General features: G+C 37.6%; 5 protein-coding genes, 2 long non-coding RNA genes, 1 other non-coding gene and 3 pseudogenes across 27 annotated transcripts; 4 read left to right on the top strand and 7 right to left on the bottom strand.

Moving 5' to 3' along the window:
• Positions 1–19,897: 19,897 nt before the first annotated feature.
• On the bottom strand, positions 19,898–32,007 carry LOC147822574 (uncharacterized). The gene is made up of 3 exons (XR_015445362.1): positions 31,876–32,007; positions 24,471–24,572; positions 19,898–20,034 (listed from the first exon to the last, which is right to left on the bottom strand). It is a non-coding gene; the product is annotated as an uncharacterized LOC147822574 (long non-coding RNA).
• Positions 31,851–81,593, top strand: Traf3ip2 (TRAF3 interacting protein 2). 3 transcript variants are annotated; one of them, XM_021252026.2, is made up of 9 exons: positions 31,851–31,985; positions 49,439–50,275; positions 58,819–59,011; positions 62,686–62,864; positions 65,318–65,406; positions 67,776–67,844; positions 68,948–69,064; positions 72,594–72,668; positions 81,312–81,593. In XM_021252026.2, the coding sequence occupies exons 2-9, from the start codon at positions 49,447–49,449 to the stop codon at positions 81,339–81,341; spliced, it is 1,581 nt and encodes a 526-aa protein (XP_021107685.1). In that variant the 5' UTR covers positions 31,851–31,985; positions 49,439–49,446; the 3' UTR covers positions 81,342–81,593. The 3 variants fall into 3 exon arrangements, with proteins under 3 accessions (XP_021107685.1, XP_021107684.1, XP_004874676.1); XM_021252025.2 differs by lacking the exon at positions 81,312–81,593 and adding an exon at positions 75,058–75,635; XM_004874619.4 differs by lacking the exons at positions 31,851–31,985; positions 49,439–50,275; positions 58,819–59,011; ... (2 more) ...; positions 67,776–67,844; positions 81,312–81,593 and adding exons at positions 68,532–68,842; positions 75,058–75,635.
• LOC147822573 (uncharacterized) lies at positions 44,908–161,851 on the bottom strand. Its single transcript, XR_015445361.1, has 3 exons — positions 161,683–161,851; positions 47,222–47,459; positions 44,908–45,728 (listed from the first exon to the last, which is right to left on the bottom strand). It is a non-coding gene; the product is annotated as an uncharacterized LOC147822573 (long non-coding RNA).
• Positions 161,852–161,877: 26 nt separating this feature from the next.
• Positions 161,878–359,373, top strand: Rev3l (REV3 like, DNA directed polymerase zeta catalytic subunit). Of its 6 annotated transcripts, none has more exons than XM_087195956.1 (33): positions 161,878–162,582; positions 171,720–171,847; positions 226,548–226,737; positions 238,756–238,830; positions 245,345–245,505; positions 252,318–252,414; positions 255,996–256,090; positions 256,839–256,943; positions 257,799–257,883; positions 257,987–258,138; positions 264,473–264,592; positions 266,777–267,014; positions 276,186–276,328; positions 276,858–280,989; positions 285,017–285,924; positions 288,897–288,979; positions 290,206–290,331; positions 293,873–294,065; positions 295,298–295,409; positions 298,138–298,253; positions 301,252–301,370; positions 303,439–303,557; positions 308,161–308,302; positions 309,028–309,272; positions 310,443–310,551; positions 312,440–312,646; positions 314,085–314,194; positions 318,990–319,104; positions 330,146–330,283; positions 332,265–332,455; positions 333,071–333,317; positions 336,114–336,323; positions 345,236–346,354. In XM_087195956.1, exons 3-33 carry the CDS (start codon positions 226,643–226,645, stop codon positions 345,374–345,376), a joined length of 9,129 nt encoding a protein of 3,042 aa, XP_087052082.1. In that variant the 5' UTR covers positions 161,878–162,582; positions 171,720–171,847; positions 226,548–226,642; the 3' UTR covers positions 345,377–346,354. The 6 variants fall into 6 exon arrangements, 5 of the variants coding, with proteins under 5 accessions (XP_087052082.1, XP_087052081.1, XP_004874677.2 ...); XR_015445360.1 differs by lacking the exon at positions 171,720–171,847 and adding an exon at positions 311,887–312,013 and having other exon boundaries at positions 162,131–162,582; XM_087195957.1 differs by having other exon boundaries at positions 162,139–162,582; positions 257,990–258,138.
• LOC147822572 (U6 spliceosomal RNA) lies at positions 237,041–237,144 on the top strand. The gene has a single exon (XR_015445539.1). It is a non-coding gene; the product is annotated as a U6 spliceosomal RNA (small nuclear RNA).
• On the top strand, positions 262,472–263,330 carry LOC101722918 (small ribosomal subunit protein uS4 pseudogene; annotated as a pseudogene).
• Positions 357,069–372,655, bottom strand: Slc60a2 (solute carrier family 60 member 2). Of its 3 annotated transcripts, XM_087195959.1 has the most exons (5): positions 372,343–372,470; positions 370,556–370,724; positions 369,449–369,565; positions 363,427–363,531; positions 357,069–357,229 (listed from the first exon to the last, which is right to left on the bottom strand). In XM_087195959.1, the coding sequence occupies exons 2-5, from the start codon at positions 370,719–370,721 to the stop codon at positions 357,189–357,191; spliced, it is 429 nt and encodes a 142-aa protein (XP_087052085.1). In that variant the 5' UTR covers positions 370,722–370,724; positions 372,343–372,470; the 3' UTR covers positions 357,069–357,188. The 3 variants fall into 3 exon arrangements, with proteins under 3 accessions (XP_087052085.1, XP_087052084.1, XP_004921284.3); XM_087195958.1 differs by lacking the exon at positions 357,069–357,229 and having other exon boundaries at positions 363,178–363,531; XM_004921227.4 differs by lacking the exons at positions 357,069–357,229; positions 363,427–363,531 and adding an exon at positions 366,157–367,759 and having other exon boundaries at positions 372,343–372,655.
• A 16,538-nt stretch (positions 372,656–389,193) lies between these two features.
• LOC101723994 (sodium-dependent glucose transporter 1B-like) lies at positions 389,194–397,207 on the bottom strand (annotated as a pseudogene). Its single transcript, XR_015445356.1, has 4 exons — positions 396,812–397,207; positions 394,408–394,576; positions 392,455–392,571; positions 389,194–391,043 (listed from the first exon to the last, which is right to left on the bottom strand). The product of XR_015445356.1 is annotated as a sodium-dependent glucose transporter 1B-like (transcript).
• A 122-nt stretch (positions 397,208–397,329) lies between these two features.
• Positions 397,330–414,201, bottom strand: LOC101724348 (sodium-dependent glucose transporter 1C-like). Its single transcript, XM_021252029.2, has 4 exons — positions 413,691–414,201; positions 408,131–408,299; positions 406,921–407,037; positions 397,330–405,562 (listed from the first exon to the last, which is right to left on the bottom strand). Exons 1-4 carry the CDS (start codon positions 413,691–413,693, stop codon positions 404,571–404,573), a joined length of 1,281 nt encoding a protein of 426 aa, XP_021107688.1. The 5' UTR covers positions 413,694–414,201; the 3' UTR covers positions 397,330–404,570.
• A 517-nt stretch (positions 414,202–414,718) lies between these two features.
• Etfbkmt (electron transfer flavoprotein subunit beta lysine methyltransferase) lies at positions 414,719–465,501 on the bottom strand. Of its 10 annotated transcripts, none has more exons than XR_015445357.1 (7): positions 465,213–465,501; positions 462,359–462,677; positions 458,811–459,221; positions 454,974–455,104; positions 439,357–439,497; positions 424,739–424,919; positions 414,719–421,103 (listed from the first exon to the last, which is right to left on the bottom strand). XR_015445357.1 is itself a non-coding variant. In XM_087195952.1 (4 exons), exons 1-4 carry the CDS (start codon positions 461,845–461,847, stop codon positions 439,463–439,465), a joined length of 612 nt encoding a protein of 203 aa, XP_087052078.1. In that variant the 5' UTR covers positions 461,848–462,277; the 3' UTR covers positions 424,956–439,462. The 10 variants fall into 10 exon arrangements, 7 of the variants coding, with proteins under 7 accessions (XP_087052078.1, XP_004874680.2, XP_087052076.1 ...); XR_015445359.1 differs by having other exon boundaries at positions 439,460–439,497; XR_015445358.1 differs by lacking the exon at positions 424,739–424,919.
• A 22,869-nt stretch (positions 465,502–488,370) lies between these two features.
• LOC101726060 (adenylyl cyclase-associated protein 1 pseudogene) lies at positions 488,371–490,138 on the bottom strand (annotated as a pseudogene).
• Positions 490,139–494,516: the final 4,378 nt, after the last annotated feature.

The raw sequence follows: 494,516 nt of genomic DNA, 5'->3' as shown, positions 1-494,516 counted from the left end.
CATAGCAATCCTCCTGTTTCAGCCTCCAAGTGCTAGGATTACAGGCATGCACCACGAGGCTTGGCTCAATATTAATTTTGATATATTCTTAAGTTTAATATCTACTGCTGAATTGTCCCATCAAACTTCATTTTTCTGGAATCTTCATTTTTTTAAACAAGAGTTCACATGATATAGATGCAGGTGTCCAAGAACCATACTCTGAGAACATGGGATAATGGTCATATTAGTTAACTATTGCTACACTAACACTATACTTACAGAAATTATCTCAAAACTCGGTGGCTTAAAAGTCCAAGGTTTGGGTTTGGGTTTTAGTTTTCCTTCCCTTTGGAGATCTGCAGGTGAACCCCAACCCAGCCATCCCCAACTGTTCTCCAGGTTCAGAGTTCCAACTTGCCTGTTCCTGGACTTGGCTGTAGCCTTCAGGTCAAGTTCTGGTCTGTTCTGGCACCCTTTGTCCTGGGCCACAGTGTGAAGGGGGACAGTGGCTTCCTAGAGAAAGCATAAGTGTTATAGCTATTACAGTAGCACCCACACCGAGCCAAGCCTCTTCCAACTCTTTAGATGGCTGGCTGCATCACCGTGGCTAACATCCCATTAGTGGGATAGTCTTGTGGCCGGTACACTTCAGCGGGGCAGGCAAATATCCCTGTCCTTGGTGCAGGGCCCTGCAAAGTTATGGCAAGGGAAGTGAAGGTCCAGGACCAAGTCTTCCAAGCCTATCAACCACCATGGTGAAGGGTAAAGTCTTTGGGGCCAGAAAGATGTGGGTTTTCATCTCTGCCTATGTGACTTTAGGGAAATCATCAAAAAAGTTGTTACTCCCCACTGTCACACTGAGCTGAACGCTATCAAAACATTTTTTTTGATCAAATTTAACATTTGGTTTAGAAGAAGCTAACAGTAGCAAATCAAATATCTAACATTGAATTTATTAATTAGATTTCAAAACTGCTTTGCAGCAACATAGTTCTTCAGTTTCCTGTAAAACACAAATTTCTCCCATTTGAAAATCAAGTCATAGCCCCCTCACATGCTCTTGCTAATGTGCCATTCACACCTTCCTTTGTATTTATTCACATTTAGGGTTTAAAGAGATTCACTTTCTTTCTCAGGGTTTTTATTTTCTTCAAAGAAAAAAAATACAGCTAATTAGTATAATTCCTTAAAAGACTTAAATTTAACTCAAATATAAAAATATAACTCAAGATAGATTAGTGGAATTTTCCAATAGTTTTACTCATTTCGATATTATTATTTTTTTTTTTTTTTGGTACCGGTGATTGAAATTTGGCACCTTGCACTTGCGAGGCAGGTGGTGGAACCACTGAGCTAAATCCCCAGCCCTCCAATATTATTTTTGAAATTTTTATTGAACTATAAAACTTTCATACATATAGAAACTTTTTAATTAACTAAGTTTATTGGTACATTTTAGGTATACATAATGACCACATTCATCATAAGGAATTTGTACCTGTACATGATATATCTTGTGAAAAAATATATCTATTTTTTCCCATTCTCCTTCCCTCCCTTCAACCCCTCCTTATTTACAAAGGAAAAAATAGAAACCTTTTTAATTGAACATAATTAAGGGTTTGATAATAATTACTGCATGACATTCAGCCTCAGGATTTTTCATGTTGAAGATTTTTGACAATACTGAGTATTTCAGAACTTTATTTCTCAGAAATTATCTTTTCCCCCTGAATTTAGAGAAAATTACTTTGAATTCCTACTTTGTAGGAAAAAATTCACAAATTCTGAAGTGCTGCTTATTATCAAAATGTTTTCAAAAAAGACAACTCTTTAGGTGCTGAAAACATGGCCCAGTTTGAGAAGCATTTATATGAATAGACTTTAGACTGAATTTGTTGTTTTGAAGAACACAAGCATCCACACAGACATCTTAGTTTGCCAGGATGGGCACATCAAAGTACAGCAGAAATTTATTTCTCACAATTCTAGAGTCTGGAAGTCCAAGATCAAGTAGTTAGCAGGACTGGAGTCCCCTGAGGCTCCTGTCCTTGGTTTGAAGATGGTTACCTTACCCTCTCCTCTGGGCACACACATTCCTAGTCTCACAAGTCTGCATCTGTGCTGACCTCCTCTTCTCACAAAGACACAGTCGTGAACTGAGGCTCACGCTAAAGGTTCATCTAATGACCTCTTTAAAGGCCCTGCCTTCAAATGCAGTCACATTTTGAGATACTAGAGGCTAGAGTTTTCGCATATCAATTTTGGGAGAACATGGTACAGACTCTAAAAATAGACAAAATTACTTGTAAAATTATCAAAGCATTGTTGAGATATAATTTACTCATTTAATTGATATAGTTTATAATGGCTCTTTTTTGTTTTTTTTTTGGTTCTGGGGATTGATGAACTCAGGACCTTGTACTTGCAAGGCAGGGGTGGTGGCACTGAGCTAAATCCCCGGCCCTATAATGGCTTTTTGAAATATTCTTCAAGTTGTGTTACCATCACTAAAGTCAATTTGAAAACATTTTCGTTACTCTGAAAAAAATAACCCCATACCTTGTAACCATCTCTCCCAGTTCCTTCCTTTTTCCCTGGCCCCAAGGCAACCACTTATCTACTTTGCCTGTAGATTTACTTATTATGGGCATTTTATTTAAATGGAATCATACAGTATGTGGTCATTTGTAACTGGCTTCTGTCACTTAGTATGTTTTCAAGGTTCATTCATATTATAATATATATTGTACTTAATTTTTTATTCCTGAATAATATTCTATTGTGCCAGTATAAAATATTTTATTTATCCATTTATCAGTCGGTGGGCGTTTGAGTTCTTTCCCCTTTTTGGCTGTTGTGAATAATGTTGCTATGGGCATTCATGTGTGTGACATAATCAAAAAGAGATATTCCATCTTCATGGATTAGAAAACTTAATATTTTTTAAATGGCACTGATCTCCAAATAGACCTATAGAGTCACAGCGAATTCCTAGCAGAAGTAAGGAAATTGACAAGATTCTCAAATTTATAAAGAAATGCAAAAGACTTAGAATAGCAAACCACTTTGAAGGATAACAAAGTCAGAGGACTCATACTACCAGATTTGAAGATTTACTATGAAACTATATGACAGAGTGCTACTGGGACATAAGCACAGAGACTCACAAACAGAACAGAAACTCCAGAAATAGAGCGGCACATGGTCATTTGATTTGCAACAAAAAGACACCTGAGCAATCCAATAGGGAAAAAATTTGGTCTTTTCACTTATGGAGTCAAATCATTTGCATATCCATGTGAAAAAATAATGAGCTTTCATGCTTACCTTATATAAGCAAAAAGCAACCCAAAGTATAGAATTCCTATATGGACAGAATTCCCAAATGTGAAAAGTAAAACAGTAAGGAAAACATTGAATGTCTTAATGACTGAGGAGTAAGCAGAAATGTCTTCTCTTCAACTATAAAGGTGAAACATAATACAGTGGACTTTTTAAAAACAATTGTAAAAGAATAAGAATGTAGGGCCAGGGATTTAGCGCATTGGTTCCGGCACCTGCCTTGCAAGTGCAAGGTCACGAGTTCCATCCCCGGTACCAAAAATAAATAAATAAATAAATAAAGATAAAAATAAGAATGTAGCCGGGTGTGGTGTCGCACACCTGTAATCCCAGCACTTGGGAGGCTAAGGCAGGAGGATCACTGTGAGTTTGAGGCCCTGTCTCAAAAAAAAAAAAAAGTGTACTCACCAAAAACATCATTATGCAATGAGTAGGTAAGTCACAGACTTGGGGAAGATATTGGTAATCCATATATCTTATCTAGAATATATTTTAAAACTACAAATCTATAAGAAAAAGACAATTCATTTTAAAATGGGGAAGCCTTCAAAAGTCCCATGATAAAAGAAGGTATCCTGATGGCCAACAGCATAGCAAGAGATGCTATGCAATGTTGTTCCCTCAGATAATGCAAATTAAAGTCACAGTGAGGCAACACTAAAAGGCTAAGAGGAAAGCAATGACAATCTCAGTATTGGGCAAGGATAAGGATCACCAACAGACCATTCATTGCTAGTGGTAATATTTATTCCACTATTTTGGAAAACTGGCAGAAAGTTAAGCATATACTTATTACTCTCTTTCAGCAAATCTACTCCTAGATATTCATTCAAAATAAAATAGTGTATATACCTACAAACGGATTTGTACATGAATATTGATAGCAACTTTATTCAGAATAGCCCCAAACTGAAAACAATCTAAATGATTATCAAAAGAAGAATGGGTCAATGAATTGCAGATAAATTCACACAGTGGAACAAAGCTACTGTGATAAAAACAGCATGGTACTGGAAAAAAAAAACCAGACCCAAGGATCAATGGAACAATTCCAGACATACTCAGCCACCTTATCTTTGACAAAGGAGCCAAACACCTTCATTGGAGGAAAGATAACCTCTTTAATAAATGGTGCTGGAAAATTGGGGTTCAACTTGTCAAAGATTAAAACTAGACCCATATCTCTCACCATGCACTAAACTAAAATCGAAATGCTTCAAAGATCTAAATATTAAAACAGAAACATCTAACCTGCTGGAGGAGAGGTTGGGTAGGAAAACATTTCATGAACAAAACTTCAGTTATACGTGAACTAGCACAAAGAATCAACAAATGGTAGCTCTTCTTATTAAAAAGCTTCTGCACAGTAAGAGAAACCACCAACAGAGTGAAGAGACAACCCACAGAGTGGGAAAATTTTTTTTTACCAGCTATTCCTCAGACAAAGGACTATCTAGAATACATGAAAAACTAAAAAATAAAAAAATCAGACCCCTCGAATTTAAAGACCCAATCCAAAAATAGGCATCTGAAATGAATAGACACTTCTCAAATGAAGAAGTAGAAACAGCAAATAAATATATGAAAAATGTTCAACATCACTTGTCATTCATGAGATGCAAATTAAAACATCGCTGAGCTTCCACGTCACTCCAGAAAGAATGGCTGCTATCAAGAAATCAACCAATAACAAATGCTGGCAGGGCTGTGGGAAAAGAGAAACCCTTCTTCACTGTTGGGAGTGTAGACTGGTGCAGACACTGTGGAAATCAGTGTGGAGATTCCTCAAAAAAATAAAACTAGAGATTCCACTTGATCCAGGCATTCCCCTTCTTGGTATCTTCCCAAAAGAATTAAAAGTATCATTCCACAGCAGTATATGCACACCCATATTGATAGTGGCACAGTTTGTAATAACTAAATCTTGGAAACCGCCCAAATGTCCACGAACCGATGAATGGATAAAGATGTGTTTTTTTGATACAATAGAGTACTACTCAGCCATAAAGAAGAATAAACTTGAGACATTTATAGCTAAATGGATGCACCTTGGGACCATACTCTTATGTGACACACATGTGTAAATACCACATTGTTTCTCTGGTGTGAGAAACTGCAAGTGTAAATGAGGACCAAAATGTATAATAGATATGTGAAATAGGAAGAAAATGTTCAAATGGGAGGGGAAACTATGAAAGGGGGATAGGGAAAAGGAAGGAAGGGAAAGAAAAAAATGAGAAAAGAAGGAAAAAATGGAAACAAAGCTTTCGTAAATAAGGGGATGTGGAGGGGTTGAAGAAAAGGAAGGGGAATGGGAAAAATAACAACCAAGATATATCATGTACAAGTACAAATTCCCTATGATAAATGATCTTTATGTATACCTAAAATGTACCAATAAACTTAATTTTTTCAAAATTCACACAGTGGAATACCACACAGCAACAAAAAGAACAAATTATTGATGTACATCACAGAATGGATAATATCTCAAAATCATACTGTTGAGTAAAAGAATCAATGCACAAAGAAGTAAATTCTTCATGATTCCATTTATATGAAGTTCAGAAGCAAACAGAATTCATGAATGGCCACAGAAGTCAGGCTAATGGTTATCTTGGGGTTTGGGGTTAGTGACTTTGGGAGAGAAGCACAAGGGAATCTTCTGGAGTGAATGAAATGTTCTAAGTCCTGATCAGGTTTGTGGCTACAAAGATATATACATTAGTAACAACCAACTGAGATGTACCTGTAAGATGGGTGCACATGACTGCACTGTAAGCTATTCCTCAACAAAAGCAAAATAATTAAGAAAGACTACTCAAAGAAAACTTAAATGTAAGTCTACTCGCTCCAGGGTATTTCTTGGAGTAGGATGCTTAACTCCTCTTTTCCCAGATGCAAAATGGGTATAAAAGTAGCAACTCTCAAGTCTGAGCCAATTCACTAAGTATAGAGCATTTACAATTGTTCAACACTGGAGACTCAATAAATGCTAACACTGTCATTAATAATGTGGACTTGACCATGCACTAAACTAAAATCAAAGTGGATTAAAGATCTAAATATTAAAACAGAAACACTAAACTTGCTGGAAGATAAGTTAGGTAGAACTCTCAAAGACACTGGCATAGGAAAGGACTTTAGGAACAAATCCTCAGTAGCATGGGAACTAGCACAAAAAATCAACAACTAGGATTTCCTCTTATTAAAAAGCTTCTGCACTGCAAGAGAAACCACCAACAGAAACCACCAACCTACAATGTGGGAAAAAATTTTTACCAGCTGTTCCTCAGACAAAGGCCTACTATCTAGAATATATAAAGAACTCAAAAAAAACCAGACGCCCCCCAAATAAAAATAAAAATAAAATTCAGACCCAATTCAAAAAAGGGCAACTGAAATGATCAGACATTTCTCAGACAAAGATGTAAAAGCAGCAAATAAACATATGAAAAAATGTTCAACATCACTGGTCATTCAAGAGATGCAGATGAAAACAATGCTGAGATTCCACCTCACCCCAGAAAGAATGGCTGCTGTCATGAAATCGACCAATAACAAATGCTGGCAGGATTGTGGGGAGAAAGGAACCCTTCTCCATTGTTGGTGGGAGTGCAGGCTGGTGCAACCACTGTGGAAATCAATATGGAGATACCTCAAACAACTAGGATTGGAAGTCCCATTTGACCCAGCTATTCCTCTACTGGGTATATTCTCCAAAGAATTAAAAGAATCAGGGGCTTCCAGGCTGCCATTCCACTGCTCCCAGCCCAAAGGAAGGGGCTTCCAGGTCATGGTTCCACCACTCCCAGCACAGAGGAAGGGGCTTCTGGGCTACCATACCACCACTCCCAGGACAGAGGTAGGGGCCTTCAACCACCATACTACTGCTCCCAGCACAGAGAAAGGGGCTTCTGGGCCACCATTCCACCACTCCCAGAGCAGAAGAAGGGCCCTCTCGGCTGCCATTCCACCATTCCCAGCCCAGAGGTAGGGGCCTCTGGTGCAGAGGAAGGGGCCTCCTGGTTCCTGTTCCACCATTCTCAGCCCAGAGGGAGGGGCTTCCAGGCCACGATTCCACCACTCCCAGCACAGATGAAGGGGCTTCTGGGTCACTGAACCACTGCTCCCAGCACAGAGGTAGGGGCCTCATGGGCCCCATTCCACTGCTTCCAGTGCAAAGAAAGGGGGCTGTTGGGTGCCATTACACCACTCCCAGCACAGAGGAGGGGGCTTCTGGGCTGCCGTACCACCACTGTTAGTGGAGAGGAGGTGAGCCAAGTGGGTGCCAACAGCACACCCCCCCTCCCCCCATCGAAATGAAAAGACATGTAAATAAGTGTCAAAACCAGACTTCCAGATCACCTATAGCAAGCCCAAAGGGAAATGAGATGGTACACTCTAATACTGAACAACCTGGACTCCCTGAACTGGTAACAAAAGAGGATCTGGAAAAAATGAAATAAGAAATAATTTCTCAGATAACAGAAGAGATTATGCTCATAGTGTAAGACATGATTGATAAATCTAGAGAGGAGCTGAGGAACATGTTTCCCAACATAGGAAACAAATGGAATCCATAAAACAGATGCAAACAGATTTCCAAGAGATCAAAAACTCCACTGAAAGTCTACACAGCAGAATGAGCCAATGTGAGGACAGAATTTCAGATATAGAAGATAAGATTGCAATTAGTGACGGGAAAAGAAAAATTGCTTCAAAATTGCAAGGGACCATGAGAAATCAATTCAGCAGCTGCTAGACCATGCAAAGAAGAATAACATAAGACTGATTGGAGTCAATGAAGAAACAGGAGAGAGTGCAGATGACATAAAAAATCTGTTCACAGAAGTGATGGCAGAAAACTTCCCAAGCAGGGGAAAACAACTTGACATACAGATAAGTGAGGCATATAGGACTCCAACTAGCCTTGATCAAAAAAAATCTACACATAGGCAGATAATTGTTAGGATTCCAGAAACCCAACAGAAGAACAAAGTTCTACAAGCAGTGAGAGAAAAGAAACAAATCACACACAAGGGAAAGCCCATCAGAATCACAGCAGACTTCCCAACACAAACAAACCATCAAGGCAAGAAGAGGTTGGAATGATGTATTTCAAGGCCTAAAGTAAAACAACCTCCATCTCAGATTGATGTACCCTGCAAAACAATCTTTTCAAATTGATGGTGAAATAAGATACTTGCATGACAAAGAGCACCTTAGGAACTTTGTGAATACCAAACCAGCACTCCAAAAAATTTTAGAGAATATCTTAGGAAAAGACAATGAGGATCACAACCCCAGGAAGCACAGCAGAATGAATCCATCAGGTGCGACAAGAAATTAAACGTAAAGGGGGAGAATCCAACAAAAAGAAAAAGTCATGACAATAATAAGTCAATACATATCAGTTATAACCATCAATGTTAATGGTCTCAACTCACCAATCAAAAGAAATAGACTGGGAGAAAGGGTCAAGAAGCAAAATCCAACAATATGCTGCATACAAGAAACATGCTTCATTCAAAAAGAAACTCATAGACTGAAAGTTAAAGGGTGGAAAACAATACTCCATGTGACAGGAACCTGAAAAATAGCAGGAGTAGCTATCCTCTTTGCAGATCAAATGGATTTCACACCAACACTGATTAAGAGAGACAAAGAAGGACACTACATTCTTGTAAAGGGAACAATCCAAGAGGAAGAGATGACAACCATAAATATCTATGCACCAAACACTAGAGTGCCCAACTATATAAAACAAATGCTAATGGACATGAAAAATCATATAAGCACTAATTCAATAGTAGTGAGGGACCTCAATACCCCACTGTCACAAATAGATAGATCAACTAAACAAAAAATAAGTAATGAAATACTAGAACTCAATTGAACTCTTGAACAAATGGACTTAATAGATGTTTACAGAGTGTTCACGCCACAAAATCAGAATACACAATCTTTTCAGCTGCACACAGGCCGTTCACCAAAATAGACCACATACTCATAGAACATGTCTAAGTAAGTGCAAAGGAATTGAAGTTATCCCCTGTATATTATCAGACAATAGTGCAATGAAATTGGGAATCAATAGGAAAATAAACTGCAAAAATTTCATAAACACATGGAAATTGAACAACACACTTCTGAATAACCAATGGGTCACAGAGGAAATTAAAGAAGAAATCAGAAAGTTCCTTCAATTAAATGACAATGACAATACAACATATCGGAATCTATGGGACACAATGAAAGCAGACAGACTTACGAGGGAAATTCATAGCTGTGAATATGCATATTAGGAAAACAGAGCAAGCCCAATTAAACAACCTGATGCTAAACCTCAAGTTTCTAGAAAAAGAAGAGCAGGACAAACCTAAAGCCGATACAAGGGAGGAAATTATAAAATTAGAGCAGAAATCAATTCAATGGAGACTAAGAGAACAATACAAAAAAATCAATTAAACTAAGAGTTGGTTCTTCAAAAGAATAAACAAAATTGACAAACCCTTAGCCAACCTTATCAGAAAAAGGAAAGAAAAGGCCCAAATCCATGCAATTAGGAATGAAAAGGGTGAAATTATAACAGACCCAGCAGAAATCCAGAGGATCATCAATACCTACTTCCAGAACCTATACGCCAATAAGATGGACAACACAGAAGAAATGGACAGATTCCTAGATACATATGCATTACCAAAGTTGAACCAAGACCTAAAATTTCTAAATGACCCAATATCAATCAATGAAACTGAAAACATAATTAAAAACTTACCAACTAAGAAAAGCCCAGGACCTGATGGCTTCACTGCTGAATTCTACAAGACATTTAGAGAGGAACTACTGCCACTACTCTTTAAACTCTTCAATGAAATTGAAAGGGAGGCAATACTCCTGAATTCATTCCTGGAAGCAAGCATCACTTTGCTCCCCAGAGCAGAGAAAGACCCAAACAAAAAGAGAATTATAGATCAATCTCATTAATGAACATAGATGCAAAAATCCTTCATAAGATACTAGCAAATAGAATACAGAAGATCATCAAGAAGATCATAAACCCTGACCAAGGGGGAATTAGGCCCAGGGATGCAGGGATGGTTCAACATGTGCAAATCAATCAATGTAATACACTATATCAATAAAGCCAAGGACAAAAACCATATGATCATCTCAATAGAGGCAGAAAAAACATTTGACAAAATCCAACACCCATTCATGATAAAAATCCTACCAAAAATTGGAATAGACAGTCTCTACCTCAATCTGATAAATGCCATCTATGAAAAACCAACAGCCAATATCATACTAAATGGTCAAAAACTGAAATCCTTCACACTAAAATCAGGAACAAGACAAGGATGTCCACTATCACCACTCCTGTTCAATATAGTTTTGGAAACATTAGCCATGGCAATTAGACAAGAGAAAGAAATAAAAGGAATAAAGATGGGAAATGAAGAAGTCAAATTGTCATTATTTGCAGATGACATGATACCATATATAGAAGACCCCAAGAACTCCACCAAAAGTCTTCTAGACTTATTAACCAAATTCAGTCAAGTAGCTGCATACAGGGTCAACACACAAAAATCAATAGCTTTCCTCTACACGAATAGACTCACTGAGACAGAAATAGGGCAAATAATTCCTTTCACAATAGCATCCAAAAAACTAAAATACCTAGGAATCAACCTAACAAAAGAAATCAAAGACCTCTTCTCTGAAAACTATAGCACTCTGAAAAGAGAGATTGAAGATGATATCAGAAAATGAACAGACATCCCCTGCTCCTGGGTAGGAAGGATCAACATAGTGAAAATGGCCATACTTCCAAAACTGCTATATAGATTCAATGCAATCCCAAATGAAATCCCAGTACCATACTTCAAAGACCTTGAGAAAATAATCCAAAAGTTCATTTGGAACAAGAACAGACCCAGAACAGCAAAAGCAATTCTAGGTAACAGAGACATGGCAGGGGGTATCACAACCCCCAACTTGAAAGTATACTACAAAGCTTCTGTGATAAAATCAGCACGATATTGGCAAAGAAACAGACCTGAGGACCAGTGGAACAGATTAGAAGATGCAGAAACAACTCCAGACACACTCAGCCATCTCATCTTCGACAAAGGAGCCAAACACCCTCACTGGAGGAAAGATAGCCTCTTTAATAAATGGTGCTGGAAAAATTGGGCTTCAGCTTGCCAAAGATTAAAACTAGACCTATATCTCTCCCCATACACTAAACTAAAATCAAAATGGATTAAAGATCTAAATATTAAAGCAGAAATGCTGAACTGGCTGGAACAGAGGTTAGGTAGAACTCTTGAAGACATTGGTGTAGGAAAAGATTTTATGAACAGAACCTCAGTTGCACATGAACTAGCACAAATAATCAACAAATGGGATCTCTTCTTACTAAAAAGCTTCTGCACAGCAAGAGAAACCACCAGCCGTGTGAAGAGACAAGCCACACTGTGGGAAAAAATCTTCACCTGCTGTTCCTCAGACAAAAGTCTACTGCCTAGATCTATAAAGAACTTTAAAAAATTGGATCTGTCAAATTTAAAAACCCAATCCAAAAATGGGCATCTGAAATGAATAGACATTTGTCACACAAAGAAGTAGAAATAGCAAATAAACATATGAAAAAATGTTCAACATCACTGGTCATTCAAGAGATGCAAATGTAAATAATGCTGAGATTCCACCTCCCCCCAGAAACAATGGCTGCTATCAAGAAATCGACCAATAACAAATGCTGGCAGGGCTGTGCAGAAAGAGGAACCCTGTTCCACTGCTGGTGGGAGTGCAGACTGGTGCAACTACTGTAGGAATCAGTACGGAGATACCTCAAAGAATTAGGACTGGAAGTCCCATTTGACCCCGCTATTCCACTGCTGGGGATCTTCCCTAAAGAATTAAAAGAATCATACCACAGTGATATATGTGCACCCATGTTCATAGCAGCACAGTTTGTAATAGCTAAAACTTGGAAACAGCCCAATTGCCCATCAACTGGAGACTGGATAAAGAAAATGTGGGGGGTTTTTTGTAAAATAGAGTACTACTTTTTAAATAAAATGGAGCAGTATTCAGCCATTAAAAATGAGAAATCAGAGACATTTATAGCTAAATTGATGTACTTTGAGGCGATACTCTTAAGTGAAATAAATAGGACACACGTATAAATACTGAATAGTTTCTCTAGTGTGAGAAACTGAAAGTGTAAATAAGGACTAAAAGATATAATAGATAATGTGAAATAGGAAGAAAAGGGGCAAAGGGAAAGGGGAAGTGGGAGGGATAGGGGAAAGGAAAGAAGGGAATGGAATTAATATGAGAAAATGAAAAAATGGAAAGTCTTTGTAAATAGGGAGGGATGGAGGGGTTGAAGGGAGGGCAGGGGAAGGGGGAAAAATAAGAACCAAGATACATCATATAAAGGTACAAGATCCCAATGATGAATGTAACTGAATTGTACACCTAAAATGTACCAATAAACTAAAGGGGAAAAAATAATGTGAACTAGATTAACTTCAAGTCCTCACTCAGCTGCTATTGGCACCTAGGAGTCTCTACATAAATGGAAGCCAGGAAGACTGAATATTGTCCACATCCCTCCTTCGAAGCTGAGATGAAATCCAGGTCCCTTGACTCTCCACACAGAGTTCTTTCCACCACCTCATGCTCCCTGAGGAAAGGGGAGGAATTCAGGGATGTATCCATTCTGCATTTATTTTCGCGAGTTTTGTCCTCTGTGTCTGCCAATAAATCTCTGTACTATTCAGGAAGCATGAGACAGCCTCAAGCATGGGGGAAGAGAGAGACTTTCACTTGCTTCTCATCCATCTTCCCCTATGGATGCTGAGAGTACAAGGAATGAGTTACCCTCTACATGCCTGGTTCTGCCAGACATGGTAGTGCACACCTGTAATCCCAGCACTCTGGAAACTGAAACAGGAGGATCACTGTGAGTTTGAGGCCACCCTGGGCTACACAGTAAGTTCAAGGCCAGCCTGAATTACATAGCAAAACCCTGTCAAAAACAAAAACAAAAGAAAAATTCCGGGTTCGGTGTAAACACTTACACATGTTAAGGCCCTGATCCCCATTTCATAATGGAGAGAACTGAACAAGAAGGAGCCTGAGTGACTTGCCTGACGTCGTATCCCAATAAGCGGGGAAAACCAGGAATCCAAAGCAAACTGCTGGGAGCCACAGTCCAGTGTCCTAATCCTTGAGCTGTGCCACCTCCTCTTCTGGGGCTCAGTTTGATAGAAATCTTTTGGCATCATTAGTCAATCCTAGACCCTCTTTGCCCCCTCTGTCCCCAACTCTTCCTTCTAATGAGTCAAAGAGCCAAGGCACCTTAACATGCCGGGTCTTCAAGGCAGACCACTTTCTCCATGGCCCTATCAGCTGCCTCTATTGCCCTGACTTCCCTGGGGACCCCTGGAATGCTGGTTTTGGGGGCAGGTCCCAGGCCTAGCCCAGAAAAGCCACTTCACTTTCTTCTCAAGATGATGCTTCCTTCCTCCTCCCTCCTCCCCAGCCCCTTTGGCCTGACCTTCAAACTTCAAGCTCAGCATTGCCTTTCTGTGATGAGTACTGTGCTATAGCACCCTGCATGGCCTTGCAGGTGCCGCAGGCAAGTCACAGGTTTGGGGCTTATGTATGTGAGAAACCCTCAGCTGGGTAGACTCCAGAATTCTTCTCATTCACAGATGTCAGCCTGTGCAACCCCACTGAAGCAAGGATAAAGCTGAAAATGTGTGTCCTGAGGCCAATCTGTGGGAGAGGGAGTTGGTATCAATTTCAGTACTAAAGTCCCCTCAAAATATTAGACTTCATGAGTTCTTTTGGAGATTCTTTGTCTCAAAACAGAATTCTAAAATATAACTATGTAGTTATATGTCAGAAGACAGGAGAATAAAATATTCTTTTTCATCTGTCTTCTCCTCCTTCTCCTTCTTCTGTTCCTCCTCCCTTCTTTCTAATCCTAGTTTCTCAGGAGTTCACCGTAACCTCCAGAAGGATGTCTGTTTGGGGTCAGAGGTATGGCCTTCAAGTATCATCTAATCCTTGTATCAAGCAGACTGCTTAGTATGAAAAGTAGTTCCTGACCTGGGAGTCAGATGCTGGGTACTAGTTTCTGCCCTGGCTCTCTCTGTGCGTGCTCATTTTGTGTTCTTTTGGGCTTCTGAGGCCTGCACTGATATCCTTTGCAGCCCAGTGAAAGGGGTGGAGTGGGTGTTAAAAGGATGGGGGTGTTAAACACAGCAGCCTAGCTGCCTGTCATCACAGAAAACTGTGCTCTTTCCAGACCCAGATTTATGTCCCTTCTCCACAAACTTTATATCATGCTGTCAAAAGTGATTAACTCATGAAGTGTTGGCTCACAGGATGCAGACCTTTGGGAGAGCCGCTGTTCCTGCTGTTGTCACATAAAGAATCCTCTGAGGGCCCAAGCACTTCTCCCAGAGGGCCTGGCATCTCAGAGGCCTGGGAGGTAGGCTCTCCCAGCACAGGTGTCAGAAAGTCAGCATGAAGCCTGACACCCATGAACACGAGGCTGCATAGGTGGCCCAGTGTAGGATTTGCAGATGGGAAACCCTGCAAAAGGGAAACTTTTTTCACCCATACATACCACGAAGAGCCTATGCATTATTGGTAAATTGGTTTGAAGGGAGGAAAGTGTGTGTGTATGTTCATATGGGTACAAAATACATATTTAATATAAATATACATATCTAAATAAGGAAACAATACATTTTTCTAAGTATTTGAGAGGGCAACCAAGTTTGTTTCTGCTCGTGTCTGCTTATCAGTGAATAATGAAAGAAGTTGAACCCAGACCTTGGGGGCTCTTCCAGTGGGGACACGGTGTGGGCCAGGAACAGGGCTCCCAGATGCAGTGAGGCTGAATCTCCAGGAGAGGGGAAAGAGGACCTTTTTTCATGGGGTTCTCTTGTGCATTCAGTTGTGCACTCCCATGTCAAGCCTATTTTCACAAATGACAAACTCCTAGAGACCGGCAAAGAAGAATCTACCTTGAAGCTCATCTAGTAGCAGAACTTGGTCACCATGTTCTGTGAACCTCCACACTGCACCATGGGAAATTATTTTGGAACTCAGACATCCCACACTTAGAAAACAGAACCAAAGAGAATACATGACTGAGCTCTGCCATTTTTATATACTTACACAAAGGAATGATGGAGATTATCTCTCTGCTATTTAAGTTTAGGATTGAAACCAGTCAGGGTAGTTAACACAAGCTTTATTAACAAATATCTCAGAAGTCTCAGAAGCTTCATACATTGAGTCATGTCCAGTGTGAGTTGAGCAGCTCTATTGAGTATCTCTCCTCTGAGCTGTGACGCTAACTCATGACACCATTATCCCTGGGGTGCTTTTTTTTTTTTTGTACTGGGGATCGAATTCAGGACCTTGCACTTGCAAGGCAGGCAGCCACACCACTGAGCTAAATCCCTGGCCCTATCCCTGGTTTCTAACAGGAGATTTTAGGGGCCACAACTAGAAATGACTTTTATTACTCCTGCTCACATTCCACTGCCCACAACTTGTTCCTTGTTCCACCTAGAGCCCAGGAGTCCAGGAAATATTGTGCATTCGTGTGCTTAAAAACAGAAGTGAAATTTATGGGAATGTACTCAGTCTCAGACACATATAGGAATGGAAGTAAACCTAAACTGAGAGTTCAAGGCCTGTCCTGACTTGAAGCAACATTTAGTTATCCCATTCAATCCTAATATATATTCACATCACCTCTCTAGTGTGGTGTATGGAGTATTAAAAAGGACCCCACTGCAAAATACCTTCTCTAACTTGCCTCATCTGGAACTATACCATTAGAAATTGGGTTCAACATAGTCTCAATCTTTTCTTTGTCTTCCAAAAGATGTGCCAATTATCAATTCATTGCCTCTCCATTGCACATTTCTCCTTCATTGCATACTTTTCAAAAATGGATTTGTGCCCTTTTAGTATTTTTCCTTTGTAGCTGGCATAGTGTTAAGCTTGTCACAGTGTTAAGCTTGTCACTACTGGGCATTGAAGTGTCTCTACTTCAGGAGGAAGGAGTTTCGGTCCTGGTTTTCTTACCTTTGCTTTGCAGACACATCACCTAAGCCAGCTCCTAGCACAGCTGTTCTTCAGGGAGTGGCTTCTGTAATGCTTGGTGGTCAGCAGCACCCAAGGGCCAGTGACTTCCCTGGCTCCTCTCCCTCCTCAGGTGGGTTTATAGCATCCTGTGGTGAGCTATCTCACCAGCCTGACACACCACAGGGCAGATTCCCAGCAGTCTTGTCAGGGTGGCATCTGGAGTCCCTTCTGGAGTGCCACAGGGGTTCCCTCTTGAGTAAGATCTGGAATTTCAGCCCTGGTGGGGGGATCTCCTTTGGCATCTATCTCAGCTCTAAGGGTAGTGGTTGCTCTCTATATCTGTCATTCCTATATTCTTTGAAGTTTTCTTTACTTCTTTGGTTTTTTGAGGCAGGGTCTCCCTTTTATAGCTTAGGCTGGCCCTGAACTCACTATGTAGCCCAGGCTGGCCTTGAACTCGAGGTGATATTCCTGCCTCAGCCTCCTGAGTGCTGGGATTACAAGCGTGCACCACCACACCCAGCTTTTTTTCTTTACTTCTTACTAACCAACTCTTTGTTACTTTAATTCCCTGATATGGTAAAATAATTCTTTATATTACACTTTCCCTATTCAAATTACAGTATAGTTTATCCCTCTTGATTGAACCCAAACTAATATAGGATGCAAATGTCCTTGAGGGTAAAATTCACAGGGAATCAATGACACTGTAGTATAAAATGGTTTGTTTTGTTTTCCTGGCACTTAAGGGAGCAGTAAGTGTGCCTTGGGGATGAGCCAGGGTTAAGTAAGGAGAAAGACACAACAAGGGAGTATGGGAGCATCCGAATAAAAAGCTTGGCCTATTTCACAATTTTGCCATGGGCTAACCATGGCTGTTTAGTGTCATTCTTTATTTCAGCGCAAAATGTCTTTGGTTGCCCAAGATCAGCCTAATAGCACCAGAAATAGAATGAAAACACTAGTTTTTCTGGTGAAGTGACAAATATTGTCCTTTGATAAGCTTAGTATATTCCTCCTTTTGTTGTTTCATTTCTTAATCACACTTAATAAAGCGTGCTGCCATATAAAACATAAAGAGCCCAGCTGTGGACATTTTATTCCATTGAACTCCTCCCAGTGTACATTAGCTCCTTCTGACAGGGAAGCCTTCAGGCTGCAAGAAAAATGGGAATCCAACATGATCATCAAGAAGGAAACAGCTCTGTGCAGAAGAAGCCAATGCTGCCTTCCTTTAAGAGCTGCTGAGAATACGATGGCAGCTCCCTCTGTAAGAGGAGTACACATGGTCTTTTTGTTTTGTTTCATTGAGACAGAGTCTTGCTGTGTTGCCCAGGTTGCCCCCGAACTCCAGCTCAAGAGTCCTCCTGCATCAGCCTCTGAAATAGCTGGGATGATAGCTGGACACCACCATGCCTGGTCAGTATCTGTGGACTTAATTAAAAGCTGGTGTAGAAACAAGACAACAAAGTTCCTGTCTAATTTTTTTAAAATATATTTTAATCAAAGCAATATATCTACTTGATTTAAAAGCAAATGGTACAGGAAAATTTATCTAGCAAATGAACTGTCTTCTCTTACTGTTCTCCCAATTCTCTTCAAGTTGTGAACTTATACGTTTTTTTTAATGCCTTCTTTATCAATTGAATGAGTCTGTGGGAGGTAGTGGTCCACTATCTTGAAAAATAAGCTTTTGTCTCAACATTGATTCATTTTTTTAAAAGATAAGAATGTAAGAAATAGAATCCACTATTCTGAAATTATCCAGCTTACGAAGTCAATGCATATACTTGTACCATTTAAGCCTCTAATGGAAACATACTTTTTCCATTTAGTCCTCATGATCTTCTGGGTTTCCCACTGTCCTCCTGGCCACCTGGGGCAAGAACCTCACCTTCTTGTTCCCATCCATCAGGTATTCTTTGGACAAACACTACTTGAACTCCTACTCTTACTTTAAATGTTCAATAGAGGTCAACCATTACAATAAGCAGGCTGTAATATTATTAATGAAACAAAAATAGCAGTATTGCAGATAGTGTAAATGGCTGCACTCCCAAAATGCTGTGTCCTGCCAGGGGAGACACTGCGGCAAAGCAGCAGGGACCCAGAGCTGAAGTGTGGGTGTGTCACAGGGTGTCCTGTCACTGTCCCAATGGTGCCACCCTGTCTCACCATCACTGGGGCTTCCTGTTGAAAACCCCATCTCTACCCTTCCTGACAGAATAATGGACCTCTGGGTAGTACATACAAAAGAAAAGTTAGGCTCAAGTAAACTTTATCCAATCTACACCTAGTTGACCCATCTATACTTCACTACGTACTTCACCTCAATTTTCATTTCTCTCTAACTGCTGTGACACCATCGAAGGCCCTGCCCAAAGGCCCAAGTGCACTAAAGCTGCATTTTGATTATTCAACAGCACCACACTTAAGGCCCTCTGCTCTCACAACCATTAGTCTGTTGCCTTTGTTATTAAGAATTGTTTGAAAGACAGCTAAGGAGAAAAAACTCACAAAATCCACCTTTATCTGGACTGGTATAAGTCACAGGAAAAGAGCTGGGACATTTACTTTTCAGGGAAAAATGCCTTCAAATCTCCATAGCACAAAATACATTTTAGCAATCACAGCCAGAATCCAAGAGCATAATAAAGGCAAATGAAAATGCTTATAATCGTTCATATTTTAAATGCCTTATTTCCTGCCAATCTTATATCCGTTCCCAGAGAAGCAAAAGCTGCCCACTCTCCCAGCGCCTTTGTCAGCTGCCAGCTGTTACTTCCCTGGAAAAAGGGTCAGAAGGCTGCGGGTAGCTAATAGCCAGCCAGAAGCTGTGAGTAAGAACCATCCCTCGTGGGTTTTAGCTGCTGGCTGATTGTCAGCAGAGAACTACAAGTTCTGGTTTGATAAAAGTCAGTTATAGATTTCAAGCCTTCTTCTTTTTCTTTCTTTTTTTTTTTTCCTTCCATTTGTGCTCTGAAATTGTCATGCACTCCAAATGGAACTCCACAAGCACGCAGGCCTTTGTTCTGCCTTGTTAGGCACCGGCAGCCAGAGTCCCCTCTAGACAGTCACTGCGGGGAGGGTTGGCTTGTGGCAAAGAGGGGAGGGTGGAGAGGGTTTGGGGCTCAACGCACCACACAATGCTCCCTGGCCCACATGAAACCCTAAGCAAGAGTGAATGCCACAAAAAATGTTTCATGTTCACTCTGAGAGACAGCCCCCCCTCCCAACTCTGGTAGTGTCTGTGACAGCCAGAAGTGGGGGCAGAATGTGCTTGTAAGTTAGAGTCATGATTTATGCACTGAAGCCCCCTGAAATGAAATGAATCACTCGCTCCATGCACTGGGCATAAAACCCAAATCTTACACTGCCTCAAGGCTGGCTACTGCTCCCTTAGGCCAGCAATCAAGAATTACCTTTCTGAGACACGGAGACACGTGGAGCTCAGAGCCCCCTAGATTTCAGGGGGTCAGGCAAGAGCAGGAGGAGGCATCAGGAACCCTGCACAATGGTGTGTGCGTTTCAAATTCAAATGCTCGAAGCTGTCATGGCAATGCATCAACACTGAAAAATAAACACCCAGCAGAAGCTGGCTTTGAGTTAAGGTGAGTGCACAATAAATTTCAACTGCTTAAATTAATTGCTCACTGCTTGTTGTGAATATTAATCCCAAGGAGGGAGTTGGCCTCCACTCTATCAAAAGACAGGTGAAAACTGAAAGCTGCAAAACATTTGGGATCTGTAGAGAGAGGGCTTACCTGTGAGCCAGGCATTAATGCTGAGTCCCAAGGAGAAGCAGAAGCTGAAAAAGAGCCTCTCTTGCTTCCCAGGCACAGCTGTGCCTAACAGCCAGCACATGTGCCCTTGGCCCTCACCTGTCCCCTCCGGGGCTCTCCAGGGACAGTATGGGAGGGTGTGGCCTGAGGGGGTGGAATTGAAAGAGCCAAGATTCTCGATTTATGTTTTTAAAAATTTGTGATAAACTAGATGTAACATAAAATCTACCGTTTTAACCATTTCCAAGGGAACAATTTAGTGACAATAAGTACATTCACGTTATCATCCAACCATTGCCAGCATCCATCTCCAGAGCTTTTCCATCATCCCAAACTGAGCCTGTGTATCCGTTAAATAGTATCTCCCCATTTCCCATCACTAACCCACCACCATTCCACTTCCTGCTTCTGTGAATGAGACCATTCTAGGTATCTCATAGAACTGGAATCATACAGTGCTTGTCCTTTCGTGTCTGACTCATTTCACTTCGTGTAATGTTTACAAGGCTGGCTCCTGTCATAGCATGTGGAGGAACCTGATTCCCTCTTAAGGCTGAATAATACTTCTCAATATATATGTACACCATGTTTTGTTTATCCATACTGCTGTTAATGGACATTGGAATCGTTTATACCTTTTGGCTATTATGAAAATGCTGCTGTGAACGCAGGTGTACAAATACCTGTTCAGGCCCTTGCTTTCCATTCATTTGGGATTATATCCAGAAGTAGAACTGCTGGATCATATGGAATTCTATATCTAACATTTTGAGAAACTATAAACTATTTCCTAATATTTTACTATTCCTAAAATTTCTGAAGGAAAAAAATTGCTGCAAAAAGGACAAGATGATCTGGGCATGGTAGCACATGCCTGGAATCCTGGCACTCTGAGAATTTGAGGCAGAAAGCTCAAAAGTTTAAGTTCCACCTGTACAACTTAGCAAGACTTTGTTTCAAAATTTAAAAATTTATTGAATTTTAAAAATTTGTATTAGTTCATATTTGCAGTACATAATGATTATATTCATCATGGGGAGTTGGTGTATGTACATAACCCACCTTAATTCTTTTTATTTTCTTGTCCCCTCCCCACTCTGCCCCTGCCTCTCTTCATCTCTAGATCTCCCTCCCAAAGTATAAGTAATTTAAAGAGCAAAATAAAAGATAGATAATAGGGAATAGGAAGACATATCTTTTCAAGATAAAAATAAATTGGAAAAGGGTTGGAGATATAGCTCAATATAAAGGTTCCTTTGGGCATTTGGAGAGTAGTACTAATCTCAGTGGTAGATGCTGCTGAAGGAATCACCATATCTAGATGAGACATGGATGACTGTGAAAGATGAGATCATGAGATTGTCAGCAATGGCTGGGAAGCAGAACATTGCATCAAGGAAAGGGGAGAGATGGCACTGTCTGATAAAGTTGAAAAAATCTTATCCTCGCTGAGTGGTGCTGGGACAGGTCTAGCACCCTGAAAGGAGAGAGTGAAGTGGTCTCTAGAGAGAAGGGTCACCACCCAAGGTGAAAGAGGATCAGTGAGGCATTCGACAGAGCAAAGATGGCCAGTGAGGCTCACAGTGTCCAGTTTATATTATTTCTTTGGCCTGCGAAGTGATGTAATCCCTTCCATTGCCCTTAAACCTTCAGATCAGATCTACTGTGTGCAATGAAACTGTGATCATGACTCTGGACAAATATGGAAAGGGGGAGGGACAGAGAGGTGATGAGGGCTCTCTAAATGTCAGGGAGATGAGCTGCACCTGTATTTAGTGGAGGCAGAAATTCAAGGTGCGAGGTGGCTCTGGGGTGCTTAAATATCCTGCAGGAGGGCCAGGGATTTAGCTCAGTGGTTCCACCGCCTGCCTCGAAAGCTCAAGGTCCTGAGTTCATTCCCTGGTACCAAAAAAAAAAAAAAAATCCTGCAGGAAATGAGGTGGGGTGGGGATGGTAGCCATTTTTAGTGGACATTAATAGAAAAGATGATTCCAGAGAAAGGCGGACTGGGGGCTTTCCAGGTATCCAGAGAACATCATGCCTTTCCACAGTGATACTGGAGCCCCCATCTGCAACATCTGACCCAAGGTGAAGACACAAGATCATACGCTGGACAGGAAATACCTGTGAATACTCCCACTGGCCCGTAACCAAGATTCCCTCTCTCTGGGACAAGTTGTGCCAAAACTCACAACCTGTACAACAGAACTCTTGGTTACAGGGCACCGGAAGACACTCAGACGGCTTAGATTAGAACTAACTTACAATCACTGAGCTCCATCCCCAAACAAGTTGCTCCTGGAGCAGGATGTCCTTAAATGAGGCAGAGCAGGGACTGGCCTTGAATGTGAACTTGCTAAGACAGAGCCACCTCTCACTCTGACAGAACCATGAGGAGTGTTGACTGCCTCAGCAAGGCCACTCTGGTCATCAAAACTCTGATTCTAATCATCAGGCAACACAGGAGAGGTTTCTTTAATTCAAGTCTTTGAGCAACAAGAGACCCAAACTCATAGTCTGTGGGAAGAATCAGGTGTGTTTTTATTAGTCTTTAGCTATGCTTTTATACAACAAACAAGGAAAGATTCACTGCCATGTTAGTTCTAAGATAAGTCCTACGTTTCTCTTTGCTAAAGGTCTGGTGATGGTTCTCAGCCTGTGTGACAGAAGGATTAGGCACCAGCTCCTGGGATCAGGCCCCTTTTCACATGTCCTGCCTTGTTCTCATCCCACTTGACACTGGGACCTTCAGGCTTCCATCAGGCCCTCATCACTAAGCCTCAGCCTTTGCTAATGAAAATGGAAAGGAAAACAATTGATATCAATGTAAATTACTGAAGTGATGTCTCTGAGTTTTGGAGGTACAGGGTGCGAGGGCAGTGGGAAGCAGAGGGCAAATGGCTTTGTTGTTTTAGGAAGACAACTGCTTGGTTATGAGATAAAGACTTCTTACTCCCCATCCTCAGTCTAGTAGAGTCCAGAAGGAGAGCAGAAGGAGTCTACATGATGGGAAGGCAGTAACTGGGGTATTTTTGCCAGGTTTCAAAGGGTCTGCTTGCCCCTGACCCAGAATAGAGTAATAGAGTCAGAGGATGCTCAGTCAGAGCTGAGGCCAGGGATTAATGAGAAAGACGACTCCAGTGAGAAATCCCTTGTGACTGGATAAAGGAAGGCTCCTCAGGGTAGCAGTACTTCCTTGGACCCTGTGCTTTAGACCCTTACTTCTCAGATTGTGGCCCACAGACCAGCAGCCTGAGAATCTGTTAGAAATGCAGAGTCCCAGCACCACCCCAGGCTTGCTGAGCCAGAATGTGTCATTTAAAAGATCCCAAGCAGTTTTTAATGTGTACTACTTTTTTCCAGTGCTGCATACTGAACCCAAGGCTTCACATAGACTAGGTGAATGCTCTTTCCAAAGTGGGTAGCACAGAGTTGGAACATGGGCCAGGGTGTTCACACATGAGGTCCCTCATATGGTAGGAAAGAGGGAGAAAGTAAGGGTTGGAGCCTCCATTTAACTTTTGCCCCAGCCCTGCAAATGTAGGATGCCTGCAGAATAGTGATGCCCCTATTTGAGCTTGAAGCTCTTTACTGAGTCCCGTTGTGGATCGATGATCCTTTGTTACTACCAAATATCTCAATCCTTAAGACCAGGGCTATACACATTGGCCTTGTCTGAGGGTGCTGGCTTTTGGTTGGGTAAGGAAGGAGGAGAAAGGACAGCAGAGACTCAGTCTCAGTGCGAAGATCTCAACAAGGTAATCACATTTGAGTCAAATAGGAGTTTTGTATAATTTTACATACCTAAATTTAGGTTCTGTTGTTTTTAGAGACCCAGACTCCTTCCATCTTGTTGCTCTATCATCCCTAGGGTGTTGCTGTCAACCACATGCATCCCAACAGCTCACCACCACCACTATATCCACATTGTAACCAATGAGAAAGAAAACAGGAAGGTATGATTTAAGGTTCTCAGATCTCATTGATTGGAACATAGCCACATGGCCACACTTACCCACAAAGAAGGCTGGATAATGCAGTTGTCTTTCTGGGGAGACATTAGCCCAACAACAGGTTCTATTACTGTGGCAGAAGAAATGGATTTTGAGGCTCACCTCTCAGCTTCTTCCATAAACATCAACAACCCAAACTGTATCCAGAAGCACCAAGCTGGTCTGGTTGCTCAAAAGTATCCCAAGGAAGGTGAAGAATAAGTCAGCTTACCTTCCAGGAGGACCGAGGTGAGCTTCCAGAAGGGCACATGCTTGTCATGCTCGGGAACATCTTCAAAAGCAGGGGCCAGTGCTCACTTCAGCAGCACATATACTAAAAGCAGAGGGTCACAGAGGGCAGAAAAGCCTAACATGGACCTGATGCCCTGGATCTCTAACAGAAAGACACATAGGCTTTCCTCAACACACAGACCCTCACTCCAGGAAGAGGGACAAATGTCAGAAAACTGAGCAATTAATTACTAGCCAGACTAAAACTGAAAGACACTGAGTTAACTCTTACCAGTGATCATAAGGCCTAGGAAAGGTAAAATATTGCAGAAAAAATGGGGTGATGGGGTTTTATTTTGTTTCAGGGTTTTTTTTGCATAATATAAAGGTGAAATCTCTCTCTCGCTCTCTCTGTCTCACACACACACACATACACACACACACACACACACATACACACACACATGCAGTGAGGGGGGAGACAGAGGGAGAGTGAGAGAGAGAGAATGTTCCAGCCTTGACTTTATAAGCTGCAATTCTGAGCACATCTTTCTTAGAGATAGCATGGCTACCTGTGTTTACCCCTACTTCTATATGTGTTCTGCTGCATTCTACCAGTGAGACAAAGCTGCAAAGGAAAAACCCTTTAAATTAATAGAATACGTAGGGGATTTTCCTCCTTTGAGGAAGCTATCCATATCCAGACAGCAAACTTAGAGGGAGGATGACTCTGCTGATACTTGAGCTTTAGCATGATGTGTTCATTCTGTCCCCAGAGCTAAGGGCAGGGAAGGGCAGTGTGGCTCAGGGCAGAGGTGCAGGCAAAAGCTCCCAAGCATTTCCTGCTTCCACTGTCATTCTTGACACTAAAAGACTCTGCTCAGACTCTATGGACAGAGATGTCCAGCTGCCACGCCCAGCTGCTTGGAATTTTACAGTGTAACAAGAAGAGAGAAGAGAGAAGAGCTGTTGAGAAGTGTCTAGAAAATCAAACCTCCCCATTCTCTTAAGGGTGTGCATAGTTCTGATGACAAAAAAGTGTGTGGAGTCTGGAAATCAGGCAGTCAGGTTTGCTCAAGGAAGAAGGTTTAACATAAGCTGTCCATCCACTTAGTTCCCTTAACCCACACTTCACATCTTCCTGGCATCCTGAAGATCTGCCTGTCCAGTAAATGTATCTCTCTTATAACTTTGTGCCTAAAGTTTCCATCACTTAGTGTATTTCTTGGGTTCTGCTTGCCTTATCTGCCATCACCACCTTCCAATTCTTCCCTACTTGCTCCCTGATGCCTAAAAGCTCTTTAATATGGAACAAAACCTTTCATTTCATACCAACTGATGAGACTTACAGTGAAAACACCCCTCAGAGAGGTGGAACACTGCTTTAAATTCACACCATGTAACTTAGGTAAAAATTAATGATCAGGTTTTTTTCCTTTCCCTGAGACTACATTTCAATGAGGGAAAGGCAGAGGAACAAAGACAAACCTAGGAAACCAGTGCTGGAGGAAGGACAGTCTTGAGAAAAGAGAGGCTAGGCCCACCCAAAAACAATCTTTGTGGCATGGCACATGCTCTTCCCTGACTGAGACCATGCAGTGGTGCACAGGGATTCTGATTTGGACTTGAAACCTAGCTGTGTGGCCCAAGCAAGCTACATGAAGTCTCAACATCTTAATTTTCCCACATGTAAAGTGAAAGTAATGAAAACACCTTGCAGGGCTTTGTGATTTCTTTATTAATTGTGGTGAAATATGCATAACAGAATCTAACAATCTTAATCATTTTCAACTGTACAGCTGTACAACTGTGCACAAGGGCTCCAGTATCTCCCCATCCTTATCAACACTTACTTTCTGCATTTTTTCATAGTAACCATTCTAATTTTTAAAATGTAAACATAAGTAAAACTTCCATGGATATCTCCAAAGCCAAGCAATTGAATAAATCCAACTGAGAAGATTTGGAGAATCCTGTAGGACTTATCCACCCCTGTCATAATGTAGAATAGAATGGACATGGGAATTTACACAGCAGGTCACATAGCAAAGTATGTTAAAGTTCTTCTCTGTCCCTCTGACTCTCTTACTGCCATGCCACTCCAGAAAGTCCCTCCCTGCCACACTGCTACCTCTCCTCCACCTTCTCTCTGGCTCCAGGTTACTTTGTCATTGCTTTTTGTCTCTTTTCTAACACATGTCTCTTGTCTGAGCAATCCTGCTGTGTTCACTATCCAAAGGAAGCTAAGTTTGTTCTGTATTTGTTTTTTCCTTTTGGAGAGCAGCTATCTGGAATACATTTCTCTTCTTCATTAGACAGATTGAGAAAATTAGCTGGTGTATAATAGATGCTATATTAGTCAGCTTTTTTCCTGCTGGGACAAAATATCTGACACTGCCAACTTAAAGAAACAGAACTTAATTTTGCTCATGGTTTCAGTTTTCAGTCCATGGTTGGTTCACTCAAGGAAGAAACATCATGGCACAAAACCGCCTGGAAAAGGAAAGTTGCGGAACCTTTGGTATCCAGGAAGCAGAGAGGAAGGGGCCGGGGGCCAGATATAGTCCCCAAGGTCATGACCACATGACCCACCCAGACCCACCCAAAAGTTTGCTTTACTAACCTCCTAGGCATCCCTCAATCCAATCAAGTTGACAATCAAAATTAACCATCTCAAATGCCCAATAAATGGTAGCTAATCTCATAGAACTTACCTCATAGGGGTACTATGAACATTATTAGATAAGCAGTGAATACAAAGTGCATCTTAGTAGGCACTTTTGGAAGGCTTGTGACTATTACTGTGATAGTAACTGGGAGCCCAGTGTGTAGGACTTAATCATTGTTTAGCAAGACAAGCTGCCAGTAACTTTGGGTCCATGTGACTATGGAGTCTCCTTGGAGTGAATGATCTTTGACTTTCCCCAGAACTTTAGAGTACTTCCGTTTAAGTACACATGTGTAAGGGGAACAGGTATCCATTGTCCTGGGGTAATGGTTTAACAGGAAGTTCTGTAGCTCAGAAAACCTGCTGTTCCCAATATCTCCTTAGTAGGGGGAGGAGAAAATAAATTTGGACTTAGTAGGGGAAGGATTCTTGTCTTCAGCTATTCCTACATGTGTAACAAAATGGAATAGCTCCCTCTTATCTGTGGATTCAGTTACCTACAGTTTCAGTTACCTGTACTCAACGGTTCTAAAAATATTCCATGGAAAATTTCAGAAATAAACAATTCTGAAGTTTTAAATTGCGCACCATTTTGAGTAATGTGACAAGACCTTGCACTAGCTACCCGTGAATCACCCCTTTGTCTTGCGATCCCTGATGTATGTTCTGCATGCCTATTTGTCACTCGGTGGCTGACTTGACTATCAGGTTGGTGCGTGTGGTTGGTGTGCTCAGGTGACCCTTATTTTACTTAATGGCCCCAAAGTGCAATAGTAGTGATGTTGATGATTTCATGGCAATTATTGTTATAATTGTTCTATTTTATTGGTAGTATTTGCTACAATTCTCTTATTGTGCCTAATTATAAATTAAATGTAATCATGTTTAATTACATAGTAATTTAAAACATAGTATATAAAGAGTTTGGTACTGTCTTTAAAAAAAAACACAGAGTATATACTTATAGGGTTTGTACTATCTGTAGGGTTTGTACTATCTGGCATTTACTGAGGGGTTTTGGAACATATTCCCTACGGATAAGAGATGAGTATTCTACCTCAGACTGGGTAATTTATAAACAATTGAAATTTATTTCTCACAATTCTGGAGGCTGAGTAATATAAGATCAAGATGTTAGCAAATTGTGTCAACCATGTACAGATTTATTCATCTCCTTTTCTTTTTTTTTCTTTCATAGATTAATTTGGTAGAATGGAGAATTTCTGAATATTAGGCCCCATGGCTTAGTTTAATTTATAGGGGTAAAGAGAGCTGACCTTCATCTAATTATGTCTTTTGCCAAAAGGCTATTAAGGACTGAATGTGTATGCCCACACCTCATTTGTTTGTTGAAATCCTTACCCCAATATGTTGGCATTTGGAGGTAGGACCTTTAGGAGGAGATTAAATTGTTACAGTACAGCCCTCCTGAACAGGATTAGCACCTCTATAAAAAGGACCCCAGTGAGCTTTCTGGCCCTCCTTCTGTCATATGAGGACAGGGTGACAAGGTCTGCCCTGATGTTGGACTTCCCACCTCCTAAACTATGAGACATAAATATTTGTCATTTGAGCCACCCAGGATATGGCATTCTTTTACAGCAACTGGTCAAACATGAATCCTCCCCTTTTGGATTTTTAACAGGCGGGAGGGGGCCAACCTCCAACCTGATCCCTGTTCCTCCTACTTCTACAACAGCTATCCTTGTGTAAACACAGCACCTGGGTGACTGGCACAGACACAACCCCGCCCTTGTACTGCCTACACTCTTGAGTGTTGAAAAGAGTCGTGCAAAGAAAGCAAATTAGTTGAGCTCCACCTAAGTGTGTAGAAAACAGAGGCCATAACTGGGCAACAGAGGCAGCTTTGGGTGGAATTCTGCATGGTGCAATGGCTGTGTGCTCTTGGAGATGTTACTCCACGTCTCTGAGCCTTGAGTTCCATGAAGGTAAAGTGGGAATGACAGTGAATGCGCCTCCCAGGACTGTTGGGAGTCCTCAGTGAGGAGTTGCTCCCCTGCAATGGCCACTCTAAGGCTGTACCCATTATCCTGAAAGCCAGGAGGAAGCTTCTGGGGCTGGAGATATTTATTTCCCAGACTCCCTGACACCTCTGCACCCCACCCCCACCCCCACCCCCACCCCCACCCCCCATCATCTGCATTTCTCTGTAACTGCGTCAGGCTCGTTCCAACAGACGTTTCTTGGATCTGGGACACTATCTTTAAACAGTTTACAACCTCAAGCTGCTTTTTAGGAGTGGTCCCAGCAAAGACTCCTAGAAGGAGCCATCTCCTTCCTTCAAGATTTACAGAGGAGGAAGGCTCAGCTAACAGCAGTTAAAAGCAGCACTGCAGTGCTTGATTCTCTCCCCTCAGGGCCCTTAGGCCTCAAGTCCCAGGAACAGTTGTAGAGAAGCGGAAGACAATCTTCCCCTTGTTCATCTCCCTGGCAGACAGAGTTCTAAAGGTTGGATTTGACCTGGCACCTTCAAGGCTTTCCGAATCTGTTTAAGGACATCCGAGAGGATTGAAAAGTATTTCCCCTCTCCCTCTTCCTTGTTTCCACTCCTCTTCCCTGCCCATGCCATCCTTCTGTCCTCTTCTGTTCTCAACTCCTAGTGCCAATAGTTTTTTCAGATTACCCTGGTGCCACCTATCCCTCAAAGAGTGCTGTTTTCCCCCTACACTTAAAGGTTATTCTAATTAATATTGAAGCATAAAGTTCAAGGCCAAGGTAATAAATACTTTTTAAATTAAAAAAATCTTTATTCTTTTTAATGAAAAATTACTCATGCTTGTGGAAAAAAGCAAATAACCCCCCTATATATATATATATATATATATATATATAAAACCTAGTCTCTTGAAGTGACCACCACTAAACAGTCTGACATACATCCTTCTAGACATTTCTGAATGAACTCTTTGATAGGTATATAGTAATTGCCTACAATGTTCTGGGCAGTGTGCTGGGTGCTGGGTACTATTGGTAACCAAACACAAATCTATAATGGACATACACATTTCTGTATATCTATCATATGTATTGGCAACACTTCTCAGCCTTTTGGCTAAAATCAAGTGTATCATATATATTGGCAAAAATAAGATAACATTTACTAAACAATATCTTATTTTTCACAGCTAATATGTAGAAATAAATATACATATTATGATTTTTCACAGCTCCATAGTATTCTGGTATAAAGATATGCCAAAATGTTTATTACTTGCATTATGTTATTTTAAAAACCACCCACATTTCCTTTTCTTATAGAATGTTGAAGAACCAGCTTCAAGTATCAGGCTTGAGCAGCAACTGGCACCATCAGGATGGGTGTTCTAGGGTCTATCCCCTGTGTGAGGGTGAAGAGATAGCCAGCTATGAGGGCTGCCCATCAGACTTCTTAACAGGCAGACAAGTCCAGCAGCAGAGACCCAGCATAAGGAGCCCAGCCAGTCAGTGGTATGGCTGAGTGAACACCCAGGCCCTCTGACTTCAAAGCTGCTGCCACCATGGCTTGGCTCCCATTACCCCCTACTGTCCTCATGGTCTCTGCGTTTATATACACACACATTGCTCTGGTATCCTGCGTGCTGCACGGGCTTGTGCTGTAAATTCTGTAGGCTACCTATTAAACAATGGGAAGGGAATGAGAGGAAATAAACTTGAGGTCATGAAATAGGAAGCCAGAGAGGATTCTGTGTGTGCCGGGCGCGGGGGGTGGGGGGTGGGGGGGTGGCGGGGGGCAGGGGTATGGGCAGTAGTCCCCTCTCTGGTTAAGGGCAGCAAACGCTGAGGTTTTAAACAGATGCGGGAGACAGTAAGAAGTTCTTGCTCCCTACTCCTCCCCGTTATCTGCCGGTCTCCTCATTTGAAGCGGCTAATAAGTAAGTAGACTTCACACCAAGTTCAGTCTCTTTCCCAGCAGCGTGGGCACTGAAATCACCAGGAGTCCCGGGCACTCCTCAGCAGTTTCCTAGCTGGGTGGGGAAAACAAAAATGCAGCCTAATTGGTCCCTGGCTCTTTCTAGTGAATGAAGGAGGGTTTTTTTAGTTTTAAACAATTAATCTTTATTTGCATTGTGCCTATTAACAATTGTCCAAAACACATAATATGAAAAATTGTGCTCAAGTGTGCTTCCAAGGCACACCAAGGACAATGCACTTCATGTCTGAGTCTTAGTTTCTATTGTAATTTTCTGTCTGTAAAAGAATAAAATATACAAAATCCCAATGATGAATGTAACTACTGTATACTTAAAATGTACCAATAAAGTGAATAGAAAACAAAGAATAAAATATACCCATTTGGCTTTTTTTTTTATTCTTAAGTTCTTTCATTGGCACATTTTAGGTAACCAATACGTTTACATTTATCATTGGGCGCTTGTACCTGTACATGATGTATCTTGGTTCTTATTTTATTCCCCATTACCTGTGCACCCTTCACCCCCTCCACCCTTCCCTATTTACATAGACCTCATTTCCTATTTTAAAATTTTTCTCATAGTTTTTCCTTTCCCTTCTTTCTTTTCCCCTTCCCCTCTCTTCACCCCTGCCTCTTTGGACCTTTTTTCCTATTTCAAATTACCAATTTCTGTTTTAAGAAATAAAGTGACTTAGCTGTTGATTCACTGCCCACAGGGAGATTTCTGAGCTCAGGCTTCCTAGCCTCCGCAGAGATTTGCATACAACTTCCACTTCCTGCTTCAGAGCCTGTTCTACAACTTACCTGGCCCTGGACTGGGCGAGGGAGGTCCAGAACAACCAGAGGTGGAGACAGGAGAGAAGCAGAAAGCACGACCACTTCTGACCGGTCTGTCTGTCCCTGGTGGGTCTAAGGTGAGTGATTCCGCCCTGTCTGATTTCTTAACCACTGACCCACTTTCCAAAACACTGTTTTCTCTTCGCTGAAATGTTCTGCTCCTAATTTCCTCAGCCCTACCCTCTCTCTTCACCCTTAACTTGTTTGTGTGGGGACCAACTTGGGCTGAGCAAATGATAGTAAGTTTCTGCAGCAAGAATGTGTTGCTGGATTAGTATTTTGGGCCAGCAAACTGAGATTTAACTCTTTGAAGAGAGGAAGCCCACACACAGCCGTAATACCAAGCTGTTTGGGAACGGTTCATTTGGCTATTTGCTGGCCCCTCAAGTTTAGATCAAGACTTGAAGCTCCATTTCTCCAAGGAGGAACCCACCATGGCAAAGTTTAAGGACCTGGCTTCCAGCCCTGGTTCATGTCAGTGGTAGAGTGGGAAGGTCAGCTCCCAAATTTTCTCTATCCTGGTCTCATGCAGAGGGAAAAAAAAATCCACACCACATTCTTGGGCCAGGACAGCCCACTCAGTTCTGGGCTGGATGTGAGCCTTCCCTGCCTCCTCTGCAGCCCTGCCCTCCTCAGACTTTTGCAGGCCCTGGACAGAGCATTGCATTGCGGGGTCTCAAGTGGAAAAATGCTGTACTTGGTATTACAAGCTGAACAAGCTTCTTGTGACATCCAGGTTCAAGGTGCTCTCTTCAAATAGGTAGATTTTTTTTTTAAGTGGGAGAAAAATAGGCCAAATAATTTAAAAAGAAGACAGGAATCTTGGATCCAAGTTCTCAGTCTACTTTGTGTGGTTCCATCTCACACAATTCACTTTGGCTCTCCTGGGCCTGGATTTCTTCATCAGTAAAGTGTGTGTGTGTGTGTGTGTGTGTGTGTGTGTGTGTATACTAGCATGATTATGTCTAAATTCCTTTCTAACCAAACGCGGCTGAGCAGAGGCAGAGGGGTAGCCTTAATGGGTGGTCTTAGAAGACTTGTTTTGCTTACTGGTTATTACCTATATAAATTTTATCTTCTGCTTCTAGTTGGTGAGCCCCTGGAGGAAAAGTGCTTTGTTTCTTAATACTTTTCTAGGTGCCAGAATCTCCCCTACTAGCAAAGAGCATACTGCAAGCCACATACTGGACGCCTCATAGATGCCCCAACTTCTTCCCACATGAGTGTCTTTGATTTCTGTTTCACTCATTTGCTCTCTGGGCCAAAGGTAAAGCAGCAGTCAGGCTGAGCTGTTGGAGGAAGCTGGTTCTGCGGAGGGCTGCTTAGAACTGAGGTGTCATTATTGGTTCTAGCCAGATATGAGGAAATGGAGGATTTCTTGACTTAGTTCTTATCCCAGTTGGGTTTCCCAGGAAGCACTGCCCCCCCATCCATTTGCTCACAGAGTCAAAGGAGGCTGGAGAACTGGCAGGCAAGCTCAGTGCCAGAAATCAGAGACTGACTTAGCTGGAGCAGGAGACATCTCCCAGTGGGACAGTCAGTGTGTGGGGCCTTTAATGGGAGGGGAAAGGAAACAGTGAAACATTACCTCACACCATGTCAGGGTATGACTATGATCAGACTCATTATTAGATGGCAGAGACACAGAATCTTTTCCAAACAGCTGCTTTTAAAAATGTGTTATTGGGGCCGGGGATTTACCTCAGTGGTTCTGGCACCTGCCTCGCAAGCACAAGGATCGGAGTTCGATCTCCGGTACCAAAAAACAAAACAAAACATAAAAATGTGTTATTGTTTCTTTTGGGCAATTTCTTAATGTCAGTACAGTTCCAACAGGCTCTGGCTAACTGGGATGGGCCGATTCAGGGCTTTTGGTATTGCTGAACTTCTGTGTACTATCAAGGCCCTAGTATAATCCTTGTCACATTTTCAGATGTTTCTGTCTAGTCCTCTGGGATAAGAGGACAGGAATTTCAATGTGATTCACCTGTGGTGAGTTCCTGATTTTATTTTCAAATAACAATGCATCTTTTTCTGAAATCAGGCTAACTGTTGTTCTGCTGCCAGCCTCGTGTCCACTGTAAAGGCCCCACCCACCACAGTCATTCTTAATCTGGCACTGCCACTCCCAGTTCTTCCATGCCTAGTGTCAGCAGGAGAATGCCACCACTCTGCTCTCTTCCAGGGGTGGGCTAATGAGGAGCAGGGTCTGCTTAATGTATCACAATGTTGGCGGGAAAGCTTCCTAACTCAGGGATCTCATTTTCTGAATATGCAGACAGAAAATGTTACAGCCTGCTTCTACCAGAGCTGAGAAATTAGAGACTTTCAAATGTTCTGAAAATTAAAAGAGAAGAATCATATTTGTAGGCATTTTTTAACAGGCACTCAGCAAGATAGATGATGGTGGGGTAGTTTGTCTAAATTAGATCAATGTTTTACACATCACAGAATGGAAATCTCAGATATATCCTGAATTCAAATCATTTTTCTGCTGCAGGCAATTTTAGATTAGCCTTTAAAAACGTACACATATCAATTGCAGGCAACTGCTGCAGAAAAACAAAAGAACACAGATGAGGCACATTAAACTTTAAATTCCTTTCAGATCCAACTAAATGACCCCTAATATTTGATCACATCTTCTTATCAAAACAATCCAGCAGGCCTTCTGTGAGAAAGCATCTGAGGGCTGGAATCAAGATGCTGTCCCCTGGGTCTCTCCCATTTCTTTCCAATGCATTGTCACCAAGCTATTTTTAGTTCATGAAACCCAGGCTGTCTTCTCTCTGACATTCATATCTCATGCCCAGCCAGCCTCCTGGAGCATGCGAGTACTCAGTGGCCTGGCTGCTCAGCTTACTCTGCCCTTGTGGACCCAGAGGCACACACAGACCTTCCTGGAGAATGGGAGTTGTACATGATGATGAAGGGTGGCCTTGCATGCACCCAGTAACCCTTGGAGCTGTGACAATTTGACTTGGTTCCCTGGTGAGGCAGCTGAAATCAAGCACATGGACAGGGATGGAACTGACTGGAGCCCTTGCCTTTGTGCCCCCTCAGCACCCCACAGATGTGGGCTGCTTGGGGCACTGGCAAGTCCCTCAGTGAGGAAAGAAATTTGGCGGTCCTCTGCTACCTTGTTGTCCTGTGCCCAGGGTCAGTAGGTCTCACTCATGTCCCTGAACTTTCTTCCTACTCTGAGCTGTCTGCCCACACTCTTCCTGGTCACTGGCCTACCTCATCATGCTCTGACCTTTTGGCTGGATTCAGACTTTCCCTTCTTGCAACTAATGCTTCTCATATCCATAACATATACAAACTACAAGTCTCCTATACCCAATTGAGGGCAAATTAAAAATTTCCCTCAGGAATTTCCCACTTCCCTTACTTCTCTCACTTCCACACTGCTCTCTGCCTTTCCATCCCTTCCTTTCCTTTAGTCTGTGGTAAGGACTGAATTAGGGATTGCAAATGTGTGCTTAGGGAAGCTGTTTTATCTGAAAGAAAAAAAAAAGACAGTGGCAACAGAAGAACACAGGCTAGTTTGCAGTTGTTCTCTTAAGTGTTTTTTACCAGCTTCCAAAGTAGCAGTCAATCTGTTCTCATTCATTCCTCTCCATTCCCCCTTCCAAAGCAGCTTACAGGAGTCCTAGTTCCTTCAGCTGGGTCAGCCCTGCTGCATTGTGCGCAGCCTCACATGAGAATTCCTGTGCAGCATTATGTTCAGGGACCTGTCAATGGTCCCTTGTCTCTAGGGCTCCCATTACTTCAAATCCTTTCACAACTTATGGAAGAAATCCTTGGATGGGAACATTCTACAAGTAAAGTTTGTAGCATTTGTTCACAGAAGTTTGAATCTGATCCAAGTAGTTCACTCAAAAGCAACCTTCTGGGTGGGGTGGTACATGCCTGTCATCATAGCTACTCAGGAAGCTGAGGGAGGAGGACTTCAAGTTTGCAGCCAGCCTGGGCAACTTAGTGAGACCCTATCTCAAAATAAAATTTTAAAATAAAAAGGGCCAGGGATGTAGCTCATTTATAGTGCTTTCCTAGTGTGTCCAAGATCCTGGGTTCAATCCCTAGTATAACAACAATTTCCACTAGGTGAACCAATATTATGGAAAGTCCACATGCATTTGGGCTGTGAGCAAAGAACATTAATGAGTACTCAAATTTTAGGTTTTAAATTCATGTCTTTAAGACATATTAAAAGAAATTAATCTCAGGGAATTAAATAAGACCTTAAAATCTAAAATTGAAAGTATCTGACCCAAATTGGATCTGAGGAGCCTCCTAACTATAAGTTTATATACTTATTTGTTCTATTCACCTGAAATAGCCATGCTGTGAATTTATTGGACCCTTCAGCCCTATTATTGATCCATCCAAAAATACTAAAAAAAAAAAATACGACCAGTTGGTGAACATCCACCCTTGATTATCTGGGAGCTGTTAATGTGGTTTATTAATTACTCAGGCTACTCACTCCTGGCCTTCCCCTGTTCCTCGCTCTGCTATCTGTCTTTTTGCAGGGACAGAATACCTTCATTAAGTCTCAGCCGTCCTTGCTTCAGAGGCGTCCCTGGAAGATATCCCCTCTCCAGATGCATCGCCATTTATCATCACCTTTTGTTTGTGCTCTGTCAACAAGTTTTCAATTTATTTTGAATTCAGTTTATGATTAAAATTTAATGAGATCCAATCAAGTGCTTTTCTCAAATCAAGATGCCGCTGCAGTGTCACCGTATCCTCTGTTATAGGAGCATGAAGGAAGTTTTCAGGCCTGGCAGTGCTTTATAGAACACAGGTGACATGTGCCCACTCCCCTCAGTGTCAAGGTGAATCATTCTGAAACATGCTTATTCCAGAAGGTTCTAGGAGTTCTGTGCTTTCCTTGTCCCCTTTCTCCCAAATAGCTGTACTTGTCCATCCTCCCAGCTAGGATATAAGCAATTCAGTGCACAGGCTCTGGGCCTGGATTGCTTGGATTTCAATCCCAGCTCTGCTACCTAATAAACTTGTGATCTTGAGAAAGCTACTTAACCTCCCTGTGTCTCAGTTTCCCCATCTATAAAATGAGGCCAACAGTAGTACTTATCAGCTAGAGTCACTATATTAGATCATTTAATGTTTGTATAATACTTGGGATGATATTTCATACAAAGAAACCATTCAACAAATATTAACAAATGATTGCTAACAAAGGATGTTGTTTCTTAAGTAGATCCATTTCCTTAGGTTTGCATTTTGATATATCAGCATAATTTATTTCAGTGGTTGATAAACTACAACCCTAGAGCCAAAGGTAGTCCATGATCCTTGATCTCTTTATACACTGGCCTATTGCTAAGAATCACAGTAGGATTTCATTTATTTACTTACTTATTTTGCAGTACTAGGGCTCAAATTCACGGCTTTGAGTTTGCTAGGCAAATGCTGTACCACGAAGCTACAGCCCAGCTCACATTTTTACATTTAAAAAATCTTGTGAAGAAGGAGGAGAAGAGGAGAAAAAGAAAGAGGAGGAGGAAGAGAAAGGGAAGAGGCAGGGGAAGAGGAAGAGAAGAAGAAAGGAGGAGGAGGAGAAACAACAACAACAATAAGGAAGCAGAATATGAGATAGTGACAGGATATGGCCCATAAAGCATAAATTATTTACTGTTTGGCCTTTGGTAGGAAAAGTTTGCCAACTTCCAATCTGAATGGTTTAGTTAAAAGAGCTAGGAGGTCCGTAGGATAGATCTATCTCAATCACTTGTTATGCCACTTTGGAGTAGCTATTGTGTCTAAGCCTCTGTAAAACAGGAATGGCAAATGGTATATGTCTCTCAGCCTGCCTGAAGCCCAGTCTTGTTTTAAGAACCAAATAAGATGATGTGAATCAAATGTGCTAGAGATAATTCCCATATCAACTTGTTGGTTAAAAAGATATGGTGTTCACATGTTTGGTTCATAAGAAAGTGTTAAGAACTGGGTATAAAACCAGGGAACAGAACAGTTCCAAAGCCAAGTGACTCTCTGCAGTAAAAATAATAAAATAGCCCTTGATTTTAAAGAACATGATAAGGTTTTTTAAAAATTCTTTTATTGGTACATTTTAGGCATGCAAAACATTTACATTTCTCATTGGGAACTTGTACTTTTACATGAAGCATCTTGGTTCTTATTTTTTCCCCATTCCCAGCCCCCCTTCACCCCCTCCACCCTTCCCTGTTTACAAAGACTTTGTTTCCATTTTTTCCATTTCTCATAATTTCTCCTTTCCTTTCTTTCCTTTCCTCTGCCCCTTCCACTTCCCCGACCTCTTTGGACCTTTTCTTCCTATTTCACATTACCAATTATTCATTTTAATCATTCGTACATTTTAGGTATACAACATAATGACATTATCATTGGAAATTTGCACCTTTACCTAATCTACCTTGTTTCCTATTTTCCCCCTTCCCCTGCCCTCCCTTCAACACCTCCATCCCTCCCTATTTACAAAGACGTTGTTTCCATTTTTCCATTTTTTCATATTAATTCCATTCCCTTCTTTCCTTTCCCCTACCCCTCCCACTTCCCCTTCCCCTTTGCCCCTTTTCTTCCTATTTCACATTGTCTATTATACCTTTTAGTCCTTATTTACACTTTCAGTTTCTCACACTAGAGAAACTACTCGGTATTTACATGTGTGTCCTATTTATTTCACTTAAGAGTATCTCCTCAATGTGCATCCATTTAGCTATAAATGTCTCTAATTTCTCATTTTTGATGGCTGAGTAGTACTCCATTTTATTTTTTTTAAACCACATTTTCTTTATCCAGTCTCCAGTTGATGGGCATTTGGGCTGTTTCCAAGTTTTAGCTATTACAAACTGTGCTGCTATGAACATGGGTGCACATATATCGCTGTGGTACGATCCTTTTCATTCTTTCAGGAAGATACCCAGCAGGGGAATAGCTGGGTCAAATGGACTTCCAGTCCTAGTTCTTTGAGGTATCTCCATACTGATTTCCACAGTGGTTGCACCAGTCAACACTCCCACTAGCAGTGGAGCAGGGTTCCTCTTTCCCCACAGCCCCGCCAGCATTTGTTATTGGTTAATTTCATAAGAGTAGCCATTCTTTCTGGGGTGAGGTGGAATCTCAGCTTTGTTTTCATTTGCATCTCTCAAATGACCAGTGATGTTGAACAATCTTTCATGTATTTATTTGATATATCTACTTCTTTGTCTGTGAAAAGTCTGTTCATTTCAGATGCCCATTTTTGGATTGGGTCTTCAAATTTGGGAGGTCTGATCTTTTTAAGTTCTTTATATATGTGAGATAGTAGGCCTTTCTCTGAGGATCAGCAGGTGAAGATTTTTCCCATATTGTAGGTTGTCTCTTCACACTGCTGGTGGTTTCTCTTGCTGTGCAGAAGCTTTTTAATAAGGAGAGATCCCACTTGTTGATTGTTTGTGGTAATTCACAGGAAACTGAGGTTTTGTTCATAAAATCTTTTCCTACACCAATGTCTTCAAGAGTTCTACCTAACCTCTATTCCAGCCAGTTCAGCGTTTCTATTTTAATATTTAGATCTTTAATCCATTTTGATTTTAGTTTAGTGCATGGCGAGAGACATAGGTCTAGTTTTAATTTTTGGCAAGTTGAAATCCAATTCTTTCAGCACTGTTTATTAAAGAGGCTATCTTTCCTTCAGCGAGGGTGTTTGGCTCCTTTATCGAAGATGAGATGGCTGAGTGTGTCTGGCATTGTTTCTGCATCTTCTAATCTGTTCCACTGGTCCTCAGGTTTGTTTCTTTGCCTGTACCATGCTGTTTTTATCACAGTAGCTTTGTAGTATAGTTTCAAGTTGGGGATTGTGATATCCCCTGCCATGTCTCTGGTATCTAGAATTGCTTTTGCTAATATTGGTCTCTTCTTGTTCCAAATGAATTTTTTAATTGTTTTCTCAAGGTCTGTGAAGTATGCTGCTGGGATTTCAATTGGGATTGCATTGAATCTATATAGCAGTTTTGGAAGTATGGCCATTTTCACTATGTTGATCCTTCCTAACCAGGAGCAAGGGATGTCTTTCCATTTTCTGATAGCATCTTCAATCTCTCTTTTCAGAGTGCTATAGTTTTCAGAGAAGAGGTCTTTGATTTCTTTTGTTAGGATGATTCCTAAGTATTTCAGTTTCTTGGATGCTATTATGAAAGGATCTGTTTGCCCTATTTCTCTCTCAGTGAGTCTGTTGTTCATGTAGAGGAAAGCTATTGATTTTTGTGTGTTGACCTTGTATCCAGCTACTTTACTGAATTTGGTTATTAAGTCTAGAAGACTTTTGGTGGCGTTCTTGGGGTCTTCTATACAGAGTATCATGTCATCTGCAAATAATGACAATTTGACTTCTTCGTTTCCTATCTCTTTTCCTTTTATTTCTTTCTCTTGTCTAATTGCCATGGCTAATGTTTCCAAAACTATATTGAACAAGAGTGGTGATAGTGGACATCCTTGTCTTGTTCCTGATTTTAGTGTGAAGGATTTCAGTTTTTGACCATTTAGTATGATATTGGCTGTTGGTTTTTCATAGATGGCATTTATCAGATTAAGGTAGAGACTGTCTATTCCAATTTTTTGTAGGGTTTTTATCATAAATGCATGTTGGATTTTGTTAAATGCTTTTTCTGCATCTATGGAGATAATCAAATGGTTTTTGTCCTTGGCTCTACTGATATAGTGTATTACATTTGTGTGTGTTGAACCATTCCCACATCCCTGGGATGAATCCCACTTGGTCAGGGTGTATGATCTTCTTGATGCTCTTCTGCATTCTATTTGCCAGTTTCTCATGAAGGATTTTTGCATCTATGTTCATTAGTGAGATTGACCTATAATTCTCTTTTTCGGTTGGGTCTTTCTCTGCTCTGGGGATCAAGGTGATGCTTGCTTCCAGGAATGAATTCAGGAGTATTGCTTCCCTTTCAATTTCACTGAAGAGTTTAAAGAGTAGTGGCAGTAGTTCCTCTCTAAATGTCTTGTAGAATTCAACAGTGAAGCCATCAGGTCCTGGGCTTTTCTTAGTTGGTAAGTTTTTAATTATGTTTTCAGTTTCATTGATTGATATTGGGTCATTTAGAAATTTTAGGTCTTGGTTCAACTTTGGTAATGCATATGTATCTAGGAATCTGTCCATTTCTTCTGTGTTGTCCATCTTATTGGCGTATAGGTTCTGGAAGTAGGTATTGATGAACCTCTGGATTTCTGCTGGGTCTATTGTAATTTCACCCTTTTCATTCCTAATTGCATGGATTTGGGCCTTTTCTTTCCTTTTTCTGACAAGGTTGGCTAAGGGTTTGTCAATTTTGTTTATTCTTTTGAAGAACCAACTCTTAGCTTCATTGATTTTTTTGTATTGTTCTCTTAGTTTCCATTGCATTGATTTTTGTTCTGATATTTATAATTTCCTCCTTTCTATGGGCTTTGGGTTTGTCCTGCTCTTCTTTTTCTAGAAGCTTGAGGTTCAGTATCAGGTTGTTTAATTGGGCTAGCTCTGTTTTTCTAATATGTGCATTCACTGCTATGAATTTCCCTCGTAAGTCTGCTTTCATTGTGTCCCATAGATTCTGATATGTAGTATTGTCACTGTCATTTAATTGAAGGAACCGTCTGATTTCTTCTTTAATTTCCTCTGTGACCCATTGGTTATTCAGAAGTGTGTTGTTCAATATCCATGTGTTTATGAAATTCTTGCAGTTTATTTTCCTATTGATTCCCAATTTCATCGCACTATGGTCTGGTAATATACAGGGGATAACTTTAATTCCTTTGCACTTACTTAGACATGTTCTATGAGTATGTGGTCTATTTTGGAAAATGACCTGTGTGCAGCTGAAAAGAATGTGTATTCTGATTTTGTGGGGTGGAACACTCTGTAAACATCTGTAAAGTTCATTTGTTCACGAGTTTGACTGAGTTCTAGTATTTCATTACTTATTTTTTGTCTAGTTGATCTATCTGTTTGTGACAGTGGGGTATTGAAGTCCCCCACTATAATTGTATTTGTCCATATATGAATTTGCACATCCATTAGTATTTGTTTTATATAGTTGGGCACACTAGAGTTTGGTGCACATATATTTATGATTATCATCTCTTCCTGTTGGATTGTTCCCTTTAGAAGGATGTAGTATCCTTGTTTGTCTCTCTTAATCAGTGTTGGTCTGAAATCTACGTGATCTGCAAAGTGGATAGCTACTCCTGCTTTTTTGGGGGTTCCTGTCACATGGAGTATTGTTTTCCACCCTTTAACTTTCAGTCTGTGAGTTTCTTTTTGAATGAAGCATGTTTCTTGTATGCAGCATATTGTTGGAGTTTGTTTCTTTTCTTTTTTTTTTTTTTGTACCAAGGATTGAACTCAGGTCCTTGGGCTTCTGCAGCAGGTGATGAAACCACTGAGCTAGATCCCCAGCCCCGGATTTTGCTTTTTGATCCATTCTGCCAGTGTATTTCTTTTGATTGGTGAATTGAGACCATTAACATTGATGGTTATAACTAATACATATTGATTTATCATTGTCATGACATTTTCTCTTTGTTGGATTCGCCTCCTTTATGTTTAATTTCTTGTTGTGCCTGATGGGTTCATTCTGCTCTGCTTCCTGGGGTTGTGATCCTCATTGTCTGTTCATAGGCTATTGTCTAAAATTTTTGGAGTGCTGGTTTGGTGTTCATGAATTTCCTAATGTGCTCTTTGTCATGAAAGTATCTTATTTCTCCATCAATTTAGAAAGATTGTTTTTCAGGGTACATCAATCTGGGTTGGAAGCTGTTTTTTCTTTAGGGCTTGGAATACTTCACTCCAAGCTCTTCTTGCCTTGAGGGTTTGCGTTGAGAAGTCTGCTGTGATTCAGATGGGCTTTCCTTTTGTGTGATTTGTTTCTTTTCTCTCACTGCTTGTAGAACTTTGTTCTTCTGTTGTGTTTCTGGAATCTTAACAATTATATGCCTATGTGTAGATTTTTTTTTGATCAAGGCTAGTTGGAGTCCTATATGCCTTACTTATGTGTATATCAAGTTCTTTTCCCCTCCTTGGGAAGTTTTCTGCCATTACTTCTGTGAACAGCTTTTTTTATGTCATCTGCACTCTCTCCTGTTTTTTTGTTGACTCCAATCTTATCTTCTATATCTGAAATTCTGTCCTCACATTGGCTCATTCTGCTGTGTAGACTTTCAGTGGAGTTTTTGATCTCTTGGAAATCTGTTTGCTTCTGTTTTATGGATTCCATTTGTTTCCTATGTTGGGATTCCATCATGTTCCTCAGATCCTCTCTAGATTTATTAATCATGTCTTGCACTATGATTACAATCTCTACTGTTATCTGAGAAATTATTTCTTCTTTCATTTTTTCCAGATCTTCTTTTGTTACCACTTCAGGGAGTCCAGATGGTTGAGTATCAGAGTGTTCCATCTCATTTCTTTTTCGGGTTGTTGTAGGTGATCTGGAAGTTTGGTTTGAAACTTGTTTACAAGTGTTCTTATTTCAAGGGGGGGTGGGGGTAGGGGGATGTGCTGTTGGCACCCACTTGGCTCACCTCCTCTGGGCTGGGAGCGGTGGAACGGTGGCCCAGAAGCCCCTAGCTCTGGGCTGGGAGCAGTGGAATGGCAGCCCAGAAGCCCCTTCCTGTGAGCTGGGAGTGGTGGAACGGTGGCCCAGAAGCTCCTTCCTCTCGAACATGATATGGTTTTTAGGAGCATGATTAAGAACATTCAGCACTGTTCAAACTTCTTTTATCTTCATAATACCCCTAGGGTGCACGTATTGCTCATTCCCCCATTTTGCAGATGAGAAAAATGAGAGAAGTTAAGTAATGTTGTCAAGGTCATACATCTACCAATGCACCTGGTAGACGAAAGAAACCCTAAGGAATCTGAATTCAGAGCCTATGTATTTAAGTGCTGTGTGTTTTCTCACACTGAAGAAATAGGTGTTGATTCAAGGTAAGGCCATCTGGAAAGCAGAAGCCACAGTTAACTGTGGACATGGATATTAGGTCTGTAAACATGTGCTCTGAGAGAGGCTTGCTAACCACACAGGCAGGCTCAATGTCAATGAACCTGCAGAAAAAGAGACAGCCTCATTGGAGAGAAAGAAGCTTTTTGATGAACCATGAGAGCAGAAAGGTGGTATTGTGAGAACTGAGTCTGTTTTGAGGCACTAATAATGGAAAGCAGAACGTGCTAGAGGAGGTAAAGGATGCTAGGAAAAGACATGAGCAGAGTTGGAGGCAGTTCACAGAAGTTGACTGAGCTGTGTACAGACAAAATGGGGTGGGCCTGTGGGAAATACTGAGTGGGACACCAGGGGAACATTATCACATAGGATGTCAGAACTGCTTACATTGGATAAGATCTTATCTGCAGAACTAGGTTACTAGGGATGGGGTAGGGTGGAGGAACTGGGAGAAAGTTCTCAAGTTTGAGGAGGTAAAAAAGAAGACAAAGCCAGAGACTTGGGGAAAGACAGAGAAATTGAAGAAGGAACTTAAAGTCAGAATAGTGGTCAGAATCCACGAGCTGAAACCATAGCTTTCAACCCAATAGGCAGTGAGATTACAGAGAAGAACATCTACCATCTTTGGGGTCAGATCAGAAGGAATGTGAACCAGACTTTGGCACTGACCTAAGTGGCCCTGAGACTAGTGTCTGTTCATAGTTTGGGGGGAGGAGCTCTACCACACCCACCTCAGGCAAATGTCCTTATCCTCTGCCAAATGGTTTTTGTCCCTAAGGCACATGTTCACTGTCTCCTGGAGTGTTTCATGCATACCTCATCCACATCATTTCTTAGTCTTTGTGAACACCAGGATCAATAGTGGAGCTTTGCGTTTTTAATAAAGATGTATAGACTCTTGGTACGAAACTGGAAAGGTGTAAACTGTTCTGAAAAGGACTTCTCTCTCCTGGCCCAGTCCAGTCATCTTGTTCCCTTCCCAGAGTCAAGTACTGTTCCTAATTTATTTTTTTTTCTGTTCCTAATTTCTAACAGATGACGTACACATGTATCTTACATCACACCATGAGTGACACGCTCTACACAACATCCTGCTCTTTTTTAAAATTTAAAATAAATCTTGGCACTGCTTCAACTTCAGCTCACACAGTTCTTCCTCTTTCTTTTTTCAAAGATGCAGGGTGTTCATTGTCTAGATATACTATTGTTTTCAAATCCAGACCTTTTGGGGCACGTGGGCTGTTTCTAGTCTTTGCTACATGAGCATTGCTATAATGACTCTCTTCACAGCTTCTTCATATCACGTATGTAGATTTACCTCTGTGCAGGAATTCTAAGAAGTGAAATTACCAGCTCAAAAACCATAGCTTTCTAATAGTTATCACCAAACTATAGATTTCTCTCCTCTTGGCAATGCAGGAGGGAACCTCATGGGCTTAAGTGTGGGGCTCAGGCATCTGCACCGGGAGCCTCAGAGGGGTTGTGAGCCAGAATTGCTCCTAGGTTCTTCTTGTCCTCTTGCTCCCTGCCCACTGCCAATGTTGAGTAACATGCCATAGTGGGTTGTCATGGTCATTGTCCTCCAGCCTGATGGACCTCAATTTCTCACAAGCTCCTAACTCACAGGAGCTCAAAACTGTCCAGGTGCTGTGGGTGCTGGGGTCCCATGTCCTAGTGAGTAGGTGCCTTATCACCCCAGGCTCAGTGCTTTCTTTCCAGGTCAGGGCTGGAAAAGGGGCTTTGCTACTTCGTTCCAGGCCCCACTGGCCCTCTGTCAGGGACTGGAGCACAGGCAACACCAGGGTGACATGCAGGTGGAGAATATATGGAAAAGGCCTGGGAGGAAACAGGGAAAAGAGGTAGTGGTGAGACATTATTTGTGTGTGTGTTTTTTTAAATGTAGTATTTTTACAATACTTTACTAAAGATGAAATGCTTCTTGGACAAAACCCAATCACTTTCCTGTGGCCCCTGATGTTCTCTCTTCCTGCTTGGGAAGGGTTGGTAGGGCTGGCTCTGCCTCACCAGTTCTGCAGGGGCCAGAGGCATGTGGTAGTGGCAGGCAGGCCTTGCTCTCCTATGTTCTACGCAAAGCTCTGTTGATGTACATACAGACCAGCTCTCCCTGCTTGGAGCCAAAGAGTAGATGTCCCTGCACACTAGCTGGTGGAATCACTTTTATTCTGTGGGCATGGATGGGTAAGATCTCTTAGGCATGGCCCAGGCTGCCTTAAGGGCTTGGTGCTTGGCAGGCATTTCATAAATATTTGTGGGAAGAAGAAAGAGGGGAAAGGTCATCCACGTGGCTTAATTTTAAGAACCCTGGGGACTTGGCCCACCAGGTACTGCCTTCTCTCTCCCATGGAGCCTGACATTCTGACTTTCGGTGATCCTTCCAGCCACACAGGGCACCTCTCTGCTCTGAAATATGCATCAATTGTTCATTCATTCAACAAATCTCTATTGAGCACCTACTTGTGCCAGGTACCATTTATAGGTGCTGAGAGTATTGCTATCAGCAGAACAATCTTGAGATTTATGTTCTGGAAAGGAGTAAGGGCAGTAAGCAAACAAGGAATATATTAGAAATTTGTGTTTATAATACACATTTGAGTAGTATATTATATGGTGGTAATTGTTAGAGAGGAAAGCAGGGAAGGGAGAAGAGGGTGTAAACGTTTTGAAGAGGGTGTCATGGAGCCCTCCCAAGAAACTCAGTTGAGGAAAGACCTGAAGGAGAAAGGAAAAGAGCTATGCAGACAAGTTGGGAAGGGTATTTTAAGAAATACAAAGGCTCTTAAGCTGAAGCACAAGCAGTTTGAAAGTGGGAATGTTTTCTGTACCGTTAGAAATATTTGTGATCAGCTTTAGTGAAAGTACAGTCTTTTGTACCTCTTGTGTGTTGTAGTAGACATAAAGTAAAACAATTTTAATTGAGCCTATGCCTCAGAAGGGGGATGGATAGCACACAGTTGAACACATAGTCACCTCAATGATTATTTGCTATTTGAGTATTTGATAGTGATATATTTGAAACATTAAGGGCTATTTTGACCTTGTAGTGATTATTAATCCTATAGTTTTGCTGAGAGATTGTTCATTGGCATGCCAGGAAGGGCCATCTGTTTCTTTACAGACTGTTTTTAAGTAACCTTAGATGGACCTAAAATTCCAATTATATGAGATTCCTGCACTTGTCACCTTTCATATGAGCTTCCTCCAAGCCCCTGAAAGCCCCTCAGGGAGAGAAGACAAATTTGCACTTTGTTTTGGAAGCCCTTCTCAGGTATTCACATTTGAAAACCCAGGGAGAATGTAAACAGTTGTACCTGAAGCGTGAGCAATGCAAACGAACCACAGGACAAGAAATAGTTGACTGAATTTGGTCCTCGTTAGCAGCTCCCAGCTCCCTTTCCACATCGTTTTGCCCTCCCGCTCAGCTGTGGGCTCCCAGATGCAGGCAGAAGATTATACAGCACACTCAGCCAGCCCTGGAGAAAATGTTTGTTTCCTGACCAGCTGAAGAGCATGCTGTAAGGCATATCCAGTTTCACAGCTGTAGACAAACTGTAAGGAAGAAAGGAAAACAATGGTGGACATTTTTAAGTAGTAAAAAGTTGGTAGGTTCTTACTCATTTTTACAAAGTCCACTCAATTGAGGCACTGAGGTCTCTTTTCTCCAGAGCCACCAAGGAGGAAAAGGACATACATCCTTTGGAAGCAGACGGGGAAGGGACAGACACAGGGAAAACAGAGGCCAACCACAAGTTAAGAGCTGACGTTTCATGTGGTGCCTGTAGACAGTGCTAGGGTTGTTGGGCAGCAGGGGTTAAGTTTGATACCAAATGGAATGAGAAGTGTTAAAGAGTTTTCATCTTGTATATCTTTATATAGGCAGCTAATTTTTTGTTTTTGAGAAAAGGCTTCACTATGCTCGCCACTTATCTACCTCAGAGAGGGAGAGAGATTTGGGTTCTTATAGGTAGTTCAGATACACCTGATAGGGCCTGGGAGTGTAGCTCAGTGGTAGAGCACTTGCCTCTCATGCATGGGCTCTGGGTTGGATCCCTAGCATTGCAAAAAGAAGGAAAAAAGAACTGGCAGCAAACTGCTGGCCCACCTTTGCAGAAGGGGAAGCATTTCAAAATGCATTCTATCTTGTTCTAGTTGGATTGGGTACAGGACACAAGAGAAAGTGAATACATGTTCAAAAGCTGTCTTAGAACAGTAATTTACATACTTTGTGACTCCAGGCAGAGTAAGCCCTCAGTAAACGTTTGTGGTTGAAATGCTGCATGGATCCAAAGTAGGAATTTAAAAATCCCCACACAATCCCTTTTCTCTTTCTAGTATTTGAAGTATGCTATGTAAAAAGGCCTTGCATAGAATAAACCTTGGGGTTTTTCTTTTCTTTCTCACGTACTTGCTCTTTTACTACACCTGCTTTGCAACCTTCTACAAGCCTCCAGGGCCCCCTCCTCACCCCTGCAGCTTTCTCTCTGGCCTTCCCCCCCTTTAAGCCAGGCATCATTTAACCCATTTAATGACAAAAGGATGAAAATTTTATTTCTCATTATGTTAGGTTCATTAAGCATTCTATTGTATAGATAAGAACAATCTTGCTTGGGCTGTGAGCTCAGTGCTCTGTAGGTTGGTGGCTAGTTTCACAAGTCTTGCCGGTGCAATTATATCCCAAACCAGGTGGCTATGGCTACCTTTGCAGCAGGCATAATGCCCAGAGGGAATTAAGTCCTCTAAATAACCTTAAAGTTGTTTGGTGGAAAATGTCACTATAACCTTTTTGCAATGTGTTTTAAGCTTGTGCTTTCTTTTTGTATTAAAAAAAAACCCTTGTGTTTACTTTTTAAATTAAGCAATAGTCAGATGAAGCAATATTTTTAAAGTTCAAAGGGCGAAACTCCCCCCTGCCCCGCCCCTTAATCCTTCCTCAAAGATGTCCTATATACCAATGTTCTTGTAACTGTCACATGTTTTAGGTATCCTGAAACAGAAGTCCACAGAGACACACACACTTTCGCCTCTCTTTACTTTTGTTACACTAAATAGCAAGGTGCACACATTGTTCTGCACCCAGATTGTTTTGTTTTTGACACCTAACAATATATCTTGGAGATCATTCCACATCAGTTACTATGTTTATTCATCTTGTATTCCAAAAACACATGCAGCAGCCCACATTTGATAATTTCTCTTTCCTCTGTACTTGGCAGTTCATTTGCATCCATGTTTGCCCCTTGTTGGTGAATGATTCTACCAAAGGATGACTTCCGGTCATCTTTCTTTGACTGCCTTCCAGATAAAATGTTTTAATAAGCATTAATGGCTTTGCATGGAGGATGAGCAAGCAATTTTATGTGACTGGACCCACAGCACAGCATCAATTTTATGTGACCACAACAGCACAGTGGTGTCACACTACTGTTAATGTAAACCACACCCTGAATGGGATCCCTTCACGTCATAAAATGGGGGCTCAAAGCATTGATCTGTCTTCTGAGGCTATGGCATATTTTCTCTTGTTCCAGAAACTAGAATGAACCGAAGCAATCCTGTGGAGGTTGATGAATCAGAACCATACCCAATTCATTTGCTGAAGCCATTCCCAGAATGTTCTCTGGAAGAGGAATCAGAGCCACCTGCTCCAAATATCAGAAACATGGCACCCAACAGCTTGTCTGCACCAAACCCCCCTCACTGTGCCTCAGGAGACTTTTCTCAGGCTCACCCTCCCCTGAAACTTGCAAATCACCACCGACCTGTGTCTCAGCAGGTCACCTGCTTACGCACTAAAGTCCTGGAGGAGAGTGAAGACAGTTTCTTCAGGAGGCACCCAGACCCTGGCCAAGATTTTCACTTTGGCTCCTCTGCTGCCAGCCAGCCTGAGTCTGAGTCTGTGGTTGCAGCCCTCCCCCCAGAGCATCAGTTTTCATTTATGGAAAAGCGTAATCCATGGCTGGGATCTCAGCTTTCAGCAGCTTCTCCTGACACTGGCCATGACTCAGACAATTCAGACCAAAGTTTACCTAATGCCTCAGCAGACTCCTCAGGCAGTGGCCAAGAGACAGTGCCACAGCTACAGTTCCACAGGAACCGAGCAGCCCCAGATTTGCCAACGATAGACACAGGATGTGATTCCCAGCCCCAGGATGTCTTGGGCATCAGGCAGCTGGAAAGGCCTCTGCCTCTCACCTCTGTATGTTACCCTCCAGACCTCCCTGGCCCACTCAGGTCTAGAGAGTTCCTGCAGTTTGAACCTCAGAGGTATCCAGCATGTGCACAAATGTTACCTCCCCATCCTTCCCCACATGCTCCATGGAACTATGACTACCATTGTCCTGGAAGGCCCAATCACCAGGTACCATGTAAGTGATCTTTTTTCCTCTGGACATTCTGGGTTGGGTGACCGAGGAAACAAGACCTTACATCAATGCCCCATGTCATGAGAACAGTGCAGCTAGAGCACAGTGCAGAGAGACATTCTGCTTCTTACAGAGGTTTGCAAGGAGCCTTCAAAGAATTCTTTTTGTTAGCCCAAACTCTGTCTCAGTTGAAACCTCCTTCTTTAGGAAAGTTTAAGGATGAAATAGATTCCTTTGTCAAAGTTAGTTGAACTGAAACCTGCCTAAAGGCATAGAGATGATCCAAATGATTTCTAGAAAACTCCTCAGTCTAATTCTTGGGCTTCTGGATTCTTCCTTTTCTTCATGCTTCTTCCCTACCTTAGAATTGGCAGAGAAAGAGGTGGGGCATAGGTACACTGCTTACTCTGAGTGCCCCATAATGGGATGGGTGTGGTGGTAGATTCCTTTAAGTATGAGTCACAGAGAACTGAAGGGTAACAAGGCCAGAGCTATATTTATTTCTAAGTGATTTTTAGATTAAAAGGGAATAATTTGTGAACATAATACTGTAAATTAGTCTTTAACATTGTATTATCTATATTTAAAGATAATTTTTCTGATCATACCAGTAATATTGCATCCCCTCCTCATTGAAGTATACCCAAAAGTCAAAAATAAAAATAAAAAGTATTCATATTTCTATCACCCAAATATAATTTTTAAATATTTTGACATTTACTTTAGTGGTTTTTCCCTTTACATATATAGTTAATGTAAAATTAAAACAATTTCCAATGACATTGAGTGTACTTTTTCAGCATCATTCTAAAATGCTGCATTGTATTTCATCAGATAGAGGCACTAAGCTGTTATTAACCTATTCTCTATTGTTGGACATTTCCAATAGGCTCTAGTTTTCTGACCCTATAAGCAATGCTATGACAAACATCGTGCACAATCTGCATTTCTGATTAACTCCTTAGATGAATATGCAGAAGTGTGAATAATTACTCAAAGACTTTTTGACAGGTCCCAAGCAGTTGCCTTTACTAATAGGAAAAAGCCTGATTGTGGTAGGCAAAGCAAGCACTGACTCAGTATAATAATGAGGGTCCTGGGAAGGTCTTCCCACTGGAAAGTATTTTTCCTGTTGAAGCCTGAAATGGTGCCATTAGCAATCTAGTCTGCAGAGGTAAGCACTGCAGGGGAACATGTCCAAATGGGAACACGTTATGCCTCTAATACCTCAGGACCTGCTTTCTTTCATATGTTCACCTTCTTCTTGCTGTTTTATTTCCTTTTATTGAAAGGGATTAGAAGGCGAATGTTTGGGTTTCTAGGAGTACAGAGAGGTGATGAAAGGCAGACAGGAGAGAAATTGGACAGAGGATGGGAATAATTCACAGAAGTTATACAAACAGATAATGTGCACGTGAAACAAAGCTCAACATAACTAGATCTAAGAAACACATAAACTTTACAGATAATTCTTCCTCGATTAGAGGTGCAAAAATAAAAATATCAGACAATACCTTGTATTACTGGAGTTAGAAGAAAATGAATACTCTCATCTACTCTTGGTAGAAATATAATTGATGAAACCTTCTGGAAGATAATTTCACTACCTATCAAATTGTACCTGTCCTCCCTCTCCAGCCAATAATCTCACATGTAGTATCCATCCATGTAGAAACACTAAACAAGCATATAAAAATATGTGGGTAAGGGCTTTATTAAAGAATTGTTATAGTGGAGTGAAAATGAAAACAACTACACCACCTATCGAGAAGGTCTGGATAAATACAATAGTCTTTAACTTGAGATTTTTTTTGACTTTACAGTGGTGTGCAGTGAATAGTGGTTCAGTAGAAACCAGAGTAAGCCACAGCTGCCAGTCAGCCACAGGATCATGAGGGTAAACAACCCTACTCTACAATGCGTTGTGTCACTAGGCTATTGTGTTTTGTAGGTTAGGTGCGTTAAATGCATTTTTAACTTGATATTTTCAATGTACAATGGGGTTTTTGGGATATGGCCCCATCATAAATCAAGGAGCACCTGTAATATATGACTTATTTATACAACGATCTACTAGGCTCCTGTTGCAAAGAATAAAATATATTCTGACATAAAAAAAGATTTAAAAAGAATGCAATGTTGATATATTTAAATGTCCAGGATTGCTCTGTTAAAAGTGATGGGGGGAGGAGAGCAAGGATTGAAAAGGACAAGGTTATTCTCCTTCTAACTTTATATATCTTTGTTAAAATTTTTCTTTCCATTAAAAAATAAGTAAATACAAAGAAAATAAAAAAGAAATAAATAAAAAAGAAAACTTAGGGGAAGTAAGAGCACATAAAAAGCAAGCTTGTCCTAGTTGATCCTGCATGTACCTTGGCCCTGGCTCCCCATAGCATCTAACCACAGGGAAAAGGTCAGGTTGCATGATATTTATGGCTTATTGTAGGGCTCTGCAGTCTCAGAATGTTAATGAGGACCTAGCAGCAATGACTCCTGGGAAGGTTGCTATGAGGATTAAATGAGATAATATATTAAAGGCTGGGATAGTGGCTGGCTGCTAGTAAGCCCTCAATACTAGCAGCTCTTATTTATATTATTTTTAAATGGATCCTGAAGCCCATTCCTTTAGAGTGCACCTCTACTTCCAGATTCCTCTTACTGGCACCAATTTTAAGCATTCAGGGCAGGTGTACAAATGCTTAGTTTCATGTCAGGGCTATAACTGCACTTAATTGCCAACAAAACCACTTCAAAAGAGCTGTTCACCTGAGGGATGCTTGTGTAGTTGGAAACCATGGCTACATGGTTCTACTTAGCTTTAGAACAAACATGTAAATAAATAATGATCACCATGAAATATCATAGCTTAGCTTTTTACAAGTTAAAGCAAAAATGGTTACTGGCCACTTCTTTCATGTTTTAAAAAAAAAGTTTTCAAAGAAGATGAAAATGAGAAATGGAATAGTTTGTTTTCTCCTCATCCCACCCCCAGGAGAAGTTGGCCTCTGCTGCCTCAAAATCCTTCTACAGAAGGTCACCAGAGTAGAGTTCATGGCCATGCAATGCAATAAAACCCATAATGCAAATGTATTGGGGAAAAAAGAAGGAATTAACAAGCCTTAATTTTATTATAAAATTCTTACTTTCTCTACCAGGGACATGATAAAATAAAGCTATGGGACCACAGCTCCTAAGGACCAAAAATGTGATTATTTGCATGCTAGAATGCATGCACAATTAAAATAAGGAAAAAATAAACCAGATAGAAGAAATAATAAAGAAAGGAGTTGCCTTGCAGGAGCCCCAGCTGCTTACAGCTGTGGGACTTCCTGTAATAGTTTATGTTGGCCATTTTGTTTCCTGGCTAACCTGATTGCATTTTATCTTGATGTTTTTTGACAACTAGAAAAATCAGATTTTATTTCCTCTCTCATAAACTCTTTTAATACCATTCTTAATAAGGAAGAAAAATGTTGAATGTTTGCATTGATAAATGGAAAACCTCATTTAGGATTTGATTTACAAATTCCAAGTGGTAAAAGCCCAGTAACACGAAGGACCCTGTGTACTCAGGCCAAGAAGGATCATAGGATTGACAAGTAACATACAGTCCTGGGATCCCATTTAGGACTTTGCAAGATTTTTGTTTTTGTTGTATGATTTACATCACCTCAGAACTGAGGAGTCACCATGCTAACAAATCATCTTTGTCACGTCACCCACCTTCCATCTCCTACAGAGTAGGCCCTCTTGATGGAATTTTAGGCACTGCAGACAAGTCTGTGGGAAGCTATTTTTGAGCAGTGATTCTCACATAGGTGGCTGCCGACTTATATGCCTAACCCTTCTCACACGCCAACTATGTGGGTTTGTGTTTAAAAACAGACACCCACAGATACACAGATTTCTCGCTCATTCTCTTCCCATTTATTTTGAGCTACTTGAAACTTTATTCTATTTATCTTTGTTCACCAAGTGCCTAACCATAGAGATTCTATAAATATTTGTTGAATGAATAGAAAGAAATCTGTTCTCTACTTCCTGGGGAAAGAAGTGAACTGTAATCGTGAATAAAGTCTGTGAATCAAACTTCAGAACAGCCACCTTTAATTGTCTGTAAGGAAGAAAGAATGGAGGAAAATGGAATTTGGAAGCATAGCCTGTCCTTTCATTTATCAATTTATTCAACAAATATTTGCCAGATCATTTCTAGCCACAGCACACACAGTGGTAAATACAACATAGTTCTTGTTTTTGTGGAATTCAGTCTACTGGGGTGACAGAAAAGAAGTAGAAATTGACAGATGAAATGACAATTATATATGCTATAAAGTAAAAAATCATGTATTGGAACAGACAATAGACAGGCTAGACAGGCGTGGTGTCACGTGCCTTTAATCCCAGCACTTGGGAGGCTGAGGCAATAAGATCCCTGTGAGCTGGCGCCAGGCTAGGCCACATTGTGAGTTCAAGGCTAGCCTGAACTTCAAAAAAAGACTCTGTCTGAAAAAATAAAACAAAAAATAGGCTTGACAAAGAATGACTCTTTGAAGAGAAAACTGAGCTGAACCTACAGGATGAGAGGGTCAAAGGAGCAAGGAAATTGATGGTGTTAAGGTACCAAGAGCAAGGCCACGAGGCTGGAGGAGGGGGAGCAGCGAGAGAGTGACATGCTAGAGGACAGAGGATGCAAGGAATTTGGATTCTATTCTGAGTTCAACCACATTTTTAGGAAAACAGAAAAGGATTTATAATCCTGAATAAGGAACCTAGAACAGTTTTTGGCATATAGCAACAATCAATAAATGTTAACCATCACTCTGTATAGTACCCAAATAAACTAGCAAGCCTTGGCCATGATAATGGAACACAATGGTTAAAATAAAAAGATAGTTATTGCATAGTAAGTATATTTTTTACTTAGCAACTTTTGCACACAACCAGCCAAATTTCCAGACAAAACCAGTCCAGTTCCATTTACAAAAGGGAAAGCTTGCTGCTGTGGTCGTGCATGCTTGTAATTCCAGCTACTTGATACTTAGGAGACTTAGGCAGGAGGATCACAAATTCACGACTAGCCTGAGCAACTTATTGAGATCCTGTCTCAAAGCAAAATAAAAAGGGATGGGATTGTAGCTCAGTCGTAGAGCCCTTGCCTAGTGTGTGTGAGGTCTTGGGTTTCACCACCAGTATAGCAAAAAAGGAGGGGTCTTATTTTGGTTGAGCCTCTGATATTTAATATTTCTTTGTTTTAAACAATGAAAGGACAGCATATATTATATTGTGAGCGCCCTAATTTTAAAAATCAATGAGGTGCAGGGCCAGGGATTTAGCTCAGTGGTTCCAACGCCTGCCTTGCAAGCACAAGGTCCCGAGTTCGATCCCCAGTACAAAAACAAAAACAAAAAATCAATGAGGTGCATTATTTTTATCTGCTCTCATAAACTGGTATAAGTTTTTTATTTTACTACAGGTGGCCATTTCAGAAATGAAAGTTACAGCTAATCAAACACTTAGCCCACATGCCTTAGTGATTTTGATGATATGGTTTGTTGCTATGAGACAAAAACATGTTGTGCGGGAAATAGTCTGTTAGAAATCATATGACCTTGATTCAAAGGCTTTTGGTTAATAGCACTAACATCTGCTTTCTGGAAAAGAAACAAACCCTATGATTATTGCTTGGTAGTCCTTTTAAGCAAATAAAACGTTATTAGCCCCTCATTAATGGATATGGAAAGCAAAAATGGCTCCAAACATTAAAAACTTCACTTGAGTTACTTTCAGCTCCTCCCTTGGAAAAGCTTTCAAGGCCACGGGCAATTTCTCCTTTTGGACCTTCTCTTTCTCCTTACTTTTGGAGGGAGGCATTGATTAAAAAAGAAGTACAGCAGACAAAAAGTAGACAACCTAGGAGACCCAAGACCTAGTAATCAGTCTGTGCAGTCTGAAATGGTTTCTCTTCCACATGTAGGTCATCTACATGTCCAGGCTTCATTCATTTACTGAGCCATGCCTGTATGGTGGTACTATGCTTAGTGACACAGCAAGTCCTGCTTATACAAACCCCTGATAAGAGTAAAGAGGGAAGAAGCTGGCGTGGTGAATCATGCCTGTAATCCCAGCACTCAGGAGGTGAAGTCAGGAGAATCACTGTGAATTCCAGGCCAGCCTGAACTACATAGTGAGAACTTGTCTCAAAAAACAAACAAACAAACAAATAAACAAAAACAAGAGTGATGAGTAAAATGAAATAGGGGAGGGAAGAAAGTAACTTGGTGAAAGGGTGGACCTCTTGGAACAGGTGAGCTGAACCCTAAATGACAAGAAGTTGATCTGTGAAAATCTAGGGCAAAAGCACTGTGGGTAGAGAAGGTGGTAAATCCAGAGATTGGGACCAGCTTGGATGTTCAAGATGAAACTGGGGGTTGCTGAGCTAGTGACAGCTAGGAGGAGAAAATATTAAGGAGGGCAGGAAACCTGCTCATGCAGGGTGGATCTTAAGTACAACAGTTCTCTGGAGGGTTAGATTTACAGCTGGGTTTCTAAATGGCCCACTCATGTAAGGCTAATGCAAAAGCAGGGGTGACCTTTCCCTCATGACCTGATGGCAGTGTCATATTTTGTTCTTTCCAGCTGAAGGAGTGGCTGTGATCTGCTCTTTGCTCTGAACTCCAACTGGCAATCTAGATCCCATCCCCACCCCTCATAGTAACCTGCCTGCCCTAAGAAGGGGGGAGAAACAAAGCCTATGTAGTGTATCTTGACCAGGACCATATAGTTCTCCATGGTCCTGTTTCCTCATTCTTGGGGCTCCCCTCTAAGTCCGTCTCCTTTAGCAGCCGGCCACTGGGATAGGCCTAGACACATTCCTTTCTCCTCCTCCCCTTTTTTTAACCCCTTCTACTTGTTATGACCAGGCCTACACAATAGCAGGGCAAGGGTTATGGGTCAGAGCCAGAAGACAACCTGGGTTAGAGGGGCATGGTCATCTTTGCCAGAGGAAGTATGACAGGAAGAACCCAGCTGATGTCAGGGACAAAGAAGACAATACACTGACTACAGCAAATCTGACCAGGATGAGAGACTGACTTGGTCATATTGCCAAGGTCACCTAAACAAGTTTCCTTGGGTCCAGACAGTGGGAAGCTGGAGGCGGACACACTAGAGGGCACACACACTGGCACACACACTGATAGCTCCTGGCTGTTTACCAAACTAATTCTTACCCTCTATTCTGGTTCCAACTTACCTGACCCACTATTTCTTGCTTACTTGCCAGTTTTATTTCATTGTGCTTCCCACATGTATCCTACCTACATGCCAGGCAAATGTGATTATTACTTTTATAATCAGAAAAACTGTATGCATAAAAATTATACATTTTATATAATACATAATATATAATAATATATTATATATATATTCTCTCTCTCTCTCTCTCTATATATATATTATTTATTTATTTATTTAAACAAGGGTCTTTCTTGTCCTAACTAGTCACCCCTCTTGGATCACTGTTTCATACCTGTCACCACAGTGCTTGGCTCACCAGAAGGTCCTCCTAATTCATTGCACAGAGCTCCCCACCTGGGTGTCTCCAGCCCCCTTGTGCTTCTCAGAGCTCCCACTGCTTTCTCCCCTTTGGGCCTGGGCAGTTCCCCAGAGCACTCCTCTCTCATGCTTCCTAGGTTCCCTGTGTTCCTGCTCTGTACCTTTATTCAGCTCTCTCACCTGGTCAGCCAAAGCTGCCTTTCTTCACCCTGGTGCTCCTGGGGCTGTCTGGGCCCACCTTTCTCACAGGCTACACATTCCTGTAAGTCCCAGCCAGCCCTGCCTTTGCTTGAATCCCTGCTCTCTTCAACTGCCAATCACCAAGTGCACATAGGCTTTAGCAAGAGAGACTATGGAAGTCAAAGGGTATCGCCACCTAGTTGGCTGTTTCCAAGAAGAATGAGCCAAGTTTTCATGCATTTATTTCTTCATAGGAAGGAATGGCTCTGTGTGTATGTGTGTGCGCGCCCCCCGCTCACCCTGAAGAAAGGCAAAAATAGCTATTTCATATCTATCTTAGGGAAATTTCTCCTAGTCTTGAGCTCTAGATATTTGGGAAATTATGGTAGGAATGGCAGTCTGAGAGAGGTTCTTCATGCTTGGCTTATCCTAAGTATCTTATTAAAATAGAAGTCTGTGTAGTTTTTTAAAAGTTTAATTAGAATACCAAAACCATGACTTCATGGATGTTTTTATTTAGAAAACAATTGAATCAATTTTATGAAAACTATTGAGTAGGTAGTAGTATAGAAATATGGCAAATATGGGCTGGGGATTTAGCTCAGTGGTTTCGCTGCCTGCTGCGCAAGCGCAAGGACCTGAGTTTGATCCCCGGTACCAAAAAAAAAAAAAAATATGGCAATATCACCAAGTTGGTAACTGATATCTGGACTCTTCCATTGGTATCAGACAAAAATTTTCAGTGAGTTTACCTCTCCTTTCACACAAAGAAACTTGTCAATCTTCCCTGTTCTTGTCTTCACCTACAGATGGCCATGATTACCCTCGAGTAGCTTACCAGCAAGTGATCCGGCCCACTCTGCCTGGGCAGCCCCTCCCTGGAGCAACTGTGAGAGGCCTGCACCCAGTCCAGAAGGGCATGCTAAATTATCTCGGCCCACAGAACCCAGAAGAGAGGCCTGCAGGGAGAGACTGTTCCTTTCCAGGGCTTCTGAGGTACCAGTAAGTATGACAGGGCCAACCTTCACACATTTCTAATATGAGCAAGAATTGTGCCAGTGAAAGCAAGATGTATCAAAATTCTCTGTAGGTTTGCCACCCAGGTTAGTGACAGTCACACAGTGGAACACCCACTGTAACTTTTCAGGTCAGAAGGAAACGGAAACTGGTGACAAGCATCTCTTTACCCTCATGTAAAGGCACTAGTGACTAGTCAAAATTCTCTTCAAGGAAAAGCTCTGAAGATGTTCTATAATCACATCTCCTTTTACCTTCAGATCATCTGAATATTTAGTCCACAAAATTGATTTTTATTTTTACTATGACTGATTTCCACTTTTAGCAAGTTCTTTATATCTTAGTTTCTTCCCAGTTAAGACTATTATTCCTTGGGACAAAAGTGTTCAAATGGGAAGGGGAACAAGGGAGGAGGGAAGGGGAAAGGAAGGGACAAGAAAAAAAGTGAAAATAGAAGGAAAAAATGGAAACAATGCTTCTGTACATGGGGCTTGAAGAGGGAATGGGATAAAATAAAATAAAATTTATTTTTAAAAAACTATTATTTCTTACTTAAAATTTTTAAATTTAATTACTTCCCAATAGGAATTTAAAATAACCTGTTATTTCATCTTCTAATAAAAACATTCACACATGTTGAATACTATTATTGAATCCTATGATTCTTTCAGAAAAACAATCCTGGTTTTTCCTGACTTCAATTGTCTTAACCCTTTGTATTAGTGCCTTCCATTGCTATCATAAAATATCTGAAGCTGGGTACTTCATAAAGGAAAGATATTTATTTAGTTCACAGTTTTGGAGGTTGAAATTCCAAGCTGCACAGCTCCCTATGTTCATGTTAATGGCACTGTAGTAGAAGTATGAGCAAGAGGGAGAGACAAATGGCCATTTAGAAAGCCAGAAAAGGACCAAGTAGACACCAGGCTTGTTCATTTTTAGTGTAAGACAGGGTCTCACTAAATTGTCCAGGCTGGCCTTGAACTCACAATCCTTCTGTCTCAGCCTCTTGAGTAGCTGTGATTATAGGAATTACATCCAGCTTTTTCAGCTAACACTTTTATACAACTCTCTTTGTGAGAATTAACCAGGGTCCCAGGAGAACTACCTCAATTCCTTCCAAAGGCAGTACCCTCCTGACCTAATTTTTTTCCATAGGCCCCTCCTCAGAGGTTGCATGGGAGCACAGGACCTCCCAACATTGCCACACTGAGGACAGGCCCCCAGCACATAAGCCCCCGGGAAACACTCACACCACACCCAACCATACCATCCTCTCCTCCTTATTGCTCTTTTGACTCTTCTTCAAGTTTTTCTTTTCTCTTAACTTATGGATCTAAAATATAGATGGAGCTCACTAATTTATGACACAATTAGAAAGAAAGTAGGTAAAATGTTTAGTCTTGCTCAAGCACAACTTTCACAGGTCACTGAAAGCAAATCTATTCTGTTTTTACAGTACAGAATGAGATGCAAAGAAGCTATTCAAGTGGAGTTTTCGGAAATACAGAAATTAGTAATTAGCTTTTTTAAAAGCCCATTTTAACAATGGTAAATAAGATACATGCCTGTTTTCCCCTTTACTGTAAAATCCACAAGCCCTCATATTTTCTTTCCAGATGATCCTTTGTTTTTCTAAAACAAAAATATATAAATTCTCAATAACAGAATTAAAGAAAATGTGATTTTACAGCACGATAATCACTTTTATGGAGGAAATATCTTAAATTCCAAGAAAACAAAGAAATAAAATTTAAACATCCTTATGAATTGTGAAATAAGTTTGGTGCTGAATAGGAGAAGCAACTGTAATTTTAAAAAGTTTATTTTGAAATAACTTTAGATTGACAAAACAGTTGCAAAGATAGTGCAGAATAATTGTTTTTGTAGTATCAATTTAAACCTGCTGTCATCTCCTTGATTTATTTTATCATTTTAAGATAATGAAAAATGAGTTCAGGTAAAGAAGTTAATTCTGCTCTTATTGATAATTTGAAAGAGAACTTTAATACGGAAAGTTTACTTTCATTAAATTCCATGATACAGTTCTTACATGGATGATTTTGAATTTATCAGCCTTCATGTTTCTTTAATAAGTGAGCAATCATCTTTTATAACAACTAAGCAACTTTGGATCTAAAAGGGCTTAATCCAAAAGAAAAAGGAACTGGATCTCTATTAGATGAAAGTGTATTTTATAGGAATTATTTTATCTATATTAAAAAAAACATAAGGGAAAATAATCTCCTTAAAGATTCATATTTTAGAAATATAGTATAATTGAGATATTATTTTAAATCCTGTTACATAGGTCCTTAAGGATCTTTTATTATCCTTGAGTAAAAACATAAGCAATAATCTACAAAAATTGGGCACATACATAGATTTGTAATCAGAGCACTTAAAAATATTTCAGTATGGGGCCGAGGATTTAGATCAGTGGTGCCGTGCCTGCTCCACAAGTGCAAGGTCCTGAGGTTCTGAGTTTGATCCCCAGTACCACAAAATATATATATATATTTTTTCTGTATGGAAACAGTATCAAACATACAACAAACAACAAGCATCCAATCTATGTTCCCACTACCCAGATTTTTAAAATGTTGACATATGGCCACATTTGGTTCAGATTTGTTTTGGATGAAATTAAACATTAGACTTACAATTTTAGTCTCCCTACCAGTTAGGACTCAGTTACGGAAAGCAGGAACAATTCTAGCTGTTTTAGGCAGAAAGGGTTTTAATATAGAGAATTGGGTGCTTACAGAATTACTGGAAGTTGGAGGAGCAACCTCTAGACTAAGCTTCAGGGAATGATCCTAGAACAAGCCCAAAGAATAGGATTACCAAAGGGGCTGCCTCCTCTGGCACACTCAGAAAGGTGGGAGATCAGAAAGCGGACACTGTTGAAGCCGCTGCAGCTGGTGGATCTATTCTGTACCTGCCAGATCCACAACAGCAAAAGATGGATGCCCATGCCTTGTCCTTGATGTTTGGGAATCTGTTTATGGGATACTGGAATGCTTTGGAGGAAAACTTAGCACCTCATGACTGCTTGCCATGTAAGAAGTGTCAGAAATATGATTTTCATTTGCTTCTTCCAAATCTCACACAAGATACTGACAAAACGCTAACAAAGATAGCATGTCTCAGTGTGATAGAAATTCCTTTTAAAGGTTCTTCTAAATCAGATTTTCATTCATATATTAACAACACAAATACTTTTAAACCTACATAGCCTTTTTTTCTTTTTGATACATGATTAAATATTATCTATCATGAGCTAAAAAGTCACATCTTTTTAATCTGGATGCCTACAAATCAACCTATGTTACTCATCATTCTACTTTGTTTGTTGGTGACCTTGCCTGCCCTGTGCATGAGACTTATTTTTCCAATTAGACACTTCTTGAATACAGAAATCAAATCCTGCTTCCTTCTTCCACCCCTAACTCAAGAACTTACATATGGCAGCCAGCTGAATTGCTTGTTGACAGAAACTCCATGGAGCATCCCTCTTTCTTCTGTCAGATAGGAAATGGAGGCAGAGGAAAGAGATTGTTCAGTGGTATCTTCCCATGATTTTAAGACATTCTGTCCTCCCCAAGGTGTGTGTTTGTAGAAAAATGAAAATTTACTGTAAACGTCTTCCTTTCCAGGGACCAGCTGCATCACCAGTCACCTAATGGCACTGGAGCTCCTGAGGAGTCCTCAGAACATGCTGCAGAGTTGAGACCACAGGTTCCCCAGGCTCCGTCCCTAGTTGCTGTGCCTAGACCCCCTAGTAACCCTTTAGCCCGAGGAACTCTGAAAATAAGCAATTTGCCAGAAGAATTGCGTAAGTTGACAAAGCAGTTTTCTCCTTCTCCTCCTTCTTCTTGTCAGGTTCTGTACTTTGAAAAAATCTCTTGAACATTCATCCATAACCTCAGATATTTCTCACATACACAGTAAAAGAAGATTTACTTTCTTGCTTTTGCTTGAAAAGTAACGAGCATTTTGTATGACTGTTTTTAGTGATTCTGACACCACCAGTAATGCTCACAAACTGCTTACCACTAGATTTTCTTCAACACATACTCCTACAACAAATAACCCGAATGCCTTTTTCCTCTTCTAAATGATGCTTTTGAGTGGACTTGTCCCTGGGTAAATTGATTGGATGTCCATGTGGCACTGGACAGAAACCTAGTGTCTCACCATAAATTAGCAGCAGCTATCAAGAACGAGGTCATTTCCTGTAGGAATGAGCAATCTTGTTTGGAAAAAAATAACAATCTCACATTCTCCATACTGCCTTACAACCAAATGCAAACTAAGCCTTTTATTTAAAGAAACATTCAACTAAGTGTCAGGTGATGATTCTTTTTCCATATTTTGCTGCCAGAAACAGAAATGTTGAAATATCACCAAAATGTTCTCAGAATAAGGTCAGTCAGGATAGTTAGTTCCAGAAATCTTAAGAAAACAGTCACTATTTGTGAATTTATTACCCATTCTGCTTCCTAGAGAAGCTCAGATAATTCTAATAATCTCTTTCCAAATCTGGGAAAGGGGCTGGGAATTTAGCTCAGTGGTTCTGCTGCCTGCCTTGAAATACAGGGTCCCAAGTTCCATCCCCAGTACCAAAATAAAACCGAAACCAAAACCAAACAAATCTGGGAAACTGAGCCAACTTGACATGAATTTGCTAATTCTTTTTGGGTGATCTGTGCTCTTCCATTATTTACAACTCTTAAACGATTTCTATGAAGGGCCGGGGATTTAGCTCAGTGTTTCCGCCCGCTGCCCGCCTCAAAAGTGCAAGGTCCCGAGTTCGATGCCCCCCCCCCCCCGCCAAAAAAGAAATCTGAAAGATTTCGGTGAAAATGATCCATTGTTGTTTTTACTTAAAAATTTTCTTTTCTTTTCTTTTTTTTTTTTTTTGGTACCGGGGATCGAACTCAGGTCCTTGTGCTTGCGAGGCAGGCGGCAGAACCGCTGAGCTAAATCCCCGGCCCAAAAATTTTATTTTCTAAACATCTTAAATCTTATGCAGTTTATTTTGAGATTTTCTGTTATGCATAGAAAAGTCCTGATGTCAGTCTGTAGGGGATATTTATCTTATCATAATCTTATAAGGGTCACATAAACGTCCCTTCATAGGAAGGAAGGAAACTTCCTTCACAGGAGGTTTAGGTGAATAGAAGTGTTAATTTGGGTGAATAGTAGTATTGAGAAGAAAATAAATTGAGTGTCATCAATATGTCTGGGTGCTTAAATGAGTTAATATGGCCATTATACACATTCCTGTTTGAGAGATGTGTTTTAAAAAACAGAGGTCTAAGCATACATGATTAACATATCCAAACTTATATTTTTTCTTCAGCCCTCTTTCTTCTCTACCCTCTGCCCCAGGGAAGTCCTTGAGATTTACCTGGCCCATTCCACACTAAAAGCCAACATATAGAGATCATTCGTCTCTCACATTAAAGTGCTAGTCAGATAATTTCCCCCAAAGACTATGCCTGAGTAAACACTTCTTGTCCTGACTGGGGCAAGCTTGTCCCAGTAGTATTGTCTGGGGCTCTAAGCTGACCTATAGATGAGAAAGGAGTCTGTGATGTTGGACTGCCCTGAGGTGGTGTCTCTCAAAGCTCCCGTCTCTCTGAAACTACTGAAGTTTTACCAACATTTCTGAGCTGTTTGTTACTCTATTCCAATTTCCTGGCCTTTCTCCAAAAGTGAGTAGATCGGTGGAAGCAGGGGGTCAAGAAACTGCTTTCTCACTGTCCGCCCACTTGTCAGGCAAAAGTTCAGGGCAGCAAGAGCATCATGAGATCAAAAGAGGACGCTGCTGGGTGGCCCCTTAGCAAGCTTGGCTTCCTGGCCTGCTGTGAGAATATTTTCCTTGGTCACCAAGTCAAAAGTCTTTAAGAAACTGATCTGTGGCTTGAGCATACAGACCACAAGGTCTAGGCAGTGTTTCTGTTAGTATTTGTTGTTAATACTTCATGTGGTTTTTCACACCACTGAGGATTGTCTCCTGTCATTGCTCCCCTCTCCCCTTTTGATTACCTTTTACCCTGAGCAGTCTGCACTCCCTGGGACAGGCCAGAGCCCCTTGGCCTGAAGAATTGTGCACTGAAGACAAAAGTCCCCACTACTGCAGGCGTATGCTCTTGGACCACCGCACCCCAAGGTTTCTCTTACAACTCCAGATGGACAGAAGACATTACATATGATTTAGAAGTTTTGTGTAGAATAGAATAATTCAACTAATTTCTAATAAATGTGAAATTTTTCTCTTAGGCAAAGTCTTTATCACTTATTCTATGGACACAGCTATGGAGGTGGTGAAATTCGTGAACTTTTTGTTGGTGAATGGCTTCCAAACTGCAGTAAGTATTTTGTCCAAAGAGAAAACTGAACTGTTGCAGTACAATGACAAGAAAATCACAGGACAAAGGATAGTTGATATTTATGTGATTCTGAACTAAATGTAGGTAATTATTTGCTAGATTTTAAACTATCCAAATTCTTCATTTTTCCTCCATATGCTTTTTGTATAATCCTGAGTACCTCCAAACAGCAAGAATGGTGCTAATGCTGACCATAAAGACAGCTAGCCCTTGGCCTAAAGGAAAAGCCAGGCTCTCACTGTACTTTGTACCTCTGTCCCTTCTCACTAGTTGTGCTCCCTGTGATGCAGGAAGTGCAGACCTCCCCACACCACCTGCTTGTTTAACAGGCCCCTTTTGTTCTGTGCTGGATTTGAGGTTTGAAGTAGAGTCCTGGCAAGCTGCGTCCCCCACCACACAAAGCTGCCCTTCCACACCTTGATCTAGGGGAAGCAGACCTAATCCAGCCATGCAGGTCCACGGTGATCTTGGCCCAAGCAATCTCAAGCGCATTCTCCTCCCATTCCCTGAAAACGCACAGCTTAAAGCCATGTAAGTTTTTCTTTAGGATAAATAAAATACCACAGGACACTACTCAGAGGACTGGCTTTCCTCAAACACTGAGATCACTTCTCTTCCCTCCCAGAGGCCTCTTCTAGGTATTTACTGAGAGTGAATTATATTGAATAGTGAAAAATTTGCAGTGGATGAATAGAAATGTTGAAGAATAAAGAGGAGCAAAAATTAGAAGAAAGAGAGGTTATTTAGCACTGTTTAACAATTATTATTTGAAGTTTTCTTTATTCTGTAACAGTTTTTTTAAAAATGAGAATGTAAAAATGTTTAAAATATGTGTATAATTTATACAGCCTAACTGCACGACTACATGGAATCTATGATTTCATTTTCTCATTTCTGGAGTAAGAAAGTACTATGGTAATGGTGACATAAAATCAATGCAAAAGACACAAGGTCAAAATTTCCACAGAGATTTTACTTTTCATCTTTTTCAAATATACTGATTGCCACTGGAGAAGAGCTCAGCGTTTTTTACCTTAACAATCAGGGGTTATTTAGGCAGAATTTAAATCTGTCCTTGACCCTCATCCTATGGAGCCTTGAGGTGGAATCAGAGCCCCATCCTGGACAGCTAAGTTAGTATTGATGCATCAGGATCCTCTGTTATTTATGGATACATCAAGTGGGATGGAACACTTCATGGGGAATTTGAGGCAAATTTAATAGAAGGACTATTACAAAGCTCTGAGCCATTTAATAAATGAAAGAATGTTATAATGTGTTAATTGTACACTAGTATCATAGTGGGGGAGAGTTTGGTGAAGTAAGGAGGAGGATGTTAATGTATGGGAGGGATTAACAGGGCAGGGAGTTTGTATTGTGCTTTTAGCATTTAGGGGACACCAATAAGGGGAGTTAAGTAGCCAGATCCCACCGGGAAAAGAGGTAGGAAGCTTGATGATGGCTGGGACTTGACTTGATTAGTCTTAAATGGCAAAGTGACATTTAGGACAATTAATCTGAGAGCAGAATAGCTGAATCAAATAACCCCAACTCAAGGACCTTCTCTCTGAGTCACTCAGTTATAATCTCTCTTCCAATCAGGAGTACCTTGTACACTCACACACACGGACACACACTACTATACAAGTCTGAGCCTAAAAAGGCCTTCCTATCTGGTCTCCTATAAAATAGAAAATACTATTTGAGTTTTCTTTGAATACCCCTTCAAAGACTTGAAGACTAATACTAAATATGAGTCTTATCAAGGCCCAAGAGTTCATCTTGACTTTCATCATAAACCTTTTCACTACTATCTCAATAATTGTTTTGGCTACTGTTCCTTGCCTCTGCTTCAAGTTTCATACAATCCTTTTGAAATGTGTAGACTGAAACTGGACATCATAACATAATAATGACCTGAATAATACAAGTAAAGCACCATAGTCTCAGTACTTGTATATCACAATACAGAATTGCAGAATTATGTTTGCCTTTCAAATTTTCAAATTTCAGATATCTATAAATATAATCCACCTGGCTTACATCCAATTTAGTAGTATACTGTGTCCCTCAGACTTTTAAAAACATTTTTATATAGTCACAGATCCATTCAATGTGAACCACTATATTCTAGTTATAGATATTAACTGTTTACATACCTACTAATGTTGAAATAGGCAGTATTTTATAAAAATTCTGTTTTGCTTTTTGGATTTATGTGTTCTTCCTTGCAAAAAGCATTAGTAACTTTTTGAGTTGAAAATGTATATAACCTCTGTGTTTTCTCAGCCTCTGCATCCAGAGAAAGTGTCTCATTAAGAGCCAACTCCCACATCTTTCTCTTGTAGATTGACATATTTGAGGATAGAATCCGAGGCATTGATATCATTAAATGGATGGAGCGCTACCTTCGGGACGTAAGTATATTCCAAAATTTTGAGAATATTTGTTGGCAAGAAAGGCAATTAGCTTGTGAAGTTATTTTATGGAAGAAGCCCTGGCATATCCACCCAAGTCTGAAGCTGAGAAAGTCTGAACAAAGCCTGCGTTGTTGGAAGCTGTGCAGAGACTTGGAAAGGAAAGATGGGGTCGCCCTCCTGTACATGCCCAGGAAGGAAATAACGGTCAAACCAGACACAGGTGGTTGATAACAATCAGAGCAAACAATTTCTAGACCAGAATAAGAAAGGAGGAAATGAAGGCAGTGAGTGGAGAGGGAGCAGCAGAATTCAATTGAATCTGAGGCCACCCCAAGTGTTTTGTAGGACTGGACTGAAGCGGTTTCCCAGGCACCCTTGCTGGCTGCCCAGCATGCCACCCCCAAGGTGCCCACTCGCAGCCCTGTGATTTGTTTTCCACTGACAGAATCTATATCAGCCACTGAGACACTTTGTGCTTTAACAAGATAGAAATTGATTGTTGCCAGTGTGTCTGTGTCCGCAGCAGCAGCTTCTTTGGGTGGGAGTTGGTGGGGGACGGGAAGTCTCAGCAGGCTGGGGTTTTGCAGCTTTTCCTTTTGTCTGCAGCCTGATGTTTGCTTTTGTAAAGGGTCTCCTCCTACTGACTGCACTAATGCAGATGTGGAAAGCTGGGCAGTGGAGAGTGCAGTAACTGATGGCTCAGATCCAGCTGATGGGAGGGAGGGAGAATCTTTTCATCCTTGAGCCTGCAGTGCCTTTTCCCCATGATGCAGACTAACTTAGTGATTCAGGCTGTCAGACATTTATTAGAGATGTAGAAAATGGTGGGCAAAAGCACATCTGCTTAGGAGAGCTCCTCTCTGAGCCATTTGCTAGCATGTTTGAGAGGAGCTGGGCAGGGAGGCAGCAAAGAGTGGAGACCAGAGTGTGCCTGAGTGGAGCCAATGCCTTCTGCTTTCCACAGAGGGGGAGCCTGACCCTCCATCCTCCAGCAGGTCAGGGAATGCTCATCGTCCTGCTGGCCAGTTTCCAGCCAGCCGTCACCAAATGGACTACACTTCCCATTTCTATAAACATGCTTTTCTCCCTCTCATTAACAGAAAACAGTGATGATAATCGTAGCAATCAGCCCCAAATACAAACAGGATGTGGAAGGCGCTGAGTCGCAGCTGGATGAGGATGAGCACGGCTTACATACTAAGTACATCCATCGAATGGTGAGTGGTGAGGGGACACAGGGCCTCCCTGCCCCTTAGGGACAGGTGTTTTCTCTGGGAAAGGCCAGTTCTTCACTGGAGACCAACCAAAGTCTCCTGTTTCGGGGTAAAGAATCTGGGGTAAAGAATCTCAGGCCTCCAGTCTCAAGAGAGGGGGTGTGGTTGTGGCTCTGTTTACCTTGTGACCCTTGGTGAGTCATCAGATCTCTGAAAGGATTCAGCATTCCCATCAGTAAAAAGGGAGAACAATCTGCAGCCTCTACCAGCCATCATTCTGTTGGCCTGGCTGTTTGCCAAGAAATGTGTCATCCGCTCCGCTTTTGTGTTTCCCTTTTTATTTTGAGACAGGGTCTTTCCAAGTTGCCCAGACTGGGCTGGAATGTGTAATCTCCCTGCCTCAGGCTGCCAGAATGTTGTGCTATGTGCTACCAAGTCCCACTGTCCCCTGGCTTTTCAGAGAGGCAGGGTAACAGAGTGGAAGGGATACATGCTGCTGTATCAGATAAGCTTGGTTCAAATTTGGCTTCCTAATGTGACTGTGGCCCAACTACTTCAATTTTTCTGTGTCTCTGTCTCCTTGTTCATAAAATGGGCACTAGCACAGTATTGTGAAGATGAAATGAAATGTGTTTGTGAAGTATCTGACACATCCCAAGTGCTTATCAAAGGCATTGTTTTTAGCTCATGACAGGTGGAGAATATTCCACTGCCACATCTGCACTATTAGGTCTGGTCAAATTTAAGACAACTTGGAAGAAATTTTACTTGCTTAGTATCTGAGAATATTCTGAGTGAGCATATCACCCAACTTTGGAACCGGCTATTTATGGTAGAGCAATCTTTCTCCTCTCCATGGTTTTAGAGATGCTTTAGAGACCATTTGAGCTTGACCAGGAAGCAAGACGAGACTTGTGACTTGTGAACTGCCCTGCGGAGTCCCTAACAGGTGCCCATGTGTCCCCGGAGGAGAAGCTGGCTCTGGGCCTCCACCTCAACCAGGGCTGGTTTGCATTTCTCAAGCTTGTTTACCAAGGATTCTGAGATTTTAAAAGGCTTGAAAATCTACTGGATTAAAATGTATAAGCTCCATTTCAGCTGTGACACCACACAAAGGGGGAGGCACCTAGAGTGAGCATAAAGGATCACTGACTAAGAAGGATATGTGGGGCAGAAAGCAGAAGTGGCCCAGAGGGAATAAGAGAATGGCACAATGCAGGAAGCACTCAGGCAGTCTCAGGACAGGCAATTTCACCTCAGAGGAAGTGAAGACAAACCCCAGGTCTTTCCTGTGGTTCAGGAGCATAGAAAAAGGACAGGTGGGTGGGTGGGCAAGTGGGTGCCCCTATTTTAGTCTTCAGGGTCTCTATCTCTTCGTCCACCAAGTGTGGATGACTTATTTGAGCTCTCAACCAACTCAAAGCAAAAGCCAAGGGAAGGTGGTGAGGTTAAAGTAAGGCCAAGAGTCAGGAAGGAAATCTCTCTCCTATTTCAGTGCTACCTGGTCTGATCCCTAGATGTAAACTGACCTAAAAGATAATGGCTGGCTCTGGGTGCTGCCATTCCTTGACTGTGTCACATCTACATGTTCCCAGAACACCTGATGGATGGATGTCCTATCTGCATTTCTAAGGACCTGCCAGTCCCAGGAGCCCACAGCTAGGGTGCAAGAAGTGTTGCAGGTCTCTGTCAGTTCTTGAGGAAACCTGTCTAGCCTGCTGATATGTGGCAAACCCAGACAGCAACACAAGTGTCAGCCTCAGAGCTTGGCTGACTGTGCCAACTGCAAACACATTGTCTCCAAACTTGGTTTCTTGAACACCAATGCCTTGGACCTTTCCTCATCATAGAAAGGTCTGAATAGGCCAGATAACCTTCCTGCCCACCTGGCTGACTTCCTGGTCCCCTCCAGGCAACAGAAAGCCTGGTACAATAAGAACTTGCCCATGACCTAAAGAGTGAAGAGGCACTCATGAGTAACTGCATCCCAGAGCAAACACTTCACAGAAAGCCAATATCTGGAAGTATAAGAGACAGTCAAAACGAACTGTCACTGGCTAGTCCCTCAACAGACTGGGAAGCCTACCAGATAAGCCAGGCTTCACACTACAGCATTCTAGCAGTCAGAAAGGAAAGCAATCTTTTTTTTGGTACTAGGATCGAACTCGGGACATTGCACTTGCCAGGCAGGTGATAGAACCACTGAGCTACATCCCTGGCCAGAAACCAATCTTTTACTTTTGACTTGGAAACCCCTGCCCTTCCTTTCTTGTGTTCACCCTGTGCTGGTGTGGTCAGAACTTTTAGTTGTACAGTACTTGGGGCATTTTAAAGTATGTTTTTGGTATTGTCTTCTGATTTTTGAAGGAAGTTGGTTCTGAGAAAACACCTTGTGGCAGATTTGTGTTGTGTGATTGTGTGTACTAGTACATGAGAGTGGGCGATTATAAGGGGTTTCTATGGTGATTTCAATAAGCAATCATCACCATTGTCACTGTCTTCATTTCTGTTTTTATAACTATGCACTATGAAGACTTCTTAGTTATAAAAATCAGTAAGATGCAATGGTCAGGAACATGTAATTCCTCATCTCATTGTTATCAGGTGACTGAAAGCTTTGTGCTGGTCTCAGGATTTGGAAGACTCTAACTCCCCTGCTATTGAAAATTCTCATTTTGATAGAGTTCTTGGCAGCTTATTCTTCTTGGGCCACCACAGCATGAGAATGAATTGAACTGGTGTAGGAACCTCAGGCCTGGATGACTGGTCTTTACAAAACTGTCTTCCCAGCCCGGTCTCCCTGCTGTCTGCCAAGCCCCCCTGCATTCTGGCTGCAGTGGATTGCTAGCTGTCCATTGACAGCGACACACTTCCACACTTCCAGACTTGCCTCCCTTCTGTCCTCTGCTGAGGCTGCCTTTCCCCTCCCACCTTCATTCTCCCTACCTCACCTAAATCTTTCCACACCAAAATGACTCCTTTGTAACTGTTCTTCAGAAGCTCTGATGCAGAATAGACAGCTCCCATTGTTCCTACTTTTCACGCTGCTCTCTGGTTGGTAATTTTCTCTCTGCTCACTAGACTATTGGCTTTGGGAGGACAGGGATGGTATCAGTGCTGTTTTGCTAACCTGGCCCTCAAAAAAGGATCTGGATTTGTAGCACTTACCCATTTCCATGGCATGAATACTCTCACCACAGGAAACTACAAGCTACTAATATAATATGCAGTCACTGAACACAAAACTGGGAAGATGTGCACACAACTGGCTCCTGTGAGCTGATGCAAGCCAGCACCAGTACACTCTGGAGAATGTCCTAATCCTAAAAACCCAGGGTCTAGCACAGATTGTGACTTTTGAGAAATGACTGATAAATGAGTGAAAGGCACAGTGTGTAATGAGAAGGGCTTGAAGTTTTAAGTATGTCTGCTCTCAAATAAGGCAATCAGATACTATGTGGGTCTGCATTATTGTGAGCACAGCTAACACATCTTTCTTGAAATTTAAACCTTCATATTTGTTTGGTTTTAGATGCAGATTGAGTTCATAAAACAAGGAAGCATGAATTTCAGATTCATTCCTGTGCTCTTCCCAAATGCCAAGAAGGTAAATAATCAACCAAACAAAAAGCCTTACAATTCAGTCTTTGGTTTGTTTGCCATTTGGGGTTTTAAGAAGGAAACCTCGTCAACTCTTTTTCAATCCTTAGAGGTAACAGTGTTACCAGAATGACCATCAAGTTTTATCACTCAGTTCAGCAGCATGAATCAGAAAGGTTTGAAAGTGTTATCTGATAGGATCCTGGCTCTAATTGTTCAGACAGCCACAACGCACAAAGAAGTAGTTTGTGTTTTAACTCACGAGCGAACAGACCATTCATTGATACTTCTTATTGCTTGCACATAAGAGTCATGGACGTGATTGCTGCTTGTTCCCCATAAGTATTTTGTTGCACCTAATTCAGTTCTCAAAGCTGTAGTCTATAGGAATTAAATTTGCACAGTCACTTCAGTGAGCTCTACTATGGTCCATATGAGGATATGAAGATAGGCTTACTAACTGGGGGCATTGGAGAGTATATTCTAGGCCTGGCAAAGGGAAGGCATTGTTGAAGTAAACACATTGAGAATCAGACATAGCAACCTGAACTCAGACCCAGAGCTTCACCATGGAGAATCCCTAGATGCCAGGACTGCATAAGACCTCAGTGCTGGATGAGGGAGGGTCCAGTTTATGTGAATGGGACACGTAAGGCTATATGACTACAACTTCTCCCCACTCCCCTACCCAGGGTTTCATTGCTCTCATTTACTGGTGAGTCACCTTACTGGTCTCCTTGTCTCCACTTTGACCTGTGCTAGACATCTGCTGTTCTGTCCATCCACGAGGAACATCTAAAAGATGATCTGATCTGCTTCTCTCCAGTTTAAAAATTTAGTGGCATTTTCCCACTCCCTACAAAATCATATCTGCCTTTCTTAGCATGACATAAGAGGCCCCTAAAAAGAAAACTGGCCACTCATTAGTCTTCTTTCTTATCACCCTGTGCCCTACGCTTTGGTCATACTGGACCATTTCAGCATGCCCTCACACATGCCATGTCTTTTCATGGTCCTGTGCTTCGGTCTTTCTTGTTCCTTCTGTCTGCCTAGTGAACTCTTGCTGATCCTGGTGTCACCCAGTGTCTCTAGCCTGCCTTGAGACCTCCCTTCCCCCACACCAGTATTTTATTGTCTCTCTCTTGAGCACTCTTAATTGTAGTATTTCCTGTCAGTGGTATGTAGGTGGGGGTAAGGGTGCTGGGAATAATTATTTAGAATTAATAAAGCATGATGATATTAAAAAAAAGACCAATTGGCTTTATTCATTTTTAAATCCTCTTCAAACAATTGCTTTATTGTCTGACCTGAGGACAGACTGCTCCCACTATGAGCCTCATTGGTATACCACTGCCTGGAAAAGAGTTTATGTACATTTTGCCACCATATAAGATTTTAAACTTCTTAAAACAGTTACTGTGTCTTTTTCAGTGGGTATCTTCCATACTCAGTATGATGCCTGACCTATACCAGGTACTGCTTCTAAACTCCTACAGTCCCCAAAGAATCTATCTCAAAGTAAAATTTTACAAGGCCCTATATATAATACAGACTCCTTTATTTCCAGACCTCACCTATTCACTCTCGCTCCTTCTGTTCTAGCCACATTGGCCTTGTTGCTTTTAAACAGACCTGGCACATTCCAACCACAGGGCCTTTGCACTGGCTAAGTATCTGCCTGAACAGAATAAACACAAAGCTGTCCCCCTTTGCTCCTTTAGGTCTTTGCTCATTTTCTCAGTGGACCTTTTCTAAATATCTCTTTTAAAACTTCAAACCTTTCACCCTTGCCCCAGCACTCCCTTCTCCTTTCCCTGGTTTACTTTACTCCATGGTACATATTACTATTGAACACGCTACCCATTTCACTTATCTGCCTGGCTCAAGCAGAGCATCCACTACAGAAGAGCAGTCAAAAACTGAGCCCCCAGGGTCCTAGGCTCTCAGTTCCTGACTTTACCTGGTAAGTGACGTCTGATAGGTTCCTTCTACTACAGGCTGGAGTGAAAGGATAATGAATTAGATTAAGCCCATTGGCTGGGCATCCATCTCCAGAAGTCACAGGAGAATTCACATCACTCTGGGTGACCTCTGTCCTACCCCTTTTATGTGAGGGTGGTGAAAAGCACATTGAAATGCCAAGGGCAGATAGCCTGGGAGACGGACAGAAAATGCTGAGCACATATGGTTTCCATAATGAAATCTACAGCTTGCGCCCAAAGCCAAGAGCATTTCACATGCAAAACCCTTCCAAAACCAAAACAACACAACTCTCAGGGTAATTTGGTAGGAAACGCCCATGAAGGGAAAGCCAGAGATGTTGGGAACTGAGCCTGGGATCTGGAATCCAGGTTTTGCTCTAATGACCTTTGCTCCTGTCATTCTCTCTCCTGCAGGAGCATGTGCCCACCTGGCTTCAGAACACTCATGTTTACAGCTGGCCCAAGAATAAAAAAAATATCCTGTTGCGGTTGCTCAGAGAGGAAGAGTATGTGGCTCCTCCCCGGGGGCCTCTGCCCACCCTTCAGGTGGTTCCCCTGTGATACTGGCCAGTCTCAGATCATTGGGACTGTGCCACGAATGGGACTCATTCTAACAGCATTCTTCTAGTTGAAGCTGGTAGGCAACACTCTTGGCTGTTCCTCAGTCCCTCCCTGAGGGGCCTTCAGGCCCCAAAATATCTCTTCTGCAGTACATTTGCCCCCTAGGACAGGCTGCTCTGCCTTGCCTGCTTTGTAAAAATCTGCTGAAAGCTCCAATGTCTGTCATGTTCTCTGAACAGTCTGATGTGCCCATTCTGGGCCTCTCAATGCTTAGTGAGTAGACAATGTAAGTCAGTAATACAGCAACAAATGTTAAGTGACCACAAACACTCTTGTTGCTACAGGCTACTTTTATGAGTTAGCCAGATGTTTGTGTGTTCTCAGACCAAACTGCTTCATGTACAAATAATAAAATGTTTACTGTTACATAAGAGTGTGTTTCACTTATCTCAAAGGAGATAAACAAATATTAATTTATAATGATATGGGCAGCTTCCTAGGAAATCAACAAAACTGCTTAGATATAATATTAGTGTAGCAGACTTCTGTATTAAAGGATTAAAGCCAGATAGTTAAACACCCCTTTTAACATAATTATGAAAGCTTTATTCTTGTGGTAGAGATTTTTAACAAAACCATTCTGTATGGCACACAACCATGATTCCAAAAAGTGTTATTGGGGTGAGAGTGTAGCTCCGCAGTATAGTGCTTGCCTAGCATGCACAAGGCACAGCACCTCAAAAATCAAAACAGCATGAGTATGGTTCTTAAGAGTCCCTATGTACAAATATTGGAGTATGTGTATGAATTAACAGGGGATGTATAATGTAGGCTAAAGTTGTGGTTTAGGGGACCTATGTTTTAGTTTTGGTCCTTCCACTTACCACCTGTGTGGCCTTTGGCAAGTCCATGCTCTTTGCTTTTTTTTTTTTTTTGGTACCAGGGATTGAACTCAGGACCTTGCGCTTGTGAGGCAGGCAGTGGAACCACTGAGGTAAATCCCTGGCAAAAATGTTTTTTGGGTTTTTTTCATACCAGGGATTGCCATGTTCTTTTCTGACACGGAGGGGATTCATCCATGAAATCACACGAACAAGCTTTCTCTAATGACCTTAAAGTTCTGAGGTCTGGGCTCTAAATTCTAAATAATCTTTTAAGGAGTGACTGATTTTTTATTTTCATAATTATGTCTCCCAGATGAAAAATTTATATTTTCATTTTTGGATTAAATTTCTTTTTAGCTGATAAATAAAAACATAAAAATTGTACACAGTGGGTACATTTTCTTAAAAGAAACTTTTTAAACATCTTCAACAATACCCTCAGTTAATAATTTTGGAAATATATATATATGCATATTTGTATGTTATCTGATCTTCAAAACAAAAATACATACACATACCTATATATAAATATGTGCATAAAATCTGAATAAAAGGTGGAGCAAGGTAGGATGGTTTTCTAGCCCAAGATAGTAAGTCAATATGAAAATTGGGGGGAGGGGGCTGAGAGGTACTGTTTCCCCTTGTTTGTCTACCTAATCTCTTAAACCAGGCTCAATTTTGCTATGAGACAGTTCAACTCTTAATGTCATCATGGCTAAAGGATAAATATGTCAATTATTAATAAGAAAGGTTGCTAATTAAATTGTAAAGAACACTAGTGTCATTTACTTTGTAACTTAGAGGTCTGCTAGGTAAGGTGAATGTCTTTTTTAAAAAAACAGGAACGGAAAAGAAAAATTTGCATAGCTTAAATACTCATTTTTCAGACTTTGTGACAAGAACCTTTAATTCTGTAGAATTTGAAACCTGGTAGAACTGACTTTCTTGCTTGGTCAACTCGAAATTCCTGGAAAACACTCCAAACACAAACTTCAAGTCTCCTTTCTCCCTTTTTTATTTCTTTGGTTCAAGGTGACAACATTATTAAGGATTCTACACACAATAAATGACATTAGCATTTTAAATCTGAACTGTTTATAGCATGCAAAGATTTAGTAATGTGTTGTTCTCCTCTCTTCAGAGACCTGTTCCAAGCTTTCATTCACTAGTTCCTTCAACACTTCCTACCCCAGGTGGATAGGAAAAAGGTCCCTAGTGTTTCACCAATAATTATTGACGAAATACAGCTGGTAGCATCAGTAGCAAAAAAAACAAAAGAAAAAGTACAAACACATGCATGCACACACACACACAAAACCACCTGGCCAAATGATGACAGCTTGGCCCCTGAAGTTTCTGTGAAATCTGATGACTACCAACATCACAGGAATTTTAACAACTATTTTAGAGCACAGACACTCAGATTAACACTTGGTTTATTTAGATGCCATTATGGTCCTCGTGGATTCATCTGTAGATATTTGGGGGTGGAAGTGGGTAGGCTTGACTTAGTAAAAATAACTCAACTCCAAGGCTTTATTCAGACCTAAATTTATTTTGAGGGTAAGGAGGTGTGGAATGTAACCTTAGGTTCTTGTCTAGTATTTAGTGGCTAATTTAGAATTTTAAATGTAATTTCTAATGTAATTTTAGAGACTGGTTTCAGAAACTACCTGCTTGTTAGTTTAATTTAATTTCTGTATTGGTCAAAGACGTCTTGATACATGGCTAGAACTGAGGTATTAGACTAGCTATTTCTCAGCTCATTGCTCAGAAAAATTATTGCTGTTGATAACACTTTTCTTTGTTTCGTATTAAATAAATCACCTCTTTAAAGATTGAGGTTTTTCTGTCATCTCAGCAAGGGATGCAAGTTCCCCATTTTGAATATTCCATCCATGTTTCATGATGTTTTGCCAAAAGCATTTCTGTTAACCCCAGTCACTTCATCAACCACCACATCCACTTTGCCAAACACCCCATTGTCACCATCACCTTTGCCAAATGGATTGCACAGTACTATGATCATTGGGAGATCATCCAGAGTCTCTTGAAACCCAAGATCTTTCTGTTTCTTCTTAGTGAAGCAAGAAGAATCAGCAAGACCCACTTCCTAGTAGCAAATGAAAAGAAGGAAGGTTATACTGTGGGACAATACCACAAAGAAGCAATGTCTCTCATTCTGAAGAATTATGTATGATTTTTCAAGATAAGTAGCTAAATATGAGACTGCTGACCAAATCAGCAACAAACTACAAGGAAGAAAACCAAAATAATTAAAATTTCAGATTATTTATTTATCATGGAATTTTCAGTCTGGAAGAAACCTAAAAATCACACACTCTGCAGCTTTATTTTATATGGGAGGAAAGAAAGACCAAAGAAACTGATTTGTCAAAGTCTACCCTAGGGCTAGGACCCAGGTGTTCTGGTTTCCAGACTGTAGATATTGATTGGTGAGCCTGAAAAGCTTTTCTGAGTTTTGATGGGAGATTTGCCTGACAAATGACCCAGTATCTCCCTGAGGGATACAAAGCTTCATGAACATGGGAGGTCTGAGGGAAGATGTGCCTCCTACTTGTCCTCTGGTGGCTGGAGGATTAAATGATCCTGTTGCAACTTGCTCTGTGACAAATTCTTCAGGGATTAATTATTGTTGTGATTACATGGAGTATAGCTTTTCTTGAAGTGGCGTGTTATATTTTGAACTGGTATTACGTGAAATTTAAAAGGTCTTGACATCTTCCTGGAGCTTACAGACAAATCTGCTATTAGATCCATTTCTTTTAGTTTTGTCTGGCCAATCTCCAAATCATCAACGATGAAAGGGGGTTTTCTTTTCTTTTATTTATTTAATTTATTTTGAGACAAGTTTTTACTACATTGACCTGGCTGGACTCAAACTCCTGAGCTCAAATGATCCTCCCACATAGTTGGGGCTACAGGCATCTGCCACCATGCCTGCTAGGTTTTCAGTTTCAAATACTGTGATATTCATCTTTCTCACACACTTCAGACTCTACAAAGTGGCACCTATTGGAATAATAGCTATGGAGATAGGAGAATACGGGGTCATGTTAACTCTTCTTTGGGTAGGGGGTGGCTTCAGGAAGGACACTTTGACCAGCAGAAACATCAACACAAAGCAGTCTAGCTGTTCAGTCAGCATAGCTGGCATTCTGGGAGACCTTATATCCACCCAGGGTAGCATGTTCCTAACTTCATACTGATACTTGCATTTTCTGTTGGAAAATGCTTTCAGACAGAATCAGAGGATATTTTGTGGAAGGTAGGTGGCATTCATAGACTTATCCCTACACACCACACAACCCACACTCCAACCTGTGTTTGCTCTCTAGTTCTTAGCTTCAAGCCAAGCAGGTGAGAACTATAAGAGAAACAGTATACTTGAATTTTCTATTTAACTTCTCAAGGAACCTGTGCATACAGGTTTAGGTTAGATTTATTTGGGTGATTAGGAAGTCCTATTTGAGCTTTTACTAAACAATGAGTCTCAGGTCAGAGTGTACCTAGGCAAAGGTGGCCACACACTGGGCTTGCCTGTTCTTTTCTAGAAGCTCTCCTAAGGAAGAAGGAATTGCAACCCCCGTATCTCTCGGGACTTGTAAACCAAAACCATGAGGGCACACATTTCTTGTCCCCTGTGTGACCTCCCTTTGCTCCCTTCACCAGAAAGGCACTGATGGTAGAAGGCAGCTGGGGAGAGAAGGGGGATGGAGGGAGAGAGCAACCATGGGAGAACTCCTGCCTGATGGATCCCATTAGGCTTAGTGTGCAAAGCAAGTTGAGACGAAGTAGCTGCTCTGGTATGTGTCCAAAACTGCTGTTCTATTTTTAATCCCCCCTGTGTGCTTCTTAGTCCTGCGTTGTATGCCTGGGCACCTGGATCTGCAGCAAAACATGGAACTGAGCCATTCATTTGTAAAACTGGAAGGAAGGAGACCATTGATGCGGGACTTGTTTATTGCTGAAAGGGAAGAGGGACCTGGAATGTTAATGAGGATGGCTCTCTGAAGCATGCCTTTATGGTTAGCAAGGAGTTCAAAGGAGAAGGCAGACTCAGTCCTGTGCTAAACAAATGTGAACTGTTGATAGAGGGAAGGAGAAATCAATTATGCGGTTGCTTCCATGTCATTGTGTTGCAGTTGTTAGAAAAGGTAGGACAAGGACCAGATTTCAAAAGGAAACAAAGCCACATGGCTTTCAAGCATAACGAGTTTGCCATGGCAACTGATGGAAATGAGCCTCCCAGGCACCAAGCAGGTGTGTTATCTTACAGAATAAACATACTTCTCTCACTCCCTGGTTTTTATAATAAAACCTGTGTTTGGATTACTTTCCCCTCCTCTTTGTTACCCAGAGAAGTTGGCTGTTGCTCAATCAGCCCTAGGCTCTGGTGGGGGAAATGTAATCAGTGTTATCAAAAAGCTGCTTTTGAAAGGGCTGAGTTTGGCTTAGCTGCCAGCTTCATCGTTGAGCACCAGCTGAGCCACATGTACCTGCCTGGCCTTTGCCACCTTCCACAATGTCCTCCACAGAAAGCTGTTTGCTTCTGCATTCACTGAGGCACAACAGTGAGGCCTGGCTCTCAAACAGCTGTGGTCAAAAGCTGCTGCTTCTGAGGAGAGGAGAAATGTGTTTAGGTGAGGGTGGGACCTGGTCAGTTTTTAGCATCCGGTATTATCTAGGATATAGGCCAAGATTTCCTTGAGTTCAAGGATTATCTGATTCTGTCTTTCAATCTGTTGCTATCTACAAAGTTCCATTCCTCAGAAACTGGAGAAAGGTGCTGTTTCCCTGAGTCTGAAATCCCTCTCAAATGGGCTGAGGGAGGATAGAGTCTCATGTCTGAAATGTACACAAAATGTAGAGATTTTATAAAATCCTCTCAAGGTACAAATAAAAATTGAAATTTATTTTTAATTTTTATAATGAAAAAGTAATGATAAAATAGAATAATCATATTTTTGTTGCTCTTATTTGTGACTAAAAAGAAACATCCACTCTAGCTTCAAATTGATTTTCAAAACAAGATGCTCATTCTCGATGGACTCCTAGAACACAGATGGTTTCTAATCACAATTGTGGAAAACAACTGACCCGAGGAGAACTTGTGCAGCCAGAACCAGTCAGCTTGATGTGAAACTGTCAAGCAGCAGGTTATGGTCAGCAACACTAAGTCTCTTCCCTGCTTCTGCCTAGGTTCCTACCTTCCTCCAACAAGAAGTCTAGCACTCTCACCCTGCCCCGATCATCCCTATCCTCCAGAGGATGCCCTGGATACCCCTTCACATGTCACCTTACCTTGACCATAATAAGAAAAAGACGGCTGTCTGAAGAAATGATTCAAGCTCTGGTGTAAGTTGGAAAGGATCACTTGTGCCAAACAGTATCACAGCATTTAAGCACCCTAGTTACTCCAGAGGGTGAGGCAGGAAGATGGAAAATTTCAGGTCAGGCTGGGCAACTCAGCAAGACCCTATCAAAATAAAATAATAAAATAAAATGGGGGCTGGGAATACAGGTCAGTACCTGCTCTTCTTCTTAACTCAATCCTAAAAACTTCACTCAGATCACACCTTTACTTTATGCACAGTTTTAACAAGTTCAGTTGCCTGTTTCCCTAACATTACACAGGTCAGAAATTGCAAATTTAGGATTACAGGAAAGAAGGACTTGAGACTTGCTTTCTGATGGAAATGACACCTGACATTTTGATAAGGTGGTTTTGACATGAAAATATTTTGAAGAAGCCCGAAAAACAAACAATTTAATATTCAACTTTTAAAAATTCCAAGTAATATTTGAAAAAGCAATCTAATTTTCACATAGATCAAATCAAAACAGCCAGCTTCAATGACTTAATTCATGTACTAAGCAATAAGCACCCCTAAAAAATCCCTGATTACATCACAGTTACAACTGACTTGTTTTTAAAATAAAGTATTTAGTCATCTGGAAAAGGTTACATTAGGTGTTCTATGTTTTGTTTAAGAAAGTAGTCATGTACCTCATTGGCAAGGTTGCTGTTATGGCTGTGTCTAGATGTCCTCCCAAAGGCTCATGAGGTTGGGCTGGATTTCGGTTGTATGACGCTGGGATTAAAGGTGTAATACTGGAATTAAGAGTGTGATTACTAAATCAGTCCACTGATTGGTCTAGCATAGTTCTCAGTGTGGATAATGAGAAAGCCCATGCTGGGTATGGGTGTCACCACCCAACAGGCGGGCAGCCTGGAAAGGAAGAGAGAGGCAGGCTGCTGTTGCTGCTTGCTGTTTTACTATCTCCTGCCTGTTTGCCATGGACTGTTTCTCCCCTGCAATGCCCTTATACCGTGCCACCCTACTTTAGGGCCAGGTGACTATGAACTGAAACCTCTACAAACTCTGAGCTAAATAAACCTTTCCTCCTTTAACTTTGAGTGTTGGGTGTTTTGTCTCAGCAATGAGAAAAAGTAACTAAGACAATTTCCCCAATGTGAGGCCAATTCACTCATTCTAGTTGCAGACGACACTGGATATGCTCAGCCCTCCCAATCTCAACCAGGGGTTGGCTCTGTCTCCCCTACACAGCCTTGTCAGGGCCTCAGTCTATAGGAAAAGTCCAAGATTTAGGTCCTCCAGGCACCAAGGCAGATTCAGCCAATGGAGTATTTGGGGCATTTCATACTGTGTCTAATAGGCAGCTGCCCAGTCCACTTGTGATTAGGACTGGCATTCCAAAGTGAGCAGGGTGGGCCTTTTCACATTTGGGTTTTTAAAATTCAAGATTCTAAACCTGGGCTTTGAGTACCAGTATATCATTGTTTGTTGAAAAGACATATGAAATGGAAAGTTCCTGACACCTCAGTGTGAGCATGGGAGGTCTGGTCCCATCATGTCACCATTTCTAATTTAAAGGGAGTTCAGCAGCACCCTCAGCAACTAACAGATCAGCAACCAATCTTTAACTACTTATTTGATGCCTACTGTGTGTGAGGAAATACACTTGGCATAAAGAGGAGTAACACACATTCTTCTTGCTATTTAAAATCTAAGTGGAGAGATAGTTATATCTTCATTGGAAAAGATACCCCACAGTAAATGCTAAAGGAGTGAGACAGCTGGTCTCTTTGACTCTCACTATGACCCAAGACTTAGCTCAGTTTCAAGGTCAGATCTTCAAAGAAGCAAGTGACTGCTGATTTGTCCTAATAAACAGAAAGTCTGTTCACTCATCCTTCCTACTATATACATTTTAGATTATTATGTTCAAAGTTCCTAAATGGAGAAAGCATGTAAAAGCACCGCTGAATGAGAATGTTAAGCCAATAAGTGACAATGCAGTCCCTAGGGATCTATCATACCTGTCTAAAACCCAGGTCCTCACATCAAGAAAGGCCAAGCCAGAGGTGATGCATGGCACACTTATAATTCCAGAACCCTGGAACTACAGAGTTCACAATTCAAGCCCAACCCTGGCAACCTCATGAATTAGACTCTGCCTCAAAATTTAAAAAGGGAAAAAGGGAAAAGGCCTGGGTTCAATCCCGAGCTACAAAGAGAAAAAAAAAAAAAAGCCAGGCAACACTGCATCAGGTAGGAAAGTGAGGATGTGCTATTTACACTGCAGCCTTCACAGCTGGGAAGGCAGAAACCTGGCTGGTGCTGAGATCAGCTGAGATAGAGCAAATGGATCTCTGCACTATACTTAGTAGGAGTATGGGAAATATTTGAAGCTGAGCCTGTCAGCTAAATACACAAATAACTAAAAAAGAAAGCAGAAAATGATAATTTTTTTTTTTTGGTACTGGGGATCGAACTTGGGTCCTTGCGTTTGGAAGGCAGGCTGCAGAACCACTGAGCTAAATTCTCGGCCCAGAAAATGATAATTTGCAGGAAGGGTCAAAGGAACTCTCTCTGAGAATGAATATTGGTATTTCTCAAGTTCCCCAGACAAAATCTGAGACAGAAAACACTGTTCAAACTGAGTCTATGATCTGTTTTCACATGTTTCTCACTCACAAAATGCAGCTTTTAATCAGTCAAATAGGGTTTGAATTTCAGTTCACTTTCAAGTCATGTGACCTTAAGCAAGTTATTTTGCCTTCCGGTGCCAGCCAATAAGATGGGGAAACAGAACCACCTCCCAAGGAGGTTGTCAGAATACATAGGATGAAGGATAGAAAGAGTCTAGAATAGTGCCTGGCATATAATAACTACTGAAAATTATTCCTTCTTTTCTTGCCTTTTCATCTTACTTTCCACCCTATAGTTAAAAAACATTCATGGGGACTGAATATTTTTTTTCCAAAAAAGTCAAATACAAAATCCTATTTCATTTTTAAAAAATCTTTCATTTAAAAAACAAAGCCTTGGGCTAGGGATTTAGCTCAGTGGTTCCAGTGCCTGCCTTGCAAGTGCAAGGTCCTGAATTTGATCCCTGAAACCAAAAAAAATTAAAAATAAAAAAATAAAAAATGAAGCCTTCTGCCTTGCAAGTGCAAGTTCCCGAGTTCGATCCCTGGTACCAAACAAAAACAAAAAAACCACAAAGCCTTCAGAGAGATTAATAATATGATCTTTTAAGCTTAAAATATCCATCTAGTTTGATTTCTTAGTGAGGTCTGAGAGAGGCCATCAGAGATTCACAGAATAATCCTAGCTTGGGTGACAGCGTTTTCGCTTCTTACATTTTGCTAAGGAGCAAGCCTGCCAGCAGCACTGGCTAGAATGATTCATGGTACACCATATCAAAACTTGGCAATCATGCTTGACTTTAAAGAAAAGTTACTTTAGAGATTCATAATAAGGCCTTAAAAATAGAATAATGGATTTGAATGTATTTTGAAAAGTAATTTGAAAGGAAGTATTATGTTCACATTATACCTAGTAGTGAAAAAGGAAAATTTGAATTCAGACTGGGAACCCTGCTATGCTATCCTCTGGTTCTACTTACCCAAGAAATGAAGTCTCTCTGTCATCTCCAACAGCCTGCTCAGTAGGCAGACATGGAGGAAAAACCAGAACTGGCTGCGCAAGCATCTTTCATTTAAAATGAAAGAGAATTGCTGTATGGTCACTGTATCTCAAGCCTCTTTTTCTCTTTTTTTAAAAAATTTAATTTTATTGGTACATTTTAGGTATACAACATAATGACATTCACCATTGGAAATTTGCACCTTTACATAATCTATCTTGGTTCTTACATTTTCCGCCTTACCCTGCCCTCCCTTCAACCCCTCAATCCCTCCCTATTTACAAAGACTTTGTTTCCATTTTTTCATTTTCTCATATTAATTCCATTCCCTTCTTTCCTTTCCCCTACCCCTCCCACTTCCCCTTCCCTTTTGCCCCTTTTCTTCCTATTTCACATTATCTATTATACCTTTTAGTCCTTATTTACACTTTCAGTTTCTCACACTAGAGAAACTATTCGGTATTTACACATGTGTCCTACTTATTTCACTTAAGAGTATCACCTCAATGTGCATCCATTTCACTATAAATGTCTCTAATTTCTCATTTTTAATGGCTGAATACTGCTCCATTTTATTTAACAAATCCACGTTTTTTTAATCCAGTCTCCAGCTGATGGGCATTTGGGCTGTTTCCAAGTTTTAGCTATTACAAACTGTGCTGCTATGAACATGGGGGCACATATATCACTGTGGTATGATTCTTTTAATGCTTTGGGGAAGATACCCAGCAGGAGAATAGCTAGGTCAAATGGGACTTCCAGTCCTAGTTCTTTGAGATCTCCATACTAATTTGCACAGTGGTTGCACCAGTCGACACTCCCACCAGCAGTGGAGCAGTGGTCCTCATTCCCCACAGCCCTGCCAGCATTTGTTATTGGTTGATTTCATGATAGTAGCCATTCCTTCTGGAGTAAGGTGGAATCTCAAATGTTTTCATTTGCATCAATCAAATGACCAGTGATGTTGAACATTTTTTCATATGTTTATTTCCTATTTCTACTTCTTTGTGTGAGAAATATCTGTTCATTTCATATCCCTATTTTTGGATTGGGTCTTTAAATTTGGGAGGTCTGATTTTTTTGTAAGTTCTTTATAGATTTGAGATAGTAGACCTCTGTCTGAGGAACAGTAGGTGAAAATTTTTTCCCACATTGTGGGTTGTCTCTTTACTCTGTTGGTGGTTTCTCTTGCTGTGCAGAAGCTTTTTAGTAAAAAGAGATCCCACTTGTTGACTGTTTGTGCTAGTTCATGGGCAACTGAGGTTTGGTTCATAAAATCTTTTCCTATACCAATGTCTACAAGAGTTCTACCTAACCTCTGTTCCAGCCGGGTCAGTGTTTCTGTTTTAATATTTAGATCTTTAATCCATTTTGATTTTAGTTTAGTGCATGGTGAGAGATATAGGTCTAGTTTTAATCTTGACAAGTTGAAACCCAATTTTTCCAGCACCATTTATTAAAGAGGCTATCTTTCCTCCAGTGAGGGTGTTTGGCTCCTTTGTCAAAGATGAGGTGGCTGAGTGTGTCTGGACTTGTTTCTGCATCTTCTAATCTGTCCCACTGGACCTCGGGTCTGTTTCTTTGCCAGTACCATGCTGTTTTTATCACAGTAGCTTTGTAGTATAGTTTCAAGTTGGGGGTTGTGATACCCCCTGCCATGTCTCTGTTACCTAGAATTGCTTTTGGTATTCTGGGTCTGTTCTTGTTTCAAATGAATTTTTGGACTGTTTTCTCCAAGTCCATGAAGTATGCTGCTGGGATTTCAATTGGGATTGCACTGAATCTATATAGCAGTTTTGGAAGTATGACTATTTTCACTACGTTCATTCTTCCTACACAGGAGCAAGGGATGTCTTTTCATTTTCTGATATCATCTTCAATCTCTCTTTTCAGAGTACTTTAGTTTTCAGAGAAGAGGTCTTTGATTTCTTTTGTTAGGTTGATTCCTAGGTATTTCAGTTTTTTGGATACTATTGTGAAAGGAATTGTTTGCCCTATTTCTCTCAATGAGTCTGTTGTTCGTATAGAGGAAAGCTATTGCTTTTTGTGTGTTGACCTTGTATCCAGCTACTCTATTGAATTTGGTTATTAAGTCTAGAGGACTTTTGGTGGAGTTCTTGGGGTCTTCTATACAGAGTATCATGTCATCTGCAAATAATGGCACTTTGACTTCTTCATTTCCTATCTTTATTCCTTTTATTTCTTTCTGTTGTCTATTGTTGTGGCTAATGTTTCCAAAACTATATTGAACAGGAGTGGTGATAGTGGACATCCTTGTCTTGTTCCTGATTTTAGTGTGAAGTATTTTAGTTTTTCACCATTTAGTATGATATTGGCTGTTGGTTTTTCATAGACAGCTTTTATCAGATTGAGGTACAGACTGTCTTCCAATTATGTGTAGGGTTTTTATCATAAATGCATGTTGGATTTTGTCAAATGCTTTTTCTGCATCTATTGAGATGATCATATGGTTTTTGTCCTTAGCTCTATTGATATAGTGTATTACATTGATTGATTTCCATATGTTGAACCATCCCTGCATCCCTGGGCCTAATCCCCCTTGGTCAGGGTGTATAATCTTCTTGATGATCTTCTGCATTCTATTTGTCAGTATCTCATTAAGGATTTTTGCATCTATGGTTAGTGGTGAGATTGGCCTATAGTTCTCCTTTTTAGTTGGGTCTTTCTCTGCTTTTGGGATCAAGGTGATGCTTGCTTCCAGGAATGAATTCAGGAATATTGCCTCCCTTTCAATTTCACTGAAGAGTTTAAAGAGTAGTGGTAGTAGTTCCTCTCTAAATGTCTTGTAGAATTCAGTGGTGAAGCCATCAGGACCCGGGCTTTTCTTAGTTGGTAAGTTTTTAATTATCTTTTCAATTTCATTGATTGATATTGGGTTCTTTACAATTTTTAGGTCTTCTTCGTTCAACTTTGGTAATTCATATGTATCTAGGAATCTGTCCATTTCTTCTGTATTTTCCATCTTATTGGCCTATAGGTTCTGGAAGTAGGTATTGATGATCCTCTGGGTTTCTGCTGGGTCCGTTGTAATTTCATCCGTTTTATTCCTAATTGCATGGATTTGGGCCTTTTCTTTCCTTTTTCTGACAAGGTTGGCTAAGAGTTTGTCAATTTTGTTTATTCTTTCAAAGAACCAACACTTGGCTTCATTGATTTTTTTGTATCATTCTCTTAGCCTCCATTGCATTGATTTCTGCTCTGATCTTTGTAATTTCCTCCCTTGTATGTGCTTTGGGTTTGTTCTGCTCCTCTTTTTCTAGAAGCTTGAGGTTCAGCATCAGGTTGTTTAATTGGCCTCACTCTGTTTTCCCAATCTGAGTATTCACTGCTATGAATTTCCCTTGTAAGACTGCTTTCATTGTGTCCTATAGATTCTGATATATTGTATTGTCATTGAAATTTAAGTGTAGGAACTGTCTAATTTTTTCTTTAATTTCCTCTGTGACCCATTGGTTATCAGAAATGTGTTGTTCAATTTCCATGGGTTTATGAATTCTTGCAGTTTCTTTTGCTATTTATCTCCAATTTCATTGCGCTACAGTCTGATAATATACAGGGGATAACTTCAATTCCTTTGCACTTACTTAAATAAGTTCTATTAGTGAGTATGTGTTCTATTTTGGAGAACGACCCGTGTGCAGCTGAAAAGAATGTGTATTCTGATTTTGTCAGGTACAACACTCTAAACATCTTTTAAGTTCATTTGTTCAAGAGTTTCATTGAATTCTAGTATTTTGTTGCTTATGTTTTGTCTAGTTGACCTATCTATTGGTATTGAGGGGTATTGATATCTATTGGTATTGCAGGGTATTGAGGTCCCCCACTACTATTGTATTACTGCTTATATGATTTTTCCTGTCCATTAATATTTGTTTTATATAGTTGGGCGTAGTAGTGTCTGGTGTATATAAATTTATGATTGTTATCTCTTCCTCTTGGATTGTTCCCTTTACAAGGATGTAGTGTTCTTCTTTGTCTCTCTCAATCAGTGTTGGTTAGAATCCACTTGATCTGCAAAGAGGAGAGGTACTCCTGCTTTTTTTCTGGTTCCTGTTGCATGAAGTATTGTTTTCCACCCTTTAACTTTCAGTCTATGAGTTTCTTTTTGAATGAAGTGTGTTTCTTGTATGCAGCATTTTGTTTGATCTTGTTTCTTGACCTATTCTGCCCATCTATTTCTTTTGATTGATGAATTGAGACCATTAACATTGATGGTTATAACTGATATGTATTGACTTATCATTGTCATGACTTTTTCTTTTTGTTGGATTCTCCTGCTTTGCTTTCAATTTCTTGTTGTGCCTGGTAGATTTATTCTGCTGGGGTTCCTGGGGTTGTGATCCTCATTGTCTTTTCCTAGGATATTGTCTAAAATTGTTTGGAGTGCTGGTTTGGTATTCATGAAGTTCCTAAGATGCTCTTTATCATGAAAGTATCTTATTCTCCATCAATTTTGAAAGATAGTTTTGCAGGGTACATCAGTCTGGATTGGAGGCTGTTTTCCTTTAGGGCCTAGAGTATGTCACTCCAAGCTCTTCTTGCCTTGAGGATTTGCATTGAGAAGTCTGCTGTGATTCTGATAGGCTTTCCTTTGTGTGTGATTTGTTTCTTTTTTCTAACTTCTTGAAGAATTTTGTTTTTTCTTGGTTTTCTGGAATCTTAACAATTATGCTTATGTGTAGATTTTTTTTGACCAAGGCTAGTTGGAGTCCTATATGCCTCACTTATCTGAATGTCAAGTTCTTTTCCCCTGCTTGGGAAGTTTTCTGCCATCACTTCTGTGACCAGTTTTTTTTATGTCGTCTACACTCTCTCCTGTTTCTTCATTGACTCCAATCAGTCTCATGTTTTTCTTCTTTGCATCATCTAGCAGCTCCTGGACTGATTTCTCATGGTTCCTTACAATTTTAAAGAAGTTTTTCTTTTCCTGGTCACTAATTGCAATCTTAGCTTCTATATCTGAAATTCTGTCCTCACATTGACTCATTCTGCTGCATAGACTTTCAGTGGAATTTTCAATCTCCTGGAAATCTGTTTACATCTGTTTCATGGATTCCATTTGTTTCCTATGTTGGGATTCCATCATGTTCCTCAGCCCCTCTATTTTTTTTTATCTGTGTCCTCTCTAGATTTATTAATCATGTCTTGGACTATGGGCACAATCTCTGCTGTTATATGAGAAATTATTTCTGATTTCATCTTTTCCAGATCTTCTTTTTTTTGCCAGTTCAGGGAGTCCAGGTGGTTGAGTATTAGATTGTTCCATCTCATTTCCCTTTGGGGTTGCTGGAGGTGATTTGGAGGTCTGGTTTTGAGGCTTGTTTACCTGTCTTCTCATTTCCATGGGGTGGGGGGTGCTACTGGCACCCGCATGGCTCACCTCCTCTGCCCTGGGAGCAGATAAATACCCGGTACAAAAAAAAAAAAAAAAAGATCTAGGAGCTGGGCATGGTGGAATACACCTATAATCCTAGCACTCAGGAGGTTGTGGCAGGAGGGTTGTTGTGAGTTCAAGTACATCCTCAGCTACTTAGTGACTTGGAGGCCAGCCTAAACAACATAAGGAGATCTTGTTTTTAAAAAAAAAAAGGCTCTGGGAATGCAGCTCACCAATAGAGTGCTTAGGAAGCATGCATGATTCTCTAGGGTTCAATCCTCAACACTGCAAGCAAAAAATAGGTATAGATACAGATGTTGTTGAGTAAAATGAGTGAATGCTATTGAGTACAAATACCCCCAAGAGTGTAGTTTCAAAAAATAGCATTGATCTTTATTTATTTATTCCTTGGTTGTAATTAACAAGTATTCAACCTATGTTCTACTATGCTCAAGAAGATATGAGAAGGCCAAGTAGGAAGGAGTTCTAGTTATCATTTACTGGGTGGTTTCAGTGATGGGAAGAGCCATGTAAGAAGATAAGGTGAAGTGACAGGACACCTATTCAGAGGACTACCACAGTGTCATTTTATTGTATTTATTCAAATTTCTATTTAACCTATTTCCAAGTGAACTGGAAGTAACACATCATTATACAATACACATCCACTAAGGATTGACCTCATACAGTAAGAACTAAGTTTCTTGGTAGTGATATCTGAAGTTCACAAGGAATGGAAGAGTGGAGTGAGGTTGGGATGACCATTATAAGCTTGTGTTTTTCTTGGAATTATGAAACTCATTTCTTAGATTTATAAATTCATTCAGATCATAAGCCCTAAAAAAGATGAAATTTGAAGCCAATATGGAGGAAAAAGTCCCTTAGGTGCTGCATGAATCAAGCTGACTGCCCAGCACTCACAAGGCCACTTTGCTGTCCAACTTCCTAATAATTTGTGGAAGAGGTTATATGCTATGTGATACTGCCAAATTTGAAGATTCTAAAAGCCCACAAAAAGGAGTTAATATGTATATTCAAGGATTGCTAGATTATTAAGAAATCTTTGAAGTCATCTTTAAATCCTTTCTTGTAAACACTGCTATTCAACACATTGACAAATTCTGTTTATCTACCTTCAAACTATGGTGCATCTAGAGTCTGAACACAATTCCCCTTTACCTTACCTTGGATTATTGAAAGAGTCTCTTCACTACTCCCTGCTTCAATACTTGGTTCCCTTATATTTCCTACTCAGCAGCAGCAAGCACTGTTAAAAACCCTAAATGACCATGTGTTTATACAAAAACCTGCAGTGGCCACATCCCTTAAAATAAAGCCATACCTGGTGTACTGAGACTGTTATCTTTCTCATTTTATTTTCTACAGCTTTCTCCTTGCTTACTTCATGGTGGCCACTTTTAATTTCCTTGCTTTTCTACATACATGCCAGGTATACTATGTTTTTGCAGTCTCCTTTGCAGGAAGTTGCCCCTACCCCATCCAAATGACCCTCTCTGAGGACCTCTCCTCAAAGGTCACTGTAGGGGAGACCTTTTCTGATCATCTATGTCTTTCCAGACACCATACCCTCTGATTTGCCTTTTTTTCTTCACTGATCATCAACATCTGGGGGAAGTTCTGTCCACCATTGTGTCCTATTTTTTTTGGACACATGGTATAATTGCACTTTCTCACTTTTTGAATTTGGGTGTGGCCATGTGACTTGCTTTAGGCAGTGAAATGTAAGTGAAGGTGTCATGTGTCACATTCAGGCAAAAGATCTAAGAGGCAGTGTGCAGTTCACCATTCTATTTTCTCCCTCTCCCACAAAGGACAGGACAGATGGTGGTTCTCCAGGCAGTCTGGGTTCCAGATTGAAGGCACAAACAGAGCCCCCGGTTGACCTGCGGTGAACATGGAGTGTGAGAAAGAAATTTTGTTATGTTAGGCTACAGAGATATGGGGTTGTTTATTGCCACAAGGCAACCTAGCTATCCTGATCAACAGATTCTCAGATGTTACATATCTGTTTCCTGTCTTCTACTGATCTCTAAACTTCTCTCAGTAATGGTAGCACTCTACTCACTGCTATGTCTCCAGTGCCTGCAACAGCGTCTGACATGTGGTAGGTATTCAATACTATTTGTTGGTTGACTGAATGAATGATAAATTAATGATGGCAACTGAAGTGGGAAGATTTAACAATGGCAGGTGACTCTAATTCTGGACTCATGTACAAAAGCACTCCTTTTGCTTGATCTGAATGTGAACACAATGGTTCCTGATTCAAGATCTCCTGACACAGTTTGAAAGCATAAATTGCCTGTGGGTGAAACCCTATAAAGCACATAAAGTAGCCAAAGTTCCAACACAAATGGAGATCTGGCATGCCGCTGATGGGACTCAGTGACAATCACAAATAAAAAGCATTAGCAGTGTTTGTGTGGATGCTGAATGCTGAATGCTGATGTGGTTTCCTTTCCCTGTGTGGACATTAGCATTTGAAATGAACTGAGCTTCAGAGGCCTCTGATTTTATCTGCTGTTATCATAAATTTGTGTGTGAGCCCCTCTAAAGACTTCGCAAAAGCTTGTGTGCTTTTGTGAGCTGCTTTCTTTTCACATGCTTCTTCCTGGTATGCCTGAATTTGGATGGGGATAATGCATTTCCTGTATCACGTGGTACAGTACAAGGAAATCACTGTATTCCCACAGAGGAAGAGTACATCTGTAAGTAGTTTTTAAGAGTATACTGAAGGATCTTGTTAGGGTGACTTATTCTCCCAGTTCCATTTGGTTGATGAAGTAGACCATGTGACAGATGCACATAATAAACTGCTTCAGTTGCTGCCAGTGGGAAGCACAACCTATAAAATGCAAAATCTCATGGAATCATTGAGGACAGGATCACATAAGAGAAAAGCTAGCCTCATTTTGAGTTGTCATTTCTTATTGGCACAAACAATGCACCAGTGTTACTCAGTTTTTGCATTTACTTTCCCCTCAAAGTAACTGCCTTCCAGATTGTTTCTAATTCAAATTGTAAAGTTAGTTACTTACTTCTGCATACAATTCCCTAAAGGGCAAACATTATTAAGAAGTACAAGTAATTATCCATTAAATCCACTTGTAAGGAGCCACTGTGTTGCAAGGCATATATGTTTTCTCATGTAAAAAAGGAAATATATATTACATCAGAGAATCAGATTGCCAGGTTTTGCTTCTTCCCCATTTCTCTTTCTCTCATTCTCTCCTATATTTCTTTTCTGTTTCATAGCTTCCCTCTTTTTATACTCATTAGTAATTTCCTAATGACTGCAATCAAAAGAGTTGTCTCCCATTTTCTGTGGGTGGCACAAAACACTGATGTCCAAGACAAAACACAAGTTGACAAACTTATTCTAGGAGGTGTCTAACTTGCAGCTCACTCTGGATGTTCTGGATCACTAAAGAGCAGAGTAGAGAAATAATGATAATTTGGTGGGACTTAATTCATAATACTCATTTGGTATACAAGACAATACTGCTGTCTTCATAATCAATTTAAAGCTTACAGCTATGATGTCATGAAACTTTATATTGTAATTAATTGCTAACTGCTAACATTTTAAAAGGAATATTTTTTAAAATGTTCCTTAGATGACTTGTCTGATCTACAGTCCTACATATGATAATTGGAATAATGATGAAAAGATTCTAAGCTGATTCAATTCCCTTCTACCATGAGGCTTCCATAGGTGCTCAGCACCATGCCAGGCACTGTAGGGAGAGTTGAAGAAGTAACACACATGGCCCTTGACATGAAATTAGTGAATGAATATGCATGTGATAACATATCCAAATGCTGTAACAGCTGTAGGTGTTCCCAAAGGGAAGATCTCAGTGAAACCTTAAATTGTCAAGAAAGGCTTTGGTTAGGAGCCAAGAATTTAGCTAGCCCTTGAGGGACAGGTAGGTTTTAGATGATGTCAAAAGAGCAAAATACTCTATTAAAAAGATGAAGAGTGCATGGCATCTTGATCAAATTCAGTTGTTTGGGGCAACCCACTTCATAATCCCAGTTTTCCAATTAATGTCATATACCTAAGTCATCTAAGGAACATTTATAAAGTATTCCTACAAAAATGTTAGTAATTAGCAATTATTCACAAGATACAGTACTAAGATATCACAGCAATAAACTTTAAATTGACTATGAAGACAGCAGTATTATCTTGAATGAGTGTCATGAATTAAGTGCTACTGAATTTAAGGAAAATAGAATCTGGGAAATGAGAGTTTAATCTTTTAATAGCTATGAAACACCTTCCTTCTAACAGCAACATAACACCTTCTAAGACTGCTTTTGGGCACTTTTAAATATGTCAGTTTGAAACTGGTGAGCTTAGTGAATTTTCCTTTGTAGACAGAAAGCTAGCATCAGGGCTCCATAGAAAGCCCCCTGGCACTTTAGATACTTCCTTCTGATTCTGATTCTGGCTGGCATCCCTGGTTCTTTGCAGAGGATTGGCAAGGCCTGGCAGCAATTATTGAGTTCACACAGAGAGGGATGATTTGCTCTCACGGTCGACAGGAGTGGAGGTGAGAGACAGCTCAAGGCCAAGAGTTTGACTCCCTGACCCTTCCCGGAAAGCATAGCACTCTATTTCTAATTGAAATATTTTTCTGTGGTTTTCTTAGCCACAAGATATGCCTAGAAACTGCTTCCTCTCAAAATGCCTTTCTTATTTTGATGTATGTAGTTATTTCAACACCAAATAGCTACCACATAAAACTTATTACCAAAGTCTCCTACTTTTACTTCACATACCTCAATAACAAGGTTTCCAAGGTCTTGAACTCAGAGTTATAAGTTCTTTTGGTTGTGAGGAGTGGAAAGAAAAAAGAGAATTTATGAAAACTAGATTGACCATTTTCCTCATGTTGAATGCCATGAAGACTTGAATGTGGGAACACAGGCATGTGGTTTGAATGCTCACATACACTACATGTCACCTATTTTACAAAATAATAGTCTCATAGGAAACTATTATTTTGTCCTGGTTGTAGTCCTTTAAGGATGAGCATCTCAGAGGCATATGTCTGAAGGTGCAGCTAAGTACTCTGCTGCACTAAAATTCTAAAATTAGAATTTAGTTAATGATTTTTCTAGCAAAGGTTTTTTTCCCTCAATGATTTCATTAGCAAACTCTGTTACTTCCACTCTCTTTGAGGACAGAAGTCATGGTAGATACTACTCAAAAGTAAAAACTTCCAAGAGACTTTCCCTGGAAAATCAGCACGCAAAAGAGAGTTGATCCCAGAAGCCAAAGACTCTTGGCTACAGCAATACAATGCTAAAGTCACAGGACAGTAAAATGAATCAGGGTTTTCTATATTTTAAATCTATTGTTTCAACCTTCAGATTAATAAAATCAAAAGAAAATGACTTAACGGTCAATGTGCCACAGTTACCAGGGCAGAGAAGGCTTCCGGGTCAACATGCCACAATTGCCAGCACAAAGGAGGCTTCCAGGTCAACGTGCCACAGCTTCCAGTGCAGAGGAAGTTTCCAGGTAAATGTGCAACAGCTCCCAGTGCAGAAGGGTCTTCCAGGTCAATGTGCCACAGCTCCCAGTGCAGAGTAGGAGGCTCCCAGGCCAACCTTCCACCACTCCCAACACAGAGGAGGTGAGCCACGTGTGCACCAGCAGCACACCCCTCTCTGTCAAAATGACATGTAAACAAGCCTCAGAACCAGACTTCCAGATCACCTACAGCAAGCCCAAAGGAAAACAAGATGGAACACTCTGATACTCAACCACCTGGACTCCCTGAACTGGCAATGAAAGAGGATTTGAAAAAAAATGAAATCAGAAACAACTTCTCAGATAACAGCAGAGATTGTGCCCATAGTGCAACACATGATTAATAAATATAGAGAAGACACAGGTAAAAAAATAGAGGGGCTCAGGAGCACAAGGGAATCCCAACATAGGAAACAAATGGAATCCATAAAACAGATGCAAAGATTTCCAGGAGATTAAAAATTCCATTGAAAGTCTATGCAGCAGAATGACCCAATATGAGGACAGAATTTCAGATATAGAAGATAAGATTGAAATTAGTGACCAGGAAAAGAAAAATTGCTTTAAAATTGTAAGGTACCATGAGAAATCAATCCAACAGCTGCTAGACTATGCAAAGAAGAATAACATCAGACTGATTGGAGTCAATGAAAAAACAGCAGAGAGTGCAGATGACATAAAAAAAAAAGTTGTTCACAGAAGTGATAGCAGAAAACTTCCCAAGCAAGGGAAAACAACTTGACATACAGATAAGTGAGGCATATAGGATTCCAACTAGCCTTGATTAAAAAAAATCTACACATAGGCACATAATTGGTAGGATTCCAGAAACCCAACAGAAGAACAAAGTTGTACAAGCAATGAGAGAAAAGAAAGAAATCACATACAAAGGAAAGTCCATCAGAATCACAGCAGACTTCTCAATGCAAACCATCAAGGCAAGAAGAGGTTGGAATGATATATTTCAAGCCCTAAAGGAAAACAACATCAATACCAGATTGATATACCCTGCAAAACTATCTTTCCAAATTGATGGTGAAATAGGAAACTTTCATGACAAACAGCACCTTAGGAACTTCATAAAGACCAAACTAGCACTGCAAAAAAATTTAGACAAAATCTTAGGAAAAGACAACAAGGATCACAACCCCAGGAAGCACAGGAAAATGAAATTAAAATTAAAGGGGGAGAATCCAACAAAAAGAAAACTCATGACACTGATAACTCAATACATATCACTTATAACCATCAATGTTAATGGTCTCAATTCACCAATTAAAAGAAATAGAATGGCAGAATGTGTCAAGAGGCAAGATCCAACAATATGCTGCATACAAGAAACATAATTCATTCAAAAAGAAACTCATAGACTGAAAGTTAAAGGGTGGAAAACAATACTCCATGTGACAGGAACCCGAAAAAAAGCAGGAGTAGCTATCCTCTTTGCAGACCAAGTGGATTTCAAACCTACACTGATTAAGAGAGACAAAGAAGGACACTACGTCCTTGTAAAGGGAAAAATCCAACAGAAAGAAATGACAATCATAAATATCTATGCACCAAACACTACTGCACACAACTATATCAAACAAATATTAACAGACATGAAAAATCATATAAGTACTAATACAATAGTAGTGAGGGACCTCAATACCCCATTTTCACAAATAGATAGATCAACTAGACAAAAACAAGCAACAAAATATTAGAACTCAAACTCTTGAACAAATGAACTTAAAAGATGTTTACAGAGTGTTCCACCACACAAAATCAGAATACACATTCTTCTCAGCTGCACAAGGGTCTTTCTCCAAAATAGACCACATACTCGCTCATAGAACATATTTAGGTAAGTGCAAAGGAATTGAAGTTATCCCGTGTGTATTATCAGACCATAGTGTGATGAAATTGGTGATCAATAGCAAAAGAAACCGCAAAAATTTCATGAACACATGGAAATTGAACAACACACTTCTGAATAACCAATGGGTCACAGAGGAAATTAAAGAAGAAATCAGACAGTTCCTTCAATTAAATGACAATGACAATACTACATATCAGAATCTATGGGACACAATGAAAGCAGTCTTATGAGGGATATTCATAGCAGTGAATGCTCATATTAGGAAAACAGAGCGAACTGAATTAAACAACCTGATGCTGAACCTCAAGCTTCTAGAAAAAGAAGAGCAGGACAGACCAAAGCCCATAGAAAGGAGGAAATTATAAATATCAGAACAAAAATCAATGCAATGGAGACTAAGAGAACAATACAAAAAAATCAATGAAGCCAAGAGTTGGTTCTTCAAAAGAATAAACAAAATGGACAAATCCTTAAGCCAACCTTATCAAAAAAGGGAAAGAAAAGGCCCAAATCCATGCAATTAGGAATAAAACGGGTAAAATTACAATGGACCCAGCAGAAATCCAGAGGATCATCAATACCTATTTCCAGAACCTATATGCCAATAAGATGGAAAATACAGAAGAAATGGACAGATTCCTAGATATGTATGAGTTACCAAAGTTGAACGAAAAAGACCTAAAAATTCTAAACAATCCAATATCAACCAATGAAATTGAAAAAGTAATTAAAAACTTACCAGCTAAGAAAAGCCGGGGTTCTGATGGCTTCACTGCTGAATTCTACAAGAAATTTAGAGAGGAACTATTGCCACTACTCTTTAAACTCTTCAGTGAAATTGAAAAGGAAGAAATATTCCTGAATTCATTCTTGGAAGCAAGCATCACCTTGATCCCAAAAGCAGAGAAAGACCCAACTAAAAAAGAGAACTATAGGCCAATCTCACTAATGACCATAGATGCAAAAATCCTTCATAAGATACTGGAAAATAGAATACAGAAGATCATCAAGAAGATCATACATCCTGAGTAAGTGGGATTCATCCCAGGGATGCGGGGATGGTTCAACATACACAAATCAATAAGTGTAATACACTATATCAATAGAGCCAAGGACAAAAACCATATGATCATCTCAATTGATCCAGAAAAAGTGTTTGACAAAATCCAACACCTATTCATGATAAAAACTCTACAAAAAATTGAAATAGACGATCTCTTCCTCAATCTGATAAATGCCATCTATGAAAAACCAACAGCCAATATCATACTAAATGGTCAAAAACTGAAATCCTTCACACTAAAGTCAGGAACAAGGCAAGGATGTCCACTATCACCACTCCTGTTCAATATAGTTTTGGAAACATTAGCCACAGCAATTAGACAACAGAAAGAAATAAAAGGAATAAAGATAGGAAATGAAGAAGTCAAATTGTCATTATTTGCAGATGACATGATACTCTGTATAGAAGACCCCAAGAACTCCACCAAAAGTCCTCTAGACTTAATAACCAAATTCAATAGAGTAGCTGGATACAAGGTCAACACACAAAAAGCAATAGCTTTCCTCTATACGAACAACAGACTCATTGAGAGAAATAGGGCAAACAATTCCTTTCACAATAGCATCCAAAAAACTGAAATACCTAGGAATCAACCTAACAAAAGAAATCAAAGACCTCTTCTCTGAAAACTAAAGTACTCTGAAAAGAGAGATTGAAGATGATATCAGAAAATGAAAAGACATCCCTTGCTCCTGGGTAGGAAGGATCAACATAGTGAAAATGGCCATACTTCCAAAACTGGTATATAGATTCAATGCAATCCCAATTGAAATCCCAGCAGCATACTTCATCGACCTTGCGAAAACAATCCAAAAATTCATTTGGAACAAAAAGAGACTCAGAATACCAAAAGCAATTCTAGGTAACAGAGACATGGCAGGGGGTATCACAATCCCCAACTTGAAACTATACTACAAATCTACTGTGATAAAAACAGCATGGTGCAGGCAAAGAAACAGACCTGAGGATGAGTGAAACAGATTAGGAGATGCAGAAACAACTCCAGACACACTCAGCCATCTCATCTTTGACAAAGGAGCCAAACACCCTCACTGGAGGAAAGAGCCTTGCTAATAAATGGTGCTGGAGAAATTGGGTTTCAACTTGCCAAAGACTAAAACTAGACCTATGTCTCTCACCATGCACTAAACTAAAATCAAAATGGATTAAAGATCTAAATAGTAAAACAGAAATGTTGAACTGGCTGGAATAGAGGTTAGGTAGAATTCTTGAAGACACTGGTATAGGAAAAGATTTTATGAACAAAACCTCAGTTGCCTGTAAACTAGTACAAACAATCAACAAGTGGGATCTCTTCTCATTAAAAAGCTTCTGCACAGCAAGAGAAACCACCAGCAGTGTGAAGAGACAAAATGGGAAAAAATTTTCACGTGGTGTTCCTCAGACAAAGGTCTACTATTCAAAATGCATAAAGAACTTAAAAAAATCAGACCTCCCTAATTTAAAGACCCATTCCAAAAATAGGGATCTGAAATGAACAGATATTTCTCACACAGAGAAGTAGAAATGGCAAATAAACATATGAAAAAATGTTCAACATCACTGGTCATTCGATAGATGTAGATGAAAACAATGCTAAGTTTCCACCTCACCCCAGAAAAAAATGGCTGCTATGAAGAAATCAACAAATAACAATTTCTGGCAGGGCTGTGAGGAAAGAAGAACCCTGCTCCACTGCTGGTGGGAGTGTAGACTGTGCAACCACTGTGGAAATCAGTATGGAGATACCTCAAAGAACTAGGACTGGAAGTCCCATTTGACCCAGCTATTCCCCTGCTGGGTATCTTCCCCAAAGAATTAAAAGGATCATACCACAGTGATATATGTGCACCCATGTTCATAGCAGCACAGTTTGTAATAGCTAAAACTTGGAAACACCCCAAATACCCCTCAACTGGAGACTGGAGAAAGAAAATGTGGTGCTTTTTAAAATATAAAATGGTGTACTACTCAGCCATAAAAAATGAGAAATTAGAGACATTTATAGCTCAGTGGATGCACATTGAGCTGATCCTCTTAAGTGAAATAAATAGGACACATATATGTAAATTCCAAAGTTTCTCTTGTGTGAGAAACTGAAAGTGTAAATAAGGACTAAAAGGTATAATAGATCATGTGAAATAGGAAAAAAAGGGGCAAAGGGGAAGGGGTAGTTGAAAGGAAAGAAGGGAATGGAATTAATATGAGAAAATGAAAAAAAGGAAACAAAGTCTTTGTAATTAGGGAGGGATAGAGGGGTTGAGGGGAGGCCTTGGAAAGGGGAAAAATAAGAACCAAGAGAGTATGTAAAGGTGCAAATTTCCAATGATGAATGTCATTATATTGTATACCTAAAATGTACCAATAAAACAATATAAAGTTTAAAAAAAGAAAGAAAATGACTTTATGATTTTGCTTTTACAATACTTTAGATATTTTTTTGGTATTCCTGAAAGGATGATGAAAATTAGGTGCTGAAGTTTAGTTTTCTGAAAATGACTTGGAGTAATTATATTTGTTAAACTGAGCAGCCCTGATATTGTATGCTATAAGAATCAACTTTCATCATTATTTAATGAATCTCACAATTAGTTTTTCTAAAATTTTGCAAGTTTGACTTGGGTTCACCTTGCTGTGGAATGCTTTAAAGAGCACTTCATCTAATAACATCGGGAAATGATAAATTATAGATGCCAAATCATATAGTTGTGATTTAGATAACCCTAGGGTAAAAGTATAAGCAATAAAAATGTTCCCAATTAGCCTCTACATTAAAAGCAAGAAGGAAATATCTGTCTGTATAATTAAAGATGTACAAATCACCATGCTTATTAATATACTAAATTAGGGGCTATTAAAAAAAAACTTGAAATAATAAAGAAAATACTGGGAATTTTTATTAGTTTAAGTGAAGAATTTCCATATTTATGAATGACAATGAGATAATTTTACTGTAAATGTACTCTGGAAATACATACCAAAAAAAAAGAAGAAGGAGAAAGAGAAGGAGAAGGAGAGGAGGAGAAGGAGAAGGAGGAGGGGGAGGAGAAGGAGGAGGAAGAAGAAAAAGAAAAAGAGGAAGGAGAAGGAGGAGAAGGAGGATGAGGAGGAAGAGGAAGAAGAGGAAGAGGAGGAGGAGGAAGACAAAGAAAGAACCCCAAAAGCATTTGGGCATTTGGGGAAACAAGACAATTATGTAGTAAGAATTTGCCTGAATTGTGTTCTTCCTTAATAATTTGTGTGGTAACTTAACCTCTGTTGAGGCCCTCTATTTCCTCAGCTGTAAAATAAGGAATATAATACAGTGGTTCCTACCTTAGATGGTTATTGTGAAGACTACAAATAAACCATTTAAAATAGAACCTAATAGAATAAGCATTCAATAAAAATGGGTCATATATGACTTGTCTGCTCAAAACTTTCTGGTGGGTTCTGTTCTTGAGCCTAAATTCTTAACATGTTCTATAAGGCTTTATTTTGCCTTCACCTGATCTCCAGCCACTTTTGCTTCCTCCCTTGGCTTTGACAGTCTGACCTAGTTCCTGGCTGTTTCTTAGACACTCTAGGTCTCTTCCTACCTTTTGGATCTGTGCAGTAAGGTCCCCCTGTCTCCTCTTACACATCTCATACCTTTCACATCTTACTTCAGACACACCTTATCAATGAGACTTTCCCTGGACAACCTCTCCAATATGTAAATACAGTGATACCATGGTTGTCAAACTCAATTTGTTCCAAATCTGTGTTCGATCACCAAGAAGTTCGAGAACTGAACATATTTTTCCCATAAGAAATAACAGAAAACCAAACAATTGATTCTGAGGCCCCAAAATTACACTTATAAATAATTTCTCCAGGACTTTAATAAGTTTTACAATTATTTTTTTAATTATTGTGGTTCTCACAGTTTTTCTCTTTGCTTTACTTCTGGTATCGCTTTCTTTGGTGTCATGATTATGATATTTTACACAAACAAAGCATAAAAAAAGCACAATGATGAATATTTTAACACACTAACACAAGCACTATATGTTGTCTGGGTGACAATGGTGCTTATACTGAAGTGTCACCTGTTTGTGTCCATAGTGAGGCACAATGTGTAACTCACTCTTGGCATGTACAGGTTTTTTTCAAGTCAGATTTTTGGTTTCACTATTGAGCAAAATTATGAATACTGAGCACTTTTTTTTTTTTAACTTTGCTGTTTGAGTAGTGGAAAGTTCAATCTTAGACCTGTTTGACAACCAATTTATCAATCTATTTCATTCTCTCGGGTATTTTTTAGTACTCCTTTGTGATAATCTTGATTGTCAGAAATATCCAGGGTATTAGGCACACCTCTGGATGCGTCTGTGAGGGTGTTTTCAGAAACAACTAGTATATGAGACAGCATACAGTGGGGTTAAACTTACCCTGAACATAGGTGGCACTATCCAGCAGGCTGAGCGCCCAGTTGGAACAAAAACAGGAGGGAGATCAGCTTCGCAGGCTCTCTTTCAATTCCCTTCCCCCTCTGCTTTCTGGCTACCCTGAGGTGAATAGCTTTTCTCTACCATGCCCTTTCTTCCATGATGTTTCTGTCTTAACAGTTTTAAAAGCAATGGGTCCAGGTGACCATAGACTGAAATATTAAACCATGAGCTGAAATAAACATTTTCTCCTTTAAATTGTTATTCTCAAATACTTTACAAAAACAATAGAAAGCTGACTACTATGTCTTTTACTAAGTTACCTTGGTTCCCCACCCCAGTATCTCCCATTAAAATATAAACTTCAAAAAGACAGAACTTTTTGTTCTAGTCACTGCTGCTATCATTTTAGTCTAGAATTGTCACTATAGAAACTGTTAACAAATATTTAATGGCCGAGTGAATAGATGGAATTTCCTTTACTTCTAAAAAGTTATACACATAAATGTTCTAATTCCAAAGTTAACAAAACATAATTTTTTATCACAAAACTTTTTCTTGGTTGTCAAGATGATTGTCAACCACAGGTACAACACCCATCATTACTTAAAGGTCTAATAATTATACACTCAAAGTGAAAGGACAAGATTAGACTATTCAGGCTATAATGTAGCTTCTTCTCTCCTTCCAAGCCTTTATAAATTCACCTGGAGGAAAAACTAATGATGCCTTCAGGATCCTCCAGTACTTCCATTGGCCACTAATAAATCAAGGAAACCTTCTGATTTCCTCTCTCTATCTTATCCTTTTAATATTGTATTAGTCAGCTTTCCCATTGCTGGGACCAATACTCAACACCTGCAACTTAACCTGTTGGAGGTTACAGTTGATCTGAGAGGTACAAACTCTTTGTACATATTGTTATAGGGTAACACCTGACCTGCATCCTCTGGAGGGTTAAAGGAGGAAAGGTTTATTTTGGCTCATGTTTTAAGTTCATGGTCAGCAGGCTTCAAGGCAGAAACATGGCAAAAGGGCATGGTGGAGCAGAGCTGCTTAGTTCATGGCAGCCAGGAAGCAGGGCAAGGGACAAGCACCAGAGAGGGACTGGCACCAGACCAGACATAAACCCAAAGGCCACACCTCCATGACTCACCAGACATACTCAGAAATGTGGTCTGCCAATCCCCCTGGGCAGAGCACCAAGGCAGATCCTAAAGCCAAGCAAATTGACACTCCATTCTAACCGCCACATCCCATCCCTTCTCAACTTCATATTCAAATACATCTCCTTAAACTATACTTAATCTCCAAATAAAAACAATAACGAGTTCATAATTCTGCTTAAAACAATACAACCATCCTTCATACAACTGGAAACACAATTCTTGCTCCAAAGTCTCAACATTTTTCAAAATTCCAAATCAAAGTCTCTTCTGAGACTCAGGGCAAACTTTTAGTTGTGAACCACTGTAAAAATCAAAACAAGCTGAGTCTTCAGCTGCCCGGGGCCAGCCCACCTGGGGCGTGCCTACCTTTGTACCATTCTTCAGCAGCCAGAGCTGTCCACCTGCCTGCCATCAGCAGTGGGGCCTACAGCAAGAGTGATGGCCAGGTCCAGACAATGGCAGAGAGCAGAAAGACCATCACTGTGAGCTCAAGAAGATGGTGGAGTAGTGAGCAGCAGAGAGAGTGCCTATTCAAGGCCTGTGGCTGAGAATTGAAGCCCATCAGAAGAGTTAGCATAGCCACTTCAATAAAGACCCAGTGGACTACAGTGGTTGGTGAGTGGTTGGGTTCAGCACCTCCGACTGGAACCTAGACTTGCTGTGAGGGAGGGACGGCTTGAACCTGCAGAAGGAATGTAGAGTTCAAACGCATAGGAGGTCAGGCAGCTCACTTACACCCTTGCAACCAGAAACCAGCCTGAATCTCAGTAGACTATGGATGACTCAGTGAAAATAAGTGACTCTGATCTGCATGTTACTGCCCACATTGTCTATTGGTGACAGCAAAGACACTCCTTGCAGGGGACTTATTTTTTTCTTTGCTTTTCTCCTTTCTTTCTGTTCTTCAGTTCTCCCCTTTCTTGTTCCTGTTTTTCCTGTGTTGTTTTTTCTTGATTGTTCTTATTTGTATAAGAGCATGAATACAGTTTCTAGTTCTCCTGTTGCCATTAATTTTTCTGTTCTTGCTTTTGTTCCTTCCTTCTCTCTTTCCCTCCTGTCTTCATCAGTTCCCCAAAGTTTACATGATCTTCCTGGGACCTCTAGCCCTACTTCTAACCTTTCCCTCTCCTTCTATTTCTCTATCCTCCCCCTTCTCTTGAACTCCTTTTAAGTCTTCTTCCCAGAAAAAGTAAATTCACTATACTGGAGGGGTTTATTTACTGGAATCATGTTTCTGGGTGATCCCAGATTTTTATAAATAGCCTCAAGTCTAGTTCATGCAGTAGGGGGTGACAAATATATAGTCTCCACAGGTTGTCATTTTCTAAGCTGTGTCTGATGCTATTGTTGATGCTGATTGTATTACTTTGGCCAAGGTGATGTGCTTGCTCTACTCAGATGTTCTTCCTGGTATATTGAGACTGAGATTGCCTAAGGGTCATTACATACTCAAGACCCAAAGACCAATACCTGAAAGACACCTCAGAGAAGTAGTCATTCCCTATGGGTTCTAAATACTGACAATAAAGATACAATAAAAAATAAACAAATATCAAGCCAGGAATTAAATGGAAAATATTAACAACAACAAAATAGAAATGAAAAGATAGCTAAAAAGATACAAACCCAGACTTCCAGATCACCAAAAGTAAATTCAGAGGGCAAAGAGATGTAACAATCTTAAAGCCAACCACCTGGACTCCCTGAACTAGTAACAAGGGAGGTAATGAAAGAGGCCCAGGAAAAAAATGAAATCAGAAATAATTTCTCAGATAACAACAGAGATGGTGACCATAATGAAAGATATGATTAATAACTCTAGAGCAGATACAGGTTAAAAAATAGAAGAGCTGAGGAAAATGATAGAATCCATTAAATAACCAATACAGGAAAGAACTGAAAAATATGGAACACATCCACTCAGATATCCAAGAAATTAAAAATTCAACTGAAAATTTCTGCAGCAGAATAAATGAATATGAGGACAGACTTTCAGAGATAGAAGACAGGATGGTGGATAGCAAATATGAAAAGAAAGATTTCTTAAAAATAGCAAGGGACCATCAGATATCAATCCAACAGCTACCAGATGATACAAAAAAAGAATAACTTAAGATTGACTGGAGTCAATGAAGGAGTAGGAGATAGCACAAGAGACATAAATAAATTTTTCATAGAAGTAATTGCAGAAAAGTTCCCAAACAGGGAACAATAATTTGACATAAAGATAAGTGAGGCATAGAGAATTCCAACTACTCACAATTAAAAAAAAAATCTACACCAAGGCATATAATAGTCAAAATTCCAGAAATCCAACAGAAGAACAAAATATTAAAAGCAGTTAGAGAAAAGAAAACAAATCACCTACAAAGGAAAGCCCACTAGAAACACAGCAGACTTCTCAGCACAAACCCTCAAGTGAAGGAGAGCCTGGAGTGAAATATTTCACACCTAAAAGAAAACAATCCTAAACCAAGATTGATGTATCCTCCAAAATATTCTTTCAAAATCAATGGAAAAATAAGATACTTTCATGACAAAGAATACCTGAGAAACTTCATGAATCTGAAAGCAGCAGTTCAAAAAATTCTAAACCATATCTAGAAAAAGACAATGAGGGTCAAAACTTCATGAAGCCCAACAGAATGAATCCATCAGGCAAGGTAAGAAATTAAATGTAAAGGGGGGAGGGAATCCAACAACAGGAAAAAATCATGACCAGGATAAATCGATACGTATCAGTTATAACCATCAATGTTAACAGTCTTAATTAACCAATCAAAAGAAATAAACTGGAAGAATAGATCAAGAAGCAAGATCCAACAATATGCTGCATACAAGAAACATACTTAATTCAAAAAGATATTCATAGACTGAAAGTTAAAGGGTGGAAAACAATACTCTATGCAAAAGGAGCCTGAAAAAAAGCAGGGGTAGATATCCTATTTGCTGCCAAAGTGAATTTCAAACCAAAAGTAATTAAGAGAGACATAGAAGGTCACTATATCCTTTTAAAAGGAACAATCCAAGAAGATGAAATGAAAGTCATAAATATGTATACACCAAATACTAAGTGCACCCAACTACATAAAACAAATATTAATGGGCATGAAAAATTAAATAAGCACTAATACAACAGTAGTGGGGGGGCCTTGATACTCCACTGTCACAAATAAACAGATCAGCTACACAAAAAAATCAACAACCAAACTCCTGAACAAATGGACTTAATAGATGTTTACAGAGTGTTCCACACCACAAAAATCAGAATACATATTCTTCTCAGCTGCACACGGGTCATTCTCCAAAATAGACCACATACTAACTCAAAGAACATGTTTAAGTAAATGCAAAGGAATTGAAGTTATCTCCTGTGTATTATCAGATCATACTGCAATGAAATTGGAGATAAATAGCAAAAGAAACAAGAACTTCATAAACACATGGAAATTAAACAACACCCTCCTGAACAACCAATGGATCACCGAGGAAATTAAAAAAGAAATCAGACAGTTTCTTCAATTAAATGACAATGACAATAAAACATACCAGAATTTATGGGACATAATGAAAACAGTGTTATGAGGGAAATTCACAGCATTGAATACCCATATTAGGAAAACAGAGCAAGCTCAAATAAACACCCTAATGCTGAACCTCAAGCTTCTAGAAAAAGAAGAGCAAGACAAACCCAAAGCTTGTACAAGGGAGGAAATTATAAGATGAGAGCAAAAATCAATGCAATGAAGACTAATACAATGATACAAAAAAATCAGTGATGCAAAGAGCTGGTTCTTTAAACGAATAAACAAAATTGACACACCCTTAGCCAACCTTACCAAAAAAAGGGAAAGAAAAGGCCCAAATTCATGCAATCAGGAATGAAAAGACTGAAATTACAACAGACCCAGCAGAAATACAGAGGATCATCAATACCTACTTCGAGAACCTATATGCCAATAAGATGGGAAATACAGAAGAAATGAACAGATTTTTAGATACATATGAATTACCAAAGTTGAATGAAGAAGACCTAAAAATTCTGAACAACCCAATATCAATCAACAAAATGAAAACATAATTAAAAACTTACCAACAAAGAAAAGTCCGGTTCCTGATGGCTTCACTGCTGAATTCTACAAGACATTTACAGAAGAGCTATTGCCACTACTGTTTAAACTCTTCAGTGAAATGGAAAGGGAAGCAATGCTCCCAAATTCATTCCTAGAAGCAAGCATCACCTTGACCCCAAAAGCAGAGAAAGACCCAACTAAAAAAGAGAACTAGAGGCCAATCTCCCGAATGAACATAGACACAAAAATTCTCAATAAGATACTGGCAAACAGAATGCAGAAGATCATCAAGAAGATCATACATCCTGACCAAATAGGATTCATCCCAGGAATGCAGGGATGGTTCAACATATGCAAATCAATCAATGTAATACACTATATCAATAGAGCCAAGGACAAAAATCATATGATCATCTCAACAGATTCAGAAAAAACATTTGACAAAATCCAACACCCATTCATGATAAAAACTCTACAGAAAATTGGAATAGATGGTCTTTATCTCAACCTGATAAAAGCCATCTATGAAAAACCAACAGCTAACATCATACTAAATGGTCAAAAACTGAAATCTTTCACACTAAAATCAGAAACAAGACAAGGATGTCCACTATCACCATTCCTGTTCAATATAGTTCTGGAAACATTAGCCAATGGCAGCTAGACAAGAGAAAGAAATAAAAGGAATAAAGATAGGAAATGAAGAAGTTAAATTGTCGTTATTTGCAGATGAAATGATACTCTACATAGAAGACCCCAAGAACTCCACCAAACTTCTTCTAAAATTCTAACAACCAAATTCAGTAGCTTAGCTGGATACAAGGTCAACACTCAAAAGTCAATAGCCTTCTTGTACATGAACAACAGACTCATTCAGGGAGGAAGTAGAGAAACAACTCCTTTCACAGTAGTATCCACAAAAATGAAACACCTAGGAATCAGTCTAACAAAGGAAGTAAAAGACCTCTACTCTGAAAACTACAGCACTCTGAAAAAGATGAAAGAGGATATGAAAAAATGGAAAGACATTCCTTGTTCTTGTGTAGGAACAAATATAGTGAAAATGGCCAGACTTCCAAAACTGCTATATAGAGTCAATGCAATCCTGATTGAACTTCCAAGAAAATATTTCACAGAACTAGAGAAAACATTCCAAAAATTCATTTGGAACCAGAAGAGACCTAGAATAGCAAAAGCTACTCTAGAAAACAAAGACAAGGCAGAGGGTATTACAATCCCCAACTTGAAACTTTGTACAAAGTAGTGTGATTAAAACAGCATGGTACTGGCAAAGAAACAGACCCAAGGATAGATGGAACAGATTAGAAGATGCAGAAACAACTCCAGACATACTCAGCCACCTTATCTTTGACAAAGGAGCCAAACACCCTCACTGGAGGAAAGATAGCCTCTTTAATAAATGGTACTGAAAAAACTGTGTTTTGACTTGCCAAAGATTAAAAACAGACCCATATCTCTCACCATGCACTAAAGTAAAATCAAAATGGTTCAAAGATCTAAATATTAAAACAGAAACACTAAACCGGCTGGGAGAGAGGGTAGGCAGAACTCTTGAAGACATTGGCGTAGGAAAAGACTTTATGAACAAAACATCAGTCGCATGTGAACTACCACAAAGAATCAACAACTGGCATCTCATCTTACTAAAAAGCTTCTGCACAGCAAGAGAAACCATGAACAGAGTGAAGAGACAACAATGTGACAAAAAAATGTTTACCAGCTGCTCCTCAGACAAAGGACTACTTTCTAGAATATATAAAGAACTAAAAACAATCAGACCCCCTAAATTTAAAGACCCAGTCCAAAAATGGGCATCTGAAATGAACAGACATTTCTCAGATGAAGAAGTAGAAACAGTAAATAAACATATGAAAAAATGTTCAACATCACTGGTCATTTGAGAGACGCGAATGAAAAAAACACTGAGATTCCACCTCACTCTAGAAAGAACGGCTGCTACCAAGAAATCAACCAATAACAAATGCTGGCGGGGCTGTGGGGAAAAAGGAGCCTTTCTCTACTATTGGTGGGAGTGTAGACTGGTGCAACTACTGTGGAAATCAGTGTGGAGATTCCTCACAAAACTAGGATTAGAGGTCTCATTTGACCCAGCTATTCCCCTGCTGGGTATCTTCCCAAAAGAATTAAAAGCATCCCTCCATGGAGGGCTGGGCAAGGGTGAAAAATAAGAACCAAGAGAGATTATGCAAAGGTACAAATTTCCAATGATGAATGTCATTATATTGTATACCTAAAATGTACCAATGATTAGAATGAATAATTGATAATGCAAAATAGGAAGAAAAGGTCCAAAGGGATAGGGGTAGTGGGAGGGGCAGGGGAAAGGAAAAATGATGAGAAATGGAAAAAAAAGGAAACAAAGTCTTTGTAAATAGGGAAAGGTGGAGGGGGTGAAGGGAGGGCTAGGAATGGGGAAAAAATAAGAACCAAGATACTGATGTACAGGTACAAGTTCCCCATGAGAAATGTAAATGTGTTGTATACCTAAAATGTACCAATAAAAGAATTTAAGTAAAAAAGGAAAGAAAAAAAAAAGAAGCACAAAGTTTAAGTGGACTTGATTATCAAGATAAAGCTTGAAAGGAGAAAAATAGTTTTAATTCTAAAAATTTTGCCTAAATGTTGTTTGCTTTTGTGTCCAAGTTGCTGGTTAATTTAGAGAGCCAAATAAATCAATAAATTATTTAAAAGAAGAATTAAAAGCATCATACCACAGTGATATATGCGCACTCATGTTTATAGTGGCAGTTCATAATAGCTGTATCTTGGAAACAGCCCAAATGTCCATCAACTGGTGACTGGATAAAAAAGATGTGGTTTGTTTTTTTTTAAATGGAGTACTACTCAGACATAAAGTATGATAACCTAGAGACATTTATAGCTAAATGGATGCACATTGAGACCATACTCGTAAGTGAAATAAATAGGATACACATGTGTAAATACCGAATAGTTTCTCTGGTGTGAGAAACTGCAAGTATAAATGAGGACCAAAATGTATAATAAATAATGTGTAATAGGAAGAAAAGGTTCAAAAGGGAAGGAGAAGTTGGGGGTGGAGGAAAGAAGAGGGAAAAAATTATGAGAAAAGAAGGAAAAAACAGAAACAAAGTTTTTGTAAATAGGGAGGGGTGGAGGTGGGTAAGGAAGGGAAGGGAAATGGGGAAAAAACAAGAAGCAAGATACATCATGTATCTAAAATGTACCGATAAACTTAATGGGAAAAAACCCATAACTTAGATAATTTCAAATTATAATGGCACAAGGTAAACAGTTCCACCCCAAAAGGGAGTAGTAGAGAGATAGAAAAGAACTGAACCAAAGCAAGACCAAAATCCAGCAGAGCAAACATTAAGTTGTATATAGTTCTATATCTGGCATCTGAAGCACACAGTGGCAAAATGTGAGTTCCAAAGGTCCTGGCCAGCCCCACCACTACGGGCTTGCCACGTGGCCTCTCTCTTGTGCAGATCTACTCACAGCTGGCAGCTTTCCTCAGCTGATGTTCCATGTTTTTACTATCTCTGACATTCTGCGGTGTGCACAGCACCTTTGGCTCCATTATCACAGCTTCATAGGGCTTCTTGCTTGGTCTCCTAGGCCTTGCTTTGAAATCTGAACGGAAGTGTCCCCGAACCCACAACTCTTGGATTCTGTATGCTGGTAAAAACCAGCATTATGCAGACAATGCCAAGGTCTGAGCAGTAGCCAGTTCTCCTTGGATGGTAGCAGCAGCCCCTGAATACCTGGATGGCTGATCACAGTGAAATGAATCCCAGGGGATCAATTCCCTAAGAGGTCCTTCTCAAACAGAGATTCCAGGAGCTCCCTCCTCAAATAAAAGGTTTACACTTTTGCCCCCTTGAGCCTGTGGTATGTGGGGTCTTCCTGATTTCTGAGATCATTGCAAGGCATCTTTCTTCTTGTCTCTGAACAAAAGTACTTGGCTTCTTTTTAATGGTGCTAATCTCTTCAGCAGCCATATCTCTTTTGGCTCCAACTTTAAGCATGGTTGCTTTGAGAATAAAATTTAAATTTTTCAAATTTTTTTGCTTTGCTTTTTGCTCTCAATTCTTACTGTAAGTCTGGCTAAAAGCACCTAGCAGCACCCAGGCCATGGCCTGAATGTTGGACTGTCTTGACATTTCCTCCACCACTTTAATTAATCCACCACCCTTAATATCAGCCTCCTGCAAAGTCTTATGACAGGCAAAATGCAGACACATTTTCTGCCACAGTGTAATACACATGGCCTCTAGTCCAACTGCCAATGAAGTGTTTCCAACTGAAACTTCCTAAGCCTCACTGTTACTGTCCACATTTTCATCAGTATTCTTGTCTTCTGAGCTCTGAGCAGAATCACCATCAAGCTCTGTTTACTGTATTCTAGGCCTTCTCTACCCTGCATATCCACACCTTTCCAAACTATTCCTGTAATCCAGTTCCAAAGGCTTCTGAACCACATGGTCAGATATAATCATAGCTACAACCCCACTACAGACATTCCTTGTTTAACTACCTACCTATTTAACTGCTGTTCAGACTTACAACCCACCCCTCAGACTTACAACCTGTCTTTATTTATTTTTTGGTACAGTTCTGTATATCTTGTTTATAGAGAGACTCAATGTCTCTTTTTATGGTATACCGTGTTTATACAATACTGTAATTTTTGATGATTATACTGTCTGGTACAGTACTGTAGCTTTATGTTCTGTTATACATTGAAGTGCTGCATGTAAGAATTATGCAAATGAAGGCAAAGTCATCAAGTTGGAGTTTCCTTTGACCTCTTGTTTGTTCTGAATATTGTAATGTACATCCTATATACAATTTCTCATTTAGCAATCTATTTTATGAGAATGAAACTTGATCCATTAAATGAGGAATGTCTGTACCAGTATCACATTTCTGTTTTAGTCAGCTTTCCAATTGCTGGACACAATACTTGACATACACAACTTAAACAAGGAAAGGCTTAATTAAGCTCATGTTTTAAGGGGATTCAGGTCATGGCTGGCTCCAACACAGAAATATCATAGTGGAAGAGCATGGTAGATCAAAACTACTTAGTTCATCACAGCTGGGAAGCAGAGCAGAGGAACAATGCCAGAGAGGAAGGGGTGAGAGACCAAATACAGATCCCACAGCCAGCCTCCATGACCCACCCAGACACAAAGAAGCGTACTCCATAAATCCCCATGGGTGGATCCCAAAGCCAATCAAATCTACACTCCACCATAACCTAATCACCACAAATATTATAAATATTATAAAGGGATGAGGAAGCCTTTTAAGTAAATATCGCATATAATTTCCAGAATTTGAATGCATTTGATACCCAAGTATAATACTGTGAGTTATCACTGTGTAATCCAACACCCATTCACACAAACATTCTGTGGGGATTTTTTTAAAAGAGTTTCTCTAAACTTGGACATGTTTTAAGAGGCACAATATAAGATGGAAGATAAAATTTCCTGAATGTCTACCATGTTCTAAGCATTACACTAGGGGCTTTACATATTCCATCTAATTTATTCCTCACAATGATCCTGCAAGGTGGACATTATTATCCCCAATTTCTAGATGCATAACTAAGGCAAAACCAAGGCTCTGAAAGAATAAATTTCCTGTCCAAGGTCAATTGACTAAGAAATGTAGAGCAAGACACAGAGTGTTTATCAAGGGCATGACAACCACTTTCATTTTCTCTCTTTTCTCTTTGCCCCTGTAAGCAGTTTCCCAAGCATTACACCAATTTGTGTGTCTTGAGCCGACAACTTCTGAATTAGAGGGTTAGTGTTCATGATAGATTTTTGCAACAGCCAACCTGACTTAAAGCTATTTGGATGTCAGCAGTTTCTCTTCCTCTCATTGGGGAGAGGACCTGCACAGTAGTGATGAGCTGACATCACAGAACAATATCTGTAACTGATTTGGAAGATGAGTTTGATTTGGAAGAATAATAAGAGAAGGAAAGGAAAAGCTGAAGCATGGGCAAGTATGATGTAGTGGTTAAGACAGTCCTGGTTTCAAACCCCACATCCCACATGTTTTGTTAATGACCTTCCCTTCATTCAGCCCATACAGGCCAGGCACTGTTTTAGGCACTTTGGCTATATCAGAGAATAAAATTGACAGTGGTTTTTGTTTTTCTGAAGCATATAGTCTAGCTATGTTTTAAACTTGCTAAAGCTGCTTTTTCATTTATAAAATGGATAGAACAATATCCATTCATAAGGTGTTTGTGAGTATTAAGTAAATATGTAAAATTACTAAAGATAATTTGGCCAATATTTTAAAACTAGGTAACTAGGATAAAAGTGATATTAACAAAAACTGTGAAGTTGGAAATATAAGATAGCCTCAAGGCAGGATTCAATATGAGTATATTGCAGTATTTGTCCTTTATTACTCCAAGTTTCTAAAATATGTGACCCAAGATTGTCAGAGTTTGGTCTGCAAGTTTACTGCAGAAAATGGTGCTCTGAATTCACCTATGTCCCTTGATGTCCTTTAAATAAAAAAGTTTAAACTGTAACCAAATATCTGGGATTCTTGAGCATGACCTATGTCAGGTAGGCCTGAGAGGCTTCTGTGGAAGAGCATCATGAAGCAGGAAGACTGCCAAGTTCCAGCCTAGTCAGCCTGGGTAGCTTAATGACTTAGTGAGACCCTGTTTCAAAATTAAAATAAAGTGAAAAATAAAAAAGGGAGGGGACTAGGGATGTAGCTCAGTGTGAAGACCTCAGGTTCTATACCCAGTAGTCAAACAAACCAACCAACAAACAAACCAAAATAACCTCAGAATTTAAGAATGTGAGTTAGCTATAAAAGGCTATTTAAATAATTTAGTCTAAATGTCTCATTTTATCTCTTTCCCTCTTCTTTTTTTTCAACAAATATTTCCTGACTTATGGTATACATGAAGCATTGAGTTAAGTGCTAGAGACCAAGACTGAGACCTTAGCCTTAAGGAACTTAGTACAGCAGAGACAAATAAACAGGTGATTAAAATATAATGAAGTAAGTGCTATGAGAGAAGTGAGCACAGAATGCAGTGGAAGACAGAGCCAGTGTGGGGTGGGACTGCTTGGTGTCAGAGGTGGTTTCCTGGAACAGTGACATCTAAGCTGAGGCCAGAGGCAGGGAGGGCACCTTCCTAGGCAGAAAACCAGTATGCGCCTATGTGTATCAGAGGGACCTGTGGATCAGTGAGGAGGATTGCCTAAGGACATGTAACAGGCCAGTGGAAGAACCAGTAGTAGAATGGAGTTCAAGGTTTGAATCCAGAATTACAATCTCAGATAAATGTCAATGACTTAAATCAAAAAGTTTTTGTTTTTGTTTTTTGATGGAGGTAAAACATCACAGTCCCTGCCTTTTCTCCTAGCAACCTTAATTAAGACTTAGGGTTTTTTGTTGGGCTCTAAGCTTAAGAATTCCTCTCTTTAGCCCCAGTATCTTTACCAGTAACCCATCAACAGAGCTCAACTACATCACAGGCCTATCATCTGAGAAACACCACTACCAATCCATCTAGGGATGAAAATCTTCCAGTTGCTGAATGGCATGAATGGATAAAGATCCTGGATCTGATTAGCCTAGGAGACAAGTTAGTGATGGTTTGATTGTAGGACAGTTATAAGACATGATAATTGGGCCAGGGATTTAGCTCAGTGGTGCCGCCGCCTGCCTCTCAAGCACAAGGAGTTCCATCCCCAGTACCCCCCAAAAAAATAAAGACATGATAATTGTCTTCAAATATTTGAAGAATTGTTGGAGGGATTAAATTAATGCTATGTAGGATGGAAAAGAAGAATAAGAACCAAACTGATATATAAATGAGAAGTATATATTTTTTCCCTAAATAACAAGAACTTAAGTTGTGTTACTAAATAAAAGTATCCTTACACTAGAAGTATTTAAAACAATGGCAGAATGACAACTTCACTATAGGATTCATGCCTCTAAAAAGATTTGGATTGTAAAGCTTCTGTTCTCTATTTTCACAGTTGGCCCAGGCCAACTAGCTTCTAATTGTTCTAGTTTCTTATCCATTTTGATAATATGCTCAATTCTAGTGTGCTCATAGTATGCTCAATTCTAGTTAGATAGCCTTTCAAAAAACATTTCTAAGGAAAATATATATATTGTACATTGTGATATTTAAGAAGGCAATTTAGTGGGTTTCCTTTTCACATATTAATATATTTCCTGCTACTAATGAAACTGCATTACTTATGTGAGAACTTGTGTATACAGATTGGCATGTACACACACCACATCCACATATCCAGTTTGGCACACTGCCTTATGTGAGGTATAGTTTGCCTGTGTACTCATATGCTGTGGCTGTTAAACTAACATTTATCATCACATACCCAGAGAAATTTAATAAATTCTGGGCTGGGGATTTAGCTCAGTGGTTCCTGCGCCCGCCTTGCAAGCGCAAGGTCCCGAGTTCGATCCCCAGTACAAAAAAAAGAAATTTAATAAATTCTAAATTCTAACTTTCCTTTCTTTTACCTTTGTTTTTTATTGTGGAAACTGTACTGCTGAAATATAGATTCCATTTGTCTAAAGATTTGGAGGGAATGATATGGGAGTACAGTCAGGGAAAACTGAGGATATTATTGGCAGTTCTGGCAGGTGCAATTTAAATTCTGTAAACCCCAAATTATTTTTAGAGAGCAGTGGTAAAAGATGATTTATATTGTTTTGTAAGGTAGAGTACTCTGCTGACAACATACTAAAATAAAACCTATAATTTGTTTTTACCTGATTTCTCTGCTTGGTGCATGTGTTGTATAATAAATCAAATAAATTAAATAATACTTGGTTTTAAATTAGTATTTGGGTAACATATTACCTAAAGCCTAAAATATATAGGTTTTAAAACAATGGAATATTATATTCAAAAAGAGAAAAAGAATGCAACCTCATTTCCTAAATGTTCTAAAATCAAACAATAAAAGAAACACAAAATGAGTTCTCTTCCCTAAAAAGCATGAAACATAAATTCCTTTAACATATTATGCAAAAGAACCTATCTTCACTATCTCCCATATTCTGCCTTAAAGAGAAGCATATGCTCAACTATATGTTTTAAAAAGCACGGGTTTTGATAGTTTATCGTGTACTAATAAACTGGAAATGGCTTGGCCAGTCCCTAAGCACTCTGGGAAGTTGCAGGAACAGTCTTTTGGATACTTGTTTGTAGTGCATAGGATGTGCATAAATCATTCCTTCCAAGGAAATCCTGTGGAGGGCTTTCTCTCAAAGAATCATATTCATCTGGCCTCTATGGGTACATGTAAAAGTACAGATTTTATATTGTACTATATGGTAGAGAGCAGCACCAAAAAGAAGCAAAGTTTGAGGAGGCAGTAAGCAGACTTATATTATAAATTGTTATTATATATTGATAAATTGTCCCCCAACACATTGGTTTTCATAATATATAAACATTTCCTCTATAATCTTTTTACCAGAAAGAATGGTAAGGGCAAGAGGATACCAGGCAAAACTCCCCTGAAATCACTCTATGGGCAGAGAAGGAACCCAGTTTGGACAATAGGCAAAAGAGCGGTGGGTCATTTTGAAAAGAAGAACAGGACAACTGGGAGTAGAGGATGGGGACAAAGCTTGCAAAGCAGGGAAGCAGATGGTATGGAAGACGCTCCAGCTGCTTGCTCTGGCTGCCCTAAGGGTTCCTCTGTTTCAGAGAGGGGCAAATGTGTTTAGAAATAAAAGGCAAAGGGGTTGGGGGTTAAGAACAATGTACCTTCAATTTCTAAACAACTGCAAATATAATCTTCACAAAGCTCATCCTGTTCTCATGGGATGGTTATTTTTAGGATTCAAAAAGAGGCAAAACCCTAACCAGCATATCCCATGCATTTCTTAGTTGCAGGCACAATGAGTATTCCCAAATTACCGAGAGTACATTGCAATTTCTAAGGCAACTTCTAAGGATAAACTTGTAGTTGGAATCTTAAACATTAGAAATCGTAGCAGTTTAGTAATATGATAGCTTGTGGTCTTGCCTATTTGTGAACTCATAAAATGCTTTGTCATATGCATTTTTTATATTTATATGTTTGAGGCCATATAATTAATGAATTTAACTCATTTTTTCTTGTCTTAAATCAGTGCAAAGGAGAGTTGTTGATCCATCTACTCTGAGATAATTTCCAAGAACTCTGAGCCCCACTGAACTGTGTACTATCCTAACTGGCTCTGGTGGAAGAGAAATCCTTTCCTGCAGGAATAAATACATGACTGGGGAGGAGGATGGCAGCAATAGGCCAACTCCATTCACCCCCACATTTTCTTCAGGATCCAAAGTCATGCTAAAGAAGTTTTCAGCTCCTTGAGAGCAGAGGGCATTTATGAACAGAAAAAGATCTTTTTAAAAGTTAGGGTCTAAGAGAAGTTGTAAAAGGGGAGACAGAAAGTTAAAAGTAATTGTATGGGTACTGGGTTGTTTTGTAAATTAAAAAATATAATAGGTTCATAAAGATTTAGCAATTTGCCTACAGTCACACAGGAGGGTCAAAATTCAAATAAGAGATCTGTGAGAATCCAAAGCTGCTTTCTACTACCTCGAGACAGCAGATAGTTCTCAGAATTGTAGAGAGCTCTTCCTTATTAGGGTTTATTAAAGGCAGACAGAGAATGTATATTTCATTCATCAAAAAAAAAATCTAAGCCATTTATCAGGCTGTCTGCCTTCACAGGGCAGTGGCACTCTCCTCCTGACTTCAATCAGCCACTTAGAACCACTTAAGCTTACTCCAAGGTCTCAGGCTAGACCTGGGTGAAGACCCAGGGCTAACAGTTGCATGATCTTCCAGCTCAATTAAGCATGTCACAACTCTGAATGGAGAATCTGGAAGGAGCAGTGGTCCACAGAGTATGCTGTCGTGGTGTGAGCAGCCTTAAGGATAACAAACATGCTACTAAATACAAAACACTTACTTGTGCTGAGATTATGTTTCTTATGGGCATACTTAGAGATCATTTCACTATTCAACTAACAGAATAATAATACTGGCCTTCAGCATGAAGCCCTATTTATTTTCATACTCTGATCTCTATTTGTCAAGTATATCCCATTACTTCCCCAAATCTGTCTATTCTAGAGGTGATGTCTTTTCATTGTTTCAGGTTTCCCTTATTCCTGCCTCAGTTGGTGTTGTATCATCTCTCCCAAATGCCTTCACTTATCTTCACTCTGCAATCCTACCCTATTTTTTAAGGCTCATCTCAAAATCCACCTTTTCTACCTTGAATTTGCCTTGATAACTCTAGCCAGTAGTGATCAGCCATAACTAATTCTCCATTTAATATTTTCTTATTTTAGTATTTTCAACTTAGAACTTAACTGTGAGTTCTCTGGAAATTCTCATTATCTCATCTTTGTAACCCCCCCCCCCCCAGCCCCACTCACCAAACTGTAAGTGTCTTGAAGGCAGAGGCTCTGTTGATACACTAAAATGACTGGCACTATGGCCCTGCTTCCTAACATCTGGTTTGTTTGTTTGTTTAAATACTTTGGATTTAAACCACATGTGAGGTGACTAACATGGTCCTTTGACATACAGTAAATTGGTTCAAATACCATTTCTTTGTGCAGTGAGAGCTCTATATTCTTTCCTCATTGTGTGAGGATTCTGAGAGGAAGTGGAGTTTACAGTTTCCTTTTCTAGTCATCCCTGGTCCATGTTCTTGCTTTTGGGGACTTAGTTCAATGACTGGAAGAAGTATATTGCTATTTCTGAGCTCAGTGTCTTCCACACATGGAAACTGGTTCCTTTCTTTATCAGTAAAATGGACTCAGGCAGGAGTAGTATTTGCTTAGGAGAAAAGCTAGGACGTATGTTCTAGGTCTTCAAATATTAATACTTCATTGTGGATACCACTTTCTTTTGAGGTTTTAGAAGAAAAATACTTTGTATTAATTAACCCTTTATTATATAGAGTAGAATGCTGGAAACTTAATTAGGATTTACTGTTTATATTTTTATTTTTATTGGTACCAGGGATTAAACTCAAGACCTTGCACTTGCCAGGCAGGTGGGGCACCACTGAGCTACATCCCCACCCCTACTGTTTTTATTTTTAAGTGACTGATTTACTTGCACCACAATAAAAGAATGAGTGAAAGAAACTTCTTCTTTTTCCATGTAGTTGAACATACATAGACTTTTCAAGTTAATCATAATTTTACTTCAGAGATTTATTGTTGTATTTTTCTATTTGTTTGTTTGGGCTTTGGTCCAAACTGGAGGTCTCTTCTGTTCTGAGGAGGTAGTATAATGTAGTGGATAAGAGCACAGGTTCTACATTCAGACTACATGGCTTTAAATCCTGTTCTACTTCTTACTAGTCATGTGACCCTAGAAAAATCACCCAATCTCTTTGTAATAAATGTGGATAAGAATAGCACATGTCTCACATGGACTAAATAAATGTGTGTAAAGTGTGAACAGTGTCCTACACATAGTAAACACTCAGTTACTTATTTTTACTTATTACTGTACACTATATTGTTATGGGCTGAATTATCCCACCGCTCCCCAATTTCCTAACTCCAGTGCTTCAGAATATGACTGCATCTACAGAAGCAATTTTGTTAAAATGAGTTCCTTAGGGTAGCCCATACAATAGGACTGGTGGCCACTAAGAGGAAATTAGGGCACAACACAGACAGAAAGACAACCAACCACATGAGGACACAGAAAGATGGCAGGGGTCTTAGTGTATTCAGGCTGCCACAGCAAAATATCATTAACCAGAAGGCTTAACGACAAACATTTTTTCTTCATAGTTCCTGAATATCCAAGATCAAGGCACTGGCAGATTTGGTGACCTGTTTCCTCTTAGGGGCACCTTCTTGCTGTTTCCTCATGTGGTGGAAAGGGTGGAGTCTCTTTTATAAGGAAACTAATCCTATTCATGAGAGCTTCACTCCTATGACATGACCACCTTCCAAAGGCCCCATTTCCTAATAACATCCCCTGGGGTAAGAATTTCAATATACAAATTTGGAGAGGGGGGATATAAATGTTCAGCCCATAACAGTGGCTATCTACAAGCCAAGAGGAGAGATCTCAGAAGGAACCAAACCTACTAGCACCTTTATCTTAAAAAAAATTTTTATTAGTACATGTTTGGAGTACATAATAATACACTCATCGTGGGGAGTGGTACATGTACATAACACATTTTAATTCCTTTTTCATCCCCTCCCTTCTTTCCACCCTTTCTCCATCTCTTGGTCACCTTCCCTTTCAGCACCTTTATTTGGAGCTAACCTTCAAAATTGTGAGCAAATAATTTTCTGTTGTTTACAGTACCTGGTCTAGAGGACTTTGTTATGGTAGTCACAGGAAACTAACACATGCATCTGAATTAAATATGGCAAAAAATAAAAATTAAATATGATGAGAAATAAATGTTTTGAGAAACAATTTTCTGAAAGTATTAGATTGCAAAGCTATCTCCAAGAGTTTTTAAGTTTTACACTTGGTCTTAGCCAACAGATTGAGAAATGGTAGGGGTTTTAATTTTTGTTAGGCTGAAATCATAGTGATTAAGAGCACTGTGCTTTAGTCCAGTTCTGTCACTTCCTAGCTATGCAACTTTAGGCAAGTAAAGCCTAAAAGCATATACAAGAACTGAATAAACTCCAGTACTTCCTGTGTGTATCAGGATTAATGAGATAATGTAAAGCACAATGCATGGAGGCGAATAGTGAACATTCAGTTAATAGAAATCTGCCTAGCCATGTATTTAAAAGTCTTTTGAAGGGAAGGTGGGGTACAGTAACATTTTCTCAGCATCTAATATTTTCTGCTTTTCTTTTTCTTTTCTTTTTTTTTTTGTCATATAAGTAAGCTAAGACCCATAGACATTAAATGATTTTGTCAAGATTATACAGAAAGTATATATAGTGCTCACTTTGGCAACACATACACTAAAATTGGAGAGTATATATAAAGTTGTATAGGGAAGCTGGAATTTCATACAGGTATGTCTGTTTGATTCCAAGACTCATTCTCTCTCCACCACATCACATTATCTTTCCCATTAATTTTCTAAAATCTGTATGTTCTACTATGCTGTTCACAGTACTCACCCAATACTTGCTTTCTAATGTATACACGAATTTTATGGATATGGGGTTATGGGGCCCAGGGAATTAGAAAATTAAATATGATTTTGAAAGAGCATATATGAAAAAAAACAAAAAGCAAAACAAAATAAAACAAAGTCCAAACATTAAATAGAGGAAATTTTATCTTTGATGATTCTATAGACTCGTAATGGAGAAAGCCATGGTATAATAGCCTCATAAGAATGTGGCATAAGTGATTTATAGTCTCACATTGCGGTGTCCTCATTTGAACCAACATACTACAGTTTGTAAGAGATTGTAACTTGTATAGCTATTGGACCAACCCCAATGTCTAACTTTAGTGCATAACTTGCTGCCGAAGTATTCAATCCTAGTTAAATGAGCAAAGTATGTTTTTAATTGCTAAATGATAGCTCTCTATTTCATTTTGTAACTTTTCTACATCCCAAGTCAAGAATCACAAAACAGTTACCTGTGGAGTTATTTTAAGATACCTCATCAAGGCATTTTTCCAACTCATCTGCTTAACAAAAAAATAAGGTAGCTGTTTCTCGATGTTTGCTCTTTATTAAATTACCTCCCAGAAAATGCTTCATTATTTCATGTGAATGGTTATTTTTGTTAAAAACAGATTGGCTCTTACAGAGGATAATACCATAAAAGAACAGTTTTAGTATGTCTCAATGAGAACTGGACACATATACATTTTTACCACTTCAATTAAAACAGAAGACCAATGCTAAGTGAAGGGAATGTACTACCTATTTCTAAGTAGAACTAAGGTGGTTAATGTGAACTATGTTGCTCCAGTATTTCTGCTACTTCAAAAGTTTTGTACTGTAACAGGAATTTGGTTTGTGTGACAGATACTTGGGTTTAAAATGTGAAAATCACTATCTTCAATCACTCTTTAATTCAGAGTGATTTAAAATGCTTGCTGTAAATCACAATGTAAGTCTGCAAGACAGTTAATTGGATTGTTAATGGCAACTAAACAGAAAAGCAAGAGACTGAAAATTGTTTTTTAAAAATCTTCACATCTAGAAGAATATATATAGAACATAGTTTCAGGCAAACAGACAGGAAAGTAGAAAGGCTTTTCTTGCTCCTCATGCCCAAATTCTGGGGTAGTAACTCTGTGGAAAAGCTCTAAAGTTATTGTAAAGGTTCTGAAAATCCACAAATCCTCCCAAACAGATTGAGGGCTTGAAAAAAAAAAGGATCCTCATCTTCACAGAGGCTAGAAACCATTGCGTTGTTCCCCTTTGACTTTGCTCCTTCTGTCTCTTCAAGAATGGAGGAGTAAGAAAGGAGAGTAGCCTGAAGTAGACATGGGGAGGATGGGAAGGCTATTCTTATCAACCAGAAGATGCAGGATGGAGTGCAGCTGGGAAGCTGCTGCTCCTTGTCCTTTTCAAGTACTCAGTTGTAATATCTTCAAAGCAAGAATGGAACCACTATATGGAAAATGACTATATTTCATTTGAATTTCTGTGATTTGGGGTCCCTCAAAATGACAGGGAGGGCTGGATATGTTTTTGAATAAAGTCCTTTATTAAATTACATTATTTTCCAAATCAAAATAATTATCAAATTGAAAAAGAATCAGAATTTCTAGTCAAGATGGCACTTCCAATTCATGCTTCAACTGATCCTATATCCTCTAAACACATGGTTATGACAGATAAAATTAAAAAAGAGAAAATTAAAAGAACACTGCTGAGGGAGAAAAATGCCACCCTTATGGATCAGAAACACCACAGAAATGAAAGCAGTGAGGCTGATTAGAGCTGCAGTCTATCAATCAAGGTCTGGATCATTAAGTAGCTAGTGGCAATGGCAAACTTAGCTGTTGTGGAATATGGGGGATGAAATGCTGTACCCCAGATGAAGATCACAGCCAACACTGTCACTAAAAGCCTGAAAATGGGGCAGAGCTCATGTGACCAATCATCTTCGTTTTCCCAGGACAATCTCTATTGTAGCATTGAAAATCCTGAGTCTCAAGAAACCCTTCAATTGCAGGCAAACAGCAATGGTTGGTCATCAGATTCTCCCTAGTCCCGTGAAAGAAGCCTGAAAAAAGCTGCTGCTGATATACCACCTGGGGCTATGTATTTACGGGAAGTTGTAGACTTAGGAGCGCAAAAGGACAAAAGAAAAACATCACCACCGCAACTAAACTGAGACACAAGCTTGCTCCAGTACTGGATTTGTCATATTTCCAGCATAGATAAGAAATAGGAGTCCTCTAAAGTTATTTTAAGAACTGGGTCTGGACCAGTATATGGAATAAAAACAAAGGCACATGGAAATATTCATCAAACTTGGAGACAGCGTAAGAAAGCAATAAAATACCTCCCACTCAAACTGGGTGTGCAAATAAAAATTTCAAAACATATAAAGTTAATGGTAAAAAACAAGTCAGTGATGGAGTAACTTATCTGGGACTAGTTCTCCTGTTATAAAAATGACAAAAATAGGCACAATATATAAATGACTATTTTGAGAAGATGAACAACAGTCAGTAAAGGCTCAGATCCCTGAGAGAAAGAAAACAAGAGAGCTGAGACCCACAACTGCCCAAGCTTTTTTGTCTGGAGATCCAAAGCATAGTAGAACTTAAGGCAGAGGAATGGAAACTGATAAAAATGACTGCAATTTGAGAAGTGGAGTACCAGAGAAGAAAAAGTCATGAAGAGAGCTCCAGAGGAATGCATAAAAGTCACCGTAAGTCTTTGAATACTAAAATGCACATGCACAAAATGGGAGTCCATAATGGTAGACAAAGAACAACTCCAGAGAGAAGAACAATTCTCTGGGAAAGAACTAGTGTCCTAGAGTGGCAAACATTTGAGCCACAACCCGTAGAAAACCTCTTGACCATGTAGATGTTAAGAGACAATCCTCTGTGGCATTAATACATGTCTCATGACAGCATTTGTCCAGGACTATCTTTCTAAAGGTGTTTGTATAGCCAATAGCCCTTGGAAAGTGTAGTGTCATTCTCTAGAATAGGGCAGATTTGTTTCCTGACCAGGATAACAAAAGCAACAGCTTTCCAGAATGTTTGGCATACTTGCTAGTGACTACCTTATAAGATTAGAGGGTTACTAAGTTAAGGGATCCTCATATGTGAGAGACTTACATGTAACATTCACCTGACCTTCTCTACATTGCTCCCATGGGGCTTGGGGAATAAGGGAAACTAATAAGATGAAGCCATTTCTGCCTGTTGTGCTGAGGTCCTTATTTCTTACCTAGGATTCTCATGTCTTCCGCCAGCATCTATGAAAGTGTGGCAAACTCATTTGCTGGCTTACACACAGGGTAAAATCTCAGAGTCCCTGACTTGACAAAGGAGCATTTAATAGATGTTCAGAAAGGTCATACTATAAAATATGGCTAAAGAAGCCTTAGAGTACAGAAATTTTTAGAACAGTGGTTGGCAACTTCACCTGCCCATGGGCCAAACCAACACACAGCCTTGTTTTGTATGGCTTACAAAGATATTTTTACATTTTTAAAGGATTAAAAAAAGTGCAAATGTACAAAAGAGGATAATGCCTGTAGTGCCTAAAGTACTTACTATCTGGCCCTTTAAAATTTTTTTCCTTCTGCTTTAGAAATACCTTAACAAAGCATAAAAACAAGATTGAAAGGATCAAGCTGATCTTCAAGTGAACTAAAGGACTTCTAGAACAGAACACTCTGAACACTCCTGGAAGGAAGATAAGAAACTGTAGACAAACAACAGTGTGGTAATCACAATGTCCAGCACCAATAAAACTTATTAGACATATAAAGAAGGAGAAAAACATAATAATAACAAGAATAAAATCAGTCAATACACATTCAGAATGAATAGAGATGGTGGAATAAGTAGGAAAAAACTTTAAAACAATTCTTATAAATATGTTTATAATGTAATGGAAACATAATAATGTAGAAACAAATTCTTTTACTACCTCAATAGGTAATAAAAGAACAACCAAAAGAATTACTTAAAATTTCTGGACCAGAAAAATACATTATCAGAAATACAAATTTCACTGGATGGGTTTACAATAGCTAATAAAGCAACAGAATTGCCTAGCACATGAAAGGCCCTGGATTTAGTTCCTAGAACTGCAAAAACAAAAACAAATACAAAAACAGAACCCAAACCCCAAAAAGGAGGCAATAGAAATTGTAAAACCTGAACCATGGTAGCAGGAGAGGAGAGGCAAATTAAACAAAAACCAAAGAGACTTAGTGACTGCAGAACTAAGGAAACTTTTAAAAAAATACAAATATACTGCTGAAATTCTCAAATATTTGGAAATTAAGGTACAGTTACTCAGGTCAAAGATGAAATTACAAGAGAAGTCACAGAAAAATATTTTCAATCAAATAATAATGAAAATACAACATATCAAATTTTGTGTAATAGGCAGAGGATGAGGCTTCTGGGTCACCATACCATGGCTCCCAGTGCAGAGGAGGAGTCTTCAGGGCCACCTTACCATTGAGCCCAGGGCAGAGAAGGGGGCTGCCAGATGGTGGTACAACTGCTCCCAGCCCAGAGGAGGTGATCCCAGTGGGCTCAAGCAGCAACCCCCTCACTGCCCCACCAGCAATGAAATGAGAAGGCTCATAAACAAACCTCAAAAACAAACTTCCAGATCACCTACAGCAACCCCAAAAGGAAACAAGATGGAATACTGATAATCAACAACCTGGACTCCCTGAATGGGCAACAAAAGATGATCTGGAAAAAATGAAATAAAAAATAATTTCTCAGATAACATCAGAGAGTGTGCCCATAGGGCAAGACATGAAAAATAAATCCAGAGAGGACACAGATAAAAAAAATAGAGGAGCTGAGGAACATGCTGGCATCCCAACATAGGAAATGAATGGAATCCATAAAACAGATGCAAACAGATTTCCAGGAGATTAAAAACTCTGTTGAAAGTCTACACAGCAGAATGAGCCAATGTGAGGACAGAATTTCAAATATAGAAGATAAAGTTGCAATTAGTGACCAGAAAAAGAAAAACTTCTTTAAAATTTTAAGGGACCACGAGAAATCAATCCAGCAGCTGGTAGATGATGCAAAGAGTAACATAAGACTGATTAGAATTAATGAAGAAACAGGAGAGAGTGCAGATGACATAAAAAAACTGTTCACAGAAGTAATGGCAGGAAACTTCACAAGCAGGGGAAAAGAACTTGACATACATATAAGTGAGGCATATAGGATTCCAAATAGCCTTGATCAAAAAAAAATCTACACATAGGCATATAATTGTTAAGATTCCAGAAACCCAACAGAAGAACAAAATTCTACAAGCAGTTAGAGAAAAGAAACAAATCACACACAAAGGAAAGCCCATCAAAATCACAGCACACTTCTCAACACAAACCCTCAAGGTAAGAAGAGCTTGGAGTGACGTATTCCAGGCCCTAAAGGAAAACAGCCTCCAATCCAGACTGATGTACCCTGCAAAATTATCTTTCTAAATTCATGGAGAAATAAGATACTTTCATGATAAAGAGCACATTAGGAAATTCATGAATACCAAACCAGCACTCCAAAAAAATTTATACAATATCTTAGGAAAAGACAATGAGGATCACAATCTCAGGAAACCCAGCAGAATGAATCCATCAGGCACAAGAGAAATTAAATGTGAAGGGGGAGAATCCAACAAAAAGAAAAAGTCATGACAATGATAAGTCAATATGTATCAGTTATAACCATCAATGTTAATGGTGTCAATTCACCAATAAAAAGAAATACATGGGCAGAATGGGTCAATAAGCAAGATCCAACAAAATGCTGCATACAAGAAACACACTTCATTCAAAAAGAAACTCATAGACTGAAAGTTAAAGGGTGGAAAACAATACTTCATGCAACAGGAACCAGAAAAAAAGCAGGAGTACCTCTCCTCTTTGCAGATCAAGTGGATTTCAAACCCACAGTGATTAAGAGAGAAAAAGAAGGACACTACATCCCTGTAAAGGGAACAATGCAAGAGGAAAAGATAACAATCATACACATATATGCACCAAACACTACTGTGCCCAACTATATAAAACAAATACTACCGGACATGAAAAGTCATATATGCACTAATACAATAGTAGTGGGGGACCTTAATTCCACACTGTCACAAACAGATAGATGGACTAGACGAAAAATAAGTAATGAAATACTAGAACACAATCAAACTCTTGAACAAATGAACTTAACAGATGTTTACAGTGTTCCAACCCGCAAAATCAGAATACACATTCTTTTCAGCTGCACACAGGTTGTTCTCCAAAATAGACCACATACTCAATCACAGAACATATTTAAGTAGGTACAAAGGAATTGAAGTTATCCCCTGTATGTTATCACACCATAGTGAGATGCAATTGGAGTTCAAAAGCAAAAGAAACTGTAAAAATTTCATAAACCTATGGAAATTGAACTACACACTTCTGAATAACCAGCGGGTCACACAGGAAATTAAAGAAGAAATCAGAGAAGAAATTAAAGAAGAAATCCGTCAATTAAATGACAATGACAATACAACATGTTGGAATCTATGGGACACAATGAAAGCAATCTTATGAGGGAAATTCATAGCAGTGAATACTCAAATTAGGAAAACAGAGTGAGCCCAATTAAATAACCTAATGCTGAACCCTAAGCTTCTAGAAAAAGAAGAGCAGGACAAACCCAAAGCTCATAGAAGGGAGGAAATTTTAAAGATCAGAGCAGAAATCAACTCAATGGAGACGAAGAGAATGATACAAAAAAAAATCAATGAAGCCAAGTGTTGGTTCTTTGAAAGAATAAACAAAATGGACAAACGCTTAGCTGACCTTATCAGAAAAAGGAAAGAAAAGGCCCAAATCCATGCAGTTAGGAATGAAAAGGGTGAAATTACAACAGACTCAGCAGAAATCCAGAGGATCATCAATACCTACTTCCAGAACCTATACGCCAGTAAGATGGAAAACACAGAAGAAATGGACAGATTCCTAGATACATATGCATTACCAAAGTTGAACAAAAAGACCTAAAAATTCTAAACAACCCAATATCAATCGATGAAATTGAAAACATAATTAAAAACTTACCAACTAAGAAAAGCCCGGGTCCTGATGGCTTCACTGCTGAATTCTACAAGACATTTATAGAGAGGAACTACTGCCACTACTCTTTAAACTCTTCAATGAAATTGAAAGAGAGGCAATATTCCCGAATTCATTCCTGGAAGCAAGCATCAACTTGATCCCAAAAGCAGAGAAAGACACAACTGAAAAAGACAACTATAGGCCAATCTCACTAAATGAACACAGATGCAAAAATCCTTAATGAGATACTGGCAAATAGAATGCAGAAGATCATCAAGAAGATCACACACCCTGATCAAGTTGGATTCATCCCAGAGATGCAGGGATGGTACAACAAATGCAAATAAATAAATGTAACACACTATATCAATAGAGCCAAGGACAAAAACTATACGATCATCTCAATAGATGCAGAAGAAGCATTTGACAAAATCCAATATGCATTTATAATTAAAGGCCTACCAAAATTGGAATAGACCATCTCTACCTCTACCTGATAAAAACTATCTACGAAAAACCAACAGCCAATATCATACTAAATGGTCAAAAACTAAAATCCTTCACACTAAAATCAGGAACAAGACAAGGATGTCCATTATCACCACTTCTTTGGAAACATTAGCCATGGCAATTAGACAAGAGAAAGAAATAAAGGGAATAAAGATAGGAAATGAAGAAGTCAAACTGTCATTATTTGCAGACGACACGATCCTCTATATAGAGACCCCAAGAACACCACCAAAAGTCTTCTGGACTTAATAACCAAATTCAGTAAAGTAGCTGGATACAAGGTCAACACACAAAAATCAATAGCTTTCCTCTACACGAACAACAGAGTCACTGAGAGAGAAATAGGGCAAACAGATCCTTTCATAATAGCATTCAAAAAACTGAAATAACTAGGAATCATCCTAATGAAAGAAATCAAAGACCTCGTCTCTGAAAATTATAGCACTCTGAAAAGAGAGACTGAAGATGATATCAGAAAATGGAAAGACATCCCCTGCTCCTGGGTAGGAAGGATCAACATAGTGAAAATGGCCATACTTCCAAAACTCCTATATAGATTCAATGCAATCCCAGTTGAAATCCCAGCAGCATATTTCATGGACCTTGAGAAAACAATCCTAAAATTCATTTGGAACAAGAGACTCAGAATACCAAAAGCAATTCTAGGTAACAGAGACATGGCAGGGGGTATCACAATTCCCAATTTGAAACTATACTACAAAGTTACTGTGATAAAAGCAGCATGTTGCTGGCAAAGAAACAGACCTGAGGACCAGTGGAACAGATTAGAAGATGCAGAAACAAGTCCAGACACACTCAGCCACCTCATCTTTGAAAAAGGAGCCAAACACCCTCACTGGAGGAAAGATAGCCTTTTTAATAAATGGTGCTGGAAAAATTGGGTTTCAACTTGTCAAAGATTAAAACTAGACCTGTATCTCTCACCATCCACTCAACTAAAATCGAAATGGATACAAGATTTGAATATTAAAACAGAAACGCTGAACTGCCTGGAACAGAGGTTAGGTAGAACACTTGAAGACATTGGTGTAGGAAAATATTTTATGAACAAAACCTCAGTAGCCCATGAAGTAGCACAAACAACGAACAAGCGGGATCTCTTCTCATTAAAAAGCTTCTGCACAGCAAGAGAAACCACCAACAGGGTGAAGAGACAACTCACAATGTGGGAAAAAATTTTCACCTGCTGTTCCTCAGACAAAGGTCTACTATCTAGAATCCATAAAGAACTTAATAAAATCAGACCTCCCAAATTTAAAGATCCAATCCATAAATGGTTTTCTGAAATGAGGAGACATGTCTCAGACAAAGAAGTAGAAATGGCAAATAAACATGTGAAAAAATGTTCAAAGTCACTGGTCATTCAAGGGATGCAAATGTGAACAATGGTGAGATTCCACCTCAACCCAGAAAGAATGGCTGCTATCATGAAATCAACCAATAACAAATGCTGGCAGGGCTGTGGGGAAAGAGGAACCCTGCTCCACTGCTGGTGGGAGTGTTGACTGGTGCAACCACTGAGGAAATCAGTATGAAGATACCTCAAGGAACTAGGACTGCAAGTCACATTTGACCCAGCTATTCCCCTGCTGGGTATCTTCCCCAAAGCATTAAAAGAATCATACCACAGTGATATATGTGCACCCATGTTCATAGCAGCAGTTTTTAATAGCTAAAACTTGGAAACAGCCCAAATGCCCATCAACTGGAGACTATAGTCATTAAAAATGAGGAATTAGAGATATTTATAATTAAATGGATGTTAATTGAGGTGGTGCTCTGAAGTGACATAAATAGGATACACATGTACTGAATAGTTTTTCTAGTGTGAGAAAGTGACAGTGTAAATAAGGACTAAAGATATAATTGATACCTTGAAATAGGAAGAAAACGGGCAAAGGGGGAGGGGAAGTAGGAGGGGTAGGGGAAAGGAATAGAATATGAGAAAATGTAAAAATGGAAACAAAGTCTTTGTAAATAGTTAGGGATGGGGGTGTTGAAGGGAGGGTAGGGGAAGGGAGAAAAATATAAGAACCAAGACAGATTATGTAAAGGTGCGAATTTCCAATGACGAATGTCATTATATTGTATACCTAAAATGTACCAATAAAATTAAATTTTAAAAAAACTTGTGGCATATCATGAAAATTTGTGTAATATAAGAAAAGTTGCAGCTAGGGTGGAAATTTTTATCAGATCATCTTTTAATAGTAACCACTAAAGAATAAACACCTGAATGTCTAAATTGAATTTAAAAAAAGACTTCAGTAGCAAGCTATTCAAAGTACAAAACCACAAAAATATTAAGATACATACTTTTTCATAGTATATTTTTCTTAAACTGTACAAGGGTAAAGTTCAGTTCCTAGGCACAGGGATGCCTCGAGACTCAACTGAAGTGAAAAGTGTACTGAACTTATGTGTATAAGACAGAATTGGTGGAACAAAAAGAAATTCAACCCAATGCTTTCACATCATTTTCCATTTAGATTCTTATAAAGATGGATTTACTTTTTCAATAATATTTATAGAGTACTTATTATGTTACAGGAATATACAAGTAATGTGTAATATGAACAAAAAAGAGGAGGATTACAGCCACTCATGAATCTTACTTGGGGTAGAAAGCTTGAGGGGAGACAAAATATAAACAAGTAAATTTAGATATAGTATTTTACACCAGTGACTGAACAAAAATCTCTCAGACATAAACAAGACTCCATCTATTGTAGGCTCAAGGGTGTAAAACTATTAATCATTTGAGAAGAGAGTCCATGGGTGGCCTGCTCATACAGGGCCACCAAAGGAAGTGTTTCAGGCATCCAAGCACTCAGAGGCTACTGCAGCTATGGTCTAAGGGGACCTAGCTTCTGCTCCCACTGGCAGCAGACCTTGGTGTATTCTACATGGTGGTTTTGCAGGCATGCAGAATACAAGAATTATAGGGTCATGGAGGCTTCCACCCAGATTTTAGAAGGCCCGAGAGCCCAGGGAAAAAAATATGTGACAGTGTCACAGTCCCTGCCAAGAAGCCCATGCGATGGCACTGCTAGAAGCTGTGAGAATGAAGCTGAAGGTGCTGTGGAGACCTCAGGTAGTTGCAGATGTCAGGAATGTGAATATCTGCTGAGGGGAGCTGTAGCAGTGAGTGGACCTAGTCCAAGAGAGAAACATGTGGCCTTTAACCAGCAAGGTCACAGAGGCCAGAGTGGCCCAAGCTCTTTGGAGCATGTATCCCACCACAACCTGCTCTGGTGTTGGACAAGCAGCTACAGGATTTAATGTTCTCCCTGCTGGATTTTGGTCGTGCTTTGGCTTGATTTCTGTGTATTCCCCTATTCCTTCCTTTTGAAAGGGAATCTTTACCTTGTGACATTGTATGTTGGAAACATTAAACTTTATTTTTACAGGGGCTCAAAGTATGGGTTTGCCTTGAGTATCAAAGGAAACTTTGGACTTGGACTTTTCAGCAATGCTAGAACTGTTAAAACTTTGAAAGCTCTTCTACATGGTGGTTAGGAATGGCCTAACTCTTAGGGATGGACTGAATACATTTCGCACAATGAGATGGACATAACCCTTTCAGAGGTCAGGGGTGGAATGTTGTAGTTTAAATATAAAATGTCCACCAGAAAGAAGTTTCAGATGAATACTCTAAAATGTTCATAAGGTTCCTGTAGATAGAAAATCCAGAGTGTTAGCAAGCTTTTAGTTACTGTTAAAAATATATAGATACACTTATATAGCTATATATACTTACATATCTGTATCTAGAGGTTTTAGTCCATGGTTACTTGGAGCTGTTGCTTTTGGGCCTGGAGCAAGCACATGTTGGAGTAAGCAGCTTACCTCATGATGGCTGAGGAACTTGTCCTCTGGCACTTTCAGCCCCACTAGTAGTTGGAGGGGGCTTCCTGATCAAGGGTGCTACTGGAAGTTCCTTAGTGTCAAGCTCTAGAGTTGCCTCTCTGGGTGCTCTCATAGTTTGGATCTTGAAGCCTACCTATTAAAGGCTTAGGGCCTAGCCTGTGGTGCTATTGGGAAGCAGTAGAGTCTTTAGGAGGTGGAAAGGAATCTTTAGGTCAGGCCTTTGAAGTAGAATGTGAGATGCAGGTCTCTTCCTCTCTTGGCTTCCCATAGCTTCAGAAGAACCAGGTGGGATTGGGAGTGTGTGGAACATGACTTGGGATTGAGGTCTTGGCGATATAAGCTAACTAATCACTGCAGGGACCAGGTCCCACAGGCAGAGAAACCAGAGTTGCAATAAATCACTGGTGAGTGTCAAGCTAACTGTAGTAAAGGCTTTGTGGTTTTCTTTCTGTAGCTACAGTGGTGGGTAAGTTCAATTATGAGACCCATGGTTTCATTCTCCTAGCAGGTTTGAATCCAGTTTCACCATCTGCCAGGTCCATCACTAACTACTTGGGAAATTTCCTCATCTGTAAAATGAGGCGAACACTTCCATTCTCAGGGTTATTGTGAGGATGAATATAGTTAACTATATTCATAGTTATAGTTAATATAGTAAGGTATTATTTAGCGTAGTACCTGACACATATACTAGGCTGCTCTTTGCCTAACGGGTGCATGGATCTGTGGGGGAAACTGCTGTACATCATGCTATACAAAATCTAGTCCATTCAAAGTATGCCTGATTCTCCTTGGATATAAGGCTACTGACATAACTCCCTCTCAGAAATAAGGCAGCTAGCTTTGGGAACCTTCTGTTAAGTCACTCAAAAGCATACATATTCTCTGGAGAGTGTGTAAGATTGGAACCTATGTTAGCTGGCAGATAACCAACACAGCACACTAGCATTTGAAGACTTAAAGGATCTAGTATGACTATTCACAGTATGGAACTTTTTTAGAGCTAGGAGGAACAGGAGTGATTTATTTTGACCATATTTCTATGTCATCCTGGGAGGTTTTAAATAACTTTCTCAAGGTCACAGAATAGTGTAATATTTAGGGTTCCTAATTTTGAATGGCCTTGTTTCAATCTACTCTACTTTTTCTGAATCTTTCCTTTTTGTTCCATCCATAAAGGACTTGCTTTCTAGACTTTAGAAAATTTTATATTTACACCTATATTGAAGAGAAATTCATTAACACAGTTTTATGCCTCCAAAGTCTTGCTTAGAGAAGCATTTTGGAAGAGTAGGAATTTATGGTCAACTTAGGAGAGTTAAAGTACGGGCTGGCCTGCTTCCATCTGTCATTCCAGGATACTCTAAAAGGTTGTACTGCTTATAGGTTCATTATAAACATATTCCAACAACCCAATTTTAGCTTACTAGCAGTTTGGTACCTATGTTTATATTCTAATTTTATGTTTTGACTGTCAGGAATCTTTTGTTGTTGTTGTAGACATGTCTCAATCAGTGAATGTGATTTCCCCCTATGTCAGAAACTTACTCAAAATAATCAGAAATCCACTTTTTAAAAAGTCTGTAAATTATAAACTTTGAATACAGCATAGAGTATTTTATAAAGGGATGTTTCCTTTTTGTATAATTTTTGAGAACTTGTGCAAAAACAAATTCCACCAGCAGAGAAAGTGATAATTTTGCAACAGTACTCATACTCCCCCTCCATTTTCTTCTCCAAGTTCCTGTTACTTTTGGTGAGAGACCCAAGGACCAGTCACAGATGTGATCATTACAGGAGATCTTGACTTCCCAACTCCCCCTACCAGAGGAACAATTCAGAATGGTATGTACAGAGTACACACTTATTTCCCATCAACTTCTGTGAGTTCATGCTACTTTTTTTTTTTTTTGTACTGGGGATTGAACTCAGGACCTTGTGCTTGCGAGGCAGGTGCCGGAACCACTGAGCTAAACCCCTGGCCCAACTTTTTGCTGAAAAAGCTAAGGACCCATTATTATAGACATGATCCCTATTGTAGGAGAGCTTGCTTTCCCATTCTTCCATACCCATTCTTAGTGGAGAGGAAGATGAGTGGTGGTGTTTCCTAGTATTTCAGTTGTAAAGGAGGTGTTTTCCCATCAAAATAATGTAAAAAATGGTGGGTAGGTTTTTCAGTGATGAATTTGTAAGTTACCGAGAGTGGCCCAAACAGCTAACAGCCATTTTAAGATTGTTTCTATGAGAAACACATTTATAGGTCCAAAAATAGGCTGACCACTAACAAGCTTTTGAAATACAATCTGACATAGGTTGGAAAATGGTTAGATATTTTAAATTTTTTGGTTTACATAAATTCTTTCAAGTGTGCATTAGGCAGCAAACATTCATAGTATCTGTACTAACATATCACTAAAAGCTCAAACATAACTTTGGGAATTTTATTATACTATTTGTTTTACATTTGTATATGTTTGAAATTTTTCATAATAAAAAAGGTTTAAAAAACTCTTCAAAATAAATTTCAAAAATCCCCTAAGGATCAATCCACAACAAAACTGGGTGGCAATGTAAGACACCTAATAAGAATTGAAAACTTAAAATTTGAATTGCATCCCTAGCAGACAGTAAACCAGTAATCAAAATGTTTGAAATAATGCATTTATTTTAGATTTTCTAAAATCTCACATCATTGGTACATATAATTAAGAATATCCTTTAAATGTCTATGTATGAGATTTAAGAAAAAATCATTATATAACATAATGTCCTTACTAAATTGAGTACAATTGAAAGTTTTTTTATAGTCTCTGAAGAGATTATTTTAGGTTTTATTTTAATTTTAACCAATATTTAATCACTTAACTATCAATACTTTCAGAAGCAAGAACTCAAAGTATATATGTGGTCTCATCAATTTTTCAAATAAAATATCTGATCACTTATTATCTTCATTTTAAAGTTCCTAAAAGTCCATTGCAATAAATACAAAAAAGAAAATTAAATACATTTTAAGAAAACATCTTTAAAAAATATATTTATCCTAAAATGTAGCATAATAAAAGTCCATAAAGCTTCCTAAGGTATAATTTTTGTTAAACTCAGAGTTAAAACATTTACTCTTTAGATATCTATAGTCAACCAATAAATTTCCTATAACATACTTTCATATCCTTTACAAACAAAATATTTTTAAAAACCCACAATTGCATGATATAAGAGAGAGCAATAATTACAGCAGACAAAATAATAAATGAAATATGATAGGCCTTCTGTTATGTACCCATGAGTTGTACAGAATAATCATTGCAACAGATGTCCTTAGAGAACAACGGAGAATGAGAAAGTATAAAGGTGGGGGAAGGCATACAAGATATTTTTCTGTTATCTTCTACTGTGTGGTCTTTGACTGCACTATTCTTTAAACAAAAAAAGGTCTCCTCAAGGGCAAGTCTTGTTTCAAACATCTCCTTACTCTCCTGAGTACAGAATAATGTGTTTGTGTAGTATATGATTACACTAGACAAGACTCTGAACACATGTGATTTACTCAATGATCCTACTCTACTTCCTTTTAAAGATAAAGAATGCATTTAGGTCAACTGTGTATGAGACTGTGGTAATTCCTTAGAAGGCTCCATTCAAACAGAGAATAGTATTACCTTATTTTAAAACATTAAGAGCAAGGCCATTTTCTTGGTCTTCGTTTTCTTTCTAGATAACAACATCAATAAATGCTTTCATTTACTTTTAAAAAGTAAAATATAACATAAGTAATTACTTTTAAATAGCTCTAAATTTTCTTTGTATAAGAAAAGTGTCCCCATAAAACATTCACTTTTCAAAAATCTTTATATGCAAATAACTTAAAAATCTGTGTAAAATGGAACAAACAACATCTAAAAATAACATAACCATCATCATGGCTCCTAACAGAAGGCCAAGTCAAGGTACAGATCTAATGAAAACAAGCTGCTCACATTCCCATAATACAACCCCCTGGGAGGAATCTTGTCTTCTTTAACTTGCTGGGTGGCAGAGCCCATAGGAGTTACTCAAACTATGAAAATCCCAAGGCATGGTCACCTAGGGGGAAATGAGACAGATATGACTTGAACATAATTATTTTTTCTTGTAGTAACAGTAAAGAAAACAACCTTAAAAGATAAAAGGTTGTATGAACTTCAATTTCAACAGATAATTTACCAAACACAGCATTTGCTAGCTAAGGAAGAAAATATGCAAGGTATACTTGCCATTTTTTCTTTAAAATAATATTTTCTAAGGCGCTTATATGTAATATAGATATATGTAATATAGATATATGTAACTGGTATTTAAAAACAATTAAAAAATAGCAAATATTCACTGGCTTAATATGTGCCATGCCTATTATTCCAAGTATTGAGATAGCTTACTTCACTTGTTCCTTCAATGAACATGAAGTGAGAACCATTATTGTTCCAACCTTACAAATAAAGAGCTAAGACACAGAAAAGTTAAATTACTTGACCAGCTTCACAGAACCAGAATTCAAAACTGGGTACTTTGTATCCAGATCTCTTGCTTTTAATTTAGCTGCAGTTCTGTAATATGAAATTGGATTTTAACTCCATTATGATACAGAATTATTCCTTAAAGGCTGTAAATTCTGAGTTACTTTGTGAACTTCCATCTGCCTAGCTCATTGTGAATGCTACACTCTTGGTTCCTCCCAATTCCTGCTTTACTGAACACCCTGGACTCCAGTTACTTCAATTATGCCTGAGTCACTTGCTCAGGGCTCTCTTGAAGTCAAATAAAAGTGATCCCTGTAACAGCAATTTCTATTATAAATTGTCTCCCTTGGCAATGAAACATTACTGCTGTTTTAATGCAAGAAAAAGTCATGCTGCTTGTTTTTAACTGGGGCTTCACTACTGCTCAGCAATCTTTTCATTGACACTTGATAGCATCCATCGCTACTGTGCCAAAATTTTTCTAAGACCAAATCCCCAAATGCACCACCTATTCCTTGGTAGATCACTTTATCATGAAATTATTTAAAATCCATCCAATGTAGGGTTGCCAGATAAAATGCAGGATGCACAGTTGAATCTAAATTTCAAATAATCCGGAATATTTTAGAGTATGTCCCAAATATTACATTATATAAATACTTAAATGGTTTTTAAGATGATAAAAAATAGCAAGCATACTGAGAACTTAACAAATATTGCCTGGGACATACTTAATCATAAACTAATACTCATTGTTTACTAGAAATTCAAATTTAATCCAGTATCCAGTATTTTGTTATATCGAATCAAATCAAATTTTTTTTCCCATTCTCAGAGCATTGATCCTCTTTTTTTTTTTTTTTTTGGCACTGGGGATCAAACTCAGGACCTTGGCCTTGCAAGGCAGGTGGCGGAACCACTGAGTTAAATCCCCAGCCCCCTTATGCTTGTTTTTCTTTTTTTGTTTTTGTGTCGGGGTTTTCTTTTTCTTCTTTTTTTTTTTTTTTGGTACCGGGGATCGAACTCGGGTTCTTGTGCTTGCGCAGCAGGTGGCGAAACCACTGAGCTAAATCCTCGGCCCTCATTGATCCTCTCTCTATTTTTTTTTTTCCCATTAAGTTTATTGGTACATTTTAGGTATAAAATACAGTTACATACATCATTGGGATCTTGTACCATTACATGAGTATCTTGGTTCTTATGTTTTTCCCCTGCCCCTGCCCTCTCTTCACCCCCTCCACCCTTCCCTATTTGCAAAGACTTTGTTTCCATTTTTTTCCTTTTCTTATATTTTTTCTTTTCCCTTTTTTCCTTTCCCCTACCCCTCCCACTTCCCCTGTTCCTTTAGACCTTTTCTTCCTGTTACACAATATCAATTATACATTTTTTAAATTACAGTATCAAGATCTAGGAGACATTACCACAGATTTTACAGAATTTAAAGGATTTAAAGCATATTTCAGAAATCTGTTTTGAAATAAATTTGACAACTTCTAAGAAGTACCTTGGAAGACAAATTAATGAAACTAACTCTGGAGGAAATACACAATTTGAATAGTACCTATTAAAGAAAGTATATTCCTAGCTTGAAAACCTACCTATATGACAACAGGCTCATATACATTTTAACTGATAAATTATATCAAAAAATTAGAGCAGGAAAAGAAGGAACACTTCTCCCCTCATTTTAGGAAATCAACATTGTCCTAATACTAAAACTGGATAAAGATAATAGAAGAAAAAAGTACGAACATAGACAGAAATTTGTTTTACAAAACAAACTATTAGAAGTCAGATCTGGCAGTAGGTAGAAAGTGGTTTTGTTATAGGGATGGTAGTGTTGGTTCAGCATTGGAAGATCCACCCCCAACAGTCATCATTTTAACAGAGGAAAGGAAAAAGCCATCTGATCCTGTCACTAGTTGGAGAAAAAGTATTCGACTAAATTCTACAGCTGTTCATGGTAAAAGCTATCAGGAGACTAAAAGTAGAACAGAACCTTCTCAACAGACAGCAAAAACACCTTATATGAATGGAGAAGATACAATGCTTTCTCCCTAAGGTGGGGAACAAGGGCAGATATGCTTACTCTTTATCTGTCCATTAAACTTTTGAAATCTAGGCCCCACCAAAATAGTCTGGCAATAAAATGACACAATTAGGATAGGATTGGCAAGGTGGAACCAAAATCTTTATATCTAGATGAAATGATCATCTACAGAGAAAATACTAAGAAATCTCTAGGAGCCCCAAGAACTTGTATTTGAATTTAGCAGGATTAGAAAACACAAGGTATATATGAAAATTCAGGTCTGTGTATACTTGCTATAAATGAAGAATTGGATATTGAAATTTAAAAGTTATGTAGGAGTACAAAGGACCTAGAAAAGTAAAAAGAAAAAAAAAACAAAAACAGTGTTGGGAGACATTTATTACCTAATTTTAAGACTTCTAAAGCTGCAGTAATCAAGGCAGTGTTGGTGTAAGGAAAGACATATACATCATTGGAATAAAACAGAGAATCTAGAAATAGAACCACACATATATGGTCCACTGAGTTTTGAAAGATTATTTAACATTAGCATTTTAGAGAGTATAAACTCAATTCAAGAGCCAAGAAAGAGATAGTGTTTTCAGCAAATGGCACTAGAACACCTGGTATCTATATATAAAAAATTAACGTCAACCCTTTATTTCCATACATGAAAATAACTTGAAGGGATCTATGAAACTAAATATGAAAGCCTAAAAGTATAAAACTTTAAGAAGAAATTATAAGGGAAAATGTTTATGAATTCAGGGTAGGCAAGAACTACCTAGGATACAAAAGACATGATGTATAAAAGAAAAAAACTGATAAAGAGATTCCATCAAAATTTAGAACTTTAAATGACATCGTTTAAATGAAAAGTAGTCCTTAGACCATATTTTCAATGCATATAACCTATGACCAGAATATATAAAGAACTCTTACAGCTCATTAATAGACAACCCAATTAAAAAGTAGACATAGAAGATGATAAATAGCCAGTACAGCACAAGGAAAGGTGTGCAACTCTAGAATCAGAAAAATACTAATCAGTACAATAACAAGATTGAATTATACACTCATTAGGGAGATGAAGTTAAAAGTTTTAAAAGCCTTGTCATGACTTTTTCTTTTTGTTGGATTCTCCCCCTTTGCATTTAATTTGTCATGCCCAATGGATTCATTCTGCTGGGTTTCCTGGGGTTGTGATCCTCATTGTCTTTTCCTAGGGTATTGTCTAAAATTTTTTGGAGTGCTGGTTTGTTATTCATGAAGTTCCTGAGGTGCTCTTTATCATGAAAATATCTTATTTCTCCATCAATTTTGAAAGGAAGTTTTGCAGGGTACATCAATCTGGGTTGGAGGCTGTTTTCCTTTAGGCCTTGAAATACATCACTCCAAGCTCTTCTTGCCTTCAGGATTTGCATTGAGAAGTCTGCTGTGATTCTGATGGGCTTTCCTTTGTATGTGATTTGTTTCTTTTCTCTCACTGCTTGTAGAATTTTGTTCTTCTGTTGGATTTCTGGAATCCTATGTGTAGACTGTTTTTGATCAAGGCTAGCTAGAGTCCTATATGCCTCAGTTATGTGTATGTCTAGTTCTTTTCCCCTCCTTGGGAAGTTTTCTGCCATCACTTCTGTGAACAGTTTTTTTATGTCATCTGCACTGTCTCCTCTGTCTTCATTGACTCCAATCAGTCTTATGTTATTCTTCTTTGCATCGTCTACCAGCTGCTGGATTGATTTCTCATGTTCCCTTACAATTTTAAAGCAATTTTTCTTTTCCTGGACACTAATTGCAATCTTATCTTCTATATCTGAAATTCTATCCTCACACTGGCTCATTCTGCTGCGCAGACTTTCGATGGGGTTTTTAATCTCCTGGAAATCTGTTTGCATCTGTTTTATGGATTCCATTTGTTTCCTATGTTGGGATTCCATCATGTTCCTCAGATCCTCCATTTTTTTATCTGTGTCCTCTCTAGATTTATTAATCATGTCTTGCACCATGAGCACAATCTTTGTTGTTATCTGAGTAATTATTTCTGATTTCATTTTTCCCAGATTCTCTTTGGTTGCCAGTTCAGAGAGTCCAGGTGGTTGAGTATCAGATTGTTCCATCTAGTTTCCCTTTGGGGTTGCTTTAGGTGATCCAGAAGTCTGTTTTTGAGGCTTGTTTACGGGTCTTCTCATTTCCACAAGGGAGGAGGGTGCTTCTGACACCTGTGCGGCTCACCTTCTCTGCCCTAGGAGCTTGGGATGGCAGTGGGGGAGGCTTCCTTCTGGGTGCTGAGACTGGCTCACCTTCTCTGCCCTCTGATCCTCTTCGTAAAGGCTAAGTCACTGACTGATTTTATTTGTCACTTTCCATCAGTATAATGAAATACCTGAAGCAATTACCTTATGAAGAGAAAAGGTTTATGCTCCTCTGGCAAGGATGACACAACATGGCAGGAGCACAGGATTCAGCAAACCGCAGATATTATGAGACAGGAAGACAGAGACTGGGAGATTGGGGTCCTACCTTTCCATGAATCCATACCCTTTGGCATGTCACTCTGCACCTTTTCTAAAGAGGTGAATTCTGTTTCCCCCACCCCTTGAATATGGTCTCAGCCACATAAATAACCTTGGTTAATAAAATGAAGCAGAAATGCCAATGTGTCTGTTTGGAGTCTGGATCTCAAGAGGCCTGTGTGTTTCTGTTTGTCCTCTGAAATACTTCTATTTCTATCAGAAAAATATGCCCAACCAAACCAGACAGCACCAGGAGGAAGATGATAGATAAGGGAAACAGTGCAGTCTAGTGCTAAATTCCCAGTAGGCTTGTAGATGCATAAGCAAGCCCAGCTGAGATGAGCCAACCTTCAGATTTGTGAGCTATAATAGTAATTATTGTCTTAAGCCACTACGTCTTAGTGTATGTTACTAGCAAAAAGTAATTGCATTTACCTAAGAAAACTAATTTTATTATTCCAACTTACTTTCTTGCACTTGCAAACTACTACAAAAAGTATCCTTTTTTTTTTTGGCCTTAATTTCTTGCCACTTATTCTTGTTAGCCTTTTTCTTTCTCTTTCCCTCCCTCCCTTAATTCCTTACCCAACTCTCTCCAAGTTCTTACTATGCTGCCCAGGCTGCTCTGTAATCCTTCAGCTCAAATGATCCTCCTGTCTCAGCCTTCCAGAGTAGCTTCCACTACAGTCATGTGTCACTGTGCCAATTCTCTTTTAACTGACAAGAAAAACCTCCTAATTGTCCATTCTATAGTTTCGGCACTTTCCTGATCTACCTGACTCTAGATTACTTCATGCCACTGTTAAGTTTCCCCTTCCTTTTTTGAGATGCACTATTCTTTATCTCTACTTCAGGAGCTCATTTTCTGTCTTCCATTTTCAGGCAGTACATTCATTCCCCCAACAGTAATTATTACATATCTAACTCATCTTTATTTCAACCCCTAATCTCTCTTTTAAGCTGTAGTTCAGTTGGTTCTCAAACCATGTTGTGGATCAGAATCAGAGTTATTATTCTTTTTTAAAATTTTGGTGCTGGGGATCGAACTCGAGACCTTGGGAGGCAGGCAATGGCACCAGAGCTAAAACCCCGGCCTATTACTCTTAATATTATTAATATTCAGATTACTTGGGGTCCACTCTCAGAGATTTATATTCAGCAAGTCTGGGTGGGCCTAGACAATTGGAATTTCTTATAAGTTCTCAGGTAATGCCGATGCTGCACAAGTGACCAGCTTTCAGAATCCCACCTCTTGTTCTGTACGTCCAACTATTTAACAGTCTCTACTTGGCTATCCACAGCTGCCTCAAATTCCACATACAGTGTCAATTGGGTCTTTTGACTGTAAGCCCTAGGAACTAATTTGGGCGAACAAAGGCAAAACCAAGAATTTATCAGGGAGTTCATAGAATGAAGGTAAAGCCTGAAAATCATGTTTTAAGCAAGAAAGAAACCAGAAAAGAGATTGACAGTAAGAACATTGGTTCTAAATCTTAAAAAATAAGTCAAGCATATCTAAGTTTTTGAGATCTTTGAGTGAATTCCAGATGAGAACCACCTATCCATCCATTAGTTGTACTAGTTGAGTGATACAGAGGACTACAGTCGAAGTAGCTACGAAGGGCTTCTCTTCCTTTCAGTCTTAATTCAGGTCCTCATAATGAAGCAGGTAGATTATTACAGCAGCCTCTTAACTGGTTTTCATGCCCCTAATATAACCTCCAATTTACTCTCCACATTATCTTCAGTTATCTCTTTAAGATACCTGTTTTCTTCTTTGGCTAGCTGGTACAGTATTACTGACATCTCATTTTGAGTAATTAATTGCTTTTCTTTATATACAGTTGTTGGGATACTTTTGCCATAGCTGACTCAAAATGCAAAAGTAGTTTTAGAGGGTAGGGAATACTACCATTGGAAAATAAGGACCTAATCCCTTATTAGTCAGGCAGAGATCAGAAGTGGAGTACCAAAATTTTGCAGAGACCACTCCATGAAAATTTAAGAGACTGATGCCTCTCACCGGACTGAAAACTCCTTCACAAGAACTGAGTCAGGGACTGGGATTTAGCTCAGTGGTGCCATGCTGCCTCAAAAGCGCAAGGTACTGAGTTTGATCCCCAGTACTAGGAAAAACAAAAAACAAAACAAAACAAATAAACAAATAAAAAAACAACTCATGGTACAAGAACCGAATCCTCACTGCATCCCTCACCCTAGACAATGGCTCACACATATCAATTACTTAATGAAATGAACAGTCTCCATTTTCAGACCCTGCTTCTGGCATTACTGGTCTACTATCTCTGCTTTCCTGTCTCCCCACCACCAAATCCTTCCTGTACATCACTGCTAAATCAAGACAATTATTTCCTGCTCAAAATAACTTTGCACTCACCAATTCTAAACACTTCAGTACTCAAAGCCTTCCATGACCTGGTTTTAATCAATTTTTCTAGACTTTGTCTTACTCCTCACTTATAATGTCAAATGGGCTGAACAAATAAGACTTTTTAAAAACGTAACTTATTTATACTGCTCCGGGTTCACTTTTTGGAATATCTTTTCTTCGTGGTGTTTCTCTTACCCTACTTTTAAAGCTTACTTAGGATGTCCTCTGCAAGCGTACTTAATTTTTTTTTTTTTTGGAGTCTTCCTGTTGCCCAGGTTGGCCTCCAATTCATGATCCTCCTACCTCAGACTCCCAGGTGGCAAGGATTACAGCTATGCATAACTCTCCCAGTTATTTTCAATCTTTTAAAATACATGACCCACCACTTCTCATTCTTATTGATGTCCCTTTGCATTCCATGCTCAGCAACTCCATGGTTAAGGATCTTTCTGTTTGAAGCTTTTGATAATTACTATCTTGTTTGCATATATAACTTTCCCATAACTAAACACGTATTCTCCTAAAGTATTATTATATGGTTGCATTATTTGTCCTATCAAATTTTAAGAGCCTTAAGGAGCTTTCTGCAGCTGATTAATCTTCTGTATCATCCAGAAACTTCTACAGTACTTTACACATAGTGAGTGATAAGTAAATCCTGCTGCACCAATGCATAAATGGATGTTTATAATATAGCGCTTGTATTTGGGGTGAGTCCTCGAGGTGGCTAGCTAGTGCCTATCCCAGGAATTTTCTCAACTGCTGGAATTACATTTTGGCAGCTTGGAACTAGAGAGTGAGTCAAAACCAAAAGTAATTAGGTAAAGCAGAGATTCTAATGCCCAGAAGTCAAACACAAGCTTCAAGAGAAAAGATTCGAAAGACTGAATCTCAGATGAAGTATCAAGCAGAAAAAGAATAGAGGCAACAGTAGCTGAATAACAGGTTGATAGACATCTGGGATGGTGGACTTTTTTGGGAGGCCTGTGATGCATTTGCCATTTGTTGGTAAAATGGAATTGCCTAAGAATTAGAAATTAATTTGGCAGCAATTTATCATCTCTAGCAAATAAACAGAAAAAGAAAAAAATTATAACAGCAAATACAGAGAAGTAGAATCTGCTTTAGGGGTGGGTTTAATTTGAACTCCGTTTTGTTGCTTCTGCTGTCATCTAGTTTGTTTCATATGAACAAACTTGAACAAGTGCATGTATAAATTCTAATGTATTTTTATTTCTTTATATTATAGATAAGGAAAAACATAATTTAGAGAGATAATACCACAGCCTCCAATATCAAATATGAAACTTATTACTTTTTTTGCTATAGTTTTTAGTCTTCTAATCTACCAATCATTGAAGCTGTAATAAGAATATTGTATTTAATAGCTACCAATTTTTCTGCATCAACTATTCACAGACTAGAAAATTTGAACAATATTTTACAAAGGTTAAAAAAAATAAGCCCTTAGAAATGTAAAACAGCAAAAAATTCCACCTAATTATAAGAAGTGTGTATTTTATTTTTGAAAGATCTAAAGCTACAAAACAACTACAGCTACCTTCCCTTACAAAACATTTGTTTTCCTGTCAATTTGTGAGGTAGGGTTGAACAGCTCTGCCACACACAGGGTTTTTCTGTACTAATTAGCAGTAGGCATTATGGCAAAGACTAATGTTCACATGAAAAACAGAAAAATTCACTTTGAATCCTGTTGTAAATGTGCAATAGTCCTCAGGACTTAATTGTAAAATAAATTTTGTTATTTTGAATTCAAAGCTGAAGTACTGTAAGTATTGTAAAGTAGTGTAAGTCAAGTTTTAAAGCATTTATTATTCTTCCTGATGGTAATGACAGAAAAATAAACTCCCGTATTAGTTTCTTTAAAAATTAATATATTGGGCAAGCAATGTACACTCAAAAAATAGGAATATCACACTCATCAAGGAAGAAAGTGACTTAGATCCCTAAAGAGATCTTACCTTGTGAGTTCCTTAGCAAGTCATTTACTGAGTCTCAATTTCCTAAACATAAAATCTAAAGATTTGAATTACTTCAGTGGTTCTTGTCAGAATGACCGCAATGGATTTGCCTGTGGACATTCTGACTTGATAGATGCAAGCAAGAGAAGGCCTAGGTAACTGACGCATATTACTGATCTTTTTTTTTTTTTTTTTTGGTACCAGAGATCAAACTCGGGTCCCTGCACTTGCGTAGCAGGCGGTGAAACCACTGAGCTAAATCCCTGGCCCCTGATGCATATTACTGATTAAGATCCAATGCCTAAATAATTCCTTTAATCTTTAGCAATTCTAAGAGTTTACTTCTTGCATCCAACTGATGGAATTTTAGTAGCTCCTAGTTGTCATCATTACCCCTCCTTTTTTTTGGTACTGGGGATCAAACTCAGGACCTTGGGACTTCCGAGGCAGGTGCAGTGCTACTGAGGTAAATCCCTGGCCCCATCATTACTTTCTTAATAAGTATATTTTAGGAAAGGGACAAGCTGCCTAAATTATGAATAATAGCTTATAGTTATCTACTACTTATCAGCTTAGGTATTTAATATGCTTAATTGGACTCTCACTACAGAATTGTGAGGTATATACTAGTATTATTGTCTTTATACTATGCAGATGGGATAAATGAAGCAGAAAGTACCCACAGTCACAGAGCAAGGCAGTAGGGAAATTCAGCTATAGAGCCTAAACTCTTAACCAGTGTGGTACACTGCTACTGAATAAACAACCTATACATACAACAGTACTCTACTAATCCTCACCTAATTAGTAATGCTTTCCCTCTAGTCTAGGAAAAAAGAAAGGTGTTTTTGGGAAGCTGGGAAAGGCAAGAATAAAATGACTCAAGGGACCTGAGCCTAAGACTCCTAGTCCTAAATTACAAGTATAGAATACTCAGAATTAAAAGGTCTCTCTGAATAGAGTTCCTTAGGAGTGATTTTCCTCCAGTTACTATTTCATCACATAATGTCTGAACATCTTTTTGACTGATCAAATGTCAGTTTAAAATATTAGAAATGTATCTTATCAGATAAACTAAACCCTTAACTGTAAAATGAACCAGGAAAGTAAGCACAAAAGGTAAGTCAGAGAGAGAGGGTAACGATGTTTCAGCCTTTTAATAATTTGGGGCATACAAAGGAGAATTTATAACTTGATATAGGGCAAGAGGCATATAGGGTATGAGGTTGGGACTGTAGAGGCTAACACATTAAAAGGTGCAACTGTCCCTTCCCAAAGAGGGATCTTTGTGACCCTAAATTTACAGTGTTAAACTGCAAATTTGAACTAGAGTCTTTTAAAAAAAACTCTGGGTGGACTCTGCATCGTGGTGCAGGCATTCAGTTGGATCTGGGGTTTCCATAGGTAAGGTGAGAGCAGAATAACAAGAAACAGAGTTGGGGCTCCTGGCAAGAAAATAGTAACATAATTTAACACAGAATGTAGCAGAAGAAAGGAAGTGAAGGCAGGAAAATGTTAGGGAGAAAATAAGAGAAGTCTGCAGACTGGAGGTCCTAAATCAGAGAAACCAGAGAAGGGTGACAGACTGACAACAGAGTGGGGAAGAACACTTGAGATGAGATGTCAGGGAACTAAGAATGGTTGAACTGGAGGAAATCCACTGGGAGAGCTAGGATGAAATTCTGGTCAAAGAATGTGAAGTATATATTTATGAAGCTATAGGTCAAACAGACTTGATAAGATCCAGGGTGTGAAATAAAAGTGAATAATGAAAGCAGAGATCACTGGAGATGAGCACGTCAAGGAACTGTTAATTTGGGGTACACAAAGGAGAATTTATAATACTTTGAAATGTAGAATTTGAAGTTCAGATGGTAGGAATGGATACACTACAATGTGTGCTATTCCCTTTCCAACAGCATTAGATGGGCTATTTGGGTGGTGAATTCTCTCATGATGAGTGCAAAAGTTAATGTGAAGAAAGAAGACTATAAGCCAAGTGCCAAAGTCTTTAATAAATCAAGCTTTGAAAGATTGGATATGCTTAGTATAGGAGAACAGATATCCCAGAATGGGGTTTCTTCTTTCTGTATAACCTTTCAGTATAAACAGTTTACACAAATGTGAAATAAGCAGCTGCTTAGCAAAATGAGTAATGTTTTCCTTCATTCATGGAACTAATCTATGTTCCACTTTTCAGATATGGCAAGAACCTCTACTTCACATTATCATCCGAGGCTGTTTTCTCTGCTAAATACGAATGAAGAATGAAATTATCTGCCAATTTATCTGCTGAGAAAAATCTCAATTCCTGCTCTTATAAATTTGTGAAAATAAATTACAACTCAGTTGTCTCAGTTCTAATTTTAAAACATCTGGTGAGACCACTGGGCAGTTTCCCACTACCTCCCTCCACTTTACAGTGGAAAAACAAAGACAAAGTTGGTTTGTTTTTAAATCATCTTGAAGGATCAGGGTGGCCTGACAAGATGGCCTTTACACAAAGGACCTTCACTTTCAAGATGCTAAAAATTGGCTTCAGAATTACCAGTGTCTGCTCAGACAGTTGTAAGTTTTGTTCAAGTCATATAGAAGTGGCTAGATAGACCTGGTTGTTCACCAAACGGTGCAATGCAGAGGACAGGGAGAAATTTCTGCAATACCAACTATGTGTTTGGTACTGTGCAAGGAAAGAAAAAAAAGGTCAAATATAACTCCTAATGTCAAGAAATATCTCACTTATTGGTCAATTACATGATGCTTGAATGCACAGTTATGTCCTTTTTTTTTATTCTTTTATTGGTACATTTTAGGTATACAATACATTTACATTTATCATTGGGTGCTTGTACCTGTACATGATAAATCTTGGTTCTTATTTTTTCCCCATTACCTGTGCACCCTTCACCTCCTCCACCCCCTCCACCCTTCCCTATTTACCTAGATTTCATTTCCATTTTTTTCTTTTCTCATAATTTTTCCTTTCCCTTCTTCCCTTTCCCCTGCCCCTCCCACCACCCCTACCCCTTTGGACCTTTTCTTCCTATTTCAAATTATCAATTATTCATTTTAATCATTTTAACCCTTATTTACACTTTCAGTGTCTCACACTAGAGAAACTATTTGGTAAATGTCCCTTTTTATAAAAAAAAAAATCACACACAAATACTGAGTTTATAAAAATTTACCCTGAGACCATAACGCTAAACAAAGTAAGACACAGGTTAACATGGTTTCTCTTATATGAGAAACCCAAAGTATAAATTTAAAGAGCAAAATAAAAGCTAAATATAGGAAAAAGGGAGGTAGACTTTTCACTGATGGGATGGGGATAAAGGGGGGAAGGGATAAGGAAGGTAACTAAAAAGGACAAAGATATGTATATGTACCAACTTGCCATGATGAATGTATCTGTTATGGTATGCAAACATGTACTAATAAAAAAATAAAGTTAAAGTTGTATTTTTCATAAAACCTAGTAATTCTAGTCCTTGGTATTTATCCAAGAACAAGGAAAACACGTTCACACAATAATTTGTACACTAACCATTATAGCAACTTTATTCATAATTTTCAAAAACTGGCAACAACCCAAATGCCTAGGATCTCACTAAACTGACCAGGCTTGGCTTCCACCTGAGATTCTCCTGCCTCAGCCTCCAGAGTACTGGGGTTATAGGCACGCACCACACCTGGCCAGATTATTTGACTATTAGGTACCAGCGATGTGTGCCTACCTATTACTTATGACTTCTTTATTAGCTTTTCTTTCTCTACAACACCACTCCCACTCATCCCTCAGCTCTATTTTTTTTTTCATATATACCTTATCCTTCAGAAACTGTATTGTTGTCTGAGGAACTCATAACTTTTAGGCTAGTCTTTTTCAATTTACATATTTTACACATCCATAAATTTCTGGGTCAAATGGAAGAGGAGGCTAGAATATCTGCAAGATCTTAAACTTCCTGCTACTGCTATATCTCACTGACAGCTGTCTCAGGCTCTTTTGCTGTTATCTCTTCCTTAAGGAAATAGTAGGTTCCGAAAAATCCTCAATGCTCTGAGGCTGTATTTTCACTCTGTATGATATGTCTACACAAGTTCATCTTTTGTTTCCCATCAGTCATCAAGCTTAAGAATGAATTTCTTTCATGTTTTTTCATGCTTTCGGTCCTCACTTAGCCTGCTGCCCCCTTTGAGTGCACACGCAGGTGTGTGTTTGTGTGAGAGAGGCAGAGACCCTGGAGGTTGAACACAGTCTTTGCACTGAGTTACATCCTTATTTATTTATTTATTTATTTATGAAACAGGGTCCCACTAAGTCACTAAATTCTCCAAGCTGGGCCTGAACTTTGAATCTTTCTGCCTCAGCCTGGAAGCATGCTGAGAGTACATGTGTAGGGACCGAGCCCAGCTTGCCTCTACTTTTATCCAGGTAATTCATCTTCTTCCACAAGTCATTTTCCCTCAAGAAACCTCTGAAAAGAGGTTTATTCCTTTCCCTAGACTAGATTAGGTGATTCTGAAATGTAACTGCATGCATCTTGACCTTTTACTTTGAATTAATCATTGTTTTAAATAATCTGTTTAATGGCTGTCTTGTTCATTAGAATGGGGTCAGTCAATGATGCCATGAGTCTAGCTGGCCTGCAGCCTGATTTTAAATAAAGTTTTACTCAAACATAGTCACACTCTCGTTTATGTACTGTCTATGAATTCTTTTGCATTACAAGGGGAAGTTGAGCAGCTGTAAAAGAGAGCAACTTGAGAGGCCTAAATATCCACTATCTGTTCCTTAATAGGAAGTTTGTAGACCTCTGCAGTAGGCTGTCATCCTTATAAAGGCTGAATTTCACGTCTATATTCCTAGCATTTAGTATAATGCCTGGCAAATTTTTTGACTAACTGTATTTCAATCTCAAGCTTTAATCTATCCTATTTCAGTGATATATATATATTCATATATATATTCATATATATATTCATATGACTCAGTCTCTAAATTACAACATATTATCACTTCATATCCAGCTAATGATTGTAGTATTCCAGCCTGAAGCAGAAATGAATCAAATAATACACAAATAAAGATTATGACAACCAAAGCTATTTGATATGGAGAAAGGAAACAGTACAAATAGAGATTTTAAGAACCAAAATCAAATATAGGGAGTTTGAGAAGGATCCTGTGAGGAAGTGACCTTTGAGTTAAAATTTTAAAAGTGAGTTAACTGGACAAAAAGAGATGAGAAGAAAAATGGCATGTACCAGTAACTGGTGGTCTTGTTAAATAATGAACTATAAAGTAAGATCCTCAAAACGTTAAGGATAGCATCTAGATGGAAAGTTTTCAATGCGAAAATTCTCAATGTAATATTTATAATGTAAAATCTGAACCATTCTGTTGTTACTCAACAGTGGGAAATGGTTAATAGCTTATATCCACAGTACAATGTATCCTGCAGTCATTAATATATATGAAGTTTTAATTTGCATGAGAAGCCTCCGATACAATGCAAAGTGAAAAAACCAGGACATTATATCTGCTATGTAATATATATATATATACAGAAAAAATTGGACTAAATGCTAATCTGACTGCTGCTGAGTAGGAATGAGTATTCCAAACTTTGTGGTTTTCTGTGCTATACATTTAAAATTTTAAAGTTGGAAAAATACATTTTATTGAGGAAATAAGGGTTGATCTACAGTTACACAGCTGGGAATAGTCCTTCCTGGTCTCTGGAATAAGGATGTAGCATGATGATCAAAACCCAGGAGAGCTCCATGTCAATAACAAAGACTATTACTGGAAGTTTTCCTAGATTCTGATTTAAGCTGTGAATATGAAAGTGCAGTGGGGACTTTGAGGCCAGGGGAAACCACCCTGAGATAATTCTGCTCCAAATAGACATTGCTTTGGAGATTTTTGAATCTTAATTATTTAAATTGGGAACAGGAGCTATTATTACTTTTGGTGTGTTTGGTCTCTTCCTACCTAAAATTCATTGGAAATGCTCCAGTATCAATTATGGTTATGTAATTTAAATGAAGATCTAGAGAGCTTGGGCATCAGTTCTAATATTACTGTGTTCTGAAAGCTTAATGTTTTAATCCTAGAACATCACCTTTTATAGGCTCAGTGGCCACCTCTTTAGATTATCTTCTAATTTACAGAAGTGGGACAGTTGTTTTGGAAAAGCTTTGCTTCTCCTAGTAACTGAGTAGATCAACTGGTTAAAAAGCTAACAGAGAATAGATCTTTGTTCAGGAAATTCATCTTAAATGATTACTTTGACCTCTTTGGTTTTAAAAAGAGAAAAATGAAACCCCAGTCTTTGGCCAACAAATATTTTATTAATTAAGCAGTGATTTACCTGCCCATCTTGTACCCAAGCAGGTGCTATGGATAAATTGGGAAAACCCACATAAAGCCTTTTGGGATGGAGAAAAGTTGACAGCAATTGCCTGCAATGTTTGCTGTACTTACTTAGGGCTTCCAAATCCCTTTGGGAAAAAGTTTTTTTCCATTATTGTTTCATAAAGGCAAGAGACTGGATGAAGGCCTGAGTAAAAACTTCCTTTAGACTATATCAACTTCTGTACAATTGACATTTTGGACTAGATAATTCTTTGTATTACAGGAGCTGTTGTAGGCCTTGTCAAATACTTAGCTATATCTCTGACTGCTCACCTAGTAGATGCCAGTGGCCACTACCTAGTATGTGACAATCAAAAATGTCAGCAAGCATTTTACCAGATGTCCACGGAGGGGGCAAAATCACTCTTGGTTGAGAACCACTGGACTAAATGGATCAGGTACTCACTCCTACAGCAATAGTTAATAAAACTGAGTTCTGTGAGGTTAAAAGGTCTGATACAAAGAGTAGAAAATAAGTAGAAGAAGCCAATTGATTGAATAAGAAAAATACACACCTCGTTAAATTACAATGTCCTACCACCTATTCCCTAGATTAGAGATGAATGAAAAACATTGTCAAGACAGGCTGTTTCCTATAATAGAAAGTTCTACTATATATGTTATAAGATTTTCTACAGCATAAATTAAAAGCAATAGATTTGAGCCTAGTGTTATTTCTTTGGCCTTCCCTTACTGATCTATAAAGGCAATAGAAAAGGTGGAAAACAGATTTTTAAACTTAGCAAATGTCAAGGACTTTTACTGTCGGCATTACAGGTGGAGCTAGTATATCAAAGATGAAGAGAGATGAGCCTCTCCTTCAAGGAGCTAACATTCTATTCGAATTATAAACTAATAAACAATTACAGTAGTGTAACCACTAGAATGGAAGTATGTACAAGAAGAGCAGTAGAAGCTTAGATGTAAGACCTACATCTGCTTAGTGAAATCAAGGAAAGAATTGTGAGTGGCATTTTAGCTAACACTTGAAAGGTAAACATGAATTGTGTCAAAAGCTCTGGCATAATAGCCCATGCTTGTAATTCCAGCTACTTAGGAGGCTGAAGCATGAGGATCACAAGTTCAAGGTCAGTCTGGGCAACTTAGCAAGGCTGTCTTAAAAAATTAAAGTGAGGGCCAGGGATTTAGCTCAGTGGTTCCAGCACCTGCCTCGCAAGCGCAAGGTCCCAAGTTCAATCCCTGGTACGGAAAAAAAAAAAAAAAAAGTCAGGGATGTACAAGCCCAGCGTGTGCGAGACCCTGGATTCAATCTCCAGTACCAAAATCTCCCAAAGAACCAAAACCAAAACAAAAAAACATTGCTAGGACACAAGGGGAAGATATTCCAGTGAGGAAGGCAAAGAATAGCATGTTTAGGGAACTCCTGGTATAACTAAAGGAACGAGTCTAGTGCTAGAGTTCTAGTGGAAGTCTAGTGGTGTTAGCAGGTGAATGGAAAAGGGAGAATGAGGCATTGTTGAATATCTAGGCCAAATCATGAGGCCTGTATTCCATGAAAATTGTTTTTCTACTGTAGATGACAAGTGGTAGGCAGGTCACGCTTATAGTAATGTGGAAAATAAGACTGGAGGGGAATAAGCAAGGTGATACACTTAAAGGTAGTGACAACCTTCAAAAGGGCAATGCTGTGGATAAAAACGGGGAATACTCTTGAGAGAGAGTAAGTGAGACCTGAAGGATGAATGCTAGGGGTATTCTAGCTAAGGCTTACTGAAGAATTTTGCTAAATACTTTTTTGGGCACTACTGTATTGAATTTAATCTTTATCATCCATAATAGGGATGAAGAGCAGCCCAATGTGCTAAAAGTTAATTTCCCAAAGACTTAGTGTCTATTTACCAAATACTTGTTTTAGGGACTATTCATATTGAATATACTTAATAAATGTATACTTGTAAACTTACTTTTTAATGAATTGGCTTTTGGTGAAATAACTTAGAATCTAAGGTAAGTCCTTGTTTTATTGAAGAAAAAAACTGAGTTTCATAGAAATTAAGGTTCAGTTAGCAAAGGAACGGTGAAGAATTACAGAACTAGAGCTTTAAATCCCTACATGGCTTTATAGTTTAAAGGAAACAGAATGACTTCCGATTCAGATTTTACTTGAAATATGCTATTTTTTTTTTTTAAGTACTGGGGATTAAACCCAGGGCCTTCCCACTGAGCTATATCTCCAGCCCTTTTTATTTGAGACAGGGTCTTGCTAAGTCACTAAATTGCCCTGGGTGGGCCCAAACTTGCAATCTTCCTGCCTCAGTTTCCCAGAGTGCAGGGATCACAGGTTTGTACCACTATGCCTGGCAATGTTAAAGTCCTTAAGTCAAAAACTACATTTTTACAAACAGAGATATAATGAAACTAAATTCAAAAGCTAATATAAGACTATCAGAGTTCATAATGCCAACTTTTTCATAATGGCCTAAGGACTTTTCCTTTTCTGCCAGTTGATAAAAATAACATGGTTTTCTGTTCTTCTGTATAGTAGTTATCTACTTTTTTTTTTTAAACTATCAGAACTTGCCATCTGGAGTCAACTATCATTTATATGTGACACTGTGTAGAAAAAACCCCTCAACTTCTACTTCTCCTATACTCTCACACACACCTGATACCAGATGTATTTTAAAATAAACTCTGTTGGGCCGGGGATTTAGCTCAGTGCCTCCAGCGCCTGGCTCACAAGAGCAAGGTCCTAGTTAGATCCCCGGTACCAAAAAAAAAAAAAAAAATTAACTCTGTTGCATTTTTCCCCTTGCTTTTTTCTCTACCCATTTATTAAGCAAGGCTGAAGCAGTACTTTAAAACAATAGCATGTTTCAATCAATATAGATGGCATTATTTTTCTGACAATAGGGAAAAAAGTCACCATAATTCTGCTCTTGTTGGTATGAGAATTTGAAAGACTTTATAGCCAATTGTTGTATTTTTTTCTGCTTGAGAATCTCTTACAAAAACTATAGATTACCTTTCTTGGGTCATAGTGGTTATGGTTCATAGCTGCAGATATAGAACCCAGGTTAAGGGATATTATATGTCCTGCACAATGAAGAACTATTTCACCCAAAATGCCAGATGGCCTCTTTGAGAAATGTAGAGTTTAGGATTAACTTCGTGGGCATGAGACACATACAGTCATACACAATCCAAGGCTTCGTTTAATGGTCAGCAGTCACTATCTCAAAACTCTTTTGTTTGAATGTATGTTTTGTAAGTGAACTCCAATGGTACAAAAGAATACACAAGCAAACTGAGATTATGTGTCCTTTTGTTTTTGGCACTCCATTTGCATACAGTCTTCCTGATACCTCAGGGAAGACAGGATTCTGGTAGATCTATGAAGTGTAGGAACTCAGAAAGTCACAAAGAAAGTACAAGACAAGCATATTATATTTATGCCTGAGTCACTGGAACTGCTGATAGTTCCAAGAGTCTGTTTGCCATTCGAACCAGAACTTGCTTCCAGTGCTGAAAGAAGGGAACAGCATCCTACAAAACACAGAGGACCAAAGAATTCTATCATATCCTTTCTTACTCGTGTGTTACAATACTCATGTGGTATCTGCCTTTTATTTACACTGAAGATGATAACACAGAAAGGGAAGGGGAGAGCGACCCAGAGTTCTTTCCTTTCAGTCCTTCCCTACTCATCAGTAAACAGAAGGTAAAGAATGTGTGCTTCTCAAGAATGAAAAGAAAACTGAGTTAGCTTTGTGCACAGGTTACAGTGTTCTGATAGCACAAGATAAATATACATGTATCAACTATGTAATGCCAATTGTGTAATTTTGGTGATTCCACATTAGAGTGAAACATTCTCATATTTGAATTTTAAAATGGCATGAATATAAAGATGAAGAGTAAAATTCCTCCAAATAATTTAAAAATTTAAGTTTTTAAAACTTAGGACATTGAAAGGGAAATTAAAAAACACAAGAGGAAAGATAGAAAAGGAAAAAAACCCCATTTTATTTTAGTACAGATGATACTTTTTCCCTTCTTTTTAATAAGGGGCCCAACATTGTCATTTTGCTCAGAGGCCCATAAGTTATGTAGCTGGCCATTACTGTGCTAGGTTAAGTAGAAGGGATTAATGGCTATTAGTTCACTGATCTCTCAAGAGAGCCAGAAAACCAGGTTTGGACAACACATAGCTAGAAACAACATCCATAAAAACTGAACTGGGAAGAACACTCATTCTACATCAGGGCTATTCAACACCATCGCCCAGTCAGCATCTATGACTCCAGAAAAAGGTGCCAGAATTCCTGCCTAGCTACCTAGAACCGGATACCTCCACCATGCTGACAGAATGTTCCATCTTCCTGAGTGCAGCAAAAGCATCATGTTGCAAATGTTTGCACAAACACATCTTAAATGGGCACATCTGATTGCTGGAAACTAGGCTATATGCTAAGCCAGCTACTGATTATTAGCATCCTTTCCAACTAACTTGCAGTGAAGTCGCTTTGATAGCTTGGGAGTACCATGAATAGCAGCTAATGCTACAAAATGGGGTCCTCCCTACCTCAGCTATAAACACTTTACTAGTACACTATTAATCTCGTCAGTACTCCACCTGCAAGGAAGTCTGGATCCCCTGGCCCACTAAGCTTCTAAAGCACAGAAAAGCAAGCTAAAGGGGTGTTGGATGTGTGTTGAATAAGCCATCTTATAGTATCTGCCTCAAAACTGTGGTAGCCTTTGCTTTATATTCTAGATTATAAATTGCTAATGGGTGAATGTTAGTTGATGTTGCACAGTATTAGTACAGAAGGCCAAGCAGCCTTTTAATACAGGCATGAGATGATGGATATTGGTTATGAACTAAAAGATGACAAAATGTCAATTGATACAATTAAAATATATTTTATGATGCTAAACTGTAAACAGTGAGGATAGAGACCATGCCTGTTTTAGTTTCTCACTTTAAATCACCTGACAAATAGCCACTCCAAACAACAAAAAAGTTGCTTTAAAAATATAAAGTCCAATTTTGGCATATCTCATATTGTGCATAGAAAAGGCAATTCCAGGTGTTTTTTACTGTTTTAATATTAAGTTAGACTTCTAGATGTGAACTTCCACCCATATTATGGTCTAATTACATCATTTTCAGCCTTGTTACATCCCTGGGAAATTAAAACAGGAATTACTATCCACTTCATACACAAGGAAATAAACTCTGAAAAATAAAGTGATCTGATAAACTAATTCAGCTAGTAAATGAAGGTTTAAAATTCCCATTCTCTGACTCAAAATTTTAGGACTTCTTCACAAAGAGTATATTTATAAAACACATCTGACAGTGGTTAATTAGGGAAGTGTTGTCAGATTTTCAATTTGAGCATTGACTTAAACTAAATTACATGCAATTACAACATTCCTAATTTCATGATGCAAATGTTTTTCTTCAAGAGTGAACATTTTTTCCTTGGAGTTCTAGACTGATTTGAATCGTGGTTGCAACTGCTTTTTCTTAAAGTAAATAATGTTGATCCAAGAGGTAAGAGGACTCAGGTTCCTGGGAGGCTGAGGAAGGAGGATTGCCAAGTTTGAGGCCAGCTGAACAATTTCGCAAGACCTTGCTTGCTTCAAAAAAAAAAAAAAAAGAGAAAGCAAGAAAAAAAAAACACCAAAAACCAAAAAAATACCTTCCATGTAGGGACACGGAAGGTATTTTAGGGTTCCCTGGGTTCAATCCACAGTACTGATAGAAGATTAAAGGGTGAGGGAGGTGCAGGGGAGATGAAACTCTCTAGAAACAGCTAATCTGTTAATGTGATACTCTTACCTTTATTCAGTTAGGAATAGTGTAATTTAAACATTAGAGGCACACTTAACTAGAATATAGTACAGGAATTCTCAATTTTATATTGCTTAAAAAACATGGGGGTGGTTGGCAGTAGTTGCTAACACTAGATTTCTCTAGGTCCTACTCCCTGAAATATAATTCTGCAAGGGCCAAAATACTAAACTTTAAACAGTCTAGGTACCAGAGAACATAAGACTCACTGAAATTGGCGTTCTGACTGTAGAAAACATTTATTTTACCAGAAAATGGATGGGAGATTATCTCCTATTTTTGATGCTGGGGCTTACACACAGGGCCTAGAAAATGGTCGTCTTATTTTTAAATCACTTCTATAGCTTCCTCAAACTGGAACTGAAGAGATTTTGCCTTTTAAAACTATTAGGCTATTTCTTGTACATTAGTAGAAATCTGGTCACCTGTGTATATAATGATGCTTTGCGGTTAAGAACTGCAGGCTAATTTACTGCGGTAATCAGTCTCAAATTCCTATGAGCTTAAATTCTTATTAGCATCTATATGTTACGGAATTTCAAGGCAGCTTTTCTGTGACCTGTCCCTTTTGAGTCCTTTGATTTTCCTATTTGAAGATCCATAATGGTTCCACATGACCTCTTACCACCTCAAATACCTGGCAACCTAGAAACCAATAAAATGTACCTGTACAATAAGCATGAAAGTATGATTTCTATTTTGGATAGATTAAAAATGACTATCAAGAGTCCTAATTCAGTGGCAAATTTTGAACTTGAAACGACGGTTTCTGCCTCCTACTGCTTAAATTTTTTTGTTGGAAGAAATTCTTAAGGATTAGTTTTCAAGAGCAAACGCTCTCGATTTACAGAGAAAACTGAGGGACCAAAGAAATAAAATTATTTGTCCAAGGTCACGCCCAGTGTTAGAGACCAAGACAAAAATCCATCAGTTCCAATTGAACAGCCAACCCAGCGGCATCTGTTACGCCCTCCACTTTTTAAATTTCCTAACTGCACCTTTTCATCCCTTCTCGACTTTCGAATAAAGTTGTTTTGTCTAAGGGTCCTTCCCCATCCCTTTTTGCTTTTACGCCATCAGGGATTAAAACCTTGCACAACGTGTCAATGAATAACAGTGGAGTCCACGTCTAACTCATTGACTTTCATGGACCTTTTTCTCCGGCCAAAATTTTCTCTGAAAGGCTCTCTGTCTTCATCCCGCTGGGGGAGGAGCTGTGGAGGGAGGTCATAGAGAGCAGACAAGTCCTTACATGTACTTGCGCGTGCCTGGGCGCAGCCTGCAGGACCGACTGGGGATCCAAGGAAGGAAATAACGAAGGCTAGAAGGAAGACAGGGGGCGGGAGAAAAACACGGTGGTGGGAAATCCCTGTGCACTGAATCTGCCAGCCCCTGGCCAAGCTAGGCAGAGCTGAGCGTGAATAAATCTCATTAAGTGGCCAGGCGCAGAAGCTGCCGCAGCATGGAGAAGGAGGGGGCGCGGCGGGCCGCGAGGCACGCTGGGGAAGGGGAGCGCCAGGGCGGACCTTTGCTAGGCGGAAGTCCGCGCGCCTCCCACGGCCTCGCCGAACCCCCACGCTACCTGAGAAGGGCCGGCGCGTTCCCGGCCCCGCCCGTTCCGCCCCCTGCTCTCCCGCGAGGCCGCTGCGGCACGAGATCTGCGCGGAGCCTCCCACCTCCCGCCGGCGGGCTCTCTTACCTTGTGAAAAAAAAAATCCTTTCCGCGCCCCCCCCCCCCCCGCGCCTCCTCTGCAAAATGTGAAATGGCGGTCGACCAGGCGAAGGCGAGGCGAGGACCGCACCTTCGGCCAATTCGGCGTAGCCGCCCTTACAGCTCTGAACACTCGTGGACCCCTCCCAGCCCATCTATGAGATCGGTGCTCCGCGGCCCCTCACCCAGGTGGCCGTGCTCACCGGCCGAGTCATCGATTTCCCCGCGCCCGCCGTGGGCCCGGCTTTCCGCTAGCCTCCTCCCTTGCTACTTGCCCGGGGCGGGGTAAAAAACACCTCGCCTCCACTCCGTTTCGGTGTTCCCCCTGGGTTCCCATCCTGCTCCCTTTTTTTCCCGCCGCGCCCCTCCCCCAACTACTCACTACCTCCCTCGGTCACACACGCGCGCACACCCCTTCTCCCCTCCCCCAGTGGTTGCGTCCGTGACATCATCATCATGGCAACAAGAGCTGCAGCCTGGGACCGAGGAGCCCGTGTGATTTCTGGCGGCGGCGGCAGTGGCGGCAGTTCGAGAGGCACCACCGGCACTGACGAACGCGCGAGAGCTTCTCTCTGGCTGCCTGTCGCCCGGCGCTCCTGAAGAGCCGGCCGCCCAGGCGCCAACCTCGCCGCGCGCGCCGCCGTTCCTCTCGGCGCCTGTGTGTGTGTGTGTGTGTGAGGAGGGGGCGCCGCCGCCGCTGCTGCCGCCGCCGGGTCGCCTGTGAGGGGAAGGTGGCGGCGGCGGCGAACATGTTTTCAGTGAGGATAGTGACCGTTGATTACTACATGGCCAGCCCGCTGCAGGGGCTGGATATCTGCCAATCCCCGCTCACGCAGGTCCCTGTCAAGAAGGTGCCGGTGGTGCGAGTCTTCGGAGCGACCCCGGCAGGTGAGCAGGCGCGGGGCGCGGGCGGAGCGGGAGCCGGCGGGCGCCCTCCCCGCCGCGCACACGCGCGCACGCCGCCGGCCCTCGCGGTGGGTCGCCGCTGCGCCTTCCCTGCGGTTTCCTTGCCTTTCTCTCGTGCGTGACAACAGGCGCAGAAATGTGGGTCCTTGCCAGCCGTTCTCCCCGGGCGGGGAGGCGGGGAGCGCCGTGTTTACTGTACGTGCGGCGGCGGTCGGGGGCTGGAGCCGCAGTCGGGGTGCGGACACCGAGATCGTCCCGGATGGCGGGCCGGGTGGACGCGCTGTGTCCCCGCGGACGGGTGGCCGGTGGGACCCTGGACACCCCCTGCCAAAGAGCCCCTTTGTAGGGGTGGCCTGAAGAGCAAAGGGAAAGTGTCAGCTCTGTGGTTCAGTCGTTCCCTGTCGCCTTTTCATACCCTCGCTCTCCTTTGCCCCTTCCGGAGATTCAATGGGCTGGAGAGAGTGATGCCGCGGGCCAGATAATCTTTCTAGTTGAAGTGACCATGTGGCTTTGCTGTGAGTGCAGGTCTTGACTGCTTAGTTTAATGCCTCTGGGGACAAGTCGGCATACTCAGGGGCAAATGCTTTGCGGAAATGTGTAGCCTTGGAGGTGGGAAATGCGTGTTTATGCTGCCCAATGTGAGACATCATGCCTAATGATGAATTTATTAGGGACCACAGCCCAACTCAGCAGCTTAGACCTTTTAAAATGTCCCTAGGCTGAGTTGTAGGATTGCATTTAGAATACTTGTCGGTTTGTTTTTAAGAACGAACGGGGTGGGGGGAGACAGCAATGGCAGAAACTACGTTCTCAAAAGCACTTGGGGGTTTATGACAGTGTCACTAGGACAGTGACCAGATTTGCAAAGTATTTTAAAAATTGTTTTGGTTTTTTCATGATTTGAATTGCTTATATAGAATATTGAAGCTGCCTTCTGGGAAAGAATGCTCGTACTTTAGTTATGTATTGCCCTATGGGATTTTAGATAGCATTTCCCACATGATGCTCCTTGGTCTCATCACCATTCATTTTGTTACTACAGTAGTCAGTCTCTGTGGACTACCAAGAAGATAGCAGCACTTCCCCAGACACAAGCACTCATTCCAAGCAGTTGTCTTTTAATGTAAATTCTCTTTGTTAGAAATGTCAATGTGAAATTTGGTAAGTTTTCCTTTTTAAAATTGTGAAAGAGATTGTGATGCTGTTATCCTTAAAAGATGGAGGGTTGAGTGCTATTAACAATTTGTAGAAAGTGTAACACTTGAAATTTGGATGGAAAATAGATGCATTAAAGTGTTTTAAAGATAGATTTTCTATAGAGCGTGGCTGTCTTTGTTTCTAATTGGAATTTCAGTGTTATGTATTGTTCTCACTTCAGATGCAGAGGTAGGATAAATTGGTGAAGTTGATATAGTCCTCTAGCTAGATTTCTGAATTTCAAATATACTTACAGGCTATATTGTCATTTCTGTGTATTAAAGTGCATATGCTTTGGGTTACTTTTCAGGTTTTTTTTCTCCTTCACACAAGTTATTAATTAAGTACTCCTGAGTGATTCTCAATTCTATTTTCAGCAGTAATTGTTATGCAACAAAATATTCCTTAAAAGTAAAGAGTCTGATATACTTTGGTGTTTCTTGAGTAGTAAAGTAAAGACACATGAACTGTGCTGTGAGAAGTATTTCTTCTTCCTGGACATCTTACTAGTTAGTCTCTCCTTGGAAAAAAAAAAAAGCCCAAACAATTTTTTTTTAAATGAACCTTGAAATGTGTAGTGTAAATGAATAAAAATGCAAGGCTTTTGTGCATACATTGAAAGATATAAATCTTTGTACAGAGAATACCAAACTTCAATTTGTTAAGATTGTTAAATTGAATTTTCTAGATAGGTCACAGCTTCACAACGAATTTTTTGTTTCCTCAACAAGAAAAAAAAATTGAAGTTCATGACATAACATTTAGAATTTACAGCTTTCATAAATCAGACCAGTATTTTTAGCATGTCAGATATTCTTAATGAAATTAGTGTTAATTAAAAATAAGCAAAAACTGTAGAATGGTCTGCTTTTGAATTTTCTCCTCAAAGAAAACCAGTCCAAGCCATCAAATAAAATAAGGCCAAACTAGGTTAGGTAAAAGTCTGAATGCTAGAATTTTTAATGAAGATAGTTGTAATATTTGAAAATACAAATGATGTTTCTATCTTTACTAATAACTAAGTTATTGAAAATTTGTCACACGTGACAAATCCATGCTACATAAAATGCCGTAAGTACAGGTCTTTTATATATAGGAGTTAATTTTGGAAGTCCTTATTAATTCTTTACCTTGATTTGAAGAAAAGATTTTTAAGTTGAATTTACTTTACAAAGACGGTCCTGAAATATGGCAACAGAAGAAATTCTCTCAAAGTGGCTATTTCAGAACTATATAATAAATTCTGAACTGATTGGATTAATACATTTTTACTAGTTTTTGTATTGATGAGATATATTTTTCTGCTTTAGGAAACAGTCCAGTTGACTTCTGATTGTCCTGTGTTTTGGGGACATGTAATAATAAATCAAGTGCCTTAGGCTGTCATCTAAGATAGATTTAAAATTTAGATTTAAAATTTTTTTCAATGGTAAGTCTTGGTTGACTGATTTAATCCCTTGCTGACTGAGAGAATTCCTAAGAGAATTACTGAAATTTTCTGTATGTGAGTAATGAATCTATTTTTCAAAGAACAAAAACCTCTAATTCATTTTTAAAATGTCTTGAACTTTATTATGATCTAACTATGTATGGAACAATATCTTTGTGAAAAAAATGGTTACTTTTTTATAATGACATTTTAGTAACGTTTCAGTGGAAAGAAGCAAGATTATGAATAAAGTATAAGACAGTGTTCTTTTATTTAGATTTGAATATGGGTGTGATTGCTCTGGGTGGGAATCACTTCACATGAAGACCTGAGTCTTCATCATAGGCATCTGAACTCAGGTGGAATTTGTACATTGTCCAGTTTCCACTTCTCAACTCTTGCTTAGTTGTTTAGTGTAACCCCCTTCATGCCCAGTTTAGACAGCTCTCAGTTTTCTTAGCACTAGGTTAAACAGAATTAAATTTTCAAAGAGCTTTCCTGCTGAGATGCAGAGTAGGAGTAAATAGAAGAGTGTGAGATGTTCACAAAGCAAGTAATTAAACAAAGTAGGCCAGACTATAGAGGGAGCTGCTTGTCTTTACAGTTATTTTGAAGAATTCTGTTACCCTGTCCTCATAAGTCTTCTTTCAATTCAGTGAGTATTTTGGTAGACTGTTCTAGATGCTAACTGTTAAATATGAAATCAAGCTGTTTAACATAAGAGTTTAGAAAATCTGACAAATTACACGTGTAGTATTTGAATACTATATTCTATAAAGTTAACCATAATCTACCAAAATAACCTCAATTTTTTTGTAAATTGGTAGATTATTAAATAAATTTTTGAGTACAATTTTGAAAACTAGCATTTATCAATTTAAATTACAAAAATTTGTCTAATGTAACTCATGTTTGTTGATGCCTTTGTTTTTGCTAAACCATTTAAAAATACTTTAAGGTCACACCATGCCTATTTAATTATAATAAAGGTTTTCAGGAGCACTACAGAGATTTAATGACTATCACAAACAGAATTGGTCACTTAATTTAGTAAGTTTTGCAGTCCCAAGTAGCAAATATCGTTAACCTTTTGTATTATGTTTGATTAAAATTATAATCTGTATACTTGGAGAGACTGAGGTGAGAAGATCACAAGTTCAACCCCACCCTGGACAATTTAGTGAAATCCCCAGAGCCCTCTTATCTGTGGGCATCAGGTAAGGTATGATTTAGTTCATTCAGTGAACAGTGAACACATAAGAAGAGAGAACCTACTATATATGTCCCTCCAGAAACTTAACAATATAGTAGAAATGAGACTTGTAAACATAAATTAAACACAAAATAATTGGACCACAATAGAAATATGCCTGTGATATAGTGAGGACGTGAAGGAGAACATGTTCCATGACCTGTTAGGCAAAAAAGGGAGTCAGGGAAGGCTTCATGAAGGAAGTATGGATTAAGGAATTTTTAAAATCTAATAGAGGAACAGATACAATTGATTACCATTCATAAGTGGAGAAAACTGCTCTCTAACAGTGCAGCTTGGCAATGTATATCAAAATCCTTGAAATGCTCCCATTTGGCCCAATAATCCTAGTTTTTGGGATTAAAATCTATAAATTTAAATCTTTTGGCAAATGTGATTATCTTTTTAATCCATCTACTTTTCATTATCCATCACCACTCTAGTCTAAGCTATTAATATGTTAGAAAGGGTTTACTACAATAATCTCCTAATCTTGGTTTATCCCAGTCTACTCTGTCCCCTTGCAATCTGACTTCTACACTGTAATCGGATCTTTTCAAAATGCAAACCAGATTAAGTCACAGTACTACTTGATATGCTTCACTAGTTTTCCATTGTGTTTAGGATACAGACAAAACTCCATTTCTTATGTGGGGTCATCTCCCTATCTCAAGGTCTTGTATAGTCTGACCCTTATCTTTCTGTCCAGTCATGGTTTGAGCCATATTCTTCTTGGCTTTGCTCTTTGTGTTCCAGCCATATTGGCATTATTTCAGTCCCTTATTCTTGCCATGCTCCCTCCCACAGTGAGGGCTTTGTACCTGCTGTTCCCTCTGCCTAGAATGTTTTTCCTTTCCTTTACCTAAACTTCAATTTATCTTTCCTCAGGGAAACCTTCCTTATCATAGACTCTCACAGCTCCACGAACTCCACCATAACATTTGCTACAGTTATAATTTTATATATGTGTTGGGAGATTTAATGTCTGGTTTTTCTCAATAGATTGTAACTTCCAGAAATGCTGCTAACGGGTTCGTTTTACTCACTATTACGGAGTTAATGCTTACCACAAGGCTTGGAACTCAAACATTAGTTGGAAGAATTAATCAACAGATGATAGTCATCACAGAAAACAACCTATTCAACAGTTGAGAAATGGTTACAGAAAATTGGGCATATTCCTGTAGTAAAGTATTATTCATCATTAAAATCGTGTTTTAGAATATATAATAACATGGGACAGTTGGTCATAGTGGCTCATGCCTACAATCCCATTTCTTGGGAGGCTGAAACAATAAAATCAAGAGTGAGCCCAGCCTGGACTACATACTGAGATCCTGTCTCAGAAAAACAAAACAAAATAAAAAAAGGAGTGTATAATAACATGGGGAAATGCTGTCAGTGAATTATGTGGAAAAAAATCAGTTTACAAAATCACTTATTAAAAGTGCAGAAAAGTACGTCAAACTATAAAGACTGGTTCTCTGTGGGTGTGTTTCGTATGTTTCAACTTTCTACAGAGAACATGTATTGACTTTATAATTTGTAAAAAAGAAAAAAAAACCCTCCCTGTACTACAAGTTAAGGAAAAACCAATTTTCTAGATATGGTTCAGAAATATAGGAAACACATGAGGTTCATTGTGGCCTCCAGAATAAATAAGTCAGATTCATGATTGCATGATGATGATATTGATATTGATTATATAAATTCAGTTTAAGAACTGCAAAATGATCGTTGTATTAAAGCAATCTAGTAATTTCTGACCTTATTGTATCCATTTATATGTAGTGTGATTTAATTTCAAAAAAATATTTTTAGAATAGCATAGTTCTGACACACGACAGCAATGAAATAGAGTAAGGGCCAGAAATTAACTCAAGTACAGTGTATATGAGAACTTAATATATGACTGTGGATCCCACTTTTAGCTATAGAGAAAAGAAGAATTATTTAATAAATGTTGGGATAGCTAGTTACTATTATGGAAAAATGAAGTAGTTAGCTTCCAGAGGAGTAAAAGATTTAAATGTGAAACAAAAAAATAGAATAATTATTTTTCAAGGGCTCCAGGAATGTTGAAAGCTTTTCAGCATATGAAAAACAATTGAAAGTAGCTTGCTAGATTTGAAGACATAAAAATGAAATTCTATATGAGGAAAAATCAAGTAAAAAGATAAACATACTAGCAAAACTTGTAAACTTTCTGCAAAGGAATGATTTCCTCCTAATACACAGACTGCTTCTAGTTAATAATCCAACAGAAAAATGAGCAAAGAGAATTCATATGAAAAGATGTATATTATCTTATTAATGATAAAGATGTTGATTAAAGCTACAGCATACTACTTCTCACCTGTCAACAGGTTATATAGTAAAACACAGGGTAAGAGGAAGGAGAATGAGTATCTTAATATATTGCCAGTAGGAATACATGTTCTATAGAAAGAAATTTCGAAGTTTTCAAAATTAAATGTACACTTATTTTATACTAGAAATCCCATTCTAGGATTTTATCCTGTAAAACATTTTACATGTGTTAAGCATGAAACAATATGTACTGCTGTGGTTCCATGTGTAAGATACAAGAGAAAAATGAGATGAAAGATTCCATTATACTCCATCTAATATGCTGCCATTTGTGTGGTTTAGATAAATAATGCAGAATGTGATATATGTATAGTTATCTCTGGAAGGATATATGAGCATTTGGTGATGGTTATTGCCTCCAGTGAGTAGAAATGGTTTACCTAGATGAGAAAAGTGGACTAACATTTTTTAGTGCTATATGCCAAATAGTGTTTGGTAATCTATGTCTATACATTTATATCTGTATGTATATAGTAGTAAGACTTAGTATTTTTGAGTTATGTTGTGCTTATGGGAAAGGAAGAACAAAATTAAAGGGCTATCATAGTTGTTGTTTACAGTTATTCAGTGATTACTGGATATAATTTTATGTTTGTTAGAGGTCTTCTAATTCAGAGCTTTCAGTTGATGTTATTTAGTTACATGGCTCACTGGAAGGTAGCCCTTGTGGAATGAATGCTAAAAGAAGGCTTCTTTGGAGTCCTGTAAACAGAGTGATGAGTAACAACCAGTAGTTACTGCACCTTCTGATATTTTAAGTGCATTAGAGGAGGTGCTTTAGTAATTGGAATCTACTTTAGCAGACAACTACAGAGTATAGCTGCCACTGATGGAAGAGAGATTGTAGACCAGCTATTGGAGTTTGTATTCAGGGTGCCCGAGGAACATGCCACACAGTGCAAGGTGCAGCCCTCTCACTGATGATGAGGTCAGAGAAGCAGAGAAGGTGGCCCTCGGGAGGGCCCAGATCTAGGCTTGAGTCCCTGTGTTCACTTCTTTTGGATCCTACTTATCATGTGTGCTTGTACCACATTAGCTTGCTGGGAATGTTAGGCTTGCCTATTAGTGTACCTATGTTCTGCAAAAACAAACTATCATTATTTTGAAATATTGTTCTTGATATGAAGATGTTTTAGTTTAAAATTCGTATTATTATTAATTTCAGCATTATATAATGGCCAAGATCTTAAAGAAAACCGTATTTTAGATGGGTGTGCTCAAGAATTTCTCCACTGTCCAGTAACTGAGTAGTGAGAGGTTGTGTTAAACTGGGGATCCTGACTCTCACTGCTCTCTACTTCACACCAACACCCCAAACCTTTTTTTCTAAGGGAATATTGGAAGAAGACATTGATAATTGAAAGAGGAAAATAATAGAACCTTGGAGAGATTATTAAAAGAGCTGCGCATACATAGTTTAGAAATCTTCAGGCCTATTGTGTCTCATAATGGTTAGAATCTTGTGAATAGATTATAGTAAGAGTCATTTTGTGCTGGTTGTCTCTATATTCTTAAAAAAGATAATGTTAGATATAGTAAGAATTTAAGACAGATTTAAGCAAAAATTAATAGTAAAACTATATGCCAATTTTAAGAAATAGACCTTTCAGATGTCTTTGCTTTAAGTTTTTTCTTGTTTTGCTTTTGATTGGATTAGAATTTATTCACTTAAAAATAAGCTAAGTGAAAAAATGCTTCACAGATTTCAGAGGATGTTGCCATTGGCCCTAGATATTTACAAAAAAATACTTAAAAATTTATTGAGTGAGCTATGCCTTTACACCTGTAATCCCAGCGTTCTGGGAGACTTAATTAAGGCAGTAGGTTTGAAAGTTCTAGCCCAGTTTGGGCAATTTAGCAGCTAAGCTAAAACAACAACAATCACAAATTCCAAAAACGTACTCATTTTAGTGCCATAGTGATACTCAATAAGAGGAAATAATGAGTTAAGGTAGTGGTGACTTTGCATAAAATTATTTTAACTTGTAATTTCCGTGTGAATGTAGCTAAGACAGGAGTGGGTGTATTAGGCAGTTAGAAAGACATCCATTGTCCAAACATGATGTGGATGTAATTTTAAAAACCAAATAAGTTATAAATAAAACTAAGACTCTTAATGATAGTCTGTAACTTTTGTTGTTGCCCCCGCCCCCCGCCCCACCCCGGAACCAGGGATCAAACTCTTGTACTTACAAGGCAGGCGCCTAGCCACTGAACTAAATCCCCAGCCCGATAGTCTCTAATTTTTTAGGGAATTATTTTTCCATTTCTTTTGAATTTTCTGCATAATTTGTGTTCTAGTTCTCTAGATTTTTGAACATTTGTTTTTTAAAATGAAAAGTATTTTGTTCCTTAGATACTGTTGAGACTGGACTGTTTTCTGCAGCAGAAATTGAAAATAACCTGCTAGCAATGTAAATTCTGAGAAAAATGGATAGTAATTGTCAACGGAAAATGCATATATATATATTTTGAGGCGGCCCGTTCTAATTTCTTTTCGGGGAAATATTAAGGAACTGAGGTCAGTTTCCTTGGGGCAGTTAGCTTACTTTGGGTTTAGAGAGCATTTACTATATAACAGTTCAAATAAAAGGAAATGTGTTACCTCAAAAATGCCATGTCTGCTATATAACAGTATAGGAAAATTTTCTATTTTTCTTCCATTTATTATAAGGAACTATAACAAATTTTTAAAAATTTTATTTTGCATTTATATATTTATACTTCAGAGTAATTAAAAATTAGGTTTTGTTTGAGATGTGAAGCTTTGTAAGAATACATGTGATATGTGAAAGAATGTAAAGTTAAAACATGTTGGCATACGGGTAGTTTCTCAGAGCAAGAAAATGACTAATCTAAATTTCATTTCAGAATAAAAACCAAGACAAGCCACATAAAAGCAGCCTAAAAATTAAACTGTCATCATATTATTTGTTTTAAAACTATGGAATAATATATCTGAGGAAGATTTCTCTCAAAATTGTTTTTCTCAATTTCAAGTAAGTAATTTATTTTGGTTAATATATTGGGGGTGAGGAGGGGGGGTTGATCCTTGGCATTGAGGTTGGTGAATCCTATTCATCCATAAAGTAACAACTCAAATACTGATCTCTTTAAAGCCTCTGTGACTCCATTGCCCACTCCCAAAATATTATCCCCTTGGTTTTCTAAGCTGTAGCCCCTTTCAACATTGCTATTAAAAGGACTTAATAATCAAGTATTGTGTTTGTCTGTAGGAATGGTCACATGACATTACCCTCATGTATCTCCCACCCTCCACCCTGTAATGCTTCTCCATCCCATTGCGTTATATTGCAGAGAGACCCTAGGCGAGTTATTTTACTTCTATGTGCCTTAATTGCCTCTTCTATAAAATGAGTTTTAATGACTTCTACTCTAGAATTATTACGATTGACTAAGATAACCAGGAAATGTCTGGCATATATAGTAACATAAATGCTACTTTTTAACCCTTTTATCTCCAGAATTTGCCTTATTTATCTCATATGTACTAAGTGCTTTTTAAAATGTTTGAATTGAATTGAAATGAATTTTTAGAGTTGGTCAGTGATTAATAGGTGAATGCCTGTTTAAAACACTTTAAAAAATTGGATATCCCCATCCAGGCCTAAATTTTTTTAAATGTTGATGTATATAGACATGGAAGTGTCTAGGCCTGATCTAGTGCTGCAAATTAGGTTAAATGTATTTTTTCCTGAAAAGAGCCTTATTTTCCAAAGACATCAGTGCTTTTTAAAAAAGTGATGGTAGAACATGTTGAAAGTATGTGTGCCAAAGTGCACATTTGCGCATGTAAAGGTGGTACAATAGGGATTTATTGCTCCCCTCCTTTTTCCTTTTGTAAGTTTATTACTCACCCAGTAGTGGAATCCTTTGGTTTTTAAACCTATTTAGGATTGTGGAATACAGTGTAGGTTAAATGATTCATTATTATTTAGAGCTTCAAATGTTTTCATATATTTTCTATATATATTCCCAGATTATTTTCTTTTTAATAACATCTTTTTTTAAGAAGTCAGAAAGATTTTCAAGTTAATTTTGATGTATCACACCTTGGTGGAGAAAGTTTAGGATTTTTAAAATATAGGTCATATACAGTATTAAATACCTTAATTTTATATCATTTTAGTAATAGAGGTTGTAGACCATTTATTGAGCCCTTACTATGTGTCATATTCCAAGTGATTTAATCTTCCTGACAGCTCTTTAAAATTGGTGCTATTATCTCCATTTTACACTTGAGAAAATGAGGCATGGAAAAGTTAATTGATTTTTGCCTAAGTTATGTAGCATAATGTTTACCTGTATCATTATGAAAATTAAATGCGAGAACATGGCCATTATCCATCTAACAGAAGGAGCAGAGAAGCAAAATCTGGGATGTCTATCTCCTAACCCTTTGGAATTCACTAAGAGCCATTAATGAGTTGTGACAGTGATCATAAATATATTCCTTCTCATATTTTCTTATGATAGCACCCCCTACACTGACCCATTTTCCTGAGCAGTATCAATGTCTCAAATTCATATTCTCATTTGGGCTGAATTATTTTGTGTAAATGTGTTTATGAGATAGGACTTTATAATAATATTAATCTCATATTTTTCTAAGCTTAGTGTAAACAAGTAATATATGAGTATATGTAGTTGGCTCTTCATATCTGCAGGTTGCATATCCAGGAATTCAACCAACTCTCACAAAAGTATTTGGGGAAAAAAACTGCATCTGTTCTGAACATGTATAGACTCAAATTTTTTCTTGTAATCCCTAAACAAGAGTATAACAATTATTTACATAGTATTTACATTGTATTAGGTATTGAAAGTAAGCCAGAAATGATTTAGAGTCTGTGGGAGGCTGTGTATAGGTGATATGCAAGTGCTATGCCATTTTCTATAAGGGACTTGAGCATCTGAGGGGGTGTCCTGGAAAACCAGTCTTCTATAGATACCAAGGAACAACTGCATTCTCATTGTGAAATTTAAGAAACAGAACAGATAAAGCAAAAGTTTGACCACTGGTTTTATTTCTTTCCCCACTTTTGCTTATTGTATAATAAACCTCCCCAAAGATTAGTGCTGTAGAGCAGTGGCTGTTAGTTAACCTGTGATTCTGGGCTGGGGTGTGAAGTATTTGGGCTACTGCTTTTGTCTCATTTTGTTTAGATGGCTGCATCCAACTGATAGGTCAACTACAAGTTGGTCTAGGGTAGTTTTACTCATAGGTTTGAAATTGGTGTGGGCTATTGACTGGGTGATAGAAGGCTGTTTCCAGCAGGTTAGTGGTAGCTCCTTCACCTGGAGATAGTACTGGGATTTGCAGGGGAACAGCAAGTGAGAGTAAGCCCCATATTTCTGTTGTTCTATGGGCCAGAGCAGACCACATGGCCAAACCCAGTGTTGGTATAGAGAAGTTTCTTAAGTGTGTGTTTAATTAAGGGGCTATTATTACAACAATCTATTATATTACTGTGGCTGGCTGACTCATTTTTCAGGAAGCATTTGCCAGTGTGACATTGCCCCTCTCTTGATTAAATAGTTCCCCACTCCCACTTCTTGCAACTCTGGGAATTGAATCCAGACCTCTCCAGTGCTAGGCAAACTGTCCACCGTTGAGCTATATACCTCCAGCCACTAGTTTTTATGTAAATTGTTTGCTCAGTGATTCAGATAAATGAATTTAGTTAATTTCTCTCCTTGTTTTTACTCCATTCTCATCATCCTTTCACATCTTTTCTTGGTCCCATTCACTCAACAGGTACTGTGCACCACAATAAGGTACCGTAAGCCAAGCAGCATGTGGAACAAGACTCTTGTGTTCATCATCCAAATTATTTAATGTCCGTTTCATTATGTAAACACAATTCTGTAAAAGCAGATAAATTACAACTTTTTTTTTTTTTTTTGGAAAATGATCGCCAGACCAAAATGCAGTTGGCAGTTTTCAGAGTTTATCAATAGAATGTGAGGAGAGCTACACAGATACTGTGCAGGCTGTTTACAGATTTTTTTGGTTTACTTTGAGCGCCATTGCTCCACTCATGTGTGGCAGAAAAATGAGATTTTGACACATTTTTTATTTTTATGATGAGCGTCCTCCTTAACAGAGACCAGATAATTTGGCCCCAAAAAGAAAGCTGTGCCCTTCCCCTGAGATACAGAAACTGTAGCTAATTGCACTGGGTCTGCCAGGAATGGAGGAAGAACACACTCACCTGAAAGGACGTCATTATGACAGCTGCATGATTGCTTAAACGTTGCCATAAAAAAAGGACCTACAGTGGGTTTTTAGTTCACAGGTTTTTCTTTAAAAGGAAAATAACATAAATTGAAAAGTAAAAAAAAAAGTATTACAAGGAATTCTTATGATAAAATCTGTTAATACAGGCCCAGGGACTTAACTTAGTTCAGCGGTTTCGCCGCCTGCTGCGCAAGTGCAAGGACCTGAGTTCAATCCCCGGTACCAAAAAACAAACAAACAAATGAAAAAAACAAAACTGTAATACAGAAGTCATTTTAATCTGTATTCCCACCAGAAATGTAAGACTTCATGTGTTTATGATTATGTTCTCAACTTTTAAAAATTTGTATCAACCTGACAGATGAAAATATAAATATTAATGTTTTAATTTGTTTTATTATGAGTGGCATTTCTTTCTATATGCTTGAGAGGAATTTATATATATATTTTTTATTATACTCTTTATCTTTTACTCATATTTCTGTTGAGAGTCTTGCTCTTTATTGATCCTGAGGAGCTCTTCATATATTAGGAAAATTGGATTTGATCAGTTGAGTTACAAATACTTATCCACTTTGTTCTTATGCTAGATAACTTTTATTTAAATAGTTTTTTGCTTTATAAAAATTTTTATATCTCAAAGCTCTAGAATTACATCTAGATGAAGTTGTATTTAAGTACTAGGCATGAGAATGGAAGGAAAAGACATTGGATTTATACTATCTTATTTAGAGTTTATTATAAAACTGTATGGCTTAAAAAGAAAAGTTTCAGAAGAATCTTACCTTTATTTTTTCCTCTTCTAGTTTGTTTCTATCCAAGAAGAAGGATCATCTTTTGGAGGGTTATTTTACACTTGATCTTAGCCAAAAGGCCGAGAAGTGATGGAGGGTTATTTTAGATTATTAGTTTGTATAACAGCTAGAAAATACTTTATATCAATTAGAATAAATTATTAATAATGTTGCTTTGTGTCTTAATGTATTTCAGTGTTTGAGTATTTGAATGGTATGTTTAACACTGCATGAAACAGGAATAGTGGTTCAAGCAGTGTAAACTATCTTATATCTGTTCAAAAAGGCTTAACCAGTCAACCACATGGATATATATGAGACTAGATTGGGTTAATTTTCAACCTAATGAATTATATATAAGAATGACAGAGAAGCAAAATGTAGCTTTTTTTGAGAAAGTGGTAATACTACCCATTACATAATGTCCCCAATTTTTTTATAAGATTGTGGAGAGCTAGGAAGAAGATGGCTGAGGTATCACTTCCTGTGTAGCATCTGACATTATGAAATAATTAGCTTTTTCCCTTCACTTCAGCAGCACTGCACCTGTCTGGCAAGCACCAGGTCCTGAGTTTGATCCCCCTGAAAAAAAGCTTAAAAACTGCAAGCCTGGATAAAGTAGCATGTTTTGAGTAATTCAATGTACTTTTAAACATTTTTAAAGTTGACAAATTTTTTCATATGTAATTTTACCCAGCAGCAACAAAAAGACCCTAAAACTAGGAATCTTTACATAAATTTTTGATATGGTTGAAAACCAAGTTTTCCTATGCTTTACATAGTTTTTAAGTTTTCAAAGTTATGGAGGAGTTCTTTAGGGTCTGTCACTCATATTTTTATAAATATTTCACTAAAAATTAAAATTTTTCCCTTACTTGATTTCCATTTCCATTATTTGATACCAAATTTTTCCATTATTTGATTTCCGTTTCCATTATTTGATACCAAATGTTTGGCATATTTATTTTTTCCTTTATTAAACATTTTTTTAAAAAAATGTAACTTTTTGTCAGGTGTGGTAGCACCTGTCTATAATCCCAATTGTAAAAAAGGCTAAGGCAGGAGGATGGAAAGTTCAAGTCTAGACTAAGCAATTTAGCCAAATACTGTCTTAAAAAATAGAAAAGGGCTGGAGTTGGAGCTCAGTGCTACAGTGTTTGCCTCCCATGCATGAGGCCCTAGGTTCAATGCTCAGTACTGAAAGAAAAAAAAACTGAGATAGCACTATATCCCACAATGTGTACCTTTATTACAGTAGTTTTCCTTACTGAAAAGCTGATATTAAGCTGATGGGACATCTTTTAACAGAAGACATAAAATGTGGTATTTCTTTGCTTTCAAACTAATATTATCTAATCTGTGCATGAAATTAGTTTGTTCCCACTTTTATTTTGTTCTTCATTTTTGCCTTACATTTCTAATTGTTTTAACTTTGTATATTTTAAAGTGTTACTTGGGACATAAAGCTTCAATGACAATTGTCTTTGATAGCAGTGTTTCTGTTTGTTGTGGAGGATTGACTTTTTTTCTTATTTTTTAAATAAACTAGATGAAGTATTAGAGAAAAGGAAATGAGAAAAAGGCAAGCTATATTTTAAAGATTATTATATTTAACAGTTATAGTATTGTCCTGTCAAATTGCTGTAAGTTTTTAAATGCTTTCAAGTTTTAAACTTGTCATGTTACAGATCTGTAAAAGCTAGTTCATAGATGGCACTTGAATAGCAATTAAAGAGATACTTTAATTAGTTAATCTTGAATCCTGTTTCTTATCCTGTGTCAAAATTATTATTCCTGTTTCTTTTTAATGTGACTGTTCCATAACTGATATATGTCACTATTACTATGTTTACTTCTTTTATGTCACTTATTTTTTTGAGACCCATCTGAAGACCTTTCAGTAGGAAGATTTTAAACAATAAAAATTTATTATAATTAATACTTTTTATTTTTGTAACTTTATACTTTTAAAATAACCTTATTTTCCTCTTTCCTTTAGTTTTGGTGTTTGTATTATAAACGACTTTATGGGTTTTTGTTTTTAAAAAGGATAGATAAATCATTTTTTAAAACATATGCACTGAATTGTAGTTACATATGTAGTATAATTATGAAATTAAAGAATAAGACAAAAATATTTTCTGTTATGTAATATAGATTTAGTATCTATTATCTAAAATGCTGGGACCAGAAGTGTTTAAGATTTTGCATATGTGTAATGAGATACCTTAAGTATAGAACTCACATTTGAACACGGAATTCATTTGTGCTTCGCAAATACCTGAAGATTTTAAACAATATTTTTAATACTCTTGTGTTTTGACTCTGATCCATCATGTGAATTTAGGTGTGGAGTTTTCTACTTATGGTGTCATACTAAATGTTTGTGATTTTGGAACATTTCAGATTTTCAGAATAGGGATGCTCAACCTGTATAAGAAATTTAGCTTAGGTTAGCTTTTCAGCACCACCAAATTCCCATACTAATTGGTAACAACTATTTTATTTTATTTATTTTTTGTTTTTTGAGACTAAAGTCTTGCTATGCAGTTCAGGCTGGCCTTGAACTGACTTTGTAGCACAGGCTTGGCCTCAAACTTGCAGTGAACCCCTTGCTTCAGCCTCCTGAGTGCTGGGATTACAGGTGTACTCCACCATGCCAGGCTCTACCACTAATTTTAAATGTTGACTTTTTTTTTTTTTGGTACCGGGAATTGAACTTGGGTCCTTGTGCTTGCGCAGCAGGCGGTGAAACTACTGAACTAAATCCCCGGCCCTTAAATGTTGACTATTTTAACCACTTACAAGTCTAATTATTTAAATACAGGATGACCAAAAGTTGCATATTTTTTTCATTAATTTTTATAAGATAACAGGAAACATAAAAATGACAATTTTATCAAATATATTCAATACAAGAATTGATTGGTTGAAATGATACCTACCTCAGAAATGCTTGGGATAGTCAATATGTAAACAAATGCTCTGCCCGAGTGACATCGGGAGTAAACTGTTAAGTGGTTAGACTGTGGTCATTCAAAAGCAATTTGAACTATACATATTAATTTGGTATGGAGTACCACCATTAATCTATTCATACCATACTATTTATACCCATTGTTGATTTTCAATTTTGATTAAAATTTTTGGGTGTCTCAAGTAATATTTTTAGGCACTGTCTTTTAGGAATTATATATGTGAGGTACTTTTCTGAACCCTTGAATATCTGAAAGTGGCTATTGTTTGAACATGGCTCAAAACAGTAGTCTTGTGTTGCAGGCTCTTTTCCTTTAAGATTCTCTAAACATTTTTCTGGCATCTTTTAATTTTGATGGGGACAAGAAAGTTCTTTTGCTGATGCAGATACTTTTTATTTTTCTATCTATAGTTTTTCTGTCTTTGACCATTGCTTCCATTTTCTATTGTCATGTTTTGTTTTTTGTTCCCCCCCGCTCCAGTACTGGGGATTAAAGCCAGGACTTAAAGTGTGCTAGACAAGAGCTCTACTATTGAGGTACATCTTAGACCTTTTTTCAGTTTTATTTTGAGACAGGATATCAGTCACTAACTATCCTCAGCTTCCCAAGTAACAGATTATAGGAGTATGTGACTTCTTTTTAAAGGTAAATCTATTGCTTGTGGATTGGTTCAATTTTTATTATTACTTGTTTTTTTATTAACTTTGTTGTTTTGCGTTCTTGATGAACTTTTTTTTTTTGCCTTGTATCACTAATACAGTTTTCTGTAATGTTGATTTTGTGCTTTTTCATTTTCAATGTAGATTTAAATTTTGTTTTTATTCCTCTTTTTTCTTTTTTAGAGCTTCATTAATATCTTAGTCTGGTCATAAGTTTGTTATCCTTTTATTCCTTCCTTGACTTTTTAATTTATCTTGATATTTCACAGAAACCTTATTATCTTATGGAGAGCAGATGACAAATACTTTATATTTTGTGTCTCCTATCATAAATAATCAGTGTCTGTTTTATTCTTTTGAGTCAGGATCTCCCTACATTGTCCAGGATGGCATCAGACTTGCTATGCAGTCCAAGCTGGCTTTGAACATGCAATTCTTCTGCCTCAGTGCTCAAATTAAAGACTTGTGCCATCATGCCTGGCTTTGGTATTTTGAAGATGATTTATCTATCCTGCTTAATGTTTGTATAGGTTCCACCCCATGTTTATCCACCTGTAAACAAGAAGCTAGTGTTTCCAAGTAGGTAGGGAATGCCAAAGCCACTTTGTCATCTTTATTTTCTACTTATAAGTTGATAGAATTGCCTTCTCTGATACAGTGTTAAAGATTGTGCACAGCCCACTCAGATGAAAACATTCATCCAGAGTACCTCTACTGAGTTGAAGTTTGCTTTCTCCCTATTCCCACTACAATTCTCTGACATCTGGGAGCCAGCACATTCCTGGGTAACCAGAGATACTGTGTTTCATCAGAGCTTTACGTGAAAACCTCTAGATTGTAAAGGTCCTTAGGACTTTAGGTGATGTAATCAATAATGGAAGCTAATTTATTTATTTTTATGAAAATTGATTTAACATCCTAGGATGGAGAGAGCTGGGATTCATCAATTATGTTGATATTTGTTTTTAGAGTAGATAAAGAAAGTGAAGAATTGAATAAGAGAATGCAACCTTAGACATCTTAGGTTTTCAGTAGAGGACTGGTTTCTGTTAAAGTCAGCCATGTCTTATGATACAAAATAGGGTTGTATATCTTAAATATTTTAGTGAAAACTTGGGGGAAGTTTAATTCTGTATTTCTTGATTCTAAAAACCATATCTCCTACTGCCACTTTATATCTCAGCAGGTGGGAAGTGTTAAGTCTGTGTGCTACATTTAATTGGCAGTAGTTTTTCTTTCTGAGTAGTAGACAAATTAATCATGTCTTAGAATCATTGACAATTGTCAAATTTCGATTTTTCAAATTAGGGATGCTCAACCTGTAGTTAAAAAGGAATGTTATCTGAAAAGAAAAGAAGATGTGTTTCTGTTTTTTATTGTATATCAATTAAATTGAATCAGATTCAACCTTTGAATAAATCTGAGTCAAGTGCCTAAAAGTTTAATGTTAAACTTTACAATTGAAATCTGAAGCTTAATATTATGGAGTGGTCATTAATTAATATCTGGGGAAAAAGTTGTTTGAGGGAACTTGTTCATTATAAGCAGTTTTTTTGTGGCCTCAGTTTTATGTTCTAGGATTCCTTATTGTGATACATTATGCCCTTTCACAGAGCAGAAAATGTTTTGTTTGACCCATGTTTTAGTAGCTGGCAGATTTTGAAATGGGGATGGTCTCAGGTTGGTATTAGAGAATAGCCACATAAAAAGACCAAGAGCCAAATGCACGAAACATTTACTTTGTTGGCAGAAAGCCCAGTATATACAGATTCTTTTTAAAAATTGACGGAAACATGATCTTATTTAGTGTGTTAAATTCCAGCTACATCTCCAGCATACACTTGAATACAGGGTCAAGCTTCATTGACAACTATTACTTTTTCTGGTTTTGCTTTTGCAGTCATAAAATAGGAACAGGGAATTGATTTTTCTTTGTTAAAAGAGAAGATTCTTGGGGCTGGAGGTATACCTCCATGGGAGAGTATTTGCCTAGCATAGGAGAGGCTCTGGATTTGATCCCCAGCACTGAAAAAGACTAAATATAATTGGAACCTTGATCCTACACCCCCATATGTCTATACAAAAAAAAATGAAAATACATAGTGTTTTCCTGTACTAGTATGCTTTTCTCACTAACTACTCTTCGATATATTATAGAATTTAAAATATTTACTGAAGAAGAGGAATTACTTCTTTTGTACCTAATCTTAAACAGATGACAATCTCTTATGTGTAGATTATGTACTTTATTATAATTATTTTTATTCTTAAGTTCTTTTATTGGTACATTTTAGGTATTCGTTTACATTTATCATTGGGTGTTTGTACCTGTACATGATGTATCTTGATTCTTATTTTTTCCCCATTACCTGTGCACCTTTCACCCTCTCCGCCCTTCCCTATTTACATAGACATCATTTCCATTTTTTTTCTCATAATTTTTCCTTTCCCTTCTTTCCTTTCCCCTTCCACTCCCTTCACCCATACCTCTTTGGACCTTTTTTCCTATAATTGATAATTTGAAAATTTAGATTATGTACTTTTAAATCCATTCTCTATCCTTCTCCATTGTTACTACTTTGAGATTTATTTGTAGTGCTGGGCATTGAACCTAGGGCCTAGTGCCTGCTAGGCAAACTTCCTCCTGCTAAGCTATACTCACAGCCCAAGATCTCATTATTTTTGCTTGGACCATCATAATAGCTTTCTAGCTTACTTCTAATTTTACCTCTATTCAGATTCAGCACTTATATATTGTCACTAAAGCAATCTTTAAAACCCAGGTTTCATCCATAGGTTGACATATTGACAATGGTGTAATACAGGAAAACAAGTGAAAAATACCAATAACCTAAATGTTAAAAAATGAGGAGTGTTTGCATCTATATACTGCTTATGGTCTGCTGTACTTTCATCAAGTCTTAGAACGAAAAGAAGGGGGAAAACATTCCCTTTCATGACTAAGTGATGAACAGGCTTTAAAATAGTTTGTACTTTTAAAATATGATGATCTTTTAAAAAATGCATTTAATGCAAACATATGAGCAAAAGTAATACCACCAGAAAGTGAAATCTTTTGGTGGTAGATGTGATATTTCTATTTTGTATTTTCTATTTTTTAAAAAACAAAATTATTTATTACTTTATAATTAGGAAAGCATTAATAAACATATAACCTATTGACATTTTTCTTTTGCTTCAGGCTGTCATTAGCTTCTGATATTCTGGAGATATTTCCCAAGATGCAGTTCATGGATCTACCTGTCTCAGAAACAGATAGTATTGTCATTAAAAGTATAATTCCTAGGGTCAACCCCAGATATAGGAAATTAAAAACTTTTAGGTTTTAGCAAGTGTCATGAGTGATTCTTCTTCAGTATATTCTAAAGTGCTTGCAGTAGAAAGACTCTGGATGGCATATAAAGCTTTTTCATGATCGGGCTTCTGGTAACCTTTTCAGCCCCATCTTCTGCTTTCTCCCCTATGTACTTGGGTTTCAGTATGAACTGCTTGCTCTTGGTCAGTGTGTATCTCAAGACTTTGCATATGTTGCTAACTAAAGAAAAGCAGGGATCTTGGATATTGTAGGTGTGCAGAGTATAAAGCATAGTGTCATCCTCTATTAAATGTTTGAATGAATGAATGAATGAATAAATGCTATTCCTACTAGTAAAATAATCTTGTCCATTTGGTGAATTCTTAACACTTCAAGGCTATCCTGAGATACCACCTCCATTGTGAAGCCTTTCCTGACAGTCAGGCCTTAGTGTCACCATTCTGTTTTGTACTTCTGGTAAAGCAGTTATCACATGACTTTTTTTAAACAGTGTTTTTGTTTGGTTGGGTTTTGTTTGTTTGTTTGGTTTCCTTTATTGTGTGTGTTTCTTAAAGGCACATGTGTATGCGGCCAGTCTTTGTTTCCTCAGTACTTGGTGCCTTACTATACAATAAAAATTAGAAAAACTTATGGAGGAATGGAAAATATATAATTCCACTTATATGACATTCCTAGAGTAGTCAGATTCATAAAGATATATTGTTTACCAGGGGTTGGATGGAGGAGGAATTGGGTATTTCTTGTTTTAATGGATATAGAGTCTAATGTGGTGTAAAAGTTCTGGAGGTGTTTAGTGGTAATAGTTGTACAACAGTGTGATTATACTGAATGCTACTGAATTGTATACCCAAAAAGGTTAAAATGATAAATTTTGTGTTATGTATATTTTACAGTACTATTGTTGCAGAATTTAAGAGATTGGAGAAACCAGTGGGTGAAACGAGGATTTATTTATGTGCCCCAGCTCAGTGGACTCGTGTCCAAAGGCTGAGCCTAGCACAAAGGAAGAGCTCTATTTTTATATGTTGTGGATGGGGATGGTCTGTCTAATGGTGGGAAACTTGTGGATAGAAGCAGAACAAAGGCAGTTAGTCAAGCTGTGACAGTTGATGTCAAGTTACTAGTATATCTTGGCGGCCTCAGTCAGGTTAAAACAGGATCTTATGAGTACAGGAGATTATGAAATCATACAGGGACAAAGTTGCTAATTTTATTTGGGTTTATTTTTCCATTAAGTTTATTGGTACATTTTAGGTATAAAATACAGTTACATTCATCATTGGGATCTTTTACCATTATATGAGTATCATGGTTCTTATTTTTTTCCCCATCCCCTGCCCTCCCTTCACCCACTCAGCCTTCCCTATTTGCAACGACTTTGTTTCCATTTTATTTTCCTTTTCTCATAGTTTTTGTTTTCCCTTCTTTCCTTTCCTCTCCCCCTCCCACTTCCCCTGCTCCTTTAGACCTTTTCTTCCTATTATACAATATCAATTATATTTTTTTTTTTTTTTGGTACCAGGGATTGAACTCAGGTCCTTGCGCTTGCACAGCAGGCAGCGAAACCTCTGAGCTAAATCCCCAGCACCAATTACACATTCTTAAAATTACAATATCAAGATCTAGGAGATATTACCACAGATTAGACAGTATTTAAAAGGATATAGAAAGCATATTACAAAAATCTTTTTTGAGATAAATTTGACAACTTCTAAGAAGTACTGTGGAAGACAAATTAATGAAACTAACTCTGGAGGAAATATAAAATTTGAATAACACCTATTAAAGAAAGTATATTCCTAGATTGAAAACCTACCTATATGACAACAACAGGCTCATATACATTTTAACTGATAAATTATATCAGGTATTTAAAGCAGACTAAAGAAAGAACACTTCTCCCCTCGTTTTAGGAAATCAACATTGTCCTAATCCTAAAATTGGATAAAGATAATAATAGAAGAAAAAAGTACGAACATAGATAGAAATTTGTTTAACAAAGCAAACTATTAGAAGTCAGACCTGGCAGTATGTAGAAAGTGGTTTTGTTATAGGGATGGCAGTGTTGGTTCAGCATTGGAAGATCCACACTCAAAAGTCATCATTTTAACAGAGGAAAGGAAAAAGCCATATGATCCTGTCACTAGCTGGAGAAAAAGTATTGGACTGAATTCTACAGCTGTTCATGGTAAAAGCTATCGGGAGATTAGAAGTAGAACAGAACCTTCCGAACGGATCAAAGACATGTACTCCATACTTCCAGCAAAAACGCCTTATATGAATGGAAAAGGTGCAATGCTTTCTCCCTAAGGTGGGGAACAAGGGCAGATATGCCTAGTCTTCTTCTGTCCATTAAACTTTGAAACATAGACCCAAATCAAAATAGTCTGGCAATGAAAATAAATAGCATAGGATTGGCAAGGTAGAAGTGAAATCTTTATATGTAGATGGAAATGATCATCTATAGAGAAAATACTAAAAAATCTCTAGGAGTCCCTGGAACTTGTATTTGAATTTAGCAGGATTAGAAAACACAAGGTGTATATAAAAATTCAGGTCTATGTATAGTTGCTATAAATGAAGTATTGGATATTGAAATTTAAAAGTTATGTAGGAGTACAAAGGACCTAGAAAAGTAAAAAAAAAAAAAACTTGGAAGACATTTAGTACCTAATTTTAAGACTTCTTCTAAAGTTACAGTAATCAAGGCAGTGTTGGTGTAAGGAAAGACATATAGATCATTGGAATAAAACAGAGAATCTAGACATAGAACCACACATATATGGTCCACTGAGTTTTGAAAGATTATTTAACATTAACATTTTATGCAACATAAACTCAATTCAAGAGCAGAGGAATAGTGTTTTCAGCAAATGGCACTAGAACACCTGGTATCCATATATAAAAAATTAACGTCAACCCTTTATTTCCATACATAAAAATAACTTTAAAGGATCTATGAACCTAAATATGAAAGCCTAAAAGTATAAAACTTGAAGAAGAAATTATATAGGAAAATGTTTATGAATTTAGGGTAGATAAGAATTTCCTAGGATGTAAAAAACATAATGTATAAAAGAAAAAATTGATAAGTAAGATTCTATCAAAATTTAGAACTGTAAATGACATTGTTAAGAAAATAAAAAGTTGGGCCAAGCATTTAGCTCAGTGGTTCCGCTGCTTACCTCATAAGCACAAGGACCCGAATTCGATCCCCCATACCAAAAAAAAAAGAAAAGAAAAAGTCCTTAAACAGACCATATTTGTAATGCATATAACCTATGGCCAGAATATATAAAGAACTCTTACAGCTCATTAGTAGACAACCCAATTAAAAAGTAGACACAAGAAGATGATAAATAGCCACTACAGCACAAGGAAAGGTGTGCAACATTAGAATCAAAAAAATACTAATCAGTACAATAGCAAGATTGAATTATACACTCATTAGGGAGATGAAGTTAAAAATTTTAAAAGAACAAATGTCAGCTTAGGTGTGAACTAGTTAGAACTTTCTAATACTGCTAATGTGAATGGAAAATGATAAAACCATTTTGGAAAACAATATAGAAATTTCTTGTATTGCTGTTAAGCATTAACAGTCCTGTTCTTAAGTTTTTACTTGAGAAGAATGAAAACACATGTTCACAATAGATTTGTGCATACAGGTTCAGTATCCCTTATCTGAAATTCTTGGGACCAGAGTGTTTCAGATTTTTGTTTGAAATCCACTTGATCTGCAAAGAGGATAGCTACTCCTGCTTTTTTTTTTTTTCGGGTGCCTGTCACATGAATGTACATGGTATTGTTTTTCACCCTTTACCATTCAAACTATGAGTTTCTTTTTGAATTAAATGTGTTTCTGGTATGCAGCATATTGTTGGATCTTGCTTCTTGACCCATTTTGCCAGTCTGTTTCTTTTGATTGGTGAATTGAGACCATTAACATTGATGGTTATAACTGATATGTATTGACTTATCATTGTCATGACTTTTTCTTTTTGTTGGATTCTTCCCCTTTGCATTTAATTTTTTGCCAGACGCATTCATTCTGCTGGCCTTCCAGGGGTTGTCGTCCTCATTGTCTTTTCCTAGGATATTGCGTAAAATGTTTTGGAATGCAGGTTTGGTATTCATGAAGTTCCTAAGGTGCTCTTTGTCATGAAAGTATCTTATTTCTCCATCAATTTTGAAAGATAGTTTTGCAGGGTACATCAGTCTGGGTTGGAGGTTGTTTTCCTTTAGGGCTTGAATTACATCACTCCAAGATCTTCTTGCCTTGAGAGTTTGTGTTGAGAAGTCTGCTGTGATTCTGATGGGCTTTCCTTTGTATGTGATTTGTTTCTTTTCTCTCACTGCTTGTAGAACTTTGTTCTTCTGTTGAGTTTCTGGAATCTTAACTATTATATGCCTATGTGTAGAATTCTTTTGATCAAGGCTATTTGGAGTCCTGTATGCCTCATTTATCTGTACGTCAACTTCTTTCCCCCTCCTTGGGAAGTTTTCTGCCATCACTTCTGTGAACAGTTTTATTTTTTTAAGTCATCTGCACTCTTTCCTCTTTCTTCATTGACTCCAATCAGTCTTATGTTATTCTTCCTTGCATAGTCTATCAGCTGCTGGATTGATTTCTCATGGTCCCTTACAATTTTAAAGTAATTTTTCTTTTTCTGGTCACAGTAATTGCAATCTTATCTTCTATATGTGGCATTCTGTTCTCACATTGGCTCATTCTGCTACATAGACTTTCAACGGAGTTTTTAATCTCCTGGAAATCTGTTTGCATCTGATTTATGGGTTCCATTTGTTTCCTATGTTGGGATTCCATCATGTTCCTCAGCTCCTGTTTAGATTTATTAATCATGTCTTGTACTATGAGCACAGTCTCTGCTGTTATCTGAGAAATTATTTCTGATTTCATTTTTTCTAGATCGTCTTTTGTTACCAGTTCAGGGAGTGCAGGTGCTTGAGTATCAGAGTGTCCCATCTTGTTTCCCTTTGGGGTTGCTGTAGGTGATCTGGAAGTCTGTATTTGAGGCTTGTTTACGTGTCTTCTCATTTTGACGGGGTGGGGTGGGGGGCGCTGCTGGCGCCTGTGCAGCTCACCTCCTATGTGCTGGCGGGGGTGGTATGGCGGCCCGGAAGCCTCCTCTTGTGTGCTGGGAGCGGCTTGCCTCCTGTGTGCTGGTGGGGGATTAATTTTATTCGTAATAGAACAAAGAATATCATCAATTGGGAGGCAGAAGTCTAAGGAGGAATTGCTTAGATTGCTTTATTCTCCCCTTTGATGATTTTTATAAATGCGTTTAATAGAGATCATCATCATCATCATTTACCCTGTTGTGGAGGGGGTGGTTTTTTATTGGGGAGAGGTTGGTACTTGGTCAGAGACATTAGTTGAGCCATTAGTTGAGCCATTAGTGTGTCTTGTCTACCAGGGTCTCTATGGCCAACTGAATGTTTTGATAAGCAGGGGTAAGAGGCAAGGGAGAATGAGACAAACTCTTAAGATAGCTAGAACTATTATTATGAAGGTCTTCAGTCTTCTAAAGAATGAAAACCAGCCTCTAAAGAGAGAATCTGGTGACTATCTCTTTAATTTTTGGACTGATGGGCTAATTTGTGAATTTTGGAAATAATGTTTTTGATGACCTTTTTATTGTCATCAGTCTCTAGGCAGCAGTTAGTTAGATTGAACTTTTTGAATATTCCTCTTTTCTGGGCTAGGAGGTAGTCTAGGCCAGTTTATTTTGATAAATTGTATTTTTTACTTTTGAGGCTTGTTGGGCAAGCAGATTTAAGGCCTTTGTGGTTTCATTGGTAAGGAACTCTGGCAAGGCCTGTAGTCTTAGAATGTGGTTAAGTGTGTAAATAGGGGTATGGTACCCCCACATTTTATCTTGTGCCCAGGTAGCTGGGCTGTAATACTGGATAATTTTCTCTGGGGGCTACTTGTCAATTTTTAAATTTTTTATTTTATGGCCCTGTTGATTTTTTTACTGCCTTTTTCATAGACAGAGTACCCTAGAGTTTGTCTGAAGGGGATTAGAATGAAATCTAATTGTCCCCAGTATATAAGACCCAGACCATTTTACTTGGTAGTTGTTGGTATAACCGCAGTCCACAGACCCAGTAGAGACTGGAGGGTTCCTTTTAGTTATGTGGGGCCTCTAATTGGTACCAAGAGTGGTTCAAAGTGAGAAAACAAGAGAATGGATTGGGGGGGGTGCGTAATTGAGAACAGTTTTGTTTTCCTCACCACAAAGTTTTTTCCAGAATCTCATTATAGTGTCGTTGCCCCAGACAAGTTAGTTCTCCCACTGAGTCTGTAAAGTCCTTTCCCCTGAAATGCAGAACCTCTCAGTGATAGAGATTTTGAAATGCATGAGTTCATGAATGTGGAGTTGGAGGAAGATGTAGATAGGATGAGGTTGTCTTCTGGCATTAATTTTTTTGCTTTTCATGGCCATAGGTCTCTTATATTAGTTTCCCTACAGACATAACATGAGGAGACATTGAGGTTTTGGGTTATGTTTTTAGCCACTTGGGTGAACAGGTTTCCGGGCAACAGGTAACTCTTTGTTGAATATGTTCATAGAATGAGTTGAAGACTTGGAGCCGTTGGGCTGAGTCTTTTTTATAAAATATATATATGTGTGTGCATGTGTGTGTGTTTGTTTTGGGGGCTTGATCCTGCATAGCAAAGTGTTAATGTCATAGCGTAACCCACAGACCATATAGGCAGATCTACCTGTAGAATGGTGAAATTCATAGGATTACAGGTTCTTGTCAGACAATTTGGTTTGGTAGGTAATTTTGTAAGGGTTGTAATCTCTTGCCCCAATATTTGGGGTGTGCTTTTGTTGACTGGGATAGTAGCTGAGGTTACACATTGTCAGCAGAACCATTCAGAGTCTTGTCATGATGGGGGCACAGTGTTAATGGCTGTTCCTTTTTTGAGGTGTACATAAGAATACAGGCCTATCTATGATATCTTTCTCATGATAGACCTCTATATGAGGTTGTAGAATGACTTAGATGTGTTGCTTGGCATGCTTCAGAGTATAAAGAAATTGCTCCTTTATGATTTTTAGGGACCTTGGTTTTGTATAACAGGCCACCATCACCTGTTTTCTCTTTCCCAGCATGGACCTTAAGCCAGATTTTATAAAGTGGAAACTTGGGGTCATAATAGACGCAAGACAGGCTGTTTCCTGGGTCACACATTGAGTAGGTGGTTGATTATGAGTACAATTCCCTGGTGTATACCTGTACATTTATAATAAGTATTACTTAGTAGGGTTCTTTTTTTTGGTACCGGGGATCAAACTCAGGACATTGTGTTTGCGAAACAGGCGGTGGCACCTCTGAGCTAAATCCCCGGCCTCATAGTAGGGTTCTTCTTATGATGCTCCCTGACCTTGTAGTGTAGATGCAGGGGGAGCATTCTTCTAGGGATTTCTCTCCTAGCAGGGGCAGAGGGAGAATTATAACAAGATGGGAAAGAGACTTATGCTGTTGTTGTACCTCTGTGTTGATCCTCAAGCTTTGGCTGTGTGTGGACTGGCCAACTTCTGGTGTGACCAGAGCAGGGCTGGCATTTTCTTGGGCTTCAGGTTTGCATAGTCAGCTTCCAGAGTGACTAGAGCAGGGCTGCTGTTTCTGGTGACAGATTGGCTTCATTGTAGGATCAGCCAGTTCAGATGGTCTGGATCTTGTTGGCTGATTTACTTGTCTTGGACTGCCAGTTTTAGCCAGCTGTGGTGGATCCAAGGGTCAGTTCTTGGAACTTTTTAACAGCACGGGGAGTGGACCTGATTATAGTATGATTTTATTTTTTGACACAAAGTCCCTGGGCTTGAAGGAGTATATTGGGTCTGTTAGGCTGATGGGCATTTTCTCTTGTACCCAGCCATGGACACCTTACATGGCTATTTTTAATGCCTGTATTTGCCTTTTTGGGGTAAATTTCTGTAGTTTGCAGAGATGACCTTTGATTTGACCTATGATTGGGGGTGACTGGCCAAACAAGATCTCATGAGGGGAATATCAGTTTTTTTTGGTGAGGGTATACCTAACTTGGAGGAGGAACATGGGAAGGACCTGATCTCATTTCAAGTAGGTTTTTTGTCAGTATTTTTTTAGCCATTGTTTGAATGTCCAGTTTATTTGCGCTACTTTTCTTCACTTGATCTTAGCCAAAAGGCTGAGAAGTGATTCTGTGCTACTTTTCTTGAGCTCTCTGTAGATGGTAAGCTGTGCTCAGTTTTTATTTTATTTTTAACATCTGTGTGAGTCTCTGAATTATCTTGGCTATGAATGCCGGTCCATTGTGTGACCCCAAGGTTAGGGGCAGTCTGAATCTTGGAATGATGTCCCTTAATAGTATCTTTGTCACTTTTTGTGCCTTTTCTGTTTGGGTGGGGAAGGCCTTAAGCAATCCTGAAAAGGTGCAGAAAGCACCAACATATACTGATTGATAGCCTTCCCACTCAAAGCAGTTTAGTGAAGTCTGTAAGCAAGTTTTTACAAGGGGTAGCACCCATTTCTCGAATACTTGGGGGCCAAGTGGGCCCTTGCCTTGGGTTGTTTTGAGTACAGGTTAGGCATTGCTCACAAACAGCTCGGGTGATGGCAGTGAGCCATGACACATAGAAATGACAGCCTACTAGTGTCTCTAGTGCCATTTTCCCTACGTGATACCCTTAATGGAATTGTCTTACAAACTTGGGGGCCATCATCATGAGAGAAACTGGTCTCTCATTAGAGAATTTTTACCATCTTCTCTTGATATGATTTTATAATTTCTAGATTCTTGGGCAAACTAGGCTTTTTTATTTGGAGAGTAATTTGGGGTCTCTGGGAGAGGAGGCTTCGGAATGAGGTGCATGGCCAGGGTCCCTCTTTGAGTTTTTGCAGTTGTCATAACAGACTGTTTTGCTTCTCTGTTTGCCCTTTGTTTTTTTCTGGCTTTTAATGTTTTAGTCCATTGGTTTCCCCTGTGTATAACAGCCACCTTTTTGGGGGCCCATACAACATCTAGGAGCTGTAAAATTTCCTTTTTGTACTACTTTTTTCCTAGCAGTTAGGAGCCTTCTCTCCTTATATTTAGCTCTATGAACATGCAACATAGGAAAGACATATTTGGACTCTGTATAGATGTTAGCTTTTTTGTCTTTTGCTATCAAAAGAGTCATGGTCAAGGTTATCAGCTTTGTCTTCTGAGCTGAGGTTCCAGTAGGCAGAGGAGGAGCCTCCATCACAGAGTCCAGCATCACCACTGCATATCCTGCCTATTGGATCTCTTCTAGTATGAACTGCTTTTATCTGTGAGGTATTTAACATAAGGGTCTCTGAGGGGCAATCTGAATAGCTCGAGAATACTTCCTCCACAGTTTCCACACAGTCATGAAATGGAATTTCCAGCTTGACAGGGAGCCAGGTTAAGAGTGTTTACAGCTAGAGTTATGTGAGGATTTTCACATAGGAGCCCCTGATACCAAGTCATCTTTGGATTTGATAGCCAGTGGTGCCCTTTCTGGTCATTAAGGTTATAACTGAGTGTGGTACTTGAATGGTCAGTTGTCTCAAAGTCAGCTTGTCAGCCTTCTGTGGCAGTAAGTGCCTTAAAGGATGGAGGCCATCCTAGGGCCACAGAGTTTAATTGTTTTGACAAGTATGCTACCAGGTGATGCCAGGATCCCATGACCGGAGTTAGGACTCATACAGCTATTCCTTTTCATTCTTGAACATATAAGAAGAAAGGCTTGGTTATATGTGGCAGTCCTAAGGCTGGGACCTGCATTAGGGCCTTTTTGATTTCTTTAAATGTTCTTTCTCTGTCAGCTTTCCAGAGGGGCTCCTTTTTCCCACTTTGGTGTCTTTATATAGGTGTTTAGCTACAAGTGAGAAATCTGGGATGCAGACATAACAAAATCCCGCTGCTCAAAAACTCTCTTGTCTGGTATCGAATGGTTGGAATTGGGAGGGCACAGACAGCCTGTTTCTGTTCACAGTTGATGCTCCCCCTGTTTCACTGTGAAGCCTAAATATCTGACTGTTTGTTGGCAAATTTGTGCCTTTTTTTTGGACACCTTATGTCCAGCCTTTTAAAGTAGGTGAATGAGGTCTTTAGTTCCTAGATAGCAGTCTTCAAATGTTGGGGCTGCTAAAAGGTTATCTACATACTGTAGCAAGGTACAGTTGTCCTCTGGTGTGACAAAGGCTTTGAGGTCAGTAGCCAGGACCTCTCTAAAGATTGTAGGAGAGTTTTTGAGTCCTTGGGGGAAACCAAGTAACTCAAGGGTCTACTGTACATGCTTCTTATAAAGTAGATACTTTGATATTTCTAGAAATTTCTTGAGCTGTATTCTGAGATGCTGCTAAATTATTTGGAAACATCTTATACTTTTAAGGCTTATTAAAAGACTTACTATGCTTCATTAGGTGAGAGCAAAGCAAACTTCAGGGCTAATTTTGCCCCATTACTGAGACATGATTTTTCTACCAGTCTTTTGAAATCTGCCTACCTGCTTTTTTCTCCTCCCTTCTTTCCTTTCTTAAATTATTCCTGCCACAGTGTGAGCCACCTGGGATTGTTCTCTCTGCTCCTTTTGTTTCCTGACTCAAGTCCAGCTGCCAGCTGCACTACAGGCCAGTTAGGTGGAGAGACAAGGTGTTACAGCAAGGAAGGCAAATAATTGAAAAGCCCAATGCCTGAGAAGGTGGAGGACTCTTTTTTTTTTTGGTACCTGGGATCGAACTCAGGACCTTGTGCTTGCGAGGCAGGCGGCGGAACCAGTGAGCTAAATCCCCGGCCCTGGCGGAGGACTCTTACCACAAAGTGCATTCTGCTAGGAAGCTGGTTGAGGAATGTTTTATATGGGTGGTTGGTGAATATTTCCAGACTGGTGAGTGTCCAAGATAGGATACAATGGGCAGACAGAGCGAATAGCTAGCTGCCCCATAGCCCTCGAAACTCAAGATAATAAATGATAACATACTTCAGCCAATTACAGTGGAAAACTGGTCAGGTGAGGTTACATAGGGAGTCAGGCATGACATCTGGTCTCAGTGCTCAGCTTCACTTTTAGTTGCGGCTTTTCCTGGTTTGGGTGGATTTTTGCAAGTATGTACTGGTATTTTCAGTAAAGACTTGAGGGAGACCCTCTGCAGATAATGTCACACTCTCAGTGAAGTTCTCTAATCTCTGGTGCTCTGGTAAATTCTGACAAGCTTGGTCTTCCAACTTTATTTCCCTAATTTAGAAACCTTGCTAGTTTTACTCTGGATTTTTTCTCCCTGTGCTTCCTGGAAACTCTAAGCGGGAAGCTGTTGGAAAAGGCCTCACTTTATTTTGCATTTCTCAGAGATTACTGTAGTACATGTGTCCTACATACAAAACCAGTGCCTGAAAACCATTGTTTTATATATTTTTCTAAATTCGTTTATAGTTTTAGGTAGAGGGTAAATCCATTCCCTATTACTGCATCTAGACTAGAAACCCCTATCTGCTCATTTTTAAAAAAAGATTCAGCTCAAACATTAAATCCTCTCAAAAATGTTTCATGTTTTGCCAGGTGTAGTGTTGCACACATGTAATCCCAGCACTCAGGAGGCTGAAGCAGAAGGAGAGTTTGAGGCCAGCCTGGACTACATAGTGAGTTCAAGGACAACCTGTACTACATAGCAAGACCCTGTCTCAAAAAAAAAAAAAAAGCTTCATGTTGTATTTTCTAGTCAGGGATTATGTGGTTGCAGAACAAAAGCTTTCCCCAAAATATCTCTGAAAAAAAAAGGTTTATTACTAAATTCAGAGAAATCTCATATCTTCATTGCATATACAAACAGGTCTCACTTCTTGCATCCTTTTCTCTGCATACAAGTTTTGTCCAAAGATTTCTTCTCATTTGCCTTTAAATCTCATCTACAATGGTATTATTAACTCTGGCCTTAACATGACCTGTCAGCTCTTGTCCTTATACAGTATTAGGTAGTCACATTGCTTATTTATGTGAATAGTCCCATAGAGCTAGAAAATTAGAATTAGTCTTAGATGAGCAGAGTTCAGTACAGACATAACATGCTTTATTAGTCTTAGATGAGCAGAGTTCAATACAGACATAACATGCTTTATAACTAGTAATACAATTAATTTTTTAAATTTAAAAATAAGACAGTGTGAGAAATAACCTATAAATTCTATTTTAAGAAGTTAAGAGTCCCAAATATTTAATAAATGATGTTTATACCAACGTAGCACAAATATCTTGCCTGCTATTTGATTATTAAGTAGTGATTCATCTATAAACATTGACAGAGGAGCCCAACTCTAGAAGAAGAGTCAGGAAACCCAGGGCCTTGCACATACTAGGCACATACTCTGCTACTGAGCTACATCCCAGCCTTGTTTTGTTAGTAAAGTTTTATTAGGTGATGGTTCTTTCTATTCATTATATTACTATAAGTGACTGTGTTCATGCTTTAAGATGAGTAGTTGAAACAGACTGATACACAAAACCTAAAATACTGTTTTTGTCCTGTTATAGAAGAAATTTGCCAGACCCTGATTAAATATACAAAGTTGTCTTTCTTTAAAGTCTGAAGATTGTTGTCTCTTAATTTCTGGTTAGTGTTAGTAAGATTGTGAATTTACTAATAGTGAGCATTTGAAAGATAGAATTGAAGTAATTCACACAAGGGCATCTGAGTTTACTGGTTTTTCAGAACACATGTGGTATGGTGCTTGGCAAGAGGCTAAAGACCAAGTATTATAACCACCTATGCATGATGATCTTTTGGAAACCATGAAGGGTTTTTTTTTTGTAATTTTGGTAATAAATAGATTTCTCCTCCATAGTATATTAAAATGAAGAGTAACACGCTTTGGGATGTAGGTATAGTTGAAAATTAACTTTATTTTTTAATATAAAAATTCAGCTCAATTATAGGATATACCATCTGAATGTAAATGCCTTGCAAAGTTAGTAATCAATATGTAGTTCCTCTGTCTTCAAGAGAAATCTTACATAGATTTGCATGAAATTATTCATCGTTCAAGTCTCTGCTACTATAAAAAGAGATTTATTTTCATTTTTAATATGTGCCTGTCTTTTAAAGGGATGCCACACCCACTACTGAGTATCAAATGCTAGATCCTCCCACTGCTTTATAGGAGGAGATTCCCACTGAAGTGAAGGAATCTTAAGGAAGCAAATGTAGAAGCCCGTTATTTACGAGTGTGTATAATTAAGATAGCCATTCAGCTCAGTTTACATGTGATGTTCCTAATTTTCATTAAAATAATTATTAATAGTGCCAGAGAGGAAGAGGCTAGGAACCATAGTACCTAAAGTCATGCCTCTGTGACCCACCCAGCTGTACCCAGAAGTATATTTACTAGTCTGGTAGCTGTTTATTAATTTAGCCAATTTCCCGTATCTTGATTAACGGTCATACTTGCATTTTCGTTAATACTTCTTCACATAGACTGCTTCAGCCTTAAAGTTTCTATTTTCCTTCCCTCTCAAGGCAGTTTGCCATGTTCTTCTTTTTCCATTCCCATCCTACTATCATCAGCTAATTTTTTAAAGTTGATAAGAAAAGGTCATAAAGTAGTCAATTACTTGATTCTTTGGGTTAATCATTACCTCTCATAAATCTCTGTCACTTGGACCATTATGCTTATAGGGAAGAAGTATGATGAAAGGTATGAAGTTATTTGTCAGTTGTGTAAAGCAAGCCTTAAATGTTATCCTAATTTGTAAATATTTCTAATGGCAAAGAAGAAAAATGAGTAGATGGTATTATGTCCCTGTCATTTTTTTTTTCTTTCAAATGAGTCTTAATTTTGTTAAACTTTTGAGTAGGGGAAGCTTGCAACAGAACATCTTATCTTAGCTACATTAAAGTGTTTTATTTTAGATGAAAACAGTTCATAGAACTTTTCAAAACCAAAAACCTAAAGGTTGAAACCAAATTCTAAGTAACTCCTTTGCCATGGCTATTAATAATCAGACCACTGTTTGTCCTTGATCTAGTGACTGACATTCGTGAAGTTTTTATTATACAATTCTATTCCCTATTCTGATCACATTTTAAACTTTTGGTTTATTTCGATGAAAATAATTGGCATTTTATAGCCATAAACTGTGAGCCCAGGATTATGATTTGTAAATTAAATATTATAAATCATTTGATCTCATCTACCTATTGATGTTATTATAAACTAAATTCTAATGTCATGAATCTGATCTTTAGGAGAATTAGGACCATAGCCCAAAGACTATACTCTCAAAGGCCGGGGATTTAGCTCTGTGGTTCCACAGCCTGCCTCTCAATCACAAAGTCCTGAGTTTGATTGCTGGTACCAAAAACAAAAGACTATATGCTCACCCTTGATTTGTTGTGGAAAGATTTAAAATTAAGATAGCATTTTAGATGTTCAGCATTTCACAGGTACACTTTATATTTCAGTGTGTTCTTGTGAGATAGGTGATGTTTTGGAAGATCTGAAAACTCTAGAAACCTGTTAGAAAGTACAAGTAGGCTTCAGTGAGACTTACATAAAATATAATAGAGCCATAGATTTCCTCATAGCCACTGAATACATCAAATTCATCCAGTTACTTAACTTCAGGGAGTTCATCTAAATTGCGCTCAGGGGCTTAGGACATATGGGGGAAAGGTTGTGGTAGACATAGTGGGATATTACAGTCAAATGACAGTTTTATTCTCAGGGCTCTCCTACTTTTGGACCTTCATTCTTATGGTGCTGACTAAAGGTGCACAGATTTTCATCATGGGGAGAAAGTAGCATTTGCTAGTACAGAAACATTCTCTTCCTTAGCTCAAAGTAGCTCCATTGGTTGTTTGTGTGGAATTTAAAAATTTAGGTTGAAAAAGAACTATCTTTCATGTTATATTTTCTAAATAGAGGATTAGAATGTAGGATTTGACAGACTTGAGTCTTGGAAAGCTGAAAGTTGTTTAGAAATGTTAGAATTAGGAGTGTATTCTTATGTAAGAATCTACAAGGTTTGTGCTTAGGAGGCATTCATTATTTGAGAAATTCCTGGATTTGGAATTATCATTGCCAGAAGTAAGGATTACAAAAGAGTATGGATTATGAATGAAAAGTCATTAATTGAACAGATATTCTTAGATTTTAAAATGTTTGCATTTGATTTGATGGACTTTTAATGTTTTTCCTTTCCTGTTATTAATTCATTATAAAGCATCATAATGATTTTAAAACTCAATGCATCTGTTATAATTAGAAATATAGTACTTCTTTACGAATCACTGATTGTATTTGATAAAAGCATGACCCAGGAGTGTTGTTTTTAATCTTGTTGAAGTGGTGCTTTGGTATAGTGAAACAGCAGACTTAAGAAGAATAGCTTTAGGGTTTTCTGGTCCTCATTCTTACTGACTTAACAATGTAACTTTTTTTTTTTTTTGAGACAAGGTCTCACTATGTAGTTCAGGCTGGCCTTGAACTCACAGTGGAGCCTAGGCTGGCCTTGAACTCATGGTGATCCTCCTGCCTCAGCCTCCTGAGTGCTGGGATTAGCTACCATGCCTGGCTAACTGTCATTTTAAGCACTGTGAGTCCCATGTATAAAATAGAGAGCTGGGAAAAGCTTCCAGTACTTATTGAGCACAGTTTTCCTGTGATTTATTATCCAATCTCTACTTGATAGAAATCTGTTTTGTTGCCCACCTTCACATATTCCTATTAGAAGATAATGCTACCATGAACCTTCCTGTATGTGTGTGTAGAGTATACTCTTGCAGTGTAATTTTGGGGCACTGGTGTATATACTTTAAACTGTATTTGATCATATCAAATTGCTCCTAAGAAATTATACTTTTGTTAGCAAAATTAGAGCTCTAATCTCAGTATTTCCTTACAAACATTTGATACTATTAAGTTGCAAAATTTTTACAATTAAAAGTTTCTCGATTTTAATTCACATGTCCTCAGTAAACAGTAAGGTTGATCTCTCTACATAAGTTATTGGTAATTCTTCTTTCCTGGATAATGGAAATGGCCCCATCATAGTCTTTGTCTATTTTTCTTCTTTTGGGTTATTATCTTATTGGTTTTTAGGAGCTCTGTAAATATTCTAGACGCTGATTTTGTTGTTATTGTTAATTAAATACATTGGAAATGTCTTGTCTTTGTTTATCTTTTAACTTAGTTTATATTGTGGCCATTAATTTTAAAAAGTCAGTTTTTTGTGGTTTATGCTCTTTATGCCTCTTTAAAAATTTCTCTTCTAAACTGATGCTTTAAAAATATATATATAAGCTAAAACTTGGAAACAGCCCAAATGCCCATCAACTGGAGACTGGATAAAGAAAATGTGGTTTTTTAATAAAATGGAGTACTACTCAGCCATAAAAAATGAGAAATTAGAGACATTTACAGCAAGTGGATGCACATTGAGGCAATCCTCTTAAGTGAAATAAATAGTACACAGATGTGTAAAAACCGAATAGTTTCTCTGGTGTGAGAAACTGAAAGTGTAAATAAGGACTAAATGTATAATAGGTCATGTGAAATAGGAAGAAAAGGGGCAAAGGGGAAGGAAGTGGGAGGGCTAAGGGAAAGGATAGAAGGGAATGGGATTAATATGAGAAAATGGAAAAATAGGAACAAAATTTTTGTCAATAGGGAGGGCTGGGCAAGGGTGAAAAACAAGAACCAAGAGAGACTATGTAAAGGTGCAAATTTCCAATGATGAATGTCATTATATTGTATACCTAAAATGTACCAGTTATTAGAATGAATAATCGATAATGTAAAATAGGAATAAAAGGTCCAAAGGGGTAGGGGTAGTGGGAGGCACAGGGGAAAGGAAAGAAGAGAAAGGAAAAAATGATAAGAAATGGAAAAAATGGAAATAAAGTCTTTGTAAATAGGGAAGGGTGGAGGGCGTGAAGGGAGGGCTAGGAATGGGGAAGAAATAAGAACCAAAGATGCATTATATAAAGGTACAATTCCCAATGAGAAATGTAATTGTGTTGTATACCTACAATGTACTAATAAAAGAATTTAATACAAAAATATATATATATATTTTTTTTAGTGCTAGGGATCGAACTCTGGTCCTTGAGCTTGCAGGGCAGGCGGCAGAACCACTGAGCTAAATTCCTGGCCCTAAAAATATAATTTAATATACTTTTCATCCTTCAATTTCAATCCATGTGGATTAGTTTCCTAGCCAATGTGATATGGTAATGTAACCATTTTTCCCAACTCAATAATCAGTTGACCTAGCACTACATAATACATTGTCTACTGACCTCTAAAGTTGTGAATCTGGTTTTAAAGCAAAAGGCCTATATATGTGTTAGATTTTGAGATTGGTTGTTATTGCTTTATGTTCTTTATTTACTCTGTCAGTATTTCGCAGAGGGACTGGAACATGGATGATGATGATAATTCAGTTCGGTTTGGAATATTTAAGGCCTTTAGTTGAATGCTAAGTTATATGTGCACAAGAACAACTATCTGAATTTGCAGAAGTCTATAAAAATGCAAATTTTATTTATTCAGATCGTCTTGAATACCTAAGCATTCAGTAGAAACCCAACAAGGCTGAGAAAATTGGTTGACCTATGGTAAATTAATTGCCTGCTGAAACCTGCCCCTCTTGAAAGGAAGATAATAAAATTAGCCAAGTATCCAAAATACCCAGCAGTCACTTAAAAATTACTAGATGGTAAGGAAGGAGGAAAATATTTATTTATTTGTTTGTTTATTTATTTATTTATTTATGGATGGATGGATGGATGGCTTCTTTGAGACAGGGTCTTGCTATGTAGTTTAGGCTGACCTCACTGTGTAGCCCAGGCTGACCTCACTGTGTAGCCCAGGCTGGCCTCAAATTCATTGCAATCCTCTTGCCCAGGCCTCCAGAGTGCTGGGATTACAGGCAGGTACCACCACACCTTGCAGGAAAATGTAATTTATAACCAGAGAAGAATTTGTTCTTAAAACAGACTAGGATGGGTGGGGAGTGTAGCTCAGTGGTAGAGTGTAGGGATCGGGGAAGGGGACGTTACCAGAACCTCTGCAGTGAGTCCTGGTCTCCTGCGAGCCACGGCAGCACACGGCGAATTACAGGAAAGGTAGAAAAATGAGACTGAGAAGAAGCTGAGCTTTGGGTCTGATTAGTGCTTCTCAGGGCAGCAAAGACAAAAGCCCCCAGTTTACCACACCTTTTATTCAGTACTCAGTACATCGGGAGAAACAAAGTGTCACAAGTGACTTGCAGAGAGTTCAGTACATCCTGCGTAAATAAGATGTAACAATCCAAGAACAAAGAGGAACTGAGTAGATGTTTGTTCCTCCCAGGATGTTCTCAGCTCCCAGGATGTTTCTTGTCCTGGAGAATCACAGACAGCATCACCAGATCATTGAGGTCTCAGTTGTGACCGGAGGCCAAAATGCAATTATGTCTTGGAATTTCATAGCTGGGTTGTAGGCAGGAGAACTAGGCTAACCAAATGATTTTCCCCTAAAATTATGTAGCATTGCTCCCAACAGCAGAGCATGCATTTGGCATCTGTGAAGCCCTGGGTTAATTTCCTAGCACTAAAAAAACCCAAACAAAAACAAAAGCTTCCAGAAATAAAATTTTACATAATGAAATTCACTTAGAGGACTTTACAAACAGGTATAAATTTATTTAATAGTTTAAATGAAAATAGGATAGCTAAAACCTGTAAACAAAAGTATGACCCTTAAACAGGGATCTCTCTCGTACATGACCACATAGGCACATAATCAAATTATTGACAGCCAATGATAAGTATCTTTAAAGACAAAAAAACCTCTCAAACTACATACAGAGCAATAATCATAAAAATTGCTAATGACTTCTCATCAGAAATAAGCTATTTCTGAAAGAGAAAAATGAATTTAGAGTTCTATAACCAGTTGAAGTATATTTTAAAGATAAAGGTAAAGGTCTGCTGATATAACTCAGGGGTATAGCACTAGTCTCACATAAAACAAGTCCCTGGGGTTTGAGCATGGCACAGGGGGAAAGAAAAAATAGTAAAGATTTTTTGGACAAAAGATACAAGAGTTCATTATAAACAGACCTGAATGATAAAAAATGTTAAAGATGCTCTTCAGCGTAGTGGAAAAGGATAGTACACGACAGCAAATATAAGCTCAGACTACACAAAGTAATGAAGGACTCCAGAAGTGGTAAGTATGTAGATGAATATGAAGTACTTATTTTTCTTCTTCATTTCTTTAAAAGAGAATTCTTTAATGCAAACATAATCTCAGTTCATTACGCAGCTTATATGTAAATAAGCTTTATGAGGACAAAATCACAAAAGATGAAGAAGAATGGAAGTATATTGTAAATCCTACAGCAGCTAGCAAAAGGCATAAGACAACTGATGGAATCAGATTTAAAATTGAGTCTAAAAATTTTTCAGACCAAAAGAAAACAGGTAAGGAAAAAATGAGCAAACAATAAACAGATGAAGTAGAAAACAAATACTGTATCAAGATATATATGTAAGCTTAACCACATCAATAAGTACATTGGATTTAAGTGAACTAATTATACAAATTTTGAAAGGAAAGCACGACTATATGCTCCTTATAACAATCATGTAAAATATAAGAATACAGTTTAAAAGTAAAACTGGAGAAATATATATCATTCAAGGAAAAATTATAAGAAAACTAGAGTGACTAAATGTGGCAGAATACACTTCATTGTAAGAATTGTCAAAAATAAAAGAACATTTCAAAATAATAAAAGTTCAAATTATTAAGAAAACATAAAAGAGCTTCAAAATACTTTATGCAAAACTGACATCAAGAGAGAAAGGGAGAACTGAAGGAAAAAGCATATATTAGTGTTAGGGTTGGAAACTTTTAACACTTCATATTTGCTAAAACGTAATTAGGAAATTGATAAGAATACAGAACACTTGGAACAATGCTATCAACCAGCTGAATCAAATTGATACTTAGAACTGTGCACTTAATAACTTTACACATTGTTTTCAAGATCACATGAAACATATGCAGTGATAAACTATATACTGATCATAAAATAAGTTTTGGTAAAAAAAAGGTAAAAGGATTGAGACCATGCAAGGTATAGTTCATAACCACAATAAAATAAAAATAAAAATCAGAAACAGTTATCTGGTATCTCTTCAGATATTTAGAAATTAAGCAGAAGTCTTAATCAGTGGGTATAGGAAAATTAGAACACACTCTGAACTAAATGAGAATGAACATGTATCAATTTATACGACATAGCTAAACAACAGAGGAACATTTACAGTTAAAAGCCTATATTAGAAAAGGTTTCAGAACCATTTGTTCTGTGTTTTCACTTAGGAAAAGAACAAATTAGATCCAAAGTATAAAGAAACAGGTCCAAAAGTAATGATGTAGGATAGTGATGGTGAACCTTTTTGAGATTGAGTATCCAAACTGTAACCCAGAAGCCACTTACTTATTGCAAAGTGCACTAAGCACGACGCTGCAGTTAAACCCTGAATACTGAGGTTTTAGTTTAGAAGAAAAAACCCTCAAACATTAACATCTTTTGTCTTAAAAGAAAAACAACATGCATGCCCTATGTTCACCACCATTGATTTAGGAAAATGGGCAAAAAATAGGAAAAATTTCTTCAAAAAGATTACTGGCCCTTATTCCTATTACCTTTCTTCAACATTGTGTTGGATGTACCAGCCATTGCAATAAGACAACATAAAAAGCATACAGAGTAGAAAGGGTGAAGTAAAACTGTTCATTTTTAGACAAGATAATCATCTACATAGGAACTCTTAAGAAATCTTTAAAAAAAAGTCCTACCAGATCTAGATCTAATAAGTGAATTTAGCAGGCTTATAGGAGACAATACTATTATTCAAAAATAGAATTTTATTTTTTCTGCACTAGCAAAAATTAGACTGCAATTTAAAAAATAACATTTGTGTTAGCCTAGACAAGTCTAAAACACACAGATGAACTTAACAAAGCATATGCAGGTTGTGTACACTGAAAAACTACATTAAATTACTGAAAGAAATTAAACACCTACAGAAATGAATATAGTTTATTTGTGGATTGGAAATATAAAATCTTTTTTTATTCTTTCCAAATTTCTAGGTTCAGACTTGTTCCAAAGTACATACTACAGAGTAATTTTATAACTTTTGACAAACTGATTTTGGCATTTTTTGTGGAAATGCAAAGGACCTAGAGTAGTGAAAACTGTTTTGAAAAGTACAGTACAGTGGTAACCTTGGTTCACAAACTTGATTCTTTCCATAATCTGGTGGCACAGAGTTGGAGAACCAAATCAAATGCAGTGTTTAGAAAAAAAAATTCAGTGTTTAGGTTCAGTGTTGACCTCATGGTAAAATTTTATTTGATTTTCATCTGGTTGGGTTTGCTACCAGAATCACAAGGAGAATTGAGTTCATGAGCCAAGAGCAAAGTTGGAATTAATTACCTGGTTTAAACTTATAAGGCATAGTAATCAAGACCCTGAGATTTAATGTAATGATAGACAAATAGATGAACAGAAGAGAAAACCCACAACTAGATCCTCACATGAATAACCAATTGATTTTTTAAAATAAAGGAACAGAAGCAATTCATTCAGAAGCAAGTTATTTAACATGAATTGTTTTGAAACTCCTAGCTATTTTATAGGTATAAAAGTAATCCTCAACCAATACCTCATCCCATTTACAAAAATTAGGTATGTATCATAGATCTAAATGTACAAATTCAAACTATAAATCTAGAAAACAAAACCCACAAAGGAGTATGTTTACGTAAGTGGGTAAGAAGGAGAGTGGAAGCAAGTGATTACTTAGTGGTTAAGAAAAATAAACTATTAAAAAATGAAAGTGACATCATGAAAATTAGGGACTTTTCATCAAAAGATATCATTAAGCTAGGCATTGTGGCATACATCTCTTATCCCAGCCTCGTGGGAGGCTGAGGCAGTACGATCATAAGTTTGAGGCCAGTCTGGGCAACTTGCAAGACCTTGTCTCAAAATGAAAACAAAAATGCTTGGGGAAGAGCGCTTTGAATATGTATATTTAGGGTAATGGGAACCAAGTTTCTCACTACTGGACAAAGACAGAAATGGGGACAACCAGAATATTTCTGGGGTGTTGGGTTAGAACTGGAGTTACAACGTTTTTCAACTCAAAATTTTTTTATAGAAAAGGATAGAAACAAATAAATATGGGTGTCTCTATGTAAATACATATTTTCATATTTTTGTGAGCTTACAGGTCATAAGTAACAATACTCCATAACAATGAGCACACTTAGCATCCAGATTTCTAAATATTCTCCACTAAAAGGAAGATTCCATCATTGATTCCTTAGCTTGGGAAGAGAAAGTACAGGAGCCTAGAACATCTGATTTCAGAAAATAAAAACTTTAAAGGAAGGATGGAACATATCAAAATAATAGGAATTCCAGATTCAATTTAGCCTCTTAAAGAAATTGGAAGTTGGGCCCGGGATTTAGCTCAGTGGTTTCGCTGCCTGATGCGCAAGCGCAAGGACCTGAGTTCAGTCCCTGGTACCGAGAAAAAAAAAAGAAATTGGAAGTTGTTACTCCTGTTTTCATGAAAAAAATTGCATAGACCCAAGGTCAACAACTATTTTTATCACAAAACTTGGGTCACAGGGAAAATAAGTGCCCTAAAAACTAGAGGAATAAATACAGAGGATTAATCACATCTTCCCAGGAGCAGAAACCAATGAAGCCAGAAAATATTAGGAAAATTTAAAGCTGTGATGAATTTCTGGAAGTGGAATATGGATTGAGAGTTAAAACCTCCTGGCACCTAGCATTTGGATTGGTCCCACCCTTTGATGAGTCCTCCACCCAACCCAACTCACCCCAAGATCTGAGTTCTCAGATTGGAGGGAAAAGAATGCCTTCAAGCTTCTAGCAGGGCAACAGCAACAGTAACTATTTTAAAATGTGCCAGAGCATTCAGTTCTTCACTTACCCACAAAGGAATCTACTTGATCTTACCAGTTTAGGGAAAAGGTTTGAAATATCCAACTCCAATCCCCTCTAGCTTTCCTGGTTACGCCTTTTGTTTCTGTTTTTTGTTGTTTGCTTGGTTTTTTGTTTGTTTGTTTTTTTGCTGTACCAAGGATTGAACTCAGGACCTTGTGCTTGTGAGGCAGGCGTGTTGCCACTGAGCTAAATCCCTGGCCCTGCTCGTTTGAGACAAGGTCTCGCTATATAGCCCAGGCTGGACTTGAACTCACTATGTAGCCCAACCTGGCCTCAAACTCAAGCGATCTTCCTTCCTCAGCCTCCCAAGTGCTGGGATTACAGGCGTGCAAGGCATGCACTACCTCACTACCTTACCCAGCTTCTTGATTACCCCCTTTTAAAGGGGGAGAGGTGCTTGTGGAGGTCACAGCCCACAGGGCACAAGCCACTTAAAGACTGAAACCTAATCACAGAACTATATAGAATACTTCTCCCCACCCTAGCATCAGTCTGCTGTATAACAGGATTACATTTGAAAGAACTATAAGGATTACACTCGTTCTTTTTAAAGTTTCTAAAGACATCAGGAAAGGAAAGGATGTTTTGAGGAAATTTTGGCCAGTAACCCCTGTAGTTCCAACAAATAGTAAACACAGCAGCCTAACTCCTAGCTAGAAGTAGCAGAGGTTTTGGAGTTGTTTCAGGTTGGGAATTTGAAATAATTGTGAGTAAAAGCAGATAGTGTGGCCGCCATGCCACGCTCCTAGGGCAGAGAAGGTGAGCCAGTCTCAGCACCTGGAAGGAGGCTCCCCTGCCGCCATTCAATGCTCCTAGGGCAGAGAAGGTGAGCCATGTGGGTGCCAGAAGCACCCCCCTCCCCCCCGTGCAAATGAGAAGACATGTAAACAAGTCTCAAAAACAGACTTCCAGATCACCTCCAGCAACCCCAAAGGGAACCGAGATGGAACAGTCTGATACTCAACCACCTAGACTCTCTGAACTGGCAATAAAAGAGGATCTGGGAAAAATGAAATCAGAAATAATTTCTCAGATAACAGCAAAGATTGTGCTTATAGTGCAAAACATGATTAATAAATCTAGAGAAGACACAGATCAAAAAAATAGAGGATCTGAGAAACATGATGGAATCCCAACATAGGAAACAAATGGAATCAATAAAACAGATGCAAACAGATTTCCAGAAGATTAAAAACTCCACCGAAAGTCTGTGCAGCAGAATGAACCAGTGTGAGGATAGAATTTCAGATATAGAAGATAAGATTGCAGTTAGTGACCAGGAAGAGAAAAATTGCTTTAAAATTATAAGGAACCACGAGAAATCAATCCAGCAGCTGCTAGACGATGCAAAGAAGAATAACATAAGACTGATTGGAGTCAATGAAGAAAGAGGAGAGAGTGCAGATGACATAAAAAACTCTTCACAGAAGTAATGGCAGAAAACTTCCCAAGCAGGGGAAAAGAACTTGACATACAGATAAGTGAGGCATGTAAGACTCCAGCTAGCCTTGATCAAAAAAAATCTACACATAGGCATGTAATTGTGAAGATTCCAGAAACTCAACAGAAGAACAAAGTTCTACAAGCAGTTAGAGAAAAGAAACAAATCACATACAAAGGAAAGCCCATCAGAATCACAGCAGACTTCTCAATGCAAACCCTCAAGGCAAGAAGAGCTTGGAGTGATGTGTTTCAAGACCTAAAGGAAAACAGCCTCCAACCCAGATTGAGGTACCCTACAAAACTATCTTTCAAAATTGATGGAGAAATAAGATACTTTCATGATAAAGAGCACCTCAGGAACTTCATGAATACCAAACCGGCACTCCAAAAAATTTTAGACAATACCCTAGGAAAAGACAATGAGGATCACAACCCCAGGAAGTCCAACAGAGTGATTCCATTGGGTGTGACAAATTAAACTCAAAGGGGGAGAATCCGACAAAAAGAAAAAGTCATGACAAGGCTTTTAAAACTTTTAACTTCATCTCCCTAATGAGTGTATAATTCAATCTTGTTATTGTACTGATTAGTATTTTTCTGATTCTAGAGTTGCACACCTTTCCTTGTGCTGTACTGGCTGTTTATCATCTTATGTCTACATTTTAATTGGGTGGTCTATTAATGAGCTGTAAGAGTTCTTTATATATTCTGGTCATAGGTTATATGCATTGTAAATATGGTCTGTTTAAGGACTACTTTTCATTTTAATGATGTCATTTAAAGTTCTAAATTTTGATGGAATCTTATTTATCAATTTTTTTCTTTTTTTCTTTTTTTTTTGGTGCCGGGGGATTGAACTCTGGTCCTTACGCTTGAGCAGCAGGTGACGAAACCACTGAGCTAAATCCCCACCCCAATTTTTTTTTCTTTTTATGCATCATGTTTTTTGAATCCTAGGTAGTTCTTGCCTAACCTAAATTTATAAACATTTTCCCTTATAATTTCTTCTTAAAAGTTTTTTACTTTTTAGGCTTTCCTATTTAGGTTCATAGATCCCTTCAAGTTATTTTTTTGTGTGGAAATAAAGGGTTGAGGGTAATATATATATATATTTTTTTGTACCGGGGATTGAACTTGGGTCCTTGTGCTTGCGCAGCATGCGGTGAAACCACTGAGCTAAATCCCTGGCCTGAGGGTAATATTTTATATATGGGTACCAGGTATTCTAGTGTCATTTGCTGAAAACACTCTTTTCCTCGGCTCTTGAATTGAGTTTATATTCTGTGAAATGTTACTGTTAAATAATCTTTCAAAGCTCAGTGGACCATATATGTGTGGTTCTATTTCTAGATTCTCTGTTTTATTCCAATGGTCTATATGTCTTTCCTTACACCAACACTGCCTTGATTACTGTAGCTTACTTGTAGCTTTAGAAGAAGTCTTAAAATTAGGTACTAAACATATTCCAACACTTGTTTTGGGTTTTTTCGTTGTTAGTTTGGTTTTTTTTCCTCTTTTCACTTTTCTAGGTCCTTTGTACTCCTACATAACTTTTAAACTTCAATATCCAATTCTTCTTTTATAGCAAGTATACATAGACCTGAATTTTTATATATACTTTGTGTTTTCTAATCCTGCTAAATTCAAATACAGATTCTAGGGGCTCCTAGAGATTTCTTAGTATTTTCTCTGTAGATGATCATTTCATGTACATATAAAGATTTTGCTTCTACCTTGCCAGTCCTATCCTAATTGTGTCATTTTTTTGCCAGACTATTTTGGTTTAGACCTATGTTTCAAAGTCTAATGGACAGATGAAGACTAGGCATATCTGCCCTTGTTCCCCACCTTAGGGAGAAAGCATTGTATCGTCTCCATTTATATAAGGCGTTCTCGCTGGAAGCATGGAGTACATGTCTTTGATCTGTTGAGAAGTTTTTGTTCTACTTCTGGTCTCCTGATAGCTTTTACCATGAACAGCTATAGAATTTAGTCCAATATTTTTTCTCCAACTAGTGACAGGATCATAAGGCTTTTTCCTTTCCTCTGTTAAAATGATGACTTTTGGGGGTGGATCTTCCAATGCTGAACCAACACTGCCATCCCTATAACAAAACCACTTTCGACCTACTACCAGATCAGACTTCTAATAGTTTGTTTTGTTAAACAAATTTCTATCTATGTTCATACTTTTTTCTTCTATTATCTTTATCCAGTTTTAGTATTAGCACAATGTTGATTTCCTAAAATGAGAGAAGTGTTCTTTTTTTTTTTCTGCTTTAAATGTTTGATATAATTTATCAGTTTAAATGTATACCAGGCTGTTGTTGTCAGATAGGTAGGTTTTCAAGCGAGGAATATACTAATATACTTTCTTTAATAGGTGCTATTCAAATTTTATATTTCCTCCAGAGTTAGTTTCATTAATTTGTCTTCCAAGGTACTTCTTAGAAGTTGTCAAATTTATTTCAAAAATGATTTTTGTAATATGCTTTTTATATCCTTTTAAATTCTGTAAAATCTGTGATTATGTCTCCTAGTTTATTATTATTTTCATTTTAAAAATGTATAATTGATGTTGTGTAATAGGAAGTAAAGGTCTAAAGGAGCAGGGGAAGTCGGAGGGGTAGGGGAAAGAAAAGAAGGGAAAAGAAAAAATATGAGAAAAGGAAAAACATGGAAACAAAGTCTTTACAAATAGGGAAGGTTGGAGGGGGTGAAGGGAGGGCAGGGGCAGGGGCTGGGGAAAAACATAAGAACAAAGATACTGATATAATGGTACAAGATCCCAGTGATGTATGTAAATTTATTTTATACCTAAAATATACCAATAAACTCAATGGGGAAAAAAAGAAAAAAGCAGATAGTGTATAAGAACAGAGTTATATAGTTACTAAGATTAAAATTCCAACAAAGAAATATAAAGGAAATGTTAGAAATCAAAAGCACTGCAGCAAAATACCACCATTTGTGGTTTTATCATTAGGAACCAAAAGATATATTTGGAATAATAATGTCTGAGAATTTTCTAAAATCTAGAATGGACTCTAAACCACAGATCTAGTTAACTCAGAGAACACCAAACAGGATTAACATATGTACTAAAAAATCTATACCTAGGCAAATCATATTCAAACTGCAAGAAACCAAACATAGTATATTAAAGTAAGGCAGTGTGAGGCTGGGGAGCATCAACTTTCCTGTACAAGAATGCGGAGAATTATATTGAACTGCCCTTCACAAACCATGCAAACATGATAAAGTGTGGACAGAAAGCACCAAACTAAAATTCTGTGTATCGTCAAATTATTTTTCAAAAGTGAAGGAGAAATAAAAACTTTCTCAGAGAAATAAACATTGATTGGATCATTTGCCTATAAGAAATATAACTTGTTTGCAAGAAATATTAAAAGAAATTCGCTAGAGAAAAGGAAAATGATATAGCTCAGAAACATGGATCTTCATAAAGAAAGGAAGAGCATTCAAAGGAATTAAGTGAACGTAAATTAGAACCTTTTATTTTCTTTTTCTTTTTTTCTTGGTATTGGGGATCAAACTCGGGACCCTTGTGGTTGTGAGGCAGGTGGTGGAAACACTGAGCTAAATCCCTGGCCCTATTTCCTTATTCTTAATTGATAGATAACTGTTCAAAATGATGCCAATGGTACAATGATTATATTTATTGATGACTGAAATGAATGATAGAAATATTGTAAGGTATGGAAGGGAGGGATTTGGAGTACTGTAATAGGTTTTCTGCACTTTCCTGTGAAGGAGCACAGCATAGTATTTTTTGAAAGTAAATTTATTTAGTTGTAAATATATACTGCATACTTTAGGGCAATGACTAAAAAATTTGAATTTTTAAAATTGTAATACTTTAAAGATGTTCCCCACTCAGTTTGCAGTTTACATTGTTTTTGACAGATTTTGGCAGATTGCTTCTGCCTACAACTCTGAGATTTGAATTTTCATGATTTATCACTTTGCCTTATTCAGATCCCAGTGTGACCAGCTATTTGTATGTTTAATAATGATTATTTTCTATAAGTGGAACACTTCTATAAATTGATAAAATGTGATGTAATTCAAGGTTTTAAAATACTATAAAGTATTAAAGGAAATACACATAAGTGGTTTTAGTGGGTGATTATTATTCTCAATTTATTCATAATTTATGTAAATCTAATAATTTAATGAATGCTTTGACTCTAATGGTACATTCAAAATTAAGTCTTCTCTAGGAGACACCCCCCAAAAAATAAGAGTATAGAGGTTTAAAAATGATCTAATAACCTTATTGAGCTATCATCCACATACCATATGATTCATTGATCTTTACAGTCTGCAATTCCATGATCTTTATATTCACTGAGTTGTACAACTATCATCACAATAATTTTAGAACTTTTTTTATCACCCTAAAAAACATTCTCACATATCCAATAGTAGTTACTGCCCATTTCCCACTAATTCCTTAAGCCATGGGTGATGAACCTATGGCAGGCGTGTTGTTTTTCTTTTAAAACAAGATGTTAATATATGAGTTGTTTTTTCTAAACTTCAGTGTTCAGGTTTAATTTCAGTATTAGCACTTGTGATAAATAAGTGGATTTGGGGTTTCATTTTGGGCACTTGTTTCTAATCTCAAATCTAGCATCTATTAGTCTTTTGTCTCTAAAATTTGAATATTCTAGGTATGTCACATAAATACACCCATTGTAGATGGTCTTTTGTGTTTGACTTCTTCAACTTAGCATATTTCAAGGTTTATGTTATAGCGTATTATTACTATTACTTGTTATGACTTAGTACTATTCCATTGTATAGGTATTTTGCATTATGTTAATCCATTCTCTAGTTGATGTATATTTGAGTTTCTGTTTTTGACTATTATGAATATTTCTGCCATGAACATTCATGTACATATTTTTGTGTGGATATGTATTTTCATTTGTCTTTTACATATACCTAGGAATAGAACTGATAGTCTTAAAATAACTCTGTGTTTCGTGTTTTGAGGAATACCAGACTATTCTTTAAAGTATCTGAATGTTAATATTTCTACTAATAATGTGTAATGTTATTGTTTACAACCTGTTACTGTTTAACACCTGTTACTATTTAATTTTTTTATGATAGCGATTCTTTTAGATGTAAAGTGGTGTCTCATTGTGACTTTGATTTTTGAGTTTTGCTGATAGCTGCTGGTATTAAGCATTTTTTCATGTGCATATTTTCCATTTGTCCCTCTTAGAAAAACATCTATCCAGATTCTTTGTCCACTGTGTTAATCAGCTTTGCATTACTACAACAAAATGCTTGGGATAGTTTAAAGGAGGAAAGGTTTGTTCTAGCTCCTGGTTTCAAACCCTGGTCGATTAGCCTGACTGCCTTTTGTGGTGATGGTCAGAAGCTGCTCTTACCTCATGGCAGCCAAGAAGCAGGAAAGAAAGAGACTGTGATATACCTTCTTGGAGAGGCAAATTTGAAACTACTGTTGGCTGTTTGATTTTTTCAGACTAGGCTTTTTAGAAAATGATGGTATGTATAGCATAGTGTGGACTTTTGAGCATTACCTAAACTGAGTTTTATAGTCATTGAAAATCAAGAGAATTACTGACTTCTTTTCTATGAAAAAATTTTAAAGTAAATATAAACTTCAGATTTATTAGTTCATCAGATTCTTGACATATTAGTCATAAATTAATGTTTGTTATATTTTGCTATTTGTTTTGTGTTACACTTTTTCAATATAGAAAATTTGTCCTTAATTCACTCCTTTCTGGTTTCTGTATCTCTTAACTTTTTTGAGTTCTAGATATTAGTACTCTTTTGAGGAGTAACTAGCAAAATTTTTCCTCCATTCTATAGGTTGTCTATTCATGCTGTTGCATGTTTCCTTTGCTGTACAGAAGCTTTTTTGTGATTGGGGTTCTGTTCAGAGACTTTGCTTATGCTTATGTCCCCAAGAGTTTTGCCTATTTTTATTTTCCAGCAGACTTCACTCCTTCTGTATTGATATTCAGATCTCTGTCCAATTTGATTTTGTTTTAGTACATTGTGAGAAATACACATCTAGATTCAATCTTGTGCATGCATATAGCCAGTTTTCCAGGCACCATTTGTTAAAGAAGCTATCTTTCCTCCAGCCTGTGTGTTTGGACCCTTTGTCAAAGAGATCAGCAGGCTGAATATGCCTGGGGTTGTTTTTGCATTCTCTGTTCTGCTCAGCTGATCCGTATGTCTGTTTTTGTGTTAGTATTATACTCTTTTTATCACTGTCATTTTGTAAAATAACTTGAAGTTTGGGACTGTGATGCCTCCTGCTTTGCTTTTATTACCCAGGATTGCTTATGCTATCCTGAGTCTCTTGTGATTCTTGTTTTCTCTGCTTTTGTGAGGAACACTGTTACATTTTTATCAGGATTATGTAAAGTCCATATTATCAGTTTTGGAAGTATGGCCGTTTTGACAGTAAAGGTTCTGTATCCAGGAACAGGAAATACCTTTCCATTTTCTGACGTCCTCTTCTATGTATCTTCTTTTTCAGAGTACTGTAGTTTTCATTATAGAAGTCTTTTACTTCTTTGGTTAGATTAATTCCTAAATATTTAATTTTTCTTGAATCTATTGTGAATGGTATTGTTTTCCTAATTTCTTTCTTGGTTAGTTCATTGTTGATATACAAGAACACTATTGATTTTTGTCTATTGATTTTGTATCCTTCTGCCTTGCTGAATTTATTAGTTCTAGGAATCTTTTGGTAAAATGTTTTGAGTTATCTATATAAAGTACTATGTCATATGTGAACAAGAATAATTTGACTTCTTTCCATATTTGTATCCCTTATATTTCTCTTGCCTGACAGCTCTGGCTTATGTTTTGAGTATATTGAACAGGAGTTGTGATAGTGGACATCCTTGTCTTGTTCCTGATTTTAGAGGAAACACTTTTTAGTTTTTCTTCCTTTAATATGGTATTGGCAGTAGATTTGTCATACATGGCTTTTATCGTATTCAGGGTTTATCATATTCAGGGTTTTTATTATGATCAGATGTTGGATTTTGTCAAAGGTCTTTTCTGTGACTATTGAAATGATCATGTGATTTTTTTGCCCTTCTATATATGTGGTGTATTAAATTTGTTGATTTACATTTTGTTGTAGTCAGGGTTTTGGCACGGGAATACATTAAATACAGGACACATAATTTATAGGATTATTTTATGATAATTACCCAAAAAGTCAAATGCAAAGGAGTGCAAGAGAGATTAACCATACACTAGAGGCCCAAAGAATCCACCCGAGGGCCTGGATCCCAGTAGTTTCCCACACAAGTCCAGCTAAAGGCTTAGAGTCCAAGGCAGTGTCCTCCACAAGTCCAGCCAGTGGCCTAGAGCTCACTGCAGTGTCTTATGCTTGTCTGAGGATCTGGACCTGGAAGGCCCAAAGGCCAGTGGTGGAAGCTGGAAAACCTACGCTGGTGAGATGAAGGATTTGTGCCACCAAGCTGAGGGATCCACATTGGAGCCAGGAAGTGATGCTCATGGCGAAGATCAGAGCTCCCCTGATGAATACAGCAGCCATTCCCAGGACAGGAGACCCCAAGCTCCTCCTCTGCCGAGAACAGCCTAGTTCACGGCAGGAAAACCATCTGCAACAAGTTTCTCCTAGCAAATCAACAGGCCAAGATCTTCCCCTCTAGTTTTCTCTTTATGGCTATTGACAGCAATCCTCAGGTGGATCCTCCATGCCCAGACCACGCTGATTCAGTTCAGCTGAGCAGTACAAGTTGACCATTAGTTAATCTACCACACATAGGTTGAACCATCCTTGCATCCTTAGGATGAAGCCTACTTGGTCATGGATGTATGATCTTGTTGCATTCTGTTTGGCAGTATCTTGTTGAGGATTTTTACATATATGTTCATTGAAAAGACTGGCCTGTAGCCTTCTTTTTGAATTGAGCCCTTGTCTGGAATTGGAATTAAGGTAATGTTAGCTTCCAAGAATGAGCTGAGCAGTACTCCTTCCCTTTCAGTTTCATTAAAGAGTTTGAGGAATGTTAGCATTAGTTCTTCCCTGAACTTCTTATAGAATTCAAATCCTGGGCTTTGCTTAGTTGGTAGGTTTTTTGTTTGTTAGTTTGTTTTTGTAATTTCTGCCCCACTCTCATTCCTTGTTACTGAATTTCTATCTTCTTGATTTGGTTTTAGTAATTCGCAATTATCCAAGAATCTATCCTTTTCTTTCAGATTCTCAAATTTATTGGAGTACAGGTTTTCTAAGTAGTTACTAATAATCTTCTGGATTTTGGTGGTGTCCATTGTGATTTCTCATTTTTTATTTCTAATTACATTGGCTTGGGTCTCTCCTTTTTTTTGTAAGATTGGCTAAGATTTTATCTATTCTTTCAAAAGAACTAGCTCTTCAATTCATTGATTCTTTGTGGGGTTTTTTAAGCTCTCCATTTCATTAATTTCTGCTCTGATCTTTAGCATTTCCTTCTTTGTACTGGCATTGGATTCGGATTGTTTGTATTTTTCTAGGACCTTGAAGTGCATCATTAGGTTATTTGGGCTTCCTTTTTTTCTGATGTGGACATTTACAGCTATAACCTTCCCTCTTTCATTGTGTCTCATAGGTTTTGGTATGTTGAACTGGTAAGACCATCTGATTCTAGGAACTGTCTTATTTCTTCTGTGATTCATTGATTATTCAAGAGTGAATTTTTTAACCTCCATGTGTTTGCCTGGTTTCTGTGGTTTCTTTTGTCCTTGATTTCTAGTTTCATTGTACTATGATCCTAGAATATGCGTGGGATAATTTTGATTCTTTTGTATTTATTTAAGCTGGTATTATGGGACAATATGTGATCTATTTGGAGAAAGTTCTATGTGCCTCTGAGAAGAATGTGTATTCTGCTGTTGGTGTGGAACACTATAGATATCTATTAAGTCCATTTGTTGGACCATGTGATTCAACTCTGATGTTTCTGGTTGATTTTTTTCTCTTTTTTGTTTGGTCTACTTGATCTATTTGTGATAGTGGAGTATTGAACCCTGCCATAATCATTTTATATTATTTTGTTTAGCTCTGCTAGCTTTTTATTAATGTATTCTTTAAGCTCACTGATCATTTTGTTTGTTTAGTTATATCATTTTTTTTTGCTTAAATTCTTTTATTGGTACATTTTAGGTATACAGTACATTTACATTTATCATTGGGTGCTTGTACCTGTACATGATGCATCTTGGTTCTTATTATATCATTTTTGAGCTTGCCTAGTACCTTATTGATCTGTTTTCTTTGGGGGGGTTAGTTTTTGGTCTATTTTATCACTTTATATAATTCCTTGGTTTTTGATTTCCTACCCATCAATGCCCCATGAATTAGCTTTAGGGAAGTGGGAGGTTTTGGAGGCATTTTGTTGCCTTGTCTTTGTATATTTCTTTTGTGTGTGTATGTGTGTGTGTGCACGTGTGCACTCTTGCATTGAGGGCTGATGATTGATTATAGTAGAGAGACTTTGTTGCTAGTATGGAGATCCTTTAGTTGGTTTCTGCTTTCCAATGATAAGATCTGGGTGTGGCTAATTATAGGCCTTTGACTCTGTGAATTTGGGGAGGTTAGGGTACACTGCAGTTGGCCCAGCACTCATTTTTCTGGCAGTGAACCACAGTATTGTTGATGACATAAAGACAAATCAGATATTGGCATACAGTAAAAACCAGTTAATAGCAAAGTTATGCCACTCTGGCAATAGCAATGAAATCAGTAACAATAGGAGTCAAAGGCAAACTGGATGTTGACCTACCATAAGAACCAATAGAAGCTACCACTGTACCACTCTTAACAATAGAAAAGAGACTGCAATAATGATATAAACACAAAGGCAAACCAAATATTGACAAATAGTAAATAGTTACTAATTAAAACAACTCTACCACCATTATCAATAGAAAAGAATTCAACAGTATCATAGAGTGAAGTAAATTTCAAAAGTTTAATGAAACTTAATAGTAATACTACTGAAAATGGAAGGGTTGGAAAAGAGGAAAAGAAAGAAGTAAAATTTGAAAAACAAAATGAAGACGAGGAAAGAAAATTAAGATAATAGAGCCTGTTAAGGGGTAAAAGAATGTTAAAAGAATTAGATAAAAGTAACAAGATCAAAGAAAAAGAATAAAAGAAATGAAAAACAAAAATCCCTAAATCCTCCAAAAACTAATGAAGAAAAATAAATGCATCCAAAAGAATTTCCCCATGTGTTTGAATGAGTGTTTTCTTTACAGCGTCTGCAGTGTTGGAATCCATCAGATATGAAGGAGGGATAGTGAGTCACCAGTAAGACCTATTTTGTTTCCACACTTACATTGTTGTATGTGAATGCTGAGTCTGCCACCGCCTTTTCTGCTGGGCATGGCTGGCCAATGATGTCCAGTGTAGGGCTGTATTTGCCCTCCTAATTTCTGTGCACCCCAAGTTATTGTTTTCTCTACCTAGATTTGTGCCCTGTGGGTTTGTGAGATGCCCCTCTCCCTGCCCTAGAGGCACCTTTGTCTCTATACCCAAGATTTTGAGAACTGCCTAAGTCATGATGCATCCCTGATCATACTGGCAAATGGAGAAAGTAATCAGACCACTGAGTTCTGTGGTAAGGACTTAACCCAGCAATACTATTCTAAATTCTGATGCCAGCCACAAATGGGATGTGCAGGCGCCTGCATTTCTACCAGACCAACACAAATGGGAAGGTTTGTACAACCAATCCCCTTCACATGTGATAAATTGTTAGAACGAACACAAAACTCAGGGAAGTATTACACTTAATATTTTATTACAGAGAATTCAGATGACTGGCCAAATAAAGTGGTACATACAACAAGGTTTGGAAAGGTTCTGAGCTGAGGAGCTTTTGCCTCTGTGGAGTTGAGGTGTGCCACAGTCCAGGTTATATTGGTGTTTCCCAAGCAAGAAAATCCTCCAAACCTTGCTACTCAAGAGTGCTTATTAAAGTTTGATTATAAAATCACTATTGATCAAATCATTGGCTATTGATAACTGAACTAAATCTTTAGCCTCTCTCTCCTCCCTGAAGGTAGGGAAATGGGTTTGAAAGTTCCAAGCCTCTAATCACATGATTGATTCAACTATCCACCAATCCCCCATCCCGAAGCTAAGATTTCCACTTAGAATCACATCACTAGTATAAATTCTGGTATGGTTAAAAGATGTTGCTTATGAAAAACAAAAGACAAGGAAATGTCTTAAACACTTCTGAAAGGTGGCTGAGGCAAAGGATTGAAATCCCTAGAGATTTTTGTTTTCATTTTTTTCTTATAATGCTTCTATACATTTTGTCCATTATGCATAGTACTGCAAATTATGCAAATGAGTGTAAAATGTGAAAATTGATGTTCCCTGTTGAATAGAATTCTATAGATCAAGTTATAATGTGCCTCAAGCCATTTACATTTATGTGTAGTTTTACGTCTACCATTTTGCTGTTCTGTTTTAGTTTTTGTTCCTGCATGGCTGCCTGTTTTTATGTTAAAAAGGTATTTTTCTAGTGTACTATTTTAATTTCCTTACTTTTTTTTTTTTTTTTTTTTACAGTTTTTAAAGGTCTTTTTCTCCATGTTCACTCTGAGGATTACCTCACAGTCTTAATCTAGTTAGTATTAATCTCAGCCTGATTTAAGTATATAAAAACTTGCACTAAGATAGTTCCATTCCCTTTTCCTTTCTTTGTGCTGTTATCATCATACAGATTGCATATATCTGTTATAAGTTATTTATAGTTACATATATAGTTTATATAAGTTATTTATGTTATTTATAGTTATTACTTTATGTACCTGTCTTTTAAATGAGATGAGAAGAAAAGTATTAAGCAAAAACACATTTGTGTTGCCTTCTCTATTTGATCTATGTAATTACCATTGATCTTTGTGTGGATTTGAGTTACTATCTATTGTCTTTTCATTCCAGTCTGAAATGAAATATTGTTTAGTATTTTTGGTAAGGCAGCTAGTGATGAATTCTCTCAGGTATTGTTTCTTTTTGAATGTCTTAATTTATTTTTTCTCCATTTCACATGGCTCTCTTTGTTGTGACAGGATCATTTTTTTGATATAGAAATCTTGATCTTTTGTATTTTTCTTTCATCATTCTGTCCTGCCTTATGAATTCTAAGATTTCTGGTGAAAAGCCATCTATAGATCTTAGGAAACTTTGTGATAAATTGCTTTTCTTTGGCTGCTTTTAAAATTTTCTCATAGCTAAAGGTGTAACTCAGTGGCAGAGTGCTTGCCTAGAATGCATAAGGCTCTGAATTCAATCCTCTGCACCAATAGATAGATCAATAAATAGATTTTGTCTTTTGATAATTTGCCTATATGTCTAGGAGTACATTTGAATTTACCTTGAGTTCATTATATTGGATGATATGCAGATTTTGACCTTTTTTTCATATATGTATTCTTCCCACCTCTTTTCATTCTTTCCTCCTGGGGCTCACATTATACATATGTTGGTATGCTTGGTAGTATCCCAAAGGTCTCTGAAGTTCTGTTCATTTTTTGTTGTTGTTGTTACTTTTTCTTTTTGTTCCTCAGATTTGAGAATCTCATTTGCCCTATTTTCAAATTCACAGATAGTTTAAATGGCAGAATATTGGAGGGTATCCTATAATTCATTTCTTATACTCTTTACCCATAGGTAGCATTAGACCCTACAAATTAATGGATTAAGCCAATACTTCTCATTTCACATGCCAGTCACAAGTTCCAGGTCGTGACTTGTGCTTCTGACTAACACAATGAATTGAGATTCCTATGACCATCTCTTCAGGTTTCATTAATTTGCTGAATTATTCGTTATTCATCTATCAAAAAAGATACTATAAAGAATAGAAATGAACAGCAAGATTGAAAAGATGCATGAGGCAAGGTATGGGAAAAGGATGCTAAGCATCTGTGCATTCTTAGGGCCTGTTGCCCTCCAGGAGTTTCTTTGTGGTCAGCAATTCAGAAGCTTTCCAAACTCAATCCTTTTGGGCTTCAGTGAAGACTTAATTTACATAGGCATGATTGGTTACATCCTTGGCTATTGGTGATCAACTCAACCTTCAGTCACTCTCGCTTCCCTGGAGAGTAGGGTCAGGTTGAGAGTTTGAACACTATAATACATAGCATATAGCATCGTTGTTGGTTCCCTTGGCAACCAGTCTCCATTCTTAGGCTATACTTTGAGCCCCCAGGCATTAATCATCTCATTAATGTACAAGAAAATAAGCCTGAGGCTATGGCTTAGTTCTTGAATGCTTGCCTAGCATGCTTGAGGCCTTGGGGCTTGATCCCTAGCTCTGTAAAACAAACAAACCAAAAATAGTAAAAAAGATACATATCACTTAAGACATTCCAAGGGTTTAAGGGCTGTGTGCCAAGAACCAGGGGCAAAGTATATATTTGTTACTATATCACAATATCATTCCCTAGATTCCTCTTGTGACATTTTCATTTCAGTTATTTTAAGTCCATAATTACTGTTTGGCTCTTTTTTGATTGTTTCTATTGCTTCAGTAATATTCTCCATTTGGTAATACAGGTTTCTAATACTTCCCTTTCATTCTCTAGACATGTTTCCTTTAGATCTTTGAAATATTAGTAATACTGTATTTAATTTAAAGTCCAGTAAATCCAGCAATATCTGGGATTCTTCAGGAAGTTTCTTTTGAATGCTTCCTCACTTCCACTTATAGGACAGTTTTTAGCATATTGTAAAAATATTGAGCATTATGAGCATTTTTCCTGTTTATTATATTTTCTTTAAAAACTACATATTTTAAATGATGTAACAATTCTGGAAGTCAGATTTCTTCCTACCCGGAGAGTTTGTGTTGCTCATCATTACTGTTTATTTCTTCAGTAACTTTGCAGGGCTAATTCTGTATGGTCTCAATTCTCTTGAAGTGTTTTCACACCTAGCTTAGTGTTGAGTTAAAGATTGACCAGATTTCTTTAAATGCCTTGAACCAGTAGTTTTCTCCCAGTTTTTACTAGGGGCTTCTGTGTGTGTTTGCTGAGGCAAAAAGTAAGAGATTAGTGCCTTCTCAGGGCTTTCCTGCACATGCATGCACAAGAACCCACACACACGCATGGCCTTCTAAATTCCCTAGACTACATCACAGATTTTTAAAGGCCCCTTGTGGATGTTTCATTCCTTAGTTTGTGCTTTTAAGCTCTTTGGTCAGCCTTCAGGCAACTGTGGTGTTAAATAAATGGAAATGAATGTTCTCAACAAATACTCTGCAGATAGGACTGTTCATATAAATTGACCTGAAGACAAGTTCTAAGAATGTAACTTTTCAGCAATCTTTAGGCAGATCAGATGGTGACAGTTTTCTGAGATTGGACTTTTGGAAGTTCCATAATTGTTCTGTAACCAGTGTTTCTATATTGGATCTACAGGGCACCTTCATAACATGCAAATCTATGCAAGTCAAAGTCTGTGCACACACATGTGGGTTCATATTCTCTCTCTCTGTCTCTCACACACACACAGGCACACACACTTTTCCTTTCCATTGTACTCTTTTCACTCCTACCAACAGTTTGCCTGGTCCCAGATCATGCTATGGTCTCTTGCTTTCATCCTCTGTACATACTAGAACATTTTCACTTTGTATAGCTAAATTCCTACTCAGATTTAAAATACTAGCTCAAATGCCACTCCCTCTGGTAATTTTTAGATTCTCAAAAATCTGAGCTATATTTCTGGGTGTAGCCATAGAATTTTGTACTTATTGTAGCACCTGTCATAGCATACCATGATTGGCTGTTTATTCATCTTTATTTCCAAGTAGACTGTGAAGTCCCTGAGGTCAGAAACTGTAATCATGAACAGCTTGAGATCTATCGTGTAACACTGGGCCTCCAAGTTGGGTGTGGTACATCTCAAAAAAACTTTGTTTACAAAAATAGGCGGTCATTTTTGGTACAAGGGTCATAGATCTTTTATACAGATATACCATAATTAACTCCCTATTTTTGGAAATTTAGATTGCCTTCAGTTTTTTCACTATTGTTAATAATATTTTCTTGGTAATTTATCTGTCTTTATGTGCATTCTTTTTTTTTTAGTTTAGGATAAATTCTGAAAATTAATTTCTGAGACTGAGTATATCTTTATGTGTTAGCTTTCCATTACTGTAACAAGTACATGAGATAATCAGCTTACATAGAGAAGAAGTTTGTTTTAGCTCACAGTTTTGGAGTTTCTAGTCTATAATCTTTTGGACCTGTGGCAAAGCAACATATCATGGTGGGGGAAGGGGGTGGATATACAAGGCAGAGCATATCCAGTGACCTGGATATAAAAAGGAATAGGAGAAATCCAAGTCCCACATTCCTCTTTAAGGGCATTCCTTCAGTGACCTAAAACCTTACACTAGGCCCTACCTTTTAAAGATTCTACCACCTTCAGTAGTGCCAAGTTGGGGACCAAGCCTTCAACACATGAATTTTGGGGGACATTCTAGATCCAATGAAGAGAGAGAATTTAACACTTGCTTTCTAATTGTTAACTATGAGGAGTTTTGTTTAGTTCTTTTTGTGATTTTGTGGAAATGGAGAAAGTGAAACCTTAGAAAGAAGCAAAGAAAGATTGGAGGAGAAAAGATTGTTAATGATAGTGTTGTAAAATTTGAGGTATTCCAAATACCTAGTATTGATTCTAGACTTCTGTGAGAAAAACTGATAATTTTATTCCTAAAGCCACTGATTTTAGGGTGTTTCCTCATGTTGAACCCAAACCTAACAGACTACTTCATTTCTAAGGGATTTATGTGGCACTTCACATTTATATGAGGTTAAGTTGACAGAGGGAGATGAATAGAAATGATCTACAGCTTCTCAAGATAGAGCAATGCTTTTACAGAACTACCAATTTTATAGCAATAAAAGACATACTGTTGCCAAAAAGAATTTGACATTCATATTCATTTTTACACATTTCTCTTTAACTGTTGAGTTTACTTTGTTTCCCATCATTTTCTTTTCTGTGTTACTTACATTATTGCTATTAGTATTATGCCAAGAATTCATGTTGTAGTTGCTCTTCAAGAAGTTACTTATTTTTTTTGGTACTGGGAATCGAACTTGAGACCTTGCACTTGCAAGGCAGGCACTGGAACCACTGAGCTAAATCCCTGGCTGTCAAGAAGTTATTTTTGAAGAAGGATGGTAAGGCACTAAGGCACTCAGCCATCCATAGCTGGCTCAGAAAAAGATGTGTATGTGTTAATGTAGTCACTACAGCTTTTTTTTTTTTTCTTTTTTTTTTTGTACCGGGGATCGAACTTGGGTCCTTGAGCTTGTGCAGCAGGTGGTGAAACCACTGAGCTAAATCCCTGGCCTTAGTCACTACAGCTTTAAATGAGACTTTCATTCAGGGAAAGAAAGAGCAATAATCAGAAGACTCTTTCCAAGGTCATACATCCAAGTCCTCCTGTAACCCTGATGATAGGTCTGTTAATTTTAATAGAGTCCCTCTGTTGTCATGGATTTGTTTCTTCAGATACTTGAAGGTTTTCTTGTCATTCATTTTTTCCTTAAACAGTTATTCTATTTTGCTGAGTAAATATTTATTGAACATATCCAGTGTGTTTTGCTGAGTCCTGGGGATATTATATTCAAATGCATACAGTTTCAGTCTTTTCAAAGACTGTCATCAAATGGGAGCGACAGATAAGAAAGCAGACAATTTGGGCCAGGGATTTAGCTCAGTGGTTCCACCGCCTGCCTTGCAAGTGCAAGGTCCCAAGTTCAATCCTTGGTATCAAAACGAGGGGGCGGGGGGTAGGGAGGGAGGGAGGGAGGGAGGGAGGACAGGCAATTACAACGTAAAATAAAAACAGTTACATAAGATAACATTAACTTAACAAACCCAACATTCAGTTAATTTTAATAGACATTCATTTTAGATTTTGTTGATCTATTTTAAATCTTGATTCAATTACTTAAAAGCCATGTGACTTTAAGTTAACCTCAGTGACACTTGCATGGTTATCCCAAGTTTTAGAAATAAATTTATGTGAAGCATTTAGCCTAGTGCCTGCTAAATAAGTAATTTTTCCCTTTCCTAAATTATATTTCTCTAAATTGTTATAATTTCGAAGTTTATGAATAGAAAGATTATTTTTCTGGCTCCTAACTGACAGGAAATGTGAGAAGTTAATATACAATTAATCTTTTAAGATACACTTTCTGAACATGCTGCCCCATATTAGAAACCAGTTTTTATAGTTATCATAAAATTTACCCAAAATTTCATTAAGATATTGACCACAGAACTATTATCTGAGGAACTTACTAAATGTACTATTACACCAGTAATTTTGAAATCACTGATCTTGAATTCATCAATGTAAGAGGGAATACTTTTCCATTTCCTCACCTCCCTCCTCTTATAGTTTAGCGTATTAGTTGCTCTTAATCAAAATGTGGTTTATATACAGAAGGATGATGTTTATAACCTTTATTTATGAGATGTTTAAAAAGCATTTAAATCATCAATAAGTAGAGTAAATATATTTTCTTAAGATATATTATTGTAATTAGAATTTTTCTCTGAAGAATTTTTAAACTGCAATATTTAGGAAATAAGACCTTGTTTCATTTAGAAATGTAATAGCCAAAAACTGCTTTTAACTGAAAATAATTTTTGTTCCTTTGAAATTAAATAGCGTAATTGCTTCTAAAAATAGAAACCAAAATTTGTATAAGATCTACATAATTTATAGTTCTTCACAAATGTGGCAATTGGTATTTCAAATCAGAATATTGCAATTTAGATGTTACAAATCTTATTCCATTATGTCACTGATCTTTCCAGTACAGTAAATACTGTACTTTATATAATAACTGTTCCAGATTTATTTAATTCTGCTTATAATTGTACCTTAAAAATAAAAAAGGCTAATATTATTCCTTATAAGAAGTATAAACACAAAATATCAATGGAAACTAGAACTATTTTCTATTTAATTTATAGAGAGATCATTCTAAGTCATAAATCGAAATAGAAATCAAAGAAATAACCACTTTCTCCTAAAAGAAAAACCTCTGTGAACAGAATGAGGAAGCGGATAGGGATGAGGAAGAAGCCTGAGGATTGTGCTGGTGGGAACAGCACAATGGTAGTGAATGATAGCATGGGAAAAATGAACGTGTTTTCCCTACTGAATTGACAAATGGCTTGTGCCCACAAGAGGAGCTAGGGGCAATGCTCTGAGGACAGGAACCATTTTCATATAACCCTGCCAAATTTAGGACAGTAATGGTACATCTGCTTTTTGTTGCTGTTGTTACTTAACCTCTTATGGATATGGTACTATTTCTGTGGTACATCTTTTGTGAATACTCACTCGTATTGTGTTCTTTATTCTGACTGTGCCAGATTGTGTGTTGGCTAGTCATTGCCCTTTACCTTTTCAGCACCTTGACTGATATACTGATTTTCTAAGAAGTATGAATGCTTGTCCCCCATCATCCTCCCCATTGTGTCTCCCTTTGTCCCTCTCCAAGACCTTTACAGCAATTGAACTATATGGGTTTTGTTTTAATTTTGTTTTGTCTCTTATTTTTTTCTTATAGCAAAAGTTTATTTTTACCTTCATCTCCATCTCCAATAGCAAGATTCCCCACATTGAAACTCCTTTACCCTCTTTCTTTATTTTGGAGAGCTATCTTTGTCTTAAGGAAATCTCTTGTTTTAAAACATTAATGCCAAGACAGACATTTACTGATTTAGGTGGTAAATTTTCAGTGAATTTTGTAAGCTTTATAATACTGTGCTATGTGGTGGTTTTATGGGGTAACTTAGTGAAGTACATGAAATTAGTTGGATTGTAAAAGTAGTCAAATATATTTTCACCAAAACTACTGCAGTATTTAAATAGTACTACAGTGCTTATGTTCACAAAATGCTACCAAATACTGTGTTTTAAAATATAGTTAATACAGGTGACTTTAGCTATGGGTCAATTTTCTTCTGCTTTTAGATAAGCTATATGGCTATTACAACATTTAAATGACTTGCATTTTGAGTTTTGTATTGTTAAAATGTGTCTGAAGTCTAAACTTTATAATATGTTACATTTTAGGTCAGAAGACATGTCTTCATCTACATGGCATCTTTCCTTACCTCTATGTGCCATATGATGGTTATGGACAGCAGCCAGAAAGTTATCTTTCTCAGATGGCATTCAGTATCGACAGAGCACTTAATGTGGCTTTAGGAAATCCATCTTCTACTGCTCAGCATGTGTTCAAAGTGTCATTAGTATCAGGAATGTAAGTATGTGATAATATCTTTTAAAATTTCTATTTATCTGTATTTCATTTACTATTCTAATTAGAGGAAAATAATTGAAATATATTGTTTATATTTCTTTTATCTCCATTTTAATGGAACTGTGGTGAATATTTTTGCCGAAACTTTTTAAAGTAAATTTTTATTGCAATGAAAGATAAATGGGTCATGATGTTTTTTGTTTCAACCTTTTCTATTTCTCTATTTCCTAGAACTATAGAAATTCATGTGATTTATTCATATTTATTTTGAGCACTTCCTCTGTGCCAGGCACTAATCTAGATAGTTACGTGTTAGCGTTCCATCACTGTAACAAGTGACTTGAGATAATCAACTTACAAAGAATAAGGATTTATGTTGGCTCATAATTTAGAAGTTCCAGTCCATGATCAGTTGGTCCCATTGCTTTGGGCCTGTGATGAGACAGTCCCCCATTGTGGGAACATATGGTAGAACAGAACTACTCACTTGATGGCCAGGAAGCAATGAAAAGAAAAAAGAACAGAATGGGATCCCGCAGTCACCTTTGATGTCATGGTTCTACTGAATTAAAGGCTTCCTACTGGGCTCTGACCTCTTAAAGATTTTACCACCTCTCTGTAGTGCCGTCCTAAGGACCAAGCCTTTAACACCTGGGCTTCTGGTAGATATTCAAGATCTAAACTGTAGCACTTGGGATATATTGCTGAACCAAACAATGATATATGCCCCATGGAGGTTAAATTCTGCTAGTGGGAAACATAATAACCAATACATATAAAATAAATTCATTTGCTACATGATAATTGCTGCTGTGGAAGAGAATAAGATGCAGAGTGAGATCACTGGTATAGAATGGGGAAGTGGACTAGCGGCAATTTTAGGTAAACAGGAAAGGTCTCATTGACAAAATAAACCAAAGATCTGAAGGAAGTAAATAAGTAGGAACAGCATGGAAGCCAGGTGGCTAGAATGGAAGGAGTAAAGGAAGAGTAGGACAAAAGGTTAGATGAGAGGATGGAGATCATTTGAGCCAGTGGTTCTCAAAGTATGGCTTTCTTTGGTTTCTAGTGCCATCAGCATTAGCTTTACTTGGTTTGACAGCTTTGGGAATGTAGCTTGCAGATTTCCAAATACAGGGAGTATAATTAAATAACAGCCCCTGTGAATGCATGCTGAATTTCAGTCCATCACTCCCTGTGAGCTAAAACTGCTTTCCACAGGCGACTCTTAAGCTAGTGCCTAGGTATGGCAATAACACTCTCAGGTCTGTTCTTGAGAAACTTGAGGACTCTCCAATACCTTGTTATATACTTTAATTAGAATCTCACTGTAGTAAAAGATACTTTATAGATCTTCTTTCCATCTCCCCCTTCTTCACTTGGAATCTGAGTAATATCTGGGTCTAGTGGTTGTGCCAGTCTCTTGCTGTCTCCTGTCACAGATTTTCTCCTAATAAATTTCTTGCACATTTGCCATTTATTCCTCAGAGGACCTAGACTAGCACAACTGGAAACTTGGTAAAAATGCATTCTTTTGTCCTACCTGAGAACTACTCAATCAGAATCTCTGGTAATGAAGCCTAGAAATCTGTCTTAGTAAACCTTTCTGACAATTACGATGTGTGCTAAAGTTGGAGCATCAGTACAGAAATCTGTTCTAAGAAGTTTGGATTTTACTCTGAGATGTAACATGATTTTGAGCAGCTAATGTCTAGCTTAAACTTGGGAATATTACTTTATCAACTGTGTAGAAAGACATAGATTGTAGGAGAAGTAGGGAGGTTCTTAGGACTCTTGTTTCATCAATCTAGGTAATAAAATACAGTGGCTTGAACTGAAGTAATGTCCAGGGGAGTAGTGTGGTCAGGCTCTGGCTCTATCTTGAGAGTTGTCAGTAAGATTTGCTGTCTGATTGGATGAGGGTTTTGTGAGAGAAGTCAAGAATGGCTACAAAATGTTGGATCTGTGCTGCTAAAAGCTTTGAGGCTACATAGGTAAAATATACTGGCAGGAAAAGCCTGGAGCTCATACTGGGACTGAGGTTTTTTTTTAATGTCTGTATGAAATCCAAATGGGGATCTTAAATGTGTCTACTTTTCTCCACTTTAATCTATACTTTTTCTCTGCAGCTAGACCTCCACAGTATCCTTTTAATTGAATTCTCTCTTTTTGTTGTCCCATTCCAAATCAAGGAAAGTACTCTCATACTATAAATTGGATCCTTTTAAAATCATTTGAAATCCTTGAGAAGATTTATATTGTTTATAGGATAAAGTTCTAATAACAGCCTATGTTATCTGACTCCTGTCTACTTCTATAACTGTTTACTGTGTTCCATTCAGAAACACGAGTTTTCTTTCAGTTCTTCTGATATGCCAGGCTTTTTTCTACCTAAATTCTTTGTACACACAATTTTCCTTGTGTTCAATCTCTGTCCAATCTTTCAAATCCTTGATTTCTCCAGAAGAGTTTTTGTTGATTACCTCACTTAAAATGGGATATTTTAAGTAGGGTATTAACATTTTTCTGTGTCTTAGCACTTTTGCTTCCCTTAGCACTTAATATAGCTTGCAGTTATTTTAATTTTGCTTATTTACTTAATTTTTCTTTCTCTGAGTAGCATGTAAGCTTTATGTGAAAAAGACCCTTGTTTATCTTGTTCATCATTACATCCTTACCACCTCTGTATGGTATTGGGGACTGTATTAGGGTTCTTCAGAGGGATGGAACCAATAAGATACAGATGGAGATATCTGAAAAAGGCTTTATTAGGGGAATTGCCTCACATGATTATGGAAGCTGCTAAGTCTCATAACAGGCCATTTGCAAGCTGGAAATCCTAGTAGTAGTGAAGTTCATTCTAAGTCTGAACGTTTCAGAACCAGAGAAGTTGATGGTATAATTCTCAGTTTGAGGTTTAACACGTTCACAACAGGGCCGTAATTCCTATTTCTTGATGCTTAGGTGGCTTGTACTACTGGTGGTACATGCATGACTTTCCCATCAGGCAGCTTTTTATTAATTTTATTAGTAAAAACACCAATAAAAGGGATTAGATCCATTTGTACCACCAGAGGTATAAGCTGCCTGATGGGACAGCTATGCATATACCACCGGTGCTTCAAGCTGGTGAGAATGTGTTAAGGCCTAAGAATCCAGTGATCTGCTCATGTAAGTTTTCAAGTCCTAACCTGGAGGGCCTGGAGCTCTGATGTCCATAGCAGAGGAAAGTGTCCCAGTTCCGGGAGAGAAAAGCAATCACTTTTTCTCTGCCTTTTTTTGTTCATCTAGACAATTAAGTAGATAGGGCTCTCCTATGTGAAGTGTGAATCTTTCTTGCCCAGTCCATTGATTCATACAACAATCTCCCCTAGAAATGCAGTCACAGATACTCAGAAGTAATGCTGTAGGTATTCCTTAATCTAGTAAAGTTGGCTCCTTAAATTAACCATCCCAAGCACTTAGTAGATAATGAATCAATATCTATTTGGTTGAATAAATGAATGAAGTAAAGTTCACACCCATCCCATGACAGCAGTAATTGTATTAAATAATCAACTTTTTAAATTTTTAAAAAATTATTGAGAGCTCCTAAGAACTTTGCTATGCATATTCTTGTTTCAAATTTGAATGTCCCAGCCATCTAGTGAAATAGTCAGCAATCTTTCTCTGTTTTTGGTGGGTATTTGTTAAAGCCACTGCCACATTTGTGAGTAGTTGAGTTACAAATCTGAATACATGGGGGTAAAAATTCAATCTGATTTGGTTGTCATTCTCTTTTTTCAATTAACTTTTTTTTGTTCTTCTTTCTTTTCTAGTTCCTTTTTTTTCTTACCTTTCATTCTACTTGGATTCCATTTCTCTTTCACTATTCCCTATTTCTTCAGAGTAGACATGATTTCATCTAGCTACCAAATTAAAATTTGTACCAGGCTTAACTCTATTCTTCCTAGACTATCATTATCTTGAAGCAGATTAGGAGATAGGACCGTGACCTTAGGTTCATTTCAGGTATTCCTTGCCACTCAGCTACCAGGATTCTAGAGAATCTTCTATAGATTATCGATCCATCTAAATTAATTAGCTGAGATTTGTTTTCCTATCCTCATTTTCCTTCCCATTGATATCCTTAAAAATTGACTATACAGATAAAAACATTTATTTTCAAACTCCTTTGTTATATATATATTTTTTCCCACAAAACAGTATTCCTAATGAGGAATTATGTTAGCAAAATCAACTAAACCCAATAGTAAGAGATTTCAGATAAAAACACACTGACTTTTTTGGCCAGAAGAAGCAGAAAACAAAATCATAGAATTCCTAGGCTATATTGTGGGGTAGTATTATAAAAACAGAATCCCAAATTTACAAAAGATTTTAGAAGTTTAATCGTTAAAACCTATATTCATTTTTTAAAATTTTGAGATGGTAATTGCAGAACACTTTTAATACACCTAAAGATTATTGACAACCAAAACAAAGAAAATATGGACCACACAAATGCACATACAGGTTTTTTTTAACTCCATTTATCTGGCTAAAGATAATCCACATCTATGGAAGAGTTACATTTATATATATGAAAAACATGAAGAAGTTGAATTTTGTTAATGAGAGAGAATGAGGCCGTATTAAAAGTTATCCATCCTATCCAGCTGTACCTCTGTACCCATTATTTACCTTCTCTTTAGCCTTCCTTATCCACACCTTTCCCAGGCTCTGGTTGCCACTGTTATATTCTCTACTTCTTTGTGGTCAATCTTTTAGCTTCCAAATGTATGAACATGAGTTATTTGTCTTTCTGTGCTTGGCTTATTTTACTTAACAAATATTCTCATGTTCCATTTGTGTTGCTGCAAATGACAGAATTTGGTTTTCGTTTTGTGACTAATATTCCATTATGTATATATACTAAATTTTGTTAGCCATTCACCTACCCATGAATAACTTCATTGATTCTATATCTTGGCTATTGTGAGCAGTGCTGCAATAAACATGCAAGTCCAAATGTCTCTTTGATATATTGACTTCAGTTCCATTGGATATATACCCAGTAATGGTGTTGCTGAATCATATGACAGGTCTATTTTTAGTTTTTTGAGGAACCTCCATACTGATTTCTGTAATGACTATACTAATTTGCATTCCCAACAAGTGTATGGGAGTTCCTCTTTCTCCATATCCTTGCCAGCATTTGTTATTGTCATTTGGTAATAGCCATTTTAGTTGGAATGATGTTGTATTTCATTGTTTTTGATTTGTATTTCCCTGATGATTGGTGATATTGAATTTTTTTTCATATACTTGGTCATATGTATAGTCTTGATATATGTGTATTCAGATCATTTGCTTATTTTTTAATTAGATTGGATTGTTTTAGATTTTGCTGAGTTTGAGTTACATATATACTCTGGATATTAATTCCTTGTCAGATGAATAGTTTACAATTATTTTTCCCATTGTGTAGGTTGTCTAGCCACTCTGTTGTTTGTTGTACAAATAGTTTTTAGTTTGATGTGATTCTTTTTGTCAATATTTTATTTTATTGCTTGTGCTATTGGGATCTAAAAAATCTTTTTCCAGACCAGTATCCTAATGTATTTCTCCTGTATTTTCTTTTTTTTTAGTTTCAGGTCTTATATTTAACTTTTTGATCCATTTTAATTGATTTCTATATGATGAGATAGTAGTCTAGTTTCTTTTGCATGTAAATATCTCATTTTCCCAGCATCATTTATTGGAGAGATTTTCCTTTCACCACTGTATATGCTTACTGCTTTTGTCAGAAATAAGTATCAGTATATGAGCTTGTTTCTGGGATCTCTATTCTGTTTCTTTGATTTGTGTGTGTGTGTGTGTGTGTGTGTGTGTGTGTGTGTGTGTGTCTGTTTGTATGTATATGTGTTATGCCAGTACCACACTGTTTCGGTTACTATAGCTTTCTTGCATTTTATTAAGAGTTTCAAATTTGAATTCATGATCAGTTTGTTTTCGAGTTAGAAAATTAATGTTTTAAAATAATAAGAATGTTGAACAGTCAGTCTTTTATAAACAAATCTCACAGCACCCTTAATTCCTTTTTCAGATCACTGTTTTCCTTTTGAACTCTCCCATTCCCAATTATCATTTATTGGATGGCTAATGAGAAGGAAATAAAATATCAGATACTGAGGGAGAGGTTCCTCATAACATAGAAGAGAAGAATCATGGTCTTACCAACCCTGCTGTAGCCTTTCAAGTAGCTGGGATTACAGATGTGATCCGCTATGCCTTTATTAGTTGTATGTTTTAAAGTCAGGTATTATGTTGCCTCCAGCTTTGTTCTTTTGCTTTTGCATATTCTAGGTCTTTTGTCGTTCCTTAGAAATTTTAGGAGTGTCTTTTCTATTTCTGTGAAGAATGTATTTGGTATTTTGATAGGAATTGCATTGAATGTATAGATCACTTTGTATAGTGTGGGCATTTTAGCAGTGTTAGTTTTTCTGATCCATGGGCATGGGAGTGTGTGTGTGTGTGTGTGTGTGTGTGTGTGTGTGTCCTCCAATTTCTTTCATCAGTGTTTTGTAATTTTCATTATAGAGTTCATTCATTTTCTTGATTAAATTATTCCTAGGGTTTAAAATTATTTATTTATTTGTAGCTATGGTAGGATTGCCTTCATTTCTAAGTTTTTTTGGCAGAATCTTTAGATTTTTTTTTTATATGTAAAGTCATGTCATCTGCAATTGTGAGTAATATGAATTCTCCTTTCCAATTTGAATTCCTATATTTCTTTCTCCTGATTTGCTACTCTGGCTAACACTGTTAGTATGTATTGTGGTGAAAGTGGACATCTTTGTCTTGTTTAGAAAAATGATTTTAGCTTTTCCCCATTTTAGAATAATGTAGCCTGTGGCTTTGTCAGTACAGCACATGGCCCTTAATGTGTTGAGGTACATTCCTTCAGTACTTAATCTTTTGAGAGTTTTGTTATAAAGGGATTTATTTATCAGATACTGTTTTCTTCATCTATTAAGATGATCATAAAGTTTTTATCTTTCATTCTGATTGTGTGATGATTTGTTTTTGTATGTTGAACTATTTTTCTGTCAGTGGACTAAATCCCACCTGATCATGTTGTATAATCTTTCTGATGTACTGTTGTATTTTGAAATTATTTTGTTGAGAATTTTTGCATGGTCAGCAGGGATATTGGTCTTTAGTTTGTTATTGTTATATCCTTATGTAGTTTTAGTATCAGGGTAATTTGATGGCCCTGGAAGATGAGTTTGAAAGGGTTGCCTCATTTTTCAATACTTTGGAATATTTTGAGAAGAACTGGCTTTAATTCTTTTAAAATCCAGTCAAAGTCAGCAATGAAGCCATCTATCTGGTCCTGAGTTTTGTTTTCCTTTCCTTTCCTTTCCCTTTTTCCTTTTCTTTTTCTGCCTGCCTGCTTTGCTTTGCTTTGCTTTGCTTGCTTGCTTTCTTGCTTGCTTGCTTTCTCTCTCTCTCTCTCTCTCTCTCTTTCTTTCTTTCTTTTTCTTCCTTCCTTGTTTCCTTTTTTCTTTCTTTTCTTTCTTTCTCTTTCTCTTCGAAAGCTTTTTATTACTGATTCAGTTTTGTCACTTGTTACTGATCTGTTCAGGTTTTCTCTGTTCTCATGGTTGAGTTTTGGTAGGTTATATGTGCAAAGAAACATATCCATTTCTTCTAGTGTTTCCAATTTGTTGGCAAATAGTTGTTCATAATAGTCCCTAATGAACCATTGTATCTCTCTGGTATCAATTGTAGTGTCTCCTTTTTCATCTTTGATTTTATTTGGTTCTTCTGTTTTTCTTGGTTAGTCTAGTGAAAGAGTTGATTTTATCTTTTTAAGAATCCAGTTCTTCATTTCATTGATTTATTTTTTTAAAAAAAATTTGTTTTGAGTGTTTGTGGGTTTTTTTTTTGAGGGGAGTGTTCTTGATACCTATTTCATTTATTTCTTCTGTGGTCTTTGTTATTAGTTATTTTGGATTTGGTTTGTTCTTTTCTGTGTCGTTCAGTTGCAGAAGTAGGTTGTTTCTTTTAAATGTTTTTTTGTAGTGAGGATAATGCTTTTATTCCCTCTTAATACTGCTTTTGCTGTGGTCTATAGATTTTTATTATGTTGTATTTTAATTTGTTTCAAGAAATTTTCAAATTCCTTTTTTATTTTTTTCATTGACCTGTTGGTTATTCAAGAGAATGTACTTTAATTTCCATAATTGTGCAATTTCTAACTTCTGTGTTAATTTCTAGTTTCGTTCTATTGTGATCAGAGAAAATACATGATATACTTTTGATCTTTTAAATTTTTGAGACATATTTTATGGCTTAACATATGGTCTGTCCTAGAGAATGTTGCATTTGCTGATGAGAAGAATGTGTATTCTGCAGTTATTGGATAAAATATTGTGTAAATGTCTGTTAGTCCACTTGGCTGTATTGTGGTTTAATTGTAATGTTTTTTTGTTGATTTTTTTTAATGTGGGTGATCTGTCCAGTGATGAAAATGAGGTGTTGAAGTCTCTAATTATTAGAGTCTGTCTTTCCTTTTAGATTTACTATTGTTTGCTTCATATAATTGGGTGCTCCAGTGTTGAGTACATATATGTTCAGAGCTGTTATTTCTTTTTGTTGTTGTTGTTGTTGTTTTTGGGAGGGTACCAGGGGATCAAACTCAGGACCTTAGGCTTGTGCAGCAAGCAGCGCCACCACTGAGCTAAATCCCCCACTCCTAAAGACTTCTTTATTTTTTTTTGGTACCAGGGATCGAACTCGGGACCTTCTGCCTGTGAGACAAGCTGCGGCACTACTGAACTAAATCCCTGGCTGTTCTTTTTGGGTTTTTTGAGACAAGGTCTCACTATTAGTTCAGGCTGGCCTTGAACTCATTATGTAGCCCAGGCTAGTCTCAAACTTGTAGTGATCCTCCTGAGTGCTGGGATTGCAGGCGTGTGCCACCATGCTCAGTGAGAGCTGCTATTTTTGAATGGATCCTTTTATCATTTTCTAGTGACCTTTTTTGGTCTCTTTTTGCAGTTTTTTATTTAAAATTATTTTATCTGATATATCTGCTCACTTTTACTTTTCATTTGTGTGGTCTTTTATTTCACTTTCAGACTGTGTCTTTACTAATGAAGGGAGTTTCTTCTAGGCAGTATATTTTAAAGTCTAGATTTTTTGATTCATTTAGCCATTCTGTATCTTTAATCAAGGAATATTATGTACATATATTCAAGGTGGTTATTGATAAGTAAAGACATACTTTTTGTATTCTATAAAGTTTTTATTTTATCCTTTGCCTCTTTCTTCCTTTCTTGTTCATCTTTATTGCTTTTTGTATTTCTCAATTTTTATTCTCTTCTTTTTTTGTGTATTGTTCTGCTGTTAACTTTGCTATTTTAGTATTTTCATGATGGTAGTTGTCATCTTTTCACATCAGCATAGAGCTCCCTTAAACATTGCTGTGGTGCCTATGGCAGTGGTGACGAGTTCTCTCAGATTTTACTTCTCTCCTTCATTTCTTCTCTCCTTCATTTCAGCTTTGTTGGGTATAGTATGCTTGGTTAGAGATTTTTTTCTTTCAGGACTTTGAGTATATCATCCCTTTTTCTCTTGGCTTAAAAGATTGCTGCTAAGGAGTCCACTTTTATTCTAACAAGAATTCTCTTGGATGTGATTTGATACTATTTCTTAGCTATTTTTAGAATCTTCTCTTTATCTCTGAATTTTGACTATTTGAATGATAATTTTCCCGAGAGTCTTTTTGAGCAAATCTGTTGCAGGTCCTTTGTGCTTCTTAGACCTAGATATCCATATCTTTTCTATAAATAGAAAGTTTTAAGCAATTGTTTTGTTGACTGGGTTTTTCTGTGCATTTGTCCTCGTCTTCTGTTTCTTAAATGTCCAAGACTCTGAGGGTGAGAGGAAGGGGGATGAAAAAAAATTTAAGATGAGACGTGTACTTATACCAAATACTCACAATGAATGTAATCATTATATATCACAAACATGAACTAAAAAAAAAAATATGAAAATGGGAAAAGGGAACCTAGAGATGAAGCGAGGGTGGTAGGTGGAATGGGGAAGGAAAGGGGAATGAAAAGAATCAAGATGTGTTAAGTACATGTACCTAATCCCTAAGATAAATATAAACTTTATGTACTACAAACGTGTTAATAAAATAAAATTTTAAAAATAGTTTGCTTGCTTCTTGGTGTCTCATAAGTGTCAAAAACTTCTTTAATTCTTTTCATTTATTTATAAAATGACTGGGTTATTTCAAAAGTCCTTTGTGCTCGCTTCGGCATCACATGTACTAAAATTAGAACAATACAGAGATTAGCATGGTCCCTGCGCAAGGATGACACGCAAATTCGTGAAGCGTTCCATATTTTCATGTAAAGGTACAAGTTCTCAATGATTAATGTAAATGTACTGTATACCTAAAATGTACCAATAAAAGAATTTAAGAAGAAAAAAAATAAAATGATTAACCATAAACGTCCTATCTTCAAGTTAAAAAACTCTTTATTGTACATGTTCAATTCTCTTGAGGCTCTCAGATATATTTTGTTTCATTTATTGAGCTTTTTAGCTCCAAGACTTCTGATTACTTCTTTTTATGATCTCTTTTTGCTGAATTTCTCATTCATATCATGCTTTGTCTTCCTAATCTCATTTTACTGTCTGTATTCTCTTGTATCTCATCAAGGTTCCTTAAAATCATTTTAAAAAAAAATCTTTGTCAGGCAATTTGTTCATTTTCTTTTCTTTGTAGTCTGTTGTAAGTAATTACTGTGTTCTTTGAAAGTGTCATGTTAACTTATTTTTTCATGCTTCCTGATGTTAGTATTTGTACATTAGATAGTTGCCTATACCAATTTATGGAGTAACTTTTATGAAAAAGTCTTTCTGCTGCTGATATGTCCTAGAGTTTTAGTTGAATATGATGTGTTGGCTTTAGTTATAAGTGGGCACTTTAGTGTACTGTCTGTGTAGCTTCTTTAGCTCAAATCAGTGCTGGCAATGTCTTTGTCAGTTGCCTAGGCTGCGAGGGTTGTAAGATTGCACTGCTAGCTGAGGGGCAGCTCCCAGGGGGTGTGCAATTTGCTGGTAGTAGCTTTGGGGATGGTGTGCCTCTGTTTCTGTGGGTCATGTTAGGTCAGGACTACCTTGGTAGTCTCTAGCTGGGTGTGGCACAGAGTGCCTAGTAGTGGGAAGGAATGTTTGTCAGTGTCTAAGGCACAACCTTTTAGAGCTTTGGCAAACCTTTTAGAAGTCTGAATGATAAACAGCCTTCTGCAACATGTGTGCCATAACCATGCCACTACTGGTCCTAAGAACGGTGGAGGAGCCAGGCTGCACCAGTGGGCCCAGACAGTATTCCTTTCAGTGCCCAAGAGCTACAGTGGTGATTTTATGGGGCTGCTAGAGATTAACCTGCTCAGGGAGGTCTGCCCAGCTGTTTTCTAAATCTGAGGGCTGTAAGTATGGCTGAGCATCTGTTTCTCCAGCCCTCTGTAAGCCAAGCTTGTGAGAAAAGGCTGTTTAAGTATTATTTTGAAGCATAGGGGATCACCCAGGCCACCTGGGTGCTTCCTAGGGACTATAGTAGGCCAAACCATTCTGGAAACACTACTTGGCTACTTCTAGGACATTATGGGTATGTGGGCAAGAGCACCTTTTTACACTTGATCTTAGCCAAAAGGCCGAGAAGCGATAAGAGCACCTTTTTAATAGTCATGATTGAGATTGAGGCAAAAATAGTTTGCTGCTCCTTTTCAAAGTGGTATTTTAAAATCTTTAGTATTTCATACTTTAATTTCTGGTAGGTTTAATAGAAAGTTCTTGGTTTTTTTCTTATTGATTTTTTTGGATATTACTAAATATAAATAAGACTGAATTATATAAATAAGACTGAAGTAGACCACCTGAATTAGGGGCATAAGTTGTATTTCATCTCTGAATGATGGAAATAATTTAAAATATCTTTTTCTTATATTTCAGGCCCTTTTATGGTTATCATGAGAAGGAAAGACACTTTATGAAGATCTATCTTTACAATCCTGCAATGGTGAAAAGGTACAAAGTTAAATGAAGGCAAAATACAAATAACTATCACATAAATATTTTAATAAAAAGCTAGAAGAAAAGTTTATATAGTTTGTACCATTATTAAAGAGAAGATCATAAAATGTACACTTAGGAGCATATAGAGTGGCCCATGGATTAGACTTTACAGAGAACATTTTAAAGTAGGACCTCGGTTTGTGGTCCCTGTTTCTTATCTTAGATGTAGGATTTAAAGAAGTAGGTAAGGAGAGATCGTTTACTCGTATATTAGTGCCCTGCTGGCCAGACCAGAGGTTCAGTACTAAAGATAAACTTGCTTTTTAATTTAAATCAAGGAGAAATTTGTGAAAGTAAGACTAGAATGTGAAGTCTTTCTGTTATTTTCTGTTACTGATTTCTGTTGAAATGTAGTAGAATTGTATATCCTGGATTTTTTGTTGGCTTCAGTTGTTTTTTTTCCTTCTCTTAGTCTTTCTGCCTCTAGTTTATTGTCTCAATCATCCTAAAGTCTAGATTACTGAGAACAGGGGCCGGGGATTTAGCTCAGTGGTTCCGGCGCCTTCCTCAAAAGCACAAGGTCCCGAGTTCGATCACTGGTACCAAAAAGATAAAAAGAAAAAAAAAATTACTGAGAACAGGAAGAATGCATTTATAGATTTCATTATCCTTTCAGATTCACAGAAATTTTCACTGTATATATTGACAAGCTAAAGTAAATGTGGCTTTGGAAAAGTGCCAAGTATTTTTTTAATAGATCCTCTGTACCAGTAGGTAGTAGGTTCTGAATGTTAAACCACTTGGTAAGACAAGAAATGAATGTTTCTCTAGAATGAGTTAAGGAACAATGACAGGCACAGCTACCAAGCACATAAGATTTACTCTGGACTGAACCAGTTGATTACAGTACTTCATTGACTTTTAGCCCTAATCCCAGTAGTTATTCTCTTCTACCATAACCAGTGAAAGTTAGTTCCCCTATAGACTCTCGTGACCTTAACAAAATAACTTCTGTCACATGAAGTACCAAAATGATTACTGTACCAGTTTCCCTCTAGTCACTTTCTTATATATCTATGGAGTAAACAGCAATCCCTGTGAATTCTTACCATCTCACACACACTCTATGCTAAGAAAGTAAATGTCAGTCATTTTTCTCTTTCTCATCCATAAGTTATGCTAGAGCAGGAACAATGCATGTTATATAAGCTCTTTATAAATAACCTATAAACTAAAATCTGCTTTAAGTATAAATATCCATTTTTTCTTTTTGAAACTGTAACAATTGAATGCTTAACTATTCCAAATAAGTTTGCTTAAATTACGTAATCAGCTTATCCAGTGCCTATCTGGAAACTTTTAGTTTATTAAAGATTGATTCACTTATTCATTTTTTTACAAATAATTTATAGAGCACCTACATTATTTGATGTACTGTGGATGTTGCTGGGTAAGCAGTGATGAAGAGAGTTTGCATGGTTCCTGCCTTCAGAGAACTTGCTCTCTCAACTGTCCTAGAATTTTGCTAGTTGAGAACAGAAGGACACATATATAGATTTCATTATCCTTTTTTTTTTTTTTTTTGGTACTGGGGATCAAACTCGGTCCTTACGCTTGCAAGGCAGGCGGCAGAACCGCTGAGCTAAATCCCTGGCCCAGATTTCATTATTCTTTCAGATTCACAAAAGTGTTCACTGTATGTGGTGATAGTCTAAGGTAAAAGGCTTGGAGGAATGCTAAGAATTGTTTTTTTTCAGGAGATCCTCTGTCAGTAGGTACTGGGTAACAAATAAGAGAAACAAAATAAACAAGTAACTAGAATATACAACCAAAAATTGTGATACATTACAATGAAGGAAAAGAATGATGTTCTAAAAGAAAATACTTTCTCCTTTTTTATCATTTATTATAGTATTTAACTGTAGTGTAGTGTTAAGAGTCTAGACTCTAAATTCAGTTGCCTGCATTCAAAATCTGGTGTTCTGCTACCTATTAGGTAGGTGACTTTAGGCAAGATGTTTAATCTTTTTATGCCTTAGGTTCCTCATCTTTAAATAGGGTTGATGCTAGTATACATTTTTCTAATGATTAAATGTGTTGATATCTGTAAATCACTCAGATTATAAGTGTCATGCAAATGTTAGCTATAGTATACGTGTGAAGTGTTAATAGTGCAAACTGTGGACCCCATCACTCTTAACTTCTCCAGAAACAGTCACTTTCAAGAATTCGGTATGTGTCCTTCTATTGTTATACATACAGGTATACATATGCACATGTGTAATATGAACATATCTTCTTTTTAAAATTTCCTTATACAGCTGGTATCGTATTAGAATTCACAAGAATACAGATTTTTGTCTATTTCTTGCTGAATCTCCACCACCTAGAATAGTATCTGTCACGTAGTAATTAGTAAAGAGTTGTTGAGTGAACACGATAGACATCATTTGGGGACTAGCTTCTTGATTCCTTGATTCCTCAGTGTCCCCTTGGTATCTGGGAGGAACTGGTTCCAGGACCCCAGTACCTATTCCTATAATTCAGTTTTAGAATATTTTTATGTCTCCAGTAAGATCCTTTCTGGGGTGTCTTATCTGTCTATCTGTTTATCTGTCTGTCTGTCTGTCTATCTATGTATATATCTATCCTCTGTCTATGAGTTACTTCACTCTGTATTTTTAAGCTTGAACTTCTTTGGCCCCACTACTATGGCCCCATTTTGTATACCTCCTCTTTCCTTTCCATTTTCTATGATAGTTTAACTTTTTGTCTGCTAGGTGAAGCCATCAATTCTGGGTTTGTTTGTTTGTTTGTGTATTTATTTATTTTGCTACTAAGCCCTAGTTTCTGATTACTACAAGAGAAAAAATAATCATAGATTGATATTACTACAAATTTATGGTTTTCAACTTTGCCTGGACCCTTCTTTGTCCTGTCTCACTTCTACTTTTTCCTTGTTATTATCTTCTTACCATTCTCTACCCTCTTTATTCAAACATTAAGCCCCTCACAAGGCCTTACCTCTTACTTCATTAAAAAAAAAAGAACCCATCATTTTAGAACAGTGGTTCTGAAAGTATTAAGATTCCTGAAACCCTTTCAGAGGATCTATATGATTAAAATTATGTTGATAAAATAATAAGATGTGATTTGCCTTTTTCATTGTGTTCACTGATAGTGGGTAAAACTGCTGACATGGTGGCTGAATTCAGGGTAATGACATTAAAATAGTTATCATATTTTTCTTCCACTAAGCACAGATTTTTAAAAAAGAAATGAAAAAAACCAATTTTCCATGAGAATATCATGAAACAGCAAAAGTTTTTAATTTTATTGAATCTTGATCCTAGGATATACATCTTTATAATATTTATGACAAAAAGTAAGCATAAAACATATCTGTATGCTGAAGTGCTATGATTATCTGAAGGAAGAAGTACTTATAATTAGTTTAGTATTAGCCGTTTTTAAAGAATATACCACTATTTTACTTGAAAGAACAACTAATAAAGTTTTAGTGATTTGCGTATTTGGCAAATTGCTTCTCAAAAATGAATAAAGTTGACCTGTCAATTCAAGGAAAACAACTTGTAGTATTTGTTGCCAATGATAAAATTTGAACTTTCAAGCCGGTCATGGTGGTACACACCTGAGGCAGGAGGATCACTGAGTTTAAGGCCAGCTGAGGCTGCATAGTAAGTCGAAGGCTACACTGAACTACATAGTGAGACCCTGTCTCAAAAAAAGAAAAAAAATTATTGTTCAGTGAAGATTTAAAAGATCTGTATAACTTAGTGTATCTCTGTTTTCACAGTGACCTGTATATGGTGTCAGAAAAATCATGCCTTGGTTAAAATAAAAGTATTCAATATGTAAGATAGACCACTAGATTCTTGACATAATGGAATATGAAATTTCATTGATTTGGTTTCAGATTCCATGTTGCAGCTAACCTTTAAGAAACTGAGTTTCTATGTAGTAGCAAAGAAGAATATTGACAGTTATCTGAAAAGGCTATATTACTCTTTGTTTTTCCAACTGCATTTCTGTGTGAAGCTGGATTTTCTTGATGTTTCAGCCAAAACAATATATTGCAAAAAATGGAGCAGAAACAGATCTGAGAACCCAGCTGTCTTCTGTTAAAAGATTTGTATATTTATACAACAATGCCTCTTTTCTCAGTAAATTGTTTTTGTTTTGGAAAATACAGTTTTTTTCATTAAAATATTATTTATGGTAATAGTGTATTTTTAAATTAGTAAATGAGTTTCTTAAAATTTCTTTTAATTTCTAATATGGTAAATATCAGTAGTCATAAATCACATAAACAATAACTCTTTAGCTGGGGATTTAGCTCAGTGGTTTCGCCTCCTGCTGCGCAAGCTCAAGGACCTGAGTTTGATCCCCGGTATCAAAACAAAAACTAAAACAAACCAATAACTCTTTGGTGTTCTCTGCAATTCTTCAAGAATGAAAAAAGAGTCCTGGAACCAAAGTAGTTTGAAACCCACGGGAATAAAGTTCTTTTAATTTCCTATCAAAAGACCCTTAAAATTTGTTTGTATGTATTTTCTTCCTGCCTATTCAGTGAAAGAGATTACACCACCCCACCTATGAGGCTCAAGATCAGTCTTTTTTTTGTGTGCTGGAGATTGAACTCAGGACCTTGCGCTTGCAAGGCAGGCGTGGTGCCAAGGATCAGTCATTTTTGATCTTTTCAAGAACCTTTTGCATGAGTTATCCCCATTGGCTTTTCTAATACCCTTTAAATTTTAACAAGATTGCTGATTTTACACACACATTCATACTCATAGCCTTTCCTGAAGGACTTATCTATAATTCTTGCATCTGATTTCTCATCTCTCAATCGCCCTTTAGTTTATACTAATATGGTTTGTACCCCAACCATTCCAATGAAATAGCTTGCACTAATGACCTCTATATTGCTAAATCAATTTTTTGTGGTAATATTAATGAGGCCCAAAACAAACCCAATGTTCACTTTTGTGATACAAACTTCCTCTAGTTTTTCTACTTATCATACGTATTTCTGCTATTTTGTTGATCCCTCTTTTAATATCTGTGGTTATTCTTAAGGTTCTGTCTTAGACATTCATGTTTTCCCTCTATGCTTTCTTCTTTCTCTGCAGCCTTATCAACTCCCATACATTCATTTTTGCTTTCTTAATCTTTATGCATTTGACTTCTAGTGTATATCAGTAGCCTAAATTTTCCCCCAGAGCTCCTGATCAATATATCAAACCATCTACTGGATATATAAATAGCACTCTGTTAAGAGTGAGGAGTCACAGATAAAAGAACATGTGATTTGAACTTTATCTCTTCCAGTTTTTGTGTGATTTTTGCTAATTTTGAAAATTTAAGATTTTACTTTTTGTAAAATGGGTAATAGTTCCATAGGCTTGTTGTGAGGATTGAGAATAATCATTTAAAGTACTTGCAGAGAATCCAGTATATAATGCTCAAAAAGAAAATGTTAATAAAATTCTTCTTATCCTAATCTTCATTGTCATTCATTTCCAATATTATCAAAGCAATCTACTGGAATACTGGCCTGTATCTAAATACCAGTATGTCTAAAGCCCAGTTTATCCTTATTTCCCCTCAAAAAAAAAAAGAAACCTATTTTTCTTCCATTCCTTCCTATTTCAATAAACAGCACCATCAACTACCTGCTTAAGGAAGAAATCTAAGCATCATCCTTCTGTTCTACCTCACCTTCCACATCATTAATCATTCCACATCTAAGTAGTCTTAAATCAATAGTTTATGTGATCTTTATTCTGGCTACTGTCGCCTTAATTTTTCCCTAATAGCCTCTTCAGTAATGAGGTCATTTCACTTTCCTGCTATTCATTTCTCAAACAGATTCCACTATTGTCTTAATAGGCTTTGCATGATTTAACTTGTTTCTTCTCTAGTCCCTCTTCTCACTCTAGCCTTTAACACTAGGTTACAGTCTTTGTGGTTTTGATTCCTAAATAGACCATATTTTCTAGTGATCCTTGACATGTACAATTTCATTTACATGAAATATGCTTCTCACCTTCAGAGAAAGAGATGAACCTCCAGTTCATCCTGTAGTAGACTTCCCACAAGAATATCTTGCATGAATTGCTTCTGTACCCCTGATTTGTATCTCTTTTATATTTCATATTTCCTCTTCTTAATAGTTATGCTATTTCATTGTTTGTTGCTTGTATTTCCCATTTGGAAGAAAAAAACTCAGGCAAGAAAAATACTGAAATAGTAACACCTCTGAGTAATGGTTCTTTTTTGAATTTTTATGTGGTCTTTGCAAAATTATTTCTGTATGTTACGTGTTTTTAAGATTTTTTGACATTTTGATTTTTAAATTTTAATTTCTAATAAAATACAAATTCCAGCAAAGTTAAAATGAAGATTTTATGTGGTAATAGGTGTTTTACTTGTGTATTTGTATAATCATTGTTTCACTTAACATTTTAGAGAACATATATAACCTTTTTTTCCCCTAATTTAGGATATGTGAACTTTTGCAAAGTGGAGCCATAATGAATAAATTTTACCAGCCTCATGAAGCACATATTCCCTACCTCCTACAGCTCTTCATTGATTACAATCTTTATGGAATGAATTTAATAAATCTGGCTGCTGTCAAGTTCCGAAAAGCAAGAAGGAAAAGTAAGGTTAATTTTCAAGTTCAAATAAGGCTTTGAATCACATACTATAAGTCAGTAATTTATAAAATAATATATATAGATGATAAATCCTAAAGAATATAAGAAGAAATAATCCTAGATAAAGAATAAAATGAAATATGCAAAATAGGATTTGAGATTATCAGGAAAAGTATCTCTAAAGAAAATTTTTTATAACAGCTTTACTGAAATACTATTCACATACCATTCACCCATGCCAATAGGATAATTTGAAAGTTTTCAGTATATTCAGAGTTGTGCAGCCATCATTGTACATGAAGAACATTTTCATCACCTCTGAGAGAAACCTGTAATAATCACCTGCAAGTTTTTTATGCCTACCACCCCAAAGCAACTACCAGTGTACTTTTATATATTTACCCATCTTGCACATTTCATACAAGTGGAATAATTGATATATGAGACCACACAGTATTTAAGTGTAACACAGTGTTTTTAAAGTTTGTCCATGTAGCAGCATATATCAATATTTTATTCCTTTTTACAACCCAATAGTGGTGTGTTATGTGGATGTACTACATTTTATTTATCATTTCATCAGTTGATGGACAGTTTGGGTTGTTTCCACCTTATTTTTTTTATTTTTTTTGGTACCAGGGATCGAACTTGGGACCTTGTACTTTCGAGGCAGGCAGCGGAACCACTGAGCTAAATCCCCAGCCTCCACCTTTTGACTATTGTGAACAATGCTGTTAAGAACATTTGTGTACAAGCTTTTGTGTAGCCATAAATTTTCATTTCTTTTAGGCATATAGCTAGACGTAGAATATTTGGGTCAAATGAACTAGCACCCTTTTATTCTCATTGGATTCCTTCTCTTCTTTTAAAACAAAATAAAACAAAACAAAACCAGCATTATTCTTTCAGCCCTAATGTTCTAACTGCTGTAAATTTTTCTCTGCCAAACTTCCTGAATCTAAGATTAGCATTTTTTATCTCTTAGTTTACCAACTATTTTCTGTTGATTCATTTTCTTTTGGTTTAATTCTTAGCAATAAAGAAGTACAAACCAAAAGAAGGAATAGAATACTGAAAGTAACCTTTGCCTAGAGGACATTTACTAAACCTGGATAATTTAGAACCTTATATGGGATAAGCTTGCTGGATATGAGAGGTGGAAACCAAAACCCAATCTTGCCTGGAAGGTGGGAACACTTCAGGGATTAAGATAGGGATAGAGCTTCTGGTGGGTATGTTCTTCAGGTGAACTCAGGCTGGGAAGTGAAACACTTTTGAAACATTTCAATCCTATTTGAATCTCCTGGGACTAAAAGAAATTCTCAAATCTAGAATTTGATCTAAGGTGGTGATGGTTTGGTAATGCACTCATTTCTGGCAGAAGAAGGAAATGTATCTTCTCTAGAGGAAATTCTCTTAATTAAAGGTCTCAAAATTCCTCAGTACAATATGTTCGGCAACCAATTTAGAATATATCACTAATACAAGAAAACTAGTCTCCATGAGTAAAACCTAGCAAATCTACACTGACTTGCAAAGAATTCAGACTGTAATTATTAGATGCAAACTGAAAAACTATAATTCAAGTCTTTATTAAGTAAAATGCTATTTGCAGGGTTCTAATGTACAATAATTATATTTACTAGTAGTTTTATTTATTTTGCCTTTGCAATGTGCTAGTAGTATCCTTAAGTGGAACAACTTAGATGCAGTAAAACTTTACAAATAAAATATTTTGTGGTAACAACATATATTAATGTTTTTCTCATCTTCTCAGTGTCTTAGAATAGTGTATAATCCTCTTAATAAACAAGACTGTAAAGGAGAATGAGATAGGCTTGGCTGCCAGGGAGCTCCCTTGTTCTCTGTAGAAAAAGATAGAAAAGGAAGAGGGATGGAAGAAAGACAAGGGAGATGACTGCTGCCTTTCTTCCTTACAGGGATTGTAGCCCCTTAGTTCCCACCCCTTCACCCTCAGTCTTTGTGAGAGCCATGTTGTTTTATATCCAGGACATAATCATTTTTGAAAGTGTAGAGATTTTAAGAGTAAAAGTTGAGACGCATTATCCTATTTCAGCACTTACTATTAAGCTACCATAATACAGGCAGGAAATGTGTATACTGATGGAGCTGAGTAGAGCCCAGACACATACCTATATTTGAAGAGGCTCAGTTTTGGCTCATATATTCAATTTAACTTTGACAAAGGTGCCATGATAATTCAGCGGAAGAACAATAATCTTTCAACAAATAGTGCTGGAATAACTGGATTCCCATATGGTGGAAAATGAAAATGTATGAGGCACATTTTTTAAAAACATCAACTGAAAATACTTTGCAGACTTAAATGTAAAAATGTAAACTGTAAAACCTTTAGAAGAAAAGGGTAAATCTGCTCAAGCAGAAAAGGAAAACTTGCTGAGTTGATAAACTGATAACTCTTTTGCTCTGAAAAAACTGTTAAAAGAGTGAAAAATCACAGAGGAGAAAATACTTGTAAATTATGTGTTTAATAAATAATTGAATCAGAAATATATAAAGAAGCTAAGCATGGTGCCACATGCCTCTAATCCCAGCTTCTCTGGAGTTTGAGGCAGGAGGATTGCAAGTTTGAGCCCAGCCAGGGCAACTTAATGAGGCCCTGTCTTAAAAACAAAAAAAAAGCAAGGAGGGAGAGGAAAAGATGGAGGGAAAGAAAGGGAAAAGGGTAAAAAGAAAAGCAAGCAGAGATGTAGTACAGTGGTGGAACACTTGCCTAGCATATGCAAGGTCCTGGGTTCAATCTTCAGCACCACACACACAACAAAAAAATTAAATACAAATATTCTTAAAAGTAACAATAAGAGGGCCAGGGATTTAGCTCAGTGGTTTCGCTGCCTGCTGTGCAAGCACAAGGACCCGAGTTCGATCTCTGGTACAAAAAAAAAAAAAGTAACAATAAGAAAGCAAACAGCTCAATTTAAAATGCCTGCAAAGTCTTGAGGACATGTCACCAAAGAGGATATGTAAGGATGGCAAACACCTAAAAAGATGATATTCAGTATTATATGTCATTAAGGAAATGCAGATTGCCCACAGTAGACCTATTAGAATGGCTAAAATTCAGAAGACTAAGGATAACAATTGCTAATTAGGATATTAAACAATGGCAGCTCTCATTCATTGATGGGAGGAATACAAAATAATAGTCCATTTGGAAGACAATTTCACAGTTTCTCATAACATTAAATATAAACTTAGTATGACCTAGCAGTTGCACCACTGATGTTTACTCAGGTGTTTCAGAATTTAAGTTCACCCGAACCTGAATGCATAAGTTTATAACAACTTTATTCATAATTGCAACTAAGATGTTTATTCAACAGGGGATGGATAAACTGATACTATTTAGTGATAAACAGGAACAGGATATTGATTCACACCTGGTGTGGTGATGCACACCTAAAATCCCAGCACTATGGAAGGCTGAGGCAGGAGGAGCAAGTTCAAGCTCAGGCAGGGCAATTTGGCAACTTATCAAGGTCCTGTCTCAAATTTAAAATTTACTAAAGGGCTGGGGATGTAGGTCAGTGCAAAAGGCCCTGAATTTTTTTCCCATTACTCGCCCCCCAACCCCCAAAACAACAAACAGATACTAATTCACACAAGTGAAAATTTAAATTGTTTTAGTAAGAAACTAGAGCCAAAAGGCTACAAATTATATGATTTCATTCATTGGACATTCTGAAAAAAGCCAAAAACTATTGAAGTGGAAAATGGATTAGTTACCAAGTTCTAGAAGAGAAGGGAGTGTTGACTGTAAAAGGAATGGAGCAGGAGCTCTTAGAAAGTTTACTTAAGAAAAATATTTTCTCTTTCCTAAAGAGCAAAAATAAAAAAATTATTATTGAAACTTGAGAAACTATTTACTTAAACATCTTTTATAGTATAAAACCTGTTTCATACATTATTGATAAAAGGCACCTTATTTTAAAATTCCTGTTTTTTATAATGAAATACTTTTGAGATTATGGCTGTTTTATTTAGTTGTAATTAATACTGAGAGATGTAAAATTAAAATACTCCTCGTAGGTTGGCTTGTTATAAAAGGCAGAATAGCCATATATAGTGATGCCTGTCTCTAATGCTTTGGGAGGCTGAGGTAGGAGGATTGAAAATTTGACCAGTTGGGGCAATTTATCTATTTAGCAAGGGCTGAGGATATAGCTCAATGCAGAGACTTTGGGTTCAATCCCCGGTACAAAAAAAAAGAATGAATGAATCAATTAGAGCGATTAGGACACTGACTCTGTGGCCAAACTATTTCTTGAAATCAATTACTAGCTAGAGTGAAGGATTTATTCTATGCAGTACTGATGTGGTGGATGCATGGCTAATTGTCAAATCTACGAAACTATTCTTCACTATACGTTAACCATATGATTAAGGTTAAGTCACCAGTGATGTCTTGTGAATACTGTGTACCCTCTCACATGATATGATAAAAAGGATACTTCATTCATCTCTGTGGTATATTTTCCAAAAAGCCCATTATAATCAATGTGAAAACATCAGACTCAGACTGGAGATCATTATACAGGTTACCTCATCAGTATTTCTTACTGTCAAGGTCATAAAAAATGAGGAAAGATAAGAAATAGACGAGACTGGGGGAACCTAACAACCAATTCAGGGTAACTATGTTGGATCCTGAAGAGAAAGAGGGTATTACTGGAAAAATTGGTGAAATTCAAATACAATGTACAGTGTAATTAATAACAATCTTCTCGGGTCAGTTTCTTAATTGTGTCTCATGCAAACAAAATGTTAAATGCCAGGTGAACAATGTATGGAACAGTCTGTACTATTCTTGCGCCTTGTTTTTAAATCTAAAATTATTCTAAATGAAAGGTCATTGGAAAAAAAAAAGAAAAAAAAGTCACTATCAGTGTGAACTCTAGCTGTGAATTTAAGGATTGAAACCCTAAGAATTGAAAAGTTTGTAAAAAATATACAGTGGATATTTACAGATTTTTTTTCCCCCTCTAATACGTAAGAAAGCACAAGAGAAGTTTGAAATAGCAAATAATATAAACCATTTTATTTATAAAACCTAGATTCTTCAGAGCGGTATTTAGAAGGAATTGTTTATAAAAGCTAGATAGTTTAGAATAGTAATTAGAAGAATTTTTTTAAAACAAGGAAAGTTAACAAATTCGAAGGCAGAATTATGTGAAATTCAATTAGAAATTAAAAACAGTATGATAAAATAAAATTTACATCTTCATTCATCATGTGAATTTTTTGTTTGATATAAGATAAAAAGTAACATCGTAATTATGGAAAAAGTAGGTGAATATTTTTTGTACTTTGTTTTGTCATGTTATCTCAGACACGTTACAGTTAACCTCCAGGTCCTTCTGATAAGTAAATGCCTATGACATGTATACATAACTTAATATTAAAGTAAGGTATATAAAAGTACTTAAATGGAGAAATATTTTGAGCACACTAATGGAATTTTATATTGTTCCTTTGGCATCTATATTTGGAAAGAAATTATATGTAAATATAATACTTGAGAAGGCTTTAATGTTCTTTAGGGAAATGCGCTAAGACAATACACAGTAGAAGTAAAATGAGTTAAATTTTTATGGGTTTTTTGTTCTGTTTTGCTTTTCTTTTTTTCTTGGTGCTGCCCTCACAAATTCTAGACAAGCATTCTACCACTGACCTATATCCCCAGATCTAAAATTAGAACTTATATAATGTGGTTGGTAACTCTGAATCAGTAAACTTGTGGTTGATTTTTATTCATATAAATTTATTACAAAATAATGTTTATGTTGTAATTTAGAAATTGCAAAGTAAATTCTTACAAATGCTTTGCTATGGTGTAGCAAAACCTTTAAAAACTTCTGAATGTACATAGTACATGTACAGTTGCTTATTTTGGTATGTGTTTTCTTGAAATAGCAAAGATGGTAGTACCTTATCTCATCCTAACTATACCATTTTGTGATTAAGCTAATCAAATAAAATCGAAGTACTAGATTTACTTGTAAATTTTAATATCTTTCTTAAATGTTAGGATTCTTTTTGATGTATTCATTCAACTTCCATTTGAAAATTTAAATTCTCATAAGAGATAACAAAAAAGGTGCAAAAATTTGAGTGTACTTCCAAAATGTGACCTCAGGACTCCACTTCTGAAACTGTGACTTCTAAGCAGGCATGTGTAGCCTCCTCTTCAAATACAAGTCAACTTGTATTCACATTTGCCCCAGGTTTCTAATCAGAGTTATTGCTATTACTTCTGGAATGGTTTAGTATTTTCTTTTTTGTTCCAGAATTAGTATTAAAGTATGTTTTGAATTTCATGTGAGATTTCCATTATAATTTTAGTTGAGGCCCATACATAGTGCTCTAGCAATTTGAAGTCTAAAAATTCATAATTTTTTATTTTTCAAATAAGGTTAAAACTTGTTTTCCTTTTGCTGTACTGATGCATGATAGGCAGGTGTTCTGTTACTGAGCTACATCCACAACCTGCAAACAAAATTTTAAGCGTACAGTAGTACATTCAAATGTATCACACTTTTATTGTATTATGAAAATATAGCCATTTCTCCCTCATATCCATATATTACAAATACTTTCTCCTCCTCGCACCCCCCAATTCTTAGTTTGGAACTAACTGTATATACATTTTCCTATATATGCATGAATTTTCAGGACATAATTTTAGGAACTGCTCACACAGATTGTATATTATTTTACTTAAAGGGTGATTGTATACAAAGTAAAAGAATATTTAAATTTACCTTTTATTCCTAGGTGATACATTGACTGCAACTGGATCACCCAAGGATCGGTTATCAGGACATTCCCTTGCTGGTACTTTCTTTAGATGGGAAGAAGATGAAATACCAAGGTTAGTTAATGTTGTAAAGGAAATTAAAAAATAAATATATATGTATATATCTCCTAGTTATAATCTGAAATCAGTTATTACCGTAATTTAATTTTAACCTTTTATTATATTTACTATATTTTAACCTTTAAGTTTGCCAAAAAAGCAGATCTCAATACTAGTATAGTATATGGAATCATAGATTTAAAAACCAGACTATGAAAATGTACCTATTTACTACCCAATTAGTAATAAGAATCTGGGGTAGAATGTTAATACTTCTCTCTAGCATCCATCTTTGTCATGCATTCTAAATTGAGATCTTAAATTGTCAGTCAGTAGTTTTATCTAAATTGAAATAAGGGATTTCTGTTTTATACCATGTAGCATTCCTCAGGCTTTCTCGATCATTTTATTGGTCAGTTGAGTATTGGTCAGTGGTATTGGTTGTCCTCTTTTCACTACACATATGTCATATGCTTTTTAAGCAGAAGAATGTGGGGTAGGGAAATGTTTAGTTACATGGCTTTAAATTTTATAATAAGAAAATGAATTTACTAATCAGTTGGACAAATATCTTAAAAGTACTTCTTTTAGAGCTTAATTTATACAGTTTCAGATCTCTAATATATTCTTAACAGGATTTCCATATTATGGAATAATACCTAAAATTAAAAAAGAACCTAATTAAATGAAAAAATTAAGTCTTTAAAGACTTTGAAGTAATGTGGATAGTCAGTGACTCTTGATTCTGCTCATTAACAAGGTTTAGGACTTTTTGATAAACATACACTTCTTAGTTTCTTCATACTGCCAGATACAGGAGAATTGTTTTTATATAATCACAGTTAGGTGATTATACACACTAGGTTCCCTAGTTTTCAAAGTTCTGTATCTACTGGCTGGCTTTCTTTTATTCATGATCAATTAAAATTAAAGTCTATTTGTACTTTGAAGTCCTTTTATAACAAACATCTTTCTGGTTAGGTCATAAGACTAGTGAAGTTACACTGATTAGGAGTAAATTTGGGGGAACTGTTGCACTTAAAATGTTTTTAAGAAGCCTGTTTTATTACTTTGAAAAGTTGCACAGGGGCTGTTAGCATAACTCAGTGGTAGAGTCCTTACCTAGTAGCATGTGCAAGATCCCAGGTTCAATCTTCAGCACTGCAAAAAAGGAAGGGGAAAAAATGAAAAGAAAGAAAAAAGAGATTAAATTATGAGCAAAGATATGAAGAGGCAAACTAGTACAAATAGGCAAGTTATTTTGAATTTATAATACACACAAAATAGCTATATATATTTTTACCATGTTTATATTAAATGAAAATCTATAATTTCACCAATTGCAAATAACATATCAAATGCTTTACCATAAATAATTACTCTCCTAAAGTTTGCTGGTCTCATTTCTACCAATTGTACCACTCTTCTTGTTGCCTTTTCTTTTTTTTTTTTAACGTACAAATAAATGTTAGATTTTTCCTTTACAAACATATTACAAGGGCCATGACAAATAGCAAACAAAGTTCTAGTGAAATAGGGATGCTAAGTCAGCAGCTCTACTAACCTCATTGTCTAGCTCAGTGTAAGTTACCATGTGTCTTGGGCCTTTGAAGTTATTTACCAGAGTGATAAATCCACAAAAATCAAGAGCCTAACTGTTAATCTCAACCCTGGCTACCCATCCGAATGATCTGGAGAGGTTTTTTAAATTATGATGTTTGAGCTCTGTCCTCAATGAGTCTAGTAAATCTCTTCTGTTAAGCTATAAACAAAAATTCAGAGAGGTACAATTATCTAATTTTACCATATTTTGCTTATCTTCCTTTAATGACTAAAATGGTGGTTTACATGTATTTGCTGACTTATTTTTTTTTTTTTTTACTCAAACTTAGATTTCTATTTACTGCAAGCAGACTTTTAATTCTGGAACCCATTTTCATTCTCAGGGAATATTTTGTGTCCTGAATGTCTGAAGTTTTGTTGTAATAAGGGCAAGGAATAGTTGTAAATTTCTACTGTGAAATTACATTTTTCAATGTCCTTGTTGGCCTCCTTTAACAAGGTGTTACTCCTGGAATATTCATCCTTGCTATTTATAATATAAATTTTTTCAAATTACAAAATATTTTAGTATAAGAAGAAAATTGTTGACCATTAACTATTTTATCTGGGCCTTAAATTTCACAGCAAAACTGATTTTGTTAAATTATGTGAATGACCAGGACAGAATACTTTCGTAATTATTTTTTCTCAAAGTTAAAGGAATACATTAGTTTAGCTAATACATAGGTTAGCTAATGTGCCCTTCACCAGTGGTGAGATGTATGTGTGTATTTGTGTATGTGTATATATATATATATAGAGAGAGAGAGAGTTGTAAAAATTCTGTGGTTTAACAAATTTCTTCTAATTTTTCCTCTTTCTCCTCTTCCTTCTCCTCGTCCTCTTTCCTTCTTCTTCCTCTTGCTCCTTTTCTTCTTCTTCCCCCTCTTCCTCTTCTCCTCTTACCCTTTCTCTTTCTCTACCTTCTCCAGTCCCCCACCCAAGGGCTCATACATTCCAGCCAGGCAAACATTCTACTACCTAGCTACACTCCCAGCCCAGCAAATTAGTTTCTAATATCTCATCAGAATTTCCTTAGGGATGGACAATAGAAACGAGGTCTTGCCAATATGTTTCTCTTAAAACATTAAAAATATTTCAAAATCAAATGTTGAAGAATTATACCATTACTTTCAAGTAAAATTATGGTTTTCTCCTTTTCATATCAAGATCTTAATTTTGGTGGAAGAGTTAAATTTTGGAATGAGTAAACTGACATCTACACTAGATGTTGTCTGTTCATTCCTTCAAGCACAGAGAACTATGTGGTGTCTTCCTAATCTTTTCTTGAGTGGCTCTGATAGAATAAAACAAACAATGCTTTTGAGTTAAAGGCTATTAGTAGGAAACATCCCTCTGTAGTTCTTATAAAAAGTTAATGACCTCGTAATGTCATCATTTTTGCTTGTTGTGGTACCACCGTTGAACATTCATGTGGTTTATCAGTTCTGTACTTAACATTTTAAAGCATTCCTCAGCTCAGCAGTAGTTGAGGGCAGGAAGAACTATGAGTATTATTTATCTACTTTTTAGTATGCTTACTTTCCCTCATCTCTTATTGCATATTCTCTTCACATTTTTTAAAAACAATTTATAATAGGTGAAGAAAATGCCTCTAGACAACTGACAAAAATATATAAATATATGCATATGGTGTTTGATACATCACTCTGTTATCCCATTTCATTCTGACCTGGGCATGATGACATGCTAAAATGTTGAATATTTCTTATATATAAAATATAATGAACCAGAATATGTAGAATATACTGCCACAGATCTCAACAGGATTGTCAATGATAATAGGTTTTTAATTTTTTCTCACCCTATTTTTTAATTTATATATACACATAATGTCAATTATGTCATGAATAATTGTGAATTAATATGACCAGATTTTTTGGTAACTGTCTAGACATAAAGTCTTGTATAAGAAAAATCTCATGAACATTGCTCTAACATAAGTATTATTTTTTTATATCTTTTTATTACAGCTGTTTGATACTGGAAGATGTTGAACCACAGAGTACGTGTGAATTAGAAGTGGATGCTGTAGCTGCTGACATCTTAAATCGACTGGACATTGAGTGTACATAAACAATTACTATTTTTTTGTACCAGGGATCAAACTTAGGTCCTTGCACTTGGGCAGCAGGCGGTGAAACCACTGAGCTAAATCCCCGGCCCATAAACAATTATTTTTAATCATATTTTTATTTGTAAAACTTAATGACCAAAATAGAGTAGAAATATTTTTTTGTTGTTTTGTTTTTTTTTTTGTACCAGGGATCGAACTCGGGTCCTTGTGCTTTCGCAGCAGGCGGCAAAACCACTGAGCTAAATCCCTGGCCCTTAGAATAGAAATATTACTAGACAACTAAGATATTACAAATTATTTTAAAAATTGTTCCGTATTTCTGATGAGTCATTATTTTTTCATTTAAATACTCATTGGGATATGTTTGCTTACATATAAAATTAAAGTAAGTGTGATACTAAATAAAATTACTGAGTATAAAATAATTTAATATACTCTGACTTTTAATTGTTTTATCTCCAGATTAAATACCAGGGAGGGAACTCTTTAAGTCTATTGGTTCTCATCAGTTGTTTGAATTTTATGTATTTGCTAGGTTTTGGACAATCAAAGAGGAAGAAATTTTACAAAAGAGAGTAACATGATAAACGTACAATGGGGTAGTTTTTCTGTTTTATTACATAAAGCAAGTAATTATTTTTCTTAAAAGGCAATATTTATCAAAGTTTAGATCTTTCTTTAGGCATGAATTTTTCACTTTGACTCTTGTAGTAAAGTATTGTTGGTATTGTGGTTACAGCTCAAATTGGTGGGAATCCTGGTTTACAAGCCATCTGGGAAGATGAAAAGCAACGGCGAAGAAATAGAAATGAAAGTTCTCAATTTAGCCAACCTGAATCACAAGGTATAAACCTAATGGTATTCTAGTGATTTTTTTTTTGAAACTAAATATTTTAATGGAAAACTTAGCCATTGCGTATTTTTCCTATAAAACTAGATTTTACTTTTCAAATTTCCTTTAAATTTTCTGTGTATTTTTCTGTTGTCATTACTGTACAACCAGTAATTATCTTCACAACTGTCTTCAAAGTGTCATTTTATTGTATCCTTCTAGCCTTCTATATTTCCAAGTGAACTGTAGAAAACCATGAATCCCAACTTGGAAACACTGTTTAGTGTATTAAGCTTTGCAAATACAATCCATGAAGTATAGCCCCTAAATTATTTTCTGGGAATGGCATAGTAAACTCTCTTTGATCATTATTTAAAGGTCTTTGAGAACACACTCGTTTATAATTAAATGTTACTACATTCCAAAAGAATTTGAGAGCTCAAATAGAAAAGATGCAACAAACTTTGAAAAATAAAGTTGAAAGAATAAAAGATAATTCAAAAGGCAAGTGTATGTTACATACTGTAATGTCTAAGGCACTAAAAATGTTTAGACTTTTATTCTTTTAAAAACATATTTTATAAGGGAGAAAATTCTAGTTTCAGGATATGCAGCATTTTATAAGTAGGGCAGTGTTTTTCTTTTTTAGATTCAGGTTATAATAATAGAATTTAACTATGAACTTCCTATAAGTGCTTAATTTTATAATTTCAGTAGCAACCATTTCTGTTTTGTCTGATTCTATAATAGGACACATTTACATAGTGTTATATGTGTTAAGAGAAATTGTCATTTTTAAAGCTACTATAGAGGAAAGGAAAATAATTCATGCTATTACATTTTTTAATGCACTTTTAAAATTCAAAGATCACAGGTTTGTGCCAGCAACAGAAAGTGAAAAAAAATTTCAGAAGAGACTTCAGGAAATTCTCAAACAGAATGATTTCTCCGTGTAAGTGGTTATTAATTATAGATCTCAGAACCAATTTTTTTACTGTATTAATTTGTTATAAAGGATATTATGTATGATATTATATATGTATGATATTATAAAGCAGAACATTATCAGGATCTGTGGACTACAGTGATGGATCCCAGGAGTTCTCTGCTGAGTTAACATTGCACTCTGACATTCTGTCTCCTGAAATGCTTCAGTGTACTCCAGCCAATATGATAGAAGTCCATAAAGACACAGAGTTGAGCAAAGGTGAGATTTTTTCTTTTCAAATCTTCAGAAAAATACTGTAACAGATATCTGGTATCTAGCAAATATTCAGCTGAGGTTGCTAGGGCTTTTTTTCCCTAAGAAATAAATAATAGCCTTAACAAAAATCCTCTCCCATTCATTTATCCTTTCAACATTTTTAAAATTAGCTCTTTTCTGGAGTAGGTGCAAGCCATTAATATGTATGTCTTTGTATTATGTATATGTGCTCACGATGTACACTACCATTTTGTATATTTTTAGTTTTTTAATTTATCAGTATGTTTGTGATACATAATTATATTCATCTTTGGAAACCGGTACATATACATATGACATCTTAGTCATTCTTATTTTCTCTTCCCCTCCCAACATTCCCTCTTCCCCCCACAATATTCCCTCTTTCCCCATCCTTAGATCTCCGTCCCATGTCCACAAGGTCTACCTTCCTTTTTTCTATCATTTTTTAAATTTTTGCTCTTTAAATTTGAGGTTTCTTATATAAGACAAATCATGTGATATTTAACCTTCTGTGTCTGATTTGTTTCACTTAGCATTATAGTCTTAAGATACATTCATTTTCCAGCCAGGGATGATGGTGCATACCTGTAATCCCAGCACTCCGGAGGCTAAAGCAGGAGAATTGCCACAAGTTTGAGGCTAGTCTAGACTACATAGTGAGTTCAAGGCCAGCCTGAAGTACATAACGAGACCCTGTCTCAAAACCCCCAAAAAAGCAAACAAAAAAATCCATTTTCCTACAAATGACTCTTAATTTATCCTTTATGGCTAAGTTATTATATCATTTTAACTGTCTACCTATCTACTTATATCTATTTCAAATTTTCATTATCCATTCATTTATAGACAGGCATAGAAGCTGCTTTCAAAATTGAGCTCTTATAAATTGTGCTGCTAAACAAGGTATGCATGTATCACTGTAAAATGTCTTTACTCTTTTAGTAAGGTACCCAGACAAGGAATAGCTGGGTCAAATGTAATTTCTAGTTTTAGTTTTTTGAGAAATCTCCATACCATTTTCCATAGTGGTTGTACTAGCTTACATTTCTACCAACATTTTCTACCAACATTGTAGAAGTTCCTTTTTCCCCACAGTCTTGCTAGCGTTTGTTGAGTTCTCAACATTATATATTTTAAGCAGCTTATTTCAGATACCATTTACAGAGCATAAAATTTGCTCATTTTAACTATGTAATTAATTCAATGACTTACAGTAAATTTATGGTTGAGCAAACATCTCTACAATCCAATTGTAGAGCATTTTTATCAGCTCAAAGGATCTATTGTGTTCATTTGCAGTTGTGTCCCTTCCTACCTCTAACCCCAAATCTTTACTAGTCTAGTTTCTTGTCCCTCCATTTGCCTTTTCTACATATGCTATATTAATGAAATCATACATAGTTTTTACTTTTTGTCTTCTTTCACTTAACATAATACTTTGGAGGTTTATCCATTTTCTGTTGTCAATTAATAATTGATAATCCATGTCTCAGTTCATGGATATTTGTGTGGTTTTCACTTTTGACTGATAAGAATAATGCTGCTATAGACAATAAAACAGGAAATTTAGAATAAATATCTTGCGAAGAGTTGTAAAATAATACAAGTAATAACAAATGGAACCAGTTTGAAAATAAACTTCACTATAAAGATTACCTTTGAAGAGAGGGGGAAAACTAATACTTCTGTGAACATTTGAATATGACTTTGTTTGAGTATATCTTTTCAATTTTCTTAAGTAACTACTAAGCAGAATTGGTAGATCATATGGTAAATTTGTATTTTAGTTTTTTAATGAATTGCCAAACTGTTTTCCAAGTGGCTGCACTGTTCTACGTTCACACCAAGAAGATAAGAGGCTTTTGGTGGCTGTACATCTTCACTAAAGCTTCATGTTATCTTTTTTAACATTGCCATTCCAGAGAGTGTGAAATTGTATCTCACTGTGGTTTTAATTTTCATATCATTTATTAATAACGATGTTGAGTATCTTTATGTCAACATTAACACTTTGAAATTCACACTTGTCTGTTGATTTTAGCTGTTGATAATGCTCCATTCCAAAACTTTAACAATTTATGTTTCTCTGTTCTACAAGTATTTTGTGCTGTGTGTGTCTTCCTATGTCTATGTGCAAGAGTTAACACACAGAAGTTACTATTTTCTTAATGGTACGATATGTGCATTATTGTCTATGCAGACGTCATGTCTTTCTGTAATTTAGGTTATACATGATTGGTAAATATGGCAATAATTAAAGTTCTTAGTAGTCACTATTTCATATGGAGAATTTCTAGTCAAGGGAACCCTCAACAGTTAGTAGTGCCAAATAACAGACTGAAACTCACAAATAGAAAAGCTTTGGGACAATCTGATTATTTGATATGGTTATCTCCTGACTTTAATCTGTATTTCCTGACTGCCAATGAGTTTGAACATCTTTAAAGGCCATTTGGGTTTCCTTATCTGAATATTGCTTATTCATGTTCTTTGGTTATTCTCTTTAGGTTACTGGTCCTTTTCTCACTGATTTTGTAGGAGTTCCTCATATTTTGTAGACATTAAGCCTTTGTCAGTTATTTGTTGTAGGAATATTTTGTTCCCATTGAAGCTCATAATGTAGCAGTCTTCAAAAATTTTTAGCTTTTTCTTGTCTTCTTCCTCTTTTTAGAAAAGTTATTCTTATTTTTAGTTGTTTTTTTTTTTTTTTTTTTGGTACTGGGGATTGAACTCAGGACCTTGTGCTTACAAGGCAGGCGAAGGCATCATTGAGCTAAATCCCCGGCATTATTTTTAATATTTTGTATGCATTCAGTTTTAGTATCAGGGTTATCAATATCTTCCCTTAATGGTTTAATTTTTATACCTAGTTTCTGAGACCTTCCCTACCCCAGTATAATGAAAGTTTTAAAGTACTCATTCTAAGGCCTATGTGTGCTTATAGTTTGGTTTTTCTCATTGAGGTCTTTTAAAAATTTATCTGAAATTTTACTTATGTAATATAGTAAGGATCTAATGTGTGTGCATCCATGTGTGTGCATGTATGTGTGCATATGTAGCTAGTTGTGATAACATACTTATCCAAGAGGGCTATTTGTCCATTGGGGCTCCCTTGCTCTGTCATGTTACAGTGTGTTAATATACTATTTAATTACTGTCTCTTTATAATATCCTGGCATGGCAAATATTCCCTTATTCAGCTTCAGAATTGTCCTGTCTGCTCTTAATCATTAAAAAATTTTTTTTCCAGTGTTAATCTTAGGATCACATTTTTTTGCTTCTGTAAAGAACTCTGTTGGAATTTTACTGGAAATTCACTGAATTTGTAAACTATTTTATTTGATCTTTCATGTTCTTCAGTAGTTATATAATTGTAAAATTATTATATGTCTTTTGTCTTAGGTACTCAAGGAGCCTTTTAATTGAAAGTTTAATTTTTTAAGAATTACATAGTCTAATTGCTGATACTTGGGGACTTCTCTGACTTTTGTATATCAGTCTTTTATGCAACAATTTTTATTAGAGCTAATAATTTTTTCTTAGATTTTTTCCATGCATTGAATTGTCATCTGCAAATAGTTATTACTTCCTTTCCCATGCTTATACTTTTTCTTGCATGTCTTAATGCACTACCTAAACTTTAGTATGATACTAACTAGAAATGTTTGTAGTCTTTTTCCTGACTTTAAACAGAATACTTCTGTATTTCTTTCTTTTCTTTTTCTTTTTCTTTTTTTTTGGTATCGGGGATCAAACTCGGGACCTTGCACTTGTGAGGCCCGCGCCAGAACCACTGAGCTAAATCCCTGGGCCTGCTTCTGTATTTCTTTGAGTATGAAATTTACTGTGTGATATTGGTAGGTTCAGTCAGGTTCATATCCTTTCTAATTCTTTTTGGCATAGAAGTTTGTTGTATTTTAAGTCATATGGGTATTAAGTCTTATCAAATATTCTTTTCTGAGTTTAATGAAATACTCAGTTTTTTGTTGTTAATATGGTGGGTTACATTATAACAACTTATTTTTAATGTTCCAACTTCTCTCATATTGCTGAAATCAACCCTTCCTGGTCACAAAGCGTGTTTCTTTAAATATTGACATACAGGGCTGGGGATTTAGCTCAGTGGTGCTGCCACCTGCCTCGCAAACGCAGGGTCCCAAATTTGATCCCCAGTACCAAAACAAAACAAAACAAAATATTGACATATATCTACTTTTCTAATATTATGTTTAGAATTTCAACATTTTTTAAATAATTGAGATCCATACTTTGCCTCATTAAGTGAATTGTGGAACTTTCCCTCCTTTTCACATCAGTTTTTGAGAATTTTTATTAGATTAAAATAACCTGTTTCTTGAAGGTTTGATAGAGGTTATATATAAAACTCCCCAGCTCTTTCTCAGTTTTCTGGACCGACTTGGAGGGGCAGCCGGGCAAGCGGAGCCAGCATGCCAGTGGCAAGGAGCTGGGTTTGTTGCAAAACCTACGTAACCCCGCGGAGGCCCTTCGAGACGTCCTGCCTTGACCAAGAACTGAAGCTGATCGGCAGGTATGGGCTCTGGAACAAGCATGAGGTCTGGAGGGTCAAATTTACTCTGGCCAAGATCCAAAAGGCTGCCCGGGAGCTGCTGACGCTGGACAAAAAGGACCCATGGCGGCTCTTCAAAGGCAACGCTCTCCTGCGGCGACTTGTCCGAATTGGGGTGCTGGACGAAGGCAAGATGAAGCTGGATTACATCCTGGGTCTAAAGATCGAGGACTTCCTGGAGAGGCCCCTGCAGACCCAGGTCCTCAAGCTGGGCCTGGCCAAGCCCATCCACCACGCCCGTGTGCTCATCTGCCAGTGCCACACGGGGGTCCGCAAGCAGGTGGTGAACATCCCATCCTTCATTGTGCGCCTGGACTCCCAGAAGCACATTGACTTCTCCCTGCGATCCCCATACGGGGGAGGCTGCCCAGGCCATGTGAAGAGGAAGAAAGCAAAGAAGGGCCAGGGTGGGGCTGGAGCCAGAGATGAGGAGGAGGAGGATTAAGCCCACCCTTCCTCCTGGGCTGAAGGATTGTTTAATTTTTCAGCCACAGAATAAACCAGAACCGAACAGTTAAAAAAAAAACAAAAAACTGCCCAGTCTTTGTATAGTCTAGTTTTTTTGTGGGTAGATTTTGTCTGTTATTGAATTAAAGGGGATAGATTTAAATTACTGATCCAGTTTCTGTAATAGATCCACTCAAACTTTATATTTCTGTTTGAATCGGGTTTTGTCATTTTTTCTGATTTTTTCCATGTTTTTGGTATAAATTTATACATATTATTTTAACATCTTTCTTTTACCTTTAAAATTCCCCCTAATATTACTATATTCCTAATATAATTTACTTACACTTTCTGTATAGTTTGTATTGATCGTTTTAGTCTTGTCTTTAGTGTTACTAGTTTCATAGTATCAGCTTTTATATTTGTTGGTCTTTTCAGATGGTTTTAAAAAACTTTTTTTTATTAGCCCTTATGTCCTAGGATGTTTTACCTCAAAAATATTTCTTCTGAAAGATTTTAATGTTTTTTTAAAAACTCAGATACACCTAGTTTTAAAAGCCTGATTATAATACCCACAGCAGGAAAATCGAACTCTTTTTCCAGTTTGCTATCATATAACTCCACTATTTTTAGGGTGTGTGTGTGTAGTCTTTTTCTCCTCATTACTACTATGTGTCTTTTATTCTGTCTTCTTTTGACCATATTATAATTAATTTATTTTATCATTGTTCTCCAACTTACTGAATCCCTCTGTGCATCAGAACCTCTATAAATATTGAAAGACTACTATTTTTAGACAATGAATTGGAGGCTTTCTGAAAAATATAAAAATGTTAAAGAACAAATTTATTTATTTTTATTTATTTTTTGGTACCAGTGATCGAACTCAAATTTATTTTTGACATAGGCAATAGTTTTGGTCAAATAAAAGTTTTTCTTTTTTCTCCGTTGTATTTTAAGTAACTGACTTTTATCAGAATAATGTAACCGTTAGTACACAGTAGGTAGAACCAAAATGACTGAAGAGATTATAAATATCTGGTGATCCATAGACTTGGGGTTATGTATGCTGTTCAGTTTTTCATTAATCCATGTAACTGGTTAGGTATTCCTATGGCTTTTTCTAATGTTTTATTGTGTTTTTGTTTAGCATGTATCACTAATTCTTCAAGTTTTTAAATAGGTTTACTTTGTAATGCTTCCTAACTTACACAAAGTCTAAGCAATAACTTTTAGATTTAGGACATTGCATTGATGTTTTTGTATTCTTTTCATTTTAAGATGACACCACACATAAAGTAGAAGAAGCCCTTATTAATGAAGAAGCAATTTTGAACCTCATGGAAAATAGTCAGACTTTTCAGCCTTTGACTCAAAGATTGAGTGAGTCACCAGTTTTCAGTAAGTAACAATACCACCATAAATACTCGGTATTTTAAATAAATGAAAGTGAGTTTTGTAAAGGGATACTTTTTTCTTTGACTGGAAGAGATGAATATTTCATACTCGGTGTGCTTATTCTGAATATGAAACCTTGCATTTGTTCAGGTAAATTTGTATTTTGTTTTCAACATAGCTTTTTCTAAAATAACAATTAGGAAAGAAAATAATTGTTTTTATAGAATTTTGGGAAAGACCATATTACTTTGGGGAGAAATGTACTTAGTTTGAATTAATATTCTTCAAACTAAAGTACATTAATCAAACAGCACAATGGATCCTTTGTTACTATTAGAAAGTTCACTGGACAATCTTTTCCAAGCATTAATTTTTTGTTTACCATGGCACACAGCAGTTCCTTCTGAATGTCTTTGCACCACCCTAAATACAGTTTATTAGCATCATAAACCAAATTTCTTTTCAATAAGTTAGTCTGTGAGATCTTTTATAAAAATTTACTTATCATTTTGTTGCATAAAATATCATCAACTCAATTTCTCCTATACATTCACACCATATCAATCAATGAAGTCTTCTGTGTGCAAAAGACCTCAAATGGGTAGGAGGTTTTCTCTGCATACCAAGCAAGTAATTAGTTCTGCAAGGGGCACCATCTGGATGTCCTCAGTTCTGACATTGTCTGCCTAGAATAGTGATGGTGAACCTTTTAAAGTTGTGTGCCCAAACTGCAACCCAAAACCCACTTATTTATCACAAAGTGCCAGCACTGAAATTAAATGTGAATACTGAGGTTTTAGTTGAGAAAAATAAAAACCTCATATATTAACATCTTTTGTCTTAAAAGAAAAATAACACGTGTGTCATAGGTTTGCCAGCACCACTGGCCTAGATCCAGCATCGGATCTCACAAGTAGGGAACTCAGTCCTCAAGACTGCTGCCCCCCAAGATTGCTAATCAAGTCCCAGATTATTCTACCTGTGCTTCTGACTGACTGGCTATAAATTGGTGTTCCTACAAAACCCATATGGTGGTTTGATCAATTTGCCAGAGCAGCTTACAGAACTAAGGGACATACTTAAGTTTGCTGGTTTATTATAAAGGATATTACAAAGGATATACTGATGAAGAGATGGATAAGTTAAGGTATGGAGGAAGGAGCACAGAGCTCCCACGCCCTTTTGGTACTATGTGCCACCCTTCAGGAACTTCCTCATGTTTAGCTATTTAGACAGAGGCTTTCAGAACTCAGTCTTTTCTGATAATGCCTCAGCATTCGTAATAATGCTTCATTACATACACATGAATGATTAAATCATTCATTGATCAGCTCATCCTTCAGCTCCTCTCTACTCCCCCAGAGGTTGAAAGATGGGACTCCAAATCCCACCTCAACCCTGCCTTGGTCTTTGTGCTCCTAGTCCCCATTATGAAGCTGCCTAGAGACCACTAGCTCAGCACTTTAGCATATAAAAAGACTGATTGCTTTGAATAGTACAAGGATTTTAGGAGTTGTATACCAAACAGGAAATGGATATATATTTCACAACATCACATAAGGTAACTTTATATTAAACATTTTGAGGAATTGCCAATGGATGTATCATTTTATAGTCTGACCAGCAGTGTTTGAGCATTTCAGTTTCTGCACAATCTTACCACCACTTCATTATAACCTATCCTTTTTATTTTAGCAGTTTTAATGTGTGTGACATTCTTATAAATAATACTATAATATTACTTTTTAAGCTCTCGTATGTTTGCATCTACAGATTTTCTTTGAGGTAAATAAAGCTTAAGTGAAGGATAAGAGCTTTAAATTTATTAAAGTTTAATGTACTTCCTTAGCATTAATTCATATATGTTTTATATTTATTTCAAACATATTTGTTCATGTTTTATTCAAGCTCTTCAGGCTTAAGTGCTTAGGCAGCTTGTTAAAATACAGATTCATGGGCCCTACCTTAGAATCCTGATTTAGTTAATGTGGATGAGTTCTGAGACTCTTCTTTTTAATAAGGCTATAAAATCATTCCAATACAGATGGTTTTAGGATTACACTTTGATGGGAGAGCTACTTCAACCCCTGAGCCTTTGCGTTAACTATATACTTTTAGCATGTGTTGGGATCTAATATTTAGAAAATTATAAGTTCTTTGTTGGTGATTGCTTCACTTGTTTTATAGTGGACAGTAGTCTTGATGAGGGTCTGGTACATCTTCTTGCTGGATTGGAAAGTGATGGATTTCAGGGGGAAAGAAATAGGATGCCATCGCCGTGTCACTCTTTCGGAGACACTAAAATTCCTCAAAATAGTGATGATGAAGAAAATGAACCACAGATTGAAAAAGAGGAAATGGAGCTTAGTTTGGTGATGTCCCAGAGATGGGACAGCAATATTGAAGAACACTGTGCCAAAAAAGGGTAATTTTTAAATTATTTTATTTCTTTTAATAACTTTCTTTTGATTGAAATTGTTTCTTGCTATTATTCATAATATAAAATGTCTTATGAACTAAATTGACTTCTTTTAAACTCTTTTAATTAGTGTTTTGTTTTTCATATAGCATGTACTTCAGAGTCCAAGCAAAATAAAATTTTGCTACCTTTAGAAAGATTCTTTTAGAAATCATCCATTTGTATATACTGTTTTAAGATATATGAGTAATAAATGATGAAAATTGAAGCTCCTCCTTATATCACAACTTGAAAAAAAGAATACTTTCTGAGAGTTAAACTTTTTCAGAACTTAGCAACTATGTATGGTGTCAGATTGGAAGACGAGGAATGGCTTCCAGGTCTGAATAGACTAAAGGAATTAAATATTAAAAATTGTTTAAAAATGAGAGTTCAGAAGGATACATTGGCATTCTATCTAGTTTTTTCTCTCAAATCCAAAAGATGGCACTGTACTTTTCTAAGTCAGTGTGTCTGCGAGCTTAGAACTCTGCCTCTGAGTTTTATCATCTCTGGATAGAAAACATTAGGCCTCTGAGCCTGAGTGAATATGCCTCTCTTTTAAACTCCTGTATACTGCTGGGAGTGTTGGCACAAGCCTGTAGACCCAGAGGGAGGCTGAGGCAGGAGGATCACTGTGAGTTCAAGGCCAGCTTAGGCTACATAATAGAAAGAAGATGTCTCAATAAACCAAGAGAAAAAAAAAACTACTATATACTTGAGTAACATTTCTAAAGCCTGAGTTTGAAATTTTCTACCCCAGAGGCATTGTTGAAAGGGAAAAGAAGCTAAGCCATAAATTTATTTGTACCGAAGTATTTGTTTTTCTACCTAATAAATCAGGGTATGGAAATCTCCAGATGTGATGTTGTATTATTATGACATAGTGTTTACTGCAATAATAGGAATGATTATCCCATGATTCAGTTCATGCTTGTATGTTAATTAATTAGATGAATTCTGAAACTAAGCCCCTTTTAACTTGGGAAAACCTAATAGTTCATGAGCATATATTAGCAAGAGATTAAATCATAGAAGCATAATGTGTAGAAAAGGAATTAATTTTACTCTGTCTATTGGATGTTATATTCTGCCCTGAAAATCATAGTTTGATAATACTGAGATAGGGGGAAAAAGGAAGAAAAATAGAAGAATCTGTGAATACTATTACTTTTTTTTTTTTTTTTTTTGGCAAGGTAGAAGCAAAATCTCTATATGTAGATGAAATGATCATCTACAGAGAAAATACTAAAAAATCTCTAGGAGCCCCTAAAACTTGTATTTGAATTTAGCAGTATTAGAAAACAAAAGGTATATATAAAAATTCAGGTCTGTGTATACTTGCTATAAATGAACAATTGGATATTGAAATTTAAAAGTTATGTAGGAGTACAAAGGACTTAGAAAAGTAAAAAGAAAAAACAAAAAGTGTTGGAAGACGTTTAGTACCTAATTTTAAGACTTCTTCTAAAGCAACAGTAATCAAGGCAGTGTTGGTGTAAGGAAAGACATATAGATCATTGGAATAAAACAGAGAATCTAGACATAGAACCACACATATATGGCCCACTGAGTTTTGAAAGGTTATTTAACATTAGCATTTTATAGAATATAAACTCAACTCAAGAGCCGAGGAAGAGATAGTGTTTTCAGCAAATGGCACTAGAACACCTGGTATCCATATATTAAAAATTAACTTCAACCCTTTATTTCCATACATGAAAATACTTGAAGGGATCTATGAACCTAAATAAGAAAGCTTAAAAGTATAAACCTTTAAGAAGAAATTATAAGGGAAAATATTTATGAATTCAGGGTAGGCAAGAACTACCTACGATAAAAAAAACATGATGTCTAAAACAAAAAAAAAGTTGATGAGATTCCATCAAAATTTAGAACTTTAAATGACATCATTAAAATGAAAAGTAGTCCTTAAACAGACCATATTTACAATGCATATAACCTATGACCAGAATATATAAAGAATTCTTAGAGTTCATTAATAGACAACCCAATTAAAATGTAGACATAAGAAGATGATAAATAGCCAGTACAGCACAAGGAATGGTGTGCAATTCTAGAATCAGAAAAATACAAATCAGTACAATAATAAGACTGAATTATACACTCATTAGGGAGATGAAGTCAAAAGTTTTAAAAGCCTTGTCATGACTTTTTCTTTTTTGTTGGATTCTCCCCCTTTGCGTTTAATTTGTCACGCCCAATGGATTCATTCTGCTGGGTTTCCTGGGGTTGTGATCCTCATTGTCTTTTCCTAGGGCATTGTCTAAAATTTTTGGGAGTGCTGGTTTGGTATTCATGAAGTTCCTGAGGTTCTCTTTATCATGAAAGTATCTTATTTCTCCATCAATTTTGAAAGATAGTTTTGCAGGGTACATCAGGCTGGGTTGGAGGCTGTTTTCCTTTAGGGCTTGAAATACATCACTCCAAGCTTTTCTTGCCTTGAGGGTTTGCATTGAGAAGTCTGTTGTGATTCTGATGGGCTTTCCTTTGTATGTGATTTGTTTCTTTTCTCTCACTGCTTGTAGAATTTTATTCTTCTGTTGGATTTCTGGAATCCTAGCTATTATATGCCTATGTGAAGATTTTTTTTGATTAAGGCCAGCTGGAGTCCTATATGCCTCACTTATGTGTATGTCAAGTTCTTTTCCCCTCCTTGGGAAGTTTTCTGCCATCACTTCTGTGAACAGTTTTTTTATGTCATCTGTACTCTCTCCTCCTTCTTCATTGACTCCAATCAGTCTTATGTTATTCTTCTTTGTATCGTCTAGCAGCTGCTGGATTGATTTCTCATGTTCCCTTACAATTTTAAAGCAACTTTACTTTTCCTCCTCACTAATTGCAATCTTATCTTCTATATCTGAAATTCTATCCTCACTGGTTCATTCTGCTGCGCAGACTTTCGATGGAGTTTTTAATCTCTTGGAAATCTGTTTGTATCTGTTTTATGGATTCCATTTGTTTCCTATGTTGGGATTCCATCATGTTCCTCAGATCCTCTATTTTTTTATCTGTGTCCTCTCTAGATTTATTAATCATGTCTTGCACCATGAGCAAAATCTTTGCTGTTATCTGAGTAATTATTTCTGATTTCATTTTTCCCAGATCATCTTTTGTTGCCAGTTCAGAGAGCCCAGGTGGTTGAGTATCAGAGTGTTCCATCTCATTTCCCTTTCGGGTTGCTGTAGGTGATCTGGAAGTCTGTTTTTGAGGCTTGTTTACATGTCTTCTCATTTCCACGGGGGTGGGGGCTGGTGCTTCTGGCACCTGTGTGGCTTACTTTCTCTGCCCTAGGAGCCTGGGCTGGTGGCGGGGGAGCTTCCTTCTGGGTTCTGGGACCGGCTCACCTCTGCCCTAGGAGCTTGGGATGGTGGCGGGGGAGCTTCCTTCTGGGTGCTGGGACTGGCTCACCTTCTCTGCCCTAGGCGAATACTATTGCTTTTGAAGACTATTTGAATAGTGAATAGAGATGAACTATGGGACAAATAATAAATATGTTTATGTATTTTGAAGGCTATCCTGTGGAAAATGACAAAACCTGCTCCATATGTCTTCAGAGGATAAAAACAGGAATAATATATGGAAGTTGAAAAGAAAGATTTTGTGTAATACATTGTGTTATTCAGCTTTCTATCACTGTAACAGAAAGCTGAGAAAAAGGAGAAAGATTTATTTTAGGTTACGGTTTCAGAGTGTTTCGTCCATGGTTACTTGGTTCCATTGCTTATTGGCTGGTGATAAAACAGCATCATAGCAGAGAGCTTGTGGTGGAACAGAGCTCCTTTATGGCAGGAAGGGTGGGGAGAGGCTGGAAAAGGCATGCCCTCAGTGACCTACTTCCTCCAACTTGCCACAGCCTTCCTAAAGTTTCCGTCCCCTCCCAATAGCCTGCCTATTAAGCTATAAGTCTTTATCAGTGGATGAGGTTAAAGTCTTCACAATTCAGTCACCTTCCACCTCGGAACACTGCTGTATTGGTGACCAAACCTTCAACACATGAGCTTTGGAGAACATTTCATTTCCAAATCATAACGTACAGGAATACAATTATCAACAACTAGAGTTGAGAAGAAATATTTTGGGGTTTTTTTTTCCCCATTAAGTTTATTGCTACATTTTAGATATAAAATACAGTTATATACATCATTGGGATCTTGTACCATTACATGAGTATCTTGGCTCTTATGTTTTTCCCCTTCCCCTGCCCTCCCTTCACCCCCCCCACCCTTCCCTACTTGCAAAGACTTTGTTTCCATTTTTTCCTTTTCTCATATTTTTTCTTTTCCCTTCTTTCCTTTCCCCTCCCCCTCCCACTTCCCCTGCTCCTTTAGACCTTTATTTCCTATTACACGATATCAATTATACATTTTTAAAATTACAATATCAAGATCTAGGAGCCGGAAGGAAGCTCCCCGCCTCCATCCCAGGCTCCTAGGGCAGTGAAGCTCAGCTGGTCCCAGCACATGGAAGGAAGCTCCCCCGCTGCCATCCCAGGCTCCTAGGGCCAAGAAGGTGAGCTGGTCCCAGCACCTGGAAGGAAGCTCCCCACCTCCATCCCAGGTTCTTAGGGCAATGAAGCTCAGCCAGTCCCAGCACCTGGAAGGAAGCTCCCCCGCCTCCATCCCAGGCTCCTAGGGCAGAGAAGGTGAGCCGAGTGGGCGCCAGCAGCACCCCCACACCCGTGGAAATGGGAAGACACGTAAACAAGCCTCAAAAACAGACTTTCAGATCACCTACAGCAACCCGAAAGGGAAACGAGATGGAGCACTCTGATACTCAACCACCTGGACTCTGAACTGGCAACAAAAGATGATCTGGGAAAAATGAAATCAGAAATAATTACTCAGATAACAGCAAAGATTTTGCTCATGGTGCAAGACATGATTAATCTAGAGAGGACACAGATAAAAAAATAGAGGATCTGAGGAACATGATGGAATCCCAACATAGGAAACAAATGGAATCCATAAAACAGATACAAACAGATTTCCAAGAGATTAAAAACTCCATCGAAAGTCTGCGCAGCAGAATGAACCAGTGAGGATAGAATTTCAGATATAGAAGATAAGATTGCAATTAGTGAGGAGGAAAAGTAAAGTTGCTTTAAAATTGTAAGGGAACATGAGAAATCAATCCAGCAGCTGCTAGACGATACAAAGAAGAATAACATAAGACTGATTGGAGTCAATGAAGAAGGAGGAGAGAGTACAGATGACATAAAAAAACTGTTCACAGAAGTGATGGCAGAAAACTTCCCAAGGAGGGGAAAAGAACTTGACATACACATAAGTGAGGCATATAGGACTCCAGCTGGCCTTAATCAAAAAAAATCTTCACATAGGCATATAATAGCTAGGATTCCAGAAATCCAACAGAAGAATAAAATTCTACAAGCAGTGAGAGAAAAGAAACAAATCACATACAAAGGAAAGCCCATCAGAATCACAGCAGACTTCTCAATGCAAACCCTCAAGGCAAGAAAAGCTTGGAGTGATGTATTTCAAGCCCTAAAGGAAAACAGCCTCCAACCCAGCCTGATGTACCCTGCAAAACTATCTTTCAAAATTGATGGAGAAATAAGATACTTTCATGATAAAGAGAACCTCAGGAACTTCATGAATACCAAACCAGCACTCCCAAAAATTTTAGACAATGCCCTAGGAAAAGACAATGAGGATCACAACCCCAGGAAACCCAGCAGAATGAATCCATTGGGCGTGACAAATTAAACGCAAAGGGGGAGAATCCAACAAAAAAGAAAAAGTCATGACAAGGCTTTTAAAACTTTTGACTTCATCTCCCTAATGAGTGTATAATTCAGTCCTATTATTGTACTGATTTGTATTTTTCTGATTCTAGAATTGCACACCATTCCTTGTGCTGTACTGGCTATTTATCATCTTCTTATGTCTACATTTTAATTGGGTTGTCTATTAATGAACTCTAAGAATTCTTTATATATTCTGGTCATAGGTTATATGCATTGTAAATATGGTCTGTTTAAGGACTACTTTTCATTTTAATGATGTCATTTAAAGTTCTAAATTTTGATGGAATCTCATCAACTTTTTTTTTGTTTTAGACATCATGTTTTTTTTATCGTAGGTAGTTCTTGCCTACCCTGAATTCATAAATATTTTCCCTTATAATTTCTTCTTAAAGGTTTATACTTTTAAGCTTTCTTATTTAGGTTCATAGATCCCTTCAAGTATTTTCATGTATGGAAAAAAAGGGTTGAGGTTAATTTTTTATATAAGAATACCAGGTGTTCTAATGCCATTTGCCGAAGACACTATCTCTTCCTCGGCTCTTGAATCGAGTTTATATTCTATAAAATGCTAATGTTAAATAACCTTTCAAAACTCAGTGGGCCATATATGTGTGGTTCTATGTCTAGATTCTCTGTTTTATTCCAATGATCTATATGTCTTTCCTTACACCAACACTGCCTTGATTACTGTTGCTTTAGAAGAAGTCTTAAAATTAGGTACTAAACGTCTTCCAACACTTTTTTTTTTAACTTTTCTAAGTCCTTTGTACTCCTACATAACTTTAAAATTTCAATATCCAGTTCTTCATTTATAGCAAGTATACACAGACCTGAATTTTTATATATACCTTTTGTTTTCTAATCCTGCTAAATTCAAGTACAAGTTCTAGGGGCTCCTAGAGATTTTTTAGTATTTTCTCTGTAGATGATCATTTCATGTACATATAAAGATTTTGCTTCTGCTGTGCCAATCCTAGCCTAGTTGTGTCATTTTATTGCCAGACTATTTTGGTTTAGACCTATGTTTCAAAGTCTAATGGACAGATGAAGAGTAGGCATATCTGTCCTTGTTCCCCACCTTAGGGAGAAAGTATTGTATCTTCTCCATTCATATAAGGCGTTTTTGCTGGAAGTATGGAGTACATGTCTTTGATCTGTTGAGAAGGTTTTGTTCTACTTCTAGTCTCCTGATAGCGTTTACCATGAACAGCTATAGAATTTCGTCCAATACTCTTTCTCCAACTAGTGACAGGATCATATGGCTTTCTCCTTTCCTCTGTTAAAATGATGACTTTTGTGGGTGGATCTTCCAATGCTGAACCAACACTGCCATCCCTATAATAAAACCACTTTCTACAAACTGCCAGATTTGACTTCTAAGAATTTGTTTTGTTAAACAAATTTCTATCTATGTTCATACTTTTTTCTTCTATTATCTTTATCCAGTTTTAGTATTAGCACAATGTTGATTTCCTAAAATGAGGGGAGAAGTGTTCCTTCTTTTTTCTGCTTTAAGTGTTTGATATAATTTATCAGTTAAAATGTTTATGAGCCTGCTGTTGTCATATAGGTAGGTTTTCAAGCTAGGAATATACTTTCTTTAATAGGTGCTATTCACATTTTATATTTCCTCCAGAGTTAGTTTCATTAATTTGTCTTCTAAGTTACTTCTTAGAAGTTGTCAAATTTATTTCAAAAAAGATTTTTGTAATATGCTTTCTATATCCTTTTAAATTCTGTAAAATCTGTGGTAATGTCTCCTAGATCTTAATATTGTAATTTAAAAAATGTATAACTGATAATTGTGTAACAGGAAGAAAAGGTCTAAAAGAGCAGGGGAATTGGGAGGGGTAGGGGAAGGGAAAAAAGGGAAAGGAAAAAATATGAGAAGAGGAAAAAAATGGAAACAAGGTCTTTGCAAATAGAGAAAGGTGGAGGGGGTGAAGGGAGGGCAAGGGAAGGGGAAAAAAATAAGAAACAAGAGATTCATGTAATGGTACAAGATCCCAATGATAGAAATTTGTTTAACAAAACAAACTATTAGAAGTCAGATCTGGCAGTATGTGGAAAGTGGTTTTTTTATAGGGATGTCAGTGTTGGTTCAGCATTGGAAGATCCACCCCCAAAAGTCATCATTTTAACAGAGGAAAGGAAAAAGCCATATGATCCTATCACTAGTTGGAGAAAAAGTATTGGACTAAATTCCACAGCTGTTCATGGTAAAAGCTATCAGGAGACTAGAAGTAGAACAGGATTTTCTCAACAGATTAAAAACATGTGCTCTATACTTCCAGTGAGAATGCCTTATATGAATGGAAAAGATACAATGCTTTCTCCCTAAGGTGGGGAACAACGGCAGATATGCCTACTGAGAAGAAATATTTTATGTAATATATGAATTATCTTACTAACAATTAGGACCAATAACTATGGAAAAATTGTCTTGTAAGAGAGCAAATCCCTTTCACAGAAAATGTAAAAGCAGAGATTGATTGTATTAGATTTGTTTAAAATGGGGTTTTTACATTGAGTAGAAAGTTGAGCACAAAATATTAGGTAATTCAGCTCTGAAGAGTGATTTTGTGATTTGGAAGGATATCAAAGGGGAAACCTTACCATGTATAATAAAGAGATGTAGTTTCAAACTTTGGAGACCAGAAAAAGAAAAGTTGGGTATGGATAGGAATATTTGTCCTTTCAGATAAAAGAGAGTATCAGGTTAGTATCGATATGAGATAAAACTTAAAGAGACCATCTTTTTGGCTTTGAGGTCCATTCACATTTCTGAATAGTCCCACTTTGTAGAAACTGCCAGATTGACTCAGTACTTGTACTACTTTCTAAGCCCTTCTTTGAACTTTGTTATTTTTTGTTTACACCTGACCTGAATACCCCTCCTTCGCCTTTTTATTTCTGGTTTTTTTTTCACGTCAGTATGTAGTGTTTATGTATTTATGGAGATGTCTTTAAATATTCCAGTAAGGCACCTTTTTAGAAATTACTAGGTTCTCACTCAAGCTGTTCCCTGTGTGTATTTAAGGACAGGATGAAAGAGAGTATAAGAAAGAATATTACTAAATCTGATAATCCAGGATATTGCGCAGCTGTGAATGTAGGAATTCTTTCTTCTGCTCACGTAAGAGGGATTGTAATGTCTATTTGCAACAGTAATTTGCAGATATCATAGTAAAACATGTTAATAAAGCAAAGTACATACACTTTTCTTTTTAAAATTACATTTTTCAGATCTTTTTTATTGTTTTACTGTTGTAGTCAAATTAGACAAATTATTTTGCATCTGAGATGGTCTTTTCTAATATACTCACCAATAAATTTTAATACTCTAGGTCACTGTGCCGAAATACTCATAGAAGTTCAACTGAAGATGATGACTCATCTTCTGAAGAAGAAATGGAATGGAATGATAACAATTTGCTTCTTGCCAATCTTTCTATACCTCAGTTAGATGGAACTGCAGATGAAAATGGTGGTAAGTGAACAAGTTTATAGTGAGCATTTGGTTATTTAGGACCTAAAAATATTTTTTATTTTGAAAGTATCACATTTCCTATAGAGTTGACTAAATAAGGCTGTTATGACACTTATGTTTTGAGCCTCTTTGGCATTTTTTTCTTTTGAAAGAATGTAAGTATAGGTTCCTTTTCATTTCTAAGAGAATATAACATTGTTAGGTACCGATTTCATGCTTTGTAAACTTTAATCAGTTTATTCTGTTAATATTTAAGTAATATTGGAAACTATTTCATAAAAATTTAAAATGTGACAGTAGTTTTCCCTTATTCCTCCAAAAGACAGTTATAGTCCTCCAGTGTAACCTTTTCCTGATCAAAAGAATGTTTCAAATAGTAAGGGCAAACTTTTTTGTTAAGATAACTATTTCAACATATTAACTTAATTTCATGTAATTTCTTCCATGCTGATAGTATTTTGATATGGGGCAATATTTTAAAAATTTAAAAAGTGGAAATGTAATGAATTATTTTTTTCTTCCATTCCAGACAATCCACTAAACAATGAAAATTCTAGAACCCACTCTTCTGTAATTGCAACAAGCAAGCTATCAGTAAAATCTTCCATCTTTCATAAGGATGCTGCTACATTAGAACCTCCATCTTCTGCTAAGATTACCTTCCAGTGTAAACACACAAGTGCCCTTTCTTCCCATGTTTTGAACAAGGAAGATTTAATTGAAGACCATTCACAGCCGAACAATATAGAAAAAGGTCTAGATAGCTCAGTTGCTTCTTTTACAAATGAAAGCACTTACTCAATGAAATCTTTAAACTGCACTGTCCATTCAGAAAATTCTCATAAAGAAAGTAGTAAGAAAGATATCCTCCCAGTATCTTCCTGTCAAAGTAGTATTTTTGATTATGGAGAAGATATTCCATCTGTTACAAGACAAGTACCAAGTAGAAAGTACACAAACATTAGAAAGATTGAAAAGGATGTCCCTTTTATACATATGAACCATCACACTATTGAGAATACATTGGGCAAAAACTGTTTCAGCTTTTCTAACTTAAGTCATTCAAAAAATAAGTTACCCTCTGATGGAAATGAAAAAGGAAACAGCACAGCTCTGAATAGTTTATTCCCCTCATCATTAACTGAAAATTGTGAATTGCTTTCATGCTCAGGAGAGAATAAAACTATGGTGCATTCTCTCGATTGCATTGCTGATGAGAGTGGACTAAATAAACTTAAAATCAGATATGAAGAATTTCAAGAACATAAAACAGAAAAGCCAAGTCTCAGCCAGCAAGCGGCACACTATATGTTCTTTCCCAGTGTTGTTCTTTCTAATTGTCTCAGTAGACCACAGAAATTATCTCCTGTAACGTATAAACTACAACCTGGCAATAAACCATCCCAGTTAAAATTAAATAAAAAGAAATTTATAGATCATCAGGAGACGTCTACCAAAAGTAGTGAAGCTGGATCCACAAAAGATAGTTGTATACAAAATAATCCATATAATCCTGAGAAAGATAATGTATTAGCTGGTGGTATAATTAAAGCCCCTCGTGGAGCTTTTGAAAACAGAACACCTACAGACAGTTTTTTAGACTGTCACTTTGGAGATGGAACCTTAGAAACTGAACAACCTTTTGGCCTATATGGAAATAAATACACACTTAGAGCCAAACGCAAGGTAAATTATGAAACGGAAGATAGTGAGTCAAGTTTTGTAACACACAACTCAAAAATTAGCCTACCTCATCCTATGGAAATTGGTGAAAGTTTAGATGGAACTCTCAAATCTCGAAAACGAAGAAAAATGTCTAAAAAGCTACCCCCTGTCATTATAAAGTATATTATTATTAATAGGTTTAGAGGGAGGAAAAATATGCTTGTGAAAGTAGGGAAAATAGACTCTAAAGAAAAACAAGTAATACTAACAGAAGAAAAAATGGAACTGTATAAGAAGCTTGCACCTTTGAAGGATTTTTGGCCAAAAGTTCCTGATTCTCCTGCAACCAAATATCCCATTTATCCACTAACACCAAAGAAAAGTCACAGAAGAAAGTCAAAACATAAGTCTGCTAAGAAAAAAACTGGTAAGCAACAAAGGACAAGTAGTGAAAATATTAAAAGAACTTTATCTTTCAGAAAAAAGCGGTCACATGCTATTCTTTCTCTTCCCTCACCATCTTACAATGCTGAAACCGAAGACTGTGACTTGAATTATAGTGACGTTATGTCTAAACTAGGTTTTCTTTCTGAGAGAAGCACAAGTCCTATAAATTCTTCTCCACCTCGCTGCTGGTCTCCAACAGATCCAAAAGCTGAAGAAATTATGGCTGCTGCAGAAAAAGAAGCAATGCTGTTTATGGGTCCTAATTCCTATAGTAGTAAGACTGTTACCTCTCGTGTAGGAAAAAGTAATCGCACAAGAGTGCAGGTTAAGAAATCAAAAGCAAAGCATGTTAATCCCTCTGTAGTTACTAAGAAAAGAAATAAACGAAATCAGACAAATAAACTAATAGATGATGGGACAAAGAAACCAAGAGCAAAACAGAAACAAAAAACAAATGAGAAATGTAAATCAAGAAAGCACATAACATTTAAGGATGAAAAAATAAAATCTCAATCTGGTGCAGAAGTTAAGTTGGTGTTAAAACAACAGAATGTATCTGAACTTACAAATAGTTCTGGAGGCTCTCAAGTACTTTTTAAACAGAAAGAGGTGTTGCTAACGGACTCTGCTACAGATCACCCTCTTTCTGTTCCCCAGCCCATTGGAATCAGTGCACAACAGAAATTATCTAGCTGCTTTTCTTCTTTCTTAGAAAGCAAGAAATCAGATTTGCAAACATTTCCTACTTCACGAGATGATTTGCATTCATCTGTTGCTTGTAGTTCTATAGGCTCTGGAATCTCAAAAATTAATATTCAAAGGTCTCATAATCAGAGTGCTATGTTTACTCTACAAGAATCAACCTTGATTCAAAAAAATGTATTTGACCTTTCCAACCATTTGTCTCAGGTAGCACAGAGTACGCAGATATCTTCAGGTATGATGTCTCCAAAGACAGAAGAGAGTGCAAACTTACAAAAAAACTATTTGTCATCCATTGGAAAGTTAAATGAGTATCGCAGTTCCCTAGAATCAAAGCCAGACCAGGTCTGTGCCCCTAATTTTTTACATTGCAAAGACAGTCAGCAGCAGCTTGTGTGTATGGCAGAACAATCAAAGCACAGTGAAACTTGTTCGTCAGGAAATGCAGCTTCAGAGGAAAGTCAAATGCCAAATAATTGCTTTCTAACTTCCTTAAGAAGTCCAATCAGACAAATAGCGTGGGAGCAAAAACAAAGGGGCTTTATTTTAGACATGTCAAACTTTAAACCTGAAAGGGTAAAGCAGAGGTCACTGTCAGAAGCAATTTCACAAACCAAATCACTTTCTCAGTGTAAAAATCAAACTGTGTCAACACCTTCAGCATTTGGTGAAGGACAGTCTGGACTGGCAGTTCTAAAGGAATTGTTACAAAAAAGACAGCAGAAAGCACAAAATGCAAACATTATGCAAGACTCATTATCTAATAAACAGCAACCAAACAAAATCATTTCCAGTTCCCTTGAACATAAAGCAAACAAACGGACACGATCAGTAACATCTCCAAGAAAACCTCGAATTCCTAGAAGTACAAAACCTAAAGAAAAAACTCCCAAACTACTAAAAACAGACTCTTTGAATTTACAAAATTCTGGCCAATTAGATAGTTCCCTATCAGATGACAGTCCTGTCTTTTTCTCAGATCCAGGTTTTGAAAGTTGTTATTCGTTTGAAGATAGCTTGTCTCCTGAACATAATTATAGTTTTGATATTAACACAATAGGACAGACTGGATTTTGTAGTTTTTATTCCGGGAGTCAGTTTGTCCCAGCAGATCAGAATTTGCCTCAGAAGTTCTTAAGTGATGCTGTTCAGGATCTTTTACCAGGACAGATTTTAGAAAAAAGTGAGTTTTTAAGTCATGACAACCAGGAGTGTGAAGACAAGCATAATGCCTCAGACTCAACCTCTTGGATTAGATCTAGTCCTGAACTTTTTGAGAAATCCCCGATAGATAGCAATGAAAATCATTGCCACCACCAGTGGAAAAATAGCTTTCATTCTCTCACTACACGATCCAAATCAATAATGGATTCTTTCTGTGTCCAGCAAGCAGAGGACTGTCTGAATGAAAAATCCAGATTGAGTAGGAGTTCAGTAAGCAAAGAAGTGTTTCTTAGCCTCTCACAGCCAAGCAGTTCAAACTGGATTCAAGATCACACCAGAAAAGAAATGGGACAGTCTCTTGATTCAGTTAATACCTCTTTCACTACAATACTTTCCTCCCCTGATGGTGAACTTGTGGATGCAGCCTCTGAAGATTTAGAATTGTATGTTTCAAGAAATAATATGTTGACACCAACTCCTGATAGTTCACCAGGGTCTGCCAGCTCTCCCTTACAATCAAAAAATGGCATTTTTGCCCCTCGAACTGCTCATATTCTGAAACCACTTATGTCCCCACCAAGTAGGGAAGAAATTGTGGCAACTTTGTTGGATCATGATCTTTCAGAAACTATTTACCAGGAACCATTTTGCAGTAATCCTTCTGATGTGCCAGAAAAACCCAGGTAATATATGTATGATATTTGATACATGGTTACTAGTTTTCTGTCTATGATACTGTATTTGTGAGCATCATTGTGAAAGCTTTTTTTGGTACTGGGGATTGAACTTGGGTCCTTGCGCTTGCGCAGCAGGCGGTGAAACCACTGAGCTAAATCCCCGGCCCTGTGAAAGCTATTTGTAATCACAGACTTATTAAGAAAATTCACTAACTTGTTATATCTAGACAAATTTATTTGAGTTGATGCTTCTATTGGGCTTCGATCTGTTCTTAACACTGTATCGCTGTTAAGAATTAGAGGAATAGAAATATTGCAATGATTTTTTTTTTTAAGTTGCTTGGGATCAAATACAAGTCCTCACACATGCTAGGTAAGCATTCTGCCACTGAGCTATCCCCACAATGATCACTTTTAAATTGGTGGGTTTTTTAAATGTCAAACTTTTATACTATTTTAAAAGAACTTCATTTTTCAAAGGATGTTTAAAATGAGTGTGTTAGTTCAGGCTCTGTCATTGTAACAAATATCAGAGGTAATAAACTTAAAAAGTGGAAAGGTTTATTTTGACTCACAGTTTTAGACTTTCCAGTCCATGATTGGTTCATCTCATTGCTTTGGGACTATGATGTAGCAATACATCATGGCAGAGTGTGTGGCAGAGCAAAGCTGCTTACCTCATGGCTACCAAGCAAAAGAAAGAAGAGACAAGGGCCCTATAATCCCCTTCAAGGGCACACTCACAATGACTTAAGTTTCTCCCACTTAATCCCCCCCCCCCCCCGCCTTAAAGTTTCTGCCGGCTACTTGCAGTACTAAGCTAGGTACCAAGCCTCTTAACACATGGGGCTTTGGAGGACACTCAAGATTCTAACCACAGCAATGAGTATACATATGTTTTAAGTGTTCTTTTGATATTAAATGAAGGTTATTTTAAGTTGTTTCTAATATAAATGACCTTCTGAAGTGATTTCAGTATCTTCAGTCTTATTGTTAGTTTATCTAGATATTAAGGGTACAAATGGACTTTGGTCCCTCCTTGTCTGTTTTTTCTTTTAAGATTCTTTTCATGGAAATGATACACCAAATAACAAAATAAGAATTATTGTACTGGTTTATCAGTAGTTGAATAGTCATTCTGTACCACCTTCATCACTAAGTTAGGACATACCTGGTAAGAGCTAAATTAGAGAACATGACTTAGTCAAGGAGACTTAAATGATAATTCTTGTTCCTGTCCTGGTAGTTATGATCCCATGTATTTAACCATTTGCAGAAAGAGGCTATTCATTTCAGAAGTAGAAAAAAAAATGGCGAGACTGTTAAAGCAGGCCCTACTTAAATTATTGAAAGAGTTATGAAGAGCCAGTTAAAGCAGAGGCCACACTGCATGTGTGCCCTGACCTTTAGAAATGTTCCTGTCCCTAGTTAAAATACACACACAAAGTCAGTATAAGTATATGTCATTATATATGTGTCCAAACCCACAGGATATTCAAGGCCAAGAATAAATTCAAATGTAAACTATGGGCTTTGGGGGCTGGGGATGTAGCTCAGTGGTGCTGTGCCTGGCAAGGGCAGGGTTCTGAGTTCAATTCCTGGTACAAAAAACCAAAAAACCTATGGGCTTTGGATGGTATGATTTGTCAATGTAGGGTCATCAGTAAGTAGTAACACTCGAATCACCTGGGTGATACATGAGCGATGTTGACAGTGGGAGAGGCTATGCATGTGTGGGAATGCAAGGGAGCTATCATAGATCTCTCTACTCTGCTTTTGATTTTGCTGTGAACCTAAAACTGCTCTAAAAAGCCTTTTAAAAAAGAACAACTTGAATGTCATCTTTTACCCAGTAAATTAGCAATAATTCTTATAGGACTCCATTTAAGAAATGGGTGAGAGAAAAAGTAAAAGCAGTGAGAATAGGAGATCGGAAATACAGAGTAGAATTTCCCTCCTCTGTTGACTAGAAATGAAAGGCAGAAACACTCCCTTCTCTTCCCAACAGAGCTGTAGTTTTGTTTTCCTTGTACTCACATGGAATTCTGTTTATTTCAGTGCTAGAGTATATGAATATCTGTTCATTATATGCCAGTTTCCATTATTTTAGGAGCTTTGACTTTATTGGTAGTGATTATAGTATATTTTTCCATCTATTTTTTTCTACCTGTCTTATATATGGTTTGAATTTTTAGTTAGCAAACTTACCTTGTGATAATCATTAACTTTTTGTTACTATTAGTTATTGTCCAACTTTGACACTTGTCCTATAGCAAAAATACAAGAATAATAACTATTTTTAAAAGTTTTTGATAAAATATATATATTCAGTATAGCAAATGTAGGAAGATAAAAGAAGAAATTAGGCCACTTTTTTACCTAGTGATAGCCACTATATTTTCATTTCTTTCTTAGTTTTTAGTTTATGAAATGTGATCTTACTGTATTACAATACTGCATCCAAATTTATTCATTCAGTGAGTTTCTTGAAACAATGGCTGCTTAATATTCTGTCATGTGTATATTAGTGAGCATAAAGGTCATTTTCTGTTCTGTCTATATGTCAGTAGTATTTTCTTCATCAAGTATTTCTGATATTTTGGAGCTTTACCCTCATCGCCCAAGAAGTTGAATTATAAAATTTTGCCACACTGCTGACAATATAAAAGAAAGCTGAATTCACCATATCTTATCAAAGCTTATTATTCTTTTTTTGTTTTGGTTTGGTTTTTTGGTTTGGTTTTTTTGGTACCGGGGATTGAACTCGGGTCCTTGCGCCTGCAAGGCAGGTGGCAGAACCACTGAGCTAAATTCCCAGCCCAAAGCTTATTATTCTTTACTTCGTTATGACTTGTGTATCATTAATATTAGGGGTGGGTAGCGTCACATGGTATATGTACTAACTTCAACCCCAGTAATTCTGTTTTTAAGTTTTCACATAGCTATGGAAAGATACTAAATGCTAGTTACAGAGTTGACTGGTAGAGACCAAAGTTTTTCTATATAAAAGGAACAAGAAACTGTGATAACACTGGATGCTCCTCCCTCAGCTCCAAATCAGAAAATATGAATCCATCAAATTGAGTTTGTATAGCAATCAGGACTTTTGAAGAATCTTGCTTTAAGAGAAGTGATTGAACAACTTAAGAATTGTCTTCATATCCATAAGAGAGTATTCACGAGGAAGAAAGAGTAGGCTTATTTTATGTTGCTGAAATTTTATGTTGCTGTTGATAGATTACAGAAAAAGTATTATGTTATATTATAGCTATTGGAAACTAAACCAGGTCATCTTTAAATTACTTATTCCTCATATACATATACATATGTTGGTAGCATTTAAGCTATGCATTTTGTGGGCTCTGCTAACTCCTGAGTCCTTATGTTAGTGTTAAACCTTATCATTTAAAAGAAGAAAACAGTTATGGTAATTCAGTTATGTGTGAATGATTGATTTTTAGTGATGGAAATTGAACTCAGGACCTCACACATAGTAAGTACATACTCTGTATATTGCCAGCAGTGTGATTTTTATTTTTCAGTGACTGAGAGAATTTAAAGGTTACAAAGACCTGTTTGAATTGACTGGTTTTGCTACAAAATATAAATAGTTACACGTAAAATCCCAGAGACATAGACTCTGAATTACAAATTACTCCATTGTTTTTATTCATATGCCTTAACAGGGGAAAGTTGAGATTAGAAAAGGTCAGGAGAGTCCTATGAGCTTGTATCATCTCCTTAAAGGAAGGTCTCATGAGGAACTAAAACAAAACAAAAATATATTTTCTCTCTTTTGTATTGATGATATTTAAAGACAATTAATTTCGTAGTTAAACAGCTTTGAGGAAAAGTATGCTGATACTAAAGATAGTGTTCCTAGCTACAGTGGAAGGAAGAGTGATGGGAAGAAAAAGATGGGTATATTAAGATTCCAAAAGAGACTTTACAAACATCTCTTTGATAGAAAATTAAATATTTCAGTAATTGTTCTTTGAGACAAAGCATTTACTCTAAAATATGTTGTTTATAGGGAGATTGGTGGACGGCTCCTTATGGTAGAAACTCGGCTTCCAAATGATCTGGCTGAGTTTGAGGGAGACTTTTCCTTGGAGGGACTTCGTCTGTGGAAAACAGCATTCTCAGCAATGACTCAGAATCCAAGACCAGGGTCACCCATTCGTAATGGCCAAGGAGTTGTCAATAAAGGATTGAGTAATAGCCATAAAATGGTTGAAGATAAAAAAATCGTGATCATGCCTTGCAAATGTGCCCCAAGTCGACAACTGGTTCAAGCATGGCTTCAAGCCAAAGAAGAATATGAACGTTCTAAGAAACTGCCTAAAACTGAGCCAACTGGAATTTTAAAAGCTGTTGAGGATCTCAGTCCTTTAGCTAACCCCAATGACAAACCTGTAGTACCTCCACAAATGGATGAAAGCCCACGTATACTTCCCACTATAGCACATACCAAGAAAGCTGTTAATAATTCTCATATTGCTTTACAAGTACCAACCACAGGATGTAGTCAGACTGCAAGTAGAAGCCAGATGCTGCTATCATTTGCCTCTGCAAATGATCCTAAGAAAGGTGAAGGTGATGATGATAACTGTTATATTAGTTATAGCTCCCCTGATTCTCCAGTAATTCCTCCTTGGCAACAAGTAGCATCCCCAGATTCCAAAGCATTAAATAGGGACAATAAACCTTCATCACCAATAGAGAAGCTATGTTCCCTGGGTGTTGAGAATTTCTTAAAACCAATAAGAGGTGGCATACAGAAAAGCCCCAGCAGTGAGACTGGGGAGTCTCCAGTCATCTCTCCAACTAGGGCAAGAACCAGGAAATGTGAATCACTTTGCCTTCATAGTACACCAATTATACAGAGAAAACTTAAGGAGAGGTTTCCTGAAGCAACTGGCCTTAGCCCTTTATCAACAGGTAAGTGTATAAATAATTGAAAGCCTTTGTAATGGTCTTTAAAGATAGAAATGAAAGCAACAAGCTGGGGGCAGTGGCACATGCCTGTAATGGCAATTACTCCAGAGACTGAGGCAGGATGATCACAAGTTTAAGGCCAGCCTGGGTAATTTAGGACCATGTCTCACAATTTAAAAGGGGCAGGAATGTAGCCCAGTGGTAGGGTGCTTACCTCCCATGTATAATGGTTTCAATCCCGAGTAATACCAAAAAACAGAAAAAGAAAGGGAGAGAGAAAAGACATTGGTGTATGGATGAAAATTAGATTTTTACAAGAAGTTGTAGCTCAGCAAATAAGGGATTATCTTATTATGTTTTGGGAAGTTGTAATAAAAGTCAGATAAAACCTTTCATCTTTCAGCTGTGAAATCTGCTTTTATCCTGTCTTCCTACCTTGGAGTGAAATACTGTACAAGATCTCTTGGAAACCTTACTGTCCTCTCAACTTGATTTTCCACATTGGCTTTTTACATATACCCAAATTTCTTTCATCTTTTAAAAAAGAATCTAAGTCACTTTTTTTCTTAACCTTATATTTCCAGCCAGTGTCTATGCTTTCTTCTACCCTTCAAAGCCAAATTTCTTAATAGAGTTCGCTAACTTGACAGCTTCCTTAGTTTACCTTCTCTTACTTTTCTTTTGCTCAGACAAAATACCAATACCCAAAGTTAAAGGAAGAAAAGTTTATTGTAGCTCACAGTTTGTAGAGGTCACAGTCCATAATGGGCTGACTCCCAAGACAGGGTGGCATGGCATAAGGGCATCACAGAGGAGAAACAGTTCATGGCAGGCAGAAGGCAGCAAGGTGGCAAGCAACAACAACAGCAGCCCTCTTTCTGTCCCTTATATTTTATCTAAGCTACCTCCACTGGTAACACTCACATCCTTAATCCTAGCATTGTACAATCCTAGCATTGAATCAAACCCAGCATCACATCCTCTAGATCCAGCCACCTCTAAAAAGCCCCACCTATGACCACAAAGCTCTGGAAGGACATCTAGACAAAAGCCATAATATTTTGTATTCATTTTTCAACTCACCTAACTTCTGTCCCCATCATTTCACTATTATAACTTGTGTAAAGATTCATAATTAACTTCATGAAGCTAAAGCTAATGGATGTATTTAGTTTTGTTATCACATGCTTAAGCAGCCATTGTTCTGCTGATCACATGTTTCTTCTTAAATTTTCCTCTGGGCTTTCCTCCTACTTTCCTGTTTCTTCGTATTTGCTTTCATTTGAAACTTACCTGACTGTTCTCTTATTACCTAAATGTTGGGGTTTATTGAGGCTTAGCCTTCAGTCTTCTTTGTTATGTTTTTTCCTCTATATTCTAATTTCTGTCCACAGGATTGATACTGGTAGTTCACAAATTTATATTTGCACTTAAGGGCTGTCTTTTAAGCTGCAGAACACTATCCAACTTCCCATTTGGCGTTTCTACTTAAATACTCAAAGGTACATAGTCATTATTTTAAAAACTAATTCTCAGGTTCACTGCACACATTCACCACTGCCTCACCAACACCCTCATGCACACCACACACATACATGCCCGTATATAGAAACCCATCTGGTCTTCTTTCAGTTCTTATCTCAATGAATAATAACACCATCTATCAATCAGCTACACAAGTGAAAAGCAGAATTTATTTTTGGTATCCACTTGGTTGCTTCAGTAACCACTCAGTATTTTCCAACCCATTACCAAGTCCTATCACTTATTTGTCTCCTAAATAATCCAAATAAGTTTACTTCATTGTACCTCTGCCACCACAATATTAGGCATTTCTTTTGTCTGATAATTAAGGAAGATCTCTAATCCATTCCTAATTGTTACTTTTTAAATTTCTGCTCAAACCCTTATCCTGAATAAAAATTCCCACTTGTCTTCCCCTTTGTTATACTTATCAGTTATATAGTAATCCCCTTTTACCTATAGTTTCACTTCCCACAATTAGTTACCCACAGATAACTGCAGTTCAAAATTAATGGAAAATTCTAGAAATAAACTTTATAAGTTTTGAGTTGTGCACCATTCTGAGTGGTGTGATGAACTATCACACTCTCTCTCCTGGGATGTGAATCATCCCTTTCTTCAGAATATTCACAGCACTATATATGCAACTGCCTTCTCATTAGTGACTTAGTAACTATCTTAGTTATCAGAGCAGCTGTTATGGAATTGTAGTACTCCTGTTCAAGTAATCCTTATTCTACTTCATAATGACCTCAAAAGGGCAAGGGCAGTGATGCTGCCAATTCATATATACCAAGAAGATACTGTAAAGTGCTTTAAGAAGGTGAAGAGTAACAAGATATTTTGAGAAAGAGACCACATTCCCATGACTTACTACAGTATATTGTTAGAGTTACTCTATTTTAACTAGTAGCTATATTGCTAATCTCTTACTGTGCCTAGTTTATAACTGAGATTGATCATAGGTATGTATAGAAAAAAACATTGTATGTACTGTATAGAGTTCAGCACTTTTCAAGGTTTCAAGAATCCACTGAGGGTCTACAAACATACATTTCACAGAGAAGAGAAATACTATAATTTTATTTCCTATAAATATGGTGAATTTCTGATTCTCTTTATAAACCCCCATGAGGGCAAAGACTATATCTTTTCCTCCTCATCATAAATATTTGATAAATAAGTAAATAAATGAATTAAATGAGTCCCACAGATAATGACTGAGGCATAAAACTTAGTAAAGCTTAAATGTTTTTATTTAAAAATACAAGCTTTTAGTTATTTTGGTGGACATAGGTTTGCATTAGTTTCACTTTTAAATTATAAAGTCTGGGGGAATTTCTAGAATAACACTCAGAAATGGTACTTAAGTATTTGAAACAAAAAATTGTTTTAAAACAAAAACAGGTAATTTTGATGTACAAGTTAAAAAATGAAATTTCTTTCTACAGAACCAAAAACCCAGAAGTTGAACAATAAGAAAGGAAGCAATACTGACACTCTTAGAAGAGTACTGTTAACTACACAAGCAAAGGTAACTATACTAAACATTTACAGATCAGTGGAGATCCAGTCTTATTTTAGATTTCAGTTGATAACATTGTGTCTCAATTTAAAAATTTTTATTAGTTATATTTTTGCCTCATTATTTACCTATCTTTGAGACAACAAGAAATTGCCTATTTTTTTAGATTTTTGTTGTTGTTGGGATCTAAGAGATTCTTATATGTAAATACAAATATTACAGAGAAAGTGAATATGATAGCCAAAATGTGGATTGAGGATACAAATACATTAACTGATTACTGGCAAAATCAGAACAATCCAATGACAGCAGAGCTCAAGTAAGTGATTTTTGATCCCACCAAAATACATATCCTTTTTCTTGGTTTATTACTTTTTTCTCAAATAATAACTTAAATTTTTTTGATTTACTTTAATAAGTAGCAAAGGAGAGCAACATTATTTACTACTGACCTGAAAAGTTATGAATGTCTATCAGATACTTAAAATATGATAGTACTTACCTTAGATATATATGGTTATATGAAAAAAGTATGTGTTAGACATCATCCAACATATATGATGAGAATCAATTCCATGTTGGCTACTTCCCATAGATGTCATTAATTTTATAAGATATATTTTAGTATTTATATCTTGAAGTGTTATACCCTTTAAACCTACATTGTAAAGATTACTGAATTACAAGCTATATGTATTAAGAAGTTAGCCCAGTGGGTTATAAATATAAATCAGCATTTTGGGGAAAACTGTTAATGGATTTAGAAAACAGAAAAAATAGTTTAAGAAATGGAAAAATTCTATTTTTTCTAAATGCTTGAAAGTTACTTATAATATGTTCTTTAATTCATCTTTCAGACACTTGTAATATTAAAGAAAAATACAAATTTAGAATTTCAAATATTTGACCAACTTCAGTCAATATAGTTGCAAATATATTAATTATTTGCTTATATTGTTTCCAAGAAAGGTCAAGATAAATACCCATGTCTGCTTTCTACAAGTTTAGTATTTTTAGTATTTGGGGGTTGTAAACTCAAAGATCAACATATGGCTTGCTTACAGATTATATCAGATCTTTCTACATTTATTCAGTTACTAGAATGAAAATAATATTAATAAAAGTTTTTTTCTTAGATGTAAAGAGATGATGTTTATAATTTATTATTAAAAGCACATTATCTAAAGAAAGAAAATGGTTGCTCATTTATCTTTTTCTGGCTATTTTTTTAATAGAATCAATTTGCAGCTGTAAATACCCCAAAGAAAGAAACTTCTCAGATTGATGGACCATCTCTAAACAATACTTATGGTTTCAAAGTCAGCATACAAAACTTACAGGAAGCAAAAGCTTTACATGAGGTAAAACTGCGACAGTGAGAACACATACACTGTGTTTAACTATTAGGTTTTATTCTATAAAATAATACTGATTTCAAAGACTTACTAGGTAAAAGATTGTAAAGTATCTTATTTGTCATTTTTATATTGGTTACATATTGAAAGAATGTTTTAGATATGCAAATTGAGTAACCTTAATCCAAAACTCCAAAATCTGAAACTTTGAGTACTGATGTGATTTCACATGTGGAAAATTTCATGCCTACCCTCATGAGATGGGCTACAGTCAGGTTTCGTATTCACTAAAACTACTGTATAAAATTACCTTCAGGTTAAGTGTATGTTTTATAGTAAATGAATTTGTACTTAAACTTGGGTTACATCCTCACGATACCTCATTATGTACATGAAAATATGATAAAATCCAAAACACTTCTGGTGCTAAGCATTTTGGATAGGGGTTTCTCAACCTCTATTGAATAAAATAAATGTCTTAAAAATAATTTAACCTACTTTTACTTTTTTCAATGTGGCTATTAGAACATTTTAAATAATGTGGCTTTCATTTTATTTCTATTGGATGATGTTAGTTTATGTAGTTGTTTTATGTCTTAAGCCAGAGAATTAGTAACCACATGTAAATTGATTTTTTTTTCTTTAGAATTATAACATACTCTTCTGTTTATTTTTGTGCTTTTTTTTTCATTCAACAATTATTTAGTTCACTTTTTGTACCTCACCCTTTTCTAACCCCCTGAAGCCAAGAAAAATTATGAGTCAAACTCAGAATCAAACACACACCCAAAATTAAAAATTAAAGAAATACTTTGTTGAAAAAAAAACTAAAGCAAATTGATAGAACGTATTAAAAAGACTTGTTAGACTTGTTATTTGGTTATTCTTTTTATTTCTAAAACATAATTTTCTATGTATTTGTTATATGTATACATTACTTTGTTCTAAGCAACCCCAATTCAGAAACATGAGCCCTCCTGAAGTTACAATCACTCAGGATGTCTGATGCGTTGCTAACAACTTCTTCCTAACTGACATAAGGGTTTCTTCATCTCAAGACAGAATCCTAGCAGCCATCTGCTGGCCAAAACAGGAAATGAGCCTCCAAAATCTGCTTTATGCTCTTCTCTCTAGGAAATTCAGTAGCACTTCCCCCTCTTTATATTACCCTCTTGAGCTAATCTCATTTCCCTCTACATAACAATGCTCAGTATAGAATGTAGGAATTCTTGGTCCTCCTTTTCACCTACCTTCTGGTAGTCACTTAATAAATCTTCATGGCCATCTCTGTATTTTATGATTGCTTAAAGTAATACCTGTGAGAGCAGTAGTACATTATATATCTAGCAATAGAAGGGCTTTTTGTGTGTGAAATTATCTAGTAATGAAATCAAGACTTATTTGCTCTGAAATTGTCTTCAGTCTTCTCCATAATCTTTTCCACATTTTCATCCTTTTCTAATTAAACTGGTTGTTTTATTTTGTTCACTTGGGTTTGAGGGGGAACTTTTCAATTTAAAAATTTTGTATTTACTAAAGTAATGCATGCTAATTGTTAAAAATAAGATATTGAAGTATATGGATTTAAAAATTTTTGGAGGCTGGATATGTAGCTCAATGGTAAGAGTGATTGCCTAGCATGAGTGAGGCCATGTGTTGTATGCCCAGCACCACAAAAATAAGTAAAATTAAAAGGTTTTTTTCTGCCAGCCCCACATTTCACTTTTTAAAAAACTTTTAATCTTTTAAAAATAGAAATAAGGGTATATATTTCTGAGGAAGGTAATTGATTTGTGGGGATTTGTTTTATTATTTCTTAATGCCTTCCTATTAGTACATACATAATTAATGTTCTTTATGTTTTAAAAAATATTTAATAACAAATCCACTAATGAACACATGAAGTATTACCTGTACGTGGTAAAAATTCAATCAGGACAAAAAGATTTACAATGAAAAGTAAGCTTTCCTCCTTTCTGTCTTACACTACTAGTTCCTTTCTCCAAAGGCAGTAAGTAGTTCTGCATTTTGTATGTCTCTTTGCGTGCCACTATGTCCAGCTTTCTTGATTTTAGAAAGAAAACTTAAGAACTATAGTGAAAAGATTTTTATTAACATAAGAACATATGTGTGCAAAGCAAATTTTTATTACATGTCAATAAAAATGCACATGGTTAAAATATGGTACTTGATACCACAGTATTTTTTCCAAGAAAATCTGTGATTGTAAAGATCTGTTTAATGTATATAGAAGTCTAAATTTTAGAATTCCTTAAGTGATAGCAAATTAATAAGTAGGAACTTTAAACTGAAAAAAAAATCTCTTTAGTTTAAACTACAGGTACAACTGAGATTAACTGTGTAAAAGTAAAAAATAACACGCTCTGATTTGAGTGTACAACCACTTGGACTAGTTATTTGCTTTTTTAAGCAGAAATTGAGAGGCAATACATATACATTAAGTACTGCAGTTTTTTTGTTTTTTGGGTTTTTTTGGTTCCAGGGATCAAACTCTGGACCTTGTACTTGCAAGGCAGGTGCTGGAACCACTGAGCTAAATCCCTGGCCCTAAGTACTGTAGTTTTAAGAATTGTCCCTGAGAATATATTTCCATGTTTATAGCAGCAAAATTTTAATAGCTAAATCTTAAGTACTCTAAAAACCTATCAACAGATGAATGAATAAAGAAAATGTGGTGATTGTACACAATGGAGTACTACTCTGCCTTAGAGAAGGATAAACTTGAGGATTTCATAGGTAAATGAATGCACCTCAAGACCATAATACTCAATGAAATAAGTCAGACACACAAGCTTAAATATCACATGGTTTCTCTTTATCATTACTCTTTACACACACACACACACACACACACACACACATGATATATATTTAGAGAGAGAGTAAAATAGAAGATAAACAGGGAGATCTTTTTTTAATGGATAGAACAAGAGATAGAGGTGACAAGGGAGGAAGGGGATAGAAAAAAGAAGAAATGAAGAAAAAAACCTGAAAATAGAGCTTTTGCAAATGGGAAGGGGACCAAGAGCTGGAAGGAACAGAGAGGAAGGGGAGGGGTAGAAACCAAAAAAAAAAAAAGATGTATTGCGTACATGTACCAACTCCCTACAACAAATGTAATCATGATGTACTGTAAACATATACTAGTAAAAAAGAAAAATAAATTTTAAAAATATTTCGTCGATAAATTACAGCACAGTTTTTTTTAATAAAAATATGAATTGATTTAATCAAATCTTTTTGTTTTTTTGTTTGTTTGTTTGTTTTGGTGTTGGGGATCGAACTTGGGTCCTTGCGCTTGCGCAGCAGGCGGCGAAACCACTGAGCTAAATTCCCGCCCCTTAATCAAATCTTGAAAGTAAAAATCTTCAGTTTTAATCTGTGGCGTATTACATTGTAGCTTTGTCTTTTATGGCCATTTTTTATGTTTTTTATATGTATCTCCTTAGAGTTTTAGTGAAACATACTTCTTTGAGAATGCATGTCTCAAAAAGTTTTTTAAGATAATTTTTATTTTCTTTCATAGATACAGAATCTTACCCTGATCAGTGTGGAGTTACATGCTCGAACTAGACGGGACTTAGAACCAGATCCTGAGTTTGATCCAATCTGTGCTCTCTTCTACTGCATCTCATCTGACACCCCACTGCCAGATACTGAAAAAACAGAACTCACAGGTGTAATAGTGATTGATAAAGATAAGACAGTCTCTGGTCAAGGTATTGTTCATTTTTATTAAGGATATAGCTTCCCACTCTGGGATGAATCTTTCCACAAGGAGAATTTTTGTGCTAGTCTCCTTTCTAAGTGTTTACTTAGGTAGGAGTAGGAAGCTGTGGGCAGCCTCGTTCTTGATCCATTATTTTTGCTTGATTTATTGTCAAAAATCAGAAGTAGGTTGTGGGTGGTAGAATACTTGTCTAGATGTGCAAGACTCTGGGTTCAGTCCTAAGTACCACAGGAAAAAAATCAGAAGCAGTATGATATAAAGATCTTGAGACAATTTCCAATTAGCATATGTAATTTGATCTAAATATTATTTTATACTGTTCATACAGAATCCAATTATGTAGACATGGGTAGACTTCTTATGTTTTCCTTTGCAGCTATTTTGCTGCTAATTCAGGATTTCTCTTTGCTTTAGGAGACTCAGTTACTATTGTTGGTTAATAATTCACAAGAGTTTTTTAAGATGTGTTCTAAGTTTGTTTATATCTCTTTCAAAATGCATACAGTTTTGATTCAGAGTTTCTTCATATAGTATACTAATTCAGCATTTTATAAAATGCATTTCTTTGCAGTTTTAAATGGTGACCATTACAAATAAACTCAGTCTACCTAGAAAGAGGTCTGAGCACAGAACAAAACTATATAAACATTTGAAGTTTAATCATTGTTGTTCTTGAAATGGATCATACTAACTGGGACAAACCAATCATTGAATCCTTATGAATTTTTCAGGATAGTTGATGTAACTTCGGTTGTTTGAATTCAGCTATGGTGAGAAGTTTCATCATGGAAATAAGCACTGAAAAGTAGGACCTTGTTTTTGCCCACCCACCCCCCCTTGGAAGAGGTGGTTGTTGAACATTTCTAGCATACCTGTGATAAAACATTCTCTGTTAAGCAAAGCTCTTTCCATTAGAAAAATCTAACATAGAAACAAAGTAATAAAATTTTTTTGCAGGTGATATATCATTATATGGGGAATTTTGTAAACAGATTGTTTTAGGAGAATAACTGAAAATATGAAATTTGAACACTTAGTCATATATCAAATTAGAAAATATTTTTAAAAATTGAATTGTATTTTTACTATAGGGAATGCTGTCTTAGTTTGAAAATTTCAGTAACATACTTTCACTCAAAAAGTAAGGCTTAATGTTACTTTTTAATAATGGTTTTATTACATAATACAATGTATATGGCCAACATTTTGTTTATTTCTTAGATATCAGATATCAGACTCCATTACTTATCAGATCTGGAATAACAGGATTAGAAGTTACCTACGCTGCTGATGAGAAGGCACTTTTTCAAGAAATTACAAATATAATAAAGAGGTATTATATTTTCTGATTTTTAAGCCTTTGTTCAGTTTTTTTCACAGTGTTGCAGATAATATAGAAGATGGTATGAGGGAGAAAGAAAACTTTTTCCTTGAAAGTAGAGAATTATCTTTAGAAAGATTTTATACTCAATCCCCTACCACCATCACCATTTCCATTAGATAAAGAAGAAAACAATATTCAATTCACAAGATTAATGAGCCAGAGAAAGAAAAATATGTGCTCAATCTCTAACTTCCTGGTTGAATTTGAGGATGATTTTTCTGTGCTACTAAAATAATGGGGGAATCAAAGTCAAAGCTGGCCATGGTGGCACATGCCTATAATCACAGCACCCTGGGAGGCTGAGACAGGAGGATCACAAGTTTGAGCCCCGTCTGGGCAACTTAGTGACTTAGTGAGACCCTGTCTGAAAATAAAAATATAGAAAGAAAAGATCCAAAGGGGAAGGGGAAGTGGGAGGGGTAGGGGAAAGAAAAGAAGAGAAAGGAATAAATATGAGAAAAGGAAAAAAGGGAAACAAAACCTTTGTAAATAGGGAATGGTGGAGGGGTTGAAGGGAGGGCAGGAGAATGGGGAGAAAAATAAGAACCAAGATATATGATATAAAGGTACAAATTCCCAATGATGAATGTCATATTGTATACCTAAAATGTACCAATAAACTTAATAAATAAGGGCTACTTGCTTCAGCAGCACATATACTAAGAAGGGATAAGGATGTAGCACAGGCCCTGGATTGAATTCCCAGTACTTAAAAAGCAATAAAAATAAAAGTAAAGGGTAGCCACATGAGTCACTTTTACCACTAAGCAGCCAAGATTGGTTCTTTAATGTGTGTATTAAAATTCTTCAAATCTCCCATGCCTGATGATCCTTAGAGCCACTTGATACTTCTGCCCTAATTTCTCAAATGTAGCCATTACACAATTTTACAAGAAGATGCACTGAATGTAGAGGTTTACCATCTTTGCCCTAACAAGAGTATTATGTTAGAAGACTAAGCAGGGGTGTTGGGATACTTCTCTTTTCTCAACTATTCTGGGTTTCCTTTCTGGGTATTCGCTTCACTGTTGCTTATTGCTTTTCTTTTTCTTGTTTCTCCATGATCATACGACAATCTTGCTCTTTTTTCCAGAATTACCAGCCATGTGGCATTCTCTATAAAAAAAAACTAGGTTGGTGAGAAGATCATTTGGTTGTTTTATTAATCAATAATCATTTATTAAATTAAGCCATTTTCCCAGAACATTTGGCCCTATTTGTAAAGAGAAAAGCACATACATAGTATTTACATTATCTTTTTCTCTTAACAGTGTTGAGGGCTACTCTGCAAGTCTATGGTGTAACTATGGATCATGAGCAGATCACTGGTATATTAAAATTGATATTATTTAATATAGTTTCACAGGACCTTTAGTAAAGAGTAAATAAAAAGGATGTTTTTGCAGAGTTTTGTACTAGGTCTTTTTATATCAGCCACTTAAATACTTCAGAATTAAAAATAAAACACTTTCATGACAGTATAATTTTTGTTAACCAAGCCAAAGCCAAAGCTATTCAATACCTACTTTAAGAAATATAGCTATAGAAGTATAATAAAATGTTAGCAAACCATTTCTGAAGTACAGGCTTGGTGATCTGATCATGATCCATTGTTATACCAAGGAATGGCATAATAGAGTAGCCATAAATAGCAGTAATTAGTATGATCTAATACTGCAGTCACTGGTCAACGCTCAGGATATTGACATAATTTGGGCAAGCTACATATCCCACAGTGAGTCATTATGTAAAATCCAAATTCTTTAATTTTGGTAATAATTTCACTCTGCATGTGAGCATTTATAAAGAATACAAAAATCAGATTAATTTTGAAATTCTTGACAGGGGTACTGTACTTTTTGCTCTCAAAAGGTTTAACTATCATCAGTTGCTCTCTTTCCCACGTAATTTTCCTTTTGAAGTAGATCTTCATGTTTATTTTCCCTCATACAGTAGTGAAACATTTCTTCATGATAGTCACAACATAGATGTTCTAAGAGGAGCCACACACAGGCTCCTTCTGAGTTGGATGCAGGTTGTCATTCCAGTCTTACCAGCATAACTCTGTGACCATAATGAGTACATTTTTCTCTTATATGCTCATGCTTACCTTCCACACATTAATTTCACTTTATTAATACTTCAATTTGCCATTAGACTGAATCATACATCTCTTTAAGTTGAGAGGACAAACTTGTCATTACTTGTCCTTTGTGTGAGAACCAAGTCATTCTAAAATTTTTAAAAAGAGAGTGCTTTCATTTTATTTCTCAGCATTAAAACATTTAAGGGCAGTCAAACTGTTAGGATTAGAAGGAAAAATGGCAGCAGAATGACCTGGAGGATCTTTTTCCAAATACCACATCCACACATGCTCTTATACTTCACCCTCCCTTACACTTACTGTAGTCTCAATCATAGTCTCACTCAAATAATGCAGCCTGCTTCCCATCCTAATTTCCATCAACCTCTTTCCCAAATCATATAAAAAATACAGTCTTAGTAAAACTATAAAGTAATTCAAATCAAGTATTCTAACCACCCATTCTTTCTATAGTAACATTGTACCTTTACCATCTGAAAACCATTACAAATTGTTTTTATCATGAAGAAACAGTTCTTCTGATTAAAGATCCAAATGTATAGTCTTTGTTTAATGTTTTTCTTCATTTTTTAGGTATGATCCTGATATTCTGCTAGGATATGAGATTCAGATGCATTCCTGGGGCTATCTCTTACAAAGGGCTGCTGCCTTAAGTGTTGACTTATGTCAGATGATTTCTCGTGTGCCAGGTGTGTAGAGTTGTGGATGTTTTATGGAAATACAGAGCAAATTATAAAGTAGATAAAGACATAATGTTTAAAAAATACTGTTGGTCTAGTTCACTTTTAACACTAAATTATGCTGTACAACTCCATTATAGAAAAATTTAAAAATCAAGAAAAGTAAAAGGAAAAATCCCCAGTTCCGTTGCTATATATATTATTACATTTGTTAAAGTTTTTTCCACTTGTAGTCTTTTTTATATATACATCTTTTAAAATACAACTTTGTTCATACCATACATTCCATTTTTATTATGCTTCTTCATCTAGCATGCTATCATAAGTATTTTCTTGCATTATGAGAATCTTTATAATATTTATGATGATGCATAACATTTTTTATTTGATATACCATAATTTTATTGTTTCTCTAGTTCTATTTTTTGTCTTTTGGCTAGTAAGGAACAACAAAAAGGAGAGGAACACTAAAGTTAACTAATTGTTTATTTTCATTTGAATATCAGGCTAAAAAATTGCGTGAATTCTGAAGGCTATTGCCAGTGGCTTAATTCAATCTGAAGAGGGGGAGTAATAATACTTATACCAAAATTACTTTATAAAGCACATTTTGAAGGTATATTTTCTTTATAACTACAGATTTTTGATGAATTTGTCTCAAAAACTTACTACAAGTCTGACCAGAAGAAAGTAACATACTTTGGGAGGCTGAAAGACCAAATACAAAATTAACAAAATTAATCATAAGACCACCTTGGAGAGGTTATGACTTTAATAAAAATGTCTCAAATGTTGGTAAATTTTAATGGGAAGGTTGAAGTTGTAAAATTTGAAGACAGTAAATATTTTGCTTAGATTAAAAAGGGAGAGATACTTTTAGTAGTTTCTTGTTCTTTTGTGTAACAGGAATATATCACATTTTTCAGTATCTTTTGGGATAGGCTTCTGAATACTTGGGACAGGCAGCACCAGTGTTCATGTGCACTTACTAATTACTTTAATCAGTTATAACCATTAAGTCATATAACCTGGATAAGAAGAGTGAGTGAAAGCTCACATCCTGTCTTGGGAATGTAGCTTGCTTAGTATGCATGAGGCCCTAGGTTCAATCCCACATACCACAAAGAATTTAGAAAGCTCATGTCCTTTCAGAATTACTGGTGAAACTTTTTATGAGAAAACACAGTGCAATAGGAAAGATATGAAAGAGGCAGCATGGTAATGGTTAGCACAGATTCTAGAGAGAAATTGCTAGGTGCAGATCTGGGCTATGTGATGTTAAGGAAGTTGTTTAACCACTCCATGCCTCAGTTTATTCATCTGTAAAATGGAGACAATAATAGAACTTACAGGATGATTGGAAAGTACTTAGGACTGTGGCTGAGAACAGAAAATATATGTGTTTTTGCCAAGTGAAAAAAATAGCTTTTAAATATTATTTCTTTAACATAGAAAAAAGAAATAGAGTTGAATGAGTGTACATGGCCTTTGGAGTGAGGTAACCCTGATTTAAAATATTAGTTCTAGGGCCGGGGATTTAGCTCTGGTTCCACCACCTGCCCTGCAAAGTGCAAGAACTGGAATTCAATCCCCAGTACCAAAAAAAATTAGTTCTAAAAAAATACTAGTTCTCTTACTGTATGACCTCGTGCAAGATCTGTTCCTTAGTAGAATTTTCTATAATGGAAGATAAAACTTATAGTGGCTGAATTAAAATAAAAGAAATAATGTTAAGAAAGTCCCTAGAACATAATAAAAGTACAATATTATTCCACAGGCACTAATCAACAAAATTTACCTGTACCTAGAACTATATAGGAGAAACGTTTTATTTCTATTCTAAGTAAAATCACTACCTAAAAAAATTAGACTCAGACCAAGTGAGGTGTGATACATCCCTGTAATCCAGCTACATAGAATTCTGAGCCTAGAAGATCACAAATTGAACTTAGTGTGAGACCCTGACTCAAAAAATAAAAAGAACTAGAGATATGTCATTGTCAGTGGTAGAATATCCCTGGTTTCTGTCTCCACTATGAGAGTGAAAGAAAAGGGGTTAGGGAGATGGAGAGGGGGAAAAGGAGGGAAGGAAGGAGGGAGAAACTAGACTCTGAACTCTTTGCTATGAGGAATTCTTCATTTAGTTCCCCATATATAGTTACGAGAATTTCATTCTGAATTTGAACATCATTATTTGATGTCAGCAAATTTTCAGTGAATTGTTTCAGTTAAAAGCTATCATTTTTTTTCAAGAAATGACTTGTGTAATAATACTAAAACTAAACAAATGTTACAGCATTAGGTGTTTATAAAAGTCACAGCAGAGCCTGAGGATTTAGCTCATTGGTGCCACACCTGCCTCCCAAGCACAAGGTCCTGAGTTCAGTCCCCAGTACAAAAAAAAGAAAAAGTCATGGCAGAAGTTACCAAATTTAAAAAGAAGTAGGTTTATTATTTAAATATAGTCAGAATCCATGGGATCTACATTGGCATTTAACCAACCACAGATCAAAAATATATTTTTTTTAAAAATGCATCTGTACTAAACCTGTATGGACATTTTTCTTGCCATTATCCTCTAAACAGTACCTATAACAACTATTCATGTTGTATTAGGTATTGTAATTAATTTAGAAATAATTTAGGTTTTATGCAAATACTAAGCCATTTTATATTAGGGACTTTAGCTCCACACACTGTATTTTGGTATCTTCAGTGAATCCTATAGAACCAACCCTCCACAGATAAATGAGAGATAACAGTATACAGTAAATAGAAAAAGGAAGAGCAAGTGTATATTTTCAGATATATTTATTTCATAAAATTGTTTGATATTAAAGAAAATTTGTTTTTGCTAGTCAAAATAATGATTATTCTGAGTCCAAGATAAAATAGGCTGTGAATTGCATTTCACCTTTAAGTTTTGCCATTCTCATTTTGTTTGGCATAATTTATTTGAAAATTTGTTTGCTGTGAGTACTGATATAATCTCCTTTTGTTTCTATAGATGACAAAATCGAGAACAGGTTTGCAGCTGAAAGAGATGACTATGGATCAGATACAATGAGTGAGATAAATATTGTTGGCCGAATTACACTAAATCTTTGGAGAATCATGAGAAATGAGGTAAAAAGTTTTTGGAAATAAAGAGATTAGATCTATATAACAATCAGAGTATTAGTATGACTTACTATGTAACTTTTGGTTTTTTTGAGTTATTTTATTATGCTACAGTTATAAAACACTTCTTTCTAAAATGCAAAACTACAGAGATGTTAGATTTTAATGTTATTAATGATTTGAATTTTTTCTATTTGTGTCTGATAATCTAGAACTATAATAAAATGTTATATGTATTGAATACTGTATAATTTCATCATTTTTTGCACTTAAGGTGGGATAAATTCAGTTTTCCTTGTTGATTTATTACAGTAAAAAAAATTTTGTATAGACTTAGGAAACAACTTCTCATACTAAGAATATTTAAATACTGGGCCAGATTAATCAGATAAATTGGGGAGACAGTGCTTGGAAACATTAATAACTATTCTAATGAGTTGAGAGCGCAGGTAAGAACATTTTGGTTGAATAGTTTTAACAAACTATACCATTAATTTGCAGTCATTTAGAGAAATAGTTCTCTCACGCACACAAAAAAAATGTAAGATAGTATGATATTCTAGATAATACTTTCATCCTTGCAGTTGCTAGTTTTTCTTACAAAAAAATGAAAAGATACTAGATTTTGGATAATATCAGCTAGAGGGAAACTCATTCTTCAGTCACTTCTACTCTTGAAACTTTGTCATTATATGTAGTTTCTATTATTCACTTTGGTCGTTTTGGCCTGGTGCTATTCTTTTGGGTCTTATCACATGATAAATCTATCAGATGAGGAAATGTTATCTTTATATGAAATTCAGATATCCCCATTTTCTTCTTATTTCTATTTTGTACCGTAAGTCTGAAATTATTGAAAATGTACAGTATATGGATCTGCTTGAGGATAACTTAATCTTTTTGTGTTGTTATTAAAACATAATCAGAGCCCAAAAGTCACCAGTGCCTTTAAAATAATTCATAGTGACATTCTGCTGTTAGGGAGTTTTACCTTCCTCATCTAATCTTAGTGTCTTTTTACTTCATACTATTGCCTTTTTAGCTTCCTCATCTAATCCTACTGTCTTTTTAATTCATACTATTGCCTTTTCTACTTTTTTGCATCTTGTCTAAGTGTGTGTGCATGTGTGCAAATACTTACACACTTTGAAATATGCTGCATTCCCATTCTGCTGTTGTGGAGATTGACAGAAATTGTACATAAAGTAAGACCATTTGGATTTACTGCCTTGAGACAAGATTAACAGTACTTTTTGGATTATATAAGTGGAAAACTAAATGTTTTTCCATTATAATGTATTAAACAAATGCAAAGTGTTATTTGAAATGAACTGTTCCTTATAATCCCAAACTGACCTATGAATGCATTGAAATACCTGCCATTGTCTAAAGTGTATTTGTCTTCTGGGTATTTCTGAGACATGACATAGCCTAGGCCCTAAGGGTACATTGTATTAATTTAGGCTCTTTTCCAATATTCTTTTCCCACTAACACAGCTTTTACTTTCATATTTTGAAAATGGGAGAAATTTTTTGTCCTTTTCTTTTAATCTTTTGCTTTTGGAATGAAATTAAGTGGCTATATGATACCCATTCATTAAGTCCTAGTACCCAAAACAGTTCTTGGAAGGAGGATGAATGCTTACCTTTAACTAGTTATTTCATCCTTGAATCTGCAATCCCACTTACCAGCACATCATCAAGAATTTGAAAGTAAGTATAGAAATAACAGAAATATTAGCTTGCTTGATAGTGCTTCTGTCAGTATTTGTACTGGCATAGTACATAAAAAGAATTCATAAGAATTGGAATCTCTTAAAGTAAGTATTACATGACCAAGGTGAATGTCACCAGGTCTGTTCTTTTCCAATTACATATTAATTTGTTAATGAACATTTCTGTCTAGCAAACTAAACATACTTTTAAATTATCATTCAGTGGTAACACAAATCATTTTTGTAAGTAGCCATCGTATCTACTATGAAGTGTTTAATAATGGGATTTTTTAAACCAAATTTTCTATATAATTATAAGCATTATTGTAATGGTGCCTTGTTTTTGGTTTTGTTTTTAGGTGGCTCTAACTAACTACACCTTTGAAAATGTGAGTTTTCACATTCTTCATCAGCGGTTTCCCCTCTTTACCTTTCGGGTCTTGTCAGATTGGTTTGATAACAAGACAGATCTATACAGGTAATGTTTAACAATTCTGAAGACAATAATATCTCTTTAAAAGTCAGCATTATTGAGGTATATGCATACATCTAAAATGTGTTGTTCAGTGACTTTGGAAATGTATTTACTCTGAAACTACTGCTCCTATTAATGATAAAGGAACATACATACTACCCACAGAATTCCCTTAAACAAATTTGTAGTAAGCCTACCCAAAGCCTAATCATTCAGGTAAGTACTAATTGCATTTCTTTTACTATAGATTACTTTTGCCTGTTCTAGAACTCACTCGATACAAATGGAAATATTAGTAATTTACCCTTTTGTCTAGCTGCTTTGAAGAAACTCCACAAAATGTTGAGATTTCCATTATATAAACCATGTTGAGACTCAACATGTTGCATGTTCATTTTTATTACTGAGTAGTACTCAATTATATGAATATACCATAATTTATCCATTCACCTTTTAGTAAACATCTGTGCAGTTTCTAGTTTGACACTATTAAGAATAAAACTATAATAAATATTTCTATGCATATTTTTGCATGAACATACATTTTCATTTCTCTAGGAGTGGAATTTCTGGGTGGTCACATGGTTAGTGTATGTTAACATTTTAAGAAATTGCCAATCTGTTTTCATTGGCAATTCATCTCTTGCAAGTCTGCTGGAAATAAATTCTGTCAACCGTTGTTTATCTGAAAATATTTTTATTTCACCCTTATTTTTGAATGATATTTTCACTGTGTCATTCTAGAGTTGAGCTTTATTCTGTTTTTGCTTCTGTTTCACTGCTTTAAAGAGTTCATTTCATTTTCTTCTGATCTCCATTATTTCTGATGAGAAGTTAACAGCTTCATTTTTCAAGCATATATAATTCATTTTCTTTTCAAAGTAAGATTTAATGAGCTGCTGTTGCTTGTTACTGTCTGTAAGACTTATAGTAGAGGCAGAGGGAGTTTCTTGGTTCTCTTGGTCCAGCTTTAGTCTTTGGAAGTTCCTGTTCTTCCATTCTCCCAGGGCTGGGGTTTTCTCAGCATTCCTGTCCTTTCCACAGTGACAGTAGAGCTCTGCCTGGGTCATGGGCCCAAGCAGATTTCTTGATCTTCCTCTAGAGGCTGTTATTTTTCTCCTTCCTAAACATTACTGTTCCTTTGCCTGAAGTCAAAGGAAGGATGGTTTTCTGCCTCTTGCCTGGTGACTGTTTTCTTGTTCCTTAGTGTCAGACCCATGTTGAATTAAACGAGATAGTGCATGTAAAATTTTTAGCACACAGAAGGCTCTCAATAAATGTTAATTAATTGGTATAATTTATTTTTAAGATAGAGAATTAGATTCCAAATGAAATGGGGAAATAATAATTACTACAGTTATCATTATAATAGCAACATGTGTTGAATTTTTGCTTTTGTCTTAACCTTACAACATCCTGGTTATTATCCCTGTTTTACATGTATTAAAACTGGGGGCTAGAATGTTAAATGATTTGCCTACAGTCCCATAGTAGTTTGTAATAGAGCCATGATTGGAATCTAGGACTGTTGAATTCCATAGTCTGTGCTTTCAACCAACATGAGAAAATCTAGTGGCTGTGTTTCTCAAAATGTGAAATAAACCATTCCACTTTAAAATATATTTGTTTTTATTATATATAGAATAGTAAAAATATTTCTTTTAATATATTAATAGTATTTAGTACATGTATTTAAGTTTAATAATAGATGGTTCTGTCAGAGAAATAGTTGATCTTCAAATCAATTTAAATCAGGAGACTTGAAGATTCAATTTAATCACTTTTATATTTAAAATATTTAATATGTACATAGACTTAGTTTCACCATTTTCTCCTAGAAACATATTTTTGTGCCTTCGTAAACAAACATCAACAAAATCGAAAGGCAAACAACCTAGGAAAATCATTGTTAATACAACAGTTAATATATTAGCTATAGTATATCCTTTTAAATAAATAGAGAAAATATGGCTAAAGGACATGAACAACAAATCTCAAAGGAAGAAACTGAAATGGCTGAAATACTCAAATGTCTACCTTATATACAGTATGCAAATAGATACCTGGCATCCTAATTGTACCATGAATTACAAAAACCTTGGCAAGATCACTGAATAATAATTATTATTATTATTGTATTATTATGGTTATTATTATGGCAATAATGATAATTGTGGTTTAGGATGAGAGAAACAATGAAGATAGAATTAAATGAAATGTATTTGTCAACATAGCTTTTCAGTTATTTTCCAAAATAAATTATCACTAACATATACCAGCACGTAACTATTTTCTTGAATCACCACTTTAGGCCTTTCAAGAAAAGTTCATGCTCAACATCATTGTCTGTTAAAACAGACTCATATCTTTTTGTTTAATTTTCTAATCATTGGTTTTAGTTTACACTTATTTTCATGTTTTACTTTCATAAATCTTAGAAAAATGCTTGTGTCCTGCCTGGTGTTTTCACAAAATTATTAGTATTTCATTGTTTTGGTGTCTTTGGCACATTTCTCTAGGTCTGCTCTCTGTGATATATATTGAAAGGGAAAAATGTAAATATATCTGTTTTCTTGCACTATCCCAGTGATCCACCTATGTCTTTTATGGAAGGGTTGAGCCAGTAAGTCCATTTTGTTTATTTTAAGGAAACACTTAAGCATCTGTACAAAGACTTAGCTATAAAAATGTTTCTCAAATAGCTGCAGTGTAGCTCAGTGGTAAAGCTTTGGCCTAGCATGTATGATGCCTGGGTTCATTCCCAAGTACTGCAAGGAAAGGAAAAGTTCCTTCACAGCATTTCTTGTAGTAATAAGATATTCAGTAACAGTGATTCAAACTGAATAGTTTTGTGTGATAATCATACAATAGTCTAAACCATGCCTATAAAAATAAATAGGAAATTCAAATATGATTTGTGTACTATACAATTCAGCTATTTAAAGTATACAATCTAATGGCTGTTAGTATATCCACATTTGTACAACTGTGTAATTAATTTTGGAATATTACTCCAACCCCCCCAAAAAACCCTACATTCCTTAGCTATCACCCTCTAATCTTCTACCCTTTCTACCACAACCCTTCTCAACCCCCAACCTATGTCCACCTTGGACAACCATTGGTCTATATTCTGGACATTTCATAAAAATGGAATCAGACAGTATGTGATATTTTATGACTTGTATCTTCATGCTGTCAAGATTTATGTTATAGCATGTATTGCTATATTGATGAATGCCAAATTTCATTGTGTAGATACATACCACATCTTATGTGTCTGTTCATCAGTGGGTGGACATTTGGGTTGTTTCTACTTTTTGCCTATTATTAATGCCTCTGTGAACATTTATATTCATTTATATGGATATATAACTAAGACTTGGATTATATGGTAATTCTGTATTTAACAATTTGAGGAACTGCTACTACTACACTATTTTGCATTCCCAGCAAATACGAGTATCCCAATTTCTCCACATTCTTGACAATACTTGTTATTACCTGCCTTTTTTTTTTTCTTTCTGGAATTATAGACATGTACCACTACACCCAGCTGGTTGCAATATATTTTAACATTAATATTCTTTCTTTATTTTTGTGCTGTTAAGGATTGAACCCAAGACCTCATACATGCTAGACAAGTGCTCTTCTACAGAGCTACATCCTACCCCCATTAATATTCTTTAAATGAATAAATGTTATTGTTTATAATATTCCTTTAGATTATTCCTCATCTCCCAACCTCCAACCCTATTTTCCAGTACTAAGATTAAACCAGGGACTTTGCACTGAGCTATATCGCCAGCTCAGAATGCTGGGATTATAGGCATGAGCCACCACACCTAGCTTTGGATCATTTTTATATTTTGAGAATATGTTATTAAATCAAAATTTCACTATCTATTTAGTGAGGAGTTTTGTGCCCATAATAATTTGTATTCTTGGGGATTTAGCTCAGTGGCACTGTGCCTGCCTTGCAAGCACAAGGTCCTGAGTTCGATCCCTGGTACAGAAATAATAATAATAATAATAATTTGTATTCTTTACAAAAAATGTAGGGAAAAGAGTTTAAGTTTTTTAAAAAAATTGAAGACGAAGAATAAAACATAGTTTAACAGAAAATATTGATTTGATGAATGTTTACCACATGCATAATTATTTTCCTGAATTCACCAAATTGCTGTCTTTTCATATGCTCTAATGTAGATAGTGGTAACCCGAAGCCTTTGTGTTCTTTAAAAACCTATATAATAATTATTGCATAATCAACAATGACAAGAAAAACCAATGACACTTAGAAGGGATGTTAATTTTTATAATAAAGATAGAACAACCACAAACAAATATTAAAAATAATTATCCTTAGTGTTACTTATCACAAGTACATTTTAAATTTTGCATATTATTATTGGGTTTTATGCTTTGAAATATCTGAAATTTTCTAATGCTTAACTCATTAGTACACGTGGCTCAAAAGCTCACATCACAGCTTTCCCCTTAAGTAAGCTCATTTTTAATGTGTAGGCTTTGAAGAGAGAATAGTACTAGTTTCAAGTGTCCAGCTTTTTCTCTGATATTTATAGCATGGGTTCTTTTTTAACAGATGGAAAATGGTTGATCATTATGTTAGCCGTGTTCGTGGAAATCTCCAAATGTTAGAACAGTTGGACTTGATTGGGAAAACCAGTGAAATGGCTAGGCTTTTTGGCATCCAGTTTTTACATGTACTGACAAGGGGTTCACAGGTAAGACATTAGTTTTTTTGCACACTCTAAAGTTCTGTATAAAAAGCTCAGTTTTTAAGATGCTTGAAGTGATTTGATTTTTTAAAAGTTTTTTTCTAATACCAACTAACCAATAGTTGAATAGTCAGATCTTGTTATTGTACTAGAGCCACCCCTTAGAACTGGGAAATCCACAGAGAGAGGATTCCTTTTATTTTACATTTCTAATTTTGGTTTGTTCCAACTTCCCATAGACTATTTTAATGTAAAAATGAATTTAAAAATAGTGTGAATTACGTAACTTTTAAACTGTTAATGAAAAATGTGATCTTAAAAGCAATTTAATTCATGTCTTTCTAACTTAATTTCCAAGATATAATTTTATAAGACTGAAAATAATTTTATGCTTTCACTTAATAAATATTTACTTGAATACCCCTAGCTTGTTAAGAGGTACTACATTAAAATCTCTCAGGTTTCTTAATCTGAAAAAATCCTTAATTTTAATTATTTTTACTACTTTATATGTATCTGTAACAGTCCCCAGTCCACCAAATCCATAAATACAGCAAAAATAGAGTTCTGATTACTTGAGAGTACTATTTGCTTGTTTAATTTTATTGCTTACAAACTATTTTGTTTATTCTGAAGGACAGAACATCAAATGATTATCATATGTTCACATGACCAATATTATTATATTTAAACTGTGTTCATTCTTCTCACCTCTCCTTCCTTGCTTGCAGTACCGTGTGGAATCAATGATGTTGCGTATTGCTAAACCAATGAACTATATTCCTGTGACACCTAGTATTCAGCAGAGATCCCAGATGAGAGCTCCACAGTGTGTACCCCTAATTATGGAGCCTGAATCCCGCTTCTATAGCAACTCTGTTCTTGTTTTGGATTTCCAGTCACTCTATCCTTCTATTGTGATTGCATACAACTACTGTTTTTCCACCTGCCTTGGCCATGTAGAGAACTTGGGAAAGTAAGATTTTTTCATATTTACAGTTATGAAATTGTGTGTTTTATATTCTTTCTAAAATCATACGGACTTTCTTTGAGTGTCTCTTTTACTATTCATTTAGTTCTCTTAATAATTAAAGTGGATTATGATGTGATTAATTCAGCTTCATGAGTAGATGGCTCATATGAGGAAAGTCATGACTAGATAGATCACCATTGCTACTTTCTGTTTCACTCTCCATGAATATCTGGTCTCTTAAAATGAAAGTTATCTTGGGCCGAGGGTTTGGCTCAGTGGTTCCACCACCTGCCTTGCAGGCGCAGGGTTCTGAGTTTGATCCCTGGTACCAAAAAAAAAAAAAAAAGTTATTTTTAATTGATGATATGTCACCTTTCAGTGGGACATTTTGTGGATTATGATCTTACAATTCCAGCTTCCTCTTCACATTTCTTAGAAATAGTCCATGATTTTTGAAAAGTGAAATTAACTTAGGTTTTATTCACATAAATTGAATTTTATAAACTGAAGGAGAATAACATTTTAAATCTCAAAGTAGATTTTTTTTCTTGAATTAAAAGAAACACAGAGGGCTGGGGATTTAGCTTAGTGGTGTTGCTGCTTGCCTCGCAAGCACAAGGTCCCAAATTTGATCCCCAGGACGAGAAAAAAAAAGAAACACAGAGTGTTTCCCTTGGAAATATTCCCTTGCAATTTCCCTTGTAAATATTACTTTGTAATATTTCTGAGTATTTGAGACCAGATTTTGTAGTTTAGTCTGCGATATATTCATTCTTTCATAGAGAACATTTGTGGGAATTATATCAGTAATCCTAATCTTGCCATTTCATTAGGAGAAGGATTTGGAAAGTTACTCACAATATTTTATTTAAATATTTCTTTAAGGACCTTAATACAAGGTAATCATATGTTGAGTTTGAATTTGGTGTTTCATTATAGATTTACCCACAAATTTTAGGATAGTATCATTGAAGAAATGTTTCTTTTAATAAATTATAAATGTTTAAGAATGCTTTCTGGTAATGAGTCAAGTAAACATATTACTTGGATATATGAATTCATGATTGGATGATTGGAAATGAATTTCTATTGGAATTAGATTCCCTAAAATTACCTAAAAGTGCTAGCCTGTGATTTGAGATAATATTTGTTTAATGTTTTCTTTTTTGACAGGTATGAGGAGTTCAAATTTGGCTGTACCTCTCTAAGAGTTCCTCCAGATTTACTTTACCAAATTAGGCATGACATTACAGTGTCCCCCAATGGAGTAGCTTTTGTCAAGGTAATACTCTGTTTTAAATGAAAGGAACCAACAATGGTGTAACTTTTGGAAAGCTAATAGTGGTTCAGATATCATTGCCATGTACTAGAAAACAACACTTAAGTTTGCTCGAATATTTCATCTCACAAAGCCAAAGATAAAGAATCTTATAAGAAATCCCTTCAGAAAGAAATCTGATCATGTGTTTTTCTTGAATTTAGATTTAAAATCTTCGAATTGTTGAATTTTACTTAATGAATATTGAAAGAAATAAATGTACATGTATAGTATCTGCCCAATAATAGAATCTGGAAGACTTAATTAGCAATTTGATGATCAAAAGATGTTACCTACAAAAATTTAAATTGCTTTAATGGGTATTAATTGTTATTCTACATTATTTTACATTAAATGAGCCCATCTTTGACATAATGATACTCTACCATGTTTATCAATTGCCTTTTAAGAAGATACCTAAACGAATAATATAGTTCCTTTTCTCTTTCCTTTATTTCCCCTGGTGGAGGAGTGGTCTGAGGAAAGCCTTCTAAAAGAATATATGAAAAACAGAGATATAGCAGATTATTCTGCCTCTTATGTGGCAACTTCATTCTTTTTATTTCCTTAGCAATGAGTCTATACTAGAATTGCGAAACAGGTTGGTGGGCGGTAGAATGGACCCAACCAGCCCTCAATTCATTCTGGTGTACTTATCAAAAGTATCATTCTCTACTAATAAAAGGTGATGCTAAACAACAATTAGCAATTTAGATATGAGCAAGATTTTTACTAGAGTTTATGGTATATTCCGTTTTTTGGAAATTCTTAAGGTACAGTAGTATTTCAAGGATCTGGTATAGATGCGATCTCCTTGGAGACGTGGAAATAGATTATTAAATGTCTCCCCTTGTAAAAATCAGTTTTTATGTCACATTTCTACATATTTGATCCCTGTTCTTTTTCCATTACATCTTAAAACATGATAGCTACTTTAAAAGGTACACCAAATGAATTAGAGGTTAGAATATGTTCTCATTGTCAAATATATAGCTGCTTATGTTATCTCCCCTTTTAACCACACTTTTAAAACTTACATCTACATTTTGACCAATGTGTAAAGCTTAGTGACAATAAGATTTTTTAATATTCAAGAATGTGATTAATGCCTGAAGTTTTGATTGCTACATTCAACATGCATTATTTTGCACGTGTCTGTGAATCATCAAAGTTAATACTGTTTTGTGGTTTTTATTCCTGCTGGAGTTCTCATAAATTCTCCCTAGTCTTGATTAATACAAATGACTTTTTTTTGGCAACAACAAATTTTATCACCTCATTATTCATCCCCTCTTCCAGATTGCTAATAAATATAGGCCGGAGGGGATGGCTTAGTGATCTAAGCATCAGATTTGAAATACCTAGAGTCCCTGGAACTACAGGTTTGAATGTCAGCAGAGTCAACTCAGCTCATCATTCTTCCAAGGTAGATAAATGGAGTTCCATGCAGATTACTGTGTGGGGTCATTAGGATGAGATCTTTAAAAACTAAGGTTGGTTATAAGTGACACAAATCCCGTTATCTTTCTGGAATGATGGGGGTTTCAAAGTTTTGAACATTCCCTTTGAACCTGTATGGTCACTTATGCATTAATTGACATCCTCCTCCCTGGAGGTCTCTGAGCTCGCGAAGAACTGCTACTTTAGATTTATAAACATTACAGGAACATTTTAGGAGAAAAAGCTTCAAAAGAAAAAAAATATGATGATTTTTGTATTGACAGCAACTAGTCAGTCATTGTTAGCATGTTCTAATTCATAACAGTTGTCTATTATTATACTTTGTGTTTTCTTCTTATCTAAATATATAATGTTTGAAAGATTTTACACATTCTCTTTTCCTTTATGATAGCCTTCAGTAAGAAAGGGTGTGCTACCAAGAATGCTTGAAGAAATTTTGAAAACTAGATTCATGGTGAAACAGTCAGTGAAGGCTTACAAGCAAGATAAAGCCCTGTCACGAATGCTCAACGCACGTCAGCTAGGACTAAAGCTGATAGCAAATGTCACATTTGGCTATACAGCTGCTAATTTTTCTGGGAGAATGCCATGCATTGAGGTAAGTGACACATATCTATGGTTTTTTCAGAAGTTATTAAAGCAGTATTAAATGAATGCCTGTTCATTAAATATTTCATCTTGTTTTGAAACTTAAAGGGTTTCATTTCCTTGACTTAGGATCAGTTTTGTTAATATACACATATTTCTACATGATCTGGATCTATCTATTAGCTTTAAATTTCATTGCCAGTTTTATAGTGCTGTTTACAACAACTTTGAAACTTAAGTAATTCCTTTTAATGTGTAGGCAGGGATCTGATTATAGTTAGGTTAGCTTGTCCAACTGTCAGAATAAATGACCTTTTCATGCCAATTAAAGGCCGGACATGGTAGTATACTAGATTTCCAGTATTTGAGTGAGAGAAAAGTAGGGGTTTTGTGTGTAGCATTATTCTATAAAAATACAATGAACCTCTTAAATATCCAAATACAGATTCCATATGACTTTTATTTTTTCGGGGGTACCAGGGATCAAATTCAGGTCCTTGTGCCTGCGCAGCAGGCAGCGAAACCACTGAGCTAAATCCCCAGCCCTCCATAAAACTTTCTACTGACTAGTCAGTCCTACATTCAGTTGAGGTAATTCAAATTTTACAATAAAAGGAAAGATCATCATTACACTTCTTTGCTTCTTAACACAAAAATAAAACACATAGTTCTTATTTTAAAATTACAAAGGGAATGCATTTATGTTGACTGCACTATTCCTCAGCCTTCAACTTTACTGAGTTTACTGAACTCAGTAAATGGGAATGCTGTATAGTTTTAATTTACCTAACCAAAATCTGATTAGCATGCATTTTGAAATTGCTATGGCCTAGCATCTTTCTGTTTTGTCATTTTGTGCCATGAACAGTATTAAAACTCACTAATTACCAGTGAAAGAACTCTTGCTGAACATACTACATCCACCTGCTCAATTTAAATTGAACACCTGTAATATATCTCCCATCATAGAATTACATACATTTTTTCTTTAGAATTTTTTTTAAAGTATATATAACTAGTCACAGAGATCTAAGTACTGCATTAAAAGACATCATGAACATTCAAAAAGAACAACTTTGAAAGTGACACACGTATTTGGGCGCTCAGTCACAGAGTAATTTCCTGCCTAACTGCTTATAAAGGCGCATAAGAAATTATTTGAGAAAACATAGCTTATTCTTCCAAGAATTGAAGGTAGCTGTAAAACATGCAGTCCCTTGTACTTACTGATACACTCAAAGGCAAATATGTATGTTGATTCTTTCTTTGAATTCCTCTCATTTTCTTCTTGAATATTTACGGAAAGAATGATGACATCGATAGCTATTTTGTTTTCTTTTTTATATTCTTATTTCATTTCTAGAAACAGAAAATACTGAATGTTAAAGTCCATTGACTTATAATAAAATATGTTAAGAAATTATTTCCACTGTGTTTATACCAAACAGGTTGGCGATAGTATTGTTCACAAAGCCAGAGAGACCTTGGAACGAGCAATTAAACTGGTGAATGATACCAAGAAATGGGGTGCTAGGGTTGTATACGGCGATACTGACAGGTAATGGATTTGGAGTTTTGTAGTTGTTTTGCATCTCTTCACATCTTCAAGCAATGTTTGAAATGGCTTAAGGGTAATCCATCCTAAAAATAAAGTTCTACTGAAGTCTTTTCCTGTCCTTATGATCTCCTGTCAGCACAAATCCTGACTTACCAGCTATGGTCTTGAGACAGAAAGGATAACTGAAGGCACAGACTGTGAAGATTCCCATGGTATTCCTCTAGGAAGTTCCTGGCCAAGTAAAAGGCCATGTACAGGAGTCTAATGTATTTAAAGAAACTGCCTTTAATGTAAATAATGTCTCATATAGCTGAAGATCTCTGGATTTAAATGTGTATCTTTAATTAAAGTATTTTTGAAAGACAGTTGCCAGTGCTGTGAACATTGTGAACAGTTAACTTTTTTATTAGGCCCCGTAATCTGTGGACCTTCTTTTAACAGTTTACATAGCCAAATACAGTTCTCCATTAGATTCCAGAGGGTATTTGGGCTTCTACAGGCCTGTTGTTCGTGGACTGGAAAAGAACAGGACTTCTTGTGAATCCTGTATTACTAATACTGCTTGCTTCTTGCCCTGTTACAATATTTTTTATATAACATTATTGTGTAGCTTGTTAAAATTCTTCTAGAATTATAGGTATTATGCAGATTTCTTGGAGTCTGAATGTTTTTTCAAAGTGAGGGCTTAGAGTCACAATGTGATCATACTTGGTCTTAGGACCTCTGATCGCTTTTTAACAGTGTAACAGAGCAATAGGTGATAATGGACTTGATCATTAAAAATAGCTTGTATGTAATTTTTAAATTGTATGTATTCATCTTCATTTCTTTAAATGTATCTGCAATCAGCATTAACATGTTAGTGCATGAATGAAACCTTGTTCTATATAACAGTTATTCAATTACCAACAGGCAGAATTTCAAATTGTCCATATTCTGTAATGCTCCTCATCAAAAGCCACTTGGTTTGGCCTTGGGTATTTCACTGCTCAGTAAAACTACATCTGGATATTCTAGCAAAATAGAATATACCAAAACAAAGTTCTGTACCTTGTTAAAATTCTTTCAAAAATATTAATAGTAAAGAAGAAAGTTAAACATTTAAATTGTTCATTTTAATTCAAGGTCTTATATATGTCAGTTCTTAACAAACAGAATCAGAAATTGGCATCATTTTGATTTTATTACCCTTTAAAGTTTTTAAGAATTCAAACAAAAACAAGAGACCCATAGAATGTCAGAACTGAAAGTAGGCTTTGATGTGGTTTAGGTTACAGGTTGCACATCTACAGCACTGAGGGCTACAGTGGACCTTTGACTTAAGAACTCAGTTCATTAACAAAGGTTGGTTGTAACTCAAGTTGGTCAGCTAAAGGCTCAGGCTCCTCTACACAGCCTTCAAAGTCTCTCTCTTGTATACAGGCAGATCTCAGTGTCCTTAGAGAGACACTGGTCCAGGATTTCTCAGTTAACCTCACACAGGAAAGAATGTTATAATGTTCCTTCCAGAACTCTTTAAGGGTCAAATCTGTATCTGAGACCATCTGGAAGCACACGCGGCTGGCATTTGGGTTATAACTCAAGACTTTGGTCCTGAGTTAAAACTAAAATTATGGTTGTAACCCAAATTCTTCATGTGTCAGGCCAGTAGTAACTCGAGGGTCCACTGTATTTGTTGTCTTGAACACTAAAAGGTTCACCATTACTTGTTTAGGTCAAACAATTTATATGATGTTGGGAGTAACCTTAGTAAGCCATAGCAAATGTGCCTTAGGTGATGCTTAAGAACAAGTTCTCCTTGCATAAGAAATTTGTCCCAGATTGATCGACTAGTCAGTAGTGGTACCTTTAATTGGTACTTAATGTTTTCATTGACTGGTGCTTTCTCTATAAATCAGATCTCACAGACATGTATGATTTCAGTCAATGAAATTTTATTTGCAGGGTCATTAGAAATTTTAACCATCCATTTCACTGATTCATTCAACAAATACTTTTTTCTATTTTTTTGAAATCTATAATGATAACTCACTGTAGGTCATATATTCTTAATGGTAACAATATCATCCACCAGAGTACAAATATGTTCTTTGAGATGCAAAATATTCATTCCTAGTACCATAGTTTTTGGTCCTACAGACCTCAGACTTATCAACAATATTTTATTCCTTTTAAATTTCTTTTTAGTAATTTTTTTCTACAGTTGATCTTAGCCAAAAGGCCAAACAATAGTAATTTTTTTCTTATTTTTTTTCCTGAGAGAATAATATTGATTAAAGGTTGAGAAAACTACTCAAGAGATAATAGGTAATACTTGGTGGAATGAAAAAGAATTCTCAACTGAGAGAGAAGATCTGGATTTCCTGCCTCGCTACACTCAGAACTAATTCTATAGTTATTAACACGTCATTTAGCTTCTCTGAAGCTCAGCAGAATGAAGGAAATCTAATAGGAGATAGTAAATGACTTTTAGCTCCCTCCAGTTTTAAGAATTGTGGGGCATAGCTAAGTGAATCATGTTAATACTAGAGCCAGAAATAACAACTCAAAAACTCAGAGTACAAGGGAATTTTAGGGGTGATAAAAATGTTCTATATCTTCATTCTTGTAGTGCTTATACAGGTGTATGAGTTTCCTAGGGCTGCCATGACAAAATGTCAAATTCCTGGGACCATACACTTAAAATGTGTGCTTTTTAGTATGTGGTAATTATCTCAGTGAAGTTGATTTTTTAAAATAATCTTTCAAAAGGAAGTCTTATAATAATAATCAAAATAAGATTATAGTAGTGTAGGGCTGGAGATTCTGCTCAGTGGCAGCACGCCTGCCTTGCAAGCACAAGGTCCTGAGTTTGATCCCCGGTACAGAAAAAAGAAAAAAAAAAAAAAAAAGACTATAGTAGTATAATAAGCTAGACCTAAAAAGAAAATATAAAAAGCTTTAAGTGGTTCAGGAGATGGCCTAACTTGAAGGTAAAAAATCACCTACAGCCTTTTTTTGTCTAGTTTAGTGAGTTTAAAAAGTAATCCAGGTTTCGCTGCCTGCTGTGCAAGCGCAAGGACCCAAGTTCAATCCCCGGTACCAAAAAAAAAAAAAAGTAATCCAGATTAGGGCCTGGGATTTAGCTCAGTGGCACTGCCCCTATTTTGCAAGCACAAGGTCATGAGTTTGATCCCCAGTACCAAAAAAAAAAAAAGTAATCCAGATTGAGACTTTTTTTTTTTAAGACTAAACAATAAATTACGCCTTTTCTTTTTTTAAACTTTTCACATTAGGCATTAAGAGAAGTTCTATCAGGCTGGGGATTTAGCTCAGTGGTTTCGCCGCCTGCTGCACAAGCACAAGGACCCGAGTTCGATCCCTGGTACCAAAAAAAAAAAAAAGTAAAAAAGAGAAGTTCTGTCTCCAGTATTGGCAGGGAATAAGTTTTTCCTTAAAAAAAAAGAATCTAAGTAGGACTTAAAAGTTCCATTTAAAAAAATATTTAAGGAACATAAGATTGACTTATGTGGCTAGAAATAAAAATCTCAAAGTCATGTTTTAAGATATTGTTGATTTTCAACATTTAATGTCTTTCCACTAAAATAATAAATGAAAATCAACTTTAAAATCACTCTTACTGAAATTTATTGTTACTTAAATGCTATATTTATTAAACATTATTTCTGTTAGTGTTCAGATTTTAATGTTTACTGAAATGCAAAGTTAACTGGATTAAATAAGATTAAAAGATGGCTGGGCCCAGGGATTTAGCTCAGTGGTTCCACCGCCTGCCTCGAAAGCACAAGGTCCTGAGTTTGAGCCCCAGAACCAAAATAAAAAAAAAATTTTTTTAAAAGATGCCTGATGCTTTTTATCAATTATTAAGTTTTTATATTGATTTTTTTTTAGTCAGTATTAGAAATCCTTCCCTCCTGACCTGTACACATTGCATCTGAGGTTATACGTTAGAAATGTTTTTCTGGAATTCAGTTTGATAATGTCTTTCAAAAAGAACTAAATGACATGGAAAAATGTTCACAATATACCATTAAATGAAGGAGAATTATACAGATCATAGTGTGTACTTTCTCCATGATCTGTATAACAAATGAGAAAAGATTTATAAATACAAAGTGTCTAGTGTCTTTTTTCTGTATGGTTGAATTATAGATGGCTGGCTGTTTTCTTCTTTGTTCCTTTTTGTGCTTTTTAACTTTAGTGAACTTCTTTAATTGAATAGTTCTGAAAGGAAATTTCCTCCCATATCACAGGTAAATTTTCCTTTTTTTTTTTTTTGGTGTTTTGATTTATTTTTACAGTCCTAAGGATTAAACCCAGGCTGGGATTATAGGTGTGTGCCTCTATTTCTTTATAATCACATATGGCTTTATTTTATGACAGACTTGACTGTGTGCCATATACAGCATTAAATGTCTAGAGATTATCCAGGAGCTTCTTGGTAGCTATAATATCTGAGACCGGAAGACTAGAAATACAGAATGTTGGGGCCGGGGATTTAGCTGAGTGGTTTCGCCACCTGCTGCGCAAGCTCAAGGACCCGAGTTCAATCCCCGGTACCAAAAAAAAAAAAGACTGAATGTCTTAAAGATCCGTAACAAGGTATACCAAGAGTACACAAGGAAAATAGATAAAACATGAAAGCTTACATAGGAAGCAACTTAATAAGAAAGAGTAAAGAGAGGAAAAGGCTTTCTTTGGTTTAGATAAGAGTATTAGCCAAGAAAGTTAATCTTGATGTAAGTTTTCATTACATTGACTTTCTCATTGCCTATGGTATTTTTAATCCCCATAGTATGTTTGTGCTACTGAAAGGAGCCACTAAGGAGCAGTCTTTTAAAATTGGTCAAGAAATTGCTGAAGCTGTAACTGCTACCAATCCTAAACCAGTGAAATTGAAGTTTGAAAAGGTAAGAAGAATACTAATAATGATGTATAAAATTCACATATATTCTAGAAATTTATGACTTATTCAGTACACTTTTGGAATCATTAATAGTATAGGAAACTATACAAATGCTAAATATTAAAAAATTTTAGCTCTCTTTTTTTTTGTGTGTGTGGTATGTGTGTGTGGTATCAGGGTCTCACAGCAATCCTCCTGCCTCAGCTTTTGAGTTAGGGTTGTGTGCCTCCACACCAGGTGCCTGTTAGATATTTTTTGTAATCTTCTTGTACAGGGAAATACAAAGATTGTTTCAATTACTGTTGCTATAAAAACAGCCCACCCCAAATGTAATAACATGAAACAAATAGCATTTTGTTCTGCTCATATATTTTACAGCACAGGAATTCAAAAGATGCAGCAGGGGTGGCTTGGCCCTGTCTCACAATGACTAGGTTCTTACCTGGGAAGATTTAAAAGTTGGATGTAGCCATCCAGTTGTGGGTGACTAGTCCAAAGCTGAGGGCTGATGTTATCTGACGCCTGCTTATTCTAATGTCTGATGGTTGAGGCCAGCTGCTGACATGGACTTGTTCTGAAACTCCTCCACAGGACTTTCTGCCAGGGATGCTTGTTTTTCCTCATAACATAGTAGCTGCACTCTAGGAGAACATCCCAAAGAGAAACAGACAAAAGCTATTTTGCTACTTATGACCCAGTCTCAAAGTCTCACCATGTCACAAACCTTTCTCTTAAATAGAGAAAGGAACATAGACTCCATCTGTTAATGGTAATGTCAGCCATATACGAAGACCACATGGGATGAGACATACTGTTTTTTAACAAGATTCAATTTACCAGAAAGACTTCTCAGTACTCGTTAGAAATCAAATATGTATTCAGTTCTATCTGTATAAAAGATAATGAGCCTTTGTATTCATTTGTCAATACAAATAAACATGACCCACAGTTCTGTCCTCTTAAGAGCCAGTAAACTGAAAATATTAGCCATGCATATAAGTAATCTCTTACCAGCTAATAGAAAGGTTTATGAGAGTAGTCTCCCTAACCAATACAAAAGAAAGGAGGAATTGTTCCTCCTAGGCTTCTTAGGTACACTTCATGGATGAGAGAATGTTGAACTATGTATTGAAAAGTGAGTTAGGGCTGGTGCTCAGTGGTAGAGTACTTGCCTTGCATGTTTAAGGCCCTGACTTCAGTCCTCTGAACTGGGAGAAAAAAAATAGGAAGCATGGGGCTGTAATCATTCTACGCTGAAGAAAATGATATGTAGAAAGATACAGAGTTAGAAAACTAGTAAAGGAGCACATAGTAGCAGAAGGTAAATCCAGGAAAATAAAGTTAGGTGTAGTGTGTCTTGAATCCTAAGCAAAGTGTTTAAATTTTATTCAGTAAAGTTTATTGTCTTAGTCTGCTTGGATTGCTATAAACAGAATACCACAGATTGAGTAATTTATAAAGGAAAAAAAATCCTCACAAATCTAGAGGTTAGGAAGTCAAGATGAAGACATCAGCATCTAGTATTTGGTGAAGACTTTCATACTGCATCCTCAAAAGACAGAAGGTTGAAAAGAGATGAACTCCTTCACTCAAGCTCTTATATAAGTGTACCTAATGTCATCATGAGCACAAGACCTCAGGATCTAATTACCTCTTGAGGTCCTCCCCTCTAATTTTTTTTTTTAATTCTTTTATTGGTACATTTTAGATATACGACACAATTACATTTCTCATTGAGAATTGTAACTTTATATAATGCATCTTGGTTCTTATTTTTTCCCCATTCCTAGCCCTCCCTTCACCCCCTCCACCCTTCCCTATTTACAAAGACTTTATTTCCATTTTTTCCATTTCTCATCATTTTTCCTTTCCCTTCTTTCCTTTCCCCTGCCCGTCCCACTACCCCTACCCCTTTGGACCTTTTCTTCCTATTTTGCACTATTGATTATTCATTGTAATCATTGGTACATTTTAGGTATACAATATAATGACATTCATCATTGGAAATTTGCACCTTTACATAATCTCTCTTGGTTCTTATTTTTCAACCTTGCCCAGCCCTCCCTTCAACCCGTCCATTCCGCCCTATTTACAAAGATGTTGTTCTTGTTTTTCCATTTTCTCATATTAATTACATTCCCTTCTATCCTTTCCCCTACCCCTCCCACTTCCTTCCCCTTTGCCCCTTTTCTTCCTATTTCATATTACCTATTATACATTTTAGTCCTTATTTACACTTTCAGTTTCTCATACCAGAGAAACTATTCGGTATTTATACATGTGTGTCCTATTTATTTCACTTAAAAGTATCACCTCAATGTGCATCCACTTAGCTATAAATGTCTCTAATTTCTCATTTTTTATGGCTGAGTAGTACTACATTTTATTAAAAAAAACACATTTTCTTTATCCAGTCTCCAGTTGATGGGCATTTGGGCTGTTTCCAAGTTTTAGCTATCACAAACTGTGCTGCTGTGAACATGGGCGCACATATTATCACTGTGGTATGATTCTTTTAATTCTTTGGGGAAGATCCCCAGCAGTGGAATACCGGGATCAAATGGGACTTCCAGTCCTAGTTCTTTGAGGTATCTCCATACTGATTTCCACAGTGGTTGCACCAGTCTACTCTCTCACCAGCAGTGGAGCAGGGTTCCTCTTTCCCCACAGCCCCGCCAGCGTTTGTTATTGGTTGATTTCATGATAGCAGCCATTGCTTCTGGAGTGAGGTGGAATCTCAGCGTTGTTGTTTTCATTTGCATCTCTTGAATGACCAGTGATGTTGAACATTTTTTCATGTATTTATTTGTTATTTCTACTTCTTTGTCTGAGAAATGTCTGTTCATTTCAGATGCCCATTTTTGGATTGGGTCTTTAAATTTGGGAGATCTGGTCTTTTTAAGTTCTTTATAGATTCGAGATAGTAGACCTTTGTCTGAGGAAAAGCAGGTGAAGATTTTTTCCCACATTGTGGGTTGTCTCTTCACACTGCTGGTGGTTTCTCTTGCTGTGCAGAAGCTTTTTAATAAGAAGAGATCCCACTTGTTGATTGTTTGTGCTAGTTCATGGGCAACTGAGGTTTTGTTTATAAAATCTTTTCCTACACTGACGTCTTCAAGAGTTCTACCTAACCTCTGTTCCAACTGGTTCAGAGTTTCTATTTTAATATTTAGATCTTTAATCCATTTCGATTTTAGTTTAGTGCCTGGCGAGAGATATAGGTCTAGCTTTAATCTTTGGCAAGTTGAAACCCAATTTTTCCAGCACCATTTATTAAAGAAGCTATCTTTCCTCCAGTGAGGGTGTTTGGCTCCTTTATCAAAGATGAGATGGCTGAGTGTGTCTGGAGTTGTTTCTGCATCTTCTAATCTGTTCCACTGGTCCTCAGATCTGTTTCTTTCCCAGTACCATGCTGGTTTTGTTTTTTGTTTTTTGGGTTTTTTTTGATACCGGGGATCAAACTCGGCTGTTTTTATCACAGTAGCTTTGTAATATAGTTGCAGGTTGGGGATTGTGATACCCCTTGCCATGTCTCTGTTACCTAGAATTAGTTTTGCTATTCTGGGTCTCTTCTTGTTCCAAATGAATTTTTGGATTGTTTTCTCAAGGTCTATGAAGTATGCTGCTGGGATCTCAGTTGGAATTGCATTAAATCTATATAGCACTTTTGGAAATATGGCCATTTTCACTATATTAATCCTTCCTGCCCAGGAGCAAGGGATGTCTGTCCATTTTCTGATATCATCTTCAATCTTCCTTTTCAGGGTGCTATAGTTTTCAGAGAAGAGGTCTTTGATTTCTTTCGTTAGATTGATTCCTAGGTATTTCAGTTTTTTGGATGCTTTTGTGAAAGAAATTATTTGCCCTATTTCTCTCTCAGTGAGTCTGTCATTCGTGTATAGGAAAAGTATTGATTTTTGTGTGTTGACCTTGTAACTAGCTACTTGACTGAATTTGGTTATTAAGTCTAGAAGACTTTTGGTGGCGTTCTTGGGGTCTTCTATATACGGTATCATGTCATCTGCAAATAATGACAATTTGACTTCTTCATTTCCTATCTTTATTCCTTTTATTTCTTTCTCTTGTCTAATTGCCATGGCTAATGTTTCCAGAACTATATTGAACAGGAGTGGTGATAGTGGACACCTTGTCTTGTTCCTGATTTTAGTGTGAAGGATTTCAGTTTTTGACCATTTAGTATGATATTGGCTGTTGGTTTTTCATAGATGCCTTTTATCAGTTTGAGGTAGAGACCATCTATTCCAATTTTTTGTAGGGTCTTTATCATAAATGCATGTTGGATTTTGTCAAATGCTTTTTCTGCGTCTATGGAGATAATCATATGGTTTTTGTCCTTGGCTCTGTTGATACAGTGCATTACATTCATTGATTTGCGTATGTTGAACCATCCCTGCATCCCTGGGATGAATCCCATTTGATCATGGTGCATGATCTTCTTGATGATCTTCTGCATTCTATTTGCCAGTATCTTATTAAGGATTTTTGCATCTATGTTCATCAGTGATATTGGCCTGTAGTTCTCCTTTTCAGCTGGGTCTTTCTCTGCTTTGGGGATCAAGGTGATGCTTGCTTCCAAGAATGAATTTGGAAGTATTGCTTCCCTTTCAATTTCATTGAAGACTTTAAAGAGTAATGGCAGTAGTTCCTCTCTAAATGTCTTGTAGAATTCAGCAGTGAAGCCATCAGGGCCTGGGCTTTTCTTAGTTGATAAGTTTTAAATTACGTTTTCAATTTCATTGGTTGATATTGGGTTTAGAATTTTTAGGTCTTCTTCATTCAACTTTGGTAATTCATATGTATCTAGGAATCTGTCCATTTCTTCTGTGTTTTCCATCTTATTGGCATGGCGTATAGGTTCTGGAAGTAGGTATTGATGATCCTCTGGATTTCTGCTGGGTCTGTTGTCAATTCACCCCTTTCATTCCTAATTGCATGGATTTGGCCCTTTCCTTTTTCTGATAAGGTTGGCTAAGGGTTTGTCAGTTTTGTTGATTCTTTTGAAGAACCAAATCTTGGCTTCATTAATTTTTTTGTATCGTTCTCTTAGTCTCCATTGCATTGATTTCTCCTCTGATCTTTATAATTTCCTCCCTTGTATGAGCTTTGGGGTTGTCCTGCTTTTCTTTTTCTAGAAGCTTGAGGTTCAGCATCAGGTTGTTTAATTGGGCTCATTCTGTTTTCCTAATATCCATATACACTGCTATGAATTCCCCCTATAAGACTGCTTTCATTGTGTCCCATAAATTCCGATATGTTGTATTGTCATTGTCATTTATTTGAAGGAACTATCTGATTTCTTCTTTAATTTCCTCTGTGACCCATTGGTTATTCAGAAGTATGTTGTTCAATTTCCACGTGTTTATGAAATTTTTTGAGTTTCTTTTGCTATGGATCTCCAATTTCATCGCACTATGGTCTGATAATATACAGGGGATAACTTCAATTCCTTTGCACTTTACTTAAACATGTTCTATGAATGAGTATGTGGTGTATTTTGGAGAATGCCCCATGTGCAGCTGAGAAGAATGTGTATTCTGATTTTGTGGGGTGGAAGACTCTGTAAACATCTGTTAAGTTCATTTGTTCAGGAGTTCGATAGAGTTCTAGTATTTCATTACTTATTTTTAGTCTAGTTGATCTATTTGTGACAGTGGGGTGTTGAGGTCCCCCACTACAATTGTATTAGTGCATATATGACTTTTCATGTCCATTAGTATTTGTGTTCTATAGTTGGGTGTACTAGTGTTTGGTGCATAGATATTTATGATTGTCATCTCTTCTTGTTGAATTGTTCCCTTTACAAGGATGTAGTGTCCTTCTTCGTCTCTCTTAATCAGTGTTGGTTTGAAATCTACTTGATCTGCAAAGAGGATAGCTACTCCTTCTTTTTTTCGGGTTCCCGTTGCATGGAGTATTGTTTTCCACCCTTTAACCTTCAGTCTATGAGTTTCATTTTGGATTAAGTGTGTTTCTTGTATGCAGCATATTGTTGGATTTTGCTTCTTGACCCATTCTGCCAGTCTCTTTCTTTTGATTGGTGAATTGAGACCATTAACATTGATGGTTATGAGTGAAACGTATTGACTTGTCATTGCCATGACTTTTTCTTTTTGTTGGGTTGTCCCCCTTTACATTTAATTTCTTGTTGTGCCAGATGGGTTCATTCTGCTTTGCTTCCTGGGGTTGTGATCCTCAATGTCTGTTCCCAGGATATTGTGTAAAATTTTTTGGAGTGCTGGTTTGATATTCACGAAGTTCCTAAGGTGCTCTTTGTCATGAAAGTATCTTATTTCTCCATCAATTTTGAAAGATATTGCAGGTACATCAATCTGGGTTTTCCTTTAGGGCTTGAAATACATCACTCCAAGCTCTTCTTGCCTTCAGGATTTGCACTGAGAAGTCTGCTGTGATTCTGATGGGCTTTCCTTTGTATGTGATTTGTTTCTTTTCTCTCACTGCTTGTAGAATTTTGTTCTTCTGTTGGATTTCTGGAATCCTATTATATGCCTATGTGTAGATTTTTTTTTTGATCAAGGCTATTTGGAATCCTATATGCCTCACTTATCTGTATGTCACGTTCTTTTCCCCTGCTTGGGAAGTTTTCTGCCATTACTTCTGTGAAGAGTTTTTTATGTCATCTCCACTCTCTCCTATTTCTTCATTGACTCCAGTCAGTCTTATGTTATTCTTCTTTGCATCGTCTAGTAGCTGCTGGATTGATTTCTCATGTTCCCTTATAATTTTGAAGTAATTTTTCTTCTCCTGGTCATTAATTGCAATCTTATCTTCTATATCAGAAATTCTGTCCTCACAGTGGCTCATTCTGCTGTGTAGACTTTCAATGGAGTTTTTCATCTCCTAGAAATGTATTTGCATCTGTTTTATGGATTCCATTTGTTTCCTATGTTGTGATTCCATCATGTTCCTGAGCTCCTCTCTAGATTTATTAATCATGTCTTGCACTAGGAGCACAATTTCTCCTGTTATCTGAGAAATTATTTCTGATTTCATTTTTTCGAGATCCCCTTTTGTTGCCAGTTGAGTGGGTCCAGGTGGTTGAATATCAGAGTGTTCCATCTCATTTCCCTTTGGGGTTTGTGTAGGTGATCTGGAAGTCTGGTTTTGAGACTTATTTACATGTTTTCTCATTTTGACTGGGGGCGTGGTGTGCCGTTGGCACCTGTGCGGATCACCTCCTCTGAGCTGGGAGAGGTGGGACAGGGCCTGGGAGCGGTGGTAGGGATGGTGGCCCAGAAGCCCCTTCCTCTGGGCTGGGAGCAGCAAGACAGAAGGTGGCCCCAAAGCCCTTTCCGCTGGGCTGGGAGCAGTGAGAGGGATGTTGCTGGGAAGCCCCTTCCTCTGGACCAGGACCAGTGGGTCGGCGGCTCAGAAGCCCCTACCTCTGGGCCGGGAGCAGCAGGATGGACAGCAGCCCCAAAGCCTTTTCCTCCCTCCCCTCTTAATATTACCACATTGAGCACACCTGAAATATATTTGTCAGGGGACACATTTAAACCATAGTAGTTATCAGCAAAGAGAGTGACTTGCTCAGAGCTGTTTGAGGACAGCCATCCTCACACCAGTATGTAATGTGGATTGAAAAGAGGAGACTCTCAAGAGCAGAATGCCTCTTGGAACTTGTATAGCCTGAACTAGTAAAATGATGAATAGAAGGACAATAATAAAGGACAATTCCAGAAAAAGAGAGAATGGGCAGTTATTAGAAGTGATTGATTTAGGAGGGCAAGTATGAAAAAAATAAGAGAAAGGAGCTCTAGCGGGTCTATCTTATTGGTAGAGTGCTTACCTAGCATGCACGAGGCCCTTGATTTAATCCCCAGCACTACCAAAAAAGAGAGGAAAAAAGAAAAATGAATCCCAAATTTTGTCTTGTACCTACTCTAAAGCAAGAATTATGTCCCAAAATGTTTAAAGAGGTCTCAAGGTACAGTATCTTTCCAGAAAGTAAACATTCTCATGGGAGAGAAAGGGTTAGAGAACATAGTGCTAAGTCCTATTTCAAAAGTATGTGTATAATACTGTGGTCACTGAACCCATCTGGTAAGTGAAGAACATGGTGTGCTTCGAGAATAACACCATACACAAAAACTTACCTGAAATAGATCACATACCTAAACATAAGCCCTGCAAAAATTCTCAAAGAAAACATAAATATTTGGTAAGGATTGTGGTGGAGCTCTTAATGATCCACAGTTTTTCTTGTATTTGTCTGGTTTTGGGACAAGAAAAGACTGGCCTCATAAAATGAGTTAAAATTTTCTCTTCTGTTTTCTTAAAAAAAAAAAGTGCCAGAAAATGGAATTATTTCTTTCATAAGTGATTGCTATAATTCAACAGTAAGCCATAATTTTATTTGGGGGAAAGTTTTTAATATAAATTAAACATCTTCAATAATGCTTTATTCAGATTTTCTACTCAATGTCAGTTTTGATAACTTTTGATTGTGAAGGAATTGTCACTTCCTTCTAAGTTGTCAAATTCATTGACGTGTATTATGTTTCCTTATTGTGATTGTAACATCTATAGGATCTTTAGGGACATACTCCTTTCATTTATGATATTGGTAACTTAAAGAGTTTTTACCTTGTTCACTCTAGCTTGATGTATCATTTTCTTCAGCTTTTTCAAGAACGAATTCATTAATTTCCATTCGGCTGTTTCTTTTCTTCTACTTACTGTGGGTTTAGTATGCTTTTCTTTTCCTGTCTTCTTAATTTGGAAACTTGATACATTGGCTTTTAAACAAGATTTTAAATATAAGCATTGAAAGATAACAGTTCGGGCTGGGGATTTAGCTCAGTGGCTCCACCACCTGGGGACCCGAGTTCGATCCCCAGTGCCAAGAAAAAAGGAAAGATAACAGTTCTCCTCTAAACCTGAAAGTATGTTAAGTTCCAGTTATTAGGGATTTTTCCAGAAACCTTTTTGTTATTACTTTAACTTAGTTGCATTGTGGTCAAAGAACATACTCTGATTTCAGTGGCTTTTTAAGTTTATTGAAATTTGTTGCTTTGTCTACTATACAGTCTATCTTAGTAAATATTCCATGTAACCTTAAAACCATGTATATTCTGGTTATTAGATATAATGAGGTTGATAAGATTGTTGAAGCATTGTGCATTTTCTTTTAGTCAATTACTAAAAGAGAAGTGTTCAAGTCTCCACTGTAATCATAGATTTGCCTGGTTTTGTTTGTTTGCTTTGGGTTTTTTAGTGCTAGAGATTGAACCAAGGACCTTGCACATGGCAGCAGGTGTTCTCCCACTGAGCCACATTCCCAGCCTATGTCTTCCATTTAATCTTGTCACTTTCTATTCATGTACTTCAGTTTTCATATTAGGTGCATACCACATTGAGGATTATGTATTTTCTTGATGAATTAATACTTTTATCTTTGACAATATTTCTGTCTTGAAGTCTCTTTTTCCTGTCTTAATATAGCTACTCCAGCTTTCTTTTTATAATATTAGCATTTATACTTCTTTCCTTTTTCTTTATTTTTAACTTTTCTGTGTGTTTTTGTTTAAAGTAGGTTTCTAATACCTTATAGTAGGATCTTACATTTTTGGTATGATCATTTCTGCCTTTTACTTGGGTTAGTTCATTTACATTTAATGATTATAGATAAAGCTTGGGCATTCCACAATACATACATATTTCAAGGATATATACAAGTTTATATATGGATATATAAAATTTTGTCAAGTAAGAAAAAATAAAGACGCCAGGCACAGTGGCACACAGTTGTAGTCCCAGCTACTGAGGCAGGAGGATTGCTTGAGCCTAGGGGTTCGAGACTACCCTGGGCAGTATAGCAAGACCCTGTCTCAAAACATAAAAAAAATTTAAGAAATTTTTTTCAGTACTGGAGATTGAACCCAGGTCCTCATACATGTTCTACCATTGAACTACATCCCAACCCCTTTTTAAATTTTGTTTTAAGCCAGGGTCTTGCTAAGTTGCCCAAGCTGTCCTCAAACTTGTAATCCTCCTGCCTCGGCCTCCCAGGTAGCTGGGATTACAGACTTGTGCCACCATGATCAGCATTTAAATATTTTCTTAAAAATAAAACAAAAACTTGGGGGGCAAAGGAATGGACCACATTTATAATATTAAAAAAGAATAGCTAGGCGTGGTGGTACATGCCTTTAATTCCAGTACTTGGGAGGCTGAGGCAGGAGGATCACCATGATGAGTTAGTTTGAGGCCAGCCTGGACTATATAGTGAGTTCAAGGCCAGGCTGAACTCCATAGTAAGACCCTATCTCAAAAAAAAAAAAAAAAGAAAAAAAGATACACCATTGATTCAGAAATTTCACTTAAAGGAATTTATCCTTCAGATTAATTCATGCAGAGTTATTTACTGGAAAACACTTGTAATTCCTAAAGATTGAAAATATCCTAAGTGACTTATTAGATAAATTATCATGCTTCCATATGATGGATTTCTACATAGCTTAAAAAATTCTGTACTAGGATGAAATGCTCTCCAAATAAACTATTAATTTAAACAACAAAACACAGAATGGCATATATGGTAAGCTCCCTTTGTAGCGACAGGAGGAGCATATTAAGTATATGTATTTGCGTGGAATGTCTCTGGAAGGATCCACAGGACACCAGTAATTGGGAAAGAGCTAGGTAAGAAAAAATGGAGGAAAAGGGACTTCTCATTGTATATTTTAATCACTTTTTAATTTGGTACCATATGTAGGTATTAAGTAATTTTTGATTAAGAAGATAAGATTGATGACTTAATAAAACAATTCGAGGTGGGAGCAAAATTGTAGTGCAAGAATAGGAGTGAGTGGTAAAGAAGTAAGGACAGTTCATTTTATATGCTTTCACATCCAGATATTATATATGAATTTGTTGTAGCCGAAATCATATTAACAAATTTTTTATAATTGACATTTGAATAAAGAGAGCAGAAAGACAAAAGTAAAATATTTATGGTGGAAGAAAAATGTTTATTGAGAGGCTTTTTGTTAATTTCACTACAGGTATATTTGCCTTGTGTTTTACAAACGAAAAAGAGGTATGTGGGTTACATGTATGAAAGCTTGGATCAGAAGGACCCAGTATTTGATGCAAAAGGAATAGAAACAGTTAGAAGAGATTCCTGCCCTGCTGTTTCTAAGGTAAGGTCTAGCTATTTTATTTGTATCTGTAAGAAATAAGTGGCTAAAGAATCTGTAAAAATTAATTATCCTTAATCATCATACATGTAAGTAAAGGAACTATATCCTACATAACTGTATATATGGGAAGATCTATATGAATTTTGAAAATTTTATTTCCAATCTTATTTTAGCCCATACTTTACTTCTTCCTATATATTTTTATCAAAATTTTTCAAAAGTAACACATCAGCTGTTAAGGGTTTTTTTCCTATCCACTAGAGATGGAAACATAACATATTGTCATATAACAGCTCCCAAAAGATACAGAACAGGATAAGCCAGGTATGGTAGCACATGCTTGTAGTCCCAGCACTCGGGAGGCTGAGGCAAGAGAATCACCATGAGTTCAAGGCTAGCCTGAGCTGCACACCAAGACCCTGTCTCAAAAGACTGGGGGGATAAAAAAAAGGAACAGGATAGAGAAACTGAGATTTTATAAACAAGTGTATTCCAGGTTAACTGAAATTCATTTACTTGGGTTATCAGATACAAATTAGGAAGATTTCTGAACAGTGCTACTAAATAAATTACCTAAAATTTTTAACCATAGTAATTTTCACCGTAATATATATTTTTTCTTTGCTCAGGCCCAGACTCCTAATAAACCAGAAATAAGTGATATTCAGGAGAATAGCATTCTTCACACTGAGTTTTATGGATACATTAAAACATATCACTGTAACACATATAATATCATGTGAATTTGGGGAAATATTCTAGTTTCTAGAAGTGATATCCAATACATTCTTTCCCTATGGGCAGAATGATATTGGTTTTAGTCATTTTCTTGTCACTGGGTCAAAATATCTAACACAAGTTAAAAGGAGGAAAGGTTTATTCTGACTTGCAACTTCAATGGGTTCAGTCCATGGTTGGCCAGCTCCAGTGCAGAAAGCACATGGTTGAAATGCCTAGCACAATAAAACTGCTCACGTCATGGTGGTCAGGAGATAGAGAGAGAAAGGACCCAGGGAGGAGAACATAACCTTCTAACACACAATCCCCAGACTCCACCTCTGAATGTGGGACTTTTGGAGGACTTTTTAAACCATAATGGCACCTAAGCCAAATTTACACGTTTATTAAATAAATATGCTCAGGGCCCAGTATTCAGGATACGATACAGAATTTTCCCTGATATTTTAGATTCAGTATAGTACATAAATCTACTACATATTGGTCATCTCCTAACAGGAATACTTCCAGCACAGAAAATTCTGTCACATTTAATTATCAATACTATATAAAAGCAAAATGCTGGTTTTGATTTGACTGCTTGGTAATATTTAAACTTCTTTTTGTCTTGCATAGCTGAAGCAGGTTCTTTTTATAACAATAATTAAAAACAATTGCAATTGTTATGTCTGTTGCTTGTTTGTTTTTTGAGACACGTCTCCCTGTAGTTCAGCCTGGCCTTGAACTCATTATGTAGCCCAGGCTGGCCTCGAACTTAGGACAGTTCTCTTGCTTCAGCCTCTGGAGTGCTAGGATTATAGGTGTGCGCCACCGTGCCTGGCATTATGTCTGCTTTCTTATGTCTAGAATGGTTTGACAATTTAAGAAAAACGTAAATGTTTTATGTTCTCATCACTTAGCAAACGTTTCATCTGAATATTATTCTAATATGATTTTTATCAAACTATGATACTCTATTTTTAGAAATAGCAAGCTATATATAAAGTCTCAAAAGTATTTTGCAGTTTCTTATATTACCCAGTCATTATAAGATTAGGTAGATCAGCAAGTTACCCAATAGCTTTACAATGAAAGTACAGGGCCCGGAATTTAGCTCAGTGGTTTCACTGCCTGCTGCACAAGCACAGGGACCTGAGTTCGATCTCCGGTACCAAAAAAAAAACAAACAAAAAAAGAAAGTAGAACAACAATGATGGAACATACTTGGAGTTATTTTATCTTTATGTGCATATCTTTTTTTAAGATACTAGAGCGTTCTTTAAAGCTGCTGTTTGAAACAAGAGATATAAGTCTAATTAAACAGTATGTTCAGCGACAATGTATGAAGCTTCTGGAAGGAAAGGCCAGTATACAAGATTTTATCTTTGCCAAGGAATACAGAGGAAGTTCTTCTTATAAACCTGGAGCTTGTGTGCCAGCTCTTGAACTTACAAGGTAATGATACACACACACAGCCCTCCATACCTAGCCAGTGTAGTCCTGGGTCTCCGTAGGCTTACAGTAAATGAAAAGACACCTAGTCCATGAGCACAAACACACAGAGTTGTTTATCCACCCTCCCACATGAAGCAATAACTAAGATGAGTTAGCGTCCTCCTATATTTTGTAAACTCTGACAAAGATCTCCTCTGGGCTTCCCTTCGGAAACTAAAGGCAGTGAAATTGTGATCTGATAAATTTGTTTCCCCCACATCAAAATCACTAGGCAGTCCTTAATACTGACCTACACATATTCTGGAATATCTTTTGTATTGTTTAGTTAAATTTTCTCTTGTCTGTCATTGTTAGATTTATTGTAGTTCTTAACTTTTAAGACTTATTATTTTTCAGGTAGCAGTGATATACAGAGTTAAATTTTAAACTCCTACAGCATATAGACTTGGTCCCAACTAATTGAAATGTACATAGTTCTCAAAATAGTAGTAACTCTAAATTGAAAGTACCCCTTATAGATTTCTCATGGTTTCATTGCTTAATTCTAACTTAATCTGTTGGAAAGATGCCTTCTATGACAGTCTTTGAGTGTGTATTTTGTTTGGATTTTAATAGGAAAATGCTTACCTATGACCGGCGCTCTGAGCCTCGAGTTGGAGAGCGAGTGCCATATGTCATTATTTATGGGACCCCTGGAGTACCACTCATCCAGCTGGTAAGGCGCCCAGCAGAACTCCTTCAGGATCCAACTCTGAGACTGAATGCCATTTACTATATCACCAAGCAAATCCTTCCACCCCTGGCAAGAATCTTCTCACTGATTGGTATTGATGTCTTCAGCTGGTATCACGAATTACCAAGGGTATGTTTACTGAAGAGTACTAGTGCTATAACTACTTCACTTAGAATTTTTAGTAGAACTAAACATTATATATATGTGCTGCTAAGAAAGGCAAAGCAGATCAATCTTCTGTTATCCTAACCTAATAAAGATCCCACACTCTTTTGGTTTCTTAAGAAAGAAATCTCTTACGTTTTCTATAAATACCTTCCTAGCTTCTATCAGGTTCCCCAAGTATAGATACATTAAAATGAATTCACAAGAGTTTAAGTGGTAAACATTTTGCCACAAAATAACTCAGACTAAACCAGGTAATAGTAAAGAACTGGAGAATATATTCCCTCAGAATCACCTTTAAATAAATCCTTTTTCTTTTTTTATTCAAAGATATGGCCTCCTATTTGGTCAATGGCAAGCTGACATACCTGAGTATGCAGTAGTCACGAATATGAAGGGACATAAGTCCAGCTCTTAAGAGCCATGAATCCTGGAGGTCATGTGGGGAGGGGGACTGAGTTATTTGTGGTTACCTAAACCCATGGTCAGGATTCTAGGGATATCCTAAGAGCTGCCATAGACCCTTTTGTTCCCAGCAGTCTTCCTCTTTTTCTGTTCATGGCTGCCTATAAATGCTTTTTGTGGTAAAAGGAAAAATATTGTTTGGGGAACTGGGGAGCTCCTCCTGGTTTCCTGCTGGAATGTGTACTCTAGGGATCTACTCACTATATAATTTGGACCTTGTCTTATGTTGATCAGTAGTGGCATTTTGGAGCGGTAAGGACCTTCACCATTTGGGGTCATTTTAGACCTACTGCAGGTCTTTTGTGGCCACTGACTGGTCATCAGTACCATTTAGGGTGAGGCAAACACCTTTATCATTTGTGGCCATTTGTACCAGTTGCAGGTCATTTTGTGGCACTTACGGGTGGGAGAAGAGATCCAGAGGTAGCCAAAATTTTCAGGCATTTGTTTCAGTTTGGAGTACTCATTTGTTTTGATTTGCACTAGTATGGTTTCATTTGCTTTTGTTTCTTTTATCTTTCTCTTCTTATAACCTTCTTTATTCTAGGATGGGCAGCAGAGTTTCATTACTACCTAGAATTATGTAAATCTTTTGGGGCTTCATGTCTTATTGAGGCTTTTCTGTGATCCCATATAGAATTCAAGGTTCTTGAAATATTTGTGGATAAAAAAAGTTTAAGAAGTTTTTAAAAGGCTAGAGACACTGGTGGTTTGAGGAGCTCTGTTATAAATTGTTCAGAAATCAAAGTGCTTGTGTTATTTTGCAAAAAAAAAAAAAGGAGAAGAAAAGAGAAAGAAAGAAAGAAAAGAAAGCGAGCAAAATCTTCCAAATGGATATTTAAGAAATGTGTGGGGTATAGTATTTAGACACAGTCCTGAAGAAGCCAGATGAAAGAAATAATGCTAAAATAGCATTACACTTAACATGCAACTTGGAGTCTTAGCATGAGGAGCTTTGCTTAAACTTTTTTCTTAGTTTCTTCATTAGAAGTTTGAAGGAATGCTATGTGAATCTGTAATAATCTGGGATGCATTTTTCTAGAATAGTCATTTTTGTCTGCTGGAAAAAGATTGGACTTCAGATGTGTGCATTTATTTGCAGTTATGTTAGACTATGAAAAGCAGATGGCATTCAGGCAAACTGATGAAGAAGAGTTGATACTTAAACTTATTTCTCAGTATTTTTAAAGGGAAGGAAAAGAACAAGCTAGGAAACTGAGGTTGAAGCTGTGCTTCAGAAAATTTATGCTGACTGTCATCTATAATACTGTGTCCTGGCTCCTAAGTCAGGAAGTTCAAATTTTTTTATTAAGGTTTTTTATTTTATCAGCAGCAAGAATATTAAATCAATGGCATTTTTGAGAAGGTAACCCAATAATTTTTATGCAGAGTAATTTATAAGACACCAAAGAGTATCAGAAGACAGATCTGAAATTAGTATTAACATCAAATGAAGAATTCTTAGGTGATATGTACCTATTTAAATTTGAAATATTCTGGGTATACTTTTGCCCAAATTTTGCACCTACTGCCTAACAAGTTGTTTTTAACCTTTCACTTTGTTTCCATGGCCCAGCTTGTGCAACTTTAAAACAGTATTCGCTCTCAACCTGGATTTTTTTCCATTATCCTCTGTGATCTCCTTACCCTGTATAATCTCAGACATTTGTATATCTAAACCAAAAAACTGAGTGGCAAGTGGTAGTTCCCTACCCCAATAACAACAAAAAAAACAGTATATCTGATGATTTCAAGATGTGACCTCAGGCAGGTTGTGGTGACACTCACTTACAATCCCAGCTACTCAGTAGATGGCAGGAGGATCACAGATTTCAGTTTTCTTTTTTTTTGGTACCAGGGATCAAACTCAGGACCTTGTGCTTTCGAGTCAGGCGGTGGCACCACTGAGCTAAATCCCCAGCCCCGATCACAGATTGGGGACCACCCTGGGCAATTTATTGAGACACTGTCTCAAAATAAAATTTTTAAAGGGGGCTGAGGATGTAAGATTGTCATTCATTTGTCCAGCATTTGCCTAGTATGCAAGAAGAGGCCCTGTGTTCGATCCCCTGCACCACAGAGGCAAAAAAAAAATTCCATGAAAGCAATGACTTTGTTCATTTCTCAGTGTCTATATCCCCAGGGTCTAGAACAGTATCTGTCTGACATAAAGTAGCTACTTAGCATTTGATGAATGAGTGGATAAAATAATACCTGAGTAAACCTGTTGTTAGCATGAGAATGACAGCTCTGCTGTTAAGCTGGCTCAGACTTTTTTCTGAATTGATGTTACAGATTCAGAAAGCCACCAACTCCTTGAGAGGTGAACTTGAAGGAAGAAAAGGCACTATTTCTCAGTATTTCACTACTTTACACTGTCCTGTGTGCGATGACCTGACTCAGCATGGGATCTGTAATAAATGTCGGAGTCAACCTCAGCATGTTGCAGTCATCCTAAATCAAGAAATTCGAGAGTTGGAGCATAAACAGGAACAACTTGTAAAGGTATGGCTTTATTCATAGACCTGGAATCTCAGGCAGTCTGATACTTCAGAGAGATACAGTCAATTCTTGAATTAAAGTATGAGAGAGAAAACTGGTGGGAAAAGTGAAGTGAGGATTCTAAACTGATAAACTTCTCAAAATCTAAAAGATAGTACAGTTGGAGTATTAAAATGGCTTACTTTTTTATAATTTAGTTTTTGTTCTTATGGAATAGTGTACAGTATTATATTTGTTAAAACTTAAAATAGAATGTTCATCTACCCAATTTCTTTTATGATAGTATAAAGAAATAATAAAAGTCCCATTCATACATGCCATTCTCATAAAAATCCAGTCATCTTAGAAAATGGCTAGTAAACTTGGAAAGTTTACAATTCTGAAACTCTAGTAGAAAATTAACTGTTAACATGTTTGAGTCTTACTGCCATAGACTGTTCTAGGCAGTCTTACAAATGAGTAAACTGACAAACTGGTAGTAACTAAGTGCCCTCCCCTACTTTTCGGATGAAATTCAAACTCATGATTTATAAGTCTTTTTCTATGCTGGCCTTTCCTGCTACCTCTCTATCACTATTTGTTGTCTTTCTCCCTGTCACACTCTACCCTCCATCTCTACCATACCGAACTTCTTTTAGGTCCATGATTATACCTTAATTGTCTCTGCTAACTTCTGGCCTTTGAATACCTTGTTCCCTCTGCCAGAAATGCTTTACTCATCTCCCCCTAACCATCTAAGAGGAATCAGTTTAAATGCCTGACCAGGTAAATCTTTCCCTGTAGTGGGCCTGCCGTAACCTCCTTTGCTCTACTGTGATCTTATGTGTGGCTTTCTTCAGTACAGCAAGTGAGTCAGTAAGGACAGAAGTTTTTCTCTCTCTTTGTTGAGTTGGTTGTGCCTAACATGGATTCCAGCCCATAGTGGTTGTCTGTAAATATTTACTGAATGAATGAACAGTTTCTTGCTTACTGCATGATTAAAGAAGGCATACACCACTGGAATTATTACCAACTAACTTTCAGCCATTTTGTACTAATTTTAAGCCTTCGATCAGTGTAGCTACTGAATTCACAGTGTGGATCCCAGCCTGTTTATTTTATAAGCTGCTGTCATGATAAGAGCAACTAACTCTGAGAAAATTCTCTTGTTAGATCCTAGTATAATGTACTGGCAGAGAGCAAGAGCTTCATACCCTTGCTAAGGTCAGGCTGTGAGTAGTCTCTTCCTGGACCACTTTATTGTCTGCTCTTAGTGACCGATAGCTAATTAGTTGGTACCATCAGTTTAACCAGACCCCTCCTTCATTACTTGTTACAAAAATACAGTTTAGTGCTGGGCATGGTGCCACACACCTGTAATCAAAAAACAGTGTAAAAGAAATGATCCTGTTTATAAATCAGGATGACCTGTCATTTTTCAAGAGATGTTAAAATTTTGGGGGTTTTTAAGGCAGCTAAAGTGTGTGTCCCATGTACTAATCTATAGAAATTTGTGTGGTAATTATAGGACATTTAGTAAGTAACAGAAACATAGATTTTGATACAGAATCTCAGTCTAACACCAATCAAATGATCAAAAATAGTACAATTATAGAAGACCTAAACATCATAACTAATCCTTATTATTCTCCATCAAATTCTGTAACCCAAAATTAGACCACACACTTCTTAAATGTTTATGGAATGAGACTCAATAAATTTCAAAAATTAAAATACTATAGATAACATTTTATCAGTATAATGCTATAAAAGTAGTATTATAAACCTAGAAAACAAAATGATCCCTCTACTTGGAAATTTAACACTCCCTATTAAAATGAAAACATTACATATCAGGTCCTAGTTATCCATAGCAGATCTCAGAAAAAAACCTCATCACTGTAAACACTTAATAACAAACATTAATGAAAACGAATTAAGCACTTGAAGATTTTTGGAAAAAATAAAAAAATCAAAGATAGCAAAAAGAATATAAAGATTAAAGGAGATGGTCTTTAAATGTCTGCCTCCTTATGAACTAAAAAGTCGTGTTGTTTAAAGTTTTAAATGTAAGCCTGAATCAAGCTGTAAGGCCCAGGGTTTAAAGCACCAGTAAAAGATCTTTAAACTAAATATTTGAGTTAAATTTAGTGAGTCAAGTTATTCCATCTTGGATTATTTCTCATATACACCGAGAGTTCTTAAGTATTTATCAGTTCACCCTGGCACCTGAGTGTAGCTGTAGTACATACAGCTATATAATACAGAAATTCTGTATTTGGGAAGAGATTTTGGTCTCTTGACAGAGTTCTAATTAACAAACAACTTCATAGAAGAAGAGTATATTCATTCTTCAGAGAACATACTAAAACACGTTTCTAAACAGTTTATAGCAGTAATAAATTGTTGGATATAATAAAGTCACAAAAAAGTATTCTTCAGTGGACCAGATGATACTGGGTCAGAGAACAAATATTCACTCTCCTGTGAGCTATTTCTAAATCCTCTATGATAAATATGTATCAAAGAATTTGTTACAGCATATTTATGTTTGAAAACACAATTTGTAGTAGTTTCTGCTACTTGGTTCTTTCTTTTTGTCTTTCTCTCTTTCCTTTCTTTTGAGAGGGGTCTCTGCTGTGTTGTCCAGTCTCATATGACCCCTCCTTCAGCCTCCCGAGTAGCTGGACTACATACAGTTGGCTGTGTATCTGGCTGAGGTGTCCCTTAATCACTGGATACACACACTGTATTTTCTTGACCCTTACAATCCTCACTAGTAGCCTTTTTAATTTTTGACATTTTTCATGTTTTATAATCTTTAGAACTGTTATGTGACTTGAAACTTTGAGGCTCATTTAAAGTCTGATCATTGTCTAAGTGAGATTATAGTGCTTCTCTTTTTAAAAACTTGGGTCATGACTGTTTTTCCATAAGATAACATCTTTTTATACATCGAGTCATCTGGGAGCCTTAAAGAGTAAGGCATCTTAGTCTTTCATGCCCAGAGATGCTGATTTCATTGGCATGGAGTGATGCTCTGGCATTGGCTTATTTGTAAACTCATTGTTAGCCAGGGCTCTACTGGTCTAGAGTGCTACTTTGAAATTTACAACTTGATTTTTTTCATACTGTGATTTTTCTCTTCTGAAATTAGACAATGGGTAACTTTTTGAGTGGTATATAAAAAGACAACTCTGTAATTTGAAAAAATAGTGTTTATAATTTAAGAAATTTTCTTTTGCAATTGGGGAGTATATTATGTGGATTTTTTTCTAATTGACACATTAATTATACATATTTATGGAGTACAATATGATAGATAATACATGGATACTATGTAATGATTAAATGAGAGTAGCATTTCTTCATGTTGAAAACTTAGCCTCTTTCCTAGCTATTTTGAGATATCTAATTTGTAGACTGATCATCTACTGTACTAAAGAGCAATAGAACATATCCTTTCTACCATCTAGTGACCACGACTCTACATCTATGAGATTAAATTTCTTCCACATATGGGTGAGAACACGCGGCATTTGCCTTTCTCTGCCTGGCTTATTTCACTTAACATAATGTTCCCTGGCCCTGTACACGCTACTGCAAATGACAGGAATTTCTTCTTTTTATGACTGAATAATATTCCATTGTGCATATATACCACATTTTCTTTTTCCATTCACCGATTGATGGATACTTCAGTTGATTCTCTATCTTGGCAATTGTAAATAGTGCTGAAATAAATTTGGAAGTGCAGGTTTCTCTGATGTAGTGCTTTCATTTACTTTGGATACATACCCAGTAGTGGAATACTGGATCATATAGTAGTTTTATTTCTAGTTTTTTGAAAATCCTCCATACTGTTTTCAATATGGCTGTACTAATTTACATTTCCAGTATATGAGAGTTCTGCTTTCTCAGCATTCTCTACAGATACTATTTTTGTCTTCTTGATAATAGCCATTCTAGCAGGGGTAAAAATCTCTCGTTGTGGTTTTGATTTGTATTTCCCTGATGATTTGTGTTCTTTACTATTCTTTTCATATACTTGTTGGCTCTGTGTCTTCATTTGAGAAAATGTCTATTTAGGTCTATTGCTTATTTTTACATCAGGTTACTTGTGAGTTGGCTGGTTTGTTTGCTAATGAGTTTTTGGAGTCCCTTATGTATTCTGGATATTACATGAATAGTTTGGTAATATTTTCCCCTTAGTTTGATATAATCAATTTTGTCTATTATTTGGGGGGTATTATCCCCCCCCCAAAAATCTTGGCTCATACTGATGTCTTGAAGTGATTCTTTTTATGTTTTCTTCTAGTAGTTTCATAGTTTTAGGTCTGACATTTAGGTCTCTGATGCATTTTGAGGTGATTTTTTTAATATGCTGAGACATGAGCCCTGTGTTATTCTAATAGGAACATTCAGTTTTTCTACCACCATTTACTGAAGACTGTTCATTCGGCAGCATATATTCTTGGCACTTGTGTTGAGAATCATGTAGCTTGAAGGACATGGATTCATTTCTGGATTCTTTCTTCTGTCCTGTTGGTCTGTGTGACAGTTTTTATGTCAAAACCATGCTGTTTTGGTTACTGTAGCTTTGTTTATAGTTGAGCATTATAATGTCTGCAGCTTTTTAAAATTTTTTTATTAGTACAGTACATGTTTGTAATACATAATGATTACATTCATCATGGAGAGTTGTACATGTATATGCACATATATATCTTCTTTTTTCATCCTCTTTCCCTCCCCTCACTCTTCCCTCTCTCCATCTCTTGGTCCCTTTCCCTTTTGCAAAAAATCTAACTTTGGATATTGGAGGCCTTTTGTAGCTCCATATAAATTCTAAAATTTTTCTTCTGTTTCTTTGAAGAATGTTATTGGTATTTTTATGGGGATACATTGAATCTGTAGATCACTTTGTGTGGTGTGGATATTTTAACAATATTCTCCTGATATATGTTTACATCAGATGTCTTTTTTGTCTGTGTGTGCATGCATCTGTGTGTGTCATCTTCAACTTCTTTCCTCGGTGTTATATAATTTTCACTATAGAGATCTTTTACTTCCTTGGTTAAATATATTCCTAGGGCTTTTTGGTTTTCAAGTTTTTTGTTCATAAGGTTTTTTTATTTTTATTTTTTGGTACTGGGGATCAAACTCAGGATCTTGCACTTTCAAGGCAGGGACAGTGCCACTGAGCAAAATTCCCAACCCTGTTTATAAGTTTTTTTTTTTGTTTTGTTTTGTAGCTATTGTGAATGGAATTACTATCTTGACTTCTTTTTCTGGAAATTTGTTATTAGTGTATATAAATGCTACTGATTTTTGAATGATTTATTTTTGCCTGTATCTTTACTTAATTTATTTATTAGTTCTAACAGTTTTTTCATGAAACCTTAATATTTAAGATGATATTTTCTTTCAGTGGATAATTTGATCTCCTCCCTCCCAATTTGGATGTACTTTATTTTACTGTTTTGCCTAATTACTCTGAGATTTTGAGTACTGTGTTGAATAAGAATAGTGAAAGGAAGTTCTAGATGTTAGAAGAAATGCTTTCAGCATTTCCCCATTCAGTATGATGCTAATTGTGGATTTGTCATGTATGGCTTTTGTTGTGTTGAGATAAATTCCTTCCATACCTAATTTGTTCAGATTAATTTTAAAGGTAAGGTCTCACTATGTAGTTCAGGCTGGCTTTGAACTCACTATGAAGCCCAGCCTAGCCTCAAACTCATGGCAGTCCTCCTGCATCCTCCTCCCAAGTGCTGAGATTATAGGCAGGTACAACTATGCCCAATTTTTCAGAATTTTTATCACAAAAGGATATTGAATTGTATAAAATCTTTTTTTTTTGCATCTATTTATGATTCTGTTGATGCATTATATTTTTTCATCTGCCTATATCAGGCCATCCTTTGCATACATGGGGTAAATCCCACTTGATCATGGTATATAATCTTTTTGAGATGCTTTAGATTTGATTTGCTAATATTTTGTAGAGAATTTTTTCATTGTGTTCATAAGGGATATTGGTTTGTAGTTTTCTTTTTTTGTTGGCTTTGACATAAGGGTAATGTTGGCCTCATATTGATAAGTTAATTTTTGTCTGATTTTATTATCAGGAATAGTTGTAATAGGTTGAGAAGAATTGGTATTTTTTTAAGTCTGACAAATTTAGCTGTGAAGCTGTCCATCCATCCTGAACTGTCCTTATTGGGACACTATGCTGATTCAATTTTGTTACTCATTATTGGTCTATTGAAGTTTTCTGTTTCTTCATGGTTCAATTTTGGTAGGTTATATGTCTCCATAAATCTATTTGTTCTGTTTTCAAACTTGTTTGCATATAGTTGTTCATAACACTCCCAATAATCCCTTGTGTTTCTGTGGTATCAGTTGTAATAAATATCTCCTTTTTTATCTCCAACTTGAATCCTCTATTTTTTCTTAGTCTAATTAACATCTTGTCAATTGTGTTTATCTTTTTTTAAAGCTACTTTGTTACATTAAGCTCTTGTTGTTTTTAGTCTCTATTTTATTTCTGCTCTGGTCTTTAGTCTTTCCTTCCTTCTACTCGTTTTGCCTTTTGTTTGTTTTTCTGGTCCCTTGTGTTGCATCATTAGGTTATTTGAAATTACTTTTATGTAGGTGTTTATTACTGTGAACTTCACTCTTAATGAGACTCTTCCATGTGCTGATAAAATGAATGTATATTCTGTAGCTGTTGATTGCAATCTTTCTGTCTTGACATTTTCATCTAGATTTATCAAAATCCCCAATTTTTCTATAATATCCCTTTAGATCTAAAGTCTCTTTTATCTGGTATAAGCGTAGCTACTTCTGTTCATTTTTGGTTTCCATTTGTATGGATATCTTTTTCTGTCCTTTCAGTCAATGTATCTTTACCAGTAAAATGAATTTCCTTCAGGCAGCATGTAGATGAGTCTTGATTTTAATCCATTCAATCTTTATTTTTAATAAGTAAGAATCTTGTCATTTTGTTGTTTTCTGAATATTTTTGTATGTTCTGTGTTCCTTTCTTTTTTGTGGCTTGGGGTTTTCATTGTTGATAAGACTTAATTATTTTCTTTTTTCTGTATACCCAACTAGTGAATTTTATGCTTTCACATGATTTCATGATGGTATCTTTTTGCTTCCAGATATAGGCCTTCCTTAGGCATTTCTTGTGAGACTAATCTAGTCGTGATATATTCCCTCAAGTTTTACAGGAGAGCTTTGGTGGGTGTAATATTCTTGGTAAGTGTTTTCCTTTGAGGACTTGTGACATATTCTGTTCTCTTCTGTCCTGTAGAGTTTCTGCTGTGAAATCTGCTTGTAGTCTAGTGGGTCTTTATGTGCAACTTGATGCCTTGGAGAGTACCTTTTTGTTGAGTTGAATCTGCTTGGGAACCTTTGAGCTTCCTGGATCTGGGGGTTTTTTTTCCTCTCTCCCTGGACTTGGGAACTTTTCAGTTTTCATTTCATTAAGAAGAATTTGTATTCCTTTTCCCATCTCTTCTGCAGCACTCATAATGGAAGTATTTTGCTTTCTGTCACATAGGATTACTTTTTTTTTTCAGTCTGACTGGATTATTTTGTAAGATCTGTCTTCAAGTTCATAAATTCTGCTTTAGCATAGTCATTTTTTTAAATTTCTGTGTGTGTGTGTGTGAGTATGTGTGTGTTCCATTCATTGAATTCTTCAGCTCCAAGATTTGTTTGGTTCTTGTATGTTCTTTTCTAATTGTGGGTTTTTTGCATCTTTTTGAGTTTCCCTAAAATTATTTTGAATTCTTTTCAGGCATTGTGTAGATTTACTTTTCTTTGGGGTCTGTTAGAGAATTTGTGTTCCTTTGGAGGCATCATAAACACCTTGCTTTCTCATGTTTGTTTTGTCTCCACATTGGTATCTGTGCCACTGGTGAAAGAGTTGGTTCTACTCACTTTATATGGTAGTTTTTATACTGAAAAACCGTCTGGAGATATATCCTAGGATGTAGGGTGTGTTGGCTTTGGTTGTGGGTGGATGTAATACTAGAGCTTTTGTATAGCTTCCTCAACTAATAATCAGTGTCAGTGATGCCTGTGAATGTCTTAGTGGCATAGGCTGCAGGGGTTTTTAGGGCTGCATCTCTTTTAGAGAGGGCAGGTTTGCTGATTGTTCCATGCCTGTGTTAGCCTCTGGGCAAGTGCAGGTCATGTGGCTACTTCCATGGACCTCAGCAGGCAGGGTCACACCTGCAAATTAGGTCCACCTCAGTGGGGCACACATAGCTGTTTTCAAGGTTGGAAATGTGTGGGTGTGGTCTCAAGATGGCTCTATGCAGCAGCAGCCCACGTCCAAATGGGCTGGACTCTTCTGGCATAATGTAACAAGTATAAACTGCCCAGAAACCTCCTAAACTGGGTTCATGGCTTATAGAAGCTGTTAGGCACTTCCTTTTTACCTTTTCTCCATGTTGAGGAATGCCAACTAATTCCTACTAGGGAGATGGGATAGTAGATGCTTTGTTCCCTTCTTTACAGGGCAATCTTAAATCTCCATATTCCTCAGCATCTCTGTCACACCATTCAGTGCTAGTTTAACAGTTTCTCTTTGTAGGAGGGAAAGTACATTAGATACCTCTATAGTTTAATGTTGCTAAAGTCATATTTCTATGTGAATTGTAATAGGTTCTATTGCAAATGAAAGTTCATCACAGGAAAGGAATGAGTCCTAGAGGACTTTGTACTGTTCTGGGAAATAATACCCTTTAGAATGTCTAACCTGTAGGTTTCTGAGTGAAAATAATGGAATTTTCTGTAATATATTACATGTTTTATATTTACCAATATTCTCTGGTGAGTCAGAGAGATTATAAAAATTGATTATTTACAAATATGCATAGGCGCTTTCCTATATTTATATGTTTCTCTTATGCTTTCAGATATGCAAGAACTGTACAGGTTCCTTTGATCGACATATCCCATGTGTTTCTCTGAACTGCCCAGTACTTTTCAAACTCACCCGAGTAAATAGAGACTTATCCAAGGCACCGTATCTCCGGCAATTACTAGACCAGTTTTAAATTGTCAGTATCACAGAACTGTAGGTGCTACTTTGTTCAGTGTTTACCACTAAACTGTTGTGCATGGTGCTTTCTCAACTCATTGAGTCAAGGATGTTCACTGTCTGTTATCTAAAGACTATGAAAATTTATGCTAACTGAATCAAAAGTTATCCTTGTTGATCTCTGAATAGCTCACTTCTTACAATGTACAAATTCCTCATGCTTTCACCTTTTTAACATTGTTTTATAATGCAGGTGTTGGATTTGCTCCAGTATGTGTACCATCTTGTAAATGCATTTGAGTAGATCATGTTAACTTCCCTGTGGAAGGAACACTGAAAACCTCGTAAAGAAAAACCATTTGTGTGTTTTCCTTGAGCTGTCAAGATGTGTTACCTAGAGATACTCATTCACTTTATAATTTTGACTGCGAAATATTTTGTAAATACACTTTTTTACTTTTCAAACAACTAAGTAAAATAATGTGCAATGAATTTTATACAAATGATTTTCAAGTTGTTTGGTATATCTCCTCTAGGTTTTGCTTGACTCAAAGTAGATTTGTTATTTTGATCAAACTGTGCAAACAATAGTACCATGTGTAGCATTTTGAAACATTATTTTCTAAAACCCTCTGTCTTGCTTTAGCTATTAATGGGGCATTGTGAGGAACTGTGCAAAGACGTTTTTGTTACAAACCTGTGGGCCTGTTGCAATACTTTAAAAATAAAAAATTTTATTCCATTTTTGCTTGTTTTGTATAGATATTTCTATTGCTTCTAAATATGCTTAAATATTTTCTTTCTTTATGTATTGTACAGTTAGTCTTATTTGCCATCATCTTGATCACAAAATGTGTATTTAGAATATTTGTATAACTGTATAAAATGAAAAAGAATTGTGGTCAGTGCATTGTTTTTTAAACTGAAAATCATTTTGTTTTAAGAGTAAATAATGGAAACCATATTAAAATTGAATAAAATATGAAATGTGGCAGTATGATTCTTAACTTGCTATAAATGAACTTATCTTTAGTTTTATAAACCTACAGATTTACATCTTATCTATGCTTTCCTCAAGTTTGATGGGGTAAATTTCATTCATTCCTATATTCTGACTGATACAGTAATTCTCTTGCCAAAACTTCAGATTACAAAAGGCAACAAAAATGGTCTAGGAAAAATTTGCTCATTCTTTTAGAGAAGAATGTACAGTAAAAACTTAGGTTTACAAGCAATTTGTTCCAGAAAATGCTTGTAATCCAAAACACTTGATATCAAAGTGAATTTCCCCATAAGAAATGGAAACAGATGATTCATTGCACAACCCAAAAAAATTCATATAAAAATGATTATAATGCTGTAATACACAGTAATAAAATACAAAATATAAATTAACCTGTACTTTCAAAAACCTTTGTGGCTGATGGGCGGGAAACAAGAAAAGTTATTGTGTAGGACGACTGTCACTAATGGAATAACTGCTGTGTATTGGCTCAGTGAAAACTTTTTCTTTTCATGGAACTCTAACAAGAAATGTTATCCAATGACACTTGCTTTTGCCTCCTTAGGATTTCACAGAAATGTAACACTGCATTGTCATTAAACAGATTCATCCCTCGCATTGCTATGCTACTACAGCTTTGTTCATGTGGTGCTTTGCTACAGAATTTGGCACTGTTTCCCACATTTTACATATCTCCCTAATCTCCTTTGAAGTGAGAGGGTTCCTCTACATTTTTCTCCTCCTTTGCAGATGAGAGCTCTTCCATAACCTCTTGCTGATCACCCACAATCTTGCAGTGAGAGAAGAACCATTGTTTTACCAAGTCAAAAAATGTTTGCTCATCTTGAGGAACACTCCCAGAACAAGTTACTTACAATCCAAGATTTTATTTTACTATACTCCTTTGTAGATCTTCAGGGTTCATTTTCATGTAGATATAATTGATCCTAAGGCCAAGGCTTTCCAGAGAGAAAACAAAAGCCACATGATTACTTCTTTAAATTTCAAGTGCTAATTTTTTCTACTGTATATGCAGATGTTTCAATAGAAAAAGTTCATGGATTGCCCATCCAGCTATTCCCCAGCAGGTCTTCCATTGGCAAAATATACTTCCAAATACTAGGAGGATTCATTTTCTCAAAAATAATGTTAAATATAGAACCAAAGAGATCATGTCTTTAAACCTGTATCTGTGAAGTCCTGTTATTGACCAGGTGGTGGGGGGGGGCTTACTTTTGGAAGTCTTTGTTTAGGAGGCTAGGGTTAGTCCCACTTACTCCATCTCTTTTTCAACAGAGTAATAATATTTCCAACAACATAACCATTTTTACCTTATAATTGGACACAGCCATATTAACAAATACTTATTCAGCATGAGTACTCAAAACTACTCAGTTTTACACAACATATCTTTTATTGGCTTTTCTACAATGAAGTGCCTCTTGTATATCTTCCTATAATTTAACCGTCATTTACTGAGATCTATTTGCAGTTCTAGAACTGTTGCCTGGGAGGGTTGAAATTTGGAACTACTTTACCATAACATTCTTGTAAGGAGCTTCCAGTATTATTTTCATAATTTTTTTTCTTCCCTTGTAGATTGGTTATTAACAGTTTTGTCTCACCAGGCATGGTGGAACAAGCCTGTAATCCCAGCACTCTGGAAGGCTAGGCAGGAAAATCACAAGGCTTGGCAAACCTAATACCTTAGTGAGACCCTGTCTCAAGAAAATTAAAAAGGGTTACAGATGTAGCTCAGTGCCAAGGCCCTGGGTTCAATCTCTAGTACTAAGAGAGGGAGACAAAAACACTTGTCTTTCACCCAGATTACACATAAAAATCTTTTTCAGTTGTGCCAAAGAAACATTTTCATTCTTTAGTCTGTTTTCATTTATCTAAAAAAGAACCAGAGCTCAGAGGTATTAACCAGTCCCTTAAGAGGTTTAAATTAATCTAATTATTCTTCCCCAAACCTTGCCCAATATAGTGATACCTTGGTTTATCAGTTTTAATTTCTTTTACGATTTAGGGGAAGATGTCTGTGGTTGTGTTTGTCACCCGAAGTGGACTTTGCAAACAGAAGCAAGATTTTTTTTTTTCCATTTAGTTTATAGGTACATTTTAGGTATACAATACAGTTACATTCATCATTGGGATCTTGTACCTTTACATGACATATCTTGGTTCTTATTTTTTCCCCATTCACCTGCCCTCCTTTCAACCCGTCCACCTTTCCCTATTTACAAAGACTTTATTTCCATTTTTTCCATTTCTCTTATTTTTTTCTTTTCCCATCTTTCCTTTCCCCTTCCCCTCCCACTCCCGTATTTCTTTAAACATTTTCTTGCTATTTCACAATATCAATTATACACTTTGATTTTTATTTACACTTTGTTTTCCACACCAGAGAAACTTCAGTATTTACACATGTGTCCTATTTCACTTAGTATGGCCTCAATGTGCATCCACTTAGCTATAAATGTCTCTAATTTCTCGTTCTTTATGGCTGAGTAGTACTCCATTTTATTAAAAAAAAAATCTTTATCCAGTCTCCAGTTACTGGGCAATTGGGCTGTTTCCAAGTTTTAGCTATTACAAACCGCCCCTATAAACATGGGTGCACATATATCACTGTGGTGTGATTCTTTTAATTCTTCTGGGAAGATACGTAGTAGAGGAATACCTGGGACAAATGAGACTTCCAATCCTAGTTGTTTGAGGTAGCTCCATATAGATGTCCACAGTGGTTGCACCAGTCTACACTCCCACGAACAATGAAGAAGGGTTCGTTTCTCCCCACAACCTCAGCAGCACTTGTTATTGGTTGATATCATGATAGCAGCCATTCTTTCTGAAGTGAGGTGGAATCAGCATTGTTTTCATCTCCATCTCTCGAATGACCAGTGATGTTGAACATTTTTTCATATATTAATTTGCTGCTTTTACTTCTTTGACAAATGTCAATTTCAATTCCACCGCTCCCAGGGCAGAGGAGGTGAGCCAATCCCAGCGCCCAAGAGGAGGCTCCCCAGTCGCCATTCCACTGCTCCCAGGGCAGAGGAGGTGAGCCAATCCCAGCGCCCAGGAGGAGGCTCCCTGTCTGCCATTCCACTGCTCCCAAGGCAGAGGAGGTGAGCCAATCCCAGCACCCAAAAGGAGGCTCCCCAGCCCCCATTCCACCACTCCCAGGGCAGAGGAGGTGAGCCATGCAGGCACCAGCAGCACCTCGCCCCCAGCATGGAAATGAAAAGACATGTAAACAAGCCTCAAACACAGACTTCCATATCACCTAGAGCAACCCCAAAGGGAAATGAGATGGAACACTCTGATACTCAACCACCTGGACTCTCTGAACTGGCAACAAAAGAGGATCTGGGAAAAATGAAATCAGAAATAATTACTCAGATAACAACAAAGATTGTGCCCATAGTGCAAGACATGATTAATAAATCTAGAGAGGACACATAAAAAAAATAGAGGATCTGAGGAACATGATGGAATCCCAACATAGAAACAAATGGAATCCATAAAACAGATGCAAACAGATTTCCAGGAGATTAAAACTCCATCGAAAGTCTGCACAGCAGAATGAACCAATGTGAGGATAGAATTTCACATATACAAGATAAGATTGCAAATAGTGACCACGAAAAGAAAAATTGCTTTAAAATAGTAAAGGAAAATGAGAAAATCAATCCAGCAGCTGCTAGATGATGCAAAGAAGAATAACATAAGACTGATCGGAGTCAATGAAGAAAGAGGAGAGAGTGCAGATGACATTAAAAAAAACTGTTCACAGAAGTGATGGCAGAAAACTTCTCAAGGAGGGGAAAAGAACTTGACATACAGATAAGTGAGGCATATAAGACTCCAGCTAGCCTTGATCAAAAAAAATCTACACATAGGCTTATAATAGGATTCCAGAAATCCAACAGAAGAACAAAATTCTACAAGCAGTGAGAGAAAAGAAACAAATCACATACAAAGGAAAGCCCATCAGAATCACAGCAGACTTCTCAGTGCAAATCCTGAAGGCAAGAAGAGCTTGGAGTGATGTATTTCAAGCCCTAAAGGAAAACAGCCTCCAGCCCAGATTGATGTACCCTGCAAAACTTCCTTTCAAAATTGATGGAGAAATAAGATACTTTCATGATAAAGAGCACCTCAGGAACTTCATGAATACCAAATCAGCACTCTAAAAAATTTTAGACAATACCCTAGGAAAAGACAATGAGGATCACAACCCCAGGAAGCCCAGCAGAATGAATCTATTGGGCGTGACAAACTCAAAGGGGGAGAATCCAACAAAAAGAAAAGTCATGACAAGGCTTTTGAAACTTTTAACTTCATCTCCCTAATGAGTGTATAATTCAGTGTTGTTATTGTACTGATTAGTATTTTTCTGATTCTAGAGTTGCACACCTTTCCTTGTGCTATACTGGCTATTTATCATTTTATCATCTTATGTCTACATTTTAATTGGGTTGTCTATTAATGAGCTGTAAGAGTTCTTTATATATTCTGGTCACAGGTTATATGCATTGTAAATACGATCTGTTTAAGGACTACTTTTCATTTTAATGATGTCATTTAAAGTTCTAAATTTTGATGGAATCTCATTTATCAATTTTTTTCTTTTATACATCATGTTTTTTGTATCCTAGGTAGTTCTTGCCTATGCTAAATTCATAAACATTTTCCCTTATAATTTCTTCTTAAAGTTTTATACTTTTAGGCTTTCATATTTAGGTTCATAGATCCCTTCAAGTTATTTTTATGTATGGAAATAAAGGGTTGAAGTTAATTTTTTATATACAGATACCAGGTGTTCTAGTGCCATTTGCTGAAAACACTATCTTTTCCTTGGCTCTTGAATTGAATTTATATTCTATAAAATGCTAATGTTAAATAATCTTTCAAAACTCAGTGGACCATATATGTGTGGTTCTATTTCTAGATTCTCTGTTTTATTCCAATGATGCATATGTCTTTCCTTATACCAGCACTGCCTTGATTACTGTAGCTTTAGAAGAAGTCTTAAAATTAGGTACTAAAGATCTTCCAACACTTTTTTTTTTAACTTTTCTAGGTCCTTTGTACTCCTACCTAAGTTTTAAATTTCAATATCCAATTCTTCATTTATAGCAAGTATACACAGACCTGAATTTTTATATATACCTTGTGTTTTCTAATCCTGCTAAATTCAAAAACAAGTTCTAGGGACTCCTAGAGATTTCTTAGTATTTTCTCTGTAGATCATCATTTCATCTACATATAAAGATTTTGCTTCTACCTTGCCAATCCTATCCTAATTGTGTCATTTTATTGCCAGACTATTTTGGTTTGGGCCTAGGTTTCCAAGTTTAATGGACAGATAAAGAGTAAGCATATCTGCCCTTGTTCCCCACCTTAGGGAGAAAGCATTGTATCTTCTCCATTCATATAAGGTGTTCTCACTGGAAGTATGGAGTACATGTCTTTAAGCTGTTGAGAAGGTTCTGTTTTACTTCTAGTCTCCAGATTGCTCTTACCATGAACTGCTGTGGAATTTAGTCCAATACTTTTTCTCCAACTAGTGACAGGATCATATGGCTTTTTCCTTTCCTCTGTTAAAATGATGACTTTTGGGGGTGGATCTTCCAATGCTGAACCAACACTGCCATCTCTATAATAAAACCACTTTCTACATACTGCCAAATCTGACTTCTAATAGTTTGTTTTGTTAAACAAATTTCTATCTATGTTCATACTTTTTTCTTCTATTATCTTTATCCAGTTTTATGATTAGCACAATGTTGATTTCCTAAAATGAGGGGAGAAGTGTTCCTTTTTTTTCTGCTTTAAATGTTTGATATAATTCATCAGTCATGTTGATGTCATATAGGTAGGTTTTCAAGCTAGGAGTATACTTTCTTTAATAGGTGCTATTCAAATTTTATATTTCTTCCAGAGTTAGTTTCATTAATTTGTCTTCCAAGGTACTTCTTAGAAGTTGTCAAATTTATTTCAAAACAGATTTTTGAAATATGCTTTCTGTATCCTTTTAAATTCTGTAAAATCTGTACTAATGTCTCCTAGGTCTTGATATTTTAATTTTAAAAATGTATAATTGATATTGTGTCATAGGAAGTAAAGGTCTAAAGGAGCAGGGGAAGTAGGAGAGGTAGGGGAAAGGAAAGAAGGGAAAAAATATGAGAAAAGAAAAAAATGGAAACAAAATCTTTGCAGATAGGGAAGGGTGGAGGGGGTGAAGGGAGGACAGGGGAAGGGGAAAAAACATAAGAACTAAGATACTCATGTAATGGTACAAGATCCCAATGATGTATGTAAATGTATTTTATACCTAAAATGTACCAATAAACTTAATGGGGAAATAGCAAAAAAGAAAAAAGTATACATAGACCTGAATTTTTATATATACCTTGTGTTTTCTAATCCTGCTAAATTCAAATACAAGTTCTAGGGGCTCCTAGAGATTTCTTAGTATTTTCTGTGTAGATGATCATTTCATCTACATATAAAGATTTTACTTCTACCTTGCCAATCCTATCCTAATTGTGTCATTCATTTCAAGGTGATAAAGTAAAATGCTTTTACCACTTCTACTGGAGGAACCCAAATATAAGAAAGAATTGTTATTAGACAACTCCAGAAAAAGCTCAGGAACAGAAAGCTCCAGGAGGGAAATGTGTAAAAGTTTTCCAGACATGGTAACACACAGCTATGATCCCAGATATTCGGGGGTTAAGGGTTGATCACAAATTGGAGGCCAGCAATATATCAAGACCTAATCTCAAACTAATTAAAAACTAAAATAAAAGTAGCAGTTAGACCCTGTTATGGCTTGTGTCTAGATGTCCCCCCAAAGCCTCATGGAGTCGTAGGTGGGGCTTTTTCAGAGGTAGCTGAATCTAGAGTGTGATTTGCTCTCCAATACATCCCAGAACCACTTACTGATACATAAATAACTGCATAAATTAAAGCATGGTGTTTAACCTTTTGGCTTTCCTGGGCCACACTGAGCGAAGAGGAATTAGATTGGGCTACATATAAAATACGTAATATAGTTAATGTATGTAAGTAACAAAATTGCCTTTATTTTTTTTTTTTAAGCTTAATAAGAAAACTTTCATGCCTGCTTAATAACAATAAATGCTTGTCTTCACAGGAGCACACACACATGCATATAGGTAGGTTGAAACACCATTAGCAATTTTACTTGCCAAGTCACACAAGCATATGTGAAGTCTGACACACACAGGTTTCTAGTCAACTGTGACAGGTGCAGGAGGAGGAGTTAGCACTGTGCCATGCCCTCCCCTGGTGACCGCATTCCACTGTCAACAACACAGTCTGTGTTGGAGCTCGAGCATCACACAACAGAGTCATAATATAATAATGTGAAAAGTTTATGATCTTACAGGGGCACATTACTACCTCTAAAGAACTGCATGTGGCCCCCGAGCCATGAGTTGGACACACATGAATTAAAAAATTAAAAATGTCTACTGGTCTGGCAACCAGAGCTGTCCTAAGAGCTAGACAGGTGAAAGTTGAAGCCAGATTACAGTGGACCATTAGAAAGTGAAGGTTTGGAATCACCTACCCACCTCGGTCAAGCAATCAGCTTTCATATAATGTTATGTAAGAAAACTTAATTTTTTTTATTATAACAAACATATAGCGACCATCAAAAATGAGATAGGATAAATGCTTAGTGAAAAGAACATGCACTTTGGAGTCATACAATCCTATATTTGAATTCTAGTTCTATTTCATATTAGCTATAGGACATTGGGAGGAAAAGCCTTAGCACTTATCTTCATCTATATATAGAACTTATCTGCCTTGTAAGGTGTTGAGGGTTCAAGATGATGGAAGACCCTCCATAGTATGTGCAGCACTCCTATTACATCTAAGCAGGTTCTAGCTCATGTGTTTACAGATCCTCCACCTATCTAAAACTACAGTTCCTAAATAAGCCCCTGTGACAACTGGAACTTGATATAGGATGATGCCTGGACAACTTCAATTAAAAAAAAAAATAGAGGGCCAGGGACTTAGCTCAGTGGTTCCACCACCTGCCCCGCAAGCACAAGGGCCTGAGTTCGATCCCCAGTACCAAACCCCCCGCCAAAACAAAACAAATAGAGAGGGTGGGGGCATGCGCTTAGGGATACCTTAGGAATTACATTTAAGTAAAACCTTAATTATTAAAACTTACATACCTCTTCATTAACTGATTCTAATACTCTGCTTAAAAGCAAAGTTGAGTTTTTAAAAGCAAAGTTTTCTTAGCATACATGGGACCTAGATTTGATTCTCAACCCTGCAAAAAAATAAAGCAAAGCTTTATTTCATTAGTTTTTGACTAGCATGTTGATTAGTTCAAGTAAGCCATTCCATAAGGTATACATATTTCACAATGTTGTACACAATATGTACATTTTTGTCAAGTAATCTTAAAAAGCACAGGAATCTATAAATACATTTTTATGTGCAGATATGTCTGGAAAATGCACAGAAATAACTGGTTGCCTCAGTTAGTGGGGCTACAGTTACTCTTTAATTCACCTTTATTTTATCACTACATGCATGTATTACACATATAAAACAAATTTCAAAATGGTTATGTTTTAGTCAGGTTTATCTGGCTCGTGGTCTGATGTTTCCATGGTCATCTGGCTCCAAGGCAGAAACATCCTGGTGGAAGGACATGGTGGAGGAAAGCAACTCAATTCTAGGCAGCCAGGAAGCAAAGAGTAAGAGAGCCAGAGAGAGGGAGGAAAGGCTCAGAGATGAGGATACAATCTTGCAGGCTACACCACCAGTGACTTCCTTCCTCCAATCAGGCCCAGCTTCCAAACGGCACATTCAGCTATGAACTAATCAGTGAATTCACCCAGTGATGAAATTAGTCCTTCATGATCTAATCACCTTTCAAGACCCCCCTCTGAATCCATAATGGGTCTTTTGACCCAAACTGTAACAGTGTGTTCATGGTTTCTTATTTTTCTATTGCTGATGGATTCCATAGGTCTATCTTTTACACAGCGCCTGAGCACAGAACTCCCAGGCAAAGTAGAAGTTCCCAACCACACTTTTTCTCATTCATTTGCCAGGGAACCTGAGTGTGCCATGGTCCATAACTTCATTAGCTTAGCTGGTGTTTTTTGGGTTTTTTTTGTACTGAGAATCAAACTCAGGACCTTGTGCTTGCCAAGCAAGCACAGCACCACTGACCTATATCCCCAGCCCTGTAGCTCACCTTTCCAGCCATAATAATGATAACAGAGAAGAAACGACCCCACCATATGGAATTGGGCAACTATGGGTTAACTTGGTAACTATGCTTTGTAGAATACACCTGAGTAACCACGAAAGCTTCTGTAATCTGTCACCAAAGGAGCATAATGGACTCAAAGTCCTGACAGAACTCTTTGCTATTCCCACTGATGCTCTGCTTTGTGTAAATCCTGCTTGGTATATTCCCAGGGGAACTCCAGTGGAATTAAGCCTTGTAGATGTAAAAAGAAGCATATAAAGAAAAGCAGCCTTCTATTTGGGTCTCTCAAGACGGAACAGGAGTCATTTGTTGGGCTGCTGACATAATTAAAGCTGATTTGCTCCTCCTTCGTGTGTCAGAATGTTCTGTTTGGGTGTCCCCACAGTTTCCTGCTTCAAAACACTTAGTGTTTCCTTTTTGTAATGTTTCTTTTACTAAAACAGTGAGAATTATTTTCTAGTTAAAATTCCCTATTTTCTAACTTGTTTTGATCTTTTAAATGAATACCTACAGAATAATAAATAGTAATGGGCCAGGGATTTAGCTCAGTTGTTTCACCACCTGCTGCGCTAGCGCAAGGACCGGAGTTCGATTCCCCAGTACCAAAAAAAATAAATAATAATAATAAATAGTAATGACATATAATATGTATTATTGTGCTTAGTAGATACACAGACTTGGCATGGCTATGATAACAAGGAACCACAAATGCTGTGGCTTCAACAACAGAAATCTATTTTGTCACAATGTTGGAGGTTACAAGTACAAGATCGAAGTGCTGGGACCACTGGTTTCCCCTAAGGCCTCATTTCTTAGCTTATAAGGGCCATCTTCTCCCTATGTCTTCACACAGTTACCTCTGTGCTTCTCTGTGTCCAAATTTCCTCCTCTTACAAGGAATCCAGTCTTATTGGAATAGATCCCATGCCTATAACCTAATTTTAATATCACTCTTTTTATGACTCTATCTCCCAGTGTACTCACATTCTGAAGTACTAGGGGTTGAGGTTTCAAAATGAGAATAGGGTCAGGAGACAAAATTCAGGGCATAAATATATGAATGAGGCAATATGCCAACTGTGTGACAATAGGATCTAATTTAAATCTCAGTCAAGTGTATAAAAGACAACTGAGAAACACAGAAACTACATAACACCAGGAAGGAAAAACTAGGTAGTAGCCTGAGAATGTGAATCCAGACAGAGTTCAGATCTCTCCCTCATTACCGCCATAATAAATTCAGTCATTCTTTAGACATTCTATGAAATGTACTAAACTTCCCCAAACATGGCAAAGTAGCTGTTGGACTTAGCTATAGAAAAGATAGCGCCCAACCATTATCCTTTTTAGAGGGCAGTGGCAGAGAGGCTCAGCTGTTGAGAGCCATTCTACATACATATTGAGGAAAAATTATTTCATAATTAAAGAATGACTATAGCTGTCAAAGGCCCAATGTCACCTTGCCTGGAAACATAACTCCATTGTGCCTCTGGCCACAAGTTGAGCCTCAATGGTCCCATGATACTGTGACACTCAAGGTCAAGTGTACATCAGCTGAAGACATCCTGGTTCTTCGAGAACTAAGTAGTAATAAAAAAAAAAAAGGTTTCACCTGAGGGAAGGACAAGTTTTTCATTAGCCTACTAACTTGTCCCACCTACTACTCTAAAAATGCTCTTCTTACTGCCCTCATAAACATAAGATCCTCATGACCTAAGATCCTCAACAGGATAAGATCTTCATCAACACAGGATTACCTCCATCCCCTACATCACCTGATATACTCCCTCCAATTATTGTGGGTACCCAATAAATAATGACTAGCTCGCAGTGTCTATGTCTTTGCCCACTCTGAGGCACTGATCTCCAGGCTCCCCATACACTTTGAAATTACAAAACTCTCTTTTGTCTTGTTTTCTTTAGCCCTCACCACCCCCCTTTCTAGGCAGTTGGAGGATTGATCGCTCTCTGATTCTCAGCCAGTCTTCAAATCTGTCCTTGGAAACTTCAGTCTACTGCCCCATCTTTCTGAGGCCACAGAGCATCTAGCAGCATATGACCTACCTAACAAGTGGTCACTAAGTCTACCCTCATGCCCAAGAAAGAAGTATGAGTACAATGATAAATTGACCCCCACTCCCTCATGGAAAACACTGGGGAACCTTGTATATCTCACACTGTTATAAATGGGACTTTGAGGGCCAGGGATGTAGCTCAGTGGCACCTCACTTGCCTGGCAAGCACAAGGTCCTGAGTTCAAATCCTAGTATTGGGAAAAAAATATATAAATAGTTTGAAATCCTCTCCTCCAATGTCACAGCTTTCTGGGAGCCAGAAAAAAATGAGCTTTGCCCAGTCACCAGCATTAAGAAAAGGTAAAAAATGGTCCCTGCCCCGAGCAGAGTGCACAAATATAAAAGAGGTCACTCAAATCTGAGGTGGTAGCAGTCAAGGACACCTCGTGTGTCATTTACTATAACTGTATAGATGAGAAGAGTCTCTGCCAGTTTTTTTTAAAAAACCTTTTCCCACCAGTCTTGGTGGTATGCATGTAATCCCAGCACTTCGGAGGCTGAGGCAGGAGGATCATGAGTTCAAAGCCAGCCCAAGCTTCATAGTGAGACCCTATCTCTAAATTTAAGAAAAAAAATCTCTTCCCAAGACACAAAAAGTGTGACAAGGGATGGGAAGAGAGCTGTATACCCAAAGCTCCATGATAGAAGTACTGAACCACATTACACTTTTCTTGTTTTAGATAAGTGAAAAATAGGACCATGGTCAATAACCGTGGGCTTTCAGCTGCAGGCCCTCTAAAGAAAAGAATCCAGAAGAGTCCTGTTTCTGCTTTGCATCCCATGCACAAACAGAGACATATCTATAATCATTTCCACTAGGAATTTACTGCTAAATAATATACTAAGAAATCCAATGAGTAATGCTTTTTTTGGTGGACAGGTAAGTTTAAAATCAGATCATAAACTTCTTGAAATAAGCTGCAGAGCCAAATTATGTTAAGTGTCATTCGCAATACCTTTCTGTGAAATACTCCCAATACAATGATCACATACATGTTAGGGCACTCAAAATCTAAATGCTAAATTTATTTTTGGCTAATTTCTGAAGCACAGATGCCAAGCTCATTTTTAAACATCAAAGAAATAACTAATGACACATGAATCTTAAAACATCAATATTTATTTATATCAAATATATTACAGCAACAAGCTCTTGTACAAAGCCACATAAACACATAAATCTTAAATACAGGCATAATAAATCCATAACATCAGTCCTATAGTTCTAAGCCCCCAAAATGAAAACTGATTAGTGGAAACCTATGCAGAAAGGCACCTGCAGAAATTTGTATTGTTTTGGGGTTTTACTGGCGGGGGGGGGGGGGCTCTCTCTTTATTTTCCCTCAGGACTTCAAACAATAGTATTGATTAATCCCATTCCTTTCCCACACAGCAGTGGAAGAAACAGAAAACAGGAGACCTCTTCCTCTCAACTGGTCCTTCAGAGAAGGTACAAAGAGTGTCTATAAAGTAGCAAGACTTAACCAAGCTGTAAATTAGCCTTTAAAAATCCCTCTCATTGCCAGAAGTTCCAGTTTTCTGTTTGTCAAAGGCACTAGTTCTCAACCTTGGCTGAGAATTTCACTTGAACCAGGGGAAATTTTAAAACTCTCAGTACTCAGCAAACCTTGATGACATTATGCTAAGTGTTAGGAAGCTAGTAACAGAAGGACAAACACTGTATGCTGCCACGTGTATTAGGTAGAGTAGTTCAATCACAGAAAAGAAATACAGTGGTGGTTGCCAGGGCCTGGGGCTGGGGTAAAATGGGGAGTTGTTTAGTGACCATGGAGCTCCAGGTTTGACAAGATGAAGAGAATTTTGTAGACGGGCAATGATGACAGCTGCACAAAGGTGTGAATGTACTTATGCAACTGACCTGTACACTTAGAAATGGTCAAAATGGTGAAGACCATATGTTTATGAATAACATACAGAAATAAACAATGTTTGTAAAAACACTGGTACTCTCAACAGGTTGTTCAGAAGCTAAAAAGCCCAATCCCTTTTGCTACTCATGTCATCTAACAACTTCAAAATCTTTCTCCAGGGCACCCGCTAAGTAGCTCAACAGCAAATACATCCAAGACAAGCTGCAACAGATTTAGAGAGCAGATACGAAATCCACTCAGAAAGTAAATACCTAGGCCAAAAGGAAAACAAAGAAATCTCTAAGAACTGATAGTGCAGACACCTATCAACTCTGAAAGATCTATAAACAAAATAGAAATAGACAAGAGAAGGTATAATTAAAATAACCATTGAACAAATGGTTCATGAACAAATAGTTCATGTTTCCATGTTGGAAAATGAAAAAAATCTTCCTGATTGTAAACATTCAAAGTGATAAAATTTGAAACCTACTGAAATCTATATATATTTATACTATATAACTATAAATACCCCGCTGAAGCTTAACCTAGTGCAAATGCCAACTGGCCAAAGTGCTTTTAGCAAAAAAAGGTTAACTCCTCCTCTTAGAACTAAGGTCATCATCTTATAAAGCCTTTCTTCATTTACATACATAGAAGGTCCAAACCTTCTATTTTGAGAACATTAAGCACTACTGTCTACTATCATGACTCATTTAACAGAGGTAAAAGTCCTAACAATTTTTTATAACAATTTATAATATGTCATATGGAAAGGTATCTACACAACCTTTCTTACCCTAGATACTTGCTAATTTCCAGTGTATTAGGGAGAAAAAATCCTCCCTTGAAACACTCTATGTGATTTTTTAAAATTTTTTTACAAAAAAGCCCAAAATTTCATCATCAAATATGAGAATAACAAGGGCAGGGGATTTAGCTCCGTGGCATTGCACCTGCCTGGCAAGCACAAGGTCCTGAGTTCGATCCTTGGTACCGGAAAAACAAAACAAAAATATGAGAATAACAAAAATTATACTGTGTATCATTATCTTCAAAGTAGTTACTCAGAGTACAAGACATAAACCAAAAATATTATTACCAAAAAACCCCCAAATAGATAATAAGACAAATTTTTCTTTTCAAACAATCCAGTAACAGGCAATGAAATTGAAGCAGTAAAAAACAAAAACAGGCTGGGGATTTAGCTTAGTGGTTCCAGTGCCTGCTGAGCAAGCACAAGGTCCTGAGTTCAATTCTCAGTACCAAAACAAAAACTACCAACTAAGAAAAGCCCAGGACCTAATGGGTTCACAGCTGAATTCTACAAGAACGTCAGGGAAGATCTAACACCAATACTCCTCAAATATTTTAATGAAATTGAGAGGGAGGGAGTGCTTCCAAAATCATTCTCAGAAGCTAACATTATCCTCATCCTAAAACCAGACAAGGATCCAACCAAAAAGGAAAATTAACTATAAGCCAATTTCTCTAATGAATATAGATGCAAAAATCCTTAACAAGATTCTGGCAAACAGAATGGGACAAATTAGCAAAAAGAGTATACACCATGACCAAGTAGGCTTTATCCCAAGGGATGCAAGGACTGTTCAACACATGCAAATCAATAAATGTAACTCGTCATATAACAAAAGCAAGGACAAAAATCACATGATCACCTCAATACATGCAGAAGAACCTTTGACAAAATCCGACATCCATTTGTGATAAAAACCCCGAATAAACAGATATAGAAGGACTTTATCTAAACATGATAAAAGCCATTTTCGACCAACCTATTACCAATATTGTATTAAATGGGAAAAAGCTAAAAGCCTTCCCTCTAAAATCAGGAACAAGATTAGAATGTCCATTATCACCACTCCTGTTCAACACAGTCCTCAAAACATTAGGCAGAGTAATCAGGAAAAAGAAAGAAAGAAAAGAGATACATACAGTAAAGGACAAAGTGAAAATACTACTATTTGGAGATGACATGATCCTTTACTTATAAGACTCAAAAGCTCCACCAAAAGACTCCTAGAATTGATAACCAAATTTAGCAGTGCAGCAAGATACAAAATAAACGTATGCTGTGTGATTGCTTGATGCCTTGTTTTTCTATGGTCCAAATGGCAGCCAATGTAGATATTTAAATAAAAAATTCATTGGGTGTCTCACTAACCATATTTCAAGGGCTAAATTCACTCCAAATGTAGCATTGCCAGGCAGTGTTAATACAAAACATGTCCATCACTGCAGTACATTCTATTCAACAGCAAAAACTCCATGAAGACATGAACCTTCCATGTGGCAACTTAGTACCTCCCACATACACACGGGATAAAAGAGCAACAGCCAATGTTTTGCATGAGGAGAACCAAACAAAACTGGTTTATAGGCCTACAGCATGTTTATGCAGGGTGTACTGTGCATGAAGCATGCATGTGGAGAGAGTTCACAAGGACTGTAGACTCTCAAAGACAATCAGAATAAAAAGTTAAAATTCCCCAAAGTAGCAAAGAATTCTATGCTAAAAGGCAGACTTTCCTACCCAGGTGAGGTCCATCGAAGAACAACATGCACCTCATCAGCCAGGAATTTGTTTGAAATGCTGAGTCTGAGTAACTTCAGCAACAATACTGAACTAGAAGCTGTTATTCAACAGGCAATTCTAATGTACATTAATATACAAGAAGCACCAGTCTGTCTCTATCCTACTAGATTAAGAAATTCTCTCTCACTCAGAATTTCTAAAAGCACTATGTACAGCTGCATGTGAATCTATAATCTCAATAAAAATTTCAATTAAAAAGATGGCTGGGGGTATAGCTCAGTGGTAGAGTGCTTAACTAGCATGCTTGAGGCCCTAAGCCATCCCCAGTACCCCCAACTCCCAGAAAGAAAAATGAAGTGTTTAAGCTTTGAATCTTATTTTTTTCAGGACACCTTCCCCCTCCAGCCTTATACTATAGAAAAATACCAAACATACATAATATTCATGGTTTCACATACATAAAACACACATCACTATGAAAAGTGAGACTTAAACACAGATATAGGAAACCCCAAGAGTACATTTTAGTAATAATGTTTAAGCAGCAGGATTAAGTGATATGCTGCTATGGCAAAAAGTCTGAATATGAGAGAGTAATTCTGACCATTCAATGAATCTATATGAAGCAAAATCATCTTCAGTGTAAACTAGGTCTCACATTTTTCAGAAGTGTGTTACAACACTCATCTCCTAGTTTGTGTTGTTTTTCTTTTTCTTTTGCAGTGCTGGGGATGGAACCCAGGGCCTCTCCCATGTACTCTACCTCTAAGGTACATCACCAGCCCGTTTTTTTTTTTTTAAACAATCTACAGTTCTTCAAAAAAGAAATAACCAGTCCAGTAACTGTAATGTCAATGCATTTTAGACACAAAATTTGTTATTTCTGATGCAGTTCCCAGTTGGAATTTTTACCTCCTTTACTCCTTACTTACAAAATTAGGTTTGATGAAAAATTCAAGTTTCTCTAGGTGCTTAGGATTATGCACTATTTACATTTACTATGTTTCTATGTATCTGCTTCAATTTCTACCATAACCTTTTATATATGACTATTACAAAAACTTATTTTAAAATAAAATTTTCATTAAAAAATGGAGTAATTGAGAAAAGTACTGAAAACTGTATTTTTCAATTAATTTTTTTCTTCCTATTAAGCTGCATGTGGAGAGGTTAAAAATACAACGGTAAAAGACAAAAAATAAAATGTTAGAGGAAAAGGCATAATTCTGAGCGTCTAACAAACAAAAAGATTCTCCCCAATGGGGTTTGCTCACCTGAGTTTTCAGCCCCTTTGAGAACTGGATTTTGCAGGTAATCCAGTATGGCAGACATTCCTCTGGTGAACCCAGACGAGTCACATCCCTGTTGTAGCTTCTGCCCTGGAATACGGGCAGAATGTGTGATTTGCTTCAAATCAAAGATGGCAAAAGTGATAGGATGTCATTCTTACAACTACAAAATGTGATATATGACTCTAAATTGGCAGAGACGTTTCTCTCTGGGGCAAGAGATTCTCCTGCTGCCTTTGACCAGGCTGCCATGTTCTAAAAAGATCTATGCGAGGTTCACCTGGCAAGAAACTCTGGGAGGTAGCCAGCTGACTTAGTGGTGACCAGTGGTCAACAGGAAACAGGAACCTCAGTTGGACCAACAGCAAGGAACTAAATCCTGCCAACAAACACACATCCCTGGAAGAAACTGCCAAGCACCAGGAAACAATGCAGCCTTACCTGACAGTGATTACAGGTCTGTGAGACCCAAAGAGAAGACCCAGTTAAGGCATGCCCACATTCCTGACCCACAGAAATGTGAAACAATCAGTGTATGCTATTTTAAGCTATTACATTTGTGGTTGTTACTTAAAAAAAGAAAACATTTGGTTATTGTGTAGCAACAGACACTTCCCTAAGAACTAACCATATGCTAATTATTGGAATTGACTTATCTTTTCCTTCCAATATGGAAATACATTTTTAAACCATAACAATGTCTGCTCTCTTAGAGACACTCGTATTTTGGATTTTAAAATCTTAGTGAATTTTCCAATGTGGATTTCCATGTTTTGTGCCATATTCTCACCTTGTTTCTCTCTCTCAACTCCATCTTCTATCCTTTAAAAAGTAGATGTTCACAGTAGAATCCCTCTTGTAACAAGCTTCCCATGGCCAGATTACTACTACTGCTTGAAGTCCAACAACTTGAGGAAAAGCAGTAAATTGAGCAGAGGTATTTTCTAACCTCAAGCTAAGTATAGTTAAAAAAAAAAAAAGGAATGGGCTTTTCACTATCAATCTCTCTACCAGCTCTCTCCAAGTGTATTAATAAGTGTTGAGGTGGCCATATAAGGTTATAGTTACTGTATTTCATGTCAGATAAAGCAATGCAAGATTTTGAGAGTGAATTTATTGAAATTAGTTAAGAGAAAGCAAAGATGCGGTAATCAGAGAAATTGGACATCGTTCAGCATAAAATACAGGGAAAAGTAAACAAAATGTCATCAATTCTAGTCATTTATTAAAGGATGGCCACACTAGTTTTGCCATACACGTGTGAAGTTCTCCCTTTCCCATCCCTGACTTATAGGCCATCAAGCCACTTTCTTATCTTTAGTTTGGCATCCTAGGTATTTCAAACTCAGGAAGAAGTCTGGACAGGTGACACACGTATTCCAATCCTTAAAGAAGACAGTGTTCCACTCAGTGCAAACTGAAAATTTGTGCCTGTTTTGCAATAGTTATACTGTGATTAACACCCAAAACACACTGAGGACCAAGTCCTGAAATAGCAAGGCTCAGACCAAGGGCCTCAAAAGATCCATCCGAGCCCTACTGCTAATACGGTAACTCTGAAACAGCTCCTGACATCCAAACATAGTGTCTCTAAAACCCCTCTAAACATAACGAGAGAAAACTAGCATATAAAAATAACTTTCTTTGGGCTGGGGATTTAGCTCAGTGGTTCCACCGCCTGCCTCACAAGCACAAGGTCCAGGGTTCAATCCCTGGTACCAAAAACAAACAAAACAAAACCAAAAAAACCCTTTCTTTTTACAAATATCTCCAAAAATAGTATCATCTCCATAATTGAATGAATCACTATATTTCACTGAAACTAAGACACACAATTTACGTATACAGAAAAACCTGTCGACTAAAATTGTCATATATTAAATAGTAACTGATTGCAAGACATACCCCATTTTAGACATGTTAAAAAAGTATGAGATTCAGAAAACAAAAAGTATGGGAAAAAGGTATATCTTAGGAGCAATGAAATACAGCACCCACAATACTTCTTTAAATACTCATTCAAAGAAAACACTATATCATATTAAATTGTCATGAATTCATAATTAATAGCACTCTCATAGAGCTTTTTATCATTTTTGTTACACAGGTCATTTAAAATTGAAGAATGGAGCCAGGTGTGGTGGCTCACGCCTGTAATCCTAGCACTCAGGAGGCAGAGGCAGGAGGATTGCCTCCAGTTCGAGGCCAGCCGAGATACATAATGAGTTCAGGGCCAGCCTGAACTACAAAGTGAGACCATCTCCAAAAAAAAAAAAAAAAAAAAAATATATATATATATATATATATATGGCTAGGAATATAGCTCAGTGTGAAGGTCCTGGGTTCAATCCCCAGCACTGCCAAAAGGCAAACAAAAATAGAATCTAAAATGAAGAATGGGGTGTTGTAGCAGACATCTTGTAAACTTAAAACCCGTTAAGTTTCTCAATTTGGAACTCATCCCATTTTCACCACTAGCATCAAAGTTCACAAATTGAGATAAATGAGACATATGTTAAGTGATGCAATACAGACCCAAAGGTAGAGTCATCTCTTGAAGCCAGATCCCTTGGCCCCTGATCTATGTTCTCTTCATAGAAGTAAAAACTGAAATGAATTATTAGCATTCTTTGGTCCAACCATACAGAAAAGGTAAAGCAATTAATAAAAACATCTATTTCCAAGGATGCACTTTCTTTTTTTTTTTTTTTTTTCCAAGGATGTACTTTCATGAAACAACTCAACCCAACTCCCCAGCAGAGTATGGCTGCCACTCATTTCCTCAGCAAATCCATTCCACTTCTCCATGGTTTTGATCTATTAGAACTCCACCCAGCTTCCCCCCAAAAAGCTTTCTCTATATGCTCTGCAAGGTGCAAACCATAAACTATTACCTACTCGGGCTCAGGTCAAACACTAGTCTCATAACAAATTCTACTGTATAAAAGCAACTGATATTATAAAATTTTTAGCATTTGTTAGAGATGGACCAATAAAGCAATAAGACAGAAACCTGCTAAGGCTCTGTTCCAAATAGATTCCTTAGAAGTGGCAATTATTCAAGGAAGTCACTAAGTAATCCATCTTCTCTAATGCAAGTCCATGTTCTCCTGGTCTCTGGCAAAGTATTAAATAAGACAATCGCCAGTATTAGGTGAAGACTCAAACATCATTGCAGTTGAGCGCAAATAGTTGGATTTGTCAGTTCAGGGGTCCATCAAAGTATTTCCAGATCTCTGTATGACAGAGGGCCTCACTGTAACATTCACATCAACAACTTCAAAATCCATCTCATTATATTTTTCTTCATCCTGTCCTTCATTGTCTTCTTCATAGTGATTTAGCAAAGCTTTCTGGTCCTTACTCCTTCTGTTGTCTTTCCGTTGAAGATCCAGAGGCAAAGTGGCTAATTTATACATCACAGGAAATAATACAGCAGTGAATACTGCTGACCCCAAACAGGTGTACAGAACTACTGGCAAATCTGGGTACTGTGCTTGTAGAATTCCAATTAATGCAGGAACAGCCATTTCTCCCAGTGCAGCACCAATTACAAACAATGCTGCAGATTTCCCACTTATGCTTATGTACTGTTCAATCCAAGAAACACCACTGGGAAAGGTGGTGGCCATTGAGGCCCCATACACTGAAGTTGCTATCCAGAGACAAAGTGGGCTCTTGTTAAAAAGCACCAGAAATGAAGATGAGACCAGGCTGCCAATGTTGCTCAACACAATCATGGTTCCAGGCTGTAAACATGTAGCAAAGAAGATTGCTAGGCCCCTGCAGGCTGCAAAGGTCCCCCAGAAGATGGAGTTCAACCCAGCTGCTTCACTTTCTTCCATGCCAACATGGGTGGTTGCAAATGAGAAAATGTAAGAGCCGTAGGTTATCTCAGCTCCAACATAAAAAAAGAAGAACATAAAAAGGAGACAGAGCAGGGCCTTGTGATGTTTAACTCTTCGAGATAACTGAGCAGATGCTGTTGGGTTTTCATGTTTTGAAGTTTTCTTGAAAAACAGAGCAAACAGGAAGACAGAAACTACAAAAATGTACATGCCGACAGAAGCATAAGCCCACAGTAAGTTCAAGTCATCAGGTGCTGCAAACAGAGGGCCTGGGTTTGCTTCAGGTGATTGGCTGAGGGCTGGAGGGTGAAGGTCAGGCTCTGTGTGGTTTTCCGTGGACAGTGTTGTTCCCAAGGCCAATTTTGCCAGAAGAGGAGCCAAAAAGGCACCCAAGGCAAAACTGAAGTGCAGGGCCTGCATATGTGGGGCTCCTTTGTCCCCCCATAGAGCCAAGATAAGGACATTCCCACCTACCAATGAAGGACAGAGAAACTAAGTTAAACAGTAACTTAGTAAAAAAAAAAATTATTATTATCAGAGAGAAGATGTCTGTATTACATGGTAGCAGCTTTGTAATATTCTCAGTTACCAACCATTGCATCTGAGTCAATTCTGTGTTTAAGGAACTTCAACCCATTGTCACCAGAAAACTATGCATTATAGCAACTCATACACATATATGGAATGCAACAAGCTAGTAAACCATACTCCTAGGGGTAGGCACTTTAGCAAGGGCTTTTTATAAACCAGTGCCAACAGAGGACTGGGATGCAATAGTCACAGACCTATTTATTTATAAATATTTTAAATACACATATATTTACCAGGTAAAATCTTATCATGGTCACATTTGCAAAGCTATCTGTTCTTGTGGAGACCTGAAGAATATTATTTTACATACTTGTAAACCAGACGCAAATATACAATCAAGAACCTGAATACTCCAGGATTCTGCTGTGCCTGTTACAGAACACAACAGCACCTTGCAGGAACTGCTTTTATACTGTCTGAACAACTACAAGGTCAAAGGGCAGAGCATCTGGTCACTGGCTATCCTTTTTGTCATCAAATTATTTTCTGACAAGCATATATTTCTGTAAGTTTACCATCAAAGAAAGACTGAGTATAAAACATTTCCACAATCTATCAAAAAACATTAGAGCAGGGAAAGGAGGCCTAGGATGCTAGATTTGGCAATAAGCCATTATCAACAATGTTTTTAACAGGTTTTCTAAGACATGATGACACAAGGAGAAGCTCTACTACAGTTGGGTAGAATATTTGCGTGAGAAAAGATACAAGGATAGTAGTACATGCCATAGGTTTCCCTTACCTCAAAATCCAGAGTATATTTGTATAATTAATGTATCTGAATAAAATTTTAAAAATCTGGAATACATTAAATTGGATGGTGGCTTCTGTATTTTAACAGCAAAATATTGGTTTAAAATGTATTTTACTCTTAAAGTGAAATAAATAGGACACACGTGTAAATACCAAATAGTTTCTCTGGTGTGAAAAAAAGTGTAAATAAGGATCAAAATGTATAATTAATATTGTGAAATAGGAAGAAAAGGTCTAAAGGAGTAGGGGAAGTGGGAAGGGTAGGGGAAAGAAAAGAAGGGAAAAGAGAAAATATGAGAAAAAGAAAATAATGGAAACAGTCTTTGTAAATAGGGAAGGGTGGAGGGGGTGAAGGGCACACAGGCAATGGGGAAAAAATAAGAACCAAGATACATCATGTACAGGTACAAGATCCCAATGATGAATGTAACTGTATTATACACCTAAAATGTACCAATAAACTGAATGAAAAAAATGTATTTTATATCCTTAAATCATTTCTTCTAAGAAGGTTAAAAATCTGTTCCAAAATGCAAGCTTATTCACCTGCACTGTGATTACCCAAGGAAGGAATCCTTCCCTGCCTCAATACTGTAAATCAGCAACTTCCCATGCAGTAAAATTCTTCAAATTCACTTCATAGTTGGCGACTCAAAAATTGGTAGATTAATTAGCAAGAAGAGTAGTTACTAGAAGGGTGGTTCTGACTGGGACTCACAAGCAATTCAGTAAGTTTGTATCATTTTAAGAGCAAGTGACTTTACTTTTCTCCTACAAACACATACTCCTAGAGATAACACTGAAGATTCACTAACCTGTGTCCAGGACACCAATTGCAACACCGAAGACAGACACCATGACAATCAGTAATACTGAAGTTTTGCAAAAAGGAATGAGATAAAGACCAACTGTGGTAGCCATCAGTGTCACCCCTGGGAAGAAAAGGTGAAACACCAGCCATGAAAAACTATATTAATCAAAGTCATGTGTCAAAACATCATAATGATTTCTCAAAATGAAAAATAAGTTGCAGCTGCTACAAATGATTATTTCATCAAAATCTGGTATAATCCCTTACAGGATATAAAATATACATTACTAAGACATGCATAATTTTATTCCTGCTAATAACATAAATTATACCACAAGGAAAAGTTTTACAGCAAAAAAGACAAAATGTATTTATATATTATAGAATTTTCCCATTTAAATATATAAAAATTTTTTACATATAATGATGTAAAAAGGCAAACAAAATATAATCAGTATAGTAGTTTGTAATAAAACTAAAATCAGTTTGGGAAAAAGGGAGAGAAACACAAGAAATACATTCTTTCAACTTGTTTTGGAAGAGAAATTATTTATGCATCAGCAGTAAATTATTCCCCTTACTTGCAAAGGAAGTTTCTTTAAACACAGCAACTTAATCAAAACAAAATATGTTTAAATCTTTGCCATATGTTTCCAGAGTAAGGTAGTCAAGGGTCACCACTGCATGAGGCAGTAGGGAGAAAATGCAGCTTGTATCCATTCATTCACCATTCCCTGCCCCTTCATTTTCAATCCAAAGGTTGTAGACTCTGGAAAGGTGCTAGAGGCTCATTCTGATCTCTGTGGCCCTAGGAGATCTTCACTACACCCTCATAACCAGAGCTTTCTGGATGTCCAGTCTGCCAGCCTGGAGTGTGCCCTAATACATAATGTACCCTAAATACATAAAGGCCTAGAAAGCTAAAGATGGCTAACACACACAGCTGTCAGGGTGATAGCAGGGAAACCCAGCTTCCATGGAGATCACAGAATATTATCCATTTCAGCTGTCGACTATTCTGCAGGCTAATATTTTTCATATTCAAAGCCAATGTTGAAAAAAAAAAACCACATCAACAGTCACAAACAAGCAGAAATCGGTGTTTCCTTACCCAAAACTATAAAATGATTCAAACAGTCAAAAAGAATACCACCAATCATAGAGCCACACAAATATCCAGACGCACGGCCCACAAAAATTAGAGAAAGACTGCTGATATTTTGGTTTACATTCCTTGCCAAATCTTGAAACGTGGGTCCCAGTATAGCAACACTCATTCCCTAAAAATTAAAAAGACAAAAAAAACCCTTTTTTACTTACAAACATTAAAATTATGTCTAAGTGGTAAATTGGTTCTGCATGCAAAAAAAAAAAAAAATAGGGGCTTACTTTAAGTCCGACAGGAAAGAGGAAGACTACTATTAATACTATACTAGAACTATAGGCTTCCAGTGTTTTTCTTTTTTGAGGAGGGGGGCAAATCACTTTATAGGGGGGCTTAGAGGTGGGGAGAAGAGGCTGAAAATACATTTAAGACGTTGAGATCCGACGTCCTTGGTAGGGCTGGATCTCTCCTGTTCCACAGTCGCCAAAAGCTCCAAAAGCTCCAGTGTTTTTCTTTAGCCTCAATTCTCAAGTTAAAAAAAAAAAGCTATTTAATTCTTCTGGCTTTTGTTCCAATTCTGTTTAGTTTTGGAACAGTACTTTAAAAGACTTTGACATTAACAGGTGACATTATAAGAGGTGACATTATAAGAGATGACAAAACTACTTTTCACAATACTTGGCTTTATTTTGAAATACATTACATGTACAAATAATATAGGAATTTAGATGTTAAATTTTTAAATTATCAAAATAGTTTCCCATATTACATGTTGAAACAATATTTCTGGTGCACATGGGGTCCTTTCTCTGAACTACACATAGACAATGTACAGGAGATACAACAATTAGAATGTTTCTGAATCTACTTTTTTCAAAGAAAATTCAGTCATCAGGACTAGTCTTCAAAGCCTCCTTAGAAAATATTCCATACCCATGCACAGAATATTAATAAAATTTACCTAGAACAATGTGTTAGAACTAGGTTACAAATCATTTTCAGACATTCGTCGACTTAAAAATCTTAATTCATTTACATTTCAAGAAAAACTGATTCTGATTGCACTGTTCTGCTCCAAAGGCACAGTTCATCCTCTGTCCAAGACAGAGAAGTCAGCGGACTAGGAACCAAGGTGTGCAGAAACCCACAGAAAGGGCTAGATATCAGGAAAGAAGCCTGAGTACTGGCTCTAAAGAAATTATTCACTCCTTCAAAGGCCTGAGAAGACTTGGCACAAAAGCAGAGCTCACCAAGCCTCTGCAGCGATATCTTTATCATCCTCTCCCCCATCAAAATAGTCCATAAACAACTGGGGCTCAGATTCTCTAAAATGCTAAAAGACCTGAGTGACTATCCTCAAGACTGGCTCTCCCAACCGTGCAGAAGCAAAAATCACCAGATTTAGCAAAAAGAGTTTGGTAAAAGGCACTTGTAACCTTACACTTTGCTGAAGGAAAGCATTTAAGGTTCTGAAGCCTGAAATTTATTCTTAAATAGAACTGGCGCTTGAATGCGTGGGTGGGAGCCGCTAAAGTCCTGGGCAATCCCTCTTGTGTCTCCCAGCACACCCAGGAGACAGAAAGGTTTGTTGAAGTAGGACAACACATTAGGGAAATCAGTTTCACACTGGATGAGGACCCTCCACGATCAGAACTGTGCCCGATTTCCAGAAGACGAAACTGAGGCCTTGGCCAATTAGTTTAATGCACTCAAGGTCGCTCAACGTGCAGGGTCCAAGGAGAGACTCCAAAGGGGAAGGTCAGGTCCCCCGCAGGCGCCTGCCCGCTGCTTACCAGCCCCAGGAAGGCGGCGTACAGGACGGCGGTGGTGAGCCAGCGCAGCACGCTCTCAGCCCGGGCGCTTGGCCTGGGGCCCGACCCCGCCTGCGGCTCGTTCTCCGCCGGGGCCGCGGCCTGGAGGAGCCGCTGCGCAGCAGCCGGGGCCCCTGCCCCACGGAACTCCAGTTCCAGCTCCAGCTTGGCGGCTCCAAAGTGCTCTTGGCGCCGTACTTCTCGCAGCTGGGCCGCAGATGTTCCGAGCGCACCCCGGCCCCGCTCCTTGTGGCCCGACAGTTCCTACAGGCGCCACCCCAGTAGAAACAACCCCAACTGCGGGCCAGGAAGCAGGACTTTCGCAGGCTGCAGGGTAACGCCCACCGGACAGGCGCCCTCTAGCTCGCAAGGCGCCGGCGCATTTCCCGTGGCGGAAGCAAGGCCTCTGGCCAACCAGGACAGGTCTTCAAACTGGAAGTTAACCGGTTGCTAGGATACCAGAGAACGCTCAAGCTTTGCCTGGCACTTAGCTAGGGCTACTGTGGTCTGTGGACCACCCCAGTAGCCGAGAGAGCTGGAGCTGCAGCCTCCGAACAGAGGAATTAAGGAATAAGATACCGCCAGACCTTTAGCATAAATGCAGGCCAAGAATTGCAGGTTGGAGCTTCTCGCCACAGTGAGCAGAGGGAGCTAAAAGCTGTTGCATTTAGAAACTTCCCCTACTGCAATGCCCTTGCTACTCTGATATCGGATGTTTCTCGGTCATCTTTCACTCCACAAATATTTGTTGAACCTCATGGGTAAGATGCAAGGTGTAACATCTCAATACAGCCACCCCTTAATTCCACTTTTGCCCCGTTTACAGATAGGAAGATTCAAACCTAGAGAATAAAGAGCAACTTGCTAATTAGTGGGTTACATGGACAGAGTAACAGTAGCTCAAGAAACAAATCTGGGTACAATGCCGCACTGTGAACCACACATGTGTCCTAATCCTGCAGATAACTTCAATATTGTAAGGAAGTGAAGCAGGGCATCTAATTGTGTGAGTGCTGAGTAAAGTTTGTGGCAGCCGAGATGCCTGTGTCCTTTATCTGACATCAGCTTTGTTTCAGTTGCCCTTTCAGCAAGCTGACCACAGACAAAATGTGACTTAAATTTTTTCTTTATCATCTGAATGTTCTTTTTCCATTTCCATTCTGCCCTCCTCTCACTTAGACTCTCAGACTACGATCTTTGGTGTCATCATTCCTTGAAACCCTGTTCTCTGTCTTTATAATCATTAGCTCCCCAGTTTACCTGAGAACCATCTCATCAGTCTGCTTCCAACTTTCCATTCCCATTACCTTCACTCTTGTCCTCCTCACTCCTTGCTTAGACTATCACAAAAGTTTTCTACTTCATTTCCAGAGTCTAGCTCTTAAAAATTTCAGAGCGGCCTGGTGAACACCAAGGTGATGATAGATTACAAGTCCTGAACAATTAGAGTTAGGCATTCGGGAAAGATGTTGTACTTTGAGACTTTTTAAAATTTTAGTTGAAAATATATAGGTCAATTTATTTTTTTTCACAAGGCAGAGGATCAAACCACACCTTCACCTGTTCTAGGTAACCACTCTCTAAATTGATTATCAACTACAAGATTTGTACTAAGGTGGAAGTGAAAATGATATGAGCAAAGGGGTAGAGAAACATGTTCCAAGGAAGGATTTACCTGTAAGAGTAATAGAATGTTTCACAGAGAAGATGACATTTCATCTGGTCTTTGAAGAGGAAATAGAATTTCCCATAGGGAAAGTGGTATTTCCAATGAAAAGCAACTGTTAGTGCAGAGAAACTGTTAGTACAGAGAAATCCTAGGGCATGGACTATTTGTAAGTCGAGCTCTGACAAATGCTTGGGAAACCATGCACACCACAAGTTCCTACCTTCATAGTATATACATTAGTAGAAGTGACTGGTATTAAACAAATTATTATACATGTTATATACATTAACAAGTGTGCCAAGTATAATGAAGAAGCCTATATGGGCTTAATTTTAAAGAACCTTTATTTCCAGTACTGTACTGAGAAATGAAAGCAGGGCCTCTTGATGCTAGACAAGTACACTACAACAGAGCTACCTCTCCAGTTCTCTTTATTATTTTATTTTGAGACAGGTTCTTGATATGTTACCCAAGCTCAAATTTGCAAGCCTCCTGCCTCAGCCTCACAGGCATGTGCCACCATGCCTGCCTAAGAGAAACTACTTCAGTTTTGGGTGTTTGGGAAGGTATCTTTAAGAATTATTTTGTGTGCTTGAAATAAAATGTATAGGTCATTTTAAATTAAAAAGAACACATGATGATACAGGAGAGATAGGTTAGGTCCACACTGTAAAGAACTTTGAATGCCACAAAGGATTTTGAACATGAGCAACTCACTTCTATTTGTATATTGAAGTTTAACACCACCAAAACTATTTCTAGGAATATCAAGCTTCATAATGATTCATTGTTATCATTAAAAAACTGAGCTCATCTTAAATCTACCCTCACATCTGCGATACTCCAGGCTGCTACAGCCATCCACCTGGTCACCTCTGTGAGGAATCTGAGATCCTCTTTGATGCTTCTGTCTCCTCAATTTATCACCAAGTCCAGTCCATTTTACTGCTATATATTTATATATTTTAAAATCATTGGGCCCGGGATTTAGCTCAGTGGTTCTGGCGCCTGCCTCGCAAGCTGAGGACCTGAGTTTGATCCCCGGTACCAAAAAAAAAAAAAAAAAAAAAAAATCTTTGTTGCTCTCTGTGAAAAACCTAAACTATACACAAAATTTAGTGTAAAGATCAATTGAGTTTTATCAGGAATTCTAGGATTGGGCAACATCTCATCCTCTGAGATAAACTGCATGTTTAGATAAGCTGAGCAAAGTCAGTTGGCTTTATATGCAGAAAAGAACTACAAACCAAGAAACAGGATCAAGGGCAGATTGAACCTTTAAAAGCTACTTTTCTTAGAGGATTAAAAGAGAGACTTGGTTGGCACCCTAATCAGGTACATTGGGCTCCTTCTACTGGGCTGATGCTTCCTGACTGGTTGTTGCCATCTGGGTCTGAAATATTGAGTAAAAGATCATATCTGATTTGTTTCCCAACATATCCCAGCTAGATTATTATGCCTGGCATGTGAATATCATTCAAGTTATTAATATGTAAATGACTGTGTAAAGGATTAAAAATGTCCACTGGTCTGCCAACTGGAGTTGTTACAGGAGCTAGCTGCTACTGTAGACAAATGAAGATTAAAGCTAGATTATTGTGGATCAATAGTAAAGGAGGGAGTTGAATTACCCACCTTAGTCAAGAGGTCAGATTATATATGGCAACCATCCATTGTAATTGTGGAGTCACACAAATTAAATGCAATTTCTTATTTCCTTTCCATTAACTGTAAGACAAGGATGACAAGGCATCTAAGCCTTTATCTTCCTGTATAAAAACAGGACTAATATCACCTGCCTCAAGAGCTGCTTGAAGATTCAAGGAGTTGGAGGAAGACTCTCAGATTGTGTTAGCAGTGTTTGCAGGAAAAGTCACTATTGTAACATAACTGATTTGGCTTACATATATTTCTATGCACCCTCCTCCTACCCCAGGGATGACTGAACTTGATATATAATTAGGATTCTTGGACACTTTGAAAACATCAAACATAATTGAAGAGAAGTAAGGAAGATACCTGAAGAATTACATCCAAATAAAAGTTTGGATTTTTTGAAAATATGGCAGTTGTAACTACAAAATACCTTTCCCCAAGCCACTACTTTTTTCCACAGGGGACTGGCAGAGACCTGGCCAGTTCTCAAGTCTATCCTTATGAACCTCCATCTGTTATCCCATTCGTCTAGGCCTGTGGAGCATCAAGCATAATCAGAGCATGGACATTAAGGCCATCCTCATGCCCAACCAAGTCCATGAAGATGCAGTATGAGTATACCTCACTTTCTTGTGGAAAGCATTGGGGACCCTTATATATCCCACATTCTGTTGCATGTTGGAGTTTGGAATCCCCTCCTTTCCTTTCCAGCTCCATTGGCTTTCTAGAAGGAGCCAGAAAAGGCCAAACTTTCCTCATAGTCCCTGGAATGAGGTAAAAAATAAAGGAGGATCCTTGCCCTGAGCAGAATACACAGCTGAAAACTCTGGCTACTCAAAGCAGAAATGGTAGCAGTCAGGGACACCTACAGTGTCATAACTATTTAAATGAGATGAAGAGAGTGTTATCATTTAGTTCAGTTTCCTTCCTTTAAAAAATATTTTTTTCTCAAAGCTTATAAAGTGTGAAGAGGAGTGATAAGATGGCTATACCTGAATCATTCCCAGGGTAGAAACATTGGAACACATTGCACTTCTTGTTTTAGGCAAGAGCAGGTCTGAAGTCACAACAGGCTTTTCTACTGCTAGTCCCTGTAGAGAAGAGAAGAAAGGAAAAAGATCCCAGTTTCTGCCTGACATTTCATTTAGAAAACCTCTTTTCCACTCTGAAATAGACATGTTTGTAATAATCTTTAGAAAATTATTATTCAACAATATACTAATATGTCCAGCTAGTAACTCTCATTGGTAGACTTGTAAGTTTAGAAATTAGATCATCACCTTCTTAAGAGAAGCTGCTGGTCCAAATACATTAGCTATTTTAGTAGTCAGCTTTTCATTACTGGAACAAAATATTCAACATACACCACTTAAAAAGAGAAGAGGTTTATTTTAACCCAGAGTTTCAGAGTTTCAGTCCATATGGTCAGCTGGCTCCAAGGCAGAAACATTATGGCAGAAGGACATGGTAGAAGAAGGGTTAGGGTTAGGCTCCCTGCTGGCATCCAGGAATCAGACAGAGCAAGAAAGAGCCACAGAGGAAGGAGCCAGGAACCAGATACATCCCACGGTTATGCCTCTGAGACCTACCCAAACACTCAGAAGTGTACAAGTCTCCTTGGAGTCTCTGAAGCCAATGAAGTTGACAGTCATAATTAACTGTCACACATGTCATCTCCAAAACATCTGCATGAACTGAAAATACTTCCCCCATTTTAGGAAAGCAGTACAACCATCACAGCCATTTTGGGCCATTCAAAATCTAAATCTTAAAATATCCTTGACGAATTTCTGGAAAACAAATGCCAAACTCACTTTTTCCAAAGAAAAAACTGACACATAAATCTTACCTTAAACTTGTATCAGAATTTACTTAATTCCTTAAACACGCTCTTCAATGATAAATATAACTGTATTGTATACCTAAAATGTACAATAAACAATGAAAAAAACCCAAGCTCTTACATTATACAAAGGCATATAAACAGTGAATGCGCATATATTTAGATATAATAGATCTGCAGGATCACTCCTCTAGTTTTAAGTCCAAAAAATAAAAATTCAGTGAAAACCCAAGCAAAAGGGCAATCTATAGTTGGTATAGGACTAGTTTTCTTTTTGGCAGGACATCAAAATATAGCATTGACTATTCCCTTTACTTGACCACACAGCAGAGACAAAAAGAAGATAGAAAATAAGCCACCTCTTCCTCTCAGCTTCAGCTTCAGAGAAAGTGCACAGCATCAGTTGTCTACACAGCAGCATGGCTTAAGCAATCTGTACATTAGGGTACAAAATCCCCCTGGCTAGCAGAGATTCCAGATTTCTGTGTTGTCAAACTCACAGCATCAAACCTACCAAGGGAACTTTTAAATAACATTAGTTAGGTTCCACTGCAGACTTAAATAAATTGGCTCTTAAGTAAAAGTTCTGACCATGGATAGTTCTGAAATTTTCCAGAAATTAACAACTGTCAAGGTTAAAAACCACTAGAGCAAAGCATTGCCGCCTAGTGCAGAAAACAAGAATGTATTCTGCAACCATAATTTTCTCTTGGATAACTTTTCCTACAGCAATTTAGGGATCTGGAGGCACAGAAATAAAATGTCATTCTGCCCTGCTGCAGTATCTGAAAACACCTCCAAAGTCATAGTCAGGAACAAAGCAGTTTGGATCCAAAGATAAAACAAAATTTGCATGATCATCTGGTGGTTCTGATCCAAAAAATTACAAGATCTTGACTATTTCCCATAAATCCAGACTCCATAAAAAAGCAATTTGGCCATTGTTTTTGCTATAGTACATCTAAAGATCTGTTGTGACCTTTATAAACATGATGATCATGCCAGGCACTTGCTATGTTTCCACCGTGAACAGACTAATGCAAACCCAGCCATTTTGTCATAATTTTAATATTTTTCCTTCACATATTGTGATCCCTTTGGCAAGGGGTGTCCTTTGTGTCCTTGAAGGTAAACTATTCTTTCTAAAATGTTTCTGTCTCTGAGTGACTGTTCAATAAAAGGGTGTTAGAACTCGGAACAGGGCACTCTCCTTTGGAAGTAGAATTTTTTACAGGTCATCAGGGAAAGGGTTGAGAGCCGAGAACCTGCTCAGTTACCCTGGGTTTGGGGGAGCTGTAACCAAGATCAAGCTCAACTACAAATGTATCCCTTTGGCTGTACTGAGGAAATCCAAATGTTGGTGTCAGACTATATTACTGAAGCCTTCTCAGGCTGGTTTTAGTTATATTAACCTCATTTGCGTGGTGCTAAGTATTTTTACCAAATTACAAATCAAGTATGACCATACGAAAATACTGGAATGTGCAAACACAAACACACACCAAGGGACCAAGAGCTTAGTTACTTTACTTTGCTGGAGCTGCATGGAAATGGATACAAAATGCTTTACTGGCTCTTCAGGTAATAGAATGATGGCTTGCAAATCTTACTTGAAAGAGTAAATCATGCGCTCAGTGAAAGGAAGGCTCTTACCTGTTGTTCTAGTTACTTCCTTGTTGCTGGGACAAAATACACAACACCCACAAATTAGAGAAGGAAAGGTTTATTTTGGATCACAGTTTGTAGAGGTTTTAGCACATAGTCAGCTGGCTCCAAGGCAGAAGAACATCACAGAGGAGAAAATCCATACCATACAGCCAAGAAGGCAGAGAAAGTTGGGCGTGGTTGCACACGCCTATGATCCGGGCAACCGGGAGGCTGGGGCAGGAGGATTGGCGCCAAGTTTGAGGCCAGTTTGGACTACATAGTGAGTTCAGAGCCAGCCTGAATTATAAAGTGAGACTTTGTCTCAAAAAAAAAAAAAAAAAAAAAAAAAAGCAGAGAAGTAGCAGCAGCAGCAGTAAGCTGCCCTTTCCCTTTTTATTCCATCCAGCCTACTGGCTGGTGCTGCTCACACTCAGAGTGGATTTTTTGTCTTCAGTAAATCCCTTCAACTACACCCAGAACTATGCTAATCCCAATCAGTGGATTAATTTAGTGCCACACACCCTTAATCCCAGTATCACACACCCTACATCCAGCCAGCTCTGAAAAGCCTCACCTATAAGTACAAGAGCCTTTGGGAGGACATCTAGATGCAAACCAGAACTCTTGTCCTGTTATTATTCCCAGGGTACTAATTGGTGAATATGGCAAATGCTCAGTAAATATATGTTAAATTACTGAAATGTATGAACTGGGAAATTTTCTTGTCTATAGAGATTATGGCTGTAATATTATCTCATGCAAACTGGGAATCCGCTTATAGCTCACTCAAGAATAAATGCTACCTTATCAGGATAGTGCCTTTTTCCATTAAAACAAAAACTAACAGGGCTGGGGATTTAGCTCAGTGGTGGGGTCGCCTGCCTTGCAAGCGCAAGGTCTCAGAGTTTGATCAGCGCTACAGCCCCTCCCCCGCAAAAAGGTACATTAACATTGTGTAACGCACTCTTCCAAAAATATTTGCAAATTTCTAGTGTTTTGTTTTCTCATTCCAGTTGTAAAAAGGAACCAGACCATCAGTCCCAGAGCCTACCAATCCAATTTAGGCACCTATTAGCAATATTCACTGAGCCTATTGCTACAAAAGAATAGAGGTAAAGTGGAACTTCCCGTGAGGTTTTAAGGCCTCCTGTCCTCAGAAATGTGGAAATAGGAGTGCATAGAAGTCTACTCCCTAGAACCAGCAGTCACACTGAGCTAAGGTAAATCCTATTCATAGTGCAATAGGACAGTAGAATCTATTCACATCCTATAGGTTCCTCTGAAATATTGACCAGAAATATAGAGAGGATAGGCCAGGAGAGGAAGGAAGACAGAATAGTCACAAAGAGGAGCAGAGATGCCGGGAGAGAGGCAGAGACCACATATCGTCTGCTTCTAAGACAGTCAGCATGATCTCCAGCTTTGTAAATAAAAGAAGAAAAGGCAAACACGTTTGGCAGAAAATAGGAATCAAAGCCCCCAACACATGATATGATCCTTGGTAAGCCAAGAACAGGTGAGGAAGTCATTAATACTTAGGCTTCAGTGGCTAGACATGATAAGAAATCACTTGCTAAAATACAGATCAAAAATTGGAGGCAGAGCTGGGGATTTATCTCAGTGGCACAGCGCCCACCTGGCAAGCACAAAGTCCTGAGTTTGATCCCCGGTACTAAAAAATAAATTGGTAGCAGACATGTCCATCAACAGATGAATAAATAAGGAAAATGTGGTATTACTTTCCCATAAAGATAAATTTGACTCATTTGTCGGAACATGGATGCACTTTGACATCATAATGCTAAATGAAATAAATCAGACACAAAGTACTAAATATTGCATGGTTTCTCTTATTTGAGAAAGCCAAAGTATAAATAATTTTTTTCATTAAGTTTATGGGTCCATATTAAGTATACTATACATTTACATTCATCATTGAGAACTTGTACCTTTACACGACCTATCTTGGTTCTTACTTTTTCCCCATTCCCCTGCCCTCCCTTCAAACCCTCCACCTCTCCCTATTAACAGAGGCTTTGTTTCCATTTTTTTCATTTTCTCATATTTTTTCCTTTCCCTTCTTTCCTTTCCCTACCTCTCCCACTTCCCCTACCCTTTTAGATCTTTTCTTCCTATTTCACATTGCCTATTATATATTTAGTCCTTATTTACACTTTTAGTTACTCACACCAGGGAAACTATTTGGTATTTACACATGTGTGTCCTATTTATTTCACTTAAGAGTATGGCCTCAATGTGCATCCATTTAGCTATAAATGTGTCTAGTTTTTCATTCTGCATGGCTGAGTAGTACTCCATTTTATAAAAAAACACACATACACACCTTTTTTATCCAGTCTCCAGTTGATGGGCAATTGGGCTGTTTCCAAGTTTTAGCTATTACAAACTGTGCTGCTATGAACATAGGTGCACATATATCACTGTGGTATGATTCTTTTAATTCTTTGGGGAAGATACCAAGCAGGGGAATAGCTGGGTCAAATGGGACTTCCAGTCCTAGTTCTTTGAGGTATCTCCATACTGATTTCCACAGTGCTTGCACCAGTCTACACTCCCACCAGCAGTAGAGCAGGGTTCCTCTTTCTCCGCAGCCCCATCAGCATTTGTTATTGGTTGATTTCATGATAGCAGCCATTCTTTTTGGAGTGAGGTGGAATCTCAGCATTGTTTTCATTTGTATCTGTTAGATAACCAGTGATGTTCAACATTTTTTCAGGAAAGATAGCCTCTTTAATAAATGGTGCTAGAGAAATTGGGTTTCAATTTGCCAAAGACTAAAACTAGACCTATATCTCTCACCATGCTCTAAACTAAAATCAAAATGGATTAAAGATCTAAATATTAAAACAGAAACACTGAACCAGCTGGAACAGAGATTAGGTAGAACTCTTGAAGTCATTGGTTAGGAAAAGACTTTATGAACAAAACCTCAGTTGCCCATGAACTAGCACAATCAATAAGTGGGATCTCTTCTTACTAAAAAGCACAGCAAGAGAAACCACCAGCAGTGTGAAGAGACAACTCACAATGTGGGAAAAAATCTTCACCTGCTCTTCCTCAGACAAATGTCTATTATCTTGAATCTATAAAGAACTTAAAAAGATCAGACCTCCCAAATTTAAAGACCCAATCAGAAAATGGGCATCTGAAATGAACAGATATTTCTCACACAAAGAAGTAGAAATTGCAAATAAACAAATGAAAAAACGTTCTGCATCTATGTTTATTCAAGAAATTAGCCTGGAATTCTCTCTTTCAGTTGGATCCTTGTCTGGTTTTGGAATTCAGATAATGCTAACTTTCAGGAATTACTTTGGGAGTATGCCTTCCTTTTCAATTTCATAAAGAGTTTGAAGTGTGTTGGTGTTAGATCTTCCCTGAAGTTCTTGCAGAATTCAGCAGTGAATTCATCCAGACTTGGGCTTTACTGTGTCCAGTAAATTCTGGTATATTATTCTGGCATTATCATTTAATGCTTGGAACTGTCTTATTTCTTCCTTGGTTTCTTCTGTGATCCACTGATTATTTAAGAGTGTACTGTTTAATCTTCATGTGTTTGGATTATTCTGTGGTTTCTCTTGCCATTGAGTTCTAGTTTCATTGTGCTATGATCTGATAATATGTATGGTATAATTTCAATTTGTTTGCATTTACAAAAGCATGCTTTATCGGTTAGTATATGGTTTGTTTCTCAGAAAGTTTCATGTGCTGCTGAAATGAATATGTATTCTGTTATTATGTGGAATACTCTGGAAATGTCTGTTAAATCCATTTGTTTGCAGGTTTTTTTCAGCTCTGATATTTCTTTGCTGGTTTTTCTCAAGTTAATCTTTCTTTTGTGACAGTGGGGTACAGAGGCCTACTATAATTGTGTTTATGTTTATCTGATTTTTTATGTCCAGTAGTACTTTTTATGAATTTGGGTGTGCCATGGTTCAGTGCATATATGTTGAATTTTCCCTTCTGAATTATTCCCTTAACCAATATGTAGTGACCTTCATCTCTTCCAATTAGTCTTGTTTTGAAGTTCAACTTTGCCTGAAAATAGGATAGCTATTTCTGCTTGTTTTTGGGTTCCTATTAAATGGAATATTGTTGTCCCTCCTTTGATTTTTTTTTAGTCTAAGAATTTGTTTTTGTGTTAAATGTGTTTCTTGTATACACCATAGTGCTGGCTTTTGTTTCTTGATCCATTCTGCCAATGTGCTTCTTTTGATTAGGGATTGAGGCCATTTATGGTCAGAGTTTTCACTGAAAGTTATTGACTTAGTCCTGTCATTGGACTATTTTCCTCTTGTTTATTTCCTTTCCTTCCATTCTACTTAACTGTTTCCATTACCTCATGTATTCATTTCTTGGACTGTGAAATATTATTAGCTTCATTGTCTCCTTCTAGGATATCCTTGAGAGTTTTTTGGAGGGCTAGTTTGGTGATCATCAATTCTTTAGTTTCTGTTTGTCATGGAAATACCTCATTTAGCCATCAATTCTGAAAGATAATTTTATAGGATATATCAGTCTGGGTTGGAAGTTCTTTTCTTTTATGGCTTAAAACATTTCACTCCAAGTTCTTCTGACCTTTAAGGTTTGTGTTGAAAAGTCTACTGTAATTCTAATGGGTTTATCTTTAAAAGTGATTTGTGGCTTTTCTCTAACAGCTTTTAAGATTCTATTCTTGTGCTAGACTTCTGGGATTTTGAGTATGAGGGGTCTCTGCAAGGTTTTTCCATTTGGCTATTTGGGGTTCTATATCTCTCACTTATTTGTATGTTAAATTCATTTCCCATATTTGGAATATTTTCTGCTATTATTTCAGTAAACAGTTTTTTTAATGCCATTTGTACTGCCTTTTGAGTCTTCACTAATTCTAATTAATCCTAGTCTTCTTTGTGTCATCTAGCAGCTGTTGGATGTACTTTTTCATGTTCTCTTATTTTTATAAGTTATCTCATTAACTGGTCATCAACACCTGCCCTGTTTTCTAGTTCTGACACTTCCTTCTCATATTGGTTACATCTGCTGTCCATACTTTTTATGTTTGTTTGTTTTGTTTTGTTGGTACCAGGGATTGAACTCAGGACCTTGTGTTTGTGAGGCAGGCACTGTGCTACTGAGCCAAATCCTCAGCACTGTCCATACTTTGATAGAATTGTTAATCTCCTGAATTTCTGCTTGGTATCTTTTTATGGAGTCTGATTTTTTTTTATGCTGGGCATTCATGTTTCATATTGTTTTGTTCAGTTCAACTAACATTTACTAGTCTCTTCGATAGACTTAGTGATTTTTTTTCATTTATTAGGTCCATTATATGTTTAGTTGTATCTCCTTCATCCTTATCAAGCATCTTATTGATCTTATTTCCTTTTTTGTTATTCTTCATAACTTTTTAAAATTTCCTCCCCTCCATGCCTTGTGAATTAGCTTTGGTGGAGTTGGGAGTTTCTGGTGGCAATTTGTTGCCTTGTGCTTTAATGTTTCTATTTTTGTGTTTGTGTTTTGTGCTGGGGCTTGTGGTTTGATGTAGTGGAAGGTTTTGTTACTAATAGAGAGACCTTTAGTTAATGTTTTAGTGATGCCCTTGGGGCATGGCTAACTATAGGCCTTTGCCTCTGTCCCAAAATTCAGCCAACTCTGTTTATTTGGGTGGGGAGGCTGTAGCATATTTGGCCCAGTACCCAGTTCTCCCAGAATGGGCCATAGTATTATTTTCTTTTTCTTTTTTTACTGGGGATCAAACTCAGGACCTTTGGCTTGCCAGGCAGGCACAGCACTACTGAGCTAAATCCCCGGCCCAGGCCATAATATTGTTAATGACACAAAGACAGTCTAGATATTGGCATACAGAGAAAACCAATTAACAGAAACAACTCTTACCTTAGCTATGGTAATAATATCAGCACCAATAACAGTATCAAAGACAAACTAGACATTGACATATCCTAAAAACCAATAATGTACCAACCTTAACCATAGAAAAAAGATCTACAATTATAGTGTAAACACTGAAAGATCATTGATATACAGTAAATGTCTAATAAATGTAGCAACTATTCCTCTACTAACAGTAGAACAGTATTCAACAGTAATAGCATAGAGTTAACTACCTAAAGATTCTCAAAGGTTAATGGTTCTACTAGTAAAGATAGAGGGGATGCTAAACTGGAGATAAAACTAAAATTTGAAATGTCAACCAATGGAAGATGAGGAGAAGGAGAGAAAAGTTAGACAGGTGACCCTATTGAGGATTAAAATGAAATTAATAGTATTAGGTAACAGTAACAGGAAAAAAGGAATGTGAAAAAGAAGAAAAAAAGAAACAGATCAAAATAAAGTAAAACAAGAAAAATAAGAAGGAAAAAATGTTAAAAGGAGAAAAGAAAAAAGGGAGACTAAACTCCAAAGCTGGAAAAAACAATGAAAGAAAAAGAAAAGAAAAAAATTGAATCCATTAAAAAAATTCCTCTGTGTTTTTGGATGAGTGGTTTCTTTTTTATGTTTGAGTTTTATTAGTACATGTTTGCAGTACATTATGATGACATTCACTATAGGGAATTGGGATGTGTATATAACGCATTTCAATTCTTTTTTTTTTCCTTCATTTTCCTTTCACATGAGTGGGTTCTTTCCAGGATTTGCAGTCTTAGAATACAACAAGTAGTAATTTTCTCCATGGACTTTTCTTGGGGTGAGCACTGTGGGCCAAGTCTCTTATTTCTCTTTGGAGATGTCATCTCTCTCAGGGTTACCTTCTTTCCCTGGGGTGTTGGCCTTCTCTTTGTTCAGGTTGGTAGTTTGGTCAGTGCATCTGCTGCTCAGTGTCCAGGGGAAATAAAGCACATATCAGGCCTGGAGTTTGTGGGTGGCTCAGCCAGGGGTCAGAATCTATAGGTGCAGAGTTGTCCAGGGTCAAGCACTGCATGTGAGGTGGACCCCTCCTCCATCTGTGAGGGTTATTGGGGTTCCAAGTTTTTATTTTTATTAGTACATGTTTGCAGTAAATAATGATTACATTCATTGTGGAGAGTTCTTTTTATGTCCCCTCTTTTTTAGACCAGTAACTACGACTCTCTATCATCATGACTTAATAAGACCAAGCCTTTATCAAAGGCCTTAAGTTATAATATGCCATCTAACAAGATATCTACATAAACTTTCTGATTAATTTCCATGTCCACAGGAAATAAACCCTTCCTTGAAACACCTCTGATTAATAATTTGATGCCTTGTTTCTTGGACTTGGCTACCAGTGTAACAGCCACTAGCTAAGAAAAATATTTTAGTTTAGATTAAAAATGCATGTTATGTCATAGTAGCCATATTTTTGAGGTCTAAATTCACTTTAAATGTGGCCAGTAGTATTACTGGGCAGGGCAGATAAAGAACATGTCCATCATCCCAGCAACTTTTACTGGACAGTGCTGCATTAGAAGGCAGTGGCCTTCTGATGTTTTCAACAGTGTCCACTGTGCTCCCTGACAGAGATACTCCTTGAACTTGGAGTAAGCAACCAAGAGTCCATAGGGTACAGGGAGTAGACTAAAGATAGCTGTTTTAGCACTTTGGAATGTGTTTATTCAGGATTATGGTACATAGTGTGTGGTGTCTGTGGAGAGGGTACATAAACTTCTATATCCTTCCAATGATATAATAGGGTCAAATTTTAAAAATTTAAAGCAAAAACAAAGAAAACTCCTATGGGAAGCAAAGTATTCTACACTCCAAAAAGGTAACCTTTATACATGGGCCAGCAACATCACATGATTTAGGAGTTTGTTAAAATCATAACACAATGTTCATTCACATTTGGTGTGTGGAATCTAAGTGAATTTTCCAGTGTAGATTTCCCAATTTTATGTCATGTTCTTATTACCATGATCTTTCCCTCAGCTCCATCTTCTACCCTCTTAAAGTAGATGCTGACAAGCATCTACTCTTGTATCAAGACTTCTAACAGCCACACTACTAGTACTGGTTAGAGCCCAACAGCCTGAGGAAAACTAGTAAATGGAGCAGAGGTACTTTCTAAGCTCAGTGTAAGGGGGAAATATGGTTTAAAAAATAGAGCCCCAGGCTTTTTATTTTCATTCTCTGTGCCAGCCCTTTCCATGCTGTTAGGTTGTTAACATGAACCAATGTTAGGAGAAATTAGATGTCGTTCATCTTAAAACATGGGAAGAGATAAACACAAACTTTCATCAGTGCCAGTCGTGTATCAAAAGACATCCATGTTAGTTTTATCACAACCAGGAACCCCTGCAGAGGATCCCAAACTCCTGCTTGGTGCTACGATGCAAGATGAGAAAAAAGACACAAAGACAAAAATCAAGGGAACTGGGATGGTCAATGCTGCAAGCTGCAAAGACCCTGAACAGCCAGAACCTCTGATATTTATTGGCGACACAATCATTTCTTAAGTTAGGTTGAGGGGACTATGTATGGTTGTTATGTATGCTGATGCAGGCAAGGCTTGTAAGAGAAGAGACAAACCATTCTTGTGTTAGGAACAGAACAGACAAGATACAGATTGTGGTTAATAATTAACCTTGTCTTTTCAGTTACAGTGGTTTTAAATTTGGGAATGGAATTTGGGTATCAGTCACTTTGACCTTGGCTGACATGTTATCTAATATTAAGCCCTACAGGTTTACAGGCTCTGCTCTGGCTGTTGACGGAGGTGGGAGAGTGCGGGTAGGTGGGTGGTACTGACCTGTGCACCATTGCAATGCTCCTATGAGTCACATAGGCTTTAGCCAAACTCACTTTTTTTTTTGGTATCAGGGATCAAACTCAGGACCTTGCACTTGCAAGGCAGGTGGCAGAACCACTGAGCTAAATCCTGGCCCCCAGAGTCACTTTTTTAAACAAGCCAGTTGTGAGATTAACTCTTTACAGCCTGCACTGCTTATAGTCTGCTTTGGGCATAATCAACAGGGCAGTCTCTCACACCCAAATTCACATGAAGTACTCTGTCCATAACTGCCAGGTCACCAAGCTACCTTCTCATCTTTACTTTGGTTTTTCAGGTTTTTCAAATTCCAAGAGAAAGAGCCCTGGTACTAAGGTAAGTAAAAGGTCCATAAGATCCATCTACTAATATATTAACTCTGAAACAGGTTCTAAAATCATAATAGTGCCTCCAAATTCCATGTGAAGCAGAGAGAAAATTAGCACACGACAATAGTTTTTCAGACCAATGTATTTGCAGAGGATTGTAGGCCCACCTATTCTGGAGGATGAGATGGGAAGATGGTATGAGGCCAGGAATTTGAAACCAGCCGTCACAACACAATGAAACCTTGTCTTAAAATAAAAAGGATAACATTTCTCTTAAAAGTGTCTATAAAAATAGTTTAATCTGCACAATTGAATAAATTACTTTATTTCTCTAAATGTAAGACACTGATTATCAAATGCAACATTTTTACATATTTATAAGGAAAAACTGCCAACTGTTAATTTATCACAATGTTAAATGATCATTGATTGTTACACATACCTGTTTGACAGATGCTATATTGGCTTTTTTTGGGGGGGGGGGAACCGGGGATCGAACTCAGGACCTTGCACTTGCACTTTTGAGGCAGGCGTGGTGCCACTGAGCTAAATCCCAGGCCCGACAGATGCTATATTGGAAAATGCATTTTTCAGAATGGATCAAATGCAGCACTGAAAAGTATATTCTTTACACAATTATGTAAATGATGATTAAACATAAACCATATTAAATTTGTATGTATTCATAACCAATAGAATGTTTTTAAACAATTTATCATTTTTTGGTTCCACTTTTCATTTTGAAATGAAGACTTCCAGCAGTCATCTTGCACAAACTTAAAAGTTGACGGGTTTCTTGATTTTTAAATTATCTAATTTTTATTTCTAGAATCATAGATCATGAGATGAGATTAAACAAGGCTTAAGTGTCTCAGTGTAGAGACAGAAGGCACAGTCACATCTTATTGTCAGGTCTCTTGACCTGTTCTATGTTCTCCTCCTATGTTTTATTTCAATGAAAAAAATCAAAGTGTCATTAGCATTTTTTGGAGAAGCCATACAAATAAGATAAAGCAGTTAATTAAAATGTGTGTCTAATTCCAAAGATACTACTTCAAACATCACTCTCCCCAAATCCCAAGCAGCATATACATTCCTGATAATTTGCTCAGCAAATCCATTCTATTCCTTTGTGATTTTGCTCTATTAGATGCTACACATTTTCTTAAATATAAATACTTACTTACTTTCTTTTTTTTTTTGGTACCAGGGATCAAATTCCGGACGTTGCACTTGCAAGGCAGGCAGTGGCACCAGTGAGCTAAATCCCCAGCCCTAAATATAAATACTTTCTTTGCATACTCTCAAAATAGAGGTATAAAATATTATCTAATAAGACGAATGCTGAACACTAGTTTCCTACAAGATCCTACTATATCATACCTCTTGATAGTTTGTAAAAATCTCTAAGAATTGGAGAACGTGTTAAAATTTTGCTGTAAATGGACCTGGAAACTATTATTCCCAAAACATGCTAAAAATCTGCTGTAGTTCTTATCTGACTGTGCTATTTAGAAGGGACAGTTATTCCAGGAAGCCAGAAGTAATTCATCTGCTCTAAGTGTTGTACTGCTTTCTGACAATGTGCTTAGCGATGGAATCACCAATATTCATTGTAGAAAAATTAAATGTCATTGCATTTGAGAAGAATTGGTTGAATACATTAACTATTGGCTCCAAAAAATATTTCTACATGTCTGATTGATAGAAGGCCTCATTGTATCATCCATTTCAACCACTTCAAAATCTACTTCATTTCATTTATCTGCATCCTCCTCTTCATTATTTTCCTTGTAGTAATTTACTTCAGGGCTGGAAAGCAAAGCTTTGCGGTCCTCATTCTTTCTGTTTTCTTTCCACTGTGATCCAGAGGCAAGGTGGCTAATTTATACATCACAGGAAACAATATAGTAGTGAATATTGCTGACCCCAAACAGGTGTACAGAACTACTGGCAAATCTGGGTAATGTCCTTGAAGAATTCCAATTACTGCAGGAATAACCATGTCTCCCAGACAAGCACCAATGACAAAAAAAGCTGCAGATTTCCCACTTATGCTTGTGTACTGCTCAAGCCAAGAAATACCACTGGGAAAGGTGGTGGCCATTGAGGCCCCATACACTGAAGTTGCTATCCAGAGACAAAGTGGGCTCTTGTTAAAAAGCACCAGAAATGAAGATGAGACCAGGCTGCCAATGTTGCTCAACACAATCATGGTTCCAGGCTGTAAACATGTAGCAAAGAAGATTGCTAGGCCCCTGCAGGCTGCAAAGGTCCCCCAGAAGATGGAGTTCAACCCAGCTGCTTCACTTTCTTCCATGCCAACATGGGTGGTTGCAAATGAGAAAATGTAAGAGCCGTAGGTTATCTCAGCTCCAACATAAAAAAAGAAGAACATAAAAAGGAGACAGAGCAGGGCCTTGTGATATTTAGCTCTTCGAGATACCTGAGCAGATGCTGTTGGGTTTTCATGCTTTGACTGTGTCTTAAAAAACAGAGCAAACAGGAAGACAGAAACTACAAAAATGTACATGCCGACAGAAGCATAAGCCCACAGTAAGTTCAAGTCATCAGGTGCTGCAAACAGAGGGCCTGGGTTTGCTTCAGGTGATTGGTTGAGGGCTGGAGGATGAAGGTCAGGCTCTGTGTGGTTTTCCGTGGACAGTGTTGTTCCCAAGGCCAATTTTGCCAGAAGAGGAGCCAAAAAGGCACCCAAGGCAAAACTGAAGTGCAGGGCCTGCATATGTGGGGCTCCTTTGTCCCCCCATAGAGCCAAGATAAGGACATTCGCACCTACCAATGAAAGATGGGGAAATAATTTAAGTTAAATACAAAAATCTTTGTTGAAAAGAAAAGTTTATTACTATCAGAGAGAGGACAGATGTCTTTTCCATCCCATGAGGATTATAATGTTCTCAATTATTAAACACTGTACCTGAGTTAATTCTGGGTTTAAGGATCTCTAACCCACTGCTACTAAAGAACTCTGCAGGGCCGGGATTTAGCTCAGTGGCTCTGCCCCCTGCCTCACAAGCACAAGGTCTTGAGTTCTATCCCCAGTACCAAAATAAAAAGAGAACTCTGCATATAACATTTCATATGTATGCATGGAATTGTACAAGTTGGTAAACCACTACCTCTTACAGCAGACATATTAGCAATAGCTTTTTATAAAACAATAATAGTAATACACAGGAGTAATTCTCATAGGCCTATTTAATTCTAAATATTTTAAATATATGAATTTAATAGGCAAATTTTATCATCAAATAGTGGCTGTGTTTCCAAAGCTTTCTGTACTGACAATTAGTAGAAAATTCTAATTAAGGATGTTATTTATGTATAAGGCAGAGGCAAATACATGTTGAAGAATCTGAATACTCAGGACTCTACTGTGCCCTTTATAGGAATCAAGAACACATTTTAACATCTGCACCTACACTGAACACCTACATAGTGAAAAGCCAGAGCATTTGGTCTTTGGCTATCTTTTAAAAAAATCAGATATTTTCAGATACACACTTAATCCTACCCTATAAATTTAACACTAAAGCAAGATGGAGTAGTACATATTTCTGTGACGTATAAATAATATTAAGCAGGAACAAGAGGCCTAGAAATCTAGATTTGGCAATAATCCATACCATGCATGTTTTTAGCAGGCTTTCAAAAAATGATGACACAATGAGAAGCTCCACTATGGACAAACAGAAATTGTTGAGAAAGAAAATAATACAAAAGGAATACAAGGACAGTAATATACACCACAGGTTTGTATTGCCTCAGACATCAGGGGTACATTCTACTTTGGATGGCTGCTCCTATGCTTTCACTGCTAACCAGTAATTTGAAACTTGTTCTATACCATTAGACCATCATTTTCTCTAATATTACAATCATTAAATTCTTCCCTGAAATGAAAGCCCGCTTGCCTGTACTGTAATTACCCACAGGAGGGGTCATTCCCTGTGTTGATACTGTAAATCAACCATCTCCCATAGAACAAAATTCCTTAAGTTCACTTCAGAGTTGGCTGCTCAAAATCTGGTGCCTTGATTGGCAAGAAGGGGAGCTGCCAGAAGGGTGGCTCTCACTGGGCAACCCATGAACAAATCAGGAAGTTCAAGTCATTTCATGAACTTTGTAAATTATTTTTCTAGTACCAAATCCATACTCCCAGAGATGGCACTGAAGATTCACTAACCTGTATCCAGAATCCCAAATGCAACACCAAAGACGGAGATCACAACAATCAGTAATACTGCTGTCTTGCAAAAAGGAATGAGGTAAAGGCCAACTGTGGTCGTCAACATTGAAACCCCTGAGAAGAAAAGGTGAAATTCAGCTATAAAAAACAATATTCAGCAGCTGGTGGTGTGGTTCAGCAATAGAGCATCTTAAGGCCCTGGTCTATTCTGAGGAACACAAAACAACACCCCCCCCCCCATAGCAGTATTCATGTGGAGTCACAAGTAACATCAGCATCATAAAACCTTCCAAAAATGCAAAATAAGTTTCAATTAAAGCTGAGTAATCATGAGAAGATTACAGTTGGGGCTTCTACAAGTAGTTAGACTATCTGATTCTTATATAAGTTTTATGGTGATATAAATTATTATTACTATTATAACTATTGCCCTAGTAATAAGTCAAAAATTATACTACTAAGTTTTATAACAAGAAGAAACAGGCCAAAAATTATTTACTTAAATGTTTCACATTTGTCTTAGTTACTTTTCTTGTTGCTGAGACAAAATACCCAACACCCAAAGTTAAAGGACGAAAGGTTTATTGTAGCTCACAGTTTGTAGAGCTTTAAATTCATAGGTAGCTCCAAAACAAGGTGGCGTAGCAGAGGGGCATCACAGAGGATAGTTCATGGTGGGAAGAAGGCAACAAAGCGTTGAAGTAGTGAAGCAGCAGCAAGTGGCAAGCAGTGACTGTCTTTCTGACCCTTATATCCTATCCAGATTACCCACCCTTAAGGCAGGTAGCACTCACACCCAATGTGGGGAAGCCTTAAACCTAACATGAAACCATGAATTAATCCCAGCATTGCATCCTTAATCCTAGCATCACACACCCTAGATATAGCCACCTCCAAAAAGCTCCACCTATGAAAGCATGAGGCTTTGGGGGGACATCTAGACAGAAGCCATAACAACTGTTAAGAACCAAAAGGCATTTTTATGTAAGAATTAATGTAAAAAGGTAAAAAGAAAATGTACTCAGTATAGTAGTGTATTGTAAAAGTTTACTATATAAATTAATTTCAGGAATAGGAAGGAAAACACAAGAAATATATTCTCCCAGTCAACTTTGAAAGTAAGAAATATTGTTTATTACTCATCAGCAACAAGTTATTTTCATTGGTTCCAAAGGTATTTTATCACATTAAATCTAAATTTTATTTTACAATATCAATTTATTTTTTTAAAAAAAGAGTGTGGGCTGGGGATTTAACTCAGCAGCACTGCACCTGCCTTGCAAGCAGATCCTGAGTTCAATCCCGGTACCTGCTCCCCCCCAATAGGGTGTGTTAAAAATGCTTTACCAGCTATGTCCAAGGCAAGGAAGAGCATTCGGGGGTTATCACTGATATGAGACAGCAGGGACTACATCAGCCCACTCACTGTCACTGGGCCCACTCACTGTCATTTTCAATACAGAAGCCACAGACCCTGGAAGGCTCCAGAACTCATTCTGATTGCTATGGCCTGAGGTCTGCCCTTTCCTCTTCTAAGCAGAGCTTTGGATCTCCAGTGTGTGACCCTGGAGTGGTGTCTTAACTGCAGTGAGGGTGGGGAAAGCTTAGGATTGGACACACACACATACACACACACACACACCTGCAGAACTGTTTCCAGAGGGCCCAGCTCAGATTCCCTTGCACTGCCAAGGTGACAGCAGGGAACCCAGATTCTCAGAGCCTGCCTAAGACACATATTTCAGTTGCTAGCCATTCTGAAATCTGTTGTTTCTCATATTCAAAGCCACATTGGGCCGGGGATTTAGCTCAGTGGTTCTGCCGCCTGCCTCATAAGCACAAGGTCTCGAGTTCCACCCCCGGTACCAAAAAAAAAAAGCTATTTGCAATATTTAAAGCCACATTGTAAATACATTTACAGTCACAAAGGGGAAAACAGTGTTTCCTTACCCAAAAGTAATACATGATTCATATATTCAAAAAGAATTCCGCCAATCATAGAGCCACACAAGACTCCAGAGGCCCGGCCCACAAAAATTAGAGAAAGACCACTGATATTTCGGTTTACATTTGTTGCCAAATCTTGAAATGTAGGTCCCAGTATACCAGCATTCATTCCCTAGAATTTAAAAAGACAAAACCTTTTTTACTTACAACTGTTAAAATGATGTCCATGTAAATGGTAACTTATTCTGCTATTAAAACAAGCAAACAAACAAACAAACAAGGTGGAAGGAGGGATTACAAAGTAATGTAGGGAATTACTCTAAGTCCCACAGTCAGAAAAAAGGCACAGAGGTATTATTACTATGGACTTCTATGATTTTCCCTGCATTCTTCATTCTCAAGTAAAAGAAAAAGTTTCTTCTGGGTTTTTGTTGCAATTCTGTTTAATTTTGGAACAACACCTTAGAAGACTATTCTACTTTAATCGTTAGTAAGAGATAACTAAACCTCTGAAAATACAAAGGACCCTAGAGTTACGATCGGTCTGACATACAAACAACTTGGGTTATGAATAGAATTTTAGTTTTAACTTATGACCAAAGTCTTGAGTTATAAACCGAATGCCAGCCATTTGTGCTTCCAGATAGTCTTAGATAGATTTAACCCTTAAAGAGTTCTGGAAGGAACATTACAACATCATTTCCTGTGTGAGGTTGAGAAATCCTGGGCCAGTGTCTCTCTGAGGACACTGAGATCTGCCTGTATACAGGGGAAAGACTTTGAAGGCTGTATAGAGGAGCTTGAGCCTTCAATTGACCAACCTGAGTTACAACCAGCCCTTGTAAACAAATTGAGTTTGTAATTCAAGGGTCCACTGTACTGTATTTTGAAATATACTACATATATGAATAACAAATTTAAATGTTAAAATTTAAATTATCGGGCTGGGGATTTAGCTCAGTGGTTCTGCTGTCTGCCTGGAAAGAGCAAGGTCCTGAGTTTGATCCCTGGTACCCTCCCCCAAAATTAAATTATCAAAATATCAACTTTTTTTTATATTGCATATTAAAACAGCAATATTTCTGGTACACATGGAGTCCTTCCTTTTAACTACACATAGCCAATACATGTAAGAGGTAAACAATTTGAATGTTTTAAAATCTACATTTCCAAATCTACATTTCCAATGGAAAAAAACCAATTGGGACTATTGTCTATAAAGATTCCTTAGAGGGCCGAGGATTTAGCTCAGCACTTCCGCTGCCTGCCCCAAAAGCGCAAGGACCCAAGTTAGATCCCGGTACTAAAAACACCAACAAAAAAATTCCTTAGAGAAAGGAATTCTACAAACACACACATGGGTAGAAGGCTATTAACAATAAAAATTTTACTAGGAAATATGTTAGAAAGAACAGAGGGTTCTGGTTCATTTTCGGAGGGAATTTGTTATATCCTTTAAGAAAAATGTGTCTAATCTCTGTTTCAATAATAATTGATTCTAATTGCACTGTTCTGCTCCAAAAGTAGGGTGCACCTCCTGTCTAAGACACAGAAGTTCCACACTAAGGAACATGGTGTGCACAAGCCCACCGCAAGCATCTTTACAACAGAAGCCTGGATATGGCTCTAATCAAATTACTTTATGCCTTCAAAGGACTTAGAAGACTTGGCACACAAGCAGGGCTCACTAAGCCTCTGAAGTGATACCTTTCTTATCCTCTCCCCCATCAAATAGTCTATAATAAACAACTGGGGCTCAGATTCTCTGAGATGCTAAGGGAAGAGTGTCTATCCTCAAGACTGGATCTCCCAACCCTGCAAGATTTAAAATTAACAAATTTGGCAAAAAGAGTTTGGTAAAAGGCACTTGTGGCCCTGGAATTTGATGAAAACAAAAACAAACAAAACACTTCAGTTTCTGAAGGCTGGACTTAAACAGGATTGTGGGCAGAGTAAAAGATGTTCCTGGCTCTAGCATTAACTAACTGTATCATCCGGAAAAGTCAATTTCTTCTCTGGGGCTACTTCCCCATTTGCAAAATTAAAAACTGCTTGAATTTGGTCAGTCCACCCAGAACAATAAATTCCAAACAGTAGCTTTCAGTGCAGTAAATTGGTGCATGAATGCGTGGGTGGGAGCCGCTAAAGTCCTGGGCAATCCCTCTTGTGTCTCCCAGCACACCCAGGAGACAGAAAGGTTTGTTGAAGTAGGACAACACATTAGGGAAATCAGTTTCACACTGGATGAGGACCCTCCACGATCAGAACTGTGTCCGATTTCCAGAAGACGAAACTGAGGCCTTGGCCAATTAGTTTAATGCACTCAAGGTCGCTCAACGTGCAGGGTCCAAGGAGAGACTCCAAAGGGGAAGGTCAGATCCCCCGCAGGCGCCTGCCCGCTGCTTACCAGCCCCAGGAAGGCGGCGTACAGGACGGCGGTGGTGAGCCAGCGCAGCACGCTCTCAGCCCGGGCGCTTGGCCTGGGGCCCGACCCCGCCTGCGGCTCGTTCTCCGCCGGGGCCGCGGCCTGGAGGAGCCGCTGCGCAGCAGCCGGGGCCCCTGCCCCACGGAACTCCAGTTCCAGCTCCAGCTTGGCGGCTCCAACGTGCATTCGTTAGGGTCATTTTTACAACGGCGCCGCAGCTGTTCGGAACTGAATCTGACCCCGCCCTTTGAGTCCCGACTGTCCACAAAGGCGCCAGCTCACCAGGCACCGCCCGGAGGGGGACCGGGAAGCAGGACTTTGGCAGGCACAAGTGTAGCGCACAGGGGACCCGTGCCTGCCTCTGGACTTAACCCACTGGGGCAGCTGGACCCGCGCTTGAGGCTGAGGGAGCTACAGCTGAGATTCTGCTATGATGTCCTTCAGTCTCTGCAGTTTTATCACCAAGTCCTGCCAGTTTTATTTCGTTATATATTTCTAAAATCAGGCTTCCTGTCTGTGAAGAGGTTAAATTACAACAAATTTAAAGATCGAACTGGCTTTGTAATACAGACTGGGAGTTTGGATGAGGTGCATAGAAGTGGTTGGCTTTATGCGGGAGCAGAGGATGAACAAAGAATCCAAAGAAACAAAAAACAAATTAGTTCTTTTAGTGTTGCCTTTTAAATCTGGTTTAGAGGCCTTGCTTGCTCAGATGAACTGGGCTCCTACTGATTGGCCTACTGTGATTGGTCCATCGGGCTCTACAATCAGGAGGTCAGAGATCATGTTTGATTTGCTTCCCAAGATATCCCAGCACCAGGGCAAGGTGTGGCCTATGCACTCAGTCCAGTTATTGATACGTAAATGACTGCATAAATTAAAGGTTTAAAAATTTCCCTGGGGACTGGCAACCAGAATTGTCACTGGAGCTATTAGCAGTTCTGAAACGGGTGGAAACTGAAGCCAGATTTCAGCCGGCCAAGTGTAAGAAAGGGAAAAGGTCACTGTACATATTGCAACAGTCAATAAAGGGGTAGAGTAGCTTAGTGAAAGAGGATGGGCTTTGGAGTCATACAGTTTAAATGTGAATTTTTGCTCCATTTCTCCTGACTGTAAGACTGAGGTAAAAAAAGTACCCAAGCATATATCTTCATGTATAAAATAGTACTAATACCATCTGCCTCATTAAGATGCTTGTGGATTCAAGGAGTTGGTGAAAAACATCCAGACTGTGTTCCAAGTGTGTGCAGGAAGAGTATTCTAACATACTGATTCTAGCTCACATATATTTTTATGGACCTTCCTCCTACTTAACTGGACAGTTCCTGTTTTCAGGCTCCAATGATGACTTCAACTTGATATATATAGCATGATAATTAGGCACATTGGGGAGGTAAAAAATATTGGTAAAAGGAAGCTTAAGAATTGTATCTTAATTACATTTAAAAAGTTTACTTTCATTAAAAATATGGCAGTTGTAGTGAACAACCACAAAAACACCATTCCAGGGGCCCAGCCAGTCCTCAGGTCTATCCTTGTGAATCTCAGTGTAGTGTTCCATCCTCCTGAGACCATGGAGCCTCTTGCAATGAGTAGTATAATCAGAACATGGCCACAAATCCACCCCGTGCTCAACCAAATCCATGAAGGTGAAATACAAGTGTCTCCTGCTTTCTTGTGGGAAGATTGAAGAGGCTTGTCTATCCAATACTGTTATAGTTAGGAGTTTGAAGTCCTCTCTATCCCTGCTTAGAGCTACAGCTTTCTAACAGGATCTGTCAAGAAAGGCCAAGCTTTTCCCAGAGACCAGAGCATGAAGCAAAGGCAAAGAAGGCTCCCTGCCCTGGGCAGAGTGCACAGGGCACTCAAAGCAGATATGGTAGCTGCCAAGGACACCTAGAATTTCATTTATTATAACAGTGTTAAGATAAGTCAAGGAATGTGTGATCAGTTTCTCTCAGCTTCAATTTAACCACATTTTAATAGTGTCTTTTCACAGCCAGGTATGGATTACATACCTGTAATCCCAGCTCCTCAGGAGGTTTAGACAGGCGGATTGCAACTTTAAGGCTAGCCTGAACAATTTAGTGAGACTCTGTCCTAAATAAAAATTTTTTTAAAGGATGGGGATGTAGCTTAGTGATAGTTCCTTGTCTAGAAGGCAAGAGACCCTGAGCACAATCCCTAATACCACCAAAAACCCCAACTAAACAAAATAGCAAAACTTTTCCCCAAGACATAAGGTGTAAAGAGGAGTAGGGAGGGAAAAGATGTACACATTAATCCCAAATTATCACTATTCTGCTTTTACAAATTCGAGAAACAGGCCCATGGTCACTGATGAAAGGCTTTCATTCAGTTCCTGGGCCTTGTGGAGAAGGGGAATAAGGAAAAGGGTCCCATATCTACATGATGTACCACTTGGAAAATCTCCTTTGCACTCTGAAATAGAAACATCTGTAATTACTTCCATTAGGAAATTATTACTAAATAATATACTTACTAAGATATCAGCTAGAAATAACTTCATCAAGAGACTGGTAAGTTTAGAAATTAGATCACAAACTTGAGAGAAGCTGCAAGGCCAAAGATATTAGATGTCATTTTTTGGGGGGTGGGGTACCAGAGATCAAACTCAGGACCTTACGCTTGCAAGGGAGACGGCAGAACCACTGAGCTAAATCCCCAGACCTGTTAGATGTCTTTTCCAAAACAATTGTGGGAAAAAACTCCCATTTTAGGAACCCATCACAAAAATATGGGCACACTAAAATTTAAAATCTGAAAATATTCTTGCCTAATTTCTGAAGGACAGATTGCAAGCTCATTTTTAAACATCAAAGAAACTACTGATGGCACAAAAATCTTACCTTAACCATTATCAGTTTATTTAGATATTTTATTCAAACAGGCACTTGTACAAGCCATGTAAACAGTGGATACACTTATATTCAGCTGTAATAAATCTACAAGGGTACTCCTGTTTTTAAAAATCAAAACTGTTGGGCTGGGCATTTAGCTCAGTGGTTTCACCGCCTGCTGCGCAAGCGCAAGGACCCGAGTTCGATCTCCGGTACCAAAAAAAAAAAAAAAAAAATCAAAACTGTTTAGTGAGAAGCTATGTAGAAGGCTGGGCCTGGTGTATTTGGCAGGATTTGTAATCAACAACAGTGTTGATTATCCACTTTCTTCAGCCAAGCATCAGTGGATGTAACAGAAAACAGGAGACCTCTTCCTCTTGGCTTCTCCTTCAGAGAAGATACAAAGAGTACAAATCACTTAAGAAGCAGCAGGACTTAACCAAGCTGCCAATAGCCTAAAAAATCCCTCTGACCACCAAAAGGTCCAATTTTTTCATCGTCAGAGGCAATGACTTTCAGCGTGGGCTGAGAATTGCACTTAAACCTGGATAACTTTTAAAATGTCAATACTTACACTTCCCTGCAAACCAATTTAATTGGTATTGAAGTAAAATGACCAGGCCTGGGTAGTTTTAAAACACTGTCATGTGATTTTAAGAGCAGCCAGAGTTTAAAACACACACACACACACACACACACACACACACACACACACACTCACCCACACACAGGCAAAGGCTTATCACCTAAATGAAACAAGAATGTATCTTACAATCAACTTTCTGCATTGTGTCCATCTTTCTCCTGTACCTTATGGATTCTGTGGAATCAAAATGTCACTTTGCCCTGCTGCAATATCACTACGTACTTCCTATATCACAGGAACAAAGCACTTTGCACCCCAAGATAAAACAAAAATTATAGGCTTATCTAACTGATTGTGATCTAAAAAACCTTGAACATTTCCCATAAAATTTGGCTCCCCAGTGAAGACACATTCACTGAAGGCCAAAATTATAAAAGGAGAGAAACTACCACACCCATGTAGGATGAATAGCAGTGATTGATATTCTAAATAGGTGTCACCCACCTGGGTGGGGGGCCAAGGTCTTAACTCAGCCTTTCCAGGAAATATCCCTGACCCACCCTTACTGAAAATCCTTGTATGCTTGCTATGTGACTTGCTTCCCCATTTGACCCCCATTTAATCAGTATTAACTGGGTGACTGTACTTGTAATCTTATTGGCTGATCATGGTTTTGTTCCACCTCATGCCCACCTTGTAAATTTCCACTGGGTCTTACAGTTTTGTCCCACTTTGTACCTGCCTCACCACATGGCTTTGCTGTATAAAACATCTTTGAAAGTGGGGTGGGCAGGCAAGCCACTTTCTAGTCCTCCTTCTGTCTCTCTTAGACAGAAGCTTTCTTTCTCCCAGTACATTTTTCCTACTCTTAAAAAAAAAACAACTTGGCTCCCTAGCAAAAGCAATTTTGGCCATGATTTTTGCTGAACTACATGTGACATTTGTTGTGACCTTTGTGAAGATGATGATCACGTGAGGCACTTGCTGTCTTTCCATCATGTACAGACTAATGCAAACTCAGAAATCTTAGCAGTTTTAAATTTTTTTTCCTTTGAACATTATATTTTCTCACTTGGCAAGATAGGCTTTCTCTTGTTGTCCTTGCAGGTAAACTTTTCCTTTCTGAAATACTTGTGTCTCTGAGTCATATTTCAACCAGGTAAAGGCCCAAAGGGTGTTAGACCTCAGTCTTCTGGAAGCGATTAGGGAAAGAGCTGAGAGCTGAGAACCTGCTCAGTTACCCTCTGTAAGACCAAGGGCCTTACCAAATGCTCCGAGAAGCTGACTATAGTGAAGCACACCCAGGGATCCCAGCGGTGCCTCCAGAATGTAAGGCCAAGGGCCTTACCAAATGCTCCAAGGAGCTGAAGTGGAGCACACCCGGGGATCCCAGCAGTGCCTCCAGAATGTAAGACCAAGGCCTTACCAAATGCTCCAAGGAGCTGACTATGGCGAGGACCACCCGGGAAGGAACACACAGGCCATGTTGGGAAAACAGACCTTTATTAGTCTGGCCAGACGTCACTCCCGAAGCAAAATAGCTCAGAGAGGCCACTGGCTCAGAGTCCGAGGCTGTTTTATAGGGGGTTGAGGGGGGGGGGTTAACATGTAGATTTACAGAAAGAAACGAACAAAGGTTAGTGGCTCACTGTCACATGCTGATGGTCAGCAGACATCCTGACTAATAGTCACGACCACCCTGTGTGGATAGTCAGCACATTTACAGATTGTCCTATAGATACTGGGCCCCGGGACATTTGGTTTTAGGGCAAACAGATGGCTGAGTAATCTCGCCCTATTACTGATTGTCCATTGTCCCGAGGCAAACACACTCCAACCACCAAATTTACAACAGAACCTAGGGGAGTAATTAACTTTTGAATCACACAGCCCCACACCTCGATGTTGGGAGCTGTAACCCAAGATCCAGATCAACCACAAAATGTGCCCACTGGCTGTTATGAGAAAATCCTAACACTCGTGTCAGACTCCATTGCTGTAGGCTTCTTTGGCAGGCTTTAGCCATATTAACCTTATTGGCACAAGGCTAATTATTATTATCATCAAATTACTGTATAAGTTAAAGAAGTCACCAAAGACATCTGGAAATATGCATACACAAACACACATCAAGGGACCAAGAGAGCTCAGCTCCTTTACTTTGCTGGCACTACATAGAAATGATTACAAAATGCTCCACTAGGTCTTCAGCAAATAGAATGGTGGCTAGCAAATCTTACTTGAAAGTGTAAAACATGAGCACTGTGAAATGAAGGATCTCACCTGTCCTGTTTTATTCCTGGGCACTGATTGGTGAACATGATAAATGGTCAGTAAACATATGTTAAATGACTGAAATGCATGGACTGAGATACTTTCTAGTACACAGAGTTTAGGATTGTACTAGCATCTCTGCAAATAGCTGATTCAAGTATAAATTCTACCCTAATAGGATGAGACTTACACCGCTTGAAAAGCAGTTCACTAACAAGTTTACTAGACTCTGCAAAAAGTCTATAATTTTCTGGGAGTTTGTTTTGCTATTCCAGTTGCAAAGAGCATCCTATGCTGTCAGTCTCAGTGCCTGCCGTTCCAATTCAGCACCCATTAGCAGTATTCACTAAGTCTAGTACTGTCCTTGTATAGAGATGACAGTGGAAGTTCCCTTTGGATTTTAAATCTCCCCATCACCCTATCAGTTGGGGCAGTTGGGGCAGAGGTGGCCAAACCTGGAAGAGAGCAACAGAATCAAGCCAAGTCAAACCCACCCATATGCTGATACAACTCCTTGCACTAGGCCCAATAGGGCAATAGAATCTACTTGGGTCACACAGATTCCTTCTAGAATTCCTTCTAGGAGGGTTAGGAAGGCAGAAGAGTCACATAGAGGAGCAGAGATGCCAGGAGAGCTATAGACTAGCCAAGCTCCAGGTTCCCTGACCATATACCATCTACTTCTGAGGCAGAGGACCTAAATCAGACATTCCAAGGCATGCCCTCTAGCTTTGTAAACAAAGGAAGACAAGACAGTGAACTATTAATTTAGCCCAAAATTGGGATCAAAGCCCCAAAACATAATAATGATATTTTGGTACTGTACTTCAAAGAAAAGGACATCATTAATACTTAGAGTGCAGTGGTAGCACAGGTAAATCTTAAACACTTGCTAAAATACAGACTCTCAGGTAAAAGGGCTGAAGACCATGACCAGACCAGGCCACAGCAAGCCTTTATTAGGGGAATAGATCTGCTGGGCTGTCTCTGAACAAAGGAGAGACAAAAGCAACATGGCTGGGGCAGGGAGAGTCTTTTATAGAGACAGGGGTGGGGTTTGTAGGGGCTGAGGCGGGGTTGAGTGAGGTAGTGATCAGGGAGTGGAGGAGCTGGTGACATTACTAGGTGGTAGGAGGTGAGCGAGTATTAGGTTACTCTCTAGGTGGGACCAGGGGCATGCTGGGAAGAAGGGTTTGTTCTTTGGTGGGAGCAGCCATCTTGGCATGACGTCACACAGGGGAAGGGGCAAGGCACCATAGGAAGAGGGCAGCTACTATACATAATAGCTGCTGAGGTAGTGGGAGACCTATCACAGACCAAAAACTAGAAGCAGAAGTAAGAAAAGTCTGAGGTAGATGCCTGATATAAGCTATCTTTGAGTTCATTTCCTCATTGTGTGGGTGATACTGAGTAAGCTGTAAAGGGCCATATGCCTACCTAGTTTGAAACAATATTTTTAAAAACAATGTGCTTCTCTAGCCTTTTCCTATAGTTGGTATGTTATGGATAAACTAGGACTAACTCACAATAATAAAGTTGGATAATAAAAATACATTAAAGATTTATCACATGACATGCTTATGTGCATATACTCCAAAAGAATTGAAAACAGTATAGAAAAGTTATTTGTATACTTATGTTCACATATTTTGCATGATAGTGGAAAAGTGGAAGCAATCTGTATTTCATCTAGAAATCTGATCCTCGGAGTATGCTGAAAATCTACTAAATCCTCAGCTCTGAATGGCTTCTTAGAAATGGCAATTAATCAATGAAATCAGAAAGTAGTACATTGTGTCCCGGTTTCTGACAAGGTGATTCACAGGGAAATTACCAGTAATAACTAGAGAAGACTCAAATTTCATCAAATCTGAGATGAACTGCTGAATACTTCAGCTATAGGCTCCACCAAAATATTTCTACAAGTCTGTGTTAAAGAAAGCCTAACTGTATAATTTTCTTCAATCACTTCAAATCCATCTCATTTTATTCTTCTACATCTTTCCCTTCATTCTCTTCCTTATAGCTCAGAACTAGAGGGCAAACCTTTCTGGTCTTCACATCTGTTTTCTTTCTGCTGAAGATCCAGAGGCAAGGTGGCTAATTTATACATCACAGGAAACAATATAGTAGTGAATATTGCTGACCCCAAACAGGTGTACAGAACTACTGGCAAACCTGGGTAATGTCCTTGAAGAATTCCAATTACTGCAGGAATAGCCATTTCTCCAAGAGCACCACCAATGACAAAAAAAGCTGCAGATTTCCCACTTATGTTTGTGTACTGCTCAAGCCAAGAAATACCACTGGGAAAGGTGGTGGCCATTGAGGCCCCATACACTGAAGTTGCTATCCAGAGACAAAGTGGGCTCTTGTTAAAAAGCACCAGAAATAAAGATGAGACCAGGCTGCCAATGTTGCTCAACACAATCATGGTTCCAGGCTGTAAACATGTAGCAAAGAAGATTGCTAGGCCCCTGCAGGCTGCAAAGGTCCCCCAGAAGATGGAGTTCAACCCAGCTGCTTCACTTTCTTCCATGCCAACATGGGTGGTTGCAAATGAGAAAATGTAAGAGCCGTAGGTTATCTCAGCTCCAACATAAAAAAAGAAGAACATAAAAAGGAGACAGAGCAGGGCCTTGTGATATTTAGCTCTTCGAGATACCTGAGCAGATGCTGTTGGGTTTTCATGCTTTGACTGTGTCTTAAAAAACAGAGCAAACAGGAAGACAGAAACTACAAAAATGTACATGCCGACAGAAGCATAAGCCCACAGTAAGTTCAAGTCATCAGGTGCTGCAAACAGAGGGCCTGGGTTTGCTTCAGGTGATTGGCTGAGGGCTGGAGGGTGAAGGTCAGGCTCTGTGTGGTTTTCCGTGGACAGTGTTGTTCCCAAGGCCAATTTTGCCAGAAGAGGAGCCAAAAAGGCACCCAAGGCAAAACTGAAGTGCAGGGCCTGCATATGTGGGGCTCCTTTGTCCCCCCATAGAGCCAAGATAAGGACATTCACACCTACCAATGAAAAATGCAGGAAACAATTTAAGCTATACACAGTAGCTTAGTAAAAAATAAATAAATAAATAAAAATTTAAAAGTTTATTACTATTAGAGGAAGATGAGTCTGTATTACATGAAGCAGTTTTGTGATGTTCTTAATTATCAAACATTACACCTATTCAGTTCTGTGTATAAGGAATTCTAACTCACTGTCATCAGAGAACTATGTATTATAACATCTCATATATGGTACATACATTGAAGTCTGCAAGTGGCAAACCACTGCCTCTAACAAACACACACAGCAGCCAAGGCTTTTTACAAAACAGTATGAATAACAGACTAGAGAGTAATATTTATAGACCTACTTATTTGTAAATCTTTCAAATATATTTTGAGGCAAACTTTTATCATCATATATTGGCCAAATTTCCAATGGTTTCTGTAGTTGGAATTGGTAGTCACTTCAAGCACATTTTGTAAATATAAATATACACATAGATACACAGATGCATAGACATAGATTCATACAAAACACACATGTAGGAACCTGAATACTTCAGGACTCTGCTGTGCCCATTTAAGGACACCTTTTAGCATCCGCATTTACATTGTCTAACACCCCCCTCCCCCAGATGTTTAGATGTTTGGGTTTTTAAAAAAATCAGATATTTTCAGAGAAACATGTAGTTCCTTACTGTATATTTACCACCAAAATGAGCCGGAAATATAAAACATTTCTATAGCCTGTCAACCAACTTTAGAGCATGGAAGAGAGACTAGGAATGTGGGTTTGGCAGTAAGCCAATATTCCTATGTTATTAAGCAGGTGTCCAAAGAGATGATAATGGAAATTCTTCTGCAATAGAGCAGGAACTTTTGAGTGATAAAAGAACAGAAAAGGAAAGAAAGGAAAGTAGTGCACACAGCATTTCCTTTAGCTTAATAACTAGGGTATATTTTAAATTGGAGGGCTGTTTCTATGCTTTTACAACCAAAAAATGTTTCCTATTTATTAAACTATCAATTCTTTGTACATTACAATGATAAAATTCTCTCCTGAAATGAAAGTCTGTTCACTGTACTGTAATTATGAACCAGAGGGAGTCCTTCCCTGTTCGGATATTGTATACTAATAATTTCCCATGACACAATCTTTTAACTACACTTTGTAGCTGTCTACTCAAATTCAGTGCCTAACTGACAAAAGAGGAGCTATTAGGAGGGGTGCTCTGATGAGGTGACACTATTACCAACTCAGTAAGTCTGTGTCTTTTCAAGAGCATTGGAAATGACAATTTGACACATTGTGTTCCACTTTTCATAGCAGTAGTGTCCCAATTCCAGAGATGACACTGGAGAGATTCACTTACCTGTATCCATAGTGCCAAATGAAACACCAAAGACAGACATCATGACATTCAGTAATACTGCTCTCTTGCAAAAGGGAATGAGATAAAGACCAAGTGTGGTAGCCAATAGTGACACCCCTGGAAAGAAAGGTAATAAACTCAACTCTATCAAATAGTATTCATGCAGAGTCATGCGTCAAGTTAAAATAAAAACTTCTAAGAATATAAAATAAGCCCAAATTAAAACCAAGTTATCTTGAGATGAGAATTGCAGATTCTACAAGTGGTTATTTCATCTAAATCTTCTATAGGTTTTATGGACTATAAATATGAATTACTATGACATGAAAATGATTCGAGCACTGCTACTAATCAAACTAAATTATATCATGAAGAAAAGTTTTACAGCAAAAGACAGAGGGCAAAAATTATTTACTTAAATATTTCACATGTACAGCCTCTTAAGGGAATTTTAGATATGAGTCATCAATGTAAAAAGACAAAAAAGAATATAATTGGTATGGTATTTTGTAGTAAAACTTTAAATGAATTAGTTTGGGAAATATTGAGGGATATATAGACATATATTGTTGGACTGGGAATGTAACTCAATTGTAGAATGCTTAAGTAGCATGTATGAAGCTTTGGGTTCAATCCCCAACACAGTAAAAAAAGTATATATGCAGCTCACAATGGAAACAAGACATTAATTATTCATCAGGAATAAAATTTTCTCATTGCTTTGAAAGGACTTTATCATGTTAATCCATGAACTTAAATTTTCTTTATTTTATTCAATAAATATATGTTAAAAGCTTTGCCTTTGATGTCTGGGGGATATAGGGTTGCCTTGGGTCATCACTGGTACAGGACTGCAGGGATAAAAATGGAGCCCTCTTTGGTCCCTCACCATCCTGGACCCTTCTTGTTTAATCCAGAGGCCATGGAGCTGGGGTGGTTTCCAGGTCCTAATTCTGATCTCTGTGACCCCAAGAGATCTGCCTTCCACCCTCATAAGCAGACTTTTGTACACCCAGTGTGTGACCCTGGACTGGTTTCCAGAGGGCCCAGCACAGATTCCCTCTCACTGCCAAGGTGAGAGACAGCAGGGAAGCCGTGCTTCATGGAGGACACCTAACACTTCTCATTTCAGCAGGCTGATGTTTTTCCTATTTACAGCCAAGGGGAAAACTCACTGAAAGTCAACGAAGTGAAATTGGTGTTTACTTACCCAAAAGTAAAAAGTGACTTATACAATCAAAAAGAATTCCACCAATCACAGAGCCACCCAAATATCCCAAAGCACGACCCACAAATATTTGAGAAAGACTGCTCATATTTTGGTTCACATTTCTTGCCAAATCTTGAAACGTAGGTCCCAGTATAGCAACAGTCATTCCCTGAAATTTAAAAAGAGCTTTTATTTACAAACAAAATAATAGACATCTAATTTATGTCCACTACAAAAATGTGGGGAGTGGGTTACAATGAAATGCAGAAAATTACTTTAAGGCCCCCAGTAAGGAAAAAATGTACAATGACAATACAAGTATTATTGGAGCCATAGGCTCACTGCTTTTCTTTCAAAACTCTCAATTTTTTAAAAAATTATTTGATTATTGTGGCTTTTGGTTGCATGTTGTTTCCTATAAGGTAAGCACTAAGATGCAACTAATCAGGCTATTTTTGTATGTAACTTCTTTTTTCTGTCTGCCTGTTCACTTGCTGGGTAGATTCTCTACACCTTCACTCGTTCATGTTTTACAACTTGTACAGAGAAACTAGTGCCACTATCACTGGAGAGTGCTACAGGAATGCCCCATAATAAAACACATTTTAAGTAGCCATAGCTACTGTTGCAGTATCACCTTTTCTATATGAGAAAACATCTATAGAACCAGAAAATAGGCATGGAAGGTGGCAAGTGAGTAATTCCCATTTGTAAGTGTTCAAATGATCCAGCAGGTACTAGAAGTGATATTTTTCTGGCTGTTTATGACATTGCCAAATTGAATTGTAAAACATCTCTACTAAGTTGGAGTACTGGCCAACCCTTCATAGAAAATTGTGCAGGATTATCTCACATGTGAGATAACTGGTGTAGGACTCAATGGGTTTGTGCTTTGGCAAGATAATTTCCTGTACTTTATTTTATCTTTATTAGGTTTGTGATCACTAAGGAAACTGAGTTCTCTCTAGTAAAAGAGCTAAAGTTATTCACCAATGACATAATTTTTGTTATTTGCCTTTGAACTGTTAATATCATTTTAGAATGACTAATATATATATACTGACCTGTGATCTTGTTGTGTTTGTTTTAAACACTTGATGCTTTGGGGAGCATTTCAAAATCAAATTCTAAATTAAATCTTTTCATGACCTTGAATTAATTTTGGGATTTCCTATACTGGTCTTTTTTTTTTGTACAGGGAATTGAACTCAGGGCCTTGTACTTGTGAGGCAGATGCAGTGCCACTGAGCTAAATCCTCAGCCCCTATACAGGTCTTTTGAAAAGGAAATCTCTTTTTCCAAAAACGAGGTATTAAACAAATGGGACATATTTGATGTATTCAATTGCAAGCTTTGTCAAACAATAAGCAATGCCAAAATTTCTTTCAGTTGTATTTGTGTGAATGTGCTATTAGTATGTGTTTAAAATGGTATGTAATGCACTCCTTGTATAACACCATCAGTCATAATGCTAAGTTATTAACTTAAAAAATGTTTGCCTCAGAAATAACCACATTTTCTGGGAAATTGTATCATGGTTGTAATGATTTCTCATATCATTAAGAAAGACCACTTAAAATACTGTCATTTTCAGTCAATTAACTGCTTAATCTGATACTTTTCTGAGCAACTACCAATTGGTGTTCAAGGACATTCATGGAAAAGACTTTCAAGTACAGGTTTCTGATAATTTTAAGAACACTGCACTGGACCAGGTATGAATTCTCAAACTTCAGTAAAGAAATGGACTGGATCATAAATATCAAGCCAATGTATAATTCAATTCAAGCACAACTAAAGTGAATTAAATACTAAGGAAATGACTTGGCTAGATTTTGATGCCAAGTCAACCAATGCAGAAATTAAGCTGCACAATTTGAATGAGCTCCATAACAACGATCCAAGCGTCACTGCTTATCATATCACCTATTTACCAAACAATACTATGCACCTGAACTAGAGAAATGAAATGGATTTTTAAGACCTAAATCCACTGCTAAGTCTGAACTCATGTAGAGCTTGGATAGCTTGCCTTGTCCTTGCTAAATTTTATATCTTTCACTATTTAAAAGTCTGCACTCCATGACTCATCATGAAATGATCAAAATTATGAAAAAACATTGATAGGGTTAGTATTATGAAACTGCAAAATTTTCATCAAACTCATAATTCTGGCAGGACAATAAAAACCTCAAGTGCTACACTTCTAGTACCTGGATCATTTCAATACTTACAGATGTATATCATTCACTTCCCATCTTTGATACTTATTTTCTGGCTTTATGGAAGTTTCCCCATGCAGAAAGCCTGATGTTATAACATTCGTGGTAGTTATTAAAAATGTGTTTTATTATGGAGCATTCCTGTAGCAATCACCAGTGATAGTTTCACTGCACAAATTATAAAAGTTAAATGATGTATTTGCCTTATTTAAAGCACAACAGTGTATTAAACAAAGCTAAGTGAATCAACTGGATTGCCTTAGTCAAGGTACTATAATTAATGGCAATGTGATTCACTCCTACTGAAGAACACAGATTTATTCCTTGTGAAATAGTTGTTGGAAGCCCCCAGTGATAGCACTGCATATATCTCCCACTTCAATAAACTTAGTAGTGCAAGGCTTTAATGCATTATGCTAAAATATATTTTCACTAGGCAAAAGAAGCCTTTCATATCCCACCAACTGATGACAACCAGAACTTTCAGGATACAGATCTTCCAGAGTGGGTCTTTTGGAAACACCACCAGAAAAATGACTGCCCTTGACCCTCCTGGAAGGGATGATATCAGGCTTCTCTTTGTGGCAAAAAAAGCACTGTGTTAAATCTACACCTCACATCTCAAAGGGACCTTGCCAATCTCTTGAAACTACATTTGTTGGGTCCTTAGGGTAAAGCTGACCAGAGATGTTTCTCTCCAGAAGCAGATGACATCATAGACGTGGAAAACTTTCCAAAGAAAAAGGATCAAGACTTCTCTGCCATTGTGAAAGTCTTATCTTCTCTCCTTTTCTAACTACTGTATTATTTGCTATACGAATCCCTCCCCTTTCCTTATAGGAAAATCTATGGGACCATAATGTGTGGATGGCATTAGTAAAGGCTAATTTTGTAGCAAGAAACCAGAGCAACTGTAGGATTTGTGGGCTAATGCCTCCAAATCAGGAAAAACTTTCTCTACTGTCAAGGTTACTTTATATTCCCATTAAGTTCCCTGGAAACCCCAAAGAAAGAGTTGAAAGCTTTCCTTGATATTCTAAAAATCACCACTCTTTGCTTTTTATACTTGTTGGAAGTCTGGAAATAGTATCCTGCATTTCATAACATAATCACCACCAAATACAGAAAACCAATGAGTGATGTCTGAAAGAGTACACTGGACATGCAAAAGATCTAGGGATTACTTATATGGGTAATTCTCCTAAGCCAAAAATAAAAATGAAAAAAATGTTGATAATACTGTTATTTCTCTAGACACTGTCATGGAACCATTAAGGAAATTTCTCAAGGAAAAGGAACACATGCGTTCTTGGGAGCAGCTAACACTTTCCAGGAATTCTAAATGATGGTTAGCAGGCCTGGGTATTCCAAGGTTTTATATAATCTTTTATGTTTAGTGGGTCTCCTGGTTCCTATGACTTGTGTCACCAGCCTAACTACAAAAGATCAGGCCATTTTACAGATAACTATGGTTCTTCATTACTATCATTCCCCAACCAAAGACTAGGACCAAGCAGGCTCACATAGTGTTGAATTCTCTTTAGATATTGCATAATCTTTGGATGGTTTGATTTTGATCAGTTTGGTTCATAGAGACATCCGTTAAGGAGTGTACTTTAGTCTCTTGGTATCACTGATAGCAAGATCTAAGTAATATCTCCTGAGAGCCATTCTAAAATCTTCCTGATATACGGTGCCTCAAGTCATAAATGTTTCTATGCAACCATCCTTTGTCATCAAGTGGTCAACAAAAGCTTGAAGCATCCAACTCTTGGGCTGGAGATTTAGCTCAGTGGTTTCCTCGCCTGCTGCACAAGCGCAAGGACCTGAGTTCGATCCCTGGCACCAAAAACAAAAAAAACCAAAAAACCCCCCAAAACCCTATCCAACTCTTATTGTCAATTGTGAATTCCATAGACTGACTGAAACAGTCAGTTATGTCGGTGACAGAAAGTGCTGTTAGTGCTCAAGCTTTCTCAGTCAATCTCTCAGAATTGACAGTCTGACCAAGAGCAGGTAAATGTTTCATTAAATATGGCCTAAAGCTGTCTGTATATTTGGGAAACCTCAACATGTCAATAAACTGCAATCTGAGAGTATGCTCATAGAGCAAATGTGCAGTAACCAATCAAGCTATTTCTGTATGTCACTTTCTTATTGTCTATAGATATTACCTGCCACATTCCTGGGTGGAGCATTTGGAAACTTATCAACTCAGGTGCAGCTCAGGGCAATTTCTTTGCCCAAAGTAACTGCTAAAATTAACTTCTCTAACCTTTTATTAGTTATTAGTAAGAACTAAGCATTACAGTTGGCTTTGAGAGGAAATTCCTTGGGCCAGTAAAACATGTTTCTAAATATCTACATTTCAAGAATAATTGATTCTAATAGAATGGTTCTGCTCCAAAGCCTGGGGGTGCCCCTTGTCCATCAGGGACAGTCAGGACTAATGACCAGAATGAGTACAGGGGCACAGCAAACAATACATACACAGAAAAGTCAGAATACTGGCTCAAATCAAAACTACTTCATGCATTCAAAGAACTTATAAGACATGGCACATACTGAGGGCTGCACTAAACATCTGCTATGATTTCTTTCTTTGTCACCCCTACTCCCCTTAATCAAAATACTAAGAAACAACTGGCTCAGGCTGAGATGCTAAGTGACCAGAAGTAACTCTTCTCAAGGGACTCACCCTTCCAACTCCCCAAGATCACAATTATTCAGTGATAAGAGGAACATTTCCATAAATACTGAATTGAGGGGCAGCCCAAGGGTTTGGAAGAAAGCACTTCTAGTATTGCACTTTGCCCCAAGAATGATAACATTAAAAACGGTGGTTTTGATTAAAACAGGATTGTGGGCAGAGTAAGAGATGTTCATGGCTGTGTGATTCAACTAGCTGTGTGATTCCAAAAAGTCACTTTCCCCCTGGGATCAATTTCCTAACTACAAAATTAAGTAGTTGGCTGAATTTGGTCAGGCCATTAGGAAGGAGAAAATCGAGAAAATCACTTTTCTGTGTAAACTTGGCATGCGGTGGTGCACTAGCTACAGAATTGGCCAACCCCTTTCTTGTCTCCCCATTGAAACAAGGACATGAAGGAAGGTTTGCTGCATTGGAAAACATACTAGGCAAATCAAATTCCCGCTTGACAGTAGTCCCCCATGGTTACAACCATGCCCGCGTGTTAGATGAGGAAACTGAGCCCCAAGCGGATTGGCTAAAGACCCAAGGTGACAGTGCGCAGGGGGCCAAGAGACTCCGACTGGGAAGGCCACTTTCTCTGAAGAGAACCTCTCGGGGCCGGGAGGGTTGTGGCCCCAGCTCTCACCATCCCCAGGAAGGCGGCATACAGGACCGCTGTGGTGAACCAGCGCAGCGCACTCCCTGTCCGGGGCACCGTCACCGCCTCCGGCTCAGGTTCCGGGGCCGCGGCCTGGAGGAGCCGCCGAGCAGCAGCCTGGGCCCCGGCCCCACGGAACTCCGCTTCCAGCTCCAGCTTGGCGGCGACGGGGAGGTGGTCTTGCAGCCCCTAGCTTTTCTTCGTCCGAGCCTGTGGAGTGCTGAGCCCGGATCCTTCCTGGCCCTCAGGTCCCTCCCAGTGGTGCCTGCCCCCAGGGAGCTGCCAGATTCTTGACTTGGGGAAGTCGGACTTTGGAATGCGCGGGTGAGCCCAGCAGCGGACACTTGCTCCACATCGCAAAACTCCTGGCCCTTGTTACTTGGCGGAAATGGAGACTCTAGTCAATGAGGACCGCACCTTCTGCAGGAAGTTGACGTGGTTGCCTGGGAGACTGAAAGTCGCCGTAGGGCAAGCGCTGCACGGAGACTGACGAGCTGCGGGGCGAACTGGAACTGCAGGCTCCGAATGGGCGGGTTCAGACCTGAGATTCCAGACCTCGGGTTCCAGCGTTCCCCCTGCCCGCCGCGAGCTGGGGTCTCTCCGGCAGGCTCTGGGGGGCAAACTGGCTCTGAATCAGCAGGTGCACCCTGAGGAAACTAAAGGATTAGCTATGAAGTACTGAGGCCAACAGTGCAGAGTGGCCGGCCGTCGTTACTTGGCATTTGGGGAGCATAGCAGCTGTGTCTTCTCTCCTGGCTGCAGAGATGGTGGAAATTAGTAGCACCCGGTAGGAAGTAAGCCGAAAATATTAGCCGAAGAGAGTCTGGAAATAATGCATAGCAGCACCACCCAGTGCTGACCCGGAACAAGGATTCCAAGGAGCACCAAATGCCAGGGTGTACTGCAAGTTTCAGGGAGGACTGTTGCAGAAGGAAATAATAGCCATGTTCCATTTTAAAGATTAGCACATCTTAAATCTCTGGTTCTGAAATCACCTCGTGTAAATACAAGACCACTAGATTTTCTGGATTGATTTTATTTATTAAAATTTAATTATTAGTACATGTTTGCAGTACATAATGCTTACTTTTAATCGTGGGGAATTGGTACATATACATAACACATCGTAATTCTTTTTACTTTGCCTTCTCCAAGAGACAGAGGAAAGGGAAGATAATTTTTTCTGGATTTAGAGCGATCTCAAAATAATGCAATCTTTGCAGCTGGCAGTCTTAAAAGAGTTGAAAATGCTACTGGTGAAAACAGACAGTTGATCATAAATGAATTGCTTGTGAGAAGACATAAAGGAATACATGTCAAAGACCAGAGTTGGGCCGGGCATCTTCTGTACCTGCTTCTCATCTCTCTTGACAGTAACAGCTACAACACTGAAGGAACATCAGATGACATGAGTGTGGTAGATGAGTTCACAGAGTTCACAGATAATCAAACTATAGAAATACACTTTCTAGAAGAGAACAAAGAATGTCTGAAAGGGAAATAGTCACATATTCAATTGCTGTACTTTGGCTACTTAATAGCTGGCTTTGGTTTGAACCACAGAGCTAACTTCAGTTCTCAAAAACATCTGGAAATATAAAAGATTTAGAAACTTCATAAAAACAGATAAGATGCAGCTAAACTTTATGAGGAAATATGGGCTAGGAATTGTAAAACAGAGCCTCAGTTAGTTTCCCAGGTTTTCTAGGGAGTGGAGAGGATTTGAAAGTGTTGCTTTTATATAACTTTCTAAAATCTCTGTCCTTGCTCCTGCCAGATATGATGTTTATTCATCTGTCATGCTTCTTCCTTTCAGCAAATATTTCTTGAACCTCATGGATAAGCTTTCACATGTAACATTTCAGTTAATACTCAGAGTAACACTCTGAATTCTACCTTAATCCCCTTTTAAAATGGGAGGATTAAGACAGAATAAGGAACAACTTGCTCAAGGGTGGTCATGGAATTGGTGCCTGTAGAGGAGCAGTAGAACAGTAGTTCAAAAAACCAATCAGTTCCTGCACATACTTCCAGTGTTGTAAAGAAGTGGAGTGGGGCATTGACTGTGTGCTGCTGAGAAAAGTTGTATGTCTAGAAAGAAAGGCCCAATCTTTATCCTGTTCCAGCTTTGTTTTCATTTGCTTCTTAACAAAAATATACTTTCCAAATGTGATATTGCAGCAGGAATCTGGGGAATACAGAACACTTTGACACACGAAGAAGGAGCAAATTGGCTTTAATGCTAGTGGCTCAGTGGGTGACTCCTGTCAGTCTGGAGAGCTTTGAATAGAAGTTTTTGGGGTTTTTTTCCAAATACCTCTTTTTACATTTACAGGGCTTAATTTCATTGGCGTTTCCTGGGAATATAGCAAGCAGAATTTACACAAGGGGGAGGGGTGATGACAGATTTCTGGCAGGACTTTCTGAGTTCATTATGCTCTTTTGGTGACAAGATTACAGAAGCTGCCATGGTTACTCAGGCGCATTTCACAAAGAGCATAGTTACTTAGTTAACCCATAGTTGTCCAATAATAGTTGGCTAATTCCATATGGAGGGATGGAAAAGAAGAAAAGGGGTGGAGGTGTGAAGCCTCTGTGTTCAATCTCCTCTATCACACATACACAGAGATCTAGTTGGCTTTTCTTAGACATCTAATAGTTGGAAAAATCACATTCAGTAAAATAGAGTGTTGGATTAGCTGAGCACAAGAAGTTGCTTTTTTGATTCTTTCTTTCTTTCTTTCCTTCTTTCTTTCCTTCCTTCTTTCTTTTTTTTTCTGGTTATGGGAATTGAACTCAGGGCTTTGTGTTTGCCAGGAAGGCATGGCGTCACTGAGCTACATCCCTGGCCCCGGCAGTTGTTTTCTTTTGCAGAGGAAGACTAGGAAAAAACCAAACTAGAAACCAGAACAAATGCAGATTGATCCTTTAAATTACTTTCCTCAGAGGATTAAAAGAGAGACTTCCTCATGCTGCCTGAATGGGTAAATTGAGCTCCTAATTTGCTGATATTTTTGGATTTATTGGTTGTTCTCATCAAGCTCTACAACTCTGAGTTAGAAATCATATCTACTCTACTCCCTGTCTGAGTTACTTTTCTCTTTGCTGAGACAAAATACCTGATACCCAAAGTCAAAGGGGGAAAGATTTATTTAGTTTGCAGAGGTTTCAGCCCATAATCAGCTGGTCCAAGTTAGGGTGGCACATGGCAGAGGGGCAGCAGTTCATGGTAGACTAGAGGTAGCAAAAGCAACAGGAGACCTTAACAGTGTCTTTCTGCCCCTTTTACTGTATTCAAACTACTTAGGGTGGGTAGCACTCACACCCTTAATCCTAATGCCTTTGGGACTAGCATTGCACCATGAATTACACTCTAGATTGAGCCACCTCTGAAAAAGCCCCACCTAAGGCCACATGAGGCTTTGGGGGGACATCTAGACACAAGCCATAACAATCTTCAACATATCCCAGCATAAGTAGAATGCCTGGCATATTGAGTCACTCAAATTACTGATACATAAATGACTGCATAGATTCAAGGATTAAAAATGTCTACCAGGTCCAGCAACCAGAGTTGTCACCAGAGGTAGAGGAGTTCTACAGACAGGTGGGGACCAAAGCCAAATTATTGTAGATTAACAGTAAATGGCTGGGTGTGGTGGTGCACATCTTTAATCCCAGCACTTGGGAGACTGAAATAGGAGGATCACTACAAGTTTGAGGCCAGCCTAGCCTAGACTACGTAGTGAGTTCAAAGCCAACCTAGAAGATACAGCAAGACTCTCTCAAAACAAAACAAAACAAAACCCAGTAAATGAAGGTGTTGAATTATCTACCTTATCCAAGAGGCCAGTTAATAAATAGCAACTGTCAGTACAGAGGTAGAATAGCTTAGTGAAAAGAGCATGGGCTTTGGAGTCATGCAAACTCTAAATATAAACTCTAGCTCATTTCCTTATTAGCTATAGGACTTTGAAAGGAAAAGCATCTACGCATATATCATCTTCTATAAAATAGGACTCATAGCTGCTTTGTTGCTGCTTGAGTGTTCAAGGTGATAAAAAAACACCCAGATCATGTTATGAGTGTGTGCAGGGAAGAATCACTATTACAATATATCTGATTCATGGACTTTCCTCCTTACCCAACAGTGCACAGTTCCTTATCCCAAGTTCTTGTGATAATTGAAACTTGGTAAAAATGACACCTGGGCACTCTGGATAGGAGAAAAAGAAGGTTAAAAAAAAGAAGCTTAGAGAGGGATTAATCATGGCAGAGTAAAGACTGGCAGCAAAATATAGCTGCTTCCTGACCTGGAATCAAAACACCTGGAAAACCAACTCAATGAAGAAAAAAGAAGTAGATCTCTGGGGATTGGGGGTGGGAGAAAGCTGCAGGAAACCTAGACACTACAGAGAAACTGGAGAAACAGCACAACATGGAGAAAAGAACAAAGCAGTGTGGACAATTAATCCCAGCTCCTAGGGAGGGAGATCTTCACTAACACAAGAAAACTGGGTTGTAAGCCAATTACACTGCATCTTCCCCTCCCCAAATTCACAGAGTTGTTGGTTATTGGAGGCCAATTTCTGTAGATTGCCTAGAAAGGGGGATAGTGAGGGCTAAAGAAAAAAAGACAATAGAGACTTGTGTAATTTCAAAGTGTATGGGGGGCTGGGAGGTCAGTGCCTCAGAGTGGGCAAAGACAAAGCCTCTTGGAGCTAGCCACTATTTATTGGGTACACACAATAATTGGAGGGAGTATTGGTGGCTTGGGGGGTGGTGGTGATTCTGTCTGATCCTGTGCTGATGCAAACCTCATGGTGATGAGGAGAGAAAGGAGAGCATTACCACCTCGGTGGGATGAGCTGGGCTGATAAGGAACTTGTCCCTCCCCAGGTGAAATCTTTCTCTTTTGTATTACTACTGGGTTCTCAAGGACCAGGCTGTCTTCAGCTATCTTGCCTTTGAGCACCACAGAATCACAGATCATTCAGGCCACAGCTGTGACCCAAGGCAAACCCTTTCCCATGCCACAGCCAGTTCTCTGGTGAGGCAACACTGGGCCTTAGACAAGTATAGTCATACTTTAATTATGAAATGATTTTTCCCCAAAATTTATGTAGAAATGCTCCCAACAATTGGTCCTTGGGAAAGAGGCAAAGGCCTATAGTTAGCCATCCCCAGAGTGCATCACTGAAAAGCAAACACTAACTAAAGAGGTCTCCATACTAGTAACAAGTCTTTCCACTGTAATTGTAATTGACCTGCAACCCTCAGAGCACACACACACACACACACACACACACACACACACACGCACGCACACAAAACATTAGAAAAAAAGGCAACAAAATGCCTCCAAAATCTGCAAACTCCCCCAAACTGACTGATGGGGCATCAGTGGAGGGGAATCAAAAACCAAACAGCTGAATTATATGAAGCAATAAAAGAGACAAAAAAGCAGGTTCATAAGCTGCTCAGTGAGTTCAAAGAAGATATAACTAAGTAGATAACAGACTTAATATACAAAATCATTAGTGAGCTTGCAAGACACTAATAGAAAGCTAGCTGAGCTAAATAAAACATGACCAGTTTAGCAAAGAATTAGAATCCATGAAAAGTTATCAAACAGAAATCCAGAAGATAAAAAACTCTGTTGAAAGTAGGGGCATCAGAATGTGAGGATGGAGTATCAGAACTACAAAATAGGGCTAATGCAGATGACCATATAATCAAAAGATATCATAAAAACAACAAGAGAATATGGAAAATGGATCAAACAGTTGCTAGATGATGCAAAGAAGACTAATCTAAGATTGATTAGAATTAGTGAAAAATCAGAAGATAGCTCAAATGGCATAAAATACTGTTTAAAGAAATAATAGCAGAAAACTTTCCAAGCATGAGGAATGAATTTGACATACAGATAAGGAAGACATATAAAACCTCAAATAGACATAATCAGAAAAGAACTTCTCCATAACACATTACAGTCAAAATCCCAGAAGTCCAACACAAAGAATCTTAAAAGGTCTTAAAGAAAATAAAAAAACCATTTACAAAGGTAAATCCAAACCTTCTCAACACAAATCTTAAAGGCCAGGAGAGCTTAGACTGAACCATTTCAAGTCCTACAAGAAAATAACTTCAAAGTCAGGTTAATATACTCTGCAAAACTCAAAACTGGCAGAGAAATGAGAACTTTTCATGACAAAGGGCACCCTAAAAATTGATGACCACCAAACCAGTACTCCAAAAACTTCTCAAGCATATTTTAGAGACCATGAAGATAACAATGCCAAGATGTCTAGTGGAATGAATACACCATTCATGAGTAGTTAAGCAGTTAAGCAGAAAGGGAAAGAAAGTGAGAATGCAAATCCAGGCAGACTCCAGATGTCACCTTCTTGACAACCACACCACATTTGAACGTTTTTTTGACATTCAACTGAATCTGGTCAAGTTTCCAAAAGAAGGGAGACCAAATGGTTTTTGTAATGAATGATAGAAAAATACCATCTCATTATTTTTTGTGTTTAGTTGTTCCCCCAGAGCCTCATGCAGTCTTAGGTGGGACTTATTCAGAGGTAGCTGAAGCTAGAGTGTGTGATTGATTCATGGTGCAATGGTAGCCCCCAAGGCATGAGGATTAAGAATGTGAGTGCTGCCTGCCCTAAGTAGTCTGAATAAGATAAAAGGGACAGAAAGACACCATTAAGGTCCTCTTCTTGCTTTTGCTGTCTTCAGCAGCCATGAGCTGTTGTCCCTCTGCCACCCTGCCTCGGAGCCAGCCAATTAGGGACTGAAGCCTCTATGAACTGTAAGCCAAATAAATCTTTCTCCTTTTAACTTTGGGTGTTGAGTATTTTGTCTCAACAGTGAGAGAAAAATAACTAAGACACATCCCCAAACCATGATGCTTCCTGGGGAAAGTAGTAGAGAAGTACCAGTCAGTCCTCACATGTGTCCTTGTGAACCACAACCTAGTTCCCCAAACTTCCTGGAGCTTGTGGATTCTGGAGGGCACCAAAGCAAAATTTCACATTGTCTGCAGTAATATTACTGATCACTTCTCATATCACAGTCCAGAAAAAGTACTTTGCACCCCAAGATAAAAAATGATAGTGTCACCTAACTTGTTCTGATATAAAACAAAACTTGATAGTTTGCCATAAACCTGGACTCCCTAGAAAGCCAGTTTGGGCTATGTTTTTTGCTATACTAAGTCCAAAGGTTTGTTGTGACCTTTGTGAAAATGATAATCATGCAAGACACTTGCTGTTTTTCACCATGAACAGACTGATGTGCAGAGGGAAACCTAAAAGTAGTGGCAGTTTTGAGGACAGTCTGCATGTCTTCAGCCATGACTCCATGTCCTGGAACGGCTGATCATCAACCCTGAGAAGAAAGCATTCATAAATTCAGATTCAAGACAAGTCTCCCGACATTCCTTTTAGACTTATTACAACCTCCAACCTGAAATTATTGCTAAGACTCTAATATTAGATTTCTAAACTCCAAAATTGTGAAAATAAAGGCTCATTAATACCATCCAGTCTCACTAGCCCAAATTGACTAAGACACTGGCCCACTTAGTATTATGTAGGAAAATAAATCCTAACTACACCATAAACCTGAGGAAAAATTAGTGTTTGGGGAGGAATTTGATTTGCTTTAGTTTTTGTTTGTTTTTTGTTTTTGGTTTTGGTCAGTACTGAAGATAGAACCCAAGACCTCTCTATCACTGAGCTCCATCATCAGCTCATTTTCTATTTTATTTAGAAATATGGTCTTGCTAAGTTGCTCAAGCTGACCTCAAACTTGTGATCCTCTTGCTTTGGCCTCTTGAGCAGCTACAATCACAGAAGTGAGCCTGACTGAAATTTCATTATTAGTAGGTTAGTGTAACACTTGGTTTGTTCATCCTCCTTACATTCAGAGTAACAAGATTAGGTGAAGAAACTGTAGCATTTTTATTTCAGCAATAAACACTTTGACATTTATTAATCGATCCTGGTCTACAAGAGAATAGAAACTGCACAGTAATTGGTGTGTGTGTTCAGTTGGTTTGGTTTTTGGCAGAATGGCAATCAGTTAACCTCTCTGAACCTGTTTCTTCTTTAGGAAAATGCTTATAAAAATAGGCCCAAGTAAGGGGTCACTGTATTTTTTGTTTGTTTTTTGTAGTCAAAGCAGTTTTTCAGTCTCTGATGCTTCAGAAGAAAACACAAATCATACTTTTCACAAATAAAATAGTGTAAGGGCCAGGAGTTAGTTTTTCCTCTTTCCCTGTGGTGGTTCTTTATCCTCCATAGTCTTAAGCAGAAATGAATGAATGTCTATTTTGCTTTTAGGGGTGATCTTACACCTGGAAAACTAGGTGGGTACTGAAGGCACAGGAAAGCCTAAATCCATGGTGCCTGAGTCACTCTTTGGCAGGTTTGCTGTAGTCTTTATAGGTTAAGATGGCACAGGTGTGGGTGGACATTGTTTGAATTTGTCTGCTTCCCTCCTCCCCTTCCCCTTCTCTCTCCCTCTTCTGCTTTTTTTCCATTTCCTCTCCTCACCCCCTCTCTTTCTCCTTCTCCTCTTCCTTTTTCTTCCACTGTGGCCATTTGTGTCCTTTTTTCAATAGATTTTACAGTTGTTATAGAACTTAGAGCCTCTTTCAGATGCAGTGTAACTCTGTTTTTATATTACTATCAGGTTATATTTTCCTTTTTTAAATGTTTAATTTCAAGTAGGTAACCTCTCTGTAAATCAAAATGAACCTTTTCCTTCTACTGTTAAGGTCAATCAAAGCTCCTTGGGGTTTGCTTTCATGTCCTCACAAAGAGCCTCCTGGCTCCTTTAGTTTCTTCTTTCTCAGTTGTATTATCTGCCAGGATACGTCAGAGTCTTGTTGACCATATGGCTTCCCTTGGGAAGCATAGGGACATTCCCCTTTCTGATAACCTTCCACTTTGTAGAACGCACATTTTCAGCTCCTATCCTTTGGGGTCTTTACCATCCCCCTGATCAGGAGGTCAGGTCACTGATAGAAACATGGGGTCTTCTAGAGGTGTCCCTTGTTCTTAGGTCCTGGTTGTCCTTGGAGGGCTAGGGCCAAACTATTAGCTGTCTTCTTAGCCCTTTTATCTACCTTAACTTTGGTCTCCAAATCTCAGTTGTTGCAAACCCAGAAGCTCAGTTCCACCGTTCCTAAAGTAGAAGCACTAGGTTATAACCCTAACTACTGTAATTTTTCCAGCTGTTGGGGGTACACTGAAATACAAAGTGAGATTCAAGGACAGCTATTCTTTTTATTGAATGGGGGTTAGTATTATTGCTGGGAGTCAGTGTCAGATCCTATGTATCTTTTAGGTGATGGATATCTTCTCAGAATACTGCTTAGTTGTTTACTAAAACAAAACTTAGTTGTTTTTACAGAATATTAACAGGTCATGGTTATTAAATTTTACAAGAGAATATGAAAGAAAAGTAACAAAACAGTCAAGTTAGTGTAATAATTCTGTGACAAATGGTGGAGGAATGAGACCGCTTGAGCAGGCAAGTGGAAGGTAATGAGGCACAGACTGTATTTACTTAGGTGCAGGCTGAGAGTGACAAAGCCATCAGTGGTGAACAAAGAAAATGCAGGGAGTTTTATAGGCAGTTGGGAAGAGGTCTGGCACATCTGTCATATACAGGGGTCAGAACAAATATTTGCAGTCAAGGTCCATGCAGCGGTCAAGGCAGATGTATGGATGTTATCAGGTAACTTGGCACCAGAAAGATGTGATGTACTCTGTAGTTTTATAAGAGCTACATGTTTTGCTGAGGGCTGTGAGTTTTTGTATCTGCTAAAACTGTATCTTGGAATTAAGCAACATATTCATTGAACAGGTCACAGCCAGATCAAACTTGAAAAATCCTGAACAAAACATAACGATTAATTTAGTTTTTTCAGAAACTGTATCCAAGAGTATTTGTTAAGTCCTTTTTATGAATGTGGGTACACATGCTTTAAAGAAAAATCAAAAGTGTGGGTGATGGGGCTAGGGATTTAGCTCACCGGTGCCATGCCTGCCTTGCAAGTACAAGGTCCTGAGTTTGATCCTAGGTATCCCCCCCACCCCAAAAAAAATTGTGGGTGAAAAAGACAGAATAGCTATGGTTAGAATTGAGGAAAGTTTAGCAAATGATAAGAAAATCTAGTTACTTTAATTGTATACAAATTCTAGGATAACAATTATGACTGAGATTATTACATCAAGATAAATATGCTCTCTTTACCATCTCCCCCAAAACATATTTAAATCTTTATTTTAGTATGAAGAATATCACAGGCTCCCAAAGTCTATCATCTCTAACAATTTTAGTTTGGGAAGGACCAGAATGGTAAGGTATCGGGGGGCTGTGCAACCCCCCAACCACCTGATTGAGGGCACACTGAGGGATAGAAGACAAAAAAGACAAAGGTTTGACTGCATAATCAGCATTCTGGGATGGTCAGAACTCTTATCAGGCTAAGACCCCAAGGCTCTGGACTTGCCACTATTTATTGATAACACAACATTGCAGGAGGTGTAAAGGTAGATGCAGGGAACAGCTGGGCTAAGGTGCTGATGTGAGCTAAGCTTGTAAAAGGAGCAAGGCATTCCTGTGAACAACAGATCATGATTAATGAGTAACCAATTTGTTTTCTTCATCTAATGCTTTTTCTGGGAGAACGGCTGCATAAGAGTCATAAAGTCCTCAGCTGCAGTGTTACCTTGCTATCAAAGGTGCCACAGTGTCACTGACCATTGAGCCCTCAACTGTGGCCATTGGATAGGGAGTTCAGTTTCCACATGCCAGTTGAGGGCTCAATGAGCAAGTCATGTGGTCCTAGGACAGATTCACAATTTAATCAGTAGCTAATTCATAAGCCAGTTCAATAATATTTTATAGCCTGAATCAGTGCAGTTTCAAGCTGTTCTCCGACAGTAAGGTGTTTACCTAAATTTGTATTTTAGAAGAGTTCTACACATGGGAAACATAAATGCATTTACCATTCAAAGCAGTCAGCAATAAGTACCTTCACAGCCAAATAGAAATCCTTTACACTGTATTAATGTAGCTTCTACTTTTGAGGGGAACTTTAGAATCTTCTAGCAGGCCTACACAGGATAGATGCCAAGCAGGTTTTAAATAGTAGGAATGCAGAAATGGTGGATTTTGAAAAACATGGTACTGAAAAAAATGGAAGAAACCCAAAAGTTAAATTGAACCAAATTATATGTTTAAGGTCTAGATGCAATGCAATATTACATTAAAGTGAGAACTTATTAGTTATCTTGCTTATATTAAAATTATGTGATTTTAAATCCATAAATTATTGAATATTTAAATAAATCTTAGTCTCAGCATATTTAGCCTTCAGATATATAAACATCTCTTGTCCTAAATATATATGGTATTAAATATATTAGTGACCTAACAATAATTGTTCTTTTAATCAAAATTATAAAGTGATCCTTTAAAAGATTTAAAACAAACTGATACTTAACCTTGATTTTGTTAAGCCTCAATTGTTTAAGTAATCAAAATCAGTGAAACACAAGAAAACACAGGAAATTATCTTGATAAAATATAAAATCCTTGTTCTTTTCAGTTTTGTAAATGTTTTAAGAGCAGATTAATGTTTTAAGAAAACCTCATTATGTTTGACATAGGCAATTAGGTTTTTGTTTGACATCTATGTTTTACATTTTTGTTTTAGAAAATCCTTGAGTAACTCTTTTTTTTTTTTTTTGAGACAGGGACTCACTTGGTAGCTCAGGCTGGCCTAGAATAAATAGTCCTCCTACCTCAGCCTCATGAATGCTGGGATTGCAGGTGTGCATCACTACACCTGGCCAAATAACTCTTTTTAATTATGGCAAATTTAATCACAAATACAAGAATTTTTGCTGGACATGATGACACTGGCCTGTCATCCCAGCACCTGGGAGGCTGAAGCAGTTGCAATGCCATGAGTTTGCAGCTAGCCAGAGTTACAGAGTGAATTTAGTGCTAGCTTTAACTATTTAGCAAGACCCTACCCTCAAAAAAACAATGAAACAAAATTTTTTTTTACCATTTGTCCATTATGACCTGTTCAGACATTTTACAACTTTGAGAAATCTGTCATTTGGCAAAAAACATTTTACTTTACATACCAAATCCTTTATCGTTCAACAGCATTTTAAAAAAATGAAAATAATGGGCAAAAAAGTAAGGGATTAAGAACAAGCACAAGGTCCTGAGTGCGATCCCTGGTTAAAAACAAAACAAAACAAAACAAAAAAGAATAAGCAATATCATAGGACCCCATGGAAAAGCAGGGAAGTCAGAATCTTGGAGAAAACTAAAGCAAACTGGTTTAGACAGCTGTTTTCAGCCACAGAGGGAGTTTCATCTGGTGGACTCTTGGCCCCAAGGGATTTCCCAAAGAAAAATCCCCACTTCTTTTAATCTTTGAATATGGAGGTATACATTAGAAATTTAAACTTTCTTTTTTTTTTGGTACCAGGGATCGAACTCTGGTCCTTGTGCTTGCACAGCAGTAGAAATTTAAACTTTTAATGATTTTACATTTACTGAAAATCAGGAAGAAAGCAATTTTAAACTGTGCATGTATACATAATTATTTATATATATTGTTGCACCCAGTTAGAAAGAACCAACCAGAGACCGATATTAAATCCACACAGGAGTTTATTACAGGCTGAGACCTGAGCTGAGCATTGGACTCGAGCCCTGTCTGGGGGAAGACAAACATGTTTTATACACCTTTGAGGCGAACAGTTTCTAGGCCCCCCTATGGGGTAGAACTAGCAAAGCAAGCAAAAGGTACAGAAGCAGACGTCCTGCCTGTTAGAACATTTGTAAAACAATAATTGATTAATGTTTCTAAAGAGACTTTCTAAGGGGAGGAGGTTTCTAAGCTTCCTCCCTCTGAGTTCATCTAAAGGGCAGGCAGGTGGGTCAATCAGCAATATGGAGTCTGTCTTGCTAACTAGGGTGCTTCATATATCAATAATTTATGAAAACACATTAAATAGACCCAAATGAATTGTCTTTGTATAGACTATAAGAAACCATGAGTACTTGAATTTATATTTGACTGATGACTCAGATGCTTTTATAAATATTTCTGAGCACTTATCACAATCATGTTTAGTTAACTTATCCATCTTTCAAACTATTTTAGATTGTCCACAAGAACTAAGATATTAGACTAGCAGAGCTAACACATTAACATAGTCTTATGTTTCCAAGGCTTCATCTTTTAAGGAGCCACTTGAGTCCAATGATTCCATCCTCCTCTCTCTTTTTGGTAGTCTATAAATTTGTGGAAGGAAGGAAGAGAATAAGGAGATAGAAACTGAGGAAAGGAAAGCATGTGAGAATAAAGTCTCATGCTTATCCATGTGAACTCTGAAGGTAATGCAGTCTAGTAGCAAAAGTTGAAGAATGGGCAATTTTGGGGAACCCTGTAGGTGAATGAGATGATACTGGTCCTGGGAGATGAGTTGATAACTGTAATAGGGTGAGTCAGACCAAGGAGGGTGAGTGGAATCTTCCTCAAAGAAGTTAATATTTAGAAGAAATTTTAGTACAATTTGCAAATGAATTTCAGAGAGTAATGCTTCAGTATAGGAAATATGAGGTGTGAACAAAAAATATAGTCAGCATTTAAATTTTTAAAAATTCATTATAGTAAAATACATATTGCCATTAATCTGCCTCAAATCACTCCCCATCACTTTGAACATGCTCATTCCATCATTCTTACCACTTTCTGAAGCAGTCTTGGAAGTCCTTGTTCATGGGTATCTTTATGAGGTGTGACAAAAAATATGGTGAATGTTGTGACCAAGTGCCATCCAACAGAAAGGTAGGGTCATAAAAACATTACAGCGTATCCTCATTCACCTTACCAGATCTGACAATGTGCAACTTTTGGCTCTTCCTCAAAGTCTAAATGACCATGAAAGGTACATTTTTTTTTAACCTATTCAGGATATTGAGGTGGCAATGATGACACAACTAAAGACGTGAAATAAGACTTCTAGAACTCCTTCAGAAAATGGAAAGAATGATGGTATTGGTGTATGAAGTGAAAGGCAGTATTCTTTTTTTTTCATTAAGTTTATTGGTACATTCTAGGTATAAAATACAGTTACATTCATCATTGGGATCTTGCACCTTTACATGATATATCTTGGTTATTTTTTTCCCCTTCCCCTGCCCTCCCTTCACCCCCTCCACCCTTCCTTATTTGCAAAGACTTTGTATCAATTTTTTTCTTTTCTCATATTTTTTCTTTTCCCTTCTTTCTTTTTGCATACCCCTCCCACTTCCCCGACTCCTCTAGACCTTTTCTTCCTATCACACAATATTGATTATACATTTTAAAAATTACAATATCAAAATTTAGAGGACATTACCACAGATTGTACAGAATTTAAAAGGATATAGAAAGCATGTTACAAAAATCGTTTTTGAAATAAATTTGACAACTTCTAAGAAGTACCTTGGAAGACAAATTAATGAAACCGATTCTGGAGGAAATGTAAAATTTGAATAGTACCTATTAAAGAAAGTATATTCCTAGCTTGAAAACCTATCTATATGACAACAGCAGGCTCATATACATTTTAACTGATAAATTATATCAAACATTTAAAGCAGAAAAAAGAAGGAACACTTCCCCCCTCATTTTAAGAAAGCAAAGGCAGCAGGAGGCTTCCGGGTAGGTGTGCTGTGGCTCCCAGAGTAGAGGAAGCTTCCGGGTAGGCATGTCATGGCTCCGAGCCCAGAAGAGGTGAGCTGCCTGTGCGCCAGGAAAACACACCCACATTCCCCCCACCGTGCACGTCAAAATGAGAAAACAGGTAAACAAGCCACAGAACCAGACTTCCAGATCAACTACAGCAATCCCAAAGGGAAACAAGATGGAACACTCTGAAACTCAACCACATGGACTCCCTGAACTAGCAACAAAAGAGGAACTGGAAAAAATGAAATCAGAAATAATTTCTCACATAACAGCAAAGATTGTGCCCATAGTCCAAGACATGATTAATAAATCTAGAGAGGATACAGATAAAAAAATAGAGGAGCTGAGGAACATGATGGAATGATAACACAGGAAACAAACTGAATCCATAAAACAGATGCAAACAGATTTCCAGGAGATTAAAAACTCCATTGAAAGTCTATGCAGCAGAATAAGCCAATGTGAAGACAGAATTTCAATATAGAAGATAAGATTGCAATTAGTCACCAGAAAAGGAAAAAATTCTTTAAAATTTTAAGGGACCACGAGAAATCAATCCACCAGCTGCCAGACGATGCAAAGAAAAATAACATAAGACTGATTGGAGTCAATGAAGAAACAGGAGAGAGTGCAGATGACATAAAAAATCTGTTCACAGAAGTGATGGCAGAAAACTTCCCAAGCAGGGGAAAAGAATTTGACATACAGATAAGTGAGGCATACAGGACTCCAACTAGTCTTGATCAAAAAAAATCTACACATAGGCATATAATTGTTAAGATTCCAGAAACCCAACAGAAGAACAAAATTCTACAAGTAATTAGAGAAAAGAAACAAATCACATACAAAGGAAGCCCATCAGAACCACAGCAGATTTCTTAGTGCAAACCCTCAGGGCAAGAAGAGCTTGGAGTGATGTGTTTCAAGCCCTAAAGGAAAATAACCTCCAACCCAGATTGATATACCCTGCAAAACTATCTTTCAAAATTGATGGTGAAATAAGATACTTTCATGACAAAGAGCACCTTAGGAACTTCATGAATACCAAACCAGCACTCCAAAACATTTTAGACAAAATCCTAGGAAAAGACAATGAGTATCACAACACCAGGAAGCCCAGCAGAATGAATCCACCAGGCACAACAAGAAATTACAAGCAAAGGGGGAGGATCAAACAAAAAGAAAAAGTCATGACAATGATAAGTCAATATGTATCAGTTATAACCATCAATGTTAATGGTCTCAACTCACCAATCAAAAGAAATCAACTGCCAGCATGGGTCAAGAAGCAAGATCCAACAATATGTTGCATACAAGAAACACACTTAATTGAAAAAGAAACTCATAGACTGAAAGTTAAAGGGTGGAATACAATACTCCATGTGACAGGATCCCCCCAAAAAGCAGGAGTAGCTATCCTCTTTGCAGACCAAGTGGATTTCAAACCCACACTGATTAAGAGAGACAAAGAAGGACACTATATCCTTGTAAAGGGAGCAATCCAAGAGGAAGAGATGACAACCATAAATATCTATGCACCAAACACTAGTGTACCCAACTATATAGAACAAATACTAATGGATATGAAAAACCATATAAGCATTAATACAATAGTAGTGGGGGACTTCAATACCCCATTGTCACAAATAGATAGATCAACTAGACAAAAAACAAGCAATGAAATATGAGAACTCAATCAAACTATTGAAGATATGAACCTAACAGATGTTTACAGAGTGTTTCACCCCACAAAATCTGAGTACATATTATTTTCAGCTGCACATGGGTCATTCTCCAAAATAGACCACATACTCATTCATAGAACATATTTAGGTAAGTGCAAAGGAATTGAAGTTATCCCCTGTATATTATCAGACCATAGTGCGATAAAATTGGAGATCAACAGCAAAAGAAACTGCAAAAACTCCATAAAAACATGGAAATTGAACAACACACTTCTGAATAACCAATGGGTCACAGAGGAAAGTAAAGAAGAGATCAGACAGTTCCTTCAAATAAATGACAATGACAATACAACATATCGGAATCTATGGGACACAATGAAAGCAGTCTTATGGGGGGAATTAATAGTAGTGAATACACATATTAGGAAAACAGAGCGAGCCCAATTAAATAACCTGATGCTGAACCTCAAGCTTCTCAAAAAAGAAGATCAGGACAAACCCAAAGCTCATACAAGGGAGGAAATTATAATGATCAGGGCAGAAACAAACGCAATGGAGACTAAGAGAACAATACAAAAAATCAATGAAGCCAAGAGTTGGTTCTTCAAAAAAAAAATCAACAAAATTGACAAACCCTTAGCCAACCTTATCAGAAAAAGAAAAGTCCCAAATCCATGCAATTAGGAATGAAAAGGGTGAAATGACAACAGACCCAGCAGAAATCCAGAGAATAACCAATACCTACTTCCAGAACCTATATGCCAACAAGATGGAAAACACAGAAGAAATGGACAGATTCCTAGACACGTATGAATTACCAAAGTTGAATGAAGAAGACCTAAAAATTCTAAACAACCCAATATCAATCAATGAAATTGAAAATGTAATTAAAAACTTACCAACCAAGGAAAGCCTGGGTCTTGATGTCTTCACTACTGAATTCTGCAAGACATCTAGAGAGGAATTACTGCCATTACTGTTTAAACTCTTCAATGAAATTGAAAGGGAAGCAATATTCCCAAAATCATTCCTGGAAGCAAACATCACCTTGATCCCCAAAGCAGAGAAAGACCCAACCAAAAAAGAGAACTATAGGCCAATCTCACTAATGAACATAGAAGCAAAAATCCTCAATAAGATACTGACAAACAGAATGCAGAAGATCATTAAGAAGATCATACACCCTGACCAAGTGGGATTCATCCCAGGGATGCAGGGATGGTTCAACATACACAAATCAATCAATGTAATACACTATATCAATGAGCCACTGACAAAAACCATATGATCATCTCAACAGATGCAGCAAAAGCATTTGACAAAATCCAACATGCACTTATGATAAAAACTCTACAAAAAATTGGAATAGATGGTCTCTAACTCAATCTGATAAAAGCCATATGAAAGACCAACAGCCAATATCATACTGAATGGTCAAAAACTGAAATCCTTCACAATAAAATCAGGAACAAGACAAGGTTGTCCACTATCACCACTCTTGTTCAATATAGTTTTGGAAACATTAGCCACAGCAATTAGACAAGAGAAAGAAATAAAAGGAATAAAGATAGGAAATGAAGAAGGCAAATTGTCATTATTTGCAGATGACATGATACTCTACATAGAAGACCCCAAGAACTCCACCAAAAGTCTTCTAGACTTAATAACCAAATTCAGTAAAGGAGCTGGATACAAGGTCAACATACGAAAATCAATAGCTTTCCTCTACATGAAGAACAGAGTCACTGAGACAGAAATAGGGCAAACAATTCCTTTCACAATAGCATCCAAAAAACTGAAATACCTAGGAATCAACCTAGCAAAAGAAATAAAAGACCTCTTCTCTGAAAATTATAGTACTTTGAAAAAAGATATTGAAGGGGACATCAGAAAATGGAAAGACATCCCTTGCTCCTGGGTAGGAAGGCTCAACATAGTGAAAATGACTACACTTCCAAAATTGCTATTTAGATTCAATGCAATCCCAACTGAAATCACAGCTGCATACTTCATAGACCTTGAGAAAACAATCCAAAAATTCATTTGGAACAAGAAGAGACCCAGAATAGCCAAAGCAATTCTAGGTAACAGAGACATGGCAGGGGGTATTACAACCCCCAACTTGAAACTATACTACAAGGCCTCTGTGATAAAAAACCAGCATGGTACTGGCAAAGAAACAGACCTGAAGACCAATGGAACAGATTAGAAGATGCAGAAACAACTCCAGACACACTCAGCCACCTCATCTTTGACAAAGGAGCCAAACACCCTCACTGGAGGAAAGATAGCCTTGTTAATAGATGGTGCTGGAAAAAATGGGTTTCAACTTGCCAAAGACTAAAACTAGACCTATATCTCTCACCATGCACTAAACTAAAATCAAAATGGATTAAAGATCTAAATATAAAACCAGAAACGCTGAACCAGCTGGAACAGAGGTTAGGCAGAACTCTTCAAGACATTGGGTAGGAAAAGACTTTATGAACAAAACCTCAGTTGCCCATGAACTAGCACAAACAATCAACAAGTGGGATCTCTTTTTACTAAAAAGCTTCTGCACAGCAAGAGAAACCACCAGCAGTGTGAAGAGACAACCCACAACGTAGGAAAAATTTTCACCAAGGGTCCCTCAGACAAAGGTCTACTATCTCGAATGTATAAAGAACTTAAAAACATCAGACCTCCCAAGTTTAAAGACCCAATCCAAAAATGGGCATCTAAAATGAACAGACATTTCTCACACAAAGAAATATACATGGCAAATAGACATATGAAAAAATGTCCAACATCACTGGTCACTCGAGAGATGCAAATGAAAACAATGCTGAGATTCCACCTCACTCCAGAAAGAATGACTGCTATCATGAAATCAATCAACAATGAATGTTGGATGGGCTGTGGGGAAAGAGGAACACTGTTCACTCCTGGTGGAAGTGTAGATTGGTGCAACCACTGAGGAAATCAAAGAACTAGGACTGGAAGTCCCATTTGACCCAGCTATTCCCCTGCTTGGTATCTTCCCCAAAGAATTAAAAGAATCATACCACACTCATATATGTGCAGCCATCTTCAATAGCAGTACAGTTTGTAATAGCTAAAACTTGGAAACTGCCCAAATGCTCATCAACTGGAGACTGGATAAAGAAAATGTGGTTTTTTAATAAAATGGACTACTCAGGCATGAAAAATGAGAAATTAGAGACATTTATTGCTAAATGGATGCACATTGAGGTGATACTCTTAAGTGAAATAAACAGGACACACATGTGTAAATAGTGAATAATTTCTCTAATTTGAGAAGCTGAAAGTGTAAATAAGGACTAAAAGGTATAATAGATAATGTGAAATAGGAAGAAAAGGGACAAAGGGGAGGGAGAAGTGGGAGGGGTAGGGGAAAGGAAAGAAAGGAATGGAATTAATATGAGAAAATGAAAAAATGGAAACAAAGTCTTTGTAAATAGGGAGGGCAGGGGAAGGGGAAAAAAATAAGAACCAAGAGAGTATGTAATGGTGCATATCTCCAATGATGAATGTCATTATATTGTACACCTAAAGCGTACCAATAAAAGGATATACAAAAAAAAAAAAAGAAATCAACCTTGTGCTAATACTAAAACTGGATAAAGATAATAGAAGAAAAAAGTATGAACATAGATAAAATTTTGTTTGACAAAACAAACTATTAGAAGTCAGATCTGGCAGGAGGTAGAAAGTGGTTTTATTAGAGGGATGGCAGTGTTGGTTCAGCATTGGAAGATCCACCCCCATAAGTCATTATTGTAACAGAGGAAAGTAAAAAGCCATATGATCCTGTCAGTAGTTGCAGAAAATGTACTGGACTAAATTCTATGGCTGTTCATGGTTAAAGTTATCAGGAAACTAGAAGTAGAACAGAACCTTCTCAACAGATAAGACATGTACTGCATACTTCTAGCAAAAATGCCTTATATGAATGGAAAAGATATAATGCTTTCTCCCTAAGGTGAGGAACAAGGGCAGATATGCCTAGTCTTCATCTGCCCATTAAACTTTGAAACATAGGCCCAAACCAAAATAGTCTGGCAATAAAATGAAGCAATTAGCATAGGATTGGCAAGGTAGAAGTAAAATCTTTATATGTAGATGAAATGATAATCTACAGAGAAAATACTAAGAAATCTCTAGGAGCCCTGAGAACTTGTATTTGAATTTAGCAAGATTAGAAAACACAAGGTATATATAAAAATTCAGGTCTATATATACTTGCTATAAATGAAGAATTGGGTATTGAAATTTAAAAGTTATGTAGGAGTACAAAGGACCTAGAAAAGTAACAAGAAAAAGAAAAAAAAAGAAAAAAAAACTGTGTTGGAAGACATTTATTACCTAATTTTAAGACTTCCTCTAAAGCTACAGTAATCAAGGGAGTGTTGGCATAAGAAAAGACATATAGATCATTCAAATAAAACAGAGAATCTAGAAATAGAACCACATATATATGGTCCACTGAGTTTTGAAAGATTATTTAACAGTAACATTTTATAGAACATAAACTCAACTCAAGAGCAGAGGAAAAGATAGTGTTTTCAGCAAATGGTACTAAAACACCTGGTATCCGTAGCTAAAAAATTAACTCCAAACCTTTATTTCCACACTTAAAAATAACTTGAAAGGATCTATGAACCTAAACATGAAAGACTGAAACTATAAAACTTTAAGAAGAATTCCAAAAGAAAAAACCAGCAAACCCCCCTCAAAACTCTTTAAGAAGAAATTATAAGGGAAAATGTTCATGAATTTAGGGTAGTAAGAAATTTCCTAGGATACAAAAAACATGATGTATAAAAGAAAAAATTGATAAATGAGATTCCATCAAAATTTAGAACTTTAAATGACATTGTTAAGAAAATGAAAAGTAGTCCTTAAACAACTGCATTTATAATACATATAACTTATGACCAGAATATATAAAGAACACTTACAGCTCATTAATAGACAGCCCAATTAAAAAGTAGACACAGGGCTGAGGATTTAGCTCAGTGGTTCTGGTGCCTGCCTCACAAGCGCAAGGTCCCGAGTTCGATCCTCAGTACCAAAAAAAAAAAAAAGTAGATGCAGCACAAAAAGTAGACACAAGAAGATGATAAATAGCAAGTACAGCACAAGGAAAGGTATGCAACACTAGAATCAGAAAATATGAATCAGTACAATAAAAAGATTGAGTTTTACACTCAGGGAGATGAAGTTAAAAGTTTTAAAAGAACTTTCTAATACTGCTAATGTGAATGTAAAATAATAAAACCATTTTGGAAAACAGTATAGAAATTTCTTGTATTACTGTTAAGAACCAAAAGTTCTGTTCTTAAGTTTTCACTTAAGAGGAATGAAAACACATGTTCACAATAGATTTGTACATACAAGTTGACTATCCCTTATCTGAAATTCTTGGGACCAGACCTGTTTTAGATTTTGGTTTCAAATCCACTTGATCTGCAAAAAGGATAGCTACTCCTGCTTTTTTTCAGGTTCCTGTCACATGGAGCATTGTTTTCCACCCTTTAACTTTCAATCTATGAGTTTCTTTTTCAATTAAATGTGTTTCTTGTATGCAGCATATTGTTGGATTTTGCTTCTTGACCCATTCTGTCAGTTTATTTCTTTTGATTGGTGAATTGAGACCATTAACATTGATGGTTATAACTGATACATATTGACTTATCATTGTCATGACTTTTTCTTTTTGTTGGATTCTCCCCCTTTGTATTTAATTTCTTGTCATGCCCGGCAGATTCATTCTGCTGGGCTTTCTGGAGTTGTGATCCTTGTTGTGTTTTCCTAGGACATTGTCTAAAATGTTTTGGAGTGCTGGTTTGGTATTCATGAAGTTCCTAAGGTGCTCTTTGTCATGAAAATATCTTATTTCTCCATCAATTTAGAAAAATAGTTTTGCAGGGTACATCAATCTGGGTTGGAGGCTGTTTTCCTTTAGAGCTTGAAATACATCATGCCAAGCTCTTCTTGCCTTGAGGGTTTGTGTTGAGAAGTCTGCTGTGATTCTGATGGGCTTTCCTTTGTATGTGATTTGTTTCTTTTCTCTCACTGCTTGTAGAATTTTGTTCTTCTGTTGGGTTTCTGGAATCTTAACTATTATATGCCTATGTGCAGATTTTTTTTTGATCAAGGCTAGTTGGAATCCTATATGGCTCACTTCTTTGTATGTTAAGTTCTTTTCCCCTGCTTGAGAAGTTTTCTGCCATCACTTCTGTGAACAGAATTTTTATGTCATCTGCACTCTCTCCTGTTTCTTCATTGACTCCAATCAGTCTTTTTTTTTTTTTTGACTCCAATCAGTCTTATGTTATTCCTTTTTTGCATCATCTAGCAGCTGTTGGATTGATTTCTCATGGTCCCTTATAATTTTAAAGCAATTTTTCTTTTCCTGGTCACTAATTGCAATCTTATCTTCTATATCTGAAATTCTGCCCTCATTCTGCAGCTTAAGCTTTCAATGGAGTTTTTTATCTCCTGGAAATCTGTTTGCATCTGCTTTATGGATTCTATTTGTTTCCTATGTTGGGATTCCATCATGTTCCTCAGTTCCTCTATTTTTTAATGTGTCCTTTCTAGATTTATTAATCATGTCTTGCACTATGGGCACAAGCTGCTCTGCTGTTATCTGAGAAATTATTTCTGATTTCATGTTTTCCAGATCATCTTTCATTGCCAGTTCAGGGAGTCCAGGTAGTTGAGTATGAGCCTGTTCCATCTCGTTTTCCTTTGGGGTTGCTTTAGGTGATCTGGAAGTCCGGTTTTGAGGCTTGTTTACATGTCTTCTCATTCTGAAGGGGGTAGGAGGGGTGCTACTGGCACCCATGCAGCTCACCTCCTCTGTGCTGAGGTGGAGGTGGGTACAGCGACCCAGAAGCCTCCTCCTGGGTGCTGGGAGCAGCTCACCTCCTCTGTGCTGGGGGCGGTGGTATGGCTGCCCAGAGAAGACTCCTCCCGGGTTCTGGGAGCAGCTCCAAAGGGCAGTATTCAGAGAGGGATCAATACCAATGTTATCTTTAACTATAATAATTTTCTTTAAACATCCACTATATTTTTTAATCCACTATATTGTTTGATCCCTGCCAGGCAAAAGGGCCAAATACCAAGACCAGACCAGGCCACAGCAAGCCTTTATGAGGGGGATAGATCTGCCGGGCTGTCTCTGAACAAAGGAGAGACAAAAGCAATATGGCTGGGGCAGGGAGAGTCTTTTATAGAGACTGGGGTGGGGTTTGTAGGGGCTGTGGTGGGGTTGAGTGAGGTAGTGACTAGGGAATGGAGGAGCCAGTGATGTCACTATGTGGTAGGAGGTGAACGAGTATTAGGTTACTTTCTAGGTGGGAACAGGGGCATGCTGGGAAGAAGGGTTTATTCTTTGGTGGGAGCTACCATCTTGGCATGACGTCACACAGGGGAGGGGGCAATGCACCATAGGAAGAGGGCAGCTACTATACATAATAGCTGCTGAGGTGGTGGGAGACCTATCATTCCAGGCTTTTGTTTTATGATAGTTGGGCAAAGGTCTCTTCTTCTGGAGTTGCTTCCTGCTGACCAGGGGCAAAGATCGGGGCTAGACCTGGATCTGATGAGGCCGGTGGCAAGTGGGGACCTCTTCCTTTGGCAAGTGGGGACCTCTTCCTTTTGCTGTACTGGCTGATACCCTGCCATTATGAACTCTGTGACTGTCTGGCTGGTGAATGCCCTCAATCGTTTCTGCAAGAAATTTTGAAAACAGCAAACCAGGCACGGTCCAAAACAGAGAATTAGACAGATAATACTGAGGGGTCCCAAGAGTAGTAATAGCCAGGTGAGCCATGAGCTCCAGGAACCAAACGTACCCCACCATTGATTAGTACCTTGGGGGGCATATCTATCTGGCCCATTGAGTTTTAATTTTTTTCATTTGACATGTAATTTTTTATTTATTATTTACATAGGTTTTACAGAGACAGCTGGATGTTTAGGAGCTCACTTGTTATAGAAGTAAGAGACTGTTATGGAAGAGATCATAGCTCCTGATCTAAGGGCCCCTGTGTCATGTCCTTGCTCTTAGAGAATGAGTGGAAAAGTGATAAACACAATTTATATAATCTTTATGATCCTTTTTTTTTTTTTTTTGGAATATAAAAGGTGTATGTAACTGAGCAAATGTCTTTTGGAGGCCAACATACTGATGAGTGTAGTGTTACTATGAACCTGACTTCTCCTTTAAATTCAAGGCCAGGACAGTTTGATTCCTATGTCTCTCAGTTTTTGGAAGCCTCCTAGATATATTTAAAAATAAAGAGAACTGATAACCTCAACAAGGACACTGGACAACTTAAGGCAATCAAGTGTAACATAAAAGGCTTGATCTTTTTAGATATGGGTAGGTATCCAGGAAATATGAGCACAATGAGAAGAGGCATCATAAACAGAGAACAAGGATGTACATTATTTTAAAAGGAATAAATCTTGTAGCTGCTTGGTATAGAACTTATCCTGACTGTGGCTGACAAGCAGGTGATTTTTTCCCAATACTCTTACTTTACGGTTTTGTTTTGTTTTTGATCACTACACAATAGTTAATTAGTTATCACAGAATCAGAAAAACATCTAAAAGGAGAGATCTGGAGACCAGTGGTTTCTAGGATTGGGTACCTGTAAAGAACTTCTTTCAATTTTTTTGAAGAGAATCTGTACACACTTGTAGCTAATTAATGATTTTTGCTTCTATTTAGTACCCAAAGTTTTGTCTTTTTGAAATGGCTGTGTCATGAGTGAACCAAAAGATTTTAATGAGTGGGCTATGTCTTAATTTTTCTGAAGTCTAGCTTTATTATTATGTCATTGTTTTATACCTCTTTTGGTTATTTTTTCTGCTGGGTGTTTAAGACCAAGTTAAAGTGAGACCTGTGTCAATTAATACGAACCTCCTGTTATCTATTAAGGTCAGTTAAGTCTCCCCAGGCCATTACTTTGGAACTATGCATAGTGCCTCTCTGCTTTTCTGTCAGTGTCAGCCATCAGGATGGGTCATGGCCTTGCTTGACCAAGTTGCTTTCAGTGAAAGCATTGGAGACTTTTTCTTGGTGACCCTCCTTTGGCACATAGTACATTGTCCTCTGGTGTCCAGCAATCTCCCAGTTTAGGAGGTTGAGTGACTTACCAAAGATGTAGGACCCTGTAGAGAAGGTTCCCTCATGTCCTAGAACTTTGTTGACCTTGAGGGGCCAGGGCCAAAATATTGGCTGTCCTCATAGCCCAGTTACCTTTTAGTTTTGGTCTCCAAACTTTAGTTGTTGAACACCTAGAAGAGAAGGTCAATAGCGTTAGCATTGTAACAAGAATAATGAACTTAACTATTACAGTTTTACCTGAATAACAAACATTTTGGAATTTAAAATATAGAGAACTGTTACTGTTATCAGGCATGGTTGTTTTTTAGTAGTTGAATTCCTGTAGAATATTAACAGAAAAAGAGCCACAAATAATATTTTAACATGACAATTATGATGACTTTACCTTTGTTACACATTTAAATGTCCATCTTGATATAAAATAGCCATTGTTAAATGTACTCATTTTTTAAAAACACCAAAAGTTTTTACCTAAATTATCTTTAAAAAAAAAAATCTTTTGATAGGATACCATCTAAAGAAAATAGCCCATATATGTATCTGTTATCATAAATAGCTAGAGTGTATGAAAAGGCAAATACCTGAATCAAAAAGAGGTTATTATCATAAACAAATATTAGCAAACCTGTACAGTCAGAAAGTACAAATACATTTAGTACACTAGAAAAAAAATAAAACCTTGTTATTGTTGTTTTTTACAGGATATTTAGTCCTTTGAAAATGACCAGTGTAAGCACACCATAATAACATATTTAGAATTTATCCCTTTGATAACAATTGATATAAACAGTATAATAATATATTTAAATAGTATTTATTCCTGTAAGTCTTTTATAAGGCTATGAAAACTATTGGGTCAGTCTGTTGTAAGATGAAAACTGTTGAGGTCCCCCTAGTGAACAAAGACTGGAAAATATTTCCATGTGGCCACTCCTTTGTTCACCAAGGGGAGCATGCCTTGAACTTAATAAGCTTTATCTATAAACAAAACTGCTGTAGGATTGGACAAAAAACAAAGATATAAGACAATTTCTAAAACCAGAGTGTACTCAAATATACTTAGCCCAATGGAATTATAATCTCTTTATAATTTTAGGTTTATAATTATAAATAAGACTATTTAAAACTTTTTGTAAGTCAATTAACAGAGATCTCTTGTAGAATTAAAATCAGAAGGAATGAAACCTCTATTCCTGTAAACCTTTTATAACAAACTTGAAACCAACAAGCAAACATATATATTTCCTTTATAAATCACTTCCGCACACCTTCTTGACGTACCTAGGCCTTTTGGTCTTGTCCTGCTGACAAGTCAAACATATAAAATCCTTTTATATCAAAAATATATCTTTTACTTATAGCTTTTTAAATATTTTGTCTCTGACTCATTATAAACATTTTATACTTTTGTCAGTCATTATCTCATCCCTAGTGGTGTTTGTTAAGTAAATAAAGTTCCAATTCCTGTTTAATGGTTAGACACAGGTGGTTTCTGCCACTGATTACAGCCCTAAACACATGACAGTTAAGGCACATATCTCACAAGTTTGTTCAAGGGTTCCCACTTCGTTCTTTAGTTAGGATGTTATCTATAATGGAGCTACAAATCAAAGAAGCTATATAACCTTCACTTTAAACAGCAGAAGCAATGGGCTAAGGCAAGTTTTTAAAGGGATATACTACTTAGTTTGCTTCCACAACTACTTTAATAGCTAATCTATTAAACTTTAAAACTTTTTCCTATCAACAGAGTTATAAAGTAGGGGAGGTATGAGTGGTGAGTGATAGGCTCAGGCTAGGAGTACTTGAGAAGGAGAACAGGTTTGACAGAGGGAGGGTTAAGAGCATAGGTAGAAAAGGCTTGTATGTAGGGGATTTCTGACCATTTGCCATTGCATTGACCGAAGTTGTGTAAATCACACAGTATGTTAAAATTGAAAGTGCCATTTTTGGGGCATGGAAACCCATTATCTAATTTATACTGAGGTCAAACCTGATTGCAATAGAAAACAAGTCTTTTTGGCTTAAAGTCTGTTCCCAACAATCTGAGGGGTTTGAGTTGTGCCAGAAGGCAGCCTGGAGGCATTGAGGGGCGGGGTTTGGATTGTTGGGCCCCCTGATTAGAGCGGGTGAGGAGGAGGCAGCCCCTGCGGAGAAAGACAAAGGGGAGAAACTACCTTGTCTCCTTTGACAATCTCCGAGTGAGTCTCCCAAAGGGAGAGAACGAGAGGAGGCGGGCCTATGGGACGTCTCCCAGGGGCACGGTCCTGGGCCCAGAGGCCATGGGGGTTTCTCTGACCAAGCGCTTGGATTTCTGAGAAGTCCCCGGAGGGAGAGAGAACGAGACAGAGAACCCAACGAGAGGAAGGCTGAACTCCTTACTCACCCAGACATTGGTGACCAGTGTGGATGTGTAGCATCAGCAATGGCAAAAGTAGAAAGCCCCGGAGGGCCCTGGCAATGGCAGATAGGTCCACTGGAGATGGCCAGAAGGTCAATCAACCCCGTCCTGTGGGGGATTGTCCATTAATGGACCATCTACCATCCAAGTCACGGCACCAGAAATGTCAGGTAAAAAGGCCAAAGACCAAGACCAGACCAGGCCACAGCAAGCCTTTATGAGGGGGATAGATCTGCCGGGCTGTCTCTGAACAAAGGAGAGACAAAAGCAATATGGCTGGGGCAGGGAGAGTCTTTTATAGAGACTGGGGTGGGGTTTGTAGGGGCTGAGGTGGGGTTGAGTGAGGTAGTGACTAGGGAATGGAGGAGCCAGTGATGTCACTATGTGGTAGGAGGTGAACGAGTATTAGGTTACTTTCTAGGTGGGAACAGGGGCATGCTGGGAAGAAGGGTTTATTCTTTGGTGGGAGCTACCATCTTGGCATGACGTCACACAGGGGAGGGGGCAAGGCACCATAGGAAGAGGGCAACTACTATACATAATAGCTCCTGGGATGGTGGGAGAACTATCAATCCCACCATATATTTCAATGAGAATTGGCACAAAGTCACTCTTGCATATCCTTCAATCAAGTCTTCTGAGCAGATCCCCAGGAGAATGAATAATAGCAACAAGAACAGAGTTCTTACCAAGTGGATGGGTGTCTTTACAAGGTGTGATAAAAAAATGAAACAGTGAATATTGTCTCCAAATGCTATTTAATGGAAAGGCTGGTTTATAAAAACATTAGGATTGTTCACCAAATCTGGCACTGTGTGACTTCTGGCTCTTTCCCAAAGTGAAAATGACCATGAAAGTAAACATTTTGAATCAATTCAGGACATCGAGGCAACTATGAGAGTGCAACCGAAGTACTTTTATTACACTGTTGATTTGTCCCGGCATTTGCTTTAAAGGTTAATGTGGAATGGTGGGTCATAGGCTATTGATGAACCCCTGGCACTTGCCAATTTTCCCTCCCAAAGAAGTATCTACCAATTTGGTTAATGCTAAAATGAAAGGGAGAGAGGGAGAGAGAGTACAAGTATGTGCACATTTAGATGAAATAAAAAGGACAGAAAAGGTAGGTGTTAGCCTTGGTTGGTATAGTTTCAAAAACTTTCCTGATAGAGATGGACTATACCTTGTCCCTTGTGTTTTGTTTTTCTTCTTATCAATGGTTGGAGTTTTGGGGTAGGGAAGCTTTAAATGTTTTATCCTATATCCTTTTTTATAATTCCAGTGAGTTCTCTTGAGATTTATAAAATACATATGCCATTGTGTCTTCCTGGTGTTCATGAAATGTTAAATGTTCAGGTATTTCAAGTGCTGTTTTGTTAAAGCCACATATTTTGTTCTAATTTTAAAAGGATGTAACATTCCAGGGACATACATTGGTAGACAGGATTTTAACAGGAAGTAGTTGTCCAATTCTAATCCTTCCATGGATTTCTTCTGTGGTCTTGAGATAGTTGAGCTCCCTGGAAAACTATTACTCTCAGGCCAGATAGAGGGTACAATGGATGCTCTCCAGGGTCTTGTTCCATGCAGTGTCTCATGCTTAGAGGAAAGCTTTTCCATCATGCTTGGATGGCTTGATGGAACAGTTGTCACAAAGTGGACACACCTGTGTCACCAGCATCTTAAGTACAGAAAATTATCAGTACCCTACAGTCCCCTTCTCCTCCTGTTCCCAGGAGGAACCAATAGCCAGATTTCTGATGTCTTTGATAAGTTCGCCTCTTTTAAAAAGTTATAAATAGAAATATACAGTGTATTTTTTGGTATCTGGCTTATTTTACTTATTATGTTTGTGAAGTTCATCCCTCATATTTGCATATAGTCTTCCTTGTTCATTCCCCTTGTCCTAATGGTATTGAACTGTATGTCTGATTTATGGTTGTTGGACATTTAAGTAGTATCCAGTTTGGGCATATTACTAATAGCGTTCCAGTGAATATTTTTCTGCATATCTTTTTGGTACTGGGGATCGAACTTGCGACCTTGCGTATGCAAGGCAGGTGGCAGAACCACTGAGCTAAATCCCTGACCACTGCATATCTTTTGATGTTGGTTGTAGTTTGTTTTTTGAGGGACTACTTGGTAACTTAGCTTCAGCTGCCCCATAAAGTAATGGTCATCTAGGCTTCTCTGAAAACAGAGGGGTTGATTTTAGGCAGCCAAGTGAGTTATCAGCTTCCAAGAGATGTTCTAAGCATGCTTGCTCATCAGAAAGATATAAGATGCTTCCATAGGTTATTGGAGATTGTGGTCAGGTGGGAGCTCTGTCTTGTATGTATGTGATTGAGTTAGGCTGTTCTGTGGTAGAGAACAGTTCTTGTTGCATGGGTTCAGGAAGGGATTACAGAGAAGAGAAAAAGATATCTAAAGAGAGATGTGTCCGGGCTGCTTATAAACTGCCAGGACATCTGCACCAAATTAAGAGCCAGGGAAAGTGACAACCCAGAGGAAGATTCAGCTTATGAGGCCTGACAAGTCTAAAGGGATGGATAGAGAAATTAAACTGGATTTTATTGTAAAGTCTGGAGCTCAGAAGGAGCTCTCAGAGCATTTCTGAATGAATTAAGTCTATAACTTTTGTTTTAAGGAAATCTTGAAGAAAAATAACAGTTTCTAAAGTACAAATCTTTAAGAATGGACCTCACCAACAAAATTGTTAAACTAGGAAAATGCATTTTTCTACAAACATATGTAAGGATGTGAGCTTTGTTCTGAGGCTGTTCCTCATTTAGATCACAGCCTCATGCCCTTCATGTCCCCTGACCTCTCAGGTGGGTTGGCTTTCTCCTGTGAAAAATGGTAATATTACCATGCCCACCTATAGAGGGCCCTGTAAATCTGCTCCGACAATTTACTGCAGCAATTTCACCAGTGTACTTCTTGGCACATAGCACTACCAGTAAAATCAGTTAACATTTTTAGTATTTTTCTTATTCTTGTTTCTAATATTACCTGTGTGACTTTTTATGTGATATTCTACAGAAATTCTCAATTTAAAAAATATAAGATTTAAAAATATTTCTAAGTATGGTGAACACCAACATAAATATTTGCCTACTAGCCTCACTTTCAGTTGAAACTCAGAGGAAGGATGAAGAGAAAAATCTTGTCCATGTGTCTTTGGAGTATCTTTTACAGCGAGGCCAGCCTTAGCTGTCTGGTTTACTTGGTTAGTTTAAGAAGTAAACAGAGCTAAAATGAGCAGGAAGCTAACTGAGGTCATTTGCATGAAGGAAGTCATAATTTTATGCACTATACTCAACTCCATCTGGGCATTTTTCAAACATGTGGCCTGATGGGCCAGGGTGCTTTGGTGAGAGATTCTGTACAGCTGACTGTGAAGGCCACAGCCAGTCTAGGATGCATGTTCAGGTTGGCTGGGGTTGCTAACTTCTTTCCACTTCTGACAGTAGGACTGGACTAGTCCCAGGGTCTGTGGCATAGATGAAACTTGAGTTTACCCTTAGGAAGATTATTATCCAACAAATGCAGTCTAGTGTTTTAAAAAGGAAACTTGTAGTGATGCTTCTATCAAAGAGAGCATTGACCCAGAGTCTAAAATTCTAGTTGTGCCCTCTTTACTGTGTGCCATTTAAACTTTCAGGACCTCAGTTTCCCCATCAGAAAGATGGTCATTGAGACAGAAGCAGCTTCTTTGAATCCCCTAAATGTAATACTCCTTTGGGAGGCATTTGTGTATTTCTAAATGCTAGATTCTTTCACAGTCCTGTACCAGATTAAAAGTTCTTGTGACATCAGTTTGTGGTACTTGTGATAATGGAACAATGAATGATCTTAACATGTGAATAAGTTCACAAAATAGTTATTGTCCATGGCAGATAAAAAAAATGAATATACTGACTTAAGGCTCCATGAGTACATACAAATCCATTTTCCCACCAGTATTTAGTTTAACCAGCTTGATGTACCTTGCTCTATTTAAAATGGTGTATATATTTTTGTCAAACTACATACATAGATATAAAAGATACTGAATATATGTATATAAGATATAGTTGAATTATGGACACTACATTTGGACTTAATGTCTCTATTTAAATTCTTTTTCCACATATTTGTAGTCACACAGTTGAGCGTCACAAATAAAAGTTGGGTTGGCTTTGTTATGCAGCTTTTGAAGAAAACATTTATTGGAAAGCATTATTAGTATTAAAATTAAATATTTTTAAAAAGCAATATTTAAAATTAGTACTAAAATTAAATATTGGATCAAATGGAATTAATAAAAAAAAGACTGAACAGTGTTCTGACTTAATTACTTTTAAGTTCTAATCTTTTTTTTTAGGTGCTGGGGATCAAACTCTTGCACTTGCCAGGCAGGTGCAGTGCCACTGAGCTACGTTCCCATCCCTTTAGTACTAATCTTTATCCTCTTATATCCGGGGGTATCTGATTGAAATGATTGCAGGAGCAGCCATACAGAAAAGAATTAAAGAAAACTTAAAACTGTGAATATTTGTACTTTCAATCTTTTAGGTGCTCTGGAAACTGGCCAACGGATGGAATATCTTTTGCCTAAGAGTGCAGGCAACACCCTCGTCTCTCCACTCTGTGGAAGGACATGTTAGTATCTGTAGGATGGATTTTAGATGTGTAGAGTCAATGGTATTTTTAAAAAGACCTTAAGAGAATTTGGACTTTCATTAGTAGCTTTATGGTTTAATATTATAGAATTTTGGAGAAATTTGGATTTTGACACAAGAGTTTCAATGAACCAACGGCCTCCATTGCCTCAGAAGTGGAGAAGTGGAGGAAAGGATTTTAAGAGTTCTTAAATCCATTATTTAGTAGGGGCTCAAGGCTGTGTGCATCATAGTCAAAGAAACAAGGAGGAAGGTCCCCTTGGTGCACTGTGTTCCTTGAATACCACAGTGCTGTCTTCTCTTTGTCAAATCACAGCCCTGAGCCCTTTGAACCAAGAAGAAATGTAAATTAGGAATGTGGCAGTTTAACAGCCATGGTAACAGGATGCATCTAGTCTGTAGGCAGAAAATAACATGTGCTGCCTCTTTAGAAATTTTGCCAGGGGCTGGGGATTTAGCTCAGTGGTTCTGCCTCCTGCCTCGCAAGCACAATGTCCTGAATTAGATCCCCGGTACCAAAAAAAAAAAAAAAAAAAAGAAAGGAAAAAAAAGAATAGAAATTTTGCCAGCTTTCCAATTGGAACAATGACAGCTTTCAGTAAGTGTTACCTTGAATTAGAGTGCAATCCCTTGCTAGTGATGGACTCCTAAGTACACTACAATAATTTTCTTCTATTTTTAATTTGTATTTCAAAGATCAAATTCTCATTGTACCATCAACTTTTTCATTGTGTATTTTTCACTTATTCCTTTACCTTTGTAGTAGTAATTATATGATTGGCTTTAGATACTTAGGCCATTTGATACTGTAGTATTTAGAGCTTTTAAAGGAAAAAAATTCATCAGAAGTCTTTTTGGGCTATTCTGTGCATCTTGTACTATATTTTGGATCTTATTTTCTTGCCATTGATTTCTGATTAGTTGTTTCTCCTCTTCGATTTTGGTTCCCAATGTGCTTAAAAGTTTTTCAACAGTTCTGTACTTGGATGACTATTTTGTCCAACAAACAAACATTATTTCAAACTTGGGGGATAATTAAGAAGATGCAGAATGGAACTCCATTAATGCTCCTGGATTTGAGCATGGGATTCCTGAAGCAAGGAAGCCAGTTTCCATTTTTCTTCAATTGTTTTTGTTTTTATTAGTATATGTTTGCAGCACATAATGATTACATTCCTTGTGAGGATTTGGTGCATGTACATAACACATCTTAACACTTTTTTCATCTCTTTCCCCTCCCCCTGCCTCAATCTCTTGGTCTCCTTCCCTTTTGCAAAGATCTATCCCCCTAATTCCTATTATTTACCTTTTATTTTGCTCTTTATTTTGGGTTTTTCATATAAGAGAAACTATGCGATATATAAACTTGTGTGTTTGATTTATTTCACTTAACATTATGGTGTCAAAGTGCATCTATTGCCCTACAATAACAAAATTTATCCTTCCTAATGACACAGTAGTACTCCATTGTGAATAAATACATCATCTTTATTCCTCTGTTGATGGACATATAGGCTGTTCCCAAGATTTAGCTGTTATGAATTGTGCTGCTATAAACATGAGTATGTATGTACCATTATAATATGATGTCTTTAACTCTTCCAAGAAGATACATAGAAGGGGAATAGCTGGGTGAAATGGAATTTCTAGTTTTAGTTTTTTGAGGAATCTCCACACTGATTTCCATAATGGCTGTACTAGTTTACAGTCCCACCAACAATGTAAAAGGTTTTATTTTTCCCCATAACCTTGCAAACATTTGTTATTATTTGATTTCTTAATGATAACCATTCTTTCTGGAGTAAAATGGAATCTCAGTGTTGTTCTAATTTGCATTTCGTTAATGGCCAGAGATGCTGAACATTTTTTAGTGTATTTATTGGCCATTTGTACTTCTACTCCTTAAAAGCATCTATTCATTTCACTTGCCCATTTTTTTGATTGAGTCTTTAATTTTTTTTGAGTCCTTTATATCTCTAGATGTTAGTCCTCTGTCTGAAGAATAGCTGGCAAAATTATTTTCCTATTTTGAAGGTTGCCTCTTCACTCTGTTGATTGGTTTCTTTGCTGTGCAGAAACATTTAGTTTGATAAAATTTCATTTGTTGATTCTTGATGGTATTTTTTGTGCACTTGAAGTTTTGTTCAGAAAGTGCTTGCCTACACCTATGGTCTTCAAGAGTTTTACCTATTTTATCTTGCAGTAGATTAAGTGTTTGTGTTTTAACATTTAGATCTTTGATCCATTGATTTTACTTTAGTACATGGTGAGAGAAATGGGTCTAGAACTCTAGATTAAATCTTCTGCATGTGGCTAGCCAGCTTTCCCAGCATCATTTGTTAAAGAGAGTATCTTTCCTTTGGTGTATGTTTTTGGCCTTTTTGTCAAAGATCAGATGGCTGAATTGCCTAGGGTTGTTTCTGGGTCCTCTTTTCTATTTCATTGACCCACATGTCTGTTTTGATGCCAGTACCATGCTATTTTCATCACTGTGACTTTGTAATGTAAGTTGAAGTCTGAGATGGTGATGTATCCTGCTTTGCTCTTGTTGCCAGGATTTTTTTTGGTATTCTGGGTCTCTTTTGGTTCCACATGAATTTTAGGATTGTTTTCTCTAGTTCTGTAAGGAATACTATTGGTATTTTGATTAGGATTGCATTAAATCTGTATATCGGTTTTGGAAGTATGGCCATTTTGAGAATATTGGTTCTGCTTATGCAGGAACAGGGAATATCTTGCCCTATTATGATGTTTTCTTCCATCTCCTTTTTTTTCAGAGCATTGTAGTTTGCATTGTAGAAGTCTTTCATTTTCTTTGTTAGGTTAATTCCTAACTATTTAATATTTCTTGATGCTAGTGTGAATGGAATTGTTTTCCTGATTTCTTTCTCAGTGAGTTCATTACTGGTGTCCAGGAATGCTATTGATTTTTGTGTGTTGATTTTGCATCCTTGCTGAATTTTATTACTAATTCTAGGAGTCTTTTGGTGGAATTTTTTGGGTCTTCTCTGTGGAGGATCATGTCATCTGCAAATAATGATTATTTGACTTCTTCCTTTCCTACACATATCCCTTTTATTTCTTTCTCTTGCCTGATTGCTCTGGCTAATATTTTGAGTATTATATTGAATAGGACTGTTGATATTATAAACAGACATGTTAGGCAGACAATGACAGACAGCTAGAGAGGCACTGGGTCCAAGATAAAGCAAAGATGATCAGGCCTTGGTCAGATAAGCAAAAGCCTGAAGTCAAGAGTTAACAAAAAGCAGTTGGACAGTTAAGTCCAGAAACTAACAAGTGAGGTAAGAAGCAAGGTGACTGATGATCACTGTAAGAACTTCTGCTCCTACCTATCTGGAGAATGTTTCTTTCCTTCTCACTTTGTTATTTTAATAAACCACTTAGATAATACAGAGGCCAAGAGGCACATGAAGACGTACATTTGCTATGTGCACGGACATCTCACAGGCCTGTTTCTATTTTAAAGAAGCTTGTTTTAGCTCTGTAGGTTGACCTGTAGTCCATAGTTTAACTCAGAGTGGTCTGAACTCTGGCCATTTTTTGGTATAAAAACTCCTAGACAGAGTCCCCATGCCAACTTATTTTCAGGTTCCTTCCTGATTCCTGGCAGCTATTTCTCTCTTCTTAATGAACATTCCTCCTGTCTACCTCCTTTGTTCTCAATTTTGTTCTTTGACTTAGTGAGACATAGATCCAGATTATGTCCTTACAGTGATAATGGGCATCCTTGTCTTGTTCCTGATTGTAGAGGGAAAGCTTTCAGTTTCTTCCCATTTAATATGATGTTGGCAGCAGGTTTGTCGTAAGTGGGGAAGCAGCTATACATTGATGTCCAGAAGCCATTTTCTCCTCAAAGCTACCTTTTGGCAACGGAAATGTGACTTCTGAGGCATTTTCCAAAGTTTAGGATGATTTGATGGTAAATTGTTTTATTCCTTATAAATTTTTATAAATTACAGAATGTGTTGTTTGCTTAGAAAAGTGGGATTTGGAGTTGTTTTTAGGTTGTTCCAGGAAAATCCAGTGTATGAGAACCTGCTGCCAATGGCAGAAAGTGCCAAGAATATGAAGAATGAGGCAGAAAAATCCAGGATTGCACAATACAATTTATTAGGAAATTCTGGACAGAAGCTTATACTGGGTGGCAGCAAAATGAGGATCTCCACAATCTGAGGCAGGAGGAGGGATTTATATGTTAAGCTAGACAAAGGTGGGGTACGGCCAACTTCAGTGTACATGGGCTTTCTTTAAAAAAATTATTTGTGGGCTGGAGCTGTGGCTCAGTGGTGGAACACTTATCTAGCATGTGTAGGACCAAAAATTTGATCCCTAGCATTGCAAAAGCCAAAACTATTCATATGTCAGATGCAGTGAAGAAAGTCTTGGTATCAATGGGTGGCAAAAAAAAAAAAATGCTTGGCTGTATTAATGTCTTTGTTTATCCTATAGGGTTTAGAATTCAAGTCAGGGTGACCCAGTGGGCAAAATGGTAGTTACAGTCAACATGGCTACTGTCTTGTCAAGCTGAATATGTACAGTGGTCTACATTGGTCTTTCCCAAGGCCTTGCACAGAATACTTCTGAAGCCTTTTACCTAAATTGAGATAGTTAAAAAGCAAGTATGAGGCAGGAAATAATAAAGTAGCCCTCAAACATTAGATTTCTCGAAAGAGAAAACAGCAATATCTCTCCATTGCACCACAGCAGCCCCTGGGCTGTTGATTCCTTTTCCTTCTTCCCATTGGCAGCCAAGAGAGCAGGAAGCTCTTTCTTGTAAGACTGTAAGTGATTCCAGTGTTATTGCCTATAGCAGGTAATTTTTTGTTTCCTTACTTTGTGGCCAGACTATATTTTCAGAAGGTAGAGCTGAAAAAACAAGTGTGTACTCCTGAGTGCTTACATGGTTTATCTGATGTAATCAGTTGATTCTTGTATTTTCTGGTAGTTTTAGTGTGTAAAATCACTGTGAACCCTGAATTACTTTTCCTAGGGATCATACAGAGTTAGGTTCCTGTCAGCTTCTTTTCACAATGTTTTTGTCCACTGATCAACACATAATCTTGTTTTATGTGTGTTTCTATTTAGACACTGTGTTTAATTACTGAATCATTAACATGGACCTCATGACTAACCACACTGTATGTAACACAGGCCTGAATGGCCTGACCTTGAGTTTTCTTAGACCCTTCTTGCCTCAGGAGACTAACCAGCCCTTCTGCTCTATGCTTGGGGACCATTTTATTGTTTTGGTTTTTGAGACAGGGTCTCACTAATGTAGTTCAGGCTGGCCTTGAACTCACTATGTAGCCCAGGCTGGCCTTGATTTGTGGCAATCCTTCTGCCTCAGTTTGCATGCTGGGATTACAGGTGTGTGCCACACACCCAGCTCTTTGCTTAGGGACCATTTTAAACAGCACAATCTTGAACAAATAGTACAAAAAAATGTGAAAAACATGGCACAATATAGACTGTTGAAAGGACACTTTGTTAAGTCTGAGCTGAAACAAGATGGCAGAGCCTAGCCTGTTCCTCCTCAGCTGGGAACACGTACAAGGCAACTCTGGTTTTTCTCCCACTTTGGAGATCCATTACTGATTATGATTATTTTAGGATTGCAAATAAATTTTAGCTTTGTACAAAGTCAAAAATATTGACTCTATAGTATAAGTTAGTGATGGTGAAACTTTTAGAGCTTTCAATGATAACAAACAGCCAGCTGTGCCATGTACGCTATAGGTTCACCACCACTGGTATAAGTAATCCCAACTATTGGTCAGGAAACCTCCTCCATCCAACTCTACAGGTCACACAGTCTACTGAGTAGATGCAAACAGATTAGAGGCTAGTTAAATGTTGTGAAAGGAAATGACATTCCATTTCAGATATTATGTTTAAATTATTTCCTTCAGATGAACAATTATCTTACCAAATAATTTTCCTCAGGTTTGTATTTATGAGAAACTGGGTGAGGGACTTAGGAATGTCCAAAGATATGCAGATCACAGGGGTTCTGTCTAGTGGGAGAGAAAAATGTGTTTGTGCATTTCTGTAATTAGGATAAAATTTACACTTCCCACAGCTAAACGTGAAGTGCTGTGGTGGCACAGAGGATGGCATTAATTCCAGCCTGCTCCAGTCTACAAAGCAGCTTGAATTTATCCTGAGCTATAAGGGTACATTTGGGAATAGGGGAGTAGCAGGGCAGCCTGAAGAAGCAGCACAATTAGGGCAGTTTCTAAAAGAAGAAAGAGCATGAGCAAAGGCACTGAAGCTGGAGGGCATGGGGAACAAGTATTGCAAAAATTCTGGCGGGTGAGGGGCAAGTACTGTAAGAACAGAAAAGTACATCAGGATCCAATTTAACAGTACTTTTCCTGAACTTTATTCTGTAGACACTAGAAGCCATGGTGGAGTTTTGGAACAAAGAAATCATGTGACAGCAGCTAGCAGCAGCTAATATATGTGAACACTATGTGCAGGTACTTACTAAGTAGTATGACCTTTTGTGGTTATTGTTGAGGCCCTACCGCATACTAAGTGCTCTATTAGGCACCTTATATGTTGATTTAATACAATAACCATTGAGATGAGATCTGTTCAATTTTATTACTATTTTATACATGAAGAAATTGAAGCTTGAAAAAAATCTCAGCTACAAAGTGACAGAGTTGCCTCACTTCTAAATACTCTGTACTATACTTAAAAACAAAACAAAACAGTATTCTGTCAGGCACAGTAGTACACACCTACAATCTCAGCACTCTGGGAGGCTGAGATAAGAAGATCACAAGTTTGAGTCCAGAGTGGACAATTCAGTGACTGAGATCCTGTCTCAGAAAAAAAAAAAACAAAGTGAGTGCACCAGGGATATAGCTCAGTGATAAGGCTCTGAATGCACACCTCAGTACCATGAATAAAAAACCCAGTATTCCATATTTTGCATTTTGTTTGTTTAATTCAAAGATACATCATAGGATGGGGGATATAGCTCAGTGGTACAGCACTTGCCTAGCACGCCTTAGAGCCTGGGTTAATCTCCGGTACCACAAGGCCCTCAACTAGAGAGACCGATTCTGCTACAATATTTATTCTTCCCCACTACTTGAATTACATGCTACCACCATTGGGTACTGCTTTCCATAATCATATCCCTACAACAGTAAAACTAGACAAAAACTTGCAGATAGAGATTTGTACAAGTGGCATCCTTAGAAATGAAGCACTAGTTATGTGACAAAGGTTGACTAACAAAACTTGAAACCTTTATATTTTGGAAACAAGATATGCCACTGAACAGGAGAGTGTCTCTTACAGGGAAAATATTTTCGGGGATTAAATCCAAAGAGAACTATATTCATACTTAAAAGCACTTTGACATCTTAAGGCTGGAAATCCCAGACTGCGCTTGTTGTGAGGCCATTATTTTGCTGCCTGGTGGCCTCTGTAAGTGAGTATTCTGCCACCTTGTGCAGGTCATGCCAAATGCTGTGCCCACTACATGGGGACCGCCCAGGGTCACCTATGAGTACTTGAGTTCCAAAGGTCCAAATGCACTTCTTCAGCCACCCATGAAGACTGTCGGCCAGAGCTTCATCATAAAGCATATCTCCAAGGACAACAAGGTCCCACTGATCTTGTTCCAGATTTAAAATGTTTTTGGTTAAAATGGGAAACGGACTGAGTTGATTCAATTCACAGTTTAGTGTAATAGCCATTCCTGCAACTTTACAAAAGCATATGACAAATCGGTACACTGGATATACCACAGACTGTTTTAATTCCCCACTGATTAACTTAAATAATTTTTAAAACTTCCTAATAATAGTATTTGCCTTTTTGTTAAATGTGGGTTTTTTTCTGGTAAAGAACTCTAAATTTTATAATTTTATAAGTTATATAGTGCAACCTCCAAATATATGACTAGATATTCTAAAAACAAAAGAAATAATACAGAACACCTGGCAATGTTGGGGTTTTAGAAGATTTACTCTTAACAATACCTAGGATATCTGTGGGGTCCCCCCCCAACCCCCACCTCGTGGACAGGGAAATAAGGCTGGGGCTTAAATAAGGCAGCAGGTTAGAACTGAGACCTCTGTATGAAGCAAGGGCTACTAAGGGCTGAATCCTCAGCGTAAGGGTGGACCAGAAGAAAATGAGATAAAATAAAAGCCTATTTGTCCCAATTTGGGTCCAGATGAATAAAAATCTCCCACAAAGACACAGACCTTGCTTCACTTGGGGTTTAGCTCAAATAAACACTACTTCTATATTTCAGGGGAATCACCTAACTCACAAACTGATTTAAGTGCTCCCAGGTTGGTGTCCCTCCAGGAGGGCTGGCAGACACAAATACGAATCTTCCTAGAAAAATGCATTTATCAGTTCAGGTCTCAGATAATGACTCCCACAGATAATGTCCCACTGAACACAGTCTCACAATAGCAGAGTACAAAACACACACAGCTGTAAACTCTTGCACTGAAGCACCTGCACATATTTTTCCTGAGAGAACAAAAAGATAAGCGTCACATATTTTTAAATCTAAAATCCTCACCAGGGTCTATATCATTGGCCAAGATCCTCGATGCTCCACTCATATGAGCAGCAATAGCTGTAGCTCCACATCCACTCCCAAGATCTAACACAGATTTTCCCCTGACAACATCTGGATTATCCAAAAGATACCTAAGTTAGAAAGGACAAGACATATTTCAGAGAGATGGAAAAAGGTAAGAGGTATCATATATATATATATATATATATATATATATATATATCTGTGGACTGAGAGGGCAAAGAAATAGAATTTAGCAGAAGAACTTGGTCCCAATTTGTAAGTTAGTCCTGGACCACAGTGAAATACATGCCAATCTTCCAAGCATGGCAGAGGTGGAAGGGAAGAGAACCTTGTCATTCTGTTCAGCAACTGGGAAGAGCAGCCTCATGTTAATCATGTGCTTCAAATCAGCTTTTTTGCTTGTTTGTTTTGGGGTACTAGGGATTGAACCCAGGGCATCTGCACTGACTACATCCCCACTACCCCCTCCTTCTATATTTTTTATTTGTTTGAGACAGGGTCTTGCTAAGTGGCTAGGTTGCCCCGGGGTGAGCTTGAACTTTCAATCTTCCTGCCTCAGCCTCCCAGAGTGCTGGGATTACAGGCCTGTGCCATTCATGCCTGGCTTCACGACAATCTCAAAAACAAAAATCTAGGGCTAGATGTGTAGCTCAGTGGTAGAGGGCTTGCTTAGTATGCATGAAGCCCTTGGTTTGAACCCCAACACTGGAAATAAGAGTATTGGGCACTTAAACCATAATCCAGAAACTACTAAATATCAGGAACTAAGACTGACAAATACTGCTACAATCAGTACTAAGTAAACTACATCCAAAATTACTATATCCTTTTGATTGTGCATCACAATGATTTTTCCCCCATTGGTTTGTTTCTTTGTGTTTTTATTTTCTGGGTTATTTCTTTGGCTGTATTGTGGATGAAACTCAGGGACACTCTACCACTGATCTATATCCCCAGCCCTTTGTTATTTGTTAGTTTTTATTTTGAGACAGGGTCTCACTAAATTGCCCAGGGTGGCCTTCATTTGTGATGGTCCTGCCTCAGCCTCCCAATTGCTAGGATTATAGGTGCACATCAGCACACCTGACCCCCATAGAGTGACTTTTTTTCTTTGGGGAGGGGGGTTTGAGACAAGGTCTCATGTTGTAGTACAGGCTAGCCCTGAACTCACTATGTAGCCCAGAGTGTCCTTGAACTGGAGGCGATCCTCCTGCCTCAGCCTCCTGAGTGCTGGTATCACAGGCATGTGCCACCATGCCTGGCTCTATAGAGTGACTTTTGACGCCTGAGTTGTGTTACAGTGTCCTCTTTGGTAGGGCACAAAGTACAGTGCAACCAAGGAATTTGGACGAAACAGTTGATGATGGGTGAAGAAATGCTGAAATAATAACTGTCAACTGACATTTCATCTAAGAGTTAGAGAAATAAGAGTTAAGAAATAAGAACAGTGGGGACTCTGGCAAAGTAGGAGTGTTAGTGCTTTTTCTGAAGGTGCTGCTTGTCTTCAACTAATTGTTGGCACACAGAATTGCAGTGTTATCAAGTCTGAAGTGGTGGCACACACCTGTAATCTCAGGTACTTGGGTGGCTGAAGCAGGAAAACTGCAAGTTTGAGGCTAACCTGGGCAATTTCATGACTTAGCAAGACCCAGTCTCAAAATAAAATTTTAAAAAGGGCCGAGGATGTAGCTCAGCCCTGCAGCCCTTGCCTAGCATGTGTGAAGCTCTGGTTTCAATCCTAAGTATACAGAACATAAAATACCATTATTAGATACCCTGTTCTTCAAAACAAAGTGAAGTTTTACATAAAATCTTTCAAGTTATAAGTGTTAGCAAGTAATTTTCCAAAAGCTTACAAATTACGGGCCAAATAAAACAAATGTGGGCCACCAGTGTATGATCTCTAACTCAGCTTCTTCAGGAGGTTGATGACATTTCAAGTTGATAAACAATCACTTTAACAGACACCACTTAAAATGTTAGCATCTTTAAAATGATGTAACTAAAGCTTGAAAATCTGGCACTATGAGAATCAGAAAGTTGGAACTGTTTGGTACCATCTGAAAAGCTTTCTAGTTCTCAGATTCCTTCCTCCCAAAAAACCTCTATGCTTACATATATATATATGTATAAAACTATATACACAGTAGATGGCATACACCTATAATCCCAGCCCTCCAGGAGGCTGAGGCAGGAGGATAAATTCAAGCCCAGTCTGGGCAATTTAGAGAGGCCTTTTCTCAAAATAAAAAATTAAAAAAGGGCTGGGGATGTAGCTCAGTGTGAAGGCTATGGATTCAGCTCCAGGTACCGGGGGGGGGCGAAAATATATATTTTGTAAATATATATATTTTATAAAATATATGAAGTAAATAAATATATATGGCAGAGCACAGCAGCACACACCTATTAATCCTAGCTACACAAAAGACGAGTGAGACAGGAGGATCTGAGTTTAAGGCTTAAGGCCAGCCTGGGCAATTAGGCAAGATCCCACCCCATTCTAGTCTCCACAAAAAAACTCTCCATACAACTTTGAGTTTGTAGGCCACACAACTCCTGTGAAAAAGAAGTCCCTTATCCTCTTTGTTTCACAGTTCTATAACCTCAAGGCATAACCAGATTAAATCATCAACAGTGCTCCAACAAGGACCAGATCAACATGCTAAAAGCTCTGGCCTTGGCTTCAGAGGCTGTGTTTTATTGAAAAGCACAGTGTGACTACGTGAGAAAATACCCTGAGACTTTGCAGCACAGAAGGATGAAAGGTGGGGGACCCTAAACATGCAGATCTGAATCTAGAGTTCACCTGAGACATCAATGACCCCAGAGAAGAGGGAAGCCTTGAGTGACCCCACTCACACTTCTTGCTCCAGGGAGAAGCAACCATATGAGGGTGAGACTGACAATCACAGGATTAACGTAGGATGAGAGAAAGAGTGGGTCTGTAGGTGCCATCTGGGAACTCAGCAGTGGCCATACCCATGACCTAAGCATAATGTGTGACTTCTAGATCTCTCAGACGTCTGACATTTTCAGAGTTGGCCTGAAAATGTCTCATGGGGAGGGAGCTATATTTGGGGAAATGCATTGATAAACTTGGATAAGGAAGTAAAACTATGCAACAAAGTAAAAAGAAAAAGGCTAAGGAAGAAGACAAGCTGGGCACAGTGGTGCACACCCTTAATCCCAGCATCCTGGGAGGCTGAAACAGGAGGATGACAAGTTTGAAGCCATCCTGGGCAACTCAGCAAGATCTTGTGTCAAAATTAAAAATTAAAAAGGGGCTAAGGATGTAGCTTAGTATAAATGCCCTGGGTTCAATCCTTAGTACAGAGAGGGAAAGCAAAAGAAAGAAAAAGGAATTAGACTTCGGGGTTTAGGGGTGGATTTAAAAAATTTTATTTTTCCAGAACTGGAGATTGAACCTAAGTCTTGTCTTTTCAGGCAAGTGCTGTACCACTGAGCTATATCCCCAGCCCCTTTTTTCAATTTTGAGACAGAATCTCACTGAGTTGCCCAGGCTGGCTTCAAACTTGCAATCCTCCTGCCTCAGCCACCTGGATAACTGTGATTACTGTACTTAGGCAGCTTTTCTGGAGGAGAAGACCTCTTAATCTTCCTGGAAGACAAGCCTTCCCCTTTGGCCTATGGGCAGATAGCTCCCAAACCACAGACAGACCAGGGTCTGGACAGGTCTCCATAAATTTGGACTTCTGCTGTTGTGTGGGGCAGGAGAATGTAAGTTGGAGATACTGTAAGGAGAAAGGATCTGCAACAGCCTTAAAGGTTCCCAACTTGATAGGACAGTACCTAGACAGGGCCTGGCCTCCTGGCCAGTAGACTGCCCAGTAAGGATCACTGTAGGGCCACAGGTCAGCTCTCTCCCACCAGAACTTGCATTTGGGAGTCAAAAGCCGCAACCGGATTTCAGGGGTAAGGCTGCCACTGCTGGTGACCTCGGTGCTCTCCTCCAGGAAGGCTCTTATCTCAGGGTCCAGAAAGCTTCCCATTCTTCTCCGAGAACAATGGCTCCAGGGAAACAAGAAGAAGCCACAACTTGCCACAGCCTGCAGGAGACCCCAGCGTTTCCAACCTAGGCTTGAAGCCATCAGTCTCTTCCCAAAGATCAGGCCCTCAGAAGCGCTCAGAGTAAGGCTGCACCTCGTCAGGAAAGAACCTGGGTCTGTCTCCCATTTGATCCCCACTGGAATCTCTGGATCTCTAAAAACAAAAACGATACTGAAAATTCCAAGCTTAACCAACATTTCCAGATTCTATCACATAATAAGAAAATATTCTAGTATAAACTCTGTCTGACAATTCACAAGTACAAGTTCATTTCAGATGAAAGCTTCAGTGCACCAATATTCTGGTTCCCTTTCACAGTGAAATCCTTTCAACAATTTAGAAAAACAAATATATAAGCAGGTCTGAGTATGTAGCTCAGTGGTAGAAAGTTTGTCTAGTGTGTGTGAGGGCTGGCTTGATCCCCAGCACTGGGAAAAAAAAAAGTAAAAAATACATACAAAAGACAGCCATGGTGGTACTTGCCTATAATCCTAGCACTTTGGGCAGCTGATGCAGGAGGATCACAAGTTTGAGCCCACCCTAGGGAATTTAGCCACTCAGCAAAATTCTGTCTCAGGATTAAAAAATAAGAAAAGGAACAGAGATGTAGCGAAGCTTGGAGGCCCTAGGTTCAACACCCAGTACCATAAATTCAGAAAGATAGATCTCCAAGCATTTCATATTGAGAGAATCTTCAGGAATATGGCTGTTACATATACGGTGTGATCGAAAAATACAGTATGTGTGTGTGTGTGTTGTTTTTGTTTTTTTGAGGGAGGCTGCTGCCATGTAGTTCAGGCAATACTTGACACACTGTGTAGCCCAGGTTGGCCTTGAATGTGAGGCAGTCCTCCTGCCTCAGCCACCAGAGTGCTGACATTACATTTGTGCACCACCACACCTGGTGAAATGTTAAATTTTTTTAAAAAATTATGACAATAAGAGATTCATTGCCACTAATCTCCCTTAATATATTCCCCTTCACTTTGAACACACTTATCTCATTACTCTTGCCACTTTCTGAAACAGTTCTGGAAGAACTTCTCTGGGAGTATTTTTAGTCACAGTTGTGGCTGCCTTGATGCCCTGAATTGATTCAAAATGTTTACCTGTCATGGTCATTTTGACTTTTGGGAGGAGTCATAAGTCATACATTGCACAGTGAATAAGGTTGAAGAGGACATTTTTACCAACCTGTCTTTCCACTGGATGACACTCAGCAGCAGCATTCACCATATATTTTTTTTTTATCACACTTCATAAAGACACTCAGGAAACTGGACTTAACAGAACTGCTTCAGAAAATGGCAGAAAAAATGTCATAAATGTGTTCAATGTGAGGGGGAGTGTTTTGGGGGGACTAATGGCAGTGTGTCTTTTACTGTGATACATTTTAAAAAATTTAAACATTCAACATATATTTCAATCACAACTTGTAAAATAAGCTATATCTTTAAAGTTCTTTCATACATGGAACAAATCATTAATCTCCAAGCAGGCATGCTTGGCAAATGCTTGAACAAAATAAAAGCCAATTCCTCAACAAAATAAACACCCAAAATAAGCAAAGTGCCCCATCTTGAGGAAGTTTATATTTTACTGGTGAAACAACAGTTATTAAGGCAAACACAGTTTTCACTTTTATAAAGTCTAGTCAAGAGTTATGAGGATTAATAAATTATACTGACCACACTATTTCATTAAAGCTTATCCTATCTCAGTCAGGTTTGGGACACACCTGTAGTCCCTGCTCCTTGGGAAGCTGAGACAGGAGGATCTGTTGGGCCCATGAATTCAAGGATAACCAGTGCAACATGTTATGATGCTTTCTTAAAAAAAAATTGTTTATCATAAAACAATGCAATCAAGTTATTTTCAAGAATTTAATTATAATAAAAGGACATCAATTCAAACATCCCAAATCTTTCTATAAATATCGCTGATGACTGAACTTTACCAAGCCTAGATTGAAAGGTTCCAAAAGAAAAACACTCTGATAACATAAGCAGGAATAGAAGCATCTTAAAGCATACACTCAGCTGTTTGGTACTTTGAGCTGTTTTGCATAAATCCTCTTACACCACCCAAGCAGAGCACGGGTCAGCCAGAATTCAGGATAACTAAGGATGCAGGATGTCTGTGGGGTAACAGAAGGCCTGTGGCAAAGTGGAGATTGTAATCAGTCCAAGGGGCCAGGCAGGAACTTGTGGCCAGATCTTGTAACTTCTCAAAAATAATCCAGATATTTGCACATGAGCTTCCACTTTTAGACACTGATGATTCATCTGGACTCTAACATAAGGGCAAGGGCAGGGGAGGGAGGCAGTTCACGTCAGGGCGCAGACTCCGCGTGCAATTTAAACAGGGGTTTTCACCTGGGAACCCGTGGCGCGGGGGGGGGGGGGGGGTCTCTGACGGCCTGGCATCTATTCGACTAATTCTGCTCCGCAGTACTGGGTTGTCCCCTCAATCATTCAGCATTCAGGGTTAAAATAACGCCGGCCAGAGTGGAGATTATTTTGTATTTGGCCACCACGTTGTCTACCACAACGCTTCCCCCGTCCCCGCCAGCAGTAAAGGGGACTCGGCTATGAAGGGATTATACGGTGATCTCTTGGTACACGTACGAAATGTTAGAAAAGCTGGCAGGGTAGAGAGGGGTAGTTCCAAAAACTGTTTGTGATCACGTTATTTTCCTTCAAAGCAGGCCTGCAAACACCCTTAAGGGCAGACACAATCCTTACCTTGCCTCGCAACACCACACTGCGAAAGAAGGCATCGGGCTCTGTGACTTGCCCTTAGGACACAGCCTGCGCCTGCGCAGACCGCTGAGGGCTGCGGGACGCAAGTGTGGCGGCTGGGCGGCCCGCCTCCTTCCCTGCAGCACTTTCGCCTTCCTTTTCTTTTCTTTTTAAAATTGCATTGCCACTGACTGATATAGGCCCTAGCGTTTGCTAAGCTACGTTCCACATTCTTAAATGGGCAGGAAGTGCTGAACCAAAGAGCGTCCTTACCTCATTTAGGAAATAAGAGAGTGTTTAAACCTGTGTGCAATGTTTGTCAAATTCTGATTTCTAAAGATCACTCTGAAACAATGAGTACCAGTCACACATGTAGTCAGTGGTTATAGAGCGGTGAATATAACAGACACTGTGATCCGTTTATGGTGCTTACATTTAACTGCAATTAAATCATGGAATATATCCTCCCTTTTGTAGGAATTTTTATAAATATACAATCTGAGTTTGTGTCCATCCTGTATCCTTCAAGTTCTGGTTCCATATACTCACCTATCAACTGGACTCGGATATCCTCCTGGCGAATTTAGCTCAGCACTCCAAAATTCACCCACCATTGCACTTGACAAAAACTAAAGCCTGCTCTGATGTTCAATAGGAACAGTTGTCCAAAAATAAGAAATGGCAAGCCACATTTCTGCATCTGATTTTTCAGTTGGAAAAATGGGCTGCAGGTACCCGTTCAAAATCAGAGTTTGTCACTTGGGTTCTCTGCTTCTGCCAGCAGAGTGGAATACTAATGACCGGGAAGAGGTCCATTCAGCCTTAAGTAGAGTCAAGTACTCTGCTTCCAGATGAGCTGTTTCAGGAACTGCAGAAGACCCAAAACAAATCTGTCGGGAGACTCATAGAACTAATAAATTCAGCAAAGTAGCAGGATACAAAATCAATACACAAAAATCAGTAGCATTCCTGTACACTGATAAATAAGCACACCAAGAAAGAAACAAACCAGAAATCAAAGTAGCTTTTAAAAAACAACAACTAAGAATTAACCTAAACAAGGAAATGAAAGATCTCTATAATGAAAACTATAGTACTCTGAAAGAAGCGATTGAAGACACTAGAAAGTGGAAAGATAGGCATAGCCAATATTCTCAAAATGACCTTATTACCAAAAATGATACATAGATTTAACGCAATTCCAATTAAAATACCAACAGCATTCTTCACTGTAGAGAAAACAGTCTTAAAATTCATAAAGAACCAGAAGAGACCCAGAAGAACAAAAGCAATCCTGGGTAACAGGAGCAAAACAGCAGACATCACAATTTCAGAGTTGAAGTTATATTACAAGCACGTGACAAAAACAGCACAGTGCTGGCACAAAAACAGACATGAGGATCAATGGAACAGAACTGAGGATGTAGAACAAACCCAGGCACATTCAGCTATCTGATTTTTTTTTTAAATTCAGGAATATTTTAAATATTTTATATTTTCAAAGTATTTAGGAATACTTTAATTAGAAAAACAAAGGCAATGGGATTATCTATCAGGTTCTAAAAGTACCTATGAATTAAATCACCCCAAGCAAAACAAAATCTTAAATCACACTGCTGTTAAGCTTTTGTACAGTAAAGAATAAAACCAAACTATGCTGAAGTACAAAAACCTGAAATTCTGAGCATGAAAATAACTTATTGATTAGACATCTGATTTATTCAAGCAGTTGGCCTACTGAACAAAGCTATGGAGTAGGAAAAAAAATTCCATCCAGCACCTGCATCATTTCAAATTTCCTGGGGACAGTTTATGCATTCTGTATTATAGCCTCGCCCTAAAACATCCACATGTTTAGCTATCTGATCTTTGACAAAGGGGCCAAAAACACATGGCAGAGGAAAGATAGCCTTTTTTTTTTTTTTTTTTTTCCAGTACCAGGGATTGAACTCAGGACCCTGCACTTGCCAGGCAGGCGCGGTGTCACTGAGATACATCCCCAGCCTGAAAGCCTCTTTAACAAATGATTCTAGGAAAACTAGCTATTCACAGAATAGTCAGTGCAGAAGTACGAATCTAGATCCATATCTCTCAACTTATGCTAAAATAAAATCAAAATAGATCAAAGAACTAAATATTAAAGCAAGCACTACTGGAAGATAAAGTAGGTAAAACTCCCAAAGACATAGATATAGGCAAAGACTTTCTGCACAGAACCCCAAATGCACAAGAAATAATACCAAGAATCAACAAATTTAAAAGCATCTCCACAGCAAAGGAAACAACCAATGGAGTGCAAAGACAACCTATGGAATGGGAAAAAAATTGCAGCTACTCCTTGGACAAAGTAGTAATATCTAGAAATATAAAGAACTAGAAAAAATTAGAACCCAACAAATAAAAGACCCCATAAAAATAGACAATTGAAATGAATAGACACTTCTCAAAGGAAGTACAAATGGCCAATAAATATATGAAAAATATTCCACATATTTGGCCATTTAGGGAAATGGAAGTCAAAGCAACAATGAAATTCTATCTTATGCCAAAAAAAAAAAAAGAGGCTATTATCAAGAGTCAAAAAAAAAAAAGAAAAGAAATCTGGCAAATTTGTAGGGGAACAGAAACCCTTCTACACTGTTAGGGGAAAGTAATTTAATACAACCACTATGGAAATGAGTATGGACATTTCTAAAAAAAACTGAAAATGGAAATTCCATTTTACCCAGCTATTTCTCTTCTGGCTATCTTCCTAAAAGAATTAAATTTATCATATAAACAATCATACATGCATACCCATGTTTACAGCAGCATAATTCACAATAGTTAAATTATGGAAGCAGCCTATATGCCCATCAACAGATGAATGAATAAAGAAAATGTGTATATGCACAATGGAGTACTATACAAACACAATAAAGGATAAATTTGAGTTATTTGTAGAAAAATGGATGCACCTTGAGACCATAACATTAAGTGAAATAAATCAGACTCCAATGGTTAAATATCATATGTTTCTCTTATATGAAAGATCCACAGTATAAATAATTTAATGAGCAAAGTAAAAGACAAATGATAGGAAAAAGGGAGGTAGTCTTTGTGGAGATGGGAAGGGGATCTGGGAATGGGGGAGATGGGAGGGTGAGGAGGGTAAGGGGAACTAAAACTGATTAAGATGTAACATGAATGTGTACCCATTCCCCAAGATTCATGTCATGATTATATAATGCAAACATATACTAAGGAAAGAAAAGAAAAGAAATGGGAGCAACAGCCATGGACCTTTCTTCCTGTAACAAGCATACAGTCATATTGCCCTATCCCCAACAGTGTCTTTTCACAAGGATATTGCACTATCTCCAGCCCAAAGGAGACCAAGAGTGCATGGCCCATCCTCCCTCACCTTTCTCCCCTTGTTCTTGGGTCCAGGCTGCTTTGTCCACACCACACTTTTCCTTTTAAAACCAGCACTGCTGCTCTTCCTGGAGTGGATCTCCCTGTCTGGCCAGCTGTCCCTCTAGGCAGTGCCTGCGTATCTAAACAAACTCTTGTCTTCTTTTTACCCTGGTCCTGTAAGTTCTTTTACCACTTTGTCATTGCTCTCTACAAGCTAGCACTGCACACAGCTTAATGAGTTTCCAGCTTTCCAGGTTAACTGGAATCCCTAGGAACCACTGAGGGGAAATGACACTTTTCATTTTAATTAATAGCCCCAGTTGCATGCTGACCGTTTGCCTCCTAGACAAATGGCCCATTTATTCCTGCTGACAGGTTATACCCCTGGCATTCCAGAATGTTTTTAGTTTCATCTGCAATAACTGACAGATGTTTTTATGACCTACATCAACAAGCTTAGGAGCTGCCTTTTCTTTTAATTAGTTATGATTTAAACCTTTGTTTTCTGGGCCACAACTTTTTATTTCCACATACTACTGATTCTCATACTAACAATAAACATTGATCCATATTCAGATCAGCATGTCTAACAGATGTTTGTAGCCAGCTTCCATGTTCTAGCACAGTGGATTTGTTATTGTTTTTTGATAGAAAGAAAGGACCAATTTAAGTGGAACTCAGTGGCATACACCTGTAATCCCAATTATTCTGGAAGCTGAGGCAGGAGGATCCTAAATTCTAGCCCAGCCTGGCAACATATCAGACTCTGTCTCAAAATAAAATTTTAAAGAGGGGCTGAGAGTGTAGCTCAGTGGTAGAGTGTTTGCCTAGTACATTGAAGGGCCTGGGTTCAATGTCCAGCAAGTGGGGGAGGGAAGGATTTTGTTTTCATCAAAATTTACCCAAATGCATCCAGGCAGACTTGTTCAATTATCTAACAACAATTTGAGCTATTCTCTAACCTAACTTGATTGTTGCCTTTAAACACTTTCCCTGATTTTGTTCTGAGAGCCAGTTCTTTAGTAACTGACCTCTCAAGTAAAAAGTGTTATTCCTGGTTGGACGGGGTGGCACATGCCTGTAATTCCAGCCCTCTGGGAAACTGAGGCAGGTAGATTGCAAGTTCATGCCCAAGACTTAGTGATTTAGGGAGGTATTCACAGGCGCACACACACACACACACACACACACACACACACACGCTAAGCCTGGGATGTAGGTCAGTGCAAAGGCCCTGGGTTCAATCCCCATTGCTACCACCTCCCCCCAAAAAACAATTATTTTCTACTCAAATTTATTTTTAAGGTTTTTTTGTTTGTTTGTGACAGGTTATTAAATTATAGTTATGGGCTGGGGATGTAGCTCAGTGGCACAGTGCCTGCTTGCCCAACAAGTGTGAGGTCATGAGTTCGATCCCCAGGATCCTCCCAAAAATTATACTTATTAGCCGAATGTCTTCAGACCCATTACTAGACCTTCTTCATCTGATAATAATAATAATAATAATAATAATAGCAATAATAATAATGCCCTGGAAAGATTTAATGAGATGAAAGTAAATTGCTGGCTTGGGATGTAACTCAGTGGTACACCATGCTGACCTGGCATGCAGGAGACCCTGGGTTCAATGTCCAGCTCTGCACAAAATAAATAACTAACTAGAGTGCTGAGTGCAGTTCCAAAGTGCAGGTAGTGAATGCCTGCACTTTGAGTGCATTATAGTGACTGCCATTTCTGGAAACATACAGTGTTAAGAGGGAACAAGGTGGGAGGCTGAAGATCAGGTGCTCAGCTAAGAGTGTGGCAATCACCAGACATAGTGGTGTATACCTGTGATCCCAGCACTCAGGAGGCTGAGGCAGGAAGATAACTACAGTTTGAGACCAGTTTGGGCTACATAGTGAGTCCAAAGACAGCCTAGGCTACGTAACGAGATCCTGTCTCAAAAAAAAAGTGAGGGTTAGATTAGAGTCTTAGAAAAAAATGTTTTTAAGTCAAGGGTAGCAAATAATAACTTTAACTTTAGGCCATAGGGAAGCAGGACTGAAGGCAGAGAGACCACCAGTTGGTAATATAAGCATGCAATCAAGAGGGCAGAACTAAAGGAATAGCGGGGCAGGGATGGGAACAATTGAAGATAGCCCAATGGTGAAGGAAGAATTAGGAGCAGGGCTTAGAGCTACTTAAACTTGCTAACCATAGCCAAACTAAGGACAAGATGTTAGTTATCCTCCTCAGCTTGACTTGCCTGTGCTCCTACGCTCTGCCATTGAATCTTGTTCTCCCTTGCTTCAAACCCTCTCTGGCTTCACTGGCCTTCACTGGAGGAGCCAAGTGTCCCATCATATCTTTCTGGCCCTTTAGTGATCAGTGCCTACTTAATTGCCCTGCCCCTTTCAGAACACATCTCTTCCCTCTCCACTACAATTTGTTCCTTTACAACCAGACCTTGTTTGTTCATCCCAGACCTTGCCTAAGACAGAAAGCAGGGGCTGAGGGTGTAGCTCAGTGGGAGAGCACTTGCCTTACACACCAAAAACAAACCAAAACAAAAAAGCTACTGCCCACCCCCCCACATGTTCTTCCTCATCTTCTAGACCTCAGCCTTCCCCAGTACACACATACAAATCCTAATATTTCTTTAGCTTCCTATGGATACATCTAACAGAAATATCACGTAGAACTGTCATTGCCTGACTCCCTGCGACCCTGGAAGGCAGATTATCTCATTTCTTGTTCTTCTTTTATCTTCTGGCATAATTAGATGTTAAATTTCATTTTGTTTTGGTTTTTTTGAGACAGGGTATCACTATGTAGCCCAAGCTGGCCTGGGCTTCTTGGTGATCCTACTGCCATAGCCTCCCAAGTGCTAGGATTACAGATGTGTGCTATCACACTCACTAGAAACAGTAAGTTCTGTTCAGTGAAAGAAAAGCCAAATAAATGAGTAAATGAACCAATTATCTACCAAAGTTCCATTTTTGAATTTTATGTCAACAGCTTCATTTAGGTATAATTAATGTACAGGATACTTCACACTTAAATTGTACAACTTGATGTTTTGGAGAGATATATATTATATAATATAACCCATACTATATAACATAATATAACATATACTATATTACATAATATAACATATAAGATATATAATATTATGTTATATTATATTTGTGTGTGTATATCTTGGTTTGTGAGCATAATTCATTCCAGAAACATGGTTGTAATCCAAAGCACTTGTATATTAATGCAAATTTCTAGATAAAAAATAATGTAAACTGAGATTCGTTCCACAAATTTACATAAAAATGATTACAATACAGTAATATAATACAAAATAATAAAGTACAAAATATAAAGAAAAATAAATTTACCTGCACTTACCTTTGAAAATCTTTGTGGCTTGTTTGAAGGAGATAAGAGAGAGGAGACAAGGGATGAGAGTTTAGGACACCTTTTAGTATCACTGAATCACTGATATATATTGGCTCAATGGAATCTTTCTTTTCATGCAACTTTAAGAAGGAACCTACCCAATGATGCTTGCTTTTGCCTTCTTCTGAAGATTTCACGGAAATGTGACATTGCATTGTTGTTAAACAGATTCATCACTTGTACTTTTACAGCCTTATTCAGTAGTGCTTTTCTATAAAATTTTGCACTATTTCCCACATTTTGCATATTTCTCTAATCTCAATTGAAGTGTAGATTCCTCTGCCTCTTTCTCTTCCTTCTCTTCAGACAAGATCTCCTCCATAACTTCTTGCTGTTGGGAGATGATCACCCACAATCCTGCAGCAAGAAAGAAAGAGAGAGAAGAACCATTGGCTCACTTTGATCAAGTGATGTTAAGTGTCACGTACTACTTATGTTGGAAGACACTGTTCATTTATCAAGTTAAAATTTATTAGAAATGTTTTCTCGTCTTGTGAAACACCCCCAGAACAAGCTACTTGCAATCCAAGATTTTACTGAATATCTTCATGAAACCATCACCAAAACCAAGATAGTGAACATATTCAGTGCCTCTTGTAATTCTTCCCTCCTGTCCTCCTCACACCTTACCTCACTTGTGGGAACAACTGATGTGCTGTCCCTATAGATTTGTTTGCGTTTTCTAGATTTTTTTTTATCATTCAATATTTTCTTTGTTTTGTTTCATTCACTCAACATGATTTTTATGAGATTTATCGATGTTGTTTCAAGCAACAAAAGTCCACCCTTTTTTTTATTAATAAGGAGTGTTTCATTGTTTTTGGTTTCTGTTTGGCTTTAGTTTTTGCAGCGCTGTCTTGAGCATGCTAAGATCATGTTTGACCACTGAGCCCTGTTCCCAGCTCTCAATGTGTTTTTGCAAGTGTAACGATGTTTATTTGGTTTTCCTTATAAATAAATCCATATCAATCAATAGCTTTGACAGGATGGTCACCAAGAAAGAAATGGTGAGCAAAACAAAAAAACAAAAGCATGCAAAGAGTGGTGAACAGTATGGATAGGAGCCAAGCTAGACATTCCATTCAATGTCAAATATGATGGTGTTCAAGGAAATTTAAGATTTAATCTGTAGCCTATGCTACATATAAAAACAGATGTTTTTCTTTTGCAATGCTTTTTTTGAAATTTTATTAGTACAGTAATACCTCAGTTCATGAACACTTCTGTTTGTGAAAAATTTAGTTTGTGAACAGAAGTGTTCAGGAAATTTTTGCTTTCATTCATGAACTCCTCATCAGGTGACAAAAATGATCATGGTCATCTTCCCTGCATGAACATGAACTCAGCCATCTTCCTTGCTCTGATGCGTGGTCGTGGCTTCCGCTAGCTGGGATCACGGTCACAGACAGACTGTGCACACTTGCTGTGAAGCTTTTTGTGTGCTTTTTAGCACATACAGTACTGTACAGTGTTATTCAATCCATCATGGCTCCAAGGAAAATACAGAACAAGCATGGTGGTAAAAAGAAAATGCAGAGAGGCAATAAGGGTGAAAAGAAAATGCAGAGTGGTAATGAAAGTAATCAGAATATGTACAGCAATAATGAAGGTAACAAGACAGTGCAGAGCAAGAATGGTAAGAAGAAGGTTTTGAAGAAAATAACCATTGAATTGAAGGAGGAAATTGTAGTAAAGCATGAGCATGATATTCGTGTGACTGATCTGGCCTCAGAGTACAAGATGGTGAAGTCAACAGTCTTGACTATTTTTAAAAATAAAGATGTCATCCAAGGAGCTGATGTGGCAAAAGGAGTAATGATGTTAACAAGAAGACACAAGTGCTGGAAGAGGTGGAAAAACTTTTGTTAGTGTGGTTGAATGGGAAACAACTGACAGGTGATAGCATTAGTGAAGCTATGATCTGCGAAAGAGCCAGGAAATTGCCCAGTGATTTACTGCAAGAAAACCCCTTTACAAGTGCAGCAAGTGATAAGTTTAAAGCCAGAAGAAGGTGGTTTGATAAATTCCACAAAAGAAGTGGCATCACCAGTGTGATAAGACATGGTGAAGCTTCCAGTCCTGACAAGGCCTCTGTAAAAGTCAAAGAGAAAGAATTCACAGAATTCATGAAGGGAGGGATACATCACTCAACAAATGTTAACTGTGATGGAACAGGATTCTTCTGGAAGGAGATGCCAAAGAGAGCCTATATCAGGTAGGAGGAAAAGGCACTGCTGGATCACAAGCCCATGAAAGTCAGATTGACCCTTTTGCTGTGTGAAAATGAAAGTGTGGATCTGAAGATTAAGCCACTACTGGTGTTTTATTCCCAGACCCCTTATGCATTCAGGGAATAGAATGTGAACAAGGCGAGACTTCCTGTCATGTGCAGGACCTTGAAAAAGCCTGGATCACAAGGCAGTTGTTCATGGAATGGCTGCATGAGATGTTCACACTCACTGTTAAGAAATATCTTTGTGTGCCTGCCTCTCCAGTGCAACATCCTGAGTTCGATCCTTGGTACAAAAAGAAAAGAAAAGAAAAGAAAAAGAGCTATCTTTCTGACAACCAGCTGCCTGAAAGGTGCCATCTGATGGACAATGTCCCAGCACACCCTCCTTCCTCGGTGGATGATATGGACTCTGAGTATGACTTCATAAAGGTCAAGTTCCTTCCCCACAACACACTTCTGCAGCCCACAGATCAGCAAGGGATCTACAACTTCAAGAAGCTGTACACAAAGGCACTCTTCACCAGGTGTTTTAATGTCACTGAAGAGATATCCTTGATTCTTAAAGAGTTCTGGAAGAACCATTTCAATGTCCTGCACTACATCAACCTCACTGACAAAGCCTCAGAAGATATCACAAACTGGACTTTAGAGTCATCCTAGAGGAAACTGTGGCCAGAATGTGTCACTGAATGTGACTTTGAAGGGTCTGATGCACAGGTAGTGGAGGAGATCATGTCTGTGGGCAAGAGAATGGGTCTGGATGATGGTACAGACATAGAGGATCTTGTGAGGACCAAAAAGGGGAACTGATGACAGAAGAACTCAATGAACTCCAGAGTAGCTTGTCAAGAAGGAAGCAGAAGACAGGTTAGCAGTGATGATAAAATCCATTATGGAAAAAAAAAGATGAGTGCCAGGATTTCTTTGTAAATCATCACCCCCAACATGATTCTAGTGAGCAGAGTGTTGAATCAGATGAATGACAATGTGGTCTCTCATTTCTAGAGGGTTAGAAAAATGCAGGTTCCCACAGCACAGGAAAAAACAAGTGACATTAGACAGATCTTTCATCATAATTGACCCTGAAGCTGAGACAAGAGAGGAAATCCCTGAAGATCTCCCAAATGTCCTCATGGAGGGGGACTCTTCTTCTAAATAGTAACCTGTTCCCACCCACCTTCCTGTCCTCCATGCTAGAAGTCATCTCAAGCAAGTTAGTGTTCTCTTTCTTCATACTGTACTGTACTGTACTGTTTCATATTTTTGTGGTTAAAAATACATGTGGTTCAGAATGTATTAATCTTATTTACATTGAACCTTGTGGGGAAATTTGATTTGGTTCACAACCAATTTAGGTCAAGACCAGAATCATGGAATGAATTGTTTGTGAACCTGGGTACCAGTGTACATGTGTGTGTAGTATACAATGTTTACATTCCTTGTGTGGAATTGGTATATGTACATAACACATCCCAGTGCCTTTTTTTATCCTTTATCCCTTCTCCCCTCCCCCTCTGTCTCTTGATCTCCTTGCCTTTTGAGAAAGATCTTTCTCCCTACTTTCTATTATCTATCCTTTATTTTGCTCTTTCTTTTTCTTTTTTTTTATTAAATTCTTTTATTGGTACATTGTAGGTATACAACACAATTACATTTCTCATTGGGAATTATACCTTTATATAATGCATCTTGGTTCTTATTTTTTCCCCATTCCTAGCCCTCCCTTCACGCCCTCCACCCTTCCCTAATTACAAAGACTATATTTCATTTTTTCCATTTCTCATCATTTTTCCTTTCCCTTCTTTCCTTTCCCCTGCCCCTCCCACTACCCCTACGGACCTTTTCTTCCTATTTTGCATTATCAATTATTCATTCTAATCAATGGCACATTTTAGATATACAATATAATGACATTCATCATTGGAGATTTGCACCTTTACATAGTCTCTCTTGGTTCTTATTTTTCACCCTTGCCCAGCCCTCCCTTCAACCCCTCCATTCCTCCCTATTTACAAAGATTTTGTTCCTATTTTTCCATTTTCTCATATTAATCCCATTCCCTTCTATCCTTTGCCCTAGCCCTCCCACTTCCTTCCCCTTTGCCGCTTTTCTTCCTATTTCACATTACCTATTATACATTTAGACCTTATTTACACTTTCAGTTTCTCACACCAGAGAAACTATTTGGTATTTATTCATGTGTGTCCTATTTATTTCACTTAAGAGTATTGCCTCAATGTGCATCCACTTAGCTATAAATGTCTCTAATTTCTCATTTTTTATGGCTGAGTAGTACTCCATTTTATAAAAAAAACACATTTTCTTTATCCAGTCTCCAGTTGATGGGCATTTGGGCTGTTTCCAAGTTATAGCTATTACAAACTGCACTGCTATGATCATGGGCACACATATATCACTGTGGTATGATTCTTTTATTTCTTTGGGGAAGATCCCCAGCAGGGGAATAGCGGGGTCAAATGGGACTTCCAGTCCTAGTTCTTTGAGGTATCTCCATACTAATTTCCACAGTGCTTGCACCAGTCTACACTCCCACCAGTGGTGGAGCAGGGTTCCTCTTTCCCCACAGCCCAGCCAGCATTTGTTATTGGTGGATTTCATGATAGCAGCCATTCTTTCTGGAGTGAAGTGGAATCTCAGCGTTGTTTTCATTTGCATCTCTCGAATGACCAGTGATGTTGAACATTTTTTCATGTATTTATTTGCTATTTCTACTTCTTTGTCTGAGAAATGCCTGTTCATTTTAGATGCCCATTTTCATATTGGGTCTTTAAATTTGAGAGGTCTGATCTTTTTAAGTTCTTTATAGATTTGAGATAGTAGACCTTTGTCTGAGGAAGAGCAGGTGAAGATTTTTTCCCACATTGTGGGTTGTCTCTTCACACTGCTGGTGGTTTCTCTTGCTGTGCAGAAGCCTTTTAATAAGAAGAGATCCCACTTGTTGATTGTTTGTGCTAGTTCATGGGCAACTGAGGTTTTGTTCATAAAATCTTTTCCTACTCCCATGTCTTCAAGGGTTCTACCTAACCTCTGTTCCAACTGGTTCAGAGTTTCTATTTTAATATTTAGATCTTTAATCCATTTTGATTTTAGTTTAGTGCATGGTGAGAGATACAGGTCTACTTTTAATCTTTGGCAAGATGAAGCCCAATTTTTCATGCACCATTTATTAAAGAGGCTATCTTTCCTCCAGTGAGGGTGTTTGGCTCCTTTATTGAAGGTGAGATGGCTGAGTGTGTCTGGCATTGTTTCTGCATCTTCTAATCTGTTCCACTGGTCCTCAAGTCTGTTTCTTTGCCATTCCCATGCTGTTTTTATCACAGTAGCTTTGTAGTATAGTTGCAGGTTGGGGATTATGATACTCCTGCCGTGTCTCTGTTACTTAGAATTGCTTTTGCTATTCTGGGTCTCTTCTTGTTCCAAATGAATTTTTGGATTGTTTTCTCAAGGTCCATGAAGTATGCTGCTGGGATTTCAATTGGAATTACATTAAATCTATACAGCAGTTTTGGAAGTATGGTCATTTTCACTATATTAATCCTTCCTACCCAGGAGCAGGGCATGGCTGTCCATTTTCTGATATCATCTTCAATCTCTCTTTTCAGAGTGCCATAGTTTTCAGAGAAGAGGTCTTTGATTTCTTTTGTTAGGATGATTCCTAGGTATTTCAGTTTTTTGGATGCTATTGTGAAAGGAATTATTTGCCCTATTTCTGTCTCAGTAAGTCTGTCATTGGTGTAGAGGAAAGCTATTGATTTTTGTGTGTTGACCTTGTAACCAGCTACTTGACTGAACTTGGTTATTAAGTCTAGAAGACTTTTGGTGGACTTCTTGGGGTTTTCTATATAGAGTATCATGTCATCTGTAAATAATGACAATTTGACTTCTTCATTTCCTATCTTTATTCCTTTTATTTCTTTCTCTTGTCTAATTGCCATGGCTAATGTTTCCAAAACTATATTGAACAAGAGTGGTGATAGTGGACATCCTTGTCTTGTTCCTGATTTGAGTGTGAAGGATTTCAGTTTTTGACCATTTAGTATGATATTGGCTGTTGGTTTTTCATAGATGGCTTCTATCAGTTTGAGGTAGAGACCATCTATTCCAATTTTTTGGAGGGTTTTTATCATAAATGCATGTTGGATTTTGTCAAATGCTTTTTCTGCATCTATGGAGATAATCATATGGTTTTTGTCCTTGGCTCTATTGACATAGTGTATTACATTGATTGATTTTCATATATTGAACCATCCCTGCATCCCTGGGATGAATCCCACTTGATTAGGGTGTATGATCTTCTTGATGATCTTCTGCATTCTGTTTGCCATTATCTTATTAAGGATTTTTGCATCTACGTTCATTAGTGAGATTGGCCTATAGTTCTCTTTTTCAGTTGGGTCTTTCTCTGCTTTGGGGATCAAGGTGATGCTTGCTTCCAGGAATGAATTTGGGAGTATTGCTTCCCTTTCAATTTCATTGAAGAGTTTAAACAGTAGTGGCAGCAGTTCCTCTCTAAATGTCTTGTAGAATTCAGCAGTGAAGCCACCAGGGCCTGAGCTTTTCTTGGTTGATAAGTTTTTAATTACATTTTCAATTTCATTGGTTGATATTGGGTTGTTCAGAATTTTTAGGTCTTCTTCGTTCCACTTTGGTAATTCATATGTATCTAGGAATCTGTCCATTTCTTCTGTGTTTTCCATCTTACTGGCGTATAGGTTCTGGAAGTAGGTATTGATGATCCTCTGGATTTCTGCTGGATCTGTTGTCATTTCACCCCTTTCATTCCTAATTGCATGGATTTGGGCCTTTTCTTTCCTTTTTCTGACAAGGTTGGCTAAAGGTTTGTCAATTTTGTTGATTCTTTCGAAGAACCAACTCTTAGCTTAATTGATTTTTTGTATCGTTCTCTTAGTCTCCATTGCATTGATTTCTGCTCTGATCTTTATAATTTCCTCCCTTGTATGAGCTTTGGGGTTGTCCTGCTCTTCTTTTTCCAGAAGCTTGAGGTTCAGCATCAGGTTGTTTAATTGGGCTTGATCTGTTTTCCTAATATGCGTATTCACTGCTATGAATTTCCCTCGTAAGACTGCTTTCATTGTGTCCCATAGATTCCGATATGTTGTATTGTCATTGTCATTTAAGTGAAGGAACTGTCTGATTTCTTCTTTAATTTCCTCTGTGACCCATTGGTTATTCAGAAGTGTGTTGTTCAATTCCCATGTGTTTATGAAATTTTTTGAGTTTCTTTTGCTATGGATCTCCAATTTCATCGCACTAATGATCTGATAATATACAGGGGATAACTTCAATTCCTTTGAACTTACTTAAACATGTTCTATGTGTGAGTATGTGGTCTATTTTGGAGAATGCCTCATGTGCAGCTGAGAAGAATGTGTATTCTGATTTTTGTGGGGTGGAAGACTCTGTAAACATCTGTTAAGTTCATTTGTTGAAGAGTTCGATTGATTTCTAGTATTTCATTACTTATTTTTAGTCTAGTTGATCTATCTATTTGTGACAGTGGGGTGTTGAGGTCCCCCACTACAATTGTATTAGTGCATATATGACTTTTCATGTCCGTTAGTATTTGTTTTATATAGTTGGGTGCACTAGTGTTTGGTGCATAGATATTTATGATTGTCATCTCTTCCTCTTGGATTCTTCTCTTTACAAGGATGTAGTGTCCTTCTTTGTCTCTCTTAATCAGTGTTGGTTTGAAATCTACTTGATCTGCAAAGAGGATAGCTACTCCTGCTTTTTTTTTGGTTCCTGTCGAATGGAGTATTGTTTTCCATCCTTTAACTTTCAGTCTACGAGTTTCCTTTTGAATTAAGTGTGTTTCTTGTATGCAACATATTGTTGGATTTTGCTTCTTGACCCATTCTGCCAGTCTCTTTCTTTTGATTGGTGAATTGAGACCATTAACATTGGTGGTTATGAGTGAAACGTATTGACTTGTCATTGCCATGACTTTTTCTTTTTGTCAGGTTCTCCCCCTTTACATTTAATTTCTTGTCATGCCAGATGGGTTCATTCTGCTTTGCTTCCTGGGGTTGTGATGCTCAATGACTGTTCCTAGGATATTGTCTAAAATTCTTTGGAGTGCTGGTTTGGTATTCATGAAGTTCCTAAGGTGCTCTTTGTCATGAAAGTGTCTTATTTCTCCATCCATTTTGAAAGATAGTTTTGCAGGGTCCATCAATCTGGGTTGGAGGCTGTTTTCTTTTAGGGCTTGGAATATGTCACTCCAAGCTCTTCTTGCCTTGATGGTTTGTGTTGAGAAGTCTGCTGTGATTCTGATGGGCTTTCCTTTGTATGTGATTTGTTTCTTTTCTCTCACTGCTTGTAGAACTTTGTTCTTCTGTTGTGTTTCTGGAATCTTAACAATTATATGCCTATGTGTAGATTTTTTTGATCAAGTCTATTTGGAGTCCTATATGCCTCACTTATCTGTATGTCAAGTTCTTTTCCCCTACTTGGGAAGTTTTCTGCCATTATTTCTGTGAAGAGATTTTTTTTATGTCATCTGCACTCTCTCCTGTTTCTTCATTGACTCCAATCAGTCTTATGTTATTCTTCTTTGCATCATCTAGCAGCTGCTGGATTGATTTCTCATGTTCCCTTATAATTTTGAAGCAATTTTTCTTTTCCTGGTCATTAATTGGAATCTTATCTTCTGTATCAGAAATTCTGTCCTCACATTGGCTCATTCTGCTGTGTATACTTTCAGTGGAGTTTTCATGTCCTGGAAATCTATTTGCATCTGTTTTATGGATTCCATTTGTCTCTTATGTTGGGATTCCATCATGTTCCTGAGCTCCTCTCTAGATTTATTTATCATGTCTTGCACTAGGGGCACAATTTCTCCTATTATCTGTGGAATTATTTCTGATTTCATTTTTTCCAGATCCCCTTTGGTTGCCAGTTCAGTGGGTCCAGGTGGTTGAGTGTCAGAGTGTTCCATCTCATTTCCCTTTGGGATTGCTGTAGGTGATCTGGGAGTCTGGTTTTGAGACTTATTTATGTGTTTTCTCATTTCGACTGGGGCAGGGGGCTGTTAGCCCCTGCACGGATTACCTCCTCTGAGCTGGGAGAGGTGGGACAGGGGCCGGGAGCAGCGGTAGGAATGGTGACCCAAAAGCCCTTTCCTGTGGGCTTGGAGCAGCGGGAGGGGTGGTGGCCGGGAAGCCACTTCCTCTGGACCAGGAGCAGTGGGACAGCAGCTCAGAAGCCCCTACCTCTGGGGGGGGGGAGCAGCAGGACTCAGTACCTTGGTCTGGAGGTCTGGTGTCCTCTGAGTCTTTGTAGTGTGGAACCAGGTGGCTGCCTGTCTGCAGGGGGCTGATTTGGCGTGTTCTGTGTGACTCAGGACCTTGGTAGGGCATGGGCAGACCTGCCTGTCTGCAGCCTGCTCTTTATTTTTCCTTTGGATTTCTCCTGTAAGAGAAACCACACACAACCATTAAGCTTGTGCATTTGATTTATTTCACTTAACATTATGATCTCAAGGTGTACCCATTTTTCCACAAATGACTCAAGTTTGTCTTTCTTTATGGCAGAGTATACTCTGTTGTGTGTGAATACCATATTTTCTTTATCTATTCATCTGTTGATGGACATACAGGCTTTTCCCAAGATTTAGATATTATGAACTGTGCTGCTATAAACACATGTATGCATGTATTACTATGATATGATGTCTTTAACTCTTTTGGAAAGATACCTAGAAAGAGATTAGCTGGGTCAAATGGAATTAAATGTTTTCATGTATAAGATTCTTTTATTCCTTGACCTGTTGGTGAACAATCCTTCCTTTCTTTTTCTCTACATAAATCTGTTATGAATATTTGTGTCCAAATCTTTTTTGCAGACACATGCTTCCTTTACTATTGGGTAAATCCCTAGGACTGAAATGTCTAGATCATTTGGTAGCTGTATGACTAACTGTAATCTTTGTCCAAGTGCCTGTGCCACTTTGTATTCCACCATCAGTCTAGGAGAATCCTGGATGTTCCCCATCCTCACTAACACTTTGTATCTTCTTTTTGGTTACAGTCATCCCAGCTGGTGTGAAGTATGATTTTAATTTGTGTTTCCTCAGTGACAATGCAGGGAGGTTAAAGGTCATTTCTACCAGTCTAAATTTTTAAGTAGAATCTTTGGCTGGATCTAGGATTAAAACTGACACAAGGCAAATTAACAAGAGAAAAGCATAAAAAGATTATTAGTTTTTCCATGTACATGGATGGGGATCCTCACGAGAGAGAGAGGTCTAAAGAAATCATCAAAGCAGAAAGATTTTACACATTTTAGACAAAGAAAGATAAATGTGTGAAGGAATGACTGGACAAGAGGATATGGGCTGGGGTGGTAAATTCTAGGGAAGTCACTAAGAGATGATGGGATATAAGGTTGGTTAAGAATAAGAGCCACTTCAGCAGCTTTGTACAGGCCCAGTTCAGCAACAATGCCCAGTTTGTGGTGATTAAGGGTCGTTTCTCACCCTGATACAAGGAAGGCCTTCTCCTCAAAGCAACTTTTGTGGCTGGTGCCTGTAGGAAAAGACAGATCCGAGATTTCTCACTACATCCAGTGTCTCAAGTGCTTTCAGCTCGAAATAGGACAATAAAGTGGCATATTTTGGGGTGGACCATTCTCAATGTCTTCAATTAAGAATGTTTGACCATATTTTCCTGTGCTAATTTTTCCATCTGTATATCTTATTTAGTAAAATGTCTCATCAAATTGCATCTCATTTCAAATCTAGATTATCACATTGTTTTTCTGATTTTACAATAATGCAGGCTGTAGGGGCCCAGGAGGAATGACCCCTTTTCCACCCATCATGAAAGGTCATGGCGGATGCCCCTAACATGACAAGCTAACAAAAGAAATGCATAACAGGTTTATTTAATCAAAGTTGCACATACATAGGAGCCTTCAGAATGAACACCCAGGACCCAGAGCAAGCTGTTCTGTTTTTTCCTTAGGCCCTTCAAAGCAGGAAACTGAGGGCAAGAACCCAGCAAGACCTGTCCAGATTCTTGTTGGTCTCTCTGTAGCATTCCTTCTTTCCAGGTCTTGGCAGGACCCCTTCTAGAAGTAGGGGTTCTCATGACCTACAATCAAACAAGGTAGGTCAGATAATTTCTTGACAGCTACTCCTTAGACACAAAGGCAGGGGAAAGTTAGAGTGATATTTTTAGGTTTTACAGCTGGCTTTGGAGAAAGAATTCTAGTTATTTGACTGACCTTGGGGAGAAGGAATTTTAGTTTCTCTTCTTATCTCTAGAAAGAGTAGTGGATAAGAGACAGGGGCACAGGATAAGGTTAGGGAGAAACTTTGCTTCTGAGGTTTTCACTTTGAAGTATCCTTTTCTGAGCTCCAACAAGGTACTTTAAACATAGGAGCTCTGTATTGGAAGTTTTCTCTGTTCCAGGAGAACAATTTAATAATTTTTTTTCTCAACATTTCAGCCAATAGAATGATAAGGAAAAAATAAATTCATTTGCCATTGTAGTATTATTTATAAATATAGCACTATTATGGATGCTTATATTTTAAATTTTTCATGTATTATTATTTTCTTATTAGTATATATTTGCAATACATAATAGATGCTTATAAATTCTAAATAATTTCATAACTGTTCTTCTGATGATAATCCAGATCAGCAGCATTCAGATGTAAGCAACAGATTAAATTGTACCCAAAGAAGTGTGATTTGCCTCTGCAATCTGAGTTTCTCCCCAGACTTCTAAAGGCAGATGGAAATTTTAGATTTTCTAGACCTTTTCTTTCTTCCAAATTCTCTCTCCAACAAACTGCCTTTGCAACTGAACCCTAGCACTGTGTCTGTGAGAATATGAAGGTTTCTTCTATTCAATTCTGTATCTGCCGTTTGTAGTTGCTGCCCCTTCCTAGAGTTACCAGGAAAACTCACACACAGTAGAGTGACACTTGAAAATCCTAGCAAGATAAGTGTGTTATAAAAGAGATTTAGGCCAAGTATAGTGGTTCAAGCCTGTAATACCAGCACTCTGGGAGGTTGGGGCAAGACTAAAAATTCAAGCCCAGGCTGGGCAATTTAGCAAGACCCTGTCTCAAAATAAAATTTAAAAATAAAAATACATGCTGGGTGTAGTGGCACACACTTATAATGCTAGCAATTGGGAGGCTGAGGCAGGAGGATAGTCTTGAGTTCAAGGCCAGCCTGGGCTACATAGTGAGATCAAGACCAGCCTGAACTACAGGGTGAGACCCTGTCTCAATCAATCAATCAATCAATCAATAAAAAGTGTTGGGTTGTAGCTCATTGACTCAGTGTGAAGACCCCAGGTTCAATTCTCAGTACAGGAAGATGGAGGTGGTGGTGGTGGTGGTGGGGTAGATAGGGGTAAAGGGAAGGAGGAGGAGGGGAGGAGAGGAAGAAGTAAGAGGAAAGGATAGGAAGTCCTCAAGCAATTGAGATTTCCCTGAAACCCAGAAATCTTTAGTTAACTAGGGCTATGGGGCCACCTAGTGCTAATTTAGTCCATATCAGCCAAAAGTGTGTGATCTAGAGGTAAAAACAAAAAGTAGAAACCAAAACTGAAATTGTGAAGCAGACTTAAGTATGAGTAAAGAACAAAGATTCTCATCAATAATGCCACTACACAGGCACATATCTGTCTAGTTATAAGGTATGGCAGAAACACTTGTCACTGATAATAAGTAGTTAAGCTCTAAAGCTTAAGAACAATTTGGTATTATCCATAACACATTTTCTTTTTTGGTTTCTCTCTCTCTCTCTCTCTCTCTCTCTCTCTCTCTCTCTCTCTCTCTCTCTCATACACACACCCCTACAACTAATCCATCAGTAAATTCTTAGGCTCTGTTTTCAAAACATATCCAGAATGTGATCACTTCTCACATCTACACTGCTTCTTTCTAGTACAAGCCACCATCCTCTCTAACCTGAATTACTAAAAGTCTCCTAACATCCTAATTTCCACTCTTGCTCTCTTTTGTCTATTCTCAACAGGAAAGTCAGTGGCTTTTTAAAAGGAAGGCAAGTCATGACTCTCTCCAGTCAGAAACTCCCTAATACCCTTTACCATTGCTATCAGCCCCCGTCCATTCTCAGTTTTTAATTCTTACTACTTTCCCCAGCTACTCAGAAGGCTGAGGCAGAAAGATCACAAGTTCCACAATGGAGAGAAGACCCTATCTCAGATTTTAAAAGGAAGGGGCTGGGAATGTAGCTCAGTAGTAAAGAGTTTGCTTAGCATCCATGAGCCTCTGGGATTTGCCATGATGTTAGGTCTATCATTGTAGGAATAAACAAACTCGGTGTGTCCTGCACACTAACTCAACAATCAACACAAAAGATCTGTGATCAAATGTGTATGTGTTTTTCACCACACACTGATCAATCAATTCTGTAGTGGACATCCTTTAATTCAACTCAATTGTAACACTATTACCCAGTGATAAGATCAGATTCCAAAGGTTAATTCCCAAGACTGCCCTTCCCACTTCAGTTGTCAATCACATGTTCTCAGTGGTTTTTACCTGTACTTCAATGTTTTCTGGTGTATCATTTTACTTTGCTTCTCATTTTGTTTAGAGCCTATAATTTTCCTTCTGTGTTAGTTACTTTTATCATTGCTGAGACAAAATACCTGACACTCAAAGTTAAAGGAGGAAAGGTTTATTTAACTCACAGTTTGTAGAGATGTCAGTGCATAGGTAGTGGCTCCCAGGCAGGGTAGCATGGCAGAGGGGCATCACAGAGGAGGAATAGTTCGTGGCAGGTAGAAGGTAGGAAAGCAACCAAGGGGCTACTACAGCTCTTTCTATCCCTTATATCATATCTGGGCTACTTAGGGCAGGTAGCACTCACGCCTTTAATTCTAGGGCCCTTGATCCTAGCATTGCACCATGAATCAATCTCAGCATCATGTACTCTAGATCTAGCCACCTCTGAAAAAGCCCCACCTATGACTGCATGAGGCTTTGAAGGGTCATCTAGACACAAGCCATAATGCCTTCCCTCCTCCCTCCCCCACTTCCTTTCTTAAGAAATGTGTTTTTCTATGTTGCCCAAGCTGCTCTCAAACTCCTGGGTTTAAGGGATTCATCTGCTTTAGCCTCCAGAGTAGCTGGGACTACAGATGCACCACTACACCTTGCCTTTAAGTATTATTTTTGAGTGATTTCTTGGTGGTTGTTCTGGGGATTACAACTATCAATTTATAATAATCTAGAGAGCAGAGCTCCTGTCACTTATCAACACAATATAACCTTGTCTCCTTGGTTCAGGTGGCCTGGGAGAGGTAGTTGATGAAGTTTGGAATTGGAACCAAGAAAGCAGCCAATTCTTAGGTGCTACTAGTGATGGTATTTCCCATCCAGTTCAATGGACAGTCTTCATGGATATACCAAAGCACCAAAAGGCACAGTGTATCAAAGGCCTATGGAAGTTACAGAGAAGTGTGAAACATGGTCCTCATCTTCAGGGAATTGACAAGAAAGATAAACTGAGCAAGACAGCTCCTGTTTTGTCCAAGTCACAAGGTAGTTCCTAATAGTCAATGATAGATAAATCAAGATTCTCAAAAAGCTCATCATTCCATGAAGATAGCAGTAGACTCAATATATTACAATTAAAACAATAGTAGAACTGAACACAGAGTGCTGCAGGCATCCAGAGGTCTTCCCATGCTAAACTCAGAGCCAGGACTCTTTCCAGAGAAGAGAAGCCTACCTACTTTTTTCCCATTAAGTTTATTGGTAAATTTTAGGTATACCATACAGTTACATTCATCATTGGGAGCTTTTACCTTTTTAAAAATTAATTTTATTGGTACATTTTAGGTATACAATATGATGACATTCATCATTGGGAATTTGTACCTTTACATGATGTATCTTGGTTCTTATTTTTTCCCCATTCCCCTGCCCTCCATTCAAAACCTATACCCTTCCCTATTTACAGAGACTTTGTTTCCATTTTTTCCTTTTCCCATATTTTTTCCTTTCCCTTCTTCCCTTTCCCCTACCCCTCCCACTTCCCCTACCCCTTTAGGCCTTTTCTTCCTGTTTCACATTATCAGTTATACATTTTAATCCTTATTTACACTTTCCATTTCTCACATCAGAGAAACTATTTGGTATTAACACATGTGTGTCCTATTTATTTAACTTAAGAGTATGTCCTAAATGTGCATCCATTTACCTATAAATGACTCTAGTTTCTCATTCTTTATGGCTGAGTAGTACTCCATTTTATTAAAAAAAAAAACCCCACATCTTCTTTATCCAGTCTCCAGTTGGTGGGCAATTGGGCTATTTCCGAGCTTTAGCTAGTACAAACTCTGCCACTATAAACATGGGTAGCATATATCACTGTGGCATGATTCTTTTAATTCTTTGGGAAAGATACCCAGCAGAGGAATAGCTCACTCAAATGGGACCTCTAATCCTAGTTTTTTCGAGGTATCTCCATATTGATTTCCACAGCGTTTGCCCCAGTCTGCACTCCCACCAACAATAGAGAAGGGTCCCTTTCTCCCCACAACCCTGCCAGCATTTGTTATTGGTTGATTTCATGAGAGCAGGCATTCTTTCTGGAATAAGGTAGAATTTCAGTGTTGTTTTCATCTGCATCTCTCAAATGACTGTGATTTTGAACATATGCTGCTTTAACTTCTTTGAGAAATGTCTTGTCATTTTAGATGCCCATTTTCAAATTGGGTCTTTAAATTTGGGGGGGGGGACTGTATTTTTTTAAGTTCTTTGTATGTTTTTGATAGTAGTTCTTTTTCTGAGGAGCAGCTGTGTAGGGAACAGGGAAAGGGGATGTTACTAGAAACTCTGCAGCAAGTCCTAGTCTCCTGCGAGCCACAACAGTACATGGCGAATTACAGGAAAGGTAGAAAAATGAGACTGAGAAGAAGTTGAGCTTTGGGTCTGATCAGTGCTCCTCTGGGCGGCAAAGATGAAAGCCCCCAGCTTACCGCACCTTTTATTCAGTACATCGGGAGAAACAAATGTAACAAATGACTTGCAGAGAGTTCAGTACATCCTGCATAAATAAGATGTAACAATCCAAGATCAAGGAGGAATTGAGTAGATGTTTGTTCTCCCAGGATGTTTTCAGCTCCCAGGGTGTTTCTTGTCCTGGAGAATCACAGACAGCATCACCAGATCATTGAGGTCTCAGTTGTGACTGGAGGCCAAAATGCAATTATGTCTCGGAATTCCATAGCTGGGCTGTAGGCAGGAGAACTAGGCTAACCAAATGATTTTTCCTTAAAATTATGTAGCATTGCTCCCGACACAGCTGGGTTGTTTTGTTTTTTTTTTAACCACAGTGTAGGTTGTCTCTGAGCTCTGTTGGTGGTTTCTCTTGCAGTGCAGAAGCTTTTTAATAAGCTGAGATACCAGTTGTTGATTCTTTGTGCTAGTTCCCATGCTACTGAGGTTTTGTTCATAAAGTCTTTTCCTATGCCAGTGTCTTCAAGAGTTCTACCTAATTTATCTTCCAGCAAGTTTAGTGTTTCTGTCTTTATATTTAGATCTTTAAACCACTTAGATTTTAGTTTACTGCATGGTGAAAGATAGGGATCTAGTTTTAGTCTTTGGCAGATTAAAATCCAGTTTTTCTAACACCATTTATTAAAGAGGCCATCTTTCCTCCAGTGTAGATGGTTGGCTCATTTGTCAAACATGAGGTAGTTGAATATGTCTGCAGTTGTTTCTGTATCTTCTAATCTATTCCACTGATCCTGGGGTCTGTTTCTTTGCCAGTACCATGCTGTTTTTATCACAGTGGCTTTGTACTACAGTTTCAAGTTGGGAATTGTGATACCCCCTGCCATAACTCTGTTGCCTAAAATTGCTTTTGCTATTCTAGGTCTCTTCTGGTTCCAGATGAAATTTTGGATTGTTTTCCCTAGTTCTGTGAAATATGCTGTTGGGATTTCAATCGGGATTGCACTGAATCTATATAGCAGTTTTGGAAATATCTCCATTTTCATTATATAGGTTCTTCCTACCCAGGAACAAGGGATGTCTTTCCATTTCCTTATATCCTCTTTGATATTTTGCAGAGTGCTGTAGTTTTCAATATAGAGGTCTTTTGCTTCCTTTGTTAGATTGATTCCTAGATATTTAATTTCTTGGATGCTATTGTAAAAGGAATTGTTTCCCTAATTTTTCTCTCAGTGAGTCTGTTATTTGTGTACAAGAAGGCTATTGTTTTTTGAGTTTTGACCTTGTATTAAGCTACTCTACTAAATCTGTCAATTAAGTCTAGTAATCTTTTTGTGGAGTATTTTGGATCTTCTGTGTAGTACATCATATCATCAGCAAATAAAGACAATTTAGCTTCTTCCTTTCCTATTTTTATTCCTTTTACTTCTTTCTCTTATCTAATTGCTGTGGCTAATGTTTCCAGAACTATACTGAACAGGAATGGTGATAGTGGACAACCTTGCCTTGTTCCTGATTTTAGCATGAAGGTTTTCAATTTTTAACCATTTAGTATGATGGTGGCTGTTGTTTTTTCATAGATAGCATTGATCAGGTTGAGATAAAGACCATCTATTCCAATTTTCTGTAGGATTTTTATCATGAATGGGTGTTGGATTTTGTCGAATGCTTTTTCTTCATCTATTGAGATGATCATATGATATTTGTTCTTTGCTCTGTTAATATAGTGTATTACATTTACTGCTTTATGTTGAACCATCCTTGCATCCCTGGGATAAATCCAACTTGGTCAGGGTGTATGATCTTCTTGATGACCCTCTGTATTCTGTTTGCCAGTATCTTGTTGAGGATTTTTGCATCTATGTTCATTAGGGACATTGGCCTGTTGCTTTCTTTTTCAGTTGGGTCTTTCTCTGCTTTTGGAATCAAAGTAACACTTGCTTCCAGGAATGAATTTGGGACTATTGCTTCCCTTTCAATTTCATCAAAGAGTTTAAAGAGAAGTGCCAATAGTTCTTCTCTAAATGTCTTATAGAATTCAGCAGTGAAGCCAGCAGGACTTGGGCTTTTCTTTGCTGGTAAATTTTAAGTTACATTTTCAATTTCACTGATTGTAATTGGGGTGTTTAGAATTTTTATATCTTCTTCATTCAACTTTGGTAATTCATATGTATCTATGAATCTGTCCATTTCTTCTGTGTTGTCCATTTTATTAGAGTACAGTTTCTTGAAGTAAATAATGATGATCCTCTGGATTTCTGCTGGATCTGTTGTGACTTCACATTTTTTGTTCCTAATTGCATGGATTTGAGCCTTTTCTTTCCTTTTTTTGATAAGGTTGGCTACAGGCTTATTGATTTTATTTATTTGAAAAATTAACTCTTCAATTCGTTGATTTTTTGTATCATTGTCTTAGTCTCCAATGCATTGATTTTTGCTCTGATCTTTATAATTTCCTCCCTTGTATGAACTTTGGGTTTGTCCTACTCTTTTTTTTCTGGGAGGTTGAGGTTCAGCATTAGGCTGTTTATTTGAGCTCACTCTGTTTTCCTAGTATGGGCATTCACTGCTATGAATTTCCCTCATAGAATTGCTTTCATTGTGTCCCATAGATTCCTGTATGTTGTATTGGCATTATCATTTATTTTTAAAAATTGTCTAATTTCTTTGATTTCCTCTGTGACCCATTGGTTGTTTAGGAGAGTGTTACTCAATTTCCATGTGTTTGTGAAGTTCTTGGAGTTTCTTTTTTTTTTTTTGGTATTAACTTTATTCTATTTTCTGTATAATTTTAAGTACATAAAGGTTTATTTCCACAGGCCTCAGGAAATGGGTAGAAGTCACAGGACAATCTCTCTTCCCACCAAAAAAGGTTGCATATTTTGGTAAGTGTGTCCTACAGGGGAAAACTGAAACATTAGCAATGCTGAACATGGTTCTTACATAAATTAAGATCCAAAACCAGCCTGCAGTTATGGGTTTAGTCCTCTGTTCAGATGCCTGGACAGAAGCCTAAACCATTCAACATGACAGGCAAAAGGAGGCAGTAAAGATGGGTGACAGGCACCTAGGAGGGAAGAGGAGGAATGCTGGATTCCTTGGAATGGCATGTTCTCTTTTTTTCCCTTTCCTAAAGTCACCTCTGTTGGAAGGTGTTGGGTAGGAATCCCAGAGAAGGAGGGTCCAAGACTCTGAACTGCCCTGGATAAAAGGCACTGCTACTGCAGCTGTGGTAGTACCAGCAATCTCAAGATTGAGTCAGGCCCATGATGGAATGCAGAATTAAGGAAGGAATGCATGTAAGAAACAAGTTTGCTTGGAATGCTAGATGGCCAAGCCTCAACCTTTGATCCAGTATAACCCTTGCTTCATGTGTTAATCATGAAAAATTAATTTGGTTACAACCACCTGGAATCATACTAGGTTCTACGACCTCCATGCTCCTTGTTAGAAAAAGGTGAGTATGCACACTGTAATCTGTCAGTTCCTGGGACTCTTTTACTCTTCCCAAAGGACTGTCTGTTGGTAGAATAACCCCCAAAAGCTGAAAGCTAGAATGCACCAGTCCAGGTCTGCAGTTCCTTAGGGGCAGACTGGTGGTATGGCTGTGCTGATGTGGAGAAGAGCCACCTTCCTGCAGAAGATCAGCTGACCTGCGATCCCACCCCAAATCCCAGCCTGAGGTATATTTCAGTGAAGGCAGGTAGCTGGGCTTCTCAAAGCAGAGAAGCAGTTTAAGAGCAGAAAGGTAGAGGAAATCTAGAAAAGAACCATCTCGATAGATTTATCCCATGGTGTGAAGGGAGAGTGCAAAGAACCCACTGGCACTTGGCTTACCCTGCAATTTCTGTCACTGTGGTGACCAACTTCTGCCCATTCCATAGGGTCTTGAACTGCTCAGGAACTGGGAACTCATTGAAATTGCCACCTTCTGTGGGGATGAGGACATTCATCTCAGATGATTTGGCACTGACTATCTCACAATCCAGGGAATTCTTGCTCAGGTAAATGTGGTAGCCATCTGTTTTGTTAATGGAAATGGTTGGCACTTTACCCATTACCTGAACTTTGACATCTCTACTATTGATTATCTCCACAATGCCCATGACATCATCAAATACCAGACCAAGTTTCTTACAGTTATCTACTATAATGGAGTTAATTTTGCCCTTGATTTGCAATGTTGTGTTGACATACTTGAATACATAAGCCACCTGTTTCAACTCTGTGTTATCAGTTACCAGGTTGGAAACATTCTCCTGGTTTTCCACTCTCCACATCTTGCCCTCCAGTTCAAGTAAAGCTGGTTCCTTCTTTGTGGCTGGTTTGGGGAATGGGCTGGTTTGGGGTTTAGGGGCAGAGAGTGGTTTGGGGCCACTGCATACTGGACCACTCTGAGCCTTTAGGGCAGGATTATTGTGAGTCTTCATATCATCAGATACATGCTTCAGGGCATGTGTAATGCTCTCCCCCTGATTAATCTGTGCAAACAGGGCTGAGCGGGAAGCAGAGTCATCAGAGCCTGAACTGGTGGGGACTGGTGGGGGAGGTGGGCCAGGTGGAGGGGGAGGAGGACCTGATCCAGCAGAGGGTCCAGACGTCAGTCCACTCAGTTCTTTTGCCACAGGCCCTGTTTTGTTCCAGGACAGTCCAGTGGTGTGGAACTCCTTGATACAAGCCTGCAGTTCTGTCCATATATTCAAGTAAGCTTTCACCCAGTCCACATGCTTCTTATCCACATCTTTGTACTCCTTGAGGACTCTGTTTGTATAAAACATGGCAGCATCATTCATTTCTTTCACATAGGGGACAGGTTTGGCAGCCATTGCCACCCAAGCCAGGGCCTGGATGCTTTCACTGACAGCTAGCTGACAGGTGATTGAACAACTTACTGCCTTGGTTCTTCTCTCGAAAGGTTATCACTTCTTGGATCTGCTCTGAGATGGGTGCCAACAAATCAGAAAGCTTATTGCCGGCTGGCTGCTGGCACTGAGAAGCTGTAACCAGGAGAGCTCGCTCCAACTTTAGACCTGTGTGGACCATCTCCGCATGTTTCTGCACATCTGCTCCAATCTCTTTACTGATCTTCAAGTACTCTGCCACAGGACCTGCAAGCAGCAAGTCAAATGCTTCCACATATGGAGCTGCTCCCATGTGAAGCGCCACCTCCATCTCCGTGCCCCCGGCGCATGTCAGAGGAGCAGGACGCTGCTTCCAGGTGGCCCACTGCCCTCTCCAAACTTTCTACCAGAGTTTACATGTCAGCCATGATAAGCTGCCCTCCTGCCCAGTTCTACTTGCACTCTGATGTAGCTCAGCGGCACAGCACCTGTCTGGCATGCACAAGGTCCTGAGTTCGATCTCTGGTACTTAAGAGTTCTGCCTCACCCCAGGACTGCAATCAACTGCTCTCCACTTCCGGCAAGAACCGCCCAGCAATCTTCCCGCGACCCACTTCCTTTTGCAGTTTCTTACACTATTGATCTCCAATTTAATTGCACTATGGTCTAATATACAGGGAATAACTTCAATTCCTTTGTATGTACTTAAACATGTTATATGAGCTAGGATGTGGTCAACTTGGAGAATGACCTGTGTACAGCTGAGAAGAATGTATATTCTGATTTTGTGGAATGGAACATTCTTTAGACATCTATTAAGTCCATTTTTTCAAAAGCTTGATTCAGTCTAATATTTTATTGTTGATTTTTTTGTCTAGATGATTTGTCTATTTGTGACAGTGTGGTATTGAGGTTCCCCACTACAATTGTATTAGTGCTTGTTTGGGTTTGTTTTTTTTTTTGGTACCTGGGATCCAACTCAGGACCTTGTGCTTGTGAGGCAAGTACCGTGTTTGTTTGGTTTTTCATGTCCATTAATATTTATTTTGTATAGTTGGGGGCATTAGTATTTGGGGCATATATATTCATGATTGTCATCTCTTCCTCTTAGATTGTTCCTTTTACAAGGATGTAGTGATCTTCTTTGTCTCTCTTAGTTTTTATTTAAAATCTATTTTGTCTGTAAATAAGTTAGCTACCCCTGCTCTTTTCTGGGTTCCTGTCACATGGAAGACTGCTTTTCATCCTTTTATTTTCACTCCATGAATTTCTTTTTTAATTAGTTGTGTTTCTTGTATTCAGCATATTGTTGGATTTTGTTTCTTAATCCACTCTGCCAGTCTATTTCTTTTAATTGGTGAATTGAGGCCATTAACATTGATGGTTATAACTGATATGTGTTGACTTATCCTTGTCATGTTATTTTTCCTGTTGTTGGCTCTTTTATTTTTTAATCCCCTTGCCCCTTTAATTTCTTGCCTTGCCTGATTGCTTTGCTCTGTTGAGCCCCATGGAGTTGTGACCTTCATTGTCTTTTTCTAGGATATTGTTTAGAATTGTTTGGAGTGCTGGTTTTGTATTCATGAAGTTTCTCAGGTGTTCTTTGTCATGGAAATATCTTATTTCCTCACCAATTTTGAAAGATAGTTTTGCAGGATACAACAATCTAGGTTGGAAGTTGTTTTCTTTTAGGGCTTGAAATTCCTCACTCCAGGCTTTCCTGGACTTGAGGGTTTGTGTTGAAAAGTCTGCTGTGATGATGGTCTTTCCTTTGTAAGTGATTTGTTTCTTTTCTGTAACTCTTTGTAGTATTTTGTTCTTCTGTTGGGTTTCCAGGGTCTTGGCTATTATATGTCTAGGTGTAGATTTTTTTGATCATGGCTAGTTGGAGTCCTATATGCCTCACTTATCTGTATGTCATGTTCTTTTGCTCTGTTTGTGAAGTTTTCTATCATTAATTCTGTGAAGAGTTTTTTTATGTTATTTGTATTTTCTCCTGTTTTTTCTTGGACTTCTATCAGACTTATGTTATTTTTCTTTGTGTCATCTAGGAGCTGCTGGATCAATTTCTCATGGTCCCTTACTATTTTTAAGAGATCTCTCTTTTCATGGTTACTAACTGCAATCCTGTCTTCTATTTTTTTTTTTTTTTTGTACCAGGGATTGAACTTGGGACCTTGTGCTTGTGAGGCAGGTGGCAGAACCACTGAGCTAAATCCCTGGCCCAATCCTGTCTTCTATATCTGATATTCTGTCTTCACATTGGCTCATTCTGCTATTTACAAAAAAACTATTTACAAGTTTCAATAGAGTTTTTAATCTCCTGGATATCTGTTTGAATCTGTTTCATGGATTCCATTTCTTTCCTATGTTGGGCATTCATGGTTTCCATTTCTTTCCTATGCTGGGCATTCATGGCTTCCATCATGGTCTTGAGCTCTTCTATTATTTTATCTGTTTCTGTTCTAGAGTCTCTAATCATGTCTTTCATTGTGCTCACCATCTCTGTAGTTATCTGGGAAATTATTTCTCTCTTGAATTTTTCTAGAGCTTCATTCATCTGTTTTGTTACTTCCTGTGCTATCATTTCAGGGTTTCCAGGTAATTGATTATCAGATTTTTCTACCTTGTTTTCCTCAGTTTGTCTTTGGTGAGCTGGAAGTCTGGGTTTGCACCTTGCTTGGGTGTCTCCTCATTTCTATTTTTGTTGTAGGTGCTGTTTTTGGTTTAATTCCTGGGTTGATACTTCAGTATTGCTTATTATAAGTATCTTTGTTGCTTGTATTTAGAACCATTATGTAGTGATTGCTTTTCAGAGGTGCCTTCCAGATATGGCTGGTCTTTAGGTTTTGAGTCTAGTGACTCTTAGCCAATCTCATTTTCAGTATACCAGGAAGGACAACAGATCAGACCAGTCATACCTTAGCCCCTGATAAAATCAGCGACAATAACATCAGCACAGCTTAGAGAATGACAATTTGTGATAGCTATTAATCTATAACCTTTAACTGTGTGAATTAAATCAAAATCAAGGACCAGCCCAAAATATGTTTATAGTGAATAAACTCTTCAATATAGCAACTTTACCCTTCAGGATGAGGACTTAGAAGGAGTTGGGGAGGGAGGGATAGATAAGTAGAAGGATAGGGAAAGGTTAGAAGTGAGGCCAGAGGACACAGGAAGATCACACAAACTTGGGAAACTATTGAAGGCAAGAGGAAAAGAGAGAATGAAAGAACAAAGACAAGAACAGAGCAACCTAACAGCAATAGGGAAGCTAGAAACTGTATTCCCTTCCCTATAAAACTAATGACAATTGAGAGAAGGAAAAAGAGAGAAGAAAAGAAAAAGAGAGAGAAAATAAATCTGAATTAGGATAGAAACAGGAACAAAAAGGGAGTGGAATGAAGAACAGGGTGGAAGAGACAGAGCAAGAGAGCAAGAGAAAAAGAAAAGAAAAAAGAAAAAGAAGGAAAAAAACTTTGAAAAAATAAAAATTAAAAATAAAAGGCCTCCTTCAGGGTATGTCTTTGCTGTCACAATAAACAACATGGGTAGCAGTGTGTAAATCTAAGGCAATTAGTCTCAGGAAGCCAGCAGCAGTACACTGAGATTCAGGCTGATTTCTGGCTGCAAGGCCCAAGTTGAGCTTCTTGACCTCCTGCTGGATTGAACTCTGCAAGGTTCTGCAGGTTCCAGCTGCCCTTCCCCTGAAGATAGTCCAGGTTCCAATGGGAGGTAGTGATCCCTTCAACTTACCAACTGTGGTGGTGTGATGTGCCTTTATTGAAGAAATTTTCTTCACTTTTCCAGTGGGCTTCAGTTTTCATCAAGCAGCCTCAGAGAGTTCCTCTTTCTGTTCACTTCTGTTCTATCTTCTGGAGCTCAGAACAATGGTCTCTTTAACCCCCTGTGCCTGTGTGGTGTGGATCCAGGTACTGCTCGCCCCAGTGGCCAGAGGGACAGCTCGCCCCAGCAGGCAGAGGCGGGGTGGTGGTGGGACTGTGGCTCCTTTGTGACTTCTGGGCTCTGAGGCTTGGGGAGGGATGGTGGGGGCAGGGCAGTGCTACTGATGACTCTTGCAGCTGGGCTCCTTGACAGCTTCTCTCCTCAGAGGCCAGAGGAGGCACTTCTACCTACTTTTTTTGATATTAGAAATATCTATCAAAGATTATATTTATTTAATCACTTATTTAATGTTAGGAATGCAACCTAGGGCCTCACACATTCCAGACAAGTGCTCTACCATTGAGCCACACCCCATCCCTGACAAAAGTTTTGAAGTAGTCCTCATAAAAATGCTTCTTTTGACAAGTACAATCAAGCTTAAAAATGGAAAAAATAAGAAATCCCACCAAAAAATAGTAAACACAAAGATAAACCAACCATATGAAAAATTTAAAACTAGCAAAATTTAAAATTTTAACAACATAATGGATTAGGCAAAGGAAAGACTCAGTGAACTGCAAGACAGAACAATAGGAAGTATGTAATCTGAACAGATATAAAATAGCCTAAAAAAACAGAGACTTAAGACGATAACAAAATCTCTAGTATCTATGTGATTGGACACTCAGAAGTTACCAAGAAAGAGGACAGGACTGAAAAGTATCTAGATAATAGTGGCTTAAAACTTCATGAATCATGCAAAAGATGTAAAATTGCAGACCCAAGAGGCTAATAACACACTACAACTTAGCTAATTACAAGAGTGACTTATCTTAAGAATGCAAGTGTGGGTCAAAATAAAAAATTAAACAATGCTCTGTTAGTTTTTTATCACCATAACAAATAAATTCTGATATA

The sequence above is a fragment of the Heterocephalus glaber genome, unplaced genomic scaffold, assembly GCF_053883595.1.
Source record: "Heterocephalus glaber isolate CG9 unplaced genomic scaffold, H.glaber_assembly_v1.0 deba00001610, whole genome shotgun sequence".
In the NCBI taxonomy this organism is placed as follows: Eukaryota; Metazoa; Chordata; class Mammalia; order Rodentia; family Bathyergidae; genus Heterocephalus; species Heterocephalus glaber.
This window is presented reverse-complemented; position numbering and strand designations above follow the sequence as displayed.

Coding starts and splice junctions, on each gene's coding strand:
- LOC101724348 (XM_021252029.2), bottom strand. Junction 407,038..408,130: donor AAGTCACTTTTTACTTTTGG/GTAAGTAAACAC, acceptor CTTTCTTTCCAG/GGGTGTCACTATTGGCTACC. Junction 405,563..406,920: donor ATTTGGCACTATGGATACAG/GTAAGTGAATCT, acceptor TTTCATTGGTAG/GTGTGAATGTCCTTATCTTG.
- Rev3l (XM_013069186.3), top strand. CDS start 162,444: ATGTTTTCAGTGAGGATAGTGACCGTTGATTACTACATGGCCAGCCCG. Junction 256,091..256,838: donor AAATCGACTGGACATTGAGT/GTACATAAACAA, acceptor TTGTGGTTACAG/CTCAAATTGGTGGGAATCCT. Junction 295,410..298,137: donor ATTACAAATATAATAAAGAG/GTATTATATTTT, acceptor TTCATTTTTTAG/GTATGATCCTGATATTCTGC.
- Slc60a2 (XM_004921227.4), bottom strand. CDS start 370,721: ATGAGTGTTGCTATACTGGGACCCACGTTTCAAGATTTGGCAAGGAAT. Junction 369,566..370,555: donor GAATCATTTTATAGTTTTGG/GTAAGGAAACAC, acceptor TTTTCTTCCCAG/GGGTGACACTGATGGCTACC. Junction 367,760..369,448: donor AATTGGTGTCCTGGACACAG/GTTAGTGAATCT, acceptor CTTCATTGGTAG/GTGGGAATGTCCTTATCTTG.
- Traf3ip2 (XM_021252025.2), top strand. CDS start 49,447: ATGAACCGAAGCAATCCTGTGGAGGTTGATGAATCAGAACCATACCCA. Junction 62,865..65,317: donor CAATTTGCCAGAAGAATTGC/GTAAGTTGACAA, acceptor TTTTTCTCTTAG/GCAAAGTCTTTATCACTTAT. Junction 72,669..75,057: donor TCTTCCCAAATGCCAAGAAG/GTAAATAATCAA, acceptor TCTCTCCTGCAG/GAGCATGTGCCCACCTGGCT.
- Etfbkmt (XM_087195950.1), bottom strand. CDS start 462,423: ATGGTGGGTGAATTTTGGAGTGCTGAGCTAAATTCGCCAGGAGGATAT. Junction 459,222..462,358: donor TATCCGAGTCCAGTTGATAG/GTGAGTATATGG, acceptor TTTTGTTTTTAG/AGATCCAGAGATTCCAGTGG. Junction 455,105..458,810: donor GGAGGCCAGGCCCTGTCTAG/GTACTGTCCTAT, acceptor TTTCTAACTTAG/GTATCTTTTGGATAATCCAG.